Here is a 459,701-nt window from a genome sequence, read left to right as displayed (position 1 = left end):
TGGGAAGGGCAGGAGCTGAGCATCCCACCTAGGCTTGTGCAGCTCATGCCACCCCGGTTCCATCCTGCCCATCCCTGGGCTGAAGGACAGAGCCCGTGTCTCTGTCCGTCCTGACCACATCACCACTGCTCTCCAGGAGACACTCTGGGAACACACTGCCTTTTCTTTTTATTTCAGGAGGGAGTGGGGAGAAGGTAAGAGAAGCAGCTTGTCTGGAGTATGCATGGCACACACCTTTGCAAAGCAAACGCTGCTTCTCCCTTGCTGAATTTCTGACCCCGCTGATGAGGCAGAGGATAAAAAGAAGATGGTAAAGGGCAAAAGGGTGTTCTTCCCATGGGGGTGAGCATGGTGCTCTGCTCTCTCAGAAAAAAAAAAAAAAAATTCAACATTTGTACAGGATGACCCAAATTTCTCTTTTAAAATATGCACGAGGCTTTAATCTTTTTCTTTCCCCTGACATATCATTTAAATTCAGAGCAATGGAGGTATCTGTTTCCTGACAGACACTCAGCCCATTTCATTCAAGGCATTCATAAAATATTTCACACACTAAGGGTGGCTGTCACTACAAAGAGCAATTCCTACATAACCGTAGAAATTATTATGATAACATTGAAATTCATATATTATTTCACATTTTTTCTTTTCTTGCCAGGGCAGAAGATGCTAAAAGAAAAAAAAGAAAAAAGAAGTAATGTCAAACAGGAGTACAAATGACTTCACACTAAGTACCTAAGCCTTCATCCTGTAAGTTACTGACAAAATATAACCTATTTGTTCTTCGCATCCATGATGTTGCCTCACCTTCCCGACCTGGCAAACCTTGTCTCCTGGACTACACTCACAGCTCTCCCTGAGCTCTTTTAGTCATTGGTTTGCAAACTCACCCAAGGTACCAGAGAAATGATGGAGTCAAACCCACTTTGGCATGAGAGAAGACAGAACCCAAGTTTTCCATGTCCCGCGCAAATACCCTGGTACCAGCTTGTAGGTTGTTACGAGTGAGGAGGAAACAGAGCAAAATGTGTAAAGCCAAGCCCTTGCCTCCTTGCTATGGACCTACTCTGAAGACAATTAAAGATCAACAGAGGTGCCCATTGTGAGTTCTTGAATCAGGCAACAGGTTGGACCTACTTCTGTGCCTGGGACAAGGTTAGCAGAAGGCATCTGAGAAATCACGGCTTCAGATTGAGCTGGTTCATCGCACTTGCTCTATCTGTGACCAGTAGAGAGAATTATGCCCCTAACATCAGGCTCTCCATCACTCCTCACAGCCTCCAGGAACTCTTAAATTTTTCCAGGTTACAGTCATCATCTGGGCAACATCCATATTTTTAAATCACTGGAGAGAGGAGCTTTGAACAGGTAAGTGTATCTTAACAGGTCTAAGTCCAGTCCCTCTAGGCCCCAAACCCATCCTCAAAAAAGTTGTCTAAAATCCATTAATTTTAAATCCACTTGCCTCAGTGTAATTGAAATGAAAACCTCAGCAAAACAACTTGGCTAAACTTATGAGTTTCTCTTTCAGTCATGCAATGGTGCAATTCCTTACAGAACAATTTTTTGACACAAAGCACACAGGCTCTGGAGACTTTAAAATCTAGCAGCACTTGGGCTTATGAATGGTAAAATTGCTACATTAAAACATGAGAAATTAGTTGCTACTGACAGCGGGGCTTGTCCGATGCACTCTATTTAAATTGTGCATTTCAGAATAATATTAATTGCTCGTTCAATGGACTTTTACATGGGGGACAAGTGTAGCAACACCTTTAAGACCTCAAACATTTGCAAGAGCCTCAGAAAAAACAAATGTTTGGGACACCAGAGACTTGGTGAAATAGAGTCATTTTAAATGAACTTTCCAGCCTAAACAGAACCAGAAACAGCAAATTATTTTGGTTTTTAACTCATGACACCAGAAAACTGAAGTGTCTGAATCACTGGTTCTTTACAATGAGGTGATTAAACACTGGCACTGGTTGCCCAGAGAGGTGGTAGATGCTCCATCCCTGGAGACATTCAAGGCCAGGCTGGACGGGGCTCTGAGCAACCTGATCTGGTTGAAGATGTCCCTGCTCATTGCAGGGGGGGCTTGGATTAGGTGACCTTTGAAGATCCCTTCCAACCCAAACTATTCTGTGATTCTATTATTCTAAATATTGGCATTTCAAATAATTCACTGCAAATAAGAATAAAAATATCTGGCATATGTAATACATTCACAAGTGTAATACATTATGAATAAATATGTAATGTAAATACATGTATGTGTACAGACGTATAGTGGTAATTGTGCATGCACAATAATGTTTAAGAAAAAAAAAGCCAACCACCAACTTGTGATGTGATTCAGAGATTCTTAGCAAAAAATATTAAGAAGCTTGAGTTCAAATATGAAAGCCATGGCCCATTTGGATGTTGGATTGTTCTGTATTATCTATATGGTTTATATCTAATGGTCTTTTTCTTGTTTTAAGGCCAGCACCTAAAATGCTCTTGAGTTTCTTCAATGCAAGTTCTTTGCACTTTATCTTATAAAGGAATGAACCACACCGACAGAAAAAGTGACAACAATGTCTGTAACTCAGTGTGGTTTATATCACTGCAGGCCTTGGCATCCCCAGGTAAGACTGCAGGTCCCCTCGGAAATTACTGTACAAGGGTGGCCAAGACAGCCACCAAGGTGAAGAGGCAAGATAGTAAACAAATGGGATGATGATATGAGTATTTACCATATACAGGAAAGACAGACTGAATTCCTCAGTTTTTGATTAGTGCACACCTAGTGCATTAACCACTGTGAAACCGTCTCCCCTGCCCAGCTGAAAATAGTACTTGCACTGACCGTCATTCAGGGCATTTAATGGAGAGTGCTGCTCAAACGGAAAATAATTTGCTGTCACACAGCATTAGAGACACAGGCGAAAAGGCATGACGCCTGCTGAGATTTATAATGTTGCCTGGAGCCCATGAAAAGGACTTTGAACCTGTGGGTGGAGTCACAAGAAGAGGAAAAAAGAACTGTTAAGTTATGCAGAAATCCTCAACTGAGAAATAGTACCAACCATGTTGTTCAATAACAGGCTGTTGATTTTCAATAAACTATAAAAACTTTAGAAAACACTGTACATTTGTGTCCTACGAGTGGGTTTTCTATGTGACCTAATGCTCCACAGCCACTTCTTGTGAAGACAGGGATGGAGCAAACATACACCCAACCTCCAGAAAACAACCTGCCGCAGCCACAGAGACCATTACAGTGCTAAAGAAATACTGAACAAGAGCAATGGAAATGCTGCTGCAGACTTCCCACCTAACACCACCTGTGTTTGAAGAGAAACAGGACAGCTGTCGACCTTTGACTAACGAGATGTTCAGCTCTCACAGCAGAAGTACGGTGTGTTCTTCAAGTTCTAAGTTCCACTTCAAAACTTCTGAGACTTTTTTTGACATCTGAAAGGCAGGAAAAAGATCAGGGCAAATTCACCTGTGGTGTAAGCCTATTTATTTTGCTCAATTTACATTAGATTTGAAATTGGCTCCTACTGGGATTTTAAATGATGATTAGATTTGAAATGTCACTACCAGGCTTCAGAAAAGCAAGAGCTTGGCAGGCACATTCGGCCTGTGGAAGGAAGTGGTGCTGAGCCACCTAGAGAGCAGCCATCCATCTTCCTGAAGGAAAACCATTACATTCTTCAACCAGAAGCTTATCAAGTTACAGGACTTTTAACAGAGCAACCTTCTAGGTATCGTACTTTGTCTCCCTGAGAGAGGCAGAAGTTGCCCAATTTCATTACAGCAAGGATAAGATGTTTGGACCTTGTGTCCAACAAGCTGTAGCAGCTGTACGAGACCTGTAACAAATACTACTCGAAGGAGCGCCGTGATTTCTCTTTCCAGTACTGCACCAGCTGACAAATTTGTGACATGGCTCCAGGTGTTGGCAGACAGTCCTTCAGCAGTGCCCCAGCTGGTATAAAATTTCAAGAGGTTCTTGTGGCTTGAATGTCTTCTACTCTCATGTCAACCTCTGTCCAGTGTCAGCCAGGTGGCTCTCAGCACCTCAGTGGTGTTCAGCAGTGGCACAGGCGGGAAGGAAATACAGTTTTTACTTTATTCAGACAGTTGTTCAGCTCGATCTGGACTGCAACTCCCTTCTTTGCGTGTAACTGAATCATTATCTGGGTGAGGAATATACTAAGGTGTAATGCCTGTCACTCTGTACCCCAAATCTTGCCTGCAAATGTGTTCTACTTTAACAGCAAATGGAAACAATGATAAAAATTTGATAAAACTCCTACCTTTACAGCCCTGTTAAACCCCTGCCCACCCTAACCTTTTCTGGCAGGCAATAGTGTAAGCTTGATTTCAGTGACTCCTTTTCAAAATCAAAATTAATTGCTTTTCTTGTGTCAGCAGACGGTTATGTTTCCCGCCCACTGAAGATTACAGGTGTTTTTGTGTGGACACATTTCTCCCAGGTGATGGCATTGTGGATTTGCAGTATGCTCCATATTTCATTACAAGCACACAGTCTCACCCACAGTGCGAAGTAGGTGGGTGCTTCATAGTGACCCAGAGTGCTGTAGGATGTTCCCGTCTCAAAGATGGTCAAGGAAAAATGGGTAAGTTTCTTAGAAGGACAGTCAGATGTATGGAGCAACTTTCAGGTGAGGAATAACTAAAACCACTAAGACTCTTCAGTCTGACAAAAAAACACCCGAAGAACCCTGCACAACTGCACTATCTATAAATCCACAAGTGTCGTAGAAGAAACAAGCAGGGATAATTCCCATCCTTTCCAATACAGGTAAATGGGGCATCAAGTGACAATAGCGAGTGTTGCGTTCAAAACCAAAACAAAGAGGTTGATCCCCACACAGCATGGAGATAAGATGATAAACACCCTGTTGAATGACATTATGGATACTAAAATGATTCATTAGGCTCAAAAGAGCACTTGGAAAATTTGATTGAAGAAAAATCCACCACAAGGTATTATATACGAATTACCACCTCTGGCTCAAAGTTCCCCCATGGCATTTCTGCTTGTGGCTAAAAATGTGTTCTGGGAATTATTGCTCCTGGCTTACCTTGCCCTTATTGTCTCCTCTAGGCATCTGCTGCTGAAGGCAGGAAACTTGGCTATGGATGTCTTTGACCTGGCCAAGAAAAACCTTTCTTTTTCTCTGATTACCCTGGCCAACAGGAAACAAAGTACAGACCTGTCCTAAGAGGAAAAATAAATAAATGTGTAAGTGCAATTAAAGAAATATATTATCGAAGTGCAAGACAAAAGATGTCATTGCATCCATGCATGAAACACCATGTAAGCAATTTCTGTTTGCATTTTTAATCAGATCCATTTTCATCTTTCACTTCGGACTCTCAAACCCATTACTAAATTTCAGATAGGATGTTAATTTCTGGAACCAGGTACATGTGCAATTTTTCCCAAAACGGATCAGAAACAAGCACAAGAAAGGCTAGAAGAGGTGTATTATTTATTCCTTCCAATCGCAACCTTATCCAGAAGATGTCACCAAAACACAAATAGTGCTCAGAGTTCCTGGAACAAGGAACATAAATGGAAGGACTTCAGACTTGTGTAAGAACCACAGAAAAATCAAGAAGCATGTTGAAAGAGTAGTCTTGAAATAAAAATTATTTTTCAGGGAAAATATTAAACCTTGACACCTTCTATCATCACAGCATGAAGGTTGGTATGTAGATTAAATGATGTAAAAACAGCAAGTAATGCAGAAAAAATATCATGATGTTGTTTTGACTGGAGACCGTATTCTTGCCAAAATTCTTCCCTTGAGTTAACAAAGCACAGGCATCGCAACCAGATTGCTCTACTGTATTTTTCTGCTCTCGCTGAGTCCCTTTGCTATTTGTCTTCTCTACTCTCTCCTCATCGATACCTGACTTCCATCAGGGACTTGCATGTTAACAATCTGCTCCTGTCTCAGCTTGTATCTCTGTACTGTTAGGGAGTATATCCACACACATATTGAATCAATACCTAATTGCTGCATTATAGAGATCAGCTTCATGCTTCAGAAGATCATGTTTACCAACTCAAACAGCCTTTTCCATTTGCTCTTGCACTGTGAATTTTAAAGCAGGGAAGATCATCTTTGACTGCAAACAAAAATTCAGCAAAGAAAGAACAAAGAGATTCATAACCTGAAGGAAAGCAAAATGGATGAAGTGCAGCAACTGAAAACACTAATTCACACAAATTCAGAGCTCTTCTAGCGGTACCTGTTGTGTAACAGATAAACCCAAACCACAACAAAAAACAGGTGGTTAGTTAAGGTCAGACTTGTGCCTGGAGCGAAGTCTCTTAGTGCTTCTGAGGGTTTGGTTTAGCATGGCAGAAACGTTGCCACAGCTGCAACCTCAAGTAGATCAGCAGCCGATATCTGACAGGTAAATGGCATTTCACTTCTTTGTGACAGCTGAGCGCCAGTATGAGCCAGCATGGCTCATGTTCACTAACACACTGTGGCTTGGAAGAGATGTTATTGCGGGAACAAGTTCAACATAAGGCTATAAGGCTGTTGTTAAAGAATGTAGGGAGGCAACTAGGAAAGCTAAGGCCTCCTTAGAGTTAAACCTGGCGAGAGGGGTCAAGGACAACAGGAAGAGGTTCTTCAAATACAGGGCAGATGAAGCTAACACCAGAGGCAATGTAGGCCCACTGATGAATGGGGTGGGTGCCCTGGTGACAGAAGATACAGAGAAGGCAGAATTACTGAATGCCTTCTTTGTCTCTGTCTACTCTGCCGGAGGCTGTCCTGAGGAGCCCCGTACCCTTGAGGCCCCAGAGGAAGGCAGGGCAATGGAGGAGTTTGCCTTAGTTGATGAGGACTGGGTTAGGGACCAGTTAAGCAATCTGGACATCCATAAATCCATGGGTCCAGATGGGATGCACCCGTGGGTGCTGAGGGAGCTGGCTGAAGTCACTGCTGGACCGCTCTCCATCATCTTTGCCAAGTCTTGGGAAATGGGAGAGGTGCCTGAGGACTGGAGGAAAGCAAATGTCACTCCGGTCTTCAAAAAGGGCAAGAAGGAGGACCCAGGCACTATAGACCAGTCAGCCTCACCTCCATCCCTGGGAAAGTGATGGAACACCTTATCCTTGGTGCCATCTTAAGACATATCAAGGATAAGAGGGTCATCAGGGACAGTCAACATGGGTTCACCAAGGGGAAGTCGTGCTTGACCAACCTCATAGCCTTTTATGAAGACATAAAAAGGTGGATTGATGATGGCAGAGCGGTGGATGTGGTCTACTTTGACTTCAGTAAAGCATTTGACACAGTCTCCCACAGCATCCTCACAGCTAAACTGAGGAAGTGTGGACTGGACGATTGGGTAGTGAGGTGGACCACAAACTGGCTGAAGGAGAGAAGCCAGAGAGTCGTGATCAATGGGGCGGAGTCTGGTTGGAGGCCTGTATCTAGTGGAGTGCCTCAAGGGTCAGTTCTGGGACCAATACTATTCAATATATTCATCAATGACTTGGATGAGGGAATTGAGTGTAACTATCAGCAAGTTTGCTGATGACACCAAGCTGGGAGGAGTGGCTGACACGCCAGAGGGCTGTGCTGCCATCCAGCGAGATCTGGACAGGCTGGAGAGTTGGGCGGGGAAAAATTTAATGAAATATAACAAGGGAAAATGTAGAGTCTTGCATCTGGGCAGGAACAACCCCAGGTTCCAGTATAGGTTGGGGAATGACCTATTAGAGAGCAGTGTAGGGGAAAGGGACCTGGGGGTCCTGGTGGACAGCAGGATGACCAGGAGCCAGCACTGTGCCCTTGTGGCCAAGAAGGCCAATGGCATCCTGGGGTGTATTAGAAGGGGGGTGGTTAGTAGGTCGAGAGAGGTTCTCCTTCCCCTCTACTCTGCCCTGGTGAGACCTCATCTGGAATACTGTGTCCAGTTCTGGGCCCCTCAGTTCAAGAAGGATAGGGAACTGCTGGAGAGAGTCCAGCGCAGGGCCACAAAGATGATTAAGGGAGTGGAGCATCTCCCTTATGAGGAAAGGCTGAGGGAGCTGCGTCTCTTTAGCTTGGAAAAAAGGAGACTGAGGAGTGACCTCATTAATGTTTATAAATATATAAAGGGTGGGTGTCATGAGGATGGAGCCAGGCTCTTCTCGGTGACAACCAACAGTAAGACAAGGGATAATGGGTTCAAGCTGGAACACAGAGGTTCCACTTAAATTTGAGAAGAAACTTCTTCTCAGTGAGGGTGACGGAACACTGGAACAGGCTGCCCAGGGAGGTTGTGGAGTCTCCTTCTCTGGAGACATTCAAAACCCGCCTGGACGCCTTCCTGTGTAACCTCACCTAAGTGTTCCTGCTCCGGCAGGGGGATTGGACTAGATGATCTTTCGAGGTCCCTTCCAATCCCTAACATTCTGTGAACATAAAGCACACAGACCAGGACACTAGCTGGCAGGAATTGTCCCAGGTCTTGAGCTTTTAGTTTAAGGGTTCTCTTGACCTTCTCTGGCAACCAGGAGATAAGCCCCATGCCATCACATTTATCCTTCTCTAAGAAGAAACCAAAATAACTCTACCTGGCAATGCTAAATACACAGGTGCTTTAGGACTGGCAACCTGTTAGGGTGTATCACCATCTGAGTATCACTTACCACAGGTGTCCCTGATGAATATCATCTAGCAGCAATAACAGTGTGAATCACAGAGCTTTTAAGCTCAATAGCCCCTTATTCAGCCCTTGTTTGCACACATGACTGCCTAAAGAATTTACACCATTTTGAGCATGAAGTTAAAAATGACATTTGCTCTACTGCTATTTGCACTGTTACGGGAAAAAGTTTTGTTAAGAGGTGCTACTAAGACATTGTGCATGGTAGTTGCGTAATATGAGTAATCACATTCTTATGATGCCAATTGACAGTTTTAGCCTAATCTCCAGGAGCCTTGGGCTGACAGAAAGTGTGTCCTGTCTGATTCTGATTCTGCATTGATCAAAACAGTGGAATGGGGTCAGGTCTACATTAAAAGAAGAAGAAGAAGTTTCTGTTACCTTAAAATCTGAAAGCATATCAGCATGAAGTTCCATTGTTCTGGAGCTAGCTGTAGTCTAGACAGATTATGTTATATGCTTCTATATTTTATATATATATACATATACACACTGCTAGAAACAGTCCATTTCTACAATTAGATTTCCAATCTACCCAATGCAATAAGCAAATCTTCTGTAAAAATGAATACTACTTTAAAGTCTGGACATCTAGCAGCTACTAAACAAAAAAGTTTTTCTTTTTCAATCTCTAAAAATTCATTTAAAAAAATTTAGCCAGTAATAAGGTGAAATGAGAACTCCTTTAAAAGCAGAATGTATTTGGGTTTCAAAAAATGAATAGCATGGTTCTTCGCTGAAAAATTTCAAAGGGCAGAGTCCTTAAAAAAAATCAATGCATGAAACTTTGCCTTGTTGCTTGCATCTGAACAATCAAAGCACTGTTTTGTTTCAGATAAAGAGAAGCATTTTCTTTATCATTCTCAACACAGCAACAGAAAAAAGATCTAGCTGCACACACATGCTTAAAGTAGTAATAAAAATGCTGTTCTACTTTCCCAAGTCATGACAAGCAGATGAAATCATCATCTTAGACATCACATGGTCCCGAGCTGCCCCCCAGGGAAGAAACTCAGCAAGGAGAGAGGGTCAGGAAGTTAAAAGCAAACCCTGCAGAAGTCAACTGTGCTATAAATGTAATTCTCCAGTGCTTACGGTGAGGACTTGCCTGGTTCAGAGAGTCCTTTTCAGAAAGCTCTTCTGATTTGTCTCTCTCCATAATGGGTTTGCTTTATATTTTCCCGAGTGAGAATAAACAGAGGTGAAAGGAATGGGGCAGGTTGTTTTAGTGTAAGCTAGAATTGGACATCGGGTTGAATTACTGACAAAGATTCTTCTTTTTGTCAAACATTAAGAAGACCATATAACTTTATGTAAGGGTAGACTTTACACCAAGATCTAATGCCTGGTTAGACAGAATTTAGTAGATTAGATAATGTAAACAGGCATTCAGCCTTAATGGGTAGAACAAAATCAGAATTCCAGGCTCTGGGAAGCTCTGTTTGCAGATCTACCATGCAACAAATCACTGGAAATGCGTAGACATTTAGACAGAGTGACAGAAATCCTCCTCCATTCCACAAAACCATTTCTTACTTGGTCATAGCTGAAAAGAGGATGTTTGATAATAAACAGTCACACTTCTTATTAATTTGCTGCTGGTTTTGCAAAAACATTCCTGGTTTCACACAGACCTGGATAACCAGTATAGTTAAGATGTTGGGACCAACCAGAACCAACGTGGTTATCAACTGGGTGACTGATGAGTTCTTTGCAATTTTCAAAATCAATAAGCTTTCAGTGTATACTTCTTTAAGCAAAGATTCTTACAGTGAAAGGAAAACAAGACAGGAGATGCTGAAATCCACTTCTTGATCTTTTGTTTTGTTGTGAGTGAATTCAGATCCTATTCTCTGTAGATCTGTTGAGTTTGCTGGTAGATCCCAAAAAGAACGTTTACCATCCTAACACAAGTTTTAGGGAAAAATGCTTTGAAATGCAACAGCTACTGTCAACTACCTGCAATTGAAAAGTCACAATTTACTGATCATTTAGACTCCTGTATTTTCAACCAGTGCTTAGCAGCATTCACAAATTGTCATACACATTGCGATTGAAAAGAAGACATAGTTATGAGAAAATTAGTAGTTCTTTACATCTACTTTTAGCTTCTGTTATGTGCTGTTGTCTATATTGGTAGAGAACATGACATTACCCATCTCTCTTCTATCATATTCCATCATGCAGTACTTGCTGGTATGGATTTCTTATATTCTACACCTCTCCAAATTTGAGGAGCTACAGCCATGGAGTTTCTGAAGCTGGTGCAACCACAGTACTAATTACTTAAAAATGGGATAGAAAATGTAATTATACAAGTGTACCATCAATTTCGTTCAGAGCTCTCCTTCTTGAGGAGGGACTGGGGTTCCATTAAAGCTGGTCTCTTGGTCTCTTCTCTGAATGTTTCACTGCAGGCAATGAAACAGAAGTGTTAGTTCAGAAGCTACACTGCCATGGTGATGGTGATCCACTGGCAAATCTGGCACTGGTGCCAGGGAGAGAGATTTGAGCTGACACTAAGTCACAAGGTCTTTTAAATTAATTTGGCATCAAATGTCAAAAATGTTTATCATCACTTTTCTTCCTTTTCCAGCAGCCTGGAAGACATAGTAAAGGCTGTGGTATTTTTCTCTGTCAGTCTGGATTCTCGGTGTTCATTTTTCAAACTTATCTGTTTTATCAAGTTGCTCAGTTGGAGCTCTTGGAGAATACAGAGATGGTTCCTACCCAAAATACAGTGGGTATGAGGCTGAGTGAACTTCTCCTTCTGGTCATGTTGGTGCAGTTTGCTTCCTTAGTTGGAACACTGTATTAGTGTTTAGAAACAGTGGAGCTGAGAGTAATACAAGAAGAATTTATGTTTCTTCACTAAAGAACATTGGCCACCTCTGTGATGGGATGTGGCTCTGAGAATCCCCACCATGGCAGCAGTACTTCCAACTCTAACCTTTTGTCCTTAAATCAGGAGCTCCTCAGGGAAAGTAGGTGTCTTCTCTTGAAGTTCAGAGAGGGAAAAGAATTCTGAACAGCACCGTAACTAATTAGAGGCTATTGTTGGGGAAAATGGAAAAGGTTACCTGAGTTTCTGTGACCATTCAGATGTTTAAGGACTTGCTAATTAAGAAGCTGGATAACTCATAGGCTTAACCTGAAGTATATAGCTAAGTACATGACTGCATGAAAGCCTGTATTGTCAGCCACTCTGGGGAACTTGGAACATCCTGGTATTTACAACATTTTGTAATATGGAATCCTGTCTACTAAAAACTAGTCCGAACCCTTAGTTTATTTTATGAGCAAGTAAATGAAGAAACTTAGATTTTAGTAATTTTCTGTTAGCATGAATGTAGGATGGTTTTAAGTAAATCACAGTAAGTAGCAATGTACTAGACAGCCTATATGCTTATCCACCTCAACTGATGCATCTGTCTTGTGGGGTTGGTTGTTTTTTAAACAACAACACAACAACAAAACAAAACAGCAAAGTAGAAATATGAAGGATCATTCCTCTTTATTTGGTAAATTACAACACTTTCATATAAAACAACAACAAAAAAAGAAAACATGCTGATCAGCCACCCACACACTTTCTTTAAAGCCCTCATAAACTGGATCAACGTTTAGAAAGCACAGCAAGTACTGGCATTTAAGTAATATTATAAGAACAGTCAAGCTGCGATAGCGAATATGTATCCTTCCTTTGTACATTGGCTCCCCTGTGCACACACGATATTACGAGACACTGCTCAGCAATACAAGAACATGATTTTCATAGGAATTTCACTACTAGAAATCACCTCTTCCTTTATGCACATGAGCAATGCAGTTAAGCTTCCTCTATCCCAGCACCAGCTGCTCCCTCGTCCTGCCTCTGATTACCACTCGGAGCCCACATCTGCACCTCCCAATGCAAGAGATGAGCCACAAGCCACTGTGCATGGGCAACTACTTGGTCATCCCATGCATCAGTTTATACTGAATTGGATCCTGACATGCCCTGGGAACCGCTACAGCTATTGCTGCATCATTTACTCTCCTCATCCAAAGTTCATTGCTTTGTCAGTGCTATGTATCCCCTGCTTCCAAGGAAAGACAAATTAAACGAGATAAAACTATTGTAAGATTTGCTCAACAACAAAAACCACAGTAGCCATTTCATTCTTTTTCATATATGAAGAAAGGCTGAGGGAGCTGCGTCTCTTTAGCTTGGAGAAGAGGAGACTGAGGGGTGACCTCATTAATGTTTATAAATATATAAAGGGTGGGTGTCACGAGGATGGAGCCAGGCTCTTCTTGGTGACAACCAACAGTAAGGCAAGGGGTAATGGGTTCAAGCTGGAACACAAGAGGTTCCACTTAAATTTGAGAAGAAACTTCTTCTCAGTGAGGGTGACGGAACACTGGAACAGGCTGCCCAGGGGGGTTGTGGAGTCTCCTTCTCTGGAGATATTCAAAGCCCGCCTGGATGCCTTCCTGTGTAACCTCATCTGGGTGTTCCTGCTCTGGCAGGGGGATTTGACTAGATGATCTTTTGAGGTCCCTTCTAATCCCTAACATTCTGTGATTCTGTGATATGCATGCAGCTGCACGAAAACAAGCTTGGGTTGGTTTTTTTTTTTGACTCAGTATTTCAGGGAAGAGTCACTGTGAACAGCCAGTGGCGGTCTCTCATTCTGCTGCTCTGGCTATTATTTGAAATTTGTGTATTGCTTACATTCTTCTACGCTTTGAATGTAGCTGTATTTTGAAACACACACACAAACTCAAATTTTAGGACAATCTCTTTATTACAAAGAGGCTGGTCAGATGCACTATTACCCTTTAAATTAACACCACGTCTGTAATGTTTACCCACTTTTTTGCCAGTCCCTCCTTAGTACCAGTTTGATCTTCTCCATTTGTTGGGATGTTTGAGGGGAGGGGTTTGCCTTGAATTTTCAACAGAGCTGAAAGTTAGCAAGTTATTGTGATCTTGTTGGTATTCCAGCTGAACCCCTCCCAGCCAGCACGGGTAACCCTTGCGAGATGCGTTGCCCTGGCACGTGAGCCGGCGATATGCCTCTGAAGCACCTCGAGGAGAGCACAGTCCTCCCAGGAGCCCACCCCACAGCCAGCCCAAAACCTGAGTATTTGTGTGAATGGAAAAGCTAACACATAAGCCAGCATTAGTATATGCAAGAAATACGTCAATCAACTTGAGTTGTCAGCTACCTCACATTTCGAAGCTGGGATATACACATTGAAACAACGGACCTACTGCAACTGTTTGGGTTGTTTGCTTTCCTTACAGTCCCCTCTGGAGCACATTGGCTCCTAAAGGAGGGCAACCAGCAGGCTTTTGAATGTGGTGAATGTTACTTTCTACAGAGGCAGAAACAGAAAAGGTTTATAGTATTCTCTTTTAGCTTGCATACCACTGTGGCTGGTACAAGAGTTATTGGTGAGAGATCATCACAAGTCGTAGTTCTGATTTCTTTGATCTGTATTGTTTGCCTGGATAATCTTCACGGGCTATGAGGGACAGGCAAATGCATGTTCTGCGAACAAGCAGCCATGGCACACAACCTTTTTTTTATTATTATTATTCCTTCAGGGAATGCCAGGGCGAAGGGACTGGCATGGGGCAAGGTCTTTGTAGCCGCTCACACCAGCAGTATGGAGGGGACAGCACACCCTTGGCTGGCTGAGGCGGGAAGAAGATGGACGCATCTGGCACTGAAGCTGGGACACGAGTGCCCAGGACTGCAAGGCTTCCTGGGGTGCAGAAAAGGCTCCTTGTTCTGCGCATCCCAAGGGTGGCCGGCAGCTCTGGGTGAGGCCATTCTTCTTCCCTGCCACCCAAGAATGCACATGAAGCCTTCGTGTCTTATAAACCACATGTTGTAAAAGTTAAGGGACAGCTGAGGCCACAGCACATTCTCTCTTTAAATAGAAGCGACGATGCCTGCAGCGGGATGCTGGATCCTATCATCTGCACTCAAGGTAACGTCTACCCACCCATTAAGTGGCCCAGCAGGTTTGGTCTGCTTGGGCTAAGGAGATACCATGCTATTCATTGCACTCAGAAAAGGAATTTAAAGCAGAGTTTAAAACCACGGATACAGAAAACTGATCTTAAAAAACCACTCAACTCTGTGAAGAGCTCATAAACCTGAAATTAAAGCTTTAAAATAAATGCAAAAGCCATCATCTCCTGCATTAGGTTTCTCAGTTACACCAATTTAAATTTTTCACACTGAGGTAACCTGAGTAGCTCAACTCTGTGTCAGTAAAATCACCTACACTAACGCCCTGCAAGCACAACAACAAACTCTCTCAGGCAGGGGGCCAGGTGCCAGCACCAGCTACTGGACTTGAAATCAATTTTTTCTCTCAAGTGTAACTTTATTCTTGTACTCTATGAATATATCACTGTGTACAGGGACAGCTGTACACGCATTTTGCAGAGATAAGTAAGACGAAACCACTGACTTAATAAATTCATTTTTATAGATGTACAGTACTTCTGTGCAGCTGTGTAACACAGAGCAGGACCAAAGCAAAGGAATGCAAAACAGGAAGAAAGTAAAGACAAGGAGATCTTTAAGATCTGCTACAGTTTCTTGCTTTGGAAAGGGGGCCCTGTTTCTCTCCTGTTGGCTTTATTGTATCAGTGAGGCATTGCTTTGAGAGTTTTCACCATCATTGTCTCAAGGGAATTAACCACAGGGTTTGTTTCTCATTCTTCTGTCACCCATGCAAGCAAGCTGGTATTTGCATCCCTAGTTCTCCTTCTCTCATGTCACAAAGGTTTAGGTTTACTTGGTCTTTAAAGTGCCCCAAAGTAAGCTGGATTTGGAATACCCTTTGCAGATTCAAAAAAAAAAAAAAGGAAAATATACAGATGAACTACTGTGAGTTAATAGATGTAATTAATTCTTTCCAATACTGAATTATGGCATATAAATTCACTCACCAAATATTTACTTGGAATTGGAGGGGAAGAGAATACGGAAGAAAAAAACCATTTTCAGAATAAAGAGAGCTGACTGCAGAAGCCAGCAGTTAATGTTCTGCTGGCAGCAGGCTGATTTATCTACATTTATTCTCAAAACTAGCAAAATTTGAATAAGCAAGTTCTAACATACTACTGAAATAGTAGAAAACACTCTCTTATAACCTTCTGTTTGTAGTCATATCATTAAGAATAAGAATACCTATTTTTTTCACCCATATTAGACCACTTGAGCCTGACCCAGTATTCTTCAATGTCCTTCTTTCACCACAAGAGTTAGTTAATGGCTCCCACTAACTCTGGGGTCACACATCTCAGCAGAGTTCAAGCTCTTGCTTTTGGCAGAGGAATCCCTCACAGGAGGCAGAGCTGCTCACTGCTGTGACCATTTGATGATTTTGGAACAAGCAGAGGCGTTTAGGCAGAAGCGCTGGGGTCGTCTTGCTCTAATGGCTTCGTTATCTGGCACGATGCCTGGCATCTTTTGATGCCTCGTTATCTTGTAAAAGCAGAACAGCTGCACACGTGGTACAGTTTTTCCAATGAGCAAGTCACAAGACTCTCAGAGACATAACTGGCAAAAGGCTGTTGAAATGCTCTTAGAATTATAATGACAACTTATCAATGCCTGGAACAAAATCATCCTTTTACTGATTAATTCACAGGCTCCAGTAAGGGTGGTTGCTTGTGAAATCTCTTTTGCATTTTTAAAATTTTTTCTTTCTTCCTTATTTTTTAATGGCCATCTGTAAAAAGGGAATGTTAAGATGAGCACAGCCATGGACTCTTCTGAATTTAGCTCTGTTATCAGAAAGCTTTCCTGGGAGACTAATAGATAAAAGAAAAAACATGACTTTTCTCACCAAATAACACTGCTTTGACATGCACTGTTTGAGAGATAAGCTGCCTGTGCATGTCATCATCTAGACTCGTGATCTTTGTACTACGGCTGTTGCCCACTGGGTAGCCAACCCTAAAATGTGGACTTTAGCCCACCTGTGACCATGCAGAAAAGGAAGCTCTTCAGGACTCTTCAGCTGAGTAGAGATTCCCTTGTGTGAGAGCTGGTAATACAGAACTGCTCCAGATGAAACTGCTTCTGGCTTTTATCAGCAAGCAATAGTGAGAGCCTGTATTTCAACCAGGTTTAGCAGACATTCAGCTGATAGACTACAGCCTCTAAAAATTACGATCTAATGAAATAGAGATGATAACCAGAGGAGACTCTATTAGATAAATTTACACATGGAGAAGAACTTTTCTATCTGACAGGCCTGAATCACACTCTCCGAGGACAAACAAGTCCACATCTTTCCAAAATAAGATGCAGCACAGCTTCTTTCAAATAGGGGAATGACTCAGAGGGTGCCACTGTCACCACGTCTGGCTGTGAGTCCTTCAGAAGTCACAGCGACACCCTTCTGGCTTTGAACACTGGATGACAGAAGCCAGAGTGATCTTCACACTTCAGGCTGCACAACAGCAGGTGGTTTGCATTTGTATTTAATCCAAGTGGTACAATGGCAGGGTTTATATAAGCTCACACAGTTGATAATTACGAAGTCCGCTATGGTAAACCGCAAAAAGCCCCCAAAACCACCTCTCCCTGTCAAAAACCCGTGAGAAGGAGTCTGTGCAGAATAGCTCCTGTGCTAGAAAAGTCTTGTACCCTGAGACTGGGCCAGTGCCAAGGCTTGTTCTGTTTGCAGGCAAATCATTGAGAGAAGAAAAGGACACAATGACATGTTTCTGAGAAGGCAGATTAGAGACTAAGAGCACTAAACCAACATTTGCCTTGGCTGGAAAAAGAAGCGTGCCGTAAAGACAAGTCGCTGAGTTTTTGTCTGTGGCACTGCTACTCGTGTCCTGTTGCAGGCGAATGATTTAGGGTCCTGCTTGCCACAGGATAATGTTTAGATCACTCAAAGGAAAGTGAGACTTAAGAGAGTTCGGTGGCAAGGTTCACTCTATTATTCACTGCGTGGAGGAAAAATGCCAAGCCAAATCCTGCTTACCTTCCCTCCAGGGGCATGGTGTCTGGTCGCTCTCAAGTCTGGATCCCAGGAGTCACAAAGCAAACTCTCAGGCATCGGAGTTCATAGAAATAAATAATTTAATGGAATAGTATATCAGGAGGGCTGGCTCAAGCTGGGTGCCTGTGCAGAGGTCCCAGCCAAACACAGAAATCCCTAGATTTTTATGTCTTCACAGACCGAACCATGATTCAGTCCAACATCAGTATCTGAGTCTGGGGTCTTCTTGCTTCTTATTGGATCCTTTTCACTGATCTCGCGTGGGCCTTAGTTTTAACTGTAGATATTGTTTATAGTCCATAGACTTGAGGGTGCAGTTTTGTCTGAATAAATCCTTTTCTTCTAAGCAAAGTGCAGAACAGGCCCTGTCTTGCAGATGTCCATAATGTCTTTGTGTTAGCCCTGAAGTCGTCATTTTCTCCCCAGTCAATTCCGTTCTTTCCCGCGAAGTGCAAACCAAACCTCGTCTCACAGATGTTCAGCGTAGTCTGCAGCCACTTGTGGTAAATAAGAGCAGAACTTTACAACACACAGCTTACTAAGTAACATGAAGCAGGCAGTATATTAAAAAAAAATCACAAAATCTTCTAATTCTAGGTGATTAATTCTATTTAGCATGAATTCCCTTAAGCTAAATTATTGATATGAAACTTAAATTGGGCTCATCCAGTGACCTGTGAGTAATAAAAACCATTGTCCCACAGCCACGCTTGTTTAGCAGAGAGAGCTCAAAATAGGCTCACCCAGATTGTCGTATTTATAGAATAAAGTGGTTGACTCGTAATCAAATCACACACAGTATGAAATGTATGCACGAGGCTCCCTGCACCCACAGATTATCGATGTTCAGTGTGCCGTTCTGCTTCCTTGTGGGTTTCCTAAAAGGAGTTCTTGGCCTGGCTGCAGCTCAGGCCTTTACCTCCTCTGGAGCCTGTACCAAACTGCTGCTGGTTTGGCTGGGGGGTAGAGTGCACCCGCCACAACCTGCAAGGGAAGGTCCCTCGGGCCAATACTATGTGACTACACTATGTTTGCCATTAGGTTATCAGGAGTTTCTTGTTTTTAGTAGCACTTTTCTCTTCAAGTCCAGGCAGGGCGAGTGCTGGCGAGAGATCACAGCATCTAGACGGACTCTTTTCTCCTTCAGGAAAGGAGCCCAGTACACGTTTGTCAGCCTTTTGAAGCTACATTTCTAAATGGAGGCAGAAAACACCTTGCTCTGGCTCCCCAGGACAGGGGTCAACATTTCTCAGCGTTGAAACCTCTGCTTTACTGGCTGCTGTGTTTACAACATTTCATCTTTTACCCTATCTGAACTTGAAATCATCTACCATCCCCACTTACAGCAGACAGTTTATGCAACATCTTTCACAGTCTGGGCACTTGGTCCACAGAGAAAAAAATGAAGAGTCTGGCACCCAGAGACAGCTTATGCAGGTCACAAAACACAAAGCCCTTTGCTAGGTAACTGGTCACAAACTGGCCACCATGTCCCGTGTGTAATCTCTCTTGATAAGCTCCCAGTCCGTTTTGTTTTGGTCCCTATTAGCAATTGACTTCGCTTGTTATTTCAGTTACAAGTATATAACATTACACTTTAGTTTCTTTACAGAAAACCCTCTGCCTACTGACCATTATTTATTAAGGGTAAATTGCCCACAGATGCCCAGTATGTGACTATGAAAGATTAAACAAAAGTATGGGAACAGCTTTAGGAATCCCAAACACCAGTGCTGACAATGCAGACAATCATGGGTGTATTATCAAAGAGAGCACAACATCAGTTTGAATTTTGAGTGCTGCACAGCCTCAACAGATTTTACATGTTACACTAGCTTTCTGCTGTGCCTCAGAGTGGCTCAGGGAATAAGGGGGATATTTTCTCCCCAGCAATATTTGCAAAAAAGCAACATACTTGGTAGTACTTACCTTCCCTACTTAAAAATTCTCTGGTAATTACTAAATACTGGAAATACATTAGAAATTTTTGAAAATAACAACACCTCACTAAAAAATGTTACTTCGGTGATACCATTCCCTAAATTTAAAGGTCTTCTTTGATTTCTAAACTCCCAGTAATCTTAAATAAAGCCAACATCTTTCTCAACATCCAAGCCGAGTCCCTAAAGGTGAAGAGCACTGTCACAAAAAAGAAAAAAAGTAATCTATCCATTCATAGATTGAATAGCAAACAAGCAAACAATTCTCCCATCTCTCAGATGAGCAACAGCAATTTCTGACCAGCTGGTTTGCTCATTATCTTTTCTGACATCCCCACAATATGGGAAGCTGAGTGCTGTCAGTGCTGCTTTTTTGCTGAGTTGTGCAGCAGGCGAGTCGCTTTGGAACATGTTGACTCACTGCTCACCTTTCATTGGTCCCTTTGCCATTTTGGCAAGCTGGATTTTATGCAAGTCCTCCAAAATAACATATATTGAGTGAAAGACTGAGTCTACAACCGGTGAAAGGGAGGTAAAAGAGTTGCACTTTCTTGACAGTGACAGAGATCATAGGAAGTTAAGCTATGCTGACTCAAATGGGGTCATCATCTACAGCTTTTTGTTTATTTTGCCTTTTTTTTTTTTTGGCCTTCCCCTCCCAAATCTTCCTTATGTGGCCTTTGAAAAGACTATGATAGAATGATACCATGTTGGTAACAGACTGTAAACAGAGGTAGTGAGCTCTTTCATCTCAAAGCAGTTTCCAAGAAACTGAAGTACGTGTTGATTAAGATCATAAATTCCACACTCTCGTTTGAACAACTGACTGTACGGTTGAGAAGGCAAAGGAGGTGCTTTATGTACTGAAGAGCAATTTTGTTTGCTTGCACCAAAAAATACTTTACCCCAAAAGAATCTTTCCTGCATGAGCAGGACAGTTAGGTTTTTAGTCCCATTAGAGGACCCATTGGCTCATGTCTAAAGAGAAATGGTCCAAAGAGTCCAGAATGAAGGGACTCAGGTGTGTAGCTCCAAAAGCAGCTCTATACATTGAAAAGATGTTCACTAGGGTCTAAGGTTTTTTTCTTTTCTTTGGTGACATTTAACCTCAATAAACTGCAGGGGGTTTCCAGACTGGTAAAACTCAGACAATGGTGATATGGTCTTACTAAAATAGGAAGGCAAATATTGTATTGGGATATGAAATATGGTGAACATCATGCACATAATCTAAAAATCACAGCTAAGTGCTGATTTCTAATGAGGTTTTGCAATTGTGCCAGAAGAAGCTTCCACAACAAGTGAGTAAAAATCTGAGCCGTTTATCATTTACTAATACATACCACAACTGTTAGAGATATCTTCTTCGAAATCTAATATTGTCATACATATTTAGACAGCCATAATCTTTGGATAAACAACACTGAAGATAATGTGATTAGCAGCTATAATTTCCATTTGATGCGAATGCAATAACCCTAACTCAAATCTAAATCAGAAAATGAGTAACTACGACATTTTCAGTCAGCCAGCCCCAGGGATAAAGTTAAACAGGGAGTACCCATCTCCATTGTGGAAATTGTCGGAGGGTCTTGAGACTGGCTCAGCTGAACCCCGAGAAATATCACTTCCAATAAAGCAAATCTAAATATCTCAGATCAATTTAACTGTAAATTACAAAAGGTGCTTTTGTTAGCAGAATAGCGAAGAATTTGCCAAAGCCTCTGATTTTTTTTATACTGCATTAGCTAGCATAGGAAGAACTGATTCCCAAATAACAAATATGTTATTATTGCCAAACACCACTCTTGGAAATCAGAGACAACAAGCACCTGGTAGGGTATTGACAGAGTGGACTAATCAAAGAGATTTTCTTATCCTGTGTTTTCTTCCATTTTTTATTTTTGACTTTTTTCTTATGCTGCTTTGAACACCCTAGGTAATGTGGCTTCTTCACCATGTTTTAGGACATCATTCTAATTTAATAGGTAAGAATTACAAATTCACCAGCAGGCTACATTTTTTATTAATTAGTTTAATGCCATTGATTTCAGAATATCTCCCCACATTGAGAGTCAAGCGTTTCAGACACTTAGGAAAATTCACAGCTATGGACAGATAGTGTTATTTTATCTACTTTTATAAAGCCTTTTTTTTTTTTTTTCACAAATCAGTCTTTCCACATTACAGACATTCCTGACAGTCTCTCAAGACTTCTTAGCCTTCCTGTAATTACTCAAATTTGCCAGAGCCAATTCTTTGAAAATCAGAGATCACAGCCAGGTCTTGGTGCAGCTGTACATAAACTAGCCCTGGCTGAACTTTGCTTCATCACACAACACAGCACACATCTGAGGAAGCTAAAAATCTTTCAGAGATGTTTTAAAAATTATTATTATTATTTTATCAAGCTGAATTCTTCTCATAGAGAAGAACTTCTTTTCCCCTACCCAGTTTTTCTCAAAATCTGAAATTGAACAGCATATTTTTACTTTCTGAAAGATGTAGTTGCTAGTGTGGAGTGAATTTAAATAAACCTCAAAAGTGAAGCATGTGTACTGGAAATGAAGATAAAAGACAAACATGAGGAGTGTACAAAAGGTTTCCAGTGTTCTTATAGGCTTTGTTATGCTTGTAATATAAGATTGCAGATAGCAGTTCAACCCTCAACTTAAGAGGTCCTGTGAGAGCACCAGCAAAAGACAGTTGATCAATTATCCTGAATATGCACTGTAGAAAAGTGACACTAATGGCTATGACAAATTGTTACCTAAGGAGACTGTTAAAAACTGTAGCTCAGGACCAAAGCTGTACATAACCCTGCAATGTACTCTATACACATAGGATAAATTAATCTTTATTTAATAAAGTCAAGCAGACAGCTCCAGTAACACCTCATTTTTATGCATCAGTCATCGAGATTTTCAGCAAACCACAAGCACCATCAATTAAAAGAAGAGCACAACCATTTGGCAAGAATTACTTTGAACAGTTCAGGTAACAGACGTGATGTCCCAGCCACAGCCACCATTCCAAGAGCACACACACCAGAGCCCTCCTGCTCACAGGGGTGTACATGTAGCTACAACTTTTGCCTGGTACGTTATTTTCAGCTATTTCTCTTGCCTGCAAGGACTCATGCTGTGTTTTGGGTACCCCATTCCTCATCATTTGGGACCTGTTGGAGTACAGTATGTAGAAACCCCAGCCAGAAGTGACTGGTGCATCGCAGACCTTACATCAGTGTGGAGTTGACGTGTAGGTAGGACATACCTGCAAGCAAACCACTTCTCAGTCCCACGTCAGATGTAGCCTCCTTCGACGGCTTCTTCCCTTCTCTCTCTTTTTTCATAGCATGCATTTTTATTCTTACATCTTCTCTCCTGTTATTGTCTCTGCCCATTCATAAAGAGTTATGTGGTGTTTAAAGTGTACATGTTGAGTGTACATCCATGTAGTGAGTTACTGCATATCCTTCTATGACTGAAGAGAGAGGAGAAATATATACACACACCCTCTTGTATAAAGAATATACTCCTTATCTTATCCCAAGATAAAAGTCAGATGCTAGATGTTGCATTGCATATAAATGCAAGAGACCATATTTTCAAGAGCTGCTGTGTATCTTTGAGGTTTTCTTACACATCTAACATTTGAAATCAGTTGGGAAAATAATTTTTGTTGACTCACATCTAAGTGTCAATTGTCAGAAAGGCTCTAGCTACTTATTTCACTAAGAAAGGATTCTGCACCTAAGTATTTCAGTTTTCTTCTGCATTTCTATTAAAATCAGTCATCTCTTTAGGGCACTAAGGCACTCATTAATGAACTTCTTAAGGAATAAATCCTCTGTTTGAGTAATTACAAATGAAAAGTTAAATCCTAAAAATCAATTCCAGTCTGAGTTTTCACTGCAAGCCACAATATTCTACTGATCTAAAAATTAGAAAATCTGAAAATCTACATAGCAATATAATCTCCATGGAGAAAGGAAACTTTCAGTGCAAGCACTTCTCCCTTACGATTAAACATATCTTGTTGGAATTTGTAATCCCCCATTGTAACCCTATGTTAACTATTTTGACTGAATGGATAGTGTTCTCAAGTCATATAATTTTGACATCAAAACAGAAATATCCAACAACAACAGCCACCACCAGATGAAAAGCCACCATTTGATCCCATGACAAAGAATGGTCCTATCACAGTTGCTGTGTGGCCATCAATTAGAAATAAACACAGACAAACTCAGATTTTAACCCTCACTTGCCTTTAATCCACAGGTCATTTGAAAATGTTTCAGTCTGAAAGCTGATAGACAGAAGTTTACAGAATGCTTTCATTAACCCACAACAGTGCCCAAAAACTACGTTTTCCCAATGTGAGGTAAGAAAATGAATAGACGAAGTAAGGGAACTGAAAGCTGTTGCCAATTCCTTTTTGTAGCAGGAGCAGGAAAAGTGTTTAGGACAGAGTAATTGCAAGAAATTTATAATCTCAAATGCTGTAGAAGAAAATAAACAAACAATAACTGAACTGCAGCAGCAGAACACATCGTAGCATTTTTTCTCTCCCTTTTATATGTATATATATTTATATTTTTTTTTTTTTACCTCAAGCAGATAAACCAAGTAGAAATTGTGAGTTCTGAGGAGAGAGGTAAACATGGAAAGCTTACCTGGATTAATGACTTTTGGTTTAAAGTATTGTAGTCTAAAATAAAGACGTTTTATTGCTGTTTGGATTAGAGTCCAATTCTTACATACAAGGACTCCAAAACCAGCAAAGGTAATTGTAAGATATTTTTTTCATTTGTAATCCAAAATCCAATCTAGTAGACAGGAGCAGAGAATGCCTTAAATTGATGGCACGAAGCAAAGGTGGAAAGTACTTGTGATGAAAGAGCTTGACTGCTCATGCTTTCAATGTTTTGCTCATTTTTTGGGCTTGTGTTAAGACCTGGAACTTCAGGTTTGCATTTTAGTACAAAATAAGGAGAAAAAAATAGAGTCCTAAAACTCATGAACAAAATTCATATAGACCTTGAAAGGTTTAGAACTAAGACACACAGGAATGAGGGCTTTAAATAGTCTTTTAACCACCGCTCTTCATATCTGCAGAACAATGATAAAAGTGTTGGTGTCGAGGGAAAAACTGAATTGTCAACTTGTAAAAGGACAGCTTAAGAAAGCTGGGCTGGAGCAAGACTCAGTATCCATCTTTTCTACCAAAAACAGTGTTGAAATTATTTGATTATTGTGGGAAGTAAGGCCAGAAGCAGACATTTCATTGGAGGGAATGGGGAAGTAATGTTATACAGGACACTGGATAACAAACAGTTCCCTCTTCCTCCACACATGAATACCTATGGAATACACATATCTTTTTGATGGCATTTACCTATTTGAAACAATATCAGCTTTGAAAGAGTCAAAAAGGCTTCTCTCAGAGAATCCTCCATCTGCTCACCTCTGAGGCTGCCGTTCTGTACTGAGTCACTGCTTCATACAGACAATCCCAGCTGACCAAGGGATACTCATCACTTCATTCTCCAAATCAGTTATCTGTATAAAAACACAGGTGTGTCTCTGCTTTTGTACTTCAGGAAAAAAAGAAGTAGTTGCATTGGAATATTATGAAACAGATGCTAGAATTATTTATGCTCAAGAAATAACTTCCAGCATTTTAAGTTTCTTGGCCATGGTGACTTGCTCCATATTCATGTTGCCATCTTTAATTTTTTTTTATAGGTCCCTGCAACAGGGGAAGTACGAGCCAGGCAGGTAAAAACTGAAACAGAACTGAAAGCCTGTGGTGCAAAATATTAATATAGCTGCAAAAAGCCAAACGACTGTAATAATCCATAATAACTGCAAAAGTAAATTCTACTTCACCATTCAGACCGTAGGTACAGAATTATTTGTAACAGAAATACTGAGACTTGTCTGAATGCAATATGAACGGAGATGCCTGGTTGTGAGGATACCAGAAGAAAATGAAGAGATCAAGGGTTAAAACAATAGCATCTAGCACTAAACGATGCAGTACATGGGGGACAGCAGTCAGTCCTGTTAACACAGAGGGATGTGTTGCCACCAGGATGCAGGTCTTCTCATCTAGATGTAAACAAGATGATGGCAACAAGGCTATACCATATGTGCCATTCCCACCCTGTCACACAACCAGAAGTCAAGTTGCAGCCAGAAAGATAACCAAAACAAGGAAGAATAGGCAATAGACAGCAAGTGTGCCTAAGATTGACAGAAGAAAAGATAAGCAAGGTTCAGAGGTGAAAGCTCACCCTATGGTAACTGTTGAGTCCAAAGAGGCACACCAAGTCTGTTCAGGAACAAATTTTTCTCTCCTAAGAAGTGTTGAGGACTTGGAAGCTGGAGTCCTAGCTCTTAGTGTTGCTCATGACTGATCTGGGATGGCTTGCGAGTACCTGGGTGTGAATGAGTGCAATCCATGAGACAGTGAGTGGCAGCAGTTGTTGTTTAAGGTATCTCCTTCCCTTTCCATAAGGTATCACACAGACTTGTCTTACGTTAATTTTCTACAAGACTTAAGGTAATAGAGGATTGATCTATGTAAAATGAAGGAAGTGACTATCTTCCTTGCACTAAGGAAACCTTTAAAAAGAACCCCAAAACACCAAAATGACATCCACCTGCTAGGTGCCAGTTGAATACACACCACCTCAGTGATAGACAGTGAGGAGCCTCTGCTGCTGCAGACACTTGTGCTAATTACTCTTCCCCCTCCTTATCTGTAGCAGAAGCAAAAAAGAAGTGGAATTGATCTCTTAAGTGCTGTGCTTGAAGAACAACCTTTAAGAAGAAACTACTTTAATTAAACCAAGACGAGCAGCAGCATTTCTCCAGGACAAAACTGCACACCCATTGAAAGAGGCAGTGGCTTCAAGGCTGCAGAGCTCACAGTAATTAAGAACAGAGATGAGCAGCTCCAGCAGGAAGAGACTGAGCAAGGCTTAAGCCACACTGTCGCCCTTGTCAGAGAGACCAGCAGACAGTTTAGTTTGGACAGAGAAGATGGATCTGAACTTGAGAGGAAGGTTTGGAATTCATTTGCATTCACCTGGCAGATATATGAACAAATTTACCCATGCATAAGATGCAGAAGAAAAAAAATATGCAAAAAGAAGAGAGAGAATACGACCGAGAAATTAAATTCTCCAAGGCTTAGAGGAGAGATAGAGAGGGCACATTTAATAGCAGTCAGAGGATAAATTAAAAAGCTGAGAAGAGACAAAACAAAAGAATGACAGATTTCTAGATGTCGGGAGAATACACAATTGCCAAAGAAACTTGCTGGATGATGTCAAGGTGATTGCCAGTAAAACAAGTAGAGAAAGTGCAGGTTCAGAGATGCGTTCATGAAAATCTTCCCAAGGGCTGGATGGGAGCCATCCAGAAGCTTCAGCAACATCTGGCAGCTGGGCAGAAGGCAAAGCTGCCCCGGCAGCGTTTGCACAGCACAGCTCCAGAAAAGGTCAAAATTTGCAGCTGTCTGTTACTAAAGAAGCTTTCTGTAGAAGTTGTTCAATATGTATGGATGCCTCAAGGCATCATCAGGGGATGGAAATGGGAAGGAAGCATCTACAAGGAGAAAGCCCATTTAAAGAGAAACATCAGTTAACAGCTCAGGAGAGTAATACATTTCAAGAATAATCTGTCTGTACACTTTTGCAGCCATTCTCTTTTCTGTTTAAATGCAAAATCTATTAGGTTGCTCTTATTTTTAAATACAATGCATAGAACACCACACATACATTGGTGAAACAGGTATTAATGTGGAAACCCCAGTAAAAGCAATTCAGGACTTATGGCATTAGTTTTAAATACAACAGCATCTTTAAATTTTAAGAGTTATGCTATATAAAATTGGGAAAAGGACAAATATACTTCAAATACTTACTCCATTTATAATTTTAAATTGTGTTCTTTAAGGGCTTTTTTAAAGCATAGGTCTTTTATATTCCAAGTATATCCCAAGCAGAGATATAAATATATAGAAAAAATTGAATATTAAATCATGGCAGGTTAAATTAGTAAATCGTCACAGTGGCAAGACCCAGAAACAAGATGGCTCTGCCATCACTCAGGATTAACACTGACCACTTGCCTCAGTAGGAAGAAGGCGTGAAGGCCAAATGGGCATGGTGCAAGTGTCACCCACAAGACACATGGAGCAACTCTGTATATACAGCTCTGCTCTATACAAGCTCTTGTATGTAGCTCCACAAACACAACAGAAGCATTCCAATCTAGTTACAAGTACTACGTTTCTCCACGTGATAAATCAAAGTCTTAGACTTCATAAGAAATGAAAAATACTATTTCTTTTGAAGTTCTACTGGATAGCACAAATATCTACAGTATGCAAATGAGCATCACCTGCCACATCCTCAGCAGGCTGAAAAATATTTTTGCTTATATCTAGGTAATATAAATACAAATATTTGTATGTTAAATTGATAAAGTGAAAAATCACCTTTGCATATGCAAATGTCAGGTAACTGATTACATTCAGGTCACCAACTGTAAGCAAAAGGCCCCTACAGAAAGATTTATTCTGTGGGGCTGGGCATAAATACCACTGACTCAGCAGTATAGCAGCTCCTATGGAAGATGTGCTTTCATCCCCAGCAGGTGATGAAATTGCTATTGCAGTCTGGGAATAGTTCTGTGTAGTCATCTTCCACTTGGGGATTACTCCTTTTGCACTCGCCAATGGATGGTGTAACTGACTGATTCATTTTCTGCACACCACATCTTTTGTTTCATGGAAATCAGAATGTGCAAGCATTTTATCTGTGTTATTTTTTCCAAATGCGTTAATGACAACTATAGACTGAAACAGTTCTCAGTTAGTGGTTGTAAGCTCCTGTTCAGTGTGCTGCAGTTACTTATTCTTTTTATCAAATCCGTGTATCAAAATGAATGCCTTGGGCTCTATTATGAAAGACTGTCACATCGCTAGGCCAGGGGAGAGGAAGAGTTCAGAGCAATTGTGGCTTTACTACTTTATGAACTCACAGAGGCAAACCCGTTACATGAGAGGCCCATGGAGCCTCAACAATCTTTCTCTTGTTATTTCTTTCCCCTCATCTTTTCTTCTTCCTGCAGAACAAGCAGCGAAAGAAGGGACACCTTTTTTTGGTAGCTCTGCTGCAAGCCAAGTACAAGAAACTCAGAAGAAACATGGCACCTAAGATGTGGGTGTTGCTTTTGTCCAGAATTGTTGACATAACATGATTGACTTATTTTATACGGCTTGAAATTCTTCCAAACAAAATATTTTGAAATTACGCAGAAAGTGCCAGGCACTTCTCATTAGATTAAAGTGTCAGTGGTAAACGCCAGACGCTCCTCTTACAGAGCCTCAAATACACTAATTAATTGCCCTTCAGCTTTTGCAAAAACCAGAAGACAGCCAGTATCAACATCGTGAAACACAGAAAGACAAACTAGGGTGGGTTATTTTTCCCTTTGCTCAGACATACTGACTATCTCTCACATTCGCAGAGATGTCATTGCCCCCAAATACAACTATCCAACACCATAACAATTTTCCCTCATACATTAAAATACGATTTTACAACTCAGTTTGGAGCAGGGGCCACTGGTAGGAAAAAACCAGCAAGTAAGGCAACAAGAATACCTTGTCTGGCAACAAGAATAAAGTTCCTTTCCATACTAGTGTTCTTGTTTGAGGAATTTTTCTTCTCTCTTGAGTATCTGGGAGGGATTGTTCGTTGGCTTTGGCAGTGTTTTGTTTTAGGTACACACACCCTTAACACAAACACCACAAGTTCTAAGGAGGACCCACCTACAAAAGCAGTTCCTTTTTGTTTCCACTGTGATTTCAAAGGCAAGTGACAGAGGTAGGAAAGTGGGAGCCCCCAGGCAAAGTGCTGCTGCTTGGAAAGGGAGGCAACACCAGAGCAGCATTAAAAGTCAGTGGGAACAGCTAAGAGTAGAAGTCGTTACCTTCTAGTGTTAATAGAAATCAACAGAAATGACATTGTGGTGTGGAGGAGATCTCCTGCTTTATAAAACGAAGAGGGAAGTCACAGATGGCTGCCTGCAGCAAAGGGCAGATGCTCCTCTAGAGGAGATGAAGGTAGACCACATTCCCTTCACACCCACTGCTGACCAAGGAGAGAGCTGGAGCCTCAGGGTTTTGCAGAGTTTGGGTAGCAGGTGGGGCAATGAACCCCTCTCCCATCCCTCCCCAGCCTCCTAAATATCCCCCCAGGCCACAGCCCCTCTGCCCCTAGCCTTTCTCTCCTTCACGATTCATATTCCTTTCTCAACTCTTTTCCACCCCAAGAGACTCCCCCCACCCCATAATCAGCACTTTTCTCTCTTCCCCATTGCCACATCTTTCCCCTGCACAACCATGAGCCTTCTCCCTCCCCATCACAGAGTCTGCAGGAGTCCAGATCTGGTCTGGAAACACACCTTCCTGCCTTGACCACTTACTATGTAAGTGAGGTGCTGGACTGAATTTAATGTCACCGAAAGTCTCTTGGGCTGCCAAACCCTATTTTTTGGCCCTTGTGCCAAATCTGCATTTTGCTCTGTGTCTCAAACACTGATGTGGAAAAGGTCTCTTGGTGTCACGTGTGGGCAAAAAGCATGGCAAACTCACAAGGAAAATGCACAAGCTAAAATGGGAGTGCTACGATATTATTTTTAAAATGGATATGTCACTTCTCCCTGATATTTCATTATGCACATTCAGAGCGAAGTCCATCAATATTCCCTTGTCATAATAAAATACCTGTGCTGTAGCTGGCAGTGATGTTTCCCCTTCCCCAGTAGTGGAGACAAGCCATTGCTAGTGCAGCTGCTGCAATTACTTTCTTTAGCTCACCAGCCCACAACAATTCTAATTTAAGTAAACCCATGGAAGGTAGAGACTCCTGGCTCTGCTGAGCACAGCCCTATATCTAAACACAAAATTCGAACTCAAGTGGCTGTAGCAGCACAAGATTTCTCATGCTGTCTTGAGCATATACTCTTCCCGCCCACACCCAGAGGAAATAAGACAAAGAGCTCAGCTGGGTCTGTCTCTCCATCCTCTCTCATGAATTAAGGTCTGGGGTAGAAGTGAAGATTCAGGTTTGGGGGCTGAGTGTTCGCAATCCTGCTGTCAGCTGGTGATGACGAATGCAGCTCATCCACATTCATGTTTGCACCAAACACAGCTCAAAGGACTTATTTGTACAAGAAGAATGAGAAGCTATGAGTGATCACAGTTATATCTTGGATAAACACTACCCTTTTCTCTCTGTCTCTCTTTTTTTTTTTTTTTTTTCAATGGAATTAAGCCTTTCCTTGGTGTGACCAGCTGCAGAGAGGCTGGAGAGGAAAACATGAGCTGCAGGAGAGAAGACTTGTGAAGAGGAAGCCAGTCTTTATGTATGTGAATGGATTGTCAATTATTTAAATAGTTACAAGCTCAAGAGGTGTTTTGCTTTGTGTGTTTGTCTTTTCCATCAGGAAGGGATGACACGGGTAACTGCCACTTGCGCAGTCCAAACGTCACTTCGCAGCCTGAAATAATATGGCTTTTTTTTGTTAGAGCAAATGACTTCAACAATACCTATAGCTCATCCTCCACCACCCACTCCCCAATGTCAAAGTCTGAGACAGATTTAGCAAGCAAGACTCTTCACTTTCTCTGTAAGTCAAATGGCACACAGAAACACATTTTCTCACACTTGTTTTTTCAAATCTCTTATGACTGGTTGTATACCATATCAGTATACCATTGGCTGACTATCAGATAGTAAAATTGTGTTGGGGGGCATATTATTTTATGGTATTTTTTTAATATTTCCAGTTGCACTGGGGCAGGGCTGGAATCTGACATTCATACAGATACCAAAAGAAGCCTCTGTTCAAATATTCTGCCACCAGTTGCCCCCATGTAAAGTCCAGAAGCCCATTTTGCTGGACTACACAAGCAATGAAGCAGCAAGATCCCTGCCTGAGAGGTCAGCAAGCAGGCAGAGGACCCACACACAGGGGCAGACTGGGAGAGAGAGGCAGGACAGCTGAGGGACCTGGAGATGTGAATGAATTCGTTTGGGTCAGGGATTCAGAAGGTAGTGTGACTGACTTAGAGCAAAAGGGCAGAGAAGATGAACTTAGCAGTTGTCTTGGCCATGTGGAGGATGGTGACTTGGGAAAAAAGACCGTCAGACAATCTGGGTGACACAGCACGGGTACTAGGCAGCTGGGTGCTATCCTCTTCTTTCAATACACACCTGTTTCACTTTAAAGCCCTGTTCCCTTTTATTGTATGTTGTATTAAAGCTCAAGACTAAAAGAAAGACTGGAATTTGGGGATTTTCAAACGCTTTGCTGGCAGGTGTGGCCCACTGGCCCTGTTAGCAGCCCTGCCGCAGGAGATGGTGGGCTCTGAGGATGCAACATCAAAGCAGGTCCTGCAGTGCTAACACTCCTCATCAACCTGGCTGTTAAATGAATCCTGATGAATGGAGGCTGAAGTCTGGAAAATCTGAACTGCGACAGTTTTAAATGAATAAAGTTGTCGCCCTGTTTTGTGGGTTCTCTCTTTTTAATTAAAGTGTAGGCTCACAGAGGATGTACAGGGACTTATGAAATCCACTCCAATGGTTGCACACATGTGTGACCCATCTAGCACCTGCATATGTGTTTAATGCCAGGAACTACATTAGTTAATTCAAGCCAAAGCTCACAGGGAGTCATGTAATGAGACTGTTCAGATTATTGTTGTGATTAGTCCATTCCCTTCCCCCTTCTCTCTTAGGAAGTTCATTTAGGCAAGCAGCCATTTGAAGAATATGCAAACATTGATTGCTAGATTGTTTTGGATCTGGAAAAAAGCCAGGCTTCTGTGATGTTGGCTACTATAGGCAGTGTGATGTTAAATATGCATGACCTCAAATAACGCTGATCTGTGCGCTCACGGGCTTTCTGCACCTGTAAAAATGCAAGCCTACCAACTATCAGAGTCTCTGTTCTGTATGCAAAGTGTCTCTAGTGTTCTACTTGGATCGCTTTCTGTTTCAGTGCTCAGTGATCATGTAAACTCAGCACATGTTCATTATCTATCTCTGCTTTGCTAAGGTCTCGAATAAAAAAGTCCTTTATTTATCCATGGTAAATCCGATGCTTTGTTATTGACGTGTACATATTTCGCATGGGAAGGAGGGGAAGATTTCATACTGACAGCTTTGCAGTTATGTTAAAATAGGATGAATCCGATGCTATCACGATGTGGGGAATAAAATACAATAGTTAGTATAAACAATGTATTTAAGAGTAAGGCATTAATAACGCATTATTAAGGTTAGGGTAGCACTAGGCAGTTGGCTGAGGGCATTGTAAATAATCAGGAGTCACAAAATAGTCAACTATAGCTCAAGGTTATAAATCAGAATCTAAGTAGAATAAAAATTATAAATCCAATACAATCACCTAGTCTCAATTTACAAATATTTGTGTGGTATATAGGATTGACAATATCTGTATTCATTAAAGAGATTCTGCAGTGTTAGACTACCCATAAAGGGATATCCATATCCATAAAGGGCCGAATTGGATCTCATGTATATTAGAGGAACTCGGTGCAATTGTTTTCAATTAAAAATGGAACTTCTAGGATAAGAAAAAAAAAATGTCCCCAAATAATCACAAATGTATACTTTCACAACAGAAAGGACTGCAAAGAGGACTGACTTTTCATATTGAGCCTTGGGATTTACTTTCGGCCAAGTTTTTTTCCCCTGCCTGGTTGCTGTACAGTAGCAGTGGCAGCAGGGGCGCCTCCTCGCCGAGGGGGCAGCTGGTGAGACGCAGCGCGGTGCTTCCTCCGTGTGCCCGGCAGCGCGACCTCGTGGGACCGTGGGCCACCTGTGTGTGTTCCAAGGCTGTGGAGGCCACGCTGGGCCACCCAGCCAGCGACCCGGCCTGAAGAAACATTGTGGGCCTTGTACTGAGGCTGAAATACCAACTGTAATGTAAGTCACGATGTTTGAGGGTTGCAACTGGCTTTTTGTGGTCAGTTTGTGGGTTTTTGTCTGGTGGCTCGCAGCCAGGCTGTGACTAATCACTGGCGAGTGATCCTAGTCCTATGGAATGAATACTCTCCATCTAGCAGGAATTTTTATTAAGAAGTGCCACAGTGCATGACCTCACACTTCAAACTGGAGAAGGAGGATGACGTGGCCAACGCTCTTACTCCAATTACATCATCACTGCTGTGTTGTTGGCATTTGCTACCCACTTCGCAATTGCCAGGCTCTTCTCAGTGACAACCAACAGTAAGGCAAGGGGTAAGGGGTTCAAGCTGGAACACAAGAGGTTCCACTTGAATTTGAGAAGAAACTTCTTCTCAGTGAAGGTGACGGAACACTGGAACAGGCTGCCCAGGGAGGTTGTGGAGTCTCCTTCTCTGGAGACATTCAAAACCCGCCTGGACGCCTTCCTGTGTAACCTCACCTAGGTGTTCCTGCCCTGGCAGGGGGATTGGACTAGATGATCTTTGGAGGTCCCTTCCAACCCCCAACATTCTGTGATTCTGTGTGCTATGGGAACAGGTCTATGGCTGCACAAGCATCATGTTCCCTTCTGCAAAGCGGTGGCATATTTTTTGTCTTAAATTGTGGAGTAGAATTAACAAAACTCCTGTAAGTGTAAAAAGTGTTGCTTCCTTATTTGCGTGCCATAGCATATTACTGTTACACATTCAGCTTTGGATTTGTAATATTTTTGAGAACTAGTTCTTAAAAAACAAAAACAAAGGGAGAGTGGTAAGTTTAAGCTGATTGAGTGTCCTTCGGTTTTGAAACAATGATTAAAGCACAGAAAGATCCATTAATACCTATTTATGATCTGTTTCTAGAGTAATTCCAAGCAATTACTATTCATATGACTCAAGCACCTAGGCTGAATTCTAGCCAGGCAATAAAAGGAGATTTTTGTCATGTCAGAGAGACTCTTGAGCAGACTTGGAGGAAAATACCAATCAACTGTTAGCATGATAAAGCCATGCACACACTAACTCAGTTTCCGGAGCTCTTGACAACTCAGGAAACATTCAGACTGGAAAATCAGACATAAACCAGCACATTGGTGCAGCACTGCTGGCTCTGTAATGTTTGGGGTTCCCTGCAGGTACAGTGCACCTAGAGGCTGGAAAGAACTCACCAGTCTCCATTCCCTTTACTCTCAGCAATGAAGTATGAGGTGGTAGATGCCCCATCCCTGGAGACATTCAAGGCCAGGCTGGACGGGGCTCTGAGCAGCCTGATCTGGTCGAAGATGTCCCTGCTCATTGCAGGGGGTTGGACTAGATGAACTTTGAAGGTCCCTTCCAACCCAAACCGTTCTGTGATGCTATGTGAGAAATACTGATGCGAAGTTTCCTGCAGCTACACCAGACAAAGAGAGATGGACAGAGGCATACGCTGGCGAATACTCTTAGAGGTGAATACATGTTCCCAAAATCCCTTGCTCTCACACACTCAGGATCTTCCTTTCCTTTCTTCCCTTGTGAACTTTAAATGGGCTGAAGTCTCTTTTTTTGTCTTTCCCCAGTTCTGCTCCTCCTGACACACCTTTTCCCTCAATGTCTAATTTTTGTCTCCAGCCTCTCCTTTCCTGTTTGAGGCTTCTCCAGGGACCGGTGCTGCAGGGCAGAGCAGTCCAGAGGGAGGCTGGGCAAGGCAGCTGCAGACACTCAGTAACCTCTGCCAGATAAACCTTTCAACATCACACAGGTGCGTTGCTCCAGATTAATTCTAGAGTGATTAACCAGTTCAGGAACACAGCAGGGGACTGATTTTGTGTCCAAATGAGTGCAAGGAATATCAGGATATCTCAGCTAGCTTCTTGAGCAGCACCTGGGGGCCAGGCAAAATATCTGAGGGTGCTTAATGGCACCTATGCTTAGACACCCTGGAAGGAATTGTAGGTCAATCACCTCACAAGGGAAAGAAGTCCTCATCACAGCAAAAAATTATGCCCTTCAGTCAAGATTTACACTTCGGAAAATTCATTTTAGGTGAAGAAAGCAGAAAGGAAACAGGCAAGGAAATGAACAACCCTGCTTTCATAAAGCATTTTTTTTTTAATTTGAAAACATTATACAGGCATTACATTGCCACAGCCAGTCCATATAGGAGCATGCAAATATCAAAATGGAGAAAGGTTTGTTCAGCTTTTTGATGCAGGATTTGGGGTTGGGATTTTGTTTGCTTGGTTTTGGTTTTGGTTCATACTTCCATCTGCGGTGTCAAGATTAGTGTGCTTTATTATGGCGTTTAACAATAAAATCCTACCCATGGGGTAAAATTTATAGTTGTAGCTAGCGCAGGAATACTAAATGGTTTTAAAAAAAGGAAAGAAAACGATACTACACGCTTGTCAAAATGTTAATAGCACAAGTTAGCAATCTCTACACTATACATTGAAACTTCTTCTTATGACACAGTGGTGCAAAATTTTCAATTGCTTGGTCTATCATTGTGTGTTTTGAAAGTTTATAGCTGGAGCAAAGACAAGGTCTGTCTCCCAGTGAAGGTTTTCATCCAGCAGCAGAAAATTACATCGGTCTTGCCAAGGGCTGCTCAGGGCCAGCAGTATAACCGAGTTCCAGCTTGTTCAGGCAAGGAGCTGTACGGAACTCGAGACGTCCTGCGCCACGCGGAGAGTAGCTGCCAGTGAGAGAGCTGAACCTTTGCTGGTGCATACTGAGGTCTCGAACTGCAGAAAACAAGCAGGTAGAAGCAACGTTTTCCTCTACTAGATGTCAGTTTTTCAGTCAACACAGTTCCTTGTAAAGCTATACTGCTGTTTTCCTCAGCCAGGTATCCACCTTGCTTAACGGGAGACGCGGAGGGTGAAGCAGCCCCACTTCGCACATCAAACTCCTCCTGTGCTGCGAGTAACACAGGGGGTGGTGGCCGGGCGCAGAGGACACACCGGCACGTTCACTATTTATTTCCGTACAACAGAGCCTTTTAAAATAGCCTATAAAAACTGCTTCAGACGGCACCTCACAGCCACCCATGGATTGCAAATCTTTGTATGTAAAAAACTCCCAGCCCAGGGACCTGGCCGGGAAGATGACTCCTGCCCAGCTGTTTCTGAGAAGACTCTAACAAACATCTACAAATTAGTGTCAGAAAAATGAGGAGGGGGAGGTGGAAGGACTACAAACATTTGGCTTAAAAATAAATACTAATAGTGAAATTAACCAAAACAATTATGCAAAAGTAAGGAATTGTAAACTTGAAACAAACACACACGCACGCAATTCTCAAAGGTCTCAAGACCAACACGGGGACTAATGCTCAGAGAAAGGTATTTAATTGGTATAAAAGGTAGCAAAAAAGACTGAGATGACAGGTGCCCACCAGTGTGCCTCTGGGTACCTGAGGGAGCCGTGGTGGCTGTAACCAGAGCCCCTGCTCCTGGGGAAGGTATGAAACCCACCTCAAGTTGAAGCCTTCCCAGGGCTCGACCTGAGGATGCTTGTGGCAACTGCATGAGAGCTTCACCTGACCATGTGCTTCCCACCTGGACGTCCACCCCACAGACCTTACCTTGAAGTATCAGGTAATCTTTCTTGTGTGGTATTGTTTTTTCTTTGAATCCCATAAGATCTAGACTTTCCTTAATAACCCCTGAATATGGACTGTTTTTCTGTGGGAATACTTTTTTTTTTTTTAATCCTCAGTGATTTAAGAGAAAAAAGCTTGGAAACGTGAGTGCTAAAACGATTAAATAAACAGAAGGCAGGGAGAAAAGATCATACATTTGTTATGAGTTTAAAACCAAGCCATCTTAACCAAAGCTTTTGGGCTGCTTTTGGGCATGGTTTGGCAATACTGCAGACCCTTCCCTCAGCTGCAGCAGGATCGTGGCAGACAGCCTGAACACAGGGGGACAGAAATCACCTCTTCTTCTCCACAGCGAGAATAAGATACAACATACTTCTGCTGCTCAATAGCATTTTGGCATTTGCCACTTCACGTGTATTATGCATACATAGTTCTCCCAGTCTGCTTCAGGGAAGTCTCTTCTATATTAAAGCAGAACACGACTATAAAAGATGAATGTTACCTCAGCAGAAATTCATCCTGCTTGGTTGAACTGTGTGGCCTTTCTAATCTCTGGAGTACAGATTGATTTTTTTTTTCTTTTAAAAATAGAAATAGGTAAGTTGTATTTTTCAAACATGAAGACCTACATTTTCACTTGATACAGGCTTCTTCAGCAGAATAACATTCAAATAAAATTCATCTTCTATGCCCACAAGCAAAATATTCATCAACCCTGCTGTAAACTCCATTTTCAAATACAATGAATGTATACACGGTTTAACATCACTATTGTGTACTTCTTAATATTCTTCCTTCTGAAGATCTTGAAGCATTTTAAAATAACTTGGTCCCATAGCACCCCTGTGAGGTAGGTAAAATATCATTATTCCTGCATATACAGATCAGGAAAGTTAGCCACACAGAAGGTAAGCCATGCCCAAGATCATGCAGAGATACGGCAGGTCTGTGAATAAAACCAAGCTTTCCTTGATCCCTCTCCTATCTGTTAGACATAACGCCATCTCCCCTTCCTTAATTTTAAATTAAAAACAGATGATGTATGTTGAAATAATTAATTCCTTTTCTTGTGCTCTCATAAGAGCAAACGTGCAGGCAGAGGTGGATTTTCATAGTGGTGAGTAAGATTACTCCCATTCTGATAAGGCTCCTGGAGCAGAAGTACAGTTGTGGAGCACACCCTTACTATTTTCATATGTTCCCAGGAATGTAAGAAAACTGCTGAATTCTTCTGCTCGTTTGGTAGTTAATGAAAAATAATTGGCTGCATCCTGCTGGTATGGATGCCTTTGCACTAATGCAGCAACACCAGCAGATGGTCCAGTCTTTCTGCTCATGAATTCCTCACTTAATCTTCCTGATTTTTGCAATTTGTGGATTTTGGTGAAAACCCAACACATTTCTAAGTAGCTATTGTTAGAATAATGAACCGCAGGAGACTAAGCAAACTGGAACAGCAGAAGGCACCCTCGATGCACTGTCTAAAATAAGTGCCCTGATCCACATGATGTGTCATCTTACCACGGAGAGGTACAATACATAGGAAACTAGAAAATGTGTTTTTCTTTTTACAGATTAAAATTTAAAAAGTAAGAAATCTCTGTTAGTCATGACTACAGAGGAACTAAGTCCCTGTCACCTGATGCAGAACCTCAGCTGCTAGGAAATCTGCCATGGATCATAGAGAGGTCAATGCTCGAGTACTTCACTTCTGTGAATATAGAAAGGCTAAAATGCTCGCCTTATACCTATTCCTAGAATAGAGACGGATATTTAAGTTGTCCCTCCTCTGGATTCATGGAACAGATTACCTAGAAAGGGCAACCAGACAGATAGCAGAGATGAATTCATTGTCTTTCCCTCACCAAATCCAAGGTGCTAGCAAAAATGTGTCAGGGTGTCGCTATTACGAGTAACCCATCTATTTTGTGCAAACAAACAAATCTTAGAGAGAAATTAACAGTAACTGCACAAGTGTATTTGCTGTAAAAAGGCGGCTTTTCCACAACTGGTGTGGCTTAGGCATAATATCGCTCAGTGGTGCAAAACCACCCTTCTATGAATTTATTTTTGCAATTTCAGCTTATATTTTGAGTATCTTTCACAGGTAGTTTGACATTAACAGATTGATATATAGCAGTTTGTATTACAAACATGCTGCTCAAAACACAGTCGAGGGACTGGCATCTCCTTTGCAATGAACGCCCTGGAACAATTGATTTGTATTTTTATGAGCTTTCCTTATTTGCTACCTTGCAGCTCACCAATGTAACTGCACCTGGTAAATACCTTTCTCTATGTACAATACAGAGATAATGGATATACGAGCTCCACTGAATCATCAGTAGGTGATCAACAGCCCTGGGTTTAAGCAACTCGAACGTGAGGCTCCTCTTCTGTCTCCTGCCCCAGGCTGGTGTATGTTACAGAAGGCTCCAGCTGGCCGGTGGCTGGCAGGTCTACAACAGGTCCTGAAGGGTTTCGAAACTGCTTGTACACCCGAGGATCCTGGGCTACGTAGGTGGACGTGGAGGAGTAGAGCACCAGCCCAACAAGGATAGTGAAGAATGACAACAAGTAAAGTCCTGAAAACTAAGCAGAAGTAAGAGTAGAGTCATTAGACACGGCACCAGTTATTCTGAGCTCATGAAGACCCACAGATGGTGGTAGGTACAGATCCTTGTTTAGGCACAAAAGGCACAGAACAAATCCCCTATCACTGGGATGTCCATTTTTTATGGGAGTGTCCCTTTGAAAGCTGGTTTTCTCCCATCAGATCCCGTCTTCCATAACCAACAGCTACCTGACACCTTCCCATGGCCCAGGCATATTAAGTATTGGCCAGGTGGGACTTGGGAAAGCTAGATTCTGGTCACAGATCCAAAGCTGATTTTGTTGTGCTTTTAGCCAAACCAACCACCTCTCTGAGTGCAAGTTCCTCTGGCTCCAGTGTGGGGTACCATCACTCACAGTCGTCTGATAGGTAGCGGACAAATCTGAAGTTAGCTGCAGCTAAACCACAGGACTGTGAAGTATAACATGCCATTGGTTATATAAAAATATCATTAAATAAACATCAAAATAATGTAAATAAGCAGTTAAAACATACATACTATAAAAAAAAAAATAAAGGCACTTAAAAAGTCCACCTGCAGCTTCTGGGTTTGTGAACAGAAAGCAGATGCTAGAAGATTTAATGTGAGTTCAGACAGGATGAACTTCAGCTGCGAAACAGGCTCATGGTTGACCTTAACAGGTTTGAAAGTACGTCTGGAGGGCAGTTAACTGACAGCTCAAGTACGCATATTTTGGCACATAGCTCCATTAGATCAGAGGTCAGCCTGAATTTTCTGACATATCCAGACTCAGTGTGCCTGGCCTAAAAATACAGCACAAATAACCTTTTTGGCAACACGTTAGTCCTTGCAGGCAAAGGCAGTGATTTAAAAGTACAGACCATCAGATATTAACTTTAGATACTGGATTCCTGCTACAGGGGACACCAAAATGGCTTTAAGCCCACATGACTTGTCTCCTGATCCTAGAATACAAGTTATTTCCACCAGTTATTATTACACAAACAATGAGCTGCAACCTGTTATTAGCTGCTTCATGAGCTACTTCACTATTTTACATAAAGGTGTTTGCAAGTCAGGCCTAACTGACTACGGTGCTTTGATGGATGCCAAATTTGTTTCCTTTGGATCATTTTAGCATGGTACAAAATGAACATACTGGACTATATTATCTTGGAAGAAGCTTTTTAGCAATTCTGCTTTTCTTATTTAAAGCAATACTCATTGTGGTGAAACGAAATTGGACATAAGTTAACTTTGTAGTGATGTTCATCGGTTGTCATTTGACAACCTACAGAACCTGTGCCCAACTTCCCGCCTGAGGAGGCATTTGACTTTTTTACAGAATCCACAGTATCTTTGAAAGCTTTGGGCACATAACCCATAGTGCTGCATGTTTTTGTTTCCCACAGCTGGTATGCATGTTTCAGAGGGGAAGCACCATAATGGGGAATGTTTAAAGGGTAGGAAGCATTCTGCTTTTCATCAGCTGTTAATTGCTTTTTTCCAAGAATGTCACCAGGTCTTCACATGTCATCTGGCAGTATGATTTGATGTAATCGTCCAGCTGTCCCACCAGCCACACAGACAGCATTGAGCCTCATTGTGCCTATGCTGAAGGATTCCTCCCATGTGACACAGCTCTGAAAGGACTGTTTAGGCTTAGATCTCCCTCATGTGGCAATCAAGCCCAAGTCAATCATTTAAAAGCATTTTCCAACTGATCTCTTTTGCCTTTTTCAGCTTAAATTTTATTTCAGCACTTTTCCTCCCTTTTCCTCTTTGCACGTGAACTTGGGTACCACTTGGCAGCTGTGGGCTCGACTAAGCCAAAGCAAAACTTGGGAGCCCAACGCATCTCATTTCCCGAACTGGGAACTAGTTTCCTAGTTTCCCACTGTCCCTCCTTATGCCTGAATTTCTCACCCTGGCCAGCCAGCTGGCTTGCTCCACTGCATCACCAGAGTGCCAGCCAGACTTGTGATTGCCTTGTGTCCTGCTGTGAGGAACCTGTGGGGCTTCCAGCAGCTAAATGTGCCCTTTTTCTTGCTCTAGGAGCCGCCCAGCCAAAACCAATTCATTTTCATTTTATTTCGTGGCTCCAGCTCTACCACATCTCCCTCCTCCTGGCCATACCTCTCATTCTTCTCTCAGGGGCTTCTTGCCAGTGGGCTCTTTTGCCTGATAATATTCTCTCCATGGGAGTATGTCCCCCAGTGGCAGCTCTCCAGCTTGGGAGAACGGGTTTGGCCAAAGCTGGAGAAATCTAAACGAAGGCCTGTGACTCATTTGTCTTTGGTATCTATGCACAACTCATGCAAAGCGACCCGGATCCTGACAGGCCTATAACGATTCCTCCTTTACCTTCCTTAGAAACAAGCCAAGGTTCAGCCTGAGCTGTTCTCTGCAGCAGCTCTCTGCAGCACTGAAGCACAAGTGTTGTTAGTAAGGCTGATATAGGAATATATACTGTAGGTATATGAGAAATCTCTGTTTTTTGTCAATATCCTGTCAGATTGACCCCAGGCCCCTTGCAATCAATGGGTATTTTCCTCCTCCTAAAACAGCAGTGAATCCAGCAGTGTGGTGGAAGGATGAAGAATTAGTTCATCAAATCCAAAATTTGTTGTTTACTGTACTGTGTTCCTCAGACTCCAGCTGAAATATTTGTATTTTATTGAAGACAGGATTTCCAGGTACACTCTAATGCTATGTCTACATGTAGGTTTTGGAAGTTTTTTTTAATCTGGACCTGCAAACCTCATCTGCTGAGATTCACTATTAATAGGCAGTAAAAGAGACACATTCAAAACCAGCAGAAAGGGCTATTTCTAAGAAATTAAGTGAGAGAAGAACATTTTTTGTTGCTACCCTCTACACAACTGCAGTACCAAACCACAGGCTCTCAAGAAGTAATTCCTCTCTTTGGCTAAAAAGCTACTTGACAATGATATTGTGCTTCATTTTTCTGACTTATCTCTCACTTTCCACAGAAACATATTTCCTCTAAGAAAAAAATATTTTAAAAATATCCAGATTTGTATGTCTCTCCAAATCCCACTTCCCTCCATGCTAAACAGTATAACCATAAGCTGTTCAAAAAGTAACATGGTCAGAAATTGTTTAGCTCAGATTAGCTAATAGGTGTCACACAGCCTAGAGTAAGCAACCAAAAAAAAAACCTCATGTTTCTACATCATTAAATAACTTTGCTATAGATTTTGTATCTACACGTATAGGTACATATGTATATAAGCTTGCTTGTGTAGTTCATTGAGAAAGCAGATGACTTAGTGATTAAATCAACGACCTAGCACTTTCACGTCCTGGGACTGATCTTCAGCCTATGAATTTCTTTTGTGAATGAAAACGATTTTAGATGGCCCTCAGTTTCTTACTCATTTAAATGAGACAGTAACACTTGGTTACTTACTAAAGATGGGTTTACAGAATAAAAAAGGGCAATGGGGATATCACCCTCTGAGGAGAAAGCAGAGACCTCCTTTTCAGAGAAAAACTGTCTTAATTATACTAACATTTTAGATTTCATCACTGACACAAAAGGCATCTGCCAGAAGTTACTGAGTAGTCAAATCAAATAGCTAAATTAGCCCTACAGATCTCACCGTAGCTGCTCTGCTCCGACTTCCGGATGTCTATAAACACTTTCTCAACCAAAACTATTCAATACGGAACACACAATGATATTTGCAACCATTAAAAAAATCAGGAAAACATAAAAAACATGTCTCTAGACGTTATTTAATACCTGTGGTGAAAATAGCTTACACTAAGCTACCGATAATTTTCAGCATATAAAAAGCACATTTTAGGTGCCTGTCAATTTGAAGATAAACATACAAAGCAAATCCTAGGCAAATGTAATGAGATAACATGTACTGCAAGATTTGCTCAGCCTACCAAAACCCGCATTGATTCTGGGTGAGCGAATGCTTCTGCTGTTTCTCTCAGAGACGTTCCTTAGGGACCCAGTACCTGAATGCATTTGCCCAGCCAGGCTCAGCAGAAGAGTGAACGGCACCTGATGGCTCAGCTGCAGGAGGGGGGGTCTTGGTCCTCGCTCCCACCTGTGCTGCTGCAAAATCCACCACAAACCACTGCAGCAGAAACGTCTGGCTGGCCACAGAAAATACATGGTGGAATCAGCCTGATCTTCTGTTATTCATGCATAAATTCTTTTACATTAAAGAAGAACTCAAACATAGCTGCAGGATTTTTTTTTTTTAATAAAACACCTTGCAGCAGTGCTAAAGGCATCTGATAGCTTAAGATTTTTAAAAACCCAGAATGCACAATTAAGGCTTTCAAAATTCACTCTCTACTATTTCTTATCCTCTGCCTCTTCTTATCTCTCCATGCAAAACTTGTCTTTCATATACTCTTAAACCATTATGGCTAAAACACTACTACTATTTCCACTTGAGAGCCTTGTGCTTTAAAGTAATCCAGTTGAGAAGATCGGTGCAAAATAAACTTCTTGGTGGGGAGCAAACAGTGCATCTGACTTCATCGTTTTGAACAGTGATAAGGCAAGGGCAGTAGAAGAAAAAAAGAAAGAAAAAATCATTCAGAAGGCAGTAAATTCATGCCTGGGTCTAGAGAGAGTGAGTTGTTCTTCAGTCCACAGATCATGAATGCGGAAGGGAGAGCAGGGAGAAAGGGCACGGAAGAATCGCTGTCTCCCAGCTCAAAAATGCTGCTCTGACTGACTGACTGCTGCAGTGGGAATTTGCAGACAAGTATTTCTGACTGTCAGAGACGGCCACATCCACGTTACCACTGACACTAGGGCAAAACAATATCCAAAAGTGACAAAACCAGACAGATATGAGTCTCCAGAAAAGCCCAAACAAAGAAACTCAATTATTTGCTAATTTTGTTTTTTCACTCAGCTACCATGATAATGATCATGACCGTTATTATCTTGGTTATGAAAATGCAAATTCTCTTTTACTCTGTCTATTGAACTGGAAACGGTCTGCAGGAGCAGACTACTGGAGCTGCTGCGGCACTCCAGCTCCATTTGCATTTCACAACAGCAGCCATAGACTGAATCTCCAGGTAGGTAGTATGAAGCCCCACACCTAGCCTATGGCAAACTAACTCTGCTTTTTAAGTCTTCAAAAGGAATTTTTTGTTATGTGACTAACTGAAAATCTAGAATTGTCATGTTTCATATATTTGGTGATAAAGAATGAAATGGAATAACTACCCTTTCCCTTACCTCCTCTAGAAATTCTCCACATTTTGACAAAAATGAATAAAGAAGTCAGGTCTATGAATTCAAATATTCAATCTCAGAGAGAAGCTACCTCCCCAGAATCGCACTGATGAAGAGGGATAAAAATGTACGTATCAAGTGGAATTAATTTAGTCCCGTACTTCTGTTGACATCCTCCATGCTCTCCAGGCAGGCAGTTCCCACCAGTGTCTTATTCCAATCAGTGGGTCTGTGCAGTCTGATGAGCCTCTCTGTTTTCTGAACTAATTCTGTTTATAGCATACACTGCAGAGTCAATCAAAGCTAAGGCAAATAAGGGCTCCTGCACCGACTTATGTCTTTTCCCCCTGGGTAATTTCACACATGAGTACCTGAGCAGGCTGAGCTAAGGGAGTTAAAACCAAATTTCTCTCATTATCTTTTATATAGCAAACAGACACTTCCACTCGGTTTGATGAACCGATCGAGAAACTGAGCTTCTTTTCACACAGTTTTCACCTCCACTACAACAAATGAAGCTCACTGTGACCAAGCGCAGTTGTGGTATGGGATGCAGACATTCTCCAGCCGGCAGCAGTGCCAGGAGGAGTGAGGGATGTGAGAGCTCTGAACTCACACGGTGCTCTCACTTGTGTAGCTGGGTATTACAGACGTATTACTTTATTCATAGGAACGGGAGCCAGCATCCAAGTCATATCTCATAGTGCTCTCTGGTGACTCCCTCGGCTCACACCCATGAGGGTCTGGCCAAATTTGTCTTAGGCTGGGACTGTGACTCATTCAAACTGTTGCAGACTATTTTTGTACCCATCTGCAGGGAAGTTGTCTCTGTTTCTTCCTACCGGGGAGAAAGGGACACTCTCTGTGGGATTCAGAGTCTGCTCTGCTCTTTATCGGGAGAACGATCTGCTGGTTCAGCCTCAATTACTGGTGTCTGCCTTCAGGGCTGAGAGATAAAGACCCAGCTTTTGGCTGATGACTGATCCCAGGTGAGAGTTATGGGCAGAATATTTCCTAGCGATATTTAGACATCTTTCCAAATGGACTGCAGAACTAAGCTCTAGGCAGGTCATGATACATCTCTGTCATCAACAGAAATTGGAATGACCACTAACAGTGAAATACAGTATTCTGTAAAACCTGAGTGGCACCAAACACCAGAAGGGCTGCTGTGAGTTTTCCAGGCTGCGTTCAAACAGATAAAACTTGTCCACCTGAACCTTTATATATCCTGCCAGATCTCTCAGATCTTTAATCCAGAGATCCCTAAAGGGATGCAAACCACCGACATATGGTGTAGCATGCCTTCTGAGCCCTCCAACTGCAGGTACCAAGGGGTGCTGGACACCTTCAGGAACAATGATAGCTTCTGTGCAGCGAGTCTGTCTACTACCAGCAGGACTGCATTTTCTTCACACTTAAATGACCTCCAGCTATTTTCAAGGCAAACTGTGAGGACATAGTCTTAAGTGATGACTTAAGGTCCTATCTTGTGCTCTGAACTCAGCTGGGATGCAAAGTGAAATTTGTAGCTAGTTCTTCCACATCCTTGTTCTTTTTTTTCCTGTCTCTTGGCCATCACATATGAAGTTTTTCACTGGATGAAGGAGGCTTGAGCTGCAGGGCATGCCTCAACAGATCGTTGTTGCTCATGCCAGCCAGAACCCAGAGCAAGAAGCATCTGGCTTGCTTCAACGACAGTGAAAACCTGACATCAGCCGCATTGCCATTTGGTGAAAACAAAGAAGCCAAAGGAAGTTTTGCCTCTGTCATTTCACGCATGAGAGAAAGGCCGTACTCCTCAATTCCTGCTGCCTGCTTGCATCCTCAGCGTGGTCCAACTCAGCTGAAATGCTGCCCGTTACTACGGCTAATCAACTCCTGCTTATACTGAATTGCAAATGTTGCATAGAAATTCTGATGTGAAGTAATCATATGACACATTTTCTGTATTTTCCAGTTGATTCTCAAAGATCCTGCCTTAGTTCTTGCATATTTTACTGTAGTTAAAACAGTACTCCACGCCTTCTGTCATATAGCAGCACCCTCTTTTTCAAGTCCTTGCATGGCATCTGCTGGTGGGCACAGTTTAACTGGTAGGACTGTGGTGAGTGGGAAAGTCCTAAGCTCTTCGATGCTGAGGCTATCTACACAGGAGAAAAAGGAGGAGGGGGTTAACAGAAAAATGTCACCATAAATTCTGTTAACATCTGGGAAACTTCAGAGTTTTCTTGGAATTCATTGGTGGAATAAAAAAAAAATCATGGAGAGAACTGATAGCATTTGGAGAAAAATCTCAGAGGTTGATGTTGGCAGTTGTAAGGCAAATACTGGTTTTACACAAATCTGCATGATGTCATGCTTTGCAAATAGTATAATCAGAAAAAATTTATAATAGGCTGTCCTTTCTAAATACATGCCTGTTAGGGCAAAATGTTTGTGTGAAATAGCTTATCTTCCTTTCCTGAGAGCCGGGAGAGATGGGAATGCTGCTTCCTCTTCTGTTTCCCTTTGTTGCCTCCGCCATCAAATGTGGAGAAAAAATTAGCCTGTGTTCAGTACCCCTGCGGTACCAGCAGTTTGTCTAATTAAAAAGTGCAAGGTAGAATGAGTTCTGCAATCTGTTTTAATCTTATCTACATAGGAAAGTGATTTTTATGTGAAGTTAAAACACTTACATGACACTTCTCTAATTTCCTGTAAGCATTCTTACTGTGGGATAAAGGGACTTCATTTCTGGTTATTTTATATTAGTCACTTGGTGAGAGAGTGGTAAAGCAGTTATCCTTTTAAATGTTCTTAATACTAAAAGGAGGAGCACAACAGAAATGCTTATAAAAATAAAAACAGTTCCCCCTCCTCACTTTTACCTTTCAATATTCTTTTCTGTTTTGCTGTATCAGCCGTTTATCTTTCTGGTTTTGTGTGTAAGTATCATAGCAGCTGTCTGCTGTACTTGATTCTGTATCACTGTATATGAAGCTAACTGTCTTCAATGTGTTCAAAACCACGGTTACAATAATGGATTAATCTCGGATCCTTCGTTTATATTTTTCTGCTGAACCTAACAATATACTCCTGCAGTAATGCTCTCCCAGAACGTCATTCTTTTCTCCCAGCCACACAAACGGGGAATGCTCCTACGCTGAGAAACAAGAACATGCAGCTGCAGTTGCCCTCAACACGAGGGGCTATTTGAGCTGTCTGGAGGGACTCCGATACGGCTGTTTTGCATCAGGGCTCTCTGTGTTTTGGCGCGTTTGCTGCAGGCAACGAGGCCAAACTTCAGGAGCTCCGCGAGCTCCCAACCAAGTCAACTCACGAGACAGGAGCACAGGGGAATCAAAACGGAGAGCATATCCTAAGCTGTCAAATCCAGTCCCCCAATACTGCATACAGTCAGATCACATATTCCATCTGGCAAATAAGCCCTGTCCTCCTGAAAGCATTATTGGGGTTTCTGTCCATTCCCCCCTAATCTATTTGAAGCCTGTTCTGGGACCTTACTGCTACAATAGCCAAAACATCCCCCTAATTTCTATTAGTTTCCACCCATATGTTTCTATGTCTATAGCTCAAATAAATCTCTTTTCCTCCCTGTGAATTTATAGATTAATTTATACCATAGTCCCTCTTGGTCCACCAGAAATCAAAGCTATGCTACAAACAACAAACATTTTTTAGGATTTGCACATTAAGAATAATGCTAGCGGACACACACTCTGTCATGGCTTTGGAGCAGATAAGAGAAAAAGCTCTGCTTGTCCCTCTTGAGCTGGCCAAAAAACTCCGTAGCTACAGCTAGCAAAGTGCTGCCCTGTGATGGCAAGTTGTCCTGTCCTACGGCTTTAGCACTTCTCCATCAATACTAGAAACACCTGGTCTGACCCATTTGGAAACAGCTTTGCCACAACTGTGCTCAAATTCCTCCCATCTGTTGCCACAGACATTACCTCGCACTTCGTGCTTCATCGCATTTCTCAATGTCATCCAGTTCTTGTTGCCTGATTATTTTAATCCTTCTTCCTACTGAGGGTGCCAGAACTATTACTAGAGTCACTACACAAGACTGGTCTTCAGACCAACTCTTCAGGATCTCCAGCAGTGAGCTCCTTCCAGCAAGCTGTTTCCCTCTCAGCACATTGCCTTGTCCTTTACCGTCATTAGACAGTTTCTTAAGTATCTTCCAGTCTTTACGGTGCTAATCCTGTTCCTTAGCTTAATTGGTAATTTTCTACACTGCACCGTACAAAAGCCTTACAGGTTAGATCTACCATTTGACTTTTCTCTACAAAAATCTGTTAAATTATCAGACAGACATCAGATTTAGATCACACAATTTACCTTTTGTGAAGCAGGTTGCATTTTATCCAGTTTTCCATTTATCTTCATTTGCTTAATTACTCCTGCTTGGTGTCTACTTCTGATTTTAGTTTGTTGCCTACTTCGTATACAGTTCTTCCAACTGTCTATATTCCCAAGCTTGATAGTATTCAGGTTATTGTGCTCTGTTTCTACTTCTGATGTAGTTGTTTCCATCTCTATTAATTATTGTGCATTATCTTCAAATTTAACTCTCATCCTTACTGAATATGACAGAAGGTCCCAATTTTGTTTTGGTGCCAAACTAAATGTTGTTTAATTTTGGCCTCTGCTGTTTTTTGCATAGTGAAACTGTTTCTTCACATACAAGAACTTTTTGCTCTTTCAATTTCTTCTTCATTGTCAAGCGTGGTTTATCTTTTACAGCAACTGGTCTTTACTCCATTTTCACCTGCACAATATCAGTTTCCTTTTGTGATTATTCATTGTTCCTTGATTCATCTCTATTTATTTCTAACAATTTTTTAAAGGGATGGTTTGTCCAGTTGCATCTGGAGCTCTCCTTTACAAGTTCTCTTGTAAAAAATCCAGATTACTTCAAGTCAAAGCTATTTCAAAGCTCCTTCAGACTGATTATGAGCCTTTTAAACACCCGAAAGAGCCGATAGTTGTGCTTGCTAAACTTAACACATGCAGGGGCTGGGAATAACTCCAGAAGTTTACTCCAGTTAATTAAGATCAGTTGCTTAGCAGCAGTGCTGATGACAAGCATTTATCCCATATCATTGGTTTGAAAGCTTCCAGTTTATTGGGAAGGGGGAGTTTAGACAAAAAGAATATGCTTTTTAAAGACTTTCTAGAAGTTAATAAAACATCCTACTGCTTAGAATGAAAGCAGGTAGAAGTTACGTCTTCTGGCTGACATTATGTCTGCCTGTTGACCCATTCCTCCTTTGTGGTAGGAAATAGAAGGTAAATTGGATGCTTTACCCCTGTATGTATGTAGCATTCATTGATCTGTCTGGTAGGAGGCACAACTGGAGTAAGCACTTCAATTCAGTTAGTTAATCAAAACAGATTAATTCGTTAATTTACAATTTTACCTATGTTTCTTCCCAACCGCTCATGGACCATGTGGACGGCCAGGCATAATTCTTAACACGCTTCTAAAATATTCTACCTTCTTTTCTCGTAACTTCTGAAAACAAGGACTTGCTCAATTCTGCAAGAAATCTCCAAATTTATAATGCAGCTATTGCATTTAACTCTTACCATTTGCTTTCAAAGATGATTCTGTCTAACCCTCTGAGGAACTTCTAGCCTTTATTTCCATAGGCTAAGGTGGAAATAGTATTCAATTTGAAGAACTTTAATCTGAAAATATTTGTAGATTTTCAGTATCTGAACCTTATTTAAGCTTTTGAATGCAGCTGCTGCTTTGCTAATTCATTACTTTTTTGGCTGTCTCCTCTGGGTTGCAAATTATTGCTGAGGTATGTAACTTGACACATTCATTGTAATCCCTTGTCTTCAAAAGTATGCTTGACCTCGGAAATGCTGAGGTTCTCATTTATTTTTTTTCCCACAAATAATTATGAAGCTAAGCCTCTTGGCCTTTGTTTTCATATTCATTAAGTATCATTTAGAAAAAGTGTGTTGTTGGTAAGAGCCAGCTCTTTTAATAGGATGTCTTTGTTATGTTTTTCTGTCTGCGCTTTTTCTTGTAATAAAGAAAAAGGCAGTATTTGTTACAATATTTTTTGCTTTCTGCAGTCCATTTGAACCATTTTCTTCTTCTCTGTTCTTATGCACATGTATTGTTCCACTCTCCCAATTTGCCTTTTTCAATCCATGCTCACCAGCACCTTTAAAAACCAAATGGTTTTGTTGAAGATTTGCCATTCAAGAGTTAATTATTTCCATTAACAGGAAGATTTCCGCTAATATGTCTGCACTTACATATTGGGTAAGAATATAAGCACTTCACCTTTACCTTCCGCATGACTCCATTACTCTTTCCAAAACAATATTTGTTTCCTTCAGAGCATAAGAATTAAACGTCATAATGTACTCTCTGGTATATTCAAGACATCTCTGAACACCTTTTTCCTTATATTGAAATGCAAAAACTAATTCAAACAAGGTAATGTGAGATGACTCTTATTTGTCTCCAAGTGCTCAAAGCCCATAGTTACGATATTTGGCTGTTTGCATTTCTTAAAGATAATAATATTCAACTATTAACTCCAGATGAAAATGATTGATGAATGGAGGCCTTATGCTAAATGTAAGGATATTGTTGCATGTTCCACCAGTACAATGCTGTTGCCTCCCTTTGATGCTACAGTGCTCATGTGTCTGGAGTGTTGTAGAGCCTGGGGACAGAGGAGACTGGTGGGATCGCCTCTTCTGACTGCAGACAGCAGCACCTTCGAATTACATACAAAATGAAACAGCATCCTGAATTGCACACAGCCCCAGTTCCATAACCATTTCTCCCTGGTTCCCGAAACACAGTTCTCCCTTACCTACCTGGCTAAGAAAGCGATGAAGACTTGGGTATGATGGACTCAGCGTTCTGTAAGGAGTTGAAAATTCAGGTCCCATGACAGTGATGTGAATTATTATACCTTCTTCAAGTAGTCAAAGTACATTCCTGTTTATTTATCCATGTTTGATTCATTCTCCAACGACAATTATTTATTCAAGACACTTAAGAAAGAGTATTTTATAATACCTGAAAGCATTGCCGACCCTCAGCATAACATTGTCCATATAGAGAAATTTCAGTGTTGGACACTTAAAACCCTGTGGTTCCTCTTCATTTTGTATGAAAAATTAGAGGAAATAAACAGGTTCTATGCTAGGACTCAAAACCTTTGCTCATGATTTTGTTGGGAAAATAACTTCTTGCTATAAGGTAAGGAAACCACTTTCCCAGTGCCTTGTAGGTCAGAGCACTCAAGGGGTTCACTGCAAGCAAGTCTGACCATCAATTTAAGTAGATTGTATAGGTAGATATCCTATTTCTTTTCTTTCTCTGGAGACTGTCTGTGAACAGGCTGATTTTACACATTTGTTTACTACAGTTAACATTTACATTATTTTTTCATTTCATGTATTCTTTTGAGTAGTCAATATCCATTAAGTGCTTTGCTATCCAGTATGACCAAAGGCATTTTTTTTTTCCTGACTGGTTGGATTGTCAGTATAAACTACTTCTTACTGCAGTCTGAAATTTGTTCTATTTAGTGATTACATGAGTTTCAACTGGACTCAAGCATCTTTTACACAAATGAAAATTTACTTGCTTACCTGCCTTACACAGGTATTTAAAAAGAGCATAAATGTGTCAAACAGAAAAGCTCTTTAGAAATTGCAAACAAATCTTTTTACATTTTAATACTTAATGCTGTGCAGGAAGATGCGATACTGAGACATAAAAAGATTTGATGCAAAAGTTACAGACAATAAAAAGAGGGGAGAAATGGAGAAAGAAATATGACCATCTAATAATTGATACAAAAACGCAAAAATCCTACTATCAGTTGACAACCAGGCATGGAGCAGCAAGGCACAGAACAGTACTATTGCCAGTAAACTCTGTTAACCAGGCATTCACTAAGAATATTAAGAAATCTAAATTATGTAGTCAATAGAACATAAACCCATACATTGGTAGGTCGATCAACTCCTGGCTGTTCTCTTGCTGTAAATACGAACTAGTTCCTGGCTAGGAAACCAAACCATTGTTCTGTAATTAAAGAAAAAAATTCCTAAACTGAGAGGAGAAGTAGAAGCTGAAGCTTTTTCAAGAACAGAAATCCTTCACTGTTGTTTCTAAAGTATGTTTGCTGGAAACTCTGGCACCTCCTGCTGGCGGCAGCTGCCAGGATTATCTCCATGGCAGATGCCTGGATGCCTTAAAAGCTCCTTCTTGTGGTTCTGGGCTCCCTAGTGCAGGACTGATATTTTTTCTCCTGCTTCCAGAATCCATGAGCTGCAGAACTTGTGCTTTCTCGTGCTTGAGATCTTCCAGTCCTAGGATACCTGGCTGAAAACATTGGAAACCATGTGCCACTGTGACCTCTTAGATGAGTGGGTGAAACAACAGGGGCTGAGAAATGCCAGCCTATGTTTCCTCAGGACCATACTGAAAACAGGATGTTTTCACTTAGCATTTCTGTTTTGATAATTAGGCAGTTCCAACAAAAACGTATTTTGCTAGAAAACTCCTAACCTGTTCTGTTGTGAGCTGTATTCTAACACGAGACAAAAACCAAACCAAACCAAAAAACCAACCAACCAACACAAAAAAAAAATCCCAAGCTAAAAGCCCTGAAAACAACCTACAAAATTTGACATTTATGATGAGTGATTGAAAAAATATTATTGAAATGGAAGCTTTCATCGCAACTTCTGCAATATGAATACCGCTGCTTTTACACTCTTTTTTGATGGCTCCAAAACAATGAGTATCCATGTTTCACTATTCGTGCTTTGCAGCTAATGAATCTATTGCAAGATAGAAGAGACATCCTTATAACAACACAGGATTTTCAGAAAGCTGCCGTATCTGTCCTGTGTTGCTAAAATCTACTGTCAGACTGTGCAGCATCTTGGTAGGAGTAATTTAATTTTCCAGCTTGTACTCTCTTGCGTCATTTTACTTCATAGCTGTTTTATTGTATGGCATCCTGCACCGTCACACAAAGAGTGAGCAGCTGTGGCCATTTCTGTCACAGGAATGTATATTCAAGTGTGACCAAAGACACACCGGACTCCTTTCCGGTTGCTGCTCTTCGAATATGGAAGCCTAACTATTTTCTAATTGGTTATAATCTGGAGGCAATAAATAAATAAAGGAATTCAAAGACATATGAAAAGAAGCTTTTAAAATGCCACCTAGGTGAAAGGTACGCAGACAATACAGCTTCATGGGGATGGAACTGTTGAGAAGGAGTCCCACTACCAGAAATTTAGTAGTTTGGAAAAGAAAGGGAAACACGCACATAGGTTTCTGCACATTACCAGTGGCATAAAGAATTAACTATTAATATGATTTATCCTCATCAGAGGCTCAGAAGCCTTCACCAAGATAAATGCCCTGGGAGATTAAATTCCATTCAACTAGAGAGCTTATGGGTCAAGCAGCTTGCATATCTGATATTTCGTCAGGAAAATAATCCTGAAGTATATGACTGAGGAAGTCATAATATGCAAACTAGTTGTTTAGACTGCACTGCCTGCTCTACTAGAAATAACGATGTGCCACTGACAGTACCACTGTCAAAGTTTAAAATACACAGATGTCAGTCCTCTAACAAGTGCAAGGAAAGAAAAGGATCTTACTGATTTCAGCTTATACTTGTAGATAAGTTTTTCTAAAAAAAAAAAGTGAGAACATCATTTGAAGTATTTTCTCAGCTTGGTTAGATGATTGCGAAAAGTCTCTCAGGTGTTTATGGATGGCTGCCAAGTAAAAATCAAACTAATAAACAAACAATCCTCCTCCAAACCAAACCAATTCCACCTCCTGCTCCCAAACCACAGACATCATATTCATCCTTCACAAACAAAAAAATAGGACAGTCTGAAGCATATGGAGTCACAATAAGGCATGGTCTTTATTCCCACAGTCACGAAACTGTGAATTTTTTTAAGGTTATTCCTGGAGTGGCAGACTTTCCTAATTTAGGAAAATGAACTAAAGCCCACTAAAGTCTGCAGAAAAGCTCATACTGGCTTCAGTTATTTGGATCAGGACGGTAAAGCACATGCTCCTAATTCTTCTCCTTTGTTTCCAGTAAGGGCTAATTTTCATCTCATTGAAGCCTGTGTAAATCCACAGTTCATGGGCATTGCTTAAGATCTGTGCTGGTAAAAATAAAATTGGAACCTATTGCCCTCAACTTGTACCCCCTCTTCTCCATTATGTTAAAAATGACTTTTATGGCTTGTTTCTGATGTAACAGGAAGGCTGTCATCTGCTCCCTTCCATTGAAGAGAAATAACATTGAAACATTTCTAGAAGCATCAATAAGCATCAGTAAATGTGGTTTCAACTAGCATCATTTCAGATTTCTAGTGCTGAAAGGTTTGGAGTATAATGTTTATCTGTGTAGCCAAGTCCTTTGTCACAGATACTCTATGATTCTAAATCAAGATGTATGACTTCTTTGATTTACTATGAAATATATGCATTTTCTTCATTTGGTACTTCAAATTGCTACGATATCCAGAAATCCTGAATTTTTATAGCTGCATCTTGGATAAAATAATGAATGAATTTGCAAAGGCAGAATATAATTGATTGTGCTTGGCTTGCTAGGTAATGATATAATATAGTGTGACTCAATCTGCTAGTGCAGAACACAATCAGTATGTGTGCTCTAGCTGGTGGAAAACATAAAATAAACTGCTTAGATTATTTAGTGAGAACCCAATTTGCTCAGAATGACTAAAGCACAACATAGTGAGAACCCAATTTGCTCAGAATGACTAAAGCACAACATACAGCTGGCAAATGAAAAGAACTTCTAAAAAATCACATAAAAATAAAGCTAAGGCTGAGACTAAAATGTAAAAAAGAACACCTCCTAAGCAAAACATAACTCTTCACCATGAGAGTGGTGAGGCTCTGGAACAGGCTGCCCAGAGAAGCTGTGGGTGCCCCATCCCTGGAAGTGTTCAAGGCCAGGTTGGATGGGGCTCTGAGCAACCTCGTCTAGTGGAAGGTGTCCCTGCCACTGGCAGGGGAGTTGGAACTACATGATCTCTAAGGTCCCTTCCAACACAAACCATTTGATGATTCTATGATAAATCCAACCAGAAGAGGTGCAGAGAAGGACAGAGAGGTGCTCAGAGGAACAGGTAAGATTGTGGCTTGCTCTGATTAGTGAACTAGAGGCTGAGAGAGGATATGGTTGCTCTCTATTGATATACCAACGGAGTAAAACCAGCCACAAGTAAATTTATGCTGGAAATAAGAAGGTTTCTAATTGTTGGAGGAGTGATGTTCTGAGACTGTATCCCAAGGAGAGCAGTGCAGGTAGAAAACCTAAACAGGCTGACCTAAGAGTTTGATAAGAGTTTGTGAAGAAGATTGCATGAAATGGTTAGCTGCAGGAGAATGAGATTTTCAAATAGTTTTCTAATCAGAGGAGTAAGGGGCAGAGGGTCCAACCAGCTACTTCAGAGGTGGAACTTAATTGGTTTATTAGGACAAATGATGAGACCTTGCTTTCAACCAGAAAACCTTGCAGATCTGAGCCTTCTCCTCCCAACCACTTTTTCAGTACAGCTCTTAAAGGAGGGGCAAGGTGCCACTGTGGTCAAGAGCTGACATGCACATACAGTAGAAAGACAGGCGGTCAATGAAGTTGAAAATTCTGCCTTCCTGGCTCTGCCAATGTACCCAACAATCAAACACAGGGAAAAACTGAAACCTTTTATGCACCTTCTGCCTTTGAAGTGCCTGAAATTTAAGGTTTGCGTTTGCAAAACTGCCTTTTTTGTCAGGTTTCAGCGACGCTGAGCACAAAGCTGTCCAATGCCTCCTGCCTTTCGAGTTTCTGCCTCTAAATGGAATTTGATTTTGCTAAAACAACACCACAACTATTTCCAGAGTTAAACTTGTCTGTATTTTATTGTGTAACATAAGACATTTTGATTCAAAAAATAGACTAATTTGCTATAGGTATCAAATAATATTATTAACAGAGGATAACAACTTTCAGCTAATTTCAGCTAATGTCAAACACTTTGGATTTGAAGTGTGGGGCAGAAAGAACCAGGAACCAAATTACCATGAGACAGACCTGCGAAGTAGCAGACAACCTTTACATTGTGTTCTTAGTAAAATTTGTTTCTGTATTTGCTTTTCTTCTGCCTGCAAAATTCTTAAAGCCATAAAACCAACGTAAAAGGCAACACAGAAAACCAATTTTATGCTGGACTCAGAAGCTTTGAAGTTCCACTGTCTCATTCATATTGATGTAGGTATTGCTAGTATCACAAAATCTGATTGGGGCTGGTTAGCTACTCAGTATTTTAAAGCTTTCACTTACCTAACACTTCTCTGGGCCACCATTTTAGCTATCAAGTTACCTTTCTCTTATGAAGAAATTATGGTTCAAAGCAGTCACCTCCTGCACCCTGATGCCACTTGCATGTGATAGAGACTTGGGGGGATATTTGTGAACAATCAAGTGCCATTCCTTGCAATTGGAGACCAAATATGTGTGTGTAAAACAATGTTTTAAGTATTAGAGGATCTGATAGGTGAAAGTTTAACTTCCACACAAATTTGCTGTACATTTTGGCATTTACATTTAACAGGCAAGCCATTGGTTTGGCTGACAAGAAAGGACAAGTATAAGTCATAAATTCAGAATCAGCATGAATGAAACAACCTTGTTACTGGGCAAAAAAATTCTATGGGAGTTTTGGAAGAGTTCTTCCCTTCATGCTGCCACCGTGGGTCTGGTCACAGCAGCTGAAAGTTACTTCTGATAAGTAAAATGAAATTAGTGATACACTTGCTCATGAACAGGTACTCAAATCTTAGAATTAGTAACAACGAGACTAAATAAGCTCTCTTTAGCAACTGGAAATCATAAAATAAAATTGGTTTTGGTGTGGAAAGCCTGAAGTGTAAAAAAAGTCTGCACTTTTACTGTTTAGATCTAACAAAGCTTGGAGGCTTCTTTGTTTCATTGTTCTGCATTGATGTTTCTTCAGACATACTGCTATTACCCACATACATCTCTCATTTCCACATACCTTGTAGTGGAAGAGGAATAATCCACAGAAGAGGCTGTACAGGTCAGCTGTGAGCAGGGAGAGGTTGACGGCAGTAGCACTGGTTTTCTTTATGACCACTGGCATAAAGCTGTAGAGGCCAAACATACAGGCACTAAAGCCAACATACAACAAGCCTGCGGAGAGAAACAAGAAGCAAAGTGACCCTCCATAGCCTGCAGAAATGACTTGTGCTGTGAAGAAGAAGGCTTTGTTTTTAGAAAAGGATGAAGAAAGCTTTTGCAAGGAAGTGTGGATCCAAATTATTAAGATACACATATACAGACAGTGAAACTAAAAGTATCATTCTAAATATGTATGAAAATTAGTGAAAACCAAATCAGCAGTGGACATGAGGTCCTTTCTCTGTGGTCCACATAAAAGTGTTAAGTTGGTTAAGCTGTGTTAAGTGTTAAGCTGTGTTAAGTTGGTGTGAATACCTCATGTCTAACGTACATTTGGATGAAATGATAGTAATGGTTCTAAACTAGAAGAGGTGAAGTTCAGGCTAGACATGAGGAAGAAGTTTTTTACAAAGAGGGTGCAAAAATACTGGCACAGGTTTCAGAGAGAGGTGGTAGATGCCCCATCCCTGGAAACATTCAAGGCCAGGCTGGACAGGGCTCTGAGAAATCTGATCTAGTTGAAGATGTTCCTGCTCATTGCAGGGGGTTGGACTAGATGAGCTTTGAAGGTCCCTTCCAACCCAAACTATCTTATGATTCCCTGATTCTATGATACATCAAATTTAGTCTCTTAAGGACTCGAATGTCCCCAACACCAACTGAGTTTGGCTGAGTTGGATGGAGCACAAAATATTTTTTGGGAACGGGCCCAAAAAATGAATGCAAAAGTGTTTACAGAGGAGTTAATGAGCCAATGGATGAATACAGGAGGATGGCACTCAAGTGACACAGACCCTTGTCCTATTCTGCCACCAAACCACTTCACAGTTTTATGTCTCTTTTCCTCTACCGCTTTTTGTCTGCCTTCCTTGATAAAGATTTCCAGAGCCGAGAGTAGTTCTTGCCACATGTTTACAGAGTGCCTCAGACAAATTAGATTGTTAGATGCTAATATAATAAAAATACTTTACAGTAAAAATGTAGTCTCATTTAAAAACCTAAATAACTTACTGGGAAAGAATTCATTGCTTCCGTTATTATTTGATAAATCCCAAGAAAAATTAATCAATATGAAATTAAAAAACCAACAAACACTTCACTCATCTGCTCTCATGCAAAAAATATTTCTTAGCCTGCCGTATGCTGCAAAATTCCCAGCTGATACGTACACAAGCCCATATTTAGACTCATGCCAGCTCTTCAGAGTATGTTGTTATTGACTAAAAGTCGCAGAAAATCTGATTGTCAAAGTCCTGAAAGGAATCAGAACTGGGGGGAAGCCTCTATGATTTCTATCTGCTTGTTGATGCACTTAGTTAAACACTCTTTAGAAAAGCTATCTAAAGGAGAAAATCAGTCATGATAGTTTGAGTCCCTTAGAAGTATCTGAACTGAAGTGTACATTCATTTGAAACAAACACAGCAGTCACAGAAAGTCAGCGTGCGTATATTGATTGTTATGGCATGGTAACGAATTTGAATTTTTATTCAGAATATGGATAATCGTGGTAAGAACTGCTTTTACTAATAGGTAGCAAATTTTTATGGTGTGCATTTTATATGGATAACAACAGAATCAGTCTTAGGCAGTGCTTGAAAGAATTGCTTTATGCAAACTCCACAACTCTTCTGTAGTAGGCAAATGATCGCATCAAATGAAGCATAGTTTTGATCAATGAGAATGTTTGCATACATGAGCATTAAGTCAGCTTTTCTGCCAGGCTTAAATCAGGAACAGGTCAGACGGAAAAGCCGTTCTGGACCCAAAGTCAGCATTCTCAAAATACAGTCTACCAATCAACAGCTGGTCCACTGAGCCCCTGCTAGTCACTCTGGATTTAACACACATATTCAGGTGCTTTTCTGGGTTGTGCTCTCAACTAACAGTATAATTTTATGGTACTACCTTGGTGTTCGGATTCTTTGGCAGCCAAATACACACACTGCACAGGCTGTTTTTCCAAAAGGCATTTCAGATCCAGTGGAAAATTTCTTAAACTGTAGCTGTCCTATCAGAGGTGAATGTAAACTGGCATTTCATTTACATCTTAAAAATACATGTAATATCCACCAGCTGGATGGCATTCAGTGGTGACAACAAGGAAACTGGAAATAACATCATACGATTTTCAGATCTTGCTTCTTAGAGAGCCAGTTTTCAGACTAAAACTATGTTTTAAGTCAAAGGCTTGGAGACTCTGCTTCCTCAGGTATCCCTGCAGTGCAAATGGCAGCCTTGGGAACTGCCACTAGTGCTGCAGTCCCAGGTGCTGGGACCTGTGTCTAACCAGGCACTGAGTCACTGGCACTGATTGCCCGTAGCAGGCACTGGAAGGAAGCAGCCTGGTAAGAGGGGCTGCTTTTGCAATGATCTGCTGATTGGCTGGTCTGTGTTAAACTCTGAGAAACTTGGAACTGCCTGCTTTCAGAGGTGCTGGCGTTGTCCTGAAGTGAAGGCTTAATCCGCATGAAGGCAGCTGTGGGTGGGATTCTTTACACCTAACTCTGGACACATACTGAGGGTTGGCGGCCAATGAAGAGACTGGGAAATTTTAGGGTGCAGGTTGTCCAACCTCTTTTAGGCACCAGCTTTAGCATAGAATGATTTGTGTCATGCGTGTTTACTGTTGCTGATGATAAAGGGAATATATTTATCTAAATCAGATGTTCACATCCCGGGTATCTAAATTTGGTGGAAGGAATCCCATCTTGTCTTTCAGTGTTCACGCTGATAGGTAAGGTCATCGGTTTTGCCTGGTTGGGTGTGAATGCCTCGTAAGTGTCTGAACTGGGATCATAGAATTGTGGGGTGATTCAGGCTGGAAGGGAGCTCAGAGGTCTCTTCAAACCTGTTCAAACCAGGCTCAGCTGTGAGATCAGACCAAGTTGCTCAGGACTTAGTCTTGAAGCCTCTGAGGATGAAGACACCTCTCTGGGCAACCTGCTGCATTGCCTGCCTGTTCTCAGTGTGAAGATATTCTCATTTGATCTCTCATTTGAAGATCTCTCATTTGAGCTTCATCCTGTTGTCTCTCATCCTCCTGCCATGCACCACTGTGAAGACCTTGGCCCTATCCTTCTGATAACCTCCTTATAGGTAACTCCCAAAGTGTTCTCTTCTGCAGGCTGAACAAGCCCAAACCCCTCAGTATTTCCCCACTTGCCTTAAGACCAGGCATCTTCACACAAAGGGGCAGCACCTGCCTCCAGGGATTGCTCTAAAGTAGCCCAAGTACCACCGAGACTAACAGACCTTGGAAATTTCTGTTTTAGTTCCTGAGCATGCTGGTTGAATATTGCATGTTTTAGCCTTTGCGTTTTTACTCCAAAAGCTATTGTTTCACTGGGATGAAATGGAATCAGTTATAATTTTTCATACTTGGAACTTTTTCTTCTTGGAACAAAGACCATTCAGAAATATTCAAACCCCTAGTAACAAAGGACACTTTCTTGGAGATTCAAACTGGCTTTTCTCTTATTTGTTATTATTTCAAGTATCACTTTACAAAACATGTCATGGTCTCGTTTGTAATGACTCAGAACAGTATAATCATTCTCCTTTCAGTCAGGTTGTCAGCAAGTATTAATACTTAAACCATCAAGGATTCAAGCAGGGCTACGCTGATCTATACCAAGTGTGAAGATGATGCTATGTATCAGGGGAATTTCCAAAATTAAAACCAGGAAAGCCACAGCCTGTTTTAAACATGATAGACATAACAGATTGGCTGCAGATCTTGATATTCAAACACCATTCGCATTTTACATCAGTTGAAAGGTAGCTCATGCATTCTTAATAGCACAATTATGGCAGATGGAACAGGCCACCTTGAGTTATTTATTAGGTTGCCTGCTGTGAGTTTGTCACTATCATTCCAAAGGCTGGTGATTTAACTCTGCTGGACTGCAGGTTTGAGTCTGTTGCAGCGGGTAACTATTCAGGACAAGGCTGTGAACACCCTGACATAGATTTGTTCAACCACTACTTGACAACCTTGTATCACTGCCAACGCAATGGAAAGCACACTGAGTGCAGTGGAAGCCAGGGAAGAACACAGAACTACACATAATTGTCACCATTTAATCTGTGTTCAACTGCACCACATTTCCAATTATTGCTCTAACAAAACAAGTAGATATCTATGATGCTCTTGCTAAGATGATCTCCTCCTTATGAAGCATAGGGATGCTTCAGAATTAGTGACTAACTTTCAATGACATTTCAATGGCATCACAGACCAAGTAAGACTTTATTTTAATAGAACATTTCACTAATATTGAGTTACAGTGGAACTCCCAAGGAAGTATATATGACATTTACACGGATAGTAGATTAATTCACTATGACCATTGCTGGCTCCATCAGTACTAGATTAATTATGTCCCTGAGCACCTTATTGTGAAGTACAAACAAACACTGATGCAATTATGCTAATTATCTCAGATTAAAGAAGGCAAAAACACTTACAGTATGCAGTTGAGTGTGTTTCTCCATGGATACTTTGAATTTATTTGTCATTTAGTTTTACAGCTAAACCATCAAAACTCCAAGACTTCTAGGTGCAGTGTTTTATGAAAGATACACTGTTTTTACTAAGGTTTATGATGATGAGAGAAAACAGTGAACTAAGTTTATAGAAATCAACAGTGTATTCCATAACTTGTTGTCTGCAAACTTACTGAGGGTACACTTAACCCCTTGTGCAGATCATTGATAAAGAGATGAAACCGAACTGGCCCCAATACTGAGCCCTGGGGAACAACACTCGTGACTGGCCACCAACTGGATTTGACTCTGTTCACCACAACTCTTTGGGCCCGGCCATCCAGCCAGTTCTTTATTCAGCAGAGAGTTCACCCATCCAGGCCATGAGCTGCCAGCTTCTACAGGAGAATGCTGTGGAATACGGTGTCAAAGACTTTACTAAAGTCTAGGTAGACAACAGCCACAGCCTTTCTCTCATCCTCTAAGCAGATGACCTTGTCATAGAAGGAGATCAGGTTGGTCAAGCAGGACCCGCCTTTCATAAACCCATGCTGACTGAGCCTGATCACCTGGTTGACCTGTATGTCCCCTGTGATGGCACTCAGAATGATGTGTTCCATAACCTTCCCCAGCACTGAGATCAGACTGACAGTCTCCAGATCATCCTTTGGGCCCTTCTTGTAGATGGGTGTCACATTTGCTAACTTCCAGTCAACTGGGACCTCCTCAGTTAGCCAGGATTGCTGATAAATAATTGAAAGTGGCTTGGTGAGCTCCTCCACCAGCTCCCTCAGAACCCTTGGGTGGATCTTATCCAGCCCCATAGACTTGTGCATGTCTAGGTGATGTAGCAGGTCGCTAACTATTTTCCCTTGGATTATTTGGGCTTCCCACCCCTGTCTTCTGGTTCAGGGAGCTGTATACCCAGAGAACAACTGGTCTTACTATTAAAGACTAAGGCAAAGAAGGCATTAAGTACCTCAGCCTCTTCCTCATCCTCTGTCACTATGTTTCCCCCTGCATCCACCAGAGGGTGGACATTTTACTTTGCCATCCTTTTGTTGCTCATGAATTTATAAATAGATTTTTTGTTGACTTTTATGGCAGTAGTCAGATTAAGCTCTAACTGGGCTTCGGCCCTTCTAATTCTCTCCCTGCATAACTGCATGGCATTCTTGTAGTCCTTCTGAGTTGCCTGCACCTCTGTCCAAAGGTCATAAACTTTCCTTTTATTCTTGAGTTCCAGCCCAAGACTGATGTTCATTCTGAAACTAGTTAACAAGCTATTGTCAATCATAGAATCATAGAATGGTTTGGGTTAGAAAGGACCTTATAGATCATCTAGATCATCTACTCCCAACCCCCTGACATGGGAAGGGACACCCTCCACTAAACAAGGTTGCTCAAAGCCCCATCCAACCTGGCCTTGAACACTTCCAGGGATGAGGCATTCACAACTTCTCTAGGCAGCCTGTTCCAGTGTCTCACCACCTGCACGGTGAAGAATCTCTTCTTTATATCTAATCTAAATCTATCCTCTTTCAGTTTAAAGCCATTACCCTTGTCCTATCACTACACGTCCTTGAAAAAAGTCCCTCTCCAGCTTTCTTGTAGGTCCTCTTTAAGTGCTGGAAAGGTGCAATAAGGCCTCCCTGGAGACTTTTTTCTCCAGGCTGAACCCCAACTCGCTCAGACTATCTTCATAGGAGAGGTGTTCCAGAGCTCCGATCATCTTTGTGGCCTCCTCTGCACTCACTCCAACAGGTCCATATCCTTCTATGTTAGAGCCCCAGAGCTGGATGCAGTGCTCCAGGTGGGGTCTCACGTGTATCTGCTCTATGCTATTAGTATTCTTTTATTTCTTCTATTGTCACAAATAGTAAAAGAATGATTATAGGGACTATCCTAAATGTTGATTTGGTTTTAAAGCAAATAATTTGTTGGACTAATTAGATGGGAGTCTTAGCTCATAAACTCAGCTTCCAAACTGAAATAGGAAAGTGCAATCCACTGCATAGCAAAACACCATAAGAGCTTCATTGTGCATGATGCTACCTAAACTTGTCTAAAAGACACAGCTGCTATATTCCACCAAGACTACTGGGAAGACAACTAACCATTTTCATACAGAAATGGTCCCCTTGGACATGCATTTATGAGGCTATAATATGCAGTACTGCAAGTACTGGCGGGGTTTTTTTTTGTTTGTTTGTTTTTTGGGTTTTTTTTTTGTTAGATTCCATTTTGTTTCATTGGCATTCATTGAAAACGTTTGGCTTTTAATGACTATCTCATTTATTTGTCCCATTGTTGCACTGAATCTTAGAACTGGAACCCTATTATCGTTTTACTTCACGGCTGTCTGAATAATTAACTTACGGCATTCATATGCTTAACCTAATGGTGCAAGGAAGGCATAACACAGCAACGGGAGGCCAGATCATTTAAGAAAGGTTATGAGGCATGTGGTTCAAGCTTTGGCAGTAACTGGCAGAAAAGTCACAAACACTGGCTCCTGTGAAACTTTGTGCCTGCCTCTCCAAACATTGGTTGTCTCTACGCCTCCTTCAGCAACTACCTTCAATGATGTAAAGTGGTTTCTTACCTATTTGCCAGTCCCAGGGAACTTTCAACAGCTCTTTGTGTTCCATGATTGCACTATAAGAGAAGCAAAAATTTAATGGAAGAGAACAGAAGTTAAATTACTTCCACTTATTCAATCCAAATGCTGGACAAAACAACATACATAACCTTATAATAAAAAAATCTCTGTAGGAACCAAACACAATCACACTTTGGTAATCCATTCTGGCATCATCCCTGTGCCCGTGTATTTGAAAGATCTTCAGGGCAGTAATCACAAGTGATAGCATACAATTGCCACCGGTTTATTTCCAGCTCTCCCTGCACCTGTCCAAAGTGCCCAACCCCCTATGTGTTCAACCCTCTTCTACTCTTCTGATTTAATATTCTGAAAGCTTTTGAACTTTAATGATTAATAAAGTATCTGTTTGAGTAATTCACCCTTCAGAGCAGCTCTGCAGTGTCAAATAAATAGATCCCATAGGCTGACTTTGGGGAGAATGGTTTGTTACACTCTGAGAGAGATCAAATAGTCAGAGCAATGAAAGTCAGGAAACAAAGCAAAGGTTCGGCCAAGCCACAAAAGTCCACTTTGAACATCTTGTAAGTCTTGCATTGTACATTAACATAAAAATCCCAGATCCAGAAAATCCTAAGGTGGCAACAAGTCAGCTCTTCCAGACAAACAGACCCTTGGAGATTAGGTATCTCAGGAGCTAGGTCTTTACTCAACTAACTCCCTTCTCTGATCTGTAATTTCCAGATAACTCCTGCTGTGCAGAACTCTGCATGCTAGTCTGGAGGCTATTTTAAACAAGTATAAAACATAGAAGTACATAGATTGAAAAACAAAGTACCTAGTACAAAAGGTGGTATGTGGAAGACCAAGTCTAATGATGAAACTGCAGGAACTCAGTGCCTTCCAGATTAATCTGGTCTAGTGAGTTGCATCCTGGAAATTCTAATTTGCTTGCTGCTGATGTGTGGCAAATCTAATACTATGTACAGAATAATAAGATTATTTTGCCTGCAAAATAACTAATGTCTTTGCATGCATAAGGCATATGTCTCTTTTATCAGCAATTCCTGAATAATATAATGAAAACAAACTCTAACGTCTCTTGTTCTGGCAAACAAATTTTAATATAACTTAAATGCAGGAACACTACCATCATGCTATTGCCTATCCAGTAGAAAAGAAGCATATAACAATATGCTATGGTCAGTGATTAATTATGATCTGTGAAACAAAGAAAGGCAAGAGCAACTATGCCAGAAGTTGCCGTTTAGTGATGCTGGATTCGTTGAAGAATTGGAACCACAATGATCTTTGAAAGGTTGTGGTGATTGGAGGAGATCCCTGGTGACTGAAAATAGACAAATGCAACGTCTAGTTTTGAAAAGAGCAAAAACTACAGCCTGGTCAGCTTTATGCTAACCTTTGGGAAGATCATGGAGCAAATCTTCCCAGAAGCCATTTGCAGGAAATGAAGAAGACAGGACTGGAAACAGCCAGTACAGCCTTCTCAACAGCAAACCATACCTGACCAAACCGACTGCTTTCTATGATGAGACAACTGGCTCAGTAAATAAACGAGAGGGAATGGATGAGAGGATGAGGTGTAACCTGTCTTGACTTCAGCAAAGCTTCCAGCATGATTTCCCAAAAGCTCCTTAGAGACTGAAGAGTTATGGACTGGATGTGCAGACTACCTACAATGTAGTCTGAAGAAAAAGGCCAAGAGAAATTTCATGAAGTTCAAGAAAAGCAAATATGAACTCCTAGTGTGGAATAACACTATGCAACAGTACAGGCTGAGAGCTGACTGGATAGAAAGCTGCTATTGAGAAATAAACCTTGGAGTCCTGGTGGACGTCAACCTGAACGTGAGTCAGCAATGTGTCCTTGGAGCAGAGAAGGATAACGGCATCCTGGGCTGTGTTATTACACACACAGAGCTAGATAAAGGCACTGCTCTGATGCCCTCAGAATCAGTTAGTCCGTACCTACCAACACTTGAGGTAACAAAAATGCTTTAACCAAAGATACCAGGCACATTTATGTGATCTTGAATTCTACATTTTTAAAAAAGGAACTACTTGTGTGTCAGCCAGTTAATACAATTAATTTTAAGTCATGGGTTCAGATCCTACATAAATATAAAAAGCTTTATGGCTAAAGAAATATAACTAATTACGTGGGAATTGATGGGTCATCGTTTTGATCAGTCTCTGTTCTTAGAAGCTGAGTAGATCAGATGCGCAGGGAAGCAACTTGGTTTTGATTTATAATAAAAAGTTATTCTCTGTGACAAGCACCAGTGACGGATCCGCATTAAATGTGGCAATCTCGCGTGGTGACTTCTACTACACTTTCATCAGTCACAATATTACAACACTGGAAGCTACCTTCAAATTTTGAGACTTGCATGTGAGATAGTCATTAGGTACATATTGTTATACACGGGACTCAATAGTTCCTGAAATCCATGTAACAGTCACTTGAGTACTAAATATTTTTAAGTGAAAAGGCCAGTTTCTTAAAGGCTTTTTCACTATTTCCATATCATGATGTAGTTACACAGAACAAGCCAATCAGTAACATAGCTTCTGACTGGATGTGTTTTCTACTTGTTTAGAAATTTAAGTGACTATTGAAAAGTATGAAACAGAACCAGAGAGAGTTGTAGATTTTGTTATTCACAGATCAGACCAGCATGTGAAATATCCACTTGTCTTCAAGCAACAAGATGGTAGGATGTGTCTTCTACTCCTCCCTCCTCATGTGACTACTCAAGGACACCAGTCCTTGAATTAGAGTACTTAGGTACAAATTTGTGTTCTTATTCAAAACCACTGATCTGAAGTATGAAAACCGATGCAAATTCCAGAATTAGAGGATCCCTAACCTCCACAGGAGATGGCTACCTTTGAAGGGAGTGTTAGAGTACCTCAATGGAGGCCACAGCTGCACTTACTTGAATGACGTTAAGGCTCAAATCTGCTCACTTACAGTTGAATTCCGCTGAAGAAGGAGCCAAAGAGTCCAATCATGCCCAGGAATTCCACTCGGCTCAGATTTCGGACAATATACTCCTCGCAAACGTTCGAGATGCCGTATAGTGTTGCTCCACCCAGTACTAAGAGATCCCCTATCAGTTTATTTTCGCCTAGGAATAAATAGGGAAAAAATCAGAATGTCTCAAAACAATTATCTTTTGCCTAGAACCACTGCAAGTTCCTCCCTAGAGATTTCAATCCTCTGTCACGAAGTAGCCCATATTTGGGTTAATAAGCTGAATGCAAATGTTCTGTCATTTTAACAATGTTCATTCAATATCCCAGCAAAATCTAGCAGAGGTGAACGGTGAGCATTATCCTTGCTGTAGAAAAGATAATCTGAATTTGAAAAATTTGTAAAAAAATATAGAAACCAAGTGGCACTCTTCAGTGACTAATCCTTTTTAGTTTATTACTATTACTTTTTTTTTTTTTCAGATAGAATGTGACTCAGCTATACAGAGCAGTTTGTATCTCATCTTGAAATCTAACCAGTCTAAAACATGTCCAGTATTTAGACGTGAAACCAACTGAAAAATTCTGTCTACGTGTGAAATGAGTGAAGAAATCATTACAACCCCAATATTGACCTCATTCTCACATGACGCTGTTTGACAAGAAAGAGAGAAGGAAGGACGGGGTGTAGACAGGGTGATGATAATGACAGATTTTTAAAAGAGGTTCAGATAACACTGCAGTACCTAATGCATGCGGTGAACATCAAGACGTATTTTCAATACCTCCAGGCATATATAATTACTAAAACATTGTATTATCAAAGACTGTTTGAAACATTTTTAAGTCTTGGAGGCTTTTATTATCGGGGGGAAGGGAGCGCTGGAGAGAGATTTATTCAAGATCAAGTTCCAGCTTGAAAACTGAGGCCTTGACTTTGCAAGTGGATGCATGCAATTCCCTCTGCACATATGGCTTGTTAAACCATTTCTACAAGAGCTACAGCTTCACAAAGCTGTCAGACATTGCTGCAGAACCATATTCCGAAAGGCTGGATATAATGGAATTTCTTTTGAAAAGATTCAGTAGAAATGCTGAAGCACTAGACTGCATTTTTTTTTAAAGAAGCCTTGTTTTCTTTTAAAATACCTCTTGATTTATTTTTTAAAGCTCCTGCCTTTTTAGGTTTTATTATTATTGACTTATAAAAGGAACACTGCAGTAAATAAAAATGGAAGCCAAACATTCTGATTCGTTCAAGATGTTATTTTCAACATTTTTCTTTATGGAATTCTTTTAAACCTTCAGTTTTCATTCTGAACTACAGTGTTGAAATTTCCAGTGAGAAGAAATTTATGAAAATAAGAATGGTCATAAGATGACAGACAAAGGGTTTATTTATCCAGTATCCTGTCTCCAGCACTGGTTATAAGCACCAGAAAAGTATAAATTGTTTAGGAACAAATAGAAATGGGGTAAAATTTGAACTACTCCCAGTAATACTCTCTTAGTCTCCAACTTTTTTCAGCTCAGGAGATGTGGCTTCTGTGTATTTAGCAAACATCACTAGATTCCTCTATCATGAACACATCCAGTCTGTCACTGAATTTCTGTCCTGCAGGTACCTTGACTGACAGCATGTTTATATTTGACTATTTATCTTTTTAAGATTTGGTATGTATTTTCCTTTTAGCCTTCTTTTGCAATCAGGCCCAGAATATGCCCTTAATTTAAAATAAGCATCAGCACTTTACAAAACCTCTTCATATCCCTGATGTGTTTACTGTTCCACAGTGGCTCCAATCGACCCTCACCGAACTCATTCATTTGGTATTTATTACAGTTACTCACTGACACTTTGGGGAAGTACTGCCGAAAAAGCTTTTGACCTTAGAGCTTGGCTGTGCTGAACTGCTGAGACAAAAATATCAACCTTTTGCATCTGTGAAACAAAGACAGCTCAGAGGCTGAACATTTTCATAGACATGGGATAGCCCCGAGCACCACACCGCGATGGCTCTCCCCAAAGTGCACTCATGCTTGTAGGGCGTGAGCCTCAACCTTCAGGGCTTTCATAGAATCATAGAATCATTTTGGTTGAAAAAGACCTTTAAGATCACTGAATCCAACCATTAACCTAACACTGTCAAGTCCACCCCTAAACCACGTCCCTAAGAACTTCATCTACACGTCTTTTAAACACCTTAAGAAGAGGAAGCCAAGACCTGGTCAGAGCACAGGTCTGCCCAGCCCAGGACCCTCCTCTGGCACTGGGCAGCACAGGGTAGCTGAGGAAAACGTAAAGAAATAGTGAAGGACAGAGGGATTTTTATCAGCCAGTTCTCAGCAGACTGGGGATTTTCTGAGAAGGAATTTGCATTAGACAGTCAAACCTAATAGATCTTGAGGGATTGCTAGCATATTTAATGTTCTGTGGAAGTAGAAGTCTTATAGTCCAGAGAGGAGTTAATGTTTTGGGGACTAGTTATAGCACTATAGTGTAACATAAACCATTTAAATATGAACTACGTTCTGACACAATTGCTTTTCACACTCTCACTAGGCCACTTTGCCACATTTTTACTTTAATTCCCAGCACTAAGAGTTTTTTGTTTGTTTATTTGGTTTGTGGTTGTCTTTCATTCTCTCTTTCTTCCTCTTTCTTTCTCTCTTTCTTTCCCTTTCTTTCTCTCTCTTTTATTTTGGTTGTAATTACTTATAATCATAATATCTAAAAATCAGTCTCAATGTGTCCCATCTTAGACTAAACATATTCTCTTATACTTATTAACAGGACTGAAGTGACTGTTTTTCAGAGACTGTGGTAAGCTAAAGCTGTGAAGTGCTTTGAAAAATCTGCATGAAACACTTAGACCTCTGTGTAATGGACCCCTGTGTATTACGGGAACACAAGTACTAAGGTACCTCAGGGATATTAGTTCAGGAAAGTGTTACTTTAAGGTATACTTGGCATGTGAGAGAGCACAAAGTACTTGATAGTAATTGCTTTTCCTATTGAGTTATGTGCAAAACATCAGCCAGGATACAATAGAAAGAGGTAAACTACCATATCTTTATGAAAGTTGAAAGCATGTCTGCACATTATACCTAATTCCTGCAGATAGTTTGGAAAATACCTGTTAATCTCTCAGTGATGCACTTCAAATTCATGTTCCCTTACTGTAAGAGTTAGCAGGCTAGATTCCTGTGGGCAGTAGGTGCCTAGCAGAGCCTTATGGAACTTCTAATACAGTAAATAGTATGGTCCACAGGGGCACACAGGTGTCTACGCATCTTGTCCCGTAAAATATAGGATAAACAGAGGAGTTTACTGAGGACTAATGCAGCACCACTGCTTTTGGTGTATTCCTTTCTTTCGTTTGCCCAGTCCTAGGAAATATCCTATAAATGGTGTGGAATCCCTTAATGAAGAATTTCAATAATTTATTTTGTTTTGCTGCCAATACTTCTTTTTATTTGTAGATTTTTAATACATAGTTTTACCCCCTCAGATAAATTAAACCAGTTGATCTATTTTATTGTTAAATACAACATCATTAATAACATCATTTTGCCACTCGAAGTCTCTCTGCATAGCAATAAGCACAGATGCAGTTTTTCATGTGAAGTTCTGAATTAAAAGGCAATAATGCATATTACCAGTTTTTTTCTGGACACAGTTACCTAAGAGCTATACCCATGCTTTAGCAACACCTAATAATACCTAATTACTGCTTTAGTGATTATTACTCGTGCTTTAGTAATATCTAATAATACCTAATTATTACAGTTGGATGGCAAAGTGTCAATGCTCTTCAACCTGTTCCTAGTCTGCTGAGGTCCATTGCCCCACACGCTCCTGCTGGTCCACAGCTTGCCCGCCCTAGCGCGTTACTCTCTAGATTACCGGAACACAGGATGCTTCCTCTGCAACCCAGGGCTGAAATCCCAGTCCCTCTGAAACCAGTCATTCCCAACGCAGCTTTGGCTGGCTGATTTCACAGTACAGAGTATATTCTTTCCTTGTTAGCTGGAGCAGGGCTATTTCTGGAGGAGACCAATGAACTAAAAGTCTCCTTTTAGGATAAAGGACAGGGATAAAAGGGGGCAGGGAGATAGGGTGAGCACTGTCACAAACTCCCGTATTTTATTTAGTAGCATCTCGGCAAATGCAGTTCCTACAGCACTTGCATTTGTATTCAGAAAGCTGAGTCAAGAATTTTAAATCCCAGTGTATTATGCTCAGCTCACAATTCAGTGCTTTTAATTAAGAATGAAAACTGTGCCTAATTGACAATCTTTGAAAAGAATTTCCAGCCTTCCCACATCATTTGGGTTGGCACTAGAGAAATCAATGTGACAGAGGAAGTTGATCAATGAAACCTAACTCTGTCTAGTCTGCATTAATAGATACACACACATTATTCATATGATGCCGCACATTAAAAAGAACATTTTACACACAAGAGGGTTCTTTTCAATAATGACGCAGGCAAATCTCAAACCTTTACCTCTGAGACTGCGTTTAAAACTCAATTGGTACAGTTAGTATGTAGGTTCAGGTTCTTTTAGCATCTACCCAGCGACGACCCTGCCTCTGTACAAAAAGGGAGCAATGTTGAAGAGAAGTAAGAGTACACAGCAGACGTGAGAGGTGCTTATGACTCAAATATGTAGACAATTTAGAAAGGAAGCAACTGAGGTTTGCAGATGGACAACTAAGCCAAACCAGAATGAAACTACAAGTATTTAGCTTGTTCCCCCTGTCCTCCCAGCCTGCACAGAGGGCGACCTGCCTTGTGGACACAGGGCCCATGACGTGGTTGCAGCAGTGCTGACTTCCAAGTGTCGACCCATTTTTGTTCACTGTCCCTTCTGACAAAGAAGCAGCTTTGAATGTCACAATGCTTTGGATTCATGAAGGCACAGGGTTATTGCCAATTTCCCTTTTTTTTTTTTTTTGGTCCCAATTTGGCATGGTCTGGTCAATGGTTTCTCTGAACAGAACTTGGTCATACAACCCATCCATCCTTACTCACCCGCTCCTTGCTGTCTCCCAACAAGGACATCTGCTCCTGCCATGCAGCCCATGCCCAGAATGCAGACCACGATCCCAATGAAATGTACTGCCTTGTATCGTACCAGTAAGAAGAACCAGGAAAGCAGTATCACCACTGGGATGACAAAACAGTCTAGGAGCTGTCAAGAAAGAAAGGAAAAATCAACAAATCAACCTGCTAACACTTCGACCTAAAATACTAGGATAGATTCCAGCAGAGGGAAGCAGTGTTATTTAGTTAGTAATAGCACTTTCTACCAGCCAGAAAGTGTATTCAAGTGGTTATGTCATCCATCAGACAAAGGATAAGGCTATTCTGTTCATGACTATTCCACGAATTCAGGAGAGCTGTTGCTCTGCAGTAACACCCAAAAGCACTGCCTTGCTCTTTGATTCAGATGCATATTTCAAATCCATGGGAACGAAACCTGGGCCAAAACAGAGCCCCACCACTCCATCTGGTCCTCATCTCTGGTGATTAATGGACAAAAACTGATGGCAGTTTTCCTGCAGTCTAGACATATGCTTTAATTCAGACATTTCAGGTCCAATTAGCAGGAATGCTCATAACGCACAAGTTGATCAGGTTTATTAAATCTGGCCATATAAATCAAGTGGTTTCTGCATGCAGAATACTTGTGAAAAATTTGCCCTCCTGTGGGGACTGTTAATGCCTTGAAAACACAGTCCTATATGCCTCTGAAGGAAACAAACAAACAAAACCACCTTGCCTGCAGTGCAAGAAGCTCAGTCTTCTTGTCAACAGACTCTGGATAAGAGCTTTCTCAAAGAAGTGTAATAAAATAAAATATTTTTGTGTGTTTGTTTTTTGTTTTGTGGTTGGTTTTTTTTGTTGTTTTTTTTTGTTTTTTTTCCCCACAGGCACCCAGCAATAATCTCAGAGAACCCACGGAAAAGAAACATGCCAAAAGTTTGTGAGAGGACCTTGAGATTTTCAAATTAAAATATATTTTAGAATATGTCACCAGTATGTCACCAGGAAATAAAAATCCTGGGTAAGAAACACACAAAGAAACTTGACTTTAATCCCACTTCCTAAAGGGATACAGATAATTAAGAGTCGTGACTCTGTGAACTAAAAATAAGATTTAACAAATTGTGCAGGATACACTGCTGTTCAATGCCAATTGATACAGCAGGAACCAGACCTCTACGATTGTGCATCTTTTTCCTAATGAAAATGCCTGCAACAACCAAGGGAGGAGACTGTGTCCATAATTCTGGAAAACTGCTCCAGATGTTGTTACCTTGATTTTAAATGATGCAATTTACTTTTTCTTCCCTTTGGACCTATTACGTCCTACTTGCTCCCTCAGTGTGATTTACCACTAAGCACACTAAGTATTATCAAATAACAATCACATCCCTTTTAACTTTTTGTCTGTCTATGTATTATCTGAAGAGAAAATGATTTTTTTTTTAATGATTTCAAGAATTTCAGTGCTTAGGAAACTATTCTTTACATGTGAGATACCTATGTAATAAATACTAAATTTGGGGAATCAGCAAAAAATATAAAAGCCAACTTTTGGACTACGGATAATTTCCCTGGAACCTTGTTTGAAAAACAAGAGTGTGCAGTGGAAATTTCCTCCAGCAGTCCTCAAAACACTGTCCTTCACAGACTGAACACAAAAAGGGACAAGGTCTGGAAGAACTGCAACAAGTTCCTTTGTCTGCGTGGGACATCTGCTCGGCCTCTGAAGAGCCTGTAACCTGAACAGCATATGACACAGCCAACACTCAGTGACCAGTTTTTGCAAAAACATGCATATACAAGACACCACCTACACAAGAACTACTTCAGAAGTCATGCTGCTGGGAGCAAGGCAGCTCTTGGGGCAGAGAGGGGTGGTGGCAGGACTAGGACTAGGACTAGGACTACTGGTGCATGGCCTTCTCCTGCCACTAGAAGGAGGAACAGGGCCCACCTAGCCAGCACAGATCATCACTGCTGCATGGATAACATCCCCTGCACATTTCTCATGCGCTGTGGATTTCTGTACTTTGCCAACGCAGCCCTAGCACACGCACCAGTGACAGGTGGCACATCTGAGGGAAGCTCACTCTCCAGTGTAACGTATGGGATGTGGACACAGCTCAACACCTGCCCTCTCAATCCACAGCTCATGTCATGGCTCTGCGGGCTGGATGTGTGTTTATTAGCTGCACTGACACACAGTGCACCCATCATCTCTGCTGAAGATGGAGGGAAGTGGTGCCAAGCAGCAGACAGACAGTTGCAATCCTTACACTGCTCATAGCTATCCCTGAAGGTGTGAATGCCTCTATCCCACCCCTCCAGTGCAGTATTGAACAGGTGAGCTTAACTCACAGTTTTCTGACCTCATCACAGTCTTCCACTACTTGAAGTGTGGCTACAAAGAAAGTGAAGGCTCTTTCTTCACCAGAAGCTACATGAAGAAGACAAGGGGCAATGGGTATAAGTTTTACTGGGAGAAGTTTCATCTCAATATAAGAAAGAAATTTTTTATACTGGGAACAGTCAATCACTGGAACAACCTCCCCAGGGACGTGGTAGGTCCCTGTCACTGGAGGTCTGCAAGATGCAATTGGACAGGGTGCTAGATAATCTCATCTAGGATCCCTTTCCCACAAAAGATTGGACCAGATGATCTTTGGAGGTCACTTCCAAGCTGGGCTGTTCTATGAGTCTAACAATCAGTAGCTGGCATCAAAACAACATGGAGAAGCTCACACGGGCAGGGACCTGTATCACCTTGGAGAAAGCAACCAAAATCTGCCACCAGGAAGGGCCACCTTTACCTGGCTCAGTGCACATGGCTTCCCTTCCACACTGTCCTCCTGGAGTCACCAGTAACCAGTAGGTTATACCAGCTCAATTAACTTTGCACTGGAGAGGAGGCACCCCTATACTTGACTTGAGCTGGATGTGAGTAGAATAGGGCCATCCAGAGGTAATGCAGTCTGCCATCGCCTTCTTCAGGCAAGCACCTAAGATTTGAGCACCCTCTTCCCCATACGTACACGTACTGCCCCAGAGACTATTGTGCCCAAGACAGAGCAGAAAGCCTTATGCAACAGCTAAGCACAGAAGTGTTTTAAGAAACCACTTGTTAAGTAAGACAGTAAGCATCTGCAAGCATTTTTCTTTTCTGTGTGAAGGTGAGTGAACCTCAGTCATCACTGGATCAACTATTTGATTTTGCAAAATCAGGAGCTCCAGTCACTCACTCAGTGTTTAAGAACAAATTTAAAAATATGAAGATGTCACCTTTCAGCCACTAACTACTGTCTCTCAAGAGACACTGAGTAACTCAGTGGATACTTCTGACCCCTAACATTTGGAACCCGTTGCCCACCTTTACACACAGGACATGACATTGCATGTTCTTCATGGGACAGGAGCTCTGACAAGGGCTGCTTTACTTACTCCAGGCTAATCACACAAAAAGAATATGTTCTTGTGAATATGAGATCTATTAGGGTGCTAATGTGATTTCAATAGCCAGTTTTAAAAATTGTTTTTACCTGCAGCATGTTTACTCCAAGATGCAAATTCCCACTAACAATCTTTTAGAGGAAGATTTTAAAAATTCCTCTCATTCCATAAATATTTAAACATATCTATGCGTTCCAGTATGTGAGGATGCGTCTTTTAACCGTTAACATGAAGGGATGCATGAACAGAACCTGCTACAAACAAACAACGCTGACAGCAGCTGGAAAACGCTCTTTTGGGGTGGTTAGTCCAAGGTCTAATCTACAAATGGCTATTTGGAATACAGCAGCATCAACAGATGTAAACATTAAATGTAGGTAATCTTCATTGACATACAGTTTTTGAATTGTGCTTAGTATAATTAAACAATGGGGTAGACAGAAATAAATTAGGTTATTACAATACAAGCAATAAGATAACCTAGTGTACATTGCTTATACTGTTTTTCAGATATTGGTTTACATTTCAGTTCTCCAGGACTAAATTTCCTCTGCCTTTCTTTTTTTCATTAAACCTGTCTAGTAGAAGAAAAAAATGCATACATGTTCTACAGACAAAAGACAAGAGATTGTGGATTATCTGATCTGCAATAGAGCCTTCTTGTGTGTTGGTTTTGTTTTTTTTCTTTCCATTCTTTCTTTTTTTTTGGTTTGTTATTAGTTATTTCAGTTTTTAGGAAAAAAACCTTATACCTAATTGCAATTTTTCTGACTATAAAGTTTTTACAATAATAAAGATAAATTATGCTTAGCTTGAATTTCATTTCTAGTACATAAAGGTCAGTTGTTTACTAGTATTTCCCTAAGAATCATCTTCAATGTTTTCCTTCTTTTTAATTGCTTATTCAAAAGATACTGCCTACACCTTGACATTATGTTGAATTAATAAGTGACCTGATTTTAATCAACGTTCCTGTTAATCACAGAAGTTTTCAGATCTCACTAAACTAAAAGAAAACATATTTCCTATTTCGCCATGGGAAGACAGCAAAACTGATAGGAGTATGTGGTGCAGGCCACATTCTTTGATGCTGACATGTTTGTCTGTGGTTTTCTTCAGTCACAGCTCTGAATTGGGCTGCTTTAGAAGGCAGGATACAGAAATATATAATCTATTGACATACTCTCCTCCAGAAACTCCTTTCTATTATAAAAGTGCTGTGTTGCTGTAGAGATTGAAAATTATTATTTAACCCTAAAAGATATCACACTGCTTCTAAGTCTGTTGATGACACGCAATATTGAAATATATTTCCTCAGATCACTTGTTTGTTAAATTACATTGACTTTATTATACTAGTGAAAAATAGACAAGTACTCTCTTGCTAACAGTAAATATCCAGTCTCTGATCTCACAAATTCAGCAAGAATGTAGTGTTAGTCATTGGAAAGGAGACCGGGCAAGCTTTACAAGAAAGGTCTGAAATACAGAGGGTAAACTGCTGATCTGCAGAAATATCAAAAAAGAAAAAAGCTGGTCAGCAAACTCCCTATGGGAACAGCTGAGCTGAATCTCCCTTTTTAAACATTCATTGATTTTTCACCCCTCAGTTATAAGCCCCTTTTTCACATTAGGGGTTTCTCATTAGTGCTGCCCTCCAGCAAATCATGCAGAGAATCAGCTGCACCCCCTACTCAGCCCATCTCCAGAGCAGAGGGATCAGTAAAATCCATGTCGTACGCATCCAGCTTTGTACGCTCAGGTTATCTGTGATGGCTACTGAATTTCAGCATGCAACCTGCTAAGTTTACAACAACAGCAGAGGCTATACCCAGTAAGAAACACACCTTCTGACATCTGCTTTGTTTTTTTCGAGGGAAGAAAGGCTCTGCTGCCCATTTGAGGGCTCTTTCTATTCCAGTTTCACAACACTGCACACACTCGATTTGACTGTACCAAAGCAGCCACGATGTGAACCCTCACAGAGCTGGCTGCCGGCTGCCAGGGGAACTGCGTCGTGATCACGCTGCCCTGCGACCGAAACCTTCTGCAGGGAAGGTGTGGATGCTGCCAGCATTTCTGACAGGGTTATTTCAAGCAATTCAAATTAAAAAGCAGCATTGATTTTACCTTTTGTGTTTCTGTTTGCTATCTCATCACAACTTGATCGCTTCATTGCACAGTTTTTATATAATCAGGGAATTACTGTAAAAGCTATTAATCTTTTCACCCATCCAAAATGTAGGGTACTCCAGGTAGGGAGACTGGTAAAAGAATCAGTTAGTGATGTCATTTGTTTAAAAAAAAAAGTAAAAATGTTTAATTTCCATGACACGGAAGAAACAAAAGCCAGAAGAACGATCCCCGTCTGAAGCCTCTTTAAAACAGTATTATGCCTACAAGATCTCTAATTTTTGTCTTAAAGCCACATGACTGATGTTTCTATAACTGTTCCCATCAATTCCTTTAATCTGTTCTCAGGATTTTCTTTTTCCCTGAGGACAGAGAAACTCCCTCAAAACCTTCACTACTGAAAGACCTTGACCTCCACCTGACTTGAACGCACCAACACCCGAGATGAAGAATATCACAGCTTCAGCTTTCTGTGTACATAGAAGGAATTCAGTGACTTCTTGAAGTTGTGTCAAATGGAAGGTGGTGGTCACATCCATCCCACAGTTCCTCTGCTCTCAACTCTACATGTGGACAGTTTGCTACCAACACAACTCTTAAAAAGAAAACAAAAACCCAACCTTACAACGTACCACTTCATCCTCTCCTCTTGTTACATGCACTCCAGCTGTGCTTATGCGTGATCTGCTCAAATACCAGCGTTACCAACAAACTGGCCACTGAAATGGCCCTTAATTGCTTTCCTCTTCTGATTTTACATAGCACCGTCAGAAAAAGATCATTGTAGGACAGCAGACAGCTCTGCCAGCAGTCATATGTTTCTGCAGAAAAAACCCCCACCCTATTTTCTGTTTTGCTTCTCTCTAAGTGAGATGACTGGATATGGGCTTTGAAGACCATTTTCTCAATGTTACTTATTAGAAACTGCTCCATGTCACCAGCTGCCGTAAACTACGCAGGGGATTAGATCATGGTCTCAGAAAAACAACCCCAGGACGTACCTCTTTGTTTCCTGCAGAAAAACCTCTGCTTTTGCATTTCACCTGCAAGAATATGCAAAATGGGCACAGAATGCGAAAATCTCTGCTGTTGTAAGGGGTGCAGCTCCACAGACTTCAATGAGATTTTGCATATTTATGTTAGTAAAAAATGTGGCTCAGGGTAATTTTGCTATTAGAGGCAGGAGCTCTGGAGTCTGAGAGCTTAGTTGACTCCAAATTTGTGTAGAGAGACTAAGGACACTGTAGAGGCTGCTCTGCAAGCCACAGATACGTAACACAGCTAAAAGTCAGAACAGCAACTTGAAGTGCAATAATAAATCAGATGCAAGACACACCCCACAGACTCTCACAGTATACATGTATGGCGTGCAGCACTTCTCCACAATGCTGATTTGCAAACCTTATTAACATTGCAGTATTGCCTCACTGCCCTGAAGCACAACAGGAAAGTATGGTCAGTCTTCCACGCATAGGATGTGGGAAGGAAGGGAAGGAGTGGAATTTATCTCTGTTTTTGAGATATTCCAAGTTAGCAGGCACTGGACAAGGTGGATCAACAACTTCAATACTGTACATCCCCTCCTCCTCACCTGCTAGATTTGCTTCAAAACGATCTCAAACCTTCTACCTCAACATACATTGAGTCCACAGGGACCAAGAACAAAGCAAAGTCTATTGCCATCCGGCACTCCTATAGTACGCACTTACTGCTGACTCCTTTCCTTTTCTGGTGGCAGTTGTTGAGGTACGAAAAGTGCCAGAGGTAATTGGAAGTATGATGTATTGCTGAGCCTCACAGTGATCTGAGAGTAGCTGAGAACATCAGCATCGTAGTTATAAAACTACTGTCTGTCTCCCGGTGTCTATAAATCCCAGCTTTTACTACCTTTGTTTCCATCATGCCAATCAAAGGCTTGATTGCCCAAGGAATAAATTACCAGATAAATCACTATTTGGAAATATAGCTCTCTCTTTGACAGTGCCTTATTTCTTGTGACATCATATGCATATTCTCCAGTACCACTATGCAAGGCACTGCAGAAATAGTCCAGATTTCTATGTGATGTCATAGTAAAGAAAAAGGATAATTTTACCTCTAGACAGTGCAACACAACGGGGCAACATAGAGGTGGATAGAACAGTGTATTGCAGAAAGGAGAGCTAATGAACGTGGGGACAAGGGAGAGGGCAGCCTGCCTCATAACGCAGATCGGTGTGATGAGAAAGCGCTTCCCTGGCAAGTGCTGGTATCATAACAGGCTTAGTGGAAGATGTTATGGACTTGGTAGAATGTATGTGTGCACTGAACTGTAAATGCAGTACAGGAAAGCTGAAGTCAAAACATAGTTTCAAACAAATTAAATACTTAAATATAAATAACTGCAAGAACTTCACAATCTTTTAATTCCCTCTGGGGTAACTCATTTTATCTGCTGTGTAAAAGGTGTCTTTAATAGCAGTTACAACATCCTTCTTGAACAGTTATTAAACCTTCCACAGGCCTACACCAGGGTTGTTCTAAAAACCATTAGGATAAATATGGAAAGCATTACCACAGGCAGCCCCGAAAGTTAAGTGCATAGTTTTTAAAAAAAGTTTATGGGATTGGGTACTAGTCTACAATGGAGCGTTTAAGGCACTTTCTTCCCTGCTACTCTGTTTCCCCCAAAATAAGACCCACCCCAAAAATAAGCCCTAGGATGATTTTTCAGGATTTTTGAGGATGCTTGAAATATAAACCGTGCTCCAAAAATAAGCCCTAGTTACAGTTCATAAAAACAGTCAATTTAAATAGTGTCCAGGTAACTATCCCTGTAAAACAGCAATAAATTTTGGAGCAAAAATTAATATAAGAACCTGTCTTATTTGGGGAGAAACAGGGTACAGTTGACATGCAAGAAGGCTGTAAAATCTAGTGCAAGTTAGATTAATGCATCAAATTGAAACTAAAGATCATTTTGCAAGATTTTGGCCATATGGGAATCAGGACACGTGTCTGAGAGCATTAAATGTAACTGATCTCCGGCACTTCTGGAAATATGTCATTTTGGATATCAAACTGATCCACTGACAAAGTACTGTGCCTTCTACCTGGTGTATACTCAATTTTTAAATGTACCCTCTAGAGAACAGTCTTCATTTACTGGCCCGAGCATTTTCATGGCTGTGGGAAGCTAAGACGGAGTTAACTCAAGCCTCCTCTGTGGTCTACTGTTTTAACAGCTATGACTTTATGTAAAAGGTGGCTCTACCCTTGCAGTTTGGTAAGCACTCTAGGCTTTCTGTAAGCACTTGAGGGATACTAAGATCATATCTAACAAATTGAGTTCTTCAGGGTACGTCGATGTAGGAATACTTAGCTTTTGAATTTTAAAATGGAGGCAGGTGTTTAGGCATCTGTCTCCATCAATACAGAAGCACTCTGGGCATGCAAGTTCTTTCAGAACTTAAAGCTACCAAAGAAGCAACCTGAGAGGTTCAAACACACGTTTTCATGTCCCAGGATTATGCTCTGAGCAGCAGGTTAGTACACATAGACCAGGGGATGTTAGATGTCTATGACATTTTAGGTATGTAGACAACTAGGTGTGGGTTTCTTGGATTGTTCTATTAAATCTAGTTGACCCTGGATTGCACTGCATGTACCTAAAGGGTACCTTGGATTTTAGCCTTAGCAATTGACTTACACCTTGATGTCTGAAACATAAACAGTACATTGGTTTTCAATCTATTGTTTATGTCAACTAGTTTATAAGGGAGATCATTTATTTTTAGTTGTTTATTGTTGTTGGTTGTGTTTTTGTTTTTGTTTTTCATCTTATGATGGAACTGAGTGCCACATTCTCAGACAGCAACTACAGAGTACATGAGGATTTGAAATAATCAGAAGCACATCCAAAAGTAAAGGTTAGGTACCATATTAATCTCTGATTTATGCCTTTGTGTGTCCTCGTTCACTGTAGTTGTGAAGGCATCCAGTGAATGACATATAGGAAGGTTTATAAGAAAATTCTGTTTTCCCAGACCAAAACCAAAATGGATTCTTAAAGAAAAGTATAGGAAAGACTTGGGCGTGAAACGGTGGTGAAAAGTAGGGCACCATTGCCAGTCTTTTCCTGGAACCATGATGAGATAATGTCAATTACAAAAAACAAACAAATTAAAAAAACCAAAACCAACAAAAACCAACCAACCAAATGAACCAAAAAGAGTTTAAACTAGAAACTTTGACAGTCCTAAGAGAAACAAAGCTATTGGCTGCTTAGAGGTTTTTTGGTAGAAGCAGAACTGCAAATCAATTGCAATAAAGGTATATTTTTACATTTAAACTTTGGCTTTTTGCTGGGAGCAGCTTAATGTTTTTGCCTAAAAGCACCACAAGCCCAGTACACTTACATGTTAGTTTTGCGTGACGGAGCAGAGATACCATGGTTAAAAAAAGTATATGCTGTAAAACTGATTTCCTACTGAAATGGTCCATGTACCACCACTATAAAAATACTGCAAGATTTGTCATTTACTGAAGTGACAACTTCAAAACCTCTTATATTCTTCCCATCAGAAAAGCCTTAGTGTAAAGCCTCTTGAGAATAAACTTCCCCAGAATTGACTCGAGGGGCTCGATTCTCAATCAGTGTGGACATCAGCACAGCTCCCACAGCCTTCAGTTGAAGCTGTGCGGATTTGTGGTAGGTAGCAATGGTTTCTCAGGTCTCTATTCTGAAAGGATTTGAACACTTCTTGCTACACACCAGTGAGGATTTATGGCCTCACAGGTAGTGCTCTTGCAGGATCAGGCCTTTCAGATGATGCTCCTGAAAGACTGGACCTGTTTGCTTCTTCAGAAATCAGATTCTAGGAAAAGCTTGGTTTTTTTCATCCTTTTAATTTCCGTTTCTTCAGCCTTCATTTCATACTATTACACACTTCGACCAACACTGTTTCAGGCTGAATAATCCCCTGAGCTTCTTCTGCTTCATCTTTAAATGAAATAGGGTGTTTGGCTACATTTCATAAAATGTGTCATTTGATTCAACATCTTAATGCATTACCTCATCCTCGTCCCATTCTCACTGTATCTTTGGGCTTGTCTACACTTAGGATCTCATTCAAATGAAGGCATGAATTTAAAATGCAGCAGGTATTACCAGTCACTCCATGTGTATCTGAGAAATCCAGGACAATTACTGGAAAAGGAGACAACTGCATTCATTTCACTCCTGGAAAAAAGGTTGACAGCATTTGAGCTTCTACCTCTTCTTTCTTTCAAGCTGCATGGAAAAGAGACCTGAACTCTGTTGTAATATTGATGTGGAAGAGGTCTAAAATGGACATGACACAGTCTGTGCCCTATGACAGTTCTCCTGTTCCACCCTTCCTTTCTCTCTCAGTCTAAAAAGGCTCATTTCAGGTAACAAATTCCCTGCTGAGACACCAGCAATGCCCTTGAACAATCCTGCCTGCTTCCTCCTCATGCTGTAGTTTTTGATCTCCTACACCAGGGGTGCCAAACTCATTTTCACCAGGAGGCCTCAGGAGCCTCGTGGTTGCCTTCAAAGGGCCGAATGTAATTTTAGGATAATGTATAAATGTAACTACTCCTAAATGCCTCCCGGTGAAAATGAGTTTGGCACCCCTGTCCTACACTAAAGTCCGCGCTCATTGCAGAAGAGTGGGAGGTTTTGCATCTTTTGGAATTGGTGTTTCCTGGGTCCAGCCAGATGAACCTCTGATACGTGCTTGTTGGTGGCTGTGGAAGATGGGATTTCATGACCTGAATTGTCTTGTTCAGTCTGCTATTTCTGCTTGCTATGAGTGAACACGCAAAAGAAGCAGTTCAGCTTTTGCTTTTCTCTTCAACACTTTTAGTAGCTATAAAATCAGACAGTATGGATTTATGCTTTACTCTGTACTCAGTAATCTGACTTGGAAAAAGTGTTAAAAGGAAAATTACATTGCCTGGGCACATTTCAAAGAATTCCCAAACCAAGATTCTGATGGCTGAGGCATTTGTGAATATTTAACATAAACATCACATTAAGATTCCTTGAATTCATGGTTTTCTTCTATTTTTCATTCTTATTCAGCTAAACAAGCTCAGTGTTTTTCAATATCACTCTTCAACTATGGATGAGGTATATTCCTAGTTAGCTTTGATTCTGCAGAACATTATCTGGTGGTCCTCTATTTCACTGGCTCTAAAGCAAACTTCAGGTAAATAAGGTGTAAAATACACTGAACACTACCTAGTGTTGCCCAGTTATTTAGAGATAGTGTAAAAAGGGAGTAGGTTTGTTTTAGAACAAGTAGCAAGGAAGTATGCAATGATTTCCCAAGACAGATCTTTCCCAGTCTCTTAAAAAAGTTTCTATTATTCACTCTTCCACTTCAATAGGAAGACCCCTGATTCTTTTGTGTTTGTATTTAAAATATACAGGTTGGATCTTTGGAGAAATCGCTACCCTAACTTTTGTTCACTGCACGTATGATTTTTTTAAGGGAGAGTACACTATTCAATAGCTGCAGCTAAGTTGTTATATAACACAACACATCTAACTACTTGCACTGAAGTAAGACTTCATCGTAACTACATTCATTTTACTTAATAACAACTTCTGCATTCAGATCTATTTATGGAATCCTAAAAATCCTGTATCGGGTTTACATGGCAAGATTTTGGCGGGGGGGCGCTACAGGGGTGGCTTCTGTGAGAAGCTGCTAGAAGCTTCTCCCATGTCCAATAGAGCCAGTGCCAGCCAGCTCCAAGATGGACCCACTGCTGGCCAAGAACGAGCCCATCATTGACGGTGGTAGCGCCTCTGGGATAACATAGATAAGAAGGCGAAAAAAACCTGCACAACAGCAGCTGGAGAGAGGAGTGAGAATATGCATGAGAAACAGCTCTTCAGACACCAAAGTCATTGAAGAAGGAGGGGCAGGAGGTGCTCCAGGTGCCAGAGCTGAGATTCCCTGCAGCCCATGGTGCAGACCATGGTGAGGCCGGCTGTCCTCCTGCAACTAATGGGGGTCCACGGTGGAGCGGAGATCCACCTGCAGCCCATGGAGGACCCCTGGAGCAGGTGGATGCCTGAAGGAGGCTGTGACCCCATGGGAAGCCCACGCTGGAGCATGTTATTAGCAGGACCTGTGGCCCCATGGATAGAGGAGCCTAGGCTGGAGCAGGTTTGCTGGCAGGACCTGTGACCCCATGGGGGACCCACACTGGAGTAGTCTGTTCCTGAAGGACTGCACCCTGTGGAAGGGACCCACGCTGGAGCATTTTGTGAAGAACTGCAGCCCATGGGAAGGACTCATGTTGGAGAAGCTCATGGAGAACTGCCTCATGTGGGAGTGACCTCAGCCAGAGCAGGGGAAGAGTGTGGGGAGTCCTCCCCATGACAGGGAAGGAGCAGCAGAGACAACGTGTGATGAACTGACCACAACCCCATTCCCTATCCCCCTGTGCTGTTGGTGGGAGGAGGTAGAGGAATTGAGAGTGAAGTTGAGCCCAGGAAAAAGGGAAGGGTGGGAGGAAGGTGTTTTTAAGATTTGGTTTTATTTCTCATTATCCTACTCTGATTTGATTGGTAACAAATTAAACTAATTTCCCCAAGTCAAGTCTGTCTTGCCCATGATGGTAGTTGGTGAGTGATCTCTTCCTGTCCTTATCTAGACCCATGAGCCTTTTGTTATATTTTGTCTCCCCTGTCCAGCTGAGGAGGGCAGTGATTGAGTGGCTTTGGTGGGCCCCTGGTGTCCAGCCAGGGTCAACCCACCAGACAACTTTTGCACTCAGATCTAAGTGCTCGTGTATTTTCATACAATATAAAGTAAGAAAAACACTTCAGTCCATCTGAATATATTTCCTTAAAAGGGCCAAATTAAGTAGATGATGCCAAAAATGTGATTATTAACGGTTTAGCACAGGAAAATAAAATGAAATAAATAATAAATAATAATAAAGTGAAAGCCAGTATGCTTTTGTACAGTTTGGAAAATATTGATTAATAAAAATAGTCCAATAAGAAAAAATGTGTCTTATGATACAGAATTAAAAAGTACACAGAAGACAAAGGCAGCAACTAGTTATTAGTGCAATGAAGCCAATGGACACTGCACCATTGACCCCACTGGGCCTATTACCTTACCTCAAAAGGGAAAATCCTTTGAATCCTTACCTGTACACTAGTAAGAGTGGTGTATTGATAAGCTTTGACTACCAGGTAATTGGCTTCTATATCTATTATCCCCAGGATCATGTACTTCCACCATCTCCTTTTCAAGATTGCCAGCAAGTTTTCTTCTCCTGTGATAATAAAGAAGAAGAATTATGTAAAAGAGTTAGGTTTACATGCACACAACACCTGCCTGTCAAGAGAAATTATCTAGAAGATCTCTTGCATTTACAATATGCAGTTGAAGAGCACCATATATAAAGAGGTATTGTAAGGAGGTGAAAACCAACACACCCTGTTGGTCTCGCAGATATTAAACCTGCCAGTTTGGAGAAGTAATAAGTGAGGGTCAGATTGTCACTTCACTTGAAATGTAAACAACACTGGGATAAACAAGTGCAGCTTGGACAGACTGTAAATGTGTTCTTAGTTTTACTTTTAAATATACACATACATGTAGACATAGAAAATGCTAAAAAATGGAGCAGTTTATTACATACATTTATACTTTCCATATATACTGATAAATGTTGTATCATACATGATGTAAGAGGGTTTTGCCAGTATTTGCAAATATGACAGAATATTAGAGCAGGAATGTGACAGCATCACCTTTGGACAGATTACAGATCTTGTTGCAAGGATGGTTATTACAAACCTAGAGGTTCAAAATATCAGACTTGTTTAGAGAAAGGCTGCACTGAGACAAACGGATACTGCGTGACAGGTTGCTCTGCTCCCAGGATCGATTTCTGAAGCAGGAGGTTTGCTGCCTTCTGAGGGAGCCCTGTCAATCACCCAGTACTTAATTTCCACCATGTGAAGACAGACAGTACAATACCGCCTGCAGATCAAACCCACAACTTTCAAAAGGTCAAAGAATTCCTCATGCTAGGCTAGGGATTATTATTGTTCTCTGTTCAAAAGAAACCAGCTCATTAGCGAGGGCGGGCAGACCTGTTACTTATTTGCATTACAGTAAGCTCCACATGTGATGGGACCCCACTGTGAAAGGGACTGGCAAACCAAATGAGACTGAACACAGTACAACTGGAGGTCTTTAAGAGTCTGTAGCCAGAACAGGGATCTAAGTAGGGTTGACCTGTACTGCCAAAGTACTATGAATTGAATTTGAATTGTCTTGAAAGCTTTAAAAAAACCACCCCATGTTGATGTTCCTGCAGCCTTTCTAAGTGCCTGTAATCATCGAACTGAGTGTTGGAAAATACAGAAGAAAAGGAACACTCTCGTCGGTTGTCAGCAAAACTTGCTCAGGCTTTCCAATTCTCCCTCATCATTTTCCATCATCACAAGTGTGTTCGCTCTCTGGTTCAAACAGACACAGTGATATATGTGCTGCCATACCATCAGAAATGGCAGGGTCTCTATAGCACAGGACTATCTCATCTCTTCTAAGGTGCAATCACAGAAAAATGGATAATTACTTCAGAAGTCGATTCAGAAATCTTAGACATTAAATCTTTGCCCCACTGAGTCGCTTGAATGCATATTTACTTGAACAAAGCACCTGAATCATTTGACATTCGTTGATTAACAGATGAACACATACACTTCCAGCGGGATATTATTAGGCAACAACCTAATTCTTTGTCACAGTGACAATGACACTGAGTGCAAAACTTTCCTTTCCTTTCCTTTCCTTTCCTTTCCTTTCCTTTCCTTTCCTTTCCTTTCCTTTCCTTTCCTTTCCTTTCCTTTCCTTTCCTTTCCTTTCCTTTCCTTTCCTTTCCTTTCCTTTCCTTTCCTTTCCTTTCCTTTCCTTTCCTTTCCTTTCCTTTCCTTTCCTTGTTCTATTTCCCTTTCTCTCAGTAAGCAGCAGAGGAACAGCAGAAACAAGATGGTGAGTAGGCTAATTATTCAAGAACCTAAATAAGGAGTCTGTACATTCAACCATACCATGCTTTCCTTTTGCCACCAACTCACAGGAGAACTCACAAAAACCAAAATCTCACCCTTTAGACATGAATTATGACTACATTTATGTATTTGTTATGACGATTTGAGCATGCAGAAAGAGCACTATTTTAGATCTTGTTTTTTAATACATTTAGGGAGGTATTTTCAAAAAAGCATTTGAAATTAGATGTCATAATTCCTACTAAAATCAAGGTAAAACATGTAGATAGATTCCTTCCAGGTACTGAAGCTCGATCTCCAGTTTTTATGCTGCCTAAATAATACCTTTAAAACATCAAATGGAAAACATCAATGCAATGGAATGGCATGGTTAACATTTCAGAGTGATTTTTCATTTCAATTGTAAAGAGAAAGCTTAAAAATCAAAGACATAAACTGCAGTCTCTATTCCAGCAGAGAAAATCCCACCTGGATCTGTTTTTGTTACCGTAGAACCTTGGTGGTACCAACAGGGCGGAAAGAAGCAGCAGGCTCAAGAACTGCACTGGGATTGGGTTGCCTGAACAAGGACTATGGACATGGCTTGAGGACTCTTCTGGTGCCTTTGGTTTGCCGGTGCTTGCTTTCTCCAGCTTCCATTTCCAACTACAGACCACTGCGCTGCTCAGATGTGGCCAAATAAGTTAGTTTTAAAAACTACTGTATGGCCATGACTTCTGGCTAACGAGTAAAGTCAGAGTTTCCAGAAATGGAAATTAAATCTTCTACAATTTTAACTGACATACATGGTTCTCTCTTTTGCTTTCTCAATCCTTTCTTTGCTACTGACAGAAATAAGAAAAAATATTTGGCAAGTGGTATTTTATCTTTGATTTGCAGCACTGAGATGTTCTAAACATCAAAATATTAGGTTCAGCTGAGAAGGCGGGGCAGAGCAAAAAGCAACACCAAAATGAATTTATGCAGGTCCTGTGCAGCTCTGATGAACGTTGGTTTAGCTTCACAGCAGGTGTCTTTGCCTTGCTCAGTGGAAAGCAGAGAGATGTAGAAGCTTTCAGCATGACTGAAATAAAATAAAGAATTTGTTCCTGGAAAAAAAGTCTTGTGCAGCAGCTGCACCTTTCTCTGTGACACATACTTAGTCTTCACTTCCACTCACTGCACCTCCCATTACTCAGTGTGTAAGAAAGGTCTGGCTTTTGATCAGGCCCCTCTGCCCACATTATTATTATTGTTTATCATTAAGATATCAGTTCTGCAGATATACAAGCATCACCAAAGCTGATGGACCCCATTTGAGGGATATGTGAGCAAAAAGCAACGCATGTTTAACACTGTTAATCTGGGGACTGTTCTTTCTTTACCACTCTCCATTTCTTTGGCATTGTCATCACAATTCGTAGGAGAGAATGAATTGCTCCTGGAAGTGGGAGATTTTCTGGGGGGAAGGGCAGGAGAAAGATGATGATCATCTGCAGTGAGAGTTAGTACAATGCTATGAGGAAACCAAGGAAGAGGTTGGTGGAGTCCCGGTGTTGAGATGGGGCTGAAATAAAGCCACCACATTCAAATGTCACGGAAGAATGACCCAGTAGAAAGCAACAGTGGAAGACAGCCTGGAGAAGGCATGGGCTGCCAGCAGGAGAGGACCTCTGGTCAGCAGTCACAGGTGGCATCCTCAGTGAATTTAGACAACAAGGAGAAGGGACATGGGAGTTAGGGAGGTAAGTGAGGAGCCTTGACTTAACTTGGGAAGGCTAAAATGAGAAGCAGAAGTAATCAAGAGCTTCATTCAAAAGTCTGCATCCTGAATAGAAATAAACATCACCTTTGCACAAAAACAAAGTGGAGAAAAAAAATATGTGGGTGTCAGTCTCTTTTCCCAAGTAACAAGTGATAGGATAATTTAATTCAAGGCAAAAAAAATCAAGGAACAGGCCTTAAATCGGTGGCTTATAGAAGAAAAATATCTTCTAATTGCTCTGTATTACTGAATAACTATTGATAGGATGAGAGGAAATAGCCTGAAGTTGTGCCAGGGGAGGTTTAGGTGGGATATTAGGAAAAATTTCTTCACTGAAAGGGTAATGAAGGACTGGAACAGGCCGCCCAGGGAAGTGGTTGAGTCACTGTCTCCGGAGGTGTTTGAAAGATGTGTAGACATGGCGCTTAGGGACATGGTTTAGTGGTGGACTTGGCAGTGTTAGGTTTATGGTTGGACTCAATGATCTTAAAAGTCTTTTACAACCTAAATGACTCTATGATTTAATTAAAACCAAAAAGAGGCTATCTGGGTTTTTTATTCCCTTAGATGACAACTCAAACCAAATTAGTCAGGTCTTTTGAGTCGTAAGCATTGTAGGCCAGAAGGACCAAACGTAGATGCCTAAACCCGAACCAGCTGGTAAGGCATTTTTAAAGCATTTTTCACCTAACATATCCCAGATGAATTATTTAGGATGATATAACCACTGTTTTGAAAATAAACAACTCTCCTCCTGAACATAAAGTGAAGAGAGATTATGTCAGATTGTGTGTTTTTGTTGTTATCTCAATAGGGCTGTGACTAAGGCTTCCAGCCAGTAATATAAACAAATACTAAACCAGAAAGTGTGCAGGTTAGCTTAAAGCCAACAGCACATACTGATGCTGGTGAACATGCACTTATGTGAGTGCACACAGTAATGCCACCTTCAGACAGTGCCATCTTTTGACGGAGATCCCCTTTCGAAAAACAAAACCAAACCATAACTCCTGTCAGCACTCGAGCTTTCGAAAATGTAAGCCTTCATATTGAGTCTAGTTCAAATATAATATCCAATTTGCTTTTAAATCTACATGTTTTAAGATTCAGAAGTCTAACATACAGCTAACACTGAGAATTACAAACCCCCTCTCTTTACCCTTTCTAGAAAGATAGGTATATATTTTAGATTTTTTCCTAATTTTGCAGCGAGACACACACTTGACAGTTGTACATATAGCGAAGCTCTCAGTGTTTGGAAAAAAACCCTACAGTTTTGTCTCTGCTGGCTCAAATTAAAAATCAATAAATAAGTCGCTTTGTAGAAGAGATGATTTTACATCATATAATAAGGATTTACCCATGGGGGGTTACGAAATTAAAAATAAATTAGAGAGAAAATTAAAAGATGCTTTAGCTGTGCTGTGTCTACCAAAAATGCATATACACATGTGCAAAACCCTTTTCACATTCACTCAGAAAGGTACAATAAGAGAAACACAACATCCATTAAGACAGCAAATTCGGAATTATTTGTATATGTTCTTGGGACACAGGTAGAATAACAGCACTGCTAGACCAGAAGAGAAGCCTGTTGCTTCTCTTTCATCTGCTGCAGACTCCCCCGCTTTTAATTCGGATGACAACCTGTTCTTTAGATCAAGCTCAGAGGAGCTGTGCTCTCCTGCTTTGCAGCACAGAGCAGAGCAGAGCAGAGCAGAGCAGATCTCCATGCGGGCAGGAGACTCGCGGGGGGGAGGCAGCACAGAGGGAGGGCTGCCGGCCACGCTGCTCCTCCGTGCCCCTCACAGGAGCGTCAGAGTCAAGTGCGACGTGGTAAAGAGGCAAAAGCCTCGCAGAGGATGAAGATTAGACCAGAATTGACTTATTATCCCTTTATTTGAAAACGAATCTCAGTTACAAAGCACAATTATGGGATAATTGTTTCTCTTCCATTTTCACACATTATAGCAAGTCTTGCAGGTACACAACTTCACCAGTAACAACACAGCTTCTCTGTAGACTTTGTAGTCATCCAGCCCTGCCACAGGACCTGGAGGAGGAGGCAGCCAAATGGGGTAATACTCATGGAGGGGTAACACACATCTTCTCTGTATTACTATGCCAAGAGGTTCCCAAGCCTGAATAATAAAACCTTGCTTGTGTCCTACTTGGCCAAGTTGCTGGTTCAGGGGACCTAAAGCCTGTGGTAGATGGCTTTGAGCTCTCCACCAAGCTCAAAAGAACTGTACCTCTTCTGTGTGACTTTAAATCCTTGACCCAGAGTGGTTTCTTATTTCCTCGTACCTTTTTGTGTTACTGATGACTAGTTTATGGTAATACTGTTGCCAAAAGGCAAAACACCACCACTGCTTAATTATTTATGCAATCGAGAAAATGTTCTCTTACAGGAATGCTTCTCCAGTCTGGCTTCACGAAACACTTGAATATACTCTGCTCACCTTACGGATGACTGCTTATAGGCTGCACTGCTTTTGTCCTATACCATGTTTTCAGTAAGCCTTTTGGGACACTAGATAACCTCAGCTCCTTTTGCCTGCTCAGAACACCTGATCTTATCCAACCTGATCTTATCCACAGCTCCCTTCTGCTGCTTCTCCTTTGGTGGGAAAACTGGGTAATCCACAGACATGCAGCTCATGTAATGGCCCCGAGTCACTGCCACAAGCGGCTCCCGTGCCCTCCAGCTGCTGGCCACACGTTCCTGCCACTTGCCCCATGCCAGCACTGGTGTTTGGGGGACTGCACAGTGAGCCAGGGCGAAGAGCCACCTGGCAACAAAGATTTTTGGGTTTTCAGATCAATTTTCAGACTGTTCCCTTGGGCAGTCTGTGACCAAATTGTTAGTCCTGTGGGAGGTGAGAAGCAACTAACAGAGGACCTAGGCAGGGGACAACTCCCCCCTTCTCTGACGCAGGCTGAATCATACACGTGTCCTACCCATCACTGGGCCACTGAACAAACCCAGCAGCCGCCACCATCACCCCCTTGCTGTGGACATGCAGCATATGACCAGGTTGCAGGTCTTCCTGGCGTGCGTGTTGAAGCAAACCTGCAACCAGTGGTGCTGCTGAGGTGGGATGCACTCATAGGATGCGAGCTGGCGTACACACCTCGACAGGGGTGAGCTACACTATGACAACGTGTTTTCACCTTCTCAGGAAGTAAATCTTATTTACCAGTCACAATCAACAGGATTCTTCAGTTTTGAAGGGGTTCTATTGATTTTCCTTGTCTGCTTCAACTCCTTGGTATTTGAACATCCACCCATAATGTTTCTACCACACTAACATTTATTTGGCTGGCACTTTGGTAAAAGGTACCTTATATAACCTTTGATCTTCAGATTATCATAGGAGTAACACAGACTGAGGGTAAGGTTTGTGCCCTTTCTGTCTGCTACTTTTGTCATTTTGAGCCTCCTCTTTTCTAGAATATATTTAGCCTAGTAACATCACATAGCATAGCTTTCCAATTACTACATTACAAGCTCATCTCAAGTATTTCGACTTGTTATTTCCTTTTAGAGACTTCGCAAATCAGTCTGGTTCGATCCTGGATCTAAATTGTAATAGTTGAAGTCAGATCTAGGAATATAAACATGCATTTTCAAAGAACATGAAAGAATTAACTTCTGGTGCCTTGATTTTGATCCAGCCTAAGATCTGTGGTTACATCTGCTAATCTTCAGATGCCTTTTGATTTCCTGAGATTACTGGTCATACAATTTACTTTTAAGAGTAAATTACAACTAAAACTACAACAATAAAGTAGTTGGTGATTTTGCAGATGCCTCAGTTTCTCTCTATGTGCCTGCCCACTAGGTTACATACAGTTTTTCCCTCGGTGGCAGACACGATGCTGCATGTTACTGTCACGGGTTCCTGCAAGAAACAGACCACGTCAAGAACCATGTAAGACCTGAAGAAAGCTCTGAATGGTGTACTGTTTCGAAGAAATAGACCTCTAAACTTTCAGTCCTTTAAGATGTCAAGACAAAAAACACTGTGATGCTCCCAGAACATAATTTTTTTCATTTAAGTTGTTTTGTCTCTCAGCCTAAACTTAGGTAAGCGCCTTTACTGAAATGGCAAACTGTGCCCTAGGAAAACACTTACACCTCTGTACCGCAGAGGGATATGAGTACACTGAGAAGCTGGAGCTTTCCCTCAGGCCTGACATTTGATTATGTCCTTATGTCTTCATGTGTGAAATTTTCAAAATTGATTTCTGATCTACAGTACCCTCAGATTTAAGTTACCTCTGAGCTAACACTGTGGTCTGCCAGCATGGGGGGTGGCTCACTCTCACACAGAACTTCTTCAAAACAGGCAGTTGAACTAGGTGATTGTTGTGAGTCCCTTCCAACTGAAATATTCTATTCTAGTCTAGCCTAAAACAATACTATTCTTTTACTTGGTAAGCTCTGCACTCAGGCTCTTTTTTCATTCTTTATCCTATTTTATCTAGTAGGAAGCTACTTATAGCACTGAAAAGAAAGGTTTTCAGAAGAAAAAAAAAATCTGATTTTCAAATTTACCAGAGTGCTAGTGAAATAAAAGAAATCTGTATATATTTCTGTATATCATCCATAAATCTGTAATTTGCATGAGTAATTTATCCTCCTGGATAATCTTGGTCATGTTAATCATATTCACAAGACTTACTTAAAGCCAAACGATCTTGAAATAATGTTCATTGTTTAAGGTAGAGGAACTAGTTATGGTGCATGAGCTTTTTTTTTTTCCCCTTTCGTTAACTCATCACAAAAATTTGGTCTAGCCACCTACCCACTCTGTGACATTTTTTCCCTCAGCAGACAGACATGAATAATGAATTATCTACTTATTATTCATGATTCCTATAAAGTTTATTCTCCAAAGCATGAGATTTCCTTGGGATAGCAGGAAAAAAAAAAAGAAAAGAAAAAGAAAGACACAGTGCAAATTTACATTACTATTAATGACCCATAGAACAAGCAGATCAAACTGAAGTTGAATTTCTAGTCTTGTCTTTAGAAGACGATAAGAAGAGAATAAGGAAGTCAAGGAGTGTGTATCTTTCTCTGTTCCCCATCAATAACATTTGAACATACCGATCCAGTTTAAACCTAATCTGACACAGATAGCGTGCAAAGGTATTAGTTCCTACAGCTTTAATGGGAATAGGTAACTGAGCAGAAAAGCGAAAACCTACCATCGTTGCCACTAATTATAGGCTTGGCGGTAAACTCGCTACTATTAGACACCAGACTCTGGACACTGCATCTTCTGAGGCACCAGCTCATTCAACAGGAGTCGTAAATCTCCAGGAGATCAGGCGATGCCAGTTCTGGGGCTCACCAAACTACTACCCAGTAGCAGGTGTGGCATGAAATACAAGCAAGGACTGCACACAACATGTGGTAAGAATGAAAGAGAACCTGTTTTTTACATCTATTAAGAAAGAAATCTGCCTGCTGATGACTACTAAGAGGATAGTACTAGTAAGAGAAAAAAGGCTATTGGTGCATAACTGAAAATGGGAGTGTTCTCTTTTGTGGTACGAGCGTTAAGGGCACATAGACACTCTAAGATTGTGACAAATCTTGTTAGTCTAATAACAACTAAACTAACATTTAAAAGGGCATTTTAAAGTGGAATAAGATAGGAAGCTGATGCTAAAGAAACATTGCTGGCAGGATTAGAACTGCACCTGGAGTCAACTGTGTTAACTGAAAATATATAAAACCGTAAAACTCAGCACTATTTCACGTCATTGCCCTGGGCCAAGGGGATAGCTGAAGAGTTTGGAATACATTAGGACTGGAGGGCTCCAGATGAATATCGCTTTACAGATGCTCCATGATCTCTAGGGGTATTTCGGTATTCTTCTGTGTTAAAAGGCTGCAAACATACACTCGGTTCTTCAAGAAAATCTATTTGCAGTAGCAGCCATGGGAAAAGCTAACAGCTATTCCCCTTCTGGGACTTTCCTTACACCACTGCTGGTGAACTGGAATAAGGTTTGCTAAGCTTCCAAATTAAATATTAAACACGATCCCTGGAGGAATATGGAAGCTTTGGGAATGTGTCACCATCACAGGTTATAGTAAAAAACTCACATCAAAACAACCACAGATTATTCAAGAAACATCACTAATTACACATGAAGCAGAAAATTTAGGAGCTGCCACTTGGTTAAACCAACTGTGGGCCCGATCCAGGACACCTCTTGTCTCCAAGGTGACCAGCAGCAGAGGCTCAAGAGAAGCATGCAAGACACACCAACCCATTGTGGCTCCTTCATTGTTGGCCGCAGCATGAGCACCTTGTTTTATGCATGGCGAGAATTCCAAAAGGCATGAGTAAACCCAGTTAAGAATAGAGGAAATGCAGGCATGAGCACATAGAAATATGTGGAACACAACAGCTTTAAATAACACCCAGAGCTGGTGCATTCAATAATTTGCCTATTTCGTGATACTTTCAGGAGTCATACACGTTAGAAAGCTGAATGTTGCATCTATAATGAACAAAAATACTCAAACCCAGCCTCTGTTATATCCTTTGCAGCATGACTAATGTATGCTACTAAAACCATAAACCATCACTAAACCATGCTAATTAATTAGCATAAGGCATCACACAGCTACTGCATCAATGAGACATTTATAGGCAATTCTGCTAAAGAAACTGGCTATTCATTCTCACATAATCCTGAGTGAGTTACCCAGAATGACCGACCAGGCCAGATATTTTTTTAGATGACAAGTTGTTTGGAGCAGGTGATACTTAGTTGCATACCTGTAGTGTACTTAAAACAATGGGGTGTCAATGGGCCTTTGGAAATTTAGCAATATTAGTATCGAATAACCAGATAAACAAATACATCCATATATCTATCTACATAAAAAAGCGAGCGATCTGGGGACAACAGAAACAATGGAGAGCACTTCTTTCCTCCTGAGCTGGTGGAACTGGGCTAGAAAAACTTTGCAATGGAGACAGGTTGGTAGCATTTCTGACAAGAAAAACACAATTTTTCCATGATCCAAACTGTGTAACAAGACAACTTAGAGGTTTAGGAAGCACCTCTAGCATATGTATAGTCAGAGTAGTACATTTTTGTGTATTTTTTGCCAGCTTTCACAAGCACAGCTGTCAGGACTAGCATGTAAGTGGAGTCATACTCGACAGGCAGAGAGCTGTGCAAGCTGATGCTATACAGTTCAAACATTGTTTTGCTCTAGGTAGAACATTAAATGTTAATTAAATGCACAGTGTGCACCAGCGTAGCTTCAGTAAACTGGTCAAAGCAGCTTTGTAGCCCAGACTGAACCCCACTTGGTCTTGTTTTTGAGCAAAGTAACAACTGGCATACAAAGTGATAACCAAGATTCACAGACAAAGGAGATGTTGTGTCCCTGCCTAGTGTAGTCTTAAGCTAGTCTATGAAGTCTGAAAAATATCAAATCTCGTTATTGTAGCCATGCAAGTAAAATAATGAGGAGATTGAGAGTGGGACTGATAAGCAGTTAGATGCTATGCTGGCAAGCTGGAGGTCTGCAGTCCTCCAAAAGTCTGGCAAAAATTACCTAAAGAGGGATGTAGAACTGAGAGACAGTCAGTGGTATGATAACCTGAATAAGGTATCTAGTGCTACAGATGACTGGAGATCGAGCACATGATTAAGGTATTGAAAAAGTAATTAACTGAAGAATAATATGTATTACCTTTCCATGGTAGAAAGTGATAGCCAATAAAAGTATGATTGAGAAATCCAGCATCTCATTAAATATATACAATAAAGTGTTGTAGTTTAGATCCTCAGGTATCATATAGCAAGAGAGCTAATACCACTGTGCTGCTGCTTAATCAATAAAAGACCAGTATCACATGTGCTACTTGCTGTACTACTGTAATAAGAGAAACTCCAGTAATTAATCCAGTATGAAACTGAACTGTGCATCTTGGAAAAGCCAAGTATGGTTACAGGAGGAGCTGGTGCTAGAGGCAGAATCTGGCGCCAGCACATAAGCAGGTGCTGCCCAGAACGGTGGTTTGGTGCTCACTGGGGTCCAGTCCCAGGAGAGCTGGGAGTCCTGGGAAGGCAAGAAGAGATCGGTGGGATAGGCTGACACTGGAAGAAACAGCTAATACTCTCGTTTTTGGCTTCAGGGTAAATACAAGTAGATGGCAATGGCATACTGAGATCCCTCCTGAAATAATCAGCACTCGACACTTGTCGTCTCTGAAACTCTCAGTCACTTTCCGTAAACTCTCCTGTAACGTGTGTTACTGCATCATATGGTGCTCAGCAGGGTGCACTGGAAGTTAAACATCTGCCACTCCTCCCCACCAAGAATTCAAGAGAATGTGTAGCTGAAAACCCTGCTGATAGGTATGCAAACTTGACACAGCAGCTGTAAGGAGTGACTGCTCCTCCCTTGATCCCAGCTGATTGCCATGGAGCTCAAAAAATCTCCAGCAGTAAAAAAGCAGTGATACTTGCAATGAGCAACCTTATTAGAGAAAAGTGTTGCCTTTAGATGAATACTGATTTATAAGCAAATTGCTGAATACCTCACTGGCATTTATTTACCATGTTGCCCATGCTTTAACAGTAATTGGCACAGTAATCGCCTTTCTGCAACATTGAAAAATAATACCTAAGTACGTCAGATTCTTTTTTTTAGGAAGAGGAATAACTGATGTGTTAGGAAGATATTCTGGCTGGTAACTGCAACATGAAGTTCTATGATGTGAAACTGTAGGGTTAGAGTAAGAGGAACTTGCATCCTGTGCAATTAAAAGCAATTAAAAAGCAATTAAAAGCCAAGCAGAAATTCCACCAACTGATGAGGTATTCAACTATTAATGCATGAATTACAACCATGTATCACAACTACAGGATGCCCTCTTACACATCTAGCTGGTTAGTTACACCAACAGAACCTTTACCATCTTGCCATCTGTCATTTTGTTCAGGAGCACATCTTCCTATGCTCACAAGCACGCATATCTGACTCAGACGCTATTGATATTCTTTGACAACCTCATCAGTACAGCTGTGAAACTGCGATCATTTTCCTGCCTTTCCCCTGTTCCACAGTTGAAGCCCAGGGGCAGTTCAGTCATGCAACAACTGTTCAGCACATGAAAGACGGGAGTCAATGCACCTTCCTAGCACAGGCTGCTGATAAAAGAGACAGAGCACTGAGCGCTGCACAGCGCAGAGAGCATTTTTGATATTTTATATATGCATCAGCACAATGCTTCAAGAGGAGGAAACCATCCCAAAAGTAGGGGTCACCTTACCAATCTCACGTCTCAGAAAACTCATCAGCACAGGCAGAATGAAGGTGTATTATACAAGACGAGACAGTCAGAAAGCCTGAGCAGGTTGTCTGACCCTCTCAGAGAAGACATGTTACCTCGGTTTCAGTGTAGAAGACTCAAACTCCATCATAAAGGTCACGATGGATAAGTGTGAAATCTTGTTTGCCAGCAACAGCAAAACAGCCCCACACTGTGAGACAAGTAGCATAATAAGCTTTCAGGAAATGCAGTTAATATAATAACTCCCATAAAACACTCAGTGGCATCAACAAAACCTTTTTGTTGTAAAGAAAAACTGGATGAAATTTTTTTAGGGAAGACAATTTACAGGTGATGAACCTGCACATGAACTTGATGGGAAAAGGAGGTATTAGCTGCTACTGATCCCTGAACTATAGAAGAGAAAGCTGAAAGTTCTGTAACCCCATCAAACAAGAATGAAGGCACCACTGAACATTCCATAACTGTTCCTATTCTTTGATACTTAAATAAACACTCATAAATTTTTAAAATTATGACCTTGCTTTCTGCAGCCTTGTGCCCAGCGAGTGCACAACAAAAAGTCAGGGCTCCCCATAATGGGAAAGCAACACTAGACATCCCCAGCTTACACCCTCTAGAGCAGAGCTATAAATCGTGAAATGTATTCCTGCTGTGAAGGCTCCGCCCTTTCAGCCAACTTTACCACCAATGGTTAGACAAGCTCTGCAATGTGAGCACAGGTTTCAGGTGAAATTTATGCAGGACAGCCCAGGTGAATTAGATCCTTTGGGACATTCACATAGTTGTGGGTCTCTAGTTGCAAGCACCAGGCTGAGCTCTTCTAGTGAGAAACTCCCCAGAGGCAATTAATATTTAATGACATAAAATTCAGCATGCCAGACAGATGGCAAAGGAAGAGAATGAGGGTAGCACTCAGACATAACTCTGCTGCTTGGATATATGCATTCGCCTGTTGAAACCACATGTGCAGTACCTGCATAGGAAAGGGTGCTTATCTGGTTTGCTAGTGGAGACGTGAGGCTTATGCAAGAAGTAGAAACACCCTACAGAGATCTGTGAGATGCCGTGATTTACACACTGATCACGGGATTTCTGTCAATCCCCAAGCAAGTATTGCAGCCGACTATAGCCACAAGTGCACTAGGAGTTCAAATAGCGCATTTTATTTTGTTTTCCTGCTCTCCATTTCTCTCTCTTACTCTCAAGATTTTAATGGAAAACCACAGACAGCCTTTCCGTGATCTTATGGAAGAGATCAATTTATCGTTATGCTCTTTACCATCTTCCATGCGTATGCAACAACATGCACACATCTTCAGTAATTTCAGCCTGGCAATATTCAGGATTTGCATAAAAGATCTTTGTTACTACTAAGTGAGCTAGAAGACAACTCCAATAGGATGATTTATCCTGTTAAGGGGGTTAATAACAAATTGTTTTGGTTTTAGGCATATAGTTAGATTTGTTTTCTAGAAAGGAGTAGGTAGCAAGACATTTTTAGTTCAAAAAATGGAAAGCATCACTGCTGTCTCACGTTGTGACAGCAAAAGACTACAGAGCTCTCCTGACAACCTTTCTTTCTGTTTTTCGGTCTCTCCCTATGCCTTGCCCTATTTAATGTTGCTGAAGAGGAATGCATAATACTTGGGCATAAAAATACAGAAATCCTCTTTTAGGGGATTATGTTACTTTGGACAGAATGGGTCAGTATAGTTTATCTACATGAGGGCCATGGTATTATATGATTACATATATCACACCTTTACATGTGTATCCAACACACCCATCACAGATACAAGTTTGAGATTTCTTTTGGATTTTTAGTTAATTAATTTTTCATGTTTTTATCATTTACATACTTTTAAATCATTTCATAGAATGTCAGACGCAATGTGAACTGATGGACTCTTGCTCTGCAATATCATATATACCTTTACCTATTTCAAGTATGGCATTAGGTAAAGAATTAAGACTAAATATTGGCAAGGATCCTCTTTTGAGAGAGGGTTTGATGCCAACAGGCCTTTAACAGCTCTTGCAATCAGAGTATTTCGTGAGCTGGAAACACACATGCAGATGTTTCCAAGTATTGGTTTGATTTGCATTCTGGAAGATTCCAGCGTTCAAATGCAAAATATCCCCCAAAATAATTATGCTCCCTCCCTCTTTTTCCTGTTCTCCTCCCATACTACTCTCCCCTTTTGTACTTTTTTCCCTACCTGCCCACGGCAGCTTTACCTTTGCTTTTGTAACCTATTTTGCTAGATTCAAATACAAATGTATCCTATATTCACATGCCTGCCTTTGTGGTCAGCCTGAAGCAATTCAGCCTAGCACCTTCCACCACGCTGCCATTTGCCTGTGTTCGACAAGTGGCACCAGCCTCGAGCCAGACATTTTACCTTCTTCGTCAGGAGCTGGCACGTGGCTTTATGGTCGCACTCAGAAACCTGGCAGATTGACCTGCCTCCAACAGAAAAGAGCAGGGCTGGCTATGCCCAGCTTCCACAAGGAAAGCAGAATCTTCCCATGCTTCTGAAAGGGGAAAGCAGCCACTGAGCTTCTTGTTCAAGGGACTAAAAGCGATGAATACCTCGTGGCCTGATGCATGCCATGTATGCACGTGGTTTCATGTAATTATTTATTTTCCTCCTAGTCCCCCCTGAAGTCATTTCAGATTAGATTGCTTTGTCTTCCAACAAAAGATAGTAGGAATTATGCTGAGCACTATCTGCAATTATGCCCCACACAATGTGATTACTTCTTTGATCCTCTGCTCTCTCCCTCCTGTATCCCTCTCTCCTCCCCTCACTGCCACACAGCTGATCCTCTCTCCTCTGACACTTGACAACAAACCAAGGCCTTTCCCAAAAATCATTAAAAAAAATAAAGTTTTCCAGCCAGGAAGGGTCAAATGACTCAGTTACAATATCCTTAGTACCCGGAGCTCCACAAAGACTCTGGCTAACTCTGTCACCTCTATCTTCCTCACCAATACTGCTGCTCTTGAAAGCCAGAGATACCCAGCAACAAACTCAACATAAAAATTAGGATCTTGGTATATCAGTTTAAAGACCTATTTTACAGGTACATGCGTTTAAACTCAGGCCACTGCAAAATACCGGTAGGTGCCTAAAGAGCAAGATACAGGACTGGCCAATATCCTTTCCACCACAAGCCTGCCTCTCCCTTGTCTGTAGAAGAGAAAACGTAAGCTCACAAAGAAACTGCCAGACTTAAGAGCTGCAGCTGGGAATGGAGCTGGGAGTATCAAGAGGGGAGAAAGCTCCGGGTACCCAAACACTAACTCAGCATGCCTTCAGTATTTTATTCTTTACATTTCTACGTCAGTAAAAGATAGAGGGTTTTCCTTTTCCCATAATTGCTGTTTCATGCTGTAGCATGGAAACCTGGAGTTTCATACACAAACTTTATTTAGATGGGAGTGAAAGGAGATCCTGTGATCTGAAAGGTGACTGGAGTGTTAATTATACCGAGAAACCTGAAGAACTACATTTTAAATGCCGCAGCAGATTAATACCACTATATTATTGTAGTTCCAGCTGAACCACACTATACCTTCAATATTTTAGGTGAGTGCAAGCTTTCCTATCTAACTATTCCTGTTTTGCAATCCTGCTTTTCCTGAGGCGTATCTGAACATGAGGAAAATGAGCAGGGGGGGGAGCCCCAATTCTCAGGCTTAAAAAGAAAAAATTGCTCATTATGGGTCTGAGAAACTCTGATTCCTCCTCCTCAGACAAGCAAGGCAGCTCACGAATGCTCTCGCTGGCATCCCCTGAGCTCTCATTTCTTGTCCACCTCCAGGTCTAGCACTCCAGCATAAGGCAGAGATTGGGAAAGGGAACAAGTGCCTTCTCAAATGTCGCTATGCCTGCTTCATAGTTCTACCTTTAATGTACCACCTTGATCATCAGTCCCAGTACCAAAGTGCAATTTGAATGAACTGTTGTCATTTATGTATAAGCTGCCACTATAGCTTAGCTGCTCTTCAGAGGGACACAGTCAGCTCTAACCACAAGAGTCATATTTAAGGAAAGAAAAGATTGTCATGAGTGAGTTAGCTTCCCTTAATAACACCTTTCAAAAACCACAGTGATATTGCTCTAAAAAACCTTTTATACTTCAAATTCTCATTCCTAAGAGCATTAGCTAAAATTTGAGCAGTTCATCACCTCTGTTATATTCATTTACATGCTATTGGGCTTGACACTGGATAATAAGAGCTCATCCAGCAATACTTCACTTTTTGATCTGGTAAATTTACTATAGGCCTAATTCTTTACATATATTATCTCTCTCTACGCGCCTCTCCCTGCCCCGCCCCAATTGCCTTTTTTCTTGTAGTTCACAGCAGCACTGATTTTTGAATGTAGAGTAGTTATGGAAACATTGATCTTCCTGCTCCAGTTGCCTTGACCAAAAACTCCCTCTCCAACAATGAAAGGACCTTCTGTCTCCTTCAGAGGTGGTGTGAAAGCTATTGTACATAGGCACCATTTACTGGGTCATAGACATCAATCATATTTCTAGCGTATAGTCTATTATCACCTAACAAAGACAGACAACTGGCAGCTGGACCAGAAAAGATCCCAGGTCATGTTTTCCCACTGGAATTCACACTCATGTATGGTCAAATTGAGCAGCATGAATTTGCTGTGACACACGGGTCCCCTCTGAAAAATGTTCATCTGGGCCCTTAGAAACATTTGTCATCTGCTTGTTGCTTGCCAGTTGCCTGCATTAGGGGCATCCCCAGTGTTTGTGGATACTAAAGGCAGTTGTTTAGGCTCTGTAAATAAATTCAGTAGAAAAGGCCAATGTTGTTTAAGGCATATGGCTGACATTCACCTCTCCTCTCAAGTAAATAACCTAGTATCTAAACGAAAGACAGTTAACAGCTTGCCTTTGTGTTTTATGGAAAACAAACTTATTTTAACATTACTGTAATTATTGTAAAACCCTTCTATAAAATGAACACCAGTATATTTAATGAAGAGTGACTGAAAGGCAACAAGCCATTTATCTAGCTAAATCTGCAAAATAAAGTGCTAGCGTCTACTAAATAAATACATGCAGAAACACTGAACCTGGGCAGGGGTATTAATTATTTTTACTGCTATTAGGCTGCGGCACCATTTGTGCAACCAACAAGTGACTTCTGGCCTTCTGCAGGGCACAGTACTAATTTATCTGATTTTTAAGCCCACAGCAATGTCATTAATGTCTGCTCCCCATCTTTCAGGAACGTGAGCTCTTGCAAATAGCTGCACTGGGAAGGAGTGCAGCAGAGCTGCTGGGTGTATGTGCTGGGCAGGAAAGCAGGCAGTGGTGTGAGAGTGAGGTTCAACAGTGTGCTTGGCCGTGATGACAAGCCTGTGATCAGGCTAACAAGAAGCCACATATTTTCAAACATCGGCACTATTTTACCCATGAATGGCTGGAAGATAAAGTTTAATTAGGTACATATACAAGCAACTATGACAGTTATCATCTCTATACTACAACGTTTTCCACTTAAAGCACATTTTGCAATGCAGCTAAGGATTTCTTAATCTAATAGCTTCCCAATGTCCTTAACACCATTAAGATGAATACCAAGATTAATGGCAGCTATGCTTCTGTAAAAACATGCTTAAAACTCATCCAGGCAGCAGTAATCCTTTCTTCAGAGGTTTCCATATGCTGAAGCATCCAACATAGGGGGATGAGCCCACGACAGTAAAGGCGCACGCTCTTTTGCAGTATGCCATGTGCAGAACTGTGAGAATATGGATTAACAGTAAGTTGTGTTATTTTATCATTTATTTGTTACTGCATTCACAAAAATCTTGTTCCTATATTCCTGAGATGCAAGCCATGCCACGCTTGGATAGAAGCTAAAAGTAATTTTGCTGATGCCTGGCAGACTAACTCAGGGCAAAGGCAGAAATCAACAGATTACCTTTTCCTGTCGCCTTGATATGGCTGCATATGTGTCCTGGTTTAAAATGCATGGCCCACAGTAACATGTATGTTGTTGTATATGGATAAACATGGAGGGCGTGATCACATCCCTAACACAGGGCTGAGGGCCCCTCACCTTTTTGTTCTTAATCTGACACTGGTACCACAGAGATGTGGGGTGGGAAGCAAGCATTTGAGGCACCTTAATCCTCTTTCCCCACAGGTATGTTTGAAGAAAAGGAGACAGTGATCTCACATTTGTTGCATCCTAGAATATAAAACTGGATGGGGGAAAAATTATCTAGTCTCTACACTTGCTGTTTCTTTTACAACCAAGAACTGAAAATACTTTTAGATTACTTCACATTTGGAACTGTCACGCTAAAAAGAAAGGCAAGCGAATTGCATCTGCTAGGTCAGATCCCATCCCCCACCCCAGAAAATCACCAACCCAAATGTCACTTGTCTGTGTTGGTTCTCACAGAAGGCAAACCGTATGTTACATTCCCAGTGTCCGTGCATTTCTGCAGCTTCTAAATAGCTGGCTCCCTTAAACTGCTGTTTGCCAGATTTTGGTTCTCTTCCAGCGCCAAAAGGCAGAGGGTAGGAGATGTCCTGCTGCTACTCTCCTTTCATTTAGAAAATGGAGAGGTTGTCTGGCTGCCAACCTGTCAGTGCAAATAAGTCCCCTCTGCAGACCTTATCAGATGAATCCCAATGTGAAAACTTTTTACATATGAATTGCTTTGCAAGGAATGCCTGACTCTTTTCAGAACAAATAAGAAAAAGAACAAAATAAAGGAAATGAAAAAGTATAGAACCTGCACTGAAAGGTCACTTCAAAGGAACAAAAGTCCGCAGGGCTTCTTTCTCCTGTTCTCTTCCTTTCTTCACGGTTGGCTCCCCAGCATCTACATGCTGCTCCCCTAACTGCAGCGGGCTTAGTCACCGCAAGCCTCATCAGTGTACGATTAATTACTCCTGTTAATCAAAGCTGAAAGGCTGAAAGAACTAGAGTGCCCAGCAGATCAGTAATGGAATATCGTACTCTCATCAGTGCCAAAGGCCACTGACAGCCTAGGTGGGCAAGGACAAGCACAGCTCACGGCTACCAGATTTCCAGCAGCCTCGGCAGAACGGCTAGCTGAAGGGAGTGTCAGTCTGTAGCAGAACTACAGCAGAACTGGAAAAACACCAGCACTGTTAATGGTAGCCAGGACTTCTGATTGCATTAAATCAATATTGTTAGTTATATTATTAAACATTAAGATATAAAAACCAGAGGGTTCTTCTGGCTCTGCCAGAGGCTGACATTGTAACCGTACGCAAATCACTCAATTTCAGTTCCTCTCAAATTCCCATATATAAAATTGAGGCAATATTTCCAACCATCCACTTTTTGCAAGCTTGTCTCTCTAGGAAGGCTCCCTGGCTGCCTCTCACGTTACACATGTATAGGTTCCCGGAGGCCGGCACCTCTAGGGGCCACTGTATTGTTACAGATGAAGAGACACAGCACGGAAAGGCCACACAGCTTGCACTGATGCTCTAGGGTCTCACCAGCTCTTGCTGGTTGCAAAGGGGGAACAGCTTGGACTAGAAGAGCGAAAGGACAGACTGGAGTGCTTTAGATAAATTTTCTCTCTTAAAATCAGCTGACTCTGAAGAGCACTGCCCTCAGCTGCTGAAAAGAGCTGTTGAGAGAGTCACTGAATTATCAGCTCTCTTTGAGGATTCATAGAGTGTGCGGGAATGCAAAGCAAAGACGAGTGACAGTGACACAGTTTTGTCAGAAACAAACTGTCTAGGACCAGGCTTATTTCTGTCAGAGGGAAAGAAGTGTGACGGGCAAGGGAGAGGCACCAGGTGTCACACGTACAGATCTCAGCAAGGCTCCTGGCGGTGTCTCTGTGCCACCTCTAGCCTCTTCCAGCAGCACCTGCTTTTGGCACTGATGCAGGGAGGGGGCCAGGGAAGCCGGGGAGAGGGGACAGGGGCGACAGCCCACGCTATATTTGCACCCAGCCTTACTCACCGCCTTCTTCATTTATGTTTGATGAATAGAAGCCTTCAAATAGATGCTCTATGTACCCAGTGCAGCAAAACTACTCACAGTAGTTGAATCAGAGCACCTTGGAGCAAGATCAGGCTATTGAATAATGAAACTCAACAGTTACATGTATAGACCACACAGCTGTGACTGCGTTATCCTGCCTTTGTCAGAATACAGTTATTCTGATTAAGAGTTAAATGAACCAAATGGCTGAGAACCAACAAGTAATTCAATACCTTGACAAGGACTGGTGCGCCTACCCTGACGACCCACATGAAGAGAATAGTTAATGCTGCTGAGCTATATCAGATGGTTTGTCTCTTTTTAAAAGAGTCAACTTGAAATGAGAGTGGGTCAGAATTAGTGAAAGCACATGTAAACGTCTCCTCCACGTGAACAGAAAGGGGTATGAAAGGGGCTAAGAAAGGAAAGATAACAATTTAAAGTTAAAAACAAGCATGAGAAAAAAATGAGAAAAGGAGAAACCTGAGAAATAATTAACAGGACTAATTAACAGGAAAGAGCAGAGGCCTCAACTCAGGTTGTAGTTAAACTTGTGCTTGAGTGATACACTGAACTGGGAACAGGTATGTACAAAAGAACATAGATGACAAGTGGGATTAAAACATACAGAAATGGCAGCTCAGCACATGCATCCTATTTCTACCAACAGTACTTTAGGCACTCTAGAATACTACTGAAGCCTAAACTCCTGACTAAAGTTAAGCACCTGCTTAAATGGCTTCCTGAATTAGATGAACTGATGAAATGGGATCCCAGAAAATAGCAACTGAAGGACAGAGAAACTTTAAGTCTAAGCAGTCACAGAGAAATAATGGTCTTTATGCTTTTGACAGATTCCTGTACCATGTTCATTTTTGTCTTCCTAGGTACAATTTTGTGATAATAGAACAATAAAAAGCAGGATCACATACAGACTCTGGGACTACTCCCTTTCACTCAGTGAAAAGCCCCCATATGTCAGTCTTTCAGGTGCCAGTAATTCAAATCACTCTTCCTGGATGGATAGTAAGCCAGGCGAAGTGACACTGGCTCAGCCAAAGGCCACCAGGTGAGGTAGTGCCCAGCACTGATTGCAGCATGGTGTTCTGTCCTGAGCTGTTTGACAGCTCAGCAGCACCACAGCATCAGTGCTCAGACCTAGAGGCCAGTTAGTTTGGAGGGAAGATGTGGATTTTCTTGTGCATCTCTAAAGAGCTTACTTTGCAACAGATAAATAATAACAGATTTAAATAATAACAGGAGATTGCTAATACTGAATATGAGGCTGTTGAGTTTCACAGCTGATTGAAGTCTCTCACCTATACTGAAGTCAAACATTAAGCCAGATTTTGGCACTATTCAAACTTTGAAACACAAAATAAAAGTTACTGTGCATGGAACAACCAGGCTGACAAGTTACTGTGTAGGGAGCAAAGTCTCTTATCGCTATACAAAAAATCAACTTCCCTTTAAACTCAACAGCAGATAAAGGTGTTCCATCTAATTTGTTTTGTTTCTCTGAACATTTTGGCATTTGGTATTTTTCTACTTCATCTTCATTCTCATTTTAAGGCTGGCTTATTTCTTCCTGGTGGTTTATGCTAATTTATGCCACTTGGCTAACAGTTTAATAAATTCTTTCAGAGATTAGTGATTGACACAGATCGTGAGGCAGCAGGGAGATGAGCTTTCTGCAGAAGTTGTGCGCTCACACTGACTTACCCCATGGTGGGGAAACTGCCCATGCAGAAGCGAGCTGAGATAGTGATGGAGAGGAGTAACACTACAGTAATGCCTGTTGATGGTGCTAATTACAGTTCTCTGGGAAAGGAGCCTATGCTTTCCAGGATTTTGTGATCTCATGGTGTATTCTTGGCCATAAATTATTAAGAAGCTGTAGAGAAAGAAAACATGAGAAAAGGGGTATTGTTGATGGGTTATTGTTACTTTCTTTACTATGGGCAGTCCTGTCCATTAAAAGAGACTTGATGATGAACAGAAATAATAAGCTGATGTCTGTAATACAATAACTGCCAGCTTGGCATCCATTGGGACTTCATAAGTCCATTATAAGAGATCTAAATCATAAAGGAAAGATTAGTTTCCATTACATCTCTCCTAACATGATAATTGCAATGGCCGATTATTTTCTAACGTGTCTGCCATAGGCATCACACAGAATTTATGTTACTTTTTTCAGCCAAAACTCTCACAAACACATATGGTAAGCTTTGTACATGTTATCACATCTTATCTGCAGGCCAGGATGGGTAAGAACAAAGCTTTCAGAAATAGCTATTGATGTGGGGTGCTAAAGCAGTCAAAAATAAGAACATGAATGCTTGCAAGTCAATGAAAGAAAATTCTGGCCACCAATACGAGTAGTTGAAAAAAAAAGCCTGAGTGCAGGATCTGAACTTCAGCCTTAACTGGAAAGTCTCAGGGATTAAATGACTCCACAGCAGACAGGGTCACACTGTTCCTAATCCCTTTCTGAGGGAGAATGAACTTCCCTCCTCTGGGGTGTCTCTATATAGGACATGTGGGAGATGCAGGCCTGAGCTCTCACCCTGGGGAAAGACTGCAGGAATGAGAAGGGCTGTGTTGTGCCTACACTGATATGAAGCTACGAGTCTGGTCTTCCAAAGCATGGTGGGGACCACGGTGGGGTGGGGACCACTAACTGGGAAAACGCTTGTGACGCTGTCTTTGTAGGAGGGTGACTCCCAGTGCAAAGGCAGTGCCATGAGGATAAATCGCCCTTCAGCAAACAGCACCTTAATCTGCTGCTGCCCTGGGTGCACCGCAGCTTTCAAGCAGGGTCACCTGCATTGCTCTCCATCTCTGCTGTCACTCAGGAGCTGAGGCAAGGCTCTCACCACTTCTGGACATGACAGCAGCAAAGCGAAGGAGAAGACATCTATTTTATTTTTGAGAGGCATTAGCTAGAGAGGAAGAGAGCAGGAAGCGCCAGCTGAAACATCGCACATCAGGACAACAGGACATCAGCAGCCAGCCTGATTCAGCTCTGGTTTTGTGACTGGACCTCCTCGCAGTTGCTCCATCTGTACTTGTTCAACTGCTGGCTTGGCTAATCCCAGCTTTGCTGCCTGGATTTGCTGCCTGTCAGCGAGGCCCCAGAGCACTGTGCTGGGAAAGCATCAGCTTAGAGGAATTTTTTTGAAGTCAGGGGGATTACAATGGAGGTGCCAGGGAAAAGGAACTCAGTATCAGTCTTATTTCTACCATTTACTCTATTTATGCTTTTCAGTTTGTCTTGGTCCTACCCATAGCTGTACCTAATTATTAATACATGCATTTACAAGTGCTGGTCCAGACTTCAGCCAGCCCTTTAGTATCTTACAGGTTATTGCAACCTAACAAAATCCTCCTTTCTATATAGAAAATGATGACTTTCTATCTGCTCACCTGACAACAGTGACACCAGGAGCCACTGTAATTGAATACCAGGAGTAATCCTGACACAGAGATCAGCTATTTTGCTGCTGTCTGACACGACAAACAATAGAACGAAAGACCAGTTTGGCAACTAAGGACTAATGTAATTTTTCCATAGGTTCTGTTGTTCTGCTCAGTGCTTTGTTTCCTTAACCTGTTTTAAATTTTTCAACAGACTGATTTCTTCTCATGGTGTCTCCCAGCTCACTGCTACCCAGACCAAATTGCCTCTAGCAGAGCATCTCTGTATTCTGTGTGAGCATCTAATCAGTTCCCCAGCACATAATGACAGCGTATCATCAGTTCTGGAACCCAAGATCTGATAAGTGTCTGAAATTTGAGAACCTGAAAGAAACTTTATAAATATCCTGCATGAAACATAAAGAGTGAGATCCAGAAAATACTGTGCAGTTTTTCCCTCTGCCATCTCCTTGTTGTTCCCAACCTGGAACACTATGAAAAGCGATAGCCAAGTCAATCTCCTGTGGGAATGCAGTCTTTAATTGGGGGGACCGATTTCCTTCATAGCTGTTCATCGAGGAGAGAAAGCCCCAATTCAACACTTGCTTTTCCCTGAGCGAGCCACAAAGAGAAGGGAGCCAGGGTAAACAACAATAGCTTCAATCAGCCACACACGCACGAAACAAAGGGAATTTTTCTGCTGCACAGCCAGAAGAGGAGGGGTCTGATTGGCATTCAGACTTTGCAGCATCTCACTGTGGGAGAGAGGTCTTCTGCAGTCATTACTCTCCCGTGGTGCTTGTTATTGACAGCACTTTCAACTACTCTGGCAGAGAATAAAAGTATCCTTCTCAGTAATATCATTCACTTCCCCTGCTTGCTGTTCTCCCTTTCTGTGCCTCATCCAGAGCACATGTGCAGCTGACACAGAGTGAACATGGTGACCTCCTCTGAATATGCTTAAATGCTAAGGATTGCCTTTTTATTTTTATTTTTTTTTTCTCTGCTGCCATGGCTGACTGAAGCAATAGCTTGGCCAGCATTTTGCTTATGAAAGAATGCACTAGTTTGCAACTGTTAGCCCACAGATGGTCAACTTCTGAGTCTGGCATCCAGACCTTGCCTTTAGTCTCACAAGTAATTTAGAAAGCATATAGTTAAAAGTGATGAGACACTGATGTTCAAATTACGTGCACCTGCTTCTATTTTCTTACAACCGTTTGGGAGATATGTCAATGTGCTGAGCATGGAGAAGAGGCCATTGAAGGGAAGAGAAGATTAATGTTACCAAACAATGTTTTAGAATTAAGCTCTCTAGCGCTTGCGAGTCAGAGTTTGCATGACTAAAGTGTACCAGATGTAAACACAGACTAAACAACAGGCTTTATTCCCACTGGAGCTATGTAGATCCGACACTCCTGAACTTCTGTAGGTTATACACATGAAAAAGGGGGATTCACCATCTCCATTCATTTAAAATCATGATGGGGGCTCCTTGCAATGAAAAGAATAAATATAATTAACTTTTGTTCATAATTGTTGAGCACAATGCTCTTTAGCTGCTTTCTGCTTTATAGCACTTATGATCTTATTTACAGCATTTTCTTTATACATGAAAAGTTAAAAGCTCACTTTTTAGTTTTAACAGAAATTGACTGGCATATTATTTAGATTTTAGGACCAGAATTTTCAAAATAAACATGAAAGTGATTAAAATACCAGAAGAATCATTTCTGCAGCTATATGGAGATAGTCTGCTGAGGCTTATTTGCACTTCTGCTAGTGATTGCTTGGAGGAAGACAAATAAAATGGACAGTGCCGTTGTCTGATGAGGGCGTTTACACAGGATTTGCTTCAAGGACCTTCTAACACAGAAATAAGATTTAAATTAATCACAGACAAAATGTTAAGAAATCAATAAGTCAGTGAAGTATTTGGGAACATCACTGTACACTCATGATTTGTGCTCTGCCTTCCTTGCAAAGTTCAAATCATTCTTAATTAATCTTTATACTGCCCTCCTTCCCCTTTTATCAGAGAAATTCCTGCATTTCTTATATTCATTTCATTTGTCCTTTTAAGTTCTCACTGTCTGTTGGCCACTGACTCTTGGCTGTTCCAGCTGGAATGATGCTTCCAGATGACTGCAATCACCAGTGCCAGCCACAAACAGAGCTGCAACAACTTCACTCTTCTTGGGCCTGTGATGCTGATTGCTTCCAACAGGTCCCCTGTAAACACCACCAAACACCCAATTCTCAGCCAATACAAACCACTGTAGCTGGATTAGGGTGCTGATTTATATTAGTCAATTCATACCTGTCCTGAAGTCCTAAACACGAATCCTCCTGTGAGCAGCCAGAATGACAATAAAATTTTCCTCTGCAAAAGCTTGAAAAAACTCTAAGTTTCTATTATAGCTTGCTTGTCATTGCCATTGAATCAAAACCTTGGAGCTTTTGTAATAAGAAGGTAGTTTAACAGAAGCAAACATAAGAATATCACAGCACGCAGCAGGGATGAAGAATCAGAAATAATCTCTGGTCAGTACTAGTGCTAATAACTGACCCACATCCTAAAGAAATGAAAATAGTTGGCTGCCCAGTAAGAGAAAGCGAATGAAGCAGGCAGATGAAGAAAGGGAGGAAAAGAGAAAAAAAGGAGCATTTTTAAGGGTTTGTGTCAGGAAGTGGAGGTAAGGAATTGATCAGCACTGAGATTTTTAGTGAGCTTCTAGGAAACCTGCTACTATCCCACAATCAGTTAGATAAGGGGGAAAAACCCAACTAAACAAAAACCATCTTTGCTTATTCTACCAACAGTTCAGTGAAAGACAAGTGGTTGGCACAGGTTTGCTCTCCAGAAAGAAGCGAGGATCTGGTCCTTCAGCTGTGACCCCAAGAGACACGCGTCCTCTCGGAGTCAGCATGGAAAGGTCCAGACTAGATGCCTGAAGAAGAAAAAAATATTCTAAAAAAAATAAATTAAATGTAACAGACAATATCTTCACAGACAGGAGTGTTTGTTACAATACTGAAACCAATCTAAAACTTTAATAGAGAATTCAGTACGTGTTCTGATGCTGCCTTAGAAATCCGGGTGGCACAGCAGTCATGTAGCATTTCCTCCGCATTGTGGCAAATACAGAAAAAAAGTGTGTTAGTGCCAAATTCTGTAAATAATCCTTGAGAAGTGATAAGATATTGAATAATTCATGCTGCAGTCCATTGTTAAGTATGTAACCCAAGGGCATACAATGTCATATTGTGCATGGCTGCATAGCACGTGACTTGAAACAACCTGCTTGCAATTTATATTTATGCAAAAATAACATGTTATGATGCAAAAAGTTTAGAACACAATTATTTTGCTTTGACGTGGCACTCTGAACAGTATCTAATTTTCACTACTTTGATGTATTTCATGTTTAAATAAGGTAATGAACATATTTTTTAAATGTACAAGCAACCTTAGACAACAGTGATAGAAGATTTTTTATGAAAGACAAAAAATTTCAAATTTCAGTAAAAATTTTAAGGGTATTTGGGATTGAAGAAAACACTTAAAAATATAATTAAATTATATTTTTTAAATTAAAGCCTTTCATGTTTAATAAACAAGAGTTTCATTTTGAAAAATGCTGAAAGAGTATTCTTGGACTTTTAAAGAATTACAGCGTGAAACATTTGAGAAAAATGAGAAATTTCTAAAACATTTCAATGCTGTTGTAAATAATTTTGTTTGTAAAATACTGCATGCACAAAACCAACCTCTAGTCTTAGTTACAATATTTGATATTTCTCTCAAAATACAGCTTGTGGCATAAATTGATTTTGCTTCTATTAGAACCTCCATTAAAACCTGAACACAAGTATTCACTTCATACAGCAAAACTTGAAAATATGGCTTGCATGTATTCTATAAGTTAAAACCTGCCATCAGCCAAAAGACACCCCAAATTTATTATTCTTCGAATTCAGGGTTTTTTTCGTTTGTTCGTTTGATATTTTTTTTCACGTCAGTTGCATGGTATTTGAGAAGTTAAGGTTGACAAATCTGGTACCATAAACACAACAGAAACATAAATCCTCTGTTTCCCCAGGCTGTAAATAAGAGTTACTGCATACATGAATTATACCCTGAAGTTTGTAAGAGAAATAAATATTGTCTTCCTAGAAATCAGGACCTTTGGGAGCATTGGGAATTATCACTATCGTATCAATAAACTTTCTATACAGTAAGAACTTTTTCAGGGGAGATAAACTCTATTCAAACCCAAATACCTTTGAACTGAGACAAATCTGAAGTCCAGAATTTGTTTTTCAATTTATATTTTAATTAAAGAACTCAATGAAATACAGATAACTGAAATACAATTTGTATATACATATATAAAATATGAAATGTAATCTAACAAACAATACAAACCAACCAGATCTATAAAATACCTCTTCTAGACAGCTGCAAAAGCAATTTTGGCTTTCACCAGAAGTTGAAGAAGTTTCTATTTAAGGCAACACCTGCTCATACCTTCAAGTGCAATTTTTCGTTTGAATTGTTTCTAGTCACAGCTGATTGTATTCACGCACACAGAAGTAAATTAAACAGGTGAATAGAAATAAGTCAGCCTCCAAAAATCAGTGTGTACAAATTGTTCTTGTAATTAGTGTTAACTGCAAAAATAAGGGGTTGGCTGAAGGCGGTTTTTAAATCAGGGGTCAAGACTATTTGTTGCTCAATGAAAAAACAATCCTTACAGAATAACTCCTACAATGAACGTGAATAAGCCAAAACTCTGACTAATCTCTGTGGACACAGCAGCTAAATAAAGCTAGTATCAACAAATGATCAACATAGCTTTTAATGAGAATGTAAAAAAAAAAACCCAAACAAACAAATTTAAAGCCTTTTTTTTTCTTACCTAAAAGGGACAGTTTTTCTCTGCTGAATGGTGATTAATAGACCTGTCACTAGAAGATGAAAGCTGCATTTTGGTAAAGGAAATGTGAAACCACGACTGGTCTTAGCCTTGGGACTGGCTTTTCTGCCTCCACATTGCAGGATCCCACTCACACATATATCAAATAGAAGATAAAGCTTCTTCCTGGTAAGAATAACCTTAGCTGATCCCAGACTTCATGTGGGAAGAAAAGTGCAAGCAACAGGAAAGACAGAGCAATACTGAATTTGACATGAAGCAGCTCATCCTGCAAGGAAAGCGTCTTCCTCCTGTCCTCCTGTGCTCGGAAGCTGCAGACGTAGCTACAAAGTTCTGGGAAACTCTTTTAACATGAAAGCTTCTGGATTCAAACCTGTACTGCCTTAAAGCCCCCTTATTGGATGCTATTTTGCCTGTGTGGTATTATAACTGAGGATCTGAAGAACTATATTGTGCATGATTTTCTTTCTATATAATTACATTATATAAATTTGCATGCACTAACACAGAAATCAAAGTGCTCCACAACATTATTTGAATAGGCTGCTTCTTCGTATTTCAGACATACTTGCATTCCCTGTCTGTTTGATTATAACACACTAATCTATTTTTGAATAGGGCATTTCCAGTTGCTTGGTCAAACATGCACTTTTGACATCTATCACAAAAACAAATGCACTTACTTTTTAAACTTTGGTATTCATTTGTTAGATAAGGAACATTTCTTAGATGTCTATGATCTCAATTTTAAATGGGGATAGCAAATTTTATTGCTTTAGTCTCAGAAAGCTTTAACTGATTGGACAGCTGTGAATGGAAACCCATCCACAGAACCTTATGCCTGGTCAAGCTAAGGGTGTCCAACGATCCACTACACATACGAACAGAAAATGCTTTTTTCTCTGTGCTCATAAAAATTCATACTATATTAAGCAGCTATTCTACAACTGAACTCCAAAAAGCAGTTGCCAAACTTCAAACCACTAATAATGCTAAATGAAAGTTTTGGAATATTCTTTAGGAAGCAAATATTCATGAACTATAAGGCAATAGTAGCCAACTTTAGGGAGTCTGTCCTTTCCGGTTTGTAACTGTGTCACATCTGGTTCAACTACAGCAAGTGCTTTCACAGCGTATCTGTCTGGGGAACATAACTGGCTTTAATAAGTATTTTGTCTTGGAAAACCTAAAAGGGCTGCTCTGTTTTGCTCTTCATTTCATGCCCTCTCCTCCACTACTTTTTATCTCTCCGCTTGGGGTAACTGCACCACGAAACAAGCTCATGGAGAGAACTGGCTGGCTCTCTCTCAACCACAATTTGTTGACTTTTGTATTGGAGCACACAAGGAAACTCCAGCAGAAGTGCCTAAAAACAGTTAGGGTATTGGCTATACCAGGAGGCTCTGAGGAGTTACAAGATATCTTAGCATGAGGTCAATTTATGGATGCTTAAGTTGTAATAAACCAGAAATCGTAGATAAAAAGAAACAATTTAAAAATATTTAAGCTTTTGGAGAATGCTTTGAAATGAGAAAATTTCTACCACACTTTCCAAGCAGCAGAGTATGCTATAATTTAAGAATAGGCTTGTTTCTCGAGCAACACTAAAAATTGCTTTAAAATTAAACGGTCCCATGTAAAAGCCAGAAAACAGGACTATATTAAGCTTGGAAACAGCAGGGGACGTAACCCTCCATTCATCACAGAACCAATACTCCACAAGAGCTGGGAAACTCTGGAGAATAGAGATGAAGGCCAAAATTTGATCTTTAGACAAGCTGTCAAACAAAATCTCATTAAATCCACAAGCACTGAAAGAGCTTGAACAGTTGACATCATGGCAGAGGAAGAAATGGTACTAACTGCAAGCATCCAGCAAATGCACTGAAGTCAAAAGTTCAACTTTCCCTTACAAAGTCTGCTGTGATAATACTGATCATGATGTGTTCAGAAGACTAGCAACAGCATGGACAAGTATATTTATGTTCTGAATTTGGTTTTGTAATTTTTTTTGATGAAACTTGCAAATCATGACTGAAGAGATGATGCTCTTAAGAAACATGTACCAGTATTTTCAAGCACCCAAAACAAACTAAACAGCAGATTGAGATGTTCTAAAAGGCAAGAATAGAAGATATCAGGCAGAAAGAGTGTTTTGAATACATTTATGCAACTAAGCGATAACGCTGAAAGTCAGAAATCTAGAAGATAGTGACTGTGTTCTTTGATACTCGTATTTATCTCAGCCTTGTGCAAAATACTGTAAAGATGATGCTGTTAAATTTAAAAGAAATTGAGCTCTCATACAGATCTCTTTTTTTTGGGGGGGGGGGTTGGGGGGAGATTTAGAAGCAGTCCTGAGGGGGCTATGTTGGAAACTGCTAAATAAATGGCTGAAGACAAAAGCTGACTGCTTGTTTCCTCAGACAGTCTGTGCTTCCTAACTGTTATTGAAGAAAAATTCTAAGAAAGTTCTCATTGGTGAAATTTCCAGAGAAGTAGTTAGAACTGGGCTGTTAGTGGCAAATATGGCCCCACCTCAAAATGGTTAAACAAAGAAAAATATTAGAAATTGCCCAGATTTTGAGAGAGTCTCCTCAAGGTGGATAAATTAAATTTACTGTCTAAACATGAGTTTTGTCTTTAAAGCCTGAGCTACAGGAAAGAGCCAAAAAGACCCTGCGTGTGTAGGGAGGCTCCACAGGAGTTTACTTTGGCTGTTTTATTTCCAGTCCTCGACTCCAAGTGTCTCGGGGTGCCCCAGGCTGTGGGCAGAGCCCTCAGGCAGCTCCTTCCTCAGCCCCTGCTGGGGGAGGCAGCTCTTGCCCCGGGGGCTGGGGACGCAGAGAGCAGCTGCTGAAGCTGCGGTTGGGCCCTGCCCTTTTGGGGCTCCCCCAAAAGGGGGGTCACCTGCGCCTGAGCGGCAGCAGGGGGGTGCTGTCAGGGCTGGTGCAACAGATTGGGTCATTTTCTGCCTCTCACCTTCCGCTTTGTTTAAAACATGCCTTTAACTTCATTTCAAATTGAGTCATCAGTAATGACTTCTTTTTCCTCCCTAAAGTATTTAGATTATTAATGTGGGAAGAATGCCGAAGACTGATACACAGTCATTCCAGGCCACTTAATTAAAATTAATTTTATTCTGGTTGGACAAAGAGTATTGACCAATTTGCTTGCAGTCAGCTCCTGGCCCACTTCAGTCCTTTCAAATGGCTGCTCACTAGCACAGTGGATCTTCTTTCGGCTATTAACGTGACAAGGAAATATCCCATTTTGGTTTTGTGAACACCCTGTTCTCGCCAGAGTTAAACAACAGAATTGCCGTGGGACCAGCTGACTTGCACTAGAGGTCCAGAAACAGCAGGACACGCCATTAGATGGTGGTGCAGGCCAAAGGGGCAGGATGCTGGAGATGTAGAGTGACACACGAGGAGAGCAGAGCCAGCCACACTCCTCTCCACAGGGCACAGAAGTAAGCTAGAAACGCCTTGCAAAGTGGACTATGCTTTCCTTAGCTGTGGGACATTGCTCCTTTCTACTCACCAGGATACTGTAAATGATGAGTCACGTGTTCTCTTTGCCAAAATACTGCCTTGTTCACAGACTAGTATTAACTCTATGAAACAGCACAAAACACAAGGCAATAAAGAGTTGATTTGAGTAATTTCCTATTGAGAACACCATAACACTGTAGGAAGTAGCACACCTTAGATTTGCAGAAATAGTCCCAAAACTCTTTGAATCCAGTTCTTACTTTCTATTTATTGCCTAATTTACACCTGTATCAGCACAGAAGTCAGCAGAGTCAGAGTAGAGAATGTGAGAGAAAAACGGGAGTTTTATGACCTTGTTTTCCATTAGAGAATCCTCTAAGAACATGGAAATAAGTACCCACAGGAGCAGAAAAGCCATAGGATCCCCTACTTTTGTTCACAAAGAGCACTCACTAGAGAAACTAAAATGCTTGGGTTTATACAGTGCCCTTAAGCATTATTACTTATTATCATTTATGTGATTACAAGCTGTGTTCACAGCAATAAAGTAAGGCTAAGCTTGGGTAGTATTAATAGCCCAACTAATTACACTGCTATAAAATGTTTATGGGTGGTATAAATTTCAATATTATTACTACCATGCCCTGACACTGGCTTTGTCTAAAGGAAAGCGTTACAAAGCCAATCTCCGTGTGCTCTGTGTTTGCTCTAATTCATAAACAATTATGAAGACAATAGGATATAGGAACTTTCCCACCCGGCTGTAGGGCCGACTTAAGTCATGTCTAATCCTGCAGCTACAGTAGAAAAACATTATCACTCCTGATTCCTGCTTGAAGATGGGAAAGACCAAAAGGTTTTTTCTCATTTCTACAGTAGTTTAAAATTCCAGCAATGTTCCTTCAGCTGTGCCCAGCCTTGTCAGACATCAAGAGCAATATGAGATATTCAACTGGAAAATTAAAAACTCTCTAATCTTCTACTTTGTGAATTTGTTCTTTGTAATGAAGAGACGTGACCCTACTATTATCTAGACTGGGAAACAGCAGAAATTCCATTTAGGCAGGATACACAAAAGCTTGATGATATTGCTTTGTGAAATACTTCACAGGTTCTAGGTCGTATTACAGATAAATTCAGAAACCTCAGAATGATGCTATTTGGTTTTAGGAAATCAAGATTATTTTAGCTCTTTGAGTAAAAGAAAGTAGACGTCAAAATATTATGGAAGCAAACCTCAGAGTTTATATGTAGTGTAAGAAAGAAGGATCTGAATTTGTTCAACATTGTTCTACCATTTTCCATATCAAAACATAGCTGGAAAAAATGGATGGTTGCTATTTCATTCAGTAGGAGAAGCAATCTTCCGACAAGCTAGTTATAGCTGCCAGTGGGGCATTTGAAAGTGTAAAATGGAAACACAGGATTGCCTCTTGATCAGGTGGCTTTTCTTCCATGTTACTGCGACAAATGAGCTTTCGAATATGATGGATTTAACAAGGCAACTGGGAACAGCAGGGAAGGAGGGGCCGCTCACTTACTGGAGCCAAATATGAAAGGCAGTCTGCCAAGGCCAGACAGAAAAATATTGATGGTGATCATCCAGAATCAGGAAATGAGGATTCATCTGTTACTGGAAGGAATACATTGCCACATACTGTTGCTGAGTGGGAGGGTGAGATGGTAAAGGCATTACAGCTGGTTTTAGAAATGAACGACTGGGGCCATTGCTGGGGCATTGGGCCACCGAAGACTGAAAGGGATCTTTTAAATGGGATTAGAAGTGCATGTCATCCAGTGTGCAGCCACATGCATATTACCCTTGGCAAGACTAAGACCCGGAGAGGCTTCTGAAACTGGATTCCAGCTGGAGTGCCGGGCAACCTGTCGTAGTCATGTAGGAAAACATGACTGCTTCAGTATGTTCCTAAGAGTTTGTTCTACAAGATAACCATCAACAGTGGCGAAGAGCACCGTGTCCTTCATATTCTGTACTTGATGCCAGTAGGATTTCTTCTTTTAAAAGCAGAGAGAGCAGATAGCCACCATGACAAGACATCAGCAGGCTGTGTCCTTCGGTGGCATGGGACTCCTGCACTCGGTGAAGGCTGCACAATCCATTAGACTTCTAAAAGCTTGGATCGGGGGAAACCCACTATGCATTGGGCATAATATTAGCAGCACCGTTCAGTCTTTTCTCTGGTTTGTCACTATTTACTCTTGCACTGGCCAAGAAGCTCACAGGCAAATGTATTCTCTTTTTAAGAGTGGCAAACTACCAAACCTATCATGCAGACGTGCTATTCTCAGTACAGCCAATCGCAAACATTCAAAAATCTCTTTGAATGAGATATCTCCTTCAAAATTTGAGAGAGAGCTTACAGAGAATCACATTATGCTGAACATACTGAACTTGAGATTAAAAAAAGAAAAGAAATAGAGATTCTGAGTTTGAACACTTTTCTTTCCTCCCAGATAAGAAACATACTTTTTATAAAACTCGGGAGGTATTCTCAGTTGACAAAACTACATGAGGTTTTTAGGAAAAAATCAGGCACATTTATTGTCATGAATCTCTTTAAATCACAAAAGTGTTCTATAAAAGTTGGCAGCACTATACTGTACAAAGCACAATCTTTGGCAGTTCCCTTCACTGCCTCTGCTGATTTTCTTTCCTGCTCACAGCAGAGAAACAAGAATAAGATTATACTTTAAACAACTTGTTTAGTGTTATACACTGAATCAAAGCTAGAAATAGAATTTTGACACTTTAAATGTGTTGTGTAATATACTTGAACATGTGTGGTCTGAAATAAAATAGTTCTTAAAGGCATTCAGCTACCACAGTAATGGACGGATGGACAGACAAATAATCTGTGTGCTTTTGATGTGATTTACTGCCTTCCAGGAATCTGTGCTGTACAGCCCTGAAACTGCAAATTCCCTATGACTCTGTGCTTGACTGAACTCTAACCGCAAGGGGCATACCTTTCAAACATAACTTCATTGGTTTTATTTCCCCGGCAGCAGCTATGAAAAGGTTATCCCGCTCAGACTAACTGCACCAATATTTGTGATGAAATGTTTAACCATCAAATCTCTATAAATTACTGTTTATATTTACTATACTTCAAAAAGATTGAGACGCAAATTTGTCCATGTTACCAGAGCACATAGCTTGGAAGCTGATCAGAATCTTATGCGTTAATAAAATGCCTGACTACAAAATAGTCTGTGTTTTCCCAAAATTCACCTATATGAAAAATTCTCATTACAGCTTAAACATAAATCAAATCCTTGTGAAATTTCATTCAACTTCTGTCTATATTTTAGATTGGGATGTAATCCATTATTGATATAGTAAAAATGCAGCTCTGTAACAAAGAAAACATCTTGTTCTAAAAGGCACGTTCTTTTCCTTTTTATCTTGCTCTATACTAAGTACATCTCCTCTATAATGTAATTCTTTCAGAAAGAGGCTATGAGAAATTACCTCAGAATTTGGTCTTATTGTATAATTTATTTTGATAGCAGTGTGCCTTGTACAACCTGCTGCCCTGATGTTCATTTAATATCTCCTCCTAAAAGCAGTAAACAAGTTGCATCCATATGAAACCATATTATAATACATATCGTTCCTGAAACGTTAACATAAAATAGGTGGAAAAGAAGCTAATGCCTGTCTCAAGACCAAATGTGACATTTGAGGACAGATGCAAAGACGTGATAATTTGAAAAGCATTTTCCATCTATAGGCAATATTGAGACTCAGTAAAAAGGGAAATCGGACAACCAGGAATGAGAAGAGAAATAAAGCTTTGGATGTCACTGAGAGTAGGGACAAGCAGCTTAAAAACAATTTTGGTATGACAGGGAAAAATGGAACCAGCAGGGAATTCTTCTGAACACAGATGCAACACAAGGCTCTCAAATGTTCTCCGGGCATGCTAACTCACTCAGCTTTCTGCAAGCCTACGTCAGTGTTTTGGTCTCAGCTCCCACTCCTCATTACAGCTTTGTTTTCTTGATTTATATATCTGTTTGTCTGTTTAGGTAAACCCTTCACAGATTTCTTTGTATACAATGTCCAAAATTGCCCGGAAGGCTACATGAAGATCATATGGTATTTATGTTCTGAACTTAAAACAGTAAATCCTTTTCTGCTGCACTTTGCTTTTTGCCTGGTCCATCCAAGTTCTAAACCTAAATTTTGCCTTTTCAACTGGAACTGGACAAGGTCAAAAGACATTTTTTCTCTGTCCTGTTCTTCCCTGAGGGAGTCCAGGAGTTAGAAAGGGATGTGATCAACTCTTGTCCTTAAACTGAGCTACTACCAAAGAAACCCCACAAATTTGCAGTTTGGATAGGGATGGTCTGCTTTGTAATAACATAAAAACCAAATCTGACCGCTTAAACAGCCAGCCACCATGTGACCATCTGGAGACTGTGTCATCAGCAAATTCAGACATCCAGGGCATGAGGTATCACAGCCTGGGCCTAGTTGTTGAGTTTAACAGAGATAAATCACAGACACATAATGGAATCAGATTTCTACTTCCACGTGCTGGAACCAAAATCCTTTCTGTTCCCCAAGGCCATTTCAACACTGCAGAGTGACAGTTCAAAGCATTTACAAGAAATGATCTCTGAGCAGTGTCGCTTTGTGACTCTGGTTCTATATTCTGAGTTGGGGAAACTGAAATTAGTTCTCCAGGAATGTCCTTGAGGAACTATTCCACCTAAGCGCTCCTGCCCGCAGTCCCTTTACACAGCAGCTCCCTCACAGGTTCCTTTTGTAAACCAAACCAGCAAAAACAAGAGTTCCAGCAGTGGTATTTCAAATCCTCTTTGCAGTGACACACAGCTAATGTAGTATCACTCTCTCATGCTAGGAACACTTGACCACTGGTGTGGAAGAATGACCTACACAGGTCTCAGGGAGGGTCTTCGACAGTGCTAGTGGGAACACTCCTGCAAATGACCCAATGTAGCAAAAATAATCCTCTTGTTAAGGATGCTCCTGTGGTGCAAGGGCAGTTTCCAGAGCAAATATTTGCATTTCCTGAGCTTTCCCACCTTGCTGATGTTGTCTGCCAACTTTCCTAAGAACTCCTTCTCTGACCATGTCTCCCTGAAGCTTCACCAAACTCTGTTATGTTCACATTTTCCTTACCTGCTAGATGGTGCCCTCCTTTGAGAGGAAGCACTGTTTGTGTTTGATTTACAGAAATATAAATCATCTAATCGAACCCCTTGCAAGATGCTTCCTTGCATCTATATATTGTCTCTAGAAGATGTTTTTCTAACACTAGTTCTTAAAACTAGTTGGTGACTGCTGATGTGGTGGTTCAATTGGGTTGCACAATGCTCTCTGCAAGTTTAACTTAGGAGGTCTTTTTACTTTTTATGAACATGATATAATTTTGGAAGAAAATGAAAAAAGCCCTTTCTCACAATCATTTAAAGCTCTGAAATACTTACTATCAGTGTATCTATTAAAACACTTGCTGTCCTTGCTTTGAAGTTAGCAATGTTAATAGGTAATGAAAATAATTTGTAATGAAGAAATTAGCTAACTAAATTCATTGAAAGGGAATGGTTTATTCTGGAATGTTACTTTGCAGTTAAACTGTTGATATAGGATATGATTTACAGTTGAAAATCACTATCAATAATTAACCCTTCACTAACCGTATAAAATTTGACTTCTGCAACTCATTAGTTCCAGCCTAAAAAATATGAAGCTTTGTCTGCGAGACTGCAAATGGCAATGGCAAGCATCAGTGCTATTTATTCTGTTACCTGCTAATTTTTAATTCTACAGCTTTTTAGACCTGCCAACAACCTTTCTCTCAACATCCAGGTTTTCATGACAAAGTCTGCTTCTTTTCAGTGTTCCTTACATCAATAACCAATAATATGTCAAGTCCATTGAATACTATTCAGTACACAACAGATTAAATCCATAAAACATGTCATACAGAGCTCAAGAAAGTACAAAATAAAAGCAACAGTAGAAAATATTAATACTATGATAGATACTTTTTTTGAAGAAATATACTCAAGCAGATTATCTCTCAATGTTGTCATTAACAGAAGATAGGCTGTTGCCTCATCAGTGCAGGATTAGTGGAAATTAGGGAAATAAACACAAGCCTCATCAAACACATGAGAAGAAATGCCTCTGCAATGAATATGACAGAGACAGCTGAACTTCCATTTTTATTCCACTGTTCAAAATATTTAGAAATAAGGAGATGACATTTCGTCACGTTACTGACAAAATATGAAATATATTAACAAGGACTGAAAAACAGAGTCTTTTGAGCAAATTGAGTAGGAAAGTTGATAGGCCCTGACAATTTGCACTAAGCAGCTTCCAATTAGGAATGAGTTGGTGCTGTACTGTCTCAGGTGCGTATGTAACAGAAATTGAAGGCAATTGTGAAACTTTTAGGAAGATACACCCTGTTTAAATTTGAAAGATGTGGTTTTCTTACTTGTGTCAGTTGGCTTGTATTTATTAGACTGTTTAATTTGGAATTTCAGGTGCACGTGCTTATAAACATCTATTTAAACGCTTGTGGTGTGCATTTGGTTAGAATAGCTTTTCTATACACGTTCATTGACACGGCATCTCTATACTTTAGACCCCCCTCTTTTTTCCATCACTGTCTTCACTGCTTGACAAAAGAAACAAGCACCTTGTTTTTAAATCAAGGTTGTTTTTACATCTAGATGATTTTAAAGAAAAATTAATCAGCTGAAAGACAACATGACTTTACACAGCTTTAGGCATGGATACAATCCTTATAAACACAGACACTGAAATACAACCTATGTATGAAATGAGTCAGACCTGCTAGAAATGTTTCTATTGTCAAGGCACAGTAATGGTGCGGTTCTTTCACAGACAATCTGCGAGCTCTTCATTGCACTCGTGCATTTCTGTTAATGGAAATGCAAACATATACAGCAAGAAGTACTTGTGTGTACATGTTCAAACTTCTGTATTGCCTTGTATCTTATCTCAATGGGCTGCATTATGAAAAGCTCTTGGTGAGCGTGACCTCTATTTTGAAAAAGGATCCTATTCACCCATCATTATATTATTCAAAAAAATACTATTCATAAACACCAGTCACTTGTCTTCTTAAAGGCAAGTTGTTCTGAGATCTGACTTGAATTCTCCCACCTTGAAACAACACCACATTTATTTTCTTCAGTGTGCCATGCCTGTTAAAGAAAAAAAGAACCCTACTATTCTTTTTATCAGTTTTAGTTCGCTTCATACTTCAGAGACATTCTGATAATGACAGCCTATTTTATATATTGTAAGCAAATAAAAATAGAAGAAACAAACATATTCAAAATCCTCACTAAAGTAAAAATGACTGGATTCACACATTTCTAATATCCCATTCACCAGAGAAAAAGCAGGTGGCTTTGAGTGGGCAGGTCTCAGACCAACACACACTGTAGATCCACAAGCATTCCCAAGTCTTACTATCCATGCAAACTCAGTGTTATGGATGCAGTGTAGGGAGAAAAGGTGAGAAAAGATTGAGAGTCTTGCTTCTGCTCAGGAACTTCCAGTGATTATTACTTTCCCTATATATCCTCAGTAGGGCATTTTCCTACAGAGAGATGCAAAGTCTGACATAGGAAGACGAAAACGCCAGTGGGAAGAGCAACATGTCACCTGGGATGTGACAGTGATATACACCAACCAAAGTTTCATCTAAACAGGAACTAAAATACCAGGGCATGCACTTGTTGGTACAATCTGCTTCCCCACTGACATGATTTCTCCGCCTTGCCCACCTGACGTGCTGGGGTTCCTCACATACCCGTGTACAGGAGTACACTGGGGCAGGACCTTTTCCAGCCTCCACTTAAAAAGCTGTTTCTCACTCAGACTTCTGGCTGTGAAGCTGCCTCTGTAACTTCAGCTCCTGCCAGCCTGCTGCCTCCTCAGCTGGCTGGTTTTCTTAGAAGGCACTCAATCCAATTATTTCAACCTAGTGACTGCTGGCTGCCTGGCTCAATGGCCAAGTCCATTCAATCTATTCCTACCTCCAGCTTTAGCAGGGACTAGTTCCCAACAAGCATTTCTACAATATCAGGTTTGGCTCAGTGATGAGGGCATCAGAAATTCACTGAAGTCCATCAAATGTTTTTGCTGCTCTCTTCAGCTTTGGAATACAGTTTTAACCCAAAAGTCTTAACACAAGACATCTTTGTCTTAACACAACATTTGATCCATAGTTTCAGCATGCCATGGCAAAAGACTCCACAGGATCCTTCATCATTGTCCACACGTTCAGGAATTTACCTTGGGCCATGCCTAGGAAGAGCTCACTGGCAACTTGGTTCACATGGTTATTGGCAAGCTCCTGTCCACTTTATGGCATTCCATCTCTGTGAAATGTTACAAAAGCTGTGAGTGGACATGAGATGCTCCTGGTTACACCATGGCCTGCTTCTTATCATACGCCTGTCCAAAGAAGCATGAAGCCTAGCTCAGGAACACCTGGAGTTCACTGCGATCTTGAGATGATAAGCAATATAAAATTATACTAAAAATAAATTCTACCGATAATATATAGCGTTTTTTGTATATCAGTATATATGTGCGTGCATGTAAGTAATTATGTGTGTGCATGGAAAAACTCTCAGGACCACTCCATAAGGGCAAACCGCTACAGATAACTTAAAATGAAGCCAAACCTCTTACATGCGAAACATAGGAAATAAGGGCACTAACTAGCTGTTCCTCTTGAACACCAAGCAGCTGAAATCTTAATAGGACACTTAAGAACACATTCAAATAAGATTTAAAATAGCAATGAAAACAAACAACTTATATCATAATTCATGGTCATGAATGTGCAACTCCTTCACTTACATCATCGATGGTGCAAATCAGTGCAGACCCATTTTATTACAGCAATGAGAGTTCACCTCTACCCTGGGGTATTAAAACCTCCTTTAGAGTGAAATAAAACCAAACCAGGTATCAGATCACAGACAGATATTCAGAGAAGCGTGGACAAATTATATCGTGTAAATATTCTAGTAGGTGCACAGAAGCAAGTTCATGAATATGTACTCAGAAAAGGTACAGATGCGTAATTTTCCTTTGAAACCTCATTTGCTATATTTCTGTAACAGTTACAAAAACACCCCTTTGAATTGACCATCATTGTCATATTACTGAAAACTAAAGGATAAGTGCTCCTCTGAGACACGCACATGGTCTCTTCCTCCCCTGTGTATTCAGAGAGCTCACTACTTCTGTCAGTAAAGCTCCCACCTTCCCTCAAAAGATTCCTCCTCCCATCAAGGGAAATGTGTGCAAGAAACGGAGGAGGGTGCTAGATGGCACATATTATCCTTCTTTTCTCTTCAACGCTAAATCAGGAAAGATAATGTAGGAAGAGGTTCTAACAGAGCTGATAATGACCCTGAGCTGCTCTATTCAGTACTGAACTAGGCCTAAAGCACCCTCATGGCTTATGAGGCAAAGTTTAAGCCAAAGAGTGGCCTCAGCCAAGAGGTGAGGCCCCAGGTCCCTGAATTCTGAGCATATTCCAGAAGTGACTTGGTGCTCCCACCTGTGCTCTGCAGCTTACGAGCAGAAGGAAGAGCATACAGCACAACCGCAGCTTGCATATCGAGTGCTAAATTTGTAAACAACTCTTCAGGTGAAGCTGCAATTATTATTACAGCGCTATCATCCAGAACTGCAACAGGAGTTCGAAGTAGCCATATGCCAATGGCTAACAGCTCAGCCAAATATAAAGGAAAAAACATGCTTACAAAATGGTGGAAAAACTTATCAGATATTTGCATATTTTTGCCCGAAAGATGTATTTAATTGTAACAATAATTATATGGATTACCCTACAATAATGGAGATGAAGGAAGAGGAAATAACTGCTAGTGCTATGGCTTGGTATTGTGTGAGCCAGAAGAATAAGTTGATAACAGAGCTTTTTCCCACTAGCATAACTTTTTATTTCCTTGATTCATGTTGTCTCATAGTCCTCATTTTAGAAAAGGTAGTTTACTTAGGTTAAGTTTTATACTTGTGGCTGTGAGTTACCTGAAGCATCACATACTTTCTTTGCTCCTTCCTCTGTCCCAGCACGATCTTGTTACCAGAAGCTAATGAAATCAGAAAAAGAAAACGGAGAGGTGGGCTGTTTCCTATGTAAAGGAAATATACTGCATTTCCAAACCTTCAGAAAGGACGTGATCTTCATGGGGACTTTTGCTGCAAGTTTACAACTGGGCTCTGCAAATGGGATGCTGCTGAGTCTTTGATTTAATGAAAACTTAGGAAGACAATCCAATTCACTGCAGGGACTGCTTTGTTCTTTCATTATGATTCTTTTTTAATGAGAAAGACGATTGCAAGGATAAACTCTATTCCTCTGAATTTTTACACTAATTACATACAAAGCACCATTCTGGCAGAGCGGGACTTATCTCCTTCAGGCAATACAGTTATCATCTTGTAACCACACTTCAAATCTCCCGTATGAATGCAGGAGCTACGTGTGCTGAATGTGGATCCTGCTACCCTTGCTAGCTGCTTGAACTGATGACTGTTTAAATATTCAATAAATCACAGGCAAATACTGATACTGCATGAAGCAGCAGAGACAAGCCTTGCATTATGCTTACAGCTGTAGGATCAAGGGTACACTATTTTATCAGAACCATTAACTTCCCTCATTGTGGTGGGAAGGGATGGTTGGTTTTGTAAATAGCAATCGGGATGTTTATGTATTAAGAAGAGTCAGACCTGTATACTACACTACAAATGACAGTTATCCCTTAATTCTACAGAAAATCAATGGTTTGGAATTCAGCTCACATGCTTAAGAGACAATTTATTATTTGACATACTCTAAGGCAATCTTGGCTAGATAGGGAGCTGCTTTACCCTCAGACAAAATTATCAAGAACCATATTCACCCCTGCGAAATACTCTGATACTGTGGACCAAATTTCAAAGCTCGGTATGTGCTTGGTGCTATGGTATCCAAGCACTTCCAGGATTGTACCGTACAATGCCTGGCTTTCTGCACGCTCAAAAGCTGTGACTCTTTTACTCATAACATCTGTGCCCCTATCTGAATCTGGGGTACAAACACATCTTAATGGCAGCTGCTGAGACAAGGATGCAAATCAAGCAGCAAGATGCATGAGTATTCAAACTGTACTTCAGAGTTTCCTTGAGCCTGCCCCCTCTTGCGTCTAGTAACAAGGTTTGTCTTCTCAAACAGGTACTTGTGGGCTTGTGTTCAGATTAGCACCATGTTTGAAAAGCTGGCATGGCTCCTGGAGAAGTGTGCAAGGAGGGAGCTTCCCACGCTCAGCAACAAAATCTAAATCCTGATCCAGACAAAAATGCTTGCAAATATGTTGCAGATTTGCCCCAAGTCTCAGATATAGGTGCTGGAATCACCAAGAAAAGCATCACAGTATAAAACGCCACACTGTGATCACTTTGTGATTGTGCTAAATTCCACTAGCTACCTGCGATGTTGCAGCTGTGAGCTGAATGGTTGCATTGCCTCCCATTTTATTGTATCTGTGGTTTCTATTTATGGACTTACTGGCATGGAATGGCCACACTGGCTAAATGTTCCTAAACTGTATGTACATTTACTTTCAGGGTAAAACTGCCTTATTGTCAAGTAGTATATTCAGTACAGACATTGCCTCACAGCCATGATGCAGCATCTTGATGCAAACATGGTCCGTTCACCCAGGGCTTTGGCCAGTCTAAAGCTCGACATCCCTTCTGTGCTCACTGCACTTAGTGCCTCTAGGGTTTGCTCTCATAAAAGATGCACCAGTCTTTGAACCACGGTGCAAATCTGAATGCTGTTTGTAGAAGAAACTGGTTGAGGGCGTACACCTGGCAGCTAGAAACATGACCAGGTCCGAACTTCCTCAAGTGAGAGTGACTTGAGCATCTGTGCATTGAACTGTCTGATTTGAAGGCTCCATGGACTTTGTTACAAGGAAAGGTACTCCTAGTTCGCATGCAGCCTTAGTATAAATTCACTTCTCTGTGTGGACAAGACCTCCCATTTCCCCATTTAGGTCAAAAAGATGGCAAGAGTACTCCCTTTTTTTGTGTGTGTCTGTGTGTGTTCTTGTCTGTATCAGCAGGGACAGGAAAATGAGGTGCTCCTGTCCTTTCACTCAATGCCCTCTTGCACTTCTTTTGTCTCTGATGGCACTAAGGATACTCCTTTGAGCAGCAAAGCTATTATGAAGCAACTTAATAAAACAAGAGGCATCTCTGGACTGAATGAGCTGCATCAGATACCATGAGATACTACTACAGAGAATGCTACAGCATGGATGTTGGCTTAAGCCTGGCCTTCATTGCTTTGGGGTCACCATGAGTGTATTAGTGTTTGTATCGTTAAACCATGACACACAGTGTTCATGCTTAACTGTCACCACCTGCTCCCTAAAGGAACAGTACTTTCCAGTTTTCCATTTATGTGCTGTGTGATGTACATGATTTATTCCAATGATACAATGCAAGATAGACTGTGTTGCTTTCGCTAGGAGTAACTGAAGGATACACACTTTGTAATGCGGGACACGTGCTGTGGGTTTGGACAGCGGGTGCCTAACCTAACAATCAGGAGCACAGAACTGAGAAATAAAAACACTGAAATAAACTGCTGAGGTTTCTTTTGAGCCTTTACCTGCCAACACATTTTCACTATGTTTGGGGCCAGGATTCCTCTCTGTGTTTCTTCATACCTTGTTAAACAGCTGGCAAAGCAAAACGTACCTGATGACAATGAAAACTGACTAAGCCCCGAGATGCCCTGAGATACCCAGTCCCTTGTGTGGGTGGAAAGGAGCAGCAGGGCCAAAGCAGAAAGCATCTGTCTGCTGACCAGTGTATCAAGGACAGCTGACAACGAAAAACCCCGAGGACTAAAAAAACCACCAACCTCTCCATTAGGAACAGCAAAACAGAACAAAGCAAAAGACAGAAAGGTCAAGTCTACTGGTTTTAATCCTGCCTTTGTATCACCGTGGTCTATTATTTTTTACCCTGACTTCCTACCAGCTGTGTGGAATAAATCATACTCCTTTGAAACTGCATCTGTTTCTGTATTACAGCTAAGAATGTGAGAAAACTTCACTGCACTGGGAAGGAAAATTCTGTGGTTTTGGGAAACTATAATAAAGAATAGGATCCTAAGATCCTGTATGGAAACTATAAATACAGCAAAAGTTTATCACCTCACTGAATTGCAATCACCTACGGAGTAAAATAATAAAGGTTCATGCAGTAGGGAGAGCAGCAGCATTCAGCATTTTACAGCAGGAAATTTTTAAAAATCAGTTGAAAGCAGAGGGAAAATTCAAACACAAACACAATGATTATGTAAACGGGACTGAGCAGGAATCTGGCTTTAGTCATATTGTTTTTTTCTAACTAGCTTGCTCTGGTATCCATGATGTGATAGGCAAATCCCAAACATGCAGCACATCATAATTCTTGCTCCTGTGAGCATGGTATCCAAACCAGGAAATTACACATTACAAAAAAGATCCATGCTATTTGCAGTGCCTGTAAACACCCAGCGTTCTAGTTTCATTTCTCCTGAAGTGCAGAATTCCCTCTGAATATGAAAAAGGCTCTTCAAAGCCCAGACAAAAGGACCATTTGGCTGACCATTTTCGTAATAAATATATCCCATGCAGTTTGGCATCCCTAATTAGAAGCCCAGAGTAATTAGGAGAAAGTGCGCTGCAGACTGCAAAGCGTGGCACAGCAGGGAGACCCGGCAGCGCTGGTATGTGAATACCAAAGACCTGAAGGTCATTATTTTTCACTGGTCCCAAGCCACGCTCGCTGCCGTGTTTCATTTTCAAGGGCCCAGCGTCAGCCTTGCCCCTTGCAGCGGGAGGGCCAGGAGGAGTCGGGCCAGCCTGACGTGCCATCCTCCGTGCTTCAAGGGGAGCCCTGCCGCTCTTGGTGACATCTGCCACGCGTTTGCAGGCCAGGGTGTGGGCTGGGCCATCACCCTGAGACACTGAGGACCACTTCTGTTGCAGGCAGAGAGGACCGTGAAGCTGCTTGGCTGCAGCTTGTGCAGGTTTTATTGAACACTGGAGGGGTAACTGAGCTCTTTGTTCTACAGCAGAGGCACGAGCATACTTAGGAAACCAAATGACAACGAAATGCTTTTTTTTCTAATCAAAATCACTCCCTGTCATCCTCAGTGAACAGAAAGTCCCATATCTCTGAAGGCTTCTCATTGAAAATGCTGGTGGGATCGATGCCTTTCCAGAAGACATTTAATCTCAATGATACAACACATACTGCCCAAAGTACATTATATCTAATATATTATAGTTTGATCAGCTTAAATCGTGTATTCTCTTTGTTTCCCAGGCATGTTCTTATGGGCAGTTGACAAAAAAAGGTGTTAATATCAAAGAAATTCTGGTACGTCTGCCCAAGTTAAGTGCATAATGCTAGCTTTGTGTTAATATAATATTACTAGTAGAATGAAACTGAGTAATAAAAGAGACATTTACCCTTTCTATCATTCAATAAATAGCTGACGAGCACTGCAGTAAAACAGAGCAACTCCTGTATAGTGCTCTACTTTGCTTCAGGTAGCCTGGTCCAGTCAGTTTTGGGGAAGTAGGAAGGATGGGGAGGGGGCAGTGTTCATGTATCTAAATGGAGATACAGATTTTGAACAGCAGATAAATAAGGAATTTACATAAGACTGCGACACTAATGTCCTAAACCAATCCTAGATAGAAATGCCTACAAAATTATATTCCAGCAACAGGACTGCAATCCTTAATAGTCTTCACAGGACTCTCTAGCTGACTCAGGGGCACAGATCACATCTGATTATATGTCAAATCAAAGACATTACACTTACTTTAGGGAAAACCATATTTTCATTGACATATGCTATAACCTCATCACTTAGCCTAAAAGCAGAATTCATCCATACACAGATTCATAAAACCTTTTCCGAACTAGCAAATTATTGCCAGTCCTCAGTAATGAGGGGCTGAAAATACTTAGTAACTTGTTGCACTCAAATTAAGGGAACAGTTTGCAATGTGGAGCCTTCTCACACAGAACCTGGCCCTTAAGGCTTTATGGCTCCCTTCTGTTCAAAAGACATCTCTACTGCTTCCTTGTTTCTTGTTTTCCAGAATAACAACAAAAAATAGCAGTCTCATATTTTTTCTTTTTTTAAATGATGTCTAGTAGATGTGTTGTTTTCATTTGTAGCATATGTGAGGTGGCTTTTAGAAGTAATTTATTTTTGGTGGCAAGCTGCTGAGGCTTGCACTCATGTTGACTGTTAGTAATTAACACCTTCTGGTCCACTATGGACAATTTCCCACTTACTGCTTTTTAAAGTGTTAAAACTAATCTCCACTAGCTCCACATCCCATAGCTCCATTTCACTGAGAGAAGGCTTTTCTTCTTGATAGCCAAGGCTTTTTTTTTCCTCAGTTAATAACAACACACAACCCAAAGGAGTATCCGGAATTTTTCTGACGAGATTTTGTTAAGCAGAATCCTCTGCCGATGAGGGGACTGAGCTGAGATAATATGTGTTAAAACCTTGTTCTCAACTCAGAGGTGTTACCATGGACGAATACAAGTTTTGGCTGTGAAAACAACAGGCATGAAAGGAACTTACCTCAAGAGAAAGAACTGAGGGAGGTCCTCATTACCTATTGAATTTTTAGCATATCAGCCAGATAATACATAATGACATTCATTGCCTTATAATGCTGCATTAGTGACATTAATTTTAAAGCATTGTTCTCATACAAAGAAAATTCCTAGAGAATTATATTCGGACCTCAGCAGTGGTGCATTAATGAGCATTGGACTGGAAGCTCTAGTGGATACGTTATTTGTGGGTAAACGGGTACTGGCATTTATGCATGCCTGAGGGTGTGCATTCACAACTGTGAAGAACCTCTGCACTCACCTCTTTGGGGAAATAATACATTCAACTTCAATTTGCATATAACAAAAAAAAATTAAATGAGCACGAAGCCATCCAGAATAAAAGAGAGAGTTTTTTAGATACCATGCTCATCATCTGACAGAAACTTTAGAGTTCGACTGATAGAAAAGTTGGTTGGATTTTGCATCAGGAAAAACCCAGTTTGGCCAAATTCCTTCCCTTTTCATGACTACTACCTAAGTAGTATCCAAGTCGTAAGGCTCATAAGAAAAATCTCACAAGAACAGATGTTCTTGTAACACTTCTGTTACTGCTTATTTCTGGTCATGAGAACAAAATTGCAATAATGATGAAAAGCCTTACTTATATGGATATCTCTGCTTAAAACTGTTGAGTCCACTTTTACTGCATTTAAACAGGTTCCCTATCTAGAGCTACAGGATAAGCCCTTCCTTCCTTCCTTCCTTCTTTCCTTCCTTCCTTTTTTTATTTTACTTTTTTTAAACATGGAAATGAGGCTTAAAAGTACTCGGAGATTCTGGCACTTGCAGGACATGTGCATCTCCTGCACAGTCTGATCACATATGGATTCATTGCAAGGTGGTAGCCCTAATCTTTGCACCCCTTTTTGGAGATATTTTGGAGAAAAAACATCTCAATCCACAATTTAAAAATGTAGTGGAAGCTGCTGGTGCTCATGGACTAACTTTAGCTGCTGGAAGCTGGGCATTCACTGCAGAAGGCTCTAATCAGAGGAGCTCAGGAATCAGGAGCTTTAATCATCTGCTAATGACGATTTGCAGGGACCAGTGCAAATTCTGCCTTTTCAGTATCACTAAGGGAGGTTGTATGGGGCCAGAAGATGAACAGCAAAGGAAAGCTAAGTCAAAGGGAATCCACAGTAAATCCAAATTTGGAAGAAGCCGCTAAAGAAAGAGGCATCCCTTATGTCTCAGGAAATTATAGTTTTCAGTCCTACAGTGAATTAAGGGGTTTTTTGGCCACCTCAACTGACAACTCCTCAGTCAGTACATTTCTGCAAAAACCCCAGAGATAAAGAAAGCAAGCAAAGAAAAGACAAAGATATGCCGTTATTTTTGACTAGCAGCCAACTCATGATGGTTTGATTTCTGAAGGAGAAAGGGGATAATTTAAAGAATCTTAAATCTTGCATACAGAGTAGAACTGCACTTGAAAAAAAAGCCTTCTGATGTTCTCAGCACTCAGAACAGAATCATCCCATATAAAATTAATATAATTACTATGTGATTTCCATCTGTTAACGAAGCCAAACGATTAGAGCTGCTAGAAAAACTGCCTTAGTGGCACAAACACAGATAATGAATTTGAATAAATACACAAGCAAGAAGACAATGTCAGGCTCAATCACTTGGCAATATTAAATGCCAAGTAGATGAGCTGGCTGCGTAATGCTACACCATTCAGCAGGAATGTTATGCTGAGGGCCTGATCATTGCTTTCATTGCTTCTGTAGCTAATTTTGTTCTTTTCTTGACAGCTCCTTTTCCAGACTATGCCATTGGTGCCCTTTACATTGTCCTCTCATTGTTTGTATGATCCATATTCAACCACAGGCCTGTTCAAACACCTTCCCCAACCCTCCTCACTTGTGCACGAAATATTTTTCATGTATCCCTAACACTTTCCCCATTCACTTTGCAAACATGTCTTACTGGCACAATAGATAGTTCTGATAAACACTCTTTAGTCCACCACTACATTTTTAAACAGATTCAGAAAATTATTTATAAAGTACAGTTTAAATACCTATTTTTATATGTGTAAAACAGTGCTTGACAGCATTTTTGAAATGTTGACATATACCAGGTGTCAAACATTATTCTAAATAAACCCCTTTAAAGCACAGCAGTATGCTGGTCCATATATCCTCTCACAAGCTAGAATTTTCAAATAAGTAAAATCTATTTAAAAGTCATAGGGACTTGGCCTCCACAATATCTAAATCAGTCCCAAGAAGGACATTTCTGGGACAGAACTTGGGAACATCTAGGCAATCCTACACTCACAAGAATTATTTTTAAACACAGTTCTCCAGAAAGATGCTACTAATACACATTTTAAACCTTCTGCAGAGCCAAGCATGTGGTGATGTTTCCCCCTACACAATCTGAAATACTAAGATAGCAAAACACTGCATTCTCACCCTATATAAGAGCTGACTTTTCCTCTGCAGATTGGTCTTCATTGCTTCTGAAAAACATCAATGGAGACCAAGGTTTATAAAACTGAAGTTGTAATACACTTAAGTGCTTTGTGCTGGAGCACAGTGGTATATTTTTGACTGTTCATTTTTTGCATGGAAATGAAGTCCTTGCTGTTTTGGAACACTTCATAGTGTTGTATCACAAGACTGCCCTAAGAGTGACGAACTTATGCTTCAGGATAGTTCCCAAATCATGAAAGGATGTAACATCAAAGAACAAACCAGAAATATTTGCTCCTGTAAGAAAACGTAAACCCTTCACTATACCAATTAATGTACCATGGCCTAATACATTTTTTAGCTCTTTTACTCCATAGAGCCCTTCTGTCCTTGTGTCAGGACAGCAGAGTCAGGAAAGCACATGATATTTTCGCGCTTTTATTTTGCTTCTAATCCATGTGTTCTGTGAAGGTGAATAAATAAAATGATTACAAAAAAAAGAGTGGTTGAGAAATGTACTTGAATGCATTCACTTCCCACACCTCATCTAGACATGAAATCTCAAAGAAGGGAGGGATGGGCAGGAAAGGCACAAAACCCCTGTATTATATATAGACTGTCAAACAGAGGATCATTTGATACATGGTACCAAAGCATATTTGATTTTCTCACTTTGGAGGTCAGATCAGTTACACAGATCCTGTAGCAAAGCAGTGGCAGGGCCAGAGAGCTGCTCTGACCAGATAGCACCCCGAACTCCCTCCCTTCATCTCCTACTTCCAAATGGTTAAAAATTGGCTGCTATGTTTTTCTAACAAGAGGTGAACTATTGAATTGCCTTGATCAGCAACACGAAGTAGCAAGCTCTTCTTTGCTTGCATCTGAGTTCTCCTCAGCCTACATAAGATATGAAGCACACTAATATTTCCCAGCACATCATGCAGTCAAATCTAAAATGAACCCCAAATGTGTGGTTGTGGTGCCAGAGTGGCAGGTGCAAGAGGAGCATTCCCATAAGAACAGTCAGGAAGTCAAAAGTACTGATGCTTCTTTTTGCTTTTAGGTAGCACCACTATCCTTGACATCTACTGATTCATACTTTGCTAATGAAGATTTTTTTTTTCCCCCAGTTCATCCAATATGTATTACTAGGTAATGTAAATACGTAATAAATGTTAATGGGATATGTGTCTAAATCACATTGCTTGTTATTCTGCAAAAGCCTTTATCCTTGCTGTTTTCTACAAAACAGTTTCAGAGAGACACTTACCTTGTCTGACAGCTAGTGTTGTTGTGTAGACCAAGAATAGAAGGATATAATTGAGGAAGCTCTGAAAAACAGGTGTGTTGGCATGGAAATCTTCTGACAAATACTTGCTCGTGAGACCAATGCCACAGATAAGGAGGGAGAGTACCTGGCCAAGCGCCACAGACAGCAAGAGATCCCTAGAAGGAATGAGAAAAACACAGACATAAAACACTCTGCCTCCTCTCCAAGCAAGAAATGCTCATCCTCCTCCAGGAGTCGTCTTTGACAGTGCTAAGACATGGGGAGAAACACAATGCTTCAGTCAATGAGGGATCTGCTGGGTGTAGCCGACATAATGCTTCCATTATTTCTGCTCTTATCTCAGGCTTAAACATTCCCAAACACACCAGCTTTTATTCACATATTAAGCAACAGCAGGTAGTACATCTCTGCCATTTAATTTTGCATTTCACAAATGATAAATGATTGTTTAAATCAACCAAAATACAGCACTGCTTCCTTTGAGCATCTCCCTAACAGAAAGACACAGGAGTATCATTCAGATAGAGCAGGAATCCCAGCTCTTCCAGGACTTAGTAACCACAGAAAAAAAGCAGAGAAAGGATTTTATAGTGTTTCACCGTCAACATGAATTTACTGTATAACTTCCTTCCCCTCATTTAATTTCCATTTCATTGTATAAACAATCCTTTCCATTTACTATGCGAATATATGCATCTGTTCTCTCATCTTTGTCACCGCTTCTCCTTTTGTTTGATGGGAACAGGAGCTTCCACTTTTTCCCTTTCTGTCTCCTTCTGGTTCTTAAAAATGTATTTTCTGATTCAGCTTCTTGCTTTGATCTAATTTTTTTGACTTTGATTTCCAGTCTCCTCTGCATTCCTCTATTACAATGTTCCCCATTCTCTCTCCCCACAAGACTCCAATAGTTGCTCCATTTGTGCATGTTCTCTGTCTTCCTGTAGTTTTCTCCGCTTTACTCAAGAAACCGCTATATCTGAAAGCCTGCCCTTTTACAGTCTATATTATTTTTATGTCCTTTTGCCAGTCTTCTCAGTGATATCGTTTTCTGTTCCAACTATCTTTATCTCTTTCACTCTTCTCACACAATTTATTATCTAACCGTACAGCCCAACTCAGTCAAAACAATCCTCCTTTTCCAATTTTTGTCACAGGATCTCCTATACTCTCCCACAGCACAGGAATATGTGTATTTTGAAACTATGCTGAAGAGGTTTCCCAGGTTCCCCATGCGTCGGTACTTTCATGCTGACCAGGCCTGCTCCACGGCTACACCTTCCCCACGCAGAAGCACGAAACACCGAAGTGCTGGCCTGGCCGAGCAGCAAGCATGACGACTGCGAGGGAGAGCCAACACACCTCCAAAGGGCACATTTTGTCCAAGCCCAGCTGGCTGCTGCTGTCACTGTCACCAGATCTCCAGAAAAGAGGGCCTATAGGTCCCTGGGGGACCCCGCGAAGGAGAGGGGAAGGCAGGAGAGGAGCACGCTCTGCAATGTCTTCCTTAGACCCCGGTACAAGGAGTGGGGATCAGGCAGTCCTGAGGGAGCAGGGGAAGGAGGGCAGCACTCTGCTCAGCTGTAACGATAGTTCACGGGTGTCCTCCTCGGCCAGACGGTTAAAACTAAATTGCTTCAAGGATGCTTTGTTTTCCCTGACAAATTTCCCTGAACTCAGCTGTGCGTATTCGGCAGCGATGAGCATCTGTGCTCCCACAACAACTTTCCTGGTAAACTCAAGTGTCAAGTTTGTTTCCCTTTTTTTCATAAACAGTCCTCCCACTAATGTGTCTCAGTGTCAGTCATGACGTGATTCAACCAAAGAGACACTGGAAAGCACAGAAGGCTGGGTAGTTATATTCAACTAATATACCTTACTGACAAACAGCCTGACACAGATAGTAAGAGAACAAACTTCATTGTGCTAAACCCCCTGTTTCCACAGGAGACTGCTGGATAAGTAGCAAGTGAGACTCCACAACTGCTGCCTCCACTTTCGCATTACTCACTCTGCTGTGAAACATGGGAAACAAACATACTGCATGGAGATGGCACCTGACACCACGACGTGAATGCTGCCAAAATGATGGACCCTCAGTTCCTGCCATTACCTGCTGTGCTGTTGATGTGGAATAGGAAATTTGAATAGCGACGTAATTTAAATCCACATATTAATCTTGTAAATTTGTTTAGAGTCGTTCATTTATTTGGATGTTTCCTACATCCCTCTCCTGCAACGAAGTTTCACACAGGGCTGTCCTCTTGCCTACTGCAGTTTTTGTCATTTTATTTCATTAGTAAATTAAGTGTTTGCAAACCTATATCTCTAAATGTGTTGCCTGATTTGCAGGGGATGCAGGTGGTTATTAGCTGTTCCCTGTATCTCAGCTATGCCCGTGAGCATGTGTTGTATTACATCCATTGTGAGACTGCATCTGTTCTGGAAAGAAGCATCTTGGATCCTACTTAGATTTACAGAAAGCTAAATATATCCTCACTCATGAAAAGATTTTCCCAATAATATATTCCTTCCTCCATATGGCAGCTAGCTGTTGGACATCACTAATCATTACGTTTTTTTGGACTGGTGGGAAATTTGATGAGGTCTTAGAAAAGGCATAACTTTTTTATCTCTGCTCTCTATATTCAGATGTGTCACCAGGCCTAGCCAGGCAGTACTGACCTCTGTATTAAAAATACAACCTAGAAAAAAAAACCAAAAACAAAACCCAAAGAAACAAAACAAACAAAAAACCCCAACAAACCAGGTAATTTTTCAAGGCTGTATATGGTAACTGTAGCCCTCTCTGTAGTACATTTTGATTCTGTCATTGCCATTTTGCAATTTATAAAACGGACATATTTTTTCATAGTTGATTCTTTGGCAAGTCATTCAACCACGTCTACAAGTGGCAGTTTTTCTAAAGAGTTCAAGCAGCTGTCTACAGCTTTATATATATATAGTCTGTTGTCAGCTTCTATATTTTAAAATTCATAAAGATACAAACAAGTAGGTAATTCAAGTTAATTCAGATTTTATGATCTTCTTCCTAAGAATTCATTTAGAATAGCTTTCTATTCCATCTGTCAATTACAAAATATGTCAAAAATTGCATTCACTATTGTATTACTGAAGTCATCAATGAAGACAAAGGGTAATTAGGAGTTCGGTAAAAACAGACATGGACAGGAATTAAGACTATGAACCTGAACACCTCCAAGTCTGCAGATAAAGGTTGGCTGTGGATAAGAGTATAATCTTTGTAGCTTGAAATAGCCTTTAAGTAAAAATCGTCTTTTAGATAGTAACAGAATGCAAAAAATGCAGAAGACTTTGTGGAAGGCCAGTGCAACTAGTACTGTCAATGCCACCACCTTTCAAAACACTGATTACAGAATTGTATAAATGACATTGAATATGTACTGTTCGTCTCTGTTTTTTGCACACATTTGTTATTTTTAATTATGTAAGAAAACTAATTCTGAAAACAAGCTGTTGTGTTCCTCCTCCAGTCAGAACTCAGTTAAAAGTTCCACAGATGATATACATGTCTTCTTTTATTCTTATCTTGTCAGTGAAAAAAGTAGCATAAGTTAGATATTTGAGCAGAACTAATTTAAATGTCCGTGAAGTGCTCAGATTTCAAGCAAAGATGATCCATTTTACACAGTACAGTTATTCCTATGAGTGTTCATGCCCACATTAACTCTCCTGCCATACCTAAAGATATGTTCACTGCAGATGGGAATGACACGTAGCGGCACAGAAGATTTGGTATGCTCCCCTTCTCTCATGGGTGTAGGCTGCAACCAATGCTAACCACTACCATGGAAAACAAGTGAAATGAATAAATGAGAAAAACCAAAGCACAAGATCAATAAAATGCTGATTTTTGCCTTGGTTGAAGAGAAGAGAACAATTGAGCTCTCTCCAAGAAGAAAAGTAGAAACAACCCTTAAATTATTTGTATTAATTAGTGACAACATCAGCAACGACAAAGAATAATACAATGTTTGGATAACCCTAATAACCAATGTAAGATGCCTGAATTGTATGGAAAATGCCTGACAGCATTACCTGTATTTCATTTTTCCTGGCAACAATGGTCTAATAATGTAAGTCTTAGCTTCTGAGCCTTTAATACCTGGATAAGAATAATAACATACCTGTTCTTTTTTAAGAAGCAGCAGTAAGCACACATTGAAAAGAAGCTTTCCATGGCTGTGGAAAACCTACTAATTCCTTTAGACTGAACAAAAAGCAACTAACTCACTGCTGTCATCTCTGGCACTCATTAGTATCTTTCCTAAATATAATAATACTGCTGAAATATGCAACATGGCTCCTACCTGCAACTCTTTCCCTGTTGGTTTTCATACTCTCGACCATGCAAATACTGGCACAAAAGATGATTTCTTCCCTAAGCCTTTGTACTATCATGCTGGCTTCAGTAGTACATTCATGCACTGAGGAAGCAACATTCATTCTTATCTTGAAGAAAAGCTGCATGGTTTGAGGGCCTTCAAACAGAACACCAAGAAGAGTCTCACTACAAAAAGCTTTACAGAAGTGAGGTTTTCTACCTTTCAGGGTCGAATTTCTCTCTAGTTGAGTGCTATTCTATTTCTCTACTTGTATTCTATTTAAATCAAAATAAAGCAATTCTTCAAAAAATCCCATTTTTCCTCACTAAGATAAACAGCACCTTCTCAAGCCAAGTTAGAACAGGGGAAGACCTTCATCTTGTCTCTAAACTTTGATTTCATGAATGCATAGAATCATAGAATCATTTTGGTTGGAAAAGACATTTAAGATCATCAAGTCCAGCTGTTAACCTAACACTGCCAAGTGCACCACTAAACCGTGTTCCCAAGAACCTCATCTACACGTCTTTTAAACACCTCCAGGGATGGCGACTCAACCACTTCCCTGGGCAGCCTGTTCCAACGCCTGACAACCCTTTCAGTGAAGGCATTTTCCCTAATATCCAACCTGAACTCCCCCTGGCACAACTTGAGGCCATTTCCTCACATCCTATCAGTCATTCACTAATACAGAGCAAATAGAAGACATTTTTCTCCTGTAAACCACCAATTTAAGGCCTGCTCCTTGATTTTTTTTGCTTGAATTAAAATCCTGCATTGGAACCAATCAAATCCATTTCACTGCAGCCACACTTGCTAGTTAATCTGTTCAATGCTTCCTGTTGAGTCAGATGGGCACTTTGCAGTAAGAAGTAGATCAGAATTACTCCTGAACCTCCAGGTGTCACACTGCTAGGCATCGATCATGGGCTTTCATTATATTCTAACAGAAATTAAATAATATTTCTTTATTGCCTCTTTAGAAGTGGAGCCAGAAGGCTAACCCTCATCTTCACATTGGGAGTCATTTAATTCTGTTTAAATGCCTGGGCTGGTAGTTGCTGTGCATCATTTTTCTTTGCTCCTCCAAACATCTCCTTGTTTATCAGTCATGATAACACCACAAACTTCTGAAGGCAGATATTCTCATATCAAGAACTCTGAAGCTAGTGCTTGGTTCCTAGCACATACACGCTGGCATAGTATAAAGTACTAAACAGCTATCTGCAATTTCTCCTGTAATTATTTTTCATAAAGTTGAAACTTTGACTATTAGTTCATTTCCATGTCCTCTCCAGAACATTAAAACACCATTCGCAACACAAAATTAATGCAGTGCAACATTCAGAAGTGGTCACACAATCACAGCTGCTGTATGCTGGAGAATCAGTGACATGCAAAGGGTGGCCAAGTGATTTAAACATCCAGGCCTGTTTTATTCTGACACTAAATCCTGTTTTAAAGCACTCTCCATGTCAGTTTTCTTTTAACTTAATTGATTTCTCTCCTCTCTTTTGTACTTTATTTGGTCTCTTTCCACTGATAGGTCCCCACTGAATCAGGTAAAGAGTACTTCAGAGGGTAGAGAGGCTACCGCTACTTTTAATCTTTAGCATGAAGTGTGTTAATCCTTCGGCACGCCACAGGCTCCAGCAGACAAGAGATTAACAGTCTGTTTCCTGAGCTGAGATTTCACTAGAGGAACACATCTGTAAAGGCTGCTCCAAGCAGTTAGACCGGGCTTGCAGGCAGGACCACACTTTCCCTGTGATGGTAATGACTGCTACACAGAGTTATCGCTCCAAATGTTCCAAGTGTGTATTTGAAAAGAGGAAAAACAGATATGCTTCATTTAGAGACTGATTACTGCTATGCCATACAGTTGATGATGTCTGTCACAGCACTGTGATTCTGCCAAGCTTCTTCGCTTGAGTGGATTTTAGTGTGTTTACATAAAAGTGCAAGGAAAAATAAAACAAGGTTTCAAAAACTTTACTTTGATTCAAAATGAGCTGAAGCTATGGCACTAGAAGAATCCAGTCAAATTTATTTAAATGCTTAAAGGTGTATGTGGAATCATGTCTTAAACACCTATCCCATCTACAGAAACATTGACATACATCACCATAGGAAAATGCAACACGGCAAAACCTCAAATACCAAACCCCGCGGCATGTAGCTGCTTCCACTGAGGCAGAGCTCCTAAGTTCTTGCAGGGCCTGCATTTAAATGGCTCCTTAATGAGGACATGGACATTACTCGCATATTTTGCTGTTTGCACTTAATGCACACATAGGCAGCCTGTGAAAGAATAAATTAACAAGATTTGGTAACACTTTTTTCAAGACAATCAATTGAACTCTCATTGAAAACTAACGCGGCAGACTTTCTAACAGATCTTAAGCATATGAAGCCTGCTATTATTCCTGCATTGCTCTGAAATTGATTGCATCTAGAAAACACGATTCTACACTAATTCTGCATGGAAACTTATCTTTTCTTACTTTCCCATTATTCTGACGCCTGTTACACAAGGGAGGAATGCTACAAGTTGGCACTGCAACCCTTCCCTCCTCTCTCTCTCAATAAAGTAAGGATTGCAGCAATTGTCTTCAGTTAATGCATCAAAACTGCTGCACGCTGGTTTAGAGCAATTTACAGTAGTCACAATATTCTATAATAAAATGTTCATAGCACTAAAAAGCAACCAAGTTTCCCCACATATATACTGATAATAACACCATTTGCACATGTACAACATTTATTCTATCAGTCAACTACTTCCATCGTATACATTCTCCATGATCATACTAGATGATGTGTCAAGAAAATATAATGGTCTTGAAGGTCTAAACAAAGGATTTTTTAAGTATTTCTGGTAAGGAAGAAAAAATCAACCTACAATAGTTTCAGAATACAAGCATCAAGCCATCATTGAACACTGACATACCAAAGCCTGAATCCGAGCTAACCTCATGCACTGCATTAGAATATGAATAACTCTAATATTAACCTACAAATCAGTGAGGGAAACCTTCATAACACCAAGCTTATCCCTCATTTGATTCCTACCGTGTCACTATTTTGAAATCTTCAGTTGCATTTAAATGATGTACAGGCTTTGTACTGGATCTCGGCCCAAAGGGTGAATTTTCTACAGGGTGAGTTGCAGAGCACCTCGAGCTCCCACTGATGCTGATAAGAAACGCAGTTTCTCTGCAGTATCTGCAGAGGATTAACTCTTTATTTTCCAAGTGTGAACACTTTAGTCTCTTACAAGAGGACACCACTGTGGACCCCACACCTCACAAAACCACGGGCTGCTCCAAAAAGCTGCAGGCCCTGACTCCTGAGGCCTATTTTTTGAAGAAAAGCCAGAAGAGGAGTAAAACACTACCCAAGAGTTCCTCGTCTGTTTTCTGCTGTGTATCCCAACTAAGCGGACTTGTTTTTTCCAGCAGTCACCACCTTGACTAGCAGGACGCACCAGGCAAGGGGAGAGCTGCGCACATTTCTCATTCTTCTCTTAGCTTTTATAGTTGCTCTGAGGTTTTTCTATTTAAAGCGTTAAGGTTCTAATTTCTATTCAAATACAACTGGGCTTGAATTTAAGAGCCTTCTGGGGAGCTCACTAAAATGCAAGGTCTAGGTACATCCGCCACAAAGCTGTGGCTGACTCAGGCTCTGATGCCTTTAAGTGACAGCTTGAGGGACCAGCACAGATTGCTGGCTCCAGATAAAAACAAAGCAGAACCATATTCTGTAAGTCTCAAGAGACTCTGGAGCAGTTTCTTAAGATGAGATCTTACCTAACAAATTTCCCAACTCTTCTGTATTGCAAATTACAGCAATTCTTGAAAATTGGTTTCATTTATTTTAAGTTTTTACCTCAACTTCACACCACACACATGCTCACAACTACATGCTTTACAATTCTTTAGTAACAAAGGAACTGGAATTTTTTAAAGACTATTCTTTTAAAGGCTATATTTACACAGATAAAGTTATCCCTGCACTTAATATTTAGCAATATATTGCTGAGACAATCTGCTGCACTGACTGCAAGTGTGAGGAAGGCACCTTTTTTTTTTTAAAAAAAAATAAGAAATACATTAAAAATAGCAAAGGAAAGTATGGTGGCAAAATTTCCATGCTATTATCTTGATGAAGCCCAGTGATCACTCATTAAAGGCACAATGGGGGCAGTGGTGTGTGTTGGTGCAACTTGTAAACAGTCAGTTTCATCCTACCAGTGAGCTAACAAAGTAAAAAAAGCAAGTTTATCGTCATAACATGCCTAAGTTTTGAAACAGCCATCTGCCTTCCAATCAGCAATTTCCTAGTGCTTTTTCAGTTACGAATCACAGGACTTGGAGAACCACAGGGTTTTTCTCTTCAAGAATGAAGGTCTCTCCGTATACAGTTCTTGGCAACTTCTCAGTCTAGGGAGCACTGGATAGACTGAAAATACTCCAGTCTTTCTGATGGAATCCAAAATGTAATTATAGATGACTATGCATTAAAAGAATTGTATTTCAGGTTATTTTTGCCAAATAAACTGACTGAAGCTAGCTGCAGCCCGTAAACTTTTATGAATTGTCACTGTCTGCTCAAGCATGACTAGAGAAATTAAGACTCCTAAAGATGGGATCTAGATGGGAATAATAAATGACAGATTTAACTTTCCACACAAGAGCTTACAAAACTAGCTCCAAGCACTAACTGAGGAATACAGTACTTTTAAGCAAGTAACTCTTCTTCCATAATTTTCCAGACATTAATTTAAAAATTGAGCTTTCCAGTCTTAGAAATAGAACAAGGGACTGAAGTATGGATTAAGACTGAGCTGTAATCTCTCAAGCTAGATCTCTATATGAAATATGACAGCCGCTGAAAATATTACATTTCAGCCTATGAAACCTAGGCAGTCACTGGGCTGCCGATCACCATTATTTTTATAATTCAAGAATAAAGAACACAAGTAGATGTCTTTTTATGAGACAGATATTTGTTCTCACTCTGTTCCAAATACACCAGTTTGAGCTTTCAGCTGTTGGAGGAAACTGGGACATGGAAGGACTGATGGCTCTCTTGTCTCTTGGAGAAAACGAAGTTCTCTGTCAAATTTCATTAGTTCACCTCACTTGCAGTGGTTTTTATGCCTGAGGCTCAGGACAGTATAAATACAGTGATGAATATCTTTATATAATATGAGAAACAGTTTTAAAAGTTTCGGTTCAGTTAATATCATCATTAGCTCCCAGTTTTCTCAAAGGAGCTGAAAGCCTACAGTAACAGACCAGCATCAAGAAAAATAGCTCACTGGTGCCCTAGGAAGTACAACATCACTTCTTATTGCTCTCTTGCCATTACTGTACAGCATTAATACAGTTAAACTGATGGGGGTTTATGGACTAAGTCTTACAGCTATTGAAAGACAGCTGATAAAGAAGGAGGTGAACAGCATTAGAGCTCATGTTATACCCCTGCCACTGATAAGTCAATCTTGATTGAATGCTCTGATGGAAAACAAGTTTAAATGACTCAGGATTCCTCAAGTGATAGATGTTACCGTAAATTCATTCAGTGTTGTCAGAAACAAGAAGTATGGGCTTGGAAAATTAGGTAGAGTTCCTAGAAAATGGTATGTATGTGAATCAGTATGATGGCATGATGGATGATTTCAGATTTTTCCTGATGCTCTTGAAATCTGCAAAAGTTGTTCCTCAGTTTCTGTCCCTGTAAAATGCATAACTGTGGGAAACTGCGGTGGGTCCCTGGACTCCCTGACAGAGGGCATGGGAACAGAAATTAGCCTTGAAGATATTAAGGCCTACCCCTGAGAAAGATGGGAGTAAAGGAGCATCTGGAGATATTAAGGTGTACCCGTGAGAAAGAAGGGAGTAAAAGAGTAACATGGATGACAGCAAAATTAGCCAATGATATGTTACTATTGCAGCCTGTAACCAATAGCAAAAAGACACTTGAGCTGGTAAAGACTAGATGAAAAAGCATTTGTGGCAATAAATGGAGACTGCTGTTTGTAATTCAGAACTTGGTCTATGTCATTTGTCCATCTCAACCACGACACATAACTCTAAGCATATGCACTTCTGAGTACTGGTTGTAAACCCACAATCACGCACCTAAAGCAATTATAGTTTATTTGTTTCTCCAATAAAATTAGAGGTTAAAAAAGTGACAGGTATGACTATTAAAAGTGCAAAGGTGCACCTATGAAGATCATGGCTAGCTTTTGGAGAACTAAACCTACCAGTTCAATTATTACAAGATGTAGGATTTTTTCATTAGTTTTTTATATCAGCACATCTGCAAAATGCAGATATTAAATAAAAATGACTGTTCATTCTAGAGAGCATTTAGTATCTAATGTAAAAGTTTAATTTAAAAATAAAATTGATCTGTCTGGTTTTTGCAAAATCTTTTGCTTGGCTTAAACTATATATAATGCTTTGGAGCATATTTTTTCCCCAAACTTTTCTGAGAGTTATCAATAATGTTTTTGATAACATCGAAACACAGAAGAATTGAAAAATCCCTCCTTCAGTGGGCATATTTTCTCTTCAAGTAGGCACGTGCAATTCCCATAAATCTGAATTTCTTTACAGTACATTTCAACTATCACCTACATGCTTAAAACACATAAAAGAAACCTTAAGAAAAAACGTCGTTACTTTGGCCCCTGCATATTAGCCCCTTAATTGCACCTGTGGTACAGAAAGACAAAGGATACCCACATTAACATTTCACTGAGGATGGCACTTTTCCACATCTCCAGCTACTTCAAAGGAGAGATGCTCGTGTGCCTGTGGCTCATTCTGACTTCGACTCTTCAAAGTCCTGACCTTCTTTCACTGTTTCCCACGTGTGGGTTAGTATTGCTGCTGCCTCATTCTGCAGCCCCTCAAGCACAAGTAATGCTGAAAGTTGCTTGCTCATGGATATTATGACAAACACAAGGACATTAAAATTTTATGCATTTTTTTTCCCAACAGTTCTTTAATGCACAGAGACCACGTTTTTTCCCTTTTGGGTGAGTGTCTTTCTCTATCCTCTTCTCGCCTGGGAAACCTGCATATTTAGCTTCATGGTGGCACAACTTCATTAAGGAAGAAGAGAAAACACTCTCGTCAGGTCTACCTCTGATCTGGTGGTTAATGCAATGAGAGATTTCAGTAGGCTACACTCTTCCTGGCCCAGCCAGTGCCCCTTAATAGGGAATTATGGTGCTTAACGCGGGCTTACTAATTCTCTGCAAGAGTTAGCACATAAAAATTATGATAACAAAACTCAACATCACCATGTCCACATCCCTCTGCAGATGTGGGCAAAGTCAATACTTTGAGGATGAGACCAAATTTGAGTGCCCTGCTTACAGGACCTGAAAGGTGTTGAGTTTTCTTCTATGTCTGCTACTGGTCCTTTCGAAAAAAAAAGGTCCCTCTAAGGCATTTCAAGCTGGGTGCCCAGAACTGATGTAGCAATAACCCACAGCTGCCTTCACAGGTCCTCTCTACCTTTCTACTTCAGTGATACCGCAGTCTGCAGCAAAGGAAGGTGAAAGGAGCCACTGCAAAGCCAGCCTCCTCACAGCACAGTGGAGTGCAGGTCCTTCTCCCTCTTCTTGCTTTTGCTGTTTGCTCACTACACAGCAGTGATGGCTGTTACCCAGCCAAAACTACACAAGAGGCCCAAACTTTGGCATCTGCATTTAAATTTCTATTTCGTATAATTCAAAAAGAAAAAAAAAAAAAAAGAAAAAAGATGTTTTGAGCAGAAATTACAACTGGAGAGAATTCACCTCCTGCTAAATGGAAAGTCCAGCTGTCTGCAACATAAAGTTTGTCACTTTTAGGTATGAGTGTAATGATTCTGGCTTACTGCTCTACCCTCAGGCTCCAAGATAAATCTCCCTTCCTCTCTTCCTTTCAATTCGGTGAAACTGCATGACTGCCTCTGTCAACACTGTAAATTTACTACAGACCTGACACACAGTGATGGAATAGGCTCAGCTGAAAAAAAAATCATAAGGGCACTGTTCTCATTTTTGCTTGTTTTAATAGATTTCAGAATTTCAAGGTGTTTGAAATAAAAAAACAACACCACATGGAAGGTGTCAGCTGCGTATTTTTAGAGGGTCAGGACCGAGAAATTCGTGGCCTACAGGATCCTGTTGTGGTGCCAAATGTACGACCAAAGCCACCGATGACCTGAAGGATGAGAATGATGAGTCACTTAAAGTAAAATGAAACCTGCGAAGAAAGGGGAGCTATAAGGTCCTCTTGCAGGAGATAAACCAGGTCTGACATTTTGATCTGCCTAGCTTTGTAATAAAGAAAAGAGAAAGAGAAAGGGAAAGGGAAAGGGAAAAAGAGAAAGAGAAAATTCTTTCACGTACAATAGATTTTCTCAGTGAGATTTGAGTGTATTTTTGGCTTCCCAGCACTGAACCATGGAGTTGCACCAAGGCGACGAGCGGGCTGTAACCAGGCCACTGAGGGTCTCAGTGTGTGTGGCTGACACACCACCTCCTTCCCACACACAAGGCGACGGCAGGACAAAAAGCACTCGTGAACCAGGAGAACATGGATCAGAATTGACAGCCAGATGCAGTAAATGAGATCAGCCCCCTGAGGCTAATCCTGCTTTATGCTGGGAAGTTAATCACCACCTCACTACTCTCCTGACAGTGGTGGGTGTGGAGGAGGCACAGCTCTGCTCTTCCTCTTGTCCTTCAGGTGTGCTAATGTCCCACCGCTGCACTGGGAAATGGCACTCCTGTATTACCACAGAATCACAGAATTATCCCTGGGTTGCTCTGCATGCAGCGCTTCACCAGAAGCACTCATATTGGTTCACCCTCACGCACATAAGGAAGAAAGCAGCCTGCACAGGCTGACACCGCCCTCTGAAGAAGCCCATCTCCTGTGAAGACAGCCACAGAGGATTCCATTCTAGCTCTGGCGTCTCTCCAAAACGATGGTTTCTCAAAAATGGAATAAAAGGTCGATTGGGGCACAGGGAGGCTTCCTCACAGAACAAATGCTTTTCTTCAGCAGAGGATCTTTTGCCTCCCAGTCACATACAAGCGCGGTCACAACCTTCAACTGGCAAGTTTATTTTATTTCCCCTCCCAGCACAGTTTAGATCTGTGCTTGAAGCAAAGAGATCGGGGGTCAGTCTGACGGTTGAAATGAAAAGTGTGAGGGGAAAAAAAGGGATTAAATAATTTTCTGTGCATGCATGACATTTGAGACACTCTGTTCTAAAGTATTACACCGCTCCTGTTACGAAAATACATGAATAAACCCACTGTTAGCATTAAAAAGAAGAGGAAGAATTTCTGTGCTATTCAATAGCATTTGCTCTCCAGAAATCACCCCTCTGAAAGGCATCTAAGGGTATAGTTATAACTGAGGGATGAAATCCTAGCCTTAGTTCTCCATTTCCTTGCCTTTTGGAATTGACGCTAGTCAATAAATAGGATTTCACTGTAACAATATGCATTTCATTTCCATTGATTTCTTTTTTAATAGTGAGAAATAAGAGAAATGGAGAAAACGCAGAAATTCTCTCGTAAACTGCTTCTGTGAATCAAAGGACATACCTATCATGTACAGCACACGCACTGCGTTAAGGGATTATATTCACGCAGGCCATACTGGGACATGATTGTAGGTACCTTTGACATTGCTTTTGAGCAACGTGCTCTGGGTAATTTATGTTTAGAAGGGGTTATCTGACCGGGGATAGATGGAGCTGTAAAGCACCTAAATACTTCGGAGACATTAAAAAAAAATAGATTTTCATTTCCTTCTTTCGTTTACTTATGGATTAAAATAAATTCAACTCAGTTGTAATTAAATTACTCTGTATAAGTCAAATGTTTTTGTTTATAAAGCCCAGTTTGAACACACAGATCCGTGTTTATGTCTGAGTTAAGCAGGTGCAGCTCCTCTGCGATCTCCCGTCACCGGTGGCCCAAGGCCGAGCTGGAGCTCTCTGTGACTTCCAAGCGCATTTCCTAAAGCCACCACATGCACCCCTTGATTCCCCACACAGGCTGTAGGTCAAAACATCCCGGTGTCCTGCCCAAGCAGGAGCAGGGAAATCCAGAACAAGACTAAAAAGTTATTGATACTCATGGAATACAACGAATGTGATTTACCCAATGGGACGTTGTTCTGCTTTTTCAGACTGTGTTCTATATAAAGAAGATTTATTTTCTTAGGAAGATGGATGGAAAGGACATCATAGAAGACTGTTTGCAGCTACAAAAACATCTTTACCCACAAAACCCAGATTCGGCATGACAATGGCCCTTCAAATGTTCATCTTCACATGAAATTAATGAAGAATTTTTTTTCATTGTGACTATTTTCCTATTGCTCCCTAAATCTGATCACTAGTGCCTGGACAGACATCAGAGGGCTTCACAAGGAAAACTATCTAAAGAAAACATCATCAGTCAAGGAGAATCTTTTGGTATAGTCAATGAGAATCTTTTGGTATCACCAGCCAACAAATCATGTCACACTGCTGTTACAGCTTTCTCACAGCATACATATCACTATGTAAATGTAGGTAGTATATGGCCCTTCAAACATGAGAGCAATCTCAGGACCAGACATTATTTTTTGCTAGTTTTCAGTTTACGCTGTTAGGAAGTATCAGACTTCACTTGTGTGTACTGTACAACTATGTGAGGTACAGAATATCATTAGTATCATATTAAGGTGTACATATAAATACTTTCATGCTCAACTAGCATGATTATGTACATGCAGACATACTTGAGAGATATCATGGGACCAGATGAAAAAGATTAATCTTGTAATTAATAGTGTGCTTGCATTTAATTTATATGCTTTTATTATTTAGTACCTGTGTCAACCACTTAATTTGCCTGCAAATCATTTTCTTATATAATATTAATGAAACATGCTACACTGAAATTCATCAAACTATTGAAATTAGAGATTAGGAAGACTCATTATATCATCAATTTATCTTCTGGTTTAAAACAGTTCAAGAGCAGTGGCTTCTGAAATCACTCCTTCAAGAAGAGTATTTCAGTTCAAGAAAGAGCATTTGTGGCAGAATGGACAATGTTTTTCATAGTTACGAGATCAGAATTAAAAATCCAATTTACACCATGAAACAAATTATGTGAGTCTAAACTTCATTTCTTTCCTCAAACGAGACTTCAAGAAGGAAGAAATAATAACAGTAATACTCATTTCCACAAAAACATTACACAAAGGTCAACGTTTTTATGACATTCTGAGCAAATGAAGATTGTGAGATTTACACAATAATAAACATATTAATTCCTCTGCACAACCTGCTCGAAACAATTCATGCGTGAACATGGAGCTGGGCCTGCTTGGGGTGCTGAAGGGCTGCTGAGTGAATGTAGGGAGAGATCAAATTAACGAGGAACGTCAAAGTAATCACTTGTTTAATCTTGGCTAAATTGCTTGCTTAATCTTTGGGTTAGAATAATGAATGCTTAGAGCACTCCTGGACTATCTGGTTGGGGGAGTGCACTGCTGTACTTCAGAAGGAGTGTCTGGAATTGAGCATGGCTGAGAATTGGCACTGTTGTGAGAAGAGGAAGACATTGCTAAGACAAGAACATGTCTACAAGGTCCTTGGGTGTCACACTGGGTCTGGTTGGGATAAACTACCTTTATCTCAACCTATGAATTTTCATCTTCCTTTCTCTCCCCATCCTGCTGAAGAGGAGCGAGGGAGCAGCTTGGTGGGCACCTGGCAGCCAGCCAAGGTCAACCCACCACAGGCTTGCAGATGAATGTGGGGGAACGCTGGCAAGCCTCACGCAACCACAGCAGCAAAGAAGTCTCACCTTGGAGACACTTCTGCCTTCCCTCTGCCTGTACCCAACACCCAGAACTTGGTCACAACAGCGTCAAGCGGTTAATAAAAAGCAACCCTGCATCTTCTGACCCTCTGGCAAGCATCTCTTAGGCTTGATATTGTGTCTGATTATTTTTGCAAGGCCAGACAGAAGAAGCACTCCAGTAGTCCAGTCTGGCTTGTGGGATGGAAATTATGGTACTTGGTCCACAGGTCTTACCCTTGCAGTGGACATCAGGAAGAGCAGGCAGAGGTTTTTACCTGTGGAATTCTTTCACCAAGGTATATTCCCAGTTCTACCACAGACCTACCATGGATACCTTCAGCTCTCTCTGCCTCAATTTACTCTTCAGTAATGACTGGTGTGTCTGTTCAGGTCATAAAATCTCAGAGAAAGACTCTCATCTATTAAACCAGCACGTACCAGAAAGCCTTCATTTATGTAGGAAACAGAATAGGACCTGAGAAGCAACACAAAATAGAGTTTCCACAAGAAAACCCAGTGAAAGGTGCCCGCTGTTAGTGATTCCACCCTTCCTAACTCCCTGTGGGCGAGACCTTCTCATCCCTCAAAGAAAAGCATATTATATTGTCTCTTCAGAACTGTAGTTTATTTTTCACTGTTTTCTTGGAAGAGCTAAAGCCTTAAACTTTCCTTGTTTCTATTTTGAGTGAACCTTTTGTTGTGTGACAGCTTTTGGTTCTTTGTAGTAAAAATGCTTTCATTGCCCGGTTGTATTGATTTTCAGTTTCCTGAAGCTTTGTGGTTTCCTTCTTCTACGGTTTTGCTGACACAGCTTAGACTGAGTCTCACAATCCCATTCCCCTTGCTCCTGACTGAAGAAATAGTTCTGAAGAAACTGGATTCAACTCATAATTTAGAAATAATGCCCATTCAGCTCAAGCCTCCTACTTTGTCTACTATTTTCATCGCTTCTATCTTACCCCTGGCGTTTCAGACCAGGAATTGAATGCAATTCAGAATGTGAGTTTTAAAAGCAGACCTCTACCTTGGTGGGCTTGTTCTGCAGACAATTAGGTAGTTAAAATTGTGATCTATACACAGGGGGTTTTATAGGTAATTTTTATTTTCTTACATACATACAGCTACTGAGGTCAGAATATAATTTTAGGAGAAATGTACATTGACGAAATTCAATGATGGCATGTCCAGTCTCACTAGAGGTAACCTCTTGCTATGTCTCTATTTCTTTCTTTGATCAACTGAAAAAGGACACAGAGAAACTCAGATTCTTTAAAGTGAAATCTGAGTCAGACTTGAAAGCCTCAGCAGCCAAACATTTTTGCTTGTCATTGAGAACTCCCTGGGGAAAATGGCAACTCAGATTGCCAGGATGAGTGCTTTTTTGTTTCATTATCGAGAAAAAAACCATGAAGCGTATTTTCATACCCAAAGTATGCAAGGTTCACAATTTGAGAAGCAGAGAAGAAAATTCTTCATGCATCAGCTAATCCACATCTAGTACCAAGAAGCAACATTTCCATATTTAATATCTCACTAGGTTTTCAGAACTACCTGCTAGTGAGTCCTCTCAGACTCTCTTCCTGCACTATATCAAAACTTTCAATGTTCAATGTAATATTTAATACTAAAATCACTTTTGAAAAGAGTAAGCCATCACAGCATAGACGTAGACAAGACAATACAACCTCTGAATTATTCTTAAATTATTTTTTCATAAATACTATCTGTCACTTCCTTAAGAAGTCTAATATTTGCCTGTTTGAATTCCTTCATTTTTTTGACAAAATTATTTTGATCCCAATTCTAGCATTCAGGCAGCTTCACATCAAAGAGCTGACCTGAGCAGTACAGAATATTTAGAAAAATACACAGCCTGATACTTTTCATGCCATGGTATTAAAATGAAAATGGAAACAATCCATTCATGTAGTCTAACCCTGGGTATAACACACACCAAAACACTCTATGGAGCAACTCCAGGATCAAAATTCCGCACTTCTTACACAAAAGCCTCTTTTAGAAAGACATCCAGTCTTGTTTGACTGCAGGGCATGGGAACCCATCGAATTCCTAATTAGGTGATTTGAAGAAATGCTTATTTGAACCTTATCTCTAGCCTGAATTTTTGTAGTCTCAACTTTCTACCACCAGGTCGTATTATGGTTGTTGTCAGCTATCTATTATATGAAAAGAAGTTAAAACGGGGAAGAGAAAGAATCTAGCTATAAACTTTGAGTTTAGCTGAAAATCTTGAAAACATAGCTCAAAGTACATTGGAGGAAAACTAGTTTCACAGAAGAGCTTTACAAGGGACCAGCAGCTGGCTGACCCTGTAACCAACTGTACCGTGCATGACCTGGCACCCTGGCTACGCTGCCTCTGGTCAGGAAACTATCACAGAATATTTTTTTGCAAACAATGGGTTTTCCATGAAGCTTTCTGTTACAGTTACAGCTAACATGTACAAAAATAAAACGATGATCAATACGATTACTGCAGGTACTTATTCAAACTTTTTTTCCTAACATATATAATAAGCTAAAATGTCAGCAGGGATCCACATGAACATTTCATTTGACCTTCAGCATAACAAAGGCCATGAGACTTCTCAGAATTAATTCCTGTTTGAAGCAGAGTACATATTTTATAAAGCCATCCAATATTGTCCTAAAAATGTGTAGCAATGGAGAGACTTGACAAGCTGCTCCAGAGATTAATTACCTATTAAAAATCCGTGTCTATTATTTCTAGGAGGTATTTGTCTAGCATCAGCTTTCAATCTACTACTACTTCCTGATGCTCCATTACCAATTTTTGCTTAACATATACAAAATTCTAATAAGTCACCCTCTAGTCTTATTTTTGATTAAACAGGCCAGGTTTCTTCAGCCTTTCACTATAAAGCATTCTTCCTTTTAGTGTTCTTGTGGCTCTTCTTTTAAACTTCTCTAGTATATCGCTGTTCTTCAATCTTGAGAAACAGAATGGGACAGTGTCCCAAAATCAGTCACACCATAACCAAGAAGAGTGCTAATGTAGTCTCCCTCCTCAATATTCCCTTGTTCACATATCAAAAAATCTCATTATCCCTTTTGCACCATACACTTGTAGTAGAAAGTCATACCCTGCTAATTACACTCAAAAATGTCTCAACTCCTTCTGTCACTACTTCCTAGGAAAGCATCAATGATCCCATTGGCACAGCCTACAGTGTTTATTCCTATATATAGTCCTTTTACTTGGCTTCATACAATCACCTACTGCTTTCTTGCATTTTATTCACAGCAATCAGGGCAGACCATTCTGTACACTGTTCTTTTAGCTATTTATCACCAGCTTTAACTTTGTATCATCTGCAAACTTTATGCAGAATGATTTTCTCATTTCTTCCACATCCACTGATAATAATGTAGAATAGCCTGCAATTCATTATCCTGTTTGTTCAAGCAACACATTTAAGTTTAAAAACTGCCACTGAGCCAGTTTTAAAACCATTTTATGTGTGCACAATGTTGACTTTGGATCATTCTACTTTCTTAATCAAAAAGTTGGGTAAAATCAAGTTGAAAAGACTGAGTGGAGTTGAAAAACACAACTTCAAGACTGTCCCTAAACTAGTAACCTCCTCAAAAAAGGCACAGAGCTGTTTTGACAAAGGGTATTCATCATAGACCCCACATTGATTAGAACTAATTATTTTAACCTTTCCTTAACATTTGATTAATCAGATCCCAGATGTGCTGCAATTTCAGGTCAATGGCAAGGTGACAGGACAATGAATATTTGTATCACCTGCTTGACCTTTAATAAAGCAGTACAGCCCTAGTTTATTTCCTGTCCTCTGGCACCTCCCCACTGCAAACCATCATTAGCAGCACAGAGAGCTCCTCTGGATGCAGACTGCATTAGCTTGCACATTTACATGTATCCAGCTTCGGTTTTATATCTTCCTTAATTACTGCTGGAACAGAAAGTATTTTGTTGTTGCCATACAATATACCACCTGGATTTTTCTCAGAATCTTTCCACTTCTCTGATTTCTCTCCTGGAACAAAATGAACAAAAAACTCCTCCTTTCCCTGCAGGACACCACCAAAAACACCCAAGCAAACCAAAATCAGCCTTCCTCCCGCTTTCTGCCTCAGCTCTCCTCACATCCTTTCTACAGTCCTCAGCTTTTGCTGCACATAAATTCCTATCTGCTTTCCTTTTCTTTCATTGGTTATATATTTTAAGTCTTTTTGTTGATTTTTTAAATGTAGTCATGAAAGCACGAGTAACTAAAAGGTAGAATATTTTAGGTATTCTTTTTAAAAATGCTATGAAACACTCAAAACACTCAAAGAAATCCATTCAAACAAAAGTAATGCCAAGACCAGTGGTATTTCTCAGCTCCATTAAATATCAGGAAACTCTGAAACCCTGGAAAACTACACTGTAGTTCAGATTAAATTTAGTTTCACTGTTATCCCTCCATCCTGATCTTTCACTATATGGACTGAATATTGCTTTCCAAAACAAAATTTGCATAGGAATGAAGACTTTCCTATGCTGCTTAGTAGAGACTGTGCTTCTATAGCTCAGACACTGAAATTTTTTAAGATAGGGAAGAATAACACTTTTTAAATAATCCCCCACTGCAGGTAAAAATGCTATAGCTGTGAGAAAGCTTATTAGAGTTACATGAATCTAATTGATCTGTCCTGGTAATAAAGGACTCATTTTCTTTTGGCAAAGCAGAGGTTTTGCACCTGAACATACAAGAACTCTATACCTCTTTAAATCTATTACGAATGGAAAGAATCATCTTTGCACAAAGAAACAGCATAATTAATTGTAAAATACTGTTTGAGCCATTAGCGGAGGGCTTAAAAGGAAATTAATTGCTGGAAAGTCTTTGTGAGGCTCTTCATACCATAGAATGAAATCTTGGTTTCCTTGAAATCAATAAGAAAGAAATCAATACTGAGTATCAAACCACAGGATTTTAGCTCCTTATTATGGCCCACGTTGCTTTTTGAATTTCACTGCAACAACAGCTGGATTCAAATTAAAATCATTCTACCTATTGCTTCACTGAAATAACAGTTGTATTGTTCTTTAGTGATCCAAGGGAAAAAAATGTTATCTTCACTATTAAAAAGGCTGGCATTTTATCAAACAAAAAATGAGGTTTGATTCTGGTTTACTTTTTTCCTGTGAAAATAATGGCTTATACTTTGATCTTTGAGAAAGACTGTGTAGTGAAAAAGAGAGCTCAGTTTATGTATTTTTACTGAGAAAGCCATCAAATCACAGAAGCAATGATTCACAAGGATCTCTGGAGGTCCCCTAGTCCAAGCTCCTGCTCATAGCAAGACTATCAGCAACAAAAGATCAGCCTTGGCTTTTCTTATCTTAGACTTAAAATCTTCCACGGATGGAGATGATGTAACTTCTCTGGATAACCTGTTCCTGTACTATAGTGCCCTCCTGGCAAAGAAGTGTTCCTTAACGTCCAGTTCAAACCTGCTAAGCCACAACTTGTCTTACTATGGCTTTTCATGCTGAAGCTCGAGTGATTCAATGTACTAGAACCAAATGCAGCACAGATGTCAGAGGACGCTGCTTGCCATATACCTCCTATGTAAGTTAATGGGAATGAAAAACCAGTCAGGCTGTTAGCAGAAATTTCTTGGTTTCTTAGTGGCCTTTTCCATAAAAGCCTTCTCATGATTCAGCAGTATGTATTTATCATGAATAATGCACAGGCTTATAATTCTACAACAGCACTGAACTCCCCAGTCAAGGCGAGTCAAGGCTACACTATTAGTAAGATGCAGAGCTGGGCTCCACGGTTGTTCTGAAATGGCTCAAAAGACTGAGCGAGATTTTCTTTCATTCAGATATCTATGAATAATATCAATCTCTTCAAGTGGAAGGCAGAATGTTACTGATGTGTCACCTTTTAAAACAGAGGTTTACATTGTCCATAGTTCAAAACTCAAGCTGTAGCCCATTTGTCTTACTCATGCAAATAAATCCTCTTGATGTAAGTAGGGCTCTATATATGCCTTATTCTCTACTTTCATTGCTCTTAGTTTAGCTTGCTGGCATGCACTAAAGGAAAGAAATAGTATGCCAAGATGTGGAAACCCATAATCTTGATAAAGAGGATGCTGTTCAACTTCTATGGGAAGTTTAGCTGATGGAAAGAGAAAATAAAAAAGCTTCTTTATTCTCACTTTTTTTTAAAGACTGTGCCTGCTACAAGGCTACACAAGGCTAGCAGTAAATGGTGAAGAAAAAAAAAAAAAGCAAGGAAATGAACCAAAGGGCACCCATGCAAGCCTTATAATGCTATCATTTAGAATGTAATTAGAATTCTTTCTATTACTGATTTCAGCAGTTCCAGGAAGCAAATTTCCCCTCTCAATGCTCTCAGTTTTTTGGAAGGTTAGATATACATACAAAGAATTTGTCACTGCAACGTGGGTTGATTTGCCTTCCTCAGCCATTACTTCCTGCTTTATTTTGTCCTGCATTTGTAATAAGCATGTTTATTTGGTCAGCCCCGAGCTGAACAAAGATAACGAAAAGAGATACGCTTGCAGGGCAGCTTTAACAAACATGAAATCGTTATTTACCTTAGGAAAGGGTGTTGAAAATTAAGGCAACAAACATTATGAAAGGCTATTAAAACAGATGTGATGAAATGGGGACTCAGCTCAGTCATCTGTGCCTGATCACTTTCAGTAAAAATCTCCAGCACTAGGGAAGGACGAAGCCCAAATGGGCACATCCGTGTCCTCCCAGGTTATCTGCTCCAACCCCTTTCTCAGTCCAGGAACTTTATCCTTCATTTAATGAGCATCACTATGAAAGGGGCCATGACCCATGTTTTCCAAAGACAAGCAATGCGTTCCTGCCTTTCTTTATCCTCTTTACTTTGTGTCTATCTCTAAAAGCAAGCACGAAGTGACTCACCAGACATAGTAGTAAAGACAATTTATTAACCACATCCTGGGTGAATTATCAGCAGCAGCGAAACTCACCTGCTTGTACAACATCTACAGCCCAGCTGGGCTTTTTAAGTGTAATTTGAAGAGCATCTAGCCTTTCTGACTTTGTTTAGCTTTTCAAACACATGCTGTAGTCCATCTCAGAAAAACTGAACAGAATTTTGAGGAAATTGCCAGTTGACAACTTGTGAGAATTAGCAAATGAAACCGAAACGCTCCCTGCATCTCATGAATCCTTTGCGGCCATAAATCCCCCTCCTTTCAGGGAGCAACAATAGCTCTTAGTGTGGAATGCAGCAATATTTCAGTGAGCAAAACTATGAATTTTCCTTTTGCTCTTGGTGAAAGGTAATGATTTTACTGGATGAATATGCCTCTGACATTTTAATGTTTAAGAGAAGGAGATATTTGCATATAGTGTTCCCTCCTTCCCCCGTTTTGCCCCTGGTTGATGCTAAGCTCTGGTTTTCCCTCCTTAGGCAATTCTCAGCACCTTTTACTTGCCTCACCAAAGTCAGTTTTCCCATGTTGTGATAAGCTCATTGAAGCATGGCTTTCTGGTCTGAAAAGGGAGTCCTTCTACTTAGAAAAAATGATAGTAATTACATTAAGTGAATGTTCACTTCTTGCTAATGAATGCATTACATCTCTTCTAAACATTTCTGGAAAAAGAAGCAAGCAAAGAAACAAAAAATAATCAGACATGCCATTCATTTACCAGAACTATTAATTACAAGTAATTAGAAAAAGTGACTCATTTTTGAAGCACAGAAGATTCCTAAAAAGATATGCAAAAGGTTTCAGCAAGAGCTGAATAGCTATATCTGTACCAAGCAGATAGTACTGTGTAAAAACAATATTACATACATAGAGGTTTTAATTTTGGAGGAAAATACCCCAGTCTTGACTTCTAAATTTCCACTGATAGTAATCAACTGCCTCAAACTGTATCTATATCTGATTGTTTTCACTGTTCAAAAGATGTGTCCAAGATCCAGTTTGCATTACCATGATTCATCTGCTCTTGGATCTTGTCCACCCTTGCTAGACTAAACATTTTCCCACCATTTAGTTCCTGCTGTCGAGGTCTCTACTTACAGATAGCCCCTTGGTAGGTTATCATCTTTTCTCTCTATGGCTTCTCCCTTCCAGTTTATACCTGGTACAATAGTGAATTAAGAAAAAACCTTCCTCTTTTTTTGTCTGTTTTGAGTGCTATTGCAAGCTTCCACCAAATTTCAGTAACATCTCCTACATTTAGACCACAAATTTCCACAAGTTGTTAAGTCTAGGCAAAAACTCAACTGAATGAATCAAATTCATCAAATCTCTCTCTTTAAAATTCTCCCATCTTCCTTTTGAGCCTTTTCTGAGTCACCTTCACAGGACCGAAAGCCTGGCTGGGCCGTGGCCCAGCTCCCAGGGGCTGGATGTGGCCCTGGGAGTCACAGCCTGGCCTCCTGTCCTGGCTCCTCCAAAATCCCTGTTGGAGCGACATCCCCATGTACCTTGGGAAGCTCCAGGTCTCCCCATCCCCTATGACATTCAACCAGCACACACACCCCTGCTCCTTTTTTTACCACTGGATCACCCACGTAACTTCCCAGTTTGCAAATACAACATTTTTTAATCCCCTGGAACACAAATACTTTCAGCAGCAGCAGATGGAAACATACACCAGTATTAATCACTCCACCTTATTAAAATCCCCTCACATTAGCCACCTCTCATGTGAAACCTCGCAGCTCTTCAACAGCACTGGGGAGCACTATGAGACCAGAGAGGAGAGAAAATGTCCAGCCACGCACAATGGGAACCGCAGAGGAATTCAGCCAGCGAGGCTGCAACGCGGGACGGGCCTTCCCGCTTGCCTCAGCCCCTGCGTCTTCTTCAGCAACGCAGGAGGATTGGTGTAAATCCTCCAAAGGTGGCGCCAAGGCACCCCTACTTATGCACAACAATCAATCTTTAATGGCCCTCCTCCCTTTACTGAATCTTTAATGCCAGTATGTACAGCACAGCCAGGGAGCAGGAGCAAAGCTATCAGGCTACTTTAATCTCTGCTGCATGTGAGTTATCTCAATACCCACCAGACAATAACAGCTTATGTTCCAGTATTGTTGCACTTCAATTTCTATGTACAGGAGAGAAAAACAAATGAAGAGACTGGGGGAAAATTGCGCTTACAAAACAAATTTGACAAACTCAATTATTTTATTATAATACACCATTGCAGCATAATTTTGTCTTCGATGTGACACCAAATACAATATCACTGCCCGGCATTGCAAAGGGGAAGGAGGAGATCCTTTTATTTGCTCTGCAGTTCCTTAGGGCTTTATTCATTGTGTGAAGAAACTGCTTTAAAATGGGATCACTCTTTTCCTCAGAGGTCCTGGTGGGAAAAGTACATTTCTTTTACAGAAGTGCAAGACGAATTCTCAGAAGTGCTAGAGACCACTCAGAAAATGCAGCAGAGTACAGTAGCATATCTATTTTTTAAGTTCTTAAAATACACATACAGCAAAGCGCTGTACAGCAATTAATTGTACATTCGTATGCATAGACTTAAAATGGAAAAGAGCTGTGGAAAACAGTGAATAATGTGATATGCAAAAAGGAGGGAAATGCAAAAACCTGTGTAATCTCTTCTATCATGGATGGTTAGTTTAACCTCACCATTTATCTCAATAGAAATGTTTTGTATTTTAGAACAAGTATGTGCTTCCAAACCATGTTATATTTAAATGCATGGGAGCCAGATTCAATCAGGTTACTGACAGTGTTGCCGTGCCTGGCACTATGACTTCCACTTGGAAACATTCATGCTATCATGACTGCTTAGAGAGAATGGGGAGGCATTATCTGACATAAAGAATGATATCTACATTTGATCCTCAATAAATCTGAAGGAATAGGGTTTCTCTTCATGGTTCATTGCCTTTATCTGAGAGGTTGGCTTTCCTACACGCAGTTTTATTTGTTCAGCAGTTTAGAATGAAAGAAACATGTTGAACCATCCCTAGAGAAAGATGCACACAGTCCCGGAAAGGCTTCTCCTGTCATATTCTCTGCCCCAGAGGAGGAATGAAGTCTGCAGGATGAAGATTTGCTTTTGAGTCTTACTGCATACAGCAACTCTCCTTTGATAATTTACTGCATGCTTTGAAATAGTTTCCAAAAACCACATGTACCTGATGAGGGATTGCAACAGAGTTTATTAATAAACTTGGTTGTCAATGATCCCATCTTCCTCCAACCACTCCCTACGTGTTGCACAGGAACACTGTTTTGAGAAGATCACACAAACATCCCTGGGCTTCTGTCAGCTAAACTACCGCTAGTTCTCTGCTTCTTTCCACTTTTCTACCTCTCACCTTACCTGCCTTCTCCACTATCAATTACTGTCAGGGCAGCTGCTTTGAAGTTCTGTACTCAAAGCCCTGAAGACATGAACAAATATTTGTATGTGCTTTCAATAAAATTCAGTTCTGCTTTTTTGACCAGTATTTATCAAGTTCTCTCCCTTATGCTAATGTAATCTCTCTGCTAATGTTGTTGCAGAGGTTTTTCCCAATCTTTTACAATCTCCGTATTTGTTTGGCCACATCTCTCTGCTTGATATCAAATATAATATATATGTGTGTGTGTGTCTTTTATGTACATATGTACACTATATATAAATTCAATTTATTTTCCTATGTTTTGCAGTCCAAATCTCATTATTAAAAAGACCAACATGAATCTCTGTTTGCACCAGGAGCAGAAAAGAATAAAACCAAACAACTAAATATAGAAGAAAAAATAACTCCTAGCTGAAATATGCCAATAGGCCAAATTATAATTTGAAACTTTCACTTTAAAAATTAGAACTATTTGTAGAAGAAGAATGCTATTAATTTCATACTCTGGAGAAAATTGTTGTGAAACGTGTTATGTGTAGTTCACACATTGAAAAAATATTGCTCTTCTCCAGGGCACCCTCAAGGCAGTTCAGCGATGGATTTCACTGGACAGCAAGGATGCAGTCAGGTTGGCCACCAGCACAGCTCCTAAAGAGCTGGCATTTTTTCACAATTTATAAACCATTATGCTGTAGGCCAGGTTGTTAGGTTTCATGTGTGATATGTGCCATTATCTCAACTGCAACCAACTTGAAAATTATACTTTCTTAGATTTGTTGACATAGTAATTGGCCTTGAGAGCATCATTTATACCCTAAGCACAGAAAAGACAAATATAATGATATGCGTTTTGTGCACCTCAAACGCATGTGCACTCCGAAGGACTTGCAGGTGGCTCTGGAACTCAGCAAGCACATGTTCCCTGTATTTACCATTTTTTCTAAAGGAAATAAAGTCCATATTAAATTTCCCACTTGTTAGAAGGACAATCTTTGGGTCTTTGGTGTCGTCCATTCCTGTTTAAAATGGAAAAGCTTGAACAAAATCAGAGATTCTTTTTTTGTTTTGTTTTGTTTTTCTGTAAGAAGGGAGCATGATTTCCCTGGTGACCTGTCCTATATATAACCAAGTGTTGAAACTCTGCATTAAGCCGTAGAGGTTCTGCTGTCCCAGTGGGTCAGACGTTGCCTATTAGCTCTGCCCTGGGCACTAACAAAATGGGAGTAATTCTCTCAGCAGGGCAGTCAAGGCAGCTGACGGTCTTGGGAGAAATCCTTCGGGTCACAAAGCTTAAGGTGATGGTGTATGCAGTAAGGATGCTGTAAGGCCTTCAGATCAGGTCTAAGGAGCTATATTTGTAAGTCTAATAGGCAGGATGAGTCCAACCTGAATGCTTTTATTCAAACTACTCAAGTCCTTGTCCCCTTCCCACTCAGCTCACATGAAGTTGGCCACCCATCTCCTTGTTCATCTTCAAATTTCTCTAGGCAACTCAAGTTCTGTATTTAGGTAACCCCTCACTTACTAGTTGCTCAGCTGAAATTTGAAGCTAAAGGTTAGAGCATGCACCTACAATGTGACAGGCTGGAGTATGATCCCTCCTCAGCTTTGCTGCACTTCTCTCCTAGACACAGGCTTCTACTACACCATGTTGAGCCTGTGGCATGATGGAGCAATTAAAGACACACCAGGGAAAACTACAAGAAAGAGACCTTACAGGGCAATAGGAGGTTGGGGTATTCCTTTCGGTACATTACAATTTCAGTCCTGTGCGGGGCTATGGGATTTCTAAGCCATATTTGAGATTCCTTTTAATGTGATCATTATAACCTTCCTCTGCGCAGGTGGCATTGCATGTAGTGCACTGCTCTTCGCAAAAAATGTATCTTTTTATTTCTCATTCTTTCTGAATATGTATCCCAACCTGACACATATTCCAGGAAAAGGAACTGCCTTTTTATAGTCTAGCCTCCATAACAATGTGTTTTCTCCTTTTTCTGTCCTCCTGATAATGAAACTTAGAAATGAAGACTTACTTAATGAAGATGACACGGAAGAATATCATACCAGAACCACTAAGTAGCAAGAGATCTTAAATTTTTTCTATATAGTTGGTATATTACACAATAAATCCTATTTGTACATCTAGACCACTGTACTTAGCTATGCAAAAAAATCTGCAGTTTGAAATACACTTGACAGGCAAGAAGTAAGATTTAACTTTAGAAATCTACTATTCTGACAGCTGTGCATAGTAGTCTTATTTAACTCACTTTTTAATTGTCATTTTGAAGTCTCTGTCTTCTAATTAAGTCTGTGAACAGCCAGATTGCTTTAGAAGAAGTTGAGCATGAACGTTGTTCTTTTCTCTAGACTTTTATCTATCTAAATAAAGAATTAATTCTATTTCCTTTCTCCTGCTTCTTTTGGCTGATTCTTAACTGATATAATTAAGCAGTAAGAAATGGCAGGAGTATACCCATGGGTATCAGTATCATGCCACCAATGGTAGGATAAGATATTAAATTTTAACCATCCAAGAAGTGCTACAATTGTGCAGAGATATTGTTTGAATTTCCTGTGCTATTATTAAGAAGAGGAATCTACCAGACATTAAAAAAATTAGGAAGACTGGAAGGTTTGCACCATATACCTTTGCAATGGGTGGAGATCACTGGGCCAACACTTCTGGAAGAGGTGGTGAGTGGCCTGATTTTCAGTTATGCTCAGCTTAGCCTTTCAGAAATTGCTGCAGAAATCCTCTGCTTGCACCTTCTCTGAGAAGCCCACTAGAAAGCCTTAAATTGGGCAGGTGAGACTGAAAGAGTCCATAACTGTCAGTAATGAAGTTTTCAACTCCAACCAAATATTTCAGCTAAAGCATTAGCGATTGGAAGTAAACAGCTTCACAGGATGCAGTGCTTCAGTGAATCCTTTCTCAGAGTTTCACTCCAGTCTTTCCATGTTGCCTGTAACAGTGGTGTTGCAGTTTCAGCACTAGACAACACTATGAATGCTATAGGTGCAGCATCCCGGCTCGCAGCCAGTGGACCAGTTTATTCATCCCTGAATTATTTTCAACTGTGTAAAGAAGGATAGCTGGGCTTGAATCCACTTTGGGCAAACTAAAGATGACGGGAGGCATGTCTGTGCTGAACAGGAGCTCCACATACACCTGTGTGCTGCCAGGAGTGTATTTCTGTGGGTAATTGCTATGTGGCTATGATGCCCTGGGAGGGAGGGGGTCTGGCTGCAGCCCTGGGGCACTGGGGGTCCCCATGGGCAGGCAGGCAAAGGGCAGGCAGGCTTGCACATGGGGGAGCAGGAGCATTCCTGCCTGTGGTGGGTCTGCAGGCAACAACACAACTTTAAGAAAAGGGCATCTCGGCCAGCTCGTGGTGACAGCAAGCCCAGAGTGGTTTTGCCTAAGAAAGGGAAGAGGTGGTGGGCAACAGGGGCCCGAGGTGCACATCCTGACCCCTGTCATTTGTGGGAGAGCGGATATCACTCTCGCTCCATAAGCTGCTCTTCGTTTTCAGAGCACCATCACTGAGCAACCCTAAAACACGTCACTGCACAAGTAACCACGGAGAGCAGGCGCTTGTCACCGGCCATTTATTTTCTGACCAATTGAAAAAACAGCAACAGGAAAGCAAAGTCACTAAGTCTTCTCAGACCAAAATTTTAGCATGTTTGTTCTCTTACAAAGCCTTGGCTTCTCTCCACTACTTCAGTTTCTCCTGAAAGCCGCTATTTTTCCTGGCCTAGCCAGCTTTTCATATGCTTTCTGACAGAAATTCCTCCCTACTTCCAGTAGCATTACATTGGGGTTTATTGCCTTTTTAACACACCTATCGTTACATTTCCAAAGCCCAAACTCTCCAAGGTCCTGAGATTCACGGCCAACACACATTACCTGTATTCAGAAAGAGCTTTAAAAAAAAGCCCACTGTATTTGTTTCCATGGTTGTGTTTTACAGGTGTGCAATGAACAGGGACCCACTTTCTACCCCCACCTGGCTGTCTCCTACTGCATCTACAGCAGCTCTGGCACTTGCAACTTGACAGCCTCATCTGCTCACTGAGACGGTGGGATTTTCTCACCGCATCCCCCAAAGAAAATCTTGCAGTAGCGCAGAAGATGGCACTTGTCAACACCAAGATAAAATATCCTGATGATGAGCCAGATTGTACTCAGGCATTCAGACTAGACAGAAGAAAAGGAAAAAAAAAAAACCCACCCAAGAGACATTTCTTTTCAGGATCTCACAGCCAAAGAAAGCTACAGCAGCCAGCACTGCAGAAATGGCAGCTTCGGAGAGCTGGCATGTAGGCAGGTATGAGGGAGGGCCCTGGCTTCTAACGTAGTGGAACAAATAAACAACAAATACCACTTAAAATTATGAAAAGCATAATTTTCATGATAAGGGAAAAACATTATATATTCATTAGAATTTAGAAAGCAAAACTCATTTTTCAAATACAATAGGAGTTGGCCAGATATGGTTAAATGTGGACCACCAAACTGGTCATTTGCAGCACATGGACTAAAACCAGTCTAATCAAATAGCTATAAACTAAAGGACACCTTGAGTAGTTGTAGGCAAAGTAAGGTTTGTTTCAGATGAATCGTGAAAAAACACTTCCCACCCTTCCATATTACGTATGAGTTGACAGTGTATACAAGCCAAAATACATACCATGCGTGGCAGTTTTTTATTTGGTAATTTGGGCTTCTCCCAGCACATGTGTTGCTCTGATGGCAATCGGGAACCACCTTGGCTGCACATCTCAGTTGGAGCACTCCTTAAGAACAGACAAGCTCCCTGCCCAGTGCTCCTCTGCCCCCATCAGCGTCAATACACTCTGTTCAAAACCACTGGCTCTCCACCCCCTTATATTGTTTTCATATGGCTGTAACTTCACTGATGCTAAAAGACTTCCTCCACGTTTTCATAAACAAAAGTTAGGGGACCAAATTACGCAGAGCATAAATGGCATTACTTATCTGACAATAGTGGAGATGCAGCAGATTATGCTAATTTGGTTCTCCATATGAAATTATCTCATAACTGTAATCAAACATCAGTCCAGATTTTAGTAGGCTTTGATTTGGACTTCCATGGCACTGTAGAAATGGACGGCACTGTCCCAAGTCTGCAGTCTCCTTACGGTTCAAATTCCAGACACAAAAGATTAATTTCACAAGAGGCAGAGAAATGTTATTTCTGAGCACTTCTGTCTCACACTTTTTCTTTTTGTTCAGGAACTATTCAAACAGCCATTTCATCTTCCCTAACATCCATAATGCCTTTACAAAAGGAAGAAGAGGACAAGGAAAAGAGATTAAAACAGCCAAGTAAGAAGGCATTACAAAGCAAACCTAGAAGTCATTAGACAATGCACATTTCAGAAGACGCTGTAAGATATTTGCATTTTTACTACCCAAGAGTGGTTCTTTTCCCACTCTTCTCAGACTCCCCTGCCACACAGCCTCCTCTGTTAGGGACCGTTTCCACAGCCTGGGGGCACCTTCCACTTTTGCTCTGCCTGGGCCTTACCCTTACATCTGCCATGCCCAGATTTGCTAAGGGACAGAATAAAAAATGACCACTAATTGGATCGTATTCTTGCCGAAATGATGAATAGGTTACTACTTAGTTAAGAACAGTGCGTTATTTTTTTTAATGATGAAAACTGACTTAATCTTACTCTCTGTAATAGAGAACATGCCTGTGTTAGACAAAAGAACTGGAAAGGAGGTGCTGAACGTGTGAGATAACCAGTGCTTACACCCAGAGGCAGCAGGAAAAGTCTTGCACGTAACGAATTTAGCATTCAGAACCACTTTTCTCATCCTAGCTAACTGCAGTCAAAAGCAACCTATGGGCAGCTGCAGATGTTCCAAGTGCAGGCTCCAAACGAGCTACCATAGCGGTAACTCTGAAGTAGAGTTATACAGGCTCTGGAAACAACATGTCCAAGAGCTAGCTAGTAAGTGTGAGCTCTTCTTGCAGAACTTCGGGGGTTTTTTCACCTCAGAAATTAGGAGATTTTACTTGTCATCTCAAGCAGAGCTTTAAATAAAACACAAGCTTTAATTCACATAGTGTCTTCTAAAATTTGTTGCTACCAGATATTCATTTCAACTGTGCAGCTACCATCATCAAATAACTTTCCATTTCATAAATAAATACTTACAGCATTGCTATTGTAAAATCCAGTCTGGTAATAGCCAAAGGAATTTTAAAGACCTCAAAAGAAATTCATTGTTTAACATAAAATCTTTTTTTAAAAAAATAACAATTTAATACAAAGAAATGGAATAAACTGGGTCTGATCTTCTCTGCTTCCAAAAGCAAAGCAGGCCTTTGAGTACCTCCTACCCAGCTCAAATAAAAAGACGCTTCCTCAAAACACTGCGTCCTCCCTTCATCTAGAAGAATCTCTCCTATGGATCATCCAGATCAGACGAATGAGATGTGTACAGACAGAAAAAACAGATGCGGGTAATCTTCTTTAGAGCATTCGCTGTCTTGAGACAACAGATTCTTAACTAGATATTACAGCCCAAGGAAATAACTGTTTTAAAGCAATATTCAGTTCAGGGTCCATTCTTTCACTCCTGTCAGAAAGGAAGGCAGGCCCCGTACATCAGGGTCATCGAAAAATGGGCTTGTAGCAGCAGTGTGAAAGAGCCAGAGATGTTCATTAGCTTGGTAGATAAAGTGGTATTTTGAAAGCTAAGAGACACTTGGTCAAGTCTGAGAGTAAAGAATGAAGCCCGAGTACTTCACTGGCCAGTTCCTGCCCACCAAAACAGGGCAGAAGGGAGGCACCATCTCTGGCAGTTCACTGAACCTAAACTTCAGTGCATTTAATTTCTAAAATAAAACTATCTACTGGATTATTCCAACAGAATTAATGAACCATTTTGTGACAACTGAAGCTGAATTTCTGACAAACTTATTATTCCCTTCCTCCTCCGTGTTAGGTGGCTCTGATTTGCATGTTTAAGGATTTCAGGTCTCCAGAGCCAGAATCAATGGGATTTGAAGGCTTCATCCAATACCTACAAGCTGTGCATGTGTGATAATACACAGGAAAGGAAAAGGAATAAAGATGTGGTTGATTACCCATGCTGCTAGGAGGAACTTTTACTTGCCCTTCTTCAAGACAAAATCCAAGAGTTTCCAGTATTTCCATAAGTGGATTTGCTTGACCCGTTGTCATTAATGAGAGATCATTTGGGAACTGAAGCTTTCTAGGGTCAATCCTGCTCAGACTGCTACAATGAAGGATTATCACTGACTTCAGTAAGCATGGAATTAAGTCTTCCATTGATATAAACATATTTATTCTATGGTAAACTTTTTTCATTCAAATTTCTATGTTTATCTAGAACATATGGATAATTATTTTAATGTATTAAAAACCTTCCAACAACAAAAAAATGTAAGTTCTTGGTATTAGTAAGATATGACCTGTACTTGGTTTGCTATGAAAATACTGCAACTCAGCATTCACATATGTATATAAATATATGCATATGCATGTATATTTCACAGATTTTTGCTGATGAAAATGAGCATACAAGGTTCCTACACAAATAAGCACATTGTGATACCCATCATGCAAGAATCAAAACATCAAACGGAAACAGACTTTCTTTTGTACCTAATACTGATTCCTTAAATTTCTTATTTGCATCACCATCCTTTTCGGTCTTCCCTGGGTCAAGAATGCCAACCCAGGATGGCTCTGTTCCTCTCCTTTGCCATTTTACATGCTGATTTTGTTTCTTTTATGTGAGAAAAAGAGTGTGGCATTGCACTGGATTTTGAGTGTAGACTCAGGTCAGATGCTGTGATGTGCCAGTTTGGCACCCACTGTGTGTCATTTCAAGGAGGGACAGAGATAAGCACGTGCTGCCGCTGTGGCTGAGATTTTGGATGCTTAGACATTTATCTCCTGTCAGTCAAAACACGTATGATTTCTCTGGCCCATCAGCGCTCCTGCCACCAGGAACATCGACAATACCTCTTCTCTATAAACGCCTGAACTGGATTATCCTTTTTTTTTTTTTTTTATTAATGCCAGACCATTCATTTGGATGACTGAGTGCAGGCAAGCAAAAGCAGAGCAGCAGATTGTGATGCTCTGAGCTGCCCTAAAACTTGTGGTCTTGTGCTCCACTCTGGAGAGCAGTGAAGTGGAGGAAGAAACAGGCTGCGAGCCCCAGAGCATCACCAAAAGGCAGCCTGCAGTCCTTCCTCGGTGACACCCAGCTCAGCTGGAGGGTGGCTGGACATCTGTAATTCTTCCCACTGTGCACTAGATGCCACTGCACAGACTGTTTTTAGCAGCCAAACAGCCATTGCGTTTTCTCAGGCAGCCAAGCTCTACCTATTACAGATCCCTCGTTACCAATAGCTTGGAAATTCAACACACTCAGCCTAGCAAAGCTCCCATCAGTTAGGACAGGACTACCATTGCTTTACAGATGGGAAACCAGGGTAGAGAGACTACAACATGATGTTACCAAGGGCTGGGTATGGTAAGGCTGACAGAGCATGGACTTCAGCAGCCGTCAATTGCATTCACCACCAGACTAAAGACCCAAAGAGCAGACTTGCTGGTTTCCTCCCCCTACAACTGTTGCAGCCAGATACGGCTAGGAGATCAACCTGGCAGAGTGGAGAGAACAAAGAATAGTCACAGTAGTGGCAACAACAGCAATGTGACCAGCTAATTGCAAATAAATTCAATATTGCATAGAGGTTTCCATAGCCAACCTCAGTTTCTCAACCTCCTATCACCTGCCCAAGCTCCTGAGCATCTTCTCTTCAGGAACTACCTCTGCAGGTCTCACAGCCAGGAACCCCCTTCCCACTGGGCACATCACATTCTTTCAACAGCAAAACCTTCTGGTGATGAAAAAAAGGCTGTATGAGATATTTCCTAGGAAAGCTGAAGAATCTGCTCCACTCAAGTTTTTGAAGAGTAGATGAAAAGTAGCAGAAGGAAGGTGTCCCAGATTGTGATACTCTCCCATTTCAAAGCATCTGTGTGGCCTGTGATAAGTAGGAGCTACTACTGCTGCTAGTGGGTCCACAAGGCAGACGAGGCACTGGGAAGCTCTGCAGTAAATGATCTCTTCCAGCCTTACTTTCCTTTGGTTCTGGGAAAGAATACACAGATAATGGAGGAACACCAGTTCCTCTTCCACAACACAGATCTCCTGACAGAACACTCTGTTTGACCCAGACACAGCAGCTTCTCACAGCTGAATCCAGCAATCCCAGGTGCCCTCCAGCACACTCTCCCCTTTGGTTCTGCCTCTGTTGGACTCTTTTTCATGAACCTACTCCTGAAAGTCCTACTAAGCATCTCGTGCATCTCCTTGTCCTATCCTTGACACAGTCAGTGGTGGAGCATGTTCACCACTAGCTGAAGGTTATGCGACATCTGACTTAAAATCTGTAGTAGAGCTCACTGCAAACAGCTGTTTACAGCTGTGAGCAACACCGTGCCACTGGTGCTCTGAGAGCCAGTACCATTCCTTCCCTCTGCTGCAGCAAGACCGTGTGAGCACTGAATGAAGGGGGAACCTTCGGGAAAAAAAAGAAAAAAAAAAAAAGAAAAAAAAAGCCCACAACAGGCAAAAAAAAGCCCTGCCTTCTACTTTCCACCTCCCAGCACAATTTAAGCTCTTGGTTTAGGGACAGGCTAGAAAGCAGAGCTATGCATTAACTCAGCGCCAAGAAATACGGCAGCATCCCAGCATCAGCTGCAAGCATCTGCACACCTGCGCGGGTTTATGTTCACTCTGCCAAGTGAGCTCATTCGCAAATTGTGTTTCTACAGCAGATTTTACTGGCTTTCAGGAGCCGAGCAAATAAAATTAAGGACTCTCTGACAGAAGCAGGTTTCATCCCTAGGCTAAGCTCTATGAAATAGGAAACAACCACAGAGTCTAAATTGAGGTCTTCCTTGAGGTCTAAATAAATTAACCACAAGGTCTGTCAGAGTTAAAGCTATGTTGCAGGAGATTCAGCTGTGATAAATACTTTTGTCAGCCCTTTCTTTCTCAAAAGGTGAGTTTTTAAAAGGTACTTTTGTGCCCATGCTAATTTTCAGCTCTTTTCGATTTCTGCTTTCCAAGTGAAAAGCTTTGATTTTTTTGTTATTGTTGTTGTTTTGTGAATTTTAAAGTATATATCCATTAGTATATATCCACAGCCTCCATGTGGTCACAATAGGGTTTACATTTGCACTCTGGAATAATTACCATGTAATCAGTATTTTTTTTCTGATGGTTATTCAAGCTTTTACCTGAGTGTTATTTGTTTGTTTTATGGCTTAGCATATTTTGCGTAGCTGGTGTCAAGTATTTCTGTTGCAAGTTTATCAGCTATTGCTTGCTGCCAGCTGAATAATTCTGTAAATGGGATTCGGATAACCTCTCCCATGTAAGTAAATCGACACACAGAAGCGTCACTCCGTGAAAGGTGTCTCTTGTCGGCAGATAAAAAACCCTGTGTGCACACCCCTCTGACATTCGGGCCATAACCAGCCCTTGCCTCTAAACAGGGGATGGTGGAAAAATACAAAGCAGCCTGCAGGAATGCATGTAGTATTCTTTAAATCTATAGAAGAAAGAAGGCAAAGGGAATTGGGAATGCCTGTAGGCAAATATTCTTAAATAAAACAGAATGAGAAAGAGTAGCTACTAGATCAATACAACTTTTCTTATTCTACAGTATTTCAAACAACAAGCATTCAATTCTGAGTTACACATCCTAAAAGCAGGAGATTGTCTACAAAAATCCACAATCTTTAAACAAAAATATTCCAGTCATTATTATGATTATTTCTCCAACTTCTGAAAATATTGTGGTTAACTTTTTCAAACTTTATTCTGAAAACATAAAGACTACCAACATAGCCATGAATCTTACTTATTATTCTTGGGACTTAAACAGAAATCCTAAATATTCTGACACTCACAAAAATTGTGGTCATTGATAAAAATGGCTATTTTTTTTTCTCATTGCCAAATACAAATCTTTCAAAAGGGTATAGGTACCTGCTAATGGTATGTCAGGGTGTAAAGATAATCAAATTAGATAAACAGAGTTTCCTGAAGGCAGCATGGTTGGTACAGTATAAAGAAAGCTACTGAGGTGTAGGATGTAACGAGGAACATGGGTAAACTAAAACAAATTAAAAATGCCATCATGCACAGCATTTGGTAGTTATACCAACTGAAAAATTATGAAGCACAGATAACAACAGCAGCAGCCCCACTTATTCTGGATGGCTACATTCTAGTCTCTCACCAGAGAAAGCAACCAAACTTGGCGGCAGGTCAGAAGAATGGCCATTGCACATGGTACACTCAGAAATCCTGCTAAAGACAAAAGTGAATGGAGAAATGTAGAATGGAATTACCAAATTAACATTAACAAACCTATAAATAAAATGCCAAGCATTAGCAGAGCATGGACCACAAGGTCTTTCCTTTTTTCCAGAAGGGCTGACTGTTAATCAGCAGAAGGATGCAAGTTCCTTAAGTGACCTTCATTGCCATTTGCTAGGCAGCTGCTTGAACAGAAAGAAGGAGGGTGGAGGACGGACAGAAATGTAATTGTGATGGTCCTTATCTGGATGAACTTCTGGGAGCTGCAGAGACTGAGCAAATTCATCTGCCAGTGCTGGAGCGTGCTACGTAACATCCCTGGGACTCAGCAGAACATCAACTAAGCCTGTCCAAGCCCATAAGTCTGCAAACTAACTTAAAAAAAAAATAAATAAAAAGGAGAGACAAAAATCTTAAGGAATCACAGCTAGGAGAATTTTCTTCCGTAAGACAACCTTAGTGTGTTTATTAAAAAAAGGAAGTAGGTATTCAAGCAGTAGTTTGAAAAAAGTCATCAGTTGAACAATATAATAGTATTTTCTCTCTTACTTTGCTCTGAGAGAGCTGAGCAATTACCTTTGCTTCCTTGCCACAGTCAAATAAAGGGCATGATCAATTAGGGACTGACTCAATTACAAAGAAAGAGTGAAATGTGATTTCAGATACTACATTGGTCCTTTTGTCCTCTGTTAATTTTGATGGGGGTCACAATTTAGTCAACCTTGTGAAAAGAAGCTACACAAATGGAAGGAAGAAATGGCTAACAATAGCAGGGTACAAATGAAAATAATACGTAGGGAGCGTAACTCACCTCTCTACAATAAAATTACCATAAATATCTGTATCAAAATATAGAAAGTTTTGAACTGCAGAACATGTCCTATTTACATGTACAAGTATTGAGCAACTGTTTTCCTGTCTGGTATTAAACTGTTTATTTTCATGGCATTGGACAAACTGAAAAAGCTATCTGTTACAGCAAGTCTATAAAATAAGTGAATTTATTACATTGACTCAAGAGATGAGGCAAGCAGCAGCATTCTAACTCACCTGATTTAGGATGCTCCAAAAATACGCCACTAACATCTCCTAACACAAAAATTGTTGCTAAGTTATAAAATTTTTGCTAATCAGACAAACAACTTACAGATGTAGCAGAGATAAGTACAGTAGTTTAGACCCATCTACAAGGAGTGTGTTAATACTCAGCATGCATTAAAAGAATAGTCCATGCAGATCCAGTATAGCTGTTATATCATTAAAATATGTACATATTACAGAAAAAAATACTGAAGGTGGAGATGCCTCTCCTATTTCAACATTCAACTAATGCAGTTAGTGAGAAACTGCATTAAGTCAACAGGAAGCATATTTATTCCCCAGAAAATGGTAAGATTTAGAAATTTTGGAATGTTGAAATCTCAGAATCTTCACACAGCAAATAATTGCAAAATATAATTCAGTTCTGAACCCACAGAAGTGTTTCATATGGAAGCGTTTCAGTATTAATCTTATTAAAAAATACCATAATATAATTTATCATAACATTACAGATTACATGTGCTGATTGAATCTCAACAAATTATTTGAGTAATTTATTTCCACAAATATAAATACAATTGCCATATTTCTACAGAACATTTCAGTAAGATTGAATAAGGATTTTCTGTTGGTAAATCCCTTTTGAGTATCCCCAGGCAAATGTACACAAGTAAAGATTTTAAGAAATTCTGCAACAGCTTGCTTGAAAACAAGCACTACCAGACAAAAAAAAACCACTCTCATCTTACACTTCCAGAGGTCAAAATTGATTTAACCCAAAATTTCCAGTGGCAATATATCAGGGCTGCTCTGAATATGCAAGACACAATCCAGAGTGCCTTTTGTAATGTAACCAGCTCTTACAGAAGTTTTACTCTATGTGCTTTTAGCGGATGTATCTTGTCTACAATTGCTGGCAACAGCAGATCAGCCCCATCTGAAAAGAGGCAGCACAGAGCAAGTGGCAGGCTTTGTGTAAACCTTCGGTTACAGCCTGTAACGCATTTAGAGCATGGAAATGATCAGGAGCCCAAGCAAGACTGAAGAGCCTCCCACCTGCTTCTCAGTCACCACTTCATGCATATGCTGCAAGCATGTCCATGGTATTTCAAACCTGGCTCAGCTTCTAGCTGCTCAATTAGGAGCAGAAAAGCCATTATCAACCAATCAGAAGAAATAAACAGCATGGGCTTTGATAGCTCCCTCCAGTGGGCTTCTTGTACTTTGGCTTCCCCACATTTTGTAGTCCAGCAAGGGCACGAAGGTTACCATGCATGATGCACAGGGATGTGCATGTTTGGGATCACCTTCTAATACTTGCACTTATATTCTGCAACGTAAATACCAGCCTCAGCATGAGCCAGACTCACAAGAGAGGCACGGTCATCTCAGGTGAGATATCTGATTTCATCTTTGCAAAATCATTTTTGAGAGAGAGACCAATTTTCCAAGGTACAACCTGTAATGCCCGCGGTTTCAACAAGACTGCCACGATACTGCAATAACAGTTTTGACAATTCTAGCACTCACTGTAATTTTATTCACTGATTGATCCAGTGAGAGCCTACACTTACTTCCCTAAGGGCTGGCTGTACTATGGTCTTCTCTTTCTTAATATCCTTATATATGTCTCTTGCTTTTTTTTCTGTTGCTATTTAAGTGAACACACCTTCCAGGCTGCTGACCTTGAAGAGGGATTTTGCATAACCACTTCGTTTAAAAGAAAGACTGACAACCTAAAAAACCAACCTGATCAAATAAGAATCCTGACACTCTATGAGGTCAGTGCATGTCCATAAACAGATCCTAGTTCACAACAATATTAAAGTACATACCTAGATTATAATATTACATTAGAAAATATCCTAATTAGACTTTAGAGGCTTCATGCAACCAACCAAATGTACAAATAAATATCTATTATGTATGTACATACATACACACAAATGTATATACTCTATTAGTCAGTGTTTTCCTGTTGGTGCTATTTGCACACCTAATTATGGCATTAGTCATTTTAGCATTTTCATTACTCTTTCTAATGCATATTGGGCTGCAGTCATCTAAGTCATACAGCTCCTATAGGAGAAATGTAGTTTATGGGACCACTGTCTCCAGTGTACAGTTTAATAATATTAAAAAGATACTAACATAAAATTAATGACTAAATTTTTCATGAAGGGAGCATTACATTTCCACTTAATGAGGGTTTAAGCAGTTATTTCTCTATTACTATTATATTGCTGAAACTAATGTTCAGTAGCCCATTGTATGATCCGACAGAGAATCCAAATTACTATCGGCGCTAATGATAAATATCCTCAGAGAGTAAATAGTTTCTGAATGCTGTGCTGGTTCTAATTTTACTGATTGTATTTCAGCCAGTGCAATGAAATTTCTTCTGGTGGTGTTTGAAAGAAGAGGATTAAATAAAACCTCAGTTACTTTTCTGTGTCAAAAGGAACATTTTCAGGTTCTGTAATTTCAACTCGCTACAAAGTGGAAGCTTTCTAAGTGGCGCTGGGCTTCAACACCTACACACATGGTGTCAAAAACCCAGCATGTCTGTCCTGGTGCAACTGTAGGAGCAGTCAAGAGCTTCGTGCTGCGGTGACCCACGGCGAGCTCCGCTGCAGGACTCCTTCCTACCGACGGGCAGAGCAACCTGTTCTCAGCACAACACAAAGCCAGAAGGTACGAGCAAGAAAACAGTGTTTTCGCTTCTTCCAAAATACACGTGGCAAATGTTTTATGTACTTCTTCTGTGTTTCGTCTGATGAGTTAGAAGGTATTTTAGATATGCGTGTTGCCTGTGTTCTATCATGCATAATCCAACAGTGAGTATTTGTCAGATAAAGGGAGGATATCATTCTCTTTTCTTTATCGTCCCTCCTGTTCCCTTCCGTACAGTGTAAGAAGAGCTGGTCCGACAGCCCGAGCAAACATGCCTTGCACCTCCCAGGAGGAGACACAGATGGGGAGCACGTGCGCAAGCCTCCCCACGCAGTCACACCAGGGTGCTCCCGTGGGCTCTGGAGAGGTGCAGATATCCCTTTTTACCTCCTCTTCCTTCACCATGAAAACAGGTTCCAACCTCCTTAGCCACTTCAGTTCCAGTTACTCCATGCATCCCTACCTGCGTCTCATTTTTACTCCTCATTCCTATATCCCTAAAATCTACCCTTTCCACTGCTCACATAGTATCTGCTTTCTTTTAGCCCTCTTCCTTTCTAAACTAGATTTCTGTGACCTTATGGCCTTTTAATTCCCACATCTTGCCTATGTTATTCACAAAAATATATTTTCTCCATAGACAGCTTACTTGCTTTTTGCTTTGCTCACATTACCTCCCCTTTCTTCACCACTCACACTCCTTGAAATATGTTCCCTAAAATACTAATTATATTTCCTGAACACTCCTTTTTTCCATCAAGGTTTTTTTTGCTCTGTGCCAGCCAGAGAGCGATGTTGTCTTATGCCTTTGTTCTGTACATTTTCCCACTGCAGTCAGTGTATCTGGTCCTGCACAGGTTGCTTTAAGCCACTCTCCATTTTCTCCTAGAATTCCCCAACCTCCACCTCCCCTAATGACCACAAAGCCGAGAAGACCAGCAGATCAACGTTCCTGCTTCTAGCATCTCAGTTACATCCACACTCTTCAAAAAGAAAAAGTTTCCTTTATTAACTGGAATAATAGTTTCTGGCACAAACACGTCACTATCCATACTCCTCCTCCACTGCCTTGCCACCATGGTACCTGCTTTGGTTCAGCCACGGTGCACATCAAACAGAGTTTGGGTTTGGTTTAGTGTTCTGGTTGAGGACACGGGTAAGAAATGAAGCAGCCACCATAGGTAAGGGGCAGACACCTGGAGCCAGGGCCACGGAGGAGCTGGCACTCCTGCTCAGAGAAAAGGGAAAGCCGAGCAAGAGTTGTTTCTCAAACCGGCTGCATTCCCCAGAAAAATCAGAACAGGGAATTGTTGCCTAAGTCACAAGCTCAGTTTTCCGTGTAATTTCTGATAGTGTATAATACGGGTGTTTGCCCATGAGGGCATCGTGGAGCAGAGCTAGTGAAACCAGCTGGTTTCAAATAACTATAGCTGCTGAAGGTCATCAAATATCTGAAGCTGAACTAATTTTGATTTGAGAGTGACCCTTTCCCTCTTCTAAACTAAATACAGCAATTCAGCCCACAGCACAGCACAAATCTTGCCTGGGATGCCACTTGTTCACTGACAGCATTTTAGTTAATGATGCCTAACCCTAAATGTATACATTTTAAAATATAAGTTGACAAATTGAACTTAGAAAGATGTGAAAAACTAACCTGCTACTTCACCTGTTTCTGATAAGCTAAAATATTGGCTCAGGGCAGTAAATGGATAACAATCGATCAGCCACGACATAAAGGCAAAAAATCTAACAGAAAGACCATACGAAATGGTTTATTGGCTTGGGCACACGTTTACGAAGGCCTAGTAGAAGGAAAAAGCTATTCCCACACATGAATTGGCAAATATTTACCACTTAACCACATACAAAGCCTGTGATTCCCCACTTACACTTGTAAAGAGCCCAAGTGTTTTTCATGACATGAGAAATATTTCCTCCAAATCTGCTTTCTGCATATGATGACTTAAGGATTCTTTTGAACAGTGACACCTCCCACTCTTTTTGTTAAATATTTGCTTTTATATGACTCATTTTAATGCATCACATTTTCCCACACTGATATTTACAATTTTCACATCACTGACTTAATCACAATAATTTATTTCAACTATTTGGCCCAACTTAACATTGTCTGGAATTCAGTCTTGCAAGAACACAGAAGGCCTTTACCCAAATTGCTAATTCTTTTTCAAAGGGGCAGAGCTGTACCCATTAATAGTTAACCATTTATAGAGGGGGTTATATACTTATAACATTAATAACGAGATAGAAAGTTTTTATTGAATAAAATGTGCTGATTTTTGATCAGAGTGCCAGAGTTAATGCCAGTGCTGCCCTCAAACTGGTGTGAGAGACAAGCGCCATCACCATGTTCGGGGCAAGCTGGCTTAAGAAGCAAAAAAATCTTTTGTGTCCAATTTAAATTGGACTCTTTCCACTGACTGGACTGTAGTGGGCTTTAGAGGAGGGCCTGAAGCTCCCTGGAGGCTGGAGAAGAATGAAGAAAGAAGGTGTCTATCATGCCTGAAATGTACAGCTAGAAACCTGAGGAGGAAAATGGGCAGTGATGTTGTACTGAGTGCACAGCCCTGTTCAACAGATGGGTCATAGTCTTTTTTCACATTTTTCACTTATAAAAACTAACATTTTTATATCAAGATTTAAGAGAATCACAAAGGCAGTGGAGAAATTAGCCATTGTTCATTTTTTTATTAAGTTATAAAAAGAAAACAAAAATATCTTTGTGGTCAATTCAGGATGCTTCATCAGGCTGTAAAGCGAAGGGTCCCCTGACCTATCCCTTTGTCTAACAGATCATTTGCTTTCTGTAGGATTCTTCTTCACAGCATGGAGCATGCAGCCCAGATCCCCTTTAATTCTTCTTGACTAAACCCTAAGTCAACCCTTGCTCTGTGACAGAGTCATATGAAGCATAAATCATTGCAAAAAACAAGTGATAATTATCTGGCAGCTTAGTTATCGGTGTGGTTGTCAAGCTGCAACCCACTCCCCAGTGTCCCTCTGCCACTTGCCATAAGCACATATTCCTACAATAAAAATAAAGACTTTTGAGTTCCATCAGAGCACTTGGAAAGCTGACAAGGCATGTGACACTGTCTGCAAACTTTACAGGGTCCATGGGACAAACAGCAGCTCTAAGATGACAGTTACAATATCTGAAAGGAATAAGGATGAGAATTTCTTCTATAAACAAGATATACACACGACCAGCCTGTATGAGCTCTGACCTAAGGGTCAGGTTTTTGGGAATGGTTTAGGACCACAACACAGTTCTCCCTCTGAAAGAGGATGAGAGAAAGAATAAACCCTACCGTGACCGATGCTACCATACTACCTACCACACTAATCAGGGCTGAGTGTGCAAGGACTTTGGTAAAGCAAAATAAAGAAGTCAGGCTCTCTGGACTTCTGACGGCTTTGAGTCCATGGATGCTAGAAATAGCTTAGCTATGGACCTTAAAGCAAGTAAAGTGATGAAGCTGAAAATGAATGGAAAACAGACACAAGAGTTGTTCTTCCCTGTTCAGGCACAGTAGGCCTCCAGTCATGTCATTCTATCCATGGCGAGACTCTTGTCTTTGGTGGGAAGTAACCACTGACAGCATGGAACAACGACTGGAGCAGCTTCGACTTAAAAAAAAAATAAAATAAAATAGATAAAATCCCCCCAAAATCCCAACTTTTAGTTTAGAGTTCCACATATGTTTGGGATATCAGAGACAATTAAAAATATTTCCTACATTTCCAGTCACTCCTTGTAGACACTTCCCATGCAGTCCTCAGAGTAGTGCAATGGGAAGCCAGCACAGCCACGTCACCTGACAGACCGAAAAATACTTTCTGCCAAATCAGTCATTAGCAGCCCTGGTCAGATGACTTTTTCTCCATCTTCTACCATACAGTCTCTGCTCCTAGAAATTCAGACGACAACCGCAGATTTTATTTGCCACTCGTCCTAGCAAGTCTCAACCAGCAATGACTGTCCGATCAGAAAGGGTATCACCATTAATCAGAATAAAAACACATCAGGCCAGCTGACAGCAAGGCAGGGAGAAAGAGCTATGTCCCAACCATGAAATAACACAGCAAGAAATGTTATGTATGGTTTCATTTGTTAAGGTCCTTTTGCCTCCTGACATTTAGACCTTTCTCTCTAGCTTGATTTCTTATACGATGAGAGTATGTCTTCAAATTTCAGAGTTGGGTGGAATGTGGTCTATTACATATATTCTTTGTGCTGGGTTCAATTTGTAGAATTTCTCTGCCTTGGATACAATTACACCAATACAGGTTATTCCCTTTTTTGTATGCTAAAGTGTTTAAAACACTTTGTAGTGGCGTAGCTGAACTCACATAAGGAAAAAAAAAATCGTATCCACGCTATATATTATTGTCATGAACTTAATTTTGTAATCACAATGAAAAGGAATAAATTGCAACCTTTTTTTAAAAAACAGAACCACTAATGTGGTTACACAAAACCTCTCAAAGCAATTAACTATATGGGAAATAACTGGATTATGAGCTTGAAAAAAATACTTTCTAGCACAATTATTTTCTACAGTAACTTATTTCCCCTAGTTATTAGAAAGATGGGAAAGGGAAGAGCTGGGCTAACACTGTTTCTGGATGTGACTAATCTCCTACACCTAAGAGCCGAGGAAAAAATGAGCTGCAGAAAAGCAACCTGGAAGAAAAAGTATCTTTAGCCTTCCTGGTTCTGAAGGCCAAATAAAGCCAAATATCCTCTCAGGGGCAAAGTCTGCTGGGCTCTGATGTATTTCCACTCAAGGCCAACTGGCTCCCTCCCCAGGAGCAGCCATCTCCTCCTCTGGCCCCACATCCCCGCACACGCTCCCAACCCCTCTTCTCTGCAGGTCCACACCGGCTGCACAGATTCGGCTTTGCAGCAGGAACACGGGCTTTGATCTTACACTTGTAAAGCATATAAAAAGCCCGATGGTATATTGAAGCAAGAGGAAAACCTCCAAACTTTGTCACGCTCTGGGCGAGGTGCTTTAAGGGTACCCGGTGTACCTCTGTAAATAGATTCACCGCTCCCTGAGTGCCTCCTGCCTAGTGAAGAGTTTCCACGAGATGACAATTAAGACAGAGCAGCTCAAATGCAGCTGAGTAACAGCTTAGGTATTTGACTACAAAATGGAGAACAGCTACAAAAAAAAAGGAAAACCAGCAAAAATCATAATGGAGGTCAACTTGAAACTCAGATGTGATGCGGCGGCCGTGCAGATTTCCTTCTCAGAGCTTGTCTCTCTAGGGAACTAACCTCAGCACGTACTCCATCTTTCCAAATGGGAACTCCAAGAGCCAAACCATTCCCGTGGCCTCCATTTAGCAGCTACATCCAGCTTTTTGGAATACTCAGTCTGAGGAACCATCTAGCAAATCTGGGTCTCAGACTCTTCTCTCGGTCCTCTTCAACTCCACGTAAGTGTATATCACCATCCTCCGTCAGACAAAATGCAAGGGAAACATTGTCTGACTTGAAAAAAAACAAAACCACTTGGAAACTCTTTTGGATGCAAATGAATCCTTTTCAACTTGCTCTCCTGCCTATGAGCCTTTCTTTCACCCAATATCTGTCTTTCCCATGCAATATAAATATGTCACTTGAGGCTCACCTGGAAGCTGTAACCAGCTGCACTCAAAGCCATTCTTGCACAAACATACTTAATCTCATCACTGTATTTAACAAAACATATGTCTTGGGCACCACTTACACACATCTTACAGATATACGCACTTCTTATTGATGGTACTGGTTTTGGTTTGTCCCTAGCATTGCAGAAATTCAAAGTGTGACACAAACATGGATGTGAGAGTGGAGATACAAATCCCTTCCTCCATGCACAGACAGGGTTAGGGCAGTCAGCACTAGTTTGAATGCTTCTCCCAACACACTAAAAAGAGAAATATTCCAAGACAGTTTTCTCCCCCTTTCTCTCGAAGGGTCCCTTCTTATGACTTTTCATAAAACCAGGGGAAATCCTGATGCAAAACTAGACGCTTATTGGATACCAAACACAACTACGATCCTGGTGAAGTTTCTCCTAAGTTTTCCTTTTTTCCAAATAACACCTTTTGGAGGATTTTATTTGTGCATATCATACTGAAGTATTTTTGCTATAGAGATATTCCTGTTCACTCTTTGGGGAGTTTTTAAAAATCTCGAGTTAACTGACTACCAAATAACTGAAGCCATTTAGCGTCTTTGAAAAAGCAAGTCAGAACTCTCCCCAAACATTTCTAATGGACTACAAATATTTGTAGTCTGGTTTAATCTGATCCCTAAAGTAAACTAGAAAGGACTGTAGCATACCTTTTAAGATTGCACTAATTCATAGTTGACAGAGGGGTTTCCAATTTCTGGAAAAGCTCAATATCAAGTTGGGTTCCCCTTGGCTTTTTAGACTGTATTTTTTTCCATAAAACCACCAGTAACAAATTCTGAAGTTCCAGCTCTTGGGCCTATGCCTACACAGCTTTCTCTAATTAACTTTTTAAATTAGAGAGTGGTGGAATTTAACTGCAATAGATCCCATACCTATCCAAAGAAAATTTTGAGGATCTTGGATACTACAATAAAAAAATAATATTGGGCACCTGAATAGTGCAAGATACAGGGAGTATTTTAGGAGTACCAATAAAACAGAATACATAATTTCTATAAACAACCACACAAGTATTTTGTAATTTCTATTATTTGATTATATACAACTTGTAGGAAGTGATTACGAACCCCCACCCCAAAACTCTCTACAATCTAATAATGTCAAAGCAGTAACATATGCGATCTGCTCTTTCACTAGAATCTCATTAGCATTTGTACTCATTCAGACATGTATGTTTATTTACTTGATTGGAGAGAGGCATTACCTATATTACAGCAGTTAACTTTTGTCATGTTACAGACTGGAATTGCAAGAAACTCTGTCCTGACATGAACAGACACTCTTTTTGTCAAGAAAGTAATTTAAAAGGGTTCATGCCAATTTTTTGTTCTCTTTTTTAATCAAAAGTCTACCTCTTCAACTATAGCTAATGTATAAAGCAACTTTTTCAAGTTGAGAAGCATAATCACCTTCTCGAATGCAGTAACAAAAGAATCGCCAGTTAGAATTGACTCTGATTTTTTTAAGTGGATGGGATCCATCTTATCCTTATGTCATCTAAATGTAGTAATTTAAAACTTCAGTACCTAGTTTAAGATTGCTATTTAAGTGCTTTCTCTCTCTCTACAGAAACACATGTATATCCCTATCCATAGAAAGTAGGTGATGAGATGTATCATAAGCTGAGCAGAAAAGGTTTTTAGAAGAACAGGTATTTACTCAGCTTTGCATATAATGGCTTCCCTGAATCTCAAGACTCTCATGTGCAAATTCATTAAATGAGGGTTACTTGCAATGACTGACAAAGTAGAAATAAACAATTTTCTAGCTTTACACTAAAGCTCACCAAAATGCAGCTATATTTAATTCAGTGTTTGGGTTGATCTCCTATCGCTTTGAGCTGGTGGACTGACAGAAACACACAATACTTGGGATGATTAGACCAGCCTGCTTAATGGGTATAATCTACACTCCCAGGTGGTTGTTTTCTTTTTATAAAAAATTGCCATGAGTTCTAGGTTTATGATTTACTGATATGCTTTTATTTGGAGTGATCGGAGGATATGTTTGAAACATAAAAAATATTGGTAAAACATCAATTTCAAGACCAATTACTCTTCCCAACAAGAGATTGTACATTTCCCCCCATATTTCACTCATTGTAGTCATCTGACAACCAAATCATACAGCTCTTCAGGACCATTTAAGATTTACATTCATATGTAGCTTATAAATGTGTGCCCATTTTAACCAATAATGTCTTAAAGAAATGACTTTTCAGAGTCTGGAATATTTTCTTGTCCATCGGATTGACATAACTCATCCTCAAACTTCTCACTTTCTGACAATGCAGCCTTTGTTTAGACACAAATGTTAGCAAATCTTTGCAGCTCCATAAAAAAGAATAGACACATGAAATTGTTTTCTCATGTGTTCCTGCTAATCTGTTCTTCTGTCTAAAGCCGCCTTTGCTCCAGACATGAGCAAAGCCCTGTACGTGAGTCTAGGTGTATCTCAGTGTATAAAGTGAGAGCAGAGTCTGCAATCATCTCACTAGTCCCTTATAAAAACTTTATATCACAATTCTGCCATAATATGGGTCCATAAGAAATGCAAAGGTAAAGCTGCTTCCAACTGCATGGAAAAAATTGCTATTAGCTTCTGCTACAGCCCATGGAAGTTCCTGCTGTAATTAAACAACATTATCATTCCTTCCAAGGAACCTACCAAGACCTCCTCAAACAAGTGGTAAAATTCAGATGAAGAATTTTCGGGTCCTGGACTTTTATCATTGTTTGCATTTAGCACAACTTCAAAGAATTTGCCTTCCATAATTTATCATAAAGATTCTGTCAACATTTGCAAATCTCCCATATAGAGATATATTTGAATAACCTCTGGTGGGATATCTGAAACACGCAGGTTTTCATCATGACCAGGAAAACCTAGTGAATGTGTATGTTTGACAAACATACCTGCATTGATAAATCCATACTATTACATTCAATTTAATAGAATTCCTGAATAAAACTGATGTATAGGTTAAAAAAAAACCAGGCATGCCTGTACCATGCCATTATTCTGCTAGCTTCAGGAACTCAGATAAAAATTGTCCATTAATACAATAAATAAAGCCAAGCTTCTGTTTGTAATGGTTAGTTTTGCTTCTAATAATTACAAGCAACTGCCATGTGAATATTTTAAATTTCCTAAATAAATATTTTCTTGAAAAGACAATATAGGAACTCAAACAAGGAGGAGAATCCCATGGTCTATTTGTTTTTGTAAAAACCATCTATTTGCAGATGTTTAGAATTATCGGTATAACTTTTGTTATGATCAGGAATGAAATAAATGAGCTGTTCTTGTAGATCAGAAAGCAGGGGACATAGAGAGGGTTATTAATGGAATTGCACGGGTAGACCAACATACCTGCTCTTCAGTCCTCATCCACACACATGATATACAGTTTAGTAGAAATTTACTGTGTAGACAGCAATGTATTGTGTAACTTGATAACAGTTAAGAATGTATACAATGGGGTCAGCTTAACTAACAGACATAACAGGAGCCTGCATCCTTGGCAGATGAGATAACAGGAGCCTCCAGCACGCAAGGAGAAGACAATCCAACCAGGTCTGCAGTTTGTGCTTCAGCCAACTCAGCATACCAGACCAAAGGTTGCGAGCCTTCATCCAAAAGACCAACCAGATGACAGCGCGCCTGCACCAAGAGGAGGAGCCCTATGATAATGAGTTCCGAGAAATTATTATAATAACCACTCCTATTCCTGAAACTAATCCAAATCCTATTCTGAATATGTATGATGTATCAACATAAAATAGCTACTTTTTGAAGTGAAAGGTGTGCAAGCTTTTGGAAGTGATTCCCTTGCACCCTGGCGCCAGAATAAACATACCTGCTTTATAACTCATCTCGAGTTGTAGAGTTTATTCTGCACGTCACACACACATATCCTGGAGGTCAGCACAGAAAGGGTTATTTTGAAAAACTGCAAAGCTCTAGTGGTCGATGTGGAAGGTTCACTAATAGCATGGGACAGTCTGAAAACAACCATAAAGCCAAGCTTTTTATGATGTCTGGACTATTTTCTTCCATGGAAAAATTCCATGGTGGTATTGACAGCCAAGGCTGATGATAAATATCCACCTCTTACGACAAAATAACTGCTTGCTGTGTCGTGTATGACCTTTATGAGACCCAAAGAGAGAACCCCAGAAATGGACGGTAGGAAGAAACAGGCAGATTAAGGTGTTTAACACCTGCTGTGGTTATTTTTAATTCTACAAAGCATCCCAGAAGATTTTGGCTATGCGGTTTGGGGCTGTGGCTTTGATGAAGACTATGCTCTGATATTCTCTGGTGTTTTCAGGATAACATCCACAGGTTCTTTGACAAGTTGACAGGATCTAGGATTCATAATCAAGTTCTTTCCTTTTGGCACCATCAAAGATAGAGACAGCAGTGGCAGGACCTTCTACCAACATGCAGTCACACTCACCCTAGGAGCTGCAGAGCCTGAAAACACACATGGGGGGCCTGTGACTACTCCTTGCACTGTTCGTGCTAATGAAGCTTTTTGGCTCTGCAAAAAGAAAAGTCGTCAGAACGTAGGACAGAGAAGTTTGCTTCAAGCTACTCCAGTATCTGGAAACACCACAGCAGTCTCAGTCACAAGCTGTAAAGAAAATACAGACGTGTCATTTTTCCTAAGTGAGAACATCTGGAGATGTCCAATATAATTATCTTTTTCCTGGTGATGAAGCACAGGGTTAAGCGGCACAGCTTAACAGCTAATGTGAGCAATTTGTGCAGCCCATAAGAATTGAGCATCCAGATGCAATAAACAATAGGATGGGGAAGGGCTTCTTAAATGCGATATAAAAGGCACATTTAAGAAGTGATTCTTTCCCAGGTTACTTCCATTCGCCAGGCCAAATTAAGCAATGACAGGAACCAGGCTGAAAAAAAAAATACGGAAGTAACAATTTGTTTCTGATAATTGAAAAATATTGCCTCTGATCTCTGTACAAGTAAAACCTGACATTTCCCCTGAAGTAGAGGGAACCTCTGGGAGGCAGAAATGCACAAATCCTAGGTTGGACCTATCTGGTCTTGGTGTAACTAGACAGCCACGAACACCGCTCCCATAACCCGGCCCCAACTCCTGGCCTCTCTGAGGGCAGCATGGAGGTCCCGGTGGTGTTAAGGCTCACCAAATCTGGCACTCGACAGAGTGGAGGCTGCTGAAGCTCCATGTCCCCATGAAGCTCTATGTCCCCACACCCAGGCAGAAGCCAGGCTGAGCATGTACTCCCAATAGGGCACAGGTGCACATATTCAGGCAATATATTATATAGACATGTATGTGTGCAGTCACGCACATCAGCTCAGATTGGGAATACCGTACTGACACAAAGACAAACAGTGTTTATAGCCTGGCTAGACATGAGCACTAAACAGCCACTTGCTTACATACAACCAGCCCCTTCTAGATCCTTTTCCTCTAGTTTTCCATGCTGGTTCCTTGCCCAGCGCCTCCCTTTCCCCACTTTCGGTACTTTTCCCAAACACCCCACAGTACGTTTTGTGCAAGCCCCAAGTGTTCTTCCCTCTGAAGGAGCCTGTACCCGCTGGCAGCGACCCCCAGCCCATAGGTGATCTCAGGACAGGCTTTGGTAGCACCCCAGCAGCCAGCACACAAGCAAGGAAGCGATATCCACCCCGAATAAGTCACTCAAGCAGAGGACAGCAAATGGGACGCATGGATGAGCCACGCAGCCGGGAAGGCACAGAGGAGCCAGCAGATGCACAACAGCCTTGTCAGGAACAGGATGCCTGACAGATGCTATGGATGAACAACTTTTTCCCAAAACAGGCCTGACAAATCCATGTTTGTGGACTCAGAAAGAGGAAACAATACCAAATAACTTGAGCAAACCTGTAACAAATTTTGAGTGCACATAGCCTTTTGGTTCAAAAGAACTAAACCCATTTAAAAAAAAAAGCAGTTCATGAAAACAAAAACACAGCTCCAACCAAAACATACCAAAAGGTGGCACAATCCATTTCCCTAAAAAAAAAAAAAAAATTAAACAGAAGGGCTGTTAGGATGTCTAAGCTATCAGCAGCTTCTGTTCATTAAATCTAATTGCTATGCATTAGCGATTCAAATTGACGCATAGATGGAGCCTCCAGCCAGTATGGAACAGAGGTGGACTCCAGCTTACACTTACACTTACACTCCCCTTTAAAATGGAAAAACTTGTAGCTGATAACATCAGCCTTCCCCCATACCTGCTAGGCCAACTCTACACTGGTGGCAAATAAATATAAATTCTATGTGTACTTCGAATTTTGAGAGGCAAATGTCCTTCACTGATGCTTGAGCAATGGAGATGTTTTAATAGCTGCTAGTGGACACTTCACAAATTGATCAGGTCAGTAGATGAGAGAGAACTTCTTTGTGATTTTGCAAGTACAGGCAGGTTTGTAGACTATGCACAGTGCATGTACAAACAATAAACTAACCTTAGAAATAGTATTAATGATCTCATGTTAAAAATACTTATTAAGAATCAACCAGCGCTAGTGAACATATAGTGAAGAATGGCTCATCTTAAAATTTTGATTCTGCTCCTTTGTGCATCTGGAGAGTATTAGTTCAGGAAATTATTCCACCATGGGCTTAAATCCCTCTGAAATGAACAGAATAAGTGCAAACCTAAAGTTAAGCAGTGAATACTTACGCAGTTTTCCTAAACGGAGGGAGTACAATTGGAACTATAACCTTTAACTGTACGATCCAGTGTTATTACAATTCTAAGAGGCTGATAAGCATCTTTTTGTCATGTGTAGTGTTTGGCTGGAGTCAAGCATAATTCATGAAAGCAATCTCATCTCACAGTAAATTTTACTCCCAGATCCTTCTACAAATTAATGAAAATTAAAGCATTAATGTAGGTTGGTTGCACACACCCTGCTTCTCCTTGCACTTCCTGAATTATTGCAGTTTTACAGACAGGACCCTAAGACCCATCTATCAGCCTCTCTGATCTGGGAACTGTCAAAAGACATGCAGGTGCCCCACTCCTGAGAGAAATGTCGATTGGATCCATACACTGCAACGGCTTGTGCAGTACCAGAGCTCCTTCTAGGAGACTGTCAATGTCTGCAACTTTTTTTCTGCAATCTACCCTTTTCACACTGGTTTTCACTCACTGCTGTCTCACCAACTGCATGTATCACTTCTGGCCTTTGTTTTGAAAGCTGATGTCCATTCTCTTTCACCTCAACCTCTTAAGTTACATCTCAGAAACAACGATCTTGCTCAGAAGCACAGTGTCTTGCAAGTCCTGCATATGTGTACATATACGTATATATATAACCCAAAAGAACATCATATGAGAACCAAAAGATACCACTCAAATGGATTGATACTATTCTTGTATCTGCCTTTTGCACAGAGCTGATTAATTTCTATTTGTGGTATCAAAGCAATTGGCTGCTCAACAAAGAAACTCAGTATATTAAGAGGTGAAGAAACAGCACAAGCAGTCCTTGAACCTGGCCTGCTGCTGTGGCCAGCTTAAAAAGATGAAGGGGTGTTTCGAGGTCAAGCCCAGTGACCCCCAAGATACATCCACTGTTATGCAGATCACAGGCAGCAGAAGTGACTCCAGAATTTCCAAGCCTGGTAGGGCTTTGGAGCCAGTGCAAACAAGGATGCTTTCCCAGGCTGACATACTGACCGCTGGTGGGTTCACAAGAACAAATAGTTTTCCTGGGGTTCTGACCTAATCTTTGCTTCTCTGGCTGAAGCTATACAAAATGCAAACAAAGAAAACAAAGAAAGATGGAAATAGCATGTGCCCTGCCACCATTCATCTTACTCAGGGGCTCCTATCAAGCTTAACTAATAAGCATCATCAGCTCCAAACATTAACTTCTGCATCTTTCAGCAAAAGCTTTCAACTGCTTGTAAAATGGGGGCAGAGTACAGGTTACTGGTGAAGAATCCTGCCCCTCGGCACTCCCTGCTCACCTCCAGGCAGGTCTTGGACCAGTCCCAAGAGCAGGACTACTTTGAGGCCGCTCTTTTCTTATGCCGCAGTCATGCATGAATAGGGGCCAGATACAAAGGCAGCATTGTACCAGCTTTGTTGGGGAGGTTGTAGCCTGCCTTCCCTCCTCCAAGGCATCCTCCCCATGCAGGCAGCTCGCTGCAGCTGCACAGGAACACTGTGTTACAGACGGAGTATTTTAAAAGTTCCAAAAATAATTCCTGTGAGGAGTGAGAAATCGTGTTTGCATCCTGACAGAGTCACAGGCTGAAGCTGGACAGAGGACAAACAGATCAGAGACAGAGCAGTCACAACAGTACTATGCTACTGAAAATCAGAGGACATAGACAAGGTAGAATATCTGCAGTCTGGGGGAGAATGAGGCATATTTTTTTCTCTCCTATACAGAGCTAAAAAAGAAAAGAGCAATGGAATCTTGATAGTCAGAGATCTCTGAGCTACACCCGTACCCACAGCACACTGGACAAGCGCTAACTTTTTGAAGACATCCTCAAGCCTGCTGAGAAACAGACTCCAGAAAACAAAGAGCACTGCTGTTAAGTGAAAATGAAAGGCAATCAGCCCAACAGAGAGGCAGACCCAAGACGTTTCATATAAGCATCCCCAAAGCCATCTATTCAAAATTTAGAGATTTATTTTATGCCTCACACTTGAGCAAGTAACTGTAGAGCCGCAGACCACACTGTAAAGAGCCACTGGGCTTAGACCCCTATTCCTATTTTGAAAGGTTAGTCACAGATTTGGTAACATTGATAGTGACTTTCCTTGAATTGCACATTCCGGAGTTCAGACTCCCATTATATTTTCATTGCAGCGAAATTAAATTAAAACTGATCAAACGATAGCTGAGGATTACAGTCTATTTTAAGAGGCTGTTCTTTTACTTTGAGCTAAAATGAAACATTGCCAAGGGCTGGCAGAAAAATAGCAAAGAACGAACATGATTAAGAAGGAAAGCATTATTACAAAGACAAATGGCACATTTTGCATGTCGGCTATTAAAGATACTTACATACCATATAAAAATAATGTCCCTGAGCTACCAAAAAGGTGTTTTCATGCAGGTATGTGGAATTACAAGAAGGTAGTGGGGCGGTTAAAGGGGGAAAAAGCCCTCTCCTCCAGGCAAGGGAAATTATGAGAAAGGCTTTATACCATGCATTGCTGCCAATCCATCAGGGCAGAGAGAGAAACAACTCCAAACAGCAGCTCCTACCGAGGTGTCAGAGGTAACATGTCTTCACGCTTCACTCCTCCTCCTAATTCTCGCTGGCATGATCCATATGCTGAGTCTCCACCTGTGCTGTGCAAGGCAAGCACTGTCCCTCTGTACTGGGCAGGAGGGGAATAAAAGCCAGAGGTGGTCAAGAGAACTGGAAACCTCTCTCTCTCTCTCTCTCTCAGCAACAAGTAAGAAGCAGAAGCACCTTGCTTTATTTCCCTGCTTTCTGAAGGGCTGCAAGAATTAAAAACTGTGTTATAAAGAATACAGAATTTTCCACTAATGTTTTTAGAAAGTCCATTAATACCTTAAATGGCAACTCTGCTCATGGTATTTTCTTTGGCTGACAAATCCCAACACCATTAAAGTACGGTTTGACCTTGTTTTTTCTTCTGGTTGCTGGTGCATTTAAACCTGAAAGAATCAATGTGCCATTTGGGTCAGGTAATAGGCCTAGTTGAAAATTGTGAAAATAGGCTTTCAGGAGGCAATTTTGCTGAGCGAGCCTGGAGCATTTCTGACAGGGTGTGCAGGTGACACGGCCAACCTGCCCCCAGGGAGAGGGGGACACCCGGGTGGGCAGCGATGTCTCAGCACCTGGCGGGGTGGCAGAGACGGATGGCAGAGAGCAGGGCTGGAAACCGCTGCCCCGCAATCCAGCACGGCTGTACTGTAGCCAACATCACATCACTTATGAAGATAAAGAAAACCTATTTATCCGACATTTGCTTTGTGTGCCATTAAGCCAGACTCTGCCTTTGCCTGCACTCGCCCAGTTGGCACGAGTGTTAACGCACAAAAGCGTACAGACAGGCACCCATGCTGCGGCAGCCTTTGCCGGGGTTTCAAAGGGAGTTGGGCCTGGCACCACCACCCCAGGTCCTGCTTTATTCCAACTGTAAATGGCTTTTGCTGCGTGCCCAGCTGGCACGTCCTTTAAAGGTGCGATGGGGAGGTGGGAAGGAGGGGGGTGTTTGCTTTCCTAAGCAAATTAAGCGGTTCTGTAAGAAGCCAAATCTGCAATTCTGAGAACCAGACTTGTGTTTGACTGAAGTGCAGACGAGGGGAGCAGGCAAGCCGCCTTTCCCACACCTTCTTCCAGCACCATTCAGCGCCAGCCAGAGGCATCGCACAGGCCAGGGCGAATGCGGCTCCCGCCAACCCAGGTGGCAGCTCAGCAGCGGCCGTGATGATGCTTTTTGTCATTTACATAGGCTGTCCTGGAGCAACTGGGCTGCTGCCACCTACTCAGTCATCACCAGTTGTTTAGCAGCTGCCTAAGAACAACCACCTTTGCTCATTTCTGGTTTAAACCAGGAATTCAGAGAAGGACAGATTGAACCTCCTTGAACTAGACTGCCTTTACCTAATATTGTTAAAGCCTTATGTAAAATAATACAGGATGAATTGTGAACCTCTTTATTGGTTTCTGGGCAGAAAGCTTTATAATGCTAATCGTAGCTAATTAAATTACTTAACTTCATTTGCCTCTGCCAATGGGCCATGTGATAGGATGACTTTGGAAGACAGTGCTCTTAGAGGCTGTGGCTGTTACATTTTACACCGGGGCAATGTTAATCACCAGAAAATGCAATTACCACATTATTGCTAAATCCATGTGTATGAAATAAAATGAACTCCAGCAATGGGAAGACATGAGATATCCAACTTTTTGAATAATGACAGGAACTGCTATTTTATCTCTTCTGAACACCCTCAACTTTTGGTTGATAAGGCTCACAGCACAAGACGTATCAGGGAATCCACAGACCCACCGTAGTCCACCACAAAGAGGAGCATGTTTATGACCAAAACAATATTTATCATACTTATTAAAAGTCTACCACTTATCTCCACATGCCAGAGAAGTATCCAGTTGAACATCTGCTGTCACCATCTCAAAATTCCAAAAGGTCCATGCCAAGAACAAACACTGGCATGGGAGCTCCTCTCCATGGGAAGACTTCTTACACACTCATCACACAAAATATTTTTCACATCTCCACTCTACGCCTGGAGAAACTGAAGCATAGACGTGCAATCGTTTCTCCTTAGCTATTGATAGAAAGGCTGTCAGACTTCAGACTGCAACTCATGAGATCTTGGGCCCTATTCTTCTTGCACCTTCTCCCACACAAACTGTTAACGTTCTGCTGATCAACACCATATTCAAAGCCTGAAGGCCAACCTCTGTATCACTGGCCAGCTTCGCCCTTCGGCTGTTTTCAGCTCTTCTAATGGGCCTGTCATTTGAACTACAGCAGTGCAGTTAAAGCACCACCACTCTGTATTTATACTTGTATGAAAACCTTTCTAGATTACGACTCTGTTGAAGAAGTCAGGAATAGGAGTCCTGAGCAGATCACTGGTCAAAAAGTGAAATTCCAGAACCACAAATGACTGGCCACTGAAATTTATCACTCAATTTCCATCCCTGTCAACAGCCTGTGAAAGAAAAGTCCTTCCCCTTGCAGCCTGGCACATTGGCTACACGTCTTACAGCAGCACAACGTATAATTCACGTGGGAGAGGTTCAGTCCCTCTGTCTTCACTGGGGTCATCAGCGTCCCCCTGAGACTGCCTGCACTAATTACTTAGTTTTAACATCAGCATTTCTTCACACCTCTTCCTTTACCCAAATGAGGTTTTTTTTATGTAGTAGTTGTTTATTCAGTCCTCCTCCCCGCTTCTTAGCCTGGCTTCAGCTGGTCTTGCAGTTCCTTTTTTCACTCGGTCTATCCTGTATCTGCTGCAATAACTCTCACCTGCACTATAACCTCAGACACCCACTGTAGCGTCACATCTGTTAAACAGCTGTCCATGAGGTGAAACACCCAAGGCCTCAAGCTCTGCAAATGATGAGATTGGCACACAGGCCTACCCATCCTAACAGCAGGATTTGTGATGTTCTAAGTCCATCAGTTTAAGAAAGGAACTTAGAAACCTCCCGCTCCTTTCTCCTAATGACGCAACTTCCCCAGCCAAAGCCAAAGTCTAATTACAGTGACACATTACACAGCAGCAAAGGAAGAGAGCGCACGCATCCAGGTTAATGCAGGAGAGAAAAGGAGAATTAATTGCTTCATGAAGGAGAAAACTTGTGTCAAAAGCAAGACTTAGTGAATCTGGGGGTAGCAACACCTGCCACTGGCACAGCCCCAGACTCTCACCAGTCACTGTGTGGTAGCGGGACTGTGCCACAGCCCGCAAGTGATGGGCTGGCAGCGACATTTTCATTCAAAGAATGTGGAAACATATTCCTCCAAATGGGAACATACATATGCACATCTCTAGCTTTCCCTTTGGGCCATTTTAAGAGAGCATGCAATTTTCAGAATACATTTCCCACAGAGAGAAGCAGGCAAAACACTGCAGCGTTATTATTTTGTGATTTCTTACTAGCCAAGATGGTGAAAAAAACTCTTTCTGACAATATGTCACCACAAGGCACTTTTAATCAAGAGCAAAATGGCTAAAATGTTCAGCCTGGATTAAAAAGTGCTCTTTTGCCTTAAATATGCAATCAGTCAAAGCAGCACAATTACCTGGCCTGAATTAAAACACTCGGTGATTTGTAGCTCAAATGCAGACAACTCTGGAAATACAATTATCCCTTTAATATTCCAAACCAAAGCAAACCACTTCTCAGCACTTAATAAATCTTCAGACAGAAAATTTAACATTCAGTAACATGTATATTGGTTTTGCTCCCAGTTTTATAAGTACCATTTTGTCTCTTCAAAAAGAAAGGCAAGACTGACAGCATTTCTTAAGCGAGTCAGCAGCTTTGCCAGAATGCCCTACACCACTTCTTAACTTCAAACAGAAACAGTCGTGCCAGGCAGATTTTGAACGTACAGTCTGCATGGAAACGGCCAAGGAGAAATCCCAAAGTCCTCGTGATCAGTTGAGGACTGAGTAAAGACGAAGAACTGGTGCTATTTCGTTCACGTACAGGGATATTGTCCAGAGCAGAGTAAGGCAACTTGGCTTGTTTTTCAGTGATATTATCCCATGAAGTTGAAGAATAGAATTCCGTGTTTTAAGGTAATATTGAGATATATGCTAATTGTTTATAATGCTTTATACAGCTTTCATCTCCATCATTTCTTGTTGTTATGAATTACAAAAACAATACTCATTGTTGCAAATAACTGTAATTAGGGTAAAAAGACACATTCTTGCTTTCACCATGTAATTAAGCAAATGTTCTTTCTCTGTCAACTAGAAATGAAAACATGATCATGCAGACTACTAATAAGCATTAATAAAGAGATTAACTGTACTTAAATCACTAAGCTCAAAATAAATGTTAACTTCAGTTACGCACCATGTCTGGTCTACATCACTGTCACAGGAAGCCAACCAGTTTACAAGCTGCAGATTAGAGAATAATGAACCAAGTATTGCTGTGATCAGATATGGTCCTCAGCCAGAACACAGTGGGCTTATATCAGAAATGAAGTTTTAACTGAAAGTATTTTATTAAGTTCATTTTCGGATTTGTAAAATTTATATTGTAACACTTGACTGTAGCAGCAATAGAAAGATGTCTATGCTTGTTCAGCAAGATTGTGCTTCTGAAGGTATAACAATCCCAGACAACGAGACGTCAAAGTGAATTTGTCACATTTTAAGATCTTCTTTATGATAAAATCTGAACAGGAGGGGCTTTGTTCACCAGGGAGTAATCCTCCATAGAATCATAGAATCACTTTAGTTGGAAAATACCTTTAAGATCATCAAGTCCAACTGTTAACCAAGCACTACCAAGTCCACCTCTACACTGTGTCCCTAAGCACCACATCTACGCATCTTTTAAACACCTCCATGGATGGTGCCTCAACCACTTCCCTGGGCAGCCTGTTACAATGCCTGGCAACCCTTTATGTGAAGAAATTTTTCCTAATATCCAATATAAACCTCCCCTGGCACAACTTGAGGCCATTTCCTCTGGTCCTGTTCCTTGCTGCTTGGGAGAAGAGACCAACACCCTCCATCATCATGTTATGCACACAAATTCTCAAAGGGTGACAGCCAGGCAAACCAAAAGGGAAAAGAGAACATAACACACCTGCATCTCACATTTGTGCCACACCATTGCTGAGTAAACACCAAAACTTCATTTCAACAGCTGCCAGTTCTAGCAAGTAAGAAAGAGGGGAAACGAGTCTTGGCTGCAGATGAATCAACTCCATCGATCTGTCCCAGGGAGCTACGGTGTATCCGTTTCATCCTGAAGGGATTGAACAGGGTACTAGGCTGCCTTTGTGCAGTGGCAATGCTGCAACATTATCTGCATCATAGTGCTGCAGCTGAAGTTACTGGGCAGAGGGGGAAATTGGCTCAGTACTACGATGTAACTCAAACCAGTAAATTGCAAGGAGATTTACCAAATGCAAAGTATTTGACAAATACTCAAGTTGACAGCAAGGATGAGGGGAAGGGGAACCCCTGAGTATTTGAAGATCTTTTTCTGTGGGTGTACAAAAATTTTAGATCTCCAACAATAACAGTACGAACAACATATCTTCCTTTAAATAGATGATAGGTACACTACGTAGAGGCAAAGTTCCATTGGACAATCTTTCCTCTCATTTTACAACCAACTTTACAACAAACGTGACTTTGCATTTCAGTTTAGCTTAGTGATTAGCAATTTAGCTGAGCTGTAGAAAGAATATGATACATCCATCGAACCTTAACTTCCTTCATGCAGGGGATCTGCATAAGGCCTCATGGCATATATAAATCTAACAGTGCTTAGGTGGCAGCTTTAGAGCTGTGGCAAAGCCTTTTTGGTCTAAGAATTTTTGCTACGTTAAAATAACATTTAGCATGTAAAAAGCTAAATTAGTAACCTTTGTAAAGGTATATCCCATTTAATAAGATATTTCGTAATCCAGTGCTCTTGCACATATGTACTTAGAGTAATAATAATTTCCTTTCTAAATATAATACGGAATTACAACCATGTAATCGTAAGCTTTTAATTAATGGATCCTCTGGGACGAAAAAAGTGGTTGGCAGGTATAAACGCAGAAATAGCAGGTACCCAAGTTACTTACATGCTATTATAAATAAATAAATATGATTTTTAAAAAAACCACAAACACCACCACCACACCAGGAAAAGCTAGAACCAGGGCTAAGCACAAGAGGGAAAAGGTGATTTTTTTTTGTCTATTGAGACACACTGCTGTGACCAGTGCTGGAATGCTGTGCATTCTTCTGCTATGTATCTTCTCCAAAGACACAGAAAACACGGAAAAGGCTATATATAAGAAAAAAAGCCAGTAAAAAGGCTACAGATCTTGGAAAATACCTCATTGTGAAAGTGTAATTAGTTTAGTCCAAAAAAACCTGATTACAGATACCTTTATAAATAGACTATTTCCTGGCAAAATTTGTCTTCAATTAAGTTGAGAAAGTGCAAATAAAAGCTAGATAAGTTGATACTGGAAAGAAGGTGCAAAATCTAGCTGCTGAAGCAAACAGCTGAGAAACATGGTACATTTTAATCCTTCTAGAAGGTTCGCCTGACTCTAAATTGGATTTGGGCTATCACAAAGAAAAAAATGGGCAAAGTATAATAGTTTGTCATTGCATGGGTTTACATCTCATAGCCCTTCTGGGCTGAGCACCTCTCCACCTGAGAAGCAGCCACCATGGGGGTGACCACCCTGAACACCCCCAGCCCTGACACTGGCAGCAGTGGCCTCCTTTGGTTTCATGCTTCTCATTAGCGAAAGCCCAGAGCAGCTGAGATCCAGCTAAATGAATTAACCAGGTGAAGAGAAACCAAACAACGAATGTCAGCTCTGTAACTTTTCAAAGGCTTTTAAGTGAAAATTTCACTTTTCAGAGAGTACAGTAAGTCTCTGCTACATCATCCTTCAGGATTAAAAGAGAAAGGACAACAGGTAACCATACGAATTCCTTATAACAACCAGGCCAAGAGCACCTAAATCCCACTGCTAGACAACTTCACATGTTCAAAATTGATCTCAAATACAAACATCCTTCATGTGTTCTGTATTTTTTTATTCTTTCAGGGGTATATATTATCAAAGCAAATCATAGAATGGAAAACACTTCCATGAAATTTTTTTAAAATACCAAAGCAAATTTCACTCTGAATGTCTGTATACTTTTATTCAAAATTGTTCAGAATTTTTCTTTAAATAGCCTTCCTCTTATGATTTTCAGAGGGTTTTTTACACTACAACCACTATTAATAATTGCAGTAATTTCTATGGATAAGGAAGAACCTGAAAGTCTTAATCAGATTTCAGGCAAGACAGTCACTGTTCTGCATCAAAGACATTACAGCCTTATCACTGCTGGTATAATTGCCTTCACTCCTTTTTGTTCTGCTCTCTACTACAATAGCTCTATGCCTCATTGACCTTCCCTTATTTTCATAAACTGTACCAACCATATCCCTTTATTTGCTCCTCTATTCCTTTATTAAAACAATTCAAGAAGATTAACTAGTGAAGCACAGGCTGCCTTTGCACAAGTCATGCTATTTTGACCTCATATTATCATGATTTTCCAGATGCTTGATAGCAGTATTTTTTTTTCTTTTTTCGGTTTAGTCAGTCTGCCAGGTACCGAGATAGGGCATTACTGGTTTGCAATACCCTGGATCACCTTCAGCGCCTATAAGGAATACAAACACCAGTGTGCTCTTTGCCAGCGCTCCAACACATGTTGTTTTAACCAGAAATGACACAACTTTACTAGTCAACAGGAATACTCCCAAGGTATATTTTGCCAAATCCAGTGCAGAGGTGAGGCTGCCACTGCTCCACATGTCCGCAGCAAACAGCATATCAAGAGCTATTGCTGCAGTGCAGAAACATAGCACAGAGGAACCGAGGCTGGACCCAACAGAGCACTCAAAACAGAGGCTGGAGCCTTGGCAGCACAGCACAACTCTGCCTTGGGCTGCACCTGAGCCCAAAGGCGTTAGCTGGGCTACCAATTTGGGATGCTGCTCTGCGTGGTCTGGAGCGGTAAAGACGTTTTTGCTGTCGTGTTCCGTAGCGCACTTTCCTCTAAAACTGAGCCAGGAGTAAGAGCCACACATAACAATGCAGGAGTTCTTAGACAGCGGCGCTGTCACCTGGACCATGGAAACATCAGCATCTTCTAAAAAACGTAGGAGGAGAAGTCCTATATCGCTTGTCCTTTTTAGAAGCTTCTGAAAATAAGCCTTGTGTGTTGCTGACTTGGAGATCCACAGAAAGAGTCTGCCTGTTTCCCATAAATGAGCCTGCCAGACACCACACCATGGTGTCTGCTCAGCACTACCTGCAAAAGGCAACCGGGCAAAAGTGTCTGAGCAACAAATGCTTGCTAAGTTTATAAGGGCTTGTCAAGAAAGTTAAAGGCATCTGTAAAAACAAACACACCACCACAATTCAACCTTACTATTCTTTTCAACATTTAAAAAATTACCTTTATCCAAAGCCATTTTCTTTTCCAGTTTCATGAGGAATTAAAATAGTATTCTGTAGCTGACCTGAAATATTTTTTTTCAGTTGGGTAAGCTAACTCAAAAAAGGTAAATCACAGAATCACAGAATCACAGAATGTTAGGGATTGGAAGGGACCTCGAAAGATCATCTAGTCCAATCCCCCTGCCAGGGCAGGAACACCTGGGTGAGGTTACACAGGAAGGTGTCCAGGTGGGTTTTGAATGTCTCCAGAGAAGGAGACTCCACAACCTCCCTGGGCAGCCTGTTCCAGTGTTCCGTCACCCTCACTGAGAAGAAGTTTCTTCTCAAATTTAAGTGGAACCTCTTGTGTTCCAGCTTGAACCCATTACCCCTTGTCTTACCGTTGGTTGTCACTGAGAAGAGCCTGGCTCCATCCTCGTGACACCCACCCTTTATATATTTATAAACATTAATGAGGTCACCCCTCAGTCTCCTCCAAGCTAAAGAGACCCAGCTCCCTCAGCCTTTCCTCATAAGGGAGATGCTCCACTCCCTTCATCATCTTCGTTGCCCTGCGCTGGACTCTCTCCAGCAGTTCCCTGTCCTTCTTGAACTGAGGGGCCCAGAACTGGACACAATATTCCAGATGAGGTCTCACCAGGGCAGAGTAGAGGGGAAGGAGAACCTCTCTCGACCTACTAACCACCCCCCTTCTAATACACCCCAGGATGCCATTGGCCTTCTTGGCCACAAGGGCACAGTGCTGGCTCATGGTCATCCTGCTGTCCACCAGGACCCCCAGGTCCCTTTCCCCTACACTGCTCTCTAATAGGTCATTCCCCAACCTGTACTGGAACCTGGGGTTGTTCCTGCCCAGATTATTCATAACATATTACTTTAGAAAAAATTCGTGTGTGTGTGTGATAGCCTTGCCAAATTTCAAGTCTCTAGTCCAGACTCTAGAATTACAAGAACTTTTAATAACTCTAAAGTAAGACTTTTTTTTTTCTAGCTTTATTCTAAGGTGAATTCTAAGGTGAATCTATAGCTGAATGGCTTTTATAGAAGTAAAGCAAGTGGGTATTCCTCTCCCAAGGACTCCCTCTTATCCTCAGAATTAGGTCCTGCAGATGCAGGTGGACAAATGCGAACACTTCAGCTCACCTGGTCAAAAGCTACAGCCTCATAGTTAAAAGCAACTTAAAATAAGATCTGAAAATTGAAAGCATTAGATAATAACAATTAGAATTGTCATGAACCGTGGTATGTAAAAAAACCTCAAAAGGTGATATGATAGCAATGGTTTCAATGGAGCAGTCCGGAATTACAGGAGCCCACAATCTGCCTCAATGCATAAAGCAACTGTAAGGCATCTGCCACCTGACAAACCTGCCACACAGTATTTCTGCAGCCATTAGAGACTGACATATTAGATAATCATCCAAAGATTATTAGAAAGGCATGGCAAAAATATTTCTTGAAGTGATAACATCATATAATGAGCAGCTCTTCTTAAATGTATCAAGTTATTCCTTCTTTTATTCAAAAAATCCCAAAGAATTTAAACCAACAGACAAATATTACTCTTTCAGAGCACATTCATAGATGGAAGGTATACAGGCTACGTAAAGAAGAATGAACAAATTAATATGGTTAACTTCTCATTTGTTTTATATTCATAGCTTTTAAAGATGGTTGAATTTATTTTTCCTTCACTTGTTCTTTTATAAGACTCCAGAGGATGATGTGCTGACCTTCTGAGGAATGTGTCACAGCAGGGTTGTTAACACTCCTCTTCATTAAATGTGTGTAATGTCTGGCTGAATTTAGTAATGTGAGGCGTGCATCCAGTTATGCAACAGCTCAGTAAAACCAAATGATGAACAAATGCAACTTTACATGGTAAGGTGTAAATGCATTTGTTAACTGGACTCTGTAGCTTGCTAATAGTATGCATTCATTAATTATACAATCACAGGAAAAAATAGGAGTACTAATTCATTAGGTCATAGTCTGCAAAACAATTAGCTACTTCATAGCATCTTAAATAAAGGTGCTCAAACTCTTTTAAAACCTTCCAAACAAACATAAAACCCCCAAACCCGAATCTTTGTGTACCTAAGAGTATGTATTTGGCCGCAGCTTTATTTATTCCAAGTAATGAAGTGACATAATTTATACCATTAGGAAAATGTACCAAACATCTTCCTCACCAGCCTGTCATTCTGAAAAGCATGGTCTCTCTCGTAGACACATTTTTCAGCCACCACTCTAGATCATTAGTAAGCTGCAAGTGTAAGCTGGTGCAACAGCGCTATGTGTACCTGAGAAGAACCTGGTGACAAACTGCTCAGCTGTGCTGATTTGAGCCTACGATTTACACATCAAGTTTAAGGTATCCATATCAATAACACGGTTACAGGTTATGCCTATAAGCCTGTTTAGGTGCCTGCCTACCTTGGAAAACCCTCCTTCCTGTAGTGTCCATCTGTAAAAGATCTAAAACCTCATGAGACATCCACAGCAAAGCAAGGCTAAAAGCAGAACAAGACCAGTCACTGATATTAATTCTCCAAAAGAGGTACTAGTGAGAAGAGTGAAAAGGTCACTGGGGCATTATACCCCATCCCTGTGGCTCTTCCAATCAATCTAATAGAAATACAGTATAAACAAGTTCGGGATGCACATTTTTTTCCAAGGAGGTGCTTGGAAAATGGATGTACTTTAGTCTTTGCAATTACAGTATCTGCACTATAGACTGATAAAAGTTTACAACATCAAGCATGGAACTAAAGTGAACCTTGTGATTTATGTTCTCATCTGAGTACCAGAAATTATGCAAGCACATCATTATTTCTCTACATTGAAGAAATACATGAGAAGGGGCAGGAGGGAAGAAATAAAGGGATTTTTGGGGTGAAAGTACACACCAACCACCAGAGCCCTTCTCCTACTGGAAGGGGAGAAACAAATTTCCTGATGGCTCCACTTTATTTGAGTAATAGTATCTGGAATATTAAAAAAAAAAAAAAAAAGAGAGAGAGGAAAAGAATGAAAATCTCCTACACCTTGGATTTGTCCTCTATGGTTTAAGCTCACATCTTGGAAGACTGCACTTTGAAAACTTTCTTTGCCACTGCTTGTATGAAAATTACTACAAAGTCACTGTGTTCAAGAGACATGTGAAACTATTTATTCTCATAACTTGTTTTTGCTGCAAATGTTCTGCACAGGGAACAACAGCTCATTTTTGTAGAGCTCAAGCTAATTTCTTACAAACGTTAAGAATCTGCTCTAAGGTTGGAATGCCTTCAGGTGATGTGGGCTATATGGGAAAGATGACAAAAGTCTCATGATTCTACGACTGTTTCTAGTATTAGTTTTTAAAGCCCTGGTGTACTCCAGGCACTCTTTTATTGTGTGCTGGGAAAGTACAAGTATTCATCAAACCATAGCAGGAGTCACTTCTAAAGCCTGGTACCTGATATTTAATCCCACCAATAAAATGCAGGTCTTAGGGCTGCCAGGTTATCTGATAAACAGCCCTTTTTACCCTCTGCTATCTGTAATTACGGCATCCTCGTCAGGAACAAGCAGTGTGCACCCTGTCCTGCACGTACGGCAGTGCAAACAGTAAAGGGTTTAGTAAAGAACACTCTGTTTAAAAAGCAATCACCTACCTACATCACAAACTACAGGGAAAACAGTTTATTGCTACAGATCAACAAACACTATCACGCCTACTTTAGTGCAACTCTTCATGGCCAATATTCAAATCTTCAGCAAAGCAGCGCTCAATAGCACCTTCCAGCAGAGAGATAGAAAAGGGAGAGAGAAGGCAGAAAACATCAAACAAATGCAGAGTCTGGCTCTTCTGCAGACACAGTGTGTGAGGAGGCTTCTGGACCTGCTTCCAGAGGTCTCCACCACACAGCTTCTCCCAGGCTCCTGCAGGGCACAAGGCTGCAGAACTGGGCTTTGCAGAGCTGAGAAAGAGAGCAACAGCTCCAAAACCAAAGCACTGAATGTAGAAAATAAAAAGGAAAAGAGACAAAATAGCATTCAGGAACTTTGGCTGATCTCTTACAGTGCCATCGTTTAAACACAAGACAGACAGACAGAGTCTACTGTAGCCTATAGAAACCAAGCGTTGAATAAACATCTCTGTCAAACTGCAATTTTGGTATTTTTGTGCCAGGAAATACAGGAGCTTTCAAGGACATAATGAAGTGAAGGCACTGAACTTCCCCAGTATCATTGCTCTTTGCGATAGGGACCCAGATCCCCTTTTGACCTACACAGAACATGAGCCACTTCTCATATAAAATAAAGTCAGCTCAATAAAGTCACGCAAAGTCTGGGTCAACAGGGCAATGCTGTGGTGAATTTGTTAATGTCAGACAGGACAAACTCAGACTCAAAACAAACCTCTTGAGAACACTCAGAACACTTAGAAAATTTAGAAGCTTTTTATTTGTACCTTCGAAAATATCAGAATCAATTGTCAGGCCTTCAGTTGGGCTACCTGGTCACTTGCTAATGGGTCACCTTGAGATTTGAACATGAGAGCTCTAGGAACTCAGGACAAACTAGTCTAAAGCACCAGAACACATAGTATTGCATAGCAGACAGAAATTTATGGCACAGAAAAATGGAAAGCACATGCCACTAGTGAAAGTTTAGTAAACAAAAAATATCTAGTTTAACAGCAAACTAACGAGTGCCTCATGACTCTCTTGTGCATCCTTTTAACAAAACACAATGAAAATCTGTCCTATGCCCTGGGCAGGTACCCCCATCCACGAGGCTCCCTAACGCCACCTGCCAGCTTCTTTCTTCTCACCCCCAAGCAAGTTTGAACTCTTGGTCAGTCAAATGTTAACGATATGAGTCTTGCAAGATATGTAAAATGCAAGATGTGTAGAAGAGCTGTGCTGCCAGCCAGTATTTCTCCCTGTCCTAAGAAAATTAGTTTACTAATAAACTTTATTTAACCTTGCTTAAAGAATCTGAAATTTCATTTTAAAAACACCCAAATTCCCATTTAGTCAAACGAGCCAGATGTACTGAAGATCCCGGGATCCAATGCAGCCCTGAAGTCTGCAGACAGATGAAGAGTCTGATGGCAGACTCCAGTGCAGACATAAACGTAGCACCCATGATTTTCATGGAAAAGTAAATCACAGCTTCACCAATTTTAAATTCAAGGAAGACTGGGGAGTGGGAGAAGGTGACCTGAGAAGGCAGGCAGATGAACAAACAAATGAGTATTATAAACCTTACAGAAAACATGTCTTCAAGTATCCTCACATCACATGAAAATTCTTGCTTTAATGCCAATGTATTATTTTCATGAAGATTTGTCCTGACTTTTAGCTACCCTCCTGGGTAGCAATTTGAACAGTGATCCCTGTGTAGGTTTTCCATCAAAGCACTACACTGAAATATTTTTCCCTCCAGTTGACAACACAGGTGGCAAGAACAGTAGCAAGGCCCTGTATATATCAGTAATTTGATTTCTGAGCAGTCATCCATCCATCAGACACCTGTTTGGCTGATCCCCCCCAACAAATGAGCTGCATTAATCCATTTCTGTGACACCTCACGCTGAACAACTCAGCACAGGCTCCGACACAGCACCAGTTGTCTTTGCCAACTTCCATCACACTTGGCATTTTATGGATGCTTCACTGAAATTAATCAGTCAAAAAAATTGATAAATAGGTAAGGAGTCTCGATACAGTAATCAGGACCAAAAAAATTCAGACAGTTGTACTTGTGGCCTTCAGGAAGATGTAATGTCTCAAAAAAGTTATTTTAAGTGCCTGATCCATGGGAGTCAGGAGTTAATAAGGCCGTGCAGTATTTGCCACCTACAGAGAATACCCTTTTACACAAAGAAAAATTGGTACTGCCTTAAAATGCAATATATGAAAAAAATTACTTGGTAATATATATGCCCTGAGAATGAGAGGGCTGAGAGAAAAATAAAGGAGAGTGAAAACTCCAGCTGTTGACTGGAGGAGGCCAAGGCTGGAACTGCTCTGCTGCTTAGTGTGAGAATGACAATCTCAAGACAAGGACAAGTGACATCATTTGCTTTAGCACAGCTCTTAACCCGAAAAATAATTCTGCATCAGGTTCACTAATAGAATATGTTGCAGAGATGTTATTCAAGTCTTTTACACGCTTGTGTATTTCTATCTCAGTCTACAGGAAAAGCTGTTACGAAGATGATAAATTACAACAACAATCAAAGATTAGGAAGGAATAACATTATGATTTGGATATCAACTCTACACAACCTTAATAGTAGATGTTGACTGATATTGAGTGCTTCACCATGGAAACTTGAGATTTTCTTGAAAATGGAAAGATTTTCACCGGACTTCTTTTTATTCCTTTAAGACAGTAACATAAATATACACACTGTATAAAAATAAGCATTTGAGAAAGTCTGTCAGGTTCAGAACCTTGATTTCTACTCTTTATTTCATTATGCTACTTCACCTGTTTCATAGACAAAAATAATAATTTGTGTGCAAATAGTCAAGCGCACACTTCTAGTTGTCATTGGATTTTCTCCATCACGATCCATCAGTTTTAGCAGATAATCTCTATTTCCATCATGGCTTTCCTGAACATTCCAGTAGCTTGGCTGATTTTGCCAGGCACGTGACAGAAACTGCATTTATACACATTTTATGTAAATCAATTTCTGAATGTTTACCAATTTAAACTTTGAAGAATCCAAATATCCCTAACTTAACAGGTAACAAGTCCCACTATCTCTGTCAACCCAGACAAAAGTGTAAATTAAAAATCATTTATTCTGCTGTACCATGAGAACAGAATTCTTCTGTTCCAGCAGGTTTTATCACTAATCTTTGGTTCTGATGAAATTGAAAGAGGCAATGGAATAGAATGCAAGTCAGACTTTCACTATTGCTTTCAGTAGGCATGATATTTACAAAGCAATTTCCATTAGGTGCTCCTACTCATGTATTGGTAATACCTAAAAGAAATCTGTTTCAGATTTAAAATTTCCACAGTTGGTTTCTGCTCAAAATTGTATTCTTTATTTGAAAGGTTGGGGAGAGAAACCGTACAGTTAAGAGGTGTGGTGTTTGTTTTTTTTTTTCTCCAAGCCTTTAATACGTGTTAAACTATAACCATATTTTCAAACTAAGTCATCTGACTTCTGAAGGTTGGTGTGGCGAGGCTTTATCCTCAAAGCCAAACCTGTTAATCTCGCTACAGGCTTGTGTGACCGAATGAGAAATAGGAAGCCTCCAGACATATCCCCCCAACGCCGCATGCCGAGTCTTGCGTGGCCTCTACCCAACATTGCCAGCACCGCTCTATAACACGGAGTCACGGATCCAACCTCTGGACCCACCATGGAAAAAGAGAAATGACTGTTAAAGACCAGCAGCTCCATGTGGTAGCTCAAAGAGTCAGACCATCTGAAACGATCCAAATACTGCCCTAAATATTCATCATGAGATAAAGAGCTAAGTCACAGTAAGCATTTCAAATCCTTCAAATGCTCGAATCATTATATGATGGTTTGAGAACTTGTATCAGGGACAAACATATAAGTTAATTAGAAAGGAGAGAGGTTGTACATTTTCTTTTTCCAATATTCTACTCAAACACAGCATTTAGAACACTTGGGTTTTTTTTACTGATTAGGAGTTTAAATAGAAAAGGAAGTATTACTATAATCTCATTAAAAGTCCACAGTGTCAGTAAACTTTTAAATAACTGTTCTACTAGCAGTATTAATTCAGCCTTATTACATATATTTAATATTTTTCATCTTGCTTTTCTCATTAATTATACAGCTTAATACAGTACTACATTTTACATCATTTAACAAATACTGTAAAATATGCAGTAGGTACAGCAAGACAACGTTAATTCTCTTGCTGGAATTACTTTCTGATGTTTGGTGATCTGCCTTTTTGCTTGAGTGTTACATTAACAGCTCAATATCACCAGTGCTTTGCAGCTGAGTAGGTCCAGCTCCAGCAGCTCTTTCTTGTAGCTCAACATCTGATCATCAATGAACACTAGGCATTCCTGAGCCCTCAGAGCAAATCTTCAGCCACCAGCAGAAGAAGGCTTCAGCCTCGGTCACATCAAGATTTAAGCATCTAAATTTAGCTGTTTTCTAATACTGGCACTATTCTCATATAAGCAAGCATATATGAGATCAAGACCAAGGAAAGTTAGCCTCAGTTTTGAGGAAAATCAAGAAAAATAATAAATGATGGTGTCAGCTCTTAAGATTTTTCCCAGTGACTAACAAAAGTAAGCAATATTTTCATCAAAATGCTTAGAGTCATATGGGAACCAATTTATCTACGATTTATTATTTGCTTTTTATTTCCAATATATTTATAAAATTGATTTAAGAATGCAGTTAAGAACTAATCCTTGCAAACAAGCCACAGCAATGATTTGCAATCAGAGAGTACATCAGGCATTAAATGACGGCTATATGATGCAGATGCATCAATTTTAAATAACAATAATGGAGAATACAGTTGTGTTAGGACAGCATGACATGCAAATGATTTATATAAAAAAATATAATAAACTATTTTTCTGGGATTATGAAAAAAAAAAGCTAATCTATTTACTGCATATAAATGGCTAATGAAAAAATAAAATCAACTTAATTCAGACAGTAGATGCAATTTTTAGTGTCATCTGGTGCCCAGCCTACTAAAGATGTGTCATTTTATTTCAAAGCCTGAACTATTGAAGAAGCAGATGGAACAAGCACAAACCATTCCCAGCCCATTACGTCCATGGCAGGTATGGACATATCGTATATGCTGGTTTCTGCGCAGCTGTTCTCCGTTTCACAACTTTATGGATGCCACTGCTATTACTTTTAGTAAAATACTGGTCTGCTCACAGTAGCCAGTGCATCCCACTGGGTTGGGCCAAAGTTGACTACAGACGATGACAGCCTTTCTAGCTTTTGATTCAAGATCCATGAAACACCAGATACTAAAAAATAGGAAAGGTCTGTAAGGCAGCATGGCTTGGCATTCTCTCTGGTACAGTTATACACCCAGGTACATAGTTATAAGCTTTATAACGAGATGTTTGATTTCCTGATACCTGGAAACAATTTTGGAAGTAACACAGGTCCTATTTTGGAGGGCAGAGAAGAAGGAACAGCTACCAAAATGCAAAGAACAAGACAAACATCACAGAATTTGAAGCATCTCCAAAAACCTCACAATTGGCAACAATGCCCATTAGATAGTGTTAAGAGAGAGAGTCTTCCTCAGTATCTATTAAAGCCTGTCCACAAAAATCCTGTCCAACATTTAGATCCTAGAAGACCAGTTTGTATCCTGAGAATGAAATGAAGAGAATGATAGTAAGACCAAAAAGATGTTAAAGTTAATTAAAAACACTCAGTATTTGACATGGGCTATCTGGCAGAGAGAAGGAGCCTTGCTACTGTCACAAGGGCAGCAAACCCATTGAAGATAAAATCCCTGTATAAAGGAGTTGGACTCCTGGGAAAGCCATTGCTGCAAGCAGAAGAACAAGTCCAAGAGCCCTCTTGTCATTCCTTGAGGGTTTGCAACAAACATATGGACTTGCATTTGCTCACTTGTATTGTGAATCTTAGTTGAATATGCAGATTGTCTATGTATTTTTATGGAAGACCAACATTTTTAGCCTAAGAACAAACAATCTGGGCTTTTTTCCAATAGATTTGAATTGTTTATTTTTTGTAAGGAGAGGCTCCTTCAGGGGAAATCAGTCTTGGCCACAATACCCATGTGCAAACCTTCTAAGAGGAGTTTGTGCCAAGCCGATCAACTGTACCTGCAGCAGCTCCAGGCAATTTACTAGAGAAAATTAGATTTTTCTGGGACTATATTTAATATTTTCACTTGTAGAACCCATCCAGCATTGAGTAAAGGTTAATGAAAACCAACCCTAAACTTCAATACAACTTGTGGATAGCTATAAAAAGTGCAACACCCTCAACAACCTGTGACTGAATCTCTTTTAACATGGAAAGTTTCCCAAGGCCTCAAGCGGAACAGAGGACAGACTCAAGTCACAGTGTTTAAAACAGGATTTTTCTTTCATCTCACATGAAGTGCTTTGGATTGACAGGCTCACAGCCAGCCCCCCGAAGCACTGCTTGCGGGGGTGTTCAGTGCTATCAGCAGGGGTGGTGGCTGGAATCAAACTCTTGGGATTTAAATTGATATCTGCTTCTAAATTACAATTTGCAGATCCATATGTTGTGACTCATTGAAAGCTTGCTAAGATGTTATCAAAGGTAATGAAACTCAAAGAGGCACTCAGTAACAGATCTAACCACTGTGTGACTCAATTATTCTCTACACATAAGGGCAGGTAACTACTTGTAAATCTACCCTTCACCTATGCATTCTTCTTCACTATGTTGATAAAAGTACTTGGTAATAAAGATTCTGGAAACCTGTGTGTTGCTTTAAGTGCCATTACTGGAAACAAATTTGTTTTATTTTCAAAACCTGCATAATCTTGTGTTGTCTTTTCAGGATTTGAAAAGTATTTGACAATGTAAGCTCTTAGCAACCTTGAAAGACTACTGAGAAATAGCATTGTAACATACATTTCAGTGGCACTAATTTGAACAATTTTATCAGTAGTGCAGTAAAATGCTTGAAAGCAAAGTGGAACTGTTTGGGATGTGTTTTTTAGTTTAGACGTGTCCTCCCCCCCCTTTTTTTTTTCTTTTTTTCCAACAAAAACACAATCTGATCAGTTATTGCTTTAATTTTTTTTCCCCAAATATAATTGCCGATGCACTCTGAATTTGCCTATGAAAGTATGTTGTTAGCTTTCTGTACTACCAATAGTTGAAGAAAGAACATCTTTATTAAGGAAGGGAGACTATTTGTTCATTCAGTGGAAATAGGAGAAGTCAAGCAACCTTCCATAAACACTAATAGAGAACAGCATTAACATTACTGATACTGAGAAAACTTGAGGAATGGAAAATGTATAAAGAAGGTCTGAACATCAGAGCAAAACAAAAAGTTATTTTCTTTTTCCTTTGCCCATCACTTTACAATAGCTGTATCATTAAGAGTATTGAGGCCCTCGTGATTGTTTCCAGGAATCTTGCACATAAGTGAGATACTCCATTACACAGAGAACAGAGAAATCATTTCACGTACCCTTCAGAAAATGTGCACAGTGATTGTTAGCCAAGGGATTTTTGAAGGGGAGATATACTATCCCCTTTTTGCCAACACAGTAACTGCATGAAAACGTCTACGTAAACTGTGATCATCTTTCCAGTAAATGGAGAGAAGACAGACATCACTAGGTCGAAGAGTATAAATTAGCTTTAAACAGCCTACGTTGTAAAACTGAAAAGCCAAATCCTTAACATCATGCCTCCCCAAAGCAACATTTGTTCATTGTTCCCATCTTCATTTGCTGGCTCCATATGCTCACTTTCCAGATTTCTCATTTTCTCCCCTTCATGAGCAACATCTACAAGTGCATACCAAAATCAACCTGAAGAAAAACCTTGAGTAGCTGTGTTTAGTGAACTCCATCTGCCTAAGTGAGAGACTAAGTGATGGCTTTAAAACTCGGGGATGCAACAGGAAAGGCAGGAGGGCGGAGCGAGGTGGTACTGCATCTAGAGACCATGGGCAAGCCCACCCAGGGACAACACAGTGACTTCTTCCAAGATGCGGGGTCACCTGCTCACCCTTGCGCACTACATGGTGTGCAAGAGGAACCTGGCTGTGCAAACTGCAAAGTTCACACATGGCAAAAATAGTTCCAAAAAACGGGAGAAAAAGATTTTACGTTTTCTTACCTTAGACTGGGTGACTTCCAGAACTAAACAATGAAAACAAAATAGAAAGAGGATATCGTAAAACATTGCTTTGCCACTAATGTCTTCATTTTGTTTTGGGAGCAAAAAGACACAATGGTCCCTGCAAAGTTTTCCAGTTCAGCTGTGAAACAACCTTCTGAATTTCATTGATGCTCAGCTATATGTGGATTCCTGAATTATCTCCAAAATTCTGACGTTATACTCAGAAAGCAGAAAAGATAGTATCAGTTTCAATAATTCCTCTTTTCTTCAGTTTCACCACAAATAAACAGGACACTTCAGCGTTTAGGTGGAATGAGATCATATTTTATTTTCCTTGCGTCCTAGTAGAAAAAATTATTTTGGTAATCAAGTTTAACATGTAGTTTATAAAGTGTTAACTTTTATATTAGTATTTTAGTATATTAGTATGTTTAGTATATTAGTATTTTCACAGCATGAACATGTAACAGGTGTAAGTTAAAGCAGGAGACGTTTGCTAAATGACAGAACCAAGAACAGAGATGGATCTTGGCTCCTCCATCCCAACAAAGAACCCTAACCATTGAGTTACAGAAGGAGCCTCTCATGCAGGCTGCTGGGTGGCCCAGCTCTAGTGACATTCCAATGAAATAGATCTGGGTTCCCTCAGGCTGAAAACCACCCAGAAGCTTTCTTGATCATCATCTTATTACTCTGACACCTGAATACACGGCAGTCAAGTCTGAGTTGCTGCAGCTCCCATTCCACATGGCATCCTACTTGGCTGAGGGAAGGCAACAAGCCTGTCTAATAGCTGCAGGGAAATAATGCTGCATCCTGAATGGTTGGTTTTGCCTAATGTGGAACTGGTGCCAACTGAAGGACAGTTCGGAGCAGAGCGACACTGCTGCGTGACACAATACCTACCCGTCACTTTTCATTTAAAGAAAGCAATTAGACAGAAATTTCATACACCCACAAGCTGCTTCAAAACTCATTAAAATTCTACAAATGTTCCTAATTCTAGCATGTTTTAGTCTATTATTCATGGGCATCGATGCTCATTTAAAATGCTCTATTAATTGGAAGTCCGAGCAATCAAGGAAACTTTAATTTTGATTTATACGTTACGGGAGTCATCAGTTTTCATTTTAGCCATTGATTTAGTGAAAAAAACAGGCATCTTTCTGCAGGAAATTGAACAAAATAAATCTTCGTTAAAAATGAGAAAATTCTAAATCCTTTACCTTAACATACTGCAAAAAAAATGAGGTGATTATGATGACAGAAAAAATTTTAAAAAGGCAAACTCCACATAAAAAAAATTTGAGAAAAATGTAGATCTGCACCATAAGATTAAAAATCTGCAATAAACCTAACTGCCACAGCAATCATACACACCAAACTGATGTATCACTCCAGGCAAAGGAGGACAAGTTCTGCTATTTAAGCACATAGCTGAATGCCAAAGGCCCGTATCTAAGCAAAGCCTAGTGGGCTTCCTTCTTCCCCTGGGGGATTTATCAGGGGTGCTTCAGCATGTTGTGCAGCATCCCTTTCCACTGCCCAAGCCTGTTGGAAAAGAGGAAAAAAAACCAAAACCAAACAACCAGCACTGTGTGGACATTCAAAGGACAACAGCCACGAACCACCACACTCCAGCGTTGTTGCTTATGTGGCAGCCCACCAAATCTCATTCAGCCTTAAGGGCAGCCTTAAACATGGGTAAGTACAAAATTGCCTTTATTAAATAAGACATCCCCAGAAGTGTGCCTTGCCCTCCTCTGCCGCCTTATTAGTTGCCTTTCCCTAAGTTTCTCTTTTCACCTCCATTTCCTGCTGCTAGTGCAAATACATCCAATATAATGGCACATCTGGATGAGGGGTGCTACAGAGTCCTAGAGGCCTTTTGCTACAGCATCTTGCTTGAGGTACCAATGGAGGCTGCCTGAAAGATTCAGAGATTTGTGTTTAAACAAAGTCCCAATTGCACAAAGTTAAACAGTAACATTAAGGCTCACGTCAGGGTTAAACAGAAAAGAATTTGGTTCAGCAGGGATCTAAAATGCCACAATTTTTGAGCCTTCCATGCAAGCACAAGTGTAACACGGGCACTGAACACACAGTGGGCAGGAGGAAAGGACCCCCTTGGATGGCGAGGGCAGGACTCGGCTGCAAAGCTGACAGCTACACTAGTAAGAAGCCAAAGTAACAGCACACAGAGCAATCATGTCAATCTGGGGTTTGGCCAAAGTAAACTAAACCTTCTCCCAAAAACCTTCACGGGAGTGGGGAGCATTCCTGCAGCCTTGGCTGGCAGCAGCCTCCAGGCACCAGTACTTTGGGCACTGGCCAGACCAGCCCCAGAGCCAGGAGCCGCTGCCTGGACACAGGGCAGGGCGGGAAGGACCACATCCAGCCCTCCCCCCAACAATAACTCATCTTGGACGTGAGAGCAGAGGGCACGCAGGATACAGATAGCACAACTGGAAAGGTTCGAACAGATTTTGAAGATTTCCACTTCCATGAACATCTCCAGCTTTTTTTTTTTTTCCCAGTCATGACAACGCTAAATCATCTTTGAGAATCTTTTGCCTTACGATCTCCACAAATTATTTTTAACACTTATTATCTGCAAAAGTGAAGTGATGCCTTCATTTCTATTTGCATAGCCTTTTTAAGTGATAAATCCTTTTTTGACAGGCCCTCAACGCACAATAAATTGAAAAGACAGAGTCAGACTTAGGTAGTAGCTATTACACTTTTCTAAACCATCTGGATCCTGTTTCTTAAGAAAAACATGCCAAGAAAGGGATCTGAGGGGGGACAACAGGGAAACACAAAACATACAAAAATGCTTCTGATGCTTTTTTTCAGTTGTTGGAAAACCACAGGGATAGCACAAGATCCAATTAGCCACTCTACAATCTCAGCTTTATTTCCCTGGCTTCTGAGAACATTTGGCTAAGTTTTTAAGGATTTTCCTGCAGGGGACAAATCTTTCATATGAATATTGGACTGCTCATATCCCCACTGAGCTTGCCAAACTAATACAGCAAAGCATTGCAAGGTTAAATATGCTCTGCTTGACTGAGCTGCATTCCTATTAGATACTAAAAAGAGAAAAAGTGGAATAAAATGAGAATGTACACCAACGTGCTAACAGGAGTCAGCAGATGGATTAGCTTCACAAGGCAGGATGAGTGTACAACAGTGACAATGATTAAAGTCTTGTTCCCCAGCCTTGAAAATACCTTTCAAGATGACATGACAGGAACTGTAATGGTAACTTTTCTTTTATATATGTGTATATATACACACAGGAAATGCCAAAGGAACAGGGCTCTATAGATGACCTGAAAACATTTCTAAACACTGTGCAGGAAAGCAACCTAAAACCAAAACAAACAATGGTGAACTAAGGTCACAATATGGGAAAAGAAGGAAAAGAAAACAAAGCAGAAGAAAGTCCCTCATTCCCATAGCTTTAAAAAACAACAAAACAAACAAAAAACACAAAACCACCCACACAAACAAACATGGCTTTCTCAAGTCTTTTAACACACTTGTATTTATTTCAACATTATATATTTTGTATCATAAAACTAGCTGTCTGCATCAGCCTCACACACATATACGTCAAGTCGACAACCAGGGCTTGGTTCACTTGGTTCACAACTGGCTGCTAAAAATCACAAGCAGCTCCAAACCTGGGAATTAAAAATTGTCCCCAGCAAGCTGTGCTCCCCATGGCTGTTGCTGCTCCTGTACCTCCCCAGGCGCTACGCCCAGGCCAGGCTTGGCAAGCACCACTACAAGCCAAGGTGGTGGCTGCCGACCCCAGCTCACCTCCTGCCCACCCCACCTTAACTCAAGTTGGCTTGTCCTCCTGCCCTCACCCCAAGCCCTGCCCCTACTGCTATTTCTTCCCATCCCTCCCAAACCAACTGATATGTATTTGGCTGGCCACCCCTAGACTAATGAGTAGTTGAAGGAAAAAACTGAAGAGAGTCTTCACCGTTCTGTAAAAACATCTTCCACAGCACGTTGACTTTAACCACAACCTTCCCTAGCAGGAGGCTCTGGCAGCAAATGAAAGGCTCTGCATGCTCATGGTCCTGTTACAGGTATCTACGCTCCACACCCTCTAAAAAGGTTTGGGCTACAGGGAAACATTTACTGCCTTTTGACCATGTTGGATGACCCTCCAGATAATAAACAAAAAAATCCCTGCTAGAAATATCAAAGGCATTTCTTTACTATTTACCTAGGGGTTTAAATGTAGAATGGGCAGGAAACTGTTGCAAACCCAGGATGATTTAAGGGCTTCTGCTGTAGAGAGATAATTTGAAATAAAAATAAAAGAAAAACAAACAAAAAACCCACCCACAAAAGAACCGCACGCAAACAACAATAACAAAACACCAACCAACCAAGAAAAAAAAAGAAAACCACACACAAAAAATCCAGACCAAATCCTGAAACCCAGATTGATCATTCACAGTAATTCAGTCATAGTGACGACAATCTCTGGAACAAACATGGGAGGATTTTCAGAAATGCTGACTTTAGCCTCCTAAACCTAATTTTCCAAGGTTTCCTTTAATAAATGGAGAGAGATAAGGTTTTGCTCTGTATCACCCTTGGAAGACCTTCACTCAAGGTGTGATTTCACTGTCTCCTCCACCCAGCCCAAGCAGAGGCTGCAGTCGACAGGGGTGACTCCACTCATCTTCTCATCCTCCTCCATCCCCTGACCCTGGCACTCACGCAGCCCTGAGGCAAATCAGACCCACCAGCTGAACACAGCTACACACCAAGAAAGCTGGGGTTTTCTCTCAGGTAGTTGCTTGCTCCAAAACAATCCATCATACACAATTGCTAGATTTACAGTCTTTTACCCAGTAAAAAAAATTTCTGTTAAGCATTTAATGCTTTTGGCAAGAAAACGTCAAAGAAAGATACTTGGACAACTACTTGTTTTGAAATGGGAGGCTTCGAAATGAATCTTCTCCCGGTTTTTCTTTCTGTGAATCAGCATTTTCTGACAGAAGAAACTCTTGCCGGAAAATTCCTGAGCAAATTTATTTTAATTGTGCAGCCACACAGTTAATTGCTGTGTGAATACTTTATCTGAACTGGAGCACCCTATTTATTTCATAGTTTCTCCATTCACATGCTGAGAGGTTTGATAATTTATTACTTAGGCAAAACCCTATTGACTTACGAGCAAGGATTAAGTGGTATTTCAGCATCCTTAGTTGCCAAGGTTATTGTTGTCTTTGCTGTCAGAACTGAAGAGCAGTTGAAGCACTCTCTCCATCCCCCAAACTCACCCAAAACACATCTTGCCAAATGGATGAAATGCATCAGTGATCCATGCATAAGCACGTGTTTCTCTGGGACAGAACCACCTCTTCATTGCTCCTTGCCCCAGTACGAACAAATCTAATTTTAATCAAGCGCTGGTGTCATGAGGCAGCAGAACTTAGTCAAGCAATGAAGTGGAGAAAATTAGTTGTATCAACAACTAATGTACACATGAGTTTCAAATAATCCTGCACAAACTAGAACCAAAAGGGCACTCGGGCAGAAATAACAATGCTGATGGTCTGACCTGGCATATTTAAACAAAGAAGAGAACTACTTTACCGATCCTCATACACCACTATTATTGCATTAAGAAAGTAGAGAAAAGCAAGAAAAAAAAGATTGCACGAGGTAGAAAAACAGCATCTCAAAGGGTCTTTTTGTGTACAAAGCCTTGAAAAGTTCTATTAAGGTCACACAATCAATGTAAAAGTATTGACAGCATAGTCTTGGCAGTTTCATGCTCATTGGGCTCTCATTGAATGAAATGACAGTCTAAGTTAACTTTTCCATCACTGGCTCTTTAGTACGTAAGATTTTATGTGTAAAAACACTTGCCTGTATTTTTAAAAAAAAAATCATAGATACTACCTACTACCTTACATACTGCCGTGGCTGAGATGTTCTGCAACACCAGTGCATAACAGAAATGGCAAAGCTCAGCAGGTCGAGTTGACAGATAATCAGATAGAAGGAAAACACATGAGAGAAGCAGCACAGTGGGTTCTTCTGCCCCAGGAACACCCAAAAGCAGAGCCACAGCCCTCCCCATTTGTTAAGCCCACGTCCTGCACGCACGGAAAGGAAAGGTGGCCATCAGACAAGGTTGATGAGGCATGGAGAACACACAGAACTTGGCATCTTCTATCCACCATGTATGCAGCTCTCCAAAATTAAAGAAAAATGGGAAAGAGGGTTTCAGCAATAAGGAGCTCTCTCCCAGCAACCCTACATAACTTGTACATATTGTTGTCTAAGCTATTATTCTCCATGGTTTGTGCTTAAAACTGTCCCAGTATCACTTACACTACTGTAACTAGGACCTCCTTTTTGGGATATCATTTCTCCTCCTTCAGACGTAGTCAGATCCACTTACATCCACTTAGTTGCATGTAGCTTATGCCACTTCATCCATCAACCCTGAATCCAGCACAGTAACTTACCTACTTCTGCACTGAAATTGGGCTTGGCCTTCAATTTCATAGTGCAAGTAGCCACTGGTTCCTTGCTGTGGTTCACATGTCTCCCATTTCTTCTTAGACTGCAACTGCTCCAGCAAAACAACATAAAAAGAGCTGATTTCAAGCACTTCAGTCAATGAGTACCTTCTACAGAAGAGCACTAAAATAACACCACTGGGCTAAAATAACACCACTTTCACATTAGGACTAACGCAAAAAGCTCACTGTTGATGAATGATAGAAATGTAATTAGTACGAGTTCACAGCATTGCTTAAATGACTATTATTCAGAAGAGCCCTCTTTACTTGCAGTCAGGCTTTTGACATGCTCTGAATTTGAGAATTGGTAGTATTTGAAGGAGGAGAGCACCAGAAGAGGTCCCAGGCATCGTATGAAATCAGAAGGATTTCATTAGTTGATAACACTCCAGGACCTACTGCTGCTAAGAGATCCGGCAGCCAACAAGCCACGGTTATGACCTGAAGCTTTGCAGCCTGCTGGGAAGGGAAGGGGGAGATCTCTAAAAGAGCGCTGCAATTTTTGCTCATATTTTACAAGGCTGTTGAAGGGGTATTGTGACAATGCCAGAAATTGCAAATATGGGCAGGTACCACAGTGGGTGTCAAATTCGTTCCGTGTCACCCAAGAAGAACAGGAATGCATCTCAGGAAGAGATGCAAAGAACAGCAATACTGCACAATTTCATGGTTTCCTGGTTATTGTGGTGATAGCTACGGATGTTGACAATCTTTCCAACAGTATTAATTAAAGGTAATAATTATAAAATCTTCAGAAAAGTCCCTGACATAAAGCCTGATGATAACCCATAAAGATTCTGCATCTAGAGTTAATGAAAGGTAGGAAAAATAAATAACGGTCTCCAGGGTAAGCAAAAGCATTTTCCAGAAATTAGTGATGTAGCCAGACTCATTATAGCATTTCATTAACCATGCACTTTTGCTGACTCAAATGCAAATCGTAACTTAAAGTTGCCTTTAAAATTGTGGAAAGTACTAGATTTCTTTTATGTCTCTGCTGTGATTTCTCTTCTTCTGAATCAGTCATCACATGCAAAATGTGGCCCACCTTTCCAATACAGTGCTTCTGAACCTCCAATTACTCTGCCTTTGATTTTTTTCCAATATAGACTAGAATTTTACAGGCCTCTATTTGGTATAAGGAATGCTACTTTGGTTTTATCTTAATGGTTACATTTTTCTAGCATGTCAGCCTAGATCTCTTGCTTTACTAATTGATCTGCTCTAATTTACATCATAGTGTAGACGCATTAAAATAAACTCATGACCGAAATCAGAAATTGCGAGGGTTTTAGTCCTCACAAAGCAGCGTACAAAATAAAAACGTCTGTTCCCTGAAGATTGCGAGTCTGGCAATTCCAGCATTATTCTGAATATTTTATTTCTTTGTTCTTCAGGGAGTTAATTTTCTACTCTCTTGAGACTTTGCACACACCTCCCTAAAAAAGTCTTCCCAATAATGTTATAATTTTAGGCTATTTCTTTTAGGTTTTTAATGACCTTTGATCCTATTGCTCTTGCAACATTCACATTTTATTCTGGTGGGGTACACAGCATAAAAAGCATTTCTGCACTTTCCCGACTTTCCACACAGAAAAGATTCTGCATGATACAGAGAAAAATCTTGTGCAGGACACCAGGGGTAGCACCCGCTGGACCTTCCTCTGCTATCTACATCAGATCATGAGGGAAAAGGGTAACAGGTTATTAGAGTTATGAGCAGCACGTCTCGTCTTTTTTTATTAGATCTTGCCACCTGAATTTCCAAATACTGTCTTAAGGATCTTGGACAAAAGACAAAAGAGATAAAGGACTAAGAGAATGGGCATCTTAGTGGAATAGGGAAGGCAACATGAAATACTACTGAACCAGAGAAAAAGAGTATGCTTACTGGACTGTCAGGTTTTGAAATCCTACCAGATAGCTCACTGTTTCCAAGTCTCCAGGCTACAATGACAGTATATTTTTCTTTTTTCTTTTAAAATAAATTGTACTGTAAATTAACCAAACCAACGATACGAATCTCCAGCTATCAGAGCATTCATAAATAGCTCAAACAGAGCAGTCATTATGTTCCAGTCCTTCCCATTGTGAAAGATGAGCGGGCACTGCAAACGGAAGAATCAGGAAGGCACAGGGAGTCTTCCCAGGATTTTGCTGACCACACACCAAAATCCCAGGATGGGGATGCAAAGTTCTGCAGTGCAGAAAACCTAGAGGCAATACTAGTTTGAACTAAACTGACATATTTTAGACATTTATGCAAGCATAAATTGAAATGGTCTGGGGATTTCAAAAACAGCTCTGTGCTTCTTTACTTGTGATGGTTTATTAATATAAAATGAATTATTTTCTTAGCATCCCTGAAAGCTCAAATTGTTGATAGGGAGGTGGTTCACTGGGAAATAGCATGCAAAAGGGTAATTATACGACATCTCACCCAATATGACCTTGAAATTCCGAAGTCATGTATCAGTTTAACACTGCCCTGTTCAACATTTTTTAAAAGTTTTTTTCTGGTATGGCATACATGGAAAAATTGGCACCTGGACAAGCATCAAAATCTCCCAAATTGGGGATTAGAGTGAGCTCATCCCATCATGGTAAGAACTAGTCTTTGTTCTCAGTGTGACATCTTGCATTAATAGGAGATCATTTTCTCACAATCACCGCTATTCATCTGGAGTGCAACGGGGTCTGCATCGAACAGCTCCTCATTGAATTGCAGAAAACAGGGAAATAACTGCCGAGTTTTCCCGGTTACGCTATTGATATTTAAGTGCCGTTCTCTGCGGGGACGTAACAGCTTAACTCCAAAGAGGCTGTGACCTATTTCCATGATTACTGCTGCACTAATGAACAAATGGTTTCTAAAAGGACATAACGGCACTGCAAAAGTTTGGAGAAAGATGGATGCTCCCAAGAGAACAGGCTGGGTTAGATAAAAGATGTAACTCCTGGAATTAGCTGCTGTAATCCTGTACTGAACCACAAAATAAATGTTTGGGTACACATCCACAAACAAATATTTTCATATTGATTCTGTGTTTTAGCTCTGAATCCTCTTCACTTTGAAGCTACTCTCACAGCATCTGAGGCTTGAGGAGATGGAAGGGTGAAGATCTGAAAATATGTATCATCCACATGCCCAGCTCTACTGTAGCTGTAGAGAATCATTAAAAGTCCATACTAATGCAAAATGTTTCCTTTTCATAAGACTGTGTGTGTCTTCAGTGCTGCATCCATTTCACTAAGAAAAGCTCAAATCATAGACAAAAATGTCATTTCATTGAGAATCTGCTTTTTCACACCATCAGGGGTAGCAGAACAGAAAGGTCCAACCATCCAAGTTGCTTTATTCATGAGAGCACAGTTACATGATACAATTCTTCATCTTTAAGAAATCATATTTAATCTCTCATCACTGTGGATTGCATTTAAACAGTACTAGGTGGGAATCCAGCTCAGTCATCTATGTGAAAGGCCACTGCCTCTCTTGAGAACATACATATGTAAAAACTCATATCACTAGAAAGTTTGCAAATTTAACTAGAGGAAAAAGAGGCCTCTGTGCCTCTAACCACTGACTGAGCTAAACTTTACACAGAAGCACAACAACAGTAAGACTTGCTCAAAACAGCACAAGTGGTTCCACCTGGGTACATAACAGAGACCAAAACTGCTCATAAAGAGCCTTAATGATAATTTGCCGGGTGAATGGCATAAACATGCAACCAAGTCCAGCCATGCTCTCTCTAGGGAGGGCAACTCTACATCACACAATGATTTTTAACAAGCTTATTACGTCACAGTTTCTTTCCTTTCCCCTGTAACTGGTACACAGGTTTCCAAAGCAGTTTACATCCACAAAATATTAAAGGAACAGAAAGTACCTGTTTTAAAGTATTACAAAGAGAAGAATTTCACCTCTGACTTCAGCCCTGCAGTTCAGCATCTCATCTAAGAAGTTATCTGGGCTTGCTCTAGTTCATGGATAAGACAAACACTTCCAGAGAGTTATTCATCTCATGTGTCTTGTGCAGCTGTATCTACCACTAGCGAGGAACGTCCTGGTTCCTCACTGATGTCCTCTGTTTTGACCAGCTAATCTTACCTGGCACTTCAAAAGCTTGCTAAAACTATTGTATTGCCCGAGATGCTGTGGTTCTGTTGAATTAGTACTTTCCCAAGAAAAAGTAGTTTCTGAACACATAAACAAGCTCTCCTCGTTAGGCTTTTCTTGCTAAGCAACTAAATCAGCAAACCTCCACAAAAAGCTTTGTCAAATAAAACATTTTTTAAAGGTATTAACAGTTCAGAGACTATTCCCTTCAGTTGTATGTTCCAACCATCAGCCTGCATCCACTGCAGGTATTTTCTGCATTGCAAACAAAGAAGTGCTGCTCAAAAAGCAGATGCGACCTCTTTGCAAAGTGGCCTGCAATAATTCACAGCCTGTGGGTTAATACACTTATCATGGGTCACTCTGCACTACTGACCCAAATGCTCCTTGGGTCATTTACTGACTAAGAAGAAAAAAGGTTTGGAAGCAATCCTTTTGCAACTTTCTTGATGGTAATTGACTCATTTCAAAGAAAAATGAAGAATATACAGCTTCTGTGTTAATCAGTGGAAATCTGTAGTTGGTAAGCCCTAGAACAGATTGTCCAAAGAGGCTGTGGATTCTCCACTCTTGCAGACTTTTTGATCTGAACTGCACAAGGCCATGAGCAACCTGCTACAGCTTTGAAGTCAGTCTGACTTTGAGCAGTAGACTGGACTAGAGACTGTCCGTTTCAATGTAATATTTTTATGATGCTATAAGGTCTTCAAAAAAAAGTTCTAACTTTTGATATACATTCTCCAATTTGAGGTTGTTGCTGGTGGATGAAGCACACAATGTTAAAACACTTAACCAAATACTTATTTATTGCCTTCACCTCCATTTACATTTAATATCTTTCTTCATTGCTGCAGGGAGGGGTATAATACACTAGAATCAGGAACATTAAGTTTTGGTTTTAATCCACAGAACTTCATAAATATGCAACAGAATTGCTTTCTTTGAGCTTTCCTGATTTGGAAGAGTATAGTATATTTAACTCCATAGTAGGGAGGTAACGTAAGTAAATATACATCTGTATCAATATTGAATTACATATAATGTCACAAAAGATACTTCATATGCGTGGATTTATTGATAACTGCCTTGAGTAATTATACCATGTATAGGGACACTCAACACTGCCATCCTGCCTAGTCTCTTGAAAATAATTCCCAAGTTACATGTGAATTCTGACATACTTTTCCCTATCTTTGACCCCTAAATAACATTGAAATTGCACAAAGATTTTAAGTGCCCTTAAATCCACTATACATGAGTAATCACAAGACTTCAACTGAGGATGAATACTCTTTGTTATTCTCAAACTATTTTTTATTGAAGTATTTTATTAAATACTTGAAACACAACAAATAAGAGATGTTCTCTTAAGCCAGATCCAAACCCAGGGCTTATCTAAATATGAGTCATGGCTCATCAGTGATGTGTTAGATAACTTACACTAGTGCTTTTAAAGATACTGAGAAGTCTCTCAATTGTTAGCATTATATCTTACCTATGGCCACTCAAACTTGGTGCCACAAAGCATCCTCCAGGCTAGGCTGAGCAGGACCCTTTATTATATTTTCTTTCTGTCTGTCCTTATGGTGAGTGATCCATTCCTAAAAATCAGACTTTCATAAATTACTTTTTATTGCTCTGTTCTAGTTAACTGGTAATACCCCTAATCTCTCCTGCAGTTTTCTCTGGCACACTGTTATCTGAAGTTTCTATTATTCTTTCTGATAAATGTATGTATACTGTAACTTCTTTGAGACAGGTCTGTTTTGTCTGTGTCTGTGCTATGAAGCTCAGATTTTTCCGGGCCCTCTAGGTGCTATTGTAATAGAAGTTAAATAACATTCCAGATGTTCCACACTGCTCACACTGAAGTCAACAGCTTTGAGCAAAGATTCTGGGGGAAAAAAAAATTCCGATTTGTAATAAATCTGTTTAAAATGTGGGATGGTATACAAATCTTATGTTCTTTTTCCTGCAATGAAGGCATAGAACCTACATGAACGTATGCTTTTTAATACAGAATAATTAAAAGGAGCTGAACAGTTCCAGCTGCCCCCTCATTTTTTTAAGTAGCTAAAAATCCAGCAGCAGATGTTGCTCTTGACTGTTCTTTTCAGCTCAGATTTCAGAATGTTTTCTTGCTGAATGTCAGACAAGGGAGACACATAAGCTATTTTAAGACACCTTTTAAATTCAGTGGCAATAAAAAGGTACTTTTAAGGGCCAATTCATCAAATAATTTTCCTTTTTTGTTTTGTCCCCTCCCCATTTTGCAGGAAATGCATCAGTCCCATGAGTGTCTTCTCTACACTGACTATATGGAAGGGCCCAGACATGAGCTCAGACATAAGTGTCCACCTCCATGCTGATAACTCCCCCACACTTCTGCTAGTCTTCAGCTGTGTTACCCCTAACATCAGACTTTTCTAATACCACAAGTGTTTCTCAGTGCACAAAGGTGATGAAATAAAACCTTCCAACAGTAGCTGAAACACAGAAGTTTTAGCTGATTTCACATTGCCCCGGTTTGGGAGAGTACATTTTCCATAGTTATTGATACTTATTCCCATACTGCCCAAACTTGCAATTGATTGTTGTTTCTAGAAATCATCTGCCAGAGACAAGGAAAACAAAGAAGAACTTCGAACCATGTTTGACAATATCGGTGTCTCAATCTCATGCAATGGTAATCCCTTAAGCATTTTTCTGACTCAGTATTCCCATTTCTCTTGGGATTTACCAGGCTGCAGACAACCTTTGTGACCCTGGGCTCAGAATCAAGGGATAATGCCTAAATGCTCCCAAGTGACTGGTGGCTCTGGGTGCATGTCTTGAGATACGGGAACAGGGACAGACGTTAATGAATCATAAAAACTGATGCATCAGAAATCATCGCTCTTTTCTGAAATCCTAGGCCATAGCCAGATTAGCTTCTCGGCACATTTATATGCCAAATGATCCTCAGCATGTCATAGTGAAAATTATCTTGATTTTACCCATCTCATTGCACTCCATTATACATTTGTACACTGTACTACAGCAGTGCAGCACGGATAACGGGGTCGCTAGAGCCAAAAAGCGACTCACTGGTTCCTTTGACCAAAAAGAATAGCAACATTCAATGTGGATTAGCTCCAAATCTAACCATGGAGTTTGAAAAAGGTTACAACCACTTTCAGTGCAGCACACAAACATACATTAAACAAATTACCTATGTGTTCAAAATCCTGTAATTACAAAACTCTTAGGAGAGAGAAATTTTTCCCTTCTATACCAGATTTAACATCCTAGCACAACTAAGAATAAAACAAACCATGTAGCAAGAAGAAAATAATTTTCACCTTTCTTCAGCTCTTATAACATCACTGAGGATTGTACTGTTCATTTCTGCCTTGAGGGCAGCTCCGCCAGAGCAGAAAGACGCTTTTCCCTCATCTTTTCTGGGCCTTGTCCCCCGAGACACTGACTTCAATAAGAGCTGTCGGTACTTGGTGGGAATGGGCTTTCGTTAATAAGCGGTGGAGAAATATAATCCTAAATCAAGTAACTTTGCTGCCCACAAAGTGAAGGAATTCAATATATCCAGAGGAGCTGCATTTGAAGTGCCAGGTTGCTGGGATCTCCTGCCTCCTCCCAAACCCCACCGTGGATCCTAATCTACCTTCTTAGCTGCTTCTCATATTCCTTCTTCCCATTATTTGTAAGGTAAATTTAACAATGAAACATTAAGTTTCACTCCTCCCACTTCACCTGCTGTTACCAGCAATTCCACAGCTGTCCCTTTTACTGGCTTTGCTCTCATTGAGGTCTCCAGCAGCTCCTCCAAAGCCAAGGCTTTGACGCCGTCCCCCCACCCTCCTTGGCATGTTTATGACTTCCAACAGTTCACATTCAATACAACGTCCTGACTCACACCATCTACCCTCCTCCCGCCTTTTTCTTCTACTTCAGTGCACGGGCCTTACCTAACGATTCTTGCCACACTTCTCTATGAAAGCACCATGACTTCTCTGTTGCTTCCTCCGTTTCCTTTTTTACCCCTGTTAGGCCCGAGATGAATGGTACCAGTTTTATTTATTTGGTTTCCTGTGGGAGTACACGATAAGGCTGTTCTGCGCGAGTGGGTTGCAGGAAGGGAGGGTGTCTCTGCCCGCCTGCTCCCAGCTGCAGAGGCTGGAACTTGCTGGTAGGACTGGGAAGCTCTTCCTTCCCCAAAAAGCAATGGGCCATGCTGACCTGGGGGAAACCTTCCAGACCACACGACAGGTAAGAGACCCGTGGTAAGGAAGGAGGAAGCCAGGTGAACATCAGAGGTCATGTCAAGACGGAGGTTTTCCTCAGAGCAGCAAGGAGCTCTATGGAAGCTATTCAAGCCAGGAAGTTACCAAAAATGAAAAAAATTGACCCTGCAAGACAGATTGAGCAGGATTTCTTTTCCTGCCCTTCTATTATAATCTACTCCTATTCAGAAGTCACCGTGTTAGAGTTAACTGCGTCCTGGTTAGTTTTAAACATCCCTCAGTCAGCACGCAAGAAAGCTTCTCCATGTTCTCACTCTCTTGGGTCTACCACATTGAGGCTGTATCCAAACATTGCCCTATTTCTCTCTGGAAGATTAGTTTCTACCCATCGAGTCCCTCTTCTACTAACTTCAGTGACCGCTACCCTCTCTCTCAACTTGAAATCCCTTATTAATACCCTCTTCTGCCATGTATAAATAAAAATATTACACATGTGGTAATGTAAATGTATTCACCTCGACCCTTCCTACTCTGTATGTTGCTCTGTAGAACCAAAGTTGTATAGGGAGTAAGATGCTTCCATGTAGGTGTCCACACAGGTACCAGTTGTCTGCACCACCACTGCAATTGTTGCAGATCTAGTCAATACAATCAGTGGGGCCTAGACCATGATTCAATTAATATTTAAGTCAACATCTAGGGTACAATCCACTTGTCATAAACACAGGACATAGACAGGTCACTAGATATAGCTGTCAAGTGCCATATTCGCTAGAATACCCATCCTGGCTCCCAGGTGCCTGTCCAAAATGGCATGGAGCAGGTCTTCTGCAAGGCTGTATGGCACCTACCCACCTATGAAGATGTTCCAGATTCTCTAGCGCATCTCAAATACTACCATACACCAATGTTTAGGCAGCTGAATTGAGCCCATATTGGCATACTCAGACACATGGTGTCAAACTGTGGGGTTGTCATATGCAGGGACAGAAGTTGGACTCAATGATCCTTGTGGGTCCTTTCCAACTCAGGACATTCTATGACTCTATGAAATAGCTGAAGCACTGCTCTCTAGGCTTTACTGACTATACTGACTGGAAGCTTAGGCACCCAGTACACACTGTAACACTCTATGTAGGTGTCTTCGCCTCAACCCGAGTCATACCTGCTGTGTCCTCCAGGATGGCACTGGTAGTACTGAGTGCTTTGTAGCCATCACAGGAACTCAGCAGGTAATAATAGCAAAGAACACTCGCCCTTCTTCCATTTCACTATGCAAACATTTACCTGTTAATCTAAATTAAAAAAAAAAAAAAAGAATGTTTTTAAGTATCTATCCTGTACCTTGCTGGTTAGATGAAAAGGATGTCGGGATTTGCCCTCAGTAGCAACAAACCTCTGAAGCTGCCTGCAGCAAAGGAGAAAATGTTGCAAATGCAGTGTGATAAATAAGTCACTTAGCTTTCTTCACATGAATGAATTCATTATGTGCAGATGTTCAGTGCAATTCTACAAGTTTTTAAAGAAGAACAAGTCACATCATTATTGTGTTCTTTGATCAGAAATGAAGCATGGACTAATGCCATCTGAGGGGAAAAAAAAAACAACCAACAACAACAACAAAAAACAAACACCAACAAACCCACAAACCACCACAACAACAACCACCAACACCACCACACACCAAAAACACCGCACCTGTGTTTTTGAGTTAGAACCTTTGAGTTAGAACCTCTAAAAAGATACATGCAAAACAAGCAAGAATATACCTGGAGATGCTAGATGACTCCTGTGATGAGTAACAACTCATCAGAAAATAAGAAACTGAATTTTTCATTGCACTGCTACCCTTTAATCTGCTTCAGCAATTGTACTACAACATCCAGAAAATCACTTTAAACTGTACTCTAATAGATCCTCTCCAAGACGAAGCAAAAAAATGAGCACAAACTATTTCATTATAGCACGCAAGAAAGCTGAGCATTCATGGCAATTTTCTAATTCCATTTATGCCTTGGATTAAAAAAAAAAAAGTGACTCGTGCATACTTACACTGGCAACTACAGGGCAAAAAAGCTAATTATAAATTGTATCTCAATACTTTTCTTGAGTTATATGACAAAGAGTTCCTTATTTTCAAATCTTATGGCAGCAGAGTACAAAAATCCTCTTTCAGATACTACTGACAACCATATAAGTTAGACAAAACAGTAACTCAGAAGCACTCTCACGTACTAGCAAGGAACCAGATCACCACACCACAACCATAAGTTTTCTAATTTATTCAAGAACAGATGTGGTTTAAATAGAAAAACACTATTTGGGGCCAAAAATACCTCAAACACTGCAAAAGTGGTGCTGTGGCAAGGTAGCTGATTAAGAAAATGCTTTACAGCCTAGAAGTCTGGTTATTCAGTAGGTTTTTTTTGTTAGAAAGGACACACATCAGGGAAAGCAGCAGCACTTTCTCCCTGCTTGCAGGGCACAGGGTGGGATAAGGTGTCCCCTGGGGCCAGGAAGAGTGAGAGTCCCCTCCAGGGCAGGTAAATGCTTTAAACTTTCCTTGATTAGTCTATGATATTAATCCTGTTTAAATACACCATTTCTAAATAAGAGTAGGAAACACTTCTGCTAACAATCAGACTGAACCTGGCAAAACTGAAAACTCCATTGAACAACATATACAAAGTAGAAACTATTTGTTTCGGTTTTGTTTATTTGTTTTGTTTTAACATCAGTAAGCATATAATGACATGTTATCACAACTGGTACAGAATTAACATGTTGTGTGCACCCTACATCTGATGCTGAGGTGCCTCAGCAAAAGACAAAGAACATAAATAGTAAGCCACTCCATTACAGATGTTCAAACCTGAAACTCTCAGAGTTTGCGGCAGGGCTTTTTGGTTTGCATTTCTTCTATTTGTTTGCATATTTTGGCATGTGATTCACTGTAGGACTACCAAAAAGCAGGTGTAGTGATACTGCAGAACAGAATAAGGACAGGTGTTAAATGGACATCCTTCAACTACAGAGCAGGGCAAAGAACCAGCAAATTGATCCTCAAATCCATGTACACAGTACATGGTGAGTTGGCCCTACTTGTTTTCTGGCTACCCTGGCATTGTAAAAGACTCACAGTAGATGTTCACTCTATTGATTACCTCCTGATTGCATGCAACAGGTACACTGCCTATGTACTCCAATACTCCAGCTAACCTGTGTTCTACCTAGGAAAACACCAAAACTGGTGATTGAAAGCAACAGATCCAGTAACTTTGTTTACAATTAAGAAGATGCTTAACGGGCTTTTGGATTCCTTCCTATTAGAGATTGCTCTCATCAGCTAAAACAACTGCGCAAACAACTGCTAAATCAAAGCATCCAATGTAAACAGAACTCTGCTACACAGTATTTTGTTTCCATAGCACAAGTCATAGCTGAAAAAGACACTAATTACAGCACTAGTGCAGCTGTATTAGTTACAGCTGCATTAATTAGAGCAAATTTCTGTAATTTAACTAGGTTGGCACTTAAAAGTGCTTGTTCAATTACAATACATTTCAGACCTTTGTCCATCTCTCCTCAACAAGTTGGTGAACTTTTAAGTTAGTGCTGTGGGGATTACACAGGTATCCATGCAAAGGAGGTAATGTTTCGTAAATGTTATGTCTTCGGCTGCCCTTATGTTATCAAGGGAGCTGGTAAAACTGGCCAGCAGGCAGATCTCAGCCCATTCCAGCTATTGGCCTGGTATATCCCAAGATTCGGTCTCTCGTTTTAGGTCTGCCCTGATAACTGTCAGTAGACAACATTCTGCATTGCTAAAAAGCCTCTTAAACTCAAAGTGATAATTTCAAACAACAAACCAATTAAAAAAACCACAACAAAACAAAAAGCCCCCACCACTTCTAGATCAAAATTTCTCAAATCCTGAGGATGTTGCTGAGCCCATGCTCTTACTAAAAAAAACCCAACCTAGCAACAATGGAGGCATTTCCTATGCAAGGATGGGGAAAAGGAAAAGCGAGCAGGAGGCAGATCTCAGGACTTAGCTCTTTACGTGCAGTCAGTGCCTTTTTGAGATTTTCACCTTCTAGTACCCTTGTGCCTGCCTCAGATGAAGTCCTTGCCAGCCCAGACACTTTCACTCTAAGTTTAACAGTATTGAGGTATCTAAAGACCTGCAAGCCTATCCCGCGTAAAAGGAAGAAAAACTGAAGAATAATCAGCAGGATGAAGCTTTTGCCTTCAATATTGCCATTCCACTGAAAGGAACAGACAGATAGTCCATATCATATTGTGTTTGTACCACAACATTACTGTTGGGACATCACAGTCCCATGATCGAACAGATCATGCGGGAAACTGAAAGTGTGGAGGAGAAACCCTACAAGAGAAAAGCTGGGGAAAAACATGAGGATGCTGTACACGTACATGAATGGCACATCTTGACTTGACGCTAGGATGCCAACTAAGAGCATGACTTTGCCAGTGACTCCAGTTCTGAGTTAGCAAGTAGCTAATAGGCTCCTCTTAGCAAATTGAGACTAGAAGCATTTAAGGTCCAGTAACGCTCTATGTTATTATAATAAGAGAATGCAGATAATATGTTCATAAATATCATTAAAATTTTAAAACCTCTGAATATCTAAACAGATATGAATCACAACAGACACAATCATCCTGTTTCTTTAAAACTTGTGTTTTACATAGGTTTACGTTCTCAAATGAATTTCTAACTCGACTACAATGACCCAAAAGACAGAACACTGTGAAGACACAGTTTTAAATGGCACACAGCCACAACTAGATTTTTGCAGGTTGTGATGACTAATTAAATAAATGTCACTGTCTACAGGAACATATGTTAATGGAAACTCTGTACATGAGAGTATATGTATGCATGTGCTAGTGTGATACCCAAATTCAATTAGCAGGTCTGTACTAAAAATATGTCTATACAACGAGAGAAAGCTAAGTAAAAATACAGTCTCAGGCTTGACTGAAGAGGCAGAAGCCATGCAAATGGAATGAAAGCACAGAAGATTATTTTAACTCTGAGTAAATAAACCCTCAAACCAGGAAAAGCTCACTAATAAATATTGTTACTGATATCACTAGAGACAAATTTCACTTAACAAAATGACGATATAAATGTAGAAAACTATGCTGTGCTCAAGGTACATACTGGTCTGAGAGGAAATATTGATTGCAGTGAAGTTGGAGGCACAAACTGCCTGCATATGGCACAGAGCCTACATGCACATTGATTACCCTCCTATCCAAAACTGAAAAATGTATTCCTTGCATGTCAGCCAAAATGCACATCACAGGACATTCAAAACAGCATAAGAGATTCTGACGATCATTTACATACGTCTCAATAGGAATTAGGTACTCTACTCTCTTACATTAATGTATATTGTTATAAGTGGTTTTAATCAGTGGACAACATAATAACGTTGACATCTGTCTACTGTAGCCCTTGCTGTCAGCATTAACTACAACTCTAATATTCTACAGACAACACACTGTCTGAGCCACCGAGAGCAGCTGCTAACCGCTGACATGGCAATGAAGCAGCAGATACAGATATACCACCTGCTGGGCTGCTCCACCTTAAATATAGTTAAAACTGTCATTATGTCCTAAACAGTGACCCAGAGATAATATTAATCTATGTTGTCTAACAGCTTAACATTGCTTTAGATTTGAGTTGCATTACACTTAAGAATAAAAACTCCCTAGCCCAATATATATTTGAAAGTTACATGAAAACACAGTATCAGGCTCCTGCTACCAAAACCCACTCGTCGCACCTTTTGAATTGGCAGCACAAGCTACTTGCTTTTTCCATGTTGTAAATCAGAGTCAACTGCCCAAGAAGCCTCCAGGTCACTCCATCTTGTTCAAAACCACAGAAAACTTCAGCTGTTATAACACTCTTTCCCTAATGAAACCTACATGTTGCACTTTCATTTCTTAAAGCAGTAACTGGGGCAAAATTTTATAGGAGGAATCAGCTCAGGCACAACAAAGGCTGTGCAAAAAGGCATAATGATGAATGCTTGTCAATCACAATCTAAATTGGTGGCCCACAGCTCCAGGAGTAAAAATGGTCCATGTAGCCTGTTTGTAATGCACAGCTGGCCAAGTGATTTATCTTCTAAAATAAAAACAATACACTGACTTTTGGTTTTGTTATAATGAAGTCTTACCATTCAACATCCTGAACCAGTTTCAGTCTAGAGCTAATCTTGCCCATTCCCATTCATGGTAGTTTAGTGGTCACCTTCTTTTTTTCTTACTCTTACCTTCTGTTGCTATTTTTCCTGGATTTTATGAAGGTCTTGACACTGATGGCTGTGACATCAAGGGTTGACATCAAACCTTCAGTTCCATGACATTTGGTTTGTCTCCAGCTATCTTTCCCTTTCCCAGACTGTCAGCAATCTCTACTGATAATTCAAACTGAAACTTCTGCCCAGAAGAGATCACACGAATGAATAGAGCTTCAAAATCCCTAGTTGGGAAGTAGGAACAACCTTAGTGTTAAATTTCACCTTAATTCCTCTGTGAATGGCATTATGATGGAGATGGTTTTTCTGCATCATATAGGAATAAAACTTTGCAAAACTAACACTATAAACTCAAAGCCAGGTAAAAATTCACGTTATTATGCCGCTTCTGTTTGTTGTCAGGACATATGAGGGCCTGAACCCAAGTCTATTGTGCTGAATGATGCCTGACACCACAGATACTCAAATACAGCATTACATGGTGCAGGTACAAGGAGTAGTTTCACCTAGTGGCACCAATGTGTGCTGCATTTCCAGAATACACCTGCGTTACATTGATAGGCCCAAAGAAATTAAATCCCAAAGCAAGAGTGAGAACTGCTGCTCATAAGCAATCTCCCAAAGCAGAGGCTGATTTCAACAAACTCTTTATGCAAGTAGCTGATCAAAAACTCCTCCTAGTAAAACAAAAGCAAACGCAGGGAAAAGATCAGGCTGACTCTGGTCAGGAAAGAGGCATGGTCGGGTTGCTGTGGGTAAAGAGGGTCTGCTTCAGGAGATTTGGAGAAGCCAAAAAAAGGCATCTCCCAGATAACTGGGTGACCTGCGTAATGATCACAGCACTTGGATTCTTCTTCTTTTAAAAACCTATTTCCAACCAACCGGGATTAAAATCACAACATAAAACCAGTCACGGTTTCCATCTCATATCCATGTTGCATGGACTAGCTATGGACACATTTATTTATTTGTGTCACTTATAGCTGTTTATTGATACAGAAAAAGGAACTGAATATTAGCACATGCTCTCTGTCCTCTGCAGAAGCGAGAAGAATCCTGCACTCAGCGCTGCCAGCCCGCGCCCTCAGCCACAGCACACAATTATGGGTCAGCACAATGGAGGGTACAAAAACCCTTCATATTGCTGTCACCACTGAGAGTCCAGAGAAATTTTATCTCAGGCAGTCTAAAGAACAGAGAACCAGAGACAGACAACTAACACTTTCCTATCAGCAGAGTTGATGCCTTGCATCCCAGACATTTGTTACAAAGCAGAAAAGGAAAAACTAACAAATTTTGATTTTTTTACTTCTGTAAATAGCACTAGTTAAATGAAAATAGAAGAAAAGATTTAAAGGGTAGCATTCTCCTTTTTTATTTTTAGCATAAATGCCAGTGACTCATTAAAGAATATGTGCAGGGAACCAGAGACAAAGCATTCCTACAATGGGAGTAAGTGAACAAGAAATAAGGTCTAGTAATTTTATAGGACAAGGAGCCCTTTCACCTTTCCATTTTATAGTCCATTTTATGGCTTTGGCATTACATGGGATACTGCTAAAGGGACAAAAGAAGTGGTTACAGCTACTGCTTACTTAAACAACCCAACTTACCTACATAATACTCAAGCCGTTATTTTCTCTCTGCTTATTATCCTGTTGTGACTAAAACTCTCCTATTCTGAATTCACACCAGGGTGTTTGCAGAGCTTTATACAGAAAAATCAAGCCACTACATATTGCACAGACTTTCAAACAAGATTGTGTAACAGCAAGCGAAAGCTTTAGTACTTGGCAATTTGCTTGGCAATTTAGTGGAATATCACGTCTGCAATAATTATTTTGGAATACTGTCATTTTTCTGAAATCAATCCCCCTGTTATTAATTAATATCCAAAACTCTAACTGTGCTTTCTTTACAGAGTAATGAAAGACTCCACAAAGGGTTTTTTTCCTGGAATGATTATATCAGAGTATTTATTCTAGAATACCTATTTCAGTAAGTTTCTGACTGAAGACAAACCCCTTTGCTACAACAATGGCTGGAGCTCCACAGGAAAGATTATTTTTCTACATTGAACATTTAGTTTTTCAGCAATTAAGATTTTTAAGTGAACTGTAGCTTCAGCTGAAGAGACAGGCCAAACAGGGTACTGAAACTTTCTAGTCACAGAAGAAGTGCTGCCCTGTGGCACAAGTGGCATCAAAACCTTCTTCCCCAGTGACTGGCCAAAACTCTCCTAAAAGAACAGCACTGAGGGCCACTTCTGTTGGTTGAAGGTATGTCAGACTTTATAACCTTTTAATTCATGCCTCAAAGTCTCAACCTCAGATTCTATGTTACATCAGTCAAGACAGGCCAGCCTGTGTTACCTCACAAGCAGCTAATCAAACCAATTCACTGCACACGAGGTATTCTTTAAAAATTTAAATTTTACTATTTAATTTACTATGGTATAGGTAACAAACTTTGAAACATCTTTTCTGTATTTAAAGACCTCAGTGCCATGCAGGAAGGCAAGAAGGATGTTGAACACAGGGCTCTTCTCTGAAAGCACCCAGCAAAGCAAGAGACTCCTCAGAGAGGAAATCTACGGCTCTCTCCTTGTGCAAGTCTTACTGAGAGGCTCTTCGTGGTCATCAGCGCTCCAGAGACTGCCATCAATTGTCAGGACAAGAGCATCACCGAACATACTGATTACACTTCATTTTATATTGTTACATGCTTAAATAAGACCCACAAAAATTAGCCGTATACAGTGTAACAGCATAACTGATGAGGCCAAATAAACCATATATGGCCAGAGATGCATCACTGAAAAGCAATGAACATCCAAGTAATAGATATCAGAAGAGACAACTCTTCCACTGGTGGTTCAGACTTAGGTTTCAACCTGATTTCAGTAGATGAGGTCAACCTTATTGCCCAAGCTGCTATTTCACACTACACTTAAAGCTCAACTTCATCATTGAAAATCATACACACTAAAAATACAGAACTGTAAGACTACTGCTATTAAAAGTTATTACTGCTGAAGGCATGATGCTACAATATGTTATTTTCACATGTAAAAATTTTACTTTGCATGTCCCACATTTTGGAAAGGCACAGCTATAGAGGGACAGCAAGATGAATCCAAGGATGCATGATCTGCAATACAAAGTTCAAGAGCAGCTAAGAATAAAATACAAACTCATATAGGATTGGTTTTGTTATTTAAATAGGGATGCAATACACTAATTTACAAACTTCCAAGACTTTGGAGCACACAAACGAACATATCCTCACTTACCACGTCAAAACTCAGCAGAGATCTCCTTGAAAATAAGAAAGCTACAAACTTTAGCAGGTTATCTTTTCTTCCCTCACAGGTACTAATATTTTTAGGAAAAGAGAAATACAGGGTGAAAGATTGTCTCTCTGCAAGAACATGACCTTTGAACACAGAGTGAAGTTTCCAAAGGCAGAAAAGGCATCGAGGTGCCTGACTCTCACTGGAAGTCAACAGGAAGTGGGTGCCAGATTGTCATTTACTTGTCACTGTAATGAAAAGCAAGAATTTCATTATAGGTCATCAGGGAACACCCTCAAACTTCAAACTGTCTTTAACAGGAGCAGAAGGAGAACAGCCTCATCAGGACTTTAAGTTATAACTGCCATACCCAAACCAAACATACAAACAAACTAAACAAAACCCCACAGGCAAACCACAACAACAACCAAAAAAAAAACAAAAGAAAAACAAGAGCAAAAGAAGAGTGTTGTGTACAATGTAAACTAATCCTTTGCATGGGAAAATTAATTATTGTGACTGCAAGCAGTAACAATGGTCACCTGATCAGAGGAACTCTGCCCTCCTCAAATCAATCCAGCACATGAACACTAAATTAAATTTTAGCTACTGCAATGTGCGAGCAACCTCTCGCTCACTAGAGCCCATGCTATACCCAAGCGTCTGCAGTGAGCACCACAGTGAGAGAACCAAAGCCCTATATTCACAGGAAAAAGCATATTACTGAACTCGGCTTTCACTATTCGCTGTCTCTCCATGCAAGCAAGCAAAAGTGGTCAACATCAGACCTTTGTCACTCTCTTTTCTTTCTGCTGACACGCTGTGAGCAAACCACAATGTCCAAGTTCTTGCAGTAACACAGAGCCGGCAGCGCCAGCTCTCAGCTCCAGTCAATAGGCAGGCAGGCTGCTCAAAAGTGCCTGCACCGACCAATTTGAGATGCATGAGCTCCTGGCAGCAAAATAATTATTTCCTCAGAGGTTCTTATTGTCTCCGGCACGCCATGAATTCTGTTCAAGTTCAATGTCAATTTATCACTCTACATTACTGGCGGCAGCTGACATCATGGGTGCAATTGTTAAAGAAAAGGGAAATTATTTCTGCCCTCATACATTTAGATTCCCTCCCTCTCTCAAATAAGTGCAGCAAAGGGAAAAAGCTTTGAGCAATCTGAAATCACAGAATACCTTTCTACAAAGGCATTGCACTTGTACAGCAAACCTCTCTAAAAACCTCTTTAAAAAAAAAAACAAAACCTCTCTCTCTACCACTGACATTTTCCAGCTTCTGACACTGGGACTGGGTCAGAGAGGCAGCAGTAAAGCTGTAGTTCAGTGTCCTAAAGAGGTCCTGAGCAAGTTCTTCTGCTTACTGATAGGGCACAGAATTTGCAGCACACGACTATGGTCTGAAGCCCTATTGTAGTGGAAAGGGGAAGCAAACTCAATGTTTACAGGTTACTCATTCTGGCAACTGAGAGATGCTTCACATGCAACCCTAACATCACCCTTTCCATATGTGTTTGCATTTAATCATTTAGATTTCCAATAACAAGTTGCAAACCCAGAAATGTCCTCAGTGGTCATCCTGCTATGCTGCTAAGGTTCACTGACACAACGGGAACTTACCAATCTGCCATTTGCACTAATGAAGCAACTGAAGTTAGTCATAGGTTGTCATTCTTGTGGTGGGCCAGCACTGGAAGAAGAAAGCCCTCTCTGCCATGAGGCTTCAAGTTACATGGAAGCTCAGCAGCAGCGAGACCCAGGAAAACCAGGTCCTCTTCCAGACCTGGAGGACAGTACTGCCATGACAATGGATCCTTCTATCCACTCCCAGCAAGCATAACTCCTTCTACACTCTTACCTTTGCTGTGTGTCCAATCCATCTCCTCCTACTTGCTGGTAGATATCAGTCCTTTCCCACTTCCCCCCCCATTTATCTGATTTCTCATTTTCATAAAATGTTCCCAACAAATTATCACCCCTGAGTAGCATAGCCTGTTTCAGTCTTGCCCTCATCCCCCCAAAAAAATCACTTTCTGGTCATGTAGATCATATTCTTTCTACGTCTGAATGGGGAAACCTCTCCTTTAACACAGCCCAAGTCTACAGTGGGTCCACATCGACATTGCAGAAGACAGACAGGTCCTGTGTGCTCCATTCAGATGCATAAGCTGAGCCCTAAGACAGCCCACATAAGCCAGAGCTGCAACTACTGGGTGACTCCAGGTCAGCCCGCAACTGGAGCTCACCCAGTATAAACACGAACCCAAAAGACTCTGTGGAGAATACGTTAACTGCAATTTTTTAACGCTATGTAATTACACCGAAGTCCTAAGGGTAAGAGATTGACAGACAGCACACACTGCACCTCTTCGCTTGGAGTTCAGTGTTAACGTTCAAACTCTGGAGGTAGCACAACAAACACACACTAGAATTTCCTCAGGCAAACAACATTCTCTTTCTCTGGTCATATTTTCAGAAACTGTAAATTATGGCTTAAGCTTAGAAAATAAAAGCAACCAGAAATAGCCACTGTGCACCCTACCAAATATACCACTCCTGGGAGGGGAGGCTCACCCCAGGGCAGCAAGTACCATCAGAAGACAGCACATCAATGGGGACAGTGCCAGGTCTGTATCACGGGCAGAGGTGTCAGCCCCCACCACCTCCCCACCTCCAGAGTCCCTCTGCCACACCTGCAGCCGCTCCCCATCACACAGCCCCAGCTTGGTGGAAGCTCTGCCTGCTAAAAATAACCCTTACCTTCTCATTCTCTCCTCGTCATACTCTGCGCTACTTACAGCAAACACAGCTCGAGAGCAGAGCAGAGCTCAAACAGGACAGGCATCCGCTGAAGAGCGCGGTGGGGAGCTAAGGACAGCTTTAAGGTCTGGCATTTGTATGCAAACGTAATGGCAACATTAAAGGTTTATCTGCATTTCTAGAAGTAAATGGCTAGTCCCTTATTATGATGGGGTTGCTACGTACTCCTCAGACCCACGCATGTAGGATTTTGCTTTGCTATAGAATAGCAAATTTGGCCCCTTGTTGGTTTTCATTTTAGTAGTTAAAGAATTAGCCATAGGTACTAAGACATCTTAAAAACAAGAAATAAAATAAAATGTAGACAAAAACCAAAATACATATATGCTGTTGTAGTACTTATTCTTAAGGTAGTTAATGATGCCATTCCTCAGGTTACATAAAGAAGCTGGAAAATACCACATTCCCCACCAAAATAAGGCTTTAGTTTAGCCATAGCCAGGCCTAAAATTTGAAAAAAAAAAAAAAAGATAACTGCATAACAAGGCAAATTTATGTGTCGGAAATGTTAATTTGCAGTTACACATTATGTCATAGAAGAATTTTACCTTGCAGATGAAAATAAAATTACAAATACATCAGTACTCTGAGACCACGAGTCAGAAAGACCTTACAAAAAGCAAGTCAGTTCTTCAGATTGTTCGAGAAGTAGTTGCTTTCGGAAGAATAAACTGTACCTCTAGTACATAAAGAAAAAAAAAAGAAGACAGAAAGATACTGATGTCTTGAAAAAGTTTATTTGAAAACTTGAGGCTTGATCCAACATGGAACTGTTCTTACTGTTTTTAAAGCCAAGGTAACACAAAGGTCAGTCTGTAAAAAGATGACTCCACTGCAAAGAAAAGGAGCTAAAATTTGAACTCCATTGAATACTGACGTTTATGCCTTTCTTCCTCTCCATATATATATATATATATACACACACACACACTGCATTTCTGCAGCTTTTTTTATCCAAATAAGACTGTAAAATACAAGAAGAAAAAGTAAATTATAGGGTATACAATAAATTCCCATAACTGCAAGATGTAAGATGTATAAAGATGTACTCCTGCAAAATCTATTGCTTTTCCTTCTCACTGCAGCCTTTGACAGCAAGTTGACATGCATTTGAAATATGTATCAACGAAATATTTTGGTAGTAAAAGAAAAGTCAAACCAAAGGAAACACTATGGGAACACATACTTAATATACCATTTTCACTTCTGGGTTAAAATAATGCAAGAGGTTCAAAAGCAACTTGTATCAATGTAAATCAGCTTTTCATTGTGGTTTGTGCAACCCTTTAGTGTGTATTTAGGGGGAAAAAAATCCAATTATTTTTACCAGATATCCCGTAAAGCACAGTTTAAGACAGTTCAAGATTAAAGAAACTGAAGCCTTTTCATGTGCTACTGACAGGTTTGAGGGTTTTTTTAAAATATACAGGAAAAACCTCCAGCTGCACGGATGCCTTGCTGGCTGGAAATGCAAGCATTCTTCTAAGCTGGATTGTGCAACAGCTGGCTACACCTATTTCTAACACTCGCGTCTAATATAAAATGTAAATATAAAATCTCTCGATTACTTATGATCATTAAAGAAACCATATAATTTTGGGCTTCAGTAGTCTATTGGCTTGGAGCCCTGGCCAAAATCCAGCTTCAGTAATTATTATACATTGAGATGCATCCTGTTGCCCTCAAGCTGCATTCAGCAATATTAACTTGTTTTCATTTTCCTCCCTATGGTTACAGAGAAAGCAGTGTAAATTTTTTGTGTGCGTGAGGGAGAGAACACTCTCAAAAGATAACTTCAGTGAAGTTCTACACATATATGGAGAGACCCTCCTCCAGAAACCTTTCCATCAAATCCATAAATTACAAACAATAAAATCTTGAGTAATCCCACTTCATATTAATGATTAAAAGTATAATCACTCTTCCTTAATACGACAGCGGAGCACAGGCTGGGAGACGGCTCTAGCTGCTGCTGGTGGCCTCTGAATGCTCCCAGATGGACAGGGATTACATTTATCATCCAGATAAACAAAAAAAACAAAACCTTTTTCCTCACATGCAGTGATATAAGCTACATGCTTCAAATGCAGAATGTGTAGTTTGGAATACATCTGTGTGTATTTTAAATGCACTGCAGTTATGGGAAACGTGCATCATGAAAGACAAAAGGAAGACTGATTGTTCATTGTTTTTTCATTTAGAAAATTATTATTCTTCTTAAAACAGGTCCATTTTGGGAAAGCAAAAAGAGACATGTAGGAGTATGAGAGTAACAATATTATGAGAAATCCATTAATTGGAAGAAGTGTGAAAGCAAGCATGAAGATGTGAAGTGGTCAAGAAGCATGCTAGAAAGAACAAGAGAGTCTAGAGAGGGGTACAAAGCCAGACACAAAAGTAGGAAAAGAGCATGTGGAAAGCAGATCAAGACAAGGAGTCCACAAGACAGCCAAAAGGTACAGCATTTGAAAGAAAATCAGAGACCAAACACGATGCCCCAAATTGCCTCCACCCTACTGCTGAGTAGGGAGGATGCCCAGGACATCACTGACCGCTAGACAAGCCTCTCTCTCAGCACAGGTGTTTCCCTCTGACAAATTAAGAACCTAAGTGACTGATTCAGTCGTATTTATTAGCACCCTGGCAAAGAGCATTCAGCATTTGCAACTTGTCCTGGTTGGACCCCGGGCGCAGAATCGCTTCTTCCTACACTGCAGTCACTGCTGGAAGAGCAAATCCCACCGCACCTGATCCAAACCCCACTGAAGCCACAGAAAAGTCTGCTGTAGCATTATGAATACAATGAATAAAATCTGAAAAAAGCACAAGGAAAAAAAGATCCCCATTCCGACCCTGCTCTGGGCACCTATTTGGGCAGTGGGACCTGCACCCCTTGCCGGCTGCCTGCCCCACAGCACTGGCTGTGCCACCTCTGCAAAGCTCTTGAGGTGCTCCTGAAGCTGAGAGAGCTTTAAGCTCTTACCTTGCACAAAAAAATAAGACATACAAAAGCCCTTTTAAATTCATCTTGCTTTGAAAGAGAACTGCGGGGCATTTTATAATTAGCTACTAACCCAGGGAGCCAACACTGCTGTATATCTAGGCAAACAGATTTTTATTTTTTTTCACTGCTGTAGATCTAGGCAAACAGTGGGGTTTTTTGTTTTTTTGGGTTTTGTTGGGTTTTTTTTACTGAAAGATCAACTATTCGGAAAAGGTATCAACTAGAATAAATCACCATTCCCCATTAGTGCAGGCTGATTATCCTGATGCCTCATTATTTGTAGCAGCCTGAAGACCTGTATTAGCTGTAGACTAAGCGACCTCAGCGCCCAGTAACTTTAATGCTAAGTAACAGCATCCAATATTATTTCGGCCACAGCAAAGCATAGCTTTGTAGAACTCCCAGGACAAAGGAATAGTGGGAGGATACTGGCTAGTTGAAGAAACATCCAGTTCATAAAGGCTTCTAGCAATAATGTATTCATTACTGATAGCTACTGCAATATGGCAAACACTTCCTGCACACATGGTCCTTGCTTGAAGAGCTCAAAGTCTATATTCTCTGGTACAAAACATAAAATTAAACATAGGAAGAAACAAGGACACAACTGTTTTTTCAGACTACAACTGGTTTTGATGTGGTCATCCAATGCGTTTTAATGGCATCGAAAACACAGAAAACCACTTCTACCACTAAAAACTCCACAAAGACTTTTTTTGGGGTGTATAATATTTTTTAGAAGTATTATTTGCCTCTTCTTCCTTTGTCAGCATGCTTATCACTTCATCAGCCTCTCTCCAATTTCCTTTCCCTCTGGAAGAGAACACTTCCTGCCTTGCCCTAGAAAATATGAAACCTTTGGAACAGAAAAGCTCATTTTTGCACTTGATCAGATGCTGCTGCTGTTCAAAGCCATCTCAAGAAATACTGCCTGTGTTCGTGGTCTGCACGCTCTCTCATTTTCCCATGCCAAGAAACCAGCTATAAATGGCAGAGACAGAATTTCTTCCTGCTTCTGTCCAGTTCACGTGAAAGTCAGCTGGAAACTACCACTATGGTTGTTGCGGAAAATCACGTAGAAAGCAGTAAAAAAAGGGTGATGCCAACTTCAGTAAAAAGAATCTCTGTTCTCCTACAGAGCCCTTAGAGATTTAAAAAAAAAAAAAAAAAAAAAGGCAGCTGTAGCAAAGTTCTTTTAAATTGCAAGTATAAATCAGATTCAAAATCCAATATAACCCATAGCCCATCTGTGTGTAACATCAGAGGCTCTGGCCATTCGGTTATTTTACTGCTTTTCACTAAGGATGCTGCCTACGACAGTTTTGCAGGTGCTTGCCCACTGGTGTGCTCTATCTGTACCAGTGCACGCCTGCTCACATCACAGCATCAAACCCCAGCTCCCACCACGGGTGCTGGGCACCAACAGTTCTCCTGAACAGCCCTGGAGATGGTATTTTGTGTGCAGGAATTGGACCTCACACACCAGCACTGAAACCTGGCAGCACGTGACTCCCAAACTTGGACCCACCTGTTAATTCACAAGTGCCAAAAATAAAAGACATGAAGAGCAGGGGAAGAAGTTCAAAGTCACACCTGGTCACTGCTTGGACAGATGAGCCTGGAGAAGGCACTTGCAAAACATGTGCACATGGAGAGCATATGGAAGCAGCAGCCAGTTTCATCTTGTAAAACCTCCTCAGGGGAATGCGGATCCTCAAAATGATATACATGATTATTCAGGCTTGCTTTGTGATCTTTACAGCACCCGAAACTTGTATGCAGGCAAATATTTAGTGATTTACCGAGTACATCCAGGTGTCTATAGTTCACCAGTTATTCGCTTCAGAGAAAAGTTTTTCTAATAACTTTCTTTTCAGTAAGCCTATATCACGTGATCTGCATTCAGTGGACAAGAACCAACAAGTGCGCTGAGTTACAGCCCTTCTTGAAAATCACAACTTCCTACTTAGGATACTTAGACAAAGTAGAAATGCTCTTACCTGTTGTGCCTCTTTCCTCAAAACATGCATCAGGGATCCCACATTTGAGAAGCAGCCAAACCAAGGAAATGTTCCAAAGCTGCTGGTATCAGCGAGTCTCTTCAGAAACTAAATAGTATTCAATATTGATAAAGATAGAACCTGCTGCTTTAAATATTCTGGTGGGTATGACAACAGACTACGTTTTACAGGACCACTGTGCAAAACTTTGAATGAGGCTTTAAACTTTTTCACTAAATTTTATCTTCAGCATTTTTAGCAGTTGTTGGTTTTGTGGTGTATTTTGTTGGTGGGGTTTGTTTTGGGTTTATTTGGTTTGGGGTTTTTTTGCCTCCAAGTCAAAGATTAAAGAAAGTTCCATTTGTAAAACTGCAAAACTTGTATTTGGATGTAAAGAGAGTCCACAGAACTCAAGATTCCTCTAGATCTAAAAAGATAATTATTCCCAGCCCTGAAAAAGATCTCTGGTTTTGCACAGACAATCTCATTGTTTTCTCTTAGCTATCAACATTTGCAGCCACTACAGTGTCAGAGAGTAAGAGAACCCCATCTCCTCTCTATTGACTGACAGAATTAATTTGATCAACTTGACTTACCAATTGCATGTTTTATATTCTTCAGAGATTGTGCATATTCTTTTTTTCTCATAGGGACATCAAACTATTAGAAAATCTTTTGCTAAGTGTATTCGGTGAGATAACAAACCCTTATTAGAATTAGCTGTGTTATTGCAGCTAAAGACAAGGGAGGTCCTTCCTTTCCCAAATTTATAGTTTTATAATTGAGTATGTCAATTAAGATTAACCAAGACTTAGCAGGCAGTAGCTGAGGGTAATTACTGCAAAGTCACTGAGGTAAAGATATGTGCCTTTATTTTTCTAGAAGCTGAATTAATTTTATCTAGCCCTTTTGTACAGCAACCACCATCTTTATGCAACTTTGCTGCTCATTTGCAAGAGACTAGACTTTACATTAGCAGGCCAGAGCATGGTACTGTCATGCTATGGAAAACTTTATCTTCTTCACTGTTTTTAAAAAACAAAACAAAACACACAACACCAAACAAAAAACAACCCACCACACACACACCAAAAACACCACACTTACTCCCCACACCTTTTATTTGTCCAAGGGGAATCTGAATGTATTTTCCTTTTCTGACTCTGACATTTATGGTACCACAATTCCAAGTTGGATTTCCCAAACTTGGGTCTTGTTCCTGAAGACAGGAACATATTTACAGAACTCTGTTGGTAGGAGACACATGTCTGAAGGTTCTAGATGACACTCACAGAACACATTTATTTTAAAGGCTTGATGTTCAAAAGGGACCCATGCTCTGCCTGAACTAAATGGGTTTTCAGAATCTGAAACACTTCCTAGGAAGAAAACTGTCTCAATAGTTAGATGCCAGGCATCTATTAAACAACATATAGATATTAACATGATGGTATCAAATAGTGATGATAGATTAATATCATATTGACAAATAAGATAGTTTGAGATAAGGTATCTGTGGGTTACAATGGGCTATCCATGCTCAGTAGTAGCTCTTTCGTGATGTCAATAATTATTTTAACAGCAGAAAGCAAAAGCAGGAGGAAGAAGACACTTTCCTCATGTCCTGTTGGGTGGCTCCATGGCAGAGTTACATTATTGAAGTAGGAGATAAATCTGTGTCTTGCTAGAGGAATATTTGAAGTCTGGCATGTTACCAAACACAAGCTATATTATAGAACATCTCTATGTGATTTGTGTTTTTTTAGAAATGTAACACTTGGCCAAATTGGAGCAAGTCATAAAGCAAGTGGATGCTGTCCCTCAGCCTCCACACCTGCTCAGTGTTAAGGTCTCACTGAAAGCTCTGAAGGGCTCTGCTGATATGAAGCCTTCGTTAAAGTTACAAGAATTATTAAATTACTTCAGTTTAGCACTCACTGCTGCTTCTCCATAACACAGACACTCACCTAAAATTACCCAAAATCGAGAGAAATTAAAGCTGAAGGAAAAGATTACGTAGCAGCAACAAGGATTAGGTTTGACAGATTTCCACAACTATTCACCCATCAGCGTGAATGCTGCAGAACTGCCCTGGTGTTATCCAGCTGAGAAACTTTCCAATGCTGTGTCCAAAACACAAAAATAGGATTATTTTTGCAAGTGTTCAGAGAGGTAAGACACTATTAGCTGTACAACAGCCCAGTATTATCACATAGCATGGCAGCATGAAATATAGCAGAAGTACAGGGGCTCGGAGAAGGAAATCGATGGGTATTTAAAACACCATTTAGTTGATTTACCTATAGCATAAAGCATGTCATTTAAAAATCTCTCGTGGAGATGTCTCTTCTCCAAATAAATGTCTGTACTGAGAAGATTATTTACTAAAAGGCTTTTAAATGCTGCCATTAAAAGCAACACATTCGAATCAATTAAAAGGTTTTATAAAAACACTCACTCTCGTTTCCTGTGCTCTTGCCAGCATCATTCCATCCTTTCATACTCCTCCTAAAGCAAACAAAGTGGTTTTTCCCGCGATTCACAGGGCACAGAAGAGACCGTATTCTAGACATTACAACATGACATTGGAAACCTTGTTCTAAGCATTGCTCAAACATTCCTGGATAGGTGCGTGTCCTTTCATTTAACTCTAGGGCTGTCTTGCATAACACAGGTTTACCTTGTATATGTGTTGGGGAGGAGGTAGAAAGTCTTGATCAGTTAATGTTTGTCAAGGATTCTGATTCCCTCAAGACGACAAAGAGAACAATACGTTACTATTAATTTAAGAGGGCAATCCATTCCATTTACTTTAAGCCATCAAAACCCCATCTGCCAGGCCACTTCTACTCACTATTCCTTGAAGGAGGGGGAAAGTCACATTCGAAAGACAAGGACCCATTTTAAAACAGGACAAGCTATTCTCTGGGAAGGTTTTTCTCCCTCCACTGAGCACAGAGGGAACATGTGCTACCAAAGGCCCAGTGTAGAGATGGCCAAAGCCAGGCAAAACAAACCTCCTATCTACATTATGATTAATAAACTATTCTTTACACATGGGTTCACTATCAAATTTAACCCTATATCCATGAAACTTGGCAACACTTGATGATCACTGAAGTCTAGGAGCAAAAATTGTGGCAGTAGCAGAAACCATTTAGGAGTCTAAACCCCACTTTGCAAAAGGCATAGTGCTGCTTAAGTTCTCACACAGAGAACACAGAAGGGTACAAATACAGGATGTGTGATTTCCCCACCAGCCAGATTTAGTTTCTTAAATTTTAGAAATGCACATATATTTATAAAACATGTACCCAAACTCAGAGCTTAAAAGTATAAATAGATTTTTTTTAAAAAAAATTACACTGGCAATTTATCAGTGAAAGTTCTTAATTTTTTAGCACTTTACAGCTTGTGGAAATAACTCAGGCTCCTGGCTGTGACAAGCCTACTTCAGGTAGCAGAGCCTGCTTAGGTGAAAAACCATTCACACCAAGAAGAAAAAACAGCCAGCTGATAGTTGCATCATGGCTAGCATCTTGAGATAGCCAAAAAGTGAGCATAAGTTTTCCCTCCTCTTTTTCCTTCTTGGCCTTTTTTTTTTTAGTTTGGCTAACCTTTGGGGAACGAAAGTTTTCCCCCTCTCTTCCAGCATGAAGTTGTCTACTCTAAGCAGCAGCTCTGCTACAAAGCTACAAAGAAAAGTTCTCAAGCGTCTATCCACAGCATCAGGAGGCTGAAGGTCAAAGCATCATACTTTCAGGCACTACAGCAAATCAGGGGGGGAGGGGGGAAGGCAGAAAAGAAAAAAAAAGATGCAAGCTCTGCATTATTTTTCTACTTTGGCCATGAAAATGAAGCAGCCAGAGAATTCTCAGGAGAGCAAAATTTAAAATTTTAAAATTCACTTTAAAAATAACAAACTAATTTAACAATTCCACTTGTAAATCTCAGAAAAATCATTATGTTCTCAGAGTTTGTGTGGTAATTTGAAAGACAAGCCATTCCCCATTCACAGCCAAGCAGTTGGATTATCTGCTTTAGAAGAAAAATTCCACTCATTCGCAGCCTCAGAGTGTGACTGGGGCTTCCATAAGAATAATTAGAGTAGGGAGAGCACTACCTCAAGCCAGTGCTACTCCGCTAACTCAATGGAATTTCACTCATTTATTCTAGATATGATATTTGCTCTCAGGCCAGTAACTGGAGAAATACGTCCTCACCCTCATTTTTTTGTTTGGCTACCAGGGGATAGCCACTGTTTCACACTCGTGTTTAGGGGAAAAAAAACACCACTTTTTCTTTGTAATCCTTCAAAGCAGCCTACAAAGTGCAGTTTCACCTCCTCATGCAGCAGGTATCAGCTATGTTTCTGCTCCCAAATACCCACAGTTCTATAGAAAAGTCATCACAGCCCTCAAGTTCACGCAACGCCTTGTAGTGATACATTATTTTAATACAAGAGATGTAAAACCTCAGGGCAGGTCCCAAGAGGCAACCTCCTGGCACTCGGATGAAGGGACAGAGGGCTCGGGCAGCAGAATTTGGCAGCGGCCAGCCTGCGGCAGAGGCCTGGATGCACTCGCACAAAGGCATCGTCATTCTTTCAGGCTTGGGTTTTATCAATGAACCGAGCAGATTCCAGGCGCCGTTCCCCCGTTGCCTAGCGGTGGGACCCTCATTGAGGCTTTAATCGCGGTTTAGGTACCACAAAGGAGGGGACGAGGGAAGGCACTGCACAAAGCGGCCCAGCAGCACATCAAAGCTGCGGGAGCTGTGGCTGTGCCGCGTCTCATGTACAAGCTCCCACCCGGCAGCGGCCGCCAAGAGGGACGGTGCTGCTCTGCTCCCCATCACGGGGAGACCAGCCATGGTCTGGGGTGCCGCTCCGATCCCTGTCACTGCTTGGAGGGGAAGGGCTTGGGATCTCTGTGAGGAACAACCAGAGTCCACTGCTCAGGGTCTCGAACCTGCCCATGCACAGGGAGGTGCCCATGACAAATGACACCCCTGCACCGAGAGAAACAGTTAGAGAGTGGTACTGCGTACTGATAGAACAAGCCTCGGGTCTGAATGCAAATCCTGTATCCTTTTCTTTAGTAACTCTGAAATGGCAGCTTTGACGAAGAGTTTAAAAAAAAAAAGTCCACAGAAATCAGAGATACAAAGGATGTTTTAGATCACCTGTGCCTCCCTCTTCCTCCCATCAGCACAGAACAATTTCCTCCATGTGGGTTTGGAAAGGCTTTCTGCAATTTAGTTTGGATAATATCTCTTTTTCCATGAAAGATTAGTCCACATTCAAATAGATAACTCCATGAAGTCCTGTTTCCTATTACCCAGCTTTTGTATCTATCCCATTAGTCCTAATTATGTCTTTTTTGAGATATCCCAAATGTCTTCTGGTACAGCACAGAAAATAAGCAAGACTTTCAGATTTTGTCCCTTGAAAATAAAAGTGAGTAGCACATACGGGTTAGCTAGTACAGGTTCTTTCACATCCTTCAGCCTTCCTACCCCAAATGAATGTATCCTCTTTTCTAAGAGCATGTTGCAAGTAAACACAGAGCTAGGACTTAACAGAAAAAGATGATATCACAAAGACTTCTACCAAAGACAGCAAGGAGTAAACATGATGAAAAACTAGGGAGCTTTTTGTGGCTAAATCAATCTTCGATATACTGGAGGGTACAGATTTCCTTCAATGCATTTTGGGGCTAATTTTTATCCCAAATCAGCCAGCAAAATTCAACTTAACACATGGAGAAATAATATCTTATTTAGGAAGTTATTAAATCTTATGTTAAGCTTATTACTATAGTCCAGGATGAACAGTGAGGTTTGCGTTGAAGCTGATTTTCATGAGTATACAATACCGCCCCACAAAGACACCAAAACACTTGAGAATATAAAGTCTTTCTCATTTCTTTACCTCCTTCAGACAACACAGAGGATGCAACTGTCAATTTTTCCTACTTCTGTAGGGCCAAACTCCACAAGCTTTACAAGAAAACACCTGTTTTTCTAACACTCACTCCACAATGATCTTTATTGTCTATATGATGAAGACAATCTTTTTCAAATGCTTAAGAGTGAAATTTCAGGTTCATTAGCTGCAGTTAATGTTTGCTTGTCAGCCGTTGTCTCTTCATCCAAGTAACACTGCTTGCTGTAGATTTCTGTATCCTGAAATCCTAATCTCAATCTTTTTTGCTTGTCTGGGCTTATGAATGCATATATTAGGCTATCATATCATGGTCAGACCACTGCATTTGTAGATGGCTATTCTGCTTCTGACAGGAGAAAAATTTGTGTTCCATCACTTAAGCAAGAAAGATACCAGTGCCTGAGAGACACAGAACTGAGATATGGAACAGAAGAAGTTTCCTCAGCTAAAGAAGGATGCAAAGTCGGCACCAAAATGTACTTGCAGACAAGTTTGGATCTGAAGCTGTACAACAACCTTCTGCCCAGGTTTGTTATTGCTCTTTCCAGGTCAACTTTTAAGACATAAAAGCTCCAGAAGTACAATGTTCATAATATACTATACTCTATAAAAGAAAAAAAGCACAGTCTATTTAAGACTATGTCAGACGTCAGTCTTATTGTTACAAGTGATTCCAGTGCTATGAAAACTGAAGGCAGATAGTGGAGCCTTCAGCAGAATTATTTTTCCCAATTTTTTTGGTTTGAAGTATGTGCCTTTACGTGGTCAGTTAAAGCAGTGAAATATTTCAGATGTAATCATAGAATACCTACCCAGCTGAGCTCAATATTTATTTAAAAATAACAGCCAAGGGATAATTGCATATAATCAGGCCATGCAAGTAAATGAGGAGGCAGCTTATTTACAGAGACTATTCTGTTGGCGAGAAAGAAAGCATTACCAAAATGAAACTAATAGAGAACTCAGTGCCAATATTATGCATAATTCAATGTTCCAATTACATTGCCCTTTTATGTTTTCTTGAACTGCATCATGAGATGGAAGAGACTCTTCGTCATCTGTGCCATGGCCTTTATAGCCTCTTACTCTCCTTCACCATAGCTTGCTCCTCTCCCTTGCCAGCCTGTATTTACAGTAAAAATCAGAAGCATTTATAAATATCTTTCCTGTTTTTCCATTAAACGTTCCAAGTCTCCTGATGTAGAGCTGGTGTTTGCATCCAAGGGGGAAAACCAGAAGGAAACCAGGGAAATGCCTTGCTCGAGAGGCAGGGACTGCATGTCAGAACGTGGGCTAAAACTAAAAAGGCTTTGTTCTATGTTCGTGCAACTACACTGTTATTATCCCACTACAGCAATAATCTCGGTAGCTAAAAATAACTTAACAAGGATATACACGAACTTGCTCAAAACTGCTCTTCCACTAGAGGGGATGCTATGCCCTGTGTGGTTTTCTCTGCGCCTGGAAGATCCGTAGCTCCAAGGGCAAGACATCAGAACAGCAACTCAAAGCCCTGTGCATGGTGATGGAGAAGCTGCTGCCACAAAGGCATCTTTTCCAACCCAGTCATTATTGTCACATGTAAAAAATGTCAACCACAGAAATAAAATCTTAATGTAAGTTTGTATTTATTTTTAACCAGACATGTTGCTTGTGTGAGACATGCTAAAAAGTTAGATTAAAGCTATGGGAAAACAGACTCTGCTTACTTCTGCTCCTCAAAGTCCCTTCAAGCATGCGCCCAGAGAAGTCAGGGAAGAGGACACAGGCTAGCAATTCCTCCCAGCAGGCACCAGAATGCAGCAGTGCTATTTCAGTCTCAAAACCCTAAGCTACTTTCCTCCAGTCCCCTGAGCATTTGACCCTTGCCTAAGAGTATCTTCTCTCTGGGACAGACAAAAAGAAGAGGCAGCCAAGCTGGGGAGAAGAAAGAAAGAAGAGGAAGCTGCAGGTGAGAGGCTGAACAGAACAGCAACCACACAGGGAAAAGATAAAAAAGGGACAACCAACTAAGTGCTTCACAAAAACAGAGCACTAAAAAGACAAAAAGAAAAATAAAATGGTGGTTTCCCAGTGCTGGCCCTGGGGCAGGTGGAGCAGGCATGACATGGCAGGGCTCAGTGCAAAAGCTGTCCCATGTGCGTGACATGGAGCTGCAGGAGCAGCTCCTGCTGTGCACCACAGTGGTTCCTGCCAGCCGTCTGGTGACATGGAGGTGGTGGGGAACCAGGGCTTTTAGCAGGGAAAAAAAAAATCAGGGATGGACTGCTCCATATGTGGAACTGAAGTCTCTCTTCCCACCCCACCAGCCCCATTGTTCACCCCCATTCCTGGTGCAGCTCAGCTTTGGTAGGTGAGAGGCTGTGGGAACAAGCAGCTACCAGCTCACCAACACCATACCAGAGTATTGCTTTGTCTGAGAATACTAGTTGATTTTCCCCTCTCTCTCTCTACCTTCCACCTTTCTAAAAATAGGACAGGGATCTGTCAGCTCCACCACATTTAGCAAGCAAGCCCCTCACAAAATAGCTGCCTTGTGTGAGACATGTTAGCGAGGTCTTCCTCACCAGACATACTGGTTTTCCTTAGGGCCAACACTCTTCAAGGTCTTCATGAATGACTTAGACACAGGACTTGAGGGAATACTAAGTAAGTTTGCTGATGACACTAAATTGGGAGGAGCTGTTGACACTCTTGAGGGCAGAGAGGCCTTGCAGAGGCATCTGGACAAATTGGAAAACTGGGCAATCACCAACCACGTGAAGTTCAACAAGGGCAAGTGCTGGATTTTGCACCTGGGACATGGCAACCCTGGCTGTACATACAGACTGGGAGATGAGATGCTGGAGATGCAGAGAGGGGTCTGGGGGTTCTGATCAACAGCAATGTATTGGGAAAAAAAAACCAAAACTGGTTTCAACAAAGTTTCTTGGGAAGAACAGCACAAGAGGCTACAGTCTGGTCATTCTGGCAACAGCATACATGTGGGCATATAAGTTCAAACCCTTGTGCTGATGGATCATCAAAATCATGCTGGTTGAAGAGCCACTACGAGTATGGCAGAAACTTACATACTCTATCCCCCATTCCCTGCCAGCCTCTGTATCTGGATGCTAAGAGGGAGCTCTGTCTGTGAAAGGCAAGATAAGGCCAGAGGATGTCACCCTCTGTGACTAGCATCTCCAGAACTACTAGCAAGGAGAACAGCTACTACTTTGAAAACACTATCTGCCTCAAGGCCTTTCACCAGCCTGTGCTGACCAGGAACAACATAGACCTGGGAAACAGATTTCCACAGGCTTTGGGAAAAGGAAGGAAGGATGCTCTTTGGTTAACTGGTTCTTATTCTTCCACTCCGGAAAGCTGATCCCGAGAGAATACACACCAAACAAACAAGACCTTAGCCTGCAGTCCTTGAACACCAATCTCGCACACTTGATGAGAGGGAGAGGTAATGGCTGCAAAGCCCTACATTGTGGGTTGGGTCCATTTTGGTTACTTCTCTAACTGCTCCAGCTTGACCAGTCCTGGAACATCATACAGATTTGTGATATGCAAGATGAAACAGGACTATTTCTTCAGCCATAGTTTAATTATGAACGGTAGTACCTGATGCACCTCAAGTGCTGGAATATCAAAAACAGAGCAAGCCAATGCTATGTTCCTATAGTCCTGAAACTTGTATATTCCTGTGTCTGTGAATAGTGGGACTAAACTAACCACCCAAACCCGGAATATATAGCATGCACAGCTACTAATGATATTGCTAATCAAAGTTATGTAATCTGTTTTATCACAACATTTGACTCTGATCTGGCATACTGAAGAATGCCAACAACTTATCTACTATCTCCAATAAAAGTCATTGCAAGTTTCCATGCACATATATTATGCATACAGGGTATATGTATCAAGTTGACATTCATTACAAAAAAAAAAAAAAAAAAGAGACTGTGCTGAATCATACAGAATCACAGAATGTTAGGGATTGGAAGGGACCTCAAAAGATCCTATCCCTTTGTTTAAGGCTAAGAAAAAATATTGTGCATTTGATAACTTATTCCTTTAAGCTTGTTTCCCTTCATGGTTTTTTTGTTTGTTTTTTCCCTGAGAAGCAATATTAAAGGTAAGAGAGACTTTAATGCCTCCAAGGAAAAAAGAACTTCTCAAATATCTGGGCAGATTTTCCAGCCATTCTAATAATGTACTGAGGAAGTTAAGACTGCCTTTCAAATGAACAAGGCTTTAACCTACAGGAAGACTTTTAAGAAGAATTTGTGTTCACCACTGTTCAGGTTTCTGGGATAATAATGTAGTAAACATCTCGTCTCTCCCATTACCTATGCAAACAGATAAATACAGAATACAGTCTTGCTGTAGCTGGTTTTCATTTCCATCACAGTTACATAAATAGGTACAAGCAGCACAGTAATTCCCAGTTGTTCTTTTTACAGCATAAAGAAAAACCAAACACATACACATTAATCATCTGATGTACACCTGATAAGAAAAAATAAATCCATGGACATCTCAAAGACTATACAATTCTCAGGCATGCACGATCTGCTGGTCACATGAAGATTATATGCACAGAGCTGGAAGCCACCACATCCCCATCTATTTTTGCAGTTATTACTCACAGAAGTTCCCTGTGCCTCAGCAAGCCCAGGAAGGTAAAAGCCAACCCAACAGCACACACTAAGTTATTCTGGCTTTTTTCACGAGTATGAATGGTCAAAAAACAAAACAACCCCACACACCAAAAAAACCCTCCATCCCATCTTCTTGGGTAAAAATCAAATAGAAAGATGCCTAAAGAGCAGCTCTAACTAGTGTTCTGGTCAATTCACAGTCAACACCAGTCCTTAAAAGCGGCGATTAATTGCTATGGCAACCAGGGCATCACAGCACACACATGGGCTGGGACAGAGGGACAGCAGTGTGCCCTCTTACCCACACACGCATCTCAAAAGGGTGACGGGCTCCTCGAGGGGCCGCATTGTTTAGGAGCAATTAATCCTTTAAAATAGACCCTCTTCACTGGGGATGGGGCCTCTGCCCGGGCTCCCCCTTCCTCCACAGGACATCTTGCAGCTATGGCACTGCTGGGGCTTTGGAGGGTTGGCTGCACGTAGCAGGAGAAAGGAGGAAAAGGGGAAAATGTTGGACACACAGGGTCAACAAAAATGGAGGTACCATGTATTTGGGGATCCAGGTAGGAATTCATCTTAAGAACTGACACACCACTTTTTCCTTTGTTGCTATTGTATTTTCTTCACATGTTTCAGGGGTCTTTTATAAAAAACCAATGTCCCTCCCTCTTTCAGTACATCACCATCACTGCACTTATGAGAACGGTCAATGTGTTTATGCTATATCCACATGTGCAAGCTAGCTCATGGCAAGCCACATGTCAATCTCTGCCTACCTGATGCCAGAGCACAGATATTATCATTAGGAACACCCAAAAGGCAAAGAAACAGGTCCTTCCTTCCCACTTCCCTCCCTTTGTGGCAATTTATTTCTATGCTACAGAAGCATACTTAAACACAGAGAGACAAAACGTGACAGATTTTTGCTGTGTTGCACCTCTCCACTCCCAAAAACTGGGATTCAAACACTGGCAGAATTTACCTAGAAGCTTCTTCCCCAGTTTCCTGCTCACTCACATTTTGGTATCAAACCACGAACTGCTGTGCTACTACTAATGGAGACCTTCCCAGTCTGAAGCTGATTGTTGGACTTGCCCATGGGACACATGGGATTACTGTTTAGGCTTTTTTGCTCCTATCAAACATTCAGTTCTTTATATGGACAGAAATGCAACTCTTTGACCTGAACCACAAAAGCGAAACCTCCTAAAATTTCACTTTAGGAATCAGAAAGTGGTCATCCACCAGCAGTCATAAAAATAACTGGCCAAAAACCTCAAGCACAACCTCATATTTGCTAAAAGCTGTATAAATTACCATGTCCCTTAGAGAAAAATCACAACCCAAAGAGGCTTTAGGCCCTGATCTGGAACTTCCATTATCATCTTTTTTTCAGTAGGATCACAATGAAGAACTGAACAGTGGGAGATGTTCTCTATCTGGATTTGTTAATCCCTCACCTGTCTTCAGGAACAGGAAACAATTGTACTGTTTTGTGCTTATTGTCTTCTACAACACATGTTTTCCTCCTTACTTCTGTCTCCTGTGCTTTTGGTGCTCCAAATCCAACAGCTTTACCTGACGCAGAAGAGGAGAAGGCGTGAAACAACACAGATGGACTGTGCAGCACCTTTCCACAATGGTACTGCCCAGTGACAGTGCCAGGTGGACACAGGGGTGGTTCTGGAAGCAAGACTAACAATAAAATGCTCCCAGAAAACTGTGTCTGTCAGTGCAATCTGCCTGCCCAGAAGCAGCTCTGGTGGGACTACTCCTAAAGTGATCAAATTGGTGGATGCTTGGCTCTTCAGAAATTCTTCCTGTAACTGAAGCCATGGGATTGCTGATCACAGCACTCCCTCAAATACATGGCTTTTGGGAAACAAAGCACATGGCTGCTGGCTCTAGAGAGAAACAGAAGAGAAAAAGGGAGGCCAGGGAGTGGCAACAGGCCTCCAAGGTCATATCAACCAAATAAAAACAGCTTTTCACAGGGCACTGTACATGGGAAGGCATAACACAGCACACACCATCCTGGAAAGTGGGATGAACAAGTTCAATGGTCATTGATCAATTGCTATTTTTCTAATAAGCAGCAACAGACAAACTACTGTACGGCTTGCCCAAGGGACAGAAGTGAGTCATAAAGCCCACAGTGGCACTACCACACACCAGATATAATGATTTTAGACCTGCTGAACATGCAGCTCTAATTTAGTCACTAAAAAAAAAAAAAGTATCAGGGATAAGGTTCTCATTCTGTCTTCTAGCAACAAGGAAACACATAGTATGCTTACATTGAGGCTTTCCACAAATGCCCATCCTCACCAAACTGAGCCCTCTCTAAAAATAAACAAACAAAAGGTATAACAAGGAAAAACTGATGTCCATTTAGGGCTCCATCACACCTCCACCATCACCTCCAACAGCACACAGCAAGTACTTACAAGCCTAATAGCACAGATTTTTTCCCCAGCTCCATCCAGATTTACACTACCAGATGCCAAGCCACCTCCTCCTCTTTTTTTTTTTTTTTTTTTTTCCTGCTCTGGCTATAATCACATCACTTCAGCCCTATGTGAGTGAGGAACTGGCTACAGCTGACTGTCTACCAACTGTTGATACCCACCAGGTTTCACCTAGGGTCATCATTACTCTTCTCAGGAACATCAGCACTGGGGTCTGCGATAAGGAGAAGGCAGGACAGCAGGAAACTAAGGATCCTTGCAACAAGCAGTGCAGGCACAACATTACAATATAGATGAGCCAAAGAAAAAGAGAGACTTTCCTGTCTTTCCTTTTTTTTTTTTTTACTTCAAATCCCTATTTTCCCCACCTCTTCTGCCCCTGCTCCTCGCTCAGGGGCTCCTTCCTTTCATCAGTCCAGGCACTAGTCTAACCAAAAGTTACCTAAAGACCCAGCAACAAACAATGACCTTTTTCAGCCAGGTTAATTCTTTGCTTTTTTAGTGAGCTGACTGTGAGATGTGGCAGGAACCAGACCTGGCTTAGCAGAAGCACAAGGAGCAATTTGGCCAGAAACACAGAAGAAACAGAAATTAGACTGTCTTTTAGCAGTTCACTAAACTGTGATTTAAGAACAAACTCATTCCTCAGCCTTAGCTCATGTTTATCTTTACCCAGCCCTGTGAAATGGCTGAGAGGGTGAAACTTCACATCTGATAACTCAGTTGCCCCTCTCAAAAACTTCTGCGTATTTGTTCAGCAGTGGCTGATTAGGAAATCATTTCCTCCCACCACCACCACCTTTTTTGCTTTTTTTACAGTCTCCTGCTATACCAAATCAATACCTGTGTGTGCATTGCACTGTTGACATAAATGTCATATATTCACATCATAAGTACCCCAAGCAATACTGTCAAAGATGCAAATCTCAGAAATTATTACAGGCTCATCACTAGCACACCTCTAGCTCCTTCCCCCCTGTTAGCAAAGTTTCACACACAGCGTGGTGGGCTTCAGCCAAGATCAGCTCTTCACCAAATGCTCTCTCTTATGCTGCCATATGCACGTCTCCAATGAAATCAGTGTAACATGTCTCAGGAGGCAGAAAAGAAAGTTAGCTCACTATCACACCTTCAAACCCCTGTGATGGCAACATCTTCTGTGTTTAGGTAACAGTTTGTGGCACCATCTCCAGTGTCAGGAGAGCTTCAGCAGCCCCAGCGCCTCTTTCTCTCAAGACATTTGTTCTCACCCCTGTACCAGCTTCTTCCCCATGGTAGTCCCATGTGTTTGTAGCCACATGATAAACTCCACTGGACAGAGGTTCCATCTGGAAATGCAAATCAACAACAGAAACTTTTTTCCATTTGTTTTCCCCATCTGGATCAAGCCACCAACCTGGCTCTCCGTGCCACTGTGCAAATGGCTCCACCAGCACAGCAAAGGGGTAAGAAGCTGGGGACAAGGACAAGAGTAAGAATGAGCAGCTAGGAGTGGCGGAAGAAGTTCTGCCACCTGCCAGAGCTCCCCTCTGCAGTCCCAGCACCACCCAACAACAGTTTCAGTGCCAGACCACTGCAGGTGCCCGCAGGAAACCTCCCCTTGTATTCTGACAGCAGGTACCTCTGGAAAGTTAGCCACCTTTGAAAAGATGCCACCTCTTCATCTCCCAAAGTCCACACATACTGTATGCATTAGTCATTTTGTTTCTTGGCAAATGTTTGCCCATAAAGTTTCAGAGAAGCACCACAGTAAGTGCAGACCAGATGCTACTGAGTACTACACTGTATTTTATAGCACTGTATAGCATTTTACAAGCATTAACTAATCAACAACTCTTCCAGGTAGTTAACTTTAATTATCACAATTTTATAGGTGCTGAACCAGACCCAGGGAGCTTGAGAGATTTGCCCAAGGCTGAAAAACCAATTGGTGTCCAATCCTGGATTGTAAATCAGGAGCTGCCGTGTGTAACTTCTTCCTGAGCCTCTCACTGCAGCAGCAGCAGAGTTCACAGAATCACAGAATGTTAGGGACTGGAAGTTCCCTTCATCAGCTGCTGCAATACAAGCTTCCCCTGAAAACAAAGCAGGCAAAAGCCCACCCCTCCCTGCCCTCATTGCAAAGGGCTGTTTGAGCTGCTTCTTGCCCACCAACTCTCCTGTAACTTTTAGGCAAACACAGCCAGGATGACACAAATCATCACGCTCTGGCTTTGGGCCCAAAACCCGCACCTGAATCAGGCAGGGAGTACTCACAGGGCACTTCCCCATCTTTCTAACTCTGATGCCTACTTCTGCATCATACTTATATATGAGCTGCTAGGGTTTTTTCCCTCAGTTTCCCTTATCATCTGGCTGGTATTTTTGTGCATGCTGTTGTTTATTTATCGGGCTTGAGCTTTTAATACTCAGCAACCACAGTGGTGCACAATCAGCAGCTACGGTAGCAAGAGTAACCAAAAAGGGGTGAGATGAGCAGTATACCCAGTGGATACAGCAACTTCTGCTGGAAGACAACAAAGAAAGGCTGGCTGGAGAAGAGTTACTTTTAAGGAGCTTCACAGTCCAGACCACTGGACAAAACATTATCTCTGTGCACTTGCAGCTGCTGGAGATTTCTCCACAGAAATGTCTGTGAGCTGCTTTGGATTGGATTTGAAGGCTGGGGGCTGAGGTCAACTGGTCTCTGTAAGTCTCTTCCTGAGAGTTACAGAGTATTTCTGGTCCATCCAAAGGAAGGAAGGATGGTATCTCCAGGCACCACCGGTGCTGTGATGGGAGCAGAAATGCCTGCGTTAGGATCACCTGAAGATGGATCTCTACTGTCAGTGCTGTGTACCAGTCCTGAACTGGCAGAGGTGACTAAATAGCTTTCTTCCCCCATCAAGCCCTCACCTCCCTCACTTCCTACCATGAGCCTTCAGCAGGTCCCATTGGATCCTCATGCTCTGGAAGGAAGCGAACAAGCCCCACGTGAGTTACTCACTTCAGCTGCTCTTTGCCACTGCTCCTCAGACAAGCACTGCTGCTTTGAAAGATAAAACACACGCATGGCCACTGCTTGAAGGAAAAAATGCAAATATACCACATTTGGCAGGCAACTTAGTTGTAAATTAAATTTGTACCTTTGTTCCCCCTCCTGCTTTGCGCCTGCCATGCAGAATGAGAGCCAAAATGCATCTCAGAGCCCTCATCCTAAAAACACATAAGCTGTCAACTAGTGCCAGTGACTAGAGTGTGGTCATGACTCGTTTGATGCTTGATGCGTGGTATTTTGCTAAAACGGAGCCGACATACATGCAAAAAAAAAAAAATCATTAAAAGACTGCGAAGAAAGACAAATTTAAAACTGTCAGCGTGTGCTTCAAAATAAATTGCAGCTAAATACTCTCAAGTGTAAAAGTACTTTGGATGTTAGTGAGACCATTCATAAATGAGAAAAGAAATTGGTATTGATTCTGCAGGTTCATGTCTCAATACATCTATAGGTTGTAAAAGTGTAGGAATAAATCTAATAAATTAATCTAGCTGAGTAATAATAAGTTCCATTAACACAGTAATACCTACCAAATCGATATGTATGAACAATTTCAGACATGAAATTGAACAGAAATTCTTCTATGAGCTAGAATGTGCTAGAATTCATTTATTTATAACAGGACATTAAATTTGGGTAACTTCTGTAGTTCACGCACAGAGCCCTTCTTTTCAAGTGAATTATTAGGGCATTATTTGGTGTCTTAAATACAAATAACCTCTTTAGAAAGAGAGAAACTCTGAATCTCAGATTTCGCTTGGTTAACTCTTCCACTTTGGGCAGCCCTCCAACCACTGCATGGCTCTGCACCTCACCCTAACCGCTGTGCCTCACTCCTTGAGAGCATCTGCTACTGAACGGTTGTTCCAGTAAGATGCCACCTTTTTGTTTAAATGAGAGAAAACCTGGAATTTTCCTTTTCAATGCCAGTAAGCAGTGCCTTCATGCATGTACAACAGTCACCACACCACCCTGCTCCAGTGCTTCTAGATTAAGTCCTCCAAATGTCCTGGACTCTACTGAAAGATGTGATCTCCCGTGCCACAAACTGGATAAAAAAAATCACTTATGTATACTGTCAAAAAAAAAAAAAAAAAAAAAGCTGGTGAGCACTAAATCTAATCAAACCAGCTTTGGTAGAAAAACCTGAAGAGAAGGCAATAAAGCCTCCGGGGTCGCACACAGGTGTTGTCCACTCCAGGAGGAACTTCTGCAAACAGTGATCTCTAAATTCCAGAAAAAGTCATTTTGCTACAAAGCAACCCCCTTAGCACCAAACAGCACGGGTCAGGTATTCAAATTCTGACTGGGAATTACCTGTGGATATCGGGCAGGTCACACAAGAGGAGACACTTCAGTATGACCATTAGGTATACTTGGGTTCCCAGCCACTTTTTCCTCACCACATTACATGAAGCCTGGAAACTTTTCCTGCCTGATGGTACTTAATCCTCATACTTAGCCTGATGAAAATTATATCTACAATATTAAAGTTTTATTTCCTTCAAGTATCAAATCCCACATCCATTAAAATATTTTCCAGCTCCCTGCTCAGCTCTTCCCAACCTACTTGCTATTTGCTGTCCTTCCTCAATTTCAATCTACCCAGGATGGTCCCTACAGACCACAATATATTGACAACAGGGAGTTAAAAAAAGAAAACATAATCAAAAGCATTTCATGTCTGTAGCAGCAGTACAGAGAGAAAAGGAAAAAGCAACGGGAAAGAAATACTTGCTCAGTTTCATTACAGCTCTACAGTTTCTAGTAAGGAGATATTTGAGAAGGTAAATGGCCCAAATCAGGCTGCAGAAGCCACTGAAAACACAGAGCTATTTAAACCCCATAAAATATCTGAACTTAAAATAATCCCAGCATAATTAATTTAATTGTATTAAGTATTTTTCAGCATTTGTTGCATCATCATGGTGGGGGGGGGCAGAAAGCAAAGACCCATGCAGAAGAATATTGCACCCTGGCATAGCCACAGAGGCACCTAGGCCAACAGCTTAAAGATCCAAGTTTTGGTAAAAAACAGAAAGCATAGGATAGGGTACAGTTAATGCCTTATCCCCCTTGGAGCATTAGGCCCCTACCTGTAAGTGACCCACTTCAGGCCTCACCTCCCTTGTCTGTGACAGTCTTCAAGAGCTAGACATGGACATCTACCTCTTCTCTTCAGAAAAAGGCAGCAAGAACTTGCCTTTACCTCGTAGCCACCACTCTCATTCAGCCCATTCCCCTTAGAGACCTCTGTTGCCTGAAAGGGTCTGAGCTACCAGCCCCGAGGCTACATTAAGGATCAGGATTTTCATTATCCGGCTGGAGAGATCCAGGGTGGAGCTGTGGAGCTCTCCTCCTCTTCCATGAGGATGATGAAGGGCCACCAGAGCTGGAACAGATCCTGGTGTCTCCCTCCCATGCTGCCAGTGGCTTCCTCTCCATTTCACCAAACAGGCAGAAACATTTAGTCCCCTCTTAACTCATTTTCCATTCCTACCCAATGCAAACCAGAAAAAGTCAGGTCACATCAAAACACTTGCCAGATGATGCAAAGTAATGGGAATGAATGTGGCACAGAAGACAGAACCATTTTAAAATTAATGCGGCCTAGTAAAAAGACAGTAAAGCAGGCTTTTGGACAGACATGTGACAGTTTCTTTGACAAATGAACACCAGAAAGGGCTGAGTAAACTAATGACCATCACTACAAATGTTTCAAATTTTTGTTTTCATTCTGTCATCAGCTAATACTGGCTTATAGGTTGCAATTAACACTAGGGCTTGGGAGGTAATAATTATGGTCTTGCTACTGGACGCATAAATTACCTCATTTATCTGTATTAGAGATGCAGCAATCTGTTTCAAGCATAGTGAGAGGGCTTTTGCAAATGAACACCTTGAAGCCTGAAATGTCTTGGGAGATGAGCTGGGCAAAAAAGCATCATCTGGTTCCAAACTTTTAATTTTCAAAACTTCTCCCATTTTGCATTAGGTCAAAACGACAACCATTTGAGGTTCTTCGTCCCAAGAGAACCTCACAGACCATGTGTTTATGGCATCCCTCAGGGACGCAGCAAAGCAGAGTTAAATGTGATCTCCTGCATAAGTATTCCCATCACCAGATTACCATGAAGTCTTACCTTCCATCCAAAAAAATCTAGTCTGGACATAAGAAACCTTGCTGAACACGCAGTCTGGAGAAAATCTAGTCCGTCTGGCCAAGGTTTTGACTCATCTACATTTTTTGACAGGAAAAAAAAGGGAAAATGCAGTGTAAGGAAGCAACTGACCACCACACCAAGGGGAAACTGAAATTAAGGGCCAAAATGGCAGTATCGGCTACAGAAGGCTGGCTTAATAAGTGTCCCTATTTTTTACAGTGGCACCTGCATGGCACCATTCATGGACAGACCCTTCTCATGACATCAAGGGTCATCCACCTAGGAAATTATTTGGCTAGCACTATGTACGGCAGCACATCCCAAAAAGCAGGCATGCTCCCTGCAGAAATATGGCACAGTATTGCTGCACGGGTGCTCTCACCAAGCACAGCCAGGCTGTGGGGATGCTCCCTCCTCCATCTCTTTGCTCTTTAGTTCCAGCTGTGCTGAGAAGAATGTGATGCATGGGAGCCAAACCCGCTACCTCAATCATGTGGTGTCTCTGAGAAAAATGAGAGGGAGTGAATATGTATTGAAGGAATGCTTTCTTAAATCATGAGAGAAACCAAGTCAGAGGAAGTTGAAAGACAAGCTTCAAAACTGGCATGTTTTCGGTAAAAATCCCAGAGAGACAGATGACAGACATAAACAAGCAGAGACAGGTAGATTAGGTGGTTCACAACATGAATTTCACAACCACCAATACTTACACACTTTACAGTCATAGCAATTTATGAGTCCCCATACAGCTGTTCTTGCAACAGGTGATTTCAGCTGAGTTTGAGCTCAGCTCACAAGCCTTTGAGCATGAGTTTTCTGTTTGGTTTGGGGGTGATTTTTGGTAGTTTTTTAAAGTCGAGCTTCTTCAGCAAGTTCTTTTCCCTAAGCTTTTCTGTTAATCAGCCCTAATCAGTATTCAAATGCTGATCCATAAGGCTATCTTCTGACTTAAAGGAAAGGAACACCTCACTAATAGCCCCAGTGTTTCCTTCTGCCTGCAGAAACAACTGCGATAAGGACAGAGACTCCAGCCATCTCCAAAGAGACAGAGCCACAAAGAGCCCTTCTGATCGCTGCTGGCATCTGGCCTTCCCCTCATTAGCACATTAAAGCTGCTCTGTCCATCCCATAAGAGCCACTCTGTCCATTCCTCCAGCTTTCTCTATGGAGCCATTTACAGTGCTGCTCTTTTGAAACCCCCCTAGTTCAAGAGGCAGTAACCCCTTCCCGAAGCCCATAGCACAGCCAGTGACAAAAATTCCCATTTACAGACAGGCATCCAATAAGTAGCAGCCTTCTGAGTGTCACAGGTAGACAGAAGACACCCATATATTTTGCCTTGCCAAATTGCCTCTCCTAGGGAAAGTCTTTTCCCAATCAGTATGTGGGCTGTCGGGTTTAGATTACAGTGCAGTTACCGTATCAAATCACCCCAAACAATTCCTATTTCAGAATAGGACCAGCGAGGCTTGTATCTCCTAAGGTACAAATTCTCACGAGCAAAAGCGAGTCAAAGGCGACAAAACTTTCCAACACCGACTCTGAAACCTGTTAGGAAACCATGCTCAGACACTTTGAAACCAAATGTGGACATACTTCCAGCACTTGCTAAAGCAGCAACCTGGAAGCTTTAGGTACTTTAGCTCATCTTCACTCCTAAATCAGTGTATTTTAAGTGTACTATGGCCTGCCAATAAGTGCGTATTCACTGAAATAAGTTGTTTGGAGGAGAAGGGGAAGAGCATCTTTTTCTCCTGTTTTACAGGTATTTCCCTTATGCACCCAAATTATTGGGAATGCAGCTAACTCACAGACATCACTTGCTTTCAAAATGGCAATTACAAGTAACCTAATGAGAAAAGGAAACAGTGGACAATTTTTCATTGATTGATTTCTATATCCTCTGCCAGGATGCTTTCCTGTGGGCAGATATGACCTTCCCATTTTCCCAACCAAAATGAATAATACTAACAGTTACAAGAAAGCCAACCTAGTTGCTTTATCTATGCTCTGAACTCATTTTCTTTGACTTACTTCAGAATGGTACAAATATTTTTACCTAAAAGGAGAGCTACAGCTATCTGAATTGGGCTCAGACTCATTCTTCTACAGTCACTGTTATTCTGGGTGGACTTTGAAAAGCTATTTGTACTTTTAAAGAATAAAAATCCCAAAGGAAGCCAATCCTTTTGTTTTGAAGAAGAAAGCAAGCAACTGAAGGTTATGAATACTCACTCTTTTTTTGGATTCCAAAAATGATACCTTTGATCCTTGACTTGCTTTTAATTAAGGAAAATGCCATAAATTATTTGGTTTGTTTGCGTCTCTGATCAGTCAACTGAAAGATGTTATTGCTTTGGGGCAATGAAATACATTGCGTCAACCACATTATTATTCAGTTGCAGGTTCTTTTTAACACATAAACTCTCTCTGACTTACTATGTGGATACGCGTTATTAAAAAAAATAATAATTGGGTCATAGCTTTTGCTGCTTGCAGTGTCATTTAAACAGCTCTTCTCTCTGAAGAGTTAGTAGCCTTGACACATGGTTCAAGTTCAAATTTAATCAGCTAGTGGGCCAAATTCTTCCTGAACTCCATTATCAGGGATGAATCTGGCCTGTAACATACTAAAGATGCAAAAGTTTTACTCAGACTATACCCAAACAACAAGGCTTTCTGACAAGAAGCATCCAAATTGCTTTTCTTCATATAATTTTGTTCAATAAATCACTGCCTAGCTTAATGAATTATATTTATTAGCAACATTATTTTGTCTTCCTTTTCCTAAGAAAGGTAGTGGTAATTAGATCATACACTGGCTTTAAGCACAAGGCTAAAATTTATCTGAGAAAGTGAATAAGAAGGCAAAGTAGAGAGAGAGTCACATTGCTCTAGAGAAAGCTTTCACAATTCACTAGTGCAGAGAATGTGACTACAAAGCTATTTAAAAGATGGCATGGGACTGAGTGCGTGAAATTACTCTTGCTCCATTTTCTAATATCAAGTTGAATATGTCTCTAATATTCTGATATGATTTGTAGGAAATTCTGAAAAATACAAAGTGCCATTTAGCAACAGAGAGCAAGAAAAAGCACATGAAGACAGCCTTGAAACAGCAATGTAAGGCATGGCTAGATTTTATAGCTAGTATTCCTTGAGTAAGTACTAAAAGATCAAAGTGGGAAAACCCAGAAAGATGTATGTGCCATCCAGCTTTCTAAAACAGTCCTCATCAGGGTAAGCAATACAACAGTGGGGCCTTAGACGTTACTTTGGAGACCTGAGTTCCTTGACATGGCTACAATATTTTTTTCTTTCCCAGAATAATCTCATTTACTCAGGTAAAATAACTTTGTCATAGTATCTAAAGATATTAACTCATTTTCCTTGCAGAAACTTCATTTTTCCCTCTGTGTCCTGGTGCATAGGGCTACAGAGATAATGTCCATGTATAAGGAGGTACCTCATTTGCTGGCTCTCATTTAGACAAATAATTTGCAAGGATCTTCCAAAGAGATAATTTGGCAACCTGCTCCCCTTGTGCTGCAGCAACATTTATTCTCTGCCCAGTTCCTCTGAGGAGGCGGTAACCAGCATTCTTAACATGAGATCAACCTGTAAATTAGTTCAAAAGGCTTCAGTGGCCACACGCAATGCTTTGCAGGTGATTGTCTGCTCTTGGCTCTTCAGGTCACGCCGGGAGTGCAAGGAAGGAAGACAAGCCACCACTCTATGCTGGGATCCAGACAGACAGAGTGAGTTCGGACCCACCAACAGGTATCTTGGGAATCTGGAGGCGCCAGGATGGAGGCATGGAGAACCACAGAGCTCCAGACAGCAAGATTTTTTCCTTTTTTTCTTGCTTCCCACTATAGGTGGGAGGCAATACGGAGCAGGTTAGTCACTGCTTATTAAGTGGTCCTCTACAAGCAGACGGAGTTGGTGGAGTCCAATTTTGGCTTTGCAGAGGCTGTGGGGAAACAAGCAAGCAATCAAGCAGCCAACATCATTCTTTCTCTCCCTTGCAAACTATAGCAGGGCAGGGTCAGCCAGGAACAGCTGCTGAGCAAATGTCACAAGGAAGGTGCCAGGCAGGGCCCTGCAGCTGGGATTCATGGACCACGGGTGTGAGTCACAGGTCCAGGAATGTATTTGCAAAGTGTAATCACCACGACATTTCCCCTTAATGCAACAGCAATTGAAAGTCATCCTCTCCAGACTTCAATGATAACAGAAAGCTTTCTCCTGTTGCAGCAGGTCCTGTTCACCCTCACTGGCAGCTCAGAATTTATATCCAAACTATTCCACTAAAATCCACTATTTCATTGAGCATCTCCAGTCCTCCATGATCCTGGGCCTTCAGTTTTGCATTTTACTTTGTTTTTCTGTTATGGCCAACTTTTTCACAGAGTGCAGTGTTCACTGTGATCACTGAAATAGATTTTTACAGCCAACCAGCTTTGCTTTCAGTATTTTCTCTCTCAAACACCGTGGGGGGTGGTTGTGCCAGTGTTTCTCAATTACCTCGGGATCTATTTAGTGAACAGGGAGGAGAGGCTGGAAGGTGAAGTTAAAATAAGTTTCCACAGCTTGTAAAGTAATTTTAAGAGGAGCCTTCGAAGGCAATTCCGAAATCACCAAGTGCCTAGGTGACCAAACTACTACATAAAAAATGAGAGAGAAATGATGCTCAGTTTCTGCCAGTGTCAATCCCCATTTTCCTGCTGTCTTGTTTCCTCCCAGGACATACCAGAGTCTGTCCCCTCACAGGAGGCAGATTTTTAGCAGGGTCTCTTGTGGTAGGACAAGGGGTAATGGTTTTAAACTAAAAGCTGGTAGATTCAGGTTAGACATGAGGAAGAAATTCTTCACTATGAGAGTGGTGAAAGACTGGCACAGGTTTCCCAGAGATGTAGTAGATGCCCCATCCCTGTAGACATTCAAGGCCAGCCTGGATGGTGCTCTGAGCAACCTGATCTGGCTGAAGATGTCCCTGCTCATTGCAGGAGGGTTGGACTAGATGACCGTTGAAGGTTCCTTCCAACCCAAACCATTCTATAATTCTACCAGCAGGCTTCTGGCAACCTCGGCTGTTGTCGGCCTTTTTATTTTGTTCATCTGCCTGAGAAGCCCCCACTTTGTCTAGCAGAAAACAGAAGCACATGTGCTCAACTCAACAAGTCAATCAGGAACCTGTCACAAACGGGTCGCAGGCAGATGGTGAACACAAAGTATAGACAGCACAGAGAAAGTGTTACCCTTTTCCAGTAGAAAAACATTTATTCAAGAAGCCAGTGCTTGGGGGTTTTTCTGGGCTCCTACTTCTTTAGGGATATAGCATACATATTTCTTCCTTTCCCTTAAACATTGCCATGCTATTGTTTCCACAGAAGATGAAAACATAAACTTTGTGTTAGGATTCATTCCACTGTGTTGGGATTAATTTCACTGTATCAACAGAAATATTACATGAAAGCCATGACTTTACATGGGTTGAGTCCTCAGTTCCCATGCAAAGTTGAAGGAAATCTAAGGCAAAATTTTGCTTGATACAGACTTTGGGATGGGCTAAGGATTCTCTTACACAAAGAAAAGACTGCCTTAAAATGCCACAGTAACGAGTCTTCTCCCTCTCCATAAATCACATACATAAATCGCATAAATTTGGAAAAATTTATTCTTGATTCATGTTTGATGAGGGGAAAAGAATATGTTTGCGAGAAAGTGACTGGGCTTCTGTTTTCTACAGTGCTGGGCATCTAGGCGATGCGAGACCTCATTTCTAGATTCAAGTTGGTGAATCAGAAGAGGGATTTGGACTTTGGTCACCAAAGCCAATTTCTATCTTTTTTGTCCTTAAAAAAAGAAAAAAAAAAAAGATATTCTCATTTTAATAATACATATAACAATAAATATTGATTTGACTTGACTCTTTATCTATGGTGTGTATATATATATGCATAAGCATGGTAACTGCTTGAACTATATGAATTAATTGAACACTTCCTAGCCATGAACACTGTGGTTAATTTTATGGTTATCCCCCAGAAGTCACTATCACCACACTGGAACAAGAGTACCTATTGCTTCTGTATCTGATAGCCTCGCCACATCTTCATACGTCTCATGCTGCCCCTGAGAAAACTTCTTTTCTCTGGTGGCTTAACTCAGGACTGACACACACCCCAGGATGACCAAGCAGAAGGAAAGCAGGATTTTGCAAGCACTGGACACCTAAGAGGACAGACTCTTGGGTTGAGGAATTGAGTGAATGTTACTATACTGAGAGTTACAAATGTGCATGTACAAGAAAATGTGTAACTGAGTTTGAGCTGAAGCAGCTCTTACTTGTTGCAACTTCTTTTCAATCCTTTTCATGCTCAAATAACAAAGGACAAATATTTCCTTCGTTATTGACTCTTGTGAGGATCCCCCTAGAATGGTAACAGTTGTTACTGTTGCAAATAATAGCAATGACCTGTGAGCAATCAAATACCTTCAGGTATTTGTAACAAAGATAGGAACAATTATCATTTCCTAATGTTTAAAAGCTTGAAAGAGTCAACAGGCTTCATCTTCAAAACGAGTATATCCAGATAGATGAGCTGATGTTTTTCTTAGTAGGTCATCCATAACACACATATCTGAACCTAAAGCGGGGACGATGAGGCCAACACTGGTACACACCATCCCGTTGCTGCTCATAATGCTGCAAGTGCTCTATTTAGCACGTAAAAGTCATTAGGCAGAAGTGATATCTTCAGCTGGCTTTTCAGACAGGAGCTCAGAGGCTCACAGAAGCACCCAGTTAGGCTCCGGATAGACGCTGTTTTGTAGTAACAACCTCAGCCCTAATCAAACGCAGTGCTGAAGACATAAATGGCAAAAAGGAGAGCGTAAAGGATTTAAGTAAGATGGTTCCAGTGTTTTCTCGTGCCTTCGGTGAAATAATTTACCCCGAGTACCCTGCAGCTTTCTCATCTTTGCACTGGCAATGCTGAGCCACACGCACGGGAGAACCGACCAGCCAGTGTCTCGGCAGCATCCCGCTCCTGCGGCCCGAGCGCGCTTCCCTCTCACCACGCCAGCTGGTCGAAAATCGGGCACAAACCCCACATGGGGCCACCCGGCACCCCGGCGCGTCAGGCTGTGGCCGGCTGCTGCTGCGGACCCAGACGGGACGGCAAGGGCCGCTCCGCTCGCCCGGCGCCCGCGCTCCGACTTCGCCGGCGGTGCCTTCGCCACCGGCCGGGCTGCGGCTGCGGGGACGTGGGCTCCCTTCTCCCCGCCGCCCCCCGCGTGTCCGCGACGGGCTAGGAAAGTCGAAGCAGGCGGCAGGAGCGGGGGCCCCGCTATTGGGGTGTGCCTGCGGGCAGGGCAGGTGCGATCGGAACCGGCCCCAGCGGGGAGGGAGCGGACCGGGACCGCGCCTCACGTCGCCGTCTCGGAGGCAACAATGGACCGGGGGAGGCTCCGCGCCGCCGCCCCCTGCCCGCGGCTTAAGCGGGGCCAGAGCCTCCGCGCCTCTCTCCGCTTCACCCCGCCGAGGGGGCCGGGCCGGGGCTTCCCCGACGGCCGCCCCCGGACCTCCACGCCCCAGGACGAGAGGCAGCGGGGCGGGCAGCCGCGCCGTACCGTGCCGTGCCCTGCCGTGCCGCCGGAGCCCCGGTCCATCCCCTGGCCTCACCTGTTCAGCACTTTCCTGATCCGCTGGCGCACGCTGGAGGAGGGCGCGGAGATGCCGCTCCTGCCGCCGCCGCTGCCGCCCTCCGCCGGCAGGTTCTCGATGGTGGCCACGACATGGCTGGGCTGCGGCGGGTGGTGCGGCGGCGGCGGCGGCTGCGGCGGCGGGGGGTGGCGGTGGTGGCGGTGGCGCTCGGGGGAGAGCATCGCGGCGGGGCTGCACCTCAGCGGAGAGCGGGGCGCATCCCGGCGGGAGGGCGGCGGGCGCTGCTGCCACCGGCGCTGGCTCCCTCGGCTTCCGGGCAGCGCCAGACCCTCGCCCGCTCCTCCCTCACTGGGCTGCCATGCAGCGAGGGGCGGGCTGCCGCCGCCAGCGAGTGCCGCTCACGGTCGACGAAGTGGCAGCAGTTTGGCGACCCTCCTCCTCCTCCCCACACCCCCTGCGCCCAGCCGGTGCCTCCCCCCGGCGGAGCTGCCGCCGCTGCGCTGCCTCGATCCCTTTTGTTCCCCGCTCGCCGCCGCCCCGCGCACCCCCACAGCGCACGGGTGTCGCCGCGGCCCGGCCCGGCCCGGCCCGTCACGGCGCGGCGGCGGAGCCCCCTCGGAGCCGCGAGTGGCGGCGCCCGCCCCTGCGCGCCGCGGTGTCGCCGGGCGAGCGCGGCGGAGGCGCCGGCGGCAGCCGCCAGGGGGCGCCGGCGGCGGCGGCAGCGGCCGCGCTGCCCCCCCCGCCCGGTTCCGCCGCGGGCGCCCCGTGGAGCGGTCGGAGTCGGGCGGGACCCGCCGGCGGCCCCGGAGGAGCGGGGCGGGGGGGGGGCTCCTCTCCCGGGCCCCTCCCGTGGTCCCTCGCCACAGGCTGGTGCCGCCGTCCCGCCCGCTGAGCTCCGCGCTGGGTGGGCGAGGGGGGTACGGGGCCAGCGGACTGCCCGCTGAGCACTTGCTTACCCTAAACTTCGCCCCGTTAAATACTCATCGGTTTTCTTTCGGGGTGTTTAGTTGCTTTTTTGGGGTGTTTTTTATGTTAGTCGGTTGCCTCTTTGCAGCTGGGCAACACGGCATCTGCTCCACCGGCGTGAACACCTCGGAACTGACATGCATTTGTCCTCTGAAACGTGGCATGGCCTGCCTTGTCTTCGGTGGATTGGAAAACGTGTAAATAAAAAATGCCTCTGAACACCACCCTTGCTCTTACACTGCCAGCCAGGCATGTAAGGGACTGCGGGAGCGGTGGTAGTTGCCATAAAGTTCAGAGCTCCATACATTTTTCATAGGGATGGTGAACTTCCAGTTCATGCCTGGTCAAGGCTTCTTACAGACTATTGTACAGACTTATTACTCTCTTCCAAACACAGGGAATCTCTCTGAAAAGAACGGGAATGAACGTGGTTTTAGTATTTCTTATTCTAAAGAGTAAGATGTTTCACTTTAAAAATTGAATCAGGCTCAGTGGAGGTAAAATGTATACACACCTTTTAAATCAATCATGTTTCGCTGAAACATGTTACACGATAATTTTGCAAAGTCCTGTTAAGTGAAATAAATTTGAAATTTTACCTTTTCCATTCTATTGTCTCCTCTACTTATTTTTGTCAAAGATTCTTTCCCTATATTCCTGTTTGTGTGAATCTCACACAAAGGTGTGAAGATGACAGGAACATTCATAAAAAGCTGGGAAATGTGGTTATAAAACTGTGGAGTGCCCTCCAGGGAAATCAGATAGATGTAATACTCAAAATTAGTTTTGCCTTTTTTTTTTTTTTAATGACTAGATTTCGGGTCAGTAATATCTGTTTACAGGAACTATTCTTTTTGCCAATATTAATATTTCCTTTGAGCACCTCAGCAGCCTTAGTCTAACAGGTCTTCAGACGAGATCCAGTGGAGCATGTTGCTCTACCAGAGGAATGCTTTTGAAGATGGGGCTCACTCACTCGAAATCCTCTAAAGTTCATTCGCTGTTCTGGGCAAAAAGCCAGCTGTTTTCAGTGTGAGCCGAACCTCGCTTGAATTGGATTACGCTACTAAAAGATTCTCTTCTCTCCTGTTCCCCCCATGGCAACCACATGTTTCCATAAGTGGAGAGAAGATGAGGTTCATTCTCCCTGGCAGCTCTTGGAGGTGGAAGGGACAGAGCATCTGCAGCCTCGGTGTCTGCAGCTAGGGTGGTACGAGGTACCTGCAGGGCTGGCCACCCTGTGCAGCCATCACCACTGTGTGCTGTCACCCTGGGGGTCCAGCTGTAGCACCCCCAACTCACATGCTCATCACTGTCCCATGTACCTCCAGCACCTATTTGTCAATGTTTCCATGTCCTTCATTAAACCTGCTGTTTCTCCAAGCTGCAGCTGGATGGCAACTGCAAATATTCTGGAAATACTCTCTGTGCTGTTATGAGAGGGTTTAGATAAGAGATGTGTTTGCTTCTGGGTGATCAGTGGTCACTTCAGACTAATCCGACAGCTGAGCAGATCAGAACAGCAGTGTTTGTGTAACTTTATTCCTACTGATTAAACTAAATGAATGCATACCTGAAGTCCAATTTGGGATCTGCCAATAAACAGGGGGGGCTGTGGGAAGTTCCTCTCTTCAGGGCAGCCCCCTTATTTGGCAGCCTCCTTTTTACCCATGCAGAGGGGAGCTGTAGGTCTGTGCAGACAGCCCTGCTGCCATCATGACTGATGGATTTCTTGCACAGGCAGGTCTGTCATAAATATGATGCCAAACCTTTGATGTGTCCAATAAAATTGTTTCCAATTACATTTCAGTTTGTCTCACTATCATACCGTGTATGTATTAATAGTGTTATGCTATCACATGGTTTCATGCATTTAATGCTGCAGCTTAGCCATGCTGGGGTTTTTTTCCATGATTAAACAAAATTACTGAGAGGAACAATTATACTGGATGTATTCTGTTTAGTAATATCAGCAGATTGACTGCATCATACAATCAGTCGTGACTGATTGAGAACAGCATTTTTTAACATGTTAATAATTACCCAAGATGCTGTTCACGTGGCTCAGTGTCCCTTGCAGTCTGAGCTCTCTTGGCCCAATTTCAAACACAGTGCTAAGCAAGTTCAGCTCCCTTGCAGCAGTTTCTTAGTGTGTTGACATTCAACTATGGCAAGTCTGGCATTTTCATTAATGTAACACCCAACTTGATTAATTCTACCAAAAGATAAGAATAGAATTTCTGTAACTGTGAAAAAGTACTTTTTGTTAAGCATTTGGTCCCACTGATCAACAGATGAACATGCTAGATTTTAGTCCAATGATTCCTCTTTGTGGTTTACACTGAAGAAGGTGCTGTGCCTTCTAGCATGAAGTCCATTTTTAAGTCTGGGTTTTCCAGAATTGTCACATGGGTTTAAAGCCAGGTTCTTAAAGGCACTGAGCTCACTCAGACTTTTTGGTCACCAACATCCTCCATAAATAGAATGAAAACACTTCTCCATGGTCACCTGAGTTCACAGGGGACTGAGTGCTTTTTACTTTGAAGTGTCTTTCAATAAACATGCAACAGCATTGCAACAGCAGCCGCACCAGCTTGCTAACACACTGCCTGTGGGCCTGGCTCCAGCCTAAATCGCAGTGCTTGAAGCCCAATCCTTGAGCTAAGTGAGGAAGTCTTCTCCTGGGGGTCTGACCTTGTATCTGTGCTCTGACCCCATGCAAGAGCTGGCAGGACTTGCAGCAGGACCAGAGGCTAACCAGTAACTAAATGGACAATACGGCACCAACAAAACTTACGAGCAGGAGAGCAATGTCAGCAAATGAGAAATTTTTATAAAGACATGCACATCCATCTCCAAGTAGGTTGAACGCTGGATGTGGGTGCTTGGGCTCTCACCTCATCTAAGCCAAATTTTAGAGAGTTAAGATTCAGTCTTTCCTGTTCTGCTGAGTCTCTTGGAATTGCTGAAATTGCTCTTCTGCAGTATTGTCGGCACCCCTTGGTCCCCAGCTGATGAACAGTTCTGAGAAAAGAAACCCAAATTCCAGTGGTTGCAGCTCTGACCTAAGATGTGGAACAGCTGTGAGTGTTGCACTCCCAAGGCTGGTTGGCTTGTCGCAGGGATTCAGTCAGGCAATCAGCCCACTCTGTGATATTTTTTCAGTGATGGGAAAATTGAGGTGCCGAAGAAGCTCTGGCCAAGACTGGGCATGGTCTGTCACTTCTCAAGCAAACGCCAGGGCTACCAAGAGTCATGATCTCTTTTTCATCCGTCTGACTGACTATTCTATATTTGCTGTTTGACTTATATAAAAATTATTCTTTGATTTATTAATTTTTAATATTGATATAATATTTTCTTTATATTAAGCTTTATTAAGCTTTTAAGCTATAAACATTACTTGATCATCAGTAATAAATCAAATATTACATTCTGGTTTTATGTGATACCTGGAATGAAATAGTTGTAGCTGGAGGGAATAAGAAGACCTTTCATAAACACACTTTACTGCAACACCACATGGATCCACATTAGCTCAGAGCCAAGATTCATCCTCCTTGTTCCTACATGGCGTTCCAGAAAGGAGGTATTCGCACTTCTGGTGAGTTTGGGTTGAGTGCTGTCCTGAAGCTGTAGTGCTTCTGCCTACTTTATTTAAAAGTAGCCCTGGTGTCTTTACACACAGTGCTGCACAGGGCAGTGTCTACAGCCTTTGTTATGGTGCTTTTGGGGGACATGCCCAGAGGCAAGGTGTTGGTTTGCATGAAAGTCTTTTACTCCAAATCCTTCCAAGCCTCTTCCCAGGCAAGTTTTCATTACGAGAGCTCAACATCTCCAGCCACCTCCCAACACCTGAGAAAGACTCAGAGAAGCAGCAAGTATCCAACACACGAGGCTGACTATGAGAAAAAGAAGCAGAATAGAGCACAGTGGCACAACCTTCATTTTAATCCTCAGCCTCCATGTATCAGCGTCCCATTTTGGCTCCGTCACTGCCATCTGTCAGGTTGTTACTGATCATCAAGGCCTCACAAGTCAACTTCTTAGGAGATGAGAAGTCAGCAGTTCTGAATCCGAGCGTAGCATGTTTATTCATACACGCTGGTGGATGAACAGCTGTGGAAAGGCAACGTAGCTGTGGGGAATCTCAGCACACAGCCCACGTACCGTTCCTAGACAGCAACTCTGCATCTAACAAAACAAGGGGAAGGGAGCATGGAGGCGACCGGGCAGAGCTGCTCCTCCCGCTGGCTCCTCACTCCCTCGCAGCACAAGCAAGACGAGACACCCCACCTGCATCAAACAGGGAGTGAGGTGCATATTTTTCACATCCACTGTAACAATATTTTATATTTCTTATTAGTTGCAGGGGAGAATATACCAACTGACTGTAATAATTTTCACTCTTACAGGGGAATATTTACACACAGACACACAGAGACAGGGAGAATTACATTGCAATCCCATTGCAGCCTGAGACCAAGCAGCTGAGTCTGTATAAAAAAAGATGATACAACACAGAAAAGGTAAAATTAAATATAATTTATCCTTTTCCATCACCTTGTGTGAGCAACAAAGACACAATAAAAAGTATAATAAATAATCTGTGAATGCCTTAGCTCACAATAGTACAAGGTTCACTGGCAGTTCAGAAACCGAACATCTGGGATAGCTCAGTTTCTCTGGAGGAGGGTGGCGAGAGTTCCTCTCTCACATATGATTGCCAGTTCTTCAAGATTTCACTTGTTTCACTGCTGCAGCTATCATTTCAGCAGTGTGTAGTAGCCATGCAATCACTGGTAGACGACTGCAGACATTCACCTGCTTGTCTTTTCCCTAATTTGCATTAAAATAAATTAATCCTTCTGAGGTTAATTAAGAAGTGTATTAACTTCCCTGCTTTGCTTGTAGCGTAGGTCACTCACAGACTCAAAACCTCAGATTGGAAGCTGAATCTCGAAAGAAAGTTGAATCTCAAAAGAAAGAAACAACGGCTCATCAGCTCAGAAAGCTGCAGGGAGGCAGACTGTTATTTCCCTCGTTGATATTCAGTACTGAAAAGCAAGCAAGAAGAAGTCCCTAATCTACTAGCAAAAGAAAAATGAACTTATAATAGTTGTGTGATGCTATTTTTGCGCAGCCCAATAGCATATTCAATCTGCTTATTCTGTTCAGTAAACCACATTACAATTACTTTTATTTGTTTCATTGCGTGCTTCCTCTCCTTCCTCATTACATAATTGAATGTCAGCCTACAGTATGCCCTGATTTAAGTGTCTCTACTTGTCCAGAAATAACAAGTTTTTAGAATAATCCCAGTTTTCTATGGAACAACGGTAACCCTTTTCAACCTGGTAATGTTGAGTGATCAGAAAACATAATACACAGATGTGAAAAATCAAACTAATTCCTTTTGAGATTGAAGAAACAAGTCTTGAGGAGTTGTTTTCAGGAGGAATATGATGATCTAATATTGCTTTATTTCTTCACTTATCTGTACTTTTTACCAAAACCCCCTCAATTTTACAGACTTCGTTCACTTGTACATCATCCCTAGCTCTCATTCTCACACTTGAGAAACCCTTCCCCTGCACTGTGAGAGGGGCACTTCTCTGGCTGATCCCTTGGGAAGTCCAGGCTGCAAAGGAGAGCTCTTTGCTTGGGGGACTCAGGGAGCAGGTCAGAGGCACGATCTGACCCACGACTCGGGAAACATTTTTAGGACTGACACAGTAGACATAGCCATTCTTATTTGTCTAGGAGCATCCATCTGTTTCCCTGCCTTAGGAATGAACCTTGCCCATGTCACTCCTGCATGCAGAGTGAGCCACATGTCTAGGCCCCTTATTGTGAATTCGGAGCGCTAGCCCAAGGATAACTAGAGAATGACTCCCTGAAATGGGAACGGATACACACTTCACAGCAGAGGTGGTTTATTAATCCATTTGCAAGCCAGATAAGCAACAATCTGACAAGGAGAGAGCTGGGTTTACAAGAGTGAAGTTGCCCTTGGACTAAGAGCTGTTTCACTGCTCCAGTTTCATCATACAATATCGACACAGAGATAACCCAGAGAAATGTAGAGGCCTGTGATGTGTAAGAGGTTGTATAAGGTGATCTTGAGGTCCATCTGGCCGTGAGCTCTCTGAGTAAGCAGCATCCAAGCACACACTCGAGGTGAGAGGACAGAGAGGTACTGCCAGACTCCAGGGCAAAGTGACACAGCAGTTTTGCTGGACAAGAATTCAATTTGGAAAAAGGATTTTGACATCTAAAGAGATTCACCTCGGGAGAAGAACGAGAATGCATTTTGGCAGGGAAGAAAGCCATTAGACAAACCGTGGAGGAATCAAAGGGGCTTCCCAAACAGCAAATGTGCTAACCCCTGGAGAAAACCAGCCATGCATATTGTATGCCTTAGTGTCATTATAACACATTTCATTGACAGGCTTTTGTTCTAGTTAATAACACTTTGCTTTCAGGGGCCTCTGGTTCTCTCATCACTGCTGTCATATCTCCAAGAGGAAACAAAATGGCAGGGCTGAAACCTCAATCAAACCTGCTGGAGATGTGAGACCCCAGGGAGTGCAACCCCAGCCCTGACCGAGGGCAAGGGTGGCGTGGTCCTCCCTGCTCCCCCTTTCAAGCCACAGTCACGAGGGTGCTGGCAGGTTCAGCTTTTCCCTCTCCGTTTCGTCCGTGCGGTATGGCCATTCGAAACGTCGCTGCAGTGACTGCATCCGTGCCTTTGCCAGCACTGCCTGCCCTCTGTGCTCAATTCAGACTTCTCGTGTCTTTGCTCTCTGGCCTTGCGTACATCCAGTCCCACATGCTTTGGCTACTGCAGCACAGAGCCGCCTTTTCAGAGCTGATCCATACATCTGTGACAACACAGGGATGTTTTAATTAATTCTGTAGGGGAAGGAAGAGGACTGACCTTTGCACTGCCTTGCCTTCTGCTTTTTTTGCGCAATTCGGGATCAGTTATATTGAAGGCAGACTAGGCTGTTGGAAGCAAAAATGGCTTTCTATAATTTCTAACTTCCCAAGGCGACCTGGGACTGCCAGGATCTTGGTTAGACCTTCAGGCTGCCCTAGAGCCTGGGGTATACAGGAACAAACATGCTTTTTTTCCAGTGTGATGATGCTCTAAAGATGCCAAATCACAACATCTTTAGGGTACAGGAAAGAACTGCCAGGTGCTTTATTAATTTGTCCGAGCAGTGGCACAGACTGCCCAGGATGGAAAGTCTCCGTCTTTGGAGGTTTTCAAGAACCAACTGGTAAAAGACCTGAGGGACCTGGTCTCACCTCATGGCTCATCCTGCCATGAGTAGGAGGTTGGACCAGAGACTTGTTTAGCTCCCTTCCAAGCAGAGTGATCCTACAGTCCTATGAATTCTGGTTTTAGTTGTGCTGAGTTATGTTTCAACAGTATGCGCACGTGTAACTGTGGAGTCAGAAAACTCCAGAAGGGGAAACAGCTGGGACGAGTAACCTTTTCACCATTTTTCGCTTTGTCAGGACAAAGTTACAGAAAAATGCAAAAGGATGAAGATCTATAAAGTGACTTATTCTCACATGGCATTATACAAGAGTGGAAATAAAACAAATGTACATAAAGACAAAAAGCTTGACCAACACAAATTCTTCATTCCTCAAATTTATTGATAGAAACAGTAGTGATTCAGCTCTCTTGTCATTTTCCTTGCTGGACTGGAGAGATGAGCACCTTTTGGGATGATTGCCTCAGTTGAGATTTAAAAATGTATATGACCAACTCGCCATTTAGGGTATCGACCAATAGAGACAACAGCTAATAAAAACAGAGAAAAATCAGAATACTTCCTTACAACCAACACCATTTGGGCGATATTTCTTATTGTTTTCTGCTGATTCTTTATATCTGGTACATTTTCATGAAAAGTCTTAATTTTTTTAAAATAAAGACTGATTTCCAGATACTAACAACTTCTCCTTGTCAAAGTGTGAAGTGCCTTTCCATGTTATCTTTTTTCATGTGTTACTCTGTTTTCCAGGCCTTGTTGGCAATACAAAACTGTAATTCTGCGAGTGAGAGGAGGGATTGTTGTTGAGCCAAGTTCAAAGGCTAGTCTTCTGAAGGAATTAAAAATAAAGACAAAATACATTGCTTCTTGGAGCAGGAAGATCACACCAGCTAGTCACACTTTGCAAATAAGTCAACTTTTTGGGTGATTAATTAAAGTTATCATCAGGTTCAAGGCTTTATTCAATTGTTATTTATTATTTTAGCTCTGAATTACTGCAATAGCAGCAGCAGATATGATTAACAGGATGACATGCTTAGGAAGGTATCACCTAACGAGGTCATTGTGTCAGCATAACTACAGGTGATCAAGATAAAGATGGATACAAGGGAAGTGCAATTATTTCAGTGCTTTAATCCCGCTTAATTCCAGAGATTAGATCTGATGATCAGAGAAGTCATGTTCCACAGTATCCTCTGCAGTAAGTTATACAGTGTAAGAATATGCTAATGTTTAATAAAGGATTCTCTGAATGAACACTGCATTTTGAAAAGAGATATGGAAACCAGGGTATGTGGGCAAAAGCACTGGACCAAATTCAGCTCTTTTTGCTGATTGGGATTTTTGATTGGGTCCTTTTGATTTGTTCCTCTTAACTTGTTCTCAGAGCATATTCAACTAGCTCCCATGTTAAACAACAGATGCAGGGCTTAGGCAGAAATTTGATGTGGTTCCAGCCAGATGGCTCTTGCTGCAGGTGCATAAACTGCTCTGGCAAACACATTTTCTTCTTATTTCTGTGTGTACCTAACTGCAGAGCTGAAGCCCTGTCCTGTTCTGCACTCAAGACGAAGAGCAGGGGAACAGGGATGAAGAATGTCCTTGTCCTGATGTACAAGCAACCAGGATTTGCTCCTTACTACACTGGGATTAATGAACATGCCTATCATATTCTGGAGAGTATTTAACTGCCATGCCAACTGAAGCAAGAGCTATCCTCAGTGATAAGAACTACTTAGCAGACAGATATAATGCCAGTGTTGAAGTAAAAGCAAGTAAATCCCACCATAATGTGCTCCTGCACATACTGTGAAATCCTTCTCAAGGAAGCAGGGCCTGGGTGACAGAGTTTAAATCCAGTTGAGATGACTGGAACTGCTTTTCAGCTTTCTCTGACTCAGTAACCCAGCACAAGGACTACTGGAGACAGAGTACCAGGAGGGTGCTAGACATGCAAAACATTTCACAGCTGGACTTGAAGACTGACTCGTACCCATGAAGGTGCATTGCCTGACAGCTAATCCTCTAAACTACTGCCCACTGTCGTATGATAAGCCTGCCAGATGCTGCCAGTCCTCCTGCTCGCTGCATCCTCCCTTTCCTTGGATGAGCACAGGCTGCATTTATGGGTTCAGATTCAGCTCTCTCCACCTCAGCCGATCCAAAGAGTCCATCAGAGAGAAGAATGGGCAGCCAGGCTAATGTTATTGGAGAGCAATTGTCCTCTCAAAGTCTATGAAATGCACAAAGACGTCTCTAATTTTACAGCAAAGACTTTTAGTAAAGAGTGGAGATCTGTGATAAAAAAACAAGGTGACCTTGTGCTCAAGACCCTCTGAAATTGTTCAGGAGCTTTTGAAACTACAAGGAAGAGTAGAGGAGTTGACACAAGTAGTATCATCAGTACTGTGGTCCAGAAGCAAACAAAACACAAGTCCCCTGCAGTGTGGCATCTGCCATTCAGTGAGTGTCAGCTGTCTGGTGCTTTGCAGGTGAAAGGAGTGCTGATTCTTCTGTTCTCCAAAATGCCATCAATGTTCAATGCAATAGCTGCACATGGGATACTTATTCACTCCAGATGAGGATTGTCAGAGTCTCAAAATGCTGAATATCCAAGCCAAGCCTCATGACAAGACAGCAACTTGTGCATCCACATTCACGGCAAACAGTGTATAAAAACTGAACTGAATTAAAGCAGTTCGAGGAATACTATCCTAATCGATTATGGTATTTCCATCTGCTGGACCAACTGCTGGAGTAGGATTCCTTGTAGGTGATGTTCATCCCTGGATGAGGGGATGAGCGCAAGAGATTATATACTCCAGTCATTTTACTTAAACTAAAAATATTGTGTAAATAAAATAAAAGCTATGTGCCACTCCTTCCCAAGAGCCTGGATTTCAGGCAGAGTGAGACACTTGCTTTGTAGACTGCTTCGAGGCTGCAGTACTCAGAGGAAGTGTTTACACCAGGTAGCTGGACATGAGCTCTGGAGCTGTGTTCAGTGGTAACGCAGCAGTAATCTGTGCACAGAACAAGGCAGAAATCTTGACAGGCCCCTTACCGGCTCTAGGGTTACATCACGCTTCAGTGTTAGCAGCTGCAGCAGCTTTCTGAAAGGTCTGGAGTATTTAAGAACTACATTACAGCAACAAAACATATCCAGAAAAGGTCAGTGGGACAATTTCATAGGCTTTCAGCAAGAAACCTGGAGGCCCCCTGGGCATACTCTGGAAGTACAAACTTTTTTTTTTTTTACAAGCTCTACCATGTACCTGAAGGTTACCACCACTGATGTAACACAAGGAAGAAATTCTTCCCCATGAGGGTGGTGAGGCACTGGAACAGGCTGCTCAGAGAAGCTGTGGGTGCCCCATCCCTGGAAGTGTTCGAGGCCAGGCTGGATGGGGCTTTGAGCAACCTCCTCTAGTTGAAAGTGTCCCTGCCCACGGCAGGGGGGTTGAACTAGATGGTCTTTAAGGTCCCTTCCAACCCAAACCATTCTATGGTTTGATGATTCTATGATAATGTTCCTCCAGCGCAGGGAGTTGTCTGTATAGAGTAAAAATCAATGGAGAGAAATGGAGGTAAGTGGGCAGTGCTTATGAGATGGAAAAAAACAGGACTACAACTATCGCTGCTCTTCTCAAATTTTCCTGCTCCCCAAATCCTGCCTGACTACACGTTTTGCGTGTTTCTCCTACCTCTGTGCCACCTACTTTGCCTCGTTCCACCATTTCGTGTGCTCTTTTACAGCACACAACATGGTATCAACAAGCTCCTTTTTGCTCCAGTAACTTACATTAGTTTAAATCCATTTAATTCAACTGACTCACTTTTCTGGTAGAAGCAAGGCTATACAGTGTGCCAAATTTAATCCATTAACTGGATTAAAATAAAAAAGGGGTGGCTGATGACTTTCAAGTTCAAGATGACGGGTGACTGAAAGCATCATGGAGAAGGAGCCATATGAAGATACCTGAATGTCCTCTTAAAAGAAGAAAATTAATCAGAAAGAAGAAATCCCCCTTACAGTGCAGTGCTGTGTAGTAAGCATGATTACTTCGAGTTGCTAATACTGTGCTTTATCAATACCTCTGTCACCCTTGCCTCTGGCAGTCGCCTCGGAGGAAAGCAAAGAGCCTTGCCTGTCACCCGAGGCAGCACAGCTGATCATTGTCTAGTCTTAGCTGGCCACTTTTACAAAGTAAAACTCGTGGTTTTAAATCACTTTCTCCTTTAAGCCACTTGGTTTTGGGGTAAGTCTTGTCCCTGGGGAAGGCGGAATGATTCAGTGTATCAGTTTTACTTAAAAAGTCATATCAATTTGAGCACTTGAACAGTCAGCTAAGCTCAGCTAATTATTAATAGTAGTAACTTCCTAAGTTGTAGTTACCTAAATGTGCTCAATAATGTGAGTCTACTTGAAGTCTGTCTTCTCAACTCTGTAGGCCAGCCTAGACTTTGCTGCCTATCTGCGATATTTCCATGTAAACTATCATTTGCGGATTTCTCTAGTACCGTGGGATATTTTGGGGACTCATCAAAATGTCCACCAGGCATTCCTGGCTGAAATGCTCATAAAAGAAAACAGTAGGCTACAAAGTCCTGCCCTTCCCAAGCAGAACAGTTTGCTTGTGGCTGGAACCCATGTCATTTTTACCAAACCCAGTTTCGCAGACCTCATCAACTATAGTAAATCAAAGAGCAACTTTATAGGATAACTCATCACCCTCTCTTACCATTCCAAGGATGACCTCCAAGGAAACATAATTTTCAAGACCCTCCATTACAGTGAAATGACTTATCGTCATGTCATTTCTGGCAGTCCACGTGCCTGCACTGTGACTGCTCCATGGCTCATATCAGATACTGAGGGGGTATTACTAACTTAGAATTTTCCCCTGTAGAAAGGTCGGAGATTTTATGCACAGACCATATAATGATGCAAACGTATTTGCTCTATTACTCCCCAACTCCCCAAAGAATGTCTAATTTTTCTTTAATGCCCAGTCCACTTACAGAGCACATATCATTTGCATGACCAGGACAGAACATGTTACATAGAAGTGGCTTTCTATTTTCTGTCATTCTTCCCTTCTCTACTCCAAAACTCTTTGGGGATTTTAGATGCCTCGATGACGGATATTTCTTTTAATACAAACTATTGAAGATTGTATACATGCAGTTTCTCATTCGGGGTGAGACTTAATTAACTTTCACTAGGCTCTGATTTCCCAGAAAAACAAACTATTCCACACTCAATAACAAGCCCTAAACAAATTAAAAATCTGATTTTTCTGTCTGAGTTCATGTAAGATTTCACTTCAGCATACAAACATTCTCATACAACTACTTCCGATCTCTGAAACTCAGGGGGCTGATTTTATTTGGTCCACTTACTCCTGTCTGGTTTCTGACTCTGCTTTTTTCTCCAGAGTCTGCTGGATGTCTAAGCAGCAAATCATGGCAAATAACTCCTGTCTTATCTAGCTAATTGCTACACCAACACTATGAGCAACAGCAATAGAAACAAGATGGGAGTTTGAACAACAATAATGCAAAATATTTGGTAAAACAGGCATAAAAGGAAAACGACAGAACTAGGAAATCATCAGTGTTACACTTGTATCGCACCACTCCTACCATGTTTAACAGTTCTTTCTCCTAATCAGAAAACCAACCATCACAGCATTTCCTCAAGGTTACCTGCTATCTTGTACCCCACAAATAAGCACATTTTGCTGGTGCATGGAGACTCCTGAATTACTGGCTACTACTATTGCAATGGTAGTGTGATACTTTTCTCTCTCCTCTTCTAGCAAGTATTTTTGTCACGTCCTATGCTTCTCTTATCCTTCTTGGCAATGTGCCGTTTAGGATAAAATGGTTTTGTCTGTCATAGCAAAGTCACACATAACTGCTACCAACTTGAATTTTATGTGGTACACATTTAAACTCTAACAAAATTTTTGCCTTGGTTGGTAAAAATGGAACGGTTCCCACTGAGTGTTTTCCATCACCAAGAAAAAATCTTCAAACATATTTGGAGCTCTCTTATCGTAATTTGCTGCCCAGCTGTAGCAGTCCATTAAATTTAGGGGTTTAGAGCTGATAGATGTCTAACAGCAAACTACATGGATGGGTATTGGCCTTTTATACCAGGGGGGTTACTAGGACTTGGATCCATTTCTTCACACTCAGCTGGGCATAAGAAATAATGAGTTTGAATTTAGAGAGCACTATCTCTTGTGCCATTCTGGATAGCTACGGCACAGGCACAAATATCAGGGCTCTCGACAATAGTTTAGAAAATACAGCTGGAGTGCAGTTCAGTCCACCTGGGCTCCAAAGTTTTGAAGTGGTAAACTCAACCCTAAATTGGGGTACTCTGCACTGATAAGCTCAATTTTTTTTTTTAATTTTTTTTTTTTCTTCCCAGAGGAGGGAGGGGCTCTTAAAAGTTGGACCCTTATTTTGTGGCTTTATGAGACAAGGTCTTTGGTGGCAGTACCAGCCTGAGGCACTGAAGGCCTCCCCTGCTCTTCCCCGCCACGCTGTCTCTTCCGACCGCTCTGTTCAAACACATCATTGCCCAAGGTGCACAAGCAGTTGTTCCTACAACACTGTGAGCATGAAGAAGGAATCAAAACAGCTTCTCTAAGGATGTTTTTAATATGTCATTGTTAAGCTGGGCTGGTTCTGCGCTGGGTTTGCACGAAGATCTGGGTGCAAGGGGAGCTGGGCAAGCAGCGGCTTGGAGACTTCATGTCACGAAACCATGGCTGAGGAAAGGGCTGCCAAAGGGCTGGGTGCCATCAGACTCCAAAGGCACAGGGGAAGCCCCTGTGATCCCCCACCACTTGTGGTTTTCGGATTTCGACTCCTTCAGTCAACAGAGCGCAGCACTAAATTAAATCCTTGACTACTAAGGTTGATTAAGTGACCTCACTTGCAGAAGTGTAGCTCCTACTGATGGCATATTCAGGGTAAGAAGCCAAATTTCTGGAGTTAGTTTTGTAACGCACAGGGCTAGATTCGTCTTCTTGCAGAACTACAGCAGGCAGAAAGGGGCTTTGTGTCTGCTTTGGGAAAACCCTGCCTGCTGCCTGGTGTTCGAGCACAGAGATTATCTCTGCTTCCTCACCTGTAAAAAGATAATTACACTGCCCAACTTTCTAAAGAGCCTTCATGTCTCCAGATAAAATATACAACAGAGAGGCACTACATGAATTATTCAGGCTAAATTAAACTAATGAAGACTCTGGAAATTCACGTGCTTTTGTTTCTTTTTTTTCTGTGCTAGGCTCAGATCCTGCAGGGGTCTTTGTGGTCTCAAAATATGCTGAAAGCAGAGCACTGCTAGTTCACAGCTCTGCTGAAAATATTTTCTTTATTGTCTGAAAATATATTAATTTAATTATTGACGAGCCCATTTGTGAGAGAGCTATTGAAGCATGACCAGCTCACCACAGTGTTTTCTCTAACCATAGGCTGCCACAGAGAGTGAAGAGTGAAAAGTCAATGCAATCTCTGTGAGACAGCAAGATGAATTTATGAGGAATTACATGCTGGTTCATAAGGAAAAAATGATCACTTGGACAGCAATGCAGGATTGTAAGGACAGGTCTTGCACCATCCAGGAAGGACCAAGACAGAACACGTAGTGTCTCTCTGGAATGCCTTAAATCCTTTGCAGCAGTGCATTTGGGGTAGCCCTGCTACGGTCCCTGTTCCAGGCCGCTGTAAGCAGCCCCCCTCCCTTCCTCTGTCCCCAAGATGCCAAGAGGTGCCTCCTGGAGGAAATTCTGCAATTCTCACCCTGGAATTTCAGCCATGGGTCTGCCAGCACTGGAGGACATGAAGGTCTCCTTCTGGAAGCTGTCCATCACGTTTACAACCTGGTTCCCTGATTGATTTATTTTTTTTTTAACCTATCTTTAGCCTGTCAGCTTTTCCCAGCTCACATAATCCTCTTGCCTTTCCTGTAATCTCAGAGGTGTTAGGGGCTCATTTGAAAGCAGCTTGGCTACCAGAGGAGTCTCCCAGCCTGCCTGGGTAGAACCAGATATTGTTATCCTCACTCCTTTGAAGATGCATACCTGAGCCTTGCTTAACTGGGTCATTATTTTACTTTTCCTTGCTTGGATCTGTAACAAGCCCTTTATTGCTTGCTTTCAATTGATTCTGTGAATTCAGGCGAGCAGCAATAGGAAATGTGGGGAGGGGGCAGGAGAAGCTATGCAGCATTAATCAAAGGGTCGTCCAGGCGTTTTCCCGGTTTGCCCCACTTTGTTACTGAAGGCTTACATGTGATCCTGAAAATGGAGTTTCTTGCCTAGAGCCTATAATAAACAACCTCTCACCACCGGGTTTCTGTTGATTTTGATTAACAAAGGGCTAATTCATGACTGACATGCAGCGGAGCGGAAAGGCAAGAGGAGACCAGGCTTAGCCATGCCACCCCCTTCCTGCCACTTTGGTGAGGTTGGGCTGAGCCCTGGTGCCAGGCAGCCCCCACTGGCCCCTAAACCATGCCCAGGGCTGTGGACACAGCTGGGACATGACTCCTGTCCCAGGGAAGGGCAGGGGATTCACAATTCATTAGGAAGTACCTACCTACCTAGCAATCAAGGCAGCAGGTTTATTTTCTGGAAGCAGATCTCAGCCCCAGGTGTACACTGCGCTGCTGGAAGGGGCCGAGGGAGAGAGGGAGGCAGGGAAGGAGGGGAGGGCACCAGCTGCCCAAGGTGAGGTTTTGGCACCTGCCAAGAGCATCCCCTGCTTCTGTGCATCCACCGGCAGGAAGATAGAACTGGCTGCAGCCTACCTAAAATCTGAAGGGGAAGGATGAGGTTGAGGGAGATCCAAGCTACCCATTTTCATTGCCTTCTCCCCTTACTTTTCTGGGTGCAGATGTAATTCAGGTTAAAAGCAGCCATGGTTTGGAGTAACTTTACTGAACCACTGGGAACACGCAGACTGCCAGGGGAAGACTGTCTTGTAGAGCCCGGCTCAGGCAGGACTACCGCCTTTCCATGGCAGAGCAGCGCAGGGCTGCGACCCAGTGGTTGTGGGTGCATGGGCTGCGCTGTGGAGTTGTGCCTTGCCCTGCAAACGCTTCCATGGCATTTCCCCACAGGAGACACCTTCTGTGCCCGAGGCCAGGCTGTGGCCTGACACATGGCATCTGATGCCACTGCTGTCTATATCTAGGAGGGTGCACAGGCTGTGGTGTGGCCCTCCAGCTGCTGAACCACCACAGTGGGCTTTTGTAGTAGGGTGCAATTAGAGAGTGCGTGTTTTCCTTTGTTCTGGCCCGTGCCAGACCTCTCTGAACCTGACCAGCATCTCAGCCTTGCATAGCGAACAGAAACATAAGGGTATTACATTTTTGGAAACGCCATGTATTTCTTTTTTAATTTCACAAAAATAAATCCCAGCCCTTAGGAATGTGTGTGGAAAACTCATCTGATATTCCAATTTTTTGAGGTGAAATATGAGCAAAATGGTGAGCATATGTGGATGCTCTTGGTTAGCTGGCTGGTGAGCGAAGGGTATTTTTTTACTCTTCTTGTTTCCCCATACGGTAAGCACAATGGAGTACGTGAGTTCCCCACTCTCATTATCTGATCGCCTCCAAAAATAGGTTCCTGCATATTTCATCCACCAGAAAACTTTGAGAGAGAGAAAAGACCTACTTTTTTTTTTTTCCCCTGCCATTTGTGCCTGAAGCCATACAGCACTCTGAGCAACTACTGAGAAGCTTTCATACTTTCTCCTGCTTTGCAGCAAGTCTGCTACATAGATGTCAGGGCCCTGAGGGCAGCCACAGGCCTTACTGCTCCTTCTCAGCCTCTGCTATGGCCATCTGCACCCAGGAGCCCCATTTCAGCCCAGCCCAGGGCCGTCAGTCCCTGCCTCAGTGATGCCACAGTAGTGCCGGTTGTACACTGGGACCCCTCAGTCATACATCACAGCCTCGTCTCTGGTCCTGTCTACAGTCCCCTCTCCTTTAGCTCCTGACGGGAGCACCTGGATGGTCCCTGGCCCTGGTTCATCGCCTTCCATCTCAGGGACTACTGATGGACCTTGTTATAGCCATTGTCTCTGCCCACCGTGATCAGATCCTGTGGGACAGCACCCACTGGTGAGGGCATGGCCTGCTCTGGGGTCACCCTCAGGTCCCAGCTCATCTCCCTTTGGAAGCAGCTTTCCCTCATCAAGGAGCAGTGGAAACCAGCTCTGACAATACAAGTGTGGACAAAGGATGGTAATGAACCACATTCGTCTTGTAGGATTTATGTGTGCAAGCAGAGTGCACCATTACTGTCTCTGTGTTAAGTGATCAAAAAACATCTCCTATAGCCTGGGTCATGTGCCTTGTGGTGGCTTTGCAGAAGAGCAAGGGGGAAGGGGTGATGGTCAGACTCCAAGGTGTTCCTGTTATAGAGTACTCTAAAAGTCTTTAACACACCTGTTTAACTGTCTGTAATTTTAGTTACATAGCTTACTAATTATCTGTCTTGTGATAATGCCTGATTCTTATAGAAAACAGAAGGCTAACAAAGCTCGTTCTCTCAAACCTTTCTTCATTTGACATGTGCTCCATCCCCCTGACCATCCCAGGGGATCCTCTCCAGTTCATCGATCTCTCCTGTATTCGGGGACAAAGCCATGAGCTTGCATGTGCCCAGCCAAGGGGAAAAACTGTCCCACCTTGGCCTTTGGTTGCCCTCTGGCTGGTGCAGCCCAGCATGAGGTTAGCTGCCAAATGAGCCTAGGTCAGCCAGGGTCACTGAGATGTTAATGTTTCCTCTGCTTGTTCACCCCCTCTCCTCTGAACTCTCTCTAGTTGATCCCATCTTTCGTGAGGGTGCTTAAAAAACAAATGCAATGCCCACCTGTGGATCAGGTATGTCACAAGACATGGTGTAGCTCCCACACAAAGCATCACTTGGTGGATGCCTGGGGGACGAGGACAAGCCTGTGATGGTTGGAGATACATGCGTATGAGGTAAATTGCTTGTGTCTCTGTGTGAGCTGATCACAGAATGGACACAAAGCTCAGAAACAGCTTGCAGAATGCAAACAAGATAGTTGTAATGATGACTGATGTTGTGACAAATCACTTTGTTCATTCTCATTTTTCCCAAGTATAGAAATACTGATACTTCTATGTTTTCTTTAAAAAATATTTGCATACCTTATGAACAGAAGAGCTGAAGCCAGGCATCCATACCCTTCTTATGCTTTATTATTTGTCAAAATAATGTTGGGTAGAAGCAAGACTGTGACAGAATACAGGTTTTTATAAATATTGCCTAAACTGTACCCCTTTCTCTCCTTTCCTACATTCTCCTTTCTATTTTTTGCTCTCTTCCTTTCATAATTTTCATTTCCTTCTGACTCTTTCTTTTATTTCTCCAAATCATTGGTCCTTCTCCTGGTTAATTTAAGCTTCTAAAATAGCTATGAAAAAGCTTTTTTCCCAAAAGAAAAAGTAAAATGCTGACATCAGAAAATAAATCACTTCTAAGAATACCACCATTAGTATTTCATATTCAGCAATGAAAGATTCACAAGAAGCACAAAGAAGTTAACTTTTTGAAAGTTACTAATAGAAGCGTGGCTTTAAAAAACCGTATTAAAATAGGGATATATATAACCACATGTACATATAAGAACAAGTAATTGCAGAATATATACTAACTCTAATGATAACTGGGAAACAGACACCTGGAGTATCAGATTCTCAGTCTAGTTCTGCATTTTTCTTATGTGAGTTACTTTTTTTCTTCAGAAAGAATTTATCAAGCACAAGCAGATATTCAATTTGTCTTTGCCCACAGTTTTCCCAACTGGTATTAAGTCAGGAAATACCCAGAGGAACAATCCAAACTATGAGGTGAAATGTGATAAAACAGAGAGAGAGAGCATTTGTGAGTGAAATATTAGAACTTCAGCTTTATGTTTACAAAATCTTGTCTTTTCCAAGTTTTACCCTGAGGGTGCAATCCTGCTAACTTAGCCATAGCCACACAGGGCTGTCTGGGGTGCTGTAGAGTGTCAACCATGTCCAGCTGGTGCTCCAGAGCATATGTGTTTGGCAAGTATTGTGCCACAGCTTTCAGCCTTGCACAGATGTCTTGTGTACCTGAAACAGCACGAGCTCCTTCTGCTCAGGGACTGAGGTTGCTCCCCTAGTTTTGGTACTGCAAAAACGCCAGTGGCAGTCACACAGAACTCCCTGTATAAAAGGACTGGTGAAGACCGAGAACTTGCAGGCTTGTGTCTCTCACCTTGCTTTCCATATTAGCAAATTATTTCGATAGCGGCATGAAGTGCAAAAGGATATGGATGCATTACAGAGTAGATAAGCATAAGGAAAGGCAGTCCCGGAGAGCCAGCACACTACACGTTTGTACACAGCCAAGAACAGGTCCCAGCCCCAGCTTACGGATGAGCACGACACAAAATCCCAGAGAAGCAGGTCAACATGACAAGGAAATGCAACCCTGATGTCTTGTTTATCTGCTGGGGAGTGAGAAAAGATGCTACTGCTGGTTGCAAATGAAAGCATGTTTTAGTAGAACAGTATTCTCTGGAGGGTTTATTGTACTCACCCATCATTATTGGTTAGCTACGTGTCCTGGCATATATTGTGTGTGCTTCAGAAAGCTCAGATTCTCAACATTTCCTGCATTCCTAACAGTTAAAACTATCTGATCTCCCACGAGACAGCTGGATTTGCAGTGCTATTCGGCAGTCACAAGTATTCCTCCTTGGCAGTTCATGGAATACTGAGGGGACGAGCTACCATAATTCAATAAAAGAAAACATTAGCACCTAATAAGAAACCAAGGGAAGATGGGGCTTTCTTACAGGATGCTAATTTGCTTGACTTTCAAATCCCACAACTTCAAAGAGACTGAGTAGGAATGACAAACTGGAAATATCCTTTCCTACAAAAGAGAAAGACATACCCATATCTTACAAGCCTTTAGAATCCAAATTGTGAACACTATCAGAAGCAAAGGATGTACTGTCTGTTAATTACAGATTAAATTTACCATCACAACACTCTTACCCGGGAACACTTCTGTCACTGACAGAGATTAATGCCATCTTTAACAACGTAACTTACTGGATGCCAGTTTTTGCTATAATCTGCCCAACAGCTGTGTGCCCACCTCATGTGGCTGCCTGCTGGACGAGTAACTCAGGAGTGGAAAGAAGAGGAGAAAGTGAATTTTCAAGGGATCTTCTCAAGAATTAATTTATCTATGTTGTTAAACACCACAGTAATCTGTCCTGTCCTAGCCTAATTAAGCCAGCAGATGACCACCATTGGTTTGGGCTGTTGTTTTCTTCAAGCTTGCTTTTCTCATACGGGGGACTGGAGCATCCACAATCAGAAAAGCAACACAACCCACTCCCTCTGCAAATATCACACAACAAAACAGGAAGGAACAAAATCCAGAGGCTTCACTTGTCCTTATACCAGGATCCACTTTTTAATCCCCATTAGAAGAAATAAATCTCAGCCAGGAAGCAGCTCCCTCCCCCATCCTGCTGCTGTCCCACCTGCAAGGGCTGAGCTGGGGCAGGGCAAGGGACAGCAAGGGAATCTTGGGGAGCTGCTTTAAGCAGCACTGCCACTGCAAGACGTACATACATAGAAGCAAGCGTCTGTGAGGGATGAGACCCATTGGAAGGGATGCATCTCACTCCTTGGCCACCTCAACAAGGCCTGGTGGAGCATGGCCACAGGTGCAAAGATGTAATGGAGACTGCTTTTGCCCTGTTTACACTCCAGCAAACTTCCTTTGCCTTCCTTCTATCTAACTTCACTTGCAAGCTCATTTGGCAGCTGTTTGCAGGGTAGACTGAGGGCTTCTGGCACCTGAAGTGCATCAGGAAAAGGGGAGGGCTCAGCAGTGAAGGCAGCAACACCTTACACATCACAGCACAGAAACAGATGCAGCAGAAATTCATTTTTACTGAAGAAGAAATTCCAGGTACTAGAACTTCATCTTTATTTTGGCCAAAATGTTTTCTGCAGTTTTGTTGACTCACTTCCATACCATAGGATTCACAGTAATAGTAGTGCCTGAAGCTGCCATGGATGTAAATCCTCCAATGCCAGAAGTTGCCTCCCAGGACAGAAAACTAGCATTTCTTCTGTTCGAAACACTATGTGACCTCTTTTAATAGTTTTGCTTCCATTGCTCCATTGCCTTTGCCTTCTCTAAGTGCTTACAACACAGGATGGCAAACACAGGCACCGGTTTCCTTATAACAAGGCATTGCACTGACAATACATTGCATTTATCTTCAGGCTTCACTGAAGAGTTTAAGGGGGTGTTTACCCTCCTCTGTACTGCACTTGTTTTGTTTTAATGTGGGTTTGGAATGATCATGTCCCTGGGGTGTCTGTTACTTCTTTTTCACTCTTTTTTTCTTCACTTCAGAATGTGCAACCCTTTTTTTTTTTCTTGTATTCTTTCTTTTTGGGTCTTTTTTACCTCTTGAGAAGCTAGGAAAATCAATGGATTTGGGAAGCATGAGGTCTTTTTTTGCACAGTTTTGAGAGGTGAATATGACATAAGCAGAATAATTACTTTCTTGAGCTGAATTGGCTCAATTCTGGCTGATTACTCTTTTGAAGCTACATTTCAGTACAACTCTGATCAGATCAGCCATTTTCCATAGCTAGTGTTTTTGGCCTGTGTGTTATTTTAAGCTTATCATTACCATGGGACTTGAATTCATTTGGAACTCATTAATAATCAGTATAATTCCCTTTCGTTAGAAATCTCTTATTGGAATAACCGCTTGTTGTGACAATTCCCATGAAACGACCATCTTTGTAGATATACAGCTGGTGACAAATTAATACATTACTTTATATTAAGCTAAAATTCCCTAAAATAATAAAATGTCTTAATATCTTCCATGCATAGTTAATAGAAGATCAGAAGGATGAAAGGTACATGTGGAAATAGGATCATCTGCTTGGTTATCATAATTCCCCTTTTTTGGTGTGGTACACTAGAGGGATTTTATGTCGCATATATATGCGTGTTTCTCTGCACAATTTGTTTTTCTGCCACATGTAATGGAACTCACAATGAGAAACACTGACACACCTGATGAAGGCAGAGTCCTTCCTAACATTAACACAATGGCTGGCAGTTCATTGTGTATGAAGAGAAGATATTATAATCAAAGACATTGAAAGCCTGTGAAAGAGAGGGTTAAGAAAAAAAGAGCACTTTCTTCTTGGAGCTGCAATCTTCTCTGGTTTTCTCTAAACTTTCACTCAGCAAACATATCTATATCTTGACCCTCTTCACAAGTTATAGTTTTTGTAGAACTACTTGTATGCAGGCTAACAAAGCCATGCACAAGTATTCATGCTGCTCTCAAAGGGTGTCAGTATGGCACATTTTGCTGAACAATGATGGGCTGTAGAGGGGAAAGAGATTTTAAGTAGCTTTGAAAGAACATGGAACAATTTCTTTGTTTTGTAGCTTTTCCATGTGTGTAACTGCTCCACCACATGACACAAAACAAACACAATGATTCTGGCTAAATTTTGTAAGACTGAGATTTAAGAAAAAGCCCTTTCTATAGCCACACTTCCGCTGATAACTTTTAAATTCTTTTCTGGAAGACAAGGAGGAAAAGAGTAGTCAGCCAAAGCTGGGTCTGGAAGCAGATCCCTATATTGGAAGTAAGGGAAGGACAGGGACAAGAGCATGTCCCATGAGCAACTCATTGCCAGTTTTGCTGTCCAGCTTGATCCTGCTTCAAAGGTGGCAAGCATCTCTGGGCAAAAGTTTCTTTCAAATGTGTACAATCACCAGTAGCATTTCTGTTGCAACAGATTAGGCCATTTTCTGAAGAAATTCATGAATGTCTCCAACAGTGCTTGATGACTCCAATTTCAAATTACTTCTGTCAATCCTACTACCTCCATGGCTGGATGGAATAGGAGGCTGCCATTAAGCCGTTCATATTGGCTTTAAATATCAACATGATCCACAGGAAAATAATTTCTTCTGCACCAATGGCTGTACCAGAGCAGCAAATGCTCTGCGCCTCATCTGCCCAAATGTACTGTGGACAATCCTCTGCAAAACTGATTGTCTAAACCCGCCTTTGGCCCATGGCAGTGAGCCTTCCTAAGGTGGGCATTTCTACCAAGTTTGTCTCAAATAACTCCCGCCCTGGAGGTGCCAGTTTCTCTCTACGTACTACAGTGGAAAACTAGCTGGTACCTTGGGTAGGGGCTGAAATACTGCTAGGAGAAGCCAGTCCCACCCCTGGTGACAGTGGCCTGGGGCCTCCCTTCAGTTTTCAGCATGAGGACACAAAGCTCATGATAAAGCAAGGTGTTTCCTTAAACTCTTTCAGAGCTCAGATGCACTGCGAGGAAAGAGACCTTCATCCTCCTAACGAGCAAATGTGTTCAGAGTAAATGCACTCCTTGAAGGGCGTTAATGCTTTCATCACCACTGGCTAATGAGCCTGAACTTGCACCTTGTACTAGATGCTAATCAGATTCCTCTTTCCATACTCTCCAAAGCAGTGCAGTGATGCTATTTAAAAATTACCGCACATGGGTGTTCTTATTCAATATTTCTGTCACAGGAGTTGGTAAAGGTCTAATCCCAGGCAAGACCAGGGCCTGTTTTAATATGCAGTGTGTTCTTAATTTCTTTTAAGGTTATTATTAACTTATTCCATTTACAAAATCAAATAATAAGCCTTTTAATTGAAGAGTAATTATTTCTTGTAAAATGTAATTTGATTTTTTCCCCTCAAAATTTCAAATTACTTTGGTCCTTTTTAATTTTTTTTGTAATCATTTGCATAATCTACAACAGTTTCAGGACTTCCTTACTTTGCGTAAATCAATTTTGCTTCTTGTTCACCTCAGCACTTTCAAGGGGATTCTTTTCTGCTTTCCCACACTTAAATTAATCCTCTGGAGGAAGCAGTGTCATGACATGGCCAGCATCAAAATCTGCATAATGAAAGAAATTTTTTCCATTTAAATTGACGCTCAAGAATATCACTGCTCATTAACAGACTTTAGATCTTTTATTTCATTTTCATTGAGAAAGACAAGCATTCTTTCTCTAATATGAATTTCTTGCAGAAGAATTTATTCAGAGACCTTTAAATTTATTGCAGTGCAATTTAGGTGCCTAAATACCTTTAAAAACAAGTCTATGTGATTTGTAGAGTATTAACATCACTAGCAAGACTATCAAAATTGCCATGTTTTATCAAAGCAGTTGTCTGTCTCATTTGATTTCTCTCTAGGGTTAAAACTGAGAAGATGGTTGAATAATGGATGGATGTGGAATCATTTATGATGAAAAGGAAGTTTCTTTTTAATTCCAAGCACTCAGCAGATGCTTTTGCTGGTGATGATGTTCGATGAGGCCTAATACAAAATCTGTACTGAAACTTATAACTGAGAGGAGTGATCAGTATAGCAGAAGGAGAGCTTCGCAAAACAAGCTCTCAGGCTGGAAGGGAGTGAGATACAAAATCTGCATTGCTTGTCTCTTGGGTACTAGTACACAGCTGCAAAGCAGCCACATCTGTTTCGCTAGAAGCCTCCAGGGCTATTTAGCCTTTCAGGGTAGGTGCCTTCACACTTTCCTGAAGGCTTTATCATCAATAATTCTGTATTTATCTTTTACAGTTTCAAAAGAAATAGCTGTTTGTGGGGAGGAAGATCACTTCTTGCCCTTGGTCCTGTAGCATGGCTGCAGGATGGTGGAGCTTGAGCTCCTCATGTGCATGTGGCCTTGGTCAGGCTCAAGAGCCAGGGGCTGCCCACTGTTGGCTTCTCTCTGTGGCTTCAGGCTCCCAGACACCTGTCGTGCAGGACTCAGCTAAGGCTTCCCCAGACGATGCTGCCGATTTAATGATCACAGCCAATCTGCAGTCCGCATTGACCTTTTCCCTTGTGTCCTGTCACATTTCCTCACAAAACACACACTTTACTGGTTTCGGTCCAGCTGTCAAAAGTAACATTCTCTTTCTTTGTAAGATGAAGGTTTTCTTCTTGACTTTGTTTGCAGCTCACTGTTTCCCTTAGAATATTTTATGGTATCAAGTAGCAATGATATCTGCTTGCCTTTTGTTAAGTTTCCTGGGTTGTGAATGAGAAAGTTGCTTTTGTCAGCTAAATGAGATGATAAAGAACATTTAAACACTCAGAAAAAATGTTGGTGCACATACTTCTCCTGCATAAATGTGTGTTTTCCAGTCATTGACTATTTCTTTGTCATTGCTATGATGTACAAGGAACACAACAGAATAAACTGAACACAGGGAGGCTCTGATAAGAAAACATGCCTTTCGGAAACAGCGTTGAAGGTTATATTTAATTTGGTAACATTTGTGAAAGACTTTAAAAAAATTATTTTCCTAATTAGTATATATTATTCCAAAATACATGCCTTTGATTTTAGAAATTGTCAGAGGAAATGAATAATTTTACCACAATTGTTAAATGTCTTGTTTGTCTTACATATTCCGCACGAAATTAAAAAAGTCTGTTTATGCAAAATTTAATTATGCTAACTCTTGAAAAAGATTTACATGCTAGAAAAGTGGAAGACATGGTGACCCTTTTTATTGAAAGACATGTTTAAAAAAAGCTTCTGTCTGACGTGTTTCAAGGTACACATTTTTGTTTTGTCTTCCTTCAGTCTTACCCTAATTCCCTGATCTGTTGCAAAATAAACATAGGAGCAAAGTAAGTGCTTTTGACTTGAGATCAGCACTATTTTCTACTTTACTTATCAAATGTTTTCCAAATGAGATACCTTAGCTGGTCAGATGTATAACTGAATGGAATTAACCCTTTTTGGAAAACGTATCCTATTTATCCCAGTATCTTTTGAGAGCTGCATTTGTGAAGGCACTCACATTTTTCTGCACTCATGGACAAGGCACCTGGAGCTGGGGAGAGAGGAGAAGAGCAGGGACAGTGACAGCCCATCATTTGGACACTGGCAGGGTCGAGAGGGCAAAGCCGAATTTGGTTCCTTCACGCTATGTTGCATCAGAGCTTACGTTGTAGTTACTAGATAAAATGGTTAGTGTATGTAAAGGCAGGGATCAACTTGGACCTAAATCTTCCATTTCCTTGGTGACTATGCCAAACCCTTGGCAAGAGGGGAGTAGCTGTACTATTGAAAGACAGGGCCTTGCTTGGCCCTGTGGATAGATGTCGGTAAAGCACCCATGCACTGCACAGCACTGACCTGTGGATAGAGGCACTTGCCAGCGAGATGCAGGTTTTTGGAGACAGCTTTTTGGTCAGCATTTAGTCTCTGCTAGCCTTGAGCATCCTCCTACTGATGGCATTATCTCCAGGTGCTTCCTGTTCAGGCTGCTGTTTCCTTGGTCTCAAACACTCTCCAAGCCCTGCACGACAGGGAGCACAGGGCTGATACTTCCCCTTCATGTCTGTACTTGAAAAGATTTTCACTGCCTGAGAATAAAGATTTTTCCTTCTTCCAGCTCTTAGGTTTTCAGCCAGAAGAAAATAATTTGACCATTTTACACCATTGTGAAGAGCAGATCCTTGGACCATGGGAGTGCAAGAAGGACAGTATACTGCAAAACAGTAAAAAAGGCTACTGCAAAAAAGAGATGGGCCTAGTAGAGCTGGAGCTCCTACAGTCAGGATGGAAAATCCTCCTTCTCCCTGAGATCAGCTGATCACAGTAGCTGGAAGCTGGAAAAAGATCCTGCTACAGAGCAGTGGCAGATGGCAGACTCTAATATTGTTTTGATTTGGTTTGGGGTTTTTTTGTTTGTTTTGGTTTTTGGTTTTTTTTTCTTTTAAATTCTATTTGGTTTAGGTTTTTAAATAAAAACAGAGAGCATGTTCTTCATCCCAGGAGCTTTCACTCTAATGGGCTGTTAATGACCTATCAATTACTTATGCAAAAGAAAGTACAGACATATGCACACATTACCGTTCCTTAGCTGAAGGTTTGCTGTGTTTAAATGTTGGGGGCTATACCCTCCTCTACCTGGGTCGCTGGCCCTACGTACATCTTAGTCTGCATTCACTCTGTTACAAGGTCTAGCATGTAACACTTCAAGCAAGATTGCATAGCCGAGGTTCATGGACTCATGCTCTGATCTCATCCAACATTGGCAATTCCCTGGGTAAGCTGATACGTAGCTCTTCTCTGCTATCGAGCAGTTGCAGTGTATTAATCAACCCTCAAGCCCTCTTGTGAAGCACACTAGCTGTTAATCTTATTTCTACAGGCACCATCTCCTTCTTGACTATGGATTCTTGAATTACAATAGCTAAAAAGCATTTCTGTTCATTCACAAGGGGACCAGGAGCTAAACTTTCTTCCACCCAGCCTTTGTCATCCACACAGTGAGGACGGATCATTGTCATGAGCTTGACCTCATAATGAAATCAGTGACCTTGAAGGTGGCACAGGCAACACAAATCCTCTTGTTCACCCCAAGTTTAGAAGCTGTTTGCCTGACTCATTTGATCAGCTGCCTCATGAATGGGGAGCCCTCAGCAAGACCTGCCTGAACCACTTAAATCGCTCCCTCCCATATGGCGCAGAGGAAGCATTTGTGTGGCCCGGGAGTGTTGGGACACAGATTGCTAAGCTCACTGCTCGGGCTGCTATGGATCCTTTTCTTTCCTCAGGGTCCTCTCTTATGTTTCCCCACATATCCGAGTCCCTATTAACCCTGTAGTTGTCCCCGGGGTAGCCTCCAGCCCAAGGGATCAATGGTTTCCTACCCCCCATCGCCTTCCCTGCCCCATCTCCTTTGCTGCCACCTTCCAGAGCTCCAGAGCAGCACCCGGAGGTGCTGGTAGAGGGAGTAAAAAACAACAGAAAGTGTAAAACAGCATAGAAAGGTAATTTTTTGTTTTAAAAAATGCATTGTTTTTTCCTGCTTGTGCGTGTGACTAGACCATGTCAAACAAGATTAACATCCCGGAATTACCCAGGCTGCTAAGGGTTAAGGCATTTATGAACTGGTTAAGAAATGGAAGCATTATGCAGTCTTCACAATGTTTAATTTTAACTGCCACACTACAGAGAATCTTTGATTACATTATCAGTTTATTCTCATTGAATGTTAGTTGTTGGATTTTTTTTTTTACAGTGCTATTTCTGTGTTAGAACAGATATTTCTCCTAATTGACTGGAAATGGAGGATTTTAATTAGCCAATCTTTTCATACAGAGGATCCCAGCTCCTGAAATCCTGGGCCACCACAGGGTTAAATGGTTGTCTAAAAGATTAATGACTTAACTGAAAACATTTTATCACAGATACAGAAAATAAATCCCATTGCCAGAGAGCCACAAACCGTGTGTGCTGTTGAAGAAGGGAACTGCACAAACCAATAACAAGTGATTGCTCCTGCACTGGCAAATGGCAGCGATAAGACAAAAATCATTATAAGGATCAAAGTCGCTGAGCTCCTTGGCCAGCGCTGATGCTGCGGGGCTGAAATATGAGGTGTGCTCATGCTGCCTACCCAGGGGTGACTTTCTCCAGAGACATTCAGAGCCTGTGCCCTCAGCTGGCTTTCTCAGCCCAGAAAAGCAGGAATATGCGCTTTCATGCTGGGTTTACGTGAGCAAGAATAACTCGTGCTGCTGCAGCAAGAAAACAGGTGCTGGTTTTTATCCAGAGTTTAAAGCCCTAGTTTGGATCCTCAGAGGCTGCTGCTGGGATGGACACCGTGTGAACTCTGAGCTTCAGAGCCCCAGCCAGGCACATACTGTGGGACCAAACATCAAATTTACAACAGCTCTGAATTCAGCTTTTTAAAAGAAAATGACAGTTTCTCCTCCTTCCTTAAAAATAATTTTTAAAAACACCCACCCTGCCTTTCCCCACACACTTTTCCTTTCCTTGAATCATTCAACACAGAGCTGGCTGCAACTATAACAAGATTCAGCAAATGATGCACCTGACTGACAGGGAAGTCTGGAGAACGTGCAGCAGCAAAATGGACACAAATCTCTCCTGGAGCACAAACATTTAGCAGTTAGGAGTACAGTGCACTGAATATTACATGAATGTTTGGTCACATGTGTTTTAAGGCTTGCTTGCCCACGGATAAGAACATTACCTTATGTTTAGATTAGGTTCGTGTCTACACACTGCAAGTATGGATTTAGTGACTTTTTGGCCAGAAAATGAAATCGAAGATGATCAAAATCACAAGCTTTAAGATATTCTCTCTTTTCCAGGACTAAATCCTGAAGTTTTTAATTGTTGAACAACCAAAACTTTGTGAGGAGAGAAAAATATAACTCCTTCATCCACAGAAAAATGTATCTTGGCTGGGTGGGTGGGTGAATCCTCTGAAACTGCTGCCTTTCTGTGAACATTGACCTGCTCAGGAAAAAAAAAAAAAAAAAAAAGATATATTAAAATAAGTCCTTCAGGGCAAGAACTGCATCGTCTTCCATTACACTTTCATTTTTCAGTGCAAGACTTTACTCTGTAATTTTACAAAAGCAGCTCTCAGTAGTAGGAGCCATCTTTATTCTGGCAGGCTGCGGGGCATAAAAAGTCCTGATCTTCAACAGAGGCCCTGTACACCAATACCACATACACAAAAATCCCACCTACTTCAAAAAGATTAGGCTGCAAAAACCAGGCACTGAGAAGAAGAGACAACATGGCAGTTGTTTGGACAACTCTGACTCAGCCCACTTGTACAACTGTGTTACGGCACAGTTTCGCACAGCCTTCCTCCCCTGGTCCTCTGCACTGTGAAGTGCGTGGAGGAAGGTAAGGCACTCATTGAGCAGCTGGTCAATATTTTATTTTATTTCCTTTTTTCTCCAGTTTGTAGCCCCAGGCCTTGTCTACTGCAGGCATTTCAAACAGGCTCTGAATAAAGATGTGTCTATTTTCCCCTGGCTTTTTCCTTAGCCTTCATCATTATTACTTCTGACTGCTCCAGACACTGGTCTACTTGCATTGCCTTGTAGATACTGCCTCCTTTGGTGGGTGGAGGATTGAGGCTTTGAGAGATGGAGGTCAGGATGATGTGTGCCCGATGGAGGCAACTGGACCTACTTTCCCTTGAGCAGAACATACAAGAGTAGGTTAACTGTTCAGGACATTGCTCCCATCCACTTCAGATGCAGATACTATTATATCTACAATGGCAGGGAAAAGAAAAAAAAGAGCTCCAGGATGATTCTATAGAAAAAGGGGAACATCAAATTGGTGACAGAAGGCTTAGGTGGCTGGACTTTGCGGTGCTGAAGAAAAATAATCAAAAGATGATTCAAGAATAGCCAGACTCCAGCAGGTACTGCTGCACCATGGAGAGCCTGGAACAAAAGCTCTGCCAGGTGTCAGCTGCTGTTGTGTGCTGGGGAGCACCAGGCTGGGGCACGTCAGAGGAATTTAACCTGTCCCTGTCCCCATGAGGTGTGTGATTTTTGCTTCCGAAGAGCAAAGTGTCTGTGAGAAGACTTGCCCCAGCATGCAGCCCAGCACAGCTGCCTGTTCCTGTCACAGCTGGAGGGTCTCCTCGGTCACGTTCCACCAACAGGAGATCTGCACTGCAAGGAGTGAAGGGGCAACACCGCCTTGTGTGGGGAGGGGTCCTGCTGGGACACCCTTGGATCCCAGTTCTGTACTCATTCCTGAATTAACGAGCTGTAAGAAGGAATCTTCTTTTTATAGAAAGTTACACAAAGGAGCTACAGAAGTTTTCTGGTTCTGCCTTTGCATCCCAAAATATATGGCTTTCTTCCTGATACCGTATGATCTTCAGTTACCATACAAAAATAAATTATCTGCAGGAGAAAGAGGGCAAGCTGAAAATTTATTTATCACCCAACCATTATAATGTGGTTGATGATCAAACAACCTGTGAAGCTGAGATAATTTTCTTCATCTTCAAGTAGCCACTGGAAAGCCTCATTACATGCCTGAAGTTGCATTGCTTAGCAACAACATTTCAGAAATTCAAGTTATCAGCATGATCGCTAATAAGATGGTAAGCTGCAAAAGAATCCTGAATAAACTAGGTGCATTTGCATTTCAAAATAAATGAGAGTAAATGTCAGATTGTGTTTTGGAGTATATGAACTCTTTTTAGCATAGATATATTGTGTTTACTCAAGCATTCATACAATGGAGACAAATCTGAAATGTTTCTAAAATTTTATAAATATGGCATGTCTGTTAGCTCCAGATATTTTACTACTCTTTGACTGTTAACTTTAGCTAAAGAAGCCTGCTATCAGAAAAACATGCTGTCAAAGTATGGCACCCACAGAACTATAAGAAGTGGTATTTTGCGTGGCATGACATAGCTATGAACAGGATGAAGATACAATTAGCATTCTGCAATATGCAGGATCCATTTGAAGGACTGTTTGCTCTATTCAGCCATGGTTTGTGAACACTTTTTTTAAACTTTACAAATACACAGAGAAGAAATGTGTTAAATGTCATGAAAAACCTTTGTGATCTCTGTGTGAAAACGTAGACAGTTAAGAGTGGTGTGGTTCACAAAACCAGAGTAAGTCTGGGACTTTTCTGTAGCCCTGGATTTCTGGTGAAAAGCACAGAAAACAGCCATGGGAATGCTCAATGAAAGTGAAGTGAACCATAGCCCAAGCCTATGGGTGACATGTTGCCTTTCTCAACTGGTCATAATATTGAGCTGATCAGCAACCAAGAACTAAAGAACCTGTCAGCGACCATGAAGCAGCTGGTTTGAACTTGTCTTCATTTTGTCTCCAGAAAATTGATCTTGAAACGTTTCTTTCACTTGTTCACTCACAGGGATAGCATTTAGAGGAAAAAAACCATGTATTCCTGTTCCCTCTATAGACAAGCCACACTCACCTTCAAGGCAGAGAAGAGACGTTGCCTTACCTACCCTCTTGTAACTAGTAGGTGCCTTCTCTAGCCAGCATGTGTATGGTTGTTCAAGCATCTCCAAAAGATGCCACATCCCACCTGTGCAAAACCTCCTCTTTGGCTGTAGGGGAGTTCTGGCCAGCTTTGACTCATTGCTTTGAAATGTACCCACTGAACTAGAGGACATGAATTTTTTTTTTCTAAGAGCACCACTGGGGACAAGCAAAGCCAAGCACAGCTGTGATGGTTCCAAGAGTGAGATGCACAGGAATGACCTTAGACAAGCAATAAGGTTGTGAGGGGAAGCACACGGAAAGGAAGAGTGGCTGGGCTGAAGGTTACCCATGAACCTCACCCAGCCCGCCACAGCAAGACCTTGCAGGGCACCTTCTTTCCCATAGATCCTCTTGCTTTATGCAGGGCCCAGGGCACAGGGTGGGTAGTATTGTCATGAACAACAGCTGACACTCTCAGCTTTATTTAGTAAACACTAATCTTTATTCATATTAGGCCTGAATTACTAGTTTATTCACTGTGATTAATCTCAATGATTTTGCAAATTATCTTTCCACAACACTTCCGACATCCAAGGAAAAAGAGCTGGATAATCAAGTTTTACTGTTGGGAGACTGATGCACAGAGACATTAATTGGGATGCTCAGTCTGAGAGCATCTGACTTCTCAGAGCTGCCTTCAAATGGTCATTGTTGGACTCCATGATCTTAAGGGTGTCTTCCAACCAAAATGGTTCTACGATTCTAACATATGTCCCTCTCCTGTGTCCAGAGCATGGCTCATCTCCGCTATGTTGGCAGCCATGAATTCTCAACACTTCTCCAGTCAAGCACCAGGGTCTCGATCTTAGCAGTTAGGGATTAGATGTGAAAATTTTGTCTTCGGAGTCTTGTCTTTACTTAAATTGGACGTGCCAGATAAGCTTAGCAAAAGACAAGGCTACTGACCCTACCTAGATCACAAGTGCCCTTTGTACCGCTGATGGAGAGATCTTATTCGTTTAGCAGTGTTAAGATCCATACTTGTACAGTCTGTATTTTTGCAATTCTATCCAAGACAAGTTAGATATTTCCTTCTCAAATTCCTCTGAAGAAAAGACTTGTTCTTCAGGCTTTTTTTTAGTATTAGTTTTCAGCAAATAAAGGCAAATTCCAAGCCAAGTTTTCTCTAGCCTAGAGGTCATTCAGTGGGAGAGCTCTTTTCCCTGCAAGGGAAGAACATGAATCCACATGACAGGCAAACATTTCTGAAGGAGAGAAAAAGAGCTTGACCTTGCAAAAGAAATAGAGGTATGGTTGTTTGGATACTTCAAGAATACGAAGATGCATTGTTAAAATGCCATGCTTCTTTCAAAGACTGTTTTAAAAACACTTTCTGTAAAGTACAGAAGTACTCTAGTATTGCTGTAGTATTTAGGTCTTTTCCAACTTAAATACCTAGCCTGAAGTTATTTTGTCCTGCAAGTAGATATTATTTTAATTTTATATTTTTTTAAGGAAAAAAAGTAAAGACATGTGAAGTGGTATTTCCCTTATTTCAAAGCTTAATGCTGGATGTAGTTTAGAAAACACTATAATTTTGAATACTGTGAAACCTCTTGTATTTTGACACCCACACACAGCTCTTCTGGCCTACAAAATAAGGGAAGAATGGAAAATAGCTCATTCTAAACTTCAGTCATGTTTAATGTTGAAAATAAAACATGTAGACAACCTTATAATTCTTATAAATAATGATTCCACAGTCCAGAGCAATAAATGTGAAAACTATGGTTTATGATAATGTATTCTGCAGTGACAGTAGAAAAATAGGTCATCATTTTGAAAAGAAGAGAAGCTATCTATCACATTGAACACACTAACAGGAAATCTGAAGTCATTTCAGAGGCAGTTAGTCCGAGATATTGTTCTTCTGACCCCTGTGTCTACAAGCACACGCGAATGAAAAGCTTGTCGTGCCCACGATGCAGGGAGGGTTTCTACATGTGTCCATGCCAAGGCTTGTCATATTTTGTGTTAGGAATCTGTCTATCAATCTGTCTGTATCACAGAATATCGATCTGGATGCCATTAACCAAACCACATGGGTTTTACTGGGGGGAAGAAAAAAAAAAGAAAAGAAAAAAGAAAAAAGAAAAAAAGAAAAAAGAAAAAGAAAAAATAAAAAGAAAAAAGAAAAAAGAAAAAAGAAAGAAAAAAGAAAAAATAAAAAGAAAAAAGAAAAAAGAAAAAAGAAAGAAAAAAGAAAAAATAAAAAGAAAAAAGAAAAAAGAAAAAAGAAAGAAAAAAGAAAGAAAAAAGAAAAAGAAAGAAAGAAAGAAAGAAAGAAAGAAAGAAAGAAAGAGAGAGAAAGGAAGGAAGGAAGAAGGAGGAAAGGTGTTTAAAGAACAGAAGTTGCTGTTATCAGCTACGTGAAAGGCATGGATAACCGCAAGCTCCTGCAGGTATACACTACCACAGAGCAATGGATCATGTTTAATCTTTACCCAGTTAAACACGGTTGTCCCAATAGGTCTAATTAGCCAGCTTTTCAGGCAAATAATTAACACTTTTGTGCCTGGACTACAACCAAACCCTGTAAATTACAGGGAAAAGTATGTGTGACCCATACATCTCCATTAGCACTGAGTGAAGATGGTCAAGTCTCTGGTAGAATTTCCTTTTACTTTTGTCTACAGGGCTCCTCAGGGGTATATTTCTCTCTGCAGGTGTAGGGTGTGAGGAGATGCTTGGTTCCATGCAACTAGGGCCGGATGCTCAGCCTGTGCTTTAATAAATATTTGACACAAATATTTTTACAGCCAGACAAAGGCAAAGGTTCCTTCGTTTAACTGGTTTTCCAAGTTGTTAATGTCTGATTCATTTTAGTCTTATGCTTTAATTTTTCTGTGATAATTGATTTATCATTAAATTACAAGAGAGGAATTAACCCAATCCTATTTTATTATGCTTTCGTTCTATCTTTTTTTTTTCCCGTCTACACTCTCTTTAGCAGCTGCTTTCCAGCATGGAAAAACCTGCTCAAACTTTTTCTTGCTCTCAGCCTTGTTTATCTTTACCCAGTGTTCCCAAAAGTGCACTGCTTATTCAGTATCTCAGGAATAATCTGCTTCTGCAGGCTGATCTCTGCATAAACTCACAGTAATTGGCCTCCAACAGCCAATTTAACAAGTTTGGTGAAAGTCTTGCATCTGAACACTAATTTTGGAATAAAAAGGTTAATGGCAAAGTCGACTAAGACCCATTTATTACCAAAGTAAGAAAACTGATTTGTCTTTATTTAACTCTGAATCAAATAGATGCCTATAGAAGGCCTTATAATAAATGTGCATCACAAAAATAGTTCTAGAAACATTGAAAAGAACATTTCTGACCAGGAAAGAAGGGCCTCTGCTCACCAGCACCGGATGTCTAATGGTAGGTTGCCTCAGTCAATACTTTGGGCTTTCTTTGTGTTTTTGCAAAGCTGACCTTGCAGGAATTTCCAGTAAAATTTTTATAGTGGTAATATTGCTGAAAAGAGAGCTTTATCACACAGTGGGATCGTGTCATGCCAGAGTCGTGGTCTTGGTTACCCTTCGTACTTGTAGACAGACGCTTGGTTTGATACAGAAAACATAACTCCAGGATTTTTTGTTTAACTGTTTTGACAGTGGTTGGAATGAAAAGCTAAATTCAGTGTAACTAAGGTCTCTTGAAGTGGCAGGTTTCAAACAAACAAAACATGCCCAGTTATTTGTGCATATTGGGTTTTTTCCTAACAAGGTTTGGACTCGACTTAGTGTAATGCATGCAGCACTTCTCTGCAAAAAAAAAGGGCCTTCAGAGAGAGCAGCTTCAGGTTGCAGTTGTCAGAACTATTATGAGGCTTGTTTTCATTTCATTCAGCCTCTGAATGGAGGGACTTGTGAGTCCTCGAAGTATGCGCATGTATACATATATGTTTAGATTTTGGGTATATTCAAAAGCATATAATAAAGAGTTATTCATGTGCCTAAAGTGAGAAAGGGAAGGAGGAAAAAAAAATATCTCCAGCATGAAGTGCAATTTTGAGTGTTTTCTGCACAAACAACATTAAATGATCAGTATAATCTCTCTTGCTTCATCCATTAAAGTAGCATCTTCTTCATCTAATTCCTTAAACAGATGCATGGCTTGGCTCACCTTGGACTTTAATTCTAGGCATCTACCATTGAAATGTCCTAGTAAAAATGAGAAAGGAGCGCTCAACTCTCATGAACCCAGACCACCACCCAAAGGTGTTCCAGCAAGAGCCGGTGAGCAAACCCTCCCCAGCACGCCAGTTCACAGCAGTAGACCCTTCAGATGTCCTTGCCATCAGCCTATCTCCTTATGCGCCCCAAAGTATTGTCTGAAAAGGCTCCAAGGAGGAAAACAGGCAGGTGCACTGGTCTTTTATGATAGGAAAACCCAAAGGAAGAAGGAATTGGAGGAAAAAAATCCTTGAGGGCAGACTTGTCAGAGACTATTGTGTTCTCCCAGTCTAGTAGTAGGAAAGAAACAGGATTGAAGTAAGTCTGGGAATTTCCTCACCTCAGGCAGTAAGAGCAGCCAATTCAGCATTATGGTTTTTTATATATATATACATAGCATTTTTAACAGCTGCAAAATGAACATTGGGAGGTTTCAAATTTCTTAGCACCTGGCCTTCAGATATTCTCTAGCAGAAGAATTTACTCCAGCTTTTATTAGCTCAGATTTATTCTGATCTAGTTAAAAGTTAAGCTAAAGAAATTTCTCTTTAACAATATAAATAATATATGGACGTCATAACAGTATCTTAAAAATAAATATTTATTACTTTACATCAACATAGTCTCAATTAGGTTGGGATGTGTATGTTTAAGTATAGAACTGGGCAGCTGAGATGTGATATAAGAATCTGACTGGGTTCGGAGGAAGTTTTTACCAATGCCAAAAGAGCTTAACACAGAATTAGCTCATTTTTTCTTTCAAAAACTATCCTAAAAAACTCTATGGTGGACCTGAACATGACTGCTAAAGAGAGCAAGCTGCTAATAATTTTCATTTCAAGTGTTTTCTCATGGCTATCTGGTAGTTTGATTAATAGGACCCCCAGGGACTTCGGTGTTACTGCATGGACTTTCCACACAGTATATGGTATGGGTTTGATTTTTTTCAGATTGCAGATGGCTTTAGTTGTTAATCTCTGCAAATTCCCACTGACCTCTCGTACGTGCACTGTTCTCTCCTTAAGAGATGGTTCAATCTGCCTCCTCTGTAATTTCTCTTTCAGCAACTGGAAGATGTATCAAGCTATTCTGGAAATAGACTTTCGGTGGTGGGCTCAGTCTCGAGAAAATAAGAATTTCCTCCTTGTTTCCCTGTTTTTTTCCCAGTTTTCTGGCCAATGAAAAAGGTAAGGGGGGCTGTAGGGCACAAAAAATACTTCAGAAAATGTCATTTAATGTTCTAGTTCTTACTTCAGCAACTGGTATCTTCTTGTTTTGCACCTTATTCTGTTTCTCTCTCAAACAAACTCTACTCTTTTTCATTTATACCTGAGTCATCACTCCATATTACTTAGGAGTAAAATTCACTGTTTCTGCATCATTCCTAGACACATGGCGGAGGGGAGGGCAGTGCTTCCTTTTCTCCCTACAAGATATTTTGAGCCTTCTTCTACAAAATTATGACTCAGATAGCGCCCCGAGAGCAATGTCAATCCTCCCGTATTCCCCAGGCACACACAATCCTTTTATTACACTATTTCACATGGGAGACTCTTGAGCTCCATCTTCTGGAAAATCTGGCAAAAAGCCTCTGTGATTATTTCGATGGCGACAGTGGCGTCACGGGTGGGTGGCAACGGCCTTGCAGACCCATCGTTCTCAGTTTGAACATCAGCACAAGCAGGTTTCCCCGGGCCAAATGTGAGCACACATAAATATATTTAATTGCGTTTTTCAGCCTGTCGGATGTTTTCCGTGCTTTGTCTTCACTGAGGTGGAGGTGATTTAAGTATGCCTGGCCAGCCCTGACAGGCTGTTTCTCTTTGTTACGGGAGAGGCTGAAACAACATTTCAGATTATGCTCTTACCTTGATCTCCCTTACTCAGCAACCCGACCTTTCGTGCTCATTTCGAAACCGCATCATCAATTTTAAGAGCTTCCCTTTGTTTCTTCTGGTCCACTTCTCCCAGGACAGAGTGAACGTGGCCTCCTTCTGCCCCTGCCCTGAAATGTCACGCAGCTGAGCACTGCAGGCTGGAAGGCTGGCATGGGTTGGAGAGGGGCCAGAGGAGGCCACAAAAATGATCAGAGGGCTGGAGCACCTCTCCTGTGAGGACAGGCTGAGAGAGCTGGGGTTGTTCAGCCTGGAGAAGAGGAGGCTCCAGGGAGACCTTATTGCGGCCTTTTAGTATTTGAAAGGGGCCTATGAGAAAGACGGGGACAGACTTTTTGTGGGGTCTGTTGCTATAGTACAAGGGGTAATGATTTTAAACTAAAAGAGGGGAGATTCAGGTGAGACATGAGAAAGTAATTTTTTGCAATGGGGGTGGTGAAACACTGGCACAGGTTGCCCAGAGAGGTGGTAGATGCCCCATCCCTGGAGACATTCCAGGCCAGGCTGGATGGGGCTCTGAGCAACTTGATCTAGTTGAAAATGTCCCTGCTCATTGCAGGGGGTCGGACTAGATGACCTTTGAAGGTCCCTTCCAACCCAAACTATTCTATGATTCTATGATAAGTCATGGTTGCCATGGCCCACTCTCTCAGGGACCACAGCACGAGAGATCCTAAGCCAGAGAGAAGGAGGGGGATGATGGTGTCCAGGGAATCCTGAAGGTGCTTTGGTGCCAGTTGGTTCCTACAAATGGTTTTGCTGACAGTATCCCAGAGAGGGACATCAAAGTGGGACTGTCCTCCTCTCAAATGCAAGGGCCAGCACACACCGAGGTATAGAGTCAGTCCCCAGGGATTCTCAGGCATTTGAACATTTTTCCTCCATGGCACTGTGTATTTAGGGGTCCCCTGGCCCATTTGCACTCCATGGGGTCACAGCTGAAGTACTGACAGGAGCACAGCAGCAGCAGTGTGGGCAGCGCTGGGCTTGATGAGAAGCAAGAAGAACTAGGAGTTTTGTAGAAAACTTCTTGTGGCGGAGACAGCAATACACTCAGTACTCCCCTTGGGACATGCTTGGAGAAATACATTTTTGTGAGTACAATAGTGCCCAGAAGCACCAAAACTTGAAACAGGCACATCAAAAAGAGATGGTTACTGCCCAGAAAAGTTTAATGTCTTACTACAAGAGGAAAGCTGGATATAATAGGGGCATCCATAAGTGGAGAGGTGTTACATACTTACTAGGCTAAGCAAGGTTGTTTGAGGTCTTTTAAAAAAGGGCAAATTTTTATTTTAAATAGGTGGCTTTCATAGGAGCTGGGTGGGAGCAGGAGGAGAATTTAGTGCCATTAAAAGAAATATGGTTCCAAAATTTCATTGAATCCAAGAAAAAAACTTAGTCATGCAATCCAATCTCCTGTTCAAACCAGAGCCAATTTCAAAGCTCCACAGGGCTCCCAAGATTGCCTGGGTTGGAGAGGCTGCATCCTGCCTGGTCCCTAGTTGCAGCACGTGGCCTTCTCACTGAGACATATTTTTCCCATGTGTGCATGGAAAGTCCCTTGCAGTAGCTTGTGACTGTTTTTTCTGGTCCTGTCATCTCTGAGAAGTCTGTCTCTGTCTTCTCCATTGCGCACTATTAATTTGTTATTTAATTTCAGAAAGTGCTCTTCATTCAGAGGAAAAGAGTGGAGAAGTTGTAGTAGCTAGGTTAACAACTGAACCATCAACTTGAAACATTTTGTTTTGTCTAATTGTGGAAAAAAAGAAAAAAAAAAGAAAGAAACAAACAAAGCAGTGGTTTCACTGCCTGAGTGTCAACAATAATAAAATTTAAGCTTACCATCAGCCTCAGATTCAGTGCTTTCACTCTTAACACGACCACTACAGTATTATTTTGAAAGTAACTTCACTGCCACTTACCAACCTGGTGGGACTAAAGCTCTTCTGAGAGTGCTGACACTTGGTCTGGGACTAGAAAATCCTCTTCCATTGCCATGACTTGAACCCTTCATGAACATAAATGACAAGGTTTAATCACTTTGGGCAAATAGTCTCTGCATTGAAAACACCACATGATTTTCCTCTTAAAGAAGGGAAAGAAAAGAAAAAAGGGAAGTGAATCTTTATAAATATCATCATACTTTGGGGTAATTGCCAGGAAACTATTGAAAGCTTTAAGCTCTAACAAGACAGGAAAAATCAAGTTTATCTGAGAAACGAGACACAAAACACATTCTTTTTGACTAACAAAATGCAAAGAGTAGATTTCCCTTCCTCCCAATTTTTGACAACATTCCCCCAAAGTAGGAGCAGCTAAGCTGATTAAGATTCACACAAACTCATCTTGGCCTCCCAAGGCATTCCTCTCACGTTCCTCTTCCCACAGGAGAAGCGGCAAACACAGCATGCCCAGGCAGTGGAGAAGAAACAGTGCATCCTTTCTAGGCCTTCTAGAATGATGCATCTCGCATCCTGTTTTGTTCTGTTTTTTCTTTTGGACTCTCACTGTTGGCACGTGTGTCACCCCAGCATAGGGTATGACCTGTAAGCACAGCTGTGCAGGAGATGTTGTTAATAAAATGTTCTTATTTTCCGGTCACTTTCAGGATTATGGGATAAGCAAAGGCCTGGATGAAACATCGGTTAAAGGAAGGGATGCGAGTACTCTTCTCCTTTCCATAAGATACCCATCAGAGGGTGCAGTCCTTGGCCCTGCATGTGGCTGCACAGCAAGATTAGACTCCTTTGTTAAAATAATAGCAGGCTCCTAAATAAACCAGACGTTTTATTTTTCTCTTCTCAAAGACACTCTGCTGCTCAAGAGCTTGGGGAATGCCAAAAGATTAGAGGTGTCTGGGAGTAATTCATGAGGAGGGTGACGGGTGGTGGGTGAAAGGGAGAGGAAGAAAAGCACCACGGGGTGAGGTGGGACGGCCCCAGAAGCAGCCGGGTCCCACTGTCAGCAATGGGGCCAGGGTCTGGCAAATCTGAGGAGAGGCAGATTGTGCTCTGTGCCCTGTCCTGAGGGAACCGCGGCTCCCTGTGCTCCCCACCTGCAGCAGGATGGCCTCAGGTGGAGGGAGGGCTGAGGAGGTCCTGCTCACAGCTCCTCTGAGGGATCGCTGTTCTCCTGCAGTAAATCTGAGACCCCATAGTGAAATCCAGAGGAGCTCTCACTGCTCCTTGTTGTATTTCCCCTGCCATCCGCAGCCTGCAAAGTAATTTGGGCCCTGCCTGTTCTCCCTGTGCAGAAGCCAAGATGGGAGCCATAGACAGGGGCGCTGCCAGCATCTATCCTTCCCACAAGAGTTTCCTCTCTCCTGCTAAAAACATGGAGCCTGCTCAAGAGTTCAGGCATCGTCTCGCAGTGCTTGCCTCCTCACCGCACTTCACGTGGCGTTTCGGCTCTTTCAGGAGGGAAATGTGCTGTTTGCTGTAGTAAAGCAGCCAGGGACACAGATTTTTTTCTAGCCCTTTGAGGTGGTTTTAATTAATTTCCACTACTGGGGAAGCCTTCCCACAGCAGAGGCAGGGTCGCTTCCCCTGCGGACATGGAGGTTTTCTGCCTGTTTGGCTTCGCATGCTTCTAAACGCAAGCCCTTTGCCAAGAAAAAGGTGAAGAACACATTTTCTTTTCCCCGCAGCATGAATCCATGCAGATCCAAAGGAAAAGAGATTTTTAGAACTTCGAAAGTTGGAAAGGAAGGCTCCTTGCCTTTCCAGCTCCAGTGCACACAAATATTCCCCATTAGTGCACAAGAGGTTTCAGCCAGTGGCTTAGGTAAAATTTCACCACCCAAATCTTAGCTGGTATAAACCACTCCTGCTTAACCTAGAGCCAGAAGTCTGGAGGGTCAGGAGCAATGAAAATAAAACATCTGGGCAGGGATTAATGATTTCTTACAAGGAAGACTACAAACATATTTATTTATTTATTTAGAGAATAAGTTTAAGAAAACAGTGAAAAAACTGCATTGTTAAAGCAACCTCTTTTTTGCATCATTCACAGCTTGGCCAGCCTGGAAGGGCCCTGGGAAGTGCACTGCAGCAGTGATCCCATCCCCTAATACGTGTGTGTATTTCCTGCAGTAATTCCTCTAAGTGCAAGTTGGTTTTAAATCTTTTGGCTTTAGAACACTGTTTCTAAAAGGTAGTCTTTTGCCTTCTCATCTCTTTCAATGTCTGTCTTTGTTTGCTTCAGCTATATAATTCTCCTCCTTTCTGCTTTGCTATTTTTTGCAGTAAAGTAGCGTGCATGCTTTCCATTATATATATCGTTTCAAATACAGAAATTTTCCATCTTTTTTTTACATCCTAAGTACATTTGAAAAGCAGCATGCCTCACTTGAAATCCCATTTTTATGACAGTCAGAAGCAACAGAAGCAGTTTTGGCTACAATTCTTTTAATTACTTTTTCTTTGATTAAGAAAAATTTATTTCATGGAGTTATGTGTTTACACAAAAATACAAAATACAAAAAGGTCCTATATCAGCAAAATGACACTGGTATTGCAAATTACACTGACTGCAAATATTTATCCCTTTAACATCTGTCAGACCTGTACTTCCTAGAAACACTTATAATACGGTTTTCTTAATGCGGGTAGAAGGAAAGGTGAGGAAGGGAGCCTAGAGGCAAAATTATACAGCATAAGAAATACAATCTAATCTAGTGTATAAAGTACATAGATATTAATTTTGTCTGCTGCTCTTTCCTAAATAATGCTCAAGGCTTCCTAAGCTTTCAAAAGTTCAATTCATGAGGTTCAAGTGGAAAGGGACACTGACAAATTTCTGAACATGATTTCCAATACAGCTAAAATCAGGGGCCCAGATGGCAACCAAACCAAATATTACTTTTTAAATGAAAAATTCCACATCTTATCAAAATTTGAGAAGGCCTGTGTGCACACGGGAAGCAGTTGTTGAAGGAGCCGGTCTATATCCACTCCATCCCAAACAATCCAGCTGTTTTCCAGCTGACATCCATCTCTTGTGCAAATTTTAACTTCATTCCCTATAGTCAAAATAACAAATGGCTAATGAGCTTTCATCCCACGTTGGAAATGCAATGTGCTCTCAACAAACATCTTTGTAATGAAGGCATTAACCAAACTTTTTGTCACTGAGGATAGGATTGTCTGCCTAGCTGAATAAAATACTCAAAAAGCCTTCAGGACGTAACCGACTCTGCAAGGTACTGCTTGAGACGCTCTTCTGGCTCTTGAGGGACAGAGTATGTCAGCACCATATGCCAGGTCTTTTGAGACAAATTTTTAGTAGACTTAAGGAGATTTCTAGGTTTGCTGTAATAAGAACCTGAGAATGGCCCTACTGGGTCAGACCCAAGATCATCCAGTACGTTTGTTGCCTCTGGCAGGGGCCTGCAGCAGGTGACCATAGAAGAGCTGAAGACCTGGGTGACAGTGTACAGTGGTCTCCCAGCCTCTGCTTGTATCCAGCCTCTGAGCTAGAGGTGTTTCCTTTGCATTTAACAGATCCCAATGGATTTTTCTTCTGTGATTTTCCTTCTTCAAACTCCTATAGACATTTGGCTTTGTCAGTTCTCTCTCTGCCATACCTGCTCTAGTGGCAGGTTTGTAATGCACAGCCTAAGCTGCCTGGGCCAGCACAGGTATTTGTGAGGGGGTTCGGAGACAGAACAGCCTGCTCCTGTGGGACAGCCTCCAAACGGTCACCTGCAAGGTGATTCTCAGCATTAGAAAGGCAGATTGGTGTAGCAAAATCACCACCAACCAGGTGCAGGTGCACTAGAAAAGACATCCTAGGAACAACTTGTATTTTTGTTCAGAAGCTGAAGGCACATTTTCAATTTCACAGCCACTTTAGGCCAAGTAAGGAAGACCAAGTCCATGAACGGCCGAGCTGAGGCACAGCAAGTTCAACAGAATTGCCTCTCTCTCTGTATGACTTGGGGGCAAAACTGGACTAGGAAACCCTTGTACTCCAAGCTCGATACGTGTGCCCAGTGAGAGGACAAGGCATGGCTGTACAAGCAAAGGGCATCTTCCGTTGGCAGCTGACTACCAATATTTTTTTGTCTGAAAGCACGCTTTTGAAAGCTGAAAGCCACTGTGGGCTAGGAGGAGTTGTTCCAGCATGGAGTCAGAGCACATGGCCAGTTTCTGCAGCTTCCTTTCTCTGCATTTACAACAGGGACACACCAAAACAACAGTCTTCATTCTCCTTTACAGTCACATCAGCTCTTTGACTTTATCACACCATTGATTTATTACGTCAGAAATTCTAGTGTTAAAACCAGAAATATCAGATATTTCCCAAGCTTTTTTATAGACCCAGTGTATTCTCCATAGCTTTGAAATCAGCTACACTTATAGAATCCTTTGTTTTTCCTCTATATTTTATTATCACAACCCTTTGTTGACCAAAACAGGGAATTTGCAGGTTCCCTGTGCAGGTGCATTTGGCTGAGTAATAAACTGTAGGAGCAGCATCCAAAGCTGGCAGCTCCTTGGAGGAGGTTTGTGGTTTTGTGGTTTCAGGTTTGATGTCAGTCTGAGCTAAGGACAGCCAAGGCTCTACACAAAATTCTGAAGAGTGGTCAGTAATGTTCACTGTCCCAAAAGGCCTGAGTTTCTGGAACAAAATTCTCAGCGCTTTTAAATAAACCCCCATATTTATTGCAGGCTGCATCCCTGAGAGCATGAATAGGTCTTGACAGTCCATTTTTGCAAGTGAGGGTTTTTTGGATGCCGGCTGAGCATTCTGCTGAACATAAAAAATAGTATCATGCACTAGTCATGGGAAAAAAAAATAGACTTTAGGGTTTTTTTCCACTTTATTTATTGGTGGAGGAGGGCATGTACTAGACCTGCAGCTTCTGTGCAGCTAGAAAATTTTCATTCTTTTGTTATTTAAATTTCTGACATCTCCAAACTTAATATCTTGCTATATCCATCCCCACTCACCACTGTTTGTTGATAAAAAAATACGTTACTGAGCAATTTGCTTTAAACCTGCTCCTTCTTTTCTTTTTAATATCACTAACTTTCATTTTTTTGCATGCTCGCAGATTCTGCAGCATGGGATGTCCTCCTGTTGTCCTTGTTTCTGATGTTAAAAAACCTGTTCCATCCCTTTGTGAACGACTTCTTCTATCAGCCTGCAAACAACAAAAGAGGCTTTAAAGATAAAAGGAAGAGGAAGCCAGATTCACTTTTCAATAGCCTTGGGACTGGACAATGTCCCATAGAACAGTGGAGTTTGACTGCAAAAGTCTAAAGATAATTGAATTAAGCTCACACATGTAATGTCTTGTTCCCACAGGACAGCCCCAAGTGGCCTTTCAGCACTGGTCTGTTGCTAAAAAGATATATAAAAAATCCCATGAAACATGATCTGGCATCAATATGATATTATTCTTTCCTTTCCTTGCTTTCCACTTCACTGCTTTCAGTCTGACAATACCCCAGCCTCTGGAGTCACCTCTGCAGAGATCCTGCTCCCTCCAGAGCAGCAGTGGATGCTCTGCAGCCCTTTGCATCTTCCTTAAGGTCAGATAACAAAAGTCTCACATCTAAACATTTGCATCTTCTGGCTTGTGCTTTTTTCCAGCTGAACGTGGAATCTGCAGAATCTTGTGCATTAAAAAATGGTACAGATTCATGCCAGAGATTTTAATTTTGAATGTTCCTTTTTTTTGCTCAGCATACAATGGCTCAAATTGTTTGAAACAATCTTTTTAGAGGGGTGCTGGTGCTCTCTGTGTTCACATTAACTCCTTCAACATATGCACTTCTTTCTTCACATGTGCTTTCTCAGAAAGGTGGGGTTTTGCTTAGCACATGATGTACCCTAACATATCAAAGCAAATACTCAAAGCAATCTTCCAAAAAGTAAGAACCCCAAAGCCCTTACACAGCAATTAATCTTTAACTCTTCAGACATCGTCTTCTTAGACTGATAATCTAACTTATTAAAGAATAAAATATTATTACACTGTTTAGGAATATTGCAATTCTGCATCAATAAAACTGCAGTCTTTTCTTCAGCTGAAGAACTAGACTAGGCCACTGAAAACAAACATGTATTTTTGGAAAGTATTGTTCTAAACACATCAAAGCAGCAGTATTTATTCCGTGTTTGTACACAGCAGAAATTGAAGGTGCAGAATGATATGATCATGCTGCAGTTTTAATTTCCTGCATAAAAATAAACCGTATACTACAGATCAGAGAGATGAGATGACATTTAATAGATTCCCAATTCAAGAGGTGTAATGCTCAAGATAAGCTGATGTGATACCCTGAAAAATAAGATCGTGCACGATTTAAGGTCAGAATACTGTTGTGATAGGTGGCTCATGAGCCTGTTGTCAGGTGGTATGTTCTGGCTGTGGAGATTTGAGTTACCTGAGCCATCTTTATTACTACTGTAATAAAAATGAATAAAAGCAGGTTATGTCTCCCATTCACTGACTTAATATCAAAGCTGACGCTATCTGGTGGTGGATGTCTTACTGTAAAAGACTTGGTGACCTATATTTTCTAGTTGTCAGTTGTTTGCATAACAGTAATTGAAGATGGAATTGATTCTTCCACATTGGTCAGCAAAATGCTAAGGACTTGAAGAGGAGACATTCTCCTCAGGTCAAAGCAAGAGCTGATCTTTCAGAACATGGTGACTCTGGGGTTACCCATGCAGGTTCCCCAAATATACCCTCTTTTTTCTTCTGGATACTTTGTCCAAGCAGAGTTTGAGCACCCCCACCATCTGTCTGCTTTTCTGGACCAGTGACCTCTTCCTTGGAGCTACCGCATGCTTGTTCAAACCAGGTGCTGTCCCTAGGCATTAGAAATGGGTGTGATGCTTCCATGGCGCATCACAAATATTTACTGCGCCTGTGTCTACAGGGTGCAATAAGCCGCAGGCTGGCAGCCAGAGTTGCACTTCTGGTCCGTGCAGAAACCGTGCCCACAGAGCACAGGCCATAGCTCCGCTCCCTGGGGATGCCGGGCCGGTTGCTCCCCGGGCACACGGTGTGCTTTGAGAGATGTCAGGTAGGAAGGTGGCAGCCCAAGGCCATCAAGCAGTTTCTGCTGCCCTGTTAGTACTGTGGATGCAGCGTGAGGAAATGGGGCTCCAGCTGCCAAAACATGACAACTTTTTTTTTTTTTTTAATATTTCTCCTACACAAATATATCTAATACACTTACAGGTATTGATATTGAAGGAGATTCTGTTCTTAAGGTGGTGAAAAATGCAAACAACTAACAAGAAAAGTTTCGTTACAAGCAGACCCATTTCTGTCCGTTGTACTGAGGTTTGGGATCAGATGTGGAACACCACCAGGCGCCTAAAGATGCAGGAGGCTGTTGCTGAAAACAACGTGCCAAACTCATGCAGAAAGCTGCTGTCTCTTGTATCTGCAGGTCTCAACAACCTTTGCCACAAGCTGCACAGGCTTGTGTGCAATGCAAACAGCAGTTGCAACAGTTGTTCCCATCTCTATAGATGCCTCAAGAAGGCAGAAGACCCTGTAAACAGTCCCACTTGCAGTACCAATCACAGGTCTTGCTTCTGCTGTAGGAAAGATGGATTAATTTGACCAGGTCACAATAAAAATGTAGTATAAGCTAGGTAAACAAAATCTCAGTGCATTAGGATTTAAATGCCACCACCAGTAAAATGAGGGAGAGCAGGAAGCAATAAATCTCAGCAGTACTCAACTGATTATATCGTACAACCATTGTGGTATTAATCAGATCATTTTGCATATACACAGTGTGTGCAATGCAGCTGAGCCAGCATCAGTATAGAAGTTTTATCTTTTTGCTCTCATTCCTATGCCCTTTTAAATTCATACCAGCAATGATGCATAAATAGAAATTTAATTTTCTTTCCTTTTTCCATTGAAGAGGACTCCCCCCTCCCAAATCTCATCTTCCAGCATTGCTGTCACCTCCCACACTTTCCACATATTTTAAAGACTCTGTATGAATAAAACCACACATTCGCTTTCAAAGTAAGCCAGCTCCTTAATTTATTTCTGGGGGGGAAAACAATCCTTAATGAGGATAGACTTCTTCATGCGAAGATCCAGAACTTGAAAGCCTTGCTAGCAAGGGTGCCACAGACAGACTGCTGCTGGAGCATGCTGAGTGGAGACGAGCTTCGCCCCATGCCTGTCCCTGCACAGGGAAGCCCTGTGGGACGAGGGGGCCCCTGAGGAAAGCGGCTGGTCCCCAGCATGTGCTTCTGGCAAGGGGGTTTGAGCCATGCAGGAGCAGGAGGGATGCGCAGGGCCAGGTGGAGGCTTCCTGCGCATGCAGGGGTTTTGCAGAGGTGAGGACGTGGTGATGGGTAGCGCTGGGGAGGGGATCTGTGGCTGCAGCTGTAGCCATGAAGGGCTCCTTGCTGCTGCGTGGGAAGGCACCATCCTCACCTCAGTCTTCTCCTTGGGGTGGACCAGCCAGGCTATGCCCAGTTCCTTCCTGGGCATGAGCTGCCAGAGAACAGAGTCAATATGACCTTCAGGGGAGTATATGGAACTGCTTTGAGCTGGAGGAGGCTGCAGGCTTTTGGGGCAGAGATTGCCATGGCCAGCCAGCTAAATAAAACATGATCGGAGATGAGGAGAATTGCAAGGCAGCGATCATCATCACACATGCTGTTTTATGCCTCCAGAATATACTTACACAGAGAGGCTCACACAGACTGAATGGGGCTTCGGTGATGAAGCTGAGGGGTAGGAAACAGCCTTGGCACTGCCAGTCCTGTGCCACTGTCCCTGGTGCCGGAGCGATGGGCTGTGCAATGAGCTGAGCCCATCCTGCAGCTGACGCGCAGCACACACAGCACTCACCACAGCAAGCTCCTGAGATGGGCTGCATGGGTTGTCTGTTGATACGTGAGGGAAATTGCACATTTCGATCAGTTAAAACTACTTTAAAATACATAAGCTACTCATAAAATTTGCAAGTCGCATCTGTGAAAATCCAGGATTCTGCTCTTAAAGATACTGGGGGTCAGTAGCTGCTTCTGTCCAAACAAGAGGGGTTTCTGCCAGAGCCTTCTCCAGGGCTTCGACACTTCCCCTCCAGCCCCAGAGTGTGTGACAGTCTTGATCTGATGGTGTCCATGACAAGATGCTCGGCCTTGTCTCTGAAACCTTCCTGAGTTTTCTATCACGCCTGAAAGCTGCCGGTTCAGGGAGCTGAACTACAGCAGCGCAGCTCTGCAAGCGAGACATTGCAGGGACAGAGAGCTGGAAAAGCTGGAAAAGGGATGCAAAAATCCAAACCCCACGCTAGGCTATGTGATCTCCAGCCATCCTCCTCCTCCCAAGCAACATTCTCCTGCAATTCCGTAATTCTCATCACCTCCCATCTTACTCCACTTTCTTTCAACGCTGTTGAAAAAAAATTGAAAATTGAAAGATTGAAGTGTTGAAAAAAAATGGGGCCAGCGCAGTACTTAATTCTGTATATCATATCCATGATGCCAATACATCCTCCTGGGATCCTGATTCCAACAGCATGACTGCTCCATCATGATAGGAAGAGGATATTTTATTTGGAATTCAACTTTAAATATTGTAAATTGCAGAACAACTCATGACATCAGTTTGACAAAACGACATTGCCCTGCCAGTTTTGGAGAGAGGACCCATTTGAAATGACATCTGCAGATACCTTTGTGCTCTCCCAAATACGAAGCACCCTGCCAACAAAGTGGCAACTTTTGCGAAGTTATAGAATATGAAGTCTAATGGGAAGCTTTTGACTTTGATAGCTGACTCAGAGAGAAATTTTCCATTAAAATTATAACAAACACCTGCAGACAAGGAGTAAGACAAATATTTCATTTCAGTTTATCAGCTACTGGGCTTCTAATGTTTACAATGTGAACTACATTACAAAACTGTTGTACTAGTCATGTTTAGTTCAATTAAACATCCCCCTAAAAACATGTTTTCTACACAATCAATCCATTAGGGTCTTCCACTGTGGGTTTTTTTGGGGAGGAGAGGCAGTATTTTTGCAGGCCCGGGGGATATGTATAGGAAACAACAGTACTGAGGATTGACTGGCTGCACATGGTCAGAGAATATATGCTGTATTAAAGCAGCAGGGCTTGTCAGGGAGATAAAAGAGCCCTGGTTTGTGTTTAGCCAGTTGGATAGCGCAGCAAAAACCTCAAGGCGAACGGTTTCATTAAACATTAATTTGTGAACTGCTTCAAAGTTAAGGTTGTGGCATGCTTCTGTATAATACATCATGTTATTCATGATCTAAAAAAAGTTGTTTTGGATGCAATTAAGGAGTAATCCTACGGCTCTCAGCAGAGTGATTCAATGGAATTCAAGGAAGTCTTGCATCATTTAACACAGATGAACATACAGCAGAGGAAGGGCTTGCAAGTCTGTCTCCCTTTTAATTTGGCAGATCTGAGGAAAAAAGTTGTGTAGGGGCTTAAAGCGTGGCCTTTGATTCGTTTGCTTTAGCATTTCAAGCTTATCAAAGTAGCTTAGCTCCTAGAAGACAGCTAGAAGTTGTTTAGAGCCATTCATGGTAGCGGTGAAAATTTCACAAATGGTAACCTTCACAGCAAGACCATTTGCAAAGTTTTGCACAGGATGGGCCAGAATTCAGCCTAATTCTCCAGTTCATTCCTCGCTCCTGCGCCCAAGCTTCTGCTGTTGCATTAAGTGCCCAAGAGCAGCAATGAGAACCTCTTTCCAAGGATGTGCTGGGTGAGCAGAGCTCTGGAGGAAGCTGAGAAACCAGAGAGGACAGTGTATGGAAACCAGGAGGACAAAGCAGAGCACCTGTCCCCGTGTCCCCAGTGCTCCTCCTGCCAAAGGTGCTGGCTGGGCAGCACAGTCCCTTCAGTTTTTATGGGTACAGCTGCCTTTCAGCGTCAATTAATACACACGGTTAATAGTGCAACATCAATTGCATTGTAAAAGCCATAAAGTACTTAATCTGTTCCTAAAAGGTCCCTGTCTTTTTTAAATGCTGGGACTGTTCATGGCAGTTAAGATTTCGCACTCAAGCGGAATTCACAAAACATACAGCAAATCAGTCAACAGGTTATTTTTTTCTTGTAATTCTTATGAAGTACTTCAAAAGCACTTACTGATTTAAGTGTGTAAGAATATACTTTCCTCTAAAAAGAGTGACCTTTCCTTTACGTTCTACTTACTTCCCAGTCTTCACTCACTGCAACATGCCATGCTGTACAGTTGCTCAATGCATGTTCATAACAAGAAGTCCTAAAAATCACTGTAATCTCAAGAACTGCTTTGTAGGTCTGTTTCCTGTAGCAGCTGTATTATTGACCATGTCCCCAAAGTCCCTGCTGCAAAGCAACTATTTCAGAATCTCATCTAGTTCCTTGACTAGACATCGACAACTGTGCACCTCTGGAAAGGGGAAAAAGAGGAAAAGATGGATAAATTTGAATCACTTGTTAAAAGAGTAGTACAAAACTACAAACTGCAGCAAGCCACCTTTGCTGACTCTATCAAAAACCAGCTGAGGTCAGAGAGCCCAGCAGCACCAGCTAACCCTGCTCTAGAGCCAGCTCCGGTTTGGAAACTACTATCAACCTTTACAGGCAGGTTGTATCTGTTCAAATAATAACTCAAAATGTACCAGGGACACACAAACAGCTTTTCAAGAGGCAGCTTAATGCTCAAAAGGCTGAAGCTAGGCAAAAGCCAATTTGGTGAAAAGACATACAAGTTCCTCTGCAGCCACTGTCCACCAAATTGCAGAGTGATAAATTTTTAGTATCATCTAGGGTTTTGAAGTAGACTCCACAACCTCTCTGGGCAATCTGCTCCACTGACCACTCTCACAGGGAAAGGGTTTTCTGACACGTAGATGGATTCTCCTATATTTCAGCTTATGCCCAATGGCTCTCAGCCTGCTGCTAAGCACCACAGAGAAGAGTCTAGTGGTTTTTACTCCCGCTCCATCATATATTTATAAATGTTGGTAATACCCTTCCTGAGCCTTCTCCAGGCTGACCAGTCGCAGATCTCTCAGCTTCTCCTTGTACAACAGATGCTCCACTTCTTCATCATGGCCTTCCACTGGACTGGCTCCAGTAAGTCTGTGTCTCTCTTGTTCCAAGATGCACAGAACTGGACCCGACACCCCAGATGTCTCACCAGATCTGAGCAGAAAGGATCACCTCTCTTGAGCCGCTAGCAACTCTTCCTACTGCAACCTGGGAGACTGCTGGCCTTCTCTGTAGTCTGGCTCATGGTTAGCCTGTTACCCACTGTGACCCCCAATACTTCTTCAAAACTTGTCTGAACACTGGCTTCCCCTTTCAAAAGAGGTCACACTCAGATTGTGGAGGTTTCTTCCACCCCACACCCTCACTGCACCCTGCTCGGAAGGAGGGAGCTGGCAGGAGGCCCAGCCTGGATCTAGGTTCAGGACTGACTCAGCAGCAGGGAGAGGTCACACACTTTTTAGTAGCTGAGAACAAGTTTAGCAAGTACCCAGGATTATTAATGAAGTATTTTTATAGTAAAGCATTTACCGTAAAAGCTTTCGTAACAGCTTCTAAGAATTCAGAAGTGGTATTGATACAAAAATTTGTCCAATTCTTACAATACAGGAAACAATTGCAGCCTTTCAGTACTTAAGAGTGGCCTGTAAGAAAGATGGGGACAGACCTTTTAGAAGGGTGTGTTACAACAAGACAAGGGGTACCAGTTTTAAACTAAAAGAGAGGAGATTCAGACTAGACATGAGGAATAAACTTTTCACAATGAGGGTGGTGAAACACTGGCACAGGTTGCCCAGAGAGGTGGTAGATGCCCCATCCCTGGAGACATTCAAGGCCAGGCTGGACGGGGCTCTGAGCAGCCTGATCTGGTTGAAGATGCCCCTGCTCATGGCAGGGGGTTGGACTAGATGAGCTTTGAAGGTCCTTTCTAAGCCAAACCATTCTATGACTATGATAATTTAAGAAGAACACAAAAGAGCACACCATTTCAAGTCCTCCACTTTCTCAGAGCAATGTAGCAACACGAATAAGGCTACATCTCCCCGGTCAAACCTGCAAGAGTATTCATGCATCACCATAGCCTGTAGAAAGATTATAGTCTTTTATTGATCATTTCTTTTACAGATTCGGATTTAACTTTCAATAATAAAGTTCAATAAATTGATTCCCTAATCATAAAAACTTGTTTTACACATTATGTACAGGTAGCCAGAGACTAGAGCCATACAGCATGTCACAGCTAAACCACAAACCCTCACACAGAACAAGCGGGGAGAGGCGCTTGCTGCCACGACGTACATTCAGAGATCAAGTTGCAGATATGCACAGTGCTTTTGGCACAGCTCACTGAAGATTGCCCACACAGGGACAGTAAAATATCCCAACTAAGTGATAATGTGGATTAGTTCAACTACATTAATTCCAGGAGGAACACTTAATCAAATCTCTTCTGATGGCTAGTTTAATTGAGTTAAGTTGAATCAAATGCAGCTGAACTAATCATTTTAGTTTCATTAAGTATCCCTCTATAGACAAATCCTAAACCTTGAGATCTGTCTCCAACATAAAAATCTTTTTAGTTGAGATACACAGAAGATTGAGGACTGAGGGGAGCTCAGGTATTAGAAGTATTCTTTGGCAGTTTGATACAAATATAAAAAATATATTACTTTTGAGGACTAAACTAAGCTTTTCCCATTTTATTTTACTGCCAGCACCAGAACTGTTTCAGTGACACAACACTTACATGTGGTAACTTAAACAAAACCTTACATTTTAATGAAACAAAATTCACATCACAGATAAACTCCAATACTCAAGACACACCCCAACAGGCTATGTGCTCCCCACAAATAAGTTAAACTTAACATTCAGTGAGAAAACTTTTCCTATAGCAATGACAGAACCTAGGAGACATTGCAGGACTGTTCATCTGTGCTGTGCAGGAACTGGCAAACACCAGAGACCAGTCTGCAAGAAGCAGCTCATATGGAATGTTAGTTGATGTCAAAACCATTAGTTAACTGATTAAAACATCCCTTTCTCTTATATGAGATAGACCACAGTGCTCTCCTGTAATGGCAAACTGACCTTAGTATGACAAAAAACTGCAGCTAAGAGTTTACACAATCTGCTTTATAACATCACATCAAGCTACAACAGTTAAATACACTGTTTCACAAAGCAGCAGTCATTCATTTAAAATCTGGCAATTCCCTTTTAAAAGCAGTTTTCCCTTCTAATGACATGCCTATCCTGAAGGAGAGCAAGTCAGATTCATTTTGAAGAGGGGAGGGAAAACACAAAACAAACCAAAAAACCCACAAACCACAAAAAACCCACAAAACAAAACCAGGAAACTCTTTCAGAATGAAGTGTCCTACAGTTCCACAGCCTGCAGGGTAAAAGGCTGCAACATTAATGTTTGTCTCCAGTAACACAGCTCTAAAGATACTGCTTTGTCCAAATGCTGCTATGAAGACTTTCAAATTACTCCCAACCATAGGAATGGAACTCAACCAGGACATTCCATGATGAAGACCATTTAGCTAATGATCTGTTTAGATATCTCGGGTTTGAGGTACTGTAGTGTAGGTTCACTTCATCTTCTTTTCTGTTCTGCTACAGACTCCCATTCAAACTTCCAATGCACAGTTCAGAACAAACCTAACAGAAGGCTTAAGGAGACTCTCCTCCTGGGTACACAAGCAAGTCTCATTCACCGTGGAAGTGGAACCCAGTCCATTTTCAGATTTTTCAGCAAGGGATGCCAGAGCCTGAGCCAGCTTGTCACCTTAAGCAAGAATTCTATGGGGAAAATGGGTAGATAAACAATACGTAGTAGTGTTTATGCTTATTCCATATGGAAAACTGACCTGATGCTAAGAGAAGTTTCACTCAGGGCTGTAAGAAAACTTCAATTTTACATCTTAAAGAAAAAAAAAAAAGAGGATGGATAGTGCTACACAGACTGCCTAACCCACTTACCAAAGAAGCTTCCATTCCTTTTTACAGAATCTTCTCAGTATTTCTAGAAGTTGATACCTACTGCTGGCTTCGTCATCACAGCCAAGTAGCAGCCTCTATTCTCAGTTAACAGAACTGACCCTTCTGGAATTCACATATTGTAAATATATGCAAAGATAAACCAGGTGATTAGCTCGAAAACACCTGACCATTAAAAACTAAAAAAAAACAACAAAAAAACCCACCAACCAACCTAACATGAGAGTTCTTCCTCAGATTTATGGACCTTCAGGGCACGGAACTCCTATTCATGTTGTCCTGTAGACTCCACAAGACTTAATTCTCACATGTTCTTTTGGTCACTTGGACAGGAAAGTCAGGGTAATTCAGCTTTGAACAGCTTTGCTTGCAATAACTGTCTTTTGTCTTTTAAAGGAAATCTGAATTTCCCCCTCCCCGTAGATTCTCACGCATTCACACAGACTCTCTAGAAAGGTAAGACACTTTATTGAATTTGTTGATAAATTAAGAAAGGACTATGAACCAGACTTATGGGTCACAGGTGCTTGTAAACAGACATCAATTCCTTCCCACAGAAAGCCTGACTCCATGTGCTCAGCAACAAGTCACTTTCCCCAGCGTTGCTCACAGGCTGCATAGTGATGGAGGGCAGAGAAAAAGTCTTCATAGCTGATGTTCAGGTGGGAAGGCAAAGAACTGAGAAAGCAAGTTGGAGAAGTTAAAATAAGCTTTCATAAACACCGCATGATCCATATGGCCAGTCAGGAATATCACTACTTAAAGCTGTTGTCTGAGCAACCTTGTGAACTTCTTCTCAACGCTGTTATTGACACCCAACTCTTGTAACTAAACCAGCTGTCAATATCTTGTCATCCTCTAAAGTCTACCCATTAGAGCAGAGAGGGCACTTCAAATCAGTGAGAAAGCTGGAGAAGCACAGGTCTGCCCAGACATTTAAGTGCTCTATAAATACTTTCAGATTTAAGAAATACAGCAACTCTAGTCAGCCCAGTTATTGCCAAAATTGGAAAGTAATCTAGAGGCATGATCATCTTACATTATCCTGTTTCTCTTATATCCTTAGCTTCCCTATTAGAAACCCAATAGCACTCAAAATCCACATAAGGAACACCAACAGAACTGGAATTGGACCACTGAGACAGATGGTGACCAAAGATGTTCCTTAAACCTGAAGAGTAAAGCCTGCTGTTGCCTAATCGTGGCTGAAGGAACAACGAATATTTGACAAGTTTCATTTAACAGTTTTTTAATACCATCAAATCAATCACCAGACACCTTTGTTTAGACTCTTTCGGCTATTTCCATAAGGTAAGTCACACAAAAGATCCGTTTAGTTAGATATTATTCCAACCTGTTTCATAGAATTCATAGGCAACTCACATGATCTCTGTCAGTCTGATGTGCCATGGAAGGAATCCTAATGTGCTGTCCACAGGACCAAACTTCAAGACTAAATCAGGATCAGGAAATCCATTTGTACCTGAAAGAACCATTTAAATTAAGTTTTATTAAATTAGTCAGATTTATTTTAATTCTAAACCCTAATGCATCTGCTTTTTCTTTAAATGCATTTTTTTTTAAATGAATTGAAGCTCCTGAGGACAACTTAACAATTAAAAGCCCAAGGGGACAGACTGGTCTTGCATCCTCTGAACAGGCCCAGTTGCAGTGTTATTTTTATGTCAGGTAGCTTTCAGAGACTTGCTAAAGCAGTGACAGGAACAGTTACATTGTTTTCAATAACAGCAAACCTTAACACGGCTGTTTAAACTGACTTGTTCTAGTTTTGTCTTGGCAAACTTGTTTTTAGTAGCATAGAACATGCTGTACCCTGACCCATACCTACTACAGTCCTAACTCAACTATGTGAAGTTGCAGTCAAGAAGAGTAAAAGGACTATAACACACAGAGAGAAAAACACACAAACCCCCCGCCCCCCAAAAAAAAAAAACACACACCAAACTTAGGGAGGTTCCACTGAAGAAGAACAAATCGGTATCACAAACCATCAAGAAAACAAGTTGTAAAAAAAAAAAAATACCCTATCAGATGAAGTGTCTCTTCATTAGTATGGAACTAGACAGACAACTTTAAAAACAACTTTTACTATGAAATTTCAGACAAGCTGTTGCAGGTGACATCTTTCTGGTTAATGAGTAAGGAAGAACAGGGCAATATTTTTTTCCTGTTACTAAGTGGACAGCACAAGCCACCCCAGGGCAGGGCTAGGTAACACTGAAGGACTTCACTAAGTGCTCACACTACACATACCTTAAAACCCTAGCCATTGTCCTTCCACTAGCCTAACCCCAACTCAGATGGGCATACAAACAGCTGTTTGGAAAAAGCTACTAAGCTTCATTCCCTGAAAAGCTGAGATTAAATACTACAGTTTGATGCACAAGGAAGTCTCCCCAAGAAAAGAGAAGCTAATCAAATCTTTAGTAGCTTGCTGTCTTGCTCACCAGTGAGAGTGTCCTACTCATCTCCCAAGGTTGATGACAATTAGCAGCCAAATGACACCATCTCCCTTCCACACACTTCTGCCATGCCTGAACTACTCCAGGCCAAAACTGACAGACATGCAAGATAAGCTTAGAAGGAAGTCTTAGTCCAGCTTTCCCTGCTAATTCTATCAAGTTGATTAGAGCAACATGTGAAAACCAGTACAGAACCCCAGTGGGACCCAAGAAAGTTAGCTGTTCCTCATGCACCTACCTAGCTCATTCAAAAAGCATTCCAGCGGTCACAACCCTACTTTGTTATAATGCTGCCATTAGTCATGATTATTGCATGCTCTTGGTTGTTATCCCTTCCATTATGCACTAATTCTACAAGTTAACTGCACAAGGGCTTACACTGCACAATGCCTACCTTTAGCAGATAAAGTTTAACACTGCCTATTTGCTCTGAACCTCAGATGTTATTTCTCAGTTTTCTCACTTGTTTAAAATAGGAAAAAAAAGAGTCAGTCCAGAGCTTTCTACAAGTTTAAGTTCAGTTGTAGAGGAACTGAACTTTCAGAATAAAGGACTAGGAAACTAAGGTCCTATCAGATTTTGCCCCCACCCAGGTTTTGAAACCGAAGCTGGAGATTGAGAAGTTCACATCCTCTCTCCCCACTGACTCATCACAATCCTTTTACCAGAGGTAAAGATGCTATTTTCCCCAAGCACGTGCATTTCTAAGAAAGGATGAAGTACTTAGATACGAGTACTGTGTGCCACAGTCCAAATCTTATATCAAAGTTAAGAAAAAAAAATAAGGCAAAAGCTGCTTATGTGTTCAGAAGCCAGTATGTTAGTACAAAACAGCTTTGCAGGGAAGCAGTGAATACTTGGGAGCAGGGACTTTGGAGGAAGTGGACAGCTTTACTCATCCAGTAGCTGATCCAATAGCTGAGCGCTCCTCAGCTGGCCAGTTCAGCAGTAGGATCTTGAACACTGCAATGGCTTTTCAAACAGGAAAACTTTCAGATAGCCCAGTTAATGCTAATATTTCCTTCTGGTTCTTATCTGAAGGAAAATGAAAATGTACACTGTAGCACTACAGTCAAAACAGCCTATTCACAACAGTTCTGTGCTTTCCACCCTGCACCCATTTCTCTGCCTAAACATATTGACACTACCAATGCTTTCCATGTGGAAGCTCCCTCAGAGCTGCTGGAGTTACAGCGCTCCGCAAGTATTGCACACAAGGATTTGGGAGCAGACTCAAAAAGAGGCCTAAAGACTTGGACACTCAAGGGACAGGATCTGGCAACATCCCTTTTAGGTCAAGAGTTCTGTGAGGGAACATGAAGGAATTTGTAGAGCTGACAGCACTAACCTTCTCTTATCCACACAGATTTTACAGGCCAACTTAAAAAGCCTTAACTTATAGTCACATTCTTCACTAGGAAGGCAGATAGCAAATAGAGACAATATTATAGTGCAGCTGGCACCTACTTTTACGAAAACAAGCTGGTTAGCTGAGGCATTGCTCAGAAGAAAGTACTCTTACACCGAAGAAAACTCAAGCTGTAAAAATTAGAGCATGATTGCATTAAGAACTGAAAAGCCACACGACAAGCTAGAACCATACCATTTTAGGACTAGACTTCAATAACTGCATCCTAAATATGAACAGAAAGTTAAAAAACTACATTATCACATATTCAAAAAAATGTGAAAAAAAATCAGAAACTTAGAGAAGTCAAGAACACACACTCTAAAAAAATAGGTACTCAAATACTGTTTTCAGAACTTGCTGTCAATTTAGATCAGTAACTCACAGATGTTTATGTTCAATACCTTGCCAATAAGGACACAGAAACTAAATTTGCCTGCAACTAAAATGAGTAGTTTCATAAGCTGCTGCTAAATAAGTCATGAAAGAGTAGTTCTTCACCTCCAACTGTCTTAAACATTAAAACCAGGCAAATTAATAAGCAGGACTAGTTAGAACTACTATCTTTAGTATCTCTAAATTATAATAAAAATTATATTATAATATATAATTATATACTATATAATTTATAATATATAATTATAATAAATTATATTATCTCTAAATATCTCTATTAGATACTATCTTTACCATCTTACTAGCCACATAGATTAAGCAGTCTGTTTCCAAACTCTACAGTTTTGACAGATTAAAAGTATAGGAGACTTATTTTTCTGTGCTCAGCTATCATACATTACTTGAACAATAAGTCTGCTCTTTTTTTTTTTTTTAAAGGTTATGCAGACTGCACCTAATACTTTTAACACCTCTAGACAGTGAAATGCATGGATATGAGATCATTAACAAGTGTTTGCAAAGCTCCAGTTAAACATCACTGGCCAAAATACATACATGGGTACCAGCTATCACCAGTTCTTCACCAGGTATGCATTTTAGAAAAGCAGTTATTCATTTCTTTGAGTTGCCTTTGGGGTATGACAGGATAGATGTCCAAGTTATTTCTTCAGGTGCCTTAAACATGTTTAATAATTCCATTACAGTTAGAAGATGTCATGCAGCATGCCAACAACAGGGATAGAATTCAGTTTGAAATTAAGATTAAAGCATCTAAACTGCTGCTGCACTCAGTCTGCATGGCAATTCAGCTGACCACCCATTTGGAGAATAAAAAAAAATAATCATCACTGAGTCCAATTAAAGGGAGCCACACTTCAATAATGTGCCTGTAGACATCCAAGTTCAAGTGTGCAACCTGAAATCTGTACCCTGCAAAGTTAATTACAGTTGCAATTAACACCCATGGATTGCCTAGGAAAGCTGAGCAAGTACTACAGCTACATTGCACTACTGGGGAAGCAGAAGGTTGCTCCGAACTACTTCTCCCAGATGTGAGATTAGTGCAGCCCTGCCCTTTCCATAGCTATTGCACGCAGCCAGCACCTCAGTGCAGAGTCAGTAATCTGCATGAATTAGTAACACAGATAACAAAGATAGTGGGTTATACAACAGCAAAACATCAGCAAGTGCTCCGTCATTTGCACTCGAGGTGGTAGTTACTCAGCAGTACAAGCTCTAATTGCTGTAATTAGATCCGGAAAAGACTCTGTGCCCATAGCCAGGTTTGCAGTATACTAACTTGCAAAAAGTTAACCCACGTTATAATAGCCTAGTTTCAGTGGTACTTTTTTCAGAAAGCTCATCACATAACATCTTACACAGGTTGTGAACTCTGAAAAGCAGAGACTTTCCAATTTAGCTTAAGGTTTTCTTTTCCTGCTCAGAGGAAAAGCTCAAAAGTGAGTAAACTGGTAAGAAAGTTTTCAGAGAAGTCTGAAAGCAATAATAAACTTACCCTGATAAACTAAGCATCAAGATACATACATTCTAAGCAATAAATATACTAGAAACTAAATCAGTTATGAATCAAGTACTCCTTCCCCTCCTCCCCACCGACCATGTCTTACTTACTACTTAATAAGTTGTCTAAGACATTCACATCCAGGTCTGTGTATGTTCTTTGCTGCTGTGCTACCAACTGACAAAAGTTCTGAGCAGCTTTTACTATGTCTGCTTTTCCATCTTCTGGGGACAGCACCTTCAATGTAGATTGGCAATTTAAAACTGAAAGTACAAAACACAGTTTAAAAGCAGCAGAAATATAGTTGTTTTGAATATGCTTTAGATATTGACAGGATATGATCGCAAGTAAGTTACACATTACTTCATATGTTATACAGTTAGTCAGATATCTTCTGGATTTGCTATATTACTAAAAAGCAAGTTGAAGGCAACTATTTTGAGGAGTCTCGTGAAAACTGGTTTAATTAATGTCAGTCTTGAAATCTAGAGTCTTCCAGTGAATTATCATTGGCTGTTATACTCTCAGGCAAAGCCGTGAAAGGAAGGTGCCTAGATAGTAACTTGGGGGGTGGTAAGCAATGAAGAAAGACTTGCAGTTCAGGGAAAGGAAAAAAGGAATGCGTTTTAACAGCTGCTGTGGACATTCGTGTGACAATGATTAAATTAAGATGGGGTCCTCCCTGAAGACGATAACAGGATCTTTCAGCTGCACCTCAAAATCGATGCAAGAGTTACAATGCTGATTTAAGATTGTGACAGAGAAGCTAGGGACCAGATAATGAGTGAGTTCTGGTACTGTCTGTGACTTAAGAGAATATTTCACAACAATCTTATTGTCCACACTATTGCGAGATAAGAGTCTTCTCGCACGACATGACTTGCATCATTGTCAGTTTTGATAATGTAACTAGGAGGTAAACTTACCAAGGATGCTGAAGGCTACCCAGCTTGAAGTAACTGGGTTAGATACTAGTGTCTGGACACATGAGACTGGTATAGAACTTATGATTGTTATAGCTAGATACTTTAAAATAGCATTTCTTAAAACTGCAGAACCTGACTGCAAAGGATCACAGAATACAGTCAGCAGACTCATAACACCTAGAACACCTCAGTCTATCCAAAGCCACTACAACCAAAGTAATTGTTCCTTAATGTTGTTTGATGTCATACATCCTATGTTAAAGAATATTTCTCTAACAGTATTCAGAAGTGTAAGACATCTTTTTGCTTCTCAGAAGTGAAAAACCACAGTTCATTATTATAAACTGGAGAGATGTCAGCTTGATCAGTTCAAAGTATGAAGCACCTGGTCTGACTGCGGAGCCCTTTAAGAATGAAAAAGTCTAAAAGTTACAGAAATCACTTCTGTTATTCATAGTTTCCAGCAGGAAAGGTTCCTGAGACTCAAACGTACCCTTTCAGTCAGCAAGTCTCAGCAGTCTTCCAGTAGTTCATTTGGTTTGGACATAAATATTCTGATTTAGGTAACGGTAGCTGAGTATGCTGGAGTTTAAGACATTGACAGCATGTCTACTCTGTTTTCTGATGGTTATTTCAACCTTCACAGGAATAGACAGGAATAACAAGAAACTCGAGTGTTTTCATGGAAATGCTGGCACTTTAGCCTAAGTTGCTTACAAGGCAAGTTTATGCTACAACATTGGACTTTATACTGGAAAACTGGCGTAAAGGATCTCATCATCCTATTAGCTCTTGTAGGGGAAGCAAAACTCAGCCAACAGCACCTGAAACACATCTAGATGTACTACAGCAGTAGTGACTGTTTCTTAAGTCTTTGAACCATGTAATACAATTGGCTTAAAAAAGAAGTGCTTTTCTATTATGAGACCTATTTAAACATAGAGTTTTAAGACAGCTGTAAGTTTCAAGCCTATCCCTCTAATGCAAAGGCTTGCCTTAGTTAAGTACATGCTTGTGATTTGCTACATTTTGAACAGACTTCTAATATTTGTGTTAGTCAGCATAGCTGAGTACTTACAGCAGATTGTGCTGAATAAGGAACATTAACCTTGAAACATATTCCTGCTTTCCACTTCTCCTACATGCAAAAGTTGCTGTCATAGGTATTTTAAAACTTATGTCCTTTACCTTCCTGGTGTCATTATACATTGCCACGACAACCAGCAGTTTTGCTCTTTCCCTTCTTCATCCCAGCTTTGAGGTATAAATGTGGAAAAATGGAAGTGCATCCATTGTTAGCTTGACATCAGTTCCTTTACTGTAACTCCAGTGTTTTTCCAATTCTCTCGACAAAAGAATTCATCTCTCTGAAACAGTGGGGAGTTGAGCTACACTGATGCATTAAAGGGGTGATGGCACAAGTGTCAGGCTAAAGGGAAAATCAGACGGCCCAGTAATGATCACTATGGGAAGGAGGGAGCAACACTTCACTATTAGTTAAGAAGAAATATGCACAGTGCAAGTTTACTATTAGCCCAGGAAGGCTGCGTGTGTTCTGATCATCAGTGCTTAATGAGGGAAAAGGTCACTGTATACAGGAATGTGTTTAAGTAAAAGCAGAATTATGATTTATACATGGCTATTTAAAGTCACACCAATCCCACCTTGTAATTCATCTTACCTTGATCAGCTTTGTCTTGATTTGCAAATTTCACCATATACTTGGAGCAATCTAGTCCCAAGAGTTCTTGCTGCTGTTTTAAAATTTCATCCATCAATCTTGAATTATTCCTCTTGAAAATACCTTTAAAAAAAGATGCATTGTCAGTCAACTCCTATAAAGAGTACTATAAAACAAATCTAACACTAGGCAGGAAGAAAAAAGAATCAGGTAGTCAGTACCGGTTTCAAACTGGAGTTTACAAGTATGATAAGAATCCAAAACAAATGCTACTGCACATGACTAATTTCAGTGACCTTGGAAAGACAACTCACATGCTTCTGTTCCTCTTTTACCCAGCCTGGTTTCAGTAGCAAGCTGCAATTGTGTAAGGGATAGTTTAAGACTTAATTCATTGTCCTTAGCATGCTAGCAATAGTTAAAGATTGCAATACATGACCAGCACAGGACCATCAAGTCAGATAAACACCAAGTTTCTTGAACATCTAGCCCACGCTGCTGTTGATCTGCAGTTTAAGTCTGCTGCCACTTACTGCCACACAATTAAGGCCGCAGGCTAACAAAGCAAGTTACCACAAAGCAAGAGCCAGAAGACTAAATCAGCATATCACACCATGTACAATGCCATGGATTTCCTAATAAGAGGGTTTCACAAGCTATATATTCCAAGAAGTTAATGCAATCCCCAAGGACTTCTTATAATTACATGTTTATGGTAGACACATTTTGAGTGCAGGAGATTACAAAAACTTGCTTAACCAAACATACTTGGGTTCTTGTTCTAAAATAAATTGACTCTTGAGAGATACAACACAACTATTTCTATTTAAAAGCCACAGTAAAAATTGTTACATCTTAAATATTTACAATGCAAAAGCGTGGCTAGGCACATTTACTTAGGAATTGATAACGCCTTCATCGCATTGTATTCAGGGCTTGTTACTAAGAGCCTAAGTTTCATTCAGAAATCCTATGTCAAGCACTTCTGTTGACCAATCTAAAAATGCCCACACAACAATCTTACAAGAAACACTGAACTTGTATACAATTTTATGATCAAGCTTATGATTTGCCTCAACCCAATTCTAGGATTAGAAACTGCTACAAACAGCAGTTTCCATATCAATAGTGGCCAAACAGTGTACAAGCATTTGGTTAAGATCATAATACATTAGGAGTTAGTTTGCAAAATGAAGTGATACAATACATTGAATATGCTGGTCTTTTAGCTCTAGTGAATATTTTTATTAATATATGTATTTAATATACAGGCTTCAATAGATGGTAAAGCATCTGTTTTTCCTCCCACCCTGGGTAGTGACAGACTTAGAGACTGACACACACAGTCTGTAAGAAGCTGCAAGTTCAGTAGAAGCAGGATTCAAAACAAACAGGAACCATGAACTGGAAGGGAACAACCGGCACAGAGAAATGCCAGGTGGTGTCAGCCATTTGTTTGTCTGGCTAAACTACCACAGCCACCACCTGTTAATGTCTTGGTAGCATCCTGAAGTCCAACATTCTCACTTGCTGTGCCTTTTAGAGCAGCAGAATCTGGTAAGACGCTGGAAAAGAGTCAGTTCTTCCTTACAAGGGAACACAACCAAAGTTAAGCCTAGGAAAGAAAAAATTTCCACAGCTTCTCAGTTACTTGCTTTTTCTCAACTCCCAGTGCCAACGAGGAAAGAGTCATAAGGTAACAAGTCTGTTTTAAGCATCAAACTATTAACAGTTTGCAAAACATCAAACTATAACCGAATTCAAATAATGTATACGCAAGAAACTGTTTTAACATATGAACAACTTCTGCCTACATCCTCATGATGGATCCTGCTGGTTGCAGGTTAACAGAGGAAAGCAGAGCATGAGTCATTACAGTGGACCTCACAGGAAACAGAGAGCTAGAAAACATTAAACTCATCTATTCCAAGAGCCTAGAAAAAAATATAATCTGAATTTGAAAGTGGCTGAAGTCACTTAAGTTTCATTCACTTTAAAGCCACTTAAGCTGTCACTAACCAAACAGGAAGAATTCAAGTTAAAACTTAAACTCATACATGATCATTCCTTGCACATTTCTTCTTGGAAGGACATCCTGTACTGGGAGAACAAGTACTCATCCGCAATTAAGAGATACTGTCACATTACCCACACCTATAAGGAGATTATCTTCCACAGATTAGCATTAGTCCCAAATATAAATGTGGTCTGAGGACTCCTGCCAACTCAACACTGAATCACAATTGTTGAGTGTGAAGTTTCACAGGGGCGAAGACCTATAGCAGGTGCCACTTCATACCAGTATATCACAAAAGTGTTTCAGTAATGAAGCCACATCAGATTTATCCTCCCATTGAAGTGAACACACTGAATACACAGCAAGTTTTATGGATTGATCAGATGTGTTAAACTACCAAGCAACTTGGAAGAAACTAAAAGCCTGTGTTTGGGGCTAATTAAATAACTTATTTTGCTTACTGCAGTGCTCTATCCTTTCAAAGAATTTCTAAGAAAAAACTGGTCAAAAGTAAAGCAGTTCACTGGAAAATTAAATCCAGGATGAAAACAACAAGTTCTCCATACAGTAGTACTACAGGCTTTAAGAAGCCTTCAACTCAAAGCATCTATTCAAGAACCCAAAGTACTCAAATCCCAAGATACAACAAGCTCCAAAAGAGCACTTTAGATTTATCCCAAACTATTTCAGGAGCCCTTCACTGACAGAAGCAACACTCAGGCAAGCTCTCGAGTGGCAAACATTAACAGAAGAAAGTTAAAGTATATAACACTGGTCAAAAGCTTCTGCTCCCCAGAAGATATTTTAACAGCTACTATATAATTGCAAAAAATCACTGCCTTCTGACTATGAGAAGGCTGCATTATTTCCTCAGAAATAAGGTCTTGACCATCATGGCTGGATTTCTACCAAGTAAAGTGTTTGGCAATACAGAAGCCCACAGAAACAATACCTTGATCAAAACCCTAAAATGTTAGTGAATATTATCCAATACATTTGTAACATTTGTGTTCTGCAGTTGCCCATGAGAATCAGCACAGCTCCAGCCAAGTTGTCCTTACTGGTGCAGCTGCTTTAACACACTAGCATCAACTGGAATTCAGCTACTTATTCTGATACCAGAAACAACCTATAAGCATTTTGTTAAAAATACAGAAATTAACTAGTATAAACAAATAAACAGCTTATCTGGCACTTCTTTAAAGAATTTCATGTTTCTCTCTCTTCCTATAGAAGGGGCAATTAAGGACACATTTTTAATTTAAGCCTTTCACAGGCAACTGACACAGTTATTTCCTCCAGAAAACACAGCCACAGAAAATCACTCTTGTAATCAAAGCTTCCTGTTGCAATGAGAAGCATCTCAGTACTACAAATATGCAACGAAGTAAAAGGAAATAAGTTAGAGTATACTTCACTAGATGTAACACAGATTCAGAGCACTTATTGTGCTTCCTTCTTCACCACAGCCAGCATCCGTGGGGACAATATATCAACTGTATGAACAAAGAACCTTACTGAAGCAGCTCAGCAGAACTAAAGTCAGTATCACCACCTGAGAAGATGAAAACATGTGCACAGTGTAATTAAGGTTCACCCTCTGCTACTGATAAAAGCAAGTTGTACCTGACTTCATTGACCTTCACTATACTAATGTTACTGTTCAGGGTTCCATTCTGTTCACTATTATTCAGAACCGGATTTAGACTTGAGTGTTGCAGTTGTTGCTATCTGGAAATGCTTTATGCTCAATCCAGATAACATAAGGAGCTTAGCACCAACAGTAAGGCAACGCATCTACTATTACCAGAAGTAAGCATACACTCAAGCTGTATGAATGACTACTTGCTTATTCTCTGAAACCTGTTTAAAAGGCTCAGCTGACAAGATGCTGTACAAAAAGCAGTCGTGGTTGACATACCAGAAAAGCCATTAAACACCTAGGAAGAACATCTATGTGTTATGGCAGGCTATTCTCATCAACTTTGAAAGTTTGGCAAAAACCACTGATTTAAAATGTTTTAGTTGCTCTGCATTGCCTTGCCTTCTTCAATTGTGTTCCAACAAACTGGAATTCAAGCTGACAATTAAACCAGCATATTCTGGTATCAAAGGACTAACAGAAGAACGAAATACTGAAAAGCATTATGTCTTGATATTATGTCTGAGATTATAGCTATATCTTCAGATTTCAAAGGTGTTAACAAAACATCTTAACATGCAACTTCAGTATGAATGTAGCACTACATGGGAACAGCAGCAAGTAATGTCCAAGATATATTATTTTTTTCTGGACTGCTTGCAAAGCCAATTGTCCTGCAAGGTTCTCAGTTACGCTGCTCTTCAAAGGACATAACCTTGTTATTTCTGGTCATCACATTTACAATCCTGTAATAGTCAGTCTTAGGTCTGACTGGATTTCAACAGATGCTGGAGGAGCAGAAGTAGCTTCTCCACACTGAGTTGGCTCCCTGCTGTCAGACAGGATCTCAGTGGCAGTAGCTACCCAAGCACTGGCTGTGGCCTTCTCCTTCCTCAGTGTTAAAAGGCTGCATGGTGAGCAAGCAGAAAACCAAGACCACTGGGAAACTCTCAGCTGGATCTGTTCCTCAGTTCAGTTCTCATATATGTAATTTGTGCAGCACAACACTGGAATCTAAAAAGCGACTAAGCATAGATACATATTAGGCAACACTGCAGATAGTTTATTTGAGATTCAAAAGAAATTAGAGATCCAGTACAATAACGCATCTCTCTTCAGGTTATGAGGGAAACTCTTGTTTGGGAATAATGTCTGCTTTGCAGCATTTAACCTGCTTTCTTCCACTGAAACACAATATAACCAAATTCCACAACAGCCTTGCACAGATGGTCAGTTTAAACTGCTGTCTGGCTCCAAGACTAGTTTCTTAAAAAGATCTTAGGGAATTTAGTAAAAGTTAAGCCATTTGAGTCTTGTATCATGTACAAGGACCAGACATGAAACTGCACTATTAATAGCAATGGTTTTAAAGAAAAAAAAAAATCAAATGCCTATACTCAGGGAAAGACCTGCACACCTTCGATGCTTTTGCACACTTGGCAACAATAAATTGCATCTACTTAGGCAGGATGCACTGTTGAGTTTTTCCTGAGACAGCACTAGAAGACAACTATTACAGACTGTACCTCTAACCTGGCATAAACTTAGAGTTATTCTAATTTGCATGACATCTCTAGACAGCCATCACAAGTGTCTCAACACAACAGTTAAACACTGGTCTCTTACAGTCTCACCATTGGCAGCAAGAGCACAGGGATCTTCAGCATGAAGCCTCCTCTGGAGAGGAAAGAAATACAAGACACAGTCCACCTCATGTATTATTAGCCTTTAACTGAGACTGGGCATGCTATCAGCTCAAAGACCATCTCATCAGCTGGGTAGGAAGCCGCACCTAGTAAAAACTTGAATATGGCTGGTTTCACCTTCTCTGTTGGAAAAAATAGGTATGAGAAAGACAGATTTTCTCCTTGATTATTTAACAGAACGTTAAATCTAAACTCTGAGGTAATCTTTAAGATACACAGTTATTTGGAAGCAATGTATCTGCAAGAGCTGGAGTTCTGTCTTATACCTGAAAGCCAGCAATGAATAAAATCACATGGTGGATATGAAAAACACACCAAAGCTTTCACAAACACTGGCTCAGAGTTAGCTCAACAATCAAGTAGCACCAGTCCTCATACCAAATGTAGAACATGTAGTTTATCATATAAACAGCACTCAAGATACACATGTTTACATTTAACTACCTTTTCACCCTGTCTCTTCACAGGAGAAAGAATACACAAAAGTAAATGTCTACTCTCACCCAGCCACTTCTGGAAGTTCAGACACAGCCTGTAAACAGAGCCCGTAAGAGCAGATAGCCCAAAGCTCCCCTCCACTAACAGCCTGTACCCCTCACAGTCATTGCTCTCAGATGTCAGCAGCTCCCGTCAGCCCAGGGCTGGGGACAAGGCTCTCGGAAGATCCCACCACCTGCCCCCTCCGGCAAGCACCTGGGTGAGCTCAGCCCGGCACAGGAGCTGCGGCAGGAGGGCACCCGGGGCGCTGCACAAGCTCCAGAGGACGGCAGAAGAGCCGCCGGCAGCGCGGCCAGCACCGGCTCGGGAACACGGCGGCAGCGGGCGAGCCCGGGCTCCAGCAGGTCGCACCGCGGGCCCCGGCGGCGCTGCCTGCCAGAGGCGCTCCCCGGGGCGGCCCCCGCCGCGGTACGAGCTCTCCCTCACCCCCGCTCACCATTATGGTCGTAGACGCTGATGTAGGAGATGCCCACCGCCATGCACCACACCACCAGGCTGGCCATGTCCGCGTAGCTCGGCTCCTCCTCGGTCACCACCAGCCCCATGTGCACCGGCAGCTTCTGCAGGGCCCGCCCGTCCGAGCGCCACCGCTGCCGGCCCTGCGCCGCTCCCCCGGGCCGCCGCCGCCCCGCGCCCGCCTTGCGGAAGGCGAAGGCCCCAGCGGCGGGGGCCAGGAGGGCGCAGGAGGCGGAGGCTGCGCGGCGCCAGAGCCACGCGCGGGGCCCGTTGGCGGCGCGGCCGCGCAGGCAGGCCAGCAGCGCGCGCTGCAGGCAGAGCAGGGCGCGCAGCAGCGCGTGCAGCGCGCGCCAGGCCAGCCCGCCCGCCCCGCTCATGGGGGGCGCGGGGCGGCGGCGGCGCCGCCGTCACCAACCGACAGGAGCGCGCGGGACAGCGGCGCGGGGCCCCGCGAGGAGAAGAGCGGGCGTGTCGGTGCCTCAGCCGCAGCGCGCTGCCCGCCTCGCCGCCGCCATCCCCTCACTGAGACTGAGTCCGCGTCCCCCGCCCGGCAACCGCCGCCAACGCGGCCATCTTCCCGTCGCCCCGCCTGCTCTTTCACCTCTCACCCCGCCACACGCAAGGCGCCCATTGGCTGCCAGGGGGCTGCCGTCACCTCCGTCGGCGGAGAGCGAATGACGTGGCCCTAAGGGAAGGGACGGGGCGGGGCAAGGAAGGGAGCGGAGGCGGGAACGGCCCGGGGCGGGGCGGGAGAGAGCCCCGCCCCCCGGGAGTGGGCGGGGCCGGGGCGGGGCTGCGCCCCCTGGCGGGCGTTGCTGGCGGCGCCCCAGCGCTGCGGCCGGGGCGGGAGAGAAGGGGCGGCAGCGGGGGCGGGGACGTGGCGTTTGGAAAGAGTGTCGCTGGTCCTTGTGCTTCCCAGCGCTTCCCCGGGCCGGGCAGCGAAGCTTCCTCATCTCCCGGTTGCTTCAGGGGCTCGTCTTAAGACGCTCCCTGTGTCCCGCCCCTGCCCTTGCCCTTCTTGGCGCCTCGTTCGCGCCGGCGTTTGAAACGGGGGGAATCTGAGCACAGCAGAGGCAGCCGGGCCTCGCGGGCGTCTTCGTGCGAACGGTGTTTCCCCTTCAGAGCACACTGCAGACACAGCACGGGGGTGGGAAATGGGGGTACCGTGTCCCTGCAGGGGCGCACGCCCTGTTCCCGGGGCTCCCACCAAACCCGCGGCTCCCGGGGTTTCTGCGCTTTGGCTCGTAGCGGCCAACAGACCCCAAGACACAAATCCCAGTGCAGGCGAAAGAGCAGGAGCTCACAAGCTGGGCCAGTGCCGTCAGACTGATGGGCGGGCTGAAATGGCACGGGGAGGGAGGTTCGCCTCCCCCTCTACTCTGCCCTGGTGAGGCCGCATCTGGAATATTGTGTCCAGTTCTGGGCCCCTCAGTTCAAGAAGGACAGGGAACTGCTGGAGAGAGTCCAGCGCAGGGCCACAAAGATGATGAAGGGAGTGGAGCATCTCCCTTATGAGGAAAGGCTGAGGGAGCTGGGTCTCTTTAGCTTGGAGAAGAGGAGACTGAGGGGTGACCTCATCAATGTTTATAAATATGTAAAGGATGAGTGTCACAAGGATGGAGCCAGGCTCTTCTCGGTGACAACCAATGATAGGACAAGGGGCAATGGGTACAAACTGGAACACAGGAGGTTCCACTTAAATATGAGAAGAAACTTCTTCATGGTGAGGGTGACAGAGCACTGGAACAGGCTGCCCAAGGGGGTTGTGGATTCTCCTTCTCTGGAGACATTCAAAACCCGCCTGGACGCCTTCTGTGTAACCTCACCTAGGTGTTCCTGCTCCGGCAGGGGGATTGGACTAGATGATCTTTTGAGGTCCCTTCCAATCCCTGACATTCTGTGATTCTGTGAAATACTTTAAGTGCTCTATTAAAAATATAATATTGAATGAAAAATTCTGTATCACAAAAAACATTTTTCTTGCTCAGAAAAGAACTGCTTCCTGGACTGCTAATACAGACCAACATTAGCCAGCAAAAAACACCACAGTCAAACCACTAGGTATGCTTGTGCTCTTCCATGAATATCTAGCTACCGAAAGTCTGAGTGGCTGATGATACGTTAAAAAGTTAAAATGTAAAGAAAAATGAAATTAACGTCTTTCTGTTCCAGTTGTACAGCTTCATGTGTAGGGTGCCTGGGAGACCCAAGTGTCAATTGCGTTTGCATAGGTGACATACCCAAATAGCTGCACTCTGACACCTGACAAAACAGCCTCTGCAAGGGTGAGTGTGAATGGGAACTCAGTTACTGAATGCCAACAGAAGATAAAGAATAATAGAAACTGTTTGCCTTGAAAAGTAATTTGCTGGTGTTATTACTCCTCAGTTATCAGCCAAGATTTATGAACTGCCAGGAAACCCCTTGGATTACTGTTTGTAAATCACTGGTATTAGTGGCCTCGATAATCCAATTTTGTTTGGTTTTCAAGCACTTTGGAAACTGCTTGATAAAATTTGTACATACATCAGAGCTGATGCGCATACCATTAAGTCCTTTTTTTTTTTTTTACGTGTGCAAAAGTCTGGAAGGTTCCTGCCAGCGAAGTGTGACACTTGCAGTGTGCACTCCCATGTGAAGTACACCTAACCCAAAAGTATGCATACAGCATCTCAAGCTATATTTGTAGACAATTAGCTGCTCAGCTACCAGAATAAACTCTTCCAAAAACTTTGCCTCACTTGATCTTATCCTAACATTTTCCAGAGGTAAAGATCTATTTCCTGAGAACCCCCCTTCTGTTTACAACGATAGAATTGACTCCAGTGGTTTTATTCCTCACTATTAATTAAATTTGGAACTAGTATCAAATTTAATTAACCAGGGCACTGATTCTTCTGTTTGTTGCATTTGCTGTGATGAAGATGAGCCTTCTGTGTTTTGCCTGGAGCTCAGCTGGTTTAGTCTAATGTCATTTAAAATAGTCTAAAGTAATTAAAAGAGGCAAATATTACTGGAAAACTGAAATTCATTTGTCAAAACCAAGAATCTCTGAACAGTTCTGAGAAATTGCCTACGTCAGTGTAACTCTCCATCTCGAACTGCACACCTGTGAGTTTAAATGTGTTGAATGCCAGACTCCTAGTAATAGTATCTTGCAGTATTGCAGGATTTTATTTATGGGTTTTTATGCAACTATAAGAATGCTCTACTGTACAAAGGTCCATACAGAGTTACAGACTGCTTTTCTAAGAGATGATTGTATTCTTGCTTCCCTCAAACTACATAGTACTAATGGCATAGAAACGCAATTTATTTTTTTTATGATTTTCAGTTTACAATGGCATCCTACTACAGCCCTTGTGTCATTAACTCTTATAGTACAAATCAAAGAGGAACAGTTAACGGCAGCCCAGCAAGCTGGTTGTCAGTAGAGATGCTGGTGGTAGAGGGCAGCTCTGGACAACGTTAAGGTTCACTATAGATTTACCGTGGGGTTAATCGACTTCATAATCATAGTAATCATCATCTGTGTTTACTCCAACACTGGAGGCCTCATGGGGTTTCATTTTCTTCCTGTCTTCTTTGCCTCTTTCCATGGAAGACAGATTATCTTCACACTGCTGCAGAATCTTTTTGGAAGACATCCAGCTTTCTCCCCGGCTTTCTGCTGGCGCCACGCACTGCCCTCCCCTGACATCAGTTCCTTTGGCCACCAGTGCTCTTCTGGTTCTGAGAAGATTACAGGTGCAGTTCCAAGGGTTTCCATCTAAATATAGATGACGAAGACGAGGTAAATACTCTAAGACTTTCTGATCCAAGGCAGATATCTTGTTGTTCCGTAAATTTAGAACCTGAAGCTGTTTCAAGTCCTTCAGCTCTTGTTCTCCAACATCCTCTATGTCATTTCCCTTTAGATCCAATCTAGCGAGGGTGTCTGGAAGTCTGAATAAAAATAAAACAACACAAAGATGTTATGTTAATCATATTGATTCTGTTTGTGTAAATGCAATCTTCCGCAAAAAATATGTGGTCCTGAAGTGTTCATATCTCTTTTTTTTTTGTTGTGGTGTTTTGGGGTTTTTTTTGGTTACAGGAATACTGTCTGTGGACACTTGAACTGTTTTCCCGAATTATTGCATTTCTGACCTGTACTGTGTTTGTGCAACTGAACTAAACAGCAATTTTAGTCCTACTGTACTATGAGGAAAGTTATATGTTCAATTGAGTGTCAAGCTTTAAAATGCATTTTGTACTCTTTACCGCCATAAGTATGCCAACAACCAAATTATAGCACAATGAAAGATCAAAAGTTTAGAGAAGAATGGCAATACTGCTCCTTCACGTACTTCAGTATATGATTTGTTTAAAAAGGTTTTTTAGTTCATAAAGAACTAGAATTTTTCTCCCATTTTGTTCTCCTGCTCCCATCAGATTCAAACACTAGTCATCACAGAAGTAGTCTGTAGGATCATAAGTCTGTGTGATCATTAAGAAATTAGCAACAGGGAAAACAGAAGGGCTCTTTGATGGTCTTTTAAAATAGTACTTTAGATAATTAGAACTGGTTACATTTCAAAAGAAAATAAAAAGCTGATAAACTCTGGATATGATACTAGACTGGCCAGTATAATTCTTATTTTCATACATCTTACAAATTTGTGTGATACAACTGTTTTATTTCAAAAGTCTTGCTCATTTATGATATTCTAATTTCCTCCTGCTCTAATTAGTGACAAATGCTTAACAAAAAGCCAGTTAACTGGCATGGAATATTTTTAATAAAATTAATTTCAAAGTACCTTAAAAATAATTTTACTATAGTAGTGTGCAATATGATGAGATTAAGAGTCATGGTTAAAGGTTTTAAGGAAACTTATTCACTATAACTCTCAGGAAAATTATAAATAATATTATTAAGAACTATTTAGAGTAGAACAGCACTATACTGTAACGCGTAAAGGTTGATATGACAGTTTATCTCAATGTAATGATAGGAGATACCTTTGACAATTACTAAGAGGCTACATTATGACCCTTAATGGCTGTTTTTTATGAAGCTGAGTTTGACCTCTTAGGCTGAAAGGTGGTTTCCATATTTGTGTAAATCTCACAACTTCAGTGGGACTATTTAAAGAGTAGGGCAGGTCTGTATTGTGCTGTATTTTTTTTTTGGTGGGGGTTGGAGAATTTTATGTGTTGATGTGGTGAGTTACTCCACAAAATTTGGTCTTAACAAATGCTTGTGACTGCAATAAATCTGTTTTGAAACCTAATCACAGGCGAATATTATAGTTGCCCAGTATGACACTGTAGTGTCAGAAGGGTACTTGGGTAAAACCCTGGTGCCCCTGACATCAAAGGCAATAGGACATCACCTGAGATATTTATCCAGACCAACTACAGTCTAAAGCCTGACCAGCAAGTCCTTAAACCTGTGAAGAGCCTTACTTTACTAGTAAGACTTAAGCTTTACGGCTGTGTTGTTGGACTTCAGCCTGCGTTGATCTTGAGAAAACGCTGACGCTGGAGAACGTGGTGAGTGATGCCGCTGCTGGCAGAACAGCCGTGCACACGCGGGAGCTGAGCACAGCAGCTGTACTGGGATGCAGCTGCTCCAGGGAGCATCATCAGACTCTTCCCTGCACTCTTAGCACTCCCTGCAAGATTTTATGGAGTATGGGCTCTTCTGTATGGTCCCTGGAAACACTCGGATTTGTTGTGGATTATTTTCTTCTCAGAAAAATTAAAAGAAACTTTCTTTCTCCTCATTCCTGCTGACTAACTGCTAAGACCCATTAACTGTGGCACATTAACTATATTTTTTCAGCTTTGGCATTGGTAACTGAGTTCTCAGGTAACTGTCAGAAGTAATACTTTTATTTCTCTATGTGCACATGTACCCAGTGATCAGCAAACAATTAAGTACATAAATTTTACATCTTGTCATTTTTCCCCTCTTTTATGTTTACAGCCTCCCCTTGAAATCTGTATTCATTGTTGAGTTGAAACCAGAAGTCCCCAATATCTCCTTAAAAGCTGTACTGCTTCAAGGCTAATAGAGAACTCTTTCCTGTTAATTCTCTTGACTACAGAGGTTGTAAAATAAGATGGATTAGACAATACTAAAGTAACTAGAAAGCATTAAACATTCCTGTCAAGCTAGACTGAAATCAAATATTTATACACCACTAAATCACTTTCTGCTTATAAAGCTGCTGCCAAATAGATTCAAATGCTAAAGGACCTGATGCTAAACGAATTGAAATTTTACTGCATTATTTATTTGGGCTAGTTAAACCTGTCCACAAGCCATAAAAATAAAATTTAATAGTGCAGTTGTGTTAAAGAAGTTGATGTTAATGGAATTACGTAGCTATTTTTATGCCATCTTATTGCACAGCTTTTTGAAATAATGAAATTGCTACTTTATATCAGACCAGACTCCATTTGGCCTAACATACCATCTCTGATAATGTCCAGGACCAACACTCAGATGAATGTGAGAGAACCTGTAAGCAGGTCATTAATGAACACAGTGTGCCCAAGGGATGTTTCTTCTCTGCTGCTTTGACTGGAATTTTGCTTATAGCCTGAAGCAGGAGAGCTTATGTGCATTCCAAATACTTTATAATGTGTAATTTAATGAAGTTGGGAATGCTAATATCCACTGAAAAAGCACATTCTTTTTGACCAGACTCAGCTTCTGAAATCTTAATGTTTTAACCATAATAAACTCAGTGTAGGTTGGTAGAAACATCAGCTTTAAAGTTGCTGTCTTTCCTTTTTATTGAATGCTCTATTAATTTTGTGTTATGGGAGAAGATAGATTTAAGCAGCAGTATAACTTCTCTGAAATCATTCTTTTATATTCTCCTAGCATGTTCCTCTTATTTGTGTGCTAATTAAACAAAGTAGTCTCACTGGTAGGGGAAGATGTGAAATGAGTAGATTCACTGGGGGCCACAGATCTAATGAAAACAGGTCTACTTCTATGCTGAGACTGCTAACGAGTGCTAATTAGTGCCAGTTCTGGCAGTGGGTTTATGGTATGGATAGCCTTCTACCATGACTTGGTCCAAATGCAAATTTATTTTCCAGTTTGGCCCTCATTCTTGTAATGTAATGAAGGAGAGGTGACACCTGGGAACCAGCTGCCCTCAGGTTCACTTGCCTCAGTGGAATAGAAATGAGGAGATTCTGTTCCAGCGCCAGATTGGAAAGCTGCACACACTGCTGAAGGGCTCCTGCCTCAAACGTGCTAACAGCGTTGTTGTCAAGAAACAAGTGCTTGAGGTCTTGCAGTCCTTGGAAGTCCTGCGCTGTCACCCTTTCAATCAGGTTGTTGCTGCAGTCGAGTTTCTGCAGCCTGCCGGGCAGCCGGAGTGGCAGCGTTTGGAGTTGGTTCTTAGAGAGCTCCAGTGTTGTTAAGTTAGGAAGAAGCTGGACACCATCTATTGATGTCAGCTGATTTTCTGACAAGAAGAACTCAGACAGGTTTTCTAGGTGTTTCATGTCTCTAAGTCTTATTGTTTTGAGTTGGTTTTTCTCTAATTTCAATGACAGCAAGGATTTAGGTAGGTCAAGAGGCACTTTTGTCAGAAAGTTGCCACTTAAACTAAGAAACTGTAGATTTTGGAAAAATGCAAAGAAGCTGGTTGGGAATGAGTTCAGTTTATTGCCAGCCATGCTCAGGTACTTCAGCCTAGGTAGCTTAAGTGGTGCAGACACAGATTCCATGTTGTTGCCATCCAGAGTCAGACTTTGTAAATTGCAAAGGGAAGAAAATGCACTCGGAGGCAGAGTCGCAATCAAGTTGTTCCGAATATCGAGTACCCTTAGTTTCATCAAACCTTCAAAATCAGATGCATGCAGAGTGTTGATAGAGTTATCAGCAAGTTTTAAAATTTCAAGGCTAGATGGGAGGAAGGCGGGTATTTGCTTTAGCTGATTTTTGTAGAGTTCCAGGGACTTCAAGGTGCTCAGAGCTTTAAAAGTGTTGTTTTCTATTGATTCTGTGCCACTGCATGACAGGACCAGCTCTTCAAGGGATGACATTCTCCTAAAGTCAGTAATCTTAAAGAGAAAAAAATTCATGTGATAGTATACCATCTGTTTATGGACCTCATTGCTGTTTACTTATAGATGCTCTGACGATTGCTAGTATATCTTGAGAAACTGTATCTTTAGAATGAGAAACTAAAATAAATGGTAATGATGGAGGTGTTACTATAAGTACCTGTGGTTTGCCAGTATTTACTTACATTTTTAGAACTTTGTTGTTTAAGTCTGGTTTTGAGCAAAAACACATATTTGAAGAAGGAGCATTCTTTTTATTTCTGCCTGGTGCATAGCCTAAGTAAAATGGAGAGCTAATATCACCAGTGGCAGAAATCCTTGCAGAGAGGAGGTGATTTTTACACATGCTCAATGGAGCTTGCTGGACCAGTTTTAAGTTCATCATACAGCCATTTTCATATATCAAAAGTATTGTCCCTGCAGCATCTATTTCCCAGAGGAAGTAACCATGGATATCATCACCTCTCCCTAAGTTTTGGCAGGAAACTAAAATTCAACACTTTAATTTCTTTCCTCCCTCCACTATCTCTCCTTTCCTTTGAAGTAAAAACCTCACACATTAAGATGACCAAACCAAAAGTGTCAGATTGGCTTGGTCTGAAAATCACCTCTATGGAACAGATTGCTTTTACAGGAGCTTAGTTTTCGTTAGTCGGTAATAAACAGATGCTTTGCGATGGTAAATGGAACTTAGATGTTGACTGTGACTGTAATATACAGAGGCATACTAATTGTTTCATTATTTTTCTGCTCATTGGAACCTGCTTGTTTACAAAGCTTGCCACCTTGTGTCTCAAGAAGCAAACTTAAGTGAATCTGGCAGTTCCCTCCAAGCTGAGATGTGAGGAAGCAAGTAATGAGGGTGAACCTGGGAGTTCTCTGAGCACACCAGGTGCTTAAACAGTTGTCCTCTGAAATTATCAGAGATGCTGCTCATTGGCCTAGGTGCTTGATTTTTAAAAATTCACTTGTATAGGAATCACAGAAAGCTCAGAGCAGGATGAGCAGCTGTTCCACGTGGGAGAGGTGGGAAGGAGTATCCTCATCTATTTTCTTTTCCCATGTCCAATAAACATCTCAATACAGATCTCAGAACTACTGCACCAGTAAGAGATGTTTAACGCTGGCAGTCTCCATGCTATTTACCTCAGGGCTTAGTAGCTACCAGCACGTTTTTCTCTCACTAGGAGACGCTATAAAGCATGTTCTACAGGAAGACCCCTCAGCCCAGTCAGGAACCTACACAGAAGGCAGTACAAGTCCTTTTTCAACACAGGTGCTGGGTAGTAATTTTGTTCTATGATCCTGATTGAATACATTTGTCTATCATACTTGCGTATGTAAAATCAGCTTATAAAGGCGACTCTTCAAAGATTCCTTCAAGCTTCATTTATTCAATTCTTGCATGGTTTGGGTTTTCTCTCTTTACCTTAGCTACAAACTCTGCATCTTAAGTTCTGTTAAAATTAGAGCCCACACAGCTGTGAAAGAGAAGGCAGATTTCATTTTGCTTTGGTATCCTTAGTTGTCACTAGCTTCTGATTACATTTATTCAGTCTTCTAAAGTAATTTCTGAGCAATGCAAGATTTGATGCAGTTACTGTGAAAGCATAGATATGGAAACTCTGTTGATGCAGGTTTCTCCATCAATAACACTTCGGTTCAATGAGGGAATGTACCTTCATAAAATAATTTATATTCTTAACAGTAAATAACAAAGCTGCCATTTTCTACTTTTTCTATAAATGCAGTTTTATAATATATATATATATTGCTATATTATATAGCAATTACAGAATAGCATGTTCAGTTTTGGCCATGATTAGGAGGCTAATCTTGCAAAACTTTATCATGAGAAGTCCCATAGGAATGAACTGCATTGCTCAAGAGCAGAAAAGCATAGTCATATGTACGTGATAGAACAGTTTTAAGGAAATTGAAGCAAATATGAATGTCCATAAGTTAAACATGTTTTCTCCTACAAGTTCAAAAGCAATGTTTCCTGTATTTCCTCAGCTGATTGCTGTATGTCTATAAGAGGCTTAATTTTCATCTTATTAAGTGATGTGAAGGTCAATGTACAGACATTCATTCTGTAATGTAGTTAGGCTTCTTAATGTGGATTATTATAATTCCTATTTTCTACCTATTTGGTATGCTTTGCCAGGCTGTTTTGAGACTTAAATATTTCTCCATGCTGTTACAAACCACCCAGTCTTTCTAACATGAATCAACACATATTTGAAAGTCTATCAGCTCTCTTTTTGCTATAAAGTGATGTTTTATTCTCTAACTGGGCTGTCTGTAGAATGATACTAATATTATTTTACATTTTAAAAAATAGATCTCCTGAAAATGGATCTAAGACACTGTTCCTTTAATATAAACATTTTAATCATTTTGCCATTTTTAATGACTTTTTAATTGCTTTTAGAATCGTTGTGAACTGGGATCTTTTATAAGCAGTTTCTTAAACCAGTTCCCTATTGTGGGGGGCAGATAAACAATTTTCTTTCAGCAGGTAAACCCGCGTGTATTAATATAGTTAGAAATAAACTAAATCTTCAAGTGAGAGTAAACAGATTATAGTTGGCCTTCAAATCAAGGAGGAGGCAGAAAGTTATTGAAAAAATGTGCTGAAAAGAATCTGGTTTTGTTATTATGAAGTCTGTTTATAACAAACCCCAGTCTGTAAAAATACCAAAAGCAAAATCCCAGGCAGTGTTTTCAGTGATGACCAGCCCTGTCAGAACAAATACAAATTTGATCTGGGTAAAAAAGATCTACTTTTTTTTTCTTGTTTTTTTCTCAAAACATATTGTATTTAACATACAAACATATCTTATTTTCCTTTTAATTTCTTTACAATTTTAAGAATAACCAATGCAAGGTAATGTCAAAAAGTAATTGGTGCTCAGTTTGAAACAAAATTTGTTTATTCTTCTGAGGCTTCTAATTGCCAAACCATACAGCATGAAGGGACTTAACTTCCTTTTGGTGCACAGTCACCAGTAGAAGTAAAGCACACTGATTGCTCAGCTGAATTAATGTGAAAGTGAAAAACTCTCTCCTTAGACGGTTTCAGGCACCATTTGTTCTGAACAGCCATAAAACATTTCTTGCACTACTCTGTTCACTTATATCCAACGTTTATAACAAACACCTGCCTTTTGCTCAAGTCAGAACCTAAGGCGACTTCACCAGTAACTGAGGAGTAGCTGACAGGTATGGGCAACTAGCCTAAGAAAGGAAAAATGGCTCTTCTTCCTTATCCTGGAAAGAAAATAATACCTTTTTAATTTTCCCACACAAAATGTATTTCCTAATGATTCCTTTGACAGACTTTTTGTTTAACTAGAGCACATCGATACAGCTAAGTCACACCAACAAACTTTGACTCTTGTAGGTAAGGGGGCTAAAACAAGAAAACCACATATATTATTAGTGACTAAAAGAGAAGTAAAATCTTTCTCAGAGTCAAGTTGTAAAATTACTGACTATTTGACAGTGTGCAACAAGTATCCCAGATCCTGCTCTAAGCTGCCTTTTAGCCCATTTCATTCAATGCTGAGAACAAAATCAAAGATGCATTTCAGAGCAGTTAAAGTTATATTCTTTGTAAGAGAACAAGCATACTTACGAGAAAACATACCTCTTTTGAATCAAACATTTCTTATTATTTGTCATAAATTGATACGCAGCAAGCACATACAATATAGGTAGTTGTGTTTCCCTTGTTTCTACCTATAGCAGTTAAATTTATTAAATAAATATATTTCAAGGTAGGAAACAGAGAAGCACCGCTCCAGACTGCAGTGCAAAATGAGCATAAACCGATCACAATAATGTGATCCAGTGATGCATCAAGAAACCCAGAATAAACTTTTTTAATAACACAAGTAGTTGGCAGCTTCAGTTAGAAGCTGCTGTGAGTCACTAGAGAGGCCCAGCATTGCTTTTAGGAACATCTCATGCTCTGCCTTGGACTCCAACAATGCATGAGCAAGTCCTGATTATTTACTCCCTCTGCCATTTCTAATAGCCCTTGTACCTGACACTTGCAACTCAAGAGGAGGAAAAGAACTTCACTTTCATTTGTTGAGGAAATTACTGTTGCTACAGAAAACCTTTCCATTTATTATGGAAAAATATTACATTGTATCAAAAGTAGTAAAAGCTTTTAAAAAGTTAAAAATAATTCTGGAAGTCAATGGTTATTTGGCCGTATTAAAAACAAGTCAACATTTGGCTGTTGGATGTAAATTACTGCTTTTTGAGTTGCATATAAAATATCACTGTGGCAGCACTGACTGGTGCTCAGAGACTTCAGGATAATGAAAACACAATACAAATATATTTACATATCTTTACAAAGCAAGTAGCAATAGAAGCAGATCTGGCACCATTTCAGCAGTTTTTAGGATGTGGAATAATCTTTGCCCTTCACTCGAAAGCCATCACCATTGGGGAAACACAGCTTTTGGTTACAGCACACTACAGAAAGTATTTTTACTGGATTTTTTTCCTACCTGGAGTTGTTTAATTTTGCTGTGGCTGATGTAGAGTCTCCTGGTGGTGGAAGGAATCTCTCTGGGGATCTCTGTAGCTCTGTAGCATTGCACTGACTGGGCAGGGTCACAGCTGCATCTTCTTGGGCAAATGGTACTTAGACCACTGTGAAAAGAAAGGAAGATGACTAAAAGGTAAGATAAATACATCTTCCAAAACAGGAGCTCTGAAATTGTCTCGGCAACATACAGCATAAATTAAGCACCAAAGTCCTTTTATACCATGAAATCTGATAAAAGGATATTATGACTGTGTATTTTATCCCAGTGAAAAAACAGCAAAAACAATACCATAATTTGCCTGGGTTAAAATGTTGGCAGGCATTACAAAGAGTGAGAAACTTAAACAGCGATAAGGTGCCTTTACATTTGTAGGTATGCGAAATTAGTGTTACTTATTACCTGACATCTAATCTGCAAACATCCATATTATCTCCAGTTTCCTAGTTTTGTTGAATGTGACACCACAGAATTAGTGGAGAAAAGATAAAGAGCTGTTTTATAGTGGGGCTGTAAAACCTTTGTATCTTCTGTGACCTGGTATTAGAAACAGTAAAAACACAACCGCAACAACACTGGAGATTTTTCACTCTTCCTCTTGCATTATTCAGAACCCCCCAAAAAACCCAAACCCAGGCAGCTATTATTTTCAAGCTAAAACTTTCTATTCACTTTCTGAGTGTCTGTGATACAGCTGAGTGCTGCTGGGTGGTACAGATTTTTTAAAGACTGGACAAAAATCTAAGTTACCTGTGTTTGTGTAATTCACATAAACCAAAGTTTAATTATTCTTGTCTTTGAAAATTACAAAAGTGAAGCACTTGAAAGCATTTAGTATAAATCAAGAGGTAGATGATCAAGAAGACCTATTTAACCCCTGACAGATGGAGAACTCTAAAGTTTCCCCCAGAGTTTTCTCTCTACTTACTAGTGCTTCTCTCATGCATCTATTAGCTGTGCCAGCCAGAGATGTAAAGTTCAGTTTGTGATTATTTTAGGAAATTAACTTGCTATGCATTCTTTTTTCTTTGTACTCAGCAATTTACAATGTACAAAGCTGTGTACATAGGAAACCTTTGTATCATCATACTGATCCGCTTTGCACTGTTACCTGTTTTCTTCCATCCTCTCCATCGTATTTTCAGTAGTAGCTAATCCTATTCCTTGAATTCAGAACCGGGCCAGTTATTTTTCTAAGCAGAAGACGATGTGAAGCTGATTTGACAAATGGATAACAGAACTGGGGACTGTCCTCAATGGCAATGCCTATTGGATGCAGCTGGGTTTACACTGGACAGTTGCCGTATTCCCTCCTGGAGATCCTTCTGTCTCCATAATCGTACAGAACTGCAACCCAGCATCTGCTAAACTAAACAGCAAGAGCAGAAACCTTTTCCTAAAACAACCTGTCAAACTGGCATGTTTAACAAGTTCTGCAGAAAAGTCCTGCCGGACTTATGCCAGAGTGATCAACTGAACAAAAATGAGTGAGTGAGCAGGATTAGGAATGGTGCTTTTAAAACAAATATTTTAATGTGTCTTGATGTAGGGCTTGGTACTTGGTTTGTGGTTTGGCTTTTATTTATTTATTTATTTTTCCTAAAATAATCAAAGTACTCAGACAAAGTGTAAAATCTTTCTGCATACCAACAGCTACTAGTGGTATGTATCAGCATGCCCTGGAACAGTCGTTGATCCTGTTTTTCCACTGACTTGAGTTTAAATGCTGAGGTCACTAAGACAATAATGCTCAGGATCTTATGTAGGCATTTGTGTTCCTCAAAAATGTCATCAAAAAGCAAATGCTCTTCGGTCAAGGATGGTAAAAAGAAATGAAGATAACACCCTATAGTTTGCAGTTGAGAGCTCTAGAGTACTGCAGTGTCAGTCGGAGAATCCCTTTACATAAGAACCGTATATTGCATCCTTCCCTATTGTGTAAATTGTAAGCCACTCAGCTGATGTTAGAATGCACAGCTGTAGTTACAAGGTAACGCCACAGTAAGGTGCAATGTTCTTGGCTCTTTACATTTTTGAATATCTATTCCCTCGGTCTTTTCAAACTAATGAAGAGAAACTTTACCGGTTTAATAGTTCATTTATGTGACATTAACAACAAAGATTTAAATCATGAATGATCCTATGTATCCATTAATTCCTGGTATATGTCTGCTTTCAGAAGCCAGGTATTTTAAAGTGATAGCTATGATCCTATTAAATCTGTTCTGTACAATTTCTGACATGCCTCCACCAGAGCTGATGCCTTTGTTTTTGCACAAAACTACGACCTGTGGGTTTTTTATTGATTCTAGAACTTGTGGCAAACAAACCGACAAAGAGTCATGGGACTGTATGAGTGTAAGCCTAGCAGGAAATATGAGCTATGCAAAAGAAAAAAAAAAAAAAGTGAATAAACATTCCAGAATCTCTGTTGTGGAAGCAGCACTGCTGGCCCATGAGTTGCACAGGTTTGCAGGGGGATGTTAAGAACGTCAAGCACTGCTGGCCATTTCCTGCCAGCAGCTTTTATGTAAACTCTCCACACCTTTCGATGGGGATTCCTGTACGGGACTAATGGCCTGATGTTCTCCTCTGTCAGAAATTTCTCTGTCAGAAATAACAAATGACTGAACAATAGCACCCATAAACTGCCCGTGCAAGAAGTCCCAGGGACATTCTATACAGTGTGTGCTTTAACCAAAGGTAAACAGTTCAGATCAAAACCTGCTAAACCCGAAGTCTTGTTGGACTCTTTTGTGTTGTTGGCATTTAATAAGGACATTGGTTATAGAGTATCATGGCAAAGTAGTAAAATACATTGGACAAATTTGGATAAAAAGAAAGCTTGAGATGATCCAAGTTAGAAGATCGTTCAGGATTGCTGCTTTGAGTTCAGATCTGAAGAAGAGCTCATAAAGTACTGGGAAGTTTGGTGGGTTTTTTTCAAATATATCAGTTAGTATAATAAAAATATTATCTTTTTTGTACAAGCCTTGCCTCACACAAGATTTCAGCATCTACAGTACTGGTGTTCAGGCCTTTTCTTTCTTTACCAAAGTCAGAGGTTTGACAAAAGCACACATATGTTTGTCAAGAGATAATTTTTTTAACCTAAGTTACATTTAGAAAATCACATAAAAGATGGCATTAAAATGGGAAGAATGAGCCTGAAAAACTCTAGTTATGGAGCATTTAGAAATGTCTGAGTTAAGACAGCCCATAAAACCTCAAGGTGGATCCTTTGTCGGGTACATGATGGCACAGACCACACAAGGGAAGATGCAGTCTTATCACAAAAGACATGGAGAAACTGAGCTCTTGGACTGGACGTGTCCCTTGACCATGGGAAGGAGAAATTGCAGGAAAAGACCAGCTCAGGGCCTACAGGGCATGGATAGGAGCTTGGTCCCTGAGGGATGTCAGAAACACAGACAGTTTGGCAACTAGGAGCTGCTAAGTGATGGCGTATGCTCTGAAGGATCCTTGGCATATTTAGCTGCCATATGCTATCAAGTGCCTGTCACTGAGTACGTGTGAATTTATAGCTATTTTTTGCTGGAGGTTTTTAACTTGGATTTGGACCAGTTTTTCATAGGGACAACAAATGGCATTTGTCTGCTGCAAAGGTTACCTCCAATCAAGCACTTATCTCCAGAGAGGATCGGGCTGCTAAGGGAAAAAATCATAACATTGTTTTTAAAAACACTATGCTTTCCTTAATCATCTGGTGAAATAATCTGAACTGCTTTACAGAAAAGTTTCTCAAACAAAGAGCCTCAGAGGGTTACACTGAATCAAGAATGTCAACCTAGATGCATTCTAGGCAAATTAATTATCTCTAATTAATATAAGGATTATAGATTTATCAAAAGCGATTTTGTATTTCATTCTTACAAAATAAAACTGCAAGTAGAGTTTCACAATCAGGGGCCTGTCTGAAAACGATGTCTCAATCTTCTTCATATGCCAAAAATTTTGTGGAAACATTTTTTATCCACTTTCATAGTATGTGGAAAACGCACTTTCTGACTCCACGCCAGGTCATCTTCATACACTGGAAACAGCTGCTGGATGACTTAAACGAGAAATTTTTTCCACACAATAAGTAAAGTAGGTTTCCTTTTCTTCTTCGGCAATGCCTACATAGAGAAGATGAAAGCAATAACCCCTCAGGAATTTCTCACATTTCACCTGTCTGTGGCACGTTTGCATTCCAGAGGAACTAGCACAGTGAAACCTGTTGAAAAGGAATTAAAATTTATTAAATAAAAATTCACATATCAAGGAGTTTTAGTGATTGTCAGTTTTATGATAGTGCTGAGGGATGTCAACCAAGATGAGATGCATCTGAGGCAGGTACCCCACAAAAAACAAATGAGCAGAACTCACATGGAGGAGGTCAATTTAAATAATTTCATACACATATACCACTAATGCTGCTGTAACTGGCTTTTAAAGTATTGCTGCTAATGGCATCCACTTGATGGAGAACTGTTATTCATTAATAACTGAGCCACTGACAGCAGTGCTTATGAAATCACAGATTATGGTATGGCATGATGACAGTTTTCTAGGAATGATATTCTGAGTTAGTCCAAAAGGAAAGAAGAGGGGGAAATAAAGAGGGCAGATATGATGGCTGAATCCATTCTCAACCTAGAATTTAAACACATGGATCTTTTGTATATGAGCATTTATGTAAGATTTGTAATTAACCTCTGTGAGACTGTGCCTCTTGCAGTGCCACCTATAAGTAAAGCAGCAGGGATGGATCATCCAATTGATGCTGCAACCATGACAGTTCTGTATTTGGGGTTTTGCACACACAAAAGTGATTCTGGTCGGTAGTTGACAACCCTGACCTGTAAGGGCTTTTCAGAGTCTTGTATGAAGCGAGCTAGGCCAGGCTCTGCCAGTTTCTGTAGGTCTTTAGCCTTTAAGAGCAGCCAGCTAGTGACTGCACATCCAACAAAACCAGAATGGAGCTTAAACTGTACAAAAGCGTCCACTGTTCAAATTGTGAGGCACAGTTTCAACAAGATGAGGACCCTGAAACAGCAGGTTTTGAAATTATACCCACTGTGTGCACAAAAAGATGGTTTCCTTCTTCCATGCCATGAAAGCTGAATATTTTTGGCATGTGTTTTATTCATTTTAAAAAATAGTACAAAAACTCAGAATGAGGAGAGTTAAGCATAAGTGTATACATAGCAATAAGCATGGGAATAATGCCACAATAAGCACAGTAAAAAAGAAAAGCTGATCCGAAGAAATAACTTGTGGAAGTTGTCTTGTGTAAAAAGAGACCAATAAGCAGTGAATGTTCCCTTGAAATATTAATGTTAATATTAATAGTAGTGGCTGAATTGTTGCACCCATGGACTCACTGCATGGACTGTAAAAGGCAGCCAAATATGAACTCTCTAGGCCTGCAAGGCAGGAATCACCTAAAATACAAAAAACTAAAAAGTCTGGGTTTTGTTAGCAGAAATTTTGTGTAATGACAACTGAAAATGTATGTCACTTTAAGTATCAGTGCGGATGGATAACTTCATCCTCTAACATGCTTTAGAAAGGCACATTCCAATCACCTAGTCGAACTCCTTTTTTAGAACATGAAAATCTTACTTTATCATCTCAATTTTCTCCCATACTTTGATGCTGCAAGATATTCTTTGTCTTCTCTCTGGTTTCCCTTTGGTGTCCCCGCTGGTGACTGCACAACCACCCACGCAATCGAGCCACTCGAGATGCTTCAGCACACACCACACAGGGGATGGCCTCGACACGTGCAGGCGCTGCAGCCCGGCACGCACAGCTGGGCAGCTGCAATCACAGAGGTTTCCAGGTGAACTGACCCTCATGTGCAAACACATGTGTTTATATTGTAAATTCTTTGTGCGCAGGTTAGGTCTAACCAAAGGTTTGTAGAATATCTCACACATTTTCCCAGTCTCGGCATGGGCGCTAGATACCAAATATACAGCCATAGTAATGTCAATCGAAGTATTATTATTTTTTTTTCCTTTTGATTTGGGTATCACTTTGCTTTGTTTGGTATGAAAATGTGTCCTCCTCATGCTTAAAGTAATTTACTCTTTAAGCACAAGGAAAGTTGTCAGACAAGTTATCAGGCACTCCAGTAATCAGTTAAAGCACGTAGCTTTAAATTTATAAAGTACCGTTTGTTCTCAAATGTATTTAATAGCAGAGTAGCACAGACACCTCACATTCTCTACACTCTACCTTGTCTAAAATAATTGAAATTATCTGCTTAAATTATATGTGAAAAAAATAAGTGGTGTTCAGTTTCACCAGCTCTACATGATCAATAAGGTCAAGTGAGCAGATCAGGAAGCTTTCAGTGAAGCCCTTTTGACATTAAAAGTATTCAACAAATTTAAATTATTCTGGATGTATAACTTGCTGCAACTATTTGTTAGAAATGTCTCCTGGGTGTAGAAAGGACTCTTACTGCTAGACCAGTTGACTAAAACTACTGCTGTTCTTTAAATATTCTTCAATTATTTTGTTGATGTTATCAAGGTAGAGTATACTGCACCTTACTCTAAATTAATTTAATGTAACTGAAGGCCCAAACTGCTAACCTCTCTTAGGTTCAGTTCCCTAATTACTGCATGGCTTGCTTACAGAACATAGTTCAGGTGGTCTGGGCACTTTCGGCAGGCATTTCAAGGGTAAGTGGAACTTCTATCAGAATTTTCTAGGGGACCTACAAGTATAGTTTTGAGATAATGAAATTATTTGTGTGTTTACCCTTATATCAGTGATATTTGCTTTTAATTTCAATCCCCCTTTTTACATGGTATTTCTGGTGAGGAATATAAATAGTACCTAATGGTAACTACATTTACTCAGATTCGGTGTTACAGCCATGGATTTTCTTAATAATATATAGCATTCCTTCTCATTTATCCATAGTCCAGCAAGTATTAGACTGATATAATGCTTCAGGTAGGCTTTTGAAAGAATTGTATTTGAGAAGCTAATCTTTGAGCGGAATAAGCACAGACAAAACCTTGTTTGACTTGTGAAATGTAAGGACATGCAAAGCAAAGGTAGCACTGATAAGGGATGAAAGAGTTAAAATTAATGACCACAAAACTCTGATACCATTGTAGACAAAGACAATTTAAGACAGAGCTGGACCAACCCCTAAGCTAAAGGGAAAGAACACTAAAAACCTGAGAATATGTGTTTCTTTAAAAAGCAGCAGTCATACATAAGTTGCATTAAGTTTTTAAAGGCAGTATTTGCTACAGATATGGAAAACTTCCTTCTCAAGATAAGCAGATGCTGTTTAAATCCATGATTGAGATATATTAGCAGCAAATTCTAATGCTTGGCTAAGTGCTAGATTACTGTTCTGTTAAAAAGAGGCGAAGAATGTAGTGTCATTCTATAGGTACTACACCAGTGTAATATCTACCAGAATCAAGGCCAAAGCTAACAAATAAAACTGATACTCTTGAAACAATTAATTTTATTATGTGGCTGGACTAATGGAAACAATAATAATAGTTTAGCTTTTGACACAGCAAATACTTTGATTTCCTGTCTGACCCTGTTGTGAAAAAAGAGAGTGTGGCTGTGGAGAATGAACGTTAGAACAAAGGTCAAGCAAATGTTCTGTTAAGCTGGGCTCACTCAGAACCACTTGGGTGACTATAGACATGTAAACCCTTTGCTCGGCTACTATTCCAAATACACCAATTTACTGAGGCACTTTTTTTTTCCTGTGTGTGTATATAAAGGTGCTTGTACCTTTTGTTTCCATCACGGATTGGATTAACAGTAAGAGCAGCCCTGTTAGATATCCAGTTTGTTACTACCTACCTTCAGTTACAGTGCTTTCAATTTGAGCAGTAAAGGGCAAACGAGCAGCTTTGTAATAACAATCTGTAAGCTTCTTTTCCAGCCTACGATAGCAGATCCCAGAGGAAATGTGATATCTACTGTTAGTGACGAAGTTTGCTTTTATCCAGCTCTTCTGAAAGCACAGATTGATGGAAATACAGTTCTTTCCTGCTCTGACTTATCTCTTCACATTCCAGGTGAGTGGTCTAACCACTGAGCTGTTAAGTGGTATCTTTCTGTCTCTCTGTGTTCCAATCAATTATTTATGCAAAGTGGAGCAAGGAAAGAAACTCACCCCAGGATGCCCTACAGCCTTGGGGCAGGGCACTCAAGGGCTCCATTTTCTTGCTGTCCACTCCTCCGCTGACTGGCAGGCCCCTGTGCTGGCAGAGTAGTGTGGGGCCACGTCGTTGGCAGGATTAGGGCCCCGATCTAGGTTAAAATGATCCTTTTTTTCTTTTGAGGTGGAATTACTACTATGATGCAATGAAGCCAAGCCGCATGAGACCCCTACAAGACCTGCTAACAAAGCTCCTACTGAAATCAACATCAGAATCAATTGCAGTATTTTAAAGGAGATGAGCTTTTAACCAAGGTGAGTGCCTTGGAGAAAGCATCCGTGTAGACATGGCTTATTCACAACCAGAATGAGCTAAAAAAATGCAAATAGTTTTTATACGGATATAACTGCATTCATCAGTGCTTCTAGAGATGCAAAGGTGCCTAGTGCAGTCCTTTTCATAATACGATACTTGCAAGTTTGCATCTTTGCTGAGCACGAGCAATGAATGTGTAACTGCAAATCCAGCTGTGTGGTTTGCACCTGCTCCTCGCATTTGTGAATACAGTAGCAAAGACTTGTCTTTCCTCCTCCCGCAGGAGGGGGGAAATGTGTACAGTTCAGTAATTTTGTTGGTATTCCAGCTATTGATATTCTCTTTTGAACTTGAGAAAAAGTGGAACTTCCTGAAAGATACATATCATGTGTTCCATCAGTCAACAGATGAGGTGCTTGTCTGAAAAGCCTACAGTTTCAACCACTAGAAGTGTGGCTGGTTTGTTCAACATGAGTGTCCTTTCATCCTAAGGAGGACCACCAGCTGGCAATCTTGCTGAGATGTGTTACTTGAAAAATCATGTCATTGGTGAAATCAAGTACTTCCTCTTATGAAATCTGCATATATAAGCAAATTAAAGGTATCTGGCCAAAACCACCACCAACAACCAACCAAAAAAACCCCACAAACACAAATTTCCTCAAAAGACCCCTCTTGTCTCAAATCATTCTGGATGGGGCTCTGAGCAACCTGATCTTGTTGAAGATGTCCCTGCTCATTTAGGTCGAGAGAGGTTCTCCTCCCCCTTTCCTCTGGTGAGGCCGCATCTGGAATATTGTGTCCAGTTCTGGGCCCCTCAGTTCAAGAAGGACAGGGAACTGCTGGAGAGAGTCCAGCGCAGGGCCACAAAGATGATGAAGGGAGTGGAGAATCTCCCTTATGAGGAGGCTGAGGGAGCCGGGTCTCTTTAGCTTGGAGGAGACTGAGGGGTGACCTCATCAATGTTTATAAATATGTAAAGAGTGAGTGTCACAAGGATGGAGCCAGGCTCTTCTCGGTGACAAACAAAGATAGGACAAGGGGCAATGGGTTCAAGCTGGAACACAAGAGGTTCCACTTAAATTTGAGAAGAAACTTCTTCTCAGTGAGGGTGACGGAACACTGGAACAGGCTGCCCAGGGAGGTTGTGGATTCTCCTTCTCTGGAGACATTCAAAACCCATCTGGACACCTTCCTGTGTAACCTCACCCAGGTGTTCCTGCTCTGGCAGGGGGATTGGACTAGATGATCTTTCGAGGTCCCTTCCAATCCCTAACATTCTGTGATTCTGTGATTGCAGGGGGTTGGACTAGATGGCCTTTGAAGGTCCCTCCCAACCCAAACCGTTCTATGATTCAGTTCCACAGTGCAGGGCCTGCGAGGCCCGTGCTGCCAGGTGTCAGTCCGGCGGCAGTGACCCCCCGGGCCCCTTCCCCGCCGGTCCCCGCGGGCACGGCCGGGCCGCCTCCTCGGGGGCAGGCCGCACGCCCCGACACGAAGTCTCAAGTTGAGAAGTGCCAAGTGCAACGTAAAAACGGCGTTTCTCCCGGTGAAAATCTGTGTCTCGCTCGCGCCAGACGCCACGGGCGTTTTCGGGGGGGTTTTTCAGGAGACGAGGGCCGCTGTCCCCTCCGGCCCCTCCCGGCCCGGCCCGCAGCGCCCCCTGGCGGCGCAAGCTGGGGAAGAGCGGCGGCCGCGATCGGGGGTTCGGGGCTCGGCCGTTGCTGCCTGCCGCCGCCTGGAGTTGTGGCAGGCAGCACGAGCCGCGCGCTGCTGCCCGCCGGGCGACGGCGCCCCGCCCCCGCCGCCGCCTGTCAGCGCCGCCGCGCATGCGCGCCGGGCACATTCCTCTGGCTTCCCTGCGTGGCCGCCCCGCGGGAGCCGGGCTCGCTGCCGCCGCCGCTGCCGTGTCCTGCGGGGCGGGAAGGGGCGCGCAGGGCGCGGGCTGCGCGGGGCGGCTGAGGCGGGGTGGGGGCTGAGGCGGGCGGTGCGGGCCCTGCCGGCCCTGCCCTGCCCTGCCCTGCCCTGCCCGGGGCGTGCGAGGGGCGGCGGCGGCGGCGGCAGCGGCGGCGGCAGCGGGAGGATGTCGGCGGCCGGCGGCGGTTCCTGCGGGCCGGGCGCCGCGGCCTGCGGCGGTGCCGCGGCCGGTTCGGCGGCGGGCGGCGGGGTGTCCATGTTCCGCTGGCTGGAGGTGCTGGAGAAGGAGTTCGACAAGGCCTTCGTGGACGTGGACCTGCTGCTGGGCGAAATCGACCCCGACCAGGCCGACATCACGTACGAGGGGCGGCAGAAGATGACCAGCCTCAGCTCCTGCTTCGCCCAGCTCTGCCACAAGGCGCAGACCGTGTCCCAGATCAACCACAAGCTGGAGGTACCTGAAAGGGGGCTGAGGAGGCTTCGGGGGGGGGCGCTGGGGCTCTTGCCGCCGGGGTCGTGCGGGTCTGGGGGCGCGTCCCCCGCTGCGTCCGCCGGGAGGGGTCGGGGTGGCACCGAGAGCCCATCCCGTGTGCCGCGGCCGCTGGGAGCCGTGCTGGGAGCAGCGGGGGGGGGTTAACGTGGCCCCGCGTTTTGGGAGGCTGTGTCCAGCCCCGCGGGATGCGGGCCTGGCCGTGCCCATCCTCTGGTTTTGGTTATTATAGCGTGGGCATGAAGCGATGTGCGCTAAGAAAAAGTTCTCTTTGATGTTGAAAGCAGCAAGCAGTCTTGAGCAACAGATGCCACTGACTGGTGTCCTATTGGCATTAAGTTCCTAGAGAATTTAGAAAGCCTCTTAAAAACAGGGCAGAGACATATGGTCAAGTTACCTAAAGCTTATACTCAGTAGTCAAAATGAGGACATTATTCCTGTTTACAAGTAAATGGAACAGAAGAATGGATTGGAGATAGACTTTGACAGGTCCTCTGGCCCCTTCGTACTCTGAGACAGATCGAATAGCTCTCTGCCCAACTTGGTGTCAGAAAATTAATAGCAGAGATCGTGCATTCTGTGCGGAGAGTAATAACTGTCTTTACTGTTGGAAAGCTTTCTTCGTGCCTAATCTGGAATTTCAGTCAGGTTCGGAAGAAAAACGCATCAGCTGGAGCCAAGCTGGCTGGTGTTGATGCTACTGAAGAGGCAGGGCTGCAGGTCCTGTGGCTTACGCAAGAACTGGAGCATTCTGGCAGGAGATTCTGGGGAACTTTATGGTGATTTTATAACTGCTGTCCAACCCGAGTTGTCTTTGGTTTAGTAGGTGACATAATTTGTCTTGGCCGTAGGTGATGTGAATGTTAACTGCCCTCTTGTCTTTCTGTTACATGTTAGAAGCCTGTCTGTGTCTTCCCTCAGCTTTTCCTTGGGCTAAACCTCTCCAGTTTCTTCAGTATTTCTGTAGGCCATGCTTTCTAGTGTTATATTGTTCTACTAACTTTTAAATAAATGGGTATAAGGGGAAAAACTTCTTCAAAACCATGAAGATAGTTGATTCGTAAGAGCTTCAATAGACAAGGAAACCATGGGATTTCTTTCAGTCCTTTGTGTTATACTTACTATAATAAAGGAGCTTAAGAGTCTTCAAACAGTAACCTGTTCTTCTGAAGTTCTGCCTTGCAGTAGGAAGTAAGTAAATTTGCTTTGGTTTTATTCAGGTTTCTTCCTGGTATGAAGGCATTGTTACGCAAAAAATAATCCATAGGGTTTAACAAAGGATCAGGATATTTCACAGTAGAACAAGGAGCTCATTAAACTAGGAGCTTTTTTCATTGCAGTCTTTATTTCACCAGAATACTTTCTGTAGTGATGTTTATGATATTCTTTGTGTTTATGTTGCTCTGCTGTCATATACATTGTAGCATTGGGTGTGTGTATATGCTATCAAGCTATACAGTAGGCTTAATTGTATAGGCGCAGTAAAATAAGATTTATGAGTTTATAGTAGACAATTGGTATTTATTGCATGTTACACAGGGGTGGTGGGTGTTTTGTACAGACTTGTTAAACAGATGAGTTTTCAGGTTATTTTCAGAGAATGCTTGGTAAATATTTCTTCGAAAAGTAATTTCAAGCTTAGATATTTTGAAAGGAAATAATAAAACTTGGATCCCAAAAGGTATTTTAGTATCTGATTAAAATCGTCAGGGGCACCTTGATAACTAATAGTCTGTGCCTCAATCATGAATGAGTTGAAGAGCAAAGGAACACAGTTCGTAGTTGTAACAGCATAATTATTGTGTAATTGTTTGATAAAAATGATACTGAGAATAGAGTGAATTCTTTACAAGTGAATAAAAAGCCTTTTATTTTGTGAAATATTTTTATTACTGATACTAGTGTTAGGTCTCATACTTATAAAGGAGTTGTCTTTCAAATAGACCTTTAGAAGGTTCTACTATTTTCTTGAAACTTGTTAATTTTAGGACCTCATTATTATTAGAGGCAGAAACTTGAAATGAAAACCGCCATTGAAAATCTCCAAAAGATGGAACTGCTCTGTTGAGAATTAGTGTCTTTTTATGTAAATACATGTCTAGTCAGAAGCCTCAGGGACCAAAATGAAGTACACAGTTACATATTTTGAAAGAAGTTGTTGACATTAATACTGGAGTTCAGGATGTGATCAGTTGATTTACTTTTTTTTTTAATGATGTGTTACTATATTTCATGTAACTTTTAAAATGGCGGTGATTTCTTAATAGCTTACAGTTGTAGCTTCATAGTGCTTGTGCATTTTAATACAAAGCTTTCAACTTGTTCTTAAAAGTGTCATTAGCCATAGTTTACGTAGGTACAAACGCTTATTCAAGCCTAAGTTAAATACATCTTCAGAAGTATGCCCTTATTTGGATTAAAATAATACTTTGACGGAATGTGTCAGTGGCTGTTAACAGCTAAGACTTTACTCCTGCAGCTGCATTTGCCTGCTGTTGCCTTACTGAATGAGAGATTATTTTCTAAAAGAAAATCAAATTCATAATAAATTATTAATATCATTCTGTTGATTGTGAGTTCCATTTCCTTGACCAGAATTGTTGGTTCTTATTATAGTATTACAGACAAGAATAAGACAAGCAGTTCAGACTTTGATTTATCAACTGTATCAGCTTAATATGCATTCTCTGATCAATACAATTACTTTTAAGAGACACAGCTTACGTTGGTTTGGTGGATGGAAGCTCTTGCTGTAGGACTTTGATGCAAAGAACATTTTGGCGTCATTGTTGTATACATACTGCTAAAGAGATGAGTCAAGGCAAAATATTGTATGAGGGATGTTTCTAAATAGTGAAAGTGTTCCAGGGAGATGGTAGTTTCCAAAGAGAGAGTTACCTGCTGCCAATTCAGAGGTAAGTTATTTTTAGAAGGAACCTGAAGATATGCAGATGCTCAGTAGATGTATGCATATAGTTACTTGTGCTTGAGGGTGATGAAAGGTTATAAACATACTGCTGTGCTAATAACATTTGCAGTCCTAAATTAAACTACTTAAACCAAAGGGGAGGAGGATTTGGTTTTGTATTTATCCTGCTGGTCACAGTAGGACAAAGTTAAATTAAGTAGCCTATCAGAATTTTTTAAAAAAGTGTTAGATGATAGAAGCCACTGTCTTTTCTGAGATCAGCATCACTTAGAATAATGTACTGAACGAATGAAGGAGTGTATCTTGATGCTTGATGAACAGCAAGGTCCTCAGACTGTTAGAACAAAAGGAGATGACAGCCATTTTAAAGGCGATTTTTGCCATGCTTTGTCTCTCAGAAAGCATTATAAATCATCAGATGCAGGCTGGCAGTTGGTGTGTGAGATTTCAGTAGATTTTTAATTGAAAGTTCATAGGATTTATTTTTCCTGTTTGACTGTCACTTCAGGTGAAAAAATTAAATTATGCTGACTGTGACATTATCTAAATTTCCATTTAAAAAAATAAAAGTTGTGTACAGTGGAATTTTGTAGAAGTAAAAGAACTAGGTTAATGTGCCAATAAAAACTAAGCTTGACTTTAACTCTGGCACTTTGACTGCCAATCTGATTCTGTAGTTTTAAATGAACGAGCTAGAAAGGAATGTCTGGTAGAGCACACCCTGTGTCTTGGCAGTTGTGTTAAGCCAATGTACATGTTGAAGTTAAGGAAAACATTTTAGTATATGTCTATGTAGTTACTCGTATATGTAGTTTTATGGTCTTCATGAACTTGGAATCAGTTAGCAGGTTTAGAGGAACATGTTTCTGTAAGCTGAATTCTTCTGTAGGTAACTTGTTACTGTATCAGTTAAAGTATATGTAGTATTATGTAGGTAATCTGAAGATCCTTATTAAAAAGAAATCTGAAAACCAAAAAAACCCTAAACGTAGGTGACTTTATATGAATGGTGACTTTTTGTAAAGTGAGTCCATCTTATGGAGCACACTGCAGAATTGTAGTCCTGCTTTCTTCTTTAGCAGTACTTTTTAAACAAAGGTAGGACTATATACCTTCTTATGAGGGTCGTTTGGGTTTTCTTCCTTTCTCTCCTTTGCCTTGTAGTGAGAAATGCACCTCTTGAAGCCCAAGATACTTCTTTTCCCCATGACAGGTGCGGCTATAAAACTGGGAGCGTAGTTGCAATAACCTTGTGAGAAAAGTAAGTTGTTTAAATTTTTTCAAATGTCATAAAAATGTCCAGTATTTACTGAGATGTTATATATTAACTACACTTTTAACTCTGAATACTTTTTCTGTTTTGGAATAGAAATCTGTTGGTACTAGATAGAATGTGGTCTTTTGGAAAATCAGTTGAAAGAGATTTGATCCAGCTATTGTTATATCCTAAAACGTGAAGTTTTCAGATATTTGAGAAGTGGAAGTACAGGTTTGCATAAATTTTCCACTTGGCTTATATGCTAAATTGACATTAGTTTGATACATATAAGCTCTTTCACAATAATTACACCCTTTTTAAAGGGGTCACCTCTACTTAATTAATATTTTCCTGTATCAGAAGTCCTGGAATTCTGTATAGTTTTAACTAGCTTACTTTAGTTTCGGTCAGCATGCAGTAAAGTGTTTTCTTTTTTTCTGTCTCATTTGTTGGGAGCTGCCAAAAAAAGTGTTAGGGAAACCGGTATTTTAGTTTATATTTCTTAGTTTTATTTACTGAATTATGTTGCCTAGTTTGTGTGACTTTCAAAATAATGGCAATAATGAAACTACCAATATGATGTCTAAAAATGGATTTGTGTCTCCTTAATAAACAAGTAGAAGCATGGGCATACCTGAAAAAAAAAGTCTCTGTGAAGCAGACAGAAATTTGGCACTGCCAACAAAGTGTAGAAGCAGTGGTTTTAAAAAAAAAGTGATTTGTGCTTCTCTAAGTAGGTGCAAATAGAACAATACAGTCAAATACAAGGTAAAACAGTGGCAAGAAACAGTACGTAAAGCAAAGAGAAAACAGTAATAGGTTGCTGCAGAACAAGTATTTTAATGATAGTGATGAAAAAGATCAGTGACTGGCATTTAAATGTGGGTTGATGTATCCATTTATACAAATGGCAACAAAATGTTTAAGATGCTTTATATGTGTTATTATTAAATTATCTTTTAATCATTGGGAGGAGAAGTGTGCTAATAATTACATATCCAGAATGGTCTTCAGCAGAGAAGATAAAAATAAGATGAATGCTGTTTTGTATCCTTTTAATTTGCTGACCAGTCTTCTGAATGTTTTGTCAGGGCTAGAATGGAATCTGAGAAGTGGAGCAATTAATTTGTAGGTATCTCGTGTGCTTTTGTATTCATTTTGGAACATATAAAAGGTGAAGTAAATGAATTTATGATTCATTTATGCATTCAGTTTCTTATACTGCATTTTTACCGAGTCTGCTTACATAGCTACACTACTGTCGTGTTTACCTAGGGAGGCAGTAATTAGAATTTTTTTCACATTCTTATTAGCCACATCGTAAAGTCCTCTTTGTTAAATTTAAAGCTATAACTAAAAAGTTACATATGCCCTTTTTAGGGTCACAATAATAGTGAAATAAAGGCTTTTAATTTAACTTAAAAAACTGTAAGTACAGCCTTTTAAAGTAATTTCCAGAAACAGGCTAGTCATTTTCATCATTGACAAGTGGTGAGTGTTCTTTGGTTGTGTTGAAATCAGGGGTTTTTATCAACAAGGATTATGGTTCCCCAGTGTATCATTTCTTCAGAAACTTGCATTTTGCACAGTGCTGTCACATTGTTTAGCTTTGCAAGGAGCATGGTGAGATTAATGAGGTTCTGGTCTGTTTGATAGTTTCTCATTCAAACCAGTCCATTAAACTTAATAGGGTCGTTTGGGAAGCTGCAGCAAATGCTGATTAATGGGCAGAAAGAATCAGATAGTCTGGACTTAGGAAGAGTTGAGTGTTCTTGTGTTTCGAAGAGCTGTAGTCAAAGTGGTGCTGGAATAATGCTGGTGAGTTAACCAAGATGACATTCTTTCAGCAATTAGAGAAACGTAATACTGAGGAGTTTAAGTACTTCATAGCTAGGGCTGATGCCAAAGTTAGGTGTCCTCATGAGAACGCATTAGTCTGTGGGCTGCGTGGTTCATAACTGCGCAACAGGCTCTGTTGTTGTTGAACCAGCACCATTGCGTATCTGGTGTCTCTGAGTGTGTTTAGGCCTCAGGCTGTAGGAGCTACAGCTGTCATGTCCTGAAAAATTGTTTTCTATCCTGCAGTTGTGTAATCTTACTGGAACACTTAGGAATAATGACTTCATTGTTTGTAAAGTATAATAATTTTTTTAACTTACTTTTGCCTTTAAGCAATGTTTCTGTCTTTAAAAAAATGCCCCTAAAATGTAATGTTAAGCAAATATTCTAGTGTTGTATATTGATGTTTACGTTGCTTTTTGTTGTGCATATACTGGGGCAGATGCTACAGCGTAATTGCAGTGTTGTAGTGTGCTCTTTTCTGTTTCATGATCGTAGATACTTCAGCCTTTAAATTGGAAGATTGATAGTCCTGGTCAGGAGTGACTGTTTAAATACATAAACACATATGTTGGTAACTTTCTGGAGTCTAGCATAAATTACATGAAGATACAGTGCTAAAGAAGTAAAAATGCCTCCTGTACTTTGTCTATTAATTTGGTTTAATCCCACAGCAAGATGCATAAGCACCTCTCGTAAAATGGCTCTTAAAATACATATACAGGAGGTGTTTTATTGGTAACAGAATCAATGGAGCTCGTGAAATCTCACTTCCTACTGATTTGTGGGGAATGATTTGTGGAGCACTTTCTCAAGTCACTAAGACCTTCTGATTCAGGCACTCCCTGTTCTCTCCGGTGATCTGCAAGTTCCCACGCCACAGCATCCTTCGCCTTTTCATCTACCTGCAGGTTTGGTCAGCTGGCAGCAGCAGAGTCTCCAGCTCAGAGCCGCACGTGTGGTAACCAGCCACCCACCAGGCTGTTTGCCCTTGTCTCTGGAAGGATTAAACAAACTAGCTGAGGTCTGACTCTTCCTCTTTTTTCCTTCTGTGAGGCCACTCATCTGTCACTCCTACTAGCAGCTGTTTTGCGCAAAACTTAGGTATTGTAGGAACTTTAATCATATGCACACCTTAACCCATCTAATGGATTTTTCTGAATCTTGAAAATGGATTCAATTCAAATCAGCAGGGAGAGAAGGCAAAATAGGGAGAAACGTACACATACAGATAAAACGATGACACTAGGAAACTAAGATAGAAATGGTGAAATGTTACCAGTTGTGTGTGGTGGTCTTTTTTTTTTAAATTGCTAGTCTGCTTGTGTTTGATGTTTCTTGAAGGCCTGGCTGCTGGCCTTTAGAGATTATATGGTGGGAAAAAAAAAAAATCTTTCATTTTAAAAAGACAGTTTTCAGACCTTTATGAGTTTAGAAGGTTTGGTATGAGAATGAATTAGGTGTACCCAAAAGACCTATGAAAGGAGAATGAAAAAAATCTTTAAAGAATATTTGCTACTTTGAAGGCACTTGCTAAGCACTTGCCTTATGACTTTTAGCCACTGGAGGCTGATAATACAATGGAAATTTTTGTATATATCTAGCTTTGCTTTGCTGAAAAATCTGCATGTTTTCTAATATGTCCATTATGCTTAGTCTTTTTTTGAGCTAGAAATTGATATACTGAAAACTGTATTTTACAAGCCTCAAAAAGCATTAATTACATTTTTATGTTGAGGTGATTCAGGTCTTCCTCTCATTTTTATTTGGTGTAGTGAAAAATGCCACTGACTTGTAGGATTATTCAGGACCATGACCTGGCTTTCCAGTTCAGCTTGGCTGTATTTTGAGTCTTCATGTCTGGACAATGGATAAGTCTTAGATATTTTTTCATATCTATTAGGTCGAATAAAACTCTTGTCTGTACTGCAGAAATTATTGGAATGGTAGCTCAGAAAATGAAAAAGCTCTGCCCAAAGCTAAAAACATTGCCATTATTTTATCTGACGATGCCATCTCTGTGTTTTCCCCCAGCCCCGCTACGACTGGTTTCACTTCCAGTAGTGAGAGGCAGATTATTTCCTGTCAACATGGTATGTTAGTCACCGTCATCCCACTTTCTGAAGTTTTCTCAGTCTGTGTGTGCTCCTCGTGATGCCTTAGATCTCAGAGGTTGCGATATTGCCATTTCCCAATGCCCCATTCAGGCAGCGATGGTTATGAGAGATGGCAACTTGTGGTTTTAGCCTGCCATCTGTCTGCTTCCTGTTGTGCCGGTCTGTTCGTAAATACCTCTGTATTTGTACTTTGTTTTAAAGTTACATTTATTCATTTTTTTCGTGTATTTACATTGTAAGTTGTTCAGGGCAAGGTTCACGTTTTTATTCTTTACTATGTATAAGCTTATCCTAGGTTGAGTATGGCCCTGAGATCTTACAGAAATAAATGATTTTTGGGTAGTTATTCTAATGCTCACTTTTCTATGAAAAATGTACAGATGGATGAATGAATATTTCTTCTGGGAGTTCAGACCATCATATGAAAAAAATTATATGATACAAAATATAGGGAGGACAACTCAATGATATTACTTTGTTCTAAGGCTCCTAATGAAAAACACTAGTTAAGACTTTAAGAACTCCATTACTGTAAATGCAATCAATCCTAGCATTTAAGCTGACATTTATCGTCATCTTAAAATACATATTTAGCATAAGATCATTTATAACAAACACAACTCTTTTATAAATCATAATGGCTTGAACAGGAAATAAGAACTGTTGATTAAAAACAGAAGGACGTTATGTCTGGACTGTTTTGCCTAGAGGTTGTTCTTTATCATTATTTTTGCAATAGTATTTTTGAATGCTCTGCGGAATAAGTATTTGCCTGTTGCTTAACACCATGATTTATTTTCTTTCGTCTCCCATGGCTGGGGGGGAGGAGTAATTCTTGAGTTATTTCAATTGAAATTTGGTTTTAATTTTCATAGGTATAAGATCTCTGTGAGATCTGAATAACCTGTTAAATGGCAAGATATGCCCCAAATTGGGTAAATCTTTAACCTTTCAAAATTATTCTTTTGGTATCATCCATGTGTTAGATTGTTTGGAAGATAGATGTCGAGTTTTACTACTTGATTAATTTGACCCAATTTAGAGTTTAGGGGTAGCTTGATTATAGACTAATGTGATAATCTGAAGCAGAAGCTCTTTCTGAACTGTCATATGTTTACTTGTACTTTGTGGAAGAAAAAAACCCACACTTATGGAATTACCTTTTTTTCCCGTAGCCTCAGACAGGTCAGACCAGTCTTAAAGGTTGGTTTGTGTTTTTATTCAGAACAGTGAGGAGGAAAAAAGTTAAGAAACCAATGAGTGTGTCTTGTATAGTTGACAGCATGTGGATTGTAATTCTGACAGTAAATACAAAGAAATTAACAATTATTGATAAATTGGATGACAGTCTTGAATAAGGTAATTGAGAAAAATAAGGGATTCTGTCAGTAATGCTGTTCTTTATCTCTTAGTCTTTTCCATGCTGACTCATTTACGTAACTTCTCTCAGTTCTCAGCAGCCAGTGTTGAACTGAAGCATTTCTCAGAACAGTGCAGGAAAAGTTGGTGATTGTTCTCCGTGACAAGAGGGGTGGAGAAAGTGGAGCATGGAAACGAGATCTGACTTCCTTTAATAAAGAAGAAACTTGGTTATGTTCTAGTTGATTTCATTAACCTTTGGCTTCCATTGCAAGGCCCAGACCAGGCATTTCCCATTGCCATTAGCACCAAATTCCAGTTATGGACCTTGGTCTGAGAAAAGTATCCAAGACTTCAGTGGGTCAGAGACAAATGAGCATATCTCAAAAGGCATTGACCTTGTCAAGACATGTCAGAATAAAAGGAAAAAAGAGCTGTGCAAATTCTATCTCTCTCGTGTCCTCTCTGCTCGATTTTTCTAGGGCTAGATGTACATTTTCATGATTAAATCATAATTCCATGAGCCACAGTCAGGTCCTACTACTAACCAACCGTGCGTTGCCTGGGGCATAGATTCACAAAGGAGTTAGCAGAGAGAAGCTCAGGGGTTACCTTGGAGTGTGAAACTTGCTGATGTGTGATAACTGCTAATCTGCACAGTTGTATACTGCTCTAAATACAGAAGAGTTCCTCTTTTGGCTGAATTGGCAAGTCGGTGCCAAAGGGTGTTATGAAAGTAAACACACTACCTTATCTTCAACCTCTGCCCTTTATTGTTTGCTAATCAAAGTTTCTCTTCTCTATTTGTTGTTTGGTGGCTCTTCCAAAGCTCTACTAACCATGAAGTTCAATGGTTTCTTGTGCACGGATGTTCATGATTTCTGTCCCAGCTGGCTTCTCCACAAATTCAAGAGCAGTTGCAGGTGACCTGCATCTTTCCTTCAACGATCTTGTTGGAGAGTACATCCAAAAAGCTACCAAATAAAGGATTTATATAGTTGCTTATGCAACATTAATTTACCCTCATTGTGCTTATTCTTGTATGTGGGTGTCACATTTGCCAGCTTCCAGTCAACCGGGGCCTCCCTGGTTAGCCAGGTCTCCTGATAAATGATGAAAAGTGGCTTGGTGAGCACCTCCACCAGCTCCCTCAGCACCCTTAGGTGGATCCCATCTGGCCCCATAGACTTGTGCACGTCTAGGTGATGTAGCAGGTCGCTAACCATTTCCCCTTGGATTATTTGGGCTTCATTCTGCTCTTTAACTGTGCCTTCCAACTCAGGGGGCTGGGTGCTCCTGCCTCTTTGTTATGGATGATGCTCCTGGATGGAATGGCCTTACCGATAGTTGTTGTTTGTGCTCGTCATTTCATCTGCTGTCTCTGTCCCCCCCTCTGTTTTTTACTGAGTATCTTTGAATGTAGAGGTATTGAATTTCCAGTGGTCTTTCTATATTATTCCTTTATAACGTGAGCGAGGGAGTAGATAAAAACCAGTGCTAATAAGAGTAACATAAAGGAGAATTAAGGGAGCTGGCCAAACTGAGAAAGGCTGAACTTCTATGAAATAGTTTAAAGATTTATCAGCCTTCATAGAAGTAGATTATAAGATTTGGAACCAGCTTACTGTGTTTGTTTTTTGGTGTGACTCTTGCATTTGCATCTGCTCCTGTGGTAGGTTTATGACTTTTTGTAATGTGTAAATAGATTACTTCCACGATGTGCACTCATACCATTTCTCATCTTGCTCTCTCTATTAAAACAACAGGATAAAAATTTAAATCCTAGGTCATATGCAATATGCACTGTCCTTTTTTTTTTTTTTAAATTATTAATTTGACAGACTTTTTGTCATCCCTTTGGAGCATTATTCATGTCACAAAACTGGTAGCCATCATTCTCTCTGCTTTGTATGTGGAAATAAACTTCCCCACTCCCTGAACTCTGTTCTGTCCCTTATATGCCATTCTCTACCAGGTGAGACTGGACCGTGTTCGATTGGTGTATTTTATCTTTTCGTCCACTGTCTGCTTATCCAGGGTTTCAAATTAGAGTGGATGAGTGGTTTTGTGTTTGTGTATGTATTTAAAAAAAAAAATTAAAAGTTCCTGTGTGAGCTGTTAGTACCTATTTGAAAGGAGGAGGACATTAGTGGGATTTTTTTAGTAGAAGTCATATCACTATACATTATATATAATAATACTAATAATAATGCAGTAGTAATGTTATACATTATATGAAATTGTGACTGGGTCAAACTGTGCCTTCAATATTAAGGTCTCAGTAGCCTGCTGTGTACTATATCATCATCTCTTAAGCTGGCAATGCCTTTTTGCTACTTTCAGGTGTGTGTTTGCTTTAGTTTGAGGGTAGATAATTCATAGCAGAGAGATTTTAGCAGTGGCTGGTTACTGGGGAGAATACAAGTTTGTGAGGAATTAATTTCTCTAAAATTATATGAATTTGTAGTATTTTAAATATTGTCTCACTGTGGATGGCAATTTCTGCTTTAGAGTTCTGCGAGACTTTACAAATTATTCAAGTTTTTTCATCACTCCACGAGATAGAAGGTGGAAATGCTTGCAGCCCTGTTCCTGGACAAAAAGTAAATGCTCACCTGGTCTGTCGAGGCTCCATCTAAGCAGGCAGAGAGGTGATTCTGTGCCGTGCTGGGGAGCCTGGTCTGGAATCAGCAGAGTTCCTGGGCAGGGTGTCTCCCACCCTCGCGTCTTGGAGACGTGGGACGGGAAGGGAGGTCATTCTCTGAGGCCGCAGCAAGCTGGAGATTGGCTTGTCCCATCTCATCAAATTGCACTCTAATTTAGGTGCGCTGAATCACCTCTGGAAGGACCTATTTATGCCTGATAATTATGCTGGAAGCTTAAGGAGGCTGTCCATCTAAATTATGTACCTAAAGTTAGACCCAGTCACTACCACCCCCTGACAGTCAAATCCTTCTTTTTTTTTTTTTAACTGATACAGACATAAGACAGTGATTTATGAAGTTGAATGGAGTGAGTGTTGGCTTGCAATTTGATACTCATTGTGAATTTGAACGTTAGTCTAATATAATGTTAAAATATCTAAAAATACCCTGCTTTAATAGGAGAGGGTTTTACTGAAGAATTAGGGGCTTTTCCATTTTGCTTCTCAGTTCCAAATTTTTGGAAGCAAAAATGTAATCTGGGAATTTACCTAAAATGCCACTGAGATAAACTTCTGTATTTTTTGAGCAAATAGTAGTTTTAAAGCTTGTATGAATGTAGTTTATCTTCGAAAATGCTACTTGAATGTGAGGATAACAAGTAATCTGGGAAACATGTTAGAACTTGTTCTTTTATTCCTGATATAAACATTACAACTAAACTGTATTTTAAATGTTTCAAAACCCTTTTTTTTTTTTTTTTTTTTTTTGAGCTAATAACTATTCATGGTTTTCTACAAGCACATTTTAGGGGCATGTTAATTCATGGCTTCCGATTTGCCCACCTTATTTTATTTCAGTTAAGCTGTTAACAATAGACCAGTTGTAAACTCTATTATTTGGTTTCAGCATTGCATTAATAATTGTAATTTTACTTTGATCAATATTTTTTCAGTAAGATAAATAATTCAATAAGTTTTAAATTGTGTTTACTTGGCTGTGGTTGGAAATCCTGTTGTAGGCTTCATGCCAGTGCCCTGTTTCGCAGTGGATATCCGCACCAGATATTGTTGTCTGCGTGAGAAAACAATAACTACTGTTGCTTTGAGCAGTACAGTTGTTTAATGCTGGGTCTGTGGATGAATGAATTTGATGGCAGTTGGGGAGAAGAGCGTGAAAATGTTCCGGTGCTTAAGTTGGACTACAGAGGAACTTGTACTCTTATCTGTATTACACCATGTGTAGCATATGTGTGCCAGCAAATAATGAGCCTGTGTATCACAGTTATGATGAGCTCATTTAATCATTGCTTTAATTACTGTGATGGATTATGTCTTCCAGGCACAGTTAGTTGATCTGAAGTCTGAACTGACAGAAACACAGGCCGAGAAAGCAGTATTGGAAAAGGAAGTGCATGATCAGCTTTTGCAACTCCACGCCGTTCAACTTCAGCTACATGCCAAAACTGGCCAGAGTGTTGATTCTGGAGCTATTAAGGCAAAACTGGTGAGTATGCAGGCCAGAACGGAGGATTATGTTTTACTTTTCCCTCTACTGGTTGAAGTTCTTCCTTGGAAGGTGCTAGTAAGCTGGTTACAAATTTTCACATTAAAAATGTTAGAGAGAGTTAAATTTTCTTTTTTAAATAACATTCTACCATTGGTTGTTAGCAACCATTAAAATTAACATAAATAACATCAGAGTACTGAATAGGAATTTAAGAAGTTGTTCTTACATAAACCACTTATAATGGTTTCTAAAGAGTAAAATCAGAAAATAATATTGGTGGTTTATAAAGCTTTTCTGGAGAAAGAAGTTGCAAAAGATAATAGCTTACAGTATAAAAATACAAGCAAATCTTAAAAAAGCCTAGAGTGAGGTAAGTCTATTGTTTTTATTGTAGTTATACTCTTATCAGAATAAGAAGGGAATTATTTTGCAGTGCAGAGAGAGGGTAGTTGGCATCACAGTCCTCTCTCTGTCATTCTTTCTCTTTAAGAACACTGCAGATGCATCTATGGTACTATCCATTGCTACATGCAGCAGATTGTCATAAAATAATTCAATAAATCACTGATAACTTTGTATGGTATGTTTTTTAGAAACTTGGACCTCTACAAAGCCCACCAAAGTTAACGATAATTAATCTGTGCAGTTAGCTGGCATTGACTCATAACCAGAGTGTAGTCCACCTCGTTACTAGCCATGGCACAGATTCAGGCTTTAATACTGGTACTTTTTAAGTTAGAAAAATAATGTTGTATAGATTGTGATTTGTAAGTGTTGGCAATAATCAAAGTCTAGCTCTCTGGCTGTTTTTCAAATCGCTTTACAGATTGGTTCCAAATACCTAGTGCTAACGTGGAACATTAGATTAGTCTCCTGTGCTATTTTGTCCCATTAATTAATGTATAATAAACCACAGTAATAGACTATGAGGCTTAAAGGCTATCTAGGCTAATCGCTGAATACCAGGAGTAACCTGAATTCTTCCTGTTTCAGATCCAAAAGCTGTAATTCAATTAGAGCTATGTTTCTTGATCTGCATACTTGCTTATTCAGTATAAGAGTAAAGTTTTGTGGATTGTCTGCATGTAATTTATTCTGTATTGAATTATAGCTTAAGCATGGCGAAGTTTCTTTAGAGCTGTTAACAATTTTTATGGCTTTGTAAATAAGTATTAGTTAAATATCACCACCATGTTGTGTTAGGCTGCAGATTTATATGTAGTAATTTTTTTAAGTCAACACATCACTGTGAGTGATTTCAGTCTCTAAATTTTATTAGTGAGGCTTAACTTCTGAGTGACATAAAGAGTAATGCTTTTAACCTTTTTGTTTCTCCTTACCTTGTTATAAGCAATTTCTAAAGATATGCTAAGTCTCCATGCTATTGACAGCAGTCTTTTTTCCCACAGGTGACCATAAATATGCTTTACTTGCATTATTTCCAATTTTATCTGTGTTGAAGTTGAATTTATTAACAGTCTAGAGTGACATTCTTTCCTTAATTCCATTTAGTTCCTCCCTTTTTATAAACATGAGGGCTAATCTTTTGCATTTGCTTTAATCTGCTTTTAGGGATATCATAGTTCTAATGGACAGAAACTCACTTTTAAACTGTTCTAGATACAGAAAGCTATAAAGTGTGGGCAGCTTGAACAAGCAAAACTGAAGCTGCTTAAAAGACAATAAAATGGGAAGTCTGAGTTTTAGGCAGATGAAAACTGTGGTGCTGATCTGGCAGTCAGAAAGCCTCTGAGGGCAAAGAGGGACTGCGGCAACAGGATATGTGAAGGGGAAATAAAATTCTGTCCAAGTTAACTTCCTGTTTGCTTTGGTAACAACCACCACTCTTTTGTACATAGACTCGGCATAAATGTATATTCTGCAAACTGTAAAATTGTACATAGTGGTGAACTTAAGACATTTTAAAATGTCTCCAATTGCTAAGCAATTTATAACATCATGTAGTTTAGGCTGCCTCCCTCTTTAGGAGTGATGTATCTGCTTAGTTCAGGCACAATAACTCCTCCTTTGTAAGAGTATAAAGTTACCTAGTGGATTTTTTTTTGAGTTTTGCAGTTGATATATCTTTTTTTGCTACTTCTCTCTGTCCTTTATGCCCCTTTTATAATACATAATTTGTTATTCTTTCTGAAAGGGAAAAAAAAAATCTATCTGTATAACAGATGTTGTATTGCAGAATGTATTTTCTATTATACTTTCAAAACTGCTTTCATGCATTTCACGTTATCTTGCTATTCTTTATAGAGATTCTTGGTATTTTAGGATAAAGCATTATTTTCAATAGTACAATAAGGTTAATTTTTTTAGTAACATTTTTAATAACTTTCACTGCAAAATACCAAAATGGCTGCTAAGTACAATTATAATAGTATGCTTGCTCTTTGTGCCTTCTAATGAAATACACAATCTGCTGGTAAATTTCTTTTGTAATAACTCATTTATGTTATTGCATTTTCTTGAAGTTTCTATTGCCTATTTCTCTAACTATGGAACTCTTTTCTTCTGTCTTAAGTCTGTCCTTTCTGTGGATGAAATGGTAAGTATGCTGATTGCCTTTTTTATGTTTAAGCAGTGCTTTTGATTTTTTCTTTTTTACTTTTTTTTGCAACAGCTTCTATATGTTGGTCTCAGAAACTGGCAAAACAGATCTGACTTCTTCCTGTCAACTGGCAAGATGCCATGTAAAGAATTTTCTTTGCATTTTAGTTTTCCTTTTCTAGTTTTGGTGCCCTCTTTCATAAGTCTGTGTGTGTTTTATTTATTATTGTTACAGCTAATTTGAGGTTATATCTAGTAAGTGACATTCCGAAAGATTGTTCTGGCAGTATCTCAAAAATTTTTAAGGTGTTACACAATTTCTAAAGCATAAGCACCATACACATCTATCAATGTGATATGAAGTATTTTATTTATTGTGTTTTTAAAAAAATCCTGTCAACTTTTCCTTGTTTTCCCTATTTTCCATTCTCTTAATGGACATTATTTGATATGATTTACTGGCTTGTATAACAGCCCAAAGCATATAAACTCAATAGTAAAAGCATATGAACTCAGTAATACATAGGTAAGAAGAAAAAGTGATGCAAAGTTAACTTTTGTCTTTCAGTCTTTCATGCTGATAGACTTGAAAGGTTTTCAAACAGCTTTTCTACTTTTATTGTGTTATATGCCTCATGATCGTTACTCAGTATTTGTTCTTTGAAAAGCCACAGGATAGCTGGTAACTGTAAGCTTTGATGTTCAACGTTGCAGTTGCATTTTTGGTTTGGTGGGGTTTTTTATATTACCAACAGAAAATATAGTTTGTTCCGTTTTGCAGAATGTGTACAATACTATGAACACTAGAAAACATGAAACAGTTCTGTAACTTCCTCAATTTTTCAAGAGAATTTTGGAGACTTAGCACATCTCGTGACCATTGATCAAAAAAGATGTGTTCTTTCAGTACATCTTCAGATATTCTGTATTGCAAACCTTTGATTTTTCTTCATGGTGATTGATTTGAGACAGTCCGAAGTAGTGTTAAGATTGTCTTCTGGATGCAGTTTTCACCTCAGTCACAAAGTAATAGTCATAGTCGTGGAGAAAATAGGAAAAAAAAATTCTATGGGATTACATTGTTCCTCATGTTTTAGATATAACGTTTAAAATGCATGACTAAAAGTGATTCCACTTGGAGATAAAACATTTGACTTTCCATTTAATTTAAAAGATTAATCAAATTCGGAGAAAATAAATGGAAAATTTTAGTCTTGGTAAGAGTGTTTAAGCTGGCTGCTTTGTGTAAGTACAATAAAGTGTGCCATATGGCTTTTGCTAGCGTAAGCAAATATCTTGGGTCACTTGAGCAATTCACTGTTCTGGATGAGGTTGGAATTCTTCTCCCAAGGTGTACTTCATATACAACAAAGAGCTCATACATCTCTCAAACTTTCTTCTAGGACTGGTACATTCTAACAAATTATTGGCAAAGATACGAATTTTTAGTTTATGGCTTTTTATTCAGTAAATAAATAATAAAAATATCCAGCGAGGAAGAAAATGGAATGTTGGGTGTGAATAATGTACCTTTGTATGTCTGCCTTAAATTGTGGTCTTTGCCTTTTATATTTGTCAAGCAAAAGATGTTCTAAGAGTACATATGCAAACAGTGGGCCTATGCTATTTAGAGCACCTTGATGCAACATTGGCAATATGTATATAGCTAACATAAGCTCTAAGGTACAGGAACACTGTGCCTGTATACGGACTCATAGCTACTGTAAAACAAGTGTTATGTCTGAACTGTCGCCTTTCTGGCAGCCGAAGTGCATGGCAGAGGCAACACAGCGTGTTGACACTCTTGAATTTTCGTAATTGCCCTTTGGCTACTGGCAGATGTGAATTACAATAGCTCAAGACCATCCTAATAGAGAGAACTAGTATAATTTTAGAAATCCCTGTTCTTCAAATTAGATAGGTCAAAAGTCTTGGCTTAGGAGTGATCCTGCAGTTCAGAAAGAGGTTTGTTGAAGAGTCATCTCACAAGACGGTGCCCAACTCAAAGGCCAGAGACCAGAAGTGGCTTTGTGTGAAAGGTTTTCTAACACACGTGGGGAGTCAAACCTGCTCTGAAACTGCATCAATACGGGAATTACAGGAAGTTAAATGGCAGAGATCTCAAGCAATCTTTGTGCCATTCCTCCTGAGCAGTGTGCTAGGCAATTCTTGGCCAACATGTACATATATGTAATGTATGCTATTCATCTAATGTAATAAAATACTTAACAGATGAGGGAGATAGTAGAGTCCCTCAAATTCAGAGTTGTCTTTCTGGCAAATGGCTGTAAAAGCCTACATGTACCTATTGTGAAAATACCTCTCTTTGGAAGGACCTACCTTGCTCAATATCTCAAATGTGGTAATATCAGCCATATTCATTGTTTTATATCCAGGCTTGGAATAGTGAATAAGCATATTCACAATTTGATAACAGATTTGTCTTGCCAGTTCTGTAAAATTTTGTTTCTGTCCTATTGCTGCTTTAGTAGCACCTCCTGGTTTTATTTGTTCAATAATGTAATTGGTACAAGTACAAAGAACACTTCTAAGGTATGCTTCAAGAACATGTTATGGTGAACTTAGTTTTCATTGTTATTTCAGTTAACAGACATTCCAAAAAGACAATAGTAATACATCCTGTGCCTCTACTATTTTTCTGGTTTGTGGTGTTTTTCCCCCCACACTTTGTAAAAGGGATATGAAAGAGATATAAAATGTACAAGCAATCAAATGTGCTCGTCTTAAAGTAGATTTTGTAGAATAGCAGTCTGAGTTGAGTATACTAATTTCTTTGACTCCACTGCTCTGGGTATTAGAAAAGGTAATGACTATGCATTTTTTATACATTTGGGATGGACTGCTATGGAAGTAATTAGTATTTCCATAACATTTTCATGGCATGGGGGAGGGGAAAAAAAAGGAAGGTACATTCCTCAGAGTGGCGTTGTGGGGTTTTTTTTGTTTATTTGTTGGTTTATTTTTGTTTTTTTTAAAACAAAACTATTTTGCACTGACTTCTCTGAGTTTTGTCAGAATAAACATCTTAATGCATAGAATTGCTGGCTTCATTTTTGTAGTCTTTAGAGTCTGATTTTGAAATGTCCCTGGCTGGATATTTCTTGGTTGTTTACAAGAAAATAATTGTCTTTTTAAGGATATACAGACTTAAAGGATATTTCCTTGACATCTGGTCTTATTAAAAATGGTATTAAAATAGTTAAAGGATATTATTAAGTTGAAATATTTAGTGATTTTTCACTTCTAAAATAATCTCTCTTTCATTGTATGAATCTTCTGTTTGAACACAGGAAAAAGTAAGAACAATATTCAGGCTACGTAAGTTTTGCCACCTATGTGTGACAGGGAGAAGCACTATTGCCAGTTTCAGTCTTTGAACTTCAAACCACTATATGCATTTTGTGCTAAGGAGTTGTAAGCTGGATAAAAGTCATGTCAGGAGCACAAAGTTGAACTTAAGGCCTCCTCTCCCCAGAGGGAAGTATGCAAACCACTACCTGCAGTGCCAGAGTCCCTGCTTTCATTTTTTTCCTGCGTGCATGTTCTATAGACATGAAATTTACTTTCACATTATATGTGCAGAAACAGTAAGTGCTCTTTCATTATTAACTTTGATAAAAGCTTACAACTTTTCTTTTTTTTTTTTGTTAAGGAGAGAGAACTTGAAGCTAACAAGAAAGAAAAAGTGAAAGAAGCTCAGCTGGAAGCTGAGGTGAAGTTGCTGAGGAAGGAAAATGAAGCTCTTCGCCGACACATAGCTGTGCTTCAGGCTGAGGTTTATGGAGCAAGATTGGCAGCCAAGTATTTAGATAAGGAACTAGCTGGAAGGTATGTAAACTCAGTCTGTGTCCCTTAGCATGAAATGTTTTCTGTTGTTGTTTTCTTCCTTTGCATCCCCAGAGGCAGGTATAAAGAGAAGACTAAGTAGAAAAAGTCTCTAATTTGCAGTTAGTTGAACAAAAGGAAGAAACAAAAAATCCCCACAGTTATTGCACTTGCACTAGTTGCTGCATGACTGTGCTGTAGCCACATGAAGTGTAGGAGTTGTACAATGCCTTGATTTTTCAGTTGTCATATAGCATGTTAATTTACTGTCTTTGTTATTATGCAGGGTCCAGCAAATTCAGCTGCTAGGCCGAGATATGAAGGGACCTGCTCATGACAAGCTCTGGAATCAACTTGAAGCAGAAATACACCTTCACCGTCACAAAACGGTTATTAGAGCTTGTCGAGGTCGGAATGATCTAAAACGACCAATGCAAGCACCACCAGGCCATGTAAGTTGAAAAGATGATCCGTTCTTACATAATTTCCAGCATTTATGGAAAATAGAGTTATTTCTTCATTCTTGTAATTGCTTTCACTTCAATATTGAGTTCTTTCAAATGTCACTTCTAAATATAGAATTATTTTGTATGCTGAAGGACAGTTCCATGCTGAATAGCATGTCCCCATAAATGACCATGAAAGATGATACAATTCCTTTGACTTACCTAGGAAAGCTCAGTCCTTTTGAAAACTGAACCTCTGCTACGTGTGTGTATAAATACGAATTTAACAGCCTAATTCTGTTACCTAGGTTTCAAAATGTGGAGCCAACTTATTTACAAAAACCAAGAACAACATTTTGAGGATTTGATGGAACCAAAAGTAATTTTTAAAAATTTTTTAAAGGCCAGATAAATTGATACCAGTACCCAAAGGAGATCTACAAGAAAGCTGGAGGGGGACTTTTTACAAGGGCATGCAGTGATAGGACAAGGAGTAATGGCTTTAAACTCAGAGAGGGTAGATTTAGATGAGACATAAGAAGACTTTTTCTGCTTTTTTATCATGTGGGTGTTGAGGCTCTGGAACAGGCTGCCCAGAGAAGCTGTGGGTGCCCCATCCCTGGAAGTGTTCAAGGCCAGGTTGGATGGGGCTTTGAGCAACCTGGTCTTGTGTGTGTCCCTGCCCATGGCAGGGGTTGGAACTACGTGATCTTTAAGGTCCCTTCCAACACGAACCATTCTGTCATAGTATGATTCTATGACACTCTGTAAAAGATTTTTTTTTTTCTTCCAAAAGGTACTTCTAAAAATAGAACCTGTAAAAAGCATTTCACTGTGAGTAGTCTTTCTAGACTCACCCAGCTCTACACATGACCAGTTAATCACCCCAGTGTTCAGTGCCTAAAGCCAAACATTTTCAGGAAAGTGCTTTACTTTGATCTGTTCTCAATACCTTAGTTGGTCAGATAGATCTTACTGATTATGTTCCTCATTGCGTATAAACTTTTGGTGGACAAGTGTGTGTGATTTTAAGGGTATGCACAATGGCAACAGCAACTTAACAAAGGCAAAATAAATACCCTGATTTATTTAGTCTCTCTTTTAGTTTTGAGTTGAACGGCTTTTGGTATGGTTTGTTTTTATTATAATAAAAATAAACTTGAGCAAGCAGCCTCTTCCTTGGGACTGTATTACGTCATCTTCTATAACTTGACTAGTTTTAAGTTGCAGTCTATGTCATAAAACTTTTCAGCAGTGATCAGCATTTCTTCTGTAGTCCTTTTATGTTTTTAATACGTGGCTGATTTCCTTCTGCTGAAGTTAAGTTCTGTGTTGTACATCACTCAGCACTGAAATAATTGAAATAATTATTCTCGTCAGGAGTGCATAGTGAAGAATCTTTTCTGATTTCATACCCTGTCTATAAAGAGGAACTGTAAGTTTGTCCTGCCTGGAACTAGCCTGTTGCTGGATACTGTCTGTATATAATTAAAAAAAAAAAAAAAAAAAAAAACAGAAATGCATTATATTTTGGTTCACACATTTATATTTATGCTATGTTTGTTTTTTATCAAACTAGGATCCTGATGCCTTAAAGAAGAGTCAAGGTGTTGGTCCAATCAGAAAAGTTTTGCTAGTTAAAGAAGACCATGAAGGACTAGGAATTTCAATCACAGTAAATACTTGCCTTTATTTTCCATGACTCAGAAGAAGCAATTTAAATTTCTACTTCTGTAAAATATGTAGATCAGTGAATGTATTGTTAGAACATGAGAAAAACGCATATACAAATCCATAGCTATGGTCATAGAACTTGAAGACTCATTTTGATAGATTAGGAAATAGGTAACTGCTACTTCATGTAAAACTTCTGATGTCAACTTAGGTTTAGGGTGTAGACACTTCAGCAGATTAGCCAGTGGTGAATTTCAGGTGTGATAAGTCTGTTGAAGAGCAGGAACAATCTGAGAACTAACTTCCAAAGGTTAGCCATTGTGATTGTTACCTTTTTTTGTAAAGTTTCAGTATTGACATCACACACCTAAGTAAAGCTGTATTAACTTTGTACAAGTAATTTTGAAAATTCCAGTTATTATACTGTTATTCTAATTATGCATATTGTTTCTTGCAAGTCAATATGGTGCCTGATGTGCTTTTTTAATGAGGTTTTTATTTTGTCTCATCACCTTGTATACGATTTTATACTTCTTTTATTATTCAGAATTGTCTCCGGTGACTTTTTGAGTATATATTTAGAAATCGTCTGTTCTTTTGTTGGGAGGAGAATTAAGGGAAGCATCTCATCTCATGCTTAGTTCTTAAGCATTCTTTTTGTCTGAAGCATGCTTTCTAATTTTCTGTAATAAAAGTTGGAATAAGCACTTTACGAGCAACTACCAGAACGTTGATTTTATGGTAATGGACATCTCAGTTAATTAAAATCTAGTTTCTTTTTTGTAGGGTGGGAAGGAGCATGGTGTTCCGATACTGATCTCTGAAATCCATCCTGGTCAACCTGCTGATCGATGTGGAGGACTGCATGTTGGTGATGCTATTCTGGCAGTAAATGGAGTTAATCTAAGAGATGCAAAACATAAAGAAGCTGTAACTATTCTTTCCCAACAGGTCAGTTGTGACCTGTTACCCGGAGGCATATTTAGGTGTTTCCTGTATTCTGCCTGTTGAATTACCTTGAATTTTAATGTCTTCTGTGAAGCACGGTGTTATGCTAAGCTACAGTGATTCCTGAAGCTGTATCGCCTTACACTTAATCCTCTTATGTCTTGCAATTTAAGGAGAAAAATGCTGGGTCTGTACTGATTCATTTAAACCCATGTATTGGCTAGTGATTCTTCAGTAAGGCTGATGGAAATCAGCTTGTTATATTGCCCCACAGAAATAATTATTTAGTGACATGCATTTTATTCTTTTATGACTGGACAACTCCAGCCAGACAATGGTTCCCATATACTTTGTGCTCTAGAATCTTCCTGCCTTGCTTCCCGTTTTCAGACAGTTAGCAGGTGCACTTAATTTATCGAAAACTTACTCATTATAAGTCACTGTTTTAAATGCATTGGTACATAACGAAGAAATTCAAGTAACTTTGGTGAATCTTAGCTATAAAGCTGTACTTCTTTACTCAGTAAAAACTTAATTCAGATACATATCCGAAATATTAAACACAACTGTTAATGTGTTTACCACAGTAAAATGTATTTGTTTCAGTAACCTAGCTCATCTTTGTAATCCTATTACGTTGCTGTGCAGTAGTAAGTAAATTTGCAATTTTTGTTGCATTTTAGAGAGGTGAGATTGAATTTGAAGTAGTGTATGTTGCTCCAGAAGTTGATTCGGATGATGAAAATGTAGAATATGAGGATGAGAGTGGACACCGTTATCGTTTATATCTTGATGAATTGGAAGAAGGTGCAAATTCGAGTTCTAATAGGAAAGATGGAAATGTGGATGTCAAACCCTCACAAGGTAAATCTTCTAAAATGCATTAACATCAGTTTTAATTCCGGAGTCTCAAAATGCAAACAAATCTCTGGAAAATGCTGGTTTTATATTCATTGTAAAATTAACCTACTGTTAATTCAATTAACCACTAGTAGGCTGTCAGCTCTTCTGGTTGGTCTCTCACTTACTGGCCTGGTTTACTTAGATACAACTGAATTAATTGAATGTGGGGTTTTTTCATGATCACCTTTTCCCAAAGGTTGAAATTCCATTTTATTTTTTTATTTTTCTGACTCTGGTCTAGAAGTAGATAATTCCTGTTAATACTTTATGTTGTTGAAGTCTTCACATGACATTTTTTAGACGAGAGGTATAGAAACAGTTGCTGGTTTCCTGTCATACTGTGTTCTACAAAAAGCCTATTAACTCTTATTTTAGTAGTCATGTCGGCAAACTCTCCAGTTTCTGAAATAAGGCTCACTGATCTGTCCTTCCCAAAGTTGCTTCTCTTCCCTAAACAAAATTTCTTTTTAACTTGCAGTGTTTGATAAGAAACCAAGTATTGATGGACATGAAAATGGAGACCTGGGAAATTCAGTTGAAGCTCCTTTAGAAGACACTGCGCCCAAATTAGCCCGTTCTGCTGAGTCTTTATCCTAAAAAGAAACAAACAAAAAAATCAACTGGACAAATCCCATCTTTGGGAACAACTGATAATCAATATTGACTGCTCCAAGTTGCGTATACTAGTGTAGGTTGTAAAAGGATGATTAAATGTCAAAGGGAACTGTATTACCGTTGCCTGGAAAAAAGGCGGTTACCTCAGGGCTTCGTTGTGAGCAATTCTAAATGTGGAAAACTGTCTTTGCGTGACACACAGTAGTTATCTAACACATGGCATGTGAAATGAATTTTCTTTTAATAATAAGCACCAAAGCATGGGATTTCTAAAAAGGGTAACCTCAATACATTCAACTTTTAGTCTCATTGATGTCCCCAGGGAAGCAGAAGATGATGTGGTCAGCTTCATTTTGACCCTTTGATGTTTTAAAGGGGCAACTGATGTTCAGTTTGGTGTGAAACAAACTTTAGCTCTGGAAGGACAGAGGCGGAATTGTACCATTGCATCCATAAGTTTCATGCTTGGGATTTTCGAACAGCAACTTTTAAAAGAACACATTTTTGTTCTCAGAATAGGAAAAAACAGAGCTTTTATTTGAGCAAAGACCATCAAAACCCAAATGGGACAGTGGAGTAATTGCTAATCGTGATCCTTCAGCCCATGATAATTTTATGAATGAGATTTTTGGTATTGTTTTAATGACTTCACTGCCAATTGTTCCATTTGAAACTCGCTCCACAAAGTATTATGGGGGTTTAAAAGCAAAATTAGTTTTAGAAAACACTCACAATTATGTGGGCCCTTAGGTTTTTTGTTTTTTGATGTGTTGGTTTTTTTCTGAGCATCATCAATTTAGCGTTCCATCTTGAGTGGTTCTGGTTACTGCTAATAGAGTGGTTTGAGTTGGTCATCATTAGCTTGACCTTATAAAATGCTGAGTGCTTTTGATGGGTACTGAAAATATTCATTTCACATTAAAATAATCTTTAAAAAAGTGAAAGTTGAGTGCACAGTACTTGGCAGGAGGTGCGCAGAATCATACGGTGTCAGGCCCTATCTGTGTTATGTTACGGCAGTTGTATTAACCTATTAACAGTCTTACTGTTGAAAGAAAACATTACTCCCTTTGTAACAGCAGTGTATCTTAAACTAGCTTTTAATTGGTGTACATCTAAAGGCCCACAGCGTGTCTGCAAATGGGAATGTTGAGGATGGTTTCTTGGCCAGTTCCTCTACTCCGTTTGTAGATCTTTTGGTGAAGTGCAGCACTCTCCATGTGCAAACTCTACACTGTAATCACATTTATTATTTCAGCATGCAATGCCGGCTTCCCTGTTGACTGCTCTGCAGGCTGTTAAACTGTGATGTGAAAAGATTATACATTGAGAGAGGAACTAATGTGAAAAGCCATCTTTGCAAGTGTTACTGTGTGGGATGTACATACAGAAGAAAAAACCTCAAAGGCCTTTAGAGTAACATCAACCAATCTTACGTTCTAAATTATGAGGTAGAACACAGTTACTTGTCTCTCTTAGGAGCACTATATATATATGTTTATAGAAAAAGCCTAAAAATGTATATACTTTATTCAAAGATTTTGCTATTTATAAATCCCTTAACTTTGCTATTTACATGATTGTTTTGTGTGCGTGCGTGCATGAGTTCCACTTAGTGGAATAACATTATTTGGTTCATTTTTTTATAATGGTCCTTGTCATACAGCATACTGTTGAAGGGTTTTAAAGTAGTCAAAGCTGTACAGTTTTCACCAAACAGAAACTAGTACTTAAAAATAAAACTGTGTGAAGAAGAAACAGGTCCCCAGGCATGTTTCTTTTTCTGAAGCTTCAGAAACTTGAGGACATGCTGGCTGCATGTTAGCAGACAAATCCACTGCCATAACTTTGCATCTAGATTTGTGTTTTTCCCGCAGTGACCCAAGCAGAACGCACTCTGAAACTGTGGCCTGGGCGCTCAGCGTCCTCTCTGTCAGAGAGGGCACTTCAAAGTCAAGTAGTGATCTTCTTGTCTTGGAAAATCATTGCTGTGTGAAATCTTGCTGCAGTTGTACAAAATGAGGCTCGTCTAACTACACTAGGAACTTTTTAAAAAGGCATTAAATTTGCCTGTACAGTTTCCCTTTATTTGAGGGAAAGGTGAAATTTTTAATTTATTTGTTCTTCCTTACTTCTTGGCATACCTTATTTTCCACTTCATGCTTTTGATCAATTTTAGCCTGAAGTGGGAGAGTGTTTCTAGAGTTACTTTCCTAACATTTCTTGTTTGCCAGTTTCTTATGATGCTGTGCTCTTTTCTTCATCTTCTGGAAGTTGCTGGACACTTTCTGTGCTCTTACCTTGTCTATTTTTAACCTATATATGAGATCAACAGAAAGAACAATCGCTGAGGAAAATGGCTAGGAGTAGACAAATTAGGTAGCAGTAAATTATCACCAGATTTCCTCACTGCAGTTTTTATAATCTTTGGTGAGAAAGCCCTGAACGGGAGGATTTTGCTCAGACACTACAGGCCGTCTCCATGTACTCCATGCTTTGTACCAGGTGATGTAACATACTGGTTTACTGTAGTCATACTGAGATGCTTAGAGAATACTATTTAAGCTGAGAAAAGTTTTGCAAGTTGGGATTTCCAGATTCAGTAGACAAATGTGTGTTCTCCCTTTTGTCAGTAACTGGAAGACTCAGTCCTGCTGATTCCCAGAGGTTGAACGAATTAGACTTGGAAGAATTTCTGAGGAAAGTCAGTATTCAGACTTCATTTTTATTTTTTAAAGTGTAAAACGGTTTACTTGTGTGTATATATATTTTTACTCAAAAAATAAAACAATATTCTAAAGAGAATTTTGCAGGTTTTTTTAGTAGATAATTCCTTGCCTATTAAAAAAATCTTCAGTGAGACAATTTTATTTTAAGCTAAAGGTGGACAGTGTTTGTTGGCGTCTGGGACCAATGTTAATTAAGAGCATGTAGGTTAAGAAAAGTGCTTTATGGCAATAAATTTGATCAAAGTCTGTATGTAGTATTTCCTTTGTAGAAGTGTATTCTTGGCAGTGAAGAGGGTTTGTGTCTGTCTCAATATATGTTAATCCACAGTTGTATCAAACAAAATTATCTGTCCAAACATCATTACATCATAGATTAATCTCATTTCTGTAGCAGATGGAACATTTTGGAACAAATGTATACATCTAGTTAAGCTGAATGTAATATATTTTTATTAGCCTGTAAATAAATATACTCTTCTGCATTGCAGTGATTTCTTCACCTAATTCAGACTGTTATTTAATTTCCTTCTGTTTTTTTTTGTATAAAATACGAACATCTAACCCTGTGTGCGATCTTTTCCTGTTAAGCATGTAGTCCACACCTGGTCAAAAAGCTCACATGAGTAAAACCAAAACTACGTAACATGAGATTTGACACTAATCCAGTCTTGGCCAGCAATGGTTAATAGCCAAGTACATTTTAAAAAATATATATTTATAGGACGTCTCAAATTTCATCATCTGAGATGCACATTCCGCTCAATGTTTTTCAATAAAAGAAAAAAAAAGGAAATATTTCCAGTGTCTGGTTGTATAATAACACCATAAATATTCTGAAGCCTTGGGCTAAGAAGAGCTATAAAGACCCAAATCTGTCAAAGGATTAAGTCATTTGGGTGAAATTATGGAAACTACGATTTACCCTTTTTCCTTTTTTTTTTTTTTTTTTTCCTATGCATTGGGAATAATAAGTATGTTTTTATTGTTCCACTGAAGTTACAGAACGCTTATCTTCAAGCTACATTTTTAGTCCTGATATTAAAATCTCTTGGTTCAGATTAAGTGTCTGGATTGTGTTTTAAATTATATTAAAAAATCTCTTGCCTATGCTTGAGTGGTTGTCTTGCCTGAAAGCACCAAGTTCATCTGGATGAACAGAGAGCTCAAATGAAAGGTAATGATGTGGTAGCTGTGGTAGTAGTATAATTATGGTTGTGCTTCAGGATTTATTGAGGATGTGTAAGTAGAGAGTAGAAGACTGTGAGGGTAGGAACTCTCTCAAGAGGGAAGGCTGAGTCATGTTGGGTGAAAAGATGGATAACATACAATTAGTGAGGGCTAGAACTGCGAGTGTTTATTTTTTAGCTCTATGAAATCTTTAGGAGGGTTTAGATATGGGTGGCTTCAACAGATGGAAGAGGGAAAGGAGAGAAAACTTACACTTACTTGAGCTGTCATAAAACAAGCAGAGGATTGGAGGCAGCCCTGAATGAAGATGGATGGAAAGAGGAGGAAAAAAAAATTCTTTATGTCAGCTGAAGTCAAGGAAGATCACTCAAAACCTCTTGGTGTCCCAGTGCCCAACTGAAGGACCTCAGAGGCTGCTCCCAGTGACCACAGGTTGCTGAATAGCTCCCTGCATTTTTTTTTTCCAGAGATTCACACATGACAGAACAGAAGAGGAACATGTCCTGACATGCCTGTTTTTGCTGGTTAAAACATCAGCTCAATAGCCTGAACAGAAAATTACCTAAAATATTTCAAGCTTGCCTTTTGTCCAGAGACTGTTGTTTCTGATACAACTTGATTTCTGATTCTTGCAAAACTGTAGAAGTTTCACAGTTGGAGGGGAATCCAGGAGTTTAGAAGTGGCAAATGTGCTGGGTTCGAAAGAAAAATACCTTTTTTTTTTTTTTTTTTTTTAACAGGGCAGTTGTTGCTCCATGTGTTTAAGAGTAGCCTTGCCACGGACGTACTTTGGTATCTGCTCCTGCCGCCCACAGCAGACACAAACAGGGCTTCTGGGCCAAATGGCTGAATAAGACCCAACGATATTTTTTGAGGGCTTTCCCTTTTTAAGGGAAAACTTCAGTCACTTGGGTAAATTTTCCACATGCTTTACAAGTGTTTAATTCAATTGGATGTCAAAGTTATTCAGTGTCTCTTTGTCAGCCTTCTGCCTAGTGTGTGGAGACTTGTTTCTCCCAGCTATACCGAGGGGAAGCGGTGGAGCTGCCAGGGTTTTGAAGGCTCTGCAGGAGGATGCCCTTCCAGTCCCCCATGAGAGGTATGTCAGAAATGCATTAATCAGTAAAAAATAATCCAGGAAAACTGTTTAAAATGGTGCTGTTTTTTCTTTGTAACTTTCTACTGGACATAATGATCACGTTTCCCTCATTAAGTTTTCAGCACTCTGTGTTTCTTCAAATTTCCTTTCTGAAATGCAAAAGCGCTGCTCTTCTCAACTGCAGCCAGAGCCGTCTCCCCAGCTCCCCCTCCATCAGATGCTGGCTCTGCTGCCTGGTTCTCAAGGGCTGGGTCTCAAACAGGAGGTTTGGAAAACGTAAAAACAAACGAAGCGAAAGTACAGGCATTCAGAGATGTGTTTTGGTTGCCCATAGTGCTGGCAGTCAGGGGTGCTTGGGAGACATCTGGTAACTTTTCTATTAAGTTGCAAGCCTTCAAATTGTTAATGAATATATTTGTAAATCTCCGTAAGTCCTGTTGATGAAATCTTAATTTTTCTATTAAGTGTCTAAGTATCTGCACAAATATTACATCTGTAAAATGGAATAAACCAGATTAACATGGAAATGTTTTTTTCTGATGATCATTTTATTTGCTATTGTCCAAGTGTTTCTGTTTATCAATTTCTTTAGGGCAATGGAAGCATTAGTAGTCACGCTGCTGAACTAGAGTAATTATGTATTTGGTCCACTGGGCTCACACTGCTGGAAACATCCTTGCCCTGAACGCTTTTCCTTCTGCCCAGAAGAGGGATGGATGTCACAGTTTACCCCCTGTTGGAACAACCTGCGGTGAGTTTGCTGCTCTTGACCCTTCCTCGGCTAAAGGCAGGGGAAGAAAGGTGCTGTGGGTTGCCCATGCTGATCCTTGTATAGGATCAGAGCTTTTGGGTTAAGTGCACAAAGGCACCAATTCCTCTTGGTTTAATTTGTAATTTATGTGGTTGTTTATCCTTCTGTGGGAAAGGATTCCCGATAGGCGCTACGACTTAAACCCTTCAGTAGGTACACACCTCAAGCTGATGAGCTTTGGCAGCTTCGGGCTTGGAACAGAGGAATGGACTTTTTATATGTGATAAACGGGGATTTCGTGTGGCTGTCAAGTGAGCGTTGCTGCACAGTTTCCTGTTTATTTGATCTTTTTTGTCCAGTGTGACAGTTCAGGTATTCTGCGAAGTTATGACAGATGTGGGATGGCATAAGAGAATTCGGGGCACTAGCAGAAATTTTTCAGGTCTGAGATCTGTTTTGCTCTTAACTTGACTATTCTAAATCCAGGTCACTTATTAATAACTTTGAAACTGATTTTATGTTACAATGAAGGTCATAGGCACTTTTACTATATTAGCAAGACCGCTGTGTATTAGAGTAAGTTAACGTGGTTGTCCTGAGTGATTTGCTTAAATAGGCAAGTGCATTTTGAGCTGTCTTAGTTTAATGCTATTTTCAAAATGAAAACTTTTCTATTACTTAGTAATGGTAATTTGTGATCAGAATCCTAAGCTTTTTAGTGCTAAGTATTTGCACTTGTATTTAGTGTCAGAAGGGGGCAGCAGCTTCCTTCAAATCTTCGACATTGCCCAGACTTGGAGAAATGGAACCTACTGTTTGGTGGTTGTTTTGTTTGTTTGTATGTTTAGATTTTTTGGGGTGTGTGTGGGTTTTGTGTGTGTGAAATTTTTTGGTGTATGTTGTGGGGATTTTTGTGTGTATTTTTTTAGGTTGGTTTGTTTGTTTTGTATTTGTTGGTTTGCCTTATTTTTTTAATTTAAAAAACATAAAAAACTTCATTCATTAGAACTATTTCTAGTAAGATGTACTCTTAAGAAAACAAATATCCAGTCTAGTTCACATCCTGTAGCAAGTACTTTGCAGATGACACATCTTACGGTAAAAATTGTCCTCAGTGTCTGTCTAGCATGTTTACGAGCACACATGAACACATGCACAGACAATTATAATTTCATGGATTCATGACTTGTTAAAGACTGATTAAATATCCCCACCAATTACTTAAAAAGAAGTGCTCTGCTCTTTTATAAGATCACACCCAAGCATGAAATTTTTTATCTTGTGGGCAGATTACATCTTTCCAAGGAAGGAACCAAATGCACCGATAAAACATGAAATGAGATATTGGGTAGGTTTGTAAACTCTCCTGCCTGCACTTTGCCAGTGCCCTTCAATCATGATATGCAACCAGCCTTGTCACATTCCTGGGATCTCTGCTGGAACAGAGGTTACCCGTAGTCATGTCAGACTGTGGTGGTGGGAAGTGGAAAAAGGGAGGTGATGCTTACATTTAGCTCGAGTTCAGTTTCAGACAGAAGCTTCTCGGTCAGAGGAAAGTCAGCTTTGCTCTACTGTTGTTGGTTTCCAATGACCACCAAGTGGTAGCATAGTCTACAGACCTTGTTTGCTGTCCTTAACCAGGTGATCAGTGAACTTGTCAGCCAAATGTTCTGTGGCATAAAATATTTATGTCCTCGATGCTGCTCCTTACACAGTGCACCTGTTGAACTGTAAATGGGGCGTGGAGTGTGACTTCATCTCTCAAAAAGTACCTATATAAATGAAGTCTATACGCTAAAGGGGTAACTTTCATCAATGCCATCTACCAGGCATTTGTAAGATAGTAGAAAAGTTTTTGTGGCATTGTTACCAAAAGCATGGCCCACTTTGAATTATGGAGTGTCAAAAAAGACTAGTGCTGCATTTTGTGATGAGATGTTGAAAACACTTGGATATCTGTGGAAGAGAAGTTGCATGAGCTGTCCACAACCTGTCCACATATGACTCTGCATTTCCGTATAACAGGCATGCTTTATCCAGGTCACCTTATTCAAATTTTGTAAAACTGTCTGTCAGAACAGATGGTGTCACTTAAGGATAAAAAGCTTAGCCATAGATGTGAAGAAAAGCTGCCTCTTCAAGTGAGGTCTGCTACTGTGTTGTATTCTTTATCACCCCTGTCTTCTCTCCCTGTGTGACAGAGGATGTTTTGCAGGTTTGCGATCGGTGTTTTCAGAGGCCTTTACATTTTGGAGTGGGCTTGATTTGTTGCTGCAGCGCTGGACAAGTGGCAGCATATCTGCGTATCTCAATTTGCCCATCCGTGCAATGGTTGCCTGGGCCACAGAAATCTAGATGTGTAAAATATACCTGTAAAGACTGAAGTTTGTAATACATACTCAAGGCATTAAATCATTCAGACCAGCGGCTGGGTAGTGGCTAAGGTAACTTGCTGTCTTCCTGCAGTCTTTTCTCCCTTACTTCGATGGCAAGCATTGCCATCTTCTCTGCTATCTGCCACTTCTCATGGAGAACTTATAATAAGCTCAGGTCAGGCTTCAGCCTGTTTGTTTCTATATTGTTTGTATTAAATTGTTCTTGGTGTTTATTTTAAGCCTAGAAATTTTGGATTACTTTTTTGCCTGCCTTCTAGTAAGCAGCATATGTGTGTTTTTAAAGTTTGTTGTGGTCTGTTGTCATCTGGTCTGGCTGAGAGAATGTCACATGTTTTTAATAATTTGTTATGTTGTAAGTTTTCTCTCTCCTTTTAGTAGCTCAGACTCATAGGAGGAAATGCTGGGTATCCAGGGATACTGTTCCTCTTCAGGTGAGCAGATAACACAGATCATGAAGGGATCTTTTCCAGTAAGGTCTGCTAAAAATTTTGTGTCTAGTCAAAATTACAGATTTCTGAGGTCAGTTCAGGGTTGTTAATCTGGACACAGAAGCCTTAGTAACAGTACTGTGTCATATATGTTGGCTTATGTTTTTTGCTATGCTGAAAAATGATGTGCTTTAACTTATCCAGCTGTCTCCTTCCTGCATTTCTCTTTTTAGTACCTGTGACTGTACAAAAATAAATGGGATGATAATGTCTTGGATGTCACATGGCAGCTTGGTTGCTGTGATGCGAGTGTGTGAATAAATAATGAATTAGCTCAGCCAAGGACAAGAAGCTACTGAGTAACCTCTGCATACTGTAGATGGCAAATGTTTTTCAGGATTTGCAGACGCATAATGTGAGGCCAAGCCTAAACAAATAGGGTAAAGTTTGAATTTAAAAGTCTCCAAATTTTCATGTCCAGACTACACAATGAGATAGCACAGAAAGTCAGATGTGAGGCGTCCTCCTTATCATGGGTAACATGCGTGTTGCCTGACTAAGGATGTCTTCCCTCTTTATCTAGTTTAGAAACACTTTATCTGACTCCTTCTTGTGTGTCCTTTATGGATGGTAAGGCTGTACCAGTGGGGCTTCAAAAAAAGAAGCCCTCAGGAGAGGTTTCTATTTTAAGTTTGGAAGTGATTGTGCAGAAATGGCACCTTCGTTTTAAATAAGCGTGTTCCTTGAAACTTACTCAGTCTTCAATAACTCACAGGCATTGCTGCTGCTTCTTCACAACATTGTTAGTCTTGTTAGCCTCACACAGCAGTGGGATGGTAATTTTCAGTATATAGGTATCAACAACACTGATGATTTTCAAATGAAACAATAAATTCTGCTTTCATTTAGCCCATGCTGAACTATCACAGAGGTTGAAGGTCAGTACAAGCTTACATCATAGCTGACATTGGAAAGAAAAGGGCAGTATGGAATTTTTTTAATGGAAAATAATAAGGAAAAGAGGAATGAAGCAACATAACCTTGTCATTCCTAGTGTCTGACTGATTACAGACTAAGGGAGACTAGGAGAAGACCCTGGGAAGACCCTTTCAGTACTTAGAAGGGGCCTGTAAGAAAGATGGGGACAGACGTTTTAGCAGGGCCTGTTGTGATAGTACAAGGGGTAATGGTTTTAAATGAAAAGGGGGAGACATGAGGGAGAAATTTTTTCTGATGAGGGTGGTGAAACACCGGCACAGGTTGCCCAGAGAGGTGGTGGATGCCTCATCCCTGGAGACATCCCAGGCCAGGCCGGACGGGGCTCTGAGCAACCTGAGCTGGGAGAAGATGTCCCTGCTCATTGCAGGGGGTTGGACTAGATGGCCTTTGAAGTTCCCTTCCAACCCAAACTATTATATGATTTTATGACTAAGACAAACACTTGTTGAGCAAAGCTAACTTGGTTTTGGAGAGAGTGCGAACAGAAGAATACTGATGGATTTCTATGAGGTTACTTTCTTAGAGATCACAAAACTCCTGCTCTTTTTTTTTTTTTTCTCTTTTCGTTACTTGCCCTCTTGAACTGAATTAGAATGCTGTGGAGAAAAATTACCTGCTTATATTGCCTTTGGCAAAAGCCACACAAATAGTTGCACTTCATTTAGTTTTTATTAACTGCCTCAGTGGTGAATTTATATGCACTCTTTTGAAGGTGTTGCTGGAATGCAACACAACTGTTTTAAGGTCGAAGGATGCTAGTGTGACTTAGTGTAAACAGTGTAATTTGTTACGGCAACAGGGCTTCCTTGCTGTGGTTTTCAGATCCCTCAGAATGAGTGAGTGAGCCCTCATCTCAGATGATAGCAGAAATTGCTACCTGTATTATATGGTTACAAAATTGGGGTTTACTGGGGATGTCACAACAGAGCTGACATGTGGGTTTCCCTTAACACTCCTCCCATTCAGCAGTGGGTGTACGTTTGCTCTGTGTCGCAGGTGCAACTTAGACCACCCGGGCACTGAAATGCCTCTGGTACCTTCTGCACTTTTCTGCACGGCCACACGACCGTTTTCCTCCAGTGCAATGGACATGAGTCTTGGAGCAGCTCAGCTTCTGCTAATGCGTCCAGAGAGCCTGGCAGTGATGGAGCCGTGCTGGGGAGGGTGCCGCAATCCTTGCCATATGGCTGCATGGGATGGGAGTCTCTGGCACCATGGAAAAACAAATCGTATGTGTTTTAATGATAGTGATCCACCATTAAGCACAGCTGGGTGTCTGCTCCTGTAATGGGACCTGCAGCCTGATGTTCCCGTCCTGTGTAGGGAATATTTCACGCCTCAGATGGGGCTCCACTAAATTCTGCCCACAGAGTGGAGAACTGCCAAATGGCAGTCGGTGGGGAAAAACCTAAAGAAAAAGTCTGCGTTAAAAGCTCAGTCTTCCTGGAGTTTAGCCACGCCAGTAATGCAGACAAGCCATGCGATTCACAACCTGCTTCTGATGGCTGGAATCCAACCTCATGGGGCTCTTTTTAAAGAATGAAGCAGGGATCCCTCGTTTTAAACCACGCAGGTGCTAGAGGCGTTGCTGCGACCGCTGCCATGTTAGCTCAGTGGTTACAACCCTCGTCAGACACAGGGGATGCTGCTTGGCCTCGGTGCTAATTCTGCCTTCCCCTATCTGTGCAGAGGCTGCTGTAGCCAGGGGGCTGCTGGGCCGGTTGAACTCATCCTTGGTGGTGTCTGGAGAGGGAGGTGAGGCCAAGTGCCCGATCCAGAGAAAGGCTATAAAAGAGAGCAGATGGTGCTATGAGTGAGGGAGTAGGACATCCGTGGAGCTGGGGAAATCCTAGTTCCAGTCTGCAAATCAAGGGCTAATTTTAATCTATTGCCCGTTGGATGTAAATATTCTGGGAGGTACTAAGGTAGGGTTTACTATCTGATGTTAAAAGTCTAGAAACAAAAAGAAATAGGGAAATGCTATTTAGAATTACACTTAAGAGGAAAAAAAAAGCTTTTGGGTTGAGTGTTAGAAGGCACTTGACAGAAGAAATAAGAATTCACAATCTATTTCCAAGTCTAAAGAGGTGAGAGCAAAGAATATTTGTATTTTTGCTGTGGTGTTTTGTTGTTGTTTTCTGTGGGGTTGAGGGGGGAGGAGTTGTTGGTTTTGTGGTGTGCTTTTTTTAATATAAGGCACTATCTGGAACAGATGCTAAGCTGTCATTTCTGGTTTTCAGTTGTAGGTAGTGTGTGTCACCTTTTACACCTTCTTACCTCAAGAGCCTTCTGCAGTTCCCTCGGTCAGAGACACGAGCAGTTGCAGTGCGTGACCCTGCCCCTGGCAAAGCCAGAGGTTTTCCGTCAGCTGCAGCTGGGACGGGCAGGCCCTTAGCACCATGATGGGTTAATATTTAACCGTCTTGTGAACCCTGACTTGGTTTTACCGCTCCAGCCTACTGGGAGTGCCTGCTCAGGGAAAGAATTCGATATGGAAATGCTATTGAAAGTCCCCATTGACCAGCCTCTGCTCTCACACAATCTCTAGAGATCTTGGAGAGAGACTCGGAGCTAATGAAGCCCTTCCAAGTGTGTAAATGTTTCGGAATGGGGTATACGCTAATCTTCACTGTGGAAGGAAGATTTTTAAATGTGTTATTACACCTGGTTTCGACGGTGAGAACAGGCTGATGCAGGTGAGTTGGAGTTTGATATACCAGTATGTGAGAAGCAATTCAGAGGAGGAACGTGAGGATGAGCCGCTACCACTGTGAAGAATCAGGCAGCCCCCTTTCCTACCTACACCAAGATTTAGCATCTCCACCGCCAGCAGGACTGACTACACAGGTAGGAAGTTCCCTTGCGTATCTGCTGCTACGGTCACTAAAAACTTAAGTGTTTCCCAAGCTGAGGTGGAGAAGCCCAAGGCTTCTTATCTTAGCCGCCCTCAGTGGTCACTCAGATGTGAACCACGAACACCACAGCAGTGACCAGGAACTGTGAGTGACTGCAGAGCTGCTGTGCTGCTTCCATCCCCGTCAGCACCAAGCCACCGTAACACAGGGAGGGTGAAGATGCTTAGGGATTTATTTTAAGCCATCTGTTTGCAGTTTTGTGGGGTTGGGGGTGGGGGGGCGCTTGGGGATGAAGGCAAGGTGCAAATTGAGACCAAATTTTTATTTGGCTAAAACAGCTGTGTTGAGATGGGGTTTAATGGCAGCAGAAAGGGGCATGTGCTACCAAGAACTGTTTGACACTTGTAGCATGCTGCAGATGTGCAAAGCATGTGGCAGGGGCATGCAAAAAGATTATTCTAATATAAGCAATGTCATCTGCTGCCTGCTCCCCTTGCACTGCTGCATTATCTTGATGCCTCATGAGGTGGGGAGGAGAACTGATTACTGAACTCTGCTTGTTTGTAAAGTGACAAGTCAGGCTAATTAGCTGTGTGGGTGGATTATTGGTTTCGGGCTCATCAGGAGGGCATCCTCATCCCTCCCTCAATTATATGCATCCAGCAGCAGGGTTGGGCACAGAAGTTTGTTCGTGGGCGCTTCTTCTCTAGAGCTTATGGCTAGAAAAGCCGGGCTAAATGGGGCACTGAGAGAATCTTTTTTTAGCTTTTCACACTGGGGCCGTGAATTGCAGCCGCGCCACTGGCACTTTTGCAGGGCGTAAGGAACGCTCCTTCCTCACCCCGCGGGATGTGTGAAGTGAGTGGGCTTGCAGCGATGATCAAGCCACCAAGTTAAGTAGCAGGCCTGTGTGACTGATTTACAAATACCAGTGTTCTTTATTTACACAGACATGTAAACAACAGAAGGTAAACAACACCGCCCAGCTCGGTCTAACAAACAGGCCGCTGCTGTTTCTCTTCGGGACCTGAGGTGTTTTAGACATTTCACAGAAACCGTATTGACAGCAAACACAGGAAGGCTACGAGGTTACCTTGACTCTTTCTTTGCACGGGAATCGCATGCATGGTGCGGCAGCCTGAGGGAATGGCACCACTTGAGGCCACAAAACAAGCGTGCACAAAGACCCCACTAAGAGCTTGCCTCGAGGTCGGATACGGCTGGAGTTAGCAATCCTTGTGAGTAGTACCACTGCAGCTGGTCTGTACTCTGACCGCACTTGCCACCCAAGGATCTGCAAGCACTTTGCGAACAGACCACAAATCTTTGTTGCATCCTTTGCAAATGATCCCCAGTTTACACGAGGAAACTGATGGCCTTCAGGTAGTGACTTTTCCCAGAGCTCAGGTTGTCTCGTTTCCTAACCTTGTGCCTTAAATATAGCACCATCCTTCCTGGAAGTATACCGCTTCTTGACATTTTAGGGTATGCTTTTGAATTCAAAGTGACGCTCCAAGCACTGCAGGTAGAAGGGCGGCGGACAGTCCCAGTCGCTAACAAAAGCTGTATTGCTCCAATGACACCTTTGCTGAAAGAGGAGCCAGCCGCTGTGCGACCCATTGCACCCATCCCCACACTTTTTCAAGTTTGTCCAAACACAGAACTAAGGGTAACACTAGCTGCAAAACTATTTGAAAACAACTGTGCTGATCTGTTGTCTTGCAAATTTAGCTGCAACAGTAAGCCATACACACAGTTTTACTTAGTCAAAATATTTCAAATAGAAATGTTACTCTAAATTTGCAAGACAGAAAAATACCTAGTGGAAGGATGAAAAGTTCAGGAAGTTTGCTGCTTTGCGCCAAGGAACAGATTTGGTTACAATTTAGCAGCAAAAGCATCAGCTAGGGCCTGGATGGGATTTGGTTCTCATTTTGGTTCCACACACACTTCCTGAAAAATAAAACCAGACTGAAAGCATTTGGTTTGTTGTTTGTTGTTTCTTTTTCTATTGCAGAGTGATCACTGTGGCTTGAACCCAAAACTGGTTTCAGCCTTTCTACCTGTTTCTAACATGAATAGTAAGCATGCCAGATCGAATCAAGCACGTAAGAATTGCTGCTAAAAAAGCAGACGGGAAAGTGGGTTTGAGCACAGCATTTAAATGCTCAGCTGCCTTCTCTTGTGCATGTTATGCTTCAAGTAGTTTTACTTCTTCTACCCTCCCAATAAAAACTACAGTGATGCCCTGTCTTCAGTTATAGGAAAGGAGATGAACCACCACAACTGTAGAATACACCATTTACAGCTGCCAGTACAACAGCAGGTAAAATAAAGTCAGAGAAGGAGACCAGTTTTTCTTAAATAGGCATTTCTGCAATCCTTTCAGTCCCCCAGGTGAAAAGGAAACTCAAGAAATTCTCTTTAAATAAAAGCTATGTACAAATTGCACACATTGCAAATGGAGCACTGAGATCAGTCACAGAAAATAAGATGTACAGTCTTCACTGATAACATCTCTCTTGCTATAAACAGCGATAAACAGCATATGCTTTCTTCAGATGTCAGAACCCAGCAAGACTGCAATATTATGTACACAGCGCTTGTTTGCCTTCTGCCTCCTGCAGCAGAGCCCCTCCAAACTCTGTTTTTGCTGCAGGAAAGCTGCGCGGTGCCGATCCCGCGCGCCGCGTCTCCCCTGCTCGGCAGATCACAAGAGAGCTGTCATTGCTGTCTGGCTGATGGGTTTGAGGCAGTCTCTGGGTGTGGAGTAGCCCTCGCTCCCGAGGGCGTTGGGCTGAGGTTTCTGGTAGTCCGTGCTGTAGCTCACGGAGGTCAGAACACCGTTAACTTTGGGTTTGTCGTAGTTTATGACACTCTGGGGTGTCTGATAGTCTCCGTTCCTGGTGTCGGTCTTACAGGAACTAGAGAAGCTGCCGGCAGGAATGGCATGTTTCTGGGATGAGATGACAGGTACGTTGTAGCCGTTTTCAGGAGGGAAATTATTTTCTCTCGCTACATGCCGTTCTATGATGGGGGTGGCGTATTCGGGCTCTTGGCTGGTCAGGGGCAGAGCATATTCGTGCCGGTTTGCTCTGTGCGGGCAGTGGTAGTGATTTTCAAACTCTGCACTTCCCCTTCTTCCCTCGTCTTCGGTGTCCATGGGTCTAAAAGTAGATCCTTTCCGTGTTACCGTCCCAGTCCCGATCATGAGAGGCTGCTGATAATCTAAAAGGAAGCATGAACTGCTCAATAAGGCACAGATTATTTTATGTATTCAATACTTATGCTTTGATAAGTACGTTATGTTGAAAAATGACTCAGTTATTGTATCAAACACGTGGTTATCAGGGATGTGAGGAAACCTTGCCCCAGCACAGGTCCTGTAACCTCCTTCAGCAGGCGTTGCAGAACATGGCAGAAGCTTTTCCATGGAGGAGCTTCAATCTGACACCCCTTTTCCTACTCCCCCCTTCACTTTTCCCACCTACCCACCTAAATAAATCAACTTCATTTCTGGAGCTTACTCAAAAACCCTAAAAAAGAGGGAAGTCAACAAAATATTGGCAATGAACTGGACAAAGGACATTGCATGAAGATAAACAAAGCAGCAGCTCTCCAAAACCAGTGTCCCACTTTTGGAAAAATTAGAATGCCCGGAGGATTCTTAACGAGCCCTACCAAGCGATGGTTTTATTTAGAAGGCATCTCGCAGTAGCTGACTGACAAGAAGGATGAAGTTAGGCAGAATGGCAGCCAAGGGAGTCAAGGGAAGTGTGAAATGTGCTAAGCCAGCGCAGCACTGCTGCGGGCGCGCGAGGCGGGACGAGCCGTGGGAGAAGTCGGACTGGCACCGCTGGAAGAACCAGGTGACCACTCTGGTCAAGGGGGACAGCAGGGACAGAGCTGGGGATGGGCAAACGGTCCAAGCAGGAGCAAGATGAGATGGAGGAGATGCGTCCTCAAGAAGCGAATGTTTGCACCTCTAGTTGAGGCGGACACCAGGCTGCCATGTACAAAAGAAATCTGGACTAAAAAGGTTTTAAAAAAAAAAATCCAGTAAAACTATTATAAGAACATTCAGCGTTCTAACTTTCTCGCTTTGGTGCTAGTGACAATCTCTTCCAGATACATACGGTGGCCTGAACAGCTCCAGTAAGTGACACTGCTAAAGTATCAAGTTTTGACGCAGGCGCTAAAGCTCAGTTTGTGTTCTGGCATCGTGGTTCATCTGACATGAGCGTCGAATTCGATCCCATATGTCCTGTGAATCTGTTTGGCAGTTCCTGGCTGCTTCCCAAACTTCAGCACGTAGGGTGAAGGTGTTATGATATTTCACTAAGTGAGTGGTGCACCTCTTCCCGGCGCCGTGGCCGCCATCCCCAGCAATCTCCCTCACTCGGCATGAAACATCTCAACTCATTCCCGGCTGCCTTTGGGATTTGAAGGGGTGGATTTTTGTGTGGCATGTTAACCTCTATGCACGTTGCATATCTGCAATTAAATTATTGAATGGCACACTTCTGGGCTGTGTTCCTGGGGGTTTTTTTTGATGTTTCTTAATTTTTAAGGAGACTGCAGGCGAAATGCTACAGCTGGGGAGCTGCCTGGCCAAACTGGAGAGTTAGGGCTTCTCACACACTGCCGGAGGGGAGGATGGAGAGAGCAGAGGCTCCTCAGACACGGACGGGGGAACTGGATAACCATGATTTGTGAGTGTTAGGAAATAGAGCTTCCATAACAGTGAGCAACCTTTGCTCACTCCCTTCATGAAATAAAACTGCTTTATAGGTCTCTGCATATTTATATTGAAAGTTTCTGTAAAGGTTTGAAGCAGTCTTTGAAAGATATCTAGGGTAGCACCATATGGAATTACAGTAACCATCCATTTGTTTTTTAACGTATTTCTCTGCCAAACGCTTTGGAGAAATTCTGAGGAATTTCTAAGGTCTGGAGGCTGGCAACAGCCAATTAATCTTTCTGGAAGATTGCTGATCACTGATCCCGTGAAATGGCTTGTCTCACTAGCCTTCCAAGACAGACTAAACTAGGCAAGTATAAGATATGCTAAGAGGATGAATTAAAAAAAATATCCCTTTGGGATGCAAATAGTACCGATGTGGGGATTTGCTCTACACAAGCAGTGACCTGGAACCAAGGTAGCACAGGAGAGAAGCACTGTGGTTGGTTTTTTTCCTTTTCGCTCATCTACCTGCTTCCAATTCAGGGAGCCTTGTCTCCAAAACAGTTCAGGCACCAGGAAGGCTGCACAGGGATCTTGGCACAACTTCCAGCTGGGCATGAAATCCAACTGCAAACCAACTAAGCAATTTTTCTATTTGCTCAGCAACAAGGGCCATTATATTTTGTTCCATTTCCAGAGACATTTGTGTTTAAATAGAAACACAAACATTAGTCAGCAAAGCCAAACTATCCTATCTGAGGCACATTCTTGCACTGCATCCATGCCTGACTGCCTTCCGTGGTTACCTTCAGCTGTAACTATTTCAGAGTCAGGCAATCTTTCCCAAAAATTCCAAGAAAAATTTCCAAAAAAGTGGGGTTTTTTGGTTGGTTGGTTGGGTTTGTTTTGTTTTCTTCTGCACTGGTATATTTAGCTGCTTCACTCTAAGTCTGGGGTGAACAGAGATAAATCTGTTCCTGGGCCTCAGCTTGCATGAGAGCTGGAGCTTGTAACGTTGCTGGCTTGTCTCTCTCCATGTCACCTGCTCTGCCCACAGAGTAATGAAAAAAAGGCATCACGAGGGGAGCAATTACTACCTGCCATGTCACTGGTGACCAGATCTAGTTTTTGTGGTGTCTCCTTCTCATTATTATAGCTGATGGTAAATTCAGTTGACTGATGTCTGGTGAAGGGCTGCTTGATTTGTTTCCAACAACCTATGATAAAGAAATAAAAACAGAAGGCTTATCAGCAAGTTAAATGCTTACCATCAGAAGACTTATCAGAAAGTTTAATGTTTAGTGTACTCATTGCTGTAAATATATTAAAGTAGTTAAAAAGCAAGACTAAAACAGGCTGTTTGTAAAAAAAAGCCCCCTAAATTTGGACAGTGAAAGGGAAAAAGTGAATCATCAATTGGGATTTCCAAGTGAAAATGAAACTTTATACAGGATTTTCTTGGCGAGAAGAGCTCAAAGTCTGTAGGTGCCTGCACTGATGCCTTAAACTATACCAGTAAAATACCAGCTTTAAATCAGTTACATGTTTTGCCATTATGTGGCAAAAATAACGCTTAACATTTCCTTTTATTTCTTTTTTTTTTCAGTAGACAAGTATGGCTTTCATTTCCTTGGTATCTGAGCACCTGCACTCATCAATTAATTTGTTCTCACATCTTTGTGAAACAAAAAAGAAAAAATCCAGAGTGTCAGGCACTTGCCTGGAGCCTGTGACAGGAGGTCTGCGGAGAGATAAGTTTGGCGTCCAGCTTTCTAAGTCCCCAGCCTGGTTCACAAGGGCTTAGGAGCTTGATTTAGGAAGCACACATGCAACAAATGAACTGACTGGGTAAGAGGCTATCTCAAATTTCTTGGGATTTGTCCTCATTAGCAAGTGAGAAAGGATTATGATGTGACCTTGAAAAATCATATTAGCAAATATGGTGTTAAGTACAAATTAATTTTCTAATGAGGGCAAGCTGCAGTGGGTAACAGCATTCCTTTCACTGATGTCAGCACCTGCTGAGAGATGAAATTTTGGAGATGAGCTATTGCAAGGCACTTGTCAAGAGACATGTGAATTGTCCAGTGGTTTCTCTTTTTTGTGGAAAGCTGAGATTCAGAAGGATATTCCTCTGTCGAGTTAGCTGGCCAGAAAAAACAGCTAAACCCCAACTCCCAAGCTGATGGGAGACTCCACTCTAATAAAGTGTTATTGAGCAAGACAGAGATTATACTTCACTGGGTTTTGCAGGCATCTCCTAAGGCAAAGTCCTCAAGCCAATCCCCTATTCAGATTTTACACATGCAGTGCAATTCAGTATTGTCAGGCATTACAAATACAGGCCCAACCAGGGAGGACAGTGAGATGGAAATATTAAAGCCATAAAAAATTATTAGCCCTTTCTCTCTTGGAGACAGGCAATCCCCTCTGCTGTGAGGAAAAGAGAAGGAAAGCAGGAATTTTCTGCAAAATAGGTATTTTGGAGGAGGGAAGGAAACAGAGGGCACCTGGGAGCACTCGTACATGCTAATTTATGCGCTTTGTATAATAGATCTTTTTCTAATTGCCTTTCTGTCATAGAAACCAAATTATATTGTTTCTCAGGGCACTGTGGAGGATGACACAAGTGGGACTATTGTTTGCCATTTCCCTTGTATGAAGAGGTGAATTTGAATGAGGAAACGTGGATGCTCTTTCATAAGTGTTCCATGCTTAATTGCATAAACCCCTTCCCATTGGCGCAATGGACAGGACAGGACAATGTACACGATTCTCTACTAACCTGATTTCTGAGCACTGGATAATCCATAAGAAAGTCCTTTGGCTTCTCTCCTGTGAGGGGAGGAAAGCATTTATAAATATCTGCACTCAGAGCATTTCAGCTTCATGCCTTAGCTCCAGCAGAGAGAGCCGTTGTGTTTAGCGGCCGAGGACAACACTTTGCTTTGAGTTTCTGGAGGCTGGTGTCTACTAGAACATAAGGCATGCAACCCTGGGTTTCGACATTTCGTTTTTCCCCATCTGTATGCAAGCTGTGAGTGCCAGTGTTCAAATTTCTTGTGCCTGGCATTCATCGACCTGATGTGTCCATGTCCGCTTGTGTCACTCCAGGTTATGTTTTGGGTCTGCTCTTCTAAATTCTTCGTCTAGTTTATAGATTTACTGGGAATCCAGGCCAGAGCTGGGTACTGCTAGCAACATCACCAGAGCATTGCTTATACTTCCAAATTGCCAACAGCTGACAGAAGCATTTCCCTGCTCTACATGCAAGGGCACGTTCTTATGAAGGGACATCTAGCAGGAACCATAGTTAGCAGTGCTTCTTCCAGCCCTCTGACTTGTGAAATGAAGAGGCTTAGTTCCAGCTGCTTTCAGCCCACTATGCTAAGTGCTCTAACTTAAGGGACCAGGAAGCAGAAATATAACGGGAGGAAAATGAAAGAAAATGGTCCAGAGAGATAGCTCAAATCCTCCCTTCACTGAATTTTTACTTGGCTTTGGTGTGGAAACTGTTCTGTCTTTGATGCTTTACACCTTGGTATTTGTGGGTATATGTGGGCTGAAGAGAGCAGCCAGTTACATTGGACTGTAAATTGGCGTGTGCAGCTCTGACCTGCTTCACCTTAGTTTTTGTCCAACTAGGGGAGATGTACAATGAGAAATAAAATTTAGAAAGACACAATGTGAGTTCTACTTAAAAGGAAGACTGCCGAACAGTATGGATTTCCAGCTGCTTGGTAAAAATGCTCTGGAAAGAGGGCACGTGGGTGGACATGCTAGCTAGGTAGCCACAAATGCTTCCTATTACAAAACCCAGTATCTTACTTGCGTAGAGCTGCACAGATACAAATTCCAGAGAACAGGAACAGACACAGCACGATGAGGATGGGGACAATTATAGCTGTAAGCTTTAAGCCTGCATGAGGAAAAAAAAATGGATACAAGTTCAAAAGGCAAATTACTCTGAAGCTGGTAATTTTTACTACAGAGAATACAGTGAAAGGTAGATATTCTTGCAGGAATGCTTCTTGCAAGAGAGCATGAAAACATAAAGCTATAAAACTGCAAGACTACTCCTCAGCCATACTTGGTTGCCATGTACCTATGTGGAACAGTGTCGAGACAAACGAGTTAAATATACTTGCTCAAGGCTGACACTTGACTTAACATCCATATGCATCCTTACAAAGAGCAGTTCTTTCTTACTGCACAGTAGGTAACTTTTAAAAAGCCACTTACACTCCATTTTTAGTTGCTTATAGAACTGGCAAATGAAGCTGCAGCTTTACGTGCCGAGTATCTGGCTCATGCTGAACTGGTTGAAACATTTCAGTCAAAAGAGTTCAAAGATTTCCAGGAGCAGAGCTAGGGAGAAACCTGTTTAGCCACTGTTAAATTCTAACACAACATGGTTTAGAGCAGGGATTTGAAAATTAGCAGGGGAGTAGCTCTTATGTCAGGAATGTGCTATTTGCTATTACTACAGACACTTACCAGGCTGTGAGAATAAGGTAGTACACGTGTCCACAAGGTATTTACAATTTAGCAGATGAAATCTCAGTAGATTTCATTTTCAGTGAACATGGATACAATTTACCCATTCTGCTGCACAGATAAACAGCTTGTTCTTGGCAAGAGCAATGCAATTTCAGAAGAGCATTTTTCTTACAGTGATCGCTTCTTACAACCAGTTTTTTTATAGAGACATTCCTGCAACTATCAGTTACCTAATGGGTAGCAGTGTTTGGTGTAGTGGCTCTGGTAATTCCTGCCTGGATATGGGTCCACCAAACTGTCCATATAAGCAATGAATTTTGTTTGTTTTCTTTTTAAGATCTAAGAATTCAGCTCCACAACACTAAAGGATGAAGACTGCAAATTCAGGGAGAAGTATGCCAGTTAAGGTTATCTGCATCCCCATGAACACAGGCATTATGGAAGAGTGTTTAATTATGCAACTGTGCACTACTGCATGCTGCAACGAGCTGGGGACCTACGCTGGGAGGAGTCATGGTTGTGTAGAGAGAAAATAACATTTCTGTGATTACAGGTATTACAATAATTACAAAATATTGGAAGAGGGTGAGGAGGAGCTCCTCCAAAAAATGCTGATGAGTGCTCACTATAGTCCCTGGAGCCACCTACCAAGCATGACAAATAAAACAATTTGACAGGAAAACCAAAGCCTGATGTTTCACACATCAAGGAAGATTAAGGCTTTCAATCTCTTTCTGTGCTTAAGACAAAAAAGAACTTATGCTCCTCCCTCTTCTCTCTGTTGTTACCCTTTACTAAAGTCTGATGGGAAAATAGAAATTTTGGTTTGTGAGAAAATTTGAAGGTTACTCAGGCTGGGCTGAAGACATGGTGCATCCTAGAGAAAATGCAGTGCTAGGTAGTGTTACCCAAGTTAGTCTCTTCTGATGGGATGGGCTCCGTAACGGTCCTGTCTTCTTTTCCAAGGGAGGTTTCCGTGCTTTGACTTGGTTTCTGCCACATAGAATGTGTAAACGAACTATTAGCTGCAAAAGAGAAGGGGGTGTCAGTGGCACCATAGTGGCACAGGGGGCTTTGGAGGCACCGTGCCTGGGGAGCGCTGCTTACCCCATACCTTGCATTATTCGACAACCCATCAGCTCGAGCTTCAATGCTATTCTTTGGTTCCAAGTTTGAGGGACAATTCGCACATAACGGGCCACTATTGGAGGGATGAAGTTATTGCGTACTATGTCACCAGGGTTGGAGTTGCCTTGGAATACCTGCAATGAAATGAAATGAAATGAAATGAAAGTGTGTTGTTTGCTCCATTTAAAAAATCGTTCTTCAAAGTGCCTCTGACATCCAACTTGAAACGTTTTCATTATTCTAAAACTAAAATATGTTGATAATCTGGGATGCAGCCACAAGATTTGTGGAATTGAGACCTCTGGAAAGAAATAATCTTTTTAGTTCTGACAGATGATCACATTTTACTGTTAGCTCGGAGAAGAAAGATTATCACTGTTTCAATTCTGTGTAATTTCTAGTTAATGTAGGCTGGTATAATGCTATTGTTTTTGATTTAATAGCACTGCAGCACCCTTTCTTGGGCAAAAGGAGATAAAAATATAACAAGAAAAAATGGAATTGAAATATTTCTAGACATTTTAGTAAAATGGTCAGTTTTCTGTGTCAAGTTTGAAGAGTGACTATTAACAATGTGGTTGTGTCTCCTTTTCCCTGTACTTATACATTATTTCCCAGAATCAGTTCAGCCTATGTACAGAACAGTAATCCTTGCAAAATTAGTTCTCGGAGGTGCTTTGGCGTGATGTAGGAAAAGCCTGATGAGATAGGGAGGTGAGGTGAGCATATCTTAGATAAAATGCCAGGCCACATGGGGTTCTGATGGGACAGGTTTTGTCATGCACCTTAGCTGAAACTGAGATCATATACAATACTTCCGTAAGATTATTTGTAAATAACAAGTCATTGTGGAAAACTGCAAACCAACAGACTTTAAGCAGCCAGCCTTCACAGTTCAGCCACTACTAGGTTGATTTTTCACTTTTTGGGCCAACACCTCCTAAGTTGAACGTTAAAAAAATCGTAAACCAGTTAATGTTGTGCAGTGAAATTCCTTTCCATACAAGCTACGGAAATCAGAGCTAGTAGGAAATCTCTCAACAGTTCTACCAAGTTTTTAAGAACTGCCTTCAGGACTGAGAGCCAGGTAGAGCCTTATCCTGAGGAAAGCTGAGCTCCCTCGGAAATGATGAGCAAAGGTGTGACTTTGGATGCTGTGGGGGTAGGGAGGGCTTTGAGTGGGCTTTTTTGTTTGAAAAGAAACATGAGGCTTTCAGGGGAAAATATTGTCAGACAAACCTGTGCAGCACATCCCTTTTCTGTAGAAACTAGTTGCACTGCTGTTATCTGTTCATTGTTAAAGTCACTCAGAGTCTGTGAAAGCTATTGTGTGGACAGGTATTGCGGTGTGATAACATCTATTTTAAGTTCAGTTACATCGATTCCTAACAGATGTAGGCTGTGCCTACAGACTTGTGTTGGTAGAGTCCCACCAGCGGGGGATGGGGAGCAGTGCAGTCCGTGGTCACCATAACAGCCCCAGCAGAAGCTTGATCCACTGGTGCAGCCTCACCAGCAGCCCTGTGCTTTGACCAGAGTCGATTGTTTCACTTGCTGGAGGGGTGGGTTGACTATCCTGGTGCATCTGAAGCTGAATCTCAGGTTTGCTGGTGCCGCATCGACCAATGCTTCTGCACTGGTACAGCGTTCCTGGCATGGGCAAGCACTGAGCTGAGCTGAAGACTTGCCCAAACAGCCTGTTGTACAGCTTTAATTACACATTTTTTTAAAAAGAAGAATACAGACATACACATGCCTCCTTGTGTGTGTCTCACAACTTCAGCAAACCCTGGATAACTTCCTTGTTTCGACAAGCTCGCTATCTGCTCCATGGCTGTAAATTACACTGGTGAAGACAAACCAAGTCTAGACAAGTTTGAAGCTCCTAATCTTCCTTGACAGTAAAAGCCTGCCCCTCAACATCAAGGCAGTGTACGCATGGTTGCTCTGTGTTTTCCTACCCCTCCTGCTTTCCCTTACCTTTTCTTCATTGCTCAGAATCCCTTTGTAAGTTCTCCATTTCGAGTTGTTATTTTTGTAGTTCATTGTAAATGTCTTTACGTAAAAGTTAAAATTTGGTGTAGTGGATCCAGAGCCAGTGGTCTTAATCCCTTTTAACAAAATGCAAAATACGTTTTCATTTGTTAGGTGTCTTTTTTAAAGGAACATTTTCAAACGCAAACACAGAAGCAAAAACTATTTGGAGAATTTTGCCTTCAAATTCTTCATTCATTTTTTCAAACTATGTTGGAATTCTGGGGTGGTTACTGAGTTTAAAACTTGGGTGAAGAAAACTCCAAAAATGACTCCAAAAGTGGTAATTGCTTTTTGATATTATGGTCCATATCATCAGTTTTTACATCTTTAGCAGCAACTGTAATTTACATTTTTATAACTAAACCAGGAGCTGGAAACAGGAATCTTTTTCACCTGGGCCATTATTTCAAAGGTCAGGATTTTAACATTTTGTATTGATTCCAGAGCTGCATCATTAATAGGTTCTAAACAATCGTTTATCATCCATCCAGACTCTACAGTTCCCTGCGTAAATATTTTGTTCTGAGCCTACAGTGTGTTTAGAGTTCGGGCATGCATGACAATTGAGTCCAATCCTATATCCCTATAGGAAGACCAGTCCTATAAATAGCCATGATTTCTTAAATATGAAAATAATATTCCTCAACACGGAACATTTCATTACATTTAATGAAAGAAACACTGTATAAGTGCATTATTAGCTTTTCAACCGCACTTAGTTTCTTCTCCAGCTGAAACCCCAGCTTCTAATAACCAGACAGTGACATACCTGTTATTCTCTTCTTCTCTCCCAAGTCTATCTCCAACCATTCACGACTGCTGCTGTGGTTAGAGGCCCAAGACAAACCCGGGACATGAAGCCAAGCCTTGTCAGGAGACCACTGGAAGAGCTGCCCAAATTCGTTGGTCTCCTCCCAGTAGGAAGATGCAGTAACCTGGCTCTTGGAGAGGAATCCCTCTTCCAGACTGAGAGATTTATTGCAGCCTAGGAGTCCCCACACAGACAGACAGAAGGAGTTATTTTGCGTTTTCACGGCATATTCTTATATTAGGCTAGCAACATATGAAGACCACCTACAACAGCAAAGTCAGATGTTGCTTAATCTAGCACTAGCCTGATGCTATCCATTAGTGGTGGTGTTTGCCAGTCAATTTGTAGTGGATGATCCAGTACCAGAGCACTGCGGTCCCTCTCCTTTACCAATTTAGGTCCTACATACATGACACCTGCTGACTACATCTGCTATTTTCCCCTTGCCATTTTGTTTTTTAACCTCTGCGGTTTAGTCTCAGTCATGTGAAGGCTTCTTATGTTTCAGAAGAAAAATTAAAAAATCTAATATTTATGTTTCGAGATTGGCATTAACTATTTTTTCTGTACAAAACATTTCTCAGATGAAGGCACTGCACTGAAAGGATCACTTTACTGTAAATATTTCATGATTCTCACCTGCAACTAGAGCTAGGAAAGTTACTCACTAGAGAAGCTCCTTGATACTGCTGCCAAGAGGTGATATCACAAAGATAATAGCTGCAGGTTAAGTATTACAAACTCCACCAAAGAACCCGCAAAATTTCTGCACATCAAGGTTCTTCAGAGAAAAGAGGCCAGTGGAGTAAGGTTTCAATGAAGTTAAAAATAATTCCCTGGCAGTTTCAAAGGCCTACACATGCTCTACAGTTTTCAGTGGAATAGTAAATGATTGTATCTATCTCAGATGACTGAACTATAACTCAGATGAATAAGAGCGAACTTTTCCTCCCTCTTTGCTATGTTCTATGCAAATGAACAGCTTGACAGATTAAAGACGCTTTTGCATCTTGGAAAGTCATAAACAAAAACCCGTTCTGTATCAGTGCAATGTAAATATATTTTCATTCCTCTCTGTGTTTTCGTTCTCTTCTCGTATAATGAAGATGGGATTTATAAATGTCTGAAGAAAAACTGCTTTCATTTTCTGCTGCCTAAAGTACATAAAAATGGGATTATCTGATTGCCATTTTTCATATGCTGGCACAAGAAATGTAACAGCAGAATGCTATTTCTGTTTCTCGTCTGTGTGCATATGACCTACTCCTATTCTGCATTTTTTCCTAGCTTGCTTCATGTATCTTCAATTTTTTTACTCAACTTGCCAATTTAAAAAAAATGCTGTCCTAAAATATCCTTCCCAGACACTGCCTGACATTCTCCTGATTACTTTTCAAAACTTTTACAGAAAATACTTAAATAAAAAGGTAAAATTTGAATAGCTAAAAGTAAAGCCATTATTCTTACCATTTGAAGTAAATATAAACCGCTTATCTGACAGCGAACCTCTGTAAAAAAAGAAAAAAGCAATTCAGAAGGCGGTTACAGGAATGCCGAGGTACAGTTTCAGAATCACTGTTTATCTAGCAAAATATCTCTGGCTGGGTAGCCGCTTACTTTGTTGGCTGGTTACCTATGCCAGAAAGAGTGCTCTTGGGCATCTCTCACCATGACCAAATTGAGATAGTTATTTTTAATGGTTTTGAGCGTTTCTTTTGATTTAAATTGGTGAATGGAGTTAAATCGAATTGGTGGCCAGTCACAAGTGGTGTTCCCTAGGGCATAGTATTGGGGCCAGTTCTGTTTAATATCTTTATCAATGATCTGGATCAATGGCCTGAGGCCAATTGTATAAGGTTCAACAAGTCCAAGTGCCAGGTCCTGCACTTGGGTCACAACAACCCCAGGCAGCACTACAGGCTCGGGGAAGAGTGGCTGGAAAGCTGCCTGGCAGAGAGGGATCTGGGGGTATTGATTGACAGCTGGCTGAACATGAGCCAGCAGCGTGCCCAGGTGGCCAAAAAAGCCAAGAGCATCCAGGCTTGTATCAGGAATAGTGTGGCCAGCAGGACTAGGGAAGTGATTGTGCCACTGTACTCAGCATTGGTGAGGCTGCACCTCGAATCTTGTGTTCAGTTTTGGGCCCCTCACTACAGGAGAGACATTGAGGTGCTGGAGAGAGTTCAGAGAAGGGCAACAAAGCTGGTGAGGGGCCTGGAGCACAAGTCTGATGAGGAGCAGCTGAGGGAAATGGGGCTGTGTAGCCTGGAGAAAAGGAGGCTGAGGGGAGACCTTATCGCTGTCTACAACTACCTGAAAGGAGGTTGTAGCATGGAGGGGGTTGGTCTCTTCTCCCAAGTAGCAAGAGATAGGATGAGAGGAAATGGCCTCAAGTTGTGCCAGGGGAGGTTAAGATTGGATATTAGGAAAAATTTCTTCACTGAAAGGGTTGTCAGGCATTGGAACAGGCTGCCCAGGGAAGTGGTGGAGTCACTGTCTCTGGAGGTGTTTAAAAGACCTGTAGACGGGGTGCTTAGGGACATGGTTTAGTGCTAGGACCAGTGCCAGGTTAATGGTTGGACTTTATGATCTTAAAGGTCTTTTCCAACCTAAATGATTCTATGATTCTATGAAAATTACTTCTCTTCCCATCAGCCTGTTAATCTTGCTGCGCCCTTCCGCTTTTCTCCTCTGCACAGACCAACAACGTGAGAGCATTCAAAAGAACCAGGAACAGGAAAGCTAACATGGCCTGGAGCTACCTGTGATGCTCTGTTCCAGCACCGGGCCCAGGTCTATTCCCACCTACAGTAGCTTACATTAGAGCAACTTCACTGAAATCAATTACTTTCTATCAGTCTAAGTCCACATCTAGTTTGAAGAAAATCCAGCCTTAAGCACCGTGAAAGAGGTACACTTGATGGTGACTAAACCGCAACAGCTCTGGCCGTTCCTATTTGAGCTACAGGTGTATCACAGCCAGACTGAATGAAATCTACTCCTTGTTTTAATCTGGGTGGGAACTGGGTCTGTTATAACCACAACCAACAGGAACAATTCTTTCTGCTCCATTAACACCACCACATCTATGGTTTCCCTTTTCTTCGTCCTGACATGGACTGCTTTGCTTCAGGAGCAAAGCCATTTCCTGGGCCACCGCACACAACCCTACACAATGCAGGACAAGATAAAATCACTGCTGTAAGGAAAATCTGTGTTTTCCCTGGTCTCCCATGGAGCCACTTTCTGATTCCCAAAAAGATACTCCTGAGGTTTTGTTGCAGAATGGATGACTCTGACTGGCTGCCTAATAAAAATAAAAGCCTGGGTTTTAATGTGAAATTAGTTTGGATTTCTTGACAATCTGACCCCTTCAATGTCGCTTCAATTAGCTGCACGCATCACTTGCCCCCTTTGAAAAGCCTTGGCCAGCATGACTGAGCAGTAAAACACCTTCTGCATCAAGACAGCTCCCGCTCAGGCTGTCCTTTGTTGTTGGCCAGGAAAATTTCCCCCGAGGTACCTTCTGTGGGCTAACAGCGGTGCGCACGGCTGTATGTTTTGAGAGCACTGCAAACGTGGAACAGGAAAGTGGTCCCATGTCAGGGTCAATAAATACACTGCCTCTTTTTGTCATTGAGGGGAAAACTAATGACTACAGGCAAACGAAGCCCTTCAGAGATGACAGAGAGCACTGGGAGGGAGCTGATTTATTTGGGCATGTAGGCGGTAGAGTAGCTAGAAGGAGAAACTCAAGCCCTCCCTCCCACATCTTCCCCCCAGGCAATCCTCAGGGGCAATCAGATGTGCTCTGCTTGCTTCAAACCAGTTTGACATTAGAGCCAAAACAATTTTTGCTTTCTTAGTGAATGCAAATCATTCCGTTTCAAGAGAAAAAAGAAAACAAACACCTATGATGATCAGAAAAACCTACCCCAAACAGAAATCACTGCACTCCTCGAATACTTATTTATGAGATAAAGCTTTGTAATAAAAAAGTCTCACAGATCCCTTTCAAATAGAGGGCTGCAATTTTAGCAAAGAAAAGGAGGAGGTTAGCATTTCTAAGGTCTATAAAGCTATGAAATCAAGCTGAAATACTTCTGCTATAACTCTGCAAGTCACTGAAGAGGACAAACTAATTCAGTTAAGTGGTAATTCATCAGTTTCCTAATGTGACAGGTGGCATTTGTCACACAAATTTCACTTTGTCCTTTAAGGGAACATATCGCCCCATGCTCCTCATTTTCCTACACAACCTTCAAGATCCTGCCTTGCCGACAATACTAGTGGCACGACTGCACTGGAGACCTGTGCTGGTAGCTCTGCAAAAAAAGGATGCTGATTCCCATAATAAACTTCTGTCAGCATCAAATACTCTTTCTTTTTTTTTTTTTTTTTTTTTCAGAATTGCTTTTTATAAGCAGTGGAGGTTAACCCTGAATTTCACCTTTCACAGTTCATGAGCATGTGTTTTCTTGCGTTTTCAAAGACAAATGATTTCATGTGCGTGAACGTACAGTCACAGGCCAGCTCACTTGACAAAGCTAAACCCCCATATACATGTACTGGGATATCAGGACTGCCCAATAAATCCACCCACTTGACCTTCATTATGGCATTTGTGGGTACAACTCCACACGTGGACCACAAGAACGGAAAACCTCACAGATGCCAGAGTGTAACAAGCCCACTGAAAAAATGAAGTCAGGAGGCCAAGGTCAGCTCTTGAGGGCTGATGAGTGAGCCGTAACTCCACCGTCACGTTTAACATATTTAACAGCTCGATGCACTCCAGCAGCAGCTGTTGATGAGGTCAATTTCGGCTCAAGTCACTAAATAACTTTAATCTTTAATACTGAAATCCACTATAAATGAGATTTTAAAAACTTGAGTAAGCTTTTATTTAAGGGCATCTAAAAAGCTCTTAGAGCACTGCTGTCCAAGCACCAACTTTTTCGCGCCAGCACTGGCTGCTCTGCAGGAATTTCTTGCAGTGTGTAGGTATCCTGAAACCAGGGGAGACATGCAGCTTTGGAAATAACTCTTACAAAAGCCTTTTTAAAGCATGAAATGCATTGGTTCATTTTCTTAGTAAATAGGCCCACTGTTTCTAGGAACACTTTTCATGTTTTGAAATAAAAGGATTTCCCTGCATCCTCCAATTCCCCTCTCCTGGGATAACGGGCTCACACCAACAGTTCTTTTGCTCCTGGGATTGTCCCAGCTCCCAGGAGCAGCAGAAGCATCCTGGGAAGTGCTGTGCTCACACTCCCATTTTTGCCTGAATCTGTGCCATTTTATTTGCAAGCATCTGACCCAGTATGAGCCCGCTTACCTATGGCTCCCTGTATAATCTATAGAAAGTGAGGGTTGTTTCCTCAGGGCAATTCAGTCCCTTGGAGATGTGCATTGTCCTGGAGGACTGACTCTGTCTGGCCCAGTAGGTAGGAAGGCTAAGGGGGCTGCGCTTCTCTTTAGGGTGTTCTCTCAGGGGCCTCCTATTAAGTGGGCTAAATCCGAGCCCTGGAGGCTGCCTTCAGCCTAGAAATGCACTTTTCACCTCTCTTGCAAGTAAATGGGAGTTTTCCCACTTGATGTAATAGAGTCAAGTTTGCATCACTGCATTTCTATTACTCACGTGAAACATATAGGATATTTCTGAATAGGAACATTAAAAAGATGCTTGGTAGTTAAGGTGATGGACTAACCATGCAAACAGTGTTTTCCACCAGCACATGTACATTTGCTGTCTTATATACTTCATTCGTTGCCCACTAGCTGTTGTACAGTGAAAAAAAATACAAACGGGAACCCAGCTGCCTTTCATTATAACATTGCATGCACTACTGTCCAAGTTACTCCTTCTGGGATTCTCAGGGACCATGAACATATGGATGTGTATAAGTGGTTCTGTAACATCTTTAGATAAGGCACAAAATATTTAATTTAGGATTTCACTAAGGTGGCACGTGTGATGGAAAGAATTGGTATTATTTGTTTTATGAAGGGGCCTGGTGCTTGAGCTGAGCTCTCAGTCCTCCTTTGCTTGAGACAAGTTTATATTAATTTTCTTTTGCAATTAACTTTCAAGAAACACAGAAAATTTTTAGGCTTTATAGGCCCTGGGCTAATGGTCTGCATGCTACCCAGCTTTGCATACTCCGGTGCCACTATATATAAAATATTTCAATCTGTGCTGAAGCTTAAGCCCAACAACAGACCAAATGAATGTTTTTATTTTTTAATGAATGAAACCATGATTGTAAAATTGTCCAGAGAGTGTGGAGAAATCATGGGGAAAACAGGAAGAAAGTATAAAAAAGACAGATTCCCCTAGTTCTCGTAAGCTATAGGACTGAGGAGATTTCTCTTCCTACAAAAAAAACCCCAACACCTCATGAAAAATCCAGTTAACGTTTGAAAATTAAAAAATATGAACCAACAGGAATGACAGAGGCAGCTGCTGGAAGGGCTTACTGTGCTGGATAGAGATTAGAGGATTTATTTCTACTTCAACAACAGTACAATTAAAAGTCAGAAGATAAGTGGTAAATATAACACCCTTGCTATAAATATTCTAAAAAAGAAAAACTCTGAACATGTCAAAAGCACAATGTTTAAGAAGTTGTTCATAAAATCCCCTATGGCTCAACGGCACTTTTTATTTATTCATTCTTCCAAGCTTTTTTAAAACCTTGACATGAATTTAGCATGATTTATTAGCACATCGATTAAAGGTGTTTGTTGCAGAACATTGTACTTCGATGTATCTGCTAACAAAGTAATTTGCAAAGATATTTCAGAAGGAATAGAAGAAAAATAAAAGTAGAAAATACCACCCTATATGGTATAGAGCCACTGAAAACTTGGAACCTCTTATATCTAATGCCAACATGATTTTAATAAAGCTGTAGAAACAAAGCCCAAAAGCCCCTAACACCTTTTCCTCCTCCAAAAAAGTGCCCCCGCCTGCTTCTGCTGCCCTGGCCAGCGCACAGTGCCCCGGGGGTGCTCCCGGAGCCAGCCCAGCAGCCAGCGGTACTCACTCGTGCGAGGGGACGCCGTTGGCGAGGACGCCTTCGTAGCGGCTGATGCCCTTCTGCTGGGTGACACTGATCTGGCCGCCCAGCTCATCCGCGATGACGCCCGCATGTATCGCCGACTTGCACAGCAGCGAGGTCTGAAAGGCAGAACCCGTGAGAAGCCAAAGCTCAGAGGATCAATCTGACAAACTGCTAATGCTTTCAACTTCCCAGCCACTGGTATATAAGTGTTACGGCTCATAGAATCCAGCAAAGGCTCAAGAGGAATAATGGTGGGGGTGGGGAGGGAAGAAAGAACAGTAGTCTCCGAAAAAAATACATCAATCTCTGAAAGTCACCTTTTTTTTTTTTTTTCCCCAAGCGAACAATCTACTTCTGAGAAGATGCTGTAAGGTTTTAACCTAGCAGGTATTGTGTCACTCCTTGGGAAAACAAAGTCAAAGGCAAGGCAACTCTTCTTTGCATAGAGAAAATTATAATTACTTCATGGACTTGCCTGAAGGCAAACCTGTCTATTACTGCACCTTAGGATTTGAGTCATGACATACTTAGGCAATTTAGCTATATGGTGACTGGCTGCCACTGGGTTTTGAGTATAGCCCATTTGCCAGTGTCTCTGGTGGGATAATCCACATAAAGGAAGAACACAGGCAGAACAACTTGTGTGCCAACTAGGTGGCAATAATGTACTCGTGGGCTAGGAGAGAGCGGAGAAGGGCCAGCGGAAAGGTGCAAAGCAGACATTCCCAGCAGCTGCTGACAGAGATGGGTCCCGGTCACAGGGGCCAGGAGCCCAGCTTGGGCTATGCTACTGGACAAGCTGGGCTGTCCCCTCCCGGGAGGGCTGGGAGAGGTGGGGACACAAAGGCAGCAGAGCTCCAGGGGAGCCCTGCGGGTCTTGCCCGTCAGAAAAGCTGAGTCCCCCTTAACGGTGGAGGGAAAATTTCTTTCAAAAATTCCTCAGTGCAGATAAGATCTGCATGAGGTCATGCCATGTGCTGCTTTTCTTTCCTAATCGCCCGAATGAAGGGCAAGAATAACTCTAGCTAACGTGGCATTTCTTTGTTTCTTCAGCTCTGCGCTTTCCAGGCTGGGGTGGTGAGCTTGAATAACTGGACGAACAGGTTAATCGTGAACATTGACTTTTAGGAAACTCCATATTTGTGATAGGGTGGGATTTTACATCAGTGGTATGATTAAACATACTACCATGAGAGACGTAAAGATTTCACAGGCATGACAGGAGGAGAGTCCAGGGTGAGGGGCACAGAAAGGGCAGAGCTCTGTGTGATGTGAACTGTGGATCGATGCAACCAAACAGGCAAATTCTTTGCTTTAAAGAATGAGCTGTTAAAACAACCCAAGAGGTTGGTAGTTATCAGTGGGATGTGATTAAGTGGTGTATAATACTTATTTCATCTCAGAGCAGATTGCTGGGATACTGCAGGCATAATCTTAAATAAAATCCTCCTGCTACTGAAAAATATTTTTTTTTCCTACAAGAGAGAACTTTAGAAAAGGCATACACATGGACACCAAACAAGTAAAAGCTGAAGTTGTAGGAATATTTAGTACATCAGTGAGCACTGCCTCAAGAGGGACAAACCCTAAGCTGGATTTTGCCAGAAACCGCAAATCAGCAGGTGTATTTGACAAGTCAGTGGACTTTGCTCTCACACAATTGATACATCTGTTTGAAAAGTGTCTCCGGGTGCTTATATACTGATAACATACTCATATACTGATAATAAAAGGTAGATCTAACACAGCTGGGAAGAATTACTGACAAAAGTCAAGCAGTAAAAGTTGAAACCAAGTTGTGCTGTGCTTCTCTGTTCTGTCTTTATAAATGTCCCCTCATTACCCTGTGTACTTACATCTCTGTATCCGTCTCTGATGTTCCCAGAAATGTCACCTGCTATGTCTCTGCACCCAGCAGGACAGTATCTGCTGCAGTGAGAGAAAAGAGGCTTGTTTAAAACATGAACTGTAGTGATGACACGCAGAAACAAACCCGCACAAAAGAAATGCTCTCAAACCAATAAGCTTTTTAGCCATAAGTTCTGGCTGATGATCTGGTAGTGAGTGGAGAAGGTAAATAAATGGGCCCTTGAGTTCACGAGTGGACTGCACACAGCAGCACACAAAGAACTAGAAAAGCAGTTTTGCAAGGGCATTTCTGTTTAATTCTCTCGTTCTAGAAATGCTACCGCATGAGTTTTCAGCACAGCCCAGATAAGAAGTCTACATGCACATCCAGATAGCAGGCAGAAGAGCACAATTTATTACCATTTCAAATCCTATCACAAAGTTCAAGGAACCAAGAAATTATAGCTTGTCCTCAGATAATCTTGTATCAGCTAGGATGTGATCTGCTCTCAGGAGAAGCACTGGAATTTGAGGCTACTTTGAATTTCAAAGTGGAAACTTTTTACATACACCATGTATATGTATGCCCTAATGAGCATTGCTGAGAGCTCTGTAACTCTGTTCCCTCATTTTTCTGTGCTGCAGACTTCCATTCTGCACTACTGCTTCTCACAACCAGGTCTTGGACTATTACAGCATCAGAGCTCAAAATAATTCACTTATCCAGAAAACCAAGACTGTACCTGCCTTATCTGACATTTTCTAACAACTAGACCAGATGACAGACACAGTAAAGCCAGCCAGAGCACAGAGATCTGCAAACCCTCCTTACCTGTATTCAGCCTTTGTGTAGTGATTTGCTCGTTCCAAGCATGTGATTAGATCTGTGAAAAATTTACAAATGTCAATCCCCATTGCAGGATGTAGAAATACAGACAAAATTTTTGCCTAAATATGAAATTACATTTAAAGACCTCTGAGTACAGTACTTAAACAAGTTTAATAGATGGAAAACAACAGCTGTGGTTTTCCTTCATTCTTTTCATCTCCCTCTTCTACTCTTCTTATGTTGTACACCTTCAAAAAAGTTGCACAGACTCTCAGAATATTAAGTGTAGGAACCAAATCTTAATCTCTCCTATCCCTTCATCTTGTCACTGTGTGGTAAACGCTGGAGCCTGGAATACAGTGGAACTTCAAGGAGAAGATACTAATTTTCTTTCACTGGGCCTGTATTGCAATTTGTCTAGGTAAGATTTCTGCAGCTATTATATCTGGTTACAACTGCTTCTTGCACACATGCTATTAAAAATATCATGGTTCATGCTAATCTGGAAATATTTAGGACCAAACATTTGGGCTAAAGTCTATGTGTGTAGAGAAGACCATTAAACAGGGGGAACTACACCACTAATCCTTTAGTACTTTTGGATTTCACCTTACCTGGGTGATCGCTACTGGCATAGGACAACAGAAAGCCTCGTCCTGACACGTGGGATCCACTCTCAAAGTGAATAGTCGCTTCATTGCTCTCCAGAATGATTTCTTTAGGGACGGGCATCACGTTACCACAGTATGGCCCTACAGACAGAACAAAGAAGTTTTCAAAAGTTTAGGTGACGTAATTAGGTTGGAATATTCTCATGATTAGCAAAGAGTTTCATAACACTCATTCTCCTTTAGTACCAATGCAAATGTTGACAAAAGGGTTTTGGCTTCAGTCCTTTATGGGTATGAGCTCCTGACAAGGAGTGGCCAGGATCCAATTGTTTCTCCATGGCAGCAATTCCAGCATCCAGGTCTCTCATCACATAAGCCTTAAGAGAATGATTAATGCCCTTGGGCCTTTGAAGTACAGTGTGCTTACAACCAGCAGTAACTCATTAGAGAAAAGAACAGAACATTCAAAGGTAACCCAAGGGATCTACACAGGGTCCCCTAGATAAACTCTCCAGACGTGTACAGCTCATGCTGCTGTAGCACAGCAGCCATTCAGGACAGATAAAATCACAAACAGGGTACCTGGTTTTCAAGGACCCATGTGCCACAAGCCAAATCATACTACAAGGCAGCATCATTTTACTCAGAAAATTTCCTAATATATTTTCCTTTTAAAAACATCATCAGACCATTGAAGTATACAGTTCAAGTGTCTAGTTTTAAACAAAAAAGAGAGAGAGAGAAAGGGGAAGATGAAGGGGCTGGGACAGGGAGACGAGAGATTTGTGCTTACATTGAATCAGATAAGGGTTTTATAGCTACTAATAGCAGTATCTTGGAACAGTCTTTGGGACACTTCTCTCTCGTGACAGCGGGCATGCGCGGGACTCTTACTAATTACATTTGCTTCTTCAGAAGTCAGTTCCTGAGAGGAGCTTTCTTTTGAGATGGCCATAGTCTTTGCTCTTGTCTTCTGTCACCAGGCCTGGGTGCAAACACTTGTCTCTGGCTGCTCTCAGGAATAGATGACAAAGAAAATTCCAAAGCAGTTTGGGTACACTTTTTGCGAATTTATGAGTATGATTACAATATAAACTGCATTTTGTAAAATGGCGGAGTGGTTTTTTTCCCTAAGAGAAAAAACAAACAAGACCCTTTAAAAGCCCTCATCCCATCTGTTCTGGTGAATGACAGCTTTTGGATCCCAAAGCAAGTCCTTGGGAGGGAAAAGGATCACTTTAGTTTTTCCTTTATAACTTCATTTTATGGGTTGTGGCTACTTTAGAGTAACTTAGAACTGACTTCTGAGATACAAGAAATTACAATCACAGCACAAATTAGATGAGTGGTACCCTTCCTAATGGGCTCCTAAGAGCCTCTTCATTTTGCTTGATACTCTTGGGGGTGGGTCTTTCCCAAATACTTCATCGGCCATATAGCAACTGTAATACCAGCCTATTGAGTAACCCAAATGGAGCCAATAACAGCCAGTTGTCAGCAGAATGGGACAAACCAGATGAACTCTATCTTTTGGCTTATAAAAATCATATGGTAAAGCCAGGCAGGCAGAGAAACAAGCAAAGAGTGCGACATTTCCCTGGAGTACTCATGTTGAAAATGACTCACAACTTAGTCAGAGAAAACAATTTCTATAAAAAGGGTTAAACAAATTGCTTAGGAAATGAACTTATCAAAAAGACAGTAACTGACACTGTGTCATACCAGACAACTGCACGAGTGATTTATTTGAGAAGGTCTTTTGTGTCAGATTGCTGTGGGAGAAGTAAAGTGCTTTGATTTTTTCTTTTTTTTTTTTTTTTTTCCAAGAGAGAGAAAGGGGGAGATGACAGGCAGCCATCGCATTTCTTCAAAATAAAACACCTGAGAAAGCTTTAGTCCTTTTCTTCTCTCAAGGATTGTCTCTATGTATTTTCTCACAAGTGCTCCTTGGCTTTCTCCCTTGCAGCAATTGGCAGTGACCTATCTACTCTGTAGGTATAATTTAGATGGCTGATTCACTCAACCACACACCGGCTGGATCAGGGCTATGTGTCTCCATCAGTAGCAAGTCTACATATATTCCAGGTAATTACACAAACAAATCACACATAAAAAAGTCTAGACACATAGACTTGTATAATCCAAACGAGAGCCAAAATTCAGAAACAATCAGCTCAAGAAATCAGCATGCAGTGCCTAAGGACAAGTTTCTACTGTTAAGTAACAAATCCAAGAAGGGTTACCAGGCTAGGGCTGTCTTCTGCCAAGAGCAGTTCTGGTGGACCAAGAGACTCCTATAGATAGCTCAAAACTAAGGAGGCCTAGGACTAATTCTTTAAAAAATATAGAAGCACGAAACAATATCCACTGAAGGAATATTTTCCAAAAGTCTACCAGTTTTCTACATAGATTTTGAAAAAAAAATTTTTAAAGGCATTATTAATACTACAAAACATTCACGTGTTCCTTTGTTGCAAACTGAGAAAGTATTTCCAAATATTTCAACACAGTTCTTCTCAATAATTCAGGTAATATCATATCAGCGCTACACTGCCAGGTCTTCAGATTGTCCTGAGATCTAGCAGAGTTTCTGTGCTATCAAATACAGAAATAAGCACTGAGAGGTAGGGTTTAGAAAAAAAGTTTAAGTGTTATCTCACCCCTCTATTGCTGTTCTTAGAGAAACCTGTCAGATACGAGTTTAGCTGAGAGGCTCTTTACCCCCTGAAAGAACTACAGATGTGTGCAGCCTGTTTTTAGGAAGAGGTGTTATTCCGCTCTTTTCAGTGCTTACTGTGTTTTGAATGACCAATGTAAGCACCTTTCTGATTTGATTTACTTAATATTGTTTTATGTTTAGCAGCACCGCTTTCCATTCTGTTAAGTTTTTGCTGAGTAGCCTAACTTCAGGTTCTGGTTTTCCCCCTAATCAATTTATTTTACATTGACAGTCTTCCACGAAATTCCTCAGGGGGACAAGTGGTAATGCTTAGAAAACAAAACTGATTCAGGGTCAAGACAATTCTTTGGGCTCAGTTTTGACTGATTGGAGAATGTTATATTTTCATCTATTTTCTAATTTTCTTTAGAAAAATGTCTTTGGTTTTAACCACATGTACACTTTCCTATGCACTTCCACACAGCAGTCCTCCGTTTACTTCACTATTGTTAAGCCAGAAGCGAAAGGGTGGTCTCCCAGGCTCCCTGCATTTCGGCTCATGGTGGGCCTGAATTAGATGCACTTTATATACGCAGTAACACCCAGCAGATTTGCTATCCATTGACTTACCTATTACCTTGAATACGTATATCGTGAGATTTTATAGACATTAGAAGATTAAAACCAAACAGCATCTATAGACATTAGACTTCATCTGAAAAACTATATTTAGTAGTCAGTATTTTCCGCTTGCAATTGAGGTGACAAAAATACTACTTTATTATCTACTTTTAAAACTCATATGTGCTCCCTGTCTTCTCTGTATTCCACCCAGGACTTCTTGATTTCCCCAGGCTGTCCATATGAGTACTGTACAACCACAGTAGAGAGATGATGGAGAAAGCCTTGGTTTGTGTCTGGTATGAGAATGAGAAACTTGTCTATAGGGCCCTGTTAACTATTACTGCAGAATTTGGACTTGACTCTGGATAAATACTTAATTCCTAAACTTGGGACTAAGCCAAAAGTTTAAGATCCTTTTCGAGAACTGCCAGATCATGTTATCAGTTTTTCATCTTCTAATGTTAGTTGTGAGGTGGGTTGTTTTGCATATTCGGCTTGAAAAATAAGTAGTGAATGCTGATCTGGCTCCCTGTTTCCTGTTAAAGTGACTCAGCTGGAGCTCTGCTAGGCTAAGTAGGCGGGATTGTTTGGTTTGTTTACTAAGAACAAAGAAAAGAGTTTGATTTGATAAACAGATGTGTAACATGTCATGAAACTGAGTAGGTGTTCTCTATATATCAGTATTACTACATCTAGATGCCCAGGCCTTTTCTTCTTTCAGTGTCTCATTAACGAGTTGGCCCAACTGTGGTTGTGTCTGTTCACTCCAGATTCTTTAATATATATGTATTTTTAAAATTCTGCAGGAGAACTATTATGGGACTAGGAATTTTGAATGTACCTAATTTACATTTTAGTTTAATTATAGAGAATGTTAATGCCTTTGGTCCAGAACTCCTGCTCTGTTGGTATGGCTTAAGTGGCTTAAATGAAATACTTTTATTTTGGAATCCCTGTCTCCAAGCACTATTAACATTCTGCAAGATACATGGTACATTGTCTCCTGGATATCCTTTCGCTGGCTCATCTGGAGATGGAAGAGATTATTTCACATGTTGTTTATTTTTTAAATGTTAGCAATAGTCTGCAGCTTTTGTCTTTTTCATAATGTCATTTTGTAAATCTTATGATCTTTACATCATTGTCTGGTTTTATGAAGTCTAGTTTACTTCTATTGTCAACCCGACTCTGGCATATTTCCGGAGATTGCTTTGTTGAACTATGTTCCTTTATTTTTTTCTACTTCCCTTAAGAAGCACTGTGCCTAGAGGACTCTTCTCTCACACCAGCTGGCAATACCTACATGCCATTTGTTTCTGTAGTTCTTAACACTTTCTGCCTCTTCCATAAGACTTTTTCTTCCTTTTAAAAGTAATTCTGTCCCTCTTTACCTAGTGCATGTCCAGTTCATTCTGCTTGTTCTGCTTTCAGATTCTTCAAATTCATTTGAAATCTGGAGCTTGACATCTGCAGGGGTCTTTAAGAAACTCAGTTTAGATAATAGCTTGTAATGTCCCCTCTTCGATGGGGATTCTTCTCCCTTGTCTTTAACATCAGTCTATGAGAGTAAGGCAGGGCTGGGGAGTGATGCGTAGCAATGATTATAATTTCCTGAGGAGTTTGTTTGGGGAAGACAACCTTTTAAATTGTGATCCTTATATTCAGTAGTCTTTTCTCAAATAAAGCAATTTAGAAGTACCTCAGTAGCTGAGGAAGGACAGGGGATGTGATGAACATGGATTAAGCTTGCTTCACTTCAGAGCTAAAAACTCAGCCAGAGCACAAGTCTTTCAAAAACAGCTCACAAAACCACCAAGGATCTGTTGTATGAAAACATCTGCATTCTTGGAATTCGTTTCCATCCCGTGTTCACATAGATGTTTCACTTTCGTAAGCAGTAACTCTTCCTGTCCCCCTACCAAAGAGGGGAGAGGGAGAGGGAGAGGGAGAGGGAGAGGGAGAGGGAGAGGGAGAGGGAGAGGGAGAGGGAGAGGGAGAGGGAGAGGGAGAGGGAGAGGGAGAGGGAGAGGGAGAGGGAGAGGGAGAGGGAGAGGGAGAGGGAGAGGGAGAGGGAGAGGGAGAGGGAGAGGGAGAGGGAGAGGGAGAGGGAGAGGGAGAGGGAGAGGGAGAGGGAGAGGGAGAGGGAGAGGGAGAGGGAGAGGGAGAGGGAGAGGGAGAGGGAGAGGGAGAGGGAGAGGGAGAGGGAGAGGCTACCTCTCTTTGTACCAATCCTGTCACACACATGGATAACCAGTGTCACCCTGCGAGGATGCTCCAGGAGACAAAAAGTGCTGCTCCATGCCCTTCTTTCATAAAATCATAGAATGTCCTGAGGCAACCCACAAGCATCATCGAGTCCAACTCCTGTCCCTGCATATGGCGACCCCACAGTTCACACCATGTTTCTGAGGGCACTGTCCAGTCTCTCCCTGAACACTGTCAGGCTTGGGGCCGTGACACCTCCCTGGGGAGCCTGTTCCAGTGCTCCACCACTCTCTGGATGAACAACCTTTTCCTAAAGTCCAACCTAAACCTCCCCTGGCACATCTTCCTGCCATTCCCTCGGGCTCTATCTGTGGTTGCTAAAGAGAAGAGTTTGGTGCCTGCCCTTCCTCCTCCCCTTGTGAGGAAGCTCTAGACCGCGATGAGGTCTCCTCGTAGTCTCCTCTTCTCCAAGCTGAACAAACAAAGTGCCTTTAGCCGCTCCTCATACAGCTTCCTCTCCAAACCCTTCACCAACTTTGTGGCCCTTCTTTGCAGAACGTGGGGAAGGTGATATTTAATACTCAGTAGATATGAGTTGACAGGGTAGTCACATTTGTCAATCAGGGTGAGATAGCCTTGTTATTCAACATCTAACCCTGTGCAACACAGGCTGACCTCAGACTGCGTGGTAAGCATTTCTCATTTTAAGAAAAACAAATATAACTTTCAGTTAGCATTTCCGAATGGTTGCCAAAGACAATGATAAAGGAAAGAAAAGGCATCCAAGTAGAATCAGGCTGGAGGAGTAATTACAATTTAAAAAGTGAGAGTCTGGGCCACCTGTGCCAGCTGTAGGTCTGTCTGCTTGACCTCAGGTGAGATCCTCCACTTCTAACTTGGCTGTGGTTTTAACCAAACCCAAAGACAAAAGCACAGCTAGAGTTAGGAATACTTAGTAAAGACCTGTAGCTGTTTAAAAAAAAAAAACAAACAAAAAACCACCACCAACAAAACAGAAAAATACACAATGCACTTCATGCAGCTAAGAGGAAAAAATAAATTAATTTGATAAAAGAAAAGCAGACATTCATTGTTGTATAAATCTTTCCAAAGCTGAAACCTCAGGATAGTGCAACCACTCAGGCGAAACCCAACTGTTAGGAGAGTTCTGACTGTTGAGAAACTGCTCAACTTGATCTTCAGTGAGAACTTGTCTGGGCATTGCCCTGGATTTCTTGAAATACCAGAAACAATACTGTAATAACAAGTTTTCTTTGAGGGGCAAAAAAAAAAAAAATGCGGACACACCCTTTATTCAAGCAAGACATTTATATACAGTACATAATAAGGAAAGACTGGTTCGATGAATCCCCTCAAGTCATAACGACAGGTAGGAGGCATGTGAGGGTGCTCGGTTCTCCCGCACACTCCCGTGCACACACATGCACACTCACTCTCAGCAGCCATGAGATGCTTGCACATCAGTAAATGCTCCATTTGTCTAACAACCCTTAGTGACTGGAGAAAGCATTGTCAGTAATTTCTCTATTTCATGCTAGTTACTGGCTGTAAATTATGCAAGAACAAGTTAACTGCACTAACTCTCCAAATTATTACTAGTCACTCAGCAGATCTGACATCCACCCCAGAGGAACACATCAGCCTCCTACTGACTGCAAGTGAATGGAGAAGTAAGTAGGCACTTATCTCTTCTTCGATCTATCTCTCCAGTCAAGACTGATTATCCTCTCACAAAATTAAGGGAAAAAAATACTAAGCCATTAGTTGGGGAAAGAAGGGGGGAAAAAAAGCAAGAAAAAAGGGTCAAAAGAGGTACAGAAATCTCATAGAGACATGAAAAGGAGCTGACTAAAAGCAGTTCCTTTTAAAATATTTATGCTACACCTTAATAAGCAGTGCATGTTGTGTTCATGAGAACTACAGGGACCACATGGTTAATCTTGTTTTCACATATCCCTTTAACTAATTAAAAAATCAGAAGCTCTAATTCAGAGCTTAGTATTTTTAATATGCTCAGATAATGCAATTAACTTGAGAAGAAAAGCATTTAAGTAACAGTTGCGCCTTGTCTACACCATGACAATGTGCTTCATATTAATTTTTCTTCTAGATTCCTTTAGTGTGACAAAAAACTCCCATATTTTCATCCAGGGCAAAGCTATGCCTTGGAAACAGAACATGACCATATATTTATTTCTCCTAGAGACAACACGTGCAAAGCTGTGCTAATATTTAAAGGTTTGCCAGACAAAGATGACTCGGTTTCATCAAAACTGGTGTTAGACTCACCTGTGCTGACTGATGATTAATATTTTCACATTTAAATCTGGATGCAAAGCTAACAGTTTGGGAAAAAAAAAAAAAAAAAAAAGGCTTGCTACAACTTCTTTCCTCTGGTGAACACCGAAGAAAATAGTCTGCAGAGTAATAACCCAGAGATACAGTGTTCCTGTGCTTTATGTCTCTGGTTTTAAAGCTTCATTAAGATTATTTAATGACGAATTTTGATTGCAATATTGGAGAAACCTAAATGCAATGGCTGCCTTCACAGGTCCAAAGCTGAGATGGGTGAGAAAGGTGAGAAGAACTGTGGTGTCACATTTGTGTTCCAGGTAAGCTGGGAGGCTTCAGTAAATCAGCATATGCAACAACACTACACACCTTTCTATGAAGGAATTAGGTACATAGCACTCTTCTACCAGTCTACAAAATTTGAGGAGCGCTCTGAACTTAAATAAAACTTCTATATAAGTGGTCTCATCTGTAGACACCGACTTACAAAAGTAAAGAAATCAGTGTTATGGCTGACATAAATCAATTAATCCATTCATTTGTATATATTAATAACAGCTTGCCCTTACTGCATGGAACTTAAATACCTCAAACAAGAATTGAGTTACTCCTGCCTGTTCTGCATGAATCCCAGTAGAAGGTTTTTACATTTAACTGATTCATTAATTGTTAAGACAACACATGGGAGAAATCTGAAAGGAAAACAATACTTTGTCATCTGAAGACTTTTTTATACTAATTTTATATTTACGCACATAATATAGTGTTTTGCTTCCAACCAATTTTCTAAGTTTCAGGTACACTTCTCAATAGATGTTTGTATGTATACCAACATTCACTCGGTTGTTTTCTGTAGAGTTGAACAGGTCAATATGGTATTTAAAACATATTTCCCCTTGGACCTTATTGTCTTATATTTGCACACCTCTGAAAGAGCAGAGGCTGCTCAGCTAATTTGAAACATGAGTAATATTCACACTGCCAACTTTCATACTTCGTTTTCTAGGGTTTCCTTTTTAAACTCAGGTCAAATACAGAAAACATGCAGAGATTAATTTTTAATTGCTCAGACAATTTCAATTCCTGCAAAACCTTTTCAGCTCTCCATCATCCTATGAAAGAATTTCAATGGCAAAGGTCAGCATCTTCTTGGCCAAAGGGAAGATGTTGACCCATCTGCAGATGTTCATGGAGAGGGGAAGGTTGCGAAGAGGAGATCTGGGCTCAGAAACAGCTACCCAAAAGGAAACTTAGCAGACTGAATGGACTTAGCAGTACTCACTCACAGAGCTTCTTTCGCTTACATAAATGCATACTAAAACCCAGAGCTATGGCAAAATTATTGAATCAACTGAGTTAGAGAAGCTCTACTCTGATCTATAAATTCCTGTCTTTTCAAATATAAGTGATATTGTGAATTTATGCATATAGCACTATTTCCACACTGTTGTTCTGCAAGGATTTACCTGAACGTAGAGCAGAGACTCTGTAGATATGCTAGTGGGAAAGTCTACAACAAGCTACAGACCACCAAACCCATTACAGATGGTATGTATGCCTAAGCTATAAAACTTCTTTAATCAGATATGAGCAAAATGTGCTAATTGTGCAGTTCGTTGCTGAGAATGCAAATCATAGTCCATATGCATCAGGCATTACCAATCAGGTCTGAAAATTGGTGTGGGAATACTTTAAAGAAATTCATCATATGGATTTGATTGCGTAACACACAGGTATTCTGTATTTACAGGCTGAATAAGTGCAGGACTGAACTGTGCGAAGATGTCCTCAAGCTGATGTGTAAGGAGCCAGAATTTCAATCGACATCCAAGCTTCATTTTTCTATTCAGATAAAAAATATATTGATTTATCCTTGCTTCCTAGAAAAGCCTTTGATTAGAAGTGTCAAGATAGCATCAAGAAAAATTATTCAAAGTATGATAATGCAATATTCACCACCTATCTCTTAACTGCCGAGTACAGGCAGACTGCTTCAGGTGAACACAATTCCTTACTTACAGTTCTGAAATGAGGTAAACAACATAAAAAAATCCCAGTACACACACACAGACATTCCTTATGCCTCAAATCAAGCTCTACACAAGGCTTAGATATCAGCATGTCACTGGCCGCTCTTGGTGAAGGCTGTTTTAAAATGTAATACCTCCCTCATGACAACAATAATTACCTTTACCTTCATTTGTGAGCAAGGCTTTAATACCTCACTTGATCTTATCTTACCAGATGAGTGGTAGGCCTATCATGCTCATGAATGAAAGGCAATCATCACTCCTTACTACTAAGATATCTTATGAGTCCTCATCTTATGAGAACCACACACTTCACTAAGCCAAGCAATGAGCTGGGTAGTCTAGAAAACCTGCAGAAGCTTTGTGTAGCTTGTCTCTTTGTCATCCTTTTCCATTTAATCCATTCTGCCTGTGAAGTCTAGTACAGCAGGTTCAGCCTCAGCTGACTGAAGGGCTGCAGCCCACTCCCAACAGGCAAAATTTTATGAACTGTTGATTCATGAGTTCATTCCTGCATTGTGGAACTCCTTGAAGCCCTGAGTTTAAATCAGACAGCTGAAAAAGGGTGCGCTGACTTGAAAATCAGTTTGACTTTTCTCGAAAGAGCAGATCAAAAGTTTCAGCAACAACTGGATGAGAAAACTGATTGAAGGAAGACCTCACGTTCTCCCTGGGGAGGATCCTGTTGTCATTATGATTGTTTTAAGTGCACAGCTATAGAATATCACTCACTTATCTTCCTGTGCAAATCTCTTGCAGGAGTGCAGACTGGCTGCACGTATTTAATATCTGCATGTATTAAGGCCTGTGCATTAGCAAAGGGTATCAGTGACTAACAGCTAGCAATAATAGAGGTTATCTTCGAGGCCTGAACTGCCTAGGAAATAGATATGCAGGATCGTTGACTCACATTTCTCATCTTGTTTCTACCTGGTTACTGAGCCAGCTCTTCCTCTACCTGAGAAGGGTACAGGGCTGACAGAGGTCCCTGCAGGTGCTGTAGCAAAGCTGCGACAGCACAGCTCCGCAGGTCTGAGGGCAGAGCCCTGGGGGTGGCTGGATGTGCCAGAGTTGGGCACAAGCCCCTGTGGCCCTGGTGGCCCCTCTGCAGCATGGCAGCACCCCCAGTCCGGGCAGCACGATGCACGGTGTGAGGGGCAGCAGCCTCCCACGCCAACAATGACACACTTGGGTGTGAAGAGGAGGAGGGGAGGACAAAGGCTGACATTTCTCGCATTTTGCCAAGCTGGGTTTTACTCACACTTTTACCAATTCATGCATCGATCGCTGCCATATATTTTACATACCATGCAATGTTGAAGAGCTCTGGATGGTAAGGTAGCTGGATTCACATTTCTGTGATTCGATATCCAGGTCTCCAATTTTCAAGATCAGGCGTTTTCCCAGAGGCACTTGGATTTTCTTTTCGCATAGAGTGTAGTTTGGGTACGTCCCAGGATAGTTCTTGGATGCCAGGGTCCCACTGTCTTGATACATCACCGTGTGCCCACATCCATCCCCTGCAGCAGGAGAAGAAATAAGGAAGAGAAACAAAATTTATTCCTCAATAGAAAATGTGTAAGAAAATACTGGCCACATAATCACGTCTCACGTGTGCTTCTACCTTTTTTAAAAGTATTTTGTCATACTCCACCCCAGTTATGCTGTTGTTGGAACATAGGTAACTAACATAAATACAGTCAGATTTCTCTTGTAAAGCGGTATAAAGGAGGGTTGGAAACAGTAATGAACTAATATGTATTTGACAGTCCTGTACAAACAGAGTTTCTCTGCCTTTCTGTTTTACAGCCAAACCACATTGAAACCCTGACGATGCAATTCCACGTGTAATTGGTAGGATCCTTCCTTAAATAGCTGTCTCCTAATTATCATTCCACATTTTATTTCCCTAGAAAGAACCGTCAGAGAGAGGCTGAATCACAATACATGAAAGCACAGATGTGATTTAACTACATCCTATCATGGACCTGACTCATCTTATTTTCCTGTTGGTTTTCTTGCACCACTTGCATAATACAAAAAGAACAGGGGCAAGGCAAAGACCCAAGAGGGGCTTCAAAAGTGGGATGTGCATCTCTAATGACTGGCAGGCTACTTCACAGTAGCATGCCTGAAGATGTGAGTGCTGCTGCCTCCCTGCTCAAGGAGTAGAGGTAGGTGCCCGCAAAGTGTTTTTTCATCTGTGGAGTCTCTCCTTGGTGGATGAACATCTGAGGAGCAGCTGCAGCAGAACGTGTGACAACAGGAAAAGGCACATGGGGGGGATGTGGGGACTGACATGGAAAACAGGAAGCATCCATGGAAAGGAAGGAAGCAGGTACCAGATAAGAGACCTTGACTACCAAAGGAAGCAATTTTTAGTGAACCATTTTAAAGTATTTAAAGTATATAGTAAATTAAAATTTACATTTTAAAGTTTAAGCCGTTTCATTCTGCTGAGTCTTCCAAATACTAGAAACTATTGCAATAGTGGAATTAGTGCTATATATACATGCATTTAAGGGGCAGGCCTCAGTTTTAGGTCAGTTAGGGCATAGGCACTCATTATATAGGAGTGTTGTATTCTGTTACCCTTTATCACTGCAAAATTGAAACTAGTCCTAGAAGTATTACAAAATAAAGAATCCTGTGGAGCTGAGAATTCGCAATATTCACCTTAACTACCCAGAATTTTACTTTTGGGGATATTTTGGTTAAACTGTTTTGGTCTGTTCAGTTTAATTGCTTTCTGAATCTCCTTCCACCATCACTAAGAGGAAAAAAATGTAAGATTTGATAAGATTTTTTTAAAGGTGAACAACTAGAAATGAAGTGTTGATGAAGAAACGTGCCATACTGGGAGCTGGGAGGAAAGTAGCATGCTGTGAAAAGATAAGCTCCAAGCTATCAAATTTTGACTTGCTACTATATAATTACACTGCCATTTCATCCAACTCACTCAACCATTTTTTCACAAGCAACAGCATTTATTTTGAAGCTTTATCATTATTACTAGCTTTGTTTTCTGCTATTAAATTTCATCACAGGTTCGTGCTTGGAATGGAGGTGAATAGGAAACACGGATCCAAAATCATATCACCATAAAACATATTAAATACAGTTTTTCAGATCTCCTTGTCCACATGCTTTAAAAAACATCTGTTGTTCAAGTTTGTTGTCTAAGCTCTATAGTTTTCAGAATGCACAGGAATATACTCAAGATGAAAGGCAAACTAGCCTCTTGAGTAAATCATCTTCTTAATGGAAACTTTCTGCAGCAGGAATAAAAATGTGAGGAGCAATAGAGTAGAGGAGCTATTGACTTTCCGAATGCAGAGAGTGATCCAGGGAGATCCAAGCAGCGTAAAACCAAATCACTTCCAGTAGGACACAGGACAACCTTGCTGCCTGCATTGCTGACTGCTGTGTAGTAAAAAAGAACTGCCCGTGGCCTTTAATTTAAGCTGCATGTTTCTAGCTGTAAGCATTTACTTTAGCTGGGCTTCTGAAAATAAAGTAACTACAATCTGGAGCCTGGTTTGCAACTCATCCTTATTGGGAAAGAGAAGGGAAAATAAAGACAAAAATTATACAACTACAACAAAATGTCATGGAGATGAACTACTTAAAATGAGAAGTCTAGTGTTCACATAGTCTTCCCCTCGCTGGGCTACTTTCTGGCTTGTGTCACCTCGGTACGATCCCAAGGATCCTTTGTGGTACAAAACTCTCCTCAAAAAGCTGAAAAGACATTGGTATCATGGTAAGACCCTGACAACGGTTAAGGTCACAAAGCATTGTATTTCTGCAGAAAGTGTACAGGCAAAACTGTGCACCAGAGACCTCAGCCAGCCATCCTCCTCTGTTGAGGTTATACAAGGTCTCATTCCTAGGGAAACTCCTTTTTTTTTTTTTTTTTTTTTTTTAAAGCTGCCTTTGAGTCAGCATTGAATTGTGTTAGCATCAGAACATCTTTTGAGCTAAGAAAGCATAAATGCTATTTTCTGACTTTTCACTGGAGGAGCATGGTCATTCAAACACTTCAACTGAGGAGAGGTAAGTGCAGCATCATCCTGCACCTGTGACATTCCTTGCTGCTTCTGTTCTGCCTGCCCCGAAGAAAAAGGTCATGACAAAACCTTGTTCGCCACAAGAACCAAAGCAATGTCCAGAAAGTCAGACCAAGTCCTAGTAACTATAGCTTCTTACAGAGAAGCCTGACTGCCGCTCTAAGTTTTGAGATTCTCAGCAAGATTACCAGAGCAAAGAAAAATCTTACACTGAAATTTGCTGGAAAATGCACCCTAGGGAAGGAGTCTGAACGCACAGAGGAAAGGTAGAACAAAACTCAGGATCTGATAACTCAAAGAGAGATCTAATGACTAAATGCAGCAAAAAACTTATATTTATAACCCCACTATATTCCAAGGGCTCAGAAATGGAGGTAAATGGTAAGGAATTCAAAACATATCCCCGTTCACATTTTGAAATTCAAAAAGGTGAACAATACTACCATTGGTTTTGTTGTTATCATTATTCTCCACATGAAATTTTGATTTCCAGTCAAACTGTATCAGACAAACCTCAAATACATTGAGCTTAAAACAAAACTGCTTGGCCTTATGAAAACGATGGTTTAAATACCTGATGTCACACTCTTTCCTATAGGCACAACTTTTCTGTCTGGAAATATGTATATTCAGCCAGTCAGTTCAATGCAGAACTTCTGGCTAACACTAAATTTTCACTTAGCATTACTTCTGAGAACAGCTTTCCATCACCCCATTTGGCAAGAAACCTTGCCTCCAACATCCAGGTTTCATCGCTTCTTACTGGACGGGAGCAAAGCAAAATATTTGAGCACAAGGTATTCAGCAGCCAGAAAGTCTAAACACACTTAGATTTTATTAAATCTCTCCTCAGCACATGGAGTTACTAGAAGCACATCAAACATGATTTGTAAACCAAGTTCCCATGGGCGTTTGAATCAAGATCAGGATCATGGTCTCTGGATTGCAGGTGCCCGCCCTTTGGTCTATGCTCAGCCTGTACCAAAGATCACACAGTGCTGGAATTAAGGCTGTTTACTACAGATAAAAATGTGACAGACGACGGAAATAACTCCTCAAGAAGTGAGAACCACCATGGGCACCTTCCACTGCAGCAGCAGGCACACTGCTCACACCTTGCGCTCTCTCACATGTTGCTTGCCAAGAGCTGCCCACGCATGTGAAACCAAACCTGGGACCCCTCTGGAGGACACCAGTGCCTTGCCCTGTGGAGAGGGCAAAAGGAGGTACCAGGTGGCTGGTGGGTACCACCACTTCCCTTCCTCAAGTCACACGCATGATGGATATGTGTGGGACAAGGTGAAGGAATATCTCCAGGCAGCTGCGTCTGACCACGGCTGCTGGCTCATGGGCAGAAGGGCCCCCTCCTGCACAGGAAGGATGTAGATGATGAAACCAATGCCCACAAACAAGCTCACACCCCACATTGTGAGCTGCACTGGACACAGCCCCCGATGGATACTGTGGCTTTAGCAAAACAGTGGTGGTCCCAGACGCGGCACAGTTAGAGATCAATCAAAATGATGCTGGTTCCTTGAGGTACCCTCCTGTCAACTAAAATCGCCTGGCTGTGCTGACTCTCTCTCTCATTTCTTCCCAAGCCCAGTGCACAAGCCAGGCCCTGGCCTTTTACTCCTGTGCTCCCTGGGCTTTCCCACCCCTTGCTCACACACGACTGGATGTGCACAGAGCCTTCATCCAAGCACTCAGCATATCACCCTCTGAGTTAGGGAAGAAGCTACAGTTTTTCAAATAACTGCTATAAAAAGTTTCCATGTGCTGCAGCTTTTGCTGCTTATACTGCCAACTACAAAAACAGTCATATAGCATGATATCAAAGCGCGTTTTCAAAAGTATTGCTACAATATCCTGGCAGCAAACAGCTGCCTTTTTCATCCTTCTGATTCACCTCACTAAATAATTAATAACAGACTTGGACTTGCTCCAGTGCTAAATACCTGTTGTACTTAGGCGTGCTCACGTATATGGCCAGCAGCTCCCTGTCCTCTTCCACCCCACTGCACAAGCCCTGCTGGGCACCAGCATTTCTCTCTTGGCCTCTGTGGCTACAGACTCACACTACATGCTGCCAATCCCTTCCCACCAGGACAAAGAACTCCAAAGTAGCCTTATTTCCCTCTCTGCCTCCTCTCTCCCAGTTTGTCCTTTTAGACACCCGCCTTCATGGTGATGCTTGGGACAAGCCCTGCATGGAGGTCAGGGCGCAGAGCCAGCAGGTGGCTGCAGACCTGTCTTCTTCCTTCCCTCTCCTCCTTCCCTTGAGAGGAAAGAGCAGAAAACTGAGTTTGTATACCTAAATTTTGGATTCAGCCAAAACTCATCATTTTCTAAAGAGCCACATTTGCAAATAGACACAGCCAAAGTGAAGAAAATGCCATTGAGTTGAGGGTATGGCTTTGTGAGCTCTGATGAGAGTCCCCAGGAGGAGAAATGAGATTTGTCTTGTCTTCCACATTGCTTTCTCTGAAGTAATGACTCTAGCTTATTGAAAGTCATAATAATAACTGAGACAGGACGGAGTTCTGCACTCATATTTGAAAGAAAATTTGAGTTATGCATAAGAACAGATAAGTTAAAAGAAATCAACTCTTTTCAGTCAAACCTGTGCACTCCTGCTCATGTGGGATAGGAGAAAAGACCAGGGAAAAATAAGGTTTTTTGCCAGATGCCATCCAAATCCACTGGTGTGGTCTGCCAATGCTTTAGGTTTTTTTATACAGCTACTCTGGCCTCCATCACTAACAGAATCATGCTGCAAACATGAATGGGTTTGTACCTTCACTGCATCCTGATGTGACTGAATAAAATCCAGAGTTAAGCACTTCATCTCTAACCTCTCTGCTGCCAAACCTGGTCAAGAGCATCAGCTCTTTACTGTGCCATTATAATGGAAGAGAGTGACCACCATGTGTCTGGGACCTAAATCCACTGCTTCTCCAGAGAACGATGAAGATGTCAGATGCTTGTGCTTTTCCTGGCAGTGGCCTCAACCAGGCGATGAGAACAAAGGGCAACATCACAGGCCTGAGGCACCGCTGGGCAGGTGAGTACCCCCAGACTTCCTTCCTGGCAGTGCTGGGACTCAGAGCCACAGGCATCACAGGGAGCTGCAGAGTGACCATTCATTTGGGAGTTTCGCAAAACACCAGTTTCAGGGCAGATACCATTTACGGCAATTGAGCAGCTGGCTGAGACATGTGTCTAAAAAGTATATAAATCCACAGCGGGTTGTTTTCAGAAGTCTCGCTTTACATTCTTCGCAATATTTTGTGGATACAGCAAAAACTATTTTTGAATAATTAAAGAAACCACTGAAAATCAAGGCAAGTCTATAATCATCTGAAAAAACAATGACTGCACTCTTCCTTGGCCTTTAGATTAGTATTAATGTATTTTCAAGGCAAGAAGTCCTCCGCTTTGCAGTATGCCCTACTGCAAAAGGAGAAAAAAACCTAGTGTGTATGATTTTTATTTGAATTGCACTTTAATTTGTTTGACTTCATTAGGTTCTCAGGAAACACATTAACCCTGCGGTACAATAGTTCCTCGAGACAACCATTTCACTGCTCAAGCTAACCAAGCAGTGGCTGGAAGGCTGAGAGCAGGAAGGGAAGGTAGAGCAGCAGAAGAAACAGAAGAACATTGTGGAGCGTTGATTTCATTGCCCAAATTATTTACTTGCTAACTTCAAAGGGATGCAAAAGGAGGAGGAGGTAAAAAAAAAAAAACCACACCAACACAGCATGCTTTTCCCTCCTCTTCACACACATTATTTACTGTAATGTCTTTCTTAAAGTAGGAACGAAAAAGCAGCAAATGATCTCCAGTTGGTTCCACAGCGGTTCCATAAATCACAAGTTCCCACCACACGCCCAGCTGTGATCACCCTCCAACTGCCCAGGCTGCAGCTGGGGGTTGTCCTCCGCTGCAGTCAGCCACGGGATAGATGGTCTGCCTCAAGCATATAAGTTATTTTGGCAACCAGTTGGATCACCATAATCAAGTATAGAAAAAAAAAAAAAACCTGACAACCATTCTAAGTATCTTATCTAGCAAAGTAGCTTACAAGTGTACTGCTGTTTTTCAAAGTTAAAGAGTTTTTTAGCAATTGCAGACACAGCCATATGCCAGCGGCCGGGGAAATCTTTCCAGCTGTGCTGACTTGCCTGGCAATGACTTTGCTGTATTGACAGAAACAGCCTAGGCAGCCTTTACTACCCCAGAAACCTCCCATGTTTGCAGAAGTCTGCAAAGACAAAAATCTGGTGAGACCTGAGATTTTATTTATTTAGCTCCTAAAATGTCAAAAGAAAGCAGAAATCTCCTTATAAGCAATTCCTTCCATCAACAGGAAGCCATATTCCACTGAAGAGGGGACCTTACACTCAGCATTCAGGTTTGCAACCTTAACAAATAGTAGAGTAGTAATTCTAACTTAAACTAACACAAATGTGAACTCACACACTGAGACTTTTCCAGTCTCACTGTATCCATAAAGACTCAATTATTTTTGCTGCTTAATCAAATAACTTTCTGGAAAGTAACCATCTCATCTGCTTATACATCTTAGAGACTTGTGTCAGGATGAAGCCTAACACTATCTGGCTACATTTACATGAGGCCTCAGTGACAAGAAAATTCAGATTACCATGGAAATCACTGTGCCAAAAGGAGAAAATGGCAGCTACAGCCTGGTAGTCCCTTTCCTATGAATTATTTAAGGAACAAGGTTTACACAAAAATGTAAATAGCATCATATAGTTTTCTTGCTTTGCTTCTATTAAATATGCAAATAGTAGCAAACTAGGTTTGCATTTGCTTTTTAGGATCACTATCTGGCTCCATCACAATCTGTGAAAGACAGGCAGTACTAGAATACATGTCAAAAATAAGCATGTTTCAGTCACTGCTTCCAGGACTTAAGCAGTATACCCAAATGTAGTCCTCCAGAGAAGTGAGCTTCAGCACTGGAATTTGCTTTTCAGCACTCTAAATACAGCACTCTTGAGCTTGTGGGTGTGAGAAGACTTCATTGCCTTTTTAACTGCTGCAACAAAAGAGATTTGTAAATTTTAACTTATTTATTTGTCCCCTGCATAGCTGCATTCACTATTTGTCAATGCTTTTCTTTTATGGATGTGGCACATTGCTGTGATTGATCACCTCAACATTTTATTAGCAGGAGTGGTTTTAGAAAAAGAAACAAGAACAGAGCTACACATTTATGGAAATTTCAGAGTGATCTTAAGTGAAGGGTCCCCTTTTTGCAAAAGGAAAGTTGGGTTTTTATTTTCTAACGAATACCAGCCCACTTGAAGATACACATCCACATGACACCCTTGAAGTGTGGATGTGCTGAGAAGGCACCGAGAATTTCACTGCCCAAGCACTTAGAACTGCACGCTCAGAAGGAACCTTGAAGGACTGTAAATAAATGGGAAGAAGGTTTGTGTTCCTCCACCAGCCACCCACACAGATCAACTCAGGACCCTGGTGAAGCTTCAGTGCCGTAAAGACTACGGGGAACAAATATCCCACAGACAGGAGTTTCTTCCCTGTCCCTCTGCCCACAGCATCTCAGCAGCGCAACGGGGACATGGGGCCACAGTGGGAGATGGAGCCACCTCCCACCCCGTGCTGGGCTTTCCCTGGGTTAGGGGGACATTGTGCCATTAAGACATAGCCTTGGATTCTGCTGATTTGGGGCAAACATGCGGTTGGATTTCTATTAAGGGCTTTTCAGGCAAAGTAGGAAATGCTAATCCTAACTGAGAGACATATCATATATATATGCAAATTGTTTGCTCTACTTTCTCCATCTGTTTTTTTTTCCCTAGGTTTTTCTCTTCACTATGCTTTACTGGAGATTAACTTACATATAGCACCGAATTTGGACTGTGTGGGAAACATATGCTGCAAGCTCAGGGCCAGACTCGAATATTGGGTTGCACAGGAATAGGAATATTCATAGCAGTGCTAAAGACCGACATACCCACAGGGACATGAAATTCAGAGACACCAGGGTAAGGAAAGGCTGAAGCAGAGCTGTTACAGTTACAGTAGCAGGTGGGAAGGCAAGATTTCAAAACTACTTTATTTTGAGTAAGAGAAAATGGCTGAACATGATCAAATGAAACCACCACACCTTCTTTTTTAATACATAGTTCCCTTGTTAGTGTGACACAAGTCAGGCAAGATTGACACTTATCTATTATCAGGGGTAGTCTTTTTTCTTGAAAGCAAACCTATCCTGGCTTCCTTGGAAAATCCCACATTTACCTTTTTTACCTGTGTGCTTAGATGGAATATGTGATTTGTTAGTAAGAACAACAGAAGGCATGCCACTTTTCTCAAAGCAAATGATACATCCCCCGCCCATTATCCCCAAAGTATAAAGGAACAAATATCTCAAGAGAAAATTAATTGGTTTGTGATGGAAACAATAACTGCTATTTAGTAGCAAGATGCAATTTTCTGTTTTGCCTTTCGACTCAACCTAACTTCTGGGAAACTAGCTCTTTCCTTCACGGTTATTGCAATCTAACCACAAGTGGTTCCTTACAACTCCAATAGAAATGGAAGTGAAAACTAACTGATATGGTCAAAGAGCTACATCAGACTTCTGAACTGGAACACTGAAAGCAAGAAATGCCTTTTTTCAGTATTCTCCTGCGACCAGCCTGCCTGATGCTCATCAAGGTATTAACCAGGATGGCATGCTCAAAGGGTCTGTAAGCCAGGAAATTTTGTGATCTCTTTGGTTCATTGTGGTTACATATAGTTGCTATCAAAGATATTTGAAATTAAAAATTTAAAAAAAATTAAAGACAAAAACAACAACAAAAAAACAAACCAGCCACACCATTACTTAAGTACTAATAGCATTGGTTGTGGTGCTGTATATGATCCATAACATCATTTCTGTGTCTTCTGTGACATGTCAACATCAAACTGCATAAAAGATATTTGTAAATGGATGTGAAAAACAGCAAAGAAGAGAATGTTTTAATGCTAGCCTGTGTACATCACTTACACTGAAACTCCATAATTTTGTTTTATTTGACTGGATTTTTTGATTAACAGTAGTATCAGACAATCATGTTCTCAAGTTTTAAAACAAGGTACACCGGAAAGGTCTGAACAGTTTTTCACTCATCTCTAGAGAGAATAACTCAATGTAACAGCTCAGTTCATTTTGACATGATATTCTTTTACTTTCCACTTAAAAACCACAGAGACCGAATTTCATCTAAAAAAAAAAATAGAAGATTAATTTTCAAAACACGAGCATTAGCACTTGTTGAAAATCAGTATGTTCTTAGATACTTATTTTAAGGACCACGAGCTTAACTATGTGCCTCCTGTCTGTCACATAATACTAATAGATCAGCAAGTGCTGACTCCTCCTCGGGTTTGAAAATGTGAACACTTATGCCCCCCCAGGTACTCTTCACACATGGCACAATACTTCACATTACAGCTTATCTACTGAAATCCTGTTTTAAAGTCTCCAGCTCTGTGGCTCCTAGCCATTTCAACTTCAATTCCCCTCTACCGTGCTGACACAAGAAATGTGGAATAACATAACCCCCTGGCTTTGGGAGCAAACCAAGACAAGAGGGAGGGCAAGAGCTCCAGTGTCAGCCACGGACCTTGCAGCCAAAGCCTCCCAGTGGAGGAGGACCCGCAGGACCTTTGAATGTGTTTTACAGGTTAAAATACATTTTTTCATACCTGAAGGATACCATAGACTTTTACAAATGAAGCATAGCTCACTATGAAGTCAAAGCAACCCACCAACACAGAATTGGTGTCTCAACAGCGCAAAATACAAGTAGTTTTGGGCAGGAGCCACACATCTCCATTCTGTGCAGTTACCACAGCTGCAACAACAAGGCTCAGGCACATAACAAAGCCATTCTGTTCGGATGGGTGAAGAAATCCACCTATGTTTCCAGCATTTTGAGGTCTCTCCTGCTACATCATGAAGAAAAGTTTTGTTTGATTTCTGACAGGACACACGGGCCTTTGTATAGCATGAGGGATTGCATCCAGAATTCTCCATGTGTTTTTGTAATTTGAAATAAAACAAATAAATACAATTTTTATTCAGTAGACATGAACATCTGCAAGATGACATCAACATGACTTCAACTTTAATGTCAAAGTGTTAGACTGAAATCCAATATTGTTGAACAATTTCTGGTTGAAGTGCCAGCAACTTGAACATCACAGATTAAAACTGTGACAGAAACAAGGTTTCTGCAGCAGCTGAGGAAAGAAAAAACATTTTAGAGCTTTACTAAATGCCTGGTGAACATTACTGTAATTACAATAGGAGCTCAAACCTAAATGTGTGATACTAAATATCAAAATGAAGATGCTGGTTTTGTAGGAGGCTTTGGGTTTGAGTTTTTAGCCTTGCCCTGCTATGCTTTCCCCATTTATTCTCCTGTCCGTCATCTTGGTGCTTGAAAACATCTTTATTAAAGCTCTTTGGAGATGGGCAAAGAGAGCATGGCCTGAGCGCACTCATCCTTCCCTCTGCTGACATGGAAGAGCAGCATGGAGCTGCTGCCACCAGGCAGCAACCGTGTCCCATCAGGGGAACGGAAATAATGTGCAAGGATGCACTGGGACTGCAAATCCTGCTCAGGGAGGATGAGAAAGTCTCACCACCACCACTTCGCATCCCAGAAGGAAACTCCTGAGAGGTAGGTCCTGGCTCTGTCAAGAGGAGAGACAGTGAGAGCAGGAGTAAAAGACCAAATTGTTTCCTCCTTGTAACACTCTCAGCTCCCAGGCTTAATTATACAGGATCAACAATCCTAACCATAACTACTGGCATCCTCTCTATATGCAAGCATCCAGCCGACCTCAAAAATGTGTCCTTACTGCTCACACAATTTTCATACAAAAATCAGTTTAATTGGATCATAATTTATTCTGAAAGAAAAATTAAGATATCTGTATACTCTTAAAACTAGTCAAATCACTATCCTTTTTTATTTAAACATCACTAGTAGATTGTCCCGGTTTGGATTTTCCTACTCCCAGTTGTAAAGCTAATTAAATCTTTTGGGGAAGTTGTGTGCTCATTCTTATACATTGCTATTAACATTTTTTTTTAATTGCAGGTAGTTGGGATACAACGCCATTCCACTGAATCCAGTCAGAAGGATTTTATTTTGATTTTGTCTGGCTTGTTTTATTCTTAGCAGATGGTACAAACCCATGTGTTGATGAATACATGCCACAGGAGAGCATCTGATACGATTCATCCGATCCCAAACTACAGCAACGTCTATGCTGAGGACTTCAGCGCCCACCACCACTCAGGACCACGCTTCCTGGCATGATGTGTTAGTTCAGATGGGCTTTCAAAACTATACTATTTCTGGTACCTAAAATGGCTTTGAGAAGATACCTTAGGCACCTCTATACAGTAGGTCAAGCATCCTCAAAGTGGGTGTTTTTCAAACTAATTTTTACTGTACCACACATGTAGCTCAAGTGGACTAAAGACAACAAGTTTTGATAAATATAAATGAATGTATTTGTACATATGCAAATCAACAAATAATTTGCATGAAATATTATTCAACAACCATACATGTTATGTGCATGTGAAGGTAACAACTTTCCCAAGCCATCTTTTTCTCCCTCCTTTGTCAGCGAGACTCCCGGTGTCCTCCCTGTCTCCGATTTTGTTTGAAACACATCCCCTGATAACCTAAAGAGAAGTACATATAAAGGGCTTAGATCTATTTATAGCAAAGCCTGTGCGGCTGAAAACATTGCAGTTTTCATGTGATGGGTACACGCGTTGCTTATGAACTGCAGCAGGAAAACTGTTGCCTCCCTCTTTAGTGATTCTAGTCAGCATTCTCAAGGCAAGACAGAGGGAGCCAAGGAAGGAAGCTGACATAAGGACAAAATGCAAACAAACTGAAAATTTACCAATCACTTATATTCAGAAGCTGGAAGAGGAGGGTGGGCACAAGAAAGATGAATCTCTATCTGCATTTCAAACTGCTGGAAATGGGCATGCAAAGTGGATTAGCATGATCACACCAATATTCTTTGGTACGGGTTTTGTACAAGCCCTTGAGAACAGGCATAATCGCTCAGAATTACTGCGTATGCTGTTGTCACATTAAATAGCAGCCTTGCCTCAAAATGTTTAAAAGTCTACTGCCCATCAGTTCTTTCAACTGGGCATCAGGCACAACTATCAACAGACACAGGAATGCTGCAAATAAAGTTCATGTTTGGATGCTGATCTGCAAATCCCACAAGAACTAGTTTCCCTGCTGTGCCTTATTCAAAGTGAAAATAAATGAGTTACAGCAGGAGGAGTGGCTTAAATCTTGTTCTTAATAGAGTAAAAACCCCAGTCAGCCTATGCCTTCCTACAAATAACCAACCTTCAGTTCAGTTTTAAGTCCTACTGGCCAGAAGATGACTCAAAACTCTGAGAAGAAAGACTCAGATTCAACTCTGATTTTGATATCTGCTGCCCACAATTACACGGTTCAAGGTCTTGCTCAATGAGACCAGAAGGAAAAACTGGAGAAAGATGCAAGGCAAAGATCATGTGTTCAGGTTTCCCTCCTTTCTGCCTCAGGTTCAAACCACTGGAAGGAGATTTTTGGAAGAGATACCAGGTCAGGTATGGCTGTGCGAGGCTGGCAGGTGGGGAACAAGGTATATTTTGTAGCTGTCAGCAAAGAACCAGCAACTAAAACCACAAGAGAAGTTATCAGGGTACAGCAGAATAAAAAGGGAAAAGATGAAACTTTTATTACAAATTCCAAAGCTATTTATTACTCATGCACAGTCAGAGATGTGATATTTGTCCCCAGGTGGGACCTACTAAGCTTATAAACATGTTTCAATTAAAATCAATTCCCTAAATGCTCAGCATTTCCTATCATCATTCTGTGAACAACAAAATTCCATGTTTCATAGATGCCCTTAGACAACACACGTTTAATGTATTTTCAAGAGCAGGACAAGAGCTGACACCTGGGATCTGCACAGTCACACCCAGATACGAGCCATGCTATGAAGTAACCGAGCCACAGGGGAAAAAAAAAAAAAAAAAAAGCCTCTCCTTAATATGAAACTTAAGTAAGAGAACAGAAGCTATAACAGCAGCTTTATCCTTGTTCTGTAGCATCCCTCAGGAAAAATTGAAAAGGAAGGTGAGCCGTTTAAAAAAAAAACCCAACCAAACCAACCAACCAAAAAAACCTCACCACACAGGTTGTGCAGCCAGCTTATGAGAAGCCAAAAAAAATTGTACTACTTTATTTTTTAAAATGAGTATTTTTACATCAATGTATTTAAACCAGCACATCTCTCTTTGCACCAGCTGGTGGGAGACACCAGTGGTGACAAGATATAGAATTAGAACTTGAGTCTGATTCACTCTGGCACTTCTCGTGCTCCCTTACAACTTTTAAATCATGTCAAGAAGCTTGTGAAGCAGGAAGTTGGTATCCACTTATCCTTATCTCCTTTCTCCACTGGTGCGACTTTAGGACACTTAGTCCCTAATTTACAGGGTAATATCAACAAACAAACAAATAGAATAAGTGCCCCCTAAGTAGAAAGGAGAGACAGTTGTCAAAATCTCTTCTGCTTTCTAGACACTGGACAGACTATCCTGCAGATTTGAGTTCTGTCCAAAGAGAACCAGGCAAAATATTACTTATGTTTCCATGCTGTTGATTTGATAGTAGCAATATTTTTAACATTCATACAATATTAGTGCTTTTAACAATTTATTTGGGAATACAGACAAGGAGTAGAATTCATACTTACAGCTTAGTGTCCCTATATGTGCTAAAACCCCCAGAAATCCTAGCAAACTTACTATTTCTAAATGACCCTCCAAATGACTTTCTCCTTGATGTCATCACATATGAGATGAACATTGGTGAAAGAGAAAACAAAAAAAACCCCAAAACTCTGATGAAAATGGGGGACTGAAAGAATTTTTTTTCTTTGCTACATATGTGTTACCTGGAGCATATCAAGTTGGAGTCTCAAAACACAGAAACATATTGAAGACAGAAGAGCAAAGCTGGCATGAAGCTGACAAGTGGAAAGGCAACAAAACTCATACCACATTCTCCCTTCTGTGAAGATCTGTACCAGAATTCTCTGGTCATAGGAAGTTATGGGAAAAACAGGTATAAATCAGCCGAAGCACTTTGTACCACTGCCTGGGTGCAATGCTAATGCACAGCACTGGATTCTGGAATTTGCAGCCAAGTTGGAACATTAATATGGAGACTACTAATTTATCCAAATGCATTATCAAGCTCGCTATGATGCTTCATTTCCAAAATTAACCATTTTACAGTACATATAAGTCAACACTTGTAAGATGGATGCATCAGGCCATGCAACACCACAAGCCAAAAGGTTCCAACCCCTCAATAGGAGTCAGTTGTAATTTACACAGGAAGCTTAACCATGAACCGCATAAAAACACAGGGTAAAGAGAGTAGTAACTGGGCCCTACTTTTAGCAGACTGCAGTATCACAAAAGTGCTTGCAAGATCCCCTTGAAATTCCTAACGAAACTTTGTCCCAGCACGAGCAAGGGCATTTCTCTTTCGAGGCAGCAGGGGAGCAGCCCTGCCTGTATGCAGCTGTGGGGCAGGGGCTGCCAGCCCCGACCCCCCGGCCGGAGGTGCTGCCGGGGGCCGAGCGCCGGGCCGCCGCGCACGGGGCTCCCGCGGGGCCGACGAAGCGCGGCCAGAGCCGCTCCCTACCTCCTGCTCGCAACTTGCCGGAGACTTTTTTCCACTCACTTGACTTAAAAAAAAAAAAAAAAGTGCTAATTAATGGAAGATTAAGAAAGCCATAGTATACATTCGCCGTAAGGCCGGTTACCACTTTAATCTCGCAGCTACTCAGACACGGGGATAAACCCTACGATGATTAACCAGGTCAACTATATACAGCCCTGAGAGCAGCTCAGGCTGCGCTTCCGCGGAGCAACGAGACAAGGACGGCGGAGACCCCCTCACACTCCCCAGCACCCCACCTCTCACCCCCAGCGCGGGTTAAACCCCCGGGGGCCGTGCACGCCCGACCCCCTCCCCACCCGCCACCCGGACTCACCCAGCTTCTCCGCCCGCAGCCAGAGCGGGGCCGAGGCTCCGAGCAGCAGGGAGAGCAGCAGCGAGGGGGCAGCCCGCGCCCCCCCGGCGGGGCCCATGGCTCCGGCTCTCGGCGGGGCGGGCAAGGCACAACTTCCCCACTTCCCTCTTGCTGCTTTCTCTTCCTCCCCTCTTCTTCTTCTTCTTCCTCCTCCTCCTCCCCGGGGCGGCTCAGGAGCCAGCCCACGCTGGCGCGGAGAGGAGCGGCCCCTCCCCGGCATCCTTCCCCCCCGCAGGTGTTTCTGCGGAGGCGGAGAAGGGGCCGTGCGGAGCTGCCTCCGGCCCCGCGCCCCGCCGGTGGCCGGGCTGCAGCGCTGCCGCCTCCCGCCTTCCCAGCCCGTGCCTGGGGGTGGAGAAAGGAAACGGGAGAAAGGGAAGCGCCACTATTCCCATTGGGCTGCAGCGCGGGGTATCTCCTCCTCCTGCCGTGGACCGAGGGGCCGGCTCGGCCCCGCCGTCCTCTCCCCTCCGCTCCCCGGCTGCTGCTTCTCCTCCCACCCGCCGCAGTTCTCTGAGGGTGCTGCATCGTGGCCAGGGGACTCCCCACGGTTTGGGGGGCTCCCCGCTGCGCTGCGAGCCGGGAGGTTACCCCAAACCCGCGCAGCCCCCAGCATCGCCTGCGAGCCTCCGAAGTTGGCAGGCCGTATATATTAATATATACACACACACACACACGTGTAATGCATACATATTTTTAAGCAAGCAGGATTCCTTTTCTGCCATAGCGAGAAGAGGAGCGGTGAGGCGCGCGGGACGCCGTGGGGTGCCTGTGCGGGGGCAGACACGAGTGGAGCCAGAGGGCGTTCAGCCCCTGCAGCAGAGCTAGGGTCGTGCTGGAGCTTCCCGTCCCTGTAACCTGCTCCTGGGGTGGTATCTCCACACAGGGGTGCCAAATGCATGTTAAACATGTGCAAGCTTTTGTGCATTAAAGTTGTGCTCTGATTAATTGTGGATTTTTTTTTGAAGGATGCTGTGGGCAGCTCTCTATCCAGGTGGGACGGTCTCAGCTGCCCTTCTATGAAGACCTGTGGCACAGGGAGGGACTCAGGTGCGTGGTAAAGAAACGCCTGCAGCGCCAGCAGCCGCGGGAGACTCGCACATTAAACAGGGTCCAGCAGTCGTCCTTTTAAAAGTGTGCCGGACAATTCAAAGTAGCCTGCCTGACAGTGTACAGCTTTTTCAGGGATGGGTTGCCACGAGGTGGGTAGATTCACACTGCTGGCAGGTCAGAAATACTGCACTGCCATGCTGAACTGAAATATGTAATTAATTTGCATGTCCTAGAGACAACTGATAATTTTTCAATTTTATAGTATTTTAGAAAAAGTCAAGTTTAGTAAACCTTTATTCTAATTGAGCTCTTGTTTTGTAAGTTGTAATGTCTGGTT

At 41.2% G+C, this 459,701-nt stretch overlaps 5 protein-coding genes across 6 annotated transcripts; 1 reads left to right on the top strand and 4 right to left on the bottom strand.

Moving 5' to 3' along the window:
* Positions 1 to 37,608: 37,608 nt before the first annotated feature.
* On the bottom strand, positions 37,609 to 276,229 carry SLC35F1 (solute carrier family 35 member F1). Its single transcript, XM_065632013.1, has 8 exons — positions 276,027 to 276,229; positions 139,594 to 139,769; positions 87,286 to 87,413; positions 73,509 to 73,668; positions 68,468 to 68,624; positions 65,477 to 65,529; positions 58,243 to 58,397; positions 37,609 to 39,909 (listed from the first exon to the last, which is right to left on the bottom strand). Exons 1-8 carry the CDS (start codon positions 276,227 to 276,229, stop codon positions 39,685 to 39,687), a joined length of 1,257 nt encoding a protein of 418 aa, XP_065488085.1. The 3' UTR covers positions 37,609 to 39,684.
* Positions 276,230 to 330,521: 54,292 nt separating this feature from the next.
* NUS1 (NUS1 dehydrodolichyl diphosphate synthase subunit) lies at positions 330,522 to 347,458 on the bottom strand. The gene is made up of 5 exons (XM_065632014.1): positions 347,062 to 347,458; positions 340,763 to 340,885; positions 338,266 to 338,418; positions 333,730 to 333,829; positions 330,522 to 333,024 (listed from the first exon to the last, which is right to left on the bottom strand). Exons 1-5 carry the CDS (start codon positions 347,456 to 347,458, stop codon positions 332,934 to 332,936), a joined length of 864 nt encoding a protein of 287 aa, XP_065488086.1. The 3' UTR covers positions 330,522 to 332,933.
* Positions 347,459 to 350,578: 3,120 nt separating this feature from the next.
* On the bottom strand, positions 350,579 to 359,878 carry LOC135986925 (nephrocan-like). Its single transcript, XM_065631480.1, has 3 exons — positions 359,690 to 359,878; positions 354,256 to 355,157; positions 350,579 to 351,026 (listed from the first exon to the last, which is right to left on the bottom strand). The coding sequence occupies exons 1-3, from the start codon at positions 359,876 to 359,878 to the stop codon at positions 350,579 to 350,581; spliced, it is 1,539 nt and encodes a 512-aa protein (XP_065487552.1).
* A 10,196-nt stretch (positions 359,879 to 370,074) lies between these two features.
* On the top strand, positions 370,075 to 398,844 carry GOPC (golgi associated PDZ and coiled-coil motif containing). Of its 2 annotated transcripts, XM_065632708.1 has the most exons (9): positions 370,075 to 370,573; positions 384,095 to 384,259; positions 386,796 to 386,819; positions 390,495 to 390,670; positions 390,954 to 391,119; positions 392,693 to 392,788; positions 393,574 to 393,738; positions 394,419 to 394,599; positions 395,117 to 398,844. In XM_065632708.1, exons 1-9 carry the CDS (start codon positions 370,286 to 370,288, stop codon positions 395,233 to 395,235), a joined length of 1,380 nt encoding a protein of 459 aa, XP_065488780.1. In that variant the 5' UTR covers positions 370,075 to 370,285; the 3' UTR covers positions 395,236 to 398,844. The 2 variants fall into 2 exon arrangements, with proteins under 2 accessions (XP_065488780.1, XP_065488781.1); XM_065632709.1 differs by lacking the exon at positions 386,796 to 386,819.
* Positions 398,845 to 408,951: 10,107 nt separating this feature from the next.
* DCBLD1 (discoidin, CUB and LCCL domain containing 1) lies at positions 408,952 to 458,489 on the bottom strand. The gene is made up of 15 exons (XM_065631829.1): positions 458,276 to 458,489; positions 442,352 to 442,564; positions 431,217 to 431,354; positions 430,606 to 430,657; positions 429,782 to 429,854; positions 427,908 to 428,041; positions 422,326 to 422,366; positions 420,817 to 421,032; positions 419,991 to 420,121; positions 417,997 to 418,144; positions 417,791 to 417,907; positions 416,211 to 416,301; positions 415,168 to 415,217; positions 413,480 to 413,599; positions 408,952 to 410,926 (listed from the first exon to the last, which is right to left on the bottom strand). Exons 1-15 carry the CDS (start codon positions 458,370 to 458,372, stop codon positions 410,409 to 410,411), a joined length of 2,139 nt encoding a protein of 712 aa, XP_065487901.1. The 5' UTR covers positions 458,373 to 458,489; the 3' UTR covers positions 408,952 to 410,408.
* Positions 458,490 to 459,701: the final 1,212 nt, after the last annotated feature.

The sequence above is a fragment of the Caloenas nicobarica genome, chromosome 3, assembly GCF_036013445.1.
Source record: "Caloenas nicobarica isolate bCalNic1 chromosome 3, bCalNic1.hap1, whole genome shotgun sequence".
NCBI classification, from domain to species: domain Eukaryota; kingdom Metazoa; phylum Chordata; class Aves; order Columbiformes; family Columbidae; genus Caloenas; species Caloenas nicobarica.
The sequence above is the reverse complement of the archived record's forward strand: the minus strand, read 5'-3'. Positions and strand labels throughout refer to the sequence as shown.

Excerpts from the sequence above, each read along its gene's own strand:
- GOPC (XM_065632708.1), top strand. The coding sequence starts at position 370,286 with ATGTCGGCGGCCGGCGGCGGTTCCTGCGGGCCGGGCGCCGCGGCCTGC. Across the intron at positions 370,574-384,094 it reads AGATCAACCACAAGCTGGAG|GCACAGTTAGTTGATCTGAA; the intron begins GTACCTGAAAGG and ends TATGTCTTCCAG. Across the intron at positions 392,789-393,573 it reads GACTAGGAATTTCAATCACA|GGTGGGAAGGAGCATGGTGT; the intron begins GTAAATACTTGC and ends TCTTTTTTGTAG.
- NUS1 (XM_065632014.1), bottom strand. The coding sequence starts at position 347,458 with ATGAGCGGGGCGGGCGGGCTGGCCTGGCGCGCGCTGCACGCGCTGCTG. Across the intron at positions 338,419-340,762 it reads TCAAGACAAAGCTGATCAAG|TTTTAAATTGCCAATCTACA; the intron begins GTAAGATGAATT and ends TTGTACTTTCAG. Across the intron at positions 333,025-333,729 it reads ATCAGACTGACAGAGATCAT|TTCTTTGCCTTCCCACCTGA; the intron begins GTGAGTTGCCTA and ends TTGCTTTCTCAG.
- DCBLD1 (XM_065631829.1), bottom strand. The coding sequence starts at position 458,372 with ATGGGCCCCGCCGGGGGGGCGCGGGCTGCCCCCTCGCTGCTGCTCTCC. Across the intron at positions 413,600-415,167 it reads ATCCAGTGCTCAGAAATCAG|GTTGTTGGAAACAAATCAAG; the intron begins GTTAGTAGAGAA and ends TCTTTATCATAG. Across the intron at positions 410,927-413,479 it reads GGTCACCAGTGACATGGCAG|ATTATCAGCAGCCTCTCATG; the intron begins GTAGTAATTGCT and ends GCTTCCTTTTAG.
- SLC35F1 (XM_065632013.1), bottom strand. The coding sequence starts at position 276,229 with ATGCTCTCCCCCGAGCGCCACCGCCACCACCGCCACCCCCCGCCGCCG. Across the intron at positions 73,669-87,285 it reads CCACTCTTACTAGTGTACAG|CTCCTAGACTGTTTTGTCAT; the intron begins GTAAGGATTCAA and ends CTTTCTTGACAG. Across the intron at positions 65,530-68,467 it reads TTCTTCAGCGGAATTCAACT|TGCAATCATGGAACACAAAG; the intron begins GTAAGTGAGCAG and ends CTTCTCTTATAG.
- LOC135986925 (XM_065631480.1), bottom strand. The coding sequence starts at position 359,878 with ATGTATTTATCTTACCTTTTAGTCATCTTCCTTTCTTTTCACAGTGGT. Across the intron at positions 355,158-359,689 it reads GCAAAATTAAACAACTCCAG|ATTACTGACTTTAGGAGAAT; the intron begins GTAGGAAAAAAA and ends TTTCTCTTTAAG. Across the intron at positions 351,027-354,255 it reads CTCATTTCTATTCCACTGAG|ACTTCCAGACACCCTCGCTA; the intron begins GCAAGTGAACCT and ends ATTTTTATTCAG.